General features: G+C 40.9%; 2 protein-coding genes across 2 annotated transcripts in view; both read left to right on the top strand.

The window, feature by feature from the left end:
• LOC122811765 (zinc finger protein 260-like) overlaps positions 1-115,185 on the top strand; it is a 195,353-nt gene extending 80,168 nt beyond the window's left edge. The window contains exons 3-4 of the mRNA XM_044083824.1: positions 69,131-69,253; positions 112,410-115,185. Of these exons, the coding sequence (XP_043939759.1) occupies positions 69,131-69,253; positions 112,410-114,526 (2,240 nt within the window). The 3' untranslated portion in view covers positions 114,527-115,185. The remainder of the gene's footprint in view (positions 1-69,130; positions 69,254-112,409) is intronic.
• Positions 115,186-218,289: 103,104 nt separating this feature from the next.
• Positions 218,290-495,356, top strand: LOC122811756 (zinc finger protein 260-like). The gene is made up of 4 exons (XM_044083812.1): positions 218,290-218,459; positions 282,361-282,487; positions 476,029-476,151; positions 492,113-495,356. Exons 1-4 carry the CDS (start codon positions 218,448-218,450, stop codon positions 494,002-494,004), a joined length of 2,154 nt encoding a protein of 717 aa, XP_043939747.1. The 5' UTR covers positions 218,290-218,447; the 3' UTR covers positions 494,005-495,356.
• The last annotated feature ends 49,644 nt before the right edge of the window (positions 495,357-545,000 follow it).

Raw genomic sequence — 545,000 nt, 5'->3', positions numbered from 1 at the left:
GCCAATAGCCAAATACATTGCTATTGGCATGGAAAAGTGTTGCAAAATTATAAAAATCAAAGTTTATTTTTTTGGCTGATCTCGGACGTTTAAGCATAGGGCAGTGGAGCACAAACGGGATTATGCTGAAAATAAGAAAAAATGTGAAATCTGCATTTTGCCATTATAGTCTATGGCATGCAGAATCAAAACAATAACAGGTAACACTGGTTGCTAAGGAGGAAGGCTGTGGTCTAGTGGTGTAACCAGGGTCTAAGGCAGTGGGGTATGTAAATGAGCTAATTTTACTGAATCACTGAAGTGGAGACCATTCTCTGACTGCACCTAACTATGTAGGAGCTATAAGGCAGCGGTGTAAGCAGGAGAAGCAGCTGACATGAAAAGGGAATGTGTCATGCTTGGTGTAAGCATATTGGAGCTCCACGACTCACATTTGAGCTTAGCTAAGCACAACTAAGCAAGGGTGTGTGTCTGAGACTGTATTGACTCATTCCATGAAATGAAGAGAATATTTGCTTCCAGGGGAGGGCTATTTCTCATTGTTTACCTTAGCTAAACAGGTGTGCATGGCGGGCACTGGGTCTAAAACAAACAAAAAAAAAAAAACTGGAAATATCAGGACTGTTTACATTTGGGCACCGGGTTTACGCGGCATGCCTTGGGGCTTAAAAGGGGTGGAAATGGGAAGAGAAAAAAAAGAAAAAAAAAGCAAATAGCAGAATAAAAGCCATCAAGTACAAATAAAATAGCAAGCAGGTTGAATGTATCATAGCCAGCCAATCATACAGGCAGCATCTGCAGCACAATAGTATAAACTGTGCAATACCTTTCAGTCTGATTTCCCACAAACCTTGCACCATTGGTGTACACATATGGGGGAATTTTAACCAAAAAATGTTAAGGGCTGGTGTTGCTTTGATCTATCAGTATGTGCTAGAGGCTGAGGGCGGTGAGGAGGATAATGCTGAGAACCATCCCAGAATGAGGAGAAGGAGAAGAGTGTTCAGATCCAGGGTAACCTACCAGAGGCTACATGATCTGGAGATAGTGGAGCGCTACAGGGTGGACAGGGACATACTTCAGCAAATCATCGAGCTGTGTCAGCCTCACCTCAGACCCAGAGCCAACAGTGAGGAACCCAACCTTGTGGATACCAAGGTATGTGTAGCCTTAAGAATACTAGCAGCAGGTACTTTCCATAGACCTACTGAGAACATGATGGGGGTCTCACAGGCATCTGCATCCAGGGTACGCCACCATTTCCTGGATGTCATGCTACCACATCCTGGTGAGCACATTTACTTCCCCAACACCCGTGAGGGGAGGAGCATCAGTATGAGTCTCTTCCACTGTGTAGCAGAGTACCCGGAGGTACTGTGTGTGATAGACTGCACTCACATCCACATCAAAGCACGACCCTGTGAACAGGGTGGGAGTCTACATAAACCACAAGGGCTTCCCCTCCATCAACTGCCAGTTCATGTGCAGTGCCTAGGGCATTATCATCAGTGTGTGTCCTGGCTGCCCTGGAAGCTATCACTACTCCCACATCTGGCATTCATCACAGCTGTACCAGGCATGGGGCATCCCATATGGCCATATGCTGGGGGATGCTGGTTATGCACTGGAGCCATGGATGATGACACCCAATCAAGAATGCCATAATGAGGCCCATGCACAAACCAGGATCATTACAGTGTGTGTGTTTGGGATGCTCAAGTCATGGTTCCGCTGCCTTGACATATCTGGTGGAGCCTTGCAGTACTCTCCAGCCACATGTGCACAAATGTTCATAGTATGTGCCATGCTGCACTATATGATCCTGCAAAAACAGCAGCAGCAGGAACAGCACAGGGAAGGGTCACACAGCCCCCCACCATAGCTACGGTCCCCACAGGCACAGTGGGACTCGCAGGAGATAGCCCCTGAGCCTGCTCCTGTAGGCAGATGGAGGCATGCCCAGTATGCCCAGGCTGTGGCAATGAGGCAACGTATAGCACACATACTGACTCTGTAGGGACCCAGGGACTGATACCTCTCTCTGACTCGCACACACAGTAAAATGGATGCCACACACATCACACTACCTGTAGCTTACCATGTATAGGTAGTGTACTGCGTGCATCTGACAGAGTCAGCCTTCACCCACCATCCCCACAACTGTTGCAGGCACAAGATAAGTCGGTCTTCTAAACAATAAATGAATGGAGTAGTATGTTCCGGCAATGTATCTATGGTATTGCTGCATGCATGCAAGGGAATGGGGTGGCCTACTGGTGTAGCAGCAGGCAACTGACAGCTATGTGGGACACCAGGAAATGTCTTCCCAATACTGGCTTCCCCACATTATGCAGTATTATCCAAGGTGACAAATCCCACTGCAGTATATGCGGGGGGCCAACTAGGGCGGGTCATAGGTCACATGTATGGATGTTAATGTGGGGATCCCATACTCACCCCCTCAGACTCATCCAGCAAGTCAGCCATAGAAAACCATAAAGGAATGTCTGGCAAAGGGCCACAAATGGCATCAATGATGGAATACCCCCTACAGACTTGCACAGTTATATCACAGCAGGCCTTGCAGTTACAGTAAGGCACTGAAAGGTAAGAAGTCTGAAATTCAATTGTATGGCATTACAATCTAACCTGTGGTCTCTAGTGATATGCTTCTATTCTCCAAGACAGGGCACAATACTATGCTAAATGGAATGGAAACGTAAAGCCAATATCAGCACAGTATGTGCAAATGTGTACAGCTGACAGGTGTGCCCCCCCCCCCCACACCCATATTCCCATAGAAGTGCAGTAACATGTAAACTTGTAGGGTAATAGCAGCAGCAGCACACACATTGCCAGGGCTGTCCCAATCAACAGGATAACTTGTTGCATGTCCACAATATGCAGGGGTCAATGATCTATGTATATGCATGGGAACGACTATCAGGATATGGCCAGCAGTTAGTCCCAGCTGTTGTGTCTTAGTGGACTAGGGACAGTACTGTGGTAGATAGGGCCTTGTTCCAAGAATCACACTGCCAACTATTTTGCATGTCAGCTACACCTACGGTGGGAGTTGTACACACTGTCCCGATGTCAATATCCATTACTGCCAGTAAACTGGACAGGTCATGGATAGAGGGCCACACATATGAACAGTACACAGGTTGAAGTAACCTACACAGTGGCTACCATACCTCCCAACTGTGCAGACTTTTCTCATAATGTACAGAGGTTTGCGTCATATTTGTGGTGTCTTTATCGTGAAACAGTAGTGTGGCAAATCTTTGGCAAACCACGGAAGTCTAAAGTCAGAGAAAATAATGATGGATTGTAGTGTCTCAGACTTCATACCCTATAGAAAATGCATGCTAATGCAAAATTGCTTATTGTATCACCCTTCTAGGTTTGTAAGGCCAATGGTTAAAATGGTCCCTACATTTAGGCCTTTGTCACCTAATTACTAATGGTTTGTCTGGATGTCTGGCTGTCATACATAGGCAGGTATGGTGCCTAGTAGCACAGCAGGTATCGGATGGTCAGTGTACTGGCAAGTCATAAAAGGCTCCCACCTTAAGGTGTCAACACTGACAACATGTCACTGGCCAACATCCATACCCCTGGAATGGCAGGTTGTCACAGATGGAGCACAAGTATGCCTTGTATATCTGTTCTGCTTGTCCTAACTTTGCATTTGCCTGCAAAGTATTTGCAAAACAAAAAAAGGTCATGTCAAAACATCAGTGGCAGACAGTGGAGAAGCAGATGTCACACCCATAACAGAAAGCAAGCAAATAACAAACTGGTCCCCCAACTGTCTATGTACGGCAGAACAGTAACACCCTGTCCCCATGTGTGGGCCTTTGTCTGACTGTCATATGTGGGCCTGTCCAGATGTCAGAGTCAGTGACAGTTTGACAGCTAAGCCAACATGTAGCTGCATAATAACATAGTAACAAAAACTGTCTGAGGACCCCAGCAGATATAGTGGTGCAATAATGGACAACCTGCCAAATAGGTATGCTCAGAGGTGTGTAGCCCACAACCAGAATTACAAATACATAACAGCAGCCAATGTGGGCAAAGCCTGTGACCGGACTACAGAAGGATAAAGAGACACACAGAGGGGGGAGGGGAACCACTGGCCAGACATATGGAGAATGTGCACACCAGAGCACATTTTGCAGTAACATAGGTACCCTGCAGTGTATGGATTCAGTAAGCATCACCTGCAAATACACAACACACACCCACTTAAGTGGAGGTCCACAACAAATCAAACCCCCAAGTAAAGGACACCTCAGAGGCAAAAACACATGAGAACTTCCCAAACCTACACACCACAGACCACGCATTCTCCACACACCAGGGTCCTGTAAATACTAAGGCCTTACCATACACACAACATATTACTCATAGAAGACTCCACTGTAAGACACACAGATGTGCCACAAACCAGGCAGGATAAGGAGAAAGTCACGATTACTTGTTTGGCAGGTGCCATAATCTGCCATATCACACAGCACTATAGGTATCACACTAGCCTGGTCCATGGTGGTGTGCATGATGTCAGAAGTACCTCATGGACTATAGAAAGACAGACATGATGCAGCGTGCTGAATATGTGTCTCATGCAGGTATATCCCTAGCCGTAATCAGCATCCTGCTGTCACCCAGGGTGATGGATCAATACAAACAGAAAGAGATTGTTAGTAACACCTGACTCACTTACCATTGTCACCCCAGGGGGATCCACTGCCTTGCAGCCTGGGAACATATGAGTGACAGTGTTAAAGTTAAAGTGGTGCTACACTATTCAGGTAGTCTGCACCTTTACTCAATGAAAACACTGAGACAGTTCTGCTGTTACGACATTCGTTTTACTGCATACAAGTTTTTTTTACATCTAGCTTAACAATGAAAGATATACACAAATATCAAAACCGTACTTCAGCTTGCAGCATCAAATCGGTAAGGATAGGAAAATCAAAGTCTCTGATACAAAAGAAAAAGTCCCAATCTTTATAGTTTCTTTCCTGCCTGCATCAGCAGTTTAGAGAATTTGTCAGAATAATAAGTCTTTCCTTTGAAGTTTGTCTGCTGACGGTGTGTTTTCCATATTTTAAACATTCTGTTACTGAAGGTTAACTCCTTTGCCTCACTCTTATCTTACACATCCTGTTGACGAGACACAGCTGCATACAAGCGTTTGTCTTGACCTGCTTGTAGATAATACATTTCAAAAGCTGCATAGTTTATAAGATATAAAATATTTTACTTCTGACTCTTATTGACAATGAATGCCAAGCTATATATTTTTGCCAAGAGTTCATCCTAAGTGCACTCTACACACCGAAATCCAGAATATTTATTTTACATTTTCAGATAAAGCCACGGAAATCCATTTTAACCTGTTCGTTACTCTCACAGACAGAACGCACTGCCTTGCTACAGATGGCCTGCAGCAGTCTCACATGGCCTACAGACCTCTGACAAAGGCCCATGCCTCACCAATAGTGCTGTTGTAGGGAATGTTATGAGGTCCATACTAGCAACATAACACAGTCAATAAAATGCAAATGAAAGGCCATGCTGCTAAATGCTAGTGGCATACCTCTCAACCTCGTAGAGCAGGAAATCTGGACAAAGCCATACATAATGGTGGTATAAAGGCCCAACTATAGGGACATTTTTGAAATAATGCTCTCATAATGTTAGAACAGTGATAGAATAGCAGAGGGGATGTGTAGTAGCATGGATGTCATGAAGGATGTGAAGTCTGAAACTCTAAGGTTCAGTCATTATTCCCTGACTGCAACCCTGAGTGATTTGCAACAAACTTGCTAGAAAACCACAGTGTGAAGGGAAACTGACCGGATATGTGAGGCATGAATCTAGATAATCTGTGAGAATCTGTACAGTTGAGAGGTATGGGCACACCAGGATATGACCTTTCATGAAAGAAGAATACCGCACAACCAGGAGATCCCCAGCCAGTATATCACCAAGGTGCTGGACTTCTTACACAGCTTCATCAGTCAGTCAGCTGTAGCCACACCTCACAACTGGCTGGATTGTGCAAGAACGTCTAGCCTTTGCCTAATTGTATTGGTCTGTGCATCATCCATCTTGTATTTCTCTGGTATGTAACAGTGATGATCTGATGATATCTGTCAGTAGGTAATGACACAATACATTACAGTATCAAACATTACATAAGTCAAAAAATGCCTGCTAAAACAAACCCTGTAACTCAAGCAACTCATACATTAATAAGAGCTATAGTTACAGTATCCCCCTATGTTTGGGCCATTATTTCCCCACATTGGCAGCCTGTCTCCAAATATCTTGCATAAACAGGTTGCAAGGTATGGCTGTAGCACACAGCCCCCTGGACTGGAGTTACAAATGGATTCCCACACTTTACTATAGAAGGTTATACTGGACATGCTCCTACACTTAGAGAAATAAAGCCCATGTCTAAAACCACAACGGATGATATATATATATATATATATATATATATATATATATATATATATATATATATAGATATATATATATATATATATATATATATATATATATATATATAAAACTGTCTTTCGGCTTTTCCAAGTTAGGGGATGCCACAGCGGAACTCCGGTCTGCTAATGATTGGCAGTAGATTTTTACGTGCTGGCTTGCCGGGCCTAATGCACAACCTTCAATGAAGGAACGGCCATTCACGCATGTCGACACACAGAAGACGCTCTAACTAAGAATCGAGCGTAACGCCTAACTGTGAGGTGACAACGCTCATAGCACCACCACCACAGTACATATATATATATATATATATATATATATATATATATATATATATATATACATATATATATATATATATATATATATATATATATATATATATATATATATATATATATATATATATATATATAGAGCCCATGTCTAAAACCACAACGGACTATATATATATATATATATATATATATATATATATATATATATGTGTGTGTGTGCGTGTGTATTATGCAGATGTCTTTGCATATACACAGCTATGTACACCTGTCTCCACACACACCCATCAGACAGGATTAACCACAGCCAGCTGTAGGTGGCCCATATGTGGTATAGCTGCATCTGTTGCATTTGATACACACACACACACATATATATGTGCTACATATTACAATATGTCAAGCATACACACACTCATAGACATGGGGAAGAGAGAAACAGACACTGATAGAGTGAGAAACGCAGGGAGACACATACACAGTGGGAGTCATAATAGCAGAGAGTGATGTCCTGCTGCAGAAAGTTGCATACCAGTTGTAACCATGTGCCAGCATGAAGATGAGAATCACTGTCTGATGGTACTGAGGTGGGGGTTGTAATATCACAACACCTACCTTTGATAGTGTGTGTGTGTGTGTCTGTAGGTCTACGTATTATGCTGCCTTACCCACCCAGTCCACTTCCCCTTGCCCTACTTTACAAGATCTGCTGATATCATTCACCTTAGAAGCACCTTTGGACAGGCTTTAGTCATGTAAGCTTTATAGCACATATGATAACTACATAACACTTTAATACAAATAACTAGATAGGTAGGTGTTCTAATCACAGTCCTGGCACATGTAAGTGTGAGTGTGGGTGTGTGGGTGTATGGGGGGGTAGGAATAAGTGTTTCAGTCCTTTCCCACCCAGTACACTTCCCATTGACCTACTTTAGCAGTCCTGCTGATGTCAGTTAACTTAGAAGTACCTTTGGGAAGCTCTCAGCCCTATAAGCTCTGTGGCACGTGCGATAACTGCGTAACTCTAAGTACAAATAACTAGTTAGGTAAGGATTCTAATCTCAGTCCTGGGAAATGTAAAGGTATGTGAGTTTGTAGGTTAAAGGTTTTGAGCCCATTCACACCCAGCACACTTCCCATTGCCCTACTTTAGCAGTCCTGCTGATGTCAGTCACCTTAGAAGTACCTTTGGGCAGCCCCCAGCACTACAAGCTCTGTGGTGCATGCGATAACTGCGTAACACTATAGTACAAATAACTAGTTAGGTAGCGGTTCTAAACTCAGTCCTGACAAATGTAAAAGTGTGTATGTTTGTAGGTTACAGATTTTGAGCCCATTCACACCCAGTACACTTCCCATTGGCCTACTTTAGGAGACCTGCTGATGTCAGTCACTTTAGAAATACCTTTGGGCAGCCCTCAGCCCTATAAGCTCTGTGGCGCATGTGATAACTGCATAACACCATAGTACAAATAACTAGTTAGGTAGGGGTTCTAAACTCAGTCCTGGCTAATGTAAAAGTGTGTGTGTTTGTAGGTTAAAACTTTTGAGCCCATTCACACCCAGTGTTTGCGGTTGGGAGGGTGGCCTAATGGTTAAAGTGTTTGCCTTACAAACACAAGGTGCAGGGTTTGAGTCTCAAAAGGGATAATTGGCTAGGCTTAAAATGGCTTGCAAGGGCAGTTAGCCTAGTACTAATCTCTGAACCTATGAAGTACACTTCCCAGTGCACTACTTTAGCAGTCCTGCTGATGTCAGTCACCTTAGAAGTACCTTTGGGCAACCCTCAGCCCTATAAGCTCTGTAATGCATGCCATAACAGTGTAACACTATAGTACAAATAACTAGTTAGGTAGGGGTTCTAATCTCTATCCTGGCAAATGTATGTGAGTGTATTTGTGGTTGTAAATGTGTATATCTGTCAGTTAAAGTATTTTGTGGCCTTTCTCACCAAATACATCTCCCATTGACATACTTTATTAGGGCTGGTGATGTTCTTCACCTTAGAAGTACCTTGGGACACTCTTCACCCTATAAGCTCTGTGGTGCGTGTGATAAATGTATAACACTGTAGTAGCAATAACTATATAGGTAGGGTTCTAATCTCTGTCCTGGCAAATGTGTGTGTGTATGAGAACAGTATCGTATGTGTGTGTGTGTGTGTGTGTGTGTGTGTGTGTGTGGTTGGGAACCATATCCATTGGGGGACGGGTTTTGCAATTTTCTGTTATGGTCCACCCAGTACACGTCCCAGTGTCTACTTTACAAGGCCTGCTGTTGTCATCCACTGTACAGATAGCTGTAGACAGTCTGCATCCCTGTAAGCTCTGTGCCATGTGAAATAACTATGTAACATTATGGAATAAATAACAAGACAAGTGGGGCTTCTAAGCCTTTGATATCATTCCCCACTTAGGAATCCTAGACAAATACACTCAGCTAGGCATCAGGCCCTATATCACTAGGTGGGTTGCAAACAGGCTCTCAGATAGAATGCACAGTGTGAAAGCAGCGGACTCCATGTCAGACTGCTGACCAGTCAGGAGTGGAGTACAACAGGGTCTAGTCCTGGGTCCCCTCATGTTCGGTATCTATGCTTCTGAAGTCCAGCCCTGCACGAAGGGACTCCGGCTGACAATGTTTGGAGATGACTGCAAGATGGGTGCTGTTATTACCTCCACAAGTGATGTTGACATCCTGCAGAAATGCCTCACTGAGACCTACGACTGTTGTCAGAACCCTGGACTTAAGCTCAATGCCAGAAAATGTGTTGCGATCCCCATTGGGAACAACTTGGTTCCCAAGAATCAACACATTGATGGTAGTCCACTGAACACAGAAGTAGTTATAAGAGAACTGGGAGCACAGGTTGACAGCGACCTCTCTGTTGACCACCACGGTGCCACTGTGGTCAGAAAGTCCTTCTATGTGGCACATCTCATTACTAGGAGTGTTGCATACAGGAAGAAAGAGGTCATTGTCTCCCTCTACTCTTCTCTCATTAGGCTCGTCATCGAGTACAATGGCCCATTTGGCATGTAGCTCACTGGACACCTGCAACAACTGGAGAGGCTGAAAAAGTACCTCAAAAAGAAGATCCTAAGTCTTAAACACTTGTCCTATATGGACAGACTCCAATAACTCCAACTATTTTGTCTCTCATATTGGCTACTTAGAGGCGATCTCTGCTTGACTTGCAAAGCCATGTCTGACCCGGCTCTATTAGGCATGCTACATCTTTAGAAACCCAATCTGTCCATACCACATGCCTCAGATACCTCAACCCCATTTCCACAATCAACAGAACATGCTGGAGGGACAGGTTCATAACCCAGGGACTGGCCATGCTATGGAATAGACAACACATAGAAGTCAAGCAGAGCACCTCACTTGCCCTTTGCAAGAGAAATCTGGATGAGTGGATGGTGAATAAAAATCTCCCCCAGGGATTACTCCAGTGGTTATACTCAATAGACACACTGGGGAGTAATGTCAGGTGACACAATGCCAGGGTAATCCTATGGGCTAGGTTTGTAAAGGCTCCATGACCATTCGCCTAGTACACACCTATGGATCTCAGTACCGGCATGAGTGTGTATGTGTGCATTAGTGTGTATAAAAGTGTTTGTGGGTGTGTAAACATGTGGTGAAAGTAGTAGGAGGCCCTTCTCACCCAGTAAACCTCTCATTGCCATACATTACAAGGGCTGGTGATGTTATTCCCTTTACAGGTACCTTGGGACACTCTTCACCCTACAAGCCCCATAGCGTACCTGCATAACACTATAATACCAATAACTAGATAGGTAGGGGTTCTCATCTGAGTGCTGGCAAATGTGAGAATGTGTGTGTAAGTGTTTGTAAGTGTGTATATTTGTAGGATACAGCATTTTGAGGCCGCACCCTCATAGTACACTGCCCATTGGCATACTTTGCAAGGGCTGGTGATGTTGTTCAGCTTAGAAGAACCATGGGACATTCTGCACCCTATAAGCTCCATGGTACGTGCAATAAATGCATAACACTGCAGTAGCAATAACTAGAGAAGTAGGGGTTATAATCTCAGTCCTGATAAATGTGCGTGTGTGTCTGTGTTTGTGTGTGAGAACTGTATCCTTTGTACGTGTTTAAGTGAGAACTATATCCATTGGGAGGGTGGGTTTTACATTTTTAGGCTGTGGTACTCCCAGTACACATCCCAATGTCCACCTTACAAGGCCCATTGTCTTTATCAACCGTAGAGGTATCTGTTGACACTCTTTAACGCAATAAGCCCTGTGCCACATGCAGGAACTATGTAACAGTATGGACTGACTAAAAAGATGGTAAGGGCTGCTAATCTCAGTCCTGGCAAATGTGTGTATAAGTGTATTTGTGTTTGTAAGTGTGTATAACTGTAGGCTAAAGTATTTTGAGTCCATTCTTACCCATTACATCTCCTATTGCCATACTTTACAAGGCCTGGTAATGTTGTTCACCTTAGAATTACCTCGGAACACTCTTCACCCTGTAAACGTCGTGGCACATGTGATAAATATATAACACTGTAGTAGCAATAACTAGATAGGTAGGGGTTCTAATCTCAGTCCTGGGAAGTGTGTGTGTGTGTGTGTGTGTGTGTGTGTGTGTGTGTGTGTGTGTGTGTGTGTGCGTGTGTGTGTGTGTGTGTGTGTGTGTGTGTGTGTGTGTGTGTGTGTCTGTGTATATATGTGAACAGTATCCTGTGTGAATGTGTTTGAGTGAGAACTACATCCATTGGGTGGCCATGGTTTACAATTTTAGGCCATGGTACTCCCAGTACACTTCCCATGGTCCACTTTATGAAGCCTGCTGTTTACATCTACCATAGAGGTATCTGTAGACACTCTTCAGCCCTATAAGCCGCTTGCAACAGCTATACAACAGTATGGAATGAATAAAATGATAGGCAGGGCTGCTAATGTCAGTACTGGCAAATGTGTGTGTGTGTGCATTGGTGTGTATAGTAGTGTTTGTGAGTGTGTAGACTCGTAGGTGACAGTATGATGAGTCCTTTCCTACCCAGTACACCCCCTATTGCCATACCTCACAAGGGCATGTGATGTTAATCACTTTACATTTACCTTAGAACGCTCATCACACTATTAGTTCCATGCCACCTGCAATAACTGTATAACACTGTAGTACCACTAACTAGATAGGTAGGGATTCCAAGCCCAACACTGGCAACTGTGATCCTGTGCATGTGTGTGTGTGTGTGTGTGTGTGTGTGTGTGTGTGTGTGTGTGTGTGTGTGTGTGTGTGTGTGTGTGTGTGAGAGACTATGTGTGTGGGAACAGTATTCTCTGTGTGTTTGGTCGACACAGTATCCTCTGGGTGTGTGGGCTTTACCAGTCTGAGGTATGTTCCACCAACTACATTTGCCATTGTCCACTTTACAACAGCTGCTGATGTCAACCACCATAGATGCACCTGTATAACACCCCTCAGCCCTATAAGCTCTGTGGCACATGCAATAACTGTTACACAGACCTGGTAAATGTGTACATATACAGCTGTACCTCAGCTATGACACGGTCAATGTGTTACCACTCTGCCATACCCATCATTGGCAATGTCTGCAGGACCACATCCTGCTGACACACAGACATCTAGAACACAAGTAGACACAGCATGTGAGACTACAGTCAGTCAGCGTTACTAACACCAGTAATGCATCACGGCTGAAAAGGTACACATACACTCTGAAGTGTACCCATTACAATTGCCAACAATAGCACCTACTGTACTGAATTTACCCTGTGCATCAGAACCATAGTAGCATGTCCCTGCATTGGTGGTATGGATGACAGAGATGTGGCACAGGTATCATCATATGCACAGGGTGTTGTGTGGCTTTGCCAGAGGCCTAGGCTGGGCCATACGGTTAAAATCATGTGTGTATGTTTGGATGGGTGTTCTATGAATGGACCATGCAGAGATGGTTTGTGTGTGTCTGGAGGTGACCTGGCTGTGATGGTGATGTATGTGTGTTTGTATGCACACGGCCACGCCATGTGGCTGCCCTACACAGGGGTCTGTTGGACAGCTGTCGACCATATATGGCAGGGTGTACAGTTCATCGTCTCTGGCCACAGACACGTGAACGGGTACTACTAGTGGTCTCACTGGTGCCACCATGCCCAAGGCCAGATGCAGTACTACTCCATGATGATGACTGCTGTCTGCTGGATCCGTGTCCCTGAAGGGACCAGCCAGGACCAGGCGCCTATGGCCTACTGCGGTGTGCTGTGGACAGCACTCCCCCTTCGGAAGTGCTGGTGGTACTGTGTGGGACCTCACCTGCACTCCAGCTATGGCAGGTGTCTACACTTACACTTGCCATAGTCACCACACTAGCCTGTTCCGTGCCACCACCCAACAATTGTCCATTATCTGTGGCCATTGGGGACTGTGTATGTGTAGGCATCGTGACTGTGTGTGGAGATGTTGTGGACAGCAGTAGGATGCCAACCGATGGCACAGATTCAGCCCCTGACAACAACACCTATGCCTCACTATGATTATCATCATTGTCGGAGTCCTCAGAGACACTGACATCAGGTTCCGTGCAGGAGAAACCATGACCCTCATTGCCACTTGTGAGGAGAAGACAAATATATTTAAATTAATACCTGCACTATAAGGTTGGCTGGTACACACACACGCGCGCGCACACACACACACACACACACACACACACACACACACACACACACACACACACATGCACACACACTCCTGGTACAGTCTGGCGCAGCTGTGACACTTAACACTTATGGACCTTTCAGGGCAGACCTTACGGTAGTTCTGCTTGCTGCAATCCATCTCTATCACTGCTACTGTCCAGCTCACAACAAAGGGTGACAAATCCTACTGTGTGATAAGCCTAGTAGCAGAATGGTAATTGTGGGCAAGACCTAGGCTATTGGAGTGAGCTATACAGTGTCAGAAAGTGCATATGCATGTACTGTAAGAGTTGACTTACTGCTATACAGACGACACACACTGACCAGGTGTAACAATATGTGATGATAAGTGATGAGGGGACAGGACTGTACACTATCACTGCAGTACATATACAGTTCTGACTCACAGGGATTAATTTCACCAATATTGCAGGACAATCTGCAATACATACAGGGCACATGTAAAGTACTAGCTGCATAGCCTCATAATATGATACCAGGTTATTGGCCCTGATGTCATCATAAGCCTGGCCCAGACTTTCACCCATGTCCCTTTCAAGGCAGTACCTGTTTCCCCTGTCCATCTGGGACACATGCAGGATCCCAGGGATGTCTCATCCATTTCCCATGCAGTCATCCAGCTTCCTCTTCCAGAGGGTTATACACATACTCTGCTAGACATGGGGATGGAGTGTATTTTACAGAAAATGTATTGTGTGGGACACCACACTATCCCACCAACAAGTACTATACATGTCACAGACCAGGTGAGGACCTTGCATGCATGATGCGTGAGTGCAATATGTCTTACAGATATGCAGAAATGCCATGAAGGCAGGTTTGGACATGGCCTTGTATGCTAGACACAGGTCACCTATGATCATTCTATATGAGACTGAGTACAGGGACAAGGCTTTCAGCCTACCTGTATAGGGTTGGTGTTGCAGACCCTGGAATTGCCTGGACAGAAACCTCTGTGTTCTCTGCAACTGCTGCATTTGCTTGGCAAGGTACATGCCAGAGGAGCCATTGTACTTGTTAGTGCATCTGATAAGGGTGGATTACAGGGTTGTTGTGGCCTCCCGGTTACTGGATGGCATACCCATATTTGTGAGGTGGGCCATGTAGATGGTCTTCTGTACAATGGTGTCCACATGGTGGGAAACTGTCAGGTTGCTACCAACCTCAGTGCACAAGTCACCTCACACCTGATTGTATGGCTCAGTACATTATTACTGTCATACTTAGTGTGGATGACATCTGTCACAGCAGGGGAATGACGCCTCTCCTGGCATTCAGTTTGTGGTACTGCTTCTTGCACCAGTCAGTAACTGGGAGAGTGCCTCTTGGGGGATGCTCACATCAGTAGGGAAAAGTAAGACAGTGGTCAGCTTGCAAGCATCTGTACACTTGGTCAGCCACAGACCACTGCCTCTGTCCTGTACCTTAGATACATATATTTCAAACAGTGGAGGACCCCAGACTGATCCCTGGAGTACACTGTTGTGGAAGACTCTACTACTAGAGGTGGGTTCCACTACTTTGACTGAGTGAGTACTATCATTGGGCCAGTTAGCTACCCATCAGGTAACCTACAGGTTGGTGCCTAGCTGTGTAGGCGTATATATCCTGGACACCTGGGGATTAGTGTGAGAGGATTGGGCTAGGTGAAGGTAGGCATTGTTCACCATCTTGCTGTCGTCCCTGTGTTTGTTGACCACTTCAGAGAGGTCGACCAGGTTTAACAGACCTGATCTCCCTTTGACAATACCATGGTGTGTGGGCTCAGGCATTTCGATGTTGCTGATGTCCCACTCTCTGTTCACAATGTCCTTGATATTGCCTTCCATACCCTTGCACAGCAGGCTAGTTAGGCTGATGTGCATAATAATGGCTGGGTCGATGGATTGCTCTGCCTTTGTGTATAGAGATGACAGTGGCTGTCCTCTATGTAGCTGGATGACACCGGTGCTCAGGCTTTGATTGACTACAGTGCGAAATGGATCTGAGAGCCCACGCCTGTGTTCATGTAGGATGCAGCCAGGGATGTTATCAGACCTATGGAGACCTCTGTGTGTTGCCTTTGAGAGGGCATTACGGACCTGCTTCCTGATAATGAGGGGAGTGGGGGCAGGTGCTGTACATGCACATGTGTACCAATAGGGGGACAGGGGGTTGATGTTTACACTTCACCTGTCTGCAGCCGGTTGCCTATATCTATGCCATATGTGTATGTGGTGTTATTGACCACCACTACAGAGCAGATTTGTGTGCTGCCTCTGGAATTGCAGACACATGCGTGGAAGGCCTAGTGATTGGCCTTGGTGGATGTGTCCAATTTGCTCTCAAAGACTGCCTTGGGGTACATCACCTGTGACCTTATTTGCTTGTGCAGACCAAGGTGACATTGCTTCCAATGAGGCACATGTTCCTTCTTGGCCCGTCCAACAATTGTTTCCACCTATTATGGTATTTGTGTATTGCTGCTGTCCACCACAGGCATTTACCCTACCTTGAGAAAGATGATGATTTCCTGTCAGGTACTGCTGAGTCCATACAGCTATGTAGGTGCCCACATAGTATTGTGGTGTGGGCCTGGACACTGCTGCTAGTTCCAGCAAATGGGACGTTGGCTGTACAGCTTCTGCTACCTGCTCTGAGGGGCTTTATAGTCATTCAAAGGAGGTGTCTATTATATGATCGTGATCTATATATATATATATATATATATATATATATATATATATATATATATATATACATATAGAGAGAGAGAGAGAGATTGGTATCCATATATACATATATATGTATATAAGAGTACTATGGATATATAATTTCCTCTTATGTTAAATGACTGTTCTGCATGATATGTTTGTAAAAACATTACAAATTCCCACAGCTCAGATGGTGTAGAGGCATGTTGCTGTGATTGTAATGCACAAGGTCCTGGGTTCCAGACTTGGAAGTGATGACTGTTTTCATTTATGTTAAATGACCAGAATGCATGATATGTTTGTAAAAGTATTACAGATTCTGACAGCTCAGATGGTGTAGTGGTACATTGATGTGACTGTAGTGCATAGCATCTGGGGTTTGAGACTTGGCAGGGCTGGTTATTTTCTTGCTGGGCAGAACAAGGGCTGATGGAGACAGAGTGATTATGGCACTTTTAAGCAGTTGTAAGCAGGTTTGCGTGGTTTTGCGTAGAGCTAAGCGATGCTAGCAGATGGTTAAGGCCTGCTAGCTTCACTTAGCACTGCTTACTCCCGATTACAACTGCGCTAATTTTCATTAAAGAAAAGAAAAAAAAGTGATAGGAAAGTGGTGAAATTGGACAAGCAGGGGGTAAAATGTTAGGAAAAGCAGCTAGGGATGTGCAGTATGGGTGTAGGGAAGGACCATAGCTCTACATTTCTTCTGCAGAAACAGCTGTGAATAATATGTAGAATTTGGAATTTACAGCCAAACACCCCACAGGGAGGGGTGTTGGTGACAGACATTTGCAGAATAATATGTGGGTTGATTGATTAGTTTCACTGTACATGGGGGCGAAATGTAGAGCTATGTATGGGACAATGTTTTTTTTTCAGGTCAGATATCTTTTTTTTTAGCTGAGAGTGGGATGTTGGGGAAGGGCTGTAGGTATATTTGAGGAGGTAGGTTGGGTAGGATAGGTTGCATTTGCAGACAGACAAGACAGCAGACAGGGGTGGTATATGACGCATGAGGGGGTAAACACCTTTGATGGGGGGTGGTTGGGAATATGAAGCCCATGAGCCCCCAAATGAATACAGTGGGTCTGACGTCCCCACCCATGGGCAGTCATCATGGCCCAGAAGGTGGCTGTGCTGGGGGCTGGGAAGGAGGGGCAGCCTGCCCCTTGAGGTGTGCCAGGCATCCCTCAGTCTGGCACAGTTACCCACCCACCTCTCCTCAGATGGTGCTGTGCACCAAACCCCGGAACTGACTGTGGGTGACAGGCCCCTGTCCGTGCCCACTCCCAGGGGAGCCTGGAGCTCACGGGGAGGCAGGGACAAGCTCTGTCCCCTGAGGCAGCTCCACTCGAAGGTGGTGCAGAACCAATGGACGAGGAAGTTCCGGGTTGCATCCCAGATGTGCTGGGGCTGGGTGCCATGGCCAGATGTGGTGGGACAAGCGGATCCACTGTAATCTGTCTTCCCAAACATGCTATGGTGTTGAGATTTTACAAAATATGTTGGTTAGTTGTGCACAACACATTTCAAGATTAGTTATAACTGCATGCATGGGTGTTCCAATTAACCCCATAAAACAGATTTGAAACCATTGCATAGCAAACAGAACACATGCATAAATGGAACATACGTATGCATCATAACAGCATGCCAGTAACAGCAAAAGGCCACCAACAATGGTATTTGAACAAGGTATGTTAACATGCAATCAATCAAATGTATGAAGTCTCAACATTAGGTTTGGAGAAAAACATACCCGTAGTATATGAATAATCATTAATTATGCAAATGGGGGTGAGGGGGAGACAAGTCCATTAACAACTGTTTATGCTTCTATTTTCCACAACAGTACTGCTCAATACTCTGTGGGTCTGCCCTCACTTTACATCTACCTATGGTCCATAGCTTCTGTAGCACAAACATACCTATTAAACTGTCAGCCTGGAATGGTATGGGGTAAACTATGACAATTCTGGGTACATGACTGGATGGGACTCGTACATGTCAGGGTTACATATCTGGCACAGGAGAGGTACCCTGAACTGCTGTTATGTGAGTGTGCTACTGTATACTTCAACTGGTTCCCTATCTGTGTCCAAGTTTATTGGCACCACTAGCCGTGACAGTGTGACACTTGAGAGACATGTATCAGGAAGTGTGCATGTTGTATGTACCTATCCTGCTGTCATTTGCAGGCATGTGGTGGGACAGTTGAGCAGTTCTACACAGTTTATTAGTATACCCTTAATACAGCTACTACCGACATTTCCTTATCTGTAAAACCTGTAGAGAAAATATCTGTTAACACTACCTGACAGTTTTTACATATGTTCATGATTCCTTATGTGTAGATATGCACACATCTTAGTACCACTCCCTGGATTTGAACCGTATCTGGGTGTGCAGAATAACAACTACAATATTTTTCATCACACTGAGCTACTGGGGAACTGATATTTCTTGTTTCACTGGTTTCTGCCTATTAGTCTCTTGGTTAGACAGTCTGAACTTGTATTCCTGTGATGCATGCATGACAGTTTGCGTACTGTGCATTAATCCTTTGAATTACTACAGTCTGGAAAGCAAAGGTTAGCACAGGGCATTTATATCTTGTTTTATAGCTCCATTCTAAGTCTACAACAACATACTACAGTAAACATAACAGTTTGTGTAAAGGATCTTTATTTCAGATCAGTATTAGTCAGACATACTTTATTTATTCATTTAACACAGTAATAGTATACCTACTAGCAATACACAATGTACTCCTTAGTTATTTGCAAAATATACTGAAAAATAGATTTTTACTCACCAGCTTGTTGGGGCAGCCTCAGCAATCTGTCATCATGGGATTCAATGTTATTAGCCCTCTCTGCTGCAGCTGTAGGGGAGAAAAACAAATATTATGCATACCTGTCTATCACATCCTCAGGCTAGAATTTGATACACCTATATCAGTGATGCTTACAAACTGCTGGAGCACGGTTTTCCCTGGCATCTTGGATTCACTGGTCCAACAGCACCCAGTTCCTCTGCTTTAGGTCAGCATAGCAGTGCCGGACCTGCTCACCAGTTCGGGGGATGCCAGTAGCACTGGTGAGATCACGGGTGAGACGGTCCTAGGCCTCTGCTTTATATTGCGAGCCCTAGCACTGGCCCTGCAGTATTCTCTCATCATGGTTACATATGAGGAGTCCAGCCATGACCCTGGACCCCGCGATGCCCCAGCGCTGCGCCATAAAGTGCGAACCCTCACCTATGCCACCCATGGTTCCTGCACAGGTTGAACTATAACAGGTACTGGCTGTGTTCCCGCCTGTGCAGTTTAAATAAGGTCATATTCCAGCCCTTTGCTGTCATTGGTTGATTTTGAAAATTTGAGCACAGCTTAGCGGTGTGCAACCCGGTAAGCCGATTTTAGCAATGCTTAAAGGGGACATTGTTGAGCACTGCTTAACAGTGTGCAAATCCACTTAGCTGAGCTGACTTTTGTTTAGCATTCAAGTCTAAACATTACCTTAACCAGCTAAGCATAGCCGAGCACTGCTAATCATTGCTCACTTTTCATTTTTAAAAATATTAGAATAATGAATTCACTGTGGTGGTGGTGCTGCGGTAGTGTTGTCGCCTCATAGCAAGACATTGTCCCGTTCAATTCTCAGCTAGACTGTCTTCTGTGCGGAGTCATACGTGAATGGGGCATGCCTTCATTGAAGGTTGTGCATCAGGGCTGGTAACCTGGTACATAAAAATCCACTACCAATCATTAGCGGACCTGAGTTCCACTGTGGCGACCCCTAACCGGGAAAAGCTGAAAGACACAAACAAACATTAGAATAATGAATTCATTTAGTAAGTGTATATGATGTAATTTACATGACGTCCCCCTGTGTGCTTTCATTGCATTACCAAGGGGTGTGACTATGGGACACTTTTTTATACATGGGTGGTTTCATATGTTATATGCATTCACACTTCCATTTTAGACCAGCTACACTACCCTGGTTGACAAATATGACTTACTACATCATTTACAAAAAAAAAAAAATCATTTTAACACCGTTTCCCTATGTAAAAATAAAGTGCCTGTCTTGGTACTTAAACTGTCAACACCTGCATACAAAGCCAGGAATCTAACCATTACACTATCCCGGTGTTAGGATTTTAGCTGTATGTCTTTATCTCCTCTGGGGTGTTTAAGCAATGCTGGGCAGAGGCCCATAATGCGCACATCTGCTCAGCTATGCTTAAACATACCTTAGCAGGGAAAAAAATATTTTTAATTATTTTTGACCTTCTACAGCTTTGTTACTCTAAGAAGGTGACAGGTATGTAAGGCAGGCATCTGGGTATTCTGCAGAAACCTGTACTATTAACTGCTATGGCTACACAGCGCTTTCACATGGCAAACATTTGTTTCAGTCTTCATACCATGCATGAAGTCCGTGCTACTGCAAACCTTTTATTCTATCAGCTTTCAGGTTTATCAGTGCAATATTTAAAACATGTCCCTATTTTTGTGGCTTTGTCCCCCCATTATTTATTATTTATGTGCTGCTTTATTGCTCTGGGAGGGTGAAATGTATGTGAGACAGGCATCTGGGCATTCTGCATTCTGCAGAAACCTGCACAGTAAATGGCTATGGCCGTATGGCACTTTTACAATGCAGGGTGTGTGTCACACACTCCCTGCATTGTTTCTTGCTCCCCTAGCAATTTCAGTGTCCGAGGACACTGAAATGCTCACTTTAATTTCATTTCAGTGTCTGCAGACACTGAAATACTGTTTGAAAGTGATGTATGTCACTTTCTGAGTGCAGGGGATGTGTTCCACGTCCGTGCATTACTTAAACATGCCCTCTGCACTCGTTCACTGTTCCTGTCCATTTAACCTTAACAGCAGCACACCTTCATGAATATGCAGGGTGCGCTGCTGTTAATACTAATGCTAAACAGACATGAACCACTCCGTGCAGAAATAGCAGTATTCCTGCACAGAGTTTATTGAATCCCAGGGAAGGAATTGAAGACCATTAGCATTAGGACGTACTGGTTATAACTAATCATTTAGAAAGTAATAATGAAACTATTGGCAGAAAACATGAATGAGTTAGTAAGGGGGAAGAACTGAAGAATTTGTTGTTACTGATAAGAAGAATGGTTGAGAAGATTCAGTCTGGCGGAAAAGGTTCATAAGTAGGTACTAGGCTATCAGCCCTAGAGGCTATACAAGCCTAGCCAAAAAGGTACCCTGGCTTTTGCCACCCAAGAAAATTATTTTCCTGTGCCCCTGTCGAGCAGAGCCACAGAGGTGATCCCCGGGGTGAATTTCCTATTTCCCATCCAATCATCACGATTTTTCTTGAAGAGTGCTAATGAGGAGCTTTGTTTGATATAGATAGGTAGTTCGTTCCAGGGTATGGAAAGTCTCTGGGACAGGAATCTATCCCTCCAGCATGTTCTGTTTATTGTGGTGACAAGGTTTAGGTCCCTAGAGCGTGTAGCTCAGAGGGATTAGGATTTATTTAAGTTGAGCATGTCCAACAGCTCTGGGTTTCACATAGCTTTGATTGTTAGACAGAGATCACTTCAGAGTAGGCGATATGCGATGGAGTGAAGCTGGAGTTATTTGAGATGTCTGCATAGGGCATCTGATTGAGGCCAGTAATCCTCTTTGTGAGGTATTTCTGCAGCCTTTCCAGTTGTTGTAGATGTCTTGCAAGGTACATACCAAAAGGGGTATTGTACTCTATAATGGGTCTAATGAGTGATGAGTAGAGGGGAACAATGAACTCTTTTTTCCTGGATGAGAAAACATTTGCGATGAGGTGTGCCACATAGAAGGATTTCCTGACTACTGTGGCAATGTGATTATCAAAGGAGAGATTAGTGTCCACCTGTGCCCCAAAGTATCTTATCACACTTTCGGTGTTAAGTAGACTACCACCTATGTGGTAGCTCATGGGTACAGAGTTTTTACCAAAGGGGATGATAATGCACTTTTTGGCATTGAGTGTGAGGCCATGGCTTTGACATCAGGCATCTGTCTCAGTGATGCCCTTTTGTAGGTTGTCCACACCATTAGGAGTTTCAATTATGGCTCCTAGTTTGCAGTCATCTGTGAACTTCATTAGCCAAAGACCTTCTGTGTTAGCCTGTACTTCAGAAAAGTAGATACCAAACAGGAGAGGACCCAGGACTGAACCCTGTGGTACTCCAATTGTCACTGGTCTGAAGTCGGATTTGGAGTCTGCTACATTCACAGTGTGGGTTCCGTCAGTGAGCCAGTTGGCAACCCATCTTGTGATGTAGGGATTTATACCTAGTTTAGTGAGTTTATCTATAATTCCAGAGTGGGGGATGGTGTCAAAAGCCTTGGCGAGATCTAGATAGGCTGCGTGAACCACCTTACCCTCATCTGTGGCTTTAATGACTGCTTCAAAGATGACTGTCAAGTTTGGAAGACATAATTTGCCTTTTACAAACCCTAAATGGGTGGAGTACAGAGTTTGGAGATTACCCAATGTCTTTGTTTATAAGTTCCATGATGATACGTTCCATAGCCTTGCAGACCAGGCTCGTTAGGTTAATGGGGCAGTAGTACCAGGGGTCCATAGTGGCTCCCCCTTTGTGGACTGGAATAACCATTGCTGTGCGCCATTCAGTGGGCACAAAGCCTGAGATGAGGCTATGATTGAACATGGTGCTTAGGTGGGGTGCCAGTTCATTCTGTAGTTCATGTAGAATGCAGCCTGGATGCTGTGTTCTTGGCTTTGGAGAGTGCAGTTTTTACATGTGCAGCTGTGATTACAGGAAATGTGCATTCTTCCAGTATACAGATGGGCCCTTTAGGGGGTGGGGGGAAAGGTTAGCACTGAACCTATCTGCCAGGATGTTGGCAATATCAGCTGGTTCTGTATATTTAGTGCCATTGTGCTGTAACTCAGAGCAGATCTGAGTGCTGCCATTGAGATTCTTGACATAGCTATAGAATGTTTTGTGGTTGTCTTTAGAATCAGTGGCGATTATTTTGTTTTCATAACTAGCTTTGGAGGATTTTATGAGGTATCTCAGCTTCTTACTGAGGCTGACCAGGGAGTTCTTCCAGTCATGGGATTTTACTCGTTTTTGCAACAGTTTCTTTCTTCTGTTGTAGACTTTGTTTATGGCAGGGGCCACCAGATTGGCTTCCTTTTTTTGGAGGATAGTATCTTGGTTCTGTTAGGGATAGCACAATCCATGCACTCGTGCAAGTGCTTATAAAGTGCATTTGTGCAGAATTCAGCAGTCGTACCTCTATTGTCCGTCTGCATGGGTGTCGTGAAGTTTGCCACTTCTGTCTTAAGAAGCGTGAAGTTGGCTTTAGAGAAATTTTTTACGGTGGTTCCCTAATGGGGTATGGGGGTGGGATGTGGATTTCTAGGCTGATTAGCTTGTGGTCGGATCTGACCAATGAGGAATTGACCTCTGGTGTGGGTCGGAGAGGTCCTCCAGGGGTACGTCTCAGGTCATTCAAACCAACATGGAAATGACAGAGTCATATCTGTATTTGTTGTGGAGTTACCTGAGTGAGTGCGTTATGTAGTGGATCCTGGCACCCGACAGGCAGCTGACAGTAACTTTCTCCTTGTTTAGCCTGGTGAGTGGAACATCAGTGTGCCTGACTATAGAGTCACCTATGACTACAGTGTTGGGTACGTTGTTATGCCTTATGGGCTGTGGTTGAGTGGCACACTGAGTTTGTGGGCTATGTGTCATTTGGGTTGTATTGGGGGGTGGAGGTTGCATTTGTTTCTGCTTTGGTGGTCTCTGTTACTTGGGCAGATTTTTATTGAGAGCCTCCGTGAATGTAGGTGTGTGTTTTGTGTTGCTATGTGTGTGTTTTGGTGGTGTAGGTTTTGACGGACTATGTGATGAGTGTGGTGCAAGTGTTTACCTTCTCCTCTTGGCTGTCTAGTCCAGTCTTGGGTGAAGGGAGATTTGCTTCCAGTTTGGCTATAAGGTAGAAGGATAACCCTTGATTTTCTTAGACATTTTTGTCAGTGTGATCAATAGGCCTTTTTTCTATTAGTTTAGATCTTGTGGGTTTATATGAAGAATTTATTAGATCAGTTGCCCGTAGTATTTTATTCAGTTAAGTAGGTAGATGGACTTTCAAGTAACCTATTCAGTTAAGTAGGTAATTGAACTACTTGAAACTTCCACAAGGCATCTTTATTCCTCCCACAGGGAGGGTATCAGAGAGAGAGAGAGAGAGAGAGATAGAAAATCTCCTAGATCTGCAAGCTAAAGTGATTTTATCTGGATTAATCCTTTGTACTGTGTTTAAGTGACAGAAGTAGAACACACTACATTTCATAGTAACAGAAAGCATTTATATAGTATACCTGGATACCAGAGGAGATGTGATGTAGCAGAAAAAAATTCTGTTGAACTAGTGTGATATCCAGATGACATTATGGAAACAATAGACTTAGGAAAGGAATGAGTGTGAGGAAGTGGTAGGCAGTATGACAGAAGCATAGGAGAGAGAATAAAATTTATGTGAGCCTACATTTAAGGATTTACAAGGAGTCTGATAATCAAAAGAATATGGGAATCAAGACTGAGGAGACAGGAAGCAATTCATCATAGGTGAAGCACCAGGGTAACAAGTTAAAAGGTATGAGTGTTTATAAGGAAAAGTGGGAGAAGTTGGAAAAGCTGACAGGAGATGCTGTAGACTATAGAAGTTTAAAAAGACATTGACTCCTTCCCTCCAGTACAGCTCTTTTGATTGTGCACCTTTAACTCCTAGTGGGCGTGGCTTGAGTCTTTAAAAAATAAAGTTATCACCTTACAATTCTAACAAACACTCATTGACATAGGTCGAATATCAATACAATTGAGTTTGCCATCATGTATGCTTCAAGATAAAATATTCTGATACCTCGTATAGGGCATTGTTTTGGAATTATTAATGCAAATATGAACAAGCAATATTTGACGCCTAGAGGAGCAGTAGGAGGTAACTGCAGATGCACCTGGAGGCGTCACTCGGATGTAAAGAACAAAGATGGTATTCCTGCCGACTGGGGTAACTTGGACAGGATATCAAGGAAATTATCCTACTGTTTGTTGAGTGGGGGGAGTAGAATTTTAGTAATAACGAGATGGCTACGTAATGCTAGTCTTCTGAAGCATGGCCACTGGAGTCTGTCTGCTGCTTTGTACTCTGGCGGTTTGGAGGACTCTGCTTTATATATGATAGTGTCAGAGGAAAATATGACTATACTCTTCACTTATCAGACCCATCACTGACTATAGCAACCCATTTGGTATGTACAAATCCAAGCATACTTCTCAACTGACAAGGCACCTAAGATTATTAATGAAAAAAAAAAATAATGAAGCCTAAAATTCTTCAACTATAGATTAGCATAATTGTCATTATCACCTATAGTCTATTGGCTGCTCCAAGCTGACCTGTGTCTCACTTTTTCAGTCATGAAAGATTCAGTTCCACTTTAAATCCTATTTCTTCACAAAACCAGTGGATCTACAGACATCCATATTAGGAACCTATGCTTACACCAACAATTAAACAAGACTTGCTCTGGTCTATGGACTAAATTACTACTACAGGTTAAAAAATTGCTACTTTGCCTTTGATGCTAGTCTTGATGATTGGATGGGTATCGACATACATTTACACCAGGATTATTACATATGGTCTTGTTTGATTTGGGAGGTGCTAATTATGTATTTGTAAAAGGTTGCAAGAGGTTTTAAGTGTGTCATCTTAAAGGTGTATATGGCTAGGCCTCTTATGGTCCCTGTTCAATTGTCTAGTATCGTTCCTTTTTTTCTATGAAGGAGGGACAAAAACATGTATGAGGAGATGCTGTTGTATATTGTGCTAAATCTTTGCTTGATGAGAACTTGGCTTCCTCGTAATGGATTTGGAAGATATTGCGGAAATATTTGAAGAAATGCATCTGGAATCTGAAGCAGATGTTGCTGGTGATGATGAAGGTTGTTGGGATTTAACTGTGCCACCTTCTTAACTTGGTAAACCCATGAGTACAAAACCCCATAAAGTCATGTGCAGCTACAGCAGGTGCTACAACTAGCATCACACTTCCTATTTCCTTGTGTCATAAGCCTATCATTTATATCTCTGTTAAGATGAACTTTGGAATAACCAGGTGTGAGTTTTGATGTTCATGAATTTTAGCCTTTTGTCTGAAGGATCAGAATGCCAGGGTCTTAATTTGTTTTGTTAGTTTTTAATGAATAACTTTTGACGTTGGTGATGTTTGAGCAAAAAAAAAAAAAATTCTGAGAAATGGGTTAGTTGCCATGTCGAAAAAGTTCAAAGTATAAAAATAAGCTGATGGTTCAGCTTTGGTTTACAGAAGTTCAGGAGGAAGCTATGTGAGTATACCCCATACAAAAGTATCATGCTGTCTATTAGATGAAACATAGTTTGGATGAAAGGCATTTATGAAGTGAGGTTTGGGAAGTGTCGGTTTCATTAGGTGTGGTTAGTGTTGTGATACAGCATTTGCTGACTCTATTACTCTTTGGTTTGGTGTGGACTTTTAGATTATAGGGACATCTCAAGACCTGTTATTTTTGTGGAGACATTTTCATTTATTCCAAGGTCATGAAATGCAAAACGACGTTGCCTCCATTCCAGGAAAAGTTGCATAGAGAATTGCAATGTCAAGTCTTTTGCAGAAAAAGTAATAGTGAAAAACATTTTTGGTTTGATTTTTCTATTGTGACTGAAAATATTGAGAGTGGTAGGGAAGGGGAGGGGGGAGTATTGTCCGTGCTGTCACGGAAACACAGTTCAGAACCATTGGGGGGGCTACTGTCCCTGGAGCAATTAGCTAGCTGCCCAACTAGAGGCACTACTATTCTAGAAAAACACTGTAAAATTTGTGTTGAAACACAACCAACACCACACTGTAGCCAAAACTGTTTTATTCAATTCTCTAGTGCCTCGGCTATAGCACAGCCTTCAAGGAGTACAAACATATACAAAAAATATTTCTATATATATACCCCAGCAGTCCCAAACTCCCATCAATTAAACAATTATGCAATTGCATCATTAATTCATCATCTTAAAACAAATACTGATGAACCAACATAAAATAATTGTATCAGATAAAAGAGATCTGCGACAGTATGAAAATGGAACTGCCTTTTTTAGACAGACCAGTCGCAAGTCACACTCTAAGGTTCATTTCCAGGAAGGGGATGGGAGGGTGAGAAGTGAAACAAGAAGTGAGGCATCTTCTAGTGACAACGGTAGATACGTTAGTGACTATGAAGATGAGAGAGAATACCCTCCCTTGCCTGTTGTCAATAACGGATAATACATGCAGGAAAATTTCGTTCCTGTGGAGGGATTAATGGTCAAAGAAAAAGAAACTATCCGGGACGTGAACCACAGAGAGGGGATCAACAGCGACTATGGCGGAACAGCAAGAGAACCAGATGGCAGAGCCCTAAAAGATATGTTAGTTCACACAAAATTTCAAAGACCCGGTATAAATATATTACATCAGTTAGGAAATATAGGTACTGTAGCTTGCAATAGATGTATAGGATATAAATATATAGTGAAATAATTTTTAAAAATTAATGGTATTCATTTTAAAGTAAGTGGTGAATATAATTGTCACACAGATGGGGTGGTGTATGCAATAAAGTGTGCTTGTAACTTGTTCCATATAGGCCAAACTAAAAAGGCCTTCAAAATAAGATTGCTGGAACATTTGAGAAATATTAAGGCAAGAAAATAAGAGAGTCCATGGCTCAGCATTTTAAAGTCTGTCATGAGGGGGGGGCACCCCAGAAGTTTAACAGCAACTGTTTTAGAACAAGTACATGGGGTGAATGAGATAGATCTCAAAAATAAATTGTTGTACAAAGAGACATTATTTATTTTGAAATATAAGACCTTGAAACCTAATGGACTTAATATAGATTGTTGTTGGAAAAGTGTTATCTGATACACTTATTTTAAATTGGTTCATCACTGTTTGTTTTAAGATGATGAATTAGTGATGCAACTGCATAATTGTTTAATTGATGGGAGTTTGGGACTGCTGGGGTATATATATATATATATATATATATATATATATATATATATATATATATGTATATATATATATATATATGTATGTAGGAATGTTTTTTGTGTATGTTTGTACTCCTTGAAGGCTGTGTTATAGCCGAGGTGCTAGAGAGTCGAATAAAACAGTTTTGGCTACAGTGTGGTGCTGGTTGTGTTTCAACACAAATTTTACAGTGTTTTTCCAGTCATGGTGAGTTGTGGTGAGGTGGTGAGATGGCCAGTGATCCAGCAGTCAATATTCCACGTATTTTCAGAGAGGATATTTTGAATTCCTCTCAACGAATGTTAGATGGCTTCCTGAGACCGAATTCAGATCATGAGAGAGACCGGTAGAGAGATTGGAATGAAAGATTGACAGGCAGTGGTGAAGGGCTACCCTCGGTGGTATGGGAGAGATTGCTCGAAGAAACAAGAAGTAAGCATTCTCCTAATCCATTTGCCGATGTGGGCAAGCATTCCACAGACCTGTCATCTGAGGTAACAACTAATTGATAAACTGGAACAATTATTAAACAAGGAAACAGCTGCTTATTCTAATAAGACTAGCCTCCAGAGGTATCTGGATTTGGACATAACTCTGCGGGGGCTAAGAGCAATGAAATACCCATCTCTTCTGTTTGATTTGTCTGCTATGGAAAACAAATTATTTAAGCAGAGATGGGAAAAGGCAGCACATCTATGTTCCAGGGAATAGACTACTATTATGGTAAATAAGATGAGGTAAGACTTTTAAATATAAAAAAGATTTTAACAATTTTTACAATAACTTAATGGCTAAATTAGAAAGGTCTCTTGTTGAAACTTGTTTGCATGATATTCAAGAAAAGTTGTGTATCTTTGAAAAGAAGTTAATGGATCAAAAACTTAACAAAATTAAAAGAGATCTGTGAGTTTATGAAAATGGAACTGTCTTTTTTAGACAGACCAATCGCAAGTCAAGCTCTAGGGTCCATTTCCAGGAAGGGGATGGGAGGGTGAGAAGTGAAATAAAAAGTGAGGTGTCTTCTAGTGACAACGGTAGATACGTTAGTGACAAGAAGATGAGAGAGAGTGCCCTCCCTTGCCTGTTGCCAATAACGGACAATACATGTAGGAAAATTTTCGTTCCCTTGGGGGGATTAATGGTCAAAGAAAAAGAAACAATCCAGAACGTGAACCACAGAGAGGGGATCAACAGCGACAATGGAGGAACAGCAAGAGAACCAGATGGTATTGACTGTTTTCATGTAAAAACAGACTTAATCATTAATTTATCAGGTTCTGGGCTTAATGAAAATTTGTATACTGTTTTAAATCATGGTTTGAAATTTGTGCCCACTGTGGTACCGAGGCTGAATGAATGCAGGACAGAACTGTTCAAAATAGTTCGGAAGTTGCATTTATGGTATTTCTTTAATGTTCAGCAAAAAGCACAGACAGATGATGTTAATGAACAAAGTATATTTGAAACTAATAGTAATGATGAAAATACTTTTTGTAATGATTCATTTGAGTCTTTTATTTCATGCAATAGTGAATTTAATGCTTATTGCTCTAGAGATACATCAAATGTTAATAAAAAGAGTAAATTTATTCCACCATTTAGTCATGAAGGTATTAAAAGTTTCCACTCTATAGTGGAATATGAAATTGAGACATTATTTAACAAATTTAACACTGAAAATATTCACTACAATTTGACGAAGAGTGAATGGTTGGCTTTGGTTGAATTTTCTAAACAAAATGATTTGGTGGTTAAACCATCAGACAAAGGTAACAGAATTGTGGTGATGCATTATACACAGTATATGAAAATGTGTTTTGATTTATTGAAAGATGATAGAATTTATGAACTTGTGAATGTTAATAAAGTGGAAGAAGCAAAAAAGAATTATATACATTTGATATAGAAGGGTTTGAGACTGGGCTATTGGACTGAAGATGATATGTTAAATAAACTTACATGTAAAGATTCAGGAGAGGCATACATTTATTGCTTACCGAAGGTTCATAAGAACTTGTTAGATCCTCTGGGGAGGCCAGTAGTCTCGGCTAGTAATTATTTCCTACATAATGTTGGGGTAATACTTCATAAAGTCTTATTGAAGGAGGTGATTTGCTTGACTTCTTACATCAAAGATTCATTTGATTTCCTGGACAAAATGAAAAATGTTAGGTGGTCAGATGGAATGTATTGGATGACTCTAGATGTACAGAGTCTCTATACTAACATCAGGCATGAGTCAGGGATGGAAGCTTTGAGAAGAAAAATGGGTGATAGTCCACTAGCCCATTATGTTATGGAGCTAGTGAAATTTAGCCTGGAAAATAATTATTTTTGTTTTGAAGACAAAATATACCACCAAATGCAGGGTACAGCAATGGGCTCCCCCTTCACACCCATGTATGCCAATATTTTTATGGGAATGTATGAAGGAGAGTATATTTATACTAAGATGTTTTATCAGCTATATTAAACTGTATTTTAGATTTATAGATGATTTAGTTTTCTTATGTGATGGGGGCATTACGTTTGTACAATTTATAGATGAAATACAACAGAATAGATTTAATATTGAATTTGATGGCTTACAATATTGGCAAGATATATTATTTTTAGATATAAGACTTGTAGGGAGACCTGGTAGAGGTGTAACTACTAGGGTTCATAGAAATTTTAATGAAATTAATCAGTTTTTAATGGGGACTAGTTGTCACCCTAAACAAACCATAGAATCACTTCCGTTTGGTGAGTTTTTAAGAATTTCAAGATTGTGTACAGATAATGAGGTCTTTGAAAGATAACTGGTAAATACTGGTGCTATGTTCAAAAATAGGAAGTATGATTTTAAAGTAATAGAAAGGGATATAGATAAAATACACTTTTGCCCCCATGTATGCTAATTTGTCTATGGGCCTTTTTGAGAGTGAATATATCTAAAGAAATACATTTTTGTGATCATGTTATTAGGTATTTTAGATATATTGATGATTTCATTTTTATAGCTGAAGGTGGTTTAGAACTGGTATCCCAATTTGTTGAAATGTTACATAATAATAGGTTTGGTTTGCAATTTGATGGTCATAATTTAGGTATGTGTATTCCCCTTCTGGATGTGGTTATCAGTATCAAACATGGTACTGAGTTATCTACTTCTGTACATAGAACATTTGATCATGGTATACAGTATGTACATGGTGATAGTTGTCATCCTTCTCATACTATTGAAGCACTCCCCTATGGTGAGATGCTTAGGATTTCTAGACTGTTTAATAATATTTGTAATTTTAAATGAGAATTAGGAATAACTGTAGACATGTTTCGTAATAGAGGCTATAGTGAAGGCCTACTTGAAAAAAGTTGGAATAAATTGCGTAATATTTCTACTATAAGACATCATATTAATGACAGACATTATCTGGCCCCCTTTAGATCTAGAGATAGAAAAGATAAGGATCTTATTTATTTTATTACAACTTTTGGATGTTTCAGTACTATGGTTATAGAGCAGGTAAAGTACCATTGGAAATATTTGTGTTCCTTAAAAAATGTTTCTTCCTGGCTGAATTCCAATCTTGGAGTTTCATATAAAAGGGGGAGAAATATTTATAACTTCTTAGTGAAGGGCAGATTTTGTATGCCATCTATTAATGTATCACATAGTTTACATTTTACAGCAACTACCTGCTGTAATAAGTGTAAAGCTTGTAAATTTATAGTTGAGTTTTTCAAATATCAATAATATTCCATTCCAAACTTGGAACAATTTTTCTTGTGACACTCAAGGTGTTGTGTATGCTCTTAAATGCCCCTCCAATTTATTTTTTAATGGGGAAACAAAGAGGGCATTTAAAGTGACATTATTGGAGCATGCAATGGATATTTATAATCAGAAATTAGAAAGTACTATAGTAGCACATTTTCAACAGTTTCATAAGAGCAATAATGAAGTGTTACAAGGTACTATTTTAGAAAAAATAAATGTGTCATTATATGATATATGTAATCTTAAAAAACTTCTTCTGACTAAGGAAGCAGTATACATTCTTAAATTTGATACTCTGCACCCACATGGGTTGAATGAAGAGCTAAATTGGAGATTGTTAATTTAATTGCTCAATTGTTTTATTGTCACATTTTTTAGTATTTAGGCAAGTTCTTTTATGATGTTTCTATACTCCTTGAAGGCTTTTTTAGCTGAGACGTCAGAGAGAGAGAGATATATTTGTGCTTTATTGTGCAATAAATTTGCTGTGGAATCTGTGGCTGGTCGTATTTTATCTATTTGCTTTTGTTTGTGGTGATACAGTTTATGTCTTTATGGCCACAGACCCACATTACAACTTGCCTCATGTTCTTCGTGAGACCATTGGTAATGGGTCTCAGTTATCTTTGGACAGTTTTCTCAACTCTGTTCCGGACCGTAATTCGCAGGTGAATCATGGGGTTGTGAATGGTTCCGTTGCTATCACTACATGGGTTAAATGGGAGCAGGATAGAAATAAACGCTGCCAGAATCCATTTGATACTGTTGGAAGAAAATTACGTACGTCTATATCAGAAGAAAGTAAGTCTCTTTTTGACCAGTTAGAGAAGTGTATTTGGAAAGAGACATCCACTTTCTTTAATATGTCCCGTCTACAAAAATATATAGACCTAGATATTACACCTAGGGGGCTGAGACTATTTAAAGATCCAACTCTGCCCTTTGATCTACAAAATGCTGCTGATGTGCAATTCCACAAGAGCTGGGTAGCAGCAGCACACAGGTGTACGCTGGAGTGGGTGAATATCTTGTTAGATCATGACAGGGTGAAACATCAGGAGTTAAGGGATCAGAGTAAGAAAGTGTTTAATGCTATTTCTTCAGGGACATATGCTCATGTACTCGATATCTTTTTAAATTACATTAATTCAAAATTAAAGAACTATGAAATAGAACTGGTGGATAGGAAGAAATGTAAACTACTTCGAGAACTCCGTGACTATGAGAATGTAAAGGCGTTTATTTCTAGAGCCAATCGGAAGAAAGCTCGCCATCATGTGAGGTTTCAAAGGCAGGAAGATGGTTCTCAATCATACAATTCTTCATTTTCAGAGGGACATTTTACATCAGGGGATGAAGAGTTAGATATTCAAGATGAGTACCCTGTTTTACCGCCTGCACAACAACCGGAACGTTTTCAACAAACTTTTCGTCATGTTAACAACAGTTATAGGGGAGGGAAACAGGGCACAAAATGGACTCATGAACAACAAGAGTATTTTCAAAGGGACTTCTATCCCCAGAGGGGATATAGAAGAGACAAAAGATAATTTCATATCCTCTCAGGACAGTTATATTTTTAATTTATCTGGACATGTTTTCATTGATTGTGAATTGGCGGTTTTGAACCAAGGTCTTAAGTTTATTCCTACTGTATTTCCTAGAAGTCATGACATTACGTGTGATGTATTTAAATTCAGTAGGAAGTTACATTTAAAGTATTTTTTAGAGATTCTCATACAGAACTTGATTTAGTTAATCGTGATGATAGTATGAATACTTTGCGTGAGAGTTTTTAATACTTGTGACTCTGATAGCTTGTCTAATGCCTATTGTAGATTGGATACTCATAATGTTTGTATAAATAGTGATTTTTTTGCCACCTTTTTTGAATGAAGAAGTAGCCCATTGTTTTAATATGTTAAACTATGTGATTGAGGATGTGCTTACTTACTTTAATAGGAACAGACATCAAGTTAATTGTAATTTATCTGTTATGGAATGGAAAGCTTTTCAAAATTTAAGTAAAATGAGGGAAATTGTTTTCAAACCCTCAGATAAGGGAAATAAGTTGGTTATCATGCACTACACCCAATATTTTGATATGTGCATGGAACATTTAGAGGATGATGAGATATATGATAAGATTGATATGTCCATTTACCAGCAAGCTTTGGCCGAATATGTTGAGCTACTACAAAAAGGTAATAGACTTGGATATTTTTCGGATGCAGATGTTAAAAAGAAATTTAACCCAGATGGATGTAAAATGGCCCATTTTTATTGCCTCCCCAAGATACATAAAAAATTAGTTAACCCTCCAAGGAGGCCCATAGTTTCAGGTTGTGAGTATTTTACTCACATATTGGGTTAATTTTTGCATAGTTATTTAGCACCTGCAGTTTATATCTTGCCATCCTACATCCGTGATGTATTTGACTTTTTGGCTAAAATAAATTATGTTAAGTGGAATGATAATATGTACTTTTTCACTATTGATGTTAAAAGCCTCTGTACGAATATTAGCCATAATTTTGGCTTGGAAGCCTTAATATTTTTTTTTGGGTAATTCACCAGTAACATAATATATAGTTGAACTGGTATATTTTTGCCTTACTCACAATTTTTTTGAATTTAACAACAATCTTTATAGGCAGAAACAAGGTACAGCAATGGGGGCTGCTTTTGCCCCCATGTATGCCAATTTGTGTATGGGCCTTTTTGAGAGTGAATATATCTATAGAAATACATTTTTTTGTGATAATGTCATTAGGTATTTTAGATATATTGATGATTTAATTTTTATAGCTGAAGGTGGTTTAGAACTGGTATCCCAGTTTGTTGAAATGTTACATAATAATAGGTTTGGTTTGCAATTTGATGGTCTTAAGTTAGGTATGTCTATTCCCTTTCTGGATGGGGTTATCAGTATCAAACATGGTACTGAGTTATCTACTTCTGTACATAGAAAATTTGATCATGGTACACAGTATGTACATGGTGATAGTTGTCATCCTTCTCATACTATTGAAGCAGTCCCCAATGGTGAGATGCTTAGGATTTCTAGACTGTGTAATAATATTTGTGATTTTAAATGAGAATTAGGAATAACTGTAGACATGTTTCGTAATAGAGGCTATAGTGAAAGTCTGCTTGAAAATAGTTGGAATAAATTGCATAATATTTCACTATAAGGCATCATATTAATGACAAACATAATGTGGCCCCCTTTAGATCTAGTGATAGAAAAGATAAGGATCTTATTTATTTTATTACAACTTTTGGATGTTTCAGCACTATGGTTATAGAGCAGGTAAAGTACCATTGGAAATATTTGTGTTCCTTAAAAAATGTTTCTTCCTGGCTGAATTCCAATCTTGGTGTTTCATATAGAAGGGGAAGAAATATTTATAACTTCTTAGTGAAGGGCAGATTTTGTATGCATCTATTAATGTATCACATAGTTTACATTTTAAAGGAACTACCTGTTGTAATAAGTGTAAAGCTTATAAATTTATAGTTAAGAGTTTTCCAGATATCAATAATATTCCATTCCAAACTTGGAACAATTTTTCTTGTGACACTCAAGGTGTTGTGTATGTTCTTAAATGGCCCTGCAATTTATTTTTATTGGGGAAACAAAGAGGGCATTTAAAGTGAGATTATTGGAGCATGCAAGGGATATTCATAATCAGAAATTAGAAAGTACTATAGCAGCACATTTTCAACAGTTTCATAAGAGCAATAATGAAGGGTTACAAGGTACTATTTTAGAAAAAATAAAGGTGTCATTATATGATATATGTAATCTTAAAAAAGCTGCTTCTGACTAAGGGAGCAGTATACATTCTTAAAATTGATACTCTGCACCCACATGGGTTGAATGAAGAGCTAAATTGGAGATTGTTAATTTAATTGCTCAATTGTTTTATTGTCACTTTTTTTAGTATTTAGGCAAGTTCTTTTATGATGTTTCTATACTCCTTGAAGACTTTTTTAGTCGAGACATCAGAGAGAGATATCTTAGGTTTATAGGTTGATACTAGGCTATCTGCCCTAGGGCATTTATAAGCCTAGCCAGAGTGTGTTTGGCTTTCGCCACCCTTTTAGAATAGTTGACTGTGCCTCTGTATAGTAGGCCACAGAAGGTAGCCCTTTTAAGGTTAGTTTACTGTACCTCTGTCAAGCAGGGACACAGAAGAGATCCCAGGGCTTTATTGTGCAATAAATTTGCTGTGGAATCTGTGGCTGGTCGTATTTTATCTATTTGCTTTCATTTGTGGTGATACATAATAGAAAGGGATATGCTTCAAGTTCAAGATTTGAGATATGGAAAAAAGAAAAAAATGGAGGGCAATATTCACAGAAATAGGAATAAGGACAGGTTTTCTGCAGTTATGAAATATAATATTTTAAGTGAAGATATAAAAAATGTTATTTTACATTATTGGGACTATTTGAAAAGATTTGATGAGTTAGAAGGGTTGGTTAAGGACAGACCCATTTTTTCATACCAGCAAAGCAGAGCCCTAAAATAAATGTTAGTTCACACCAAATTTCAAAGACCTGGTATAATTATATTACATCAGTTAGGAAATATAGGTACTGAAGCATGCAGTAGATGTACAGGATGTAAATATATAGTGAAATCATTTTTAAAAATTAATAGTATTCATTTTAAAGTAAGTGGGGAATATTATTGTCACACAGAAGGGGTGGTGTATGCAATAAAGTGTGCTTGTAACTTGTTCTATATAGGCCAAACTAAAGGGGCCTTTAAAATAAGATTGCTGGAACATTTGAGAGATATTAAGGCAGGACAATTAGAGAGTCTGTTGTCTCAGCATTTTAAAGTCTGTCATTGGGGGGGGGGGGCTGGAAGATTAACAGTAACTGTTTTAGAACAAGTACATGGGGTGAATGAGATAGATCTCAAAAATGAATTGTTGTACAAAGAGACATTATTTATTTTGAAATATAAGACCGTGAAACCTAATGGACTAAATATAGATTGTTGTTGGAAAAATGTTATCTGATACACTTATTTTAAACTGGTTCATCAGTATTTGTTTTAAGATGATGAATTAATGATGCAATTGCATAATTGTTTAATTAATGGGAGTTTGGGACTGCTGGGGTATATATATATATATATATATATATATATATATATGAATGTTTTTTGTGTATGTTTGTACTCCTTGAAGGCTGTGTTATAACCGAGGTGCTAAAGAATCGAATAAAACAGTTTTAGCTACAGTGTGGTGATGGTTGTGTTTCAGTACTAATATTCTAGACCTGGTACTCAGAAACATGGGGGGGATGCTGCTCCTTCCCATGCATTAACTCCTGCCTGGTAAGATCTGATCACAAAATGATCTCCTTTAGTATAAAAAATAACCTTGTAAATCCATCAAACTCCAAACCTGTTAAGAGCTTTCCTAAGGTGAATTAGTTCAAGCTAAGTGACAGCTCACTAAACTTTCAAGCCCCTACAAACCAAGATGACTCTGAGGCCTACTCTGTGCTGTACACAAAAGCATTGTATAACCACCTTCATAGCTGCATAGAGGATTCAGTATCTGTCCGAGTCAAACCTGTGGTTACTTGCTAAAATAAACCTCCCTAGTGGATCCCTGGCATAAATTGGCTATTCAACAAAAGAAACAAATCATCTCCAAAGCCAAAAAGGAATAGACAAAACAGTACAAAAGGACATTCACCAGTCTAAACAAACTAATTAGAGAGCCGGTCAAATCTGCCAAAGAAACTACGAGGCAAAGATAGCCTTCCGGGTGAAAAATAATCATAAGGCTTTTTTAATTATGTTTGTAGCCTCAGGGAAAACACACATCAATGTGCCTAGTTAATCATGAATAGCAACACTTACACTCAGCCTGAAACTATAGCAAACCTGCTGGATGATAAGTTCAGTTCAAACTTCTATCCCCATCACCTCCTACCCCACCCAAAGAAATACCTGCAACCATCCTCCTACCAGTCATTACGAGGGAACAGGTCCTTACTGCGCGCGCTAAAGCGAAAAAACACATTCATCCCAATGACATTCCAGGATGCTTCTTAAATAGATTAAAACAAGACACTATCAGGGCCAATAGAAGCCCTATTTAACTACAGCCTCTGGACAGGCTTTTTCCCAGAGGAATGTAGGATTACAACAGTTGTCCCTCTGCAGAAGGGGGATCCCAGCAACTGATCCAAGGAACTACAGACCGCAAGCTTGACCAGTCTCATCTGCAAAGCCATGGAGACAATTATAATGGACCTGATCAATAAAGACATAGGAAATCTCAAAACAGTAGACTAGACCCAATTTGCTTTGTCAAAGGGAGGCTTTACCTGCTGAAACTGGTAGACATCTTCAAGAAAGTCACTGGGGTCATGGATGAGAGTAAAAATGCTACATACCACTTATCTAGACCTGACCAAACCTTTTGAAGCAGTCCCCTACTCAGGGATCATAGATAAACTTACTGAGTAAGGCATAAACCCCTCCATCATCAGCTGGATAGCAAACTGGCTCACTTACAGAACATATGTTGTCTGGATAAGCAAATCCTCTTCCGATAAGAAACCTGGTCCTATCAGTGTCCCACAGATCTTAGTGTCGGGACTCTTCCTGTTTGGTATATACCTCTCTGAAATGGACAGTGATGGAGGCATTTGGCTCTCCAAGTTCGCTGACGATTGTAAGACAGGAGCAATCACCAAATCCACAAACCATGTTGACATCCCACAAACAGGCCTAAAATGACAAATGACTCTTGCCAAAACTGAGACTGAATGCTAAAAAATGCATAATCATACCCTTCAGTAAATCAGATATCCCTAAAAATTGTAATATTGATAGCATACCCATAAATGTATACCCAGTGGTGAGGGACCAGGCAACACAGATAGATAGTGACCTAAACTTTGATGACCAGTTAGCTACAGTACTGAGGAAATTATTCTGTGTGACTCAACTTATAAGTAAAGGCATGGCATAAAGTCAAAGGAAGTCATAGAGCCATTGTACTCAGGCTTCATCAGGTCCATAATCAAGTACAATGCTCCCTTCTGCATGTACCTAACCAGGCACTTTGACCTTAGAGGAAGCTGCTAGTGACTCATCATACCAATTGAGAGGTTCTTCTCCCTTTTATTAAGCATATCAGTAAAGGGTTTTGTTTTCCTATATAATCTGCTATCCACTCTCTTGAGAATCCAAAGATTCCTAGGGCTTGCCTTAACCCTGTGACAGTAACTGGAATTGGTAACTGTCTGACCAGTTGCTTTTTGTCTTCACTAATACTTCTTTGCCTTGCTGATACCATGACACCCAAGAAGGTAACAGAATTCCTCATAAACTGACTCTTTTTAGGGTTCAGTTTTAATCCTGCTTTATATTTCTGCTAGTGCATTTAAGTGCTGCTTTTCAGTTTCTGTGCCTAGAAGTATGTCATCCACTTATTGATTAATATGTCTACATTCTAGTGGGTTTAGTATTTCCTGCATTACACTATGGAAAACTGTTGGAGCATTATGAAAGCCTTGAGGTATTCTTGTCCAAGTATATTGTTTACCTTCTACAGTAAACGCAATTTTCCATTGTGATTCTTTATCCAGAGTAATACTCCAGAAACCATTACTCACATTTTTTCTTGAATCTGGGCAATAAGACCAGGCATGCTTCCTACTATTGGCATATAACAAGGTATCACTTTATTAAGTTATTTGTAATCAACAGTAAGATGATAGCTTCCATCTGGCTTGTGTACAGGCCAATATGTACTGTTAGCTGGTGAATTCATTTTTTCTCACTATCCCTTGACCTTCTAAAGTTTTCACAGTATTTAGTATTGCCTGTTCTGTCTCTTTCTTTACTGGATATTGTTTTATAGGTTTCTTGGGACTACCTCTTACTTTAAGAATAAAGTCATGGACTTGTCCACAATCATGTCTGGCAAAATATCTTGATAGCAATAGATTAGCTGAGCCAGCTCCAGCTTTGGCGTTTTTAATAACTCAACTAAATCATACTGCCCTGGATATTTGACACTATATTTGCATAATGCTTCAGGTGACTAATACTTCATTTAATGGTCCCTTAATCAATTCTCTGTTACACAAATCTATAATGTAACCTCTTAGTTTCAAGATGTCATTTCCAATGATGTTTTGTAGATGAGGACCTGATACCCATGCATTCTGGAAGGTGTCTTCCCCTATATTTGTTTCTACAGGGACACTTACTTGAGCGTGAGAGATTTTTCCTCCCAACCCTTGCAAGTTTATAGTTCTTGATGTTCATCGTGTTTCACTGTTTCAGTCATTACTCTTGGGTTATCCTGCTGGCAGGCTACCCTCAGTCGGCCAGAATTCCAAAGTCTAGGTCCGGCGTCGGTTGCTGTCACCTCTTCCCTGACGTCAGTGCACCATGGGGTGTAAAAGATGCAGCCAACACCATTTTCTTCAGTCTTTCTTGCCGCGTGGTGCCCAAAGCAAAAGCAGTTTGCAAGTGCCGGTCGGCCGACTCCTGAGATTTTCAAATCTGAATTTCAGAACCGAAGTCTTCATTAAAGCTAAGTACCCCGTTGGGAAAACTTTTTTTCTTGCTCCAGACCGATGTCAGAAAAAGTTAACAATTGTATTTCTTGTGGGAAGCAAATACCTTATAAGGATTTTCACTCTTACTGTATTCCTTGCCTAGGCCCTGATTACAATGTTGCTAGCTGTCGGTTTTGTACTAGATTTAACCAACGCACTATCAAGCGTCGGTTCGATTTTGCATTTCATTACTTTGGCTGAAGATTTAATTATATAATGCCATCGGACCAGCCGACAACCGGAGTTTACAAAAAAATGCAAGGGCAAGGATAAGCATCCGAGGTCCAAAACCGTTGACAAAGCCTCTACTAGGCCAGTTGCCGGTTCGCCGGTTCTCAGTGAGGCACTTTCGCAGCCCCTGGCGCCCGCTACCTCAGAGCCACAGGCCACTACCGACTCCCATGTGGAGCCGACTGGGCCTCTGGATACTCAAGGTATTGGACACTTGGAAATCATACCCTCAGATGGGTCCGGAGCCACTGAGCAGGCATCAGCTTTTGAGGGTGTCTTCAGACCTACACAACTATACATTAATCCATCTTCAGCTTCAAAGACAAAGACTAAAGCAGCTCTAAAGACAAAGAAACAAGTACATTCTCCTACTCGGACTTCCATGCCTAAAAAACAGATGCGCAAAATGGCCGAAGACCTAATTATTTTGATCAGGGGCTCCCATCCCCCTCCTGATAAGAGGCCTAGGCAAGAGACAGAGTATGATTCTTCTGATCAGGTATCTATTTCCTCTAATTCCTCTTCTGAACAAGATTACTCCATGCTTCCCTATGAGGATTCTGATGCTGAAGAATCCATTCCTTCAGCCTCTCCTGCTGAGGATTATTCTTTTGGGGAAACCCTGCATACTATGTGGGAGCATTTCCAGTGGGAGTGCCAAGATTATTCCGAATCTAAAAAAAGGCTCAGAGACTTTCTGCTTCTTCCTCAGCACAGACCCCTTGCTATTCCACCTGTTCTAGACATTGTAGATGATGTATTTTTCCCCTGACTCTTTACCCCCTGCACCTGCTAAGCCAGACAGATACTACAGGGTCCCGGATTCTCATAAATTCCTATATAAAAACCCCGCTGCTGACCCAGAAACTATATCTCAAGGTCCCAAGGGGGTTAAAGCTTCCACTGCAAAAAACTCTGTCCCCTCTGATAGGGATTCTAGGGCTCTAGACAGATGGGGGAAAAAGTCTACACTTCTGCTACCCTGGCTGTAAGGGCTTTAAATTGTCAGTTTCATATGCTTAAATATCAGCAATATTTAATGTCACTGCTTAAACAGAAAATGTGACAAATACTGAATGTTCAGAGAACAAGGAATTGCAGGATTTATTGCATGCGACTGAACAAGTGGGAAAGCATACTTTGCAATGTGGTTATGATTCACTGGAGGCCTCTTGCAGGGCCGCTGTTACAGGTTCTGTTATTAGAAGGCATGCTTGGTTAAAGGAACAGAATCTGCCTGATCATGTTAAAGCAAAATTATTAGATGCACCATTACAGCATGATACTTTGTTTGGTACTAAAGCAGAAGAGGTGTTGAAAAAAAGAAGGATAAAGCAAAATCCATGCATACAGTCAAGGATTTCTTACAGGTACAGCCACCCAGGTTTAGCAGGAACTGGCCTTCTAAAAATTGGTCCTTTCCATTGTCAGACAGACCACAAAGAAGCAGATACAGGGGTCCCAGAGGCAGATCTCAGCCCCAAGGCTCATACAGGCCTAAACAATGGGGTGCTCCTACCTCCAAAAGCGGAGAAGACAAATCACAACCTTACAGGAAACAGTACCAATGACTTTCCTCTACCAGTTCCAAGCAGTTTTCTTTTGACAGCCCCCTTAGGGGGAAAACTAGCACTTTTTTCATCAAATTGGCAAATGGTTGCCCAAGACAAATGGGTCCTGAACATAGTGTCCCAAGGCTACAGGTTCCATTTTCACACTCTACCAAGGTCAAAGGGCATGCCAGACCTGCCACACAATCAATGGGCAGAGGCACAAAAGCAAATTACAGCCCTCATGGACATGAGGGCCATTCAGCAAGTTCCACAACAAGAGCAGGGGCAAGGATTTTACTCCAGACTTTTCCTAGTTCCCAGGAAGGACAAAACCTGGAGACCAATACTGGACCTGTCTATACTAAATACATTTCTGGAAGTTCCAAAATTCAAGATGTTGACTCTACAGCAGCTACTGCCCATGCTGGGCAAGAGGGCTTGGCTCGTAACTTTGGACCTAAAAGAGGCATACCTGCATGTCCCAATCAGAGAATCTTGCAGAAGATACCTCAGATTAATAGCTGGCTCAATGCATTACCAATTCTCTGCACTGCCCTTTGTTTTATCTACTGCGCCCAGGGTCTTCACAAAATGCCTGGCACCAGTAATTGTGTTTTGCAGACAAAAAGGAATTCAAATATATCCCTACTTGGACAACTGCCTAATTCAAGCAGAGAACAAAGACACTCTTCTAAAGCATCTGGTGTTTGTAAAAAGATTACTAATTGGCCTAGGGTGCACAGTAAACGAAAATAAATCAAAACTAGTGCCCTCTCAAGAGATAATATTCCAGGGTGCAAGCTTAAATACAACTGCCCAGATGGCTTATCTCACACCAGACAAGCAAAAGCAACTGGCTACTTACTTCAAGAAATTGGCAACAAAAACCCATTCATCTCCAAGGAAAATCCTGCAGGCCTTGGGTTTCATGGCATCCCACATTCTACTAATTCCATATGTCAGACTGCATATGAGGAAACTACAATGGTATCTGAAAAGTGTTTGGACTCAGCATTGCCACAGCCTGGAGACAGTAATTGCACTCATTCCCTGCCTACAACAGGAGTTTCGATGGTGGGCAGAAGCCTGTCACCACAACAAGGGTCTGCCATTCAGTTTACCCACAGCCAGGCAAACAGTGACAATGGATGCATCAGATTATGCCTGGGGGGCCCATATGGCAGGAAAATGTATTCAGGGCACATGGCCTGCCAACCAGATGCATCTTCACATCAATCAAAAAGAGATGCTAGCTGTTCAAAATGCCCTGACAGCTTTCAAGGACCTGCTTCATCCAGGACAGTTACTGGTAAAGACAGACAACACCACGGTCATGTGGTACATAAACAAGCAGGGAGGTACACATTCCTACCCCCTCTGTAGACAAGCAATGACCTTATGGGACACAGCACTGGCTTTTCCTACCCCCTCTGCAGACAAGCAATGACCTTATGGGACACAGCACTGGCTTTTCAAGTTCACCTGCAAGCACAATTCCTGCCAGGAAAAACAAATACTCTGGCAGACGAACTAAGCAGAAACCTCATGGATCCCCACGAATGGAAACTGGATCCACAAGTCTTCAGCATGATAATAAGGACATGGGGATGCCCAGACATAGATCTATTTGCCTCTCCTCATGACTGTCAATTGCAGAGATTTTGCACAAGGATTTATCACAAGCAAGCATGGAAAGTGAATGCCCTATCATTCAGCTGGAAAAATCTAACAGCATATGCTTTTCCCCCACTGCCTCTCCTTCCCAGAGTACTCCTAAATGTCAGACAAGAGAAGCCAAATATGATACTGATTGCACCAGACTGGCCACGCCAGCACTGGTACCCAATCCTAAAGAGCTTGTCTCAAGGTACAGCATGGATATTGCCTCAAAGTTCTCATTTGCTGACCCAACAAAACATTCAGATCCTGCACAGCCAGCTCAGAACCTTAAATCTGGCAGCATGGCAGATAATGTAGCCATTCAGAACACTCCTCTTTCAAAAGCTGTTATGGATGTTATCTTGGAGGCCAGGAGGCCCAGTACCAGAAAATCTTATGCAGAAAAATGGAAGAGATTCTGTTCTTGGAACCAGGAACAAGGCATTGACACGTCTGTACCAAATATACCTCAGATTTTACAATACCTAACTGAGATGCTGAACAAAGGCCTTTATTTCTCATCAATTAAGATTCATGCCTCTGCCATTTCAGCCCATTACAATACGGAACCACCTATCTTTTCTCATCCTTTAATAAGGCAGTACCTCAGAGGGGCCAAAAACATTAGGCCTCCAAGGAGAGCACCAATTCCGGCCTGGGACCTCAATTATGTTTTGGAAAAACTCACACTGCCTCCTTTCGAGCCAGTATCAACAGCAGATATACAATTCTTATCCTGGAAGACAGCTCTGCTCCTAGCAATAACCTCTGCAAGGCGAGTCTCGGAGTTACAAGCACTCATGGCTGTGGAACCTTTCATCATTTTTCATCCAGACAGGGTTTCTCTGAGGGCAAACCTACATTTATGCCTAAGGTGGTGTCCAGTGTGGCCCTCAACCAAACCATTCACTTGCCTACCTTTTACCCAAATCCACAGAACAAGGGTGAGAAAATTCTGCATTCTTTGGACATACACAGGCAGTTACGCTTCTACTTGGACAGAACTAAAGCTTTCAGAAAGACTGAGCAACTTTTAGTGTCATATGCTGCAGGATCACAAGGAAAGGCTATCTCAAAACAGACTTATTTCTAAATGGATAGGCAATTGCATCCGTTTCTGCTATTTTCAGCATGGCAAATCAGTGCCTAAGGGCATTAGGTCTCATTCCACCAGAGCAGCAGCCACTTCAGCAGCCTTCCTCAGAGGAGTACCAACCAAAGATATCTTAGAGGCTGCAACTTGGAGTTCAGTGCACACCTTTACAAAGCACTACCACGTGCCTGTCTACTCTAAGTCCAGAGCAGGCTTTGCCACTGCAGTTCTGCAGGGCCTCATAGCCTCTCCTAATCATATTTAGCCCAGCCACCCATCCTCAGCTTTGGGATTCTACCCATAAGTAATGACTGCAACAGTGAAACACGATGAACATAGTACAGTTGTGTACCTACCATAAATGTAGATGTTCGAGTGCATTCACTGTTGCAGTCCAGGTTACCCACCCACCACCACCCTTCTCTTTGCTGGGACTTATCTGCACTTTTCTATCCTATGCAACCTTTTTGGTGTATTTGCTTGTAGATGAAGGAAATGTTATTTTTGAGCATGCATTTCTTATTGGCATATTTTTCAGCCTACCAATTTGGGGCACCTGACATCTGGGGCAAGAAAAACTGAAGAAAATGGCATCGGCTGCATCTTTTATACCCCTGGTGCACTGACGTCAGGAAAGAGGCAACAGCAACCGATGCCGGACCTAGACTTTGGAATTCTGGCCAACTGAGGGTAGCCTGCCAGCAGGATAACCCAAGAGTAATGACTGCAACAGTGAATACACAACTGTACTTTCCTGGGAATGTTCTTGTAGTAATGCTAACTGCGGCTCCTGTATCTATTAAATACATATATAAGTGGTCTCCTACCCAAATCTGAGCATGTGGCCTCTGTTTCATAATTTTGAATTTCATTATGTAAATCTTTTAATTCATCTGCTGTCTCTTTTCCCTGCCTGTCTGATTCTTCTACACTTACCTGTAAGTGCGAACATCTTTTTGGCAAAGCTTCAATAGTCTTGTGTTGTTCTAATGTACACAAAAAACTGTTGTAAGAGAGCTGGAATGAATGTTTTCTTAATTTTTATTCTTATTTGTTTTTTCCCACTCTATAAATTAATAAATCAAAGAAGGCAGTTTATAAACAGGGCTTCTCTTTTTCCATCCTTTAGGTATCTCTTTTTCCCTTAACTTTTGTTCCTTCTGACTGACCCATTCATGAATAATGTTTAATAAAAATTGTGAATCCCCTGTTTGTGAATTGTCACTACCTTCAGTATCTGATTGGTTTATAACTTCTTCAAATCTGGGAAAATTAGGAGATAAAATTAACCATGATGCCTTAGCCTTATCTAGCGTATTGCTTAGAATTTGACATCTCTATTCCTTTAGAGAATGAAAAAAAATTTAGACTTTTTCCTGTTGAGATAATTCAATATTACTTTCAGATTTCTCTTGAGGCTTTGTCTTGAAATGGTTTAGTAAACCTTAATAAATATCTATTTCTAGGTCTGGTTACAAGTACTTTTTCTGGTATAATGTCTTGGTTTAAGTTTCTAATACTGTTGTTTTTATAATTCAGTTTTTCAGCTCTCATTTCTGGTTCTAACAACAACTGTGATGCTCTGCTTTCCCACATTTGAAAATCTTATATGCAAATTCCTTTAACTGCATGCCTTATAAGTTACAGATTACACAGTTAACTATAGGAGAACAAAGTCTTTAGAGTTTTCTACATTAACAAGCAAAAGAAAGGTAGGACTTCACCCTATCGGCAGTGTGGAAGTCCCTTCTTGGGAATTCGCTGGCCAGCCTTTTCTTCCACCTCCCTTCCTGTGGATGGGTCCCATGGAGGAAATCTGATCCAGCGCCTGGATTATTGTTCCTTTCACCTGATCTTTCTTCAGCATTTCACCTTTTATTTCACCTTTTCAACTTCTGCACTGCTTTGTTTCCTCCTGGGTTTCGGCACTAAAAACTGTGAAAGTATCTACGAGCACTACATCTATGAGGAAAAATACAGGCAGTTAGAAGGACAAGAAAAATCAGTGATAAGCAAAGCAAGGCATCTCCAGTTGGGTCAGTACAGTTTATTTCTCATGTATCTGACAAATATTTCAAGTGAGTACAGCACTGTATATACTGTTTTGACAGATGCAATCCTGCCTCCTTAGACATACATTGTGTCCTAAATTGGTCATGCATTGTATCCTAAATTGGTCATGCATTTATTTTCAAATTGTTGTTACAACAGACTATTTTTGTAGAGAGTACAGATGCAAACATTTCTGGCTTCAAGTTTTATTGTCATATGTTTTTACTGATTGATTATTTCACCTTTCTAATAAGAAATATCATTTATTGTTACTACAGCTGCAGTTAATATTTACATTATTACTGTTGAATAATTCAAAATTAATAAAAGTTTGCAACTTACAAAGTAATACAAAATCTTAATAAAAACTTCATGTAAAATCTGCAGCATCTATATGCAAGGCACCACACCTGTTCCTGTCATTCATTCTATAGACAGTGTATAAAATAGAATAATATATATTTTCTTATTCTTTAATGTTTGTAGCATATATGTACATTTTACAAAACATGTATTTTGCATTCTGTTTATTCTTTACACATATAGCTTAGGAATTTTATTTGTTTATTTATTTATTATTGTTTGTTAACCGGGTCAGTCCAGCTGGGCTTGTGGCCCATTTTCAGTGGAGACCCGAGGAGAAAAGCTCCGGTACATAGTATAAAATCAGAGATTTGGAACATTACAAAATATTAAAATATAGAAATTTGCAACATTACAAAATATAAAGTACAGCAATATGTAAACTTGCAAAAGGCAGAATTACAGATAGTTGCCACATTACTAATAGATAATGTGAGTTTCATATGTCAATATTAGTCTGTACAGGAATAACAGTTTTATAATAATATATACACTGCTTTGCAATTAAGAGGATGTCAGTTTGAGAATATGTGTAAGATAGGCCAGAGGCTCGCATGCAAAAAGAAAAAAAAAATTTTTGGAAAGATGTACAGAGAAAGACCTATGACATTTTGTTAAATTTGGCAAAGAAAAGATGATTTAGGTGTGGAGTTAGTGGTGTGGGTGTTTTAGGTGGGAGCATGTGAAGGACATTCCCATTTGGAGGACAGATGGGAGAGAAGCATGGATTTGAAGTTGTTATGGTTTGGTATGTTACGTAGTGATGTGGGGAGAGCGTTCCACAGTTTGGCTATGGTGTGGGATAGTAATAGTTGGCCATGTGGGTGTAGGGGATGGTGTACATGCAAGAGGTTTTGGCCTTTAGATATCAGAGTGCGGCTAGGTGTGTAGGGTGTTAGAGATTTGGCAAGAGAGGAGCATTCTGTTGGTTTAAAGATGAGTTTGTGGGCTGTTGTAAGTTGTAGGTATTTTAGGTGGTTGTAGAGTTTTAGCCAGTTTAGGGTGTGAAGGGAGTGGCAGTGATGGGAAGAGTTATTAATATTGGTTGCAATGTTTTGATAGAAATAGAAAAGTACTGATTAATACATGTTTTATACAACTTGTAATAGAAGAACCATTCTATTCCCTGCTGTTATAATACATCAGAGTGTGTCAGTGTGTGACCCTTGTTCCAGTCTGTTGTGACCTTTCCAGGCTATTTCTGTCATAATAGAGCAGGCTGAGCTCACCAGTTCTAAGAACCACTGCAAAGTCTTATAGCTAGATTACATCTGTCATCTAATATCTGTTTATTAGAGGAATTATTTTGAACACAAATATTTATTCATACTGATAATTATGCCTTGATAGAGAGAGGAATTATACATAAGCACTATCTTATCTTGGCTGATGCCCTTTTAGCCAGGTATTGCATTTACTTGCAGCTTTGTATTATTTTATGTCACTGGCATTCCCATAAAATATTGTTTACACATGTTGCTCAAGGATGATTTCATAAGCTGGTGTCTCAGAATTGTTTGAGAACCCAATGCTATAACAAAATTATATGAGAGTTATGCATTCCATGGACTTAAAAAACTTATTTGTGACTATAACAGAACTTGCTGGAGAGACAGAGTCATATTCCAAAACTACATTTTCTATGGAATAAACTTTCCATCTTCATAAAACAAAAGGAATTTGGATAAATGGATGGGGAACCATAAATTCACTCCAGGAGTACTGCCTGTGTCTGTTATGGACAGAGGCAGCCTGCAAAATGACTCAAGGCTCCAGCCCCAAAAGACCCACTACCCCATCCCATATCTGGGGAATTAAGATATAATATTGTCATATCATGGGTATTATTGGCTAGGTTGCAGAGGCTGTTTCACCATTAGCCTAATAATCACCAATGAACTAATGTTGTACATAATGCTTGTATAGCTAAAAGAGACTATAAACAATCATTCATGATTGTGCCCTTGACCTGAAGTTAAAGCTGGTGATGAAAGTTTATTAGTTGTCAGGATATGTAGCTCCTTAACAGATTTGAGCTTTTCACTGAGAATGGGGAAGGAGGGAGAGAGGAATGATATGTCACATGATACTGATGGAGTTTCAGTTGGTGACGGAGTTAAATCTCTAAAGAGAAAGTTTAGATGGGGCTTTGCACAAAGTCAAGCAGGCAGTAAAAAGGCAAGGGTTAACATAAATATGCTGGCACGTAGTAGGGTTTTGGCACAATTGAGAAAATTAGCTGTTTTGGGTTGATGGCACAATGTGAATGCTGATGTTTGTTTAACACATGCACACATTTTTTGTCATCTGCACAAAGATAGCAATTTTCATATTTGGATGCAATTCAATCTCATGGTGATTTAGATATGAGGTGTGTCCTCTTATGGCTGCATGATTAAAATCCTGTTGCAGAACTGATATATACAGTTGAAACACTGTGTTAATATTATTGATGTATATTAAAATCAAGGAATACTTATGAGAGCGATTGCAATATATGCATCTATAAACATAAACAGCTCTAGCATCTCCTTTTGAACATTTGATGCATTATATAGCAATGCATATGGGTATTATTCTTACCGGGGTTTTAAGTATAATATGAAAAAGGGGGAAATTTACTAAATATGTTAAGACTATGATAACTGTTGAATTGTTGCTGTGATGCATCATATAGGATAGCTGCTATGATGTCAGCAGTCAGTAGATATGCCTCTTCCCAAGTATAGCAAGGCGTAACTCCTTAATGCACCATCCAGTAAAGAGCTCCTTTTTAGGCCCCCCCTGTTGAAAATGTGATCAGGTTTTCAAAAACTGTAGGAGAAGAAGAAAGCTGCAAGTGAGTTAAAGACCTCTTTTTCAGAAATTACTCAAATAAAAACTGTATCTGTCCCCCCCCCCCCCCCGAAGCAGATCAAAAGGAGGACAAAGAAAGAGAAAAGGGCAAGTTTACAAAAGTGACAAACCAACTCCAGAGGTAGGCCTGTGGGTTTGCGACCCACAGCTCCAGTCTTTACAAAGTGCCTGCACTCAATGATTATGTTCAGCAGGACGAAGGGCATACACAGCTATCCATATGTAGATGATTGTCTGATCCAGGTTCCCTCCCTTTTGGAAATCTAGAGAGCCATCCAAATTGTCTTGGACTGCTTTCAGATGGTAGGGCTGTCACTACATTTCAGTAATCCCAACTATCTCCAATGACTCTGGTTTCCTTTCTGGGAGTGGTATTGGACTTTGAACAGAGGCTGTTTTGCATCCAGACAACATCTTGTTCTTTTTCCAGTACTTCAGCAGGATTGCCAGTCTCCCATCAGCCAAAGAGTCACTACGGCTGCTGGGCTACGTGACATCCTGCAATTTCATGGTTCCTCTGGCCAAGCCATACATGAGGAAACTCCAGTGATACCAAAGGATGAGGTGGTGATTACATCTCCACTCCTTCAAGCAGACTTCACATTGTTTCCTTGCGTAAGGAAAGTGCATGTGCGATGGACAGAGAGCATATTACTCATTAAGGGAGCCCCCATCATATTATGATTGGGCCTCAGGTGTTGGCAGCAGATGCATTGGGTATTGTCTGAGGTGCTCACTAATGGATTCTGAGGGTCCAGAGCTTTTGAGGCAATCAGATGTGCAAGATTCTCACAAAAATAAAGAAAGTAATATCAACAATTCTAGCCATCAATGCCTTCAGAAACACTTGGCAGCTAGGTCCCCTGCGGATCAGACAGTACTACAGTCATGTTACCCATAATAAACAGGGCAACACACACTCTTAACTACGTCAGCAGGTGTGGAAGGTGGCCCAGGATTCTTGGCTGACCCTGACTGCATAACACATTCTTGGACAGGATAATCTTTTGGAAAACAAACTAAGCAGTTCTTCTGACCCCAATAAATGGATGTTAACAAAGAAAATACTTTCTTGATTTGATCCAAAAGGGGATTGTGTCAGAAACAAATCATTTTGCTTCTCTAGAAAACAAATAACTCTGGTAATTCTGCACCAGTATCCTACAGAATGGAGCCTGGATGGCAGACACCTTCTCCCTTCCTTGGAAAGCCTATTTCTTTATGGTTTCTCTCCCTTTCCTCTCATTCCCAGTGCACTACAGAAAATAAAGGAGGACAGGTCAAGGATGAAGTTAATACACCCCTCTGGCCTAGGTAGCACTGGTTCTCTCTCCTGCTGAGTCTTGCCTGGGAGAAACACCTGTTACTGTGCTAGTAATGTTTAGACCTTCTGTGCCACGGCAAAGGTTCTGTCATTCCTCCCATCCTGAGGACCTTCAGACTGACAAGATAAGTGAGCCACTGAGGATGTTTTACACATAATGAGGAAGGCAAGAAAATGCATCAGCAAGAAATAATATGTATAGTTCATAGGTAGGTATTAGGCTATCAGCCCAAGGGCCTACGTAAGCCTAGCCAACAAGGTTTCCTGGCTTACGCCACCCAAGAAAGTTCCGTCGAACAGAGACACAGAAGTGATCCCCGGGGTGTATTTCCTATTTCCCATCCATGCATCAAGATTTTTCTTGAAGAGTGCTAATGAAGAACTTTGCTTGACATAGATGGGTAGCCTGTTCCAGAGCATGGGAAGTCTCTGGGACAGGAATCTATCCCTTCAGCATGTCCTGTTTATTGTGGTGACAAGGTTTAGGTCCCTAGAGCATGTAGCTTGGAGGGATTGGAATTTTATTTATATATTTATTTATTTATTTATTTAACATTTGTTGACCGGGAAAGCCCGTCTAGGTTCCACAGATCCTGTTTTCAGCGGAGGCCCGGGGAGAAATGCTCCAGAACAGCTCTGGGTTTGACATAGCTTTATATGTTAGGCAGAGATCACCTCGGAGTAGGCGATATGCTACAGAGTAAAGCTGGAGTTTTTTGAGACGGTCATTGTAGGGCATCTGTTTGAGGCCAGTAATCCTCTTTGTGAGGTGCTTCTGTGGCCTTTCCAGCTGCTGCAGATGTCTTGTGAGGTACATTCCAAAAGGGGCTTTGTACTCTATAATGGGTCTAATGAGTGTTGAGTAGAGGGGAACAATGACCTCTTTTTTCCTGGATGAGAACCCTTTTATGATAAGGTGTGCCATGTAGAAGGACTTCCTGACTACTGTGGCGATGTGACTATCAAAGGACAGACTACTATCCACCTGGGTCCCAAGGACTCTTTTATCACACATTCAGTGTGAAGTAGACTGCTGTCTATGTAGTAGTTCATGGGTACAGAGTTTTTACCAAAGGGGATGACAATGCACTTTTTGGCATTGAGCTTGAGGCCATGGCTCTGACACCAGGCATCTGTCTCAGTGAGACCCTTCTGTAGGATTTCCACATCATTTGGGGACTCGACTATGGTTCCTAGTTTTACAGTGTGGGATCTGTCAGTGAGCCAGTTGCCAACCCATCTTGTGACATAGGATTTATACCTAGTTTAGTGAGTTTAGCTATAATTCCAGAATGAGGGATGGTGTTGAAAGCCTTGGCAAGGACAAGCTAGGCTGTGTGAACCACCCTTCCCTCATCTACGGCTTTGTTGACTGCCTCAAAGAAGTCGATCAGGTTCAGGAGGCATGATCTGCCTTTCACAAACCCAAACTGGTTGGGATCCAGAGTTTGGAGGTTACCAATGTCTTTGTTTATGAATTCCACGATGATATGTTCCATGGCCTTGCAGAGACCAGGCTCATGAGGCTATTAGGGCGATAGTTCCTGGGATCAGTGGTGGCTCCCCTTTTTTGGAGTGGAATAACTGTTGCTGTATGCCATTCAGTGGGCACAAAGCCTGATGTGAGGCTATGATTGAACATGGTGCTTAGTTGGGGAGCCAGTTCGTTCTGAAGTTCGTGTAAAATGCAGCCTGGGATGTTGTCCAGTCCCATGGATGCTGTGTTTTTGGCTTTAGAGAGTGCAGCTTTTACCTACGTGGTTGTGATTACAGGGACTCTGCATTCTTCCTGTATAGATATGGGCCCTTTAGGGGGTGGGGGTGGGGGGTAAAGTTAGCACTGAACCTATCTGCCAGGATGTTGGCAATATCAATTGGTTCTGTAATTTTCATGCCATTGTGCTGTAACTCAGAGTAGATCTGGGTGCTGCCATTAAGATTCTTGACATAGCTACAGAATGCTTTGTGGTTGTCCTTAGAATCAGTGGCGATTTTGTTTTCGTAGCTAGCTTTGGAGGATCTTATAAGGGATCTCAGCTTCTTACTGAGGCTGACCAGGGAGCTCTTCCACTCATGGAATTTTACTCTCTTTTGCAACAATTTCTTCCTTCTGTTGTACATTTTTTTATGGCAGGGGATCACCAGATTGGCTTCCTTTTTTTGGAGGATAGCACGATCCATGCACTCATGTAAGTGCTTATAGAGTGCATTTGTGTAGGATTCAGCAGTCGTAACTGTATTGTCCATCTGCATGGGTGTCATGAAGTTCACTACTTTTGCCTTAAGAAGCATGAAGTTGGCTTTGGAGAAATCTTTTACTGTGGTTTCCTTAATGGGGGTGGGGGCGGGATGTGGATCTCAAGGGTGATTAGCTTATGGTCGGATCGGACCATTGAGGAGTTGACTTCAGGTGTGGAACACCGGTCACTCATGTTGGTAATGACTAGGTCTAGGATATTGTTGTCTCTGGTGGGGGTGTGGATTAGTTGATCCAGGGAATTGGAGTTTATGAATTCCAGAAAGCGTTGTGTGAAGGAGTTGGTACACAAGTAGTTTTCCCAGTTAATGGTGAGGTAGTTGAAATCGCCCCTGATTAGGGTGTTTGGTTGAACCCTAATATTTTCCAGTACATCAAGAAAAGATGAGGTGAAAGGGTTCTCGAACTGGTGCCTGTATAGAGAGACAGCATCTAAACAAAACACATCTGTTGGTGGTCCTCAGTTACCTGTTAGATCCTTCCAAAGTAAGGTTGTCTTGCTCATTTATCAAGGTACACTCTTCAGCCTTATCTTTATCTTCTTGTTTGCCACTATACCCTCCTGCATACTTGCAGCTGTCTAGGAATCACTTCCTTAAGGTGTCCTCCACTTAAAACTCTACCTCCCTGGGACCTAAACTTTGTGCTTCAGATGCTCATACCTCTCAACTGTCCAGATTTTTGCCTTATTTTTTTGTGCTGTTCCTTATAAAATGTGTATTTTTCTGACAAATCAGTGAGGATTGAATTTACTAAATAATGTCAGACATTTGAGTTTCAGACTTCATATTTTTCAGAAAATGCATGGTAATGCAAAACCTTTTATACTAGCAACTTTTTAAGTTTATAACAGCAACATTTAAAATATTTGTCCCTATTTTTGGATCTCCCCCCACCCCTATTTTTGGCTTTGTCCAGTTTTCTTGTGCTAAGAGGTTGAGAGGTATGGAGACGCTAACCTTCATTGCATTTAAACCAGCTGCTTCAGCCCTAACAAGGTGGTGACATGGAAAACTTCTCTGCTTGTAGCCTTCACCTCTGCTGTATGGATCTCAGAGCTACAGTCTGTCATGTAAAGAGCCTTTTTTACATAATAATAGGATCACTTTAAACACTAGTCCTACATTAATTCCCAAAGTAGTGATAGAACTCTCTCCAAATCAGGCAGTCCATGTAGCAGTTTCCCCCCTCCCTACTAAAGAGGGGAGAAAAAGTGTTGCATAGCCATCATATATATATAGGCAACTTGTCTACTGTATTCCACAAGTTGTCTGTATATGCAGAACTCCTAGATGATAAACGTCCTGCTCTTCATGTTCTTTCTTTTTCGTTCCAAGCACTGTGCCTTTAGTTACTGGTCCAAAATCTCTTCCATGCTCTCTACCTCTCCCTCTTCTTCCGTCTACCTTTACTAAAACATTCACTATCTTAATAGTTATCCTCCGTTTTCCTACTTTTCTGTCCTATTGAGTTCATTCCCAAATATGTTTCATACCTTTTTACATGATGCTACCATTATTTAATGATATACAGTTTAAATGATGTATATTTGCAGTTTTGCTTGTATATCTCTGTTGTTTACTAGTGAACCTCTGTTTACTATATTCTTTATGTAATTTTTATCTTCCAGTGCTTCTCTCCATGGAAAATGCTGCTGCTGTCTTTTATTGATACTCTGTTAAATTTTGTATATTTATTTTTTACTTGTATACTTCTGTTTACAATGTTTTTTATGTAATGTTGCAATTTTTCTGGAGCTTTTCAACCCGGGCTTCCTCTGAAAATGGGTAGCTTTCTGCCCAGTTAGACTATCCCAGTAAACAAATGCAATAAATAACTAAAAATCCACTTATCCATATGCTATCCCCTTAAAACCCACCCCTGACTTTTTCATATACCACTGCAAGCAATTACTCAGTTTAAAATAACGACAAAACTTATCTACAGTCCTTGTCTCATCGAACCCTTTTCTGTAGTGTATAAAGACCGCTGTTCCCCTTAAGAGAATCGGTGGCTTATACATCTCCACTCTGATTTGGAGAATGAACATTCTCTAGCAGGGTGTTAATGTACAGGTAAATCCCCCTGAAAAAATAAGTCCACCACATTGTGACAGCATATTAAGCTGCTTTGGAGCTCGGACTGAAAGAAAGCTAACTTCCTCCAATTATTTTATGTTCGCTAAGCAGTGCTTTTGCTGTTTAGTGAGTATAAAATTAAAAAAAAAAGAACATTTACAAAAAATAGAAATGTGTGTGTATGAAAGTGGGTGTGAGAGCGATACAGCCATTATTATACACTAGCTAAGCAGATCTTTTGATGTTTACCAAGTGTAAAATTAAAAGAAACATAAAAAGAGAAAGAAGGAAAAGTGTATATGTGTGTTTTATGTTGCTGTGTGTATGTTTGAGTGTATGCATGCATGCATGGAAGCAAAAATGTGTCTGTGTGTGAGAGTGAGCTTAATGAACTAGTGACAGCAGTAGTTAAGAGGTTTGCATACTTCTCAGCCTCATACCTCAAGAAACCTGGATAAAGCCTAAAATAAAGGGGGAACAAAGGCTCAAAAATAGGAACAGATTTTAAACATTGCTCTTATAAAATTAGAAAGTTGCTTGAATAACAAGATGTGTGTTGCCTTGCATTTTCTGGAAATAAACTCTGAAACTCAAATGTTTGTCATTATTTTGTGACTTGAATCCCCACTGATTGGCAACAAACCACACATTTTAGGAGTAACGGACCAACAAAATGAAGTAAATATCTAGCTATTTTTTGTAAATATTATATTTTGGATGTAACATATTTCCACAAAGACCATTTACATGTACTACAGCAAGTCTGAAACATTAGGTGGAGGAACTATTTTACATCAGAAATATATAAAAACTATAGTAATAAAAAACAATAACTAAGTAAAACACAACAGTTTTACAGACAGGGATGTAGAGGCCCTTCGCCTGCCATGTTCGGCCTCATAACACCCCTTGGGTGGACGTTATTTACACAGTAACACACATCTTGATGGGGGTCCACTACCAAATTTTGAAATTCCAAAACATTGAAAATCTGATTACTGAAGCACAGAGAACTGAGCTTTTGAAATATCAAAACTTGCCAGTGGAGATCGCCGTACAGTGTGGAATGGGAACTTTACCGTTCTCTCCATTGTAGTGGAATCTTGGAGTTGGTATATTTTAGTAGCAGAGGGCATGGGGAGTGCAGGGGGCTTTCTCCCCTGCAAAAATATGAAATTCTAAGTTTTAACATTTTGGACGCTTTTTTTACTTTCGTTATTTCAAAACCTCAATCGTCTGGGCTTCAGTAATCAGAGGTTCGATGTTTTGAAATTTCTAAATTTGGTAGTGGACCCCTTGGTGGGCATTATTGCTTGCTTAACATCCCCAGTCACTCATTCCTTATTATGTAAAACATGCACACAAATATTTTTGCTCTGTCCAACCTATGAATTTCCTGCTAAGGTATTTTCTCATACCAGCTGTAAACATTTTCTAAATTAATACTCTACAACCTCATTTGACCAAAAGGTTTTTATACCAAAATACTACTACCCTAACAAAATAAAAATATGCTGTACTTCTACATTACCATTATTAAAATATCTTTTTTTTTTAATAATTAGTGGCACAACAGTTAGCACACCCAGCTTTCATGGAAGATTAAAAGAATGTGAGTTGTATTCCAACTTTTTGCAACTGGATTCTTTCTCCAGTATTGACAATGTAGTACATCATATGGTGATGCAGCATGATTGCCTATGACAAGGCAATATCGGACCCTGCCCTACTACAGATGCTCTATGTCCGTAAGTCTAACTCCTTGCACATTACCCACTCGATAGGCCTAAATCTAATATGCAACATCAAAAAAACCTGCTGGAGAGACAGGTTTGTCTCCCAGAGGCTGGCCCGTCTCTGGAATAAACTACCCATACATGTCAAACAGAGTACCTCACTGACCCTCTTCAACCACAACCTTGATGAATGGATGGGAAACCACAAATGTGTCCCAGGGGTTACACCTTTGTCCCTCACTGACATGGGCGACAGGTGCTTACTGAGGTTTCTTTTTTGAGGATAAACTCTTGGCTAGGCTTGTAAGGGCCCCAGGGCCATTAGCCTAGTAACCTCCTATGACTGAGTTGCAGTTCTTTAACTAAGACATTAAATCAAAGTCCCATCTGCTTGAGTTGATGATAGCTAATGCAAATGGAAACAATCAGTGGTCTTTTATGCAAGACTTGGAGAGATATGGAAAGCCCCAAACTGTAAGTAATAAGCTTTTCATCAGAAAAGGAAAGAGAAAATAATAAAAAAATGTTTATTTCAACTCTGCTTTAATTTTTAACTTGCACTTATAAACACCTGTATGGTGGTACTTCTTTGTACTTTTCTGTTGTTTTCCATGTTTTAGTGAAAAATGTTATCTATTTGTGTTTTTTAGTTTGTTCTGGGACCTTAATTTTGTACCTTAATTTGCAGTTGTGGGAAGATTGTGTTTCTCCATTATACTGCACTCTTAGCACCACAAGTAGAATTACTTTCTAAAAGTTAGCTTTTTGTATTTTAAACCCTGCTGGGCTTTACTCTTGTAGTTTCATTCACAGTTGTGGCAGAGCTGTGAACTTCTGCCAGATTTGAGCCTTATTTAATCATTTATTACTGCAATTTCCGTAAACAATCTTACTGGTAAATTTCTGCATAGTATGGTGTTTTAAACTGTAGTAGAATTTCAGTAATGAGAGTATTGTTTTTTTCTGCTCTAGGATTTGTGCTTCAGTGCTTTTACAGTTGTTGATATACCAGTTTTGCTTCTAAATTTTACATTCTGGCTATCATTTACCAGATTAAAGTTGATTTCTGATGTCATTTTTGTTTCCCCCTTTCTGTCTGCCCTGTTCCCCACTGAGACACTAAGCTAAAGATTCTGAAATTCTAACCTACCTGGAGTCATTGGCCTGTAATTCAGAGAAGTTGCATTACAGTGCCTTTCTTTTCTTCTATTCTTTGTGTCTGTCCCCAACCTGAGCCATTATTCTAAAGTTTCTGAAATAGCTCCAACATTGGCTTTATTTGACTGGATCCATCTCTACCAGCCTACTTCTTTCTTCAATTTTTCCAAACCTCCCACAATTTTCCTGTTGTGGTTTTATAAGGCTGCATCTCTGGCCTCAACCCCATTATAGTAATCTGATTGCCAAATTCCCTTCCTCCCATCTTTCATTCCTATTGTTTGTTGCATAAGCTATTTAAGTACTCTTCCAACCCATTGTTTTCCATAGATCCATGATACTGAGTGCCCAGTATTGCTTTGGCGTAAACCTCATTTACTATATATTGTCTCCTGCTCGTTTTCCCAGAAATCAGCAAAGCTTGGCATCCTAGCCTGTGTTCCAGAAGTAGTAGAATTTATTACTGTTTTGCATACTTTGCCCTAATAAATCAGCTTTATTAGCCCGAACCAACAAAGCACCTTTAATAGCATTCTAACCTCAATACACCTGAGCTACTTGTTGCGTACCAGTCAAAGGAGCGGACAACATGGATATGTAATTTCTTAACTTCTCTGGTGGATATGGGCATCTTGAGACAATGTAGCAATTGTTCCATGATTACAAACAACCACATAGTCTTTAAAGAAGCCGACACAATATGTGAGAGGTGTACTTAGACAATGACACTTGAGGCTAAACTCTCACATGCAAGCACACATCAGGTTGCCAAAACCACACACACAATGTCCTCCTCACAATACACAACACACACACATAGACTAATCTATGCTGAGGCACTTAAATGCAATCATCCTGAACAACAAAGATCACCTAGACTGCCCATTAACAAAGCTATGCCTCAGCAAGCACAAAGGCACTCATATAAAACAACACCTAACACCACACATGCAGTCACTTTCAGCGGAGCGCCAAACAGTAAGCTCCTAAGGCAAGCAAATACACTTCTCAGCACTCTCATCATAGGGGGCTTCATGGAGAAGATAATGGGTAGTTACTCATCTGGAACAAGGATCTGCCAAATCATGCACATGCTCATGTCATTACACCGTAAGTACCAGGATGATTCCATCATAGTCCATGTAGGTGTAAATGACCTGATATATATTTCCCTAGACTGTATGAAGAGGGAAATTATGGCACTCTCAGAATAAGTGTCTCAGGCTGGTGTGAGCTTAGCACTGAGCAGTACATCACCATCACTGAGGATAATGCCGCAATACAAGCAAAACATGATTGATTTTAACAATTGGCTGTCGTTTCTGTGTCATTTTAAGTGGATCCAATATTTGTCAACTTGGGGTGGATATGGTTAACAGACCACATTGCTTTGCCAAGGATGGTCTGTGCCTGTCCTTTCTAGGGTTCTAAATACTGGCTAAAACTTTATCCACCCACAAAATGCTTTTTTAGGCAATTCCAAATTGACAAACCTACTGACATAGCAAAATCAACTCAATTAATTTTCAAGGTGTTACTGCTCAATGTCAGTAGCATAAATAAAAAATAAACTCCATCCAAGCCCTCCTCACAGTCAAGAATTTAAACATCTGTGCAGTTACCAAGACACGGGTAAGCCGCAAAGAGTACTCCAGTAGTGCAAGGTTTCAGTGCCTTCCACACTTTTAGACCAGCAGCTGCACATACGAGGGCTAAAGGTGGAGGTGTAGCGATATGCATCAATAACAAGCATACCTCAAGGTGGGTCAAACAGAATGATGCTGTGGAGATTCTCCTCATGCAAATCATCATAGACAAAATCTTGTACCATATCCTAGCCATAATTATGCCTGTATAGATTGGGAATCCTGGATTTCATAAACACAAACCCCTTTAACCAGATAGTGAATATGCCCATTAGAGGTTCCAGCATACTGGACCACATACTCACAAATATGGGAAAATACTGCATTGCCCCCCCCCCCCCGCACCCTGTCTCATTCTCCCTGGCAAGGTTCAACCATAAAGCTGTCTCCTTCAAAATCAACTCTGTAACCCCAGTAACAGTTAGGAACTATTCCAAGACATACTACCTTTTATTAAGCAATGGTTTGTCAAAAGTCAGTGCACCTGCAAACCCCAAGAATATAGCAGACTATGCTAAACTGCTTTCAGAAACTCTGTACAACTATGTCAGTGACTGCACAGAGGCTGCAGTAACTACCCATAGTTAGCCCAGAACTATGCTCTGAAACAAATCACCCTGGTGGCATCACAAATTAAACAGGTTGTACAACAGCAGGAACAAAAATATGGCAAAAATCAGGAATGGTAATTCCTATAAAAATAAAAACTCTCTCATTGAACTAAATAGGCAACTAAGAGGGCTAATTGGGTCAAACAAAATCCAACTTTGAGGTTAAGCTAGCCTCCCAAGTGAAAGATAGCCATAAAGCCTTCTTCAGCTGTGTCAGAATCTTCAAGGGCAGCATACAGCAATGTGCAGAAGTGGTGGTTAATGGTGCCACATTCATCAATCCTGGCGATATAGGGAACCTGTTAGTAAACATATTCAGTTGATTTGAGACTAATTCCATTTCAAATTTATCCCGACTCACCCCGAACCATCCCCACAAAATACCCTCAAAGATAACCCCCCAGTCTAGAACTAGCGATTGTGGCCTGGTTGTGCTCACTAAAGCCAAGAATGCTGCCCAAGATATTGTAAGCAAATAACTCAAGTAGGAAAGGTAATAGATGGGGATGAGGCTAAGAAGACTTTTGGATTGCCAGCTAGCTACTACCTTCCCTACCAGGTCATGATGTCAGAGCACACTCAGAGAGGAAGGGATATAGGAATTTTAAGGGAAAAACCTGCTCTGGTAGAGCTTTTAGTTGAATCTACAACAAACGCAGCTGTTAAAAAAGGATAATTAGTAGGGCATATAAGATATTGCATGATAACTCTAAGAATCAATCAGAGGAGGTTAGAAAAGATTGGGAAGAGAGACTGGAAAAGCAATTTACATGAAAACAATAGGAATACGTATGTTTGGCTTCCAGATATACAACCAAGTGGAGACGGTTTAGAATCTTTGCTTGGAAGTGTTTGCATAGCTATTTTTATACCTCAAGCAGACTTCAATTTTTTTTTTCCTCGGGTAGACAGCAAATATCGGAGATGCGATAAAGAAGAAAGATATAACTGGGAACATATGTTTTGGGACTGCAATAAGTTGTCAGATTTTAAAAATTCCATACAGAATACTTTGTCAGAAATATTGGGTGAGCAAATGGCTGTAACTAAGGAAATGATTCTCTTGAGCTGGGATTCATGATCTGAATTGCCTAGACATAGTACAGCCTTATTAAGTGTAATGATGTTGGCTGCCAAAAAACAATTACTAGACAATAGAAATCAAAGTTTACACCAACTGTATTTGAGGTACTGTGTAGAATAAAAGAGATAAATGAACTAGAAGATGGATCTTTAGAAAAGAGAAGGAGTAAATTGCATAGAATTAAAAGGAAATTGTTGGAACAATACATACATAATATTCTTCAGGAGGAGGGGGAGACTTGAGGTTTAATGGAAAGCAGGAATTCAGCAATTGTTGTAATGTTGCACTGATGACAGTAGCAAAGAAAGTATATGTGATGTATATTGTATTAAAAAAATGAGAACACAGCCTCAATGGGCCCTGATAACATCCCTGGATTCCTCCTTAACAGTCTAAAATATGATTTATCATTAGCCCTGCAGTCACTGTTTAATTTTAGTCTTAAAACAGGCTTTCTGCCATGAGAATGGAGGACTGCAATGCTCATTTTGCTTCATAAAGCAGGACCTTCAACAAGTTGTGGAAACTTAAGGCCCATTAGTCTGACTAGTCTTATGGAATTTATCAGCAAGGACAGAGAAGACATCCACACACTAGATCCATCCCAGTGTGGCTTTGTCAAAGGAAGGTCATGCATACTAAAACTGGTGGACTTCTTTGAAAAGATAACAAAGGCAATGGATGTGGGGAAAGCAGTGCAAACTACCTACCTACATCAGGCTAAAGCATTTGATACAATACCCAACTCAAACAACAACAAACTTATGGAACTAGGCATAAATCCCTTTATAACATGCTGGATAGCTATCTGGCTCATGAATAGTACCCAAGAGGTTAGGATCTTTGAGGCCACCTGCAAAAAGAGGCCAGTCACTATTTGCTTCACTCAGGGCTTTGTGCTGGTCCCACTCCTCTTTGACATCTATGTCTGAGAGGTCAAAGCCAATTTCAAAGGCCTGTGGCTGATCAAGTTCATAGAAAATTGCAAACTGGGAATGATGAGAACACCCTTCTGGAAGGTCTAACACCGACAACTACTTTGTGCCAAAGCCATGTCTTTAAACTCAATGCCAAAAAATGGATTATAGTACTTTTTGGGAGGTTGAACATCCCAGGTAACTACATCAACAAAAAAAACACCCCTAAAAGTTGATACACTAATCGGGGATCTGGAAACTCATGTAGAGAACAACCTAACCTTCGACCAACGTTTGTCCAAGGTAGTAAGAAAATCTTTCTGTGTTGCTTAAATTATAAGTAAGGGCATGGCATCAAGGTCCACAGAGGTCATCGTACCACTGTACTTGGCCCTCATTAGACCCATCATAGAGTATATGTTTGGCTTAATGGTTAAGGTCTTCACCTCATGGACACAAGGTCCCCGTCAGTATGTACCTGACCAGACACATGCAGCTGAAGGAACATCCATAATGGTTCTTTACAAAAAGATTACAGGAAGTAAACACTATGCCCTGTACTGATAGGTTGAAAGCCCTGTCTACACTGTATCAGCCAGACTTCTGAAAGGTGATCTTTTCCTGGCATACAAGGAATCCCTAGACCCCTGTTTTGATGAACTCTTTGCATATCCACAAAACAGACAGCATCAGAACTATTAGATTAGAAGACCTACATTTTGCTTGTGACATACATGGGACATGTTGGAGAGACGGATGTGTTTCTCAGAGAATTCCCATTCTCTGTAATAGGCTCCCCATCCATGTAAAACAGAGTTCCTTCCTAACCCTATTTAAGTATTCAGAAATTCTGGTCTAATGTCTATGTCTCTGATGGACATAGGCAGTCAGTAGAACACATCCTATGTAAATCAAATTTGTTGGCCACATTTTGGTTGCAGGACAAGACTTAAAGGGCCCCAGTGGTTATTAGCCTAGTATACACCTATGAACCTATAGCATGTATGAAAAAGAGTAAGGTACTTTTATTATAAATAAATATGTGGAATAATAATGATGAAAAAATAAACTGTGTGTGTAAATATACATAGATAGATATAAATATATATATGTCACAATATTGAATTTTAAACTCAGAATTCATATGGTCAAGACCATATAATCGTGTTTCAGAAAACTCGAGCATCAAAACAAAAACTACAAAAAAAACACAAACATTTACCTTTTTTTTTTACATTTTCCAGGGGGGAAATCCCCACTTGCACGCCCAACACCCCCTGCAAATTGTATATACCAACTATGACATCTCACTACAGTGAGGAAAAGTGTAAATTTCTTGATCCTCACTGTATCGCAATCCCTATTCAAAAGCATTGAGTTTTCAAAAACTCAGTCATATTGCCTCAACCATAGGAATTTCAAGTTTCTGAAAACTCGATCAACTGATAGGGACCCATATACATACATACATTTTATATATATATATATATATATATATATATATATATATATATATATATATATATATATATATGTGTGTGTGTGTATGTATATATATATATATATATATATATATATATATATATGTGTGTGTGTATATATGTATATATACACACACACACACACATGCACACACACACACACACACACACACACACACACACACACACACACACACACACACACACGTAATATGATATAGATGCATTATGGACACAAGATCGTCATTCTTTATGCCGGCGTCAGAATGTCAGAGAAAACAGAACATTGACAATTACTGTGCATATTAAGAGGAATAACCTCAGAGCAGGTGACACAAAAAACAAACCCTCGACTCCCCTAGTTATGCATATTAACTCTGAGATTGCATAATCCCCGGAAAAAGACAATATTCCCCTACCCTGGGATTGTCGAACTCATGCACATCAACCATCTCTTTCAGTCAAACAAATGTTGACAAAACAGTTGTTGATCTTGTATCAGTTTGATTAAAATAAACAAAGATGCATACCGTATGTGAGTGTGTTATATAGACAGATAGATATAAGTTCATTGGAATGTATTAGGCTAATGTCCACTGGGACCTTTTTAACCCTAGCCATGCATCCCAATTCTTTGGCAAGTTCTAATACCATAGGCAGCAGAAACAGGAGCACTGGACATACCATTAACACTCTTAGCACAAGAAATCTGAACAAAGCTATAAAAAACGGGGAGACAAAGGCTGAAAAATAGGACCAGTTTCTAAATATTGCTTTTACACACTTCAAAAGTTGATATAATTCAACAGGATATGTATTTGCATGAGTTTTCAGAAGGGTATGAAGTCTGAAACTCAGATGCCTGTCATTATTTTCTAACTTCAATCCTCAATGATTTGCCAGAAAACCAAAAATGTTATGAGAAACAGACCAAAAATATTTGGCAAAAATCTGGACAATTGAGAGGTATGCCTTTGGAAATAAAATGTTTACAAACAGAGGCTTGGAAGATGAAACATTTGCAGACTGCCTGGGTTCATTAGAGGCATATATGCCAAACTAGGAGTGAATCTGGATTCCCACCCACTTGTCCAAGTGACATTTGAATTGGGTTAGGGAATGAACTCTGTTTATATGGATGGGGAGCCTGTTCCAGGGAAGGGGTCATCTCAGGGTATGTACCTGTCTATCCAGGTCCTATTTATGTCATAGACAAGATTTAGATCTTTGGACCAGGTAATTCTGGTGCTGGTTTCTGAATATGTAGGAGGTCCATCAGAGTGGGGTCCAAAGATACCTTATATGCCAGCCATCAATCTTATCTCAACAGCCTGTAAGGGACAGAATACAAGGATGAGGCTTTGAGGCGGTCTACATAGGACATTTTATTTATGTTCTGTGTTCTTTCAGTGAGGAGCATCTGTGGATGTTCAAGTTGTTGGGTGTGCCTGGTAAGGTAAATGCCAAAGGGAGAATTGTACTTGATGGTAGTCCGTAAGTCCCTAACTACTGGGTTGACCGTTAGGGTTGTATTGTCAATATGGCAGCTACTAAGTGTGGCTGGCTTCCCAAAAGATACTATTATGGATTTCTTGGTGTTTAGTTTTAGTACATGAATCTTACACTAGTTATTTGTTGGTGTTAGCCTTTCTTGGACAACATTAGTGTTAGTGTTGGTGGGGTGTTCTATGACTGCTCCTTACTTGCAGTCATCTGCAAATTTGTTCAGCCAGAAGGCCTTGATGTTGGCCAGGACTACTGATAGGCAGATGCCAAAAAGGAGCAGTCCCAGGACAGATCCCTGAAGAACACTGCCGGTGAGATGTCTTTTTGTAGACGTGAAGTCCCAAGTCTAACTTCCTTGGTCTTGTCTGTGGGACATCTGGCTATCTACCATGTGACATAAGGGTTAATACCTAACTTTCTGAGTTTGTCAAAAATGCCCAAGTGGGGTATTGTGTCAAATACCTTGGCCAGGTCAAAGTAGGCAGTGTGAATCATTTTGCCATCATCCATTGCTTTGTTGATCTTCCCAAATAAGCCCTTCAGACTTGAGTAGGTGTGACATGGCCTTGGATGAAACCTAACTGGATCAATGTCTGGAAGTTTCCTTTGTCATTATTGATCATTTTCATGATAATTCTTTCCATGGTTCTGCATATGAGACTAGTGAGACTTATGGGTCTGTATTTTCCAGGGACTGTAGATGGCTTGCCTTTGCTGTTCTCCATGTATGATTCTCAAAGTCTGTTTGGAGGCTATGGTTAAATAGTGATTCCAATGGGCCTTATAGGTCACAGTTCATGCAATTTAGAAGATAGCCTGGCATGTTGTACAGTTTTGTATAGCTGTTCTTACAATAATTGTACACATATAGCAACATATATATATATATATATATATATATATATATATATATATATATATATGTAGGTCTACTTTTCTTTATCAAAATTTCACAATCTTGAAAAAGAAACGTAAAACCCCACTTCCGCAAAGTGCATTACATTGAAAGTGCACTTTTGTGAAACCCGATTCACCGAATCAGAAACAAAATAAAAAAACTACTGTAAACACGGTTTTGCAGTGGGGGCAAGCTCCTCTGCACCACCCCACACCCCTACTTAAATATACTAACTCCAAGATCGCACTACAGTGGGGAAAAGGATATATTTCCTTATCCCCACTGTAATGTGCTTCGGTGAATCGTCTTTCGCGAAAGTGTACTTCTGATGTAGTGCATTTTTGCTTAAGTGGGTTCGACCTTGTGTTTCTCGATAAACTGTGTTTTCGACAAACAGAAGGAGACCCATATATATATATATATATATATATATATATATATATATATATATATATAGATGATATAGATGTATAAGTAAACTCATGATAACAGATTGTTACATATTCATGCCCCCACCCTTTGTATCATTGTATAGACTTCTTTCATATTCCATATCTTATTAAATGAGTATATGTCAGTTTTACATTTCTAGATAAACCATAAACATGACAAAAAACTTGTTTCCATATTGTCTAAATTTTAACGCAGTATATTATCATATAAAATTCAAAGTACAGAAAAGTTAGGAACTTAACATGATTGTAGATGGTCAAGTACAGTCACTGTTACAGTACTTAGCGTTGGAATTTCTTGCATACAGGAGACCAGAAAATGGCCTGAATTCCAGAGCTCTCACATCAGCCCCACTCCTACCCCACCAGATGAAGGACTGCTTCTTCTTCCATTGAAAGGATGCTGGTAGTGTAAAGGGTAGTTGGCTACTGATATCTTCAGTTCTTTCTTGCTGCAGAATATGATCATAGCCCCCCATGCTCCTGAGCATGACCTGTCTATTGTTGGCCCTGTCCAGTGCCAGAAAGCTAAAGGAGGGTGTCTGGAGGGGGATCTAAGCAGGGAGTCTATGAAAGTAAATAGGAACCCCCCACACAACCCCTAGAACAGGTCTAGAAAAAGAGGGGATGGGTGGAGGGGAAATGGTACTTGAAAAATGAAGCTACTCAAACATCTAAAATTAAGCTACATTCCTAACACACATGTACTGTACTTTTGTTAGTTTACAATTGCAGTGTTAACAATTGGAAAGGCTGTCAGATTTGGCCAACATTGTGTAGCTGCCTTGTATGAAGAGCAGGGACAGCAATGCCTGCAGGTTGGCTGAGGAGGTTCCCTTCATGGCTATAGGAATGGCCCCTAAATTATAATGCTTGGCAGAGGTGTGGAATAATAACCAGATTGCTGCTTCCATAATGGCTTGGGTGGAGAATCTCTCTTAGGAAAACTGTGGCGGCAGCCATTGTCCTAGTAGAGGGGGGCCTGACCAAGACTGGGACTTGTTTTTCCATAGTGCAGATAACAAAATTAAATTCACTTTGCAGTCCATTTGGAAAAGGTCCATTTTTTGACAAGTTTTCCTCCTTTTCCTTTTGAGAATGCAACAAAAATCTGGCCTGTCTTTCTGTCACTGATTAAAGTTACCCTGCTTTTTTGACAATGGCCTTGATGTCTGCTGTGGTAAATGGGACCTCTGTTTCATGTCGCATCCAAATCATGGCATCAAAGGAATACATCACCTGCTTTATTTTCATAGGTGCACAACTCTGAGATGCTGAAACAGAAATCTCCTCTCATGCTTTATCTGTAGTCCCTAATAAAGTGTAAACTGTTGCTTTGTTCTGGTATATTTTTATTAGCTGTCAAGTTTGTACAAATGAATTATTGTAACATAGGGCAAATTTTTCATAGAGATTCTGTTTTAACCATGTCATTTCTGATTATTTTGATTTGCAGGCTATGACATCCCAGTGCAACAACTATGTTTGCTTATTAAAAAAGAAATGAAAGTTCCATCTGCTGATAGCAAAGGAGGAATGATGGTGAAGCAGCAACAGATTTCATGTGACATTATAAGCAGTAAGTACTTGTTCAGATAATTAATTGAGTGAATTAATTTCTGACATGTAGCTAAAAGAAAATTAAGAAGAAAAGGTAAAGTACAGACTGTACCTAGTAGGTACAGCAGTCCTTCAGAAATCTGAAAACACCCCGGCATAATATGGTCCAGTGGGTCCAGATGTGTAAATGTTTCCCCTGAAGTATCCTGAATGTGAGAGTCAGTTCAAGGCTCCTGCTAGCATTTTTGTGACCTGAATATTAACTCTTTGAGTGGCAGTGAGGTGTGACAGTGAGAAGCAGCATTCTGCAGAAATCATTGAAGGATGGGAGTGGTTATTATCAGAAGAAAGGCAGCATGGAAGAGATAAAACGTTTCATAACCGTGAAGTCAAAGGTGATCAGTACTGTAGAACACAATGTGGTACTAAAGTCCGGGGGAAAGCGGTACTGCAGAACATGATGTAGTACTGAGGGCTGGGGGTGAACATTACTGCAGACAGGGTTGCCAAATTTCCAACTGGCCGGGTAGGGACAAAGTGAGGACCAAAAAAAAAAAAGGTCTTTCACACTAAGTGATTTCCGAAAAAAAAAAAGGTCTTTCACGCTAAGTGAGGACCAAAAAAAAAAGTCTTAAGGTCTTTAAACACGGAGCTACTTCTGTTTAATACATCAAGCAGTTCCACATTAAATAAAAGTAGCTCTGTGTTTACCAATTTTTGATTGGCCCGTATGCCAGTATAGAAGCCAATCAAAAAACTCGAAAAATGGAGCTGTGTTTAATGCGGAACTGCCTGATGTTCCGCATTAAACACAAGCAGCTCCGTGTTTGGCAATTTTTGATTGGCCCATATACTGGTATACGAGCCAATCTAAAAACTCGCAAAACGGAGCTGTATTTAATGTGGAACTGCCTGATGTTCCGCATTAAACACAAGCAGCTCTGTGTTTAGTGATTTTTGATTGGCCAGTATGCCGGTATATGGGCCAATCAAAAAAAAAAAAGCGGAGGGCTGTTTCACCGGGATTTAAACTGGCAGTGCAGACTCAGGATTGGTCTGCTGAGCCTGGGACAATCCCGCTCAAATAGGAACGTCTGGCAACCCTGACTGCAGAGCACAATGCAGTACAGAAGCCTGTGAGTGAGTGGTACTACAGAACATGATGTGGTACTGAGGGCAGGGGGTGAGCGGAACTACAGAACACAGTGCAGTACTAAAGCCTTGGGATTAGTGGTACTACAGAACACAATGTAGTAGTAAAGCCTGGGGGTGAGCAGTACTACAGAACATGATGTGGTACTGAAGCCTGAGTGGGATTTGAGCAGAACTACAAAACACAGTGTGGTACTAAAGCCTGGGGGTGAGCGTTACTGCAGAATATGATGTGGTACTGAAGCCCAGGTGTGAGCAGAACTACCAAACACAGTGCAATACTCAAGCCTGGGGGTGAGTGGTACTACAGAACATAATGTGGTGCTGAAGACTGGGTGTGAGCAGAACTACAGAACACAATGCGGTACTAAAGCGTGGGGGGAGAAGTAATGCAAAACACAATGTGGTACTAAAGCCTGGGGGTGAGTTCTACTACAGTACACAATTCAGAACAAAGCGTGGAGTGAGTGATACTACAAAACACAATTCAGTACTAAAGCCTGGGAATGAGTGGTACTACAGAACACAGTGCAGTACTAAAGCCTGGGGGTGAGCGGTACTACAGAACACAGTGCATTACTAAAGCCTGGGGCTGAGAGGTACTACAAAATATGATGTGGTACTGAAGCCCAGGTGTGAGCAGAACTACCAAACACAGTGCAATACTCAAGCCTGGGGGTGAGTGGTACTACAGAACATAATGTGGTGCTGAAGACTGGGTGTGAGCAGAACTACAGAACACAATGTGATACTCAAGCTTGGGTGTGAGTGGTACTGCAGAATGTGATGTGGTGCTGAAGCCTGGGTGTGAGCAGAACTATACAACATAATGCGGTACTAAAGCCTTGGGGTAAGTGGTACTGCAAAACACAATTCATTACTAAAGCCTGGCGATGAGCGGTACTACAGAATACAATTCAGTACTAAAGCCTGTGTGAGCAAAACTACAGTACACAGTGCAATACTAAAGCTTGGGGGTGAGTGTTACTGCAGAACATGATGTGCTACTGAAGCCTGGATGTGAACAGAACTACAGAATATGATGTGGTAGTGAGGGCTGGAGATGTTATGCCGTGGTGGTACAGCGGTTAGAATTGTTGCCTCACAGCAAGAGGTTCTCCCATTCGATTCTTGGCTGGAGCACCTTCTGTGTGGAGTCTACATGTCCTCCCTGTGTTTGAGTTACGTTAAAGACATGCAGGTAGGTGCGAGCGTGAATGGGCGTGCCTTTGTTGAAGGTTGGGCATTGGGCTGGCAACTTGGCACCATAAAAATCCACTGCCAGTCATGAGCGGACCAGAGTTCCGCTGTGGTGACCCCTGACCAGGAAAAGTCGAAAGTCTTTTTACTGAGGGCTGGGGATGAGCAATATTATAGGACACAATGCAGTACTAAAGCTTGGGGGGTGAGTACTACTGCAGAACATGATATGGTACTGAAGCCTGGGTGTGAACAGTACTACAGAATGTGATTTGGTACTGAGGGCTGGGGATCAGCAGTTCTACAGAGCACAGTGTGATACTAATGCCTGGAGGTGAGTGGTACTGCAGAATATGATGTAGTACTGAAGCCTGGGTGTGAGCAGAACTACAGAGCACAATGCGGTACTAAAGCCTGGGGGGAGTGGTACTGTAGAGCATGATGTGGTACTGAGGTCTGGGGGTAAGCAATATTACAGAACACAATGCTGGGGATGATTGGTACTACAGAACATGATTTGATACTGAAGACTGAGTGTGAGCAAAACTACAGAACACAATGCTGGGGATGATTGGTACTACAGAACATGATTTGGTACTGAAGACTGGGTGTGAGCAAAACTACAGAACACAATGCAGTACTAAAGCCTGGGGGAAGCAGTACTGCAGAACATGATGTGGTCCTGAAGCCCAGGTGTGAGCAGAACTACAGAACATGATGCGGTACTGAGGGCTGCAGATGAGCAGTCCTACAGTACATGGTATGGAACTGAAGTCTGGGTGGTGAATAACATCAAAAGGCTGGGAGTGTACAGTACTACAGAAAAACAGTGTGCAACTGAAGGCTGGGGTGAGCATTACTGCAGAACACAATTTGATACTGAAGCCTGGGGATGAGCAGTACTACAGCACACGGTGAGGTACTAAAGGCTAGGAATGAACAGTACTGCAGAAAGTGGTATGGAACTGAAGCCTGGGGGGGCGAATAACAGTACAGAACATGGTGTGGTACAAAAGGCTGGGAGTGCACAGTACTGCAGAATACATTGTTTTACAGAGTGCTGGGGATTAGCAGTAGTGCTGAACACAGTATGGTACTGAAGGCTGGGGTGAGCATTACTGCAGAACACAGTGTGATACTGAACCCTGGGGATGAACAGTACTGCAGAACATGGTGAGGTACTGAATTCTGGGGGTGTACAGTACTACAGAACACAATGTTTTACTGAAGGCTGACACTGGACAGTACTACAGAGCACTGTGAGCTTGATAGGGGCTAGAAAAAATAGTCGGTATGAATAATAGTGAGTTTACCGGCCTGCCTATAGACATTTAGGAAAAAACCTGGATTGGAAGTGAGAGTTGATTTGCATGCTGGAGTGTAACTGTTTCTGGATGGAGTGTAATTGGAATTACTCATCTATTTAGCATAGAAAAGAACAAGAAACTTAAGTGTGCTATGGCTAAAGACATTAATGAATATAGTCAAAAGGGGTTCAGGCATCTAGGCAGCGAGACATTTCCCTGTGGTACATTTGATTTGAGACACATGGCTGAAGTGACATTCAGCTGCAGAGAAATATGGCTGATGTGAATTCCCTATGGGCAAACAGAAGCACACACTGCCATGCCCACAGCTTTAATAACCAAGTGATTAGAGGCAAAATAAGTCATTTGTGTTGTTCTCGGTGTACAGTACATGCTTATGTCACTACAACATCTATAAGTGTGCTACAGCATGGAGGAAATATTGCATGCTACTGTAGTTACATTTATGCTCCAGTATGCATTTTAGGTAATATTCCCTAGACACTATGATGGGAGTAGTGGCCACACACACCAGTTATAAAGGCACTGCCAATTATGCACTGCATTTTTATTTCCACTGACATGTCCACTGGCCAAACGGCTGCTGATACCTGCCATATTGCCTGCTATGTCATGTCTCTTTGGTGCTCATGGCCATTACTTTCCAGCTGTGCATTTTGTTATTGAAGTTGTGGGCATGGCACCGCATTCTTCTCTTTACATAAGTGTTTGTTTTTTGTTGACTGCCATGTTGTTGAAGTGCAAATCTTGAAGCATGTTTTATTGTGTTTGTATTAAATATTAGATCACTTAAATCTGAGGTGACAAAAGTATTCCGTTAACATTTAGGCTGAGTAACTTCGGAGTTAGTGTATTCACAGTTGTAGTGATGGGGCGTAAAAGAGGCTTTTCACCGGCAAGAATGTTTTTTACTGTTTATTTTCTTAGTCAACAATTTTCTGTTTATGACTTTGTCAGTGATTATTAGCAGCATTATACTGTTGCTGTTGGTGAATTGACTTGTAATCCCATTCACAATGCCCCGCACTCAATTCCTTCAGCTCTGTCTGCAGTAAGCATGTATTACTTTAAGTTCTTCCTCTTTCTGCATAACTTTTATTTGCAAGCATGATGCTGAGACAGAATACATGTGTACAAGAGTGCTTAGAAAACAAAGTCCATTTAATAACCAGGAGTAGCTGTGGATAAGACATTAACCTTGCACTGGCCGTGCTCCTAAATTAAGCTTTGTCCTAAAACAAAATTAAGGTTGCATACAAAAGTTGGTTCAGTGTTTTTTCTTCTCATTGCACATATTCAGGATTTGTATCAAGCATAGAAGTAACTCAAGAATACCACAGATTGAATTTCATATTGGCTTAAATGGCACCTGTAACTGTAATGTTACACTTGGCAGAGCAGTAGAGTTCTGTTCTGCTTTACTCTTTGTCTTGTGATCTGTGAATTTATTATGTTCATTTACCACATAAGGGTTGTTGGTGGTGTATCAAGCTTTATAGGTGAAAAAGGTATTTTTATATTCCTAAGCAGACGTCAGAGAATTTTTCTTCAAGTAGATAATGTATGCTGGAGGTGTGACTGGAAAGAGATAGCAGTAATTGTGAACAAGTCTTTTGTGAATGCAATGACTTGGCAGATTTTAAAAATTTCCTACAGAATATGTCAGAAATATTGAGGTAACAAATGGTTGTAAATGAGGAAAGTTTTCTTTTGAGCTAGGACATGGGATCTGAATTGTCTAGACATAGTAAGGCCTTGTTAAGAATTATGATATGTGTTACCAGAAAAATCAATCATTAGAAAATGGAAATTAAAGTTTAAACCATCTGTAATTAAACTAGTGAATACTGTAAAGGAGATAAAATAACTGAAGATGGGATCTTTTGTAAAAGGGAAGGAGCAAATTACATAGCAATAAATGGAATTTTGTGGGGATAATAAATGCAGAATAATGTTCAGGAGGAGGAGTGAGGTTCATTGGTTCATTTTTGGCAACACATATCATTAATCTTAACAAGGCCTTAAAATGTCTAGACAATTCAGATCCCGTGTAAGGGAAGTCAAGAATTCAACAGTTTTATATAATGTTGGAGGGAATGATAATTGTTGAAAAGAAGGCATATTTGTACACTGCATGGAAAAATGTTTATAATTTGTTTTCTTTTTTTATTAATGCGTGTGTACTTGTATCATTCTGTAAATTTTGATTTAATAAACATGTTTTAAAAAAGCAACTTTATATTTACAGAAAGCCAGATGTAGAGATACCCCTGACTAGTAAAATATTTTACCAGATTGCTTACAGAATTGCAGCATGTTATTTTAGCAGAGAGATGATTTTTTTGTTTGATTATGTTGTAACACTGCCTTCTGTGAAAGTACCCAGTTGTTACACATTAATTGTAGTATTGTTATGTGATGTAGATGAGTGAATTTTTAACACGTGCTTTGTACTTACGCTTTTACTGCATTTCCCATTAATAACCTAACATGGGTCAACAAAGATCATTTGTAGCAACTGATAATGCAAACATTACTGAATTATAATTTGAGGATTCTTTTGTTCTGATCGGAAATTATATAGTTGTCATTGGAGATTCAGTTATTACAGGAACTGTTACTTACATTTCAGAGAAGATAGTGAACATCAGATAGTGTTATGCTTGCTAGAAGAAAAAATACAGGATGTGAGAAGGTCTTAGAACGTATTAACGTAAAGAAGTATGGAGCTGTTTTTATTTATGTTGGTACAAATGATCTCATCTTCAAAAACACTATGACTGTTAGTGGGGAATATATAACCCTCATGGATAGTATAGCTTGTACAGTTGATAAGACAAGTTTTTCCCAAACCACTTATAGAAAGGAGAATCAGGTCAGTGTGAATGAAAATATTCTTTTTGCTAAATACCTGGATGAAAAAATGGCCCATTCAAAAAATGGAAATGTATAGAACATCCAAACGTAATTTGGGACGCACGCAGATGTTTAGGCAGCATGGCATACAGTTATCAAGACAAGGGAAAATACGTTTTTGCAGTAAATATATTGCAGTATTTGACTAACAAAGATAGGATTTTTGCCAGGTCAAAAATTTAACAAGCACACAGATAGCAACATATGCTGTATCTCTGACGGATGTTAATGCTCGGAGCATTAGTAGTATCCTTTTTTTAGAAAATTTACTGAATTCCCACAAGATTGTTGATGTTATTGTTGTTTGTAAAACATGGTTAAAGAAGAATGACTGGAAACCAGTTCTGTCAGGGTATACATGTTTTATACTGTAGCAGACGTTCTGTTAAAAAAAATCAGGTGGCGTTGTTATGATATGGACTAAAGATGGTTATGAAAACTGTGATTATTACATATTCATTGACAGCCCCAGTGCTATAGATTGTGTAACTGTAATTGGAACAAATAACAATTGTTGATGTGTATAGACCACCAAAGTCCAATGCTGATGACCTAGAGCAATTCATACATTTCTTGCATGAAACACAGGAGGGAAAACTAATACTGCCAGTTGACTTAAATTTACCAGAAACAGACTGGAATAATATTTATTCAACAACATTAGTGAGGAAATTCTTTAAGATGTATGTTCAGGAAAAAACTTTTCTTCTGATTTTTAATAAACCTAGCAGGGAACAAAACCTGTTAGATGTCGCTTGCATTCCTCGGGAACTAATTGTTACTTCATGTTGAATTTTACATTCATTGACATACAGTGATCATGGGAATATAAAGGTTAAATTGATGCTAGATACTTCTGCTAAACTGAAATCTAAATCAGTGCACAGAAGATTAATAGAAATATATGTTGACTGTAATTACTATTTAAATCTTTTGATCTGTTACTAAATTTGTGTTGTATTCTTGGGGCTTTTCCCCTGGGCCTCCTCTGAAAATGGGCCTTTGCCTCAGTTGGAAACAAAACAATTGCTACATAAAACTAATTGGAGTAATAAGTTCAGTGGAAACATTGCAAAATGAATGTGGCTAGATTTGAACGAGAAATTAAATGCAAAAAAAAAAAATGTTTAATATTAGGATCCAGGCATCCAAGGTCAGGAAGATGTATTTCCATTAGAAAATATACTTGATTAAGGTGAGAGACAAAAATATAAGAAATGGAAATGAGGTGAAACTGTAACTTTAACTGAAATAAACAAGCCGGACAGATAAGATCATGAACAAAAAAATGGAAGAAAATATATATAAAGATATTGAATGTAAATGGAAACCATTTTATAGATATATAAGATGCACTACGAATAAAGACATACAAATTGGTTAACTGTATGTAAATTCAAAAATTTATTCTCAAAGACAACAGAGTGAAGTTAAATTTACAAAATTTTATACCAAGTAAATTTACAAAATCCTATACAAAGCAGTTTGGCCCCACAAAGGGGGTGATGAATTGTCCTGTCCAGGTAATTTCAGATACTAAAATTAAATTAGATTATATCGGAAAGGAACTTCAAAAACTGAACCAAACAGAGCACCGGGAGGACACCAATTAGTAATAATGAGCTGAAAACACTTTTAACATGAACTTACAGTACCATTATATGTGTTATTCACTAGGTCATTTAAGTATGGGGACATTCCTCAAGATTGGAGACATGCGATTGTTAGACCTGTCTTTAAGGAAATGGGGAGTAGGATAATCCCAGTGTTGTACAAACCCTGGGGAGTAGGATAATCCCAGAGTTGTACAGACCCTGGGGAGTAGGATAATCCCAGAGTTGTACAAACCCTGGGAAGTAGGATAATCCCAGAGTTGTACAAACCCTGGGGAGTAGGTTAATCCCAGAGTTGTACAGACCCTGGGGAGTAGGATAATCCCAGAGTTGTACAGACCCTGGGGAGTAGGTTAATCCCAGAGTTGTACAAACCCTGGGGAGTAGGATAATCCCAGAGTTGTACAGACCCTGGGGAGTAGGATAATCACAGAGATGTGCAGACCCTGGGGAGTAGGATAATCCCAGAGTTGTACAGACCCTGGGGAGTAGGATAATCCCAGAGTTGTAGAGACCATGGGGAGTTGGATAATCCCAGAGATGTACAGACCCTGGGGAGTAGGATAATCCCAGAGTTGTACAGACTCATACGTTTATTTCCATGTTATGGAAAAATAATGGCAAAGGTTATTTTGCATAAATTATTGTTAGAATTGAAAAGGTTGTGACTTGAAACTTTATATTAACATGCATATATTAAAAATAGATCTATAACAATATATCAGCTGTGAATGAAACATTGTGCTTTGATGTAATTTATGTAAACTTAACTTCAGCATTTGATAGGGTCATACACAAAAATCAGTAAGTTAAAACAACTAGGTATCGATATACTCTTGATAAAATGGATAGCTACATGGCAAGTATCATACAGCAACTGGACAGGTGAAATTCAAAGTTACAATCATGGTGTCCCACAGGGTTCTGTCCTAGGCTCATACTTGTTTAGATTGTAACTTGTTGCATGGTCATAGTCTTACATACATGTATCCAGCTAGACTAGCCCGGTCAACAAATGTAAAATAAATAAAATAAATAAAAAAAAAACTTTCAGATCTATCTTTTTCATCTTATGTGTTCTAAAGTCTGTATGCAGACTACTTAAAATTGGGTAAACTGATTACACGTGTTGCAGATAAGGCAGGTCTGCAAAAGAACTTGACTAAATTGACCATTTGGGCACAGGAAAATAATATGGTGAGAAATACATCAAAAACTAAGCATATGAGATTTGAGATACATAGATTGTAAGGTGAATATTTAATAGTGCACACAGTGATTGAAACAATAGATTCATTTAAGGACCTGGTTGTATGGGTAGATCCATCTTTAAGGATTTTTTAATCATATCAATTGATTATTTAATGATAGTTACAGAACTATAGGCTGTATAAAAAGATTTATGAAGTGTAGGAAATCATAAATGATGAAAGCATTGTTTCTAAGTTACATTAGACCCAAACTTGTGTATGGAATTTTAATATTGAAACCTTATAAGAAAACAAGCATGCATAAATTGGAAAGTGTTCAGTGGAAATATATGAAGGGCATCCATAGATGTGAACATTTAAGTTATTATGAAATAAAACATCTGAACTTGTGTAGTGTCTCAGGTAGTGACCTTACTCAGGCATATAGGGAATTTAGAGACGGCTACCTCTGGACATGTTTGGAGTTATCAAAAAGTAATATAGAATCGTCAGACAATCTATGTAGAAGATTCATTGGGAATCAGAGGTGTACTAATTTGTTCTTTGGCAGAGTAGCTGATACATGGAATAGATTACCTTATTGCATTAAAGCAAACACTAGTTTAGATATTTTTATGAACAACCTGGACACTTATTATGGAAATAATTGTTTTGGTGTATTGGTAGGTTAGGAGGGCATTATTGCCCATGCCTGAAATATTTGTATGTAAGACTATGACCATGCAGAGATAACTATTATGTAGAACAAAAAGTGTAGTCAACTAAAACATTAATATGGCAGTATTGCAGCTGGAGCAGTTGATCAGTAAATGGCCATGCAAAGCTATCTGACCTACAAAACAAATGTCTACAAGTGGTATGTTTTACAAACAGCACAGTTGTGCAGATATGTATTATTTTTCAGAAACTGTTTCTGCAGGTTTTCTCTAGCAGCTTTTAAGGTCCTTTTAATATTTCTGTATAGACTGATATATAAAGTCAGCAAGGTAAGAGCAGTTTACAGCAAGCAGTGACAGTAGTTATTTCAAGCTGTGTACATCTGTATAAAAAGCAGGAGCACCTGAGTAGATCTAGCAGATATTTGCAGATGAATAGCTTAACTTTATTATAGAAAGAAGAGTTAGTAACGAAAAATATGAAGATAACATTATATGCTACCCTGAAGACAGTATGTGGTTAGGCTTGGAAAGGGGCAAGAAAGGAAAGATAAGATCATGCTACCATGGCCTAGAGGGTTATAGCTACAGATGTGAAGAGCGGTAACTTTTTCAATTTTTACAAAGTAATAGGGGTACAGGAATGTCCACTTTTTCCCATATCTCAATGCAGAGCCTTGATTTGATCTTATGAATTTAGTAGTGTCTTTCCTGGCATTTGTACTGCTGCAGTCAAGTCCCTGGGAACTAAAAAAAAGTTTTAAATGAAGAAATAAAAGCTAAAATCAAATTATAAATTGATAACTTATTCAGAACATATAATCAAAGATTTGTGGTGAGAGAGATACAAGCAAGGTATTCATGTCTGAAAAAGTATATTTTTATTTTTGATCACTCAGTTGTCCAACTGTGTCATGGTCATTTTAAGAGGAGTCCCACGGAGGAAAGCTCCAGTCCTCATTATCACAATAGTGAACCCTGTTTTCCATTATTTTTTCTTTATGAAGTTGACTGTCATATCAACCATCATTTCTTTTGATTCAGTGTCACTATCTTTCCTTATGTGACAGTCATGCCTGATTGTCCAGGTCTGGTCTAATGCAATCCCTCTATCTCTTGGCTGGACAAACTCATTTCATCCAATATATACAGGAAAAGTTTAAAATATGCAGAATTTCAGGTGAGACTAAGGAGGCATTTGAATTCATACATGAGACAGTTGTTTTTCAGGGGTTTATAGATCCATGTGATTTTAGGGAGGAATCCAGGAAGTTAGTGAGAATCTCAGTGAGGAGAATCCTGCAATGGTTTTGGTCAGTAGAACAGAGAGTAGAAGTGCAGTCTAGTGAGGCTAGAACTGACTTTAGTTTGAGAATGGGATTTGTTCTGGAAGGACATGAGGGAGGGAGGGAATGTTTTTGTTTATGTGGTGAGAGGTACTGAAATTGATTGAACAAGGGTCACCAAGGAGACTTTTTTTGAGATAGTGAGATGGGGGATTGCTGAATGACATAGCAGGCTTTTTGGAACTTCCTCTAACCAACTTCTTGGGTGATTCCACCTATTGACAAAATCTATAAATTGGCTATGTCCACAGCCTGAACAAACCTGATATTATGGTTCTCATTCCAAGGAGACTGAAGAGAGTTCTGTGGCTTCCTATGGATAGGAATTGTTAGTCTAAACTCCAAAGCAGAAGTCAGTTGTAGCAGTTACTCTTAAAAAGGCTCCTGTGCCTCAGAACCCAGATGTTCATCCCCTTGGTAAGGAATCCGGGGCTATCAAAGGGTTCAAGAAGTGGGTTTTCATGTCCTCCCTGTCTTCATTGAGAGCCATAAGCTATATACTGTATATAATAAGGTTGCTCGGATTGCGGTCAGGTTAGATGCAACAGTAGCAGAACCAGCTTCTGTATGGACATTTGAAGCAAAAGTTATAGTAAGACTTGGGAAATCTTGTTGTCTCAAACACAGCATGAGCCTTGCTTGTAGCTTTGCTAAGGGTTTTAACAGAGCTGCAGGTGCTAGCATAACTGAACTCCGTCATCACAAGCTTCTGTCAACTAATTTTGCTGAAGATGCTAAGGTGACCTTTTTGAATTCATGCTTTGATGGATGCACTCTTTTTTGGGCTAAATATGCATTCTCACCTGGAACATGTGGAAAAAGAATGAAAAATCTTAACTTCTGCAATGGAGTCCACATCAACTTTCCTTCAGAAGTGGCAAACAATGCCAAATTCAGAGATTTAGGAGGAGACAGCAATTTAGTGGCAACCAGAATGGTTGCATATACCTAGTTTATGGTATTTGGCCGCAGGGCATTCATGGTTCTCCTTTAGAGGGGCAGCAGTCTAAACCCTGAGTCCTTGCCCAACTCTCCATTTCTGGTGACACTATGGGCCATTTTCATTGTCATTGCATGAGTCTGCATGGCCGGCCATCATACATGGACATAATTGTCAAGGGGATATATGCAGTTCCTTTCCTCATCAATCCCAAACCCCACTTTCAACCCTAGCCTGAACTCTCACCTCTATCAAAAAAAAAAACTGCATCAAGAAAAACGGTCTTGAACATTCCAGAAAAAAATGCCTGGTTCATTTGTGATACCCAAGAAAATGAAGGATCCTGAGCCCATTTATTGAACAAGAAACCTTTCAGATGGTCAAGGTGCAGTCCAACCTTTCATATCAGTCATACATAGAATGTATTTCTTTCGCCTACAATATATGTACCTCAATATAAAAAAGATTGCAAGGCATTCTTGAGGTGTTTTTGAGTGGGAGCCAGTCATTACCAGATCATAACTTTTCCACTTTGTCTCACCAAAACTCCCAGGGTGTTCATAAAATTCTTGCCTGTTGTTAATGCAAACCAGAAGTTGCAAAATGTGATGCTATTTCTTTGCATGGATGACTGGTTCTTTGACTGTCCCTTCTTAAGGAGACTGACAGCTACTTGAGAGTCATTGATCACAGTTTTGAATCATTAGGAATAACTGTGAATGCTTCATAGTCTTAGCTGGAGTCATCCCTGCTTCTCATGTTCATAGGTTGCAGTCTGAACACAACCACATACAAGTCCCACTTACTCATGGACAGGATCCATCCTCTGCAAACACTTGTTTACCCCATTTGTCCACTTCCTTATGTATTAGCCCTTCTTTGTCTTCAGGTGTTGGATCTGCTAGCAGTGTCCATTCCCATGACAACTGTCCCAATGTTTTTGGTGACAGCTGTTCTTGTGCAGGAGGCCTTGTTCAACTCTCCCAAGCTGAAAGGAGAGAAATTCTGAAGAAACTGAAATGTGCCATGTAAAAAACAGTGGTACAACCAGTTCTACTGTATGGTACAGAAACATAGGCAGAGGTGTGGAGGAAGGTTGAGGTGTTGGAGAAGAAGGTTCTTAGTGGTGCTAGGATGCAGATTGTGGAACCAATAAAGAAATAAGAAAATCGAATTAGAAGCCAGAGTAGTCCTAATTGCAGAGAATGACAAGGAGAACTGATTACAGTGGTTCAGTCAAATGTGCAGGAAAGCAGAAGAAAATTTGGAAAGACGAGAAGAAGGCAAGAGAAAATGAGGATGTCTAACCATGAAATGAATGGATTGAGTGAATGAAGACCTACAACATCAGATATGACTGTTGAAGACTGGAGAGTTTCACTGAATCAAGAGTGTTGGTGACTTGGAAACCTGATCACATGTAGGAAAATAGGAAAATGGAGGAGAAGGATGATGTTGGTAATGTTGTTGATGCCTTAATGTGCTGGAAGTGTTCCTTCTCACCTTTCATTCCTTTCAGTTCACACCAGCAGTGTTGAGGTAGTTTGCTCTGTCGTCAGGCAAGGAGAGCCCACTCCTGTGTCCTTTGTACAGAATCACTGAAAATGGGCCATGTTGGCCAACTGTTTTCTGACTGCTCAACAAATTCCTAGGAAAGGCATCCTGGCAGGCATCTTCAGTCTTTGCCTTCACATGCCATATGAGTGGTTGTTCAGGCCATCAATTAAATGAAAGCTGTTCCTTGACTGGATGATACCATTTTGCACCTGTTTTGCCTCTCCCAGGTGATGCCAGTTGCATCAAATTCTTTTCCCGTACTCCACCTACTTGGCATATTCTACAGATGTTTTCATCCAGAAATTAATCAAATGGATTCTGTATGCTAGTCCCTGATTCTGAGATTCATTAAGAAAGATAAGCAGCACCAGTCCAAAGTCATTCTCTTAGCCCCTTTTTTGTCCTTGACAAGTCTGGCTTCCCTTACAGTATTTTCATCTGCTGGAGAAACCTGTCCATCATTGGCTAGTCTAAATCTAATTGTTTTATTCCTGTTGCAAGCCTCATCCAAATCTCCAGTTCCTCTAATAGTCACATGCTTTCTCCAATTCCATTAACTGGCAGAGACGCTGGCTTCCCCTGTAGAATACTCTAGATTCTCACCTCTGTACAACAAATAGTAAAGCAAACTTACAAAGTTAAGTGTACTCCGTATTCCATTTGCTTTTCCTCCAAGGTCCTGCATTGCCTTTACTGCACCATTATCCTTAGTCTAAGATACATTTCCTTTACTTTTTCTTCTGCCTTAAGCTGTTCACTGTGCCTTATCTTCTGCTGCCATTCAAGATCTGGTCAGCAGTTTGTCTGTTTTCTTTATTACAAGTCTATTTTAGTCTAGTTAGTTTGGTGCTTGTTTTGTGCAGTGTTGTGGAGGCTGTGGTGTGAGTGTGTATACACCCTGTATATCATGAAGCAATTGTCATTATTAACATTGTCTTGTGCATGATATGCTTAGAACCCTAGCATCTGCAGATGTATTATGACAAGATTTCAATAAGAGAACCCTCAAGGAAAAGAAAACAATAAACTTGTACTTGAAGGTTTGGTGTCTCAGAGTAGTGCTGATGCAGATTAACCCTCTCTGTTTCAACCTCCTGACATTCAGAAACCCTTGTCCAGGGACAAAGACAGTAAAAGAAAATGCAGTCAGTATAAATTTATGTCATCCACAGGTTCTTCTCCTGTTCTTGTGAAGAAATCTAAATAGAAGGCCAGTGGTCCTTCTTCAAGTAGTTCAGCGATATGAAGATTGATGGCTCTAAGAACAGACAGACCTAGTGTGACTAGGCTAAAAACATCTTTTCCCCTTCTGAGGTAAAACTAAGTAGGATTTTGTCTTTTAGAGCTTCCTATACTAGGTCCTTTAAGTCCAATAGGTCTACATCCTCTCACTGTAGTCATGTTATAGTAGATTTGGACTGTTGCAAAATTATGGAGGTAGTTTTGCAGGCACAAATGAAGATGGGTTTTATCCCTTCCCCTCTGTGTCCACAGTGGATTGAGATTCTACTTCTCTCCCAAACATTGTATTGTCATCCTCATCAGCCTCTGTTTCAGCACCAATTCTTAATGCAACTGGAGAGCAACCCAGTAGGTGGCACAGCTGGCATCAATAGATGTCTCAAAGTCTGCCTTAATCAACATTGTAAAACTGGAACCATATTTTTCCTGCTGTGTCAACTCTGCCATCTATGCTGACAATGTCAGTGTTTACTAATTTGACAGTGGGTCAAGTTCTGTATCTGGATGTTGGGGTCAGGGAATCAAGGTCAGCATCAACACTGATGATCCCAGTATTGTTCTGATCCTTAGCATCTTTGGTTTTTGAGACTGGTACTGACATTTGTACCAGAACAACTGTTAACTTCAGTGGGGCCCAACCATTTGGCACCAGTGCAGTTTTTGGTTCCTGTACTATTGCTGGTCAGTGTTGACTCCATTTCACTGGTATTGTGGTTCTTGGTGATAATGGGATTTTTGGCATTGACCCATGTGTCGACCTAGCACCTTAAGTGCAAGAGCCTCAATGCTCCCTGATACCACACCAGTACTAAACAAAGATCCCCATCACTCTGCTTCTTTGGCCTTCCATTCTTCTTGGCCTGAGGGCAAAGCATTGGAAGGCCACCAAAGAAACTATTACCATAGACCTTGATCTCCTTCTGCTTCTTCTCTATCCTGAGAGCCCTACCACAGGAAACCCAGGAGGGTATGTGCAGGTGGAAGCACAGTGACCTTCCTTGGAAGTCTTCCAGACACAGAAGGCAGAAATTATGGTAAGATCAACTCATCCACCCCACCCCAAGATGACTCCCAATTCAGGGAAGTCATGGAGCTTATGCCAAAGTGGGGGATGACCCGCTTAGCCCCCTCTCAGTCAACAGAGCTCTTGCAGGCCACCTTCTGATTCCATTCCTCAACCTCCTTGGTAGTGTCCCTAGTTGACAAGGTAATCTTTGTAATAGTCACGTACACATGGAAATATTCCAATGTAGTGGCCCATGCATTTAAATGTCAAGTGCTATCTGAATACCTACTTTTTTGCTCAGAAAGCATTCTGGTGTCCCAATTGCCATAAAAGTTATTCAAAGTAAAAAAAAAAAAGTGGCTTCAAGCCAAAAGAAAAAAAATAAGCCTCTATTCTACGCGTTCTTCCCAGGTGAGAATTGCTTCTTTTAGCTCACATGGCACAACATGATGATGAGAATGAATGGCATGCCCTTTTCTGCTTCACTATAGGAAGCTTCCATCCTTGTTATTGATGTGAGATAGTGGAAAATATGAGAAGGGCACAGAAAAAATGTGTGTGTTTTTTATTATGAAAAAGAAACAAAAAACACAGAAATTACAGTCTACATAGCTTGTAGAAGGTTAGTATGTTTTTAGTTAAAGCTGCACCTCCCTGCATTTCTAATTGCAGTCCTCTGCACCACCAGCCATACTCTCTATTGTTCCTGAATGTACAGCACATCTGTTTGCTTCTAATACTTGCTTTCTCCCTTGTAAAAATTTTGACATTATGATAAATTATTAAGGATTGCAGTCAGTAAATAATGTCAGATTATTAGTTTCATGCATTTTATTATTCAAAAAGTGACTGCCACCCAAATGCACAAGAAGTGGTGATTATCCTTCCTCCTTTTATGTGCAGTTCTCCATTCATTGACTTTATGACTGAGGATTTCAGATATTATTGATTTGTGACTTTTTGCTTAACATCTGACTTATATTGTCTAATCTATGTAAATTTTTTGAAGTCATTGCATAACTATGTAATTTTATTTTTTAGAGCGATCTCCACTTTGTGTTAAAACTGTTTGATATTTTGTCATTACTTTTTTTAATGATTTCAGTATTTTATAGTATCTTTGCTGTTGTTCAGACCTCACTTTGTGTATTTCATTTTGTATTTCTAATAACTCTTTATTCTATTCTTTCATTTTATTACTAGCCCATCTTCCCATTCTGTCTTTAATATGCATTCTTAAGGCATCCAATAATATGACTTTACTAACCTGACCATTGTCATTCAAAGGTAAAAAAAATCATTGATTTCTGACTTAAGGTAAGTCTTAAACTTTTTTAATGTCATTATATATACTGGGATTCTATAAATAAGCTGAAATCTCGTTATATCCAGGACTGTATTAATACTTAATGCATTATGATCAGATAGAGGACAATGAATATCTTTAAAATAATTCACTTTATTAAGTAAATCTGTAGAGGCATAAATCCTATCAATTCTAGTTTGCATTCCATGAGCATAAGAATAATGCGTGAAGAATGATGACTTATCTTCTGCTTTTACTAATAAATCAACTAAATTAGTATTAATAATCCATCTGTTTAGTGCTTTAGCTGATGCCAGTGTTTTAGCTTTCTTCTGTTTCGTGCATCTTCTGTACTAGATATGCAGTTAAAATCATGTGCTGAAATTAAACTACTCTTCCAGTGACTTTATAGTAAGTTTAAGGGATCTTTAGCCACTCTGTCATGCCCCTATTCCAGGGATCCAGTAAAAATTAGCTAATGTGTAGAGTTGGCCATTATATTTAATTATTATAAATGTATGCATTCCTTTAGGATCATTAAAGGATTCCATAACCTTAGGCATTACAGTGGATTTCCTCCAAAATATAGCAGTTCCTCTCCTGTTTTTGTTAAAAGAAACAGATGATAACATTTCATGACCTAAATTATTTAAATATTGTATATCTTTATCAAGTGAGTCTCTTACAAGAATGTCATGTCTCCTGCATTTTACATATCTCATTAATGATTTCCTTTTGTTGCAATTATTAACTTCATTTACATTAATAGATAGTAGGTTAAAATATCCATACTATGAATTTAAAACAATTTCTTGTAAAAGATAATAAATACACATTTATTCAACATATTAATTTAATTATATATAAGACTCTAATGTATTCCTCTGACACTATCTTGACATTCCAGATTTTTTTTGAATTCTTTGTTTCTACAAACTAAACTGCTAAAATTCAAAAATAACAAAAATAAAGACATGTCTACAACTATAACTGTATATAATACTAATAAAACACAATGTACCATGGATACCAAAGTTGCTAATCTGGCTGTTAAAATAGTCAAACTGCTAAACTATTGTTCAATCTAGCAATCCCTAAAATGCATCTAAAAACTAGCCAAAAGCTACCATCACATACAAAAAATTAATATAATATGATATATAGGTCAAAATAATAAGAGACTATTAATTTAGTTATATATTTTGCCATTTAATACTATTTGCCCATTATTACATAGAAGTTTAATAATCCTCTTCTATTGATTCTATTAATTGAAATAAAATAATCTAACATACAGTGTAATATATACCTAATTATAAAATAGTAGTACAAATTATCTATTTAATATTCCTAAATTATTTTTTCATTCAACATTATTATAATTAGATCTCTTAATAAGTAAGTATAACAGAGTGGGACCTGTAGAGATAAAGACATCTGTAAACTTACAGGCCACAGATAATCTTATTATACTAAACTATAGTAGAAAAGAGAGATCAATGGACATATTTATTTATCATGCCAAATGTCACATACATATTTTATAGCTCCGACAAAATGCTCTGACATAGTTTTTAAAGTACAGGTGCCTATATTTCAAATTTCCGTAATATTCAGCACGTCAAATATCACAATATTTTAAAAAAAAGTGTTACCATATTGAACTACATCATAAAAATATGCACATTACTGAGGTGAAAGAGAATGTGATAATATTTCTATAGAGTAAAACAAGAATCGCAGTCTATATTGAATTTAAAAGTTACAAAGTGTTCAATTTAAATCCCATTCTCCTTTCCCAGATTCATACATATTGAAAAATCTGCTTTACTGTATATCAAAGTAAATGTACTGATTTAGCAATAAAACACTGATGTTTCAACTGTGACTTATGAAATGAGTTATTTCAGGTAGTGTTAGTGAATCTAATAACATTCAACATGTAAAAAGCTTCAAAGTGCAAATGACAAAGATTCAAATTTCATCTTTCATATTGTTTTTAAATACTTTATGTGATTTAAACTATATGAGATCTTGTGCATTCACATTTCTGTCATAAACAGGTATATGCAACAAACGTCTTTCTTAAAAGCAGTTTATTTAAATATATTTTTTGTCTTATTGTTTCCAGTAATATTCTGCCTTATTCTATATATCTTATATTTCTAAAATATCCCATCAAAGAGCTATTTAATCATCACTTCTCTATTAAATATTATAGTTTGTGTACATATTTCTTCATTTACAGAGACTGCTATTTTATTAGTTACATAGTAGACATTGCATTCCCTGTATACATGCATATTCATAAGCTGCTTACTCTTATTAATTCTAATATTACAAGCAATCTTGACTATATATAAAAGAATTTCTGCTTATTTAATTTGAATGTGTGTTTAGCCATTGTAAACTGCTGTTCTGATCTAAGCTTTACATGCTGACATCAGAATCTAGCTTCAGCATGTGAAAATGACAGGTCACTGCACACAGCAGCTGCTAAATTTCTCTGTAGGTTTCTCATTCTTCTTAGTTCTTTTAAGCTTTTGTAATCAGTAACAGACATCTAACTTTACTTCCGTTAATATGTACAGTAAATATGTATAGTTAAATTAATTACACTGCATCATAAGCTAACATGTAAAATGTTAGCAAATTATATGTTACAACATTGCTATATATTATATGTTATACTATTATCATAGCTTTTGTCTTACCAATTCTTCACTTCTAAAAAAAAGAGGTGTTAGTTTAAGTAGATTTTTCACATATATACTTGAGAAAAGAAAAAAGAAAATAGGATGTTTGTTTTCTTCTTTCACAGACATCAGTGATAAACTTTGACCTAGATTTTCTTCAGCACAGCTCAAGGTGGGAGAATTGTAGCATTCTGAATAGACAGAATATTCTTTTGTTCTCAGGCTTCTTCGGCGTGTCTGTTTTATAAATGACATGCAAAAAGAATGTGTTACACAGGAACAGGGAAAACAAAGTCACCAGCACTTTAACACTTCCACTTAGCATATTACTTAGATCTGACATTCAGTTAACTCAGCAATACACATACTACGTGATATTGAATAAATAAAATAACATTTCTTAAATTGTACAGCTTTAAAGTTATCAGTTCTATTGCTTATAATATAATGACATTTTCTTACAGAAAGTATTTGTTTAACATTTAGAAAGACACGTAATAGGTTTAGTTAAATGAAAATATGTTAAGTCTTTTATTGTAAATATATTAAAACAGTCAAACTAACCATTTATATTCCTCATCATGAAAATATGCTTTAGCTTAAAATATAAATACATACATACATACATAAGTTGTGAGGCTCAAAGTACAGTGCAAACCTTTTTACTTAAGAAGAAAATCTATTGTTTCAGAAAATAATAATCCAGCAATTAGTGAATAACAGTCATTTGTTGTTATGCTTTTTAGTTTTAGAAGAAGTTTTCCAAGAATTCAGTTCATGCTCTGTCTTTAGAGATATACTGTTGCATTCCATTTTTCAGTATTAAGGATTTTATTGCCATTAACAAAAGTGGATACCTTCGAAGCGTGTTAAATACTTTGCTTTCTTCAGAAAGGAATAATTTCATCTTTGCGGAAAATATCAAAGTGGCTTTAATATTGTCCTTTTAAGTTCCTTGATCAATGGTAAACAGGATTTTCTTTTACTCATTACTTTACTGGAATAGTCATTGTCAAATCTGACTACATGTTCACCTATTATAATAGGTGGGCTTGACTATGCTGCTTTTAATTTTTGATATTTTTCCAAGCTACACATGAATTTAACTATAACTGAGCACGGTAGTGAATTTTCCTTCTTAGAAGGTGCTGTTAGGGATCTGTGTGCTCTTTCAATTCCAAAAGATAAAGTTTCAGGTAAATTTAACATTTTATGTAGGCAGGTAGTTAAGAGGTTTATTATAACATCTCCCCTCATACTTTTCAAGTATACCATAAATTCTAATGTTGTTTCTTCTCAGTCTGTTTTCTAAATCATCGAGTTTTTTTATGCGCCAGTTATTTTGTTTTAAAAGAAATTCAGTCTGAAACTTACCTTAAGTTATTCTTCTTTCATGATCATTCAAAGTCTCTTCCATACTACTGATTTGTGCATCTTGTTGTTTCATAATAGCTTCAAAATGTTCCATCCTCTTTCGGGTCTCTTCTTTCAAACATTACAGTTATGTATCCAGTTTGTCTATGCAAATCAAAGGGCACTAGTATCACTCACTCTAGGAATCTCAGCCTTGCCAGTGGCATTAACAGAACATGCTGGAGAGACAGGTATATGTCTCCCAGAGATTGTCACTGCTCTGGAATAAACTTCCAATTCATGTGAAGTAGAGTTCTTCAATGATCCTATTCAGGCACAACCTGGACAAATGGTTGGGTGACTGCAAATTCATCCCAGGGGTCCCACCCATGTCTCTCATGGACAGGAGTAGTCAGTGCTGATCTGTAAAGTACGCCCTTCTAACCAAGGACAATTGGGGCAACCCAGGATCAACATAGCTAGGCTTATAATGGCTCTAGGGCTAATAGCCTAGTAACCTCCTATGAACCTATTTTAAGTAATATATCCTCTATACTATATAATATTGATGGAATGTCTTTTTTTAAAACAAGAATATGGAGTACAATTTCTTGAGTGACTCATGTTGAAGTATTTTCTATCTTAACCAAGAAGTTGAAATTCTAACAGAAAAAATATTGCTTTTGAAGAACTTGAAGCTATAAATCTTTTCTCTGTTAATGAATACAATTATCTAGCAACTATCTTCAAATTTTAATTTTTTGATTACATTTCTGTCAGAAAAGATTTTTCAGTCACAGAGCTGTCACCAGTTACTGCTCTCAGTTAGCCATCTTGGCCACACCCCAGTATGGATATTCTTGACAAACCTCATTAGAATGCGAGATTTTTGCCTCCAAGGAAGTTGCATATTTACATGTTCTGCATATGGAGTTATTTTCTTTAATGATTAACTAGTTGTCTGAGAACATGAGAAAAGTACTACATTGCCTTAAGATGCCCGAATATACCAAGCTGGTCACAGAGACATTAGGAAATTTCATATCCATGTTGTCCAATCCTGTAATAGGGTGGGCTATTTAGGATTAAGGACTGGGTTTTAACAGGGGTCACCTAGGGTTGTTTCTGGGGTTAAGGGAAAGAAGTTGATTAGTGGTTAGTGTTAGGATATGGTAGTGCTTTTCTATATACAAACAAGTTCCTGGAGTTAAAGGCAAGATGTTATATAGTGTTAAGATATCATAGTGCTATTTGATGCACAAACCAACTGCTTTAAGCTTAATTACACATAGTGCCATGATATTTAAAGGTTTTGGATCTAATCCTATATAGGGAAATTTAACTGTCTAGACATCTATTACTATTTAGGGCACTGCTAAAGGCCACTGTAAGGTGGGCAGATCCGCACAAAGCCCCCTAATTTATAGCAGAGAAAAAAGTTTGAAACCTGACTCCTGTGCACTTCTAGCCAACAAATTACCATACTTTGAGCTCCTTGGCGTGCTTTGTAACTTAGAGAGACTAGGTAAACACCTACTACCACAAGATGGATGATCCTGAAATTTTTTACTGTAAAAGCATAGCAAAAGTAGCTGCCAAGCACAGATTAAACAAAAAAAGAACTAAGTCTCTGGCTGATTTGACCTTCTGTAAGGTGATCTGGAGGCAAATAGAACTAGAAAAAGCCAACAAACAAAGAAATTATTATTTTACCACAAAATTAAATAGATGTTTAAAATGCTCTTAAATGGTACCTTGACATAAACTCACTCACCATTTAAAGTAAGTGCTTATTTCTGCAGTGAAGTTACTGATACTACCTTCTGGTTTGCTCCCGTGTTTATCAAACATTTTTATACAAGCTTCAGATATAAGCTTAAAATAATATTTAAATGAATTTTTAAAACTTTATATAGTCCACATACAGTCATCGTCAGAAACTTTACTTAAAGTCTACACAGTTTTAACCCAAATCAGATAGGATAAAAAAAACTCACCCTTTGAATCTGGTCTGTTTGGTGTTGATTACATGCACATTTAAATGCCCAGATTAAAAATATCAAAGTAACTCAATCTTTATAGGTAAGTACCAGGCAGTATGTCTTAAAACAAATGTAAGCCTTACTAATAAGACATATCAGAAATTCCCTTCAGACTCGCAGTACCTGGGGAGAATTTGAGCAGCTGTGAGTGCAGAACAGGGGAAACAATTTAGTACTGACTTTGGCGCCCAGGGATGGGTTTTCTCCCCCACTACTAATGTGCCTGTGTTGGTAAATTATCAGTTCTTTGTTATGCTGATACTGTTTATCAGTCTTTCTCACTTCTCCTCTACATCTTCAGCCTTTCCTTTCTCTCTCAGTTTCCGTGTCATGAGTTGTTTCATTCTCTCAGCTCCTTTAAGATATGTCATTTCCAGCTGCAGCTTCACGTTTTCAGTGCATTCTGAGGTCATCCAGGGATTAACTGAGTTGCTCTGCTGAAAGCTTTGCACTCATAGTGGCTACCAGACTGCCTCCAGGTTTAGTGGACTGAATCGTAGCAGTGCCCAAGTCAGTTATCCTCTCTTCCTTGGTCTTACTAGAAAGTACTCCTTTCAGTTTAGTCAGCCATGATACTGCTATTTTTTTCTTATGGCACAAAGCTCATGTTGACTGTTCTGTAGTCACTCTGCCTCAGAGTAACTGTTGTGCAAGTTATACTGCTTTATGTTTACCCTGAGGCTGCAATAGTACACTTATTCTTCTGATTATAGATTTGTTCTGCAGCCTCTGCAGTTCTAGTTGACAAAGTATACTCACTGCTTCAAATCAATGTATATGTTACAGCATAGCTTTTAAGTCTGCATTTCTGACCAATTTATATTTGATGAATAAATCTATACCCTCTTGATCCACACTGCTGTTGCCAAATAATATGTAAGTGGTAGATGGCCAGTGTGTGTGGTATGGAAGAACTACTGCTGCAGGGCTAGCCACCTGGCAGTGTAAACCTTGGCTCGGGATGATTGTCGCTGTTTAAGTGACACCCCTACTCCATGTCTAAAATGGGAAGAAGAGGTTCTTAATGGAAGTATAGATGGTTGGCTGTAAGAGCATAGAGCAAATGTGTATCACTGCTTCACATAATAGAAAGCACCTGTTAAACGCACACAAACTTCATACTGACCAGCTGTGGAGCAGAGGTATAACAACTGTCTTCCCAGAACATTGGTCACTTTACTATCAGCCCAGAGCATATTATTTAACAGCAGTAGCAGTGTGGATCATGAGGATATAGCCCTTGTCCATAGTATATAAATTACTGTCAGTGCTTTCATAATAACAGTAACTGAAACCTAGCCAAAATAAGTTTGCACGCACATACTGACACACTCTTACTGCTTCCTAGGATGGAATATTAACACCTTTCCAGGAAAACAGCCCTTTTCCTTTCTTGTAGTAATGCTGGTACTAGATAAACCATTCTAGTACATGAGAAAAACAATTACTGTCCACTCTTAAAGTAAGCTAACTATAATAGGACTGTTAGCTATGGCTAAAATGGTCACTCAACAGGTGACAACCCGCGGTTGATATGACATAATTCATAAAAATGCATATCAGAAAAATATACCAGGTTAAAGTTACCAGATGACAATTGTATTAAAATAAGTAAGCACTTTAATTCGGTAAAAACAAAAGTTCATCAAACTACCAACTCTGTGTTTCTTTAACTAAGTGTATTATGACATCATACTAAATGGCAAATCATGACCCATTAGTCAAACTTTAGTCAATAATTTATTAATTTATTGGCTTTTGTTTACAGAGAACATCCAGCTGCACAATGCTGTTTTTCACAGAGGCCCATGGAGACAAACTCCATTTTACAAACAAAATGGACATTATTTGCATTGTTTCATCATTTACAGTTAGTTTCATTCATGAGCAACACTTTCATCATTCAACCCTTCTTGACATCAGTTACACCATTTACAAACAGCCTTGATTAAAAATAACATTTGCATGGCTTGTATATGACTTTTTTTAAATACATGGAGGTATATGCAGTGGAGTACCATGAGTATACATTTGTTTGTTTGTGTCTTTCGGCTTTCCCCGGTTAGGGGTCACCACAGCGGAACTCCGGCCCGCTAATGATTGGCAGTAGATTTTTACGTGCTGGCTTGCCGGGCCTAACGCACAACCTTCAATGAAGGAACACCCATTCCCGCATGTCGCCACACAGAAGACGCTCTAACTGAGAATCGAACGGGCAACGTCTAACTGTGAGGCGACAACGCTACCGCAGCACCACCACCGCAGTGCCAGATTAGATGTAAGAATATCTGTTACTGTAAAGACTTGTTTAAATCTAGGACATAGGAAGATAAGATAAAGAGTTACAGCAGTACAAAGAAAGAAAGGAGAGGGGGAGGTACAAGGAAGATAAAGGAGATCAGATGGTAGAGGAGGGTATAGTTGTGATAATAGACCATTAGGTTTTGTGCTGCAGAAAGTTATAACATGAATTCTTATAGATATATTAGTACCAATTTAACCATGGGCGGTGCAGGTGCAGAGCCATTTATTAGGTGCTGCTTCAAATGGCATTTAAAGCCTTACAGGTTCCAGACTGTCCTTAAGTGGAATGAGATGGTATTCTAGCTATTAGCAGTGCAGTGTGAATACAGAGAGTGTCTTGCATTGTTGTTATGTTTAGTGGTGGAGAGCAATGATTTGTCAGTGTTACTTGTCTGGGCAATCTACTCCAGTTAGGGTCCCTTAGTAGTGCAAGGTTGAGTGATAGAGTGAAGACATGGAAATTTTTCAGGGATGTGCAGTAGTTTACAGGTTGTAATTAATTGTAAATTCATGTCAGTTTAGTTGTTTTAGAGAGAGACAGTGATGTGATCTGCATTGTATTGTTGTGAATGTGGCTACTTTATTGTAGTATTGCTCTAGTTTGGCTGATAGAGAGGAGTTAAGATTGGACAGGATAGAAGAGGCATATAATTGGGTGGGGAGTAGAAAATAAGTGCTTGTTTAGCAGAGTCAATAAGGTAGTGTTTTACTGTATACACAAGTCTAGCTTTTGGTATGTCTTCTTTATGGCTTGCTGAAGGAGATCAAAGTTCAGGTGGTCATCTATAGCCACCCTAGTAGTTTGGTGTGGGATACCAGTTCTATATTAATCTTGTTAGATGACAGTATATTAAAGATAGTTTTGAGGAGGAAAGAGCTCAAGAGGGGATAAGTGATTTTTTCCTTTAAAAAGGAGTATTACTGGTTTCATTTAAACCAGGTACATCACAAGATTGCATTGACAACAGCCAGAACATTTCTCTTCTCTCTAAAAGGAAATTGACATCACCTCTTCTAAGATCTGTCTTCATCTTCTCCACACCTGAAAAATGTTTTGAAATTTGTACATTCTTCACAATGTTAAAACAGAGCATTGGTGACATTTCTATGTTTATATCTCCAGTATGTACGGTCATCCTCTCCTTTAAAATATGGATTGTTTATCCAGTGTAATCCCCATCACAGGAAATGAACTGAGCATGATACGCTACTTGTTTTGATTGACTTGTAAGCTTGCCTGTTGTGTCTTACAGTGTTTCCTACAAATGAAATTCAATATGTAAAGACTAACAAGACATATGCTTGCACTGTCATCAACCAAAACATGGAAATGTCCCTTTTACTTAGTTAATGGCTATGTTTCCTTCCTTTTTCTCTCCATCAAATTCTTCAGTTAGCTGCTCTTTTCTTTACAAAAAAAAAGGTTTTGCCCTAAATGCTTTCCCCAACTTTTCGCTACCATTAAGAATGTTGTAATTTCCTTTACTTCTTTCACTTGTTTATCTTTCTTATAGTAAGCAAAAGTTACATCTTGAAACTGCCTCTTACTGTCTGTTGTAGTCAGTGCTACACAAGTAACAGGCACATTTGCATTTCTTTGTGCATCCACTTCCAGTTTTATGGAATTAACCAGCTCGATGAAGTAACCTCTATCTAGCAAGAATTCTTAAATATCTGAATTTTTTTTCTTTATACAAATTTTCCTCATAGGTTAATCCAGAGACTCTCATAAACTGACTCTTTATTATTTTTTCTTAACATTGAGGTGAAATTTACTAGAAAAATATACATATTTACTGCCCAGTACTACTTTTAAATGCATTTTAATAAGTAATCTGTCCCCATCAATACATTTGTAAACAGTAATGTCTGTACACTTTATTTATTTCTTGTTCTTACCCTTATTATGTGTCTTTTGTCTTTTCCCGGTTAGGGGTTGCCACAGCGGAATTCCGGTCCGCTAATGATTGGCAATGGATTTTTACGGTGCCGGGTTGCCAGCCCGACACCCAACCTTCAAAGAAGGCACACCCATTCATAAAAAAAAAAAACATACAGGAATTCTTAAGATATTCAAAAATATCTCAAGCTGATCATCTGATTCCTCCCGTTAAAAATTGTGTTGTCAGTAAAGTGACCGTAGAATAAACATTATTAAAACAGTTAGACATAAAAGCTTGGTAATTTTCCTGTGCTGCCATTACTAGGTTTTTTATACATGGATGCCATAAAACTCATACCTTCAAATAAATAAATAAACCATCAGATAAAGTCACTTAAAACTGAATAACGATCTCTTCACTTTAAATAACAAAAATAAGCAATGTATTTTTTAAATTTAATTTATAAGTTGATGTGCATTGACAGAATGAACTAGAAAATAAATGGGTTTAAACAGAGAAATAGCATACAATAGAACTTCAACAGTGTGTCTGGCTTTACCATTATGACTGACTGAAGATTTTACAGATTTTTTTTTTTGGCTAACATATAACTGCACATATCAGATAAATGTTCATATTGAGTTTCTGTCCCACAGCTGTGGTCCACTGTGCTCACTTCAGAAGTGAGACAAAACTGACTGACTGAGTGACTCTTACTTTTCTGACTGTTACTTTTCCCTTAAGAGAATCCCAGGTAATATTTCTATTTTTCTTCAGTATGAATGCAAAGTTCTCATATCCATAGTCACATATCTCTAGAGAAAGACTTTGTTATGTAATAAATTCTCTTGACCTAAAGAAAGTTTAAATCAGTATTAAACTTTAAGTACTGAAAATGTGTACACATTTAAGAAGCCAGCTTTGGTGTAACAGGTACAGTGCTCTTTCACTGAAAATAATAACTAGTTTTATTTACACATTTTTTTTTTTACAAAACAGTTAATGAATCTCAGTTTAATACAGTTTTGTTTATGTTTTACTGAAAAGCATTTGCAAATGTCACTCAGCTTATCACAGTTTTCCTCTGAAACAAATTTACTTTAGCATAATACAGCTTTTCTGCAATGATGCTCAGGAAAGATACAGGATCACCTCAGTTTAGTTCCTTTATACAGTAACAGTTAGGTTATCATGAGAGAGGAGTAAATCACATGAATCATTTATCAAATTAAAAGCAGTAAGATGATCATATGGTTGATAAATAGCAAACCACTTGAAATTAATTGTGATGGCATAGGCAAAGTAGACCCTGAAAAATTACAATCTGAAGTAGTTAACTTCATTTGGTCTTCAACCTGTGGGTTATGGATTTGTATCAGATCTGACACGGCTGCATATCCAGCATTTAATCCGAGCTCCAAGCTCCTCTCCTTACCCATAATGCCCCCTGTCTCCTTCCTCCCTTCAGATCTCATTTGCCACTGGACAAGCTAGCATCGTGGACTGAGTTCTAGGCTAAGTCATTGGGTTTTGTGAGTGAATTTTTGCAGTTTTGCTATCTTTCTTCTCTCACTTTTCCATCATTCTACTTCCCTGAATCAATGTAAAAAAAAGTTTCTTTCTTTCCCTTTTCTGGTCTTCTTTCCAAGCATGAGTGAGTGTCTATCTGGGCATGTTTAGGGCATGGCTGAAGCCCCTAAATTAGGTTTCAGAAAGTGCAAAGAGTGTGGCCATAAGCTCTCCCCAGCCGATTACCACACTCTGTGTGTGTGTGTGTGTGCTTATAGTCAGCTCACCTGCAAACCTCTTGTCCTATATGTGCTGGGTTTAATCCCACAACACTGAAGGACGGGAGGGATAAACTTATCTTGAAGGGACTCCCCCCCCCTCCCTGGGGACTATAGCCCCTATGCCCCCCTCATCAGGAGCAGGAGCTACAACTTCTTCCTCTTCCCCGGTGTCAGGGGCTCAAACTCTTGCCAAGAGGTCCAGGGAAGGGGATAAGTCTAGGAAAGACAGGCCAAAGAAGTAGTCCACCTTCCGCTCAGCCCCGGCCGACCTGCCACCTAAAGGTAGGGCAGAAAACTAGGCCTGGATTGGCCTTGCTCCATTCCCCTAGGTCAGGGGTCTGCAACCTTCACTATCAAAAGAGCTATTCTGGCCTTTCTCCTACCAAATAAAATTAATCTGGAGCCACAAAACATATCTGACCCATAAAATGAAGATAACATAGAGTATTACGTTTTATATATAGTTATTATACTATATATAAAAGAATTAAGTTTATAAGAGCTTCTTTTTTCTTCTTTTTCTTTCAGCTGTTCCCATTAGGGGTCGCCACAGCAGATCATCTGTTTCCATTTCTTCCTGTCCTCTGCATCTTGCTCTGTCACACCAACCACGTGCATGTCCTCTCACACCACATAATGTTCTTATCCTCACCGCCACACTCTTAACCTTTTTCCTCTCTTCCTGCATTCAGGCATGCTTTCCCCCTGTTCTTCTCCTCTTTCGGCCAACAGTAGCCCAATTTCCTTAAACGAAGCAAAGAAACAAACCAGTGAACCAAAAAGGAAGAACCACACTACGGATACAGAAATATAGTTTTGTTAGCGCTTTCGTTTACTCAGAATAGGCAAACTTCATCAGACCCGGTCTAACAAAACTATATTTCTGTGTCCGTAGTGTGGTTCTTCCTTTTTGGTTCAGTAGCCCAATTTCCGCCAGCACCCTGTTGGCTAACAGTAATGGTGGCGGTCGTTGTTAACCCAGACCTCAACCGATCCGGTATGTAAATCTGTATTGTTTTCCGCATATCTCATCTGGCAAATGTTTTACGCCGAATGCCCTTCCTGACGCAACCCTCCCCATTTATCCGTGCTTGGAACCGGCACAAAGAAATGCACTGGCTTGTGCATCCCCAGTAGCTGGGTTAACTAAGTTTATAAAAGCAATATTTAAAATCTGTCCCTATTTTTGTATCTTTGTTGAGATTTTTATTGGGATCGCTCGATTGCTATCAATGTGTACACGTGTGTTTGTGTGTGTGTGTGTGTGTGTGTGTGTGTGTGTGTGTGTGTGTGTGTGTGTGTGTGTGTGTGTGTCATACCTTTCATGCTCTTAGAGAGACAAAGGCCCAAAAATAGGGACACTTTTTAAATATTTCTCCTACAAAATTAGAAAGTTGATAGAAGAGGTTTTGCATTAGCTTGAATTTTCTGAAGGGCATGAAGTCTGAAGCTCCAATGTATGTCTATATTTTCTGACTTCAGCCGTAAATAATTTGCCAATGATTTGCCAGAAAATCACAATTTTATGAGAAACATACCAAAAATATGAGGCAAAAATCAGGACATTCTGCGAAAATCTGTACAGTTGACAGGTAACTGTGTGTGTGTGTGTGTGTGTGTGTGTGTGTGTGTGTGTGTGTGTGTGTGTGTGTGTGTGTGTGTGTGTGTGTGTGTGTGTGTGTGTGTGTTGAATATGCATGTTAACAGACATAGAGTTATTCAGGCAAGTTTCTGAGTTTATAAGAGCGATATTTAAAATATGTCCCTATTTTTCTTCCTTTGTTCCCCCTTTATTTGTGGCTCTCTCCAGATTTCTTGTGGTTAAGAATTTCAGAGGTATGGTGGAGAGGTATGGAAACCTTTCAGGAGATGGTGATGCTGCCACGGAATGGCTTGACCACTCTCAGTGTGTGTGAAATGCATAGTAAAAGAAACCATGTTATTCTAGCATGTTTCTAAGTTTATAAGAGCAGTATTTAAATCCATCACTTGTGTGTTGTGTGGCAGAGTGGCCATTATTCTTCAAAGCTACAGGGAGCCATTGCAGAGGGGTGAAAGAGCCACATGTGGCTCCAGAGCCACAGGTTGCAGACCCCTGCCCTAGGTTCTCCCCGGAGCTGGAGGAATCCCAGATCTGATCACCTGTCTGAGCTTCCGCTCACCGGCATTCTAGACCAGTGTCCGTGGCCTCATTTTCTCACTCCACCCGAAGCCTCAGTGAGGCGGAGATGGATAAGATGATGCTGAGGTTTATCCTCACCCAAATTCAGGTGGGGGGTCTTGCCTGCCTCTTCTTCCTCTGGAGAGAGAAGCTTGCAGGCGTTTTTCACACCAATCACTCCTTCCTTGATCTGACCTGTGGTTTCGGAGCCACTGGATCCTAGGTACCTTGTACCTCGATGCCGGCCATTGTCTTCAGCATTTTGGAGCCATAGTCTTGGGGTCGGATCTGAGGGGTTGCTGTTGGCTCCAAGTGTGTCGGAGTGCAGTATTCCCTTCGGCATCTCAGCTCCTAGAGTCTCGGCTCTGACTCCCCTGTCGGGTCAGAGGGGAATGGCTGCCACTGGTACTTCCCAGGATGTCCATTCTCCTTCAGCCTTTGATGTGGTGGAGACTGTTCTCTCAGCGCCATCAAGACCCATGACCATCTTGTCCTTGGACTCCCACCAAACTCCCTCTGCTTTGGGTACAGTCCTGACCTTCTTATCCTCTCAGGGATCGCTTGTGCCCATTTTGCCTCAGGAAGCTCCCCTGCGGGAGTGGCAGGATGTTGGCAAGTCCTCCCCAGAGAGTCCCACTGAGGAGGTTCCGCGCAGACGTGTAAAAGGAGGCATTTGGGCTCCCCACCAGAGTCTCTCACTGAAGACACTGATTTGGAGGAAGGGGAAGGTTCCCCTCAATCTCCCCCAAGGGCATCTCCTTTGGAGACATCATGGAACTCCTTCACCGGGGGGGGGGGGGGGGGTCTGCCCAGAAACTGACTTTTGACGACTCAGTGTTCTTTGAGGCATTCATCACAGGCCCATTTACTTCCTGTGTGTCCCCTCCCACAGATCCTTTAGTGGATGTTATAACAGCTAAGGTGTGGAAGGAACCGGACACTGTGGAGCCTATCCCTAGGTGCCCTGATAAAGTCCTTAGCCCCCCTTCAGACAGGACTTGTTGGAATAAGGGGTCCCCAGTAGATGCTATGGTTGTGGCAGCCACCACGAAGAAAGAGCTCGTGCAGGAGAGCTCTACAGTCCATCCTTCTGAATGAGAGTCAAGGATGATGGACCATTTAGGGAAACGGGAGCATGCTTCAGCAACCTTTTCCATACGAGCACTGAACTATATGGCACACATCATTCAGCTGCAGTGAGACTTAGTCAAGGAAATCGCTGAGTCGACCCTGGAGTCCATGTCGGTGGAGGACAAGAAAACATTTTCCGCTCGGATGGTCACTCTCAAGGTAGTAGCTAATATGTCCATGCGTCTTCTCTCCCATGCCATGGAGGGAGCTACCAGGGTGGCCGATATTGATGGTGCCATGAGGCACCATGCCTGGGTCTGGCTTTATCAATTTTTGGAAACATTTAAGGTGTTGTTTGCAAATGCCCCTTATGACAGTTCTTCCCTTTTTGGGAAGTCAGTTCGAGAGACCTTGGTCCAGAGTGAGAAGGAATGGAAGACACTGTCTGCCATTGAGATCTGCTTCTTCTCCACTCAAAGATCCTTTTCTAGGAATCAGTGAGAGATGAAGAAGATGTGGTTCCGGAAGTCTCAGTCATTTTCCTGGGACACTCAGAACTCATCTTCCCCCAGAGGCAGGGGGGGGGGGGGTTATGATAGATGCCGTCCTAGAGGCAGAGGGGGATCCAAGAAACTTTGAGTCTTGAGAACCATTCTCGGACAGACCTGCACAGTAGCCCTGAAGGGCTGCCTGACTGCTCCTCTCTGGAGGCAGTCTGGGGCTGTCTATCACTACACCTAGTGGCATGGGAGTCCATAACAACAGATCGTTGGATGTTGCAAATTATATCCAGAGGTTATTCCATCCCGTTCATCGAACCACCGCTCTCACTGAATCATCTCCCAGACATTCCACCAGCGCCAAGGGAGGAAGCAGCTCTGGAGATAGACAAGCTGCTAAGAAAATGAGTCATCCAACCTGTCGCCCTAGGCCAATCTAGATCAGGCATTTATTCCAGGTTCTTTTTAGTGCCAAAGAAAATGGGGGACCTAAGACCCATTTTGAATCTATCCAACTTGAACCTGTTAGTAGCCAAGGTAAAATTCCAGATGGTCACTCTTCAATCCATCCTGCCCTACCTGCAGGCGAATGATTGGATGTGCTTGATCGACCTCCAGGACGAGTACTACCGACGAGTACTACCATATCAAGCTGGACAGGCACTTTTGGAGGTTTCCCTGCTTCTGGCTAGGAAACAATCATTATCAGTTCAGAGCCCTTCCCTTTGGTCTCACCACAGATTCCAGGGTGTTCACCAAGGTGATGGCAGTGATAGCAGCTCACCTGAGGCCTCAGGGTATCCAGGTCTTCCCTTACCTGGATGATTGGCTCTCCGCTACCCCATCCAAGCATCTACTTTGCCAACCCAGGGATTATTTCCTCTCACTAGCAAAAACACTGGGCATCACCATCAATCTCAACAAGTTGTCACTGGCCTCTGTTCAGATCCTAGACTTCATTGGGGCTCAGTTGGACACTATTCAAATGAAAGTTTTCCTCACCCCAGACAGGGTTCACAGTCTGAAGCTACACATTTGGTAAGTTCTTCAAGCTCAAGTTCCGACAGCCAAAACAGTACTGAGGGTGTTGGTGTCTATGGCGGCCACTATCAACCTCTTACCCTTAGCGTGACTTCACATGCGGATTCTTCAGTGGACTCTTGCAGTTCAATGGTCTCTATTAGCTCTTCCTTTGTCTCACCTGGTCAGTATCTCCCGTGTATGCAGGGACTCTCTTCTGTGGTGGATTCATTCCCCAGACCTAGTCAGGGGTTGTCCCTTTCTTCCATCCTTTCCCAAAACCATGGTGACCACGGACACCCCCCAGCTAGGGCGGGGGCATTGCTTGGGAAGGACAGTCCAAGGCACGTGGTCCACATCCAAGACCAATTTGCATATCAGCGTCCTGGAGATGATGTCGGTTCTTCTTGCATTGCAGGTCCTTCATGCCCATCTTCCTCTAGGGACGATTGCAATTTAGATAGGCAACATGTCGGTGGTCTGGTACATCAACAAACAAGGAGGCACCAGATCTTTACCCCCTTTGTCACAAAGCCATGAGAGTGTGGGAATGGGCAATCTCCATCAGCCATTTTCTGGTGGCAACGCACATCGCGGGATGTTCCAACATTCTAGCGGACAGGCTCAGTAGATATATCCTGATGCCTTATGAGTGGTCTCTGAATCCTTCAGTGGTGGAGCAGATCTTTCAAAAGTGGGGATGTCCTTGCTGTGATCTTTTCGCATCTCCTTCCAATGCGAAATGCAGTGAGTTCTTCGCTCTGAACCCCCCTCAGGGGGAAGCCCCCAGAGATGCACTGATTCATGCTTGGCCTCCCAATCTTCTTTATGCCTATCCTCCACTGCCCCTCATCTCGAAATTTCTTCATAAAGCTTGCAGGGTGGGGAGCACCGTTATCTTCATTGCCCCACTCTGGCCTCACCAGGTCTGGTTTCCCCTCCCTATGGTCTTATCTAATAGTTCCATCATGGACGTTGGAGCTGGTTCTGGATCTTATTTCTCATCCCTCAGGGATTCCTCACCCAGACCTGGACAGTCTGAAACTCACTGCTTGGCTGCTCCAATTCCCCTAATTATTAGGACTCCCAGTTTATCATATCCTGTAAAAAACACTTTGGTGCCGTCTTAAAAATCTTCCACCAGAAGAATATACTGTAGGAAGTGTTTTCCATATGGGCTTTGCAGCAGGCATTGGATCCCTTTACTGCTCCTGTGTGCGCAGTATTAGAGTTACTGGAGGGGATTTTTCAGCAAGGTGCCAGTTCCTCCACTGAAGTCCAACTGGCCACAATTTCCAGTTTTCATGTGGGTGAAAACATGACTTCATTAGCCTCTTCTAAACTTTGCAAGATCTTCCTTAAAGGTGCCTTTCTTCTAAGAATCCTTGTAGATGATCCTACGCCCCCATGGGACCTTACTTTCATGCTTCAAGCTTTAGTCTCCCCTCATTTTGAACTTGCAGCTTCGGTAGATTTGCAGTTTCTATCTTGGAAAACTGCCTTTTTGGTTTCCATTACTTCTGCCAGTAAAGTGTCGATCAAAGTCCCTTATACAATTTTTCATAAGGATAGGGTGTCTTTGCGTACTAACCCGTCCTTTCTTCCCAAATTAGCATCAGAAAGCAATATTAATCAGACTATCAATCTTCCTGTTTTTCTTTTTCTGAATTTTCAGAATAGGGGTGAATATAAATTACATCTGCTGGATGTGCACAGGCAATTATGATTCTACTTGCCCAGGAAAAAAAGCTTTTCATAAATCTGATCAGTTCTTTTCTTATTTAAAACTCTTCTTAGGGAAACCAATTTCTAAGGTGACGATTGCTCATTGGATTTCCCAATGCGTTATTCGAGCGTATTCTGTCAAGGGAATTTCCCCCTCTGGATCAGGTAAAAGTGCATTCTACCAGTTCTATGGCACCTTCAGCGGCCTTTTGGTCCAGGGTGTTGCTGGATGATATCTGTTCTGCAGCTACCTGGTTCTCATCTCATACCTTCATTTCACATTATAATTGGACATCATATCCAGGAACAGGGCATCCTTTGGCTCCGCCGTGCTCCAGAATATCCTTCCATGAGGGCCACCCAGGTGTTAGTAGCTGGGGACTCTGTCCCTACAGGTTGAAGACCAAATGAGGTTAACTACTTCAGATAAAGAAGTTATGTACTCACCATAATGTTTCATCTGAGTAGTTGTACTTCATTTGTCTTCAACCATCCCCCCTCCTTCCCCTGACCTTGTCACTATTGTCCTGGCCATATATATGGAAGATGAACATCCCAGGAGCATCCTTTGTTAGGCTTTGGCTCAGGTTTTTTGGGCTGCCAGTAATGGTAAGGATGTTCATCGTGTTTCATTGTTGGAGTCATTACACTTGGGTTATCCTGCCTGCAGGCTACCTGCAATCGGCCTGAATTCCATAGTCCTGGTCTGGCGTCGGTTGCTGTTGCCTCTTCCCTGACGTCAATGCGCCAGGGGTATAAAAGATGCAGCCGACGCCATTTTCTTCAATCTTTCTTGCCACGCGGTGCCCAAAGCAAAAGCAGTTCGCAAGTGCCGGTCAAACGACTCCTGAGATTTTCAAAAACTAATTTCAGATCCAAAGTCTTCATTAAAACTAAGTACCCCATTGGGGAAACTTTTTTCTTGCTCCAGACCGATGTCAGAAAAAGTTAACAATTGTATTTCTTGTGGTAAGCAAATACCTCATAAGGATTTTCATTCTTACTGTATTCCTTGCCTAGGCCCTGACCACAACGTTGCTAGCTGTCGATTTTGTGCTAGATTTAATCAACGCACTATTAAGCGTCGGTACGATTTTGCTTTTCATTACTTTGGCCGAAGATTCAATTATATAATGCCATCAGAACATCCGATGACCGGAGTTTATAAAAAGCGCAAGGAAAAAGAAAAGGACAGGCATCCGAGGTCCAAAACCGACAACGAGACTTTCGCTAAGCCAGTCGCCGGTTCGCCGGTTCTCAGTGAGGCGCTTTCGCAGCCCCTGACGCCCGCTACCTCAGAGCCACAGTCCGCTGCCGACTCCCACGTGGAGCCAGCTAGGCTTCTGGATACTCAAGATATTGGACACTCGGAAACCATTCCCTCAGATGGGTCCAGAGCCGCTGAGCAGGCATCGGCTTCTCAGGGTATTTTCAGACCTACACAGTTATATGTAAAGCCTACCTCAGCTTCCAAAGCAAAGACTAAAGCAGCTCTAAAGATAAAGAAACAAGTACAGCATTCTCCTGGACAGACGTCCATGCCTAAAAATCAGATGCTCAAAATGGCCAAAGACCTAATTACCTTGATCAGGGGTTCCCATCCCCCTCCTGATAAGAGGCCTAGGCAAGAGACAGAATATGAATCTTCAGATCAGGTTTCCATTTCCTCTGGCTCCTCTTCTGAACAGGAATACTCTCTTCCTCCCTATGAGGATTCTGATGCTGAAGAATCTATCCCTTCAGCCTCTCCTCCTGAGGATTATTCTTTTGGGAAAACCCTGCATACCATGAGGGAGCACTTCCACTGGGAGAGCCAAGACTACTCAGAATCAAAGAAAAGGCTTAGAGATTTTCTTTTACTACCTCAGCACAGGCCTCTTGCTATTCCCCGTGTTAGACATTGTAGATGATGTATTTTCAGAGTCCGGTCTTTCTCCTGACTCTTTACCTCCTGCCCCTGTTAAACCAGACAGATACTACAGGGTTCCAGATTCACATAAATTTCTTCATAAAAACCCTGCTGCTGACCCAGAAACTATTTCTCAGGATCCCAAAGGGGTCAAGGCTTCTACTGCAAAAAACCCTATCCCCTCTGACAGGGATTCAAGGGCACTAGACAGATGAGGGAAAAAGGTTTACACTTCTGCTACTTTGGCTGTGAAGGCTTTAAATTGTCAATTTCATTTGCTTAAATATCAGCAATACTTAATGTCACTGCTAAAACAGAAAATGTTGGCAAATTCTGATTGTGCAGAAAATAAGGAAATGCAGGATTTATTGCATGCAACTGAACAAGTGGGAAAGCATACATTGCAATGTGGTTTTGATTCTCTGGAGGCCTCTTGCAGGGCCGCAGTTACGGGTTCTGTCATTAGGAGGCATGCTTGGTTAAAGGAACAGAATCTACCTGATCATGTTTAAGCAAAATTACTAGATGCTCCATTACAGCATGATACTTTATTTGGTCTCAAAACAGAGGAGGTGTTGAAGAAAATGGAGGACAAAGCGAAATCTATGCAAACAGTAAAGGATTTCTTACAGGTGCAGCCACCCAGATTTAGCAGGAACTGGCCTACAAAGAATTGGTGACAAAAACACTGAATGCACTCAAAAAGTACCAATAATCCCAAGAACGGAGTGCAGAAAAGCCAAAGAAAAACTGCAAATAACTACCGTAACTCCTTTTAAGACGTATTTAATGAAATGACACGAACTACACAGACCATCACATCATTCTACAAAGAACTGGTCCTTTCCAGTGTCAGACAAGCCACAAAGAGGTAGATAAAGATGCCCCAGAGGCAGATCCCAGTCCTAGGGCTCATACAGGCCTAAACAGTGGGGCGCTTTTACCTCCAAAAGTGGAGAAGACAAATCACAGCCATACAGGAAACAGTTCCAATGACTTTCCTCTGCCAGCACCAAGCACTTATCTTTTGGCAGCCCCCCTTAGGGGGAAAACTAGCACTTTTTTCTCAAAATTGGCACATGATCACCCAGGACAAATGGGTCTCGAATATAGTGTCCCAGGGCTACAGGTTCCATTTTCACACCCTGCCAAGGGCAAAAGGTATGCCAGACCTGCCACACAATCAGTGGGCAGAGGCACAAAAATAAGTTTCATCCCTCATGGACATGAGGGCCATTCAGCAAGTACCACAGCAAGAGCAGGGGCAAGGATTTTACTCAAGACTTTTCCTGGTACACAGAAAGGTCAAAGCCTGTAGACCAATACTGGACCTGTCTATTCTAAATACATTTCTGGATATTCCAAAATACAAAATGTTGACTTTGCAGCAGCTTCTGCCCATGCTGGGCAAGAAGGCTTGGCTTGTAACTTTGGACCTAAAAGAGGCATACCTGCTGTACCAATCAGACAATCTTGCAGAAGATACCTCAGATTCATAGCTGGCCCACGGCACTACCAATTCTCTGCACTGCCCTTTGGCTTATCTACTGCGCCCAGGGTCTTCACAAAATGCCTGGCACCAGTAATTGCATTTTGCATAGAAAGAGGAATTCAAATATATCCTTACTTGGACGATTGCCTTATTCAAGCATAGAACAAGGACATTCCACTAAAGCATCTGGCATTTGTAAAAAGATTATTAATTTGCCTATGGTACACAGTAAACAAAAAGAAATCAAAACTAGTACCCTCTCAAGAGATAATATTCCTGGGTGCAAGCTTAAATACAACTGCCCAGATGGCTTATCTCACGCCAGACAAACAAAGGCAACTGACTTCTTACTTCACAATGTTGGCAACAAAGACCTAGTTATCTGCAAGAAAAATTCTGCAGGCTTTGGGCTTCATGACATCCTACATTCTGCTAATTCCATATGCCAGACTGCATATGAGGAAACTACAATGGTATCTAAAAAGTGTTTGGACTCAACATTGTCACAGCCTGGAAACATTAATTACCCTCATTCCTTGCCTTCAACAGGAGTTTCGATGGTGGGCACAGGCCTTTCACCTCAACAAGGGACAACCATTCAACCTACCCACAGCCAGGCAGTCAATAACAACAGATGCATCAGATTATGCCTGGGGGGCCCACATGGCAGGAAAATGTATTCAGGGCACATGGCCCACAAGCCAAATGCATCTTCATATCAATCAAAAAGCGATGCTAGCTGTTCAGAATGTCCTGACAGCTTTCAAGGATCTTCTTCATCCAGGACAACTACTGATAAGGATGGACAATACTACAGTCATGTGGTACATAAACAAGCAGGGAGGCACACATTCCTACCCCCTCTGCAGACAAGCCATGACTTTGTCGGACACAGCATTGACTTATCAAGTAAACATTCCTGCCAGGAAAGAAAAACACTCTGGCAGATGAACTAAGCAGAAACATCTCGGATCCCCACTAGTGGAAACTGGATCCACAAGTCTTCAGCATGATAACAAAGAAATGGGGATGCCCAGACATAGATCTTTTTGCCTTCCCTCACAACTGCCAACTACAGAGATTCTGCACAAGGACTTATCACAAGCAAGCATGGAAAGTGGATGCTCTATCATTCAGCTGGAAAACCCTAACAGTATACGCCTTTCCTCGTCTGCCTCTCCTTCCCAAGGTACTCCTAAAGGTCAGACAAGAGAAGCCAAAAATGATTCTGATTGCCCCAGACTGGCCCCGCCAGCACTGGTACCCAATCCTAAAGAGCTTGTCTCAAGGCCCAGCCTGGACATTACCTCTAATTCCTCACTTACTGACCCAACGAAACAATCAGGTCCTGCACAGCCAACTCAGGACCCTAAATCTGGCAGCATGGCGGATAATGTAGCCATGTAGAACACACCTCTCTCTAAAGCAGTGATGGATGTTATTTTGGAGGCCAGGAGGCCCAGTACCAGAAAATCTTATGCAGAAAAATGGAAGAGATTCTGTGCTTGGAACCAGGCAAAAGGAATTGACACGCTTGTACCAAATATTCCTCAGATTTTACAATACCTATCTGAGATGCTGGACAAAGGCCTATCCTTCTCATCAATTAAAATACATGCCTCTGCCATTTCAGCTCATTACAATACGGAACCACCTATTTTTTCTCATCCATTGTTAAGGCAGTACCTCAGAGGGGCCAAAAACATAAGACCTCCAAGGAGAGCACCAATACCTGAGTGGGACCTCAATTATGTTTTGGAAAAACTCACACTGCCGCCTTTTGAGCCAGCCAATACAGCTGAAATAAAGTTCTTATCTTGGAAAACAGCTCTGCTCCTAGCAATAACCTCTGCAAGACGAGTCTCAGAGTTACAGGCACTCATGGCTGTGGAACCTTTTATCATTTTCCATCCAGACAGGATTTCTCTGAGGACAAACCCGACATTTATGCCTAAAGTAGTGTCCAGTGTGGCCCTTAACCAAACCATTAATTTGCCTACTTTTTATCCAAACCCACAGAATAAGGGTGAGAGACTCCTGCATTCTTTGGATTTACACAGACAGCTACGCTTCTACTTGGACAGAACTAAAGCTTTTAGAAAGACTGAGCAACTCTTAGTGGCATATGCTGCAGGATCACAAGGAAAGGCTATCTCAAAGCAGACTGTTTCAAAATGGATAGGCCACTGCATTCGTTTCTTCTATTCACAACATGGAAAATCAGTGCCTAAGGGCATTAGGCCGCATTCTACCAGAGCAGCAGCCACTTCAGCAGCCTTCCTCAGAGGAGTACCAACCAAAAACATATTAGAGGCTGCAACTTGGAGTTCAGTGCACACTTTTACCAAGCACTACCATTTATCTCTTTACTCTAAATCCAGAGCAGGCTTTGCCACTGCAGTTCTGCAGGGCCTTATAGCCTCTCCTAATCCTATTTAGGCCCAGCCACCCAACCTCAGCTTTGGGATTCAACCCAAGTGTAATGACTGCAACAGTGAAACACGATGAACATAGTACAGTTGTGTACCTACCATAAATGTAGATGTTCGAGTGTATTCACTGTTGCAGTCCAGGTTACCCTCCTTCCACACCCCTTTTTACTGCTGGGACTTATCTGTACTTCTCTATTCTATACAACCTATGTGGTGTATTTGCTTGTAGATGACGGTAATGTTTGTATTAGCGCATGCTTTTTTATTGGCATAATTTTTAGCCTACCCTTTTGGGGGCACCTGACATCTGGGGCAAGAAAAAATGAAGAAAATGGCATCTGCTGCATGTTTTATACCCCTGGCGCACTGACGTCAGGGAAGAGGCGACAGCAACCGATGCCGGACCCGGACTTTGGAATTCAGGCCGACTGCGGGTAGCCTGCAGGCAGGATACCCAAGTGTAATGACTGCAACAGTGAATACACTCGAACATCTACATTTATGGTAGGTACACAACTGTACTTTTTGTTGGGTCCAGGTGTATGTTATATGTTGAGCAGCATACTCAATCTGAAGGGAGGAAGGAGACAGGGGGCACTGTGCGTAAGGGAAGGAGCTTGGAGCTCAGATCAGATGCTGGATATGAGGCCATGTCAGATCTGATACGGATCCATAACCCACAGGTTGAAGACAAGTGAAGTACAACTACTCAGATGGAACGTTATGGTGAGTACATAACTTCTTTTTATTTCCTTATAAAATGGATTGCATTGATCTGCATAGTGATTGCATTTGCTGTTTTACAGGGCAATTGAGCTGTAAATGCAGGACCACCAGGTGCAGCTTTATGATATCAAATCACATTGTGCCTTCACAAGGAGTTTTTGTAAATTCTACTGCAAATAGTCAAGGTATGCTTTGCATATGACCACACAAAGTTAAGTTTCAGAGTGCCTGTGAATACCAAGGTCCACTGTTGTCACTATGTATTTTTTGTTAGTACTTTGCATGTACAATTACACAAGGTCAAAAGTGCTTTTAATAAGCTGATGATAGTTGGAAGTAAGTTTTTTAGGGAATGTGGGAAAATGTGTACAAGTAAGAAATAAGAACCAAAACAGTTATCTAGAAGGAACAGAAGGACATCTTTGAAGGCCAGAGCTTTTTTTGACACGCTTGTCACTGAAATTATATGCAGTGCCAATTTATTATTTCCAACCACTGCAAATTAAAATGTATTTGCATAAGAGTAGAACAGTTGAAACATTGCGTATGGAAACATCTCTTACTATGAATCATATTCTGACACATGTTTTCTTTTCAGTTAACAGGAATGCAGATATCAGAGAAACTCAGAGTCAGCAGTCATCGTACAGGAACTACCTTAATTCTAAATGTCACAGTGTTTTCTCAGATACAGTCTCATGTTTGAGAGTTGATCCTGCACAGACCAGAAGCAGACATTATAACTGTGTGGAAAGTATTGAGAGATTTGACAAGAAACCTAATTTACAAGTACACTTGGAGACTCAAACAAGGAAAGATCCATGCACTTGGCTTAATCACAAGAACACTTTTGCACTTTGTGGTACTACCTTAACTGATCTATTAATTCATAGTGGGAAGAGACAAAACAATAACTTGTTATTGCATGAAAAAATACTTAGTAGAGAAAATGTTTATAAATGTGATACATATGACATGGAATTTACAGTCCAGAGAAAGTCATCGGTACATCAAATTATGCATCGCGGGAAAGAAGCCTTTAATGGTACCACAGGTGACAAAAGTTTTTCACATAAGTCTCGTATGGAAAAACATCAGCTAGCACACAGTGACAGCAGTTCTACAAGTAAAAAATATTTAACAATACATAATTGTAACCACACTGAACATAAACTCTCAGAATGTACTTCATGTGACAGTAGTTTAACACAACATGGCATGACAGAAGACACATTAGTAAACACAAAGCATAAACCCTATAAGTGTGCAACATATGACAAGAGTTTTGCACAGAAGAAAAACATGTTAAAACAGCAGTATGGTTATCCTAGGCAGAAATCCTATAAATGTACCAAATGCGACAAGGCTTTTACAGAAAACAAATATTTGACAGCGCATCAGTGGATTCATACTGGTCAAAAACCATTTAAATGCACAATATGTCACAAATGCTTTCCACATAAAAGACGTTTAACAGTGCATCAGCGTATCCACACCGGAGAAAAACCCTATAAATGCACTAAATGTGACAAGAGTTTTATAAGGAAGGATCACTTGGGAAAACATCAGTATATGCATGTTGAGCAGAAACCCTTTAAATGTACAATGTGTGATAAAAGCTTTACAGACAAAAGGTACCTTGTAGCGCATCAAAATAGCCACTCTGGAAAGAAACCATATCAGTGTTCCTTGTGTGTCAAGAGTTTTACAGAAAAGAAGAGTCTGATGGTGCATCAGATTATCCACACGGGATTGAAGCCCTATAAATGTACCATGTGCGACAAGACTTTTAGATACAAAAGTGTCCTGATAAGTCACCAAAGTGTACACACTGGCCAGAACCCTTATAAATGCAGCATGTGTGAAAAGAGTTTTAGATACCGAAGTGCCATGGTAAGCCATCAGCTCATCCATAGTGGACAGCAACAGTACAAATGCACCATGTGTAACAAGGGCTTTACAGATAAGAGATATTTAATAGCCCATCAGAATTTCCATGCTGGACAGAAACCCTATCAGTGTACAGCATGTGATAAAGCTTTTACATCCAAGAGAAGTTTGGCAGTACATTATGTTATCCACACGGGACAGAAACTCTACAAATGTACCACATGTGATAAGAGTTTTGCACAGAAGAGTAACTTAATAATGCATCAGTATATCCACACGGGACAGAAACCTTATAAATGCACTGTGTGTGACAAGAGTTTTAGACAAAAAAGCACTATGGTAAGTCATCAGCACACACACACTGGGCAGAAACCCATTAAATGTACTATTTGTGGCAAGGGTTTTACTGATAAACGAGGTTTAGCAGCACATCAAAGTACTCACACGGGACAGAAACCCTACCATTGTACTGTGTGTGATAAAGGTTTTACAAATAAGAAAAGTCTAAAAGCACATCAAACTGTCCACACTGGACTGAAACCATATAAATGTGTCTCATGTGACAAGGGTTTTACTGATAAGAGAGGTTTGACAGCACATCAGAGTATTCACACAGGGCTGAAACCATATCACTGTGCCATATGTGATAAGGGCTTTACAAATAAGAAAAGTGCAACAGAGCATCAAGTTGTCCACACTGGACAGAAACCATATAAATGTGTCGCATGTGACAAGGGCTTTACTAGTAAAAGATATTTAGTAGCACACCAGAGTATCCACACTGAACACAATAGAAAGATGAAATCAACAAGAAAAGGAGAGTAGTGTGGCTGGAACTGAATTGTTTCTCAAGTTGTTGAGTACCTTTATGTGGTGGACCCTTTTTTACAAAATCTTGTCAAGATAAGACTGATATATAGACTGTATCTTATATATCATGGAGAAAGGTGGGTCAAAAATAAAAAAAAGAAGACTGGGCATACAGCTCCCTGGATAAAAAGGTGCTCACTATTGGTGTACGCACTGGTGCCAGTACTTGAAAAAAGGCAGTACAGAATCCTCATGACATGGTAGGCCAGGTTAAGGGGGATGGTGACTACCCAGTGGTAGAAGGAAGTAGTAGTCCACAAAAAAAAAAAAAGAAAAGAAAAAAAAAATGACAGGCCAGTAAAGAGGCACAGAGACAAATTGGACTTGTAAGGGTAAGGAAGAAGGTATGTATTGTTACTATCATACAAGAAGACTAGAATTTCCAGAGGATACATAGCAAGAGTAAGGGAGAAATTAGTGGAAAGAAAAATACTTACTGTCAAAAACTAGAGATAAAAAACTTAAATGCCTTAATGCAACAGATCAAGGAAAAACATTATGTAGATGAATAAATAGTGGGCCATTTAGCAAAAAAAAAAAACTAACACTGGAAGTGAGATAAGATAAATAATAAAAACAGACGTTTTTTAAAATCTGTAAAAAAGAAACATGGACATAAGAAAGAAAAACAGATCTGATGTGGTGCAATATTTCTGCAAACAAGAAAGCCAAACTAATTCAATGTAAAAAGAGCAGCTCCAAAGATATTTTAATAGTAAATTTATGTAAGACACAGGTATAAGGCAAATTTTTATAACACAAAAATAAGATCATAATTGTGGGATACTCCAACACAGGCAGTATTGCAACATAAAGGACCAGTAGGTCCCCAGATAGAGGAGCAGTGAGTGGAGAGGGTTGCATTTGAAGGGAGTATGCCACAGGGTAGTGTTCTGGAGCCTTCACTGGAGACTAGCATAAAACTCCAGTTGAAATTACAGAGCAAAGAAAGGAGCAGGAAACAGTAGCAACTTTGATGCAGTTAATGTGGTGGCATGATAGACCAATGGAAACCCATATGGAGGAGTAACAGGTGATGGAGGCTGCATCTGAAGAGGCTATGTCATAGGGCAATGTTCTAAAACCTTCTTTAGAAGACTTACAGGAAACAGTGAACCAAGAAGATGCTCTCAGTCTAGAAGAAAGTGATATAAGGGAGGATATATTAAGGTGGGTGAAAAAATAGATTATAGAAACTGAATAAGATCCATAGTGTTAGAAGACTGGTAAAACAAGTGACCACAGTAATCAGGACTGTTAGGAGAAATGTCATGTGATACAACATAAGTAAATAAGTACATTACTGTGCAGCTAAGCTAATAATGGATAAACTGTTATCTCAAAAATGTAGAGTATCAATGGGAAAGAAGACAAGACTTTTCACTTTTAGAAGTCACCCAAAAATAATTATTTTGCCTACCAGATCATGCAGGAAGAGACAGTGGAGAATCATATATCCTTAGAAAGACAGGTGTGGTAAAAGCAACACACACAGTATAAAAATTTACAATTTACAATCATACACTAAAAATATAAATAATACACTAAAAATATAAACACAAGCAAGAACACAGGTTACAAAATAAGCAAATCACTGATGAATCAAAATAGATTTTATAGAAAATTGAAAAACAAATCAAACGGTATAGAAACACCACCAAAAAGAAAAAAAATAGGTAGGTTTTGGAGAAGAATCTATGATGACAATGTTGAACAAAGTAAAGATGCTGAATGCATAGAAGAATTAAAAGAAATGAAGAGAGTATAAAATAGAATGAAGTAACAGCCAGAGAAAATGAGACAAAATTAAGAAAAGCTCTTGACTACAAAACCTAGGGCTAAGATGCCATATCTAATTTCTTGCTGAAGGTATTAACATCCCTACACCAAAATGTATTCCATTGTTAGAATTAACTATGTACACACCTCAAACAAGTACCAACAAGGTTAACAGCAGGAAAAAAAATGATACCCCTCCTTAAGAATGAACATCCAAGCCATCCTGAGAATTATAGACCAATAATATGCATTTTGATAATATATAAATTATATTTTGGAACTGATACAGACAGAGTTTATCTGGAATACAAATAATTGTGGCAACAATACAAAAAAGTATTAAAAGAGTAGTGTATGGAGCAAAAAATCATCTATTGTTTAATAAAGCCATAATACAGAGTTATAAAAAGGGGAATAATCTTAAGTATGGCATGGATAGATTACAAAAAAGCATTTGACAATGTTTCTCATTCATGATTAATGGAATGCTTACAGATGTGCAAGGTAGATCATACCTTGACTAACTGCATTGCAATCACCATGAAACTATGGCAAATCACTTTGCAGCCAAGCCATGGCAGGATGAACACATTACGTGGCCCAGGGCAACACATTATTATCCCAGAGATAAAAATTTAAAGGAGGATATTCCAAGGTGATTATCTGTCACTGTTGCTGTTTCACCTTGCCTTTAACCCATTAAGCTGTTTACTTAATAGTGTAGACTATATTTACAGTTTAAATCCTAGAAACCAACCTGGTTGAAGGACCTCTCCTGTATCTTTTGTAGATGATTTAACATTGTATGGGAGGGTGGCCTAATGGTTAAGGTGTTTGCCTTACAAACACAAGCTGCAGGGTTTGAGTCTCACAAGGGACAATTGGCTAGGCTTTAAATGGCTCGCAAGGGCAGTTAGCTTAATACTAATCTATGAGCCTATTGTTCATCAGATGAGACTCTGAAAACAGTACTGCACTTTTTTTTTAGAAACTTTCTTGTGTAATATAAGAAAGACATTTGGTCTAGATAAATGTTTAAAAGCAATGTTTATAAAAGGAAAGCTGAAGCACCAGGAAAACATCAACTTGGTTCAGAAATGTGGTACAAAGGAACTTGAGCAAGAGATGATGTATAAATATTTAGGAATAGAGAAGTGTCAGCATTAAAGCATAAACAAATAAGAACCAAGCTCAGTGCGGATTACTTTAGAAGAGCAAGACTAAGATTGAAATCAGTCTTGACATCTAGGAAAAAGAAAAAAGTCCAAATTGTATATCAGTTTGCTTTTCCTTTTCTAACTCACAGCTTTGGTATAATTGATTCCCCCCAAAATGTATTGAATCCGCGCGACAAGAAAAATGCTTCATGCTTGCAAAATGATATGCAAAAAACAGTGCATACCAAGATTAAATATCCCTTACTGTGAAAGTGTTGATCTCCTTGAAATTGACTACATGTATAGATCTAGAGTAGTGGGACTGCATACATATTTGCTGAGCTCAGTAGATCGAAACATATGAAAGGTCTAAAACATGACGAGAAGAAGTTTAAGATGACATCTTTGCTTAGTTTAGCAGAGGCATTGTGGAACAAAGTGAGAATGGGTATCAAACAAGAAGTAGGCAAAAATAGACAGGAAATGAAAGTGCCAAAAAAACAAAGAATATAAAGAAAAGGACCAGAAGAGAGTCAAAGAAAAGTGGAAAGTTCGAAAATATAGGGGCAAGTATAGAGACTTTCTGAAGCAACTTCTTCTTGTCCAAGAAATGACACAGGAATGGTCAAGGAGATGTGAATTAAAACTGAAGGATGAAAGGCTAATAATGGTGGTACATGGTAGTGAGTTATTTACATGTTGGTTTAGAAAGTCCTTTGAAAAACTGAGAGAAACAGGCAAATTCTAGTTTTGTAATTTGTTGCTGGATGTGATACACTCATTTATTTATTTATTTTAATTTATTTATTTATATTTGTTGACCGAGAGTGTCCGACTGGACGTAGGTCCATTTTCAGTGGAGGCCCGGGGAGAAAAGCTCCACAGTAAAATAAACAGACAGTAGTTACATTGGATTACATAGCTATTAACAATTTACATAGCAATTACTTACAACATATTTACAGATGAAGAACATAGTACATCAGTAGACAACTAGAATCTTTATCTGCGAAGTACATAACAGACATTAACAAATGTTAAAATAAGAAGTTCCTGCTGTATAATAAGTACTAGGCTTATGAGCATCTGAGCTTGCTATAATCAAGGTAGTTAGTGGAGTGGAAAGAAAGGTAGTGGTTGGATGGGGTGGTTGATATTAGAGTGGGAGTTGCAAGGGCATAGCCAGCATGTTTTTAGGTGCACTGTTAGTAAAGTTTTGAAGTGGGTACATGATGGTATGGAGGTAATTGTGGGTGGGAGGGAGTTCCATAATTTGGTTATGGTGCAAGAGAATAGTGCTTCACCAGCAGAGTTATTGGCTTTAGTGATCTGCAAGTGATTTTTTTGCTGGATCTTAGTGGTCTGGTGGTGCGATAGGGTTGGAGTAGATTCTGGAGGGATGGGACATTTAGTGGCTGGTTTACTAGTTTGTGGGCAAGTGAGAGTTGATACCATTGAAGGAGGTGAGGGAGTTCAAGCCAGCCCAGTTCAGCAAGTGAGAAACAGTGGTGAGTACGGTAGGATGCCCCTGTGGCGAATTTGGCGATTTTGTTGTAGCAGGTCTCTAGCTTGTTTGAGGCATGGCTGACGGTTTGTACTGCAGGGCACAATAATGTGGCAGATGTGTTACATTCAAGATTATGCAAACACCGCAATATAGAAATAACCGAGAAGCACTGGAAATATTGGAAACATGAACCACAAAGCATTATCCACTGTAATGAAGTCATTACATGCGATGAATTATTACCACCAGTTTACAAAATAGATGCAAGAAAACTGGATATAGTTGTCCATGGAAAAAAAAACAAGAATAGCAATAATCATTGAAATTGCTAAGCCCAGTTACTATATTCTGTTATGTACCAAGAGATGCAAATTCTTAAAATACCAGGGTTTGCAAACACAAACAAGACAATGTGGAAGAAAGATACCCTAACATTTCCAGTCCTAGCAGGAGCTTAGTTAAAAAAAAGGAATTTACAGTTCTGAGTACATTACTGGTGCAGAGAAAAGCACTCTTGGCTATAATGAGAAACTGAAACACTACTGATTTCATGAACTTTAATTATGCCTTGCTATTTCCATAAAAGTATATAAAAACATAAGTATTTGTAAAAATTAAGCTGGTAGAAACCTTATTAGTGTGTCGCATGTAACAAGAGGTTTAAACATAAGAGGAATTTGGAAATGTTTCAAAATAATCATGCAAGATGAGAGAGTTTTGATGAAGAGCTGAAATCATGTAAAATATAAAAGGAGGAGGTGGTTGAAATTTCGTTTGTTATGAAACCATGGTGGAAGCTGATCAAATGAATCATTGCTGGAGTATAATTTCTTATGAATTACCCTTAGGTGGATCCCATCCTCTCTTCCGACATAAAGATCTTCCAGACATTCCTGTAATGGAGCTGCTTTCCTGCTTTAGACTGAGTTGTTAGGTGATACATGACTAAAAATGGAGTGTAGCCTGTTAGCTTTGAATTAGGTTTGCTTAGTGTTTTTGCTTAGTGTTTTGTTATGAAGTCTATGATGTGACTGATAAAATTAACTGATTGTCTCTGAGTAAAACAAGTTCCAAAACAAATTCCATTAGAACAGTTCCATGTTCAGTGCCTTTTCTGCCTACAAGAAAACCATAATGACATTGTCTCTGAACACTGTGAAACTTTAATAAGAAAACACTTAGCCTCAGTCCAGATACCTGCCACTTGGAATGACTCCCTGAGATTACCCAGAGGAAGACTCTCAGAATGAAAAGAGACACATACAAAACTACATAGGTGTAAAAATACTGTGGCTAGAGAGCAAGTAGGTAGAAGATGTAAAGGTTTAGAAACACTCTCACTCTGGCTGATGCCTGAGGTTTCTAGTGTGATCGTGAAGAGATAGTGGTACATTGATCTCTGGTCTTATGGCCTATATCTTCCATATCTTTATGTGTCCTGACCCTATCTGAGTCAGAGGGATTATAGATATTATCAAAATCTAGAACTTAGAAGAAATCATTGAGACCACTGGACCAGCTGCTTATTTTTAGGCACCTGAGAAAAATGTTCCACAATGGCAGTTACAGACTGCACCATAGAATGGGTCTTAACCACCCCCCCCCCCCCCAGGATATTCTACCCAACTTGACGTGATTTTTTGAGAAGGCTTGACTTTTTTGAACATTCTTACCATGTCAGACAGAATGATCAGCCTCTAGCTTCTATAAGAGGACTGATGCCTGAAGGTAAGGAGTGCGGCCTATAGCTGTCACCCTTGGCCTCTGCTGCCATTAACTACTGCATGTTTGCCAAGGAGTATTTGGCCACTTGAAAAGACTCTTCCCCTCCTACTCCTAGGTCCCAGAGTTGGGGGAGGAATGTTAGTCTGTTTAACCCAAATATCTCCTCTAAACCATGGTACAAATTACAAGGTGACCACCTTTTTAAGCTTTTCATATAGGGCATCTCATTTCACGGGTCAATTTGTTTAATGAGAGTGCTGTTCTTTTGGGGAAGACCAAATGATTTTGTGATTCTTAATGAAGGAAAGCCCATGGCATAACCACAGGGTGAAAGATTCTGTCTATGTACAGAAGCCCCCTGCTGGACTAGCATTGGTGTCTTTAGATGCCTCCATGGTCTGTACGTTCATTCCAGGACCTCTCTGCTCCCTAATGAGAAGAGCAGCAGTGCTCAGGATAGATTTGGCAAAAAAAGTGTACGTTAAGAATTTAGACTGTATAAGAGGATATTAAAGGTAAGCATGGCTTAGACTTTATGCTGTATAAGTGGATATCAAAGGTATGCATAGCTTAGAATTTATGCTGTATAAGTGGATATCAAAGGTATGCATAGCTTAGAATTTAGGTTGGATAAGAGTATATGAAAAAGTGATTGCTTAATGAACATTTGGACAAGAACTGTGTTGTTTTTCTTCACAGGAAATTGTCAAGAAACCGGAAGCAAGGACAAGATCATGTCGTTAAAAATATCTTTCAACCCTTCCCTTGATACAGCAGAAGCTATCCTACTAAGCATGGTCATATGAGAATCAATCCAAGATGGATCAGTGTAGAAAAAAATGGAGTATGAGAAGAAGTAGGCTTGAGGGGGGCAGCAGAGTTAGAGGGGAGGAAGACAACATCAGGATACAAGTAGGCAGTACTGTTTCTCCCTCATTCCCCTCACTGTAGTCCTCTCCTACTCCGGCCCACATTTTAAGTTAGAGACTTTCTCATTTCAGACAGTGCTTGTTCTATAACTGCAGACAATTGAAGGTGTGTTAATTTTATCAAACTGCAAAATAAAATTCAGTATCTTTCCTACGTTCTTGGGAATGCATTCCATCCTGTCCGAGAAGAAGGAACTACAGCATTCATCTCTGACTCACTTCCTTATTAGGAAACATGTAGATGTTATCCCTACAAGAATATGGAAATTGATTTTACTCCAGAATGTTGCTTGTTCCATTGAGATATGGCCATTGGAAGGCCAGTACTGGGTCTTTCCAGGCTGGAAAAAAAATATTTGAGAGTTCCCAGATTCGGGTTTGTATTTCTTTGGACACTGCTGTCGCTGCTTTACTGTTCAGCTGCTTTGTGATTGCAGACCTTAAGAATACTTAGAAAATGGCTATTTCCAATATTAAAAGCATACTGGTGAATGATCATTCTCCAGCAGGGTGTTAATGTAGAAGTAATGCCTACTCTAAAACAAGTGTGACGCTTCATGACAGTGTATTAAAGCACTGTGAAACTTGCGCTGGAAAAAATAAACAGTTGCCATTTTTGTTTTTTCGCTCGTTAAAAGCACTTTGCTACTTAGTGAGTGTAAATAAACATCTTCTATTAAAGTCTTCAAAAATTCACATAAAGTCAAACTTTAATGAGCACTACTACTACTACAACTTAAACAACCATATACAGCTTCAAAACCACAAACCAGCAAAATATCCAAAACATAAATATACCAAGATAATAATGACAGGAGTCATACCACTGAACCAATTGCATTTTCAAAGTCTCTCTCATAAAAAAAATAGCTGCTCTCCATACAATTTACTAGTTCTAGGAAATCATTGAGCAATGAATTATCTAAATAACACAGCTTTGAATTAAAAATATTGTACCTTTCATGAAAAGGATGCTAAACATGTTGTTCTAACCACTTTCTAACTCTGTAACAAATATTTAAAGTTGCTCCGTATTTCTGAACCTTTGTCCCTCATTAATATAGTGAAACTAGCCTACAATAACAACACCAGGTAATCATCCACAATAATCCTTCTGAATGATTAGTATGCAGGTTAACACAGACCAAAACCAGTGCAATCTAAAGAAATATAGACAGTGACATCTAGTGGCCAATACAACAAATACCTTTGAAAATACCACACAAAAAAATCACCATTAATCTCTATTTATTTTATTTATTTATTTATTTATTTTATTTTACATTTGTTGACCGAGCTAGTCTAGCTGGATATGTGTCCATTTTCAGTAGAGGCCCGGGGAGAAAAGCTCCAAGAGTTATAAAATACTAAAAACAGAGATTGCCAATACAAATACAAGGATTTTACATCAGGACTAGTTAATACATGTATTATATAAACATAATCAGAGCAAAAACATAAGTATAATAAGCAAATGATTTTAAAAGATTTTTTTTTTTTTTTTTTTTTTATAAAAAGAGAATAAACATATGACTGTGTACAATATTTTATAAAGGGGGAGCTACGAGGATATAGACAAAGGTAAATGCAGGAATTATAGGGAAAGAAAGGTTAAAGAGGTAGAAGTAGAGTTAAGCTGGGTAGGTGCAGGAGCATAGCCAGTGTTTATTAAGATGAATTTTCAGCTGTTTCTTAAAATGTGGGAGAGAAGACAAAGACACATGTATGTAAAATATTCAACAGCCAACCAAAATACAGAAAATAGATGGTCACATGACCTCCTAACCTAGCAACACAAATCAGACCAACACACTACACAACAGCTATAACAGAAGAAAAGCCTGACAGAAAAAAAAAAGAAGAAACCAACAGAAGAAAAAAATGTCAAACCCATTTGGTATATCATTTCAGCTATTTGATTCAACTGACTTAAATAAACTTCTTGAAGATATTAATAAGAAAGGAAATAAAAGAACATATACAATCTAGACAGAAGGAAACCAATAATAAAGAACCTATACTACAAACAATGGGGATTATAAAGAAACACAAGAAGAATCAACTACAGAAAATATAAACAATAGCACTATCTCTGAATCAAACAGAAAAATGCAAAACATGACATAAAACCAAGAAACATCAGAAACAGCACCAAACAATGAAACAAAGGTAACAAGTAAGCCACAACCTGAAATACTGACAACTCAGGCACAGAAAAATGAAGACAGTCAACAATCCACCTAATCAATTTCTTCTAACACTACATCTAACAACAGATTCTGAACAGTATCAGACAAAGAACTAAAATAAATAGAGCACTATATAAAGAAGAAAGTACTCACAAAAACATAAAATGGGCAGCATCTATAATATATATATGGGCTCAACACAGACACACACACACAAAAAAATAGAAATAAACTTAAAAACTGACAGCATACAAAAAATTGCTGACCTCATAAAACTATTGTACACTGAAGTAAGAGCAACCAACGGCAAACAATATTCAGTGCAGAGCTATGTATCATTAAGCACGGGATTAAATAGAACCTTAAGCAAAACAAATAATAACCGAAAAATAAACATTTTAATAGACCCGTTATCAAAAACAGCAAACAATATGCTACAGTCCGTGAAAAAAAACAACTAAGAAAAGAAAATCAAGATAATGCCTGGTGTCATTCAAAGGGGATCCAGTGCCTGTCTGCCTGGGATGACATGCTGGACAAGCCACGCTGCTTCACAAGGGATGGCTTGCACCTGTCACCCCTGGGATTCCGGATATTGGCTAAGGCTCTTGCTACCCCCATAGTGCCTTTTTTAGGCAAGGCTCAAATTCTAAACCTACCACCCTAGAAAACAAAAATGGGAAGAAACTAAGGGTAATGCTGCTCAATGCCAGAAGTCTAAATCTCAAAATGCATGCACTCGAGGCCCTTCTCAGTATGGAGAACATCGATGTCTGTGCTGTGACTGAAACCTGGTTCAAGGCTCCTGAGAGCACCCCGGCACTATTAGGTTTTACCTCATATCATGTGTTCCGGCCCCAAAACCCAGACCACACTACAAAAGGAGGGGGTGTATCCATATTCATAAAGGATACCCACACCTCCAGGTTGGTGGCAACGCACGAAGCTTCGGAAACCATCTAGGTGCAACTAACCATAGGCAAAACTGCTCTACAAATTGTAGCATGCTACAGGCCACCCTCTCAAACTCAGGAACCCCACACAGCCTTCCTGAAGACACTGGAGGGTATAAATGTATCTCCAAACACCATCATATTGGGTGACTTCAACTACCCGAATATAGACTGGGAACATTACTCAAGCCCTAACTTTCTAGCCCAATGGTTCCTGGAGTTCATAAATTCAAATGCCATGGAACAGCTAGTCACTGTTCCCACGAGAGGAGAAAATATACTAGATCTCATTATCACAAACATGGGGACAAAATGCTCCACACCGAAGTATATCCCTCATTGGTGAGATCTGATCATAAACTAGTCTCACTGGAAATCCACATCCCGCCACCACCCCAAACAAAAGAGACCACAGTGAAGAACTTCTCTAAAGCAAACTTCACACTACTCAAGACTGGTGTGGTATCCTTCAAGGCCCCTGAGCCAGTGGAAACCACAACCCAAGCTGCGGAAGCCCTTACAAATGCCTTCTATGAACACCTCCAGGACTGCATGGATCAGGCAATCCCAAATAAAACCAAGACTCTTTCCACAAAGGGCAAACGTCCAGTCTGGTGGACCCCAGCCATTAACAAACTTTACATTAAGAGGAGAAAGCTATTACATGATAGAACAAAATCCATAAAAGGGAAGTCACCCCTGATCATTATTAGTAAAAAAATATGAGCACTCATAAAATCAACTAAGGCCAATTTTGAGAGAAAAATTGCCAGGGATTCAAAGGACAATCATAAGGTCTTTTTCAGCTATGTTAGGAACCTGGCTGGAAACTCCCAGATATGCTCAGAATTAGTCCAAAATGATACAAAAATCACTGAACTCACAGACATTGCCAACATACTGGCAGACAGGTTCAGTGCACACTTCACCCCCCTCTCCCCCCCTAAAGGAGAGATAACTATCCCAGCAGAGTGTAGCCTCCCAGACATCTCAAATGCGCAGGTGAAAGCTGCTCTCTTTAAAGCTAAAAACACAGCATCAATGGGACCGGATGGTGTCCCCAGCTGTGTGCTACACGAGCTAAATGAGGAATTAAACCCGCACATAAGGCAGCTGTTTAATCTCAGCCTTACCACAGGATACGTGCACAAGGAGTGGCGTACGGCAACTGTGGTCCCACTCCACAAAGGCGGTGCCTCTACGGACCCTGGTAATTACCGCCCCATAAGCTTAACAAGTCTAGTCTGCAAAGCTATGGAGAGGATCATAATGGAGCTCATAAACAAAGATATAGGGGACTTGCAGACATTGGACCCGACCCAGTTTGGCTTCATCAAGGGCAGATCATGCCTTTTGAACTTGGTTGACTTCTTCGAAACAGTCACCAAGGCCATTGATGAGGGAAAGGCAGTCCATACAGCCTACCTTGACCTTGCAAAGGCCTTCAACACAATACCCCACTCGGGTATTGTAGAAAAACTTACCAGCTTAAATGTAAACCCATATGTCACAAGATGGGTTGCAAACTGACTTAAGGACAGAACCCACAGGGTTAGAGTTGCTGGCGCTATGTCAGACTCCAAGCCGGTCACAAGTGGTCTTCCACAGGGCTCGGTCCTTGGCCCCCTATTGTTCGGCATCTACTTCTCAGAAGTACAGGCCAACATGGGAAGACTTTGGGTGACAAAGTTGGCAGACGACTGCAAACTGGGCACCATAGTGGAAAGTGCATCGGACACGGATATCCTTCAGAAGGGACTCACGGAAACAGATAGCTGGTGCCAGAGCCATGGCCTGAAGTTAAATGCCAAAAAATGTATAGTCATACCCTTTGGGAAAAACAAGGTAACCCCAAGCTATCATATAGGTGGCAATCCACTAAGCACAGAAGAGGTTATCAGGGACCTGGAGACCCAGGTTGACAGTGGCCTTTCTTTTGACACTCACGTTGCTAAAGTGGTTAGAAAGACCTTCTACATTGCCCACCTGATCATGAAGGGATTCACATCCAGATCTAGTGAGGTCATTGTTCCCCTGTACTCTTCACTTATCAGACCAATGATCGAGTACAATGCCCCATTCGGGATGTATCTCACCCGACATCTGCAGCAATTGGAGATACCCCAAAAGTTCCTCACCAAAAGGATAAAGGGACTCCAAAATCTGTCATATGCTGCCAGATTGAAGAAACTCCAGCTCTATTCAGTTGCATACCGTCTGCTCAGAGGTGACATGTGCCTGACATACAAGGCCATGTCCAACCCGGAATTAATGGACATGCTCCACCTCAAAAAATCCAAATCCACCAAAACCACTAGAGCAAGCGACTTAAACCTTAGCACGGATATAAATAGGATGTGCTGGAGGGATAGATTTATCACTCAGAGACTCCCTATGCTGTGGAATAAAATCCCGATCCATGTGAGGCAGAGCACCTCGCTGGCTGTGTTCAAGAGAAATCTTGACCTGTGGATGGGAGATCGTAGGTTTATCCCGGGAATCATCTCTGTGTCACTGCTGGACAGAGGCACAACAAACTAATGGGCACAGTATTTTTTCATATAAGGGGTGGCTTAAGCCACAAAAATTTGGGCTAGGCTTATAAATGCCTTAGGGCAGATAGTCTAGTATAAACCTATGAACCTATGCAAGCCGTCATCCTGCAATTTCAAACCGAGACATGAAAAAATAAAAGTCTACACAGCACGGTCACCAGACACACCTCAAGGTCTTGTCACAAAGTTCAGGTTCAGTTTACAGTTGTACATGGCAAGAAGAGGGAGAGAAGGACAAAGACAGCTGACACCAAAATGCTTCACAATACTGTCAGATTCCACAGGAACAAAATATTTGACACTAACCGTGAATGAAGAAACTAAAAACCTAACTGAAACAAACAATGATACAGAGGTCAAATCTACGAACAAAAGATAATCCATTATGCCCAGTTGCATATCAGAAATACATGGCAAAATTACCAGAAAACCCACCAGCATTATTCTTAAATCCAAAGAAAATACCAGAGCACCATCTTGATCTTCATACATGCTGATACACCGGAGAACCTATGGGAAAAATTACCTAGGAAACATGATGCCATGACTAAGACTCTTAGCAAATCTTTCCAGAAGATATACCAACCATAGTATAAGAGCAACTGCTATACAAATCCTTGCAGAAGCAGGCCTGTCCCCAAGAGAAATAACATAAATAACTGGACACAAGTCAAAAGCAAGCATTATAAACTACTGGACACCCAACAAATGAAAACAGTGGAGCAACATACTGTCATCAACAGAAGAAACAACACAACAGGAACAAAAAAAATCAACCATCAAAACAAACAACAATGAAGAAAAAGCACAAAATCTGAACGCAGAAACAACTTGCTTTAAACCAACATCATGCATATTCAATGCACCTATAACATTTTATGTTACAGAAAACAAAAACAAATTAATATTACATTACAAAGTATATAAATGTAACTGTTTTCATTAAAATATTATAGTTTTCATAATTTAGAATGTTACAGTAAAATGTTATTAATAGAAAAGAAATTTCACTGCAATGATGCAGTTCTATAAATTAATTAATTAAATAAGGGACTGTTTTATGTCAAAACTATTATAAAAATTAATTAAAATAAATTAAAAAAAACAGTAATTGAAGACCATTTTTTTTTTTAAACATAGCTACCAGTAGTCCATTTTTTAAGCACAATAATGCCTTTCAAGGAGTGTGTTAATGTGTAATTAATGCCCTTGCAGGGGTTTAGAGGCCTGTGGTGTTGGGCCTCATAATGCCCCTGGTCTGGTTTTAATTACACATTAACACGCACCCTATCATGGCATTATTGCTTGCTTATTTACATCTACCGATCAACGAATGAATAAACGAAAGAGATGGAAACCAAAGAAAAAATAAACCAATAATCCACAACAATCTCCAGCGACAGCAGGGAACCCAATAAAGGCAGTCTCACAATGTAATTCCACTCAGTTTATTGAACAAAAACAGGATTGAGTGCTTTCATTTCCCTCCTGGAAACTTCATTAGTATACAGCTAGCCCATTTCTTCTTGGAACTCCTAATATTCCACAATGCCCTGACTTCACTCCAAACAACCCATATTCAACTAGCAGTATAGGCACTAAGGATCGGGGAGAATGAGAGTGAAAGGCCACTGCCAGCTTGCCCATTCTTCAAGAGGGGAAATGCCTAGGCTTATTACGTTATCATACTGCTGCTTCTGCTGGGTAGTGAACCCTAACCCTCACTACTCCATGGCACCTCTGAATGCTTAAAAGGTAGAAGGGAAACAATGGAATATATTAACAACTTCCAGTTTCTGGGAGTTGTGGTCAGGAGAATTGAAGTCTGAGGGCAAAGCTAGAGTGGGAGGCACTGCTGCCAACTGGCAGACGTGCCAAGGGTGTTGTATACCAGAATTCCAAACAAGTTTTTAAATAAGGTACAGGAAATATTGGTGCAGCCAATACTTCTGTATGGCACACAAACTTGAACAAGCCAGAACAGTCGAAAAAGCTTGAGGTGATTAAGATGAACTAACTGAGATGGGCAATAGAATGTACACTGTATGACAGGTAAAGAAATGTGAAAATCAGAGCAGAAGACAAAATAGCCTCAAATTCAGAGATGGTCAAAGAGAACAGATTACAGTGGTTCTAATACATATGCAGAAAAGCAGAAGACAATATGACAAACCAGATATGGGAGAAACAGGAAGAAGGCAAGAATGTGGGCTCTGAAAGGTGGACACGTTAGCCTAATCCTCTGTGTGGTCCAGAAAGCCAGAATGGATGATGTAAGAGTCATATTGGTGCCCACACCATGGTCTAAGCAGCCAGAGTACTGATTACTAGCCCAGATGGCCAGAAATCAACACATTCTCTTCTTCAAACTTGTAGTCCTGTTAACTGAAGAAGAAGGGTCTATGGTGCATCCCACCCCAATGTGTTTAAACTTAGCAGCATGGATTATCTCAACCTGATCTTCTTCAGAAAAATGGTACTCAGAGGAAGTGCTGCACATTTCCCAGGAGGCAAAAAGGCCACAGTATCAGGAAATTATATAAATTTAAATGGAAAAGTTTTTTATTATGGTGTGACTGCAGTGGCATCAGAAAGATTCAACACGCTTTAAAATCCTTCACCTAAAGAGAACCACTGGTAAAGTAAATACCTACTCTCGAGATCTCGACATATGCTATCACATCAACAGTAACAGATGGGTTGACAGCACCTTAACCCATTTTGTGTTGTTTATGTATTAAGGTACCATGGAGTATCAAACAGTAGTAGTACGCTTTGAAATCAGTCTGGGTGACTGGATATGTGATTGTAAATCTTCACCTGAAATGTCTGTAGAAAATCTACTAATGGAGGATAGTGTTAATCTCCCAACAGTATTGGCTAATGCCACTGAGGTACTTTATGTTCTACATGGCTGTAAGTTTAGTAAAAATATGTAAGTTTATAATTTCAAATTATCTGTGAGGCAATCACATGGACAAAACTGCATGCCTTCAGCAAGCACTTGAAAGTTAATCTTCAGTCAAGAAATGGGACTGGATTCACTTCCATCTTGGAGGGGCTACTAAAGTTTTCTCGTCATGGGATGTTTATTGCTTTAGTACTCTTCCTATGGATAAGGATTTATGTCATAACATTGCCTTCCATAGTAAACGTACTACATCTTTGTGAATATACTTACCATAATCATGGCTTTTAAAGTACAGCCTCTGCAGCTGTGCGGGCACCACGCATATTCTTTCTTTTTTTCCAGAACTGTATCCTTTCCCCTGAGTGGGTGAGAAGAGTTAAAACAGGTATCCCATCCTCTAGTCAATATATCCCTGTGTATCCAAAGGGGGCACCAGCCTAGAGACCCACAAAAATGCTTTAATACCCTACCCAGAGCAGATTTAGATACATAAACAAGTCATTTATATGTTTTGGCACCATGATAACAAAGTTGCTGACAACCATATAGCTACAAAATAAACACATTAAAAGAAAATGATTAAAAATAGTATCATGCAGTGGGCTGCTGTTCAGTTTTTAGCAGTAAATCATCCAACATCTCATTGTGTGGGAGGAGGCGGCTCCAGGCTGGAGATTTTTGAAAGTTCTGTTGGTCTAACCAGAAGGCAGACATCCACCTGCAGCTAATTGTCATCAATAAGGAACTGCACTTCAGCAGTGACCCTACCTGAACATCTGTGACTTCTGTCACAACTGTAAATCTAGCTTTTTGTATTGGACCTTTTGTTTATAAGTTCACATAGAGGCAAAACTAAGCATATGATATTGCTGCTGTTTGTGATATTTTCAGTAATTTTCATTGCTTAAATGGAGGTAAATATGAAATTATGTACTGTAATATATTTGGCTGCATTTCTAAGGTCTGTTGTAACCCATAGAAATAAAAATTGTGCCATATAAGTTCCATTTTTTTCACACAGCCTGTAATGTTCATCACTCCTATCATACACACACACACACACACACACACACACACACACACATACATACACCCTTCTGAAGAGAAGCTTTTATCCAAATAGTAAACCACACATTTTGGTTGCTGTTCACATCTAAAGTCAATTCTTATGACAACTGTAAAAGTTAAGGTTTATATAACATGTTGTAATGTTTCTGTTTATATTTATTAAACTATTTAAATTACATGAAGATAATTGTGATAATTTATCAGTGCACTTGATACTCTAACAGATACCCTGTGAATTTTAAAATAAAACTGAATTTTTTTTTCTGTTTATATCTAGATATCTATCTATGTATATAAATGTATATATGCTGTGCTCAGATTCACTCTAACTTTATTATACTTGGTATTGCTTCTCACCAGTAAGAGACTGGAGTGTAACTTTCTCCATCTAAAATCCTTTGGAAATCTTGTCATCAGATCTCTCTCGAGTTTAAAAATCTTGAGAGTTTTCTAGCTTAGGCTTTACTGGTAAAAATGAAACTGTTGGTTAATTCCTCCATGTGGGTCTAAATGTAATACTCCATTCTGTGCATGTGCATTCACAAGTGAGTCTTTATGCTTTTATTTTAATTTCATGAGTTCGCTTGTGTGTCATCATGCTAAGTCTGAGAAATTGCTTTCTTGCTTCTGGAAGAATGAAGCAAGTGATTGCACAAGACTGATGAAGACTGTTTTGAGGAGCTTCTCCCTTCACAAATGTGAGGAAGTTAGTAGATAGAAGTTTGGAGAATGTGCCATGCTTTTGCCTCCCATGTGGTGGATTGTGAGGTTTTACCCCTTGCAAGTCACATTTCTTTTGAACCCCATTGTTCACATTTTGCTCTTCCATAGTAAAAGCCATTTCCTGCTTTATACTTTTACTGTTTTTATACATCAATTCATTGATGTACAGATCTTACTGAAAACATACAGTCCTGTATTATTGTATGTATTTCAGCTGTTATTTAAGCAGATTCTTTTTTCTTTCAGCCCTTTTATACAGGTGGGACATAAGAGGAATTGTGTAGTTTCAGTATCTTTTGCTTCTTTGTTTTACCCTTCATCAGTAGCATTTTGCTGTGTTTAATAGTATTGTTTATAGTGTTCGGGTCTTAACTTAGTTTTGTTGTGGATTGTTTGTTGCAATATCTCCTTGCTGTGTATTTACCAGTCACATACCGAATTGAGTATACTGTACTTTTTAGTGGTTAAAACATCTTACGCTCTTTAATCCAGTTCAACACTAGATACTAAAGGAACAATAAAAGAAGGCTGTTATATGTCTGTTATATACTTCACTTTATTCTCATACCACTTTCACCAACAACCACGTGTGTTAATTTATAATTTCTTATAATCACCTGGCCAGCAGCAGAGGTATAGCTAGTTATTTTGGCTGGTGCGTGCCCCAAACGTTGTGATGAGGAGCAAAAAAAAAAAACCTCCTTCCCTCAGAATTGAAGAACGAAAGAAGACAAGAAGCTCTTCTTTACTTTTCAGTTCAAACTGCTTGCCACATTTGTAGCGAGCAGCTGCTACAGTTTATGGCACAGTTAACACTAAAGCATTTTAGTTCTGACTGTAAATCCAATACAGCATTCATTTCTAAATCCAGGTAGTTCACTGAAGAGTAGCAGAATCTGTCAAAGACACCTCCAGTACTCCAACCTAGGTAATTTCCCAGCAGTAATTGGAATTTGAAGATAAACTTTTTCTGTCATTGTACCTGTTATTTAAAACATTCAGATCTCTTTGGCAAACTTCTTTCAAATACCTGCCTTTTCTGACAGTATTTTTTTGCACTCTTAACAGTGATTCTTGAACTGACCTTGGAAGTTCAAAAGAGTAATATCTTTGTAGTGTTGTGTCTGTTAATACTGGTAGTTCTTGTCTAACTGCAGGCATCCTTATTGCCAGATTCAACGCAGATGAAGTATTTCTGCATTTAAGGCAATGTGCAAGACTACATACTGCTACATTTCTTCAGCTATGTGGTCAGTACTGCCAGCAAGCATAGGCCAACAAGATCATTTGGACCTTCTTGGAGCTAATTAAACACAGAATATGCAGCATATTGAGCACTGCACTAGTAAATGGAACCAGGGGCATGCCCCTTCTTTATATGGCTTTGGTAGTAAGAACCGGGGGATAGTAACCCTAGTCCTTAACCATCACCTTAAATTTCCTTTAGTGTGCTTATTTTCTGCTGTTAGTGAAACATGCAGATATTACAAATTACATTCGAATAGTTTTAAATGCTAATGGACAGTTTCAAAGCTTAGTCAGAATAACATAAGCCCACAACCATAGCTATTAGTGAAAGTTGACTTAAAGATGAAAAGTACTTAGTATCTGCAATGGAAGATCAGTAATTAAGCTTCTTTAATAAAAGGCTAGGTAACATATTCTGGGGTATAATGTCAGTGGTTGGGAGACATCAGAATGCAGACAAAATTGATGTCATGGGTTGCTACAATGTCTGTGTGTGATCCTACTTGGCTTCTTGGCCAGTAGTTGATCGATGACCTTTTTCTAATTAATCTGGGAAATTATAGACCCATCAGCCTAACTAGCCTGATCTGCAAGAACATGGAATGGATTGTTATGGACCTCATTAACAAGGACATTGCCAACCTCCAAACACTCGATCCCACAGAGTTTGGCTTTGTCAAGGGGAGGTCATGTCTGCTAAATTTGTTCGACTTCTTTGAGACAGTCACCAAAGCCATGGAAGAGGGGAAGACAGTGCACACCGCATACCTTGACCTGGCCAAAGCCTTTGATACTATTCCGCACTTGGGCATAATAGATAAACTCTCTAAATTAGGCATCAATCCATATGTTACCAGATGGGTAGCAAACTGACTCACTGATAGACCCAACATAGTCAAAATAGGGGAAGCCACCTCAAGCAGTAGACCTGTAACAAGCGGCATACCCCAGGGTTCGGTCTTGGGACCTCTATTGTTTGGGATATACTTTTCTGAGGTGCAGGCTAAAACCAGTGGGCTATGGCTGAACAAGTTTGCAGATGACTACAAGCTGGGTGCTGTCATCAATTCTGCTATGTCCTGCAATTCAGGACATCCTCCAAGAGGGTCTCACTCAGACAAATGACTGGTGTCAGAAACATGGCCTCAAGCTGAATACCAAAAAATGCATCATCATCCCCTTTGGGGAAAGTGACATCCCCACAAATTATCACATTAATAATAACGTCCTAAGCATGCAATCAGTCGTGAGAAATTTGGCCACCCGGGTTGATAGAAACATGATTTTTGATCACCATGTTGCTTCCGTTGAAAGGAAAGCCTTCTGCATGGCTCACCTTATAAGTAAGGGTATCTCCTCCAGGGACAAGGGGATCATAGCATCCCTGTATTCTTCCTTTATAAGGCCCATTATTGAGTACAATGCCACTTTTGGCATGCACCTCGCAAAGCACATACAGCAGCTGGAGAAACCACAGAGGTTCTTCACCAGAAGAATCCAGGGCCTCAAACATTTACCATATACAGGCTAAAAGCCCTATCCGTCTACTCAGTTTCATACAGACTCATCAGAGGTGACCTCTGTCTGGCATATAAGGTGATCACGGACCCCACCTTGATGGAACTGCTGTATATCCGCAAGTCAAGCTCCACTCGAGTAACCCACATACACGGCCTCAACGTAGTCTGTGATATCAACAAGACTTGGTGGGACACATTTCTGTCCCAGAGACTCCCCCATCTATGGAATAGACTCCCTCTTCACATCAAGCAGCGTACCTCTTTACCCTGTTTTAAGTGCAACATGGATAACTGGATGGGAAACGGAAAATATACCCCTTGGATTCCACCCGTGCCCTGCTGGATAGGGGCATCAGGTGCTGATTTGTCTAAACATGGGCTAAACTTTTGGCTAGGCTTATAAAGGCCTCAGGGCCAGTAGCCTAGTAACCTCCTATGATCCTATGAGTAAGCCCACTGGGCACAATTTCCCTTTTCAGCGGCAGCCTAGAAGCACTAACTAGTTAAGTGACTTGCTCAGAGTCACAAAGTAGGCAAGTGGAGACCTATTAAATCAAATCCTGGACAGTCTGAACCTGTTTATTACTGTTTATTTATTCTTTCACCCACTTACCCAGCAGTGGTCATAGAATACATAAACCAGATCTCTATAAATTGTGATAATACAGTAGGCAAGTGGAGACCTATTAAATCAAATCCTGGACAGTCTGAACCTGTTTATTACTGTTTATTTATTCTTTCACCCACTTACCCAGCAGTGGGCATAGAATACATAAACCAGATCTCTATAAATTGTGATAATACAAAGTTACAATTTTGCCAGGTGAATCTTAATATGGATTGGGGAGCTCTTCTAGTTAACTACTAAACTGTGCCCTATCACTAATGAATCTGTCCACAGGTGGCCACTGTCAGCACCAGACCAAATCCTAGTAGTGATGTTAGCACACTATTGGATGAAGCTATGATTAATATTCCAGAGGTTTTTGCATTTTTATTTCTTCCTAAATTCTTGTGGTGACCATCACCTGCTACTGTTCCTGTGGTCATTTAAGACACAGAAAGTACCCTTTGCAGTATTTCAGTTTCTAACAGTACCTAAAAGAGTGGAAACTGCACTTTTAGTAGAGCTGCATGCCATTTGATAAAACAAGTTCTGCAGTCAGAGATACCCCAAGAGAGGCATTATCTATGAATTTTAGCCTCGTACTATTGGTGCAAGAGACATTGCTTCCAGTTATGACCAGGAGAATCTAACGTAAAAAGTGCATGCCTTTTATTGTATAGCATTTGGTGCATGAGCTGTAGTTCCTGTGGTATGGGATATGATTCCCTCAGCCCTCATTTGGCTACTGTATGGCCTTGAGTAAGTCACTTAACAGAATATTGTTCCTGGGTTGCCCCTGAAAAGATATTGTGTGTCCAATGGGCCTACCTGGTCAACAAATGTGTATTATCATTACCCTTTTCCATTAAAAATATCTGTGATGAGAGAATTACAAGTCTGGATGCTTTGGAAATAGGAGTTGAGTGACCTTTATAAGTACCTGTATTTCTCAGCCCTAACAAGGGACAGCAGGAAGACCAGTAATGTGGGTGCTCTTTGATCACCCAAGGATGTTTTGGAGAACACTCATAGGTATTGCTAAAGACTTCCCACACTCTTGTTAAAATGTACAGGTACTTGATCCAAATTTGTTGTTAAAATGTAAGGAGTTTATTACCCAGGCACCACCCCCCCCCCAGGAGAACAAAGTAACAGTCTTTTAAAATTAAGTTCCCCACTCCCTGCTGTTATATTTCATGAGGTAGTTAGTGCCTCCACATTTATTATTATTAGTAGTAGCAGCATTACAGATGAATCATAGGAAAACACTTGATCCCTTTGGGGGAAGCTTCTTGCATTCAAATGCACTGAACCAAATACATTCCATAACTCATTCCTGAGGCAGGGATGGCTTGTTCTTGGCCAGCAGCATACTTATATTTTTAGCTTCTCTCTTAAAACAGGCACTGACAATTACACTTTTAAACATGCACAAGTTATTCCACTTCAAAAACAGCCATATTAGTTACTGAGTTTAATTTAATCTGATAGCCAATCTACACCCCTAACAAAAATCATTGGACATATCATTTCTGCACAGCTCTTTGAATATATAGAACATTAGTTGATATTTTCCTTACAGCGACAAAAACATAGTACTAGTTTAGTTCAATAACCGCCCTGTACTCTTACTAATAACATAAATAGCGATATGGAAAAAGGTCTTACTACTGGATACCTGTTCCTTGAACTTAAAGGGGCTTTTGAAAATGGTGGACCATATCATATTACAGAACTTTATGTCTCTGACCTTAGTGGAGAAATGCTGCAGTGTTTTACCTTATCCCACTGAAAGTTCTTTTAGAATTTATTCATCTCCACTCTAATGTTTATGGACATCAGGCTCAATGTTAAGCTCTGTTTCTAAAGTATTGTTAAGCAATCCACTTACATTGTACTGACAATGAGAAAAATACCAAAATATGTTATGCCTACAGATAATGGGGTTTGGCATTATTGGACTGAATATATCCACAAAGACTTAAAAAGTAAAAGGATTTGCGCATTCCAAAGCCATATAGCTGAAACATTGGTATGTGTTTAAGGAGATATTTGCAGGTATCCCATGGGTCTCCACTACAGGAATTATAAAGTATTATACAGTGAGGACAGTTGCTTGGCTGGGTCTTTCTTGCAGTATTTATTAAATGCATCATCTTAATGAAATTGGTACTGCAAAGCTTAGTGTTTGGGCTCTTCATTTTTCATTATTTATTTATTTCAGAGTTGTGTGCAGATGACACAGTGTTACAGTTTGAAGACTGTAATCTGGGAGCAATCACTGAATCTCCAGATGATGTTGACATCCTACAAGCAGCCTTAAAAATGACAAACGACTGCTGCCAAAACCATGGTCTGAGACTAAACGCTAAAAACTACATAATCATACCCTTCGATAAATCAGATATCCCTGTAAATTATGATATTGATAGCACACTTCTAAAAGTAGACCCAGTTGTGAGGGACCTAAAAACACAGATAGTAACCTAATGACTACCAAGTAGCTACGGTAGTAAGGAAATCCTTCTGTGTGGCTCAACTTATAAGTAAAGGCATGGCATCAAGATCAATGGAAGTCATAGTGTCATTGTACTTGGCCCTCATCTGGCCCATAATCAAGTATATTGCACCCTTCTGTATGTAAACCAATTGGAGCAACCCCAGAGGTTTCTCACTAAAAAAATACAAGCATAAGAAACATGTCTTATGCAAACCGACTAAAGGCCCTATCCCCTTACTCCGTCTCATATTGTTTATTGAGAGATGGCTTATGCCTGACCTACAAGGCATTCTTTTATCTAGTCCTGATGAAAATGTTGCATATCCTCAAGAAAAATATCAGGGTTAAGCATTCCATGGACCTGAACATTATTTTTTACTCTAACAGAACTTGCTAGAGTGACTGATCCGTATTGCAAAGCTACCTTGTCTACAGAATAAACTTCCCATCTTCATAAAACAAAGCTCGTCCCTCACTCTCTTCAAAAAATAATTTGGATAAATAGATGGGGAACTGTAAATTCACTCCCAGGGTACTACCCATGTCCCTTATGGACACAGGCAGTCTGTAAAATGACTCAGAGCTTCAACACTCAAAAACACACTACACTGATACCCCATCCCATATCTGGGGAATTAAGATATAATATTGTCATATCCTGAGTATTATTGGCTAGGTTTGTAAAGGCTCTTGTGCTATGAGGCTAGTAATTATCTATGAACCTACTGAGGTTAGATTTGACTGTTAATATACTGCAAAAGAAACTACGAAAATAATTTGCTTTTGCCAAGAAATAGTTGCATAGTGATAAATTGGAAGTGAATCCCATTAATTATAGTCATGATTTTTGGGTCCCCACAAGGGCTTTCTAGTTTATATGGAGCTGTAATTCAGGATGCTTTAGGGTTCAAATGTAAACCAACTCTACAACTCAATTGCCTAGGCAGTTTTATGGATTAGATTCTTGTACAGCACACATATGTATAGTGTAGAAAGGTCTTCATCCAGTTGAAATATACTTGGAGATTCTGAAGCTTATTAAGCATGGTTCACATCTTGCTCTTTGATTTAACGTTCTAATGCAAGACTTCCATACACTGCACTTGTAGCCCTGAACTTGCACTGTAGTACTTCACTGCAACACTGCCAGAAATAAAATATGTTGATTTTCCCCTTTCCTGGGACAAAGAACATCACTGTATATATCTTTGTCTAAACCTAAATGTCTGCAGATCACAGCCAGTGGTGCATTACTGGTGAGCTGTCCAATTTTACAGCTGATTAATAATCAGTACTGTCCACTCTTAGCAAAAATATCACTGTTTAGGAATACTTCCTGTCCTTTTTATCTAACAGACTGGAAGAACCATCTTTTCACTGTCCTGTATTCAATCTGTGCCTCAATGGTACAGCCTGCAATATGGAAAAGACTCCCACAAAAGCTCAGAATAACCAACAAATATTTAGAGTGTATAAGAAAATGTGAAGAACATCTTGAGGAAGATTGTACATGTCACTACTTTCCTGATGTGAAACAGCTGTTTTAGCTTACTGTTTAAAACTTGCTATGTGCCTTCACTTCTGCATTTTACCTGACAATTTTTGGTTATTTTCCTATGTTCCTGTTATCACCTAGATTTACATGTATAACATACGTTGTTACTTAAGTAGCTGCTTATTGTCTCAGGTCATGGCTGAAAGGTTAATTAGACCAGACCACCTGTCCGTTTATTAGATAGATATAGGTGCATAGACAGACATACATGTGTGTACAAATTTGTCATGAAAAAATATTTAAAAGCTGTTTTTGTCAGTAGTGAATATTGACTTTATTATGATGGACTGCAGTCATTTGGTTAAAAGAGAATGATTACTGGTTTATATCCTGAAAAAAAGGGATGCTTTATCCCAAAAGCACTTACTATTTTGTTTATTTTGTTTGTTTTTTATTAATATGTAGATCAGCCCAATGGTACAGAAGTAAGACATACCTTTCAATCACTGTCAGATCAAGTTCTGCAATGGACCCAAAATGCCAGTAAGGATTGACCAGGGGATAAGATGAAGTGGCCGCTGGCCAGCTCTCCTACCATTGGAGATGGGTTTTAGGATACCTCTGCCTTTGTTGGAGTCCAGGAGCCTCACAGGTCATGTACTTAGATTATGAGATAGGTGTTAATGACATTTTTTTGACCATTACTTTAGCTTTAGGTAGGGACTTTGACCAGCAGCTGGAAGAATAATAGCTCTTGGCTCCATCTACATTACTACTTAATGGATCCCCTACTCCCTAGGACTACAAAATGAGCTACTATATATGTAGATTTCCCAAAGAATTATGGGCCTCTCTGGTAAAGGGTTGTGACATGGGTACCTGGATGAAACAATCAAGGGGAGATCCAGGTGTTGGGAGAGGGATAGAAGCACCAGGAAGGGTGAAATTGAAAAAAAACAAAACCTGGTTTGTTGCAATTCTGATGTTACCTCTTTTAATTTTTTATTATTTTTTTGTTTGCCCATTACATTTTCATTAACTACTTTATGTCAATGTTTAATTCTTTTAAACCATTATTTGTGATAAGTTTGGGGATTTGCATAATGGTTAAGGCATTTACCTCACAGACACAAGGCAAAAGGTTTGATTCTCACCTTTGGTCACTATCTGGTTATTGGCTAGGTGTGTTATAGATTCAGACTGATTGCCTAATATTTACCTATGAGAAAGTACTGTGTACAAGCCCTCAGTTACAGGGAATCGTTGTGCCCATCATTCTGCAATGGAATTGATGCACCTGGGTTAGATAATAAAGTTAAGTTTGTGTGCTCTTCCATTATGTTTATTAATTCTAATTCTGAACTTGCTTCTTGATTGTTTGGAATTTTATGTAGTTAAAAACCTAAATTTAATGCAGCAGTGTCAGCATTTGCTGTGAAAGCCATATAGGCCGGCAGCCTTTGGTTGTATAGAGAAAAGAAGTGCAAGCATGAGAGGCGTCTCAAGCAGAAAAGGCTGTATCGGTCTTATTAGTCAGAACCTGGAAAACAAAACAAGGCTGTCACAAAATTTCAGGTAATGTAATGGCTAAAGTTTCCATTCGACAACTTTTCCAAATTTGCTCCCAACTTTCAGTATAATCACAAAGAGTAAATAAATGTAACCTTTTATGCCTGTTAAATAAATTTACAAACAGAGTTACCGCCATTTCCAGATTTACAACTAAAATAAAATAAGCGTTCCCTGTATTAAATAGAAGTATAACATTGGCCTTTGTGGATTGCTGTGTTTGTTTTCTTTCTATATAAAATATTGGTCTGTATTAAATCTTTCAGATGATGTTTTATTATCACATTTTGTTGGACAATGGTGTGCAAATTTTATGTATCTGACTTTTTAATATCTGCTTTTCCAACTGCTTGTAAGATTCACATTGACACAAGAGAATTTTAAATACAAGACATCCTTGAATATCATAGGATTATAGGATCATAGGAAGTTACTAGGGTACCGATTCAGAGATCATTTCAAGCCTAGCAGTTTCATCCTAGTGTAATACCATAGATACTCTAGCGAATACCCAGATTGTATTTAGTAATGAATGCCCGTGTCGAAGATGGTTTTGGCCATTATCCCTGATAAGAATTTTTGTTGCCCCATCCACTTATCCAGGTTCCTTCTGAGCAGTGTCAGAGGTGTTCTACTTCATATGAATTGGCAGCCTATTCCAAAGATGCAGCTGTTGCTGGGAGACAAATATGTCCCTCCAGCGCATCCTATTCAAGTCACAGGCCATATTTAGGTCCCTGGAATGGGTAGCTCTGGTCCTGTTTGATTTATGGATGTGCAGCAAATTCATTAGGTTTCAGGCAGAGATTGCTCTGTAAACCCAACATATGTCTCCCATAAGAAGTCTATGTGATACTGAGTATAGTAAAAGGGACTTTAGTTGATCTATGTAAGGCACATGTTTGATCAAGTATAGAGGGGTTATAACCTCCTTTGCTCAAGAGGCGATGTCTTTGCTAATCAAGTGTGCTACATAGAAAGCCTTACTTCTTACAGTAGACACATGGTGGTCAAAGTTAAGGTCGCAGTCTACTTGTGATCCCAGATCTCTTACCATTTTTTAGGTTCATAAGGTATTGTTGTTAATTTGATAGTGTGAAGGGACATTGTCTTTACTGAAGTGAATGATGATGTATTTTTTTACATTCAGTTTGAGACCGTGACTAAGATACCAATCATTGGTCTGTGTAAGACCCTCTTGAAGTGTACTGAAATCATTTGAGGATTCAGTAATCACATCCAGTTTGCAGTCTGCAATCTTGGTCAGCCACAGCCCCTTAGTTTTGGCCTGAACTTCTGAGAAGTATATATCAAAAATTAGGGTTCCCAGCATTGAATATCTCCTGAATGTGCATGGGAAAAGTATTGCAAGGGAGCCAAAGTTCTTGTATCTGAGACAGAAAATTATATCAGACATCCTATCCTATCTAGATAACCCCTCTACTGGATAGATGCTCAGATGATGAAAGTCTCTAGGGAACAGATTGTAGGGCCCCTGCCTTCCTTCTGTTCAGAAGAGATCCCCCTCAACTAAACACACTGTTAAAACTCAGCCTCTCCATAGACTACGTACCCAAAGAGTGGTGCACAGCAACAGTTATTCCGCTCCACAAAGGTGGAGCCACAACAGGCCCTGGGAACTATCGCCCTATATGACTGACTAGCTTGGTCTGCAAGGCTATGGAGTGCATCATCATAGAACTCATTAACAGAGACATTGGGAACCTCCAAATACTGGACCCTACCCAGTTCGGCTTTGTTAAGGGCAGATCATGCCTCCTATACCTGGTGGACTTCTTTGAGACAGTTACCAAGGCTATAGACAAGGCAAAGTTGGTACACACAGCCTACCTAGACCTCACAAAGGCCTTCAACACCATTCCACATTCTGGTATTGTAGACAAGCTCACCAGCCTGAACATAAACCCCTATGTCACAAGATGGGTTGCCAATTGGCTCATGGACAGAACCCACATGGTGAGAGTTGTGGGAGCTAGGTCTGACTCTAAATCGGTTACAAGTGGCGTTCCCCAGGGCTTAGTCCTAGGACCCCTCCTGTTCGGCATATACTTCTCAGAGGTACAGACAAGCACACAAGATAAGCTGACCAAGTTCGCAGATGACTGCAAACTAGGGGCTATAATTGACTCTCCGGCTGACAGAGACATCCTCCAAAAGGGTCTCACTGAGATGGATACCTGGTGTCAAAATCATGGGCCTCAAGCTAAATGCCAAAAAGTGCATAGTCATCCCCTTTGTAAAAAACAAAGGTTAGAACTATGTGGTGGATGCCTTATGGATGCTATAACTTGTTTTAAAAACACCCAAGTTAATGCCATTCTATTTTTAAGGAGACTGGTAGCCTATGAGGACATTCAGGGAGTAGAGCTACAGTCTTTAAAAGCTTCATTGAGCAAGTTCCTGTGTAATCTTTTCAGCCCAGCGTCATTCCCAAAGACCACAACTCCTTCCTTTGGTCTCAGAACCCTGCATTATCTGTCACACATTTGCCATTTCTGATCTCCCCTTTTGGATCAAGTTTTTTTAATAGTTCACAGTAATACTTGAGTGAAGGAGTATCAGGAGATTACACTTGGAATGTCTTTTGCACTAGACTTTCGTGTTTCACACTGTAAATTTGACATCACTGATACTGACATATGGGATGTGCTAGTAAGAGCTGATATCAAACAAATTTGATCATTTATAGAGGAGCTGAGGCAGGCTGTTCTTTATGCCCCTTGGGAGAAAAGATGAATTTAGGCAAACATCTCAAGACATCATAGAAGACCTACAAAAAAGGAAACATGCATGAACCGCTGTGGATGACTTGAGTGATTTCCTTCTCTAGTTCTTTTAGGTTATCCCAGTACCCAGTGAAGAAGAAACCCTTTCACAAGCTGAGAAGGGCAATCCGGTATTGGACATTCTTGTGACCATAGGTCCTCCTGCCAAGTCTTGTAGGAGACAGAGTTTATGTGGAACTTGTTGCAGAAGTCCTGTCTGTTGAGACTGTATACCACAGGATGGTTGCCGTTGATTACCCCAGAAGGTGAACTGTCACATGCTTTCAAATTACCATGTCTTGGCACTGTACACCTCCATTAATAACTCATGTATGCAACCAGTCATTTTTATCTGAGCTTCTGGAACAGTGTTGGTCTTGACTGTTTTAAGATGCCATGGAGACAGTTCTTTCTTTGGAAAGTGGATGGGATTTGTTCCTGCCTCTTTCTCATTTTGAAGGGCATATGGGTTTCTTTCTATGATCTCAGCATTTTCAAGGACATCAGGTACATGATGTTTCAGATAGCAGCTCTTCACTGGGGTTATATCCCATGCTTATACAAGGGGTTGGTATGGAGTCATTGAATATGATGCACGTAATCTATCACATGAGTGTCTAGGAGACCTTATGCAGAATTTCTTTTTTTCACTCTGGGTCAACACAATACAAAGTTCTGCTTTTAGTGTGCAAGCTACACCCAGAAAGCTTATCAAAGTTCTACCCATGTGGTGGATGCCTTGCAGGAGAAGGGTTTCTCACTTTTTTAAATTTCCTCCAAGTATTTTGGGTTTCTAATACCATGACAGGAATGGAACCCATTCCCAAGTCACAGTATGATTCAAGTTAAGGAAATTAGTATTGTTTCAATCAGTGATGCTAGCCAGAAGTTACACTGAAAATGGTGTTATAAGAATGGTAATTCTTTTTTGTCAATGTAGTAGTTGTTTAATTTTAGGTAATGTGTTTTTAAATAGTTTAACAGTGGTGTTTTGGCTCATTGGTGTATTTGAATTTTGGATGTCATTAATTAATTTGTCATAATTGTTTAAATAGTGTGCTTGTCAAGGGTTAACCGACTCTGAAGATGCCTTTTTAGGTGAAAGCGCTTAGTCGGTGGATGTGTTGTTATTAAATATCTCCTGTTCAGTTCTTTGCTGGTCCTGAAATTCTGTGTGCAGTTGTTGCTTTTCGTATTTTATTGGTTACCTGTGCGTTGCCCTCTTCTGGGGTTGCATATTCTTTCCTTCACTTTGAAATGATAGCCAGAAGTGCTCTTTGCAGCACCCACACTGTGCCCAGTAATGGCAGTTTTTGCAATTTGTACAGTCACATGTATTGATAACATATCTAAATATGATTGTAAATGTATAAATCCCATTGCTCCTACTACTATTGGAAGTGTCTCGGTATCCTCCTTCCACACAGCCCTCATTTCTGCCTGCAAATCCTGGTATTTTATGACATTGTGTCTCTCTGTACGTAAGACACTGTAGTCACTGGGTGTAGCAATTATAGTGATCAATGCTACTTACGTCTTCTTTTCTTGGACTACTACATCGGGTTTTCTCGCATCTATTTCTGAGTTGTTAGTAATGGATAATCTGATGTGATATAAACTTCATTTTTTATACTGCTTTGTGGCTTATGTTTCCAGTGTTTTTCAGCTACTTCTATGTTATAATATTTGCACAATAGCCATTGTAACAGTCTTGCCACATTATTATGCCTTTCAGTGTAAATACAGTCCTCCTGCTTTTAGTATGTCACAACCAGCAGCAAGATGTGTGAATGTTTCCAATTCTGTTTTACAAAACCTACATTTGTCTGTTTCTCCCATATGTTCAATGGACTTTGTAAACCACCATGTGTGTATTCCACTATCTTGGGCCACCAAAAGTAAATAAATAAATAAATATTAACCTTTTGTCTTTTGGTTTAAATTCACTTCTCCTTAACCATTTCTGTGTTCGATCCTGATTGACATGAGGTTGTTCCAAGAGTTTTCTATACTTGCAACTGCATTTATGTATTTTCCACATTCCTTGCCTTCTCATCTGATCTATTACCTTATATTCATTCTTTTGCTTTTTGGCACATTCATTTGCTGCCTGATTTTTTATCTACTTCTGGTTTGATTTCGATTCCCGCTTGACACCGACATGCTTCTGCTAAACTAAGCAGGGAAGTCATCATAGAGTTATTCTCCTCAAGTTTTAAAACTTTCATTTCATTTGGGTCTTGTGAGGTCAGCAGACATGTATGCAGTCCCATAATTGCAGATCTATACATGTAATTAATTTTGATGAAGCCCATACCTCCTTCAGAACAGGGAACACATAGTGTTGGTATGCAATTATTTTTATAAATCATTTGATGTGCATGAAGTATCCTTCTTATTTTCCTGTCCAGCCTATCTAACACCTTTTGAGGCCAATCAACCAGGAAATTGGTTTATAGCATGGACTTTATTCATAGATGGTTTTCAGAATTAATTTTAGTCTTCTAAAATATTCCTTACTGTTATTTGTATTTGTTCATGTCTTATTGTTGATTCTTCATCAATTCCTAAATATTTAATACAATGAAAATAGCACAACCAAGCTGAATAACAACCAAATAAGAAAAAAAAAATTGGAAATAAGGCTAGTGCAGCAGTGCAAATAATAGAACCCAAGAAAGGTAAGAATGTACATAAAACTAAACTGTTTATTAGACATAAATAGCTAAGTGCTTTCATCACTGAAAAATACTGGGACTTCTTCAGAAAAAATTAAAACAATTGGTACCATAAATAAATACCTTTACAGAAAGCATGTGAGCAAATGCGTGCATAATCAACAATTAAATTAGTTAAACTATCATATAAAAGAAACGGAAGACCTGCTGAAATCGTTAAACAATAAATAAATAACTAAAAGAAAAAATAATAAGTGTCTCAACTGCAAAACATTTAATTTACAATACTTGTGCTCTAGTTTTTAGAATAGAAATAATAGAAAGTTGTTCATTTAAACCAGGTGGCATAGTAGAATTCAGTTTTTTTAGTTGCCAGAAGACCTCTCGTCTTTTTATCTACAACTCCCACCAACCTCCTCTATAATCTTTGAGAATAGTGTCCAATATGCCAAAGTTGAATTTACTTGACCCTGTACAGCTCAGTGTGTGCTTATAAAGTGCATTGTTTGTATTTCCTTTCATGATCGCATACTATTCATATATCCTTTTCCTTAATAGCTTCTCTGTTTTATCCACATAGTAACATTGACACTTATTGCACACTGCTATGTACACCAAAACCTTTCATTGCGCAGTTACCATTTCTAAGTTGGATTGCGAAAGGGATGTTTTGTAACTTCAGTGTGGCACTTTCTAAAATAAATGAACACAGATGACAACTTCCACACTTGGTCATTTCTTTAAGATTCAAACAAGTTAAAGGAATGGGGTGTTCAGAAAGAAACTTCAAATCGCTACCCATCTTAAAAACAAAACATGGGCTCACTCCTAAAATTGCTAAAAAATCAGGGTATGCTCTAAAAATCTCCCATTTTTTTTAGAGAGAATATCTTTAAGTTCCTTTGACCCCCATTTGTAAGGAAGCTCCATGTTGTTGGTAAAAACCACTTCTCTCTTGTCATCTTGAATAAAGGGAACCTTCTCGAACCCGTTCCCTACCAATGGTTTATATCTTGTTCCCCATCCTTCCAATACTTCACCAGTGATCTTATAAATCTAATCTTTGGGGTACCCTCTTTCAAAAAATATCTAGCTAATCCTAATAATTCCACCTTAAAATTGAACATATTTGAGCACATTCTGGCCGTCCTGAACATCTGCCCTTTTAGTATGATGGGGGTGATAACTCTGATACTCTAGGTAACTATTAGAAAATGTATCTTTTCTACAAATCTTAGAACAAAAGCACACATTAACCTCATCCTTATATATAGCAAGGTCCAGGTAATCACTACTTTTAAAAGAGTGTGTCCCAGTAAACTTAAAAAAATGGCGAGATGTTATTTAAAAATTCCATAAAGAAATTAATATCTTTTGCCCCCACCATAGGATAAATATATCCTCCAGGTAATGAAAGTATACTAACCATTTGTCTTTAAATTTGGAATTCAACACATATTTACTCTCCCATGCATATATAACTAAATTAGCATAAATGGGGTCACAGATTGCCCCCATTGCCACTCCTTCTATCTTTTTTAAAGAATTCACCTTCATAAGAGAAAAAAATATCTAAAATTATTTCTATAACTTCAATAACAAAATTCACCATAGTATTATCCAATCTGGTCAAAGTCATAATGACTTCAGAAAATAGTGAAAGACCCTCCTGATGGGGAATTGAAGTGAATCTATAACATCGATGGTTGTAAAACTACAAGCCGGACTCTACCATTCCTGTTTTATCCTTGAAAGAAATTCCCAAGAATTCTTTTCAACAATGATATAGCCTAGAAATAGAATTCTTAATTAGTCTATCTATAAACACACCTAAAGAGTATGTGATAATGTTATGTGCTGCCTCAACTCTATAAGGTAGTTGGTGAATGTTTTTATGTACTTTCAGTATTCCAAAAGCTACTGGTATAAGTGGATGGTCACTTTTTAAAAAATAAACAAATCCTCAGAAATGGCCCTTTGTAAAAGGGCATCTTCCAATAAAAGCTGCATCTTCCTATGTGCAATGAACACTTTGTTTCTAGATGTAATTCTGTATTTTTTAGAATCATAAAAAATGTTGACTATTTGTCCAATATAATCCAATTTATCCACTAAAACCACACCCCCACCTCTATCAGGTTTCATAATTCGGAGAGTCTCATTGGATCTTAAGTGATTTAATAACGTATGTTCTTGGGGACTCAAATTGTAATACTTACCCTTACAATTACTGGTTAAATTAAACAAATCTATTGAACATACTCTTTCAAATGCCACAATAGTGGGATGCATCTGAGGAGTAAAACACCTTTTTTTCCTCAATAAATTTTCATTATTTCCATTATTAAAATAAATGGAATGCCCCAAACCATTATTTTGAGACAAAACCTGTAACTTTAACTTTCTTGTAAATAATCTTAATTCTGTTGCCACTTCCATATACTTCACACTAGAGGCAGGAACAAACTTCAAACCTTTCTAAAAAGAGCAAAGTGTGTCTTGCTGATGTTTAATTCAGTGTAACTGAAAATGTGAAACTATTTTAATGACAACATTTTACCATCAAAGGCAGTAAGTATTACAATTTAGTGAGGACTGCCACCAGTTAAATGTTTTGTCTGGCCAATACCCCACCTGACTATCAACAATTAATGTGACATCCCTTACTAACCTGGGTCAGTAACTCAGGAGCTTCAATCCTCACTACTGGCTCCAGTGTGAGACTGTCACTTAAACAGGAGTAATATTTCACAATGTTCCTGTTAGAACACAACAGGAACATGCTCTATTTTCCTGGGACTAGACTATATACCTCTGTCCACCCCTAATGTAACTCCTTGTTACCACCCCTCAAAGCAATGTGTCCCAGTTTAAGACCTCTGATATACTCACACTCAAAGTAAATTTAAATCTCACACATTAAAACACTTTTAGGAAAGCCTGACACAGATTTCCAGCTGTGTCTCTTCCTCAAAATAATACGGTAATGCTGCCAGCAATCAGAGTGTCTTCATGCCTTTCTAAAGGGGTGCCTAATTATCAAAATTAAATATAAAAATAAATGATAGCTATGACCAGAAGTTACCAGGCCATTGAGGTGACCAGGGGAGTATCAAATGGGTATAAGCACTCTTTAATCTCTAAAGAACACACTGATTTCCAGCCACAATGTAAAGTAATGAAAACATTTAATAATAAGTAAAATGATTACAAGAATGTAAATCAATAACTTTCAATAAACACCAGAATTCAATCACTACAAAGGTAAAGTTAAACTGTAAGATAGAAATCCATCATTCTAGAAAAACTCTGAGTAACTAAACTTTCCTAATATAACTAGAGGATACTGTCCCTGATCTACTCTGAAGCATAACTTGTGCATGAATCGTGCCATCCCAGATAGAACCAAGACACTCTCCTCCAAAAAAAGGAAGCCAATCTGGTGGTCCCCTGCCATAAACAAGCTATACAACAGAAGGAAGAAACTGTTGCAGAAAAGAGGAAACTCCCAGGATGCAAAAAACTCCCTTACCAACCTCAGTAAGAAGCTGAGATCCCTCATAAAATCCTCCAAAGCTAGTTATGAAAAGAAAATTGCCAAAGATTCTAAAGACAACCACAAGGCATTCTATAGTTATGTCAAGAATCTAAATGGTAATGCTCAGATCTGCTCTGAGCTACAACAGAATGACATTAAATATACTGATCACAAGGTTATTGCCACTATCCTGGCAAATTGATTTAGTGCCAACTTCACCCCCCCTTTCACCCCCTGAAGGGCCCATCTCAATACCAAAAGATTGCCGAATTCCAGTAATCATGGCCACACAGGTAGAAACCGCACTCTCCAAAGCTAAGAATACAGCATCCATGGGACCAGATGACATCCTGGGCTGTGTACTACATGAACTACAAAATGAACTGGCACCTCACCTAAGTGTCATGTTTAATCATAACCTCACCATAGGCTTTGTGCCCACGGAGTGGCGCACAGCTACAGTTATCCCACTCCATAAGGGGCTATCCACCTTGGATCTCGGGAACTACCATCCCATCAGTCTGACGAGCCTGATCTACAAGGGCATGGAATGCATTATCATGGAACTTATAAACAAAGACATTGGCAACCTTCAAACACTAGACCCCACCCAGTTTGGGTTTGTGAAGGGCCGATCTTGTCTCCTGAACCTGACTGACTTCTTCGAATCAGTCTCTAGAGCTGTGGATGAGGGTAAGGCAGTCCATGCAGCCTATCTGGACCTTGCCAAGGCCTTCAACACCACCCCCCACTCTGGAATCATAGATAAACTTACTAAGCTGAGCATAAATCCCTACATCACTCGATGGGTTGCCAACTGGCTTACTGACAGAACCCAGACTGTAAAAGTATCTGACTCCAAATCCAGCTCCAAACAAGTGACAAGTGGAGTACCTCAGGGTTCAGTCCTGGGGCTGCTCTTGTTTGGCATCTACTTCTCTGAAGTACAAACCAACACTAAGGAACTCTGGCTAACAAAGTTCGCAGATGACTGCAAACTGGGAGCCATTATTGAATCCCCAAATGATGTTTATATTCTATAAAAGGGCCTTAAAGAAACAGATGCTTGGTGCCAGAGCCATGGGCTCAAACTTAATGCCAAGAAATGTATAGTTATCCCCTTTGGGAAAAAACATGTACCCATGAATTACCACATGGGTGGCAGTACACTAAACACCAGAAGTGTGATAAGAGACTTAGGGACACAGGTGGACAGTGGTCTCACCTTTGATAACCACATCACCACAAAAGTCAGGAAATCCTTCTATGTGGTACACCTCATCACTAAGGGCTTTTCATCCTGAAAAAAGGAGGTCATTGTCCCACTGTACTCATCCCTCATTAGACCCATTATAGATTATAACTCCCCATTTGTTATGTACCTGACAAGACATCTGCAACAGCTGGAAAGGCCGCAGAAATACCTCACTAAAAAAATCACAGGCCTAAAGCAGATGTCCTATGCTGACCATCTAAAAAAACTCCAGCTATACTATGTGGCATATCATCTACTCAGAGGTGATCTCTGCTTAACATACAAGGCCATGTCAAACCCTGAGCTGATGGACATGCTCCACTTAAAGAAATTCCAATCCCTCAGAGCCACACGCTTCAGGGATCTAAACCTTGTCATCACAATGAACAAAACATGCTGGAGGGATAGGTTTCTGACCCAGAGACTCCCCATACTCTGGAACAGACTGCCCATACATGTCAAGAAAAGTGCTTCCTTGGCCCTCTTCAAGAGGAACCTTGACAACTGGATGGGAGATGGGAAATTCACCCTGGGGATCATGTCAGTCACTCTGCTAGACAGGGGTCCAGGGAAGTAAATATTGTGGGAAGCAATATCCCGGGAATTGTTTGGCTAGGCTTGTATGGGCCCTAGGGCCAATAGCCTAGTACCAACCTATGAACCTATAACAGCAAGGCAAAGGCACGCTTCCAGTTTTTGGTAAGTTCTCTATTTTTGGGTATCACTGCACAGCACTGTAGCTGACTGCTACTCTTCACAACTGCTCAGAGCTTGAATAATTGCTCAGCTTAACAGTCTCAACTGTTTTACTTTAAAAATAAGTCTGTTTGAAAAAGTTATTTTTCCTGTCAATCAGCTGTTCAAATAATCAGCTAGCAACCAGGAACATTCTAATGGCATCACCTACTGTCCAGCTGATTCTCTACAGCACTTTAGAATCTCCTTCTCAAACATGCGTAATTAGAAATGTATCACAACACTGGCAGATTCATTAAACATTCTGTTTAAACAGGAAATTACTCAAAATTTTAAAAAACACTTTTTTACATTTTCACAATTAGACATGCTGGCATACAGTACAAGTTAATTTGAGAATATACACAAATCTCCTGCCAGACATGCTAACACACATGACAGTGTTTTATTTTCTTCACAGAAGGATTGTATTTCCTTGATAAAAAATCCTTAAAATCTTTTAAATTTGTTATATAAGATAGTATTCTAGTAATAGGCCTTCTTTGTCTTGCATGTATTTCTACGTCAAATGTAAGTGCATTATGATCTGACAAGACACAAGAAATTACTTTAACTTTATCTAGCTTTGCAATTAATTTTCTTGATAAATATAGTCTATCAATTCTTAAATGAGAACCATGCCTATGTAAATAGAATGTGTAAAATAATGACTCTGGGTCAGCATATTTATTTATATCTACTAAATTAAACATGTCAGTAAATTCAGCCAGTGCCTTTGATGATGCAGTTTTCCGATGTGCGTTTTTAAAGTGCCACTTTCATTTATTATACAGTTAAAATCTCCAGCTATTATACTATTTCCTGCAGAATGTTGTATAATGTCTTCTATGTGCTGTTTAACTACTTTAATTTCTAGACCAGGAATCCAATAGAGATCCACTAATATAACTACACTACTAACATCCCTGCACAAGCCCTCTCAACATGCCTAATTATACTCAACATTTCCTTTTACTAACTTTCCTAACTACTCTCACCTCTACCTATCTCTTAACCTGCTATGAACAACCCCTACCCTTTACTCTTATAATCCCAACCAGACATACCCAAACATGTCCACCAGCCTTATCTATAAACTATCTCAATACCATCCACAAAACCTCCTATCTTCAACCTAAATACCACCGCCTTTCTCACATAAAATACTTTATCCACAACCTTAAGAAACTTCAGAACTACTTTTACAAACCCCCTCAACCCTTTAACCCTATTATATCTTGCTCATTAATAGATGGAGATATTCACCCCAACCCTGGTCCAATCCCCTCCCAAATTCCCACTAAATGCCACCCAGTCATAAGAAACAGTACATTACCTACAAAACCCCCAAAATCGCTATCAATTGCTCAACTAAACATACGAAGCATTTGTAACAAAATAGCACAAATTCATGCCCTTCTAGAAGTTCAACAGTTCGATATTCTCTGTCTAACAGAAACATGGCTCAAACCTACAATAAAAGACAACGAGATTATTCCCCCTGGCTATAACATCCTAAGACAAGACCGCTTAAACAAAAAAGGTGGTGGGGTTGCTATTCTCTATAGAACAGGACTGCAGATCAGTAGAACAAATCATAACCTTTTATCTGACACTAGTATTGAAATAATTATTACAAAACTGCAACTCAACCCACAAAAAACATTAAATATTATCTGTACCTATCTTCCCCCAGGAAAAATCCAACCATATTAGAAGACCTCCTAAACTGGCAGTCACTAAATCAACCTAAAGAAACAATACAATTATGGTATTATAACATCGACTGGAACTTATGTAAACAGACTAATCCATCCACCCTTATTAACCTGCATGGCTTCTCTCAAATAATCAACTCCCCAACTAGAATAAACAAACTTAATAATAAAGAAAGTATACTTGATTGGATATTAACAAATAGTCCTCAGCAAAACTATACAACAGGAACTCTCCCAGATGACCTCAGTGATCATTCCCTCACTTATATCATTAGGCAAAAAACCAGTACTTCTGTCCCCATCCAAGTCAGATCATTCCGTAGTAAGAAATATTTTGACCTCAACCAGTATCAAAATGAGCTTACGCTAGTCAACTGGTCACCTCTTAAATCTTTACCAATAGATGAAGCAGTTAGTCACTTTAACAGTACTTTTCTCACTATCCTTGAACATCATGCCCCAATGCGTTCCATGCGTGTCAAATCTAAAACAGCCCAATGGCTCTCTAATAACACTAAGAAACTTATCTTAAGTAGGAATAAAGTCTGGGCTAAATGGCGTACCACAAAAAGCCTAACTGATAATGTCACTTTTAGACAACAGAGAAATATGACAAAAAAAGCTATCATACAAGATAAAAATAACTTCTTTACTCAGCTTCAGCAATCCTCACCACACCAACCACATAAATTTTGGTCCTCTATCAATAAACTATTATCCCCTGGTAAAGTAGCCACACCAAACCCATCTGGCTCTGACCCCGATTGCCCCTTACAAACAGCTAATGCCTTTAATACTTTCTTCACTTCTGCCATACTAAACCTAGCCAATCAACAAAACCCAGATACCTCCAAACTATTTACACCTAGCACTATTCCCCCCCTCATTTCACCTTAAACCCATACCCACTTCCCAAATATTGTCCCTACTTCATAAACTAAAACATACAACCCCCTCTGCTGACCGATTACCAGCAGAATACCTCCAACTAGGTGCCAAAGCCTTAGCATATCCCATCTCTATACTTATTAACAGGACATTAAAAGAAAGTACAATTCCATCAGTCTGGAAAGTCTCTTATATTATCCCTCTTTTTAAAGGAGGTGACTCTACTGAGTACTCTAACTACCGCCCTATAGCATTACTATCTCCGCTTGCAAAAATTATGGAGAAGTGTATCCACAAACAGTTACTAAATCACCTACTCGACCATAAACTCCTAGCTAATTGCCAACATGGGTTTCGACCATACCATAGTACTAGCACAGCCTTACTATCCTTCATTGACTCAATTAACAAAAATCGCAACAATAATACTCCTTCTTCAGCATTCTTCGTAGACCTGTCCAAAGCCTTTGACATGGTCAATCACCAGCTTCTTTTCCATCGTTTAAAATCTTTCTCTCTAGATAACCCTGCATTATCCTGGTTCTCATCTTACCTAGACAACCGCAAACAAGCAGTTCTATGGGACAACCAACTCTCTGACCTTCTCCCCACCACTATAGGAGTCCCTCAGGGCTCTATTTTAGGTCCTCTCTTGTTTTCCATTTTCATTAATGAACTTCATCTAGCTACTCCACAAACAACATGCATTCAATATGCAGACGACACCACCATCATTTGCTCAGCCTCAACACAGTCAGAACTTCACTCTCTCACACAAAAACCTTCTCAACCATAGAACAATGGTTCTCTAATCATTGTCTTCTCCTTAACCCCAAGAAAACCAAACTCTTGCTCTTTTCACCCACCCACTTGTCTTCCTCTATCCATTTTACACTTACATCCGATAATGGTACCATTATCTCTCCTGACCAAACAACAAAACTCTTGGGTATTACTATTGACAATCAATTAAAATTTGACAATCATATTAATCTTACAATAAAATCTACCAACAGAAAACTTGGCTCTCTATAGAATCAAATCTTTTCTTACTCCTGAAGCCAAAGTTACAATAGCTAGAACCCACTTAATCTCAACCCTCTTATATGCTTCCTCCATATACACAAATCTTTCTAAACATAATCTTAAAAAACTTACTACATCATATAACAATATTGCCAGATTTGCAACTGCCTCTCCATATAGAACTCATCATTGTTTAAATCTCAAGAAGCTAGGATGGCTTGAACTTCCACATCTCATGCAATACTATCAACTCACTATTGCCCATAATGCCCTACATCACCCTGACAACACCCCAATACTCTCTATCCTCATTACGCCCTATAATAATCAGAAGTACCTACGCTCCACCAACAAAATACTGGTCCAAACATCCCGATCCAAAAATTCAGCAGGTGACGCCATATTCTCCAACTCAATTGGCAAAATATGGAACAACTTACCACAAGACCTTACATCTCTAACTTCACTCTCCCTTTTAAAACTAAACTAAAATTCTTTCTATATAACCATTGGCTCTGTTCTTGTCATAACCCTGGTTAGCTCTCTTTTTTCCCCATCTTTACCTAATTCCTTAACAACCTTTCTCTCTTCTCTTCTATATACACTTACAGAGTATTTAATTTTTTTTTTCTTCATCTTTTCTTTTTTACCATCCTACTTTTAGACTCTACTCAAAAGTTTATACAACTTGTTATAAGATTTATTGCATATTTTTTGTTTTCCTATTATTGTAAATTGATGTATAACTGACACTGTTTAGTAGTATGTAGTGGAGCTTTTCTCCCCGGGCCTCCACTGAAAATGGACATATATCCAGCTGGACTAGCCCGGTAAACAAATGTAAAATAAATAAAAAATAAAAAAAATATATATATTTTCTCGTTTGTCTCTAAAGTCACCAAATAAAACATTCCTGATCTGGCTTGATAAGCATTTACAACTTTATGTATAATGCCTGAGTTCTTCCATAAGATCATTATACCTCTTGCCTTTTGTTTACGATGTGAGCTTGCTAAAACTGTATAGTTACTAATACTGAATTTGTTTAAATCTACTTCTAAAAGATACATTTCCTGTAAAAATGTAACCTGTGGATTAGAGATTTTTAAGTATTTAATCAAACTTCCCCTTTTGCAACTATTGCTTAAGCTATTTGCATTAATGGACATACATTTCTTACTTAAACTATTAGTTACAAAATTTCTAAGCATGTATATGTGGTACTACCAGAGAGGACAAAAACATACATAGAACTAGAGGAAATTATTTAATTACTTGTAAAATTATTATATTTCTAATGTACGTAGGCACCCAAAAAAGAAGGAAAAAAATAACTAAAATGTTAAATATTGAATTAAAAAACAGACTATACAATGTATGGGGGAAAAGCTACACTTGAATTACCAAGACATCTAAAGGCACCCTCTAAATCCCCTATCCAAATTATCCCCAAGTCTGACTATCCAATACCTTTATTATAACAGAAAGTAGCCAGTTATTATTTTGAACTATCTAAGTAATGCACAAATGTATACCAGTCTCCATATTCAAGGGATACCATCACTTAATTAGTACATATAAACTCAGACTAAGTTGCAGTGATACAATAAGCAATAATACAAATCTAATTGGTTCACTATACACTTCTAATAACCAAGGGGAAATAACAGTTCTTTCATACATTCTACTAGAAGAAATACATACTAAAAATATTTTACTTTTTAAATATATTATATAAATAAATAGAGCTATTAAACAAATTTCAATATGCTTGTAAAACCAATTAGGGTAAAATAGTATATGTATAACTTTAAATAGCTAGACAGCATGAATGGCTCATGTTTAACTTATATCTAGTGCAGTTATGTCATGTCAGAGCTGTTTAGTTTCATTTTGAGCCGGTTGCACTTTGGTGAAGGGATTTAGGCTGTGGAATTACTCAAGCTTGAGAAAAGGACTTAGAAAAAAAGAAGATTAAGTGTTTTAGCTCACAATCTCAGTGGGAAACCAAGAAAGAAATGTAAGTAAACTGTAAAAACACTCCAAAATTGAGCTCATGAAGTTACTAAATGTAATCTTCTTCACTTCATGGCTGTATACATTATCTCAGTGAAGCATTTAACTTTTAAAAAATGTCCAAAAGCATAGAATCCATAAATAAACATTAAATTAATACAGATATTTAAAGGACTAGTTAAATATTAGTATAATACCTAATGTACAATCTATGCAGCAAAGTATTTATGAAAACATTACATTTTCACCTTTTATATGTTAATTTACTTTAACCACTATTTAGGTGTTACTAATAAGCATTAAATTCACCGAAAAGTCATACATTCATTAATAGGAGGTATAAAAGTTCACTGGGTTTAAGTGAAATAAGATTAATCTATCTTTTCTAGTATTTAGTGATGGTGCCATAATATAGCAATGAGAGCAGTGTGTCATGTTTTGAAGCTGTTAAACAATACATGTGTACACTTATAATTATTGAATTGCTTTGTACTGATTTTAGATTATTAAATGTATAATTTCTTTAGCAGAACTGTACTACAAGCTAAGTATTATGTAGTGCAATGTTGTATTATGGATGTTTTACCAGAAGCAAATAATCAATATTAGATAAAAAAGAAGAAAACGGTTAATTTTATTCTTTGTGGATTATGAAAGAGGTGACATTTATTTTTATTAGAACTGGATATGAAACAGATGCTATTATAACTACAGAAAAAAACAGTGGTTAAGAAATTATTTGCCTTTTAGCCTTTTATTTTTCTTGCACACTAGTTTCCATTTGCTTTTCTCTGCTTGATGCTTAAGTGAAAAAAATAGAGCAGTCCATTTCTTCTGACTGATCTATAATGTTGTTTTTTGTTAGATATGTAATAGCAGAGTCTAGTGTGTCAAAGGTTTTGGTGCCATCTGGAAAGAATACTTTTAAGTCTTGCAGGAAAAAAAAAAGATGAACTTTAAAATCTTTCTTTTTCAGTTCTTTAATCAATGGTGAATAGTCCTTTCTTCTTTCTAATCACTACAGAAGAATAGTCATTATCAAATCTTATGATGTCCTGAAACTTAATTGGAGAGTTAGCCGATGCTGTTTTCAATACCATTTCCTTATCATGGGAAGAAAGAACGTGTGAAGATATAGATCTTGGATTAGAGTTTACCTTTTTGGAAAATGAAAAAGGTGCAAGTGACCTATGGCCTTTTTCTATGCCAAAGGAAAGGGACTCCAATAGATTTAAGATATAGATAGCCAAGACACGAGTAAGTTAATCATGTTGTCCCCTTCTGTCTTTTCTGGCAAGCCATAAATATGAAGATTATTCCTTATTGATCTATTTTCAGATCATCAATTTTACTGAGCAAAGAAGTGTTTTATTTTAAGAGAAATTCCACTTGAAGCTCTTGTTCAGTTGCTCTGCCCTCTAGGATATTTAAAGTGTCTTCCATACCGGCAGTCTGAGTTTTCTGTTGCATTATCATTTCTTTCAACAGTTCCATTTGCTTTGTACTCTTCTTTTTAAAAGAATCTAGCTTACTGTCCATGTTATCAATTTTTGTAGATAAATCATTCATAATGGAAAGCAAGGCTTGTAGTTCCTTCTTCATTGACTGGTCTTGCACACTGCTTTTGGAGGAACTCATCTTGAGAAAGTGGCAGTGTCCTTTCTGAGAAGATTTTGACAGAAACTTCAGCATATAAAGAAAATATATTCCAGTATAGTCTTCCAGGAACTTTAAGAAATAGGGTCTGTATTAAATGATCAAACTTTCAAAAGTTCGAGTGTCATATGGTCGACAGCATATGATCGAATTTTTAAAAGTTCAGACATTTTAACGGACATCTGCATAGAGCATGGACTGTGAAGATTTCCCTTTTCTGCAATGTAGTGTGATCTTGAAGTTGGTATATATAAAGAGTGGGGGTGCAGGGGTGCTTGCCCCCCTACTTAAAATGTTCAGGCAGTTTTTTTTTTTTTATTAGATATTCAAACTTTTAAAAGTTTGATCATATGGTGTCAACCATATAACAGTCAGACTTTTGATAGTTTGATTATCTAATGTAGACCCTAAGAAATATAAATCCATGGGTTTGATAAATCAACTGGTCCTGATTTTTTTAATTTTCTGTCAGAAATCAATGTGTATGGAAGGGATTCCAGTCACAGAAGAACTACTTCAATAGTTTTATTAAAATAATTGTAAAACAAGGTGAGCGCTCTTGTCTCACTGTGAAGACTTCATCAGACAAATTCCATATCCATGTCATTTCCTTAAATACCCTCCCCATCAATAAATTCACTCAGTTCTCATTTTAAAGAAACATCCCTATACTTCTTGATATATATGTTAAAAAATCATATCACACTTTAAATTCTTAACACCATAATATTCAAAATCATTTCCACCCTCTCAATTAATAAAAATTGTGTAGAACTTGACACTGAAACTTAAAATAAATAAATTACTTGTCAATAAATAAATTACTTAAACCTTTTCATATTGTTACTGCCTTTTTTTTAATATAGGTTTTGTTAATACATACTCATTCAAACCAGGGAAAATAATGGCCCTTAACCTGAGTTGCCAAAATAATTCTTTTTTCATGAGATTCAGTTTCCAATCTCACCCTCTTGGGTTCTTTTTCACCAGGTTCAAAATGCCAAACTAGAACCCTACAAAGTCACCAGAAACACAAGACTGTTTGTATAAAGCACTGGTTTCTTTCTTTGTTCTCATACCATAAATGTGCTCATATATTCTGTTTTTAAGAGTCCATTCAGTCTTACCAATATAGAAACCAGAACAGTTGCCACATTTTGCTAATTAATCAGTTTGGAAGTTTTACTGTCAGAAATGCATTTGAAATAGCAGAACTAAGGGAAAGTGCTGTTAACCAGCAAGCATCTTGGTCACAACCCCACATTTTCCATTTTCAATTGTAAAGTACCTTCCTTTGACTCAGTCCATTAATCCATATGTGATTCTATAGCACATAGAAACACACTAGCAAAAACAAAAAAAAGTCTATAGTGCTGAAGCAAATGCCACCAAACTGTTTGTCAGAATGACTTTTTTACATAGATAAATTTAAAAACCATGAACAAAAGTGCTTTCATCCTCAGATAACAGTTAATACAAAAGAACCCATTTAAATGCCTATAAATTCAATATGATTGGTTTGAACAGTCAACAACCACCTCCCCTTATTCCTCTTAAGGCACAATTACATTCTATTCACAACATAGCTGAAATAATTCAGATAAAGTTCCAAATACTCAAGTTAGGGCTTTATTGGAAAATTATAAAAGCAATAATAATTAAAGGTTAAGGCATTTAAATGTGTCATTTTGTACTAACTGTTATCTGAGGAAGTTCACTAGTATGTGGACAAAAGTGCTTATGTTCATGGTTTTAAGTTTATCTATGTAATATAATAAAGTCATTCTTACAAACAGTTTTGGCAGCATTTTCTTCAGCACCATATCCTTTTTTTTTTGAGTTTTATTATCTATAGCACGTTTGATATGAGTCATTCCACCATGTTTCTGCCATTTTGATGAATCACTACTGTGGACAGCAAAAGTGGTTTTACATCTTCTCCCACCTTTTACTAATTTTTTCCTTTCTTTGTTTCGCACTCAAACTTCATGACTGAAAGATTTTCATATCATCTTTTCCAAACAGATATTTTTGTGGAGTCAAAGCACTTTTCTTGGAAAACGCTGTCATTTGTGGTTATTACCTACACCATCAGCATCTCAGAGCTACTTGCCATTATTTGTAGGGAACCTTATTTGGCATAATCCACACATCTTCCTGAAAGCTGATTCGGGGTTGTCCTTTAACCAGTCCATTTGTTTCCACATTTCATTCATGGAAGCAAAATTCAGTGGGGAAGAGACCTTAATATTATTGCATATATAACTCAGTTTTACCAGAGAGACTGCATGAGTCCAAGAAAATAGACCCACTTTCTAACTCATTAGGTCTGAGTATTGATGGCCTGCATGTTTCATAGGACAGCCTGTTGAAGTCAATTTCTAACTGCATGGCTTTCATTCAGTGATTAACTACCTCTTGGCTAGTGTGCTCAAAGAACATCAAACCATTGTCTTTTGATGACATTCTGACTTGGCTGCTTAGTCATTATTCATGCCTTCATGATGTACTTTTGCTTAGACCATGATTCCAGAAGTCAATTGTCCCTTCTCAAATTGATGCATTATGATTTGGCCATCTGACCATTAACATTTTCAGCATGTTTGGCTCCTGCTTTCCTAGGATGTGATTTTACATGACTTGGGATTCTTCCCAAGCACTGACAACTTCAGAATGCTCCTCAAAATTGACAGCAGCCATGTTAGTTTGGCCATCTGGGGAAGATTCCCGTATAGCATCTCTATGGTATTTATGCCAGGCATGGCCGACTAGGAGGAAGCCTTGGGGCAGATCCAGGAGACAGTAGAGAGGTTATATCTCTCAGCTGGCATAGGAATACCTTGCAACCCTTACAAAGAGCCGGAGACTTGCTGGTGATCAAAAAGTTCAATCTTCCTACTCAGCTTCCTACACCTGTGCTTTTCATGTGGATAAGTGGTTTAAAAATTGGGTGGAAGAAAGTATCAGCTTGAGGGAGTAATTTTATATGAAAGAACTTGAGTAAGAAGAGGCATATGAATTTGACGACTAGATGAAGGACATCTGATAGGAACATTGGAACACAGGAACAATACTAGGCAAGCAATCATAAGATACCTAGCCATATACAAATTTAAATAGACACAGTTAAACAATTGTCCACCCTTTGTAAGCATTTAGTAATGCTTATGCCCCAAACTAAGCCATATCTGATAACCCTGGTGAAAATTTGGGTTTATCAATCCAGTCATCAAGACTAACCTTAAAAGTAGAAAAACTAAATTTGCTTTACCTGTTAGGTACTTATTCATCTAGCAAGTATGGTTTATTTGTTGGTGTAGATTTACGTCCTTTGTATGGGTATTTGCAGATCTTATGATTATGCAAGGAACAGGGATGTCATATAGGAGTAGGTCTGTCATTGTTCAAAAAGTTGAGAGTCTAGTCATCTCAGAACAGCTTGTAAGCTATTCAGTAAAAGCAGAGTTGTGCTAATCTATCAGGATGGTCAAACCATTTAAGGCCTTTAACTTTCTTGGCTAAAAATCATTGGTGCCTTGCCAGTTTTTCCAACTAAAGGATATGTTTGGATTTGTACATACAAAAGAGGGCATTGCATTTAATATTGTCTGATAAGGGAAGACAGTAGAGTGCTGAGATAATTTATTTGGATCTTGAACATATTCTTGAGAAAATTAATGAGGCCAGATAGAAGGACATCCTGACTGAGTATGGTGGAAACATGATGATAAAATGAGACTGAGTTGTCTGCATAAATACCCAGAGCTGCTATGACTTTTTCTGCCTGAAAAGGAGTACCAATTACTTATACAAGGTCAAAACACTTTTTTGAAGAATGCTACTAAGCTGTATTGATACAATTTTCAGTACACTAGATATGTACATATTCTAATCCTTATGAGAGCAATTTGGTATTGGTGGATGAGTGGATAACAGTGTCCAGCTTAAAATTATCAGCAAACTTGGTATGTATATGTGTGTGTGTGTGGGGGGGGGGGGGTAATGCTTTGCATTGTATTACTGTTATTATTTATGTATTTCTTCATCCTTTTCATCACAGTATACCTTCTGACGAATACGCAGTCAAGAAAGTGATAGTAATGGTTTGGCACATTTGTATGCATGTGTGTGTGTATACATGTACACACATGCATGTGTGTGTGTGTGTGTGTGTGTGTGTGTGTGTGTGTGTGTGTGTGTGTGTGTGTGTGTGTGTGTGTGTGTGTGTGTGTGTGTGTGCTTCTTTATGTATATGTGTAACCATCATTAAATACTTGCATAACTTACATTTTGAATGAAAACAACTTCCTCCAATAACAATTTCATGTGCTACAACAACAATGAAATATTAGGAGGCGGAATTATTTTATATCAAATATATAATGAAAATGTACATGCTAATAAAAATAAAAAAGTAAAATGCAAAACAATTTAACAGATAGCCCATTATCTAAAAGCAATAGTGCCTGAAAGAGTTGCTGCTAAAGGGAAATAATGTATCTCCCAGGACGATGAAGGGATCAGGCCTTACAAAACCTTTTGGTGATCTATTATTTTACTGTAATGCCCACCCTATAAGGCATTATTACTTGCTTATGTCATCTTGCAGGAGACTACCAGACTGCCAAGAAATCTTCTAAATCATGGAATTACTTGTACCAACCAGCTTTCGTCTAAATTCTGAAAGGATGTAACTCATTTATATGCACTCCTCTCCAACATATGAATATATCACTGCATTCTAGAAACAACCCTGATCTATGGACATCTGCTTCAATCTTAACACTACTCAGAAAAGTCCCTGCTCGTGAAAGTAAGTCTTACAGACAAGTTTCTCCCCATATGCCAGATTCAGAGTTCCCTGATAGACCTGTGGTCACATAAATGAAAACCAGTCTTGGTAGTTATGATCTACTCCATACAAACTAACACAGTTCTACGTCCATATCATTGTAACAGTTACTGTTATTTCTGCCAAAACTATTCTATCATATATTGATAAGAGAAAACTGGCTGGTGTGTTGTTTATTGATTTAAAATCCTTTGATGCAGTCCAACATAACAAAGTACCTTTTTGAATTTCTTTTTATTTGCTTTGCAATACATATTCACCTACATACATACATACATACATACATACATACATAAAACAACTGTAAAGCTATGGCAGTAAATGCATACCTAGGATGTAGATAAGCTAATCCCTGTTTCTTCCCATCATTGGCACTGTAGGTGTCCAACAGAGTGCTGGCCTTGGTACATTGTTATTTAACGCCTTAAGAAGAGCAATAAAAGTCCCCTTTCAGGATTCTCTTTATTGTTAGTCACTGCTGATTTGCTCACCTAAACTACATACAAATCTATTAGTAAATAATTGAACTACGAATAATCCCAGTGGATGTCAAATCTACACTAGAGGTGTCATCGGCAAGGCTTCTCTAAGGACAGTTTTCTATATGAGAGAGCTTATTTTATTTAGAACACCTAGAAGGTGTAGCAGTGTTGACAGTCACTGAGTTATTAAATCACCTGAAGATGGTCAACTAAATTATGTTACACTGTTCGAGTGTCTGAGATTATGAATAAATGCACACCTCTCCTTCTCCTCACATATCAACAAGGTCTTTTCCACAGTGAACTTATTGCTCAGCATTTGACACAGAATTTCACACTTGCTTATTGCTGGAGGCAGAAATGCACTTTGTTTTCCTTGTTTATTATCCATCTGTCACAGAATACAAGTTACATTTCAAGTTCAAGTATATTCAGTGCAATTAGAGAGAATACATGTTTACTCTGAAATGATAGTATTTTCCCCACTTCGACATACAATGATCACTGAGTTATTCTTCTCCTTTCGGCTTGTTAGGGATCACCACAGCAGAACACCGGTCCGCAGAACAGTTGGCAGCAGAGTTTTACCGGTGTTCAGTTGCAAGCCTGGTCAAACCAGAGAGCCTCTTGCTGTGAGGTGGCAATGCTAACTATATATATATATATATATATATATATATATATATATATATGGGTCTACTTTGTTTCGTTGAATCTCATTTCACTGAATTTAGTTTCATCCCGGCCACATCGCTGAAAACATAAATTAGTGAAAACTCATTCCACTGAATCTCATTTCACCAAACTGAACTTAGTATATAGGACACTGTGTAGAGTACTGTAAGGCTAGTAAAAGGTATATGCCTTTTTCCCCACTGTAGTGCGGTCCTGGAGTTAGTATATATAGTTAGAGGGGACGTGCGGGGCACAGCCACCCACATTGGGGAGTGTGGGAGGCATAGCCCCCCACCTTATTTGTTTTATATTGTATTTTACCAAAAACTTCAAAACAATACATTTTAAACAATAGACATGCATAGTTGCAACACCAATGACTAACTCCCTCCAGAAGACAAGACACACACCCCAATTTGGGGGGGCCATGCCACCCATACCCCCCAAACTATATATACTAACTCCAGGATTGCATTACAGTGGGGAAAAGGTCATACATTTTACCTCATGTCTGGGGTGCAAGTGGGTAAGCCCCCTAAAATGCTTGAAAATGTGAATAGTAAGTTTTGGAATTTTATTTTGTTTGAATTGCTGTTTATTTTTGAAATTGTAAAGACTAACATTATCAAGTCTCACACTTCTTTTAACTAAACTGTTTTTTTATAATGTACATAGTTTTTGCCTTCTCTCAATGTTAGGTAGTATGTGGCTAGGCACGGGGTTGGTATTGAGAGATTGTGGTGCCATTATTTTTTGTATCTACACACTACATATTCACCAATAATTTACTTTTTGTGATTCTTCTGCACCTTAAATACTCTTACATGGATTACTTAATTATGTTTTGTAATGGTTAACACTCGGAATATTATATCTTGGAATGTCAGGGGGCTCCAATCAAAAGACAAAAGGAATCTGTTATTACACTTGCTATATAAATCCCAAGCTGAAGTATGCTTTATACAGGAGACTCATATGAAAAATAATGAATGGGACAAGGAGAATAATAGAAAATGGGTAAAAGAAATTATATCCTCGGGTATCTCTAACAACTCCAGAGGAGTTGCTATCATCATTAAAAAATCCTTTAAACCTCTGATTACTGACCGAGGAATGGATCAGGGAGGTAGATGGTGTTTTTTACATGTGAAACACATGAATTAAACAAACGGATCCTATTCCTAAATATATAGGGACCATGCTCGGGTCAACAAGATTTTATTATAAATATCTATAACCTTCTTCTTAAATTCCCTAATCATATATTAATCCTAGGGGGCGACTGGAATATGGTCACTTACCCAAAAATAGACAGAACGGGCAAACCGACCACCTCAAACATTCAGGATTCCCTGGTCTTAAAAGAATTAATCCTAGATTATGATTTGATTGACCCTATCTCTTTGGATAATGATTCTGGAAACAATAATAGTTTTACCTACTATTCTAAATGCCACCATTCTTGGTCACGTATTGACTTCTTTTTAATCTCAAGTGTTCTATCCAATGACCAAACTAAATTTAGTACGGAACCGAGATTCTTATCTGACCATTCAAAAATCTCTCTGGAATTAGTTCCCATACTCAATTCACCCCGAATCTACAAAAATTATAATTGGTCTCTAAATAGTAACTTACTTAAAGAAAACTCAACAGCTGAAGAAATCACATTAACTATTAAGGAACTCTTTGAACCCTTCAGAGACATGGATATTTCATTTGACATCAGATGGGCTGCATGCAAAGCAGTATTGAGGGGGATATTCATTAAGAAAGCTACTTACCTCAAGAAACTTAGCAAAATTCGAGAAGAGGAACTTAGTTCGGAGAGCCTAACATTAGATGACAAACTCCGATTAAAGTTCTCTCCAGAGATAGAAAAGCAACTTCTTTCTAAACAAAAGGAATTAATGGAGCTCCAGCTGTCTAATTTCTCTCTTTTAGAACTTTGTTATATTGCCAAATACTCCGAATCTCTACAAACTCCATCTAAGGCTCTTGCCAGGCTGTTAAACTGCTCGCCCAGAGCCCCTAAAATTACATCACTTAAACATGGTAATAATATATACAAGACTAATACACAAATCGTTCACCTATTTCACTAAATGTACAGTGACATATATGCCCTTAACTCTTCTACATCCTCTCAGAATGAAATGAGGGAATTCCTAGCTAACCTCTCCTTCCCAAACTTAACCAGTACCCAGAGTAAAGACCTCATAGCCCCAATCAAGAACTCTGAGGTACACGTAGCTATTGATAATCTCAAGTTGGGAAAAACTCCAGGTCCTGATGGATTCACTTCTGAGTTTTATAAATCTTTCAAGACTAAACTTGTACCCATTCATACACAACTTTATAACCATATCATAAAATGTGGCATATCAGATAAATACATTAATCACTCTAGAACTATCCTAATTCCTAAAAACACACTTGATACAACAAACGTAAACAACTTTAGACCAATATCAATCATGAATGTGGACATAAAAATCTTTACTGCTATTCTGGCCAATAGACTTAAAAAAATAATGCACACTTTAATCTCTCCCGAACAATCTGGGTTTACAACTAACAGACATACCTGGGATAATTCCTTAACCTTAGAATCATTAATAAGCATCACAAAAAAGGAAAAGAATCCTATCTATGCATGGATAATAGATGCTAGTAAAGCCTTTGACAGGGTGAATTGGGATTTTTTATTCATAGTACTGTCTTCTTTTAATATTCCATTTGAATTTATCAGTATTATTAAAACATTATATCACAACTCCTTCACAAAACTATACATTAATGGACAATATTCACAACCAATAAAAATTGTGAATGGAACCCGACAAGGATGCCCCCTCTCCCCACTATTGTTTAACCTTTATACTGAACCTCTCTTTTTACTCCTAACCCAGCAAACTCACCATTCGATCCCCAGATTATTTAAGACTAAAGTGAGCCTAACCGCTTTTGCGGATGACTTAAACCTGTACTTTCAACATCCATTGTCCGACATGGAAAAGTTAGTTCGATCCCTGAATACTTTTGCAGACATAACTGATACCAGATAAATAAAAATAAATCCTTCATCTTTCCAATTAATCCCCTTGCACACGAAAGCTATTTATTCCCAGATGCATCTACTCGTATAGAGAACTCCCTTAAATACTTAGGAGTACAGTATGACCACACCTCAACATCTATTTTACAGTCCAATCTATCCAAAACTTGGTCTTCCATCTCCCAGGATATTTCAAGATGGCAAAAATTAAACCTTCCAATGCTTGCTAAAACCTCCATCATTAAGATGAATGTATTTCCTAAACTTCTATACCTACTTAACTCCTCTCTCTCTTCCTCTCCTCTCTCGCTTTTTAATAAAATTCACAAAGCCTTCGCAAAATTTATATGGCACCCTAAATCAGTCAGGATCTCTTATCTAAGGCTTACTCTACCAAAAAAGCAGGGGGGACTAATGATGCCTAACCTACATTTATATTATAAAATTATTCAAGCGAATAGAATCTATACTATTGCAAACTATCTACCAAACCCGAACACTTGGTATCCGCTATGGGTCAAACTATGGTACAACTACACACTAACGAAGAAGATTAACCCTAAGGCACTACCCTTCCTAAATAAATACAACCTCAAAAAGTTGAATCTTCTTCCCACTCTTAAAGGACTAATAAAATCCTTCCAAGATTTATTTCAATATCTGAAACTGGAAAATGTCCTTCTTCTATTCCAACCCTTCCATCTCAATCCGAATATAACCTTGAACAATGTAATGATTAATCTAAATGATTTCCCTCTAATTAAAGATCTTACCCTTTGGGATATCCATAAATATAACCTCTTATCTCTAACTGACTTACGAATGGTGTTGGGTTTATCCAAAAAGTACATCTCTATTCTAAGACAACTTAGAGAACTTACTCTATCCATTATTCATAACTTCCCCAGTACGGAGGAGGAACAGAAACAGGTAGAAACTCTTCTCCAGAATCTAACCTATAAGAAAAATATGATCTCAATAGGATACAGATAATTTTCTAACTTTTTAAATCAAGGGAAAATTCTTTGGGCGGATTATTGGGACCATCTGGGAAACAATCTAGTAATGAACCAGAAACTACTAGCTATTAAACATACTCAGATGTTCTCCCCATATAAAAAACTTCTTTATACTCAATTCATGATTTTCAACAATCTATACCTTACCCCAGTTCATTTAAACAAATTTGATCCCAATCATACCACTATTTGCTCCTGTTGCTCTCATCCACATACCGACGTGGTACATGTATTATGGTTTTGTAAATATGCTTACAACCTCTGGTGTTCGCTTAAAGTTTGTTTAGAGAAAATGGGATATCATAAATCTACACTCACCTGGGAGATGGCACTACTACATATTACTAATGTTCACATGCCCAAAATCAAACTTCATGCCCTAATTGTCATTTGTCTTTTGATTAAATATTATATTACCAAACACTGGTTGGATCGTACTAAACTTAGATGGAAAGATTTTAAAATCTTTGCTACTCAGTACATTCGATCTCATAAACTGTTAATAAGTAATCCTGATAGACGGAAATACTATCAGAAATTATGGGATTTCATATTTCAGATTTTATCCAATGATTAGTAATCTATATCAATTTGCAATTATTCCTCCTGATCTCTTCATTATGGAACATTTATATCCTTCAGGGTGTTTAGTAGTTTATTAAGTGCACTTTTCCTATTTTGCTCTAATCATTGACTTTTTTTTTTCTTTTTTTTACTTTTATGTACACTTGAGAAGAACTGGCACCTTTGTATATAGGTTGTTGTTTGATTTGTTTTATTCTGATATGAAATCAATAAAGTTGAGTTTTAAAAAAAAAAAAGTCTCACACTTCTAAAATGGAGTCCAGATGTACAGCTGATAAATAAATACCCCCAGTCCTGCATAGGACAATAATGTGCTTTATTACTAGTATGAGTAAAGGAATATGTGACTTGGAAAAAAATCTTTTGAACTTGTAATTTTGCATTTTATACCATTTCTCCAAAGAGTTCTAAGAAACTTTTAAGTTTAATGCTAATATGATAAAGAGATCTTTACACTGGTAAATGTATTTTCTGTCTATTATTTTTCTGCAATGGTTTCCATCAGTACTGATTTCAACTTTTTTTAGGTTCACACACAATAGTTACTTCCATTGACTATTTTTAGTGCACTGCTCACCAAAATGGTGGCTCACATAAAGAAAAAATCCTACTTGTTATCACTTTTGCCCAATATAAGGAGCAGACCACTCAACTGCACCTGTTTCTGAGGAACATTTGTATTTTCAGGCCTGATTTAGGATGTCCCTATTTTTGCTGGTATGCCCCTATTTTCAGACTTGTTTCATCCCTTCACAGAATTTTCTGAATCCCCTCATCACGTGAGTTTGGAAGCTGTCTTGTACACAGAAAAATCACATTAAATGACCAACATACTAATAGCAACAATAATAAGAAAGAAGACGCACAACTTACAAATCTGTATTCTTGAAACAAAAAAAAATTACCTTATATGATATAATTTTGCATTGAAGTTCACTGAAATCTACAGATTTTACACACTCTTTGATACTGCACTTATATTTTCCATCATTTTTGTCACTGTCTGTTTTTAAATGTGTTTCTGAGAATTATTCCACATTCCTACTGGAAATGAAAAGACTTATGTGCTATTTGGTATTTAAACTGTATTCTAATTAAATGGCCAAATGTTTAGCAGGATGCTCCCATTTATCAGGCCTTTGTTCCTGTTCCCAATGTCTGTATGTTGAGAGGCATGATAAGGAAAGAGTGCAACATTTTAATTCTTTCTTCTTCAGACAAGGAAACTCACCCTTTATAGATTTCAAAAGGAGGGCTTCAGACTTCATTCATTAGAAGTCTGTTACCTTACCTATCTGCCCCATGTGACATATTTCTAAATTTCACTGGTCACCTGTAGTCTCTCTAGATGTCCAAAAAGGTGATAAGCTGCAAATTACTACTTTCAATAACATTCATCTTTCTAGTCATACCTCTGATATGACTGATCTTGGCTTCTACTGGAGAAGACATGATGATTTTAGCTCAGCTAAATGTTTCCTTACCCTGTAAAGATCTGAGGCAGTATGTTACAGATGCTTTCTTTTAATTTTTTTGAAGTTGACACCTACTTTAAGACAACTGTCACAGAATAGGAAAACTACTAGCATGGCCCTTTGGCTTACAGGCATATGTCCCAGATGATTCATGTTTGATTAGTGGTACAGATGTTTGATGGATTAGGAAATGGAGTATGGGGGGATGTTCAACACTGGCTTGATAATCCCAAGAACAGGGAGGTGGTTCTGCTTGTTACACTGGCAACACTTACAGGAGTGTAGGTATGTATCACTCACAGAAAAGCCTAGTGAGGTAATGCTTCAAAGCAGTGCATGCATATGCATGGGTTAGCATGTATGATAGCACAGATGTGCCCTGTATGAAGCAATTCTAGTGGACCTCAAAAAACACTACTGGAAGTTCACGCCTCTTAAATTCTTTGCTCAAGAATCAAGAAAATAATAATAATAAGGGTTGAAAAAGGTCCAAAATAAGGTGCAGTTTGTACATATTATTTTAATTCACTTAAAATGTGATAGAACAATAAGTTTTGCATCAATGTGCATTTCCTGAAAAATAAGAAATATGTAGCTCTAATGTCTGCTGTGTTATTGACTGACAGTAGTCTGCAGTTGATTTATCAGACAATCAAATATTTTATAAGGAACCCAGCAAACATATGAGGTAAAATCAGGGCCATTCTGAAAAATTAGGGACAACTGTGAGCAATGAAGGGATTATATGGGCTGCCTGATCCCTAGCATGCAGAAAACAGCTACCACTCCTGGTTTTGTTGACTGCTTCCCTAGAATAACAAATGAGCCGTTAAGTTCTTGTCCTTGGTGATTAAACGGGCCAGTAGAGTAGCTAGTGAGGAAAGTCTTCATGGTCAGTGGAGGATCAAAGTGTTACAAAAAAAATGAGAAGAAGACTTTCTACAGTTAATTCTTTTATAATTTGCTATAGTCTGTAAAACACACCTTAGTCCTTCCACAAAAGAAGGATACATTGCCACGCTAAGAAATGGAAGTGTTAGGCCACTTGTACACATATGGCCTCCTAGCCAGGCTCCCCAGGAAGACTGCATCTGCTCTAAAGACTTCACTGCAGTCCAATTCAAGCAGGACTTGAGATACTTGCTGGAGAAAGAGGGTTTATGAGAACTGACGACAGCTTTGACAAAATTAGCCTAGGACTACTATTAAAAAAGGTGTGCAGTTGCCCTGATATAGGTATGCCTTGCTGATTTTTTTCATTAGGTTTGCTAAGCATCAAATCCCTGCAAATGTCATTTATGATGATGTGCCTGTCTCCCAGTCTGTCCAGTGGAAGCACCATTGTCTCTTCTGGTAAAGAAATCCAACAGAATCTCAGTCATTAAAAGGACAACCCTCTCCCGCTTCCTGTTCTTTACAATCCTCTCATTGAAGATACTTGCCTTATTTTGTCCTCCAGATTTGCAGCCTGCCTTCTCAGTACTCCCCCAGTACTCTTTCATCCAGCAAGAAACTATCATAGTTTATGAGGTACCCTGTTTCTCTCAACAAACTAGTTAATCTGTATTCTCTAAACTAGGACCAGCTTAACAGAGTAATCTGTATGAAACACAGCTGAGCTGCAAATCAGATCCCAGCCAAGTGTAAATGTACTATCGATCCAGGTTAATTCTCTGTGTCATTGTGCTTTGGATGGTGGTAGTTCTTCAGTTTTATTCAGATTCATGTTGATAACTTATTGTGTTACAAACATCTGTAATGATATTGTGTCTTATATCCCTTTGTGTACCAATGCTTAAACAACCTGCTGGCATTGAAGCCAGTTACCATTCTTTCCACTCTGGTAGTAGGAATGCCTGTACATTATTTATTATTATTTATTCACATTTGTTGAAATGGAAACTCCACTGGGCTTGGGACCTATTTTCAGAGGAGGCCCAGGGAGAAAAGCTCCAAGTTACATGAAAATCATTACATGACTTTATAAGGAAACATTTACTTATAAAGCAAGTGAAATAATATAGAAAACTATCTAAACAGAACATTTGTTGTAAAAAGGCACAATTCAGTAACAATGGAAGATTAGCATGTAGGAAAATTAAACAGTTAGGAATATTTAACAATACAGCTCAAATTAAACAGAAATATTTAACAATACAGCTCATTCTTTTTGTGGGGGTAGTAGGAAAAGAGAACGGTGTAGATTATAGGTGGCATGCATTTAATGGTAGTATTAAAAGTAGAAAGTTACAGAAGAGAAAATGTGTTAAGCCTCAAGCAACACATAGTCCTTCTAAACCCGCACCACCAACACCCACATATAGCAACACTAAATCCACATATGCAGAGGCCCTTAACTGTAACCTGCCCAAGCAACAAAGACCTCTGAAGCTGAAACGCAAACAAACACCAATCACAACCAATGTGTCACATAGTTCACAACACCAGTGTGTCACCCAGCAACAGCCCCTAAGGCAAGACAATGTACCTAACACTTTAGTCATAGGTGACTCTATAGTCCGGCACACTGATGTCCCTCACACCAGGTTGAATAAGGAGAAAATTACAGTCAGCTGCCTGTCGGGTGCCAGGATCCGCCACATAACGCATGCACTCAAGTCACTCCACAACAAGTACAAATATGACTCTGTCATTGTCCATGTTGGAGTGAATGACCTGAGACGTACCTCCCTGGACTACATGAAAAGAGACATGGAAGAGCTCTCGGATCATGTGGCCCAGGCAGGTATGACCCTAGCCCTGAGTAGCATCCTGCCTTCACCCAGAATGATACCACAATATAAGGATAAAATGATTGACTTCAACAATTGGCTAAGCTTATGGTGTCATTCAAAGGGGATCCAGTATCTGTCTGCCTGGGATGACATGATTGACAGACCACGATGCTTTGCCAGAGATGGTCTGCACCTGTCGCCCTGGGATTCAGGTTACTGGCTAAGGCTCTTGCCACCCTATAGTGCCTTTTTAGGCAAACTTCAAAGGACAAAACCACCACCGTAACAGGTACAAGCATGCAAAATCTGAAGGTAATGCTACTCAATGCTAGAAGTCTAAACCTCAAATTGCACTCTCTCGAGGCACTCCTAAAAATGGAGAACATCGATATCTGTGCAGTAACTGAGACCTGGTTCAAGGCTCCAGAGAGCACCCCTGCAATACCAGGCTACAACTCTTACCACACTTTTCGGCCACCAAACCAGGACCGAAACACTAAAGGTGGAGGAGTGTCAATATTCACCAAGGATATTCACACCACCAGGCTAGTTGGCCAACACAATGTGTCTGAAATTCCCCAAGTGCAACTAACACTAGGTAAGACTGCAATCCAAATTGTAGCTTGCTACAGATCCCCCACCATTCCCCAAGATTCTCACTACACCTTTTTAAACATACTGGAAAATATTAAGATAGAACCAAACACCCTAATACTGGGTGATTTTAACTACCCTGCCATTAACTGGGAAAACTACTCATGTCCCAACACCTTTGCACAACGGTTCTTGGAATTCATAAATTCCAACGCCCTGGATCAACTAATCCATAGTCCCACCAGGGGCTCCAATATCCTAGACCTGGTCATTACCAACATGGCAAATCAATGCTCCATACCTATGGTCACCCCTCGTTAGTCAGGTCTGACCATAAGCTAATCACCCTTAACATCTACATCCCACCCCACCCCCAGTAAAGAAACCACCATAAAAACTTCTCCAAAGCCAACTTCATGCTACTCAAGTCAGAAGTGACAAACTTCATGACACCCATGCAGACGGGAACTGAAAGTTCAACTGCTGAATCCTACACTAAGGCACTGTACGAGCACATCCACTCATGCGTGAATCGTGCCATCCCAAATAGAACCAAAATGCTCTCATCCAAAAAAGGAAGCCAATCTGGTGGTCCCCTGCCATAAACAAACTTTACAACAAAAGGAAGAAACTTTTGCAGAAAAGAGGAAAATCCCAGGATGCAAAAACTCCTTACTAGCCTCAGTAAGAAACTGAGATGCCTCATAAAATCCTCCAAAGCTAGTTATGAAAATAAAATTGCCAAAGATTCCAAAGACAACCACAAAGCATTCTATAACTATGTCAAGAATCTAAATGGCAATGCTCAGATCTGCTCTGAGCTAAAACAGAATGGCAATAAATATACTGATCCAACGGATATTGCCAATATCCTGGCAGATCGATTCAGTGCCAACTTCACCCCTCTCACCCCTAAATGGCCCATCTCAATACCGGAAGATTGCCAAATTCCAGTAATAACGGCCACACAGGTACAAAACGCACTCTCTAAAGCCAAGAATACAGCATCCATGGGACCAGATGACATCCCGCGATGTGTACTACATGAACTACAATATGAACTGGCACCTCACCTAAGTGTCATGTTTAATCATAGCCTCACCTCAGGTTTCATGCCCACTGAGTGGCGCAGAGCTACAGTTATCCCAATCCACAAGGGGGGATCCACCTTGGATCCCGGAAACTACCGTCCCATCAGTCTGACAAGCCTTATCTGCAAGACCATGGAGCGTATTATCATGGAACTTATAAACAAAGACATTGGCAACCTTCAAACACTGGACCCTACCCAGTTTGGGTTTGTGAAGGGCCGATCTTGTCTCCTGAACCTGATTGACTTCTTTGAATCAGTCTCCAGAGCCATGGACAAGGGTAAGGTGGTCCACACAGCCTATCTAGACCTTGCCAAGGCCTTTGACACCATCCCCCACTCTGGAATCATAGATAAACTTACTAAGTTGGGTATTAATCCCTATGTCACCCAATGGGTTGCTAAATGGCTTACTGATAGAACCCACACTGTAAAAGTAGCCAACTCCAAATCCAGCTCCAGACAAGTGACAAGTGGAGTACCTCAGGGTTCAGTCCTGGGGCCGCTCTTGTTTGGCATCTACTTCTCTGAAGTACAGGTCAACACTAAGGGACTCTGGCTAACAAAGTTTGCAGATGACTGCAAACTGGGAGCCATTATTGAATCCCCAAATGATGTGGATATTCTACAAAAGTGCCTTACAGAAACAGATGCTTGGTGCCAGAGCCATGGGCTCAAGCTCAATGCCAAGAAATGTATTGTTATCCCCTTTGGGAAAAAACATGTATCCATGAATTACCATATAGGTGGCAGTACACCAAACACAGAAAGTGTGATAAGAGACTTAGGGACACAGGTGGACAGTGGTCTCACCTTCGATAACCACATCGCCACAACAGTCAGGAAATCCTTCTATGTGGCACACCTCATCACGAAGGGCTTTTCATCCAGAAGAAAAGGAGGTCATTGTCCCACTGTACTCATCCCTCATTAGACCCATTATAGAATACAACGCCCCATTTGGTATGTACCTCTCAAGACATCTGCAACAACTGGAAAGGCCTCAGAAATACCTCACTAAAAGAATCACAGGCCTAAAGCAGATGCCCTACGCTGACCGCCTTAAAAAACTCCAGCTATACTCTGTCGCATATCGTCTACTCAGAGGCGATCTCTGCTTAACATACAAGGCCATGTCAAACCCAGAGCTGTTGGACATGCTACACTTAAAGAAATCCCAATCCCTCAGAGCTACACGCTCCAGGGATCTAAACCTTGTCATCACAATAAACAAAACATGCTGGAGGGATAGGTTCCTGACCCAGAGACTCCCCAGACTCTGGAATAGATTGCCCATACATGTCAAGCAGAGTGCCTCTTTGGACCTCTTCAAAAGGAACCTTGACGATTGGATGGGAGAAAGGAAATTCACCCCAGGGATCACGCCAGTCACCCTGCTAGACAGGAGTCCAGGAAAGTAAATAGTGTGGGAAGAAATAGCCAGGGAATTGTTATGGCTAGGCTTGTATAGGCCCTAGGGCTGATAGCCTAGTACCAACTTATGAACCTATGAACCTATGAAGATAGTTGTATAGATGTGTGGACCAGTATACTAAAGATTAGGGATAACTCATAAGGTGCAACAGTGTGACATATACACAAGTATATTTGCTATGTAAAACAGTTTTGCTAGATTAAGGAGGCTGTGGATATGTGTTGCATGTGCAGCTGGGGTTATCAGTGAGATGTTGCTTTAGTTTTCTTTTAAAGGAGATTATGTTGTCTAATTCTGTAACTGATGATGGGAGGGCATTCCACAGCTTAGTTATGGAATTGGAATAGAGGCAGTTACCTGCGCTTTTACTAGGTTTTGATACTTTAAGTAGGTGTTTGTTGTTAGAGGGTAGATTTTTGGATGGGACATAAGGTTCGATGATATTTTTCAGGGAAGGGCAACACTCGGGTTTATAAATGAGTTTATGGGCAAAGGTAAGTTGTGTGTAATGTAGGTAATGTGCAAATTCTAGCCAGTTTATTTCTCTAGTGGCCTGGCAATGGTGGGTGCATTTTTTGGTTGGGCTGATGCGAATTTTGCAATCTTAAAATAAAAGGACTGCAGTTTGTGTTACAAAGAGTTGTGGAGATTGGTGAAGATAGGAAACCCATAGAGTAAGGTTTTAAGGAGAAGACTTTTTGAAAGTTTTATTCGGATGGATTTGTCTAAATATAGTTTGTTTCTGTAAAGTTTGTTTAATTTGAAGTGAGTCTTTTTTAGTGCATTATTAATATGCAAGTCAAAGCTAAGTTTGCTGTCAATAGTAATTCCAAGCAGTATGGCCTGATTTACTAACTCTATTTGGGTTTTGTTTATGGAAAATATAGTAAAGTCTGTGGGAACAGGTTTAGATGCAAAGATGAGTAGTTTAGATTTATTAGGGTAAGGTAATAGCTGCGGTTGGTTTACCTACAATTCTATGGCTGTAAAGGCTTTCTGTGTTAACTTTTGGAGGTCAGAGAAATTATTGGAGGTACAAATTATGGTTGAATCGTCTGCATATTGTATGGTAGTACAGTCAGAGGGAACTTTATGTAGGCCATTTATAAAAATGTTGAATAGTAGGGGTCCTAAGATTGACCCCTTGGGCACTCCTATGTTATTTGGAAGAAAGCTAGAGAGGTTATTCTGCATTTTATGAATTGCTGTCTTTTTTCCAAGTAACTAGTGAAAGGCTAGGGTGGCATCAGAGCATCTAAGTGATTGCAGTTGCTGGATAAGTTTAATATGGGAGACTGTGTTGAATGTTTTTGAGAGATCCAGTAACAGGACTGATATAAGTAGGTTACTATCTAGGGCGTAATAGATGTAATTTGTGAAAGAGACTAGGCCAGTAATGGTACTGTGGGATGGTCGCAAACCATGTTGTGAAGGGGATAGTAGGTTGTTGCTGATTAGATATTCAACCAGTTGTTTGTGGATGCATTTCTCCATTATTTTAGATACAGGGGACAGTATGGAAATGGGTCTAAAATTAGATAGGTCATGAGGGTTTCCACCTTTATGAAGTGGGGTGATTATTAATTTTTTCGAGAGTTGTGGGACATGTAACTTGTTATATAGTTGTCTGTTACATGGCATCTCATAGTTCATTACTAAGCTAACTGCCCTTGCGAGCCATTTTAAGCCTAGCCAATTAACCCTTGTGAGGCTCAAACCCTGCACCTTGTGTTTGTAAGGCAAACACCTTAGCCATTAAGCCATCCTTAACACCCTCAAAACTAACAAACACTTTGTTGTACTATAAAGCAATCCATAAAACTATCTTACACCAGTACTACCTAAATTAGCCAGACAATTCTGCTTAAAGCAAATAAGGGTAATTCTGTTACTTAGCCTAACACTCTGTAAAACTGATGTTTTCTTTAAACTGTAACATACTACAGCATCATAGTTTTTATGTGAACTAACAAGAAGTAATCTGTTTTATGTAAACAGTAACATAGTCCTCACCATTGTATTGCATGGGGCTAATAAGATATAGTCCTGTTTGCAATATCTAATGGTTCAGGGGTAACTATTTGAAATATCAGGACCACTCTATCAAGTCCTATTATATGGAGATGGAATGGCTGGAAAACAAACACATATACTAAGTCTGAGATGGACATTTCCTGGAATATTCCCTTTTCTTTGAGGTATGGTGATTTCAGAGTTGGTATTTATAAGTTTGGGGAGGTGTGGGGCTTATTACCCACATCTAGGGGCGCAAGGGGTTTAACCCATGCAAAAAAAAAAAACAAGTTTAAATGAGGAATAACATTCAATATTTGCACTTCTTTTGCATTTTCTGTCTTTTTTTTTACTGGGGTGTCAGCACTTGGCATTACTAGTACCAACATTTCAATAGAGAGCTTGATCCAGGTCATGGCTGAAATGGATCTTTAGACTAGACCATCTACCCAGTCAACAAAAATACATAAATAATTGTTTTGGTAACAATGCAACTATGTTGTGCTCAGGTCAAGACTGAATAAGTCCCTTGGGAAGCTCACCTACGAGGCTTCTTAAATGAATAAAATAAATGAAAAAATGCCATGATTACCTATGTAAGGCAGGTCATCTACCAGGGTCATTGTATACAGTCTGTTGAAGTGACCCCTGTTGACCTTTATCTCAGTCTGCATTGCAAGAGCTGCATCCTAGTATATTTTTGAGAATACATGCTTGTTGAGAAAGCCTTCACAAAAGACAATGGTAAATTTTATTTTTCATGGTTTCTGGTTCTTAAGAAAGGCAGGATTATGAACATATATGAACCTCTCACAAGATATGAGCTGTTGTGAAGAAGGTGTTAATTACATGGTAGAGTTCAAAGGCAGGAGGCAGAAACACAACTCTACAATGTCAACATGGGTCCTTTCATGATACTGAAACATTTTCAGACTCATAATTAAGGCAAAGCAAATGGACAGCTGCCTTGGGCACAGCCTATTAAGGGACATGATTTTCGGATAACAAAAGTTCAGGAGTACAGTACAGGCATTGATTTATAAAGTTGTGAGGATCTGGTGGCTTCAAAAATGAATACCAGTAATGCATTTGCAATCACAGCTGAATGTCTGAAACACTGAAGTGCTTAATGCATTATAACAACTGTAGCAAACTGCTTTTTCAGTTGTAAAAAACAGATTATTGCAGTTATAAGAGTGGAGAAGCATTTTTGGAGGGGGGACTGCATGGGGTGCAAGATGACAACACTATGGTTCTGGACATTGTTCTTAGTAACTGCAGTGGGTTGAAAGAGGAATCAAAGGGAGAGCTTGTGTTAGACCTTCTCAGCTAGCCTGTGACACTTGAGTGGATGAGGTATGGAAGTAACAGCTTTTATGCCTTACAGAAGTTAAAGATGTCAGAGCAGCACTACAAGATCATGAGGACACATTCATTGGGAAGCCAAGATGTAGCCATCAGATGCAGCACATATATGCATGGAGACCCAATGGCCAAACAAAAGGGAAGAGTTCACTATAAAGGCAACTGAATGCAAAGTTAAAAATGACAAAAGCCTACTACAAAAATGTGGCTGTTCTTTGTAGACAAGGAATTAAGCTATGTTGTTAAAGAAATATACCTTCAACTAAATGTGTGTTCATTGATGATATCTCAACAAAACATGCATCTAAAAAGAGGGAGCGGATACGATAGGTGACAGAAGTTTGCAACTGTCTTTCAGTGAAACATACAGAAACGTTGTATTAGACTGAGGTAAGCATGTGTTTTTTCTAAAACATATGTGAAATGTGATTATTGCTTCTAGGAAATCTTGCAGTGAAAAACTGAATATGCTTCTACAGTTGTCTTTTTTCAAACAGAGATGCAGACAATCTTGGAAACTGAAAATGCTTTTTGTACTTACTGGCAGTTGATTTTTTTTTCAATAATTTCCTTATTTGGCCTATAGTTCTCCGTACCACCACAATTAAGAGACTGTTGTAACAGGGAGCTTTCCATTTAAAATAAAAGCAAAATAGATAATGCAGGGCCAAGAACCCCTTTAAACTGAGAGAAGAATAGTTATCAGCCTATGCTTTGCTACAGAAATGAGCAATTTGACTTTGCCTCCTGGAAAGTGAATGTAGGACATCTTGACTGTGAGTTCATATTGTCTGTAAGCTTGCAGGTTTGTACATATGTATTAAGAATCATTCTGCAGACCATTAAAAGCCTATCTAAAAAACATATTCAAAAGTTCCCTCTAGCCTTAAGGAGGGCATGACAAGACAGACCCGATGGAGAATTTGAGGCTGCCCATCCAGTTATTCAGATTACCTTGAAGGTGACAAAGATGGTACTCTGCCTCACATACAGTAGACATTTGTCCAGAGAGGAGAGATACATTGAAATTTGAATCTATCACACCAACATGTCTCATTTTACTTGTTAACATCTTTAACCAGGTATTTGAGAATCCATTTGTTCTGTGAATGAATAGGAGGTCAGCAAGATCTGTATGGCCATAAGAATCAGTAGCAAAAAGAAAATAGTTAAACATCAGCTAGTGATAGTACAGTATTAAATTAAGTAAAGGTTCTGTTTTATTTTTCTGCATGATATCTGTTTGTTTAAAAATGTTTGTTTTACATTACCTTGCACACACATTTAATCTCATAAAATACATTGTTTAATTTTATTTGTTTTAATTAAAGAATTGTATTATTCAATTTTAAAAACTTGTGGCTGGTGGTTAATTTATTAGTTTAAGGGAATTTATATGGAATTGGTGTGTTATTGCTGATTTCCACCTTTCTAAGAATAACTGCTAAGACTATTGCTACAAGAATATTCTGACTGACTTATTTTAAGACTAAATAGTAATCATGTTTTCAGTGTACTACGCTGGTATTGCTAGTGCCAGCATTATTGAAAGGAAAGGAAAAAGAGCATGCACTGGAATGTGTGTGTGTGCTTATGTGTGTGTGTGTGTGTGTGTGTGTGTGTGTGTGTGTGTGTGTGTGTGTGTGTGTGTGTGTGTGTGTGTGTGTGTGTGTGTGTGTGTGTGTGTGTATGTGTGTGTGTGAGTGTGCGTGCATGTGTTTGTTTGTCCATCTGTCTAGTAATCCATATCTCTCTGTTTATGCAAAATTACACTGGCTAAGTTTCAGTTACAGTTAGCAAGATAGCACTGAAAGGCAATGGCCTGAGGGCTAAGTGGTTGAAGTCAGGAAAAACAAGTAACTGTAAATCTGCTCTGCACTTTTTCAGTGTAAGGTTTATTTGGTTGTAGCATGTGTTGGTTATAACCTCAGACAGCCGTATGCAATTACCTTATGCTCTTAAGACCAGCTGCTGCTCATATGTATTCTGGTCAATTGTGCAGATCATGAGACCATAGCCCTTGAGCATCACATATAAATTAGTAACAATAAGTGTGAATTTATATATACTCATTCATCTCACAGGTTTATCAGCTGGAAGGGGTTCCACTACATCAACTGCGAGGTGATCTACAATGCACGGAGTATGACATACAATGAGTCTGTAGGCCACCTAGGCAGTGTCCATGACTCCCACATCTGGCACATGTACAGCTTATACAAGAGGTTTGTGTAGAATGATATTCCGCAGGGCGATCCTATTGATGATACTACATATAACTTGAAGCCATGGATAATGACATCAATCAGAAACCATCACTGTCAAATGTGTTTGGTCTGCTAAAGGCCAGCTTCTGACTTCTGGAAGTTTCTGACAGCACTAGGGTATGAGTTTGGAACATGTAGTAAAATATTTGCAGTATGTGCAATGTTGCACAATATGATAAGCAAACAGTTTCACCAAGAAAAAAGACATGCAGAAGGAGCAATTCCCTAAATCAGTAGCAGAAGAGGTACCTATAGAGGAGCTTGTGGAAGAGCCAGATGAAGGATAGCAAAAGTACCTCATGACACTAGCTAAGAGGCAGTGTCTGTTTCATAACTATAGGCTAGAATAGGAAGTACACATAATAAAAATGGTGCATGCAAACCTACATGCAGGCTATGATATATTAGCATATGCTGTCCACATTATGCATCAGACATAGGTTATCCAAATAACACAGTACTGTGGTCAGGGCCCAGTTGTCATCATATACACAGGTCAGGGCCACAGTGGCATGAGGCCTTTCTCATCCTTGCTTAAGATGGGGATGGCCACTGTGGCATGTCAACAATGGACAAGGTGTGTGTGTGTGTGTGTGTGTGTGTGTGTGTGTGTGTGTGTGTGTGTGTGTGTGTGTGTGTGTGTGCGTGCATGCATAATTGCATGTGTGTGTGTATGTGTATGTGTGTGAGGCATGGGTGGGTGATTGGGGAGAGCTGGTGTGACTTACCAGGGCAGGTATGGTGTTCATAGGTTCATAGGTTCATAGGTTGGTACTAGGCTATCAGCCCTAGGGCCTATACAAGCCTAGCCATAACAGTTCCCTGGCTATTTCTTCCCACACTATTTACTTCCCTGGACCCCTGTCTAGCAGGGCGACTGACGTGATCCCCGGGGTGAATTTCCTTTTTCCCATCCAATCATCAAGGTTCCTTTTGAAGAGGGCCAAAGAGACACTCTGCTTGACATGTATGGGCAATCTATTCCAGAGTCTGGGGAGTCTCTGGGTCAGGAACCTATCCCTCCAGCATGTTTTGTTTATTGTGATGACAAGGTTTAGATCCCTGGAGCGTGTGGCTCTGAGGGATTGGGATTTCTTTAAGTGTAGCATGTCCAACAGCTCTGGGTTTGACATGGCCTTGTATGTTAAGCAGAGATCGTCTCTGAGTAGACGATATGCGACAGAGTATAGCTGGAGTTTTTTAAGGCGGTCAGCATAGGGCATCTGCTTTAGGCCTGCGATTCTTTTAGTGACGTATTTCTGCGGCCTTTCCAGTTGTTGCAGATGTCTTGAGAGGTACATACCAAATGGGGCGTTGTATTCTATAATGGGTCTAATGAGGGATGAGTACAGTGGGACAATGACCTCCTTTTTTCTGGATGAAAAGCCCTTGGTGATGAGGTGTGCCACATAGAAGGATTTCCTGACTGTTGTGGTGATGTGGTTATCGAAGGTGAGACCACCGTCCACCTGTGTCCCTAAGTCTCTTATCACACTTTCGGTGTTTAGTGCACTGCAGTGTTTCCACTGTTATATGAGTGTTTGGTGGTGGGCAGTGTAAGTGTGTGTGTGTGTGTGTGTGTGTGTGTGTGTGTGTGTGTGTGTGTGTGTGTGTGTGTCTGTGTGTGTGTGTGTGTGTGTGTATTGGTATGAGTACAGACGCTCCAGCAGATGATGCAGCACTGTACGGGAATCTGGTTGATAGGTTTATAGCACCCGCAGGAGATGTATGCACTGTCCGTGTATTCCCTCATTCACAGGAGTGCCATCTTCTGGGAGGGTCACAAGCATAATTCACATTACATACAGAGGATAGAGTTCTCCATGACCATGAAAGGTGGTTCATATTATAGGTGTTTTTTACAAGAACGCATTGGTTAGGTTTTACATCCTCATTTCACTGCAGTGCCCTCACCAATGGATGATGGTATGGAGGTAGTGGCAGTATGGATCATTCATTGTGTTCTACCTCTCTTATGGTAGATCTGGCCATTAGAGTCAGAGGTGGAATGGCCTTGGTTAGTGTGTTGACCATGATTTGTGGCTACACAGATGTACTTGGTCCTTACAAACTTCTTATTCCACGTGTCTATAATGTTGCATATCTGGCACATTCACTCCCATAAGTCTACATGCAGACCAAATACTATCCCAACCAGCTCAGCTATGGATGTATTGGTCTCTACCTGCTGTTTTATTATGCCCCTGCAGAAATGCTGAGTAGTTGCCATGTAGACAATCAGCTAAGTTGAAAGAGGTAGTACCCATGATGTGTTCAGCCACATACATGCCGACCCTGAGGTCATAATCCCTCTAAGTTTAGCTGGGGACATCCAAGAGAAACTGCACCAGTGGTGATGAGACAAATCCCTGTGCAAATATGTCCACATCTTCCTGTCCATGGGTGGCATAGATAAATTGACTGTGTCTGTGAAAAGGGGGGGGGGGGTTGGAATGTAGCCATCACATCTCCCAAGCCTACAATTGACATATACCTCTGACTGTGCCAGGGTTTGGCTGCCATCATCATCACAACCAAAAAGTTCCTCAGCATCAGGCAGGCCTATATTGCTTGTCTAAACTTAAAGTTGTAACTGCAAGGATCAGTGGTGGCTGTCTCCTGTTTGTCATTTATTTTTCATACATCCAAGCCAATATTCCTTAAGTGTGGTTAAGCAAGTTTGTTGATGACTGCAAGCTTGGCACTATTATCTGCTTACCACCAATATTAAGCTACTCCAAAAAGTGATGCAATGTGCACATATCCTGTCTACTGAAAATGATCTCAAACTAAATGCAAAAAACTGTAGCATTGTAGTGTTTGGCAAAATCTCTATTCTTAGCTCATATGTTATAAAAGGTACTCTTTTCCATACAGAGAGACATGTTCATAAGAGACCTGGGTACTTATGTGCACATCTTTCTGTTTCACCACAGTCAGGAAATCTTTCTGTCACTGTTAATTATCAAGGTAATATCTTCAAATATCTTCAAGAGCCAAAGAAAGTGTCTTACCACTGTACTTTTCCTTATCAGATCCATTGTGGAATACATTGCCCTCTTTGGTATGTATAAATCTAAGCTTATTTCTCAACTGGAATGTCCCCAACAAACTTTAACCAAACAAATGAAAGAGATTAAATCCTTGAATTATCTCAACAGATTAACATATCTCTCCTTATACTGAGTAAACTACTGGCTGCTCTTAGGTAACGTGTCTTGCTTTTCAAGCCAGGAAAGATCTAATCCTATTTCTTAGCAAACCCAATGGCTCTACAAACACTCATAATACAGAATCAAATATACACCAAAGCATAAACAAGACTCACTGGAGAATAGGTTCTTATCTCAAAATATTGCTAGCCTATGGGGTCAAAGTACTGCTTTGTATGCCTTTAAGTCTTGTCTTTTGTGAGTAGACATAAATGTCCACCAAGGTTATCATGTACAGCCCTGCTTAAATTGGGAGGTGGTCACTATTAAGTATTCGTAATGGATGGCAAGAACTCTCTTTGATAATTTGGTTAGTATTGTTTCTATGTTTCTATGAGGATCCTGACATTACAGCACTCGACAAAACACTAAAAACCTACCCAAACAAGAGAAGAACACTGCACCAGTGCCATTAAGCCAGTGAAACAGTAACAGAATGCTACAGAAAAGTAATGTGCAACATACCTTGGTCAGATTGTCTTTGGGCCTATTGTGCTGATGTTCCTGCAAATTATGCTTATACATTCTATCACTTGCAATGCACAACAAATGCAGGTAGTAATTAATGTTCAAAAATCCCCATCTGTTTTATTACTCATAGATATCAATGGCACCACATGATAGATGTAGTAGGTAGCACACTTGCCTTTGGTTCTGGAAAATCACATGACATTGGGGGGTCTATATTACAAAACCAAAGATGCATTCTTTCGAATGCATCTTGGTCGAACATAAAAGGCTGAAAACGCAAAATATCGAAGCGGCTGTTAAGCAAATTCTTTCCCTGGGAAAGGATTCACTTGGTCACTTCAGTACTTTGCCGTATTCGGCACTGTAGTGCAGTCTTGGAGTTGGTATATTTAAGTAGGGGGGTGTGGGGGGCAAAACCCCCCACTTAATGTAATGTTTGAAATTGTTTTTTATTTTTTTTCTTTGTTGTTGTTGGAACAATGTTTTTTTTCCCTTGGAAAAAAATCACTGTTCTGACACTTCAACATTGTAAGCTTTCGCTTACATAGGGTCAATTAATCACTGTTCACTTTTTTAAGCATTCAATGATCTAATATAGACCTGACAGTGGGTTGTATTCCCTATTTATGTGATTGGATTGTTGACACTGTAGTGCAGCATTATGGGGGTACTAATTTCCTGATTGTGACCTTCTTTGAATGAGACAACAAACTGAGGTCCCATCTGCTTGAGTTGGAGGTAGCTCAGGTGAATGTAAAAGATCCTAGGGTACCTATAGAAAACAGTAGGGGGTCCTTTATTTAAAACAACATAAAAACATTTACATATTCACATGTCCATATTTACAGACACATATATACACATTTCTAGTTTTTAATATTATAATGCCCTCATTATTATTCTTCCATAAATGATCACCACTCCTTCCACAACCATAATCTAATTTTTCACAAAATCATTTCCTCTTAAACAAAATTTAATTCAGTCTTTTATTCTAAATAACCCATATTACATAAAATAAATTTGTATCTACCATTCTCACATATTCTTTATTATTATTATTATAATATCCATACATAATCACATTCATATCTATGTTGATGTCATTAATATTTTCAAAAAAAAATTTTCTTCACATAAGTTTTTCTAGTTTCATTACTTTTTTTACATTTCAAAAAAACATGCTCTATTGTCTTTTCCTCCCAACAAAATAAACACACTCTTTCAGTTTTCTTTTTATATGGCATGTTACCCTTTATTTATTATCTGTGTTTATAGGGGATGGCCGCGGTGGTGCAGCAGTTAGCATTACCACCTCACAGCAAGAGGTTCTCTGGTTCGATCCTCAGCTGGGGTGCCTTCTGTGCAGAGTCTGCATGTCCTCCCTGTGGTTGCGTGGGTTTCCTCCAGATGCTCTGGTTTCCTTCCAAAAACATGCTGTAGGTGGATTGGACACTCTAAATTGGCCCTAAGCATGAGTGCTGGGCACCGGGCTTGCAACTCGACACCATAAAACTCCACTGCCAATCATGAGCAGACAGGTGATCCACTGTGGAGACCCCTAACCAAGAAAAGCCGAAAGAAGATGAATTATCTGTGTCTATAGGAAATCTTCACAGTCTAGCATTTTTGTACACAACTTTTTCTTACTTTAATGGGTTTATCTATCTTTTCATATATCAATTTTTAGTTTCCATCTTAGTATTTATTTTTGATAATTTTTAATTCCTTCAATTACATATTTTTCTCTTTTTTTTATTCTCATCATCTGCCAGAACTTTTGTACTTATATTTAAACATTCTCACTAGTAATATCTCATTTTTTTCCTTTGCCCACTTTAATATTCTATACAAGTTTAAAGAAGCAGAATAAACAACTGTAGTTACTAACCCCATTCCCTTTTATCATCACTTATATACATCACACCTCTTTTCACTGGGTTTGATCTTGAACCCCATATGAAATAAAATGCCAGTTGCATACTTTGTACATTTTTTCTGGGATCATATAAACATTTGACATACATGCTTTTTCTCATTAATACAGATTTCAGCAGATAAACATTTTTCTTGAGTGATAATCTGTATGTGCTCCACAGAACGCATTTATTTTATTTCTTTTTTAAAACCCTCCCATTTCATCATAACTAGTTTCCCAGATTTTATCTCTAGCAAAGATAGTTCAGTCATTGAAAAATACACACCCCCAGTTTTCACCATATCATCCAAACCCTACCTTTATCCTTATCAAAGGTCATTCCCTTTTCCTTTAAACTTCCATTCAGAGAAACCAACATGTTCCTCATCCATATTTTGTTCTTAGCAAGTACAGCTATATCATCTGTGTATGTCAAAATTACAAGAATTACCATCTCCTTTTACATCACATATCTAGTATTTTTTTTCATTTTGTAAGCTACTTCACTCTATCACATTCTTTACCAGTGCAAACAATATGCCACAAATGGGGCATACTTGTCTTATGCCCACTTCATGCATATTTCTTTACTCAGCCATCCATTCATTAACACTCTCATTCTATTATTTTGATATGCTGACACACACACACACACACACACACACACACACACACACACACACACACACATATATATATATACACATACACACACACACACACACACACACACACACACACACACACACACACACACACACACACACACACACTGTTTGAATTTTATTACCTATTTCATACTTCTCCATAGCATTCCACAAAGCATCATTGCCTGCTGTTTCAAATACCTTGCTAATATCACCTGTCATAAGTTTCACATTCTTGATTTACTTATAATATCATCCTCAATTTCTCACACAACCAAACTGGATCCGAGAAAACCAGATATAGTACTCCATGAAAAGAAGACAAAAGTAGCATTGATATTTGGAATTGCTATACTCAGTGACTACAGTGTCTTATGTCCAGAGAGACACAAAGTCATAAAATGCCAGGATTTGCAGGCAGAAATGAGGGCAATGTGGAAGCAGGATCCCCCGACAGTTCCAGTAGTAGTAGGAGCAACATGTCTTATAAAAAAAGAATTTACGATCATACTTGGATATGTTACTAATGCATGTAACTCCATATGAATTGCAGAAGGAGTCACTACTGTGCACATTGCAGGTGCTGAGTAGAGCACTTTTGGCTAACATCAAAGATTGAAACAATACTAATTTCATGAACTTTCATCGTACTTTGACTTAGGAAAGGGATCCATGACCATCATGGTATTAGAAACCCAAAAGACTTGGAGACACTACAAAGCATGGAAACCAATAACAATTCTTGACATCCCTTCCCTTTTATACCATATGTACTTTCTTCATAATATCCCTAATCCTTCCTTCCATTCTCCTTTGTAATGTTTTCATAAAAACTTATAATCTGTGTTATTTAGTGTAATGGGTTTCCATGTTTTATTTCATTCATCTCATCTTTCTTCCATATAAATTTTAATATCCCACTACATAGCTCTTTATAAACAAACCCTTCCTTCATCCATTTGTTCAGTATATTTACAAAATACTCTGTTTTCCCGATCCATTAAGTTCTTGTAACTCGGTTTTGCTAATCCATTAATTTCTTGTAAATTCTATTATCATATACCATCAGGGCCTGATATTGAGTCAACATTTACTTTCCTAAGAACTTCATCCAATTCACTAATTGTAATTTCTTTTTTAAATTCTTCCTTAACTTGTTCTGGAAATTTTTTTTCATTCTCTATTATTTCCTTCTTTTTAATGATGCATATTTTCTGCATGCTGTACCACAATGCTCATAATTTGTTCTTGTGTTCTTTTTACCTCTCCTTTTACGTTTTTCGTTTGCCTCATCATATGAATATCCTCCTTTACTATTTTTCTTAAATATGCAGATACCTCCTCTCTTCTCTCTTGTAAATAATATGTCTGGCTTAAATAGTAATGCCTTTATTTTTCTTGATTTCTTTTACATATATCTTACCTTATTGTAATACTCTCTTATATTATTCCCTAAATTCTCTAATACTTTCTATACATTTTTCTATACTTAACATTCAATTCCTTTCTTATATCATCTTTCATAGGTTCATAGGTTCATAACTGTGTACTAGGCTAATGGCCCTAGAGCCTTTACAAGCCTAGCCTATAGAAGTGCCCTGGCATCATGCTACTGTTAGTTCTCGGTGCCTCTATCAAGTAGAGCTACTGGAGTGATCCCTGGGGTGAATTTTCTATTTGCCATCCACTCATCAAGTGCAGTGCTCTGCTTGACATGTATGGGAAGTCTATTCCAGAGAAGTCTATTTTCCTTGAAAAAGCACTTTTCATGCTTCTTTTTAAATTCAGCCCACCATTCAGACCAGTTTTTATAGACGTCTTTCATGTTATATGATCTTCCCATAACTTTAGTACTTCCCACTCTTCAATTTTTTCCCATAATTTCTCATTTATTTCTTTATTCCTCTTTCTATTTTAATATTCTCCCTTTTTTTTCCCTCACCTGCCTGTACATTGCTAAATGGTCTGACAATTTTAGCATTATCTGCTACATTCAAGCCTTCCAATAATATAAAACAATGCATTTCAGATCCAATTGTTTCCTTCTATACGTCAATTGAATTTTGTCCACATAGCTAATTTACCACATTATAGCACTTCTTGTATTTTTACATCTTTGTCCTTTTCATATTCTCCCTTTAAATCACAGTCAATGTCCCCTGAGTTATAATGTTCATACTAACCACCACATACTCTAGTATTTGATGAAGCAAATTATCTTTTTTCTTTATAGTTATATATAGATATAATGTAGATAGAATATGTTTATAGAATTATAGCATTATATCTATTTTACATCTACAACAGTAAAGCTCCCAATTCTTACCAACACTATATCAAGTATTTTCACTGTTTTGTTTTTTTTACGCAACACAGTTGCTCCAGTACAACATCCACTTCCTAAGTTTCAGATTATATTTCCACACCACAATTTTTCTGTTTCTGGTATTTCTTCAATTGTCAGGAATCTTAAATCCTCTAACAGAATAACATCCATTTCACATTTATCATACCATGCCAGTATACATATCTTTTTTACAGTGTTAATAGTACTGTTCACCTTTACTGAAAGTATTCAAAAATTGCTGTTTTCCTTCTTATTAACTTTAGGGGAAATATTTTTAAATGTGTGTTTTCTTATTTATACCCATTCCCCAATTTAATATTTTTCCTGAATTAATATATAAATCATCCTTGATCATCAGAATCAGATTTTTCACTGACTAGAACTTCAAAAATATTATTAGTATCAATCCCTTCTCCTGATCTCTCTCATACTGCATAAACTCTCTCTCCTCATTTTTACTCTCCATATTTTTTCTTCTTGTACGTTTCTTCTTCACCCTGTCCACCCTCTCCCTCAGTCTCTTGCTGCCCTTCCTTGTGTATGTTTTCTTTTCTTTCCCTTCTATTTCATTATTTACTGTTTGCTCTTCACAATCCATCCAAAAGTGTCCCTTTTGTACACAACCTGCATACAAGCACACACACCTTTTTGCTGCATGTCCTTTCTCCTCACGCTGCTTACAGTGTACCTTGTCACAATAATTAATTAAATGAGAAAAGTCCCCAGAAAATCATTACGATTTAGGCTTGCAAGCATCTCTTAATATCCCTTTATGACCAGCCACAAAATTAACACTTGCAAGTGTTTCACCATGTTGTTTTCACATTTCAAAACAGATTCCGATCTCTTCCATCCATTCCTTAAGTTTGTCTCATCTCTAACTTTCTCTATATTATCAATAGTTTCACAAAGACCCTGCATGCATTGTTTGACATCATTTCTTCCAGTTCATTGGTTCGAAACTGCAAAGTAACATTTTTAACATTTAATTTACTACCAGAAAACAAATAATTGCTCCACTTGCAAACATTCTTTTTGTTACATACTTCCAGAAATTTCATCATCAGTCCATCAGTTGCAAATGTTGTCACAAAAAGTCTCTATCCCAGGATGTATAAAAGACCAAATTTCTTGATCTTTAAAACCCAAAACAGAAATTGTAAAAAAAAATAAAAAAACATAAAAACTTTTTTTTTATGTTTTTACAGGTGGTAAGCCTCCAGCACCCCCACACCCAATGCTAAATAAATAAATATAACAGTTGTGAGATTGCACTACAGTGAGGAAAACAGCTAATTTCCCATTCTGCTCTGTACAGCAATCTCCATTCAAAATGTTCAATGTTTCAAAACTTCAATCTTCTGCCATTTGCACTTCGAAGTTTTGAAACGAGCTTGTGAAGGGAATCCATATGTATATGTGTGTGTGTGTGTGTGTGTGTGTGTGTGTATATATATATATATATATATATATATATATATATATATATATATGGATTCACTTTATATCCTCGAAATACTGAAATGTCAAAATTCAGTATTTTGAAGCTATAAAGTTGAAACCTTAAAACAACAAAAACTCAGAAGTGTAAAATTCAAAATCTCACATACCGGAGATTTTGAATTTTGTGCTTCTAGTCCACACACACACAGACACACACACACACACACACACACACACACACACACACACACACACACACACACCTTCCTCCCCACACACAAACACAAGCTCTCTACTACATAAAAGCCGGGGGCAAGCCTCCCTGCACCCCCCTTGTGGAGGGATGCACTGCCCACACCCCCTACTTAAATATTCTAATCCTAGGTTGCATTACATACATGCACACACACAACACCACCACACAAGCTACATTCTCCTTGCACACACACACACATCACAGCAACAAAACACACTAACACATACCACAGCCCCTACCCAAAACCTTTAACACATACACATTTACCTGAATCCATAACCACAGCGAAACCTCAGAAGCGCGAAATTCAAAACCTCCGGTATTCGAGGTTTTAAATTTTGTGCTTCTGAGGTTTCACTCTTTTCAGTATTCCACTTTATGGGCTCAAAATACTGAATTTCGATATTTCAGTATTTCGAGCTTCTAAAGTGAATTCATATAGATATATATATATATATATATATATGCGCATATATAAATAATAACTGCAAATGTAAAATGAATTATGTACTAAAAATAGATATCTATAGTAAAGTACAAATATTTAACAAACCACTTTTATAAACCAAAAAAAGCAGTCTAATTGTCATGATGTCATCAGGAAAGGTGTTATCAAAAAGGTATCAACCTGTGTGCATAAACCTATACACGTAAAACATCCATACATAAAACCTCACCAATTAAAAGGGAACTTGAAGCATCTCAGTCTCTGAGGTACTATTTTCAGTCTTAAGCATTCATGAAGATAAGAGATGGTGCTGTGTAACTTCTGTAGTTTTTTTCTCTCAGTCTGTAATAGCTGACAATGAAGATGAATCACCAAAATCAATATTTTTAAACTATCATCAGAATTAAAAAAAATAATTCTCAGAAAGCCACTTCCCAAAATCAGAACCACTCTAATCATTATTTACCACATAGTGAGATGTAGATTTGATGTTGGTTTTACTGTTTAAGTACCTTTCATTGTTTCGCTGTAAGATGTTGAAGAAGAATTACCTTGTACTCTTACTACTGAAGCAATAATCCTTTCAGACTGTGAAACAGTAGTATTACCATGGGGTAATAGTAACACTGGTGTACTCAATATAATTTGCAGGAAATAGCTCTGTCGCAGTCTTTCCTACAGCACAGAAAACACTGTAAGATATGGAATATTTGCACGTATGCATGCAAAATGTTCATTTTCATGGTATACACTCATTTGTTATTTGCATTAACATGAGCAGCTCTGTCTGCATGGAAGACACACCCATTACATTACAGTGTCTGACCTGAGGGACAGTTTCCATGTCCCTGCACTGTGCAGACTAGCCTAGGCTAGGTAGATGTGGGTTGGGGGGAGGTGTTGAACTGGGTGGACATTAGGGGGCACATGGTAGCATATTGCCCATGCCATACCCCATCATATGCTCATGATAGTAGCAATTTAACCCAGAATACATCTGTCATTTGCACTATAGCCATGTTGTGTGTCTTGGTGCACAGCAAAATATCATTTGGTGTTTTACATATAGCTGCTGCTAACTGTTTATTCTGAGAACAATTGGTTCTCTGCCTGTCATACGGAGTCGTGCCATTATAGTCATGTTGAGTTGCATACATGATACCACTGTCCAGCTCCACGTGGTATGTCTTAGATCACATACATTAACAGATGTCCACAAAGTGTGACCCCCCCCCCCCCACACACACACACATATGGCTAATTAAACCTAAGATCCACATTCTACTGCTCTAACCTCCACCCCATCCCCCTGACCATGGAAACACTGAATCTGCACATCTGCCTCCTCATTGTACAAGAGGAACATTTGAGTTTATGTATGTTTACAGAAATATCTTTACTCAAGAATTCTGGACAAAGTAAAAAAAAAAGGGGGTGGGGGCAAAGGTCTAAAATTAAGAATAAATTTTAAATATTACTTTCATTTATTTGAAAGAGTTAATAGAAAAAGAGGTTTTGCATCAGCATGCATTTATTGGTAATTTTGTCCAACTTAGGTAAGGACCCCAAAAAAGTTGTAGAATTATAGGTCTGTATCTTTATTGAATGCAGTGGTAAAATTTTATGTCTGTATTTTGGTCAACAAAATAAAAATTTTGCTTCCTGGGTTGGCAATGCCCAGAGCTAGTACTGATCACATTAGGGCACTAGGAACGTATATGCAAGGGTTAAAACAAGCTGAAGGACAATTTGTAGCAGTGTTTATTTATTTTGAAAAGCTATTTGATTCTATTTTTTGGTCTTTTTTATTGAAGCTTTTAAATTATATGCATTTCCACCAATTTCATTAAAGCGATCCAAGCTTTGTATACTTCTCCATGTGCTAGGGTATGTATAAACTCTGTCCTGTCCCTACATATCATCTGAGTTGAGAATTAAGACAAGCATGTCCTCTTTCCCAAGCTTTAATTGTACAAACAGGATGTAGAATTTATATTATAGTACTTCAGAATGGATACTGTATGGTGCTGAAACCAGAGCTTTGTTCTTTGCTATTGAATCAACCCTTCTTACTTAATGTCCTAAGAACGTAGCCTTAATCTCAGGGCTGAGATTAAATAGAAAACAATTGTTTTATGCTGCTGATTACACATCCTGTCATTTAAATGAAGGCACAAAGGCCTGGCCCTTGTCATGGTCTGACAGTGTTCCCAAGGGTTTAGTTATATAGCTTTATGTTAGCTCTTGTAATATGGCTACCTTGTATTTGCTCCCAATATGGCTCAAGATTACTCAATTAATAATGCTGAAATTTAAAAGGTGAGCTAAACCAGATGAATCTTCAATGCCCTCTTCAGTCCACCTCAAGTGGAAGACTCTGAAATTGTCTGACATAGTAATGTCCTGATGTGTGGCATTTTGGATGAAAATGCTGGAATCCCAAAAGATTTAATCCATACCCTTACAACCATTAGCAATTTCAGAGCAGTAGAGGAGAGGTTAGCAATTTCAGAGCAGTAGAGGAGAGGACACAGGTGGGTTAATATAGGATGAGCATCTTGTATGTTGAGGGGGAACCAGTCACATAGGGCATGACACAATAACACAAGAATGCTATAAATAAGTATGACTATACAGATAGCCAGAACTAGCTTTCCAAGAGCAGTTTAATATGGTAGAAATATTGAGAACCTGTCATTTCCTATTTTTGTTGCTGAACAAAAAAATTAAATTATCAAAGTGTTTTGTGATCATTAGATCACAAGCCAGTATCCTTAGTGCCCTTGTTTCTACTGCATGTGACAGCAACTTAGCAGAAAGAAGTCTGACAGGTGACACGGAGGAGAAGAAAGAGGAAGACGCTAAAGACTTTACTAACTGCTTGCAGCCTAGAGGTATTAGGAGGTAGTTAATAGGTTGCTTTTTACTTGTTCAGTGTTCAGCAGGTCTTAGTTCATCTGCTTACAGATGAACTCTCGTCTATATATTCTAGTATGAGACACTCAAATACGCAGGATGCGTTTATAAATACACTTTTGCCTGAGTCTGCAAACCTCACAGGCAGTACATCTGTATTTCAGAGGAACACCCTGGCACTGATATAGGAAGGGGATGACCCAAGCTGCTACACAGGCCACAGGTTACAAATCCCTTACAGTGATGCCTGACTGAGGCAAGTTGGTGTGGTCATTGAAGAACCATTTGGATCCACAGATGACAAATTAAATGACTAACTCGTACTCAAAGCTCAATCTCCTCAGCCGTACAGTACTACTTCACATCTCAGGGGGTGCAAAAAGAACTTCAAATCCTGCAAAAAACATGTTTTAAGATTGCTGCCAGTTGTGAGTATAGTTTAATTTGAGTGATTTCAGTATGTTGTTACTTTAGCCAGTTCTTTGATTTTATAAAGTAGATCCTAGTTAACACAGAGGTTACCAGGAGAACACCCAGGAGGAGACTGTGAAAATGTCAGAGTGAAAAGATAAGTGAAGGGAACAAAAGACAAGATGCTGGCCAGAGTATATTCCATCAAAGACCACTGTCCAGACTGTGTTTGCCCCTTCATCACTTGTGATCTCTTCTTCACTTTCCAAGATCCTCTTCCCTCACGACTGATCAAACAGACACCAATACTAGGCTTATGGTCAAGTTAGATGCAAAAAAAACATACACTTGGCAACCACCTTTGGAAATGAGTACCAGAGTTTGAGTATCCATCCATCTTATGTTAGGCCATGTGTATGATCCGTTCATGTGGAGAATGGCCTCAAGCTGCCTAGTGATAGCGCAATGGTTGAGCTCAAGGCAAGTAAACCCTCTCCTCTCAATTCCTCAAAGTCCCACCTCATCAGTAAGAGTTACAGAGGTACATGCTGTCCCTCCGACAGAAGGTGGCCCACAGTTATCATTGAGATGATAGATATCTGACTACCATTTGATGCCTGGTGGGATCTGACCCCTTGGCTACAGCAGTGTTCCCTTAAAAAATTTAGTCTGCAGCCAGCATAGTATTCCAAACATGTTTATTTTGAGTAATGATGTCTCTGGTGTAACCTTTTCCCTGGAGGTAAGGACCCATCACCCCCAGCATTTGCCTGTTACTCATCCCACATCTAAGATGCTAGATCAGTGCAGGGCATATTTTCTGGAAGGAGTCACAAGAATTTATTTTCTACATCTTTTTCCTCCCATACTTGAGCATCAAACCTTCACCTACTGGGCTCAAGCCTATTAATTCCTTAGTGCTGTGGACTATCCCTAAGACCCATATGGCAAAAGCCATGGGGGGGAGCTGTCATTCAAGCAGCCATGTGAGTTGTATTTCCCTTCACTTACATCTGAGCAGTGAGGGCATTTTTCCCCAAGTCTAATGCCTCCTCTTAGTAGGGGAACACACAATTCAGATTATCACAGATTTAAAATGCCTTCTCCCTCTGCAAATGCTTTCTCCCTTACACTTTGTTAATGAAGGTGATTGGTGGATACTCCCCTGCCTTCAGATTGTGCACCTATTCCTCTATAGGATGACTGTAAAATATGGCCTACTGTGCTCTCTTGGGTACACATGCCCATCCCCTGTCAGCTCTGTCAAGTGCCTAGACTACTAACTGAACATAGGTCACCTGGTCTTCTAGTCAGGGCTTTATCTTTGTGCACCGCTGAGCTGACTAAAGTTTCAAGAAATGTTTTCCTGAACCTGCCTGGGAGAGAAACTGTGAGGGATCCAAGGCTTCTGTATCTGAGACAGAAAGGCATTTGGAATATTCCAACCTTATAGTTTCCTACCTGGATGACCCCTCCTTAGGATAGATGCTTATATGAAAAAATCCTCTAGGGAATGATTACAGGTCCCCTACTTTCATCTAGGAAAAGAACGGACTCATATTTGTTGAATATTAGTGACCTTGGGTCACTCCCCATGAAACCTCTTCTTATGGATGCTATAATTTATTCAGAAAATATCCAGGTTTTTGACCTACTGTTCTTATGGCAGATAATATCCTTTATAAACCCTTAGGGGAACAGAGTATTTATAAATCCTCAGGGGGAACAGAGTAACAGCCATACAAAGCATACAAAAGTAAATTGCTGAGTATTTTTTTCAATCCTGCATAGTTAACAAAAAGACCATAACACCTCTCCATCTAGAAGCTGCAAAAGGACTTCAAGGCTTTTAATAGGGTTGACAGCAGGGCACTTTCATTTACCATTTTGGACTCAGAAATCTGCATTATTTTACAAACCTTTGTCATTTCTGATCTCTTCTTTTGGATCAGACTGTATAAAAGATAACAAGAGTTTCTTGAGATGACCCCTGGAATGGCTTCTACACCATACCTCTCAACCTGGAAGCATCAAAAATCTGGACAAAGGCCCATGAAAAATAGGTACAAATCTGTACACTGATTAACATAAAATTTGGAGACATAATTATGTAAACCCGCCCACTCCTATGGAATTGTGGGATACCAGCTTTCAAACGTAAACTGAAGAATAGAAATCAAAATATGATCATGAAACACAAAATAAGCAGAAGAACAATAGTGTTTTATTTATATTAATATTTGCACTTGTGCAAAATTAAAATACAATTTTCTTTTATAAAAATAAAATGAACTGTGGTGCGCTTCAGCCTTCTTCATTCAATAACACAAAATATAAACCAGAACAAAGCTATTTTATTTATGTTATTACATCTGAACTTGTATAAAACTAAAATACAATTCTCTTATATAAAACTAAAATTTGTACTAATCTACTACTACACAATACACATATAAAACATCAAACAAATTATTTTTAACAAGTACTACACTGACTGGCATACCTCTCAATCTCTTACAGCAAGAAATCTGGACAAAAGCCACAAATAATGGGGGCCAGGGACCAAAAAAAGGAGACAGAAATAGTGACACTGTTTAAAATACTGCTCTTTCAAACTTTAAACTGTTGACAGAATAACATATTATGCATAGCATAAATTTTCTGAAGTATGAAGTCTGAAGTCTGCCTCTCCCACTGCCAGTAATTTGCCAGAAAACTGCAGTTTTATGAGAAATGGACCCATAGCAAAAAGCCAAAAGCTTAATTCCCTTCAGTAGTTTTACGTAAGTCCAAGCATCAAAATCAAACATTTCCCAATCACAATGAAAAGTTAGAGGCAGCATGGCCCACACTGTCAGGGTAATGACAGAAACAGTAGTGCAAGCCAGTTGCCAGACAGACAGCAAGCAACACACGAGTCAGACAGAGCAATACTAAAGGGCACAGTTGTCACTTTAGATTTTGGCATTCTGTTGTTGACCAGCTGAGAAGGACTCTGCTATGCAAAAATCGCTACAGATCAGAGTTAATTATCTACAGTCCATCAACACGTTAAATAGCAAGTGCAAACCCTATAGTGACCAAAACGAAATGCCAGTTTTTTCAAAAAAAAGAAAAGAAAAGTAAAAAAAAGAAATGCATTCAAGATTCAAGATATTTTCCATAGCTGTAAACAGGAAAGGCAGGTTGTTGATCACTTTATTAAAATAAATAAAATACATAAACATTTCAGTAATCAAAGCATTGCGGTCGGCAAAGCACAGCAAACATATTCTCTCATCTCCTTCCCAGGGCATACCTATCTATAGTATACTAGTTTTCCTTACTTGGAAAGTAAATGAGGTAATACTCTCAATGGCACTCACCTGGTTTGCAAAAATTGTTTACCATCCACAGACTAATTTTATTCGATTTTGCTGGCTCTCTCTGTCTGTCTTTCTCTGTCTCCCTTCACCACACTGGTAGCTCTGCATTGCACATTTTTATCAGCTTAACTTTCCTTCTGTTGCACAACATCCAAAACAGCTTTTCTATGGACAGTTCCCTTCGGACTGCTTACTTTTGTTGGAGGAATCTGTGAATACTTGAATTTCTTATAAATCTATCTGGAATACCTTCACCTGGACTGTGACTGCAAATGGTCATGCATGATCAGTGTACTACCCCAGAAAATGAATACAAAAAAATAAAACCACTAGACGCGAATATTAATTAAAATATGAAAACCCTGATATGCTCTTGATAACTGACCACAGAATCAGAACTCAGGAACTCCATCTACCAGCCATATCAAAATAACCATCATTGGAACAGAAGCATAGGTTTTTCCTAGATGTTTTTATGCAACTCTTGTTTCTAGCATCCCAGCAAGTCATCAAGCACTGATGAAAAAAGGACTACCATGCTTAGCTATATGTGCTTCCTCTGTACACTTTTACTGTCTAACAGCGCAAAAATAATGACAAGGTACCACTCCTCTTCATCAATATGTAGTAACTCCTCATTTGAAAAAAGAAATCATTAACTACTAAACTTTTAAATTATATTTACAGGGATTGAACATGGTTTAAATGCAACAGTATACATTACCAACTTAGCTGTGGGACAAAGTCTGCAAACCTGGAGCTTATCAAACAACAAGAAGGCAACAAATTTCTTACCATCTGGCAATACTGAAGAAAAATAATTATTGGGTGAACACTGATTCTACAGCACAGCACCGTAGACTTCAGTTTAATAGTTTTCTATGCTTTTGACATCTTGGGTGAAAGTTTACCGCTACATTTTCTTCCACTGACTTTTATTTACATTTCTCTCCTAAAAGTGCCTGCGTCTACTGCTCATATTCGATAATTACACCACTTAATTGTACTTCAGAAAAACAGCTTCATTCATATTTTTCCAGTCACAGCTATTTACACTAGTCATCTGAACGGATTCTGCTGTCACTGCACTCAATTGGCTCCACACAAACCAGATGTAGCAAAGCTGGGGGCGGGGAGTGCAAACACAAAACGTTAACTGTAAATTTTCGTCAACTTTTAATTGTGATATGATAATAGTTTTGTGCAGCTTGCTTATAAACTTTTCAGAAGCTTTTCAACCATTTTATTGTTGTTGTGAGACCAGCACACAGTATTTAATGGTAATTTGGGTGTTTTGTTCTGTATTAGCAGTTATAATTATTACAAGGCAGCTCTCTGTGTTTTTTCATGGTGTGATTGGGTATTTACTGTTCAGCGTGCCGTAATGTAAGCTTTCAACAGATGCACTCAGTCACTCTCACAGACACACACACACACACACACACACACACACACACACACACACACACACACACACACACACAAAGTATCCCATGAACTCAACGTACCCAGTTAAAAAGTTTAATAAAAAAAATTGCACCACCGCACGTCTCCTAAATGTACTAGTGACATATTCTGGCATTAGAAACATGCTCAGTGCTCACAGTTACGTTGATCATGCATTTCTATTATTTTTGGGAATCTCATCTGAGGCTGAGCTATTTTCACTTAGCTGTACCACCGTGGAACTAAAATTCTAGTACAGCTAGCTAAAGAACTAGCTCTGCATTAAAAGTAAAATGAAGTACAGTTCATCTTCTGTATTCTGTTTACTTTTTAGGTGAAGAAGAATAGAAGTACTTAGCTGGGGACAGGAAAAGCAGTGAATTTGTATGTCAGCAGAACATTACTACCCACACAGCAGTTAGTGCATTAAGTTTGCACCGTCTAAGCAGAGGTTGTAACAGAGCAGTAGTCCATGTCGTCGCATTGACGTGATGTCATCTTCTTTGGTTGGCTGCTGCCACAAGTCGTAGGCAGGCTGCTGCAGCCATAAACAACATTTTTTAAGCTCTTTCCGGATCTCGAAAAGCACTAAAGCAGACAGGCACTGTTTAGAAACCCTGATATTGGCAGTAACTGCAAATTATAAATAAAAACAAATCTGGAATTGAAGGGGTCACCCGTGAATTCGTGGTATCCCACTATTTTGCTCTGAAAACAGGGAAATACTGAAGAATTCGGTATGGTTGAAAAGTATGTAATCTACACTAGGCTTTCATGCTTCCCACTGCAAATGTAATGATACTGATACTGTGGCATCTGGAAAGTTTTTGCACCAGATGACATCAGCAGTTTCCAGTTCTTTAATGGATGATCTAAGACAGGCTATTCTTGATGTCACTTTGTGAGGAAGATGCCTTTGGGCAAGCTTCTTAGGAAATTATAGAAGACCTGTAAAAGAGGACACATGCAGACATCAAATAAACCTGCAAAAAAGGATTGAGCACTGTGGATGATTTCTGTGATGCCTCATACTTTCTCCCTTTCTAATTCTTTTAGATAACATTGTCACTCATTGAAGAATAAACCCTCTCAGAAGCTAAGAAAGGTCATTATGTATCATGCTCAGGTACCCCTGCTAAATCGTCCAGGAACCAGACTTTTCAGAAGTGATTGCACGTAGAAGGTTGACTGTCTCACTGTACCCCAGACTGATAAACTGTCACCAGAAGCCAGTGAGTTCTAGTAACCATGTCTTGGTACCCTTGGGGTCCAACCCCATCAAGAGCTCCTCCTGAATGAGACCAGGCATTTTAAGCTGAGATCTTTCAACAGGTCCATGCTCTGCTCCTTACAGGTGCTACAGAGCCAAATATTTATTTGGAAAGAGGATGAGGGCTTTATTTCTGTCTCTGTCTCATTCTGAAAGGTATGTGAATTTTTCACATCTATGGCCTCAACAACAGCAACAAGGACATTTAGTACATTGTGTTCTAAATGATGATTCCCACTGGGATTATACCCCTGTTTCTGCAGGAGACTGAACAGAGTCACTGGATGTGACATAGATGTTTTCATGTACATGAATTTTTGGAAATCCTCACAGGAGGTATATTTTATTTTATGTCAAAACACAGTTTTTAGTAAAAAGATCTGTTGTCTTGTCTGCCTTTTACACCAAGAGTGTTTATCAGGGTAGTAGCCATGTGATGGATACCTTACAAAAGATGTGTATTCTGTGCTTTCATTCTTGGGATTTCATATGATCCATAGGGGTTTCAATGCATTACCTCCTTTCTTATGGTAGAAGAAGTCATATAGTCCCAGGGTAAACTTGAGAGCACCTAATCAGACATCTGGTTTAATATGAAGGAATACATAAAATCACATTTTTTAACCTGCAGAGGATGTTTATTCCAGAGAAATGGAATGTGCTGGGTAATGAATATATCTCTCCATCTCATTCTATTAATCTACTGATGAATGTTCAGGTCTCTGTTTCTAGTGTTAGATGCACTGTTTGATAGATTGTGACTCAGGAGTCTGTAAGACAACTTATAGGGACAGGACTTTCAGTCTGTCCTGATAACGAAAGGTCTTAAGACCAGATGTTTTTTTTTAGAATCCTTTGGGGCTTTTACAGTTTGTCGAGATGCCACACAAGATATTAACTGAATAGAACTTTTACTCTATGATGGGACTGGTCAGCAAATGAATATAGGGGAACAATAACAATGTTGTATTTAGACGAAATGCCTTTATCTGCTAGTTGTGCTAAGTAGAAGGATTTCCTGAGTACACTTGCCACATGATGTTGAACCTAGTGCCCAGGTTTCCTTCTACATTTTTGTTTTATTTTGTAAGGGTATGCTGTCTTTGCAGTACATTGTGTCTGACTTTGTTTTCCAAAACATGTAATACTACATTTGTTAGAGTTCATTCAGTTTAGGCCCAGTTTCAGTACAACAGGTAATAGTGCAGATATTGGAAGGGGTTTTAACAATTACACCCCTTTTGCAGTACTCTGCAAATTTGGTTAACAAGATGTGCTGCTTATCAGCTTTGAAATTGGATAGTATGTGCCAAATTGATGAGGGGTCCATCACAGACCCCTGGGAGAATCAACTGGTTACTATAGCACTATTTGGAGAGGCACCTGCCACATAAACTATGTGGGTTTTGTCTTTCAGCCAACCGGCAATCCATCTTATGATTTATTGATCCAGTGCATTTGAGTTTATAAATTCTAGGAAATGTTGGGCAAGGGAGTTAGTACTTTGAGTAGTTCTCCCAGTTAATGTTTGGGTAATTGAAATCACTCAATATTAGGGTGTTTGGTAGGACCTTTATGTTTCCCAGTGTTTCCAGAAATGAGGAATTGGGGTCCTGAGACATGGTGGGTGATCTGTAGCAAGCTACAATTTGAATTGCAATTTTGCCCATTGTTAGTTGCATGTGGATGATCTCTGAAGCATTGTGCTGTGCCACAAACCTGAATGTGTGGATATCATTGACGAATATGGATACACCCCTGCCTTTTGCATTTCAGTCCGGGTTCTGTGGCCGAAATGTATGGTATGAGTTGTAGCCTGGTAGTGCTGGGGTGCTCTCTGGAGCCTTAAACCAGGTTTCTGTTACTGCACATATATCTATTTTCTCCATACTGAGGAGTGCCTCGAGTGCGTGCATTTCGAAGTTTAGACTTCTGGCATTGAGTAGCTTTACCCTCAGTTTTATGTTACTTGTGCTATTTATGGCGGTGGGTTTGTCTTTTGAGCCTTGCCTAAAAAAGGCACTATGGGGGTGGCAAGAACCTTGGCCAGTATTCGAAAGCCTAAGGGTGACAGGTGCAAGCCATCTCTAGCGAAGCAGCTTGGCTTGTCGAGTATGTCATCCCAGGCAGACAGACACTGGATCCCCTTTGAATGACACCAGAAACTTAGCCAATTGTCGAAATTGATCATTTTTTTCTTTATACCATGGTAGCATTCTTGGTGAGGGTAGGATGCTTCTCAGGGTCAGGGTCAAACTGGCCTGGGCTATGTGATCAGAGAGCTCTTCCATATCTCTTTTCATGTAGTCCAGGGAGGTACAGCTCAGGTCATTCACACCAACATGGACAATGACAGAATCGTATTTGTACTTGTTCTGGAGTGACATGAGTGCTTGTGTTATGTGGCGGATCCTGGCACCTGACAGGCAGCTAACAGTAACCTTCTCCTTGTTCAGCCTAGTGAGTGGGACGTCAGTGTGCCTGACTGTAGAGTCACCTATTAGTAGTGTGTTGGGTATATTATTTTGCTTTAAGGGCTGTGATTGCGTGGAACACTGGTTTTGTGAAGTATGTGTTTCATGGTTTGTGTTGATGGGTGGGGGTTGTCTGCTTTGGGGGTCTCTGTTGCTTTTGCAGATTTTTATTTAGAGCCTCTGAGTATGTTTTCGTGTATTTATGTGTGTTTTTTGCTGGTGCTGGTTTAATGGGTCTATGTGAGACTGGTGGTGTGATGCAAGTATTTCCCTTCTCCTCTTGACTGTCTGATCCAGTCTTGGGTTGAGAGAGCTTAGCCTCCAGTTTGGCTGTATAATTGTATCTCTCACATGTATTAGTGTTTGGTGGTAGGAGGAGAGAGTTGTCTGTGTACATGAGGCAGTTGTAACATTGCCTCAAAATGCCCAGATTCACCAGTTGGACTGGAGAGTACACCTGAAACTGCCCTTTGGACATGCCTGGATAGGTACAGTGAACTGTTTTACTGATTGGCTGGTAAGGTCAAATAGAGAGCCTTGTCCTTCTGTACGGTATAGGGGGGGGGGTCTAGTGCTAGGGTTTATAAGTGCTGCTATGAGTTTTGAGCAAGTGCCGGGCTGAGAAATGAATGGTTTGAGTGCTTAAGTTGAAAGTTTGTCTAGTTCCAACGTAAAAATTGAACAGGAGACTTTGTGGAGCCGAGAATATTATGTTATACCTTAACTAACCGGCGCTGCCCGGTGCACAAAACTTGGCAAATGCATTTCTTATAGCAAGGAAATGAAAGATATAGAAATTAGCCCAAAAAGGCCAATAAACAACTAATTTCTGGGCTGATACCACTTCTCCAGGGACAGATAGGCTGCTCAAAGCTCCCCTCTCTCACATGTGAACAGAGAAACTTCCTTCTATCCAAGTAAGATATGGGCAAACACAGAAACTTGTAACACAGCCCTGAATTAAGCACTAGCCTGAAAACTGGACTATACTAGCTTAGAAAGGCAGGAAACAAGTATTTTTTGTTTGTTTTTTTGTTTTTTTTTTCAGAAAATAAAGCAGATACAATCAAAAAACACTTTAAATGCCCAGAAAAGGATACTTATTGTTATATATCTCAGATCAGAGTTGCAGTCAATGCCCCTAGTAATAAAGTAGGAAGAGACACAAATACAGTAAAAACGAACAAACTGATTTAAACAAGTTACCCAATTAACCAGAAAAAAGCTCAAAACTGAGCCCTGTTACAGCAGTCTTTAATCAGACAAGTTCTAACTGCAGACTCCTGCCACTAGGGTGCAGGGGAACCTTCTCCAAAAAAAGATGGCCTGGATCAGTGCCCAAGTTATACAAACAAAGCTAGATTCAGCAGGCCTGAATCTGGTCTATGCTACAGCAACAAGGCTCATCAATTACAGAAAGAAACAGTTCAAATAAGCAGGCACAATAAGCCTGTGACCAAAAATTCCTAGCTCAGAAGGGCAGAATTCAGCCTCTCCTCCCACAAGAGTGCAGACCACAAACCTTCTTAATGTAGAATAAATGACCTGAAGCCCAAGTGCTTAAACCAGAACTAATACACTTTTAGAATAGCAGACACTGAGCCTTCAATCAGCAATTTCTAGCTTAGAAGAATGTAAGCTACCTGTCCTGTCACAACAGTACAGACCACAAACCTTCTTAATGTAAAACAACTGGTATGAAGCCCAAGTGCTTAAGCCAAAAGACTAACAGTTAAACTTTAATCAGGCTACTACCAAGCAGTAATAAATGCAACAGAATAAATAAAACTGAGTACTTTTAAGAAGCAAAAGTAAAATAAAGTAGGAGGAAACACAAATACAGTAAAAGCATATGAATAAAGTGCATTTTTTTGTTAGTAAAGTGCAAGTAGAGCGGAAAGAAGAACCTGAGTGGGTTGGCCTTCTCAAATCTTCTCTCTATATTAAGTAGAGTGAACACTAGCCTCAGAATATGATCTCACTGTACTCGGTTAAGTGAGCAAGTGAGATGGACCCAGGAGGAGTGTTTAAATACAGACTTACAGGAGGGGCGGGCAATTCCAGAGCCACCAACACTAACACCAAGACAAGAACAGGGAGAGTGGGTGGGGAACTAACTTCAGAGAGACACACACAGCACACTATTCAGTGAAACAATTAGGTAACAGAAAAATAAAATGCAGTACTTTTAAAACTGCAAGTTTGCACTTAACAAAGGAATAAAACACAGTACTGCAAGTTTGCACTTAACTTCAGCTTCTAATGCAGGTGATTGTAGTCAAACAAGTCACTCAGAAATTGAGCATAAAATGAATTCTCAAACTTTGTGGCTAGCACTTAAAGTACAGAGGAAACCCTCTAGGCTAGCAGTTAAATATCAGATAACAAAGAAGTAAGACAACCACCACCCCTTCTTACAGCAGAGAGACACACATAGTGAAGTTTGTGAGAAACTTATTTACTTGGATATTTGTGATATCATTGGACTGGACTGGTGGAGGGAGTCACATTAGGTAGATCCTGAGGGCAATGCTGAGTTTTATTCCTTAGTTTTCTAACATAGTTAAATAAGGATTTGTAGCTGCCCTTTACTTCAGAAGCTAATCTATGTTCATAGGTAAATTTTCTTCTCTTTGTAGTGCTTTTCATTTTCTTGGTAATATTTCATAGTATCCTCATTCTGAGGAGTTCTCGCCTTTCTGTACATTTTATTCACTTGTTATATAGTTCATTTAGGTTGCTTGACCCCCCCCCCCACGTTTTTTTTTCCCATTTTATTTGACTGTAGTTGTGACTCCTCAATCTATGTAGATAATTAGGCATAAAATTATTTAGTGAAGTTGGATGCTGTGTTCATGTCAGTGGTAGTGATGTCACGGGTAAATTTAGGGATTTCATTATATAATTATATAAGGTTCACCATTGTGAAGTTTTTAAAAATGGAGACATTGGTTATGCGGGATAACATCTTTGAGAGTAAATGTCATTAGTTTGTGGTCTGATGTAACTGTAGAATGAGAGAATAGGGGAGTGCAGCAGGTAGACACAATACAAGTAAGGATCACATCCAGAATAGTTTGGCCTCTAGTGGGTTTGTTAACTATTTGGTCGAGGGAATTCCTATTTATCAAATCCAGAGATCTCTAGGCATATTCTACATTAAAGGTATATGTTCTGCATACTATGGCTGGATAGTTGAAGTCACCAAGGATTTATTTATTTATTTATTTATTTATTTTCAGTTTGATTACTGGGGAAGTCCACTGGGCCGAGAAGTGCCCATTTTCAGTGGAGGCCCGGGGAGAAAAGCTCTAATAGAAATACAATACTATGAAGGTTACAAAATACAATAAAGGTTACATAATGTAGAGGTAAAATACAAGAGTGAGATCCATACATTCAGGAAATTGCAAAATATATAATAGGACAGTATAAAACAGGCACTTTTTTTTTTTTTTTTTTTTTTTTTGGGGTCTCTTCAGATGTTTACAATATTTACATATTTACAAACTTGGAGTTAATTAAAGTCTGCTAGTTCTGCTTTTGGAGGAATAGAAAGAGAAAAAAAACTTGAGAATAAAGTGGAAAAGGATTGTCGAGAGCTAGTGGGGAGACTCGTTAGTGTTTATGTAGGGTGAAAGCAGGAGCATTTCCATGTGGAAAATAGGTGTAGGAAAAGTTGGGTTTTGAAGGTTTCAGTGTTATGTATAGTCCTAAGAGTAGGAGGAAGGGAATTCCATTTTTTACCTAGAGAGAAGGAGAGTAGGAGCTGGCCAGCGGGGCGTTTGGGTTTCTGGATGGAAATTAGGTTTTGGTGTTCAGATCTCAGGGATCTGTTTGGGATGTATAGGGGAAGGATGTTCGTTAAGGCTGGGCATTTATCTGGGGAGAATATTAGTTTGTGAGCGGTGGTTAGTTGGAGATAGTCTAGGTGGTTAGGGAGTTCTAACCAGTCCAGAGATTTTAGGCTAAGGCAGTGGTGAGTTGATATTTTGGATTTAGTGGCAAATTTGGAGATCTTATTGTAACAAGCTTCAAGTTTAGAGGTGTTGGAAGCAGACAGATTGGTTAGAAGGGGGGCACCATATAGAAGAGAAGGAAGGGGGTTAGTAATTGCTAGGGAATGCCTAGAGGAGTTGGAGAGAAATTGGTTATTCCTATATAGCATACCTAGCTTTTGGTGGGTTTTCTTTATGTTTTGTTGTATGTGGAGGTCGAATTTAAGGTGTTCATCTATGGTGATGCTAAGGAGTTTTGCAGAGGGGACCACTTCAATAGCAGTGTTAGTTTGGCTTAGGACATTGAAGATGTTTTTATCAAAGGAGGAAACCCTGGTGGGCAGGAAAATTAGTATTTTAGATTTATTGGAGTTGAGGGAGAGGTGGTTTTGGTGCATCCAGTTCTCTGTAGTGAAGAAAGCTGTTTGAGTCTTAGTTAGTAGTTCAGAAATGTTGTGGGCAGCACAGACTAAGGTAGAGTCATCAGCGTATTGGATGACTGTAGTGTCAGGGATGACAGTGTGAAGGTTATTTATAAAGATGTTGAAAAGCATGGGTCCGAGGATGGACCCCTGAGGAACGCCAGTAGGTGTAGGCAGAAAGGAAGAGTTGCAGTTCTTCCATCTGACAGCTTGAGATCTGTCAGATAGGTAACTGGAGAACTAGGAAAGAGTATTAGGGGAGAGATTAAGATTGGCAAGATGAGAGAGAAGGTGTGTATGGGAGACGGTGTCAAACGCTTTAGATAAATCTAGCAGTATAGTGGATACAATAAGTCCAGAATCTCGGGCTTGATTGACAGTTTCTAGGAAGGATAGTAAGGCTGTTATGGTGCTGTGGCCAGGTTGGAAGCCGTGCTGGGTGGGTGTTAGAAGGTGATTCTGAGTTAGGTAGGGCAAGAGTTGGAGGTGGACACATTTTTCAAGTATTTTAGATATTGGAGAGAGTAGGGCAATGGGGCGGAAGTTAGAAATAGTGATGTTTTTACCTCCTTTGTGAAGAGGTAGAATGAAGGCTGAATGCCAGAGTTTGGGTACATATGACTCAATGATGGATCTGTTGATCAGGATACTAATTGGGAGAGCAATACCTTCGGCAGCGCATTTGAGGAAGGAGGAGGGTATGTTGTCAGGGGCATTAGAGCAAGGCTTGAGTTTGGATAAAAGTTTTTTTTATAAAGGTGGTGGAAACAGGCTTGAGCTGGAAATTAAGGGGACAGTTATTAGGGTTGTTGGGTGCTGAGGACAGGGGATTGGGTGGGTTATTATTATGGAATTATTTGGTTAGTTTAGTTATGGATTCAGTAAAGAAGGTGTTGAAGTGGGAGCTCAACTCACTATCAGTTAGACTAGGGTCAGGGTCAGGGATTGCTTACAATACTTTATTCTAAAACTTTCAGGAATTTAACATGATCATCTGAAGACATAAAGGGGATTCATAGCTTGTTATAAGCTGGATGATTACCTTGTCTACAGTAAACTGAACTCGTATGACCTTGGTTTGCAAGTCTGTAGGTATTAGACTAGATGAGATGTGGTTCTTGTCAAATACTACCACAGTTTCCACCAAGCCAGAAAGCATGGTAAGTGCAAACCTAACTATGGATGGAGTGCTCTCTTTATATATAAAGCAAGTCCGTGTAATTACACATGCATGGATATGTTCCAGATACATGATTGCCTCAAGACTGTGCAATGCGCTATTGAGACTCATTTTGTTGAGAAAAAAACACCTTAATGTGGTCCAGTTTAGTGACTGAAGAATTTGCAAAGTTGTGATGTCCATTAGATGGACTTTGTATAAGTAATGCTATATGGAGGCAGCAAGAGCTTAAGCCATCCCATGCTAAACAAGCAGGTCTATCTGTTGTCCAATCCCTGACTGATACATACTGGATCCTCCTTCCTGGAATGACTACAGCTTTTAAGCCAATTGTTAAAACAAACAATTATATTCTCTTTATATCTAGGCACCATTCTTGGTGAAGTAAAGATTCCACTCAGGACCAGAGTCTTACCTGCATCTGTCACATGACTCAAAAGTTATAACATGTTTCTTTACGTGTTCTTCAGGGTTTTGAGCCCCAGGTCATTCACTGCCATGTGACCCACCACCATGTTGTAGTCATACTTGTTTTGGTAAAGGGTCTAGAGAGCCTTTGCAATGTTTGTGATCCAGGCACCTGAGAGGCTGCTGACATTAAGCCTATCCATGTCCAGCCTCATTAGTTGGGAATTAGTATACTTAACAATAACTAACCAATTGCTAATAAATTCCTATCAGAATCTAGTTTAGCATTACTTGACTGAGAGCAACTATTCTGTTGGTGACTTTTTGTTGTAGATGTGCATGGAAGAGGTGAGATGAGGGACTTCTTCTGGGGTCTTTTCTTACAAGTTCTAGGAAGCTTTGGTTTAGGATATTTTTACTGCATCAGCTTATGACTTTACAGTATGTTCTGTCTGAATATGTGGTAGTGGTTGAGAACAGGGTGTACTTGTGAGTTTCGCAGTGTGTATTGATGTTTGCTAGAGTGATGTCTCCTTACCTAGATGTTTGCACTTCTCACAGATGGTATTTTCTGTGCTAAGCAGGAGTTCATTATCAGTGAACATGAGGCAAATACTACACTGCCTTAGGATTCCAATGCTAAGTGCTAGGAAGCTGGTGATGGAAGGGGAACAAGTTTGTTTTCCCTGCATATTGTCCAGTGCTTTAAGTATTATCTGGCTAAGTACACATGGAAATAATTATTACCTGGCTAAGTTCTCAGGAAAGGTAATGAAGGCTAAAGGAGGATGGGTAGGGGGATGAGTAATATCAGAGTAATATCAGTAATGGAACAGATGAGCTAATAGCACACTGATACTCCCAGTGCAGTTAGAAGCAAATCAAATCAGCCAGGTTAATAGAAGCACCGGCTAAGGCTGCCTTGGGTGTATTCCAGTGACAAATCAGGATAATAAGGATAGTCTGTGAGAACTAATCTAAAGGAAAAATGAAAATGTACTCACCACCCACAATTTGGCTACTACAGTGGCACTACTTGAAGCCCGGATTAGCATTCAATTGTGCTATAAACATCTGCTAGATAAAACAAAAGAAAGTAGAATAGCAACCAGCAAACAACTCTGGAAGAATCAATGATGTTCAGACACTTGGAAAATAGTAGGACTTAACCTTCTGTCACAAAACTAAATATTGCAGTTTCTAAGATGGCCGCCAACATCTGGATAACAAAAGATGTTTTATTTAATGAAAAAATATAATGCAGTCACAATTTAAATGCAATCCAGTTCCAGTAACATAAAAAGAAAAATAGTTTTTACATCCCATGTATAGAGATACTCAATTAAATCATCAATTTAGGTTGAAAATGTCTCCAAACCAGTGCATTGAGGTGCACCTTCAGAGTAATCATGCTGTAAAGCTCACAGGTTGCTGTCATCTGCTGGCCCACAAAAATAGTCCATTGTAGCAAGTCTTTCCTTGTTCCTGTTCTGTTTGCTTGCCCTTGACTTACCATAAACTGGGTGAAGTATTGGTTAGTGACATCACATAAGATTCCATTTATTGTGGTGTAGTTGGGAACACTGCACTATTGGCTGTTTCTGCTCACAGAGCCAAAAAAAGTTGTAACCTTTGTATCCTTAATGAGGAGGCAGAGATGGGTAAAGTCTCAGTGCTTGGTGCCTCTTCGACCTCCTGTAGCAGTCCCCCTCACTGATCCTTGTTCCAGTCTTTCCATGAGAGTGTGTCACAGGAAGATACAATGCCAGTGTCTGCAGAGTCATCTTAACCTCACAATCTGATAAAAAAAAACTATGTCTGGGCTCTGGAGTGGTATTATTGCCACCTTGGAGCCACTGAGCCAATTAGAGATTCTTAAAATATTCTTCGGTATGTTAGAAAGCCCACTTTGAATATTACCTGATGCAGGACAAATGGACTCCCTGAAGAAGAGGTTATACAACAACCTGCATGAGTTAAGGGTGAATTTTCCCAGTCACCAAGTACTGGAAATGGAGCTGAGACCTGGGTCCCACCTGTTACTGTCAAACAATAAGTGGTATGGAGTATGAACAAACAGAGGTACCTGCTATCATAAATACCCTCCAAGCAGAGAGACAGAACTGAACTAGCAGGGAGGCATTGATCAGGGCAGCACATTCATGGCTACTTACTTCATGGGGGAAGTAAGTGTGCAGGAAAACTGTTTCAGCAATAGTTTTTCTTCCTCTTTTCGAACTGTGGATAAGGGAGACCTGACTGATAAAGATACTTCATGAGTGGGGCACTCCAGACATCAGCTTATCCATCACAGAGGAAAACATTGTTCTCCCCAAGTCTGCATGATTCAACAAGGCCGGGATATTTACTAGTAAATGACTTTTATCTTCAGTCATGAGGAATATTTTTGCACATCTTTCTACATTCCCCTCTGTTTTAAGAAAAGTTAAAAATATTTCTCATTAGCCCATGCTGATTGAGAATTGTTTAGATTCAGGTCCTCAGTTTCCTGTCAGTGTACACGTCTGTCCAAGAACAGGCAGTAGAGCCACTCTCAGTTTGCCAACAAGTGGCTCTCTACATCGCATTGCTAATTTTGATTTTTTTACATTTTGCTGTCATACACATTAAGTTGAGCTATAAGTAAAAGTATACAGACAGTCAAATATATCATATTGACAGCCCTGACTGCAAGCAGGCTGGTGATTGCCTAGATCTCTGAAGCTTAAATGAAATTAAACGTGAGGCTATTTTTTTAGCTGAAAAAAGAAAATCATATTTTTGCATTTCTTCTTCAGATTATTTTCTCACATTTAATTAACTAATATCTTTAAAAAATGTCTCTGATTCTGGTGGTAAGAATTTTAGTATGTATATGGCAGCCCACACATGGAGTTCTACTGACATGATTAACACTGTAGTGTGATCAGCATTGTTGGAGTTATTGAGTTAAGAAAGTTGATGTTAACTGCAGTTAATCTCAACAGAGGTAATTCATAAAATATTAGATGTCTTCAGGCTAATCATCTGCTGCTTTCTCCTACTATTTGGTTCTAACATCAGTGGCCCTGGTACTACCCCTCCCCCAGGCTAGGACCTCATTGATTCTAGGTGTATTGGGAAGGGAATTGGGGAACTTGGAGGACAGCACCTAGCAGTGCAATATATGCTGTCATTTACAGTGGGGATTGTTTTGGATTGCCCTAATTGGGCAGAACTGCTATCACATTCCTCATTGTACATATCAGTCAGCTCCAGCCCTGTCCTCTAATTCTGAATTCTTAATGGCATTCTATCTTGTAGTCATACCTCTCAACTGTCCAGATTTTCACCAAATTGTTTGCCTCATATTTTTGGTCTGTTCCTCATAAAATATGTGGCTTTCTGGCAAATTAGAGAGGACTGAAGTTACTAAGTAATGACAGACATTTAAGTTTCAGACTTCATATCCTTCAGAAAATGCATGCTAGGAAAAATCCTGTTATTCTAGCAACTCTCTAAGTTTATAAGAGTGATATTTAAGGTGTGTCCCTATTTTTGGGCCTTTGTTCCCCTATTATTTTAGGTTTTGTCCAGATTCTTGCACTAAGAGGTTGAAAGGTTTGCTTGTAATCATAGCATGCCTCCATCAGTAATGGAATGCCAAACTTAAGACAGAAATTCTTCCCCTTCCTCCCTCATGGAGTAGGCAAGCTGACACAGTGCTGCTCCTTCACACCCCACCATAACAAGTTCCTCCAGCAAATAAGCCAATAATCAGCCTTGGGTCATCTGGTTCACCAAATAACTTTCAAGCTTTTCAATTTGTTGATATTTTTAGTTCCAATGACAATGCTTTCAGCAGTAGGAATACAAAATATTCAATAAAATACATATGTGAATAGAAAGTGACAATTTAACCATTAACATCTTAAATTATATGTCTAGGTACATTTATAACTCTGCAGATTGTCTAACACAGTAAGCGTGAATAAATTAGTATAGTGAAGGCAGGATTCAGAAAAGCTTGCCACATTGCAGAAGCCTTAATACTGAAGATTTCTGCATTGTGGTAAAACTTTCTGATTCTGAGACTGCTCTCCTGTATGGTTTTCTGCTTGTGGTGGACATAGTGTAGACAGCAGTCTTTCTGGGGGATCGGCTAATCTTAATTAACTATGTACTCTCCCTGAAAGTAGCAGTTGCTCCTGAGCAACTTGGTAGAGTGATTATCAATCTGCCAAGTTAATTTGTTCTCAATGAGGAAAAAGAGAAATCTTCTCTACTGTAGGAGTAGTTGCACCTCATACAGCTACTACAGGGAAGTATAGTGTGGCTATGGGTGTATGTTTGTGTGTCTGTATTTGTAGGTACGTATATGTGCATGTTTGTAGGCACACAAACACAGATGAATGTGTGTTTGTGTGTGTGTGTGTGTGTGTGTGTGTGTGTGTGTGTGTGTGTGTGTGTGTGTGTGTGTGTGTGTGTGTGTGTTTTAGAGAGAGAGAGAATGCAGGTGTGTGTGTGTGTGTGTGTGTGTGTGTGTGTGTGTGTGTGTGTGTGTGTGTGTGTGTGTGTGTGTGTGTGTGTTTTAGAGAGAGAGAAAGAATGCAGGTGTGTGTGTGTGTGTGTGTGTGTGTGTGTGTGTGTGTGTGTGTGTGTGTGTGTGGTTGAGTGATTCTATTAGTATGAGCAAGTATGCAGAGGCTTAGTTAGTAGGATGGTGGTAGTTACCAGACTTGTAGTCCAGATTGAGGAGTCCAGTCCAAACTCCCAGTTGCCTACAATAGTGTCTGGTTAAGTGACTTGCTCACGGTACAGGCAAATGAGGGCTAAGGCAATCAAACTCTGTACCGGAGGAACTGCAGTGCATAGCCTTAACCCTCTGTGCTAACTGCCACACCGAGGACTTGTTTATGTTTGCCTGAATGTGTGTGCATGTGTTCATGTGCATTTGTGTGTGTGTGTGTGTGTGTGTGTGTGTGTGTGTGTGTGTGTGTGTGTGTGTGTGTGTGTGTGTGTGTGTGTGTGTGTGTGCGTGTGTGTGTGTGTGTGTGTGTGTGTGTATGTGTGTGTGTGTGTGTGTGTGTGTGTAGAGAGAACACTAGTGTTCCAGGTCTAATAATGCAAAGTTCAACTCAAATCATGGCAATGAATTGCTTTTGTGCCGTTTCTCTGTGTGGCTTTATTATGTCTCTGAAATGGAGATTGCATTATGCTAATTGTCTTACTCTCAGTAAGCAGTAAGAGTAGCTGGAGATAATCTTTGTTAATCCGAAGGTACATGCTTTCTCTGCACCGCATCAAGTTTAAATGTGTCCAGCATTATTGCTGATAATATTTTACTTAGTGATGCTGATGTCCATCCCTATCAACTGTCCCCTGATTTTGCCTCATATTTTTGACCCATCCCTTGTAAAATTTCTGATTTTCTAGTAAATCATTGGGGATTAGCAGTGAGTCACTAATGCCAGACATTAGAATTTTGTAGTTCTTATTGCTAGTAAATGCATGTTGATGCAAAACCTGCTGCTCTGTTAACTTGTTTCAATGAATTAAAATAATATTTTAAATTGTCCCTGTTTCTGAGCCTTTGTCATCCCATTATTTTGGATTTGTCTAGATTTCTTCAGCAAAGAATTTGAGAGGTATGCTAATTTCTTACAGTTAGTAAGTCATAATTCATTACAGTTCACCATCACACAAGAAAGTATATTTCACAGAAAAGGTGATGTAGGATTGTAATGGGCTTTCTGAAGAGGTGATAGCATCTAAAATAGTGGCAAAATGCAAGAATGCATGGGACAGATATGAGACATTTCTTATTATCGATGAAGAAAAAAGTAAGGTATTCGATGAGTAAGGTCTCAAGCTTACTCAAAATATAAGGTACATATATTCAGTCAAGCAGACTTTGTCTGCACTAACAATCTTTGATTATGTAGTAAGCATACCTCAATCTCTTCTGCAAGGAATCTGGACAAAACCAAAAATAATGGGAGAATATAGCCCCCAAAATAGAAACTGGTCCATTGTTCTTAAAAACTCAGAAAGTTGCTAGAAAATATGTTTTGTGCTACCACACATTTTCTGAAAATGAAATGTCCATCATTATTTAATGACTTCAATCCCCAGTAATTTGTCAGTAAACCACACATTTTATGATAAACAAAGCTAAAATATGAAGAAAACATCTGGACATTCCATGGAAATCTGTACATTTGAGAGGTATGGAGTGAGCAGTGTCCAACTGCTTAGTGCCTGGAGCTGATAGTTTTCTTCCGGAGAGCTTACCATACAGCTGTACCTCAGCTGACAGAAAGAGCCCTCCCTGCTCCTGCACCTTGGCTTTTGAATAGGACTCCTTATGATCTCACAGGACAACTGAAACATTAGCAGAAGCTTATTAAAAATGTCAATGCACTGTATACAGCCTGTAAAAATAAAGCTCACAAAAAGAGACTAAGAGAATTTTTATATATGGAAACAGACTGAGACAGAATGTTTATATATAGAAACTGATTTGCCTGACAAAACAAGTTGGCATAAATGTGCAGAAAACATCTTTCCGGCAGTGTGGAGTGAAAGCTGAAAGTGTTAGCTTGTCTCATTAAATATTTAAATAAACCCTTCCTCCTTTACTTTCCTCACAGCTTTAGGTTATGAATATTAATCAGTTTATTAGCACTTTGAAGGGACACATTTTACTGGTGCACAGGAAATGCGTTTTACATTACAAAAAGTAGCTGAGGAAGTTCTGGATAATTACTGTGGAAAGTACTGGCATTATCTAATTGTCATTGTTTCGATGTTTAGGTCTTACATAAAGTAGTTTCTTAAGTCCCTGACCTGTGTTGGCTGGTTGGTTTAAAGCCTGGAGCAGGACATCATGAAGCTAGAGGTAAGAATTTCAGTGCTGATGAGAAAACTTCTGATCTGCGGACAGCTGCTTTTTGTTTTTCCAGGAACAAAATCTGAAAAGATGGCAGTACTTAAGTGCAGTCTTGTTTTCCTGGGGTGGGGAGGCAAGAATAGGGAAGAATGAAGCTGCAGGTAAGAAATTCGGATATACAGAGAATTTGTTTAGTGAAGGAAATGTCCTTTGTTTTGCTAATTCACATTTATAAATGGCAGTACATTTTTTGTGGTACTAATCTGTGTAGTTTGCTCAGATGGAGAAAGAGCCAGAGTCATGGTGATGGAGATATGGAGTACTGAGTAAGCTGTATTATGAATTCATTTTCTTTCTTTAAATAATTAAGTTATTTATTTTCATTCAGAGTGTGAATTAGCACAATAAATAAAACCAAAACTGAACTGTGCATTCCTTAGAGAAGTTATTTCCTTATCCAATAATCTGCTTTGTTAAGCACTTGCAATTCTGTAGTCATATATTTCTGATCATTTATTTTGCAGTGCTGCAAATAATGGAGTAGCCATATCCCTATTGGTGTTTATCAGGTTTTTAACTACAGGGATAAAAGTTGATGCAAATGTAGGAATATGAACAACTGCAGTTCATACAGACCAGTTAACCCCTTCCTCTGAACTAGAAAACATAGTATTGTAGACATTTGTCTTGCCGTTGTTCGTTGTGGCACCTAAATAGCAATAGCAGTGCTGTTGTTTTTAAAGTGTTTTCCACTCACCCTCCTTTTTCAGGAGAGACAATATTTTTGATAATGCATGACACTAACGTAGAGTATAAAAACTGAAAAGAAAAGTCAGTTATGTGTTCATACATACTTCTGCTAATTCTGTTGTGATGTAAGCACAGCATTATAGTAATTGTGTCATATAAATCAGTTTCCTTATGTCACAGCAGTCTGTCCTATCTTATTCATCTGGAATGTAGTTGTTTTACTGTAGAACATTTGCATGATAAATAATACTTATTAGTTGATTCCTTGAAACATGACTGAGTCCTTGTAGTCTTTGCATGTTCTAACATTGTACTGCTTGTGTCCATATCTCTCAACTTCTTTGCATAAAAACAAAGCCAAAGAAAATTAAATAGGTTCTTATAAACTTAGAAAGTTGCTAGAATAAAAGATTCTACATTACTTTGTACTTTCTGAAGGATATAAAGTCTGAATCTCAAAACGTGTCATTTAGTGAAAACCACAAATTTCATGAGGAACAGATGAAAAATATGAAGCAAAAAATTTGAACAGTTGAGAGGTATGCTTGTATCAGAAACATAATGAGAGATGTACCTCTCGAGAATACCTCTTAACTGTCCAGATTTTTGCCTCATATTTTTGGCCTGTTCTTAATAAAAATCTGGGAAGCCATTTAGGTTTGATATCACTAAACAATGACAGATGTTTGTTTCATATTTTATATCCTTCAGAATATGCATGTTAACACACAATCTGTTATTCTACCAGCTTCTTAAGTATAAAAGAGCATTATGTCTGTCTATTAAGCCATGGTGGTACAGCGGTAGTGTTGTTGCCTCACAACAAGAGGTTCTCCTGTTTGATTCTCGGCTGGAATGCCTTCTGTGTGGAGTCTGCATGTCCTCCCCGCGGTCGAGTGGCCTCCGAAAGACATGCGTGAATGGGCGTGCCTTCGCTGAAGGTTGGGCGTCGGGCTGGCAACTCGGCACCATAAAAATCGACTGCCAATCATTAGCGGACCGGAGTCCCGCTGTGGCAACCCCTAACCAAGAAAAGCCGAAAAGACAAGCATTTAAAGTTTGTCCCGCTCTTTCGTCATGTGTCCCTAATGTTATTTTAGACTTTGACCAGATTTGTTGTATTAAGAGGTTGAGAGGTATGCTTTCAAGTGTCCAGTTTTTTGCAGACTGTCCAGGTTTTTGCCTCTTATTTTTGTCTGTTCCTTATAAAATTTGTGGATATCTGACAAATCACTGAGGACTGAAGTCACTAAATATGAGATACATTTGAGTTTCAGACTATATATTTCAGAAATGCATACTAATACAAAATCCATTGTTCTAACAACTTTCTTAGTTTTTATAAGAACAATATTTAAAATCTGTGCCTGATTTTAGGCCTTTCTCCACCAATTATTTTAGACTTTGTTCAAATTTCCTGTGTTAAGAGGTTAGGTCAGAGATACAGAACAATAAGCTTTTTGACATTATGTTGTAGTGCTTATGTGAGAAAGGCATTATAACAAACTTTGTGATGTAAGCATTGCAACATGACAATTTTATTACATCAGCAAGTTTCCATAAATTACAATAGTTTGATGCATATTATAAGATCACTGGTGATTACTAGACTGATTATCCAAGAGGGCCTTTTTAAGCCTAGCCAAGACTCCCATTTGTGTTTGACTGGTTATGACATCTATTTATTTATTTGACATTTGTTGGCCGGGATAGTCCGACTGAGCTTGCACCCTTTTTCGGTGGAGGCCTGGGGAGAAAAGCTCCACAGTACAAATAAAAAATGAACTGAAGTAAAGTTAAGTATATTAGGCACAATAACACTATGTACAAAAAGGTTAAACAATTAACCAATTGCAACACAAGTAAGAGATCTTAGCAAAAGAGCCATTACCAAGAAGTAGTCAATTTAGAGGAGGAAGATGGGAAACAAAGTGTTGGAAATGCAGGAGAATTGTAAGTGGTGGTCAAGCATGAGACTAAAAGCAGAAAGATAGACAGATAAAGGTGTGAGGGTTTCAAGTGGTATGATTGCAGTGACTTCTCCAGGTACTGTATAAGTAATTTCTGAGTGTTGTCTTGAATTCATGAGCATGCGTAATATTTCTGATGGACATAGGAAGCTTATTCCATGACAGAGCAGGAAGATAGCTGTACAAGTTATGAGATTTACTGTACCCTGTCCCTGCTACTGATGCCTGCCATCACTAGCTTGGTAAGCAACTTCTGCAGGTGGGGCAGTTTTGCCTGCAGTGAAATAGCTACCTGACCACCAGTCCCTAAACTTAGAGTAGGCAAGGTGTTATTTGTAACTCTCACTCTTATCCTGCTCTGCCAAACTTTTCTAGTACCCAAGCCAATAATAGAACTCTTGATTGCCTTTGTTGTAGTCTGAGCTGTGGCCTTCTATTCCACGGAGCTGAGTAACATGCAATTTATTTAGTATTATACAATGCCTACTCTAAAACGTGCACGCTGATTGGCCAGCCCAACCAGCGTGCCCGTTGTAAATCCCTCGATATACTAACGGAAAAAGGTCCGGTCACCCGGACTTTTTCCGTTAGTATAAAACACTGTCTCGCTATGTTAAAAGAGTTTAACATAGCAACACAGATTTAAAAAAAGCAACGGAGATCTCTGTTGCTTTTTTTAAAGCTGTCTCGCTATGTTAAACTCCTTTAACATAGCGACACAGTAAAGCAACGGAGATCTTGCGATCTCCGTTGCTTTTTTTTAAACTTGTCTCGCTATGTTAAATGAGTTTAACATAGCGAGACAGCTTTAAAATAAGCAACGGAGATCTCCGTTGCTTATTTTAAAGCTGTCTCGCCATGTTAAACCCATTTAACATAGCGAATAAAAAGCAACGGAGATCTTGCGTTCTCCGTTGCTTTTGCCCACAGCTCTGATGTACTGCGTAGGCATGCGCAGTACATCAGAACTGCCACGGAACACCAGACAGCTGCGGAAGGGCAGCAAAGAGGCATTATACAATGCCATTATTTAAGAAAAGTAATTATTTCTTTTCTTAAATAATGTCATTGTATAATAGCAATAACCCACTTCTGGGTGTGGGTAATGCTGGATTTACCCACGGTTGTCTTTGTTTGGTCCTCGGGCTTCACCCTCGGGACCAAACCATGCCAACCGTGGGTAAATCCAGCATTACCCACACCCAGGCGTGGGTTATTGCTATAATATAGCCTTTCTCTTCTGTCCATGGGAGGGATGAGACAGTTTCTCTGCCAGCAAAGGAAATAGCCATCAGGCTGCCTTTTTTTTACTGAGAATAGTAGTGCATGGAAAGCAGAGGCATCTGTGTCTGCCCATCATGTACTTTTCGAGGCTGGCGGAGTTGCAGAGAGATCTGATGGCTCAGACAGGTACACGATGTAGTTGTAGAGTTAGAAGTAGAGATACAGTGGTATAAGCCAAGGCAGTGAGTTGGAAACTGAAGAAAAAGGAAAAGCATAGTAATTTGGAGGAACCAAGCAAGTGGCCTTGTGGGATGCATCTGAGATTGAGTAAGTTAAGGAAAACCGGTACCATCTCTCTTAGATTTGTCCAAAAAGTGCTTTGCACTCTGAACTGCATGTTGAGCTAAACTATTGGCTTGTGAATACTCAGGACTACTGGTAACATGAACAAAGTTCCATGTCTCAGCAAATCTCTTGAACTGTTGACTAGTAAACTGTGCACTATTGTCAGACATGACTTTATGCGGACTACCATGGACAGAAAAATGTCTCTTCAATTTGGTAGTGAATGTACTGGACATCAAGTTAGGAAGCAGGTCGATTTCAAACCAATTAGAGTAAGAGTCTCCTAACGCCAAGTAATGTTGACCATTGTATTAAAAAATATCTGTGGCAACCGTTGACCATGATAATTCAGGAATTTGGTGTAGCTGAAGCAGTTCTTTTTGTTGATGCAGTTTGGTGCTGTTGCACATTGAACATGTTAAAATTTCCTTATCTATATCTTTGGACATAGAAGGCCAAATTGCAATGCTTCTTGCCCTTCTTTTGGTTGAGTCAGTACCTGGGTGACCACAATGCAAGATTTTGATACATTTCTGTTGCAATGCTGTAGGAATTACCCTTTCTTATCTCTGTAAAGAAAATACTGCTGAATGTCATGTGGTAAACTGGTTTGTTGTGTTGGCCATCCGTGACTGATCATGTTTTTTTAGCTTCTGGAAAAATAGGTCTGAAGCTGTGTGATTTCTTAATTCATCAAGCCATGATGACAACAATTTGTCTGGGTGCGAGTGACGAAACATCAGCGAGGTACAAGGGTTTGCCCTTTTTATAAACAAAATTGAAATGGTACTTTCTCAATTTTAACATCATGTGTTGCAATTGAGCTGGGGCTGTGTGCATTGGCTTTTTCAAAATTGTCGCTAGTGGTTGGTGATCAGTCTCTATTTGGATAAGTCTGCCATAAATATAATTATTGAACTTCAGGCTTGCAAACACTAATGCCAAAAGTTCTTTCTCTATTTGTGCATAATGCATCTCTGTTTGAGTTAAAAGTTCCTGATTCATAGGCTACTGGTATGCCTTCTTGAAGACATGCCGCATCAAGGATGTACTTTGAAGCTTCACAAAAAAGAGTTGCAGGTTTGTGAACATCTTAGCATCTCAGTGTGGGTGGACTGTCAATTATCTGCTTCAAAATATCAAATGGTCTTTAGTGGTGGTCCAACCAGGACCAGAGTACATTTTTGCATGTTAAGTCATGTAACGGTGCAGAAAGCTAACTCAAGTCTGCAATGAACATTCCAAAATAGCTGACCATAACTAGAAAATGTTGTAAAGCTGGGGCATTCTCTGGAACTGGCATTTTCACAATTGCTGTTTGCTTGGATGGATCTGGTTGTAAGCCAGAACTGGTAAACAAATGTCCCACAAGTATCTTCTTTCAGTTTGAATTTGCATTTCTGAGGATTCAGTTTAAGATTTACTTCACTTGCATGATCTAGAACTTGCCTGCAATTTCTATAGTGTTTGTCTTCACCATTGCCTCCAAAAATAATGTTGTCTACTATAATAGCACTTAGATAACCACAAAAAATCTGTTCCATGGCATGTTGAAAGACTTCATTGAAAGAAGTGATTCCATATGGCATTCTCAAAAATCTGTATCTACCAAATAATGTACTGAATGTAGTTAACAATGAAGATTTGCAATCCAGGGAAATTTGCCAATGGAACTTTTTGAATCGAAGACTGAAAATGCAGTGGAATTGGGTATGAGAGCAGCTACCTCTTCTACTGTACACATTAGATGATGAGGATGCTTAAGTGCTTTGTTGGATCAGTACATATTCAAATATCATCTCAGCTTTTTTTATGAGCTATGACCATGGAGGATACCCATTCAGTTGGTTCTTCTACTGGAGTAAGGACACCTAAATTCAAGATTTTGTTTAGTTCTGTTTTTACTTTACTGTGCATCGCTACTGGAATCTTTTGTGCTGGTCTGACAACTGGATTTACTTCATGGAATATGTGACTGGAAGTTTGCCAATCTCATCTTTTGAAAATATCAACATATTCACTCTGTTACACAATCATTGTTATTCTCTCTTTATTAAATGCAATCAGCCCCATTCTCCGACTGTCTTTTGAGGCCTAACGGTGACTGCACATGTCTTTTGACCGCATAAAACTGCAAATCATAGCTGCTTCAGCAGAATTGCATGAAAGGACTACTGTGCCATCAATTTCAAACTCTTCACCACCATAAGCAACTAGTTTTGCACACTTTGCTGAATCAAGTTGCTCACCAGCTTTTACTCTAGCAAACATTTGTGCTGACATAACATTGCACATAGATCCAGTATATACTTTAAGCCCTACAGGTTTCCCATTCATTTCTACAGTACAAAATATTTACTCTTTGCTGACAACTGATAGTCCACTGTATTAACTGTTCTATTGATCACAGAAACACCAACCATCAACATACAAAGTTTGCTCACAGCTCTCGAAGTTTGCTACCTTCTCTATCTGATACTTGCTTCTTCGAATACACTCTTTTTTTAATATTAGTCTGTGGCACTTTAGACTTGCAAAGCCTTTTGAAATTATTCCACTTTTTACATTTGTGACTTTGCTTACCAAAAGCTAAACAGTTTTCCCATTTAGGTTCATGACTGTCTCCACAATTGTGACATTTACCAATGAGGTTGGGTGGGCACCCTTTGGTTTATATTTCTTTTTTATCTTAACTTTTTGCTGCATACTATCAATATTTGCACTAGCAGATATGGCAAACGCATATCTGTATGTTTTTCTGTAATCTCATGTATTTGGCAAATCTCAATGGTTTTGCTCAGTGTTAATTCACTATCTTGAACTAAAATCTTTCTCAATGCATTATTGTTAACACCACATATAAGATGATCTTTTATCAACTCATCTCTTAGATCACCAAATCTGCATGTTTTTGTTTTATTTCTTAAGTCAGTAATATATCCTGCAATAGTTTCACCAGGCTTTTGGTTTCTTATGGCAAATGCATGCCTTTCCATTGTAATATTAGTTTGAGGGTTACTCATTTCTCTAAATGTTTTATGCACTCTGGGTCTAATCACATTTCAACCTGTATCTCCCCCTCCCCTGCATAAACAGCAGGTGCATACACAAATGAACGTTCTTGCTCAGTGGCATCTGAGACAGCTGAATTGAGAAGTATAAATACTCTTGTATGTGTATGTGTGTCTTTATCAGAAAATGCAGCCTGTATGAAAATATATTCTTGCTGAAACACCCACCAGTTCTCAGCAATATTATTATCAAATACCAGCCTTTCAGGTCTGCAAAATCCCTCTGCCATAGCAACAAACTGCTTTTACACATTAAGTATATACCTGGGACTTGTAATTTTGTTCAAATGCACAACAATCTCCCTGAAAATGCTTTAAACACTGCAGATACCTCAAACACTCTGGACACTTTAAAAAGTCTTAGTTATTCCAAAAAATGTCTTGCATCAAGAAAAACTCAGGCATTTTAGCCTTTTCCAGCATTTTAAACACTTTGAAGATTATTTGATACACTTTAATCATTATGTCGCTATTTCGGACATTTCAAATAACTCAAATTATTTTGAACACTTTGAATGCTCTGCCAGATTTTGGCGACTGAAAATCATTTGAAATCAATTTAAGAACATTCGAATAACCGTTGACCTTTTGAGAGTTCACTCCTGGACATTACTCCACTTCTAACTGCGTGCCTTATAGTTTGTCAGCTGCTTCAACTTTGGATTCCATTCTGACATCATGTCACATTCGTGTGTTCAAATGAGACGCTGAGGCACGGAATGCATTCAAGTTGTTTTATTATACAAACATACAGGAGCTGTAACTTGTACTTCTACTTCGAACTTTATATGCTTACTGACTGACTCATTACTTCTAACACTCACATGGGCATCTCCATTCAAGCTTACATTCACACTGTCTGACTACACAAAATGGCGCTGATCTTGCACATTTTTATTTTACATTTGTTGACTGGGCTGGTCTAACTGGATATATGTCCATTTTCAGTAGAGGCCCGGGGAGAAAAGCTCCACATAAGCAAAATTTTAGCAACTTCAGGTACAGATAAGTAAAATCGTAACAAATTTAGGTACAGTACTATTTTAAGGTAAAGAATACAAATGTTCTATAGAAAAATAGTACTATTAAAAGTAACAGATAATAAAAAAGAGATTGAACAACTTCTTCTTCTTTCGGCTTTTTCCCGATTAGGGGTCACCACAGCGGATCACCTGTCCGCTCATGATTGGCAGTGGAGTTTTACAGTGTTGAGTTGCCAGCCCGGCGCCCAACCTTCCACAGAAGGCACACACATGCACACATTCACTCCTAGGGCCAATTTAGAGTGTCCAATCCACTTACAGTCTTTGGGATGTGGGAGGAAACCGGAGCACCCGGAGGAAACCCACGCGACCACAGGGAGGACATGCAGACTCCGCACAGAAGGCACCCCAGCCAAGGATTGAACCGGAGAACCTCTTGCTGTGAGGTGGCAACGCTAACTGCTGCACCACTGTGGTTGCCCTAAAAAAAAGAGATTGAACAACAAACAATTTAAAGTAGCACGCAATAAGAAGAGAAGTGAAAAACATACTAACAAATATAGCAGCTTCAGGTACAGTCTTTAACAGTGAGTCATTCAATTTTTTTCCTATAGTAACATAGCAACTTTAAGGTAGCATGTAATAAGAAAGATAAGGAATGTCTATATAGATATTTATATGTGAAAACAAGTAATGCTGCAAGCTATGCCAGTACATAATTTAAGGAGGATCCTATGTAAGAGAAAGTTGAAAAGACTGAATTAGTATGGGTGGGTCTACTCTCTGAGGCATAGAGAGAGTTGGAATAAATTGCAAATGGTTATGTAGGTAGGGTTCAGAGAAAGTGGTGGTAACATGGGCATAACCAGTGGTTATTAAGGTATTCTCTGAGTTGTTTTTTGAACAGTTTCACTGAGGAGAAAGTGAGTTCCTTGGGAAGCAGGTTCCAGGATTTGCCAACAGTGTTGGCAAACAGAGAATCACCGACCTTATTTTTGGATTTGACTGGAGATACTAGTACTTTATTGACTGAGCGAAGGGTTGTCAAATTGTTGTAGGGGGTTAGAAGGCTAGTAAGTATAGGAGTATTTTAAGGAAAATAGAGGATCTTATGGGCAAGAAGTTGTTGATTATGAAGTTCTAGCCAACCTATTTGCTTTAGGTTTTGGCAGTGGTGAGTTCTAAATGAGGAACTAGTAGCAAATCTGGCAATATTGTTGTAGGAGGTAGCCAGTTTATTAAGGTTGTTTTTTGATAGGTTGGTATAGATGGCAGAGACGTAGAGGAGGGTGGAAATTAGATGGGTATGGGCAATAGTTGTTCTAGCTGTTGGAGTAAGGAGGGAGCCTAATTTTCTGTTTACTGTTTTTATTGTTGTGTTATGTGTGTCAAAGCTAAGATTATGGTCTATTGTTACCCCTAAGAGCTTGGCAGTTGGGTTAGGAGATATGACAATGCCATCACTGAATATAACTGTGAAGTCAGTTGCAGGGGACCTTTGTGTGGGAGTGAAGAGTAGTAGTTTTGTCTTTTTAGGATTCAGGAGGAGGCTATGCTGTAAGAACCAGCTTTCTACTATGTTAAGCACTGTTTGGGTAATGGGCTGGAGTTGAGGTGTCGAGTTAGTGTGGAGTCATCAGCATACTGGATGCATGTAGCTTGAAGAATTATTAGATTAAGATCATTGATGAAAACTGAGAAAAGGAGAGGGCCCAGGATAGAACCTTGAGGGACTCCTAGGGTAATAGGAAGGTGAGAGGTCAAATTATTTTCCCAAAGCACAGCCTGTTGCCTATTTTCAAGGTAGGATTTAAAACCATTGTAAAGCCTGTGTATCTAGTGAGAGAGACTTAAGTATATTCAAAAGAAGCTGATGGTTGACCATATCAAAGGCTTTTGATAGGTCAATAAAGAGTGCTGAGGATAGAGTATTGTTGTTTCGGTTATTGTTAACACAGTCAAAAAAAGGATAAGAGGGCTATAGTGGTACTATGGTGAGGCCCAAAGCCGAGCTGACAGTTAGCTAGTAAGTTATTTTATAGCAGGTGGTCTAGTGGTTGGCGGTGAATAAATTTTTCCATTATTTTAGCTAAAGGAGAGAATAAAGCTATTGGGCGGTAGTTTGAGAGTTCACTTGAGTTGCCCCCTTTGTGCAGTGGGATAATATGGGAGACTTTCCAGGTAGATGGGATTGTTCCTTCAGTAATGGTTCTATTTATAGGGATGGAAATAGGAAAGGCTACTACTGATGCAGCTATCTGTAGATATTCTGCTGGTAGAAGGTCAGCTGAAGGGGAGCAAGGTTTTAGTTTATGAAGAAGAGGGCAGATGAGGGTTGTTGGGACTGGTTGTAAATGAAATGAGGGGGTTAAAGTAGACAAGGAAGATGACAAACGTGTGCTAACAGGAGGTAATAAGTTAGCGAGAGTTTTGACTGCATCAGTAAAGAAGGTATTAAAGGCAATAGCAATATGCTTGGGAGTTTCTTAGGTGGATCCTGTTGGGGTAGGAGTTTTGGACTGACCTTGGTGGAGGAGTCTATTTATGCCTGCCCAGAACTTTTGAGGTTTGTATTGGAGGGTTTGCTGGTTGTTGTGGTAGAAGTTTCTTTTATCGAAAAGTATAGATTTTTTTGGTAACATTTCTCAGCTGTCTAAATGTTAGATGATCAGCTGGGTTTTTTGTTATTCGCCATTTGGCCCAGATTTTATTTCTTAGTATAATTTTGTGCCTTGTCACTTTTGTTAGCCATGGAGCAGTTTTAGTCCTATTTCTCATTGAGCGGGATGGGGTATGATAGTTCAGGATTTCTAAGAATTTGGCATAGGATACTGCTTTGTCTAATTGGAGGTGTCGTAGGGGTGACCAGTCACATGCTTTCAGTTCAGTTTGGAAGTTAATAGGGTTAAAGTTTTTGTTGGATCGAATGGTTTTATAAATGGTTGGTTTATAAGTATTGATCTTTTGCCTGATTTATGTAGGTTAGTGAGTGGTCACTGACATCATCAGGAAGGATACCTGTTTCATAAGAGAGGGGGTGACTGTTTATCAGTATCCAGTCTAGAGTAGTTTCTTTGTTGTTAGGTTTATGGATCCTGGTGGGGGAGGTATAGTTTGGGGAAAAAACATAAAGGTTTATGTGGGTAGTCTGGCTGGTTGAGATACAGGTGTTCCAGTCAATATTAAAGTCACCCAGGACAATGGTTTATTGTGGGTAGTTAGATGAAAGCCAGGAAAGAATATTTTCAAGGGTGTTTATATTGTTACCTGGAGGGAGGTAGATGCATATTATATGGATGTATTTATAGGTGTTGATTTGGAGTTTAGAAATAAGTATTTCAGCGTTGCTAATAGAAGGTGGTTGCACATCTATTGGTGTTTTGCAACTCTGGTTTACATAATATTGCTACACCCCTGCCCTTTCTGGTTATTCGATCTAATCTCAGGATATTATATCCTGATGGGGTGATTTCATTGTCCTGTTTTACAGGTTTTAACCAGGTTTCTGTTGGGCAAGGGATGTCAAAGGAGTGAACATCTAAGAGGGCATGGAGGTGGGTAGCTTTATTGTTTAGGCTCTGTATATTGAGGTAAGCTATAAGGAGAGAGTTTGATGCTTTAGTGACGGTTTGAGAAGCAGAGGGACTTGGTTTATGAAGATTAGTGGTGGTTGTGGTGTTGGGGCCAGGGTTGGGAAGGATATCACTGTCTAGAAGTTGAGAATTTTTAATCCTATGTATGATATTTAGGAATTTACAGGAGGTATATTTTGTTTTCTTGGGTTGATTATAGGTAATGTGGACTAAACGATGAAACCTTGGCACTAAATAGGAGGATGTAGAAGTAATATTAATGTAGTTTAGTTAAGGTGGTAGGTCTGTCAGAGTTGATTGTTTAAGGGGATGGTTGAAGTTAGTCAAGGTTAGATGTTCATATTTAGTTAGGACATAGGTTATAAATAGTAAAGGTAGGAGGGTAATTAAGAGGAATAGTATTGGGTATTTGGATCGGGGTGTAATGGTCATAGTGAAAGGATAGGTAAATAAGCAGCTGGGGTAAGGTATATTAAAGAGTATGATCGTGGGGAGGTACTGCAAGGTATTGTAGTAAGTTGGGATATTGAGTTTGTGAATTGAAGTACTTAGTGATGTAATGAGTATCTATAAGTGGTGAGCTAGGGTAGTTAGCACTTAATGAGTAGGAGGATGGGATTGGTTGTATAGGAATGGGGGTGTGGCAACTGGAGGTATATGGTTAGGACCGCTGGGGGTGAGTGGGAATTGGAGGTAGGGTAGGGGAGCAAAGTGAGCCCGCAGAGCGAACGGAGCTGGTTCAGACAGGTAACTGAGTAAGTCAGCAAAAGCCTATCAGCCAGCAGCTAACTACTGGGCACCTTAGTTGGAAAAGAAATAGGTATAGAGGGGAGGAAACAGTGGTAGTGAAAGTAAGTGGTAGCTGAGAGTAATGCTAGTGGAAAGTAGCAGGTAGAGTGGAGAGCTAGGGCAGGAAGAAAATTTCCCAGTCTTGGGTCAGAACTTTAATTCCGTTGGAAGTCAGGGTATGATAGATGTATTAGGAGCTATCCTGGTTTAGAGTGCCATCTAGTGATCAGATAGTGTAATTACAACAGAAGCAAGTGAGCAGAGATAGATGGTACAGGGTTTGCGAAGGCTTCTGTAGATAGTTGCAGGAGACAGCATAACAGTGCAAAAAAAGTATAAATATTAAGGGATAGAGAGGGGAGTATGGCTGCTGGGTATCCTGTCTTGGTAGCGTATCATACATATACCAAATATTAAGCAAGCATTTAAATATTACCACTCTGTTGGATAACACACACTTTCTTGCCTCCTAATGAACAGGGTTCTTAAGCAGGACTGCAAGTCTTTTTTGCTGTACAGGAGTTGGTTGCATTTGTTTGCAGGGGGTCCTTTCACCGGGTAGGTAGATTCGTAAGGTTTTAGTGTAGGATAGTTGTTTCAAACCTAGGAGCAGTGGGGACAAGAAAAACAGTAAAGGGGTAAGAAAACAGACATTTAAAAGATAGCGTAGTACACAGAGCATTCAGTTCAAACAAACAAACTGACATTTACAATACAGTTGGGATATTACTCAGAGCATTCCAGTTCATACAGACAGGTCAAAAACATTCAATGCAGAGTTTACAGACACATAGCAAGGCATACTGGCACCTATTCAAACTTACTAATGGTACAGAGTACTCAAACAAAGTAAGGGAAAGGTCTAAGCAGTGTACAGCAGTCTAGCTAGAAAATACTTAATAAATGCAGCAGTGTTGAGCTAGGTGCAGACTGGTATAAGCAGGGAGCCACAGGGACATTAAGGTAATTATATGAGAGGCTAGTGAAAGCACCTTGTGTTAATATATTAGGACTAGTTCCTCAATATCCACCATATTAACAACAGGACTGGGCAGTAACTATGCAGGTTATATACAACAATTCAATATAGGTTGACAAAATAATAGCTTATGCTAACAGAAGGTGACACAAATATAATCGAACAGCTAGCGATGGCTATGTGCAACACTACCTGCACATATTTGAGCTGCCACAAACTAATTCTCACTCTGTAGGAGTAACACTGAGTTGAGAGTATGCTCAGGTAAGCTGTACGCAGTTCATGCTCAAGCACCTATCCAGGCTAGCATAAAAGCCAGGACGTTGTATGCCATGTGGCCAAAATAGTGTATGTCGTACCACATATTAGGATAGGAGGGGAGGCTAGGTTTTTTTTAGCGCTCGGACAATGTTAACCTAACAGCGCCCCGTTAATATTAGAAAATACCACTCTGTTTTCGAGCGTTCACTCAAATCGTAGTTCCAGCCCATGCACTGTTCCTGGAAAGCAAAGAAGCTAGGACACTGTAAGCCCTGAGGCCAAAAGAGTATGCCGTACCACTTGTTGGTTTAGGAGAGGAGGCTGTAGTTCTATCACTCACGGACAATGTCCACTTTATGGCTCTCCTTCACTTTTGGCAATAACACGCTGTTATCTAGCATTCGCTAGATAAAACATAGCAATATATATTACTTTCTTTAGTTTCAAGCAGCGGTTATATGCTTTTTTTTTTTGCTATATTGTAATATACTAAACATTTGGCAATAGCACTCTGTTATTTAGCGTTCACTAAGTACATCAAATAATATAAGGTGTTCTTCAGTTCCGAGCAGTGGCTATGTGCTTGGAATTGCATGAGTAAAACACAAAGTAGCATAGGGGAAAACGCTATCTGCTTGGAATTGCACGAGTAAAACACAAAGTAGCATAGGGGAAAACAAGCGTGAGTCAATCGCTCACAACCTGGGAAGTTTGGACTTTTAATAAGTTGCTCGCAATTATCCTAAATTCAAAAGCTTACACACAATATCATAGGTCAGACACAAGGCTAACAAACAGAGGTTAACCTGGGTAGGACCATTAAGCAGGCTAGTTCGGTTGCAAAAAACCTTCAGTTCTGTTTAAGATGAGAACCGCGCAATACTAAGTCATCTATTCAGCAGTAGTACACAACGGGTAAGAGCAACGCTTACTCACAGAAGTGGGATAGACTAGTACAACTCCACGTGGTACGCTCAGTAAAAAACAGATGGCTGTTACAAAAAACATGCATCAGATAATAGTTGTTAATACACATTAGACATCATAAGTCTAAGGTCAAATAATTATACACAGCTGAAGCCGCACAGCTTAACCAGGCAGTATAGATAAGCAGTAGTAACAACTCACAGCAGTTCAGAATTTAAGACGCTGGGGCCAGGTACGCACAGCAGCCAGGGGGCCAGTTCCTAATAAAGATGGTGGCTTGCCAGGTAAGAAGGATATATAGGATTAAAAAGGATATGAGGTGGGAAGGGGAATACAGAGGCAGGCAATAAGACCAGGAGGGGCTAGTCCCTAGATGGTTAATTACACTAACATGGACTGGCTTAAGGTGTACGTAAAGTAAGACCAAGGTGCTATGTGGGGGAGGGGAACAAGCTGGTACAGACAGGGGTTAGAGTAGAGAAGAGGTGTAGGTGGAAAGTAAGACCAAGGGGCAGATAGACAGTGGGACTTAGGTTTTTGCTGACTTACTCGGTTACCTGTCTGAGCTCTGATTCTATCAGCCAGCAGCTAACTACTGAGTACCTTAGTTGGGAAAGGAATAGGTATAGAGGAGAGGGAACAGTGGTAGTGAAAGTAAGTGGTAGCTGAGAGTAATGCTAGTGGAAAGTAGCAGGTAGAGTGGAGAGAGAGGGCAGGAAGAAAATTACCCAATCCTGGGTCAGAACTTTAATTCCGTTGGAAATCAGGGTAGGATAGATGTATTAGGAGCTATCCTGGTTTAGGTCTAGTGATCATATAGTGTAATTACAACAAAAGCAAGTGAGCAGAGATAGATGGTACGGAGTTTGCGAAGGCTCCTGTAGATAGTTGCAGGAGAAAGCACAAGAGTGAAAAAAACGTATAAATATTAAGGGATAGAGAGGGGAGTATTGCTGCTGAGTATCCTGGCTAGGTAGCGTGTCATACATATACCAGATATTAAGCAAGTGTTTAAATATTACCACTCTGCTGGAAAACACATACTTTCTTGCTTCCTAGTGAACAGGTTTCTTAAGCAGGACAGCAAATCTTTTTGCTATACAGGAGTTGGTTGGATTTGTTTGCAGGGGGTCCTTTCACCAGGTAGGTAGATTCATAAGGTTTTAGTGTAGGATAGTTGTAGGTTCAGTATACACAAGGATGTACACTGGCTATAAATAACTTAATGATCCCGTGTTAACTGTCAAATTGTTTAAAAGACTGTTACATTAATAAACATACTTGCACATTTTTTGCGGTCAGTAAGTGAAGACAGCAAAAAAAAAAAAGCTTGTAAATATCATGTTTTATCAGTGTAGCAATCGAGTAATTGGTCACTATTTTAAAATGTGACTTTATACAAGCTGTCATGAAACAGACAGTTATATGTTGCACAAGGGCACCAAATCAGTATTTTGTTCTTAGCAGCAGGTTCATTTACTACAGCCTAGCATTTTGGAAGTATTTAGAAAGACTATATTTTATCATAAACATTCAACATGTCTCTGGGGTTACATTCAACATGTCTCTGGGGTTGCAGTTACAGAGGCTCGTTTTGATCCATCTAGGCTCAGAGTCCTCTGTGTAACACTATTTGTGAGTTAGAACTGTTTTTAAGGAAAGTTTTTGCTGGTATTTGAGAAAAGTAAAAAAAAATGTCTAAGCTTGTTTCCTGCCTTTCCGGTAACTAGTCGATTCCAGATACAGATTTGCTGTATCCAGGATTGTTTATAAGCTTCTGAGCCCCCCAAGCCTTTCTGTGTTGGAGGGAAGCCTTCTAGCTTATCAGTGGGAGTGGTAAGCACTAAGTAGCCTATCTACCACAAGAGTGGTTTCTGGCCCAGAAATTGTAGTTTATTGGCCGTTTGGGCAGTTTTTCCATCTCTTTCAACCTTCTGGTTTAAAAAGCCTGTGCTTGTTTCAACCTTTCCTATAACTAGTCTAGTCCAGATACAGATTTACTGTATCCAGGACTGTTTGTAAGCTTCTGAGCCCCCCAAGCTTTTCTGTGTTGGAGGGAAGCCATCTAGCTTATCAATGGGAGTGGTAAGCACTAGGTAGCCTATCTACCACAAGATCCAGTTACAGATTCTTAGTTTTAGCACTTGAACTTGCTTATTCGTGCTTAGCACTTGTTCAGAACTTGTTGTTATCACTAAATAACCTACAAATTACTACAACACTCAACCTTCCTCTTTACCAAGATGAAAACAGTTTTTGTACTTACTTTCCGCACTTGCTTAGAAGAAAACAGCTCTTATACTCACTTTCCTCACTTGTGTAGAGGAAAGTAGTTTTTTATTTAGGCATGTCCAAGGGTCAGCTCCTAGTGTTCTGTCCTGTCTATCTGATGAATCTGGGTATCTTGGGCAATGTAGCAATTACCTCCTGTACACAGACAACCCTCTCCTCCTACCACTCAACACCACAACCTGTGAGAGATGCACTTATCCAGCCAAACTGGAGGTAAAGCTCTCTCCAACCAAGACTGAACTTGACAGTCAAGAGGAAAAGATAAACACTTGCACCACACCACACTCATCACATAGTCCCACTAAACCTACACCACCAAAATCCACACATAGAAACACAAAAATATTCTCAGAGGCTCTCAATAATAATCTGCTCAAGCAACAGAGACCTCCAAAGCAGAATTGCAAGCAACCTCCACCCCCCCAACACAACCCAAATGACACATAGCCCACAGACTCAGTGTGCCAATAAACCACAGCCCATAAGTCAAAACAATGTACCCAACACACTAATAGGTGGCTCTATAGTTAGGCACACTGATGTCCCACTCACCAGGCTAAACAAGGAGAAGGTTACTGTCAGCTGCCTGTCGGGTGCCAGGATCCACCACATGACCCACGCACTCAGGTCACTCCACAACAAGTACAAATATGACTCTCTCATTGTCCATGTTGGTGTGAACAACCTGAGACGTATTTCCCTGGACTACATGAAAAGAGACATGGAAGAGCTCTCCAGTCCTGTAGCCCAGGCAGGTATGACCCTAACCCTGAGTACCATCCTGTCATTGCCCAGAATGATACTGCAGTACAAGGACAAGATTGAATTCAACAATTGGCTAAGCTTCTGGTGTCATTCTAAAGGGATCCAGTATCTGTCTGCCTAGGGCGACATGGTCGACGGACCATGATGCTTTGCCAAAGATGGCCTGCACGTGTCTCCCCTGGGATTCCGGATACTTGCTAAGGGTCTTACCACCCCTTTAGTGCCTTTTTTAGGCAAGGTTCAAATGACAAATTCACCATCATAACAGGAACAGGCAAGCAAAAACTGAAGGTAATGCTACTCAGTGCTAAAAGTCTAAATCTCAAAATGCACTCACTCGAAGCACTCCTTAAAATGGAGAACTTCAATATCTGTGCAGTGACTAAGACCTGGTTCAATGCTCTAGAGAGCAACCCTGCATTACCAGGCTATAACTCATACCACACTTTTCGGCCATCTAACCTGGACCAGAAGACCAAAGGCGGAGGTGTGTCCATGTTCATTAAGGATATCTACACCTCCAGGCTAGTTGCGCAGCATAATGCATCCAAGGTTATCCAAGTGCAACTATCTCTGGGCAAAACTGCAATCCAAATTGTTGCTTGCTACAGATCCCCCACCATGCCTCAGGATTCCCACTCCTCTTTTCTTGATATACTGGAAGATATTGTGCAATTTTGTGCAATGCTGTGCTTTCCATAAGCAACTAAAACCAGGAGAAGACATATTGCAAATCAATTTGTTATCCTTCTCAACTAAAACCAGGCGAAGACATATAGTAAATCAATTTGTTATCCTTCTCAACTATAGCTAGCATCATCTGCTCTCTCAGAGCCTTATTCTACATCTCTCTGCTTTTACTCTGATAGTAAATCTATCACAGGAATCCTAAACTTAGGAATATCTTCTAAAAATGTAATATTATATTGTAGAGAATGAATGTATCCTATCTGTTAGTTAATATGTATGTCAAAGTGTTTTCTATGGAAATTGTATGTCAAAGGTCTGTCCTTAAAACCATAATTTGTAAAAAAAAAAATTGTTCTCATGGAGCTTTTCTCCCCGGGCCTCTACTGAAAATGGACTTGTAATCCAGTTGGACTCTCCCGGTCAACAAATGTAAAATAAATAAAAAATAAATAAATATTAGGGTTCAACCAAACACCCTAATAATGGGCGATTTCAACTACCCCACCATTAACTGGGAAAACTACTCGTGTACTAACTCCTTCACTCAACGCTTTCTGGAGTTCATAAATTCCATTGCCCTGGATCAACTTATCCACACCCCCACCAGGGGCAACAGTATCCTAGACTTAGTCATTACCAACAAGAGTGACCAGTGTTCCACATCTGAAGTCAACTCCTGACCATAAGCTAATCACCCTAGATTTCCACATCCCGCCCCCACCCACCGTTAAGGAAACCACGGTAAAAAAATTTCTCCAAAACCAACTTCATGCTTATTAAGACAGAAGTGGCAAACTTCATAACACCCATGCAGATGGACAATACAGTTACGACTGCTGAATCCTGCACAGATGCATTTTATAAGCACTTACAAGAGTGCTATCCCAAACAGAACCAAGACGCTATCCTCCAAAAAATGAAAACAATCTGTTGGTCCCCTGCCATAAACAAACTCTACAACAGAAGGAAGAAACTGTTGCAAAAGTGTGTAAAATCCCATGAGTGGAGGAGCTCCCTCCCAGTAAAAAGCTGAGAACCCTTATAAGATTCTCCAAAGTTAGCTACGAAAACAAAATTGTCACTGACTCTAAGGGCAGCCACAAAGCATTCTATAGCTATGTCAAGATTCTCAATGGAAACGCCCAGATCTGCTCTGAGTTACAGCACAGTGGCACGAAAATTACAGAACCAACTGATATTGCCAACATCCTGGCAGATAGGTTCAGTGCTGACTTTACCCCCCTCTCACCCCCTAAAGGACCCATATCTATACAGGAAGAACGCAGAGTCCGTGTAATCACATCTATGCAGGTAAAAGCTGCACTCTCTCTAAAACAAAAAACACAGCATCCATGGGACCGGACAACATCTCAGGTTGCGTTTTACACGAACTTCAGAACGAACTGGCCCCCCACCTAAGCACCATGTTCAATCAGAGTCTCACGTCAGGCTTTGTGCCCACTGAATGGTGCACAGCAACAGTTATCCCACTCCACAAAGGGGGAGGCACTACTGATCACTCCACAAAGGGGGAGGCACTACTGATCTTGGGAACTATCCCCCTATTAGACTGATGAGCCTGGTTTGCAAAGCCATGGAATGTATCATCATGGAACTCATAAACAAAGACATTGGTAACCTCCAAACTCTGGACCCCACCCAGTTCGTGTTTGTGAAAGGCATATCATGACTTCCGAACCTGATCGACTTCTTTGAGGCAGTTACCAAAGCCGTGGACAAGAGTAAGGTGGTTCACACAACCTATCTTAACCTTGCCAAGGCTTTCAACACCATCCCCCATTCTGGAATTATAGCTAAACTCACTAAACTTGGTATAAATCCCTACATCACAAGATGGGATTTCAACTGGCTCACTGACAGAAACCACACTGTAAAAGTTGCATACTCCAAATGTGACTTCAAACCAATGACAAGTGGAGTACCACAGGGTTCAGTCCTGGGATCTCTCCTGTTTGGTATCTACTTCTCTGAAGTACAGGCTAACAAATAAGGCCTCTGACTAACGAAGTTCTCAGATGACTGCAAACTAGTAGTCGAGTCCCAAATGATGTGGACATACTACAGAAGGGTCTCACTGAGACAGATGCCTGGTGTCAGAGGAATGGCCTCAAGCTCAATGACAAAAAGTGCATTGTTATCCCCTTTGGTAAAAACTGTGTACCCATGAACTACCACATAAACGGCAGTCTACTTAATGCCGAATGTGTGGTAAGAGACCTTGGGACCCAGGTGGACAGTAGTCTCTCCTTTGATAATCAGATCGCCACAATAGTCAGGAAATCCTTATATGTGGCACACTTCATCACAAAAGGGTTCTCATCCAAGAAAAAAGAGGTCATTGTTCCACTCTACTCGGCACTCATTAGACCCATTGTAGAGTACAATGCCTCTTTTTCAATGTACCTCGCAAGACATCTGCAGCAGCTGGAAAGGCCACAGAGGTACCTCACAAAGAGGATTATTGGCCTCAGACAGATGCCCTACACTGACGGTCTCAAAAAACTCCAGCTTTACTCTGCAGCATATTGCCTACTCCAAGGAGATCTCTGCCTAACATATAAAGCTATGTTAAACCCAGAGCTGTTTGACATGCTACACCTAAAGAAATCCCAATCCCTCTGAGCTACATGCTCTAGGGACCTAAACCTTGTCACCACAATAAACAGGACATGCTGGAGGGATAGATTCCTGTCCCAGAGACTTACTATACTCTGAAACAAGCTACCCATCTGTGTCAAGCAATGTTCCTCATTAGCACTCTTCAAGAAAAATCTTGATGAGTGGATGGGAAATAGGAAATACACCCCAGGGATCACTTTGGTGGCTCTGCTCGACAGGGGCACAGGAAATTAACTTTCTTTGGTGGCGTAAGCCAGGGAACCTTGTTGGCTAGGCTTACTTAGGCCCTTGGGCTGATAGCCTAGTATCTACCTATGAACATTTTGGAAAGACTTGTATTGTGCTCGCTAAAACCAGCAGACTAACTTTTACATTAAAAATTAATGTAGTAATTGATACAGAGATGCAATGTATTCCCAGACTATGGAATAAGTCACCAGATCAAAGTACTACCATGGGTGTTCAGACTGGGTTTGTGGGCACAATTTCATAGGTTCATAGAAGTCTAGGTCCATCCAAGCCTAGCCAACTACCCCACATGAGAATCAAACCTTTCACCCTGTGCTCATAAGGCAAACACCCCAACCATTATGCCAAACTCCCACCCCCGGTTATCCAGAGCTGATGCATACCTTATGCCTGCTGTTTACTTTATGAGAACTCAGATCCCCACAAGTCTAAACTGATGGATATAGTGCCAGGTCGTGTCTATGAGCAATAGAACAGTGCTGAATTCAGTAACCGCCTGCACATTCGGATGCATCTCACAAGTTGGTTACTCTTGTTATATGAGCTGAAGCTGCATGGAGCACAAGCGCTATAGTTTCTTACTACATATAACAAAAGTACAGTCTCAGTAGCATAAAGGTAAATCATGAAGTTTATGATGATCATAATTATTGGTGTAGCCCCCTGATACATGACATTTTGTTTCCCAGAATGTCTTTACAGATACCTTCCACTAAGCTAAGGCTAGGAATCACTCGGGGAAAAATATACCTACTGGCAAGCACACATTAGCTCACAGAAACATGGTGCTTCAGTTAAACAAATTATTCTGAATGCCCCAAGTCTCCCCAGACATCAGTATTTCCTTTCTTTAAAATCTATATAAATATTAAATTGCATAATTGTATCATAATAAAACAGGTAAAACGGCTAATTTCACTCCTGCTCTTCTTCCATTCCGCTGACGTCCATTAAAGTTTGCACCAGGGTTATCATGAACAGCCTTACTTGATTTTGAGAAGTGAGCACTTTAAGTACTTTTAAAGGTGTATATGGCTATACATCTTATGCCCCCCCCCCCGATTTCTTGCCTAGTATTACTCCTTTGTCCGCATAGTACCTTGACTGAGGGAATAGGAAATGGACCGCTTGTGAAATGAGAAGTAGATTATCTTTATTGGCTTGGAGAGGTATACTGCTGTTTTTATTACTAGAAAATAAATATTCTTGTAAGCAATACCACTGCTCATGTAGGTATGTAGTCTGTATGCAGCTCCCCTGGTAGGTAATTTTAACCTGTCTTCCCTGTAAGAAAGACCAAAAGAGCTAAGAAACTTGACACAGTGATGCAGATAGTGCCTGGTGTATGTGAATTTGCAGTGAGCTATATGATGCCTTCCTGTGTGCTTTGGGAATGTATTGAGCAGGGTTCTTATGCCATTGACTTTTCCAGGGCTGGCCAAAATTTACCGTTATGTTCATGAACTGAATGCGCAGCAGTATAGTGGTCCATGTAGGATCAACTGTGCATGTAATACTCACGTCTGACAACTGTCAGTCCCTCTCCCTGATGTTTTTTAGAAATATGTATTTTTTGATAAAGGTAATTTTGATGGGTCTGAGTTCACCTATTGCTAAAATAGTTGTTTTACCACACAACGTGAAGAGGTAAAGATGCAAAATTTCTTTTAGTGTTGTGAAGAATTTAGATTAAATCAGATTGTAAGGGTATACTTTACAGAAATGAAAAAGTTGGAGACTTATGAATCTACTGGTGAAATAAAATCTGTTAAACCAGTTGGAAAACTAAAAAAAAATAAGTGGAGGTATGAGGGTCTGGAAAGGAATATGGGAACATTTTTGATGATGGAATACATGGTTAAATATACACTGGTTTTCCTCATGTAATATGTACTACAGGTACAAATAACTGACTAATGTAGTTACTGTGACAGTGAATAAAGTGTCACATTGTATGAAACTTACTTGTTCCTTGTACTGCAGAGAGATCTCCAAGTCAAATATTTGCAAGTAGCACAGGGACTGTAAAAAAAAAAAAAAAAAAAAAAATAATTTACTGGCTGTCTATCTTGATCTGTGATGGTTTAAGTATGCACCAGACTGTTATGAAGAGACATTTCTGTAGGTATCACTGTTAAAAATCTTATTTATTTCAACATTGGAGTGTAAACATTTTTTAATGTTTACTGACACAACAGGACATACAGCAGAGCTAGTAAGGGAGATGGCTAGAAAGGTGCTTGGTATCACATCGGGACAGAGGAAGGACGACAAGGAGACATGGTGGTGGAATGAGGAAGTACAGAAGAGTATACAGGCAAAGAGGTTGGCAAAGAAGAAGTGGGATTGTCAGAGAGATGAAGAAAGTAGACAGGAGTATAAGAAGATGAGGTGCATGGCAAAGAGAGAGGTGGCTAAGGGTAAGGCATATGAAGACTTGTATGAAAGGTTGAACACTAAGGAGGGAGAAAAGGACCTGTACCAATTGACTAGACAGAGGGACTGAGCTAGGAAAGATGTGCAGCAAGTAAAGGTGATAAAGGATAATGAGGGAAACATACTCACAAGCGAGGAGAGTGTGTTGAGGAGATGGAAAGAGTACTTTGAGGGGTTGATGAATGAAGAGAATGAGAGGGAGAGAAGGTTGGATGATGTAGGGATAGTGAATTATGAAGTACAATGGATTAGCAAGGAGGAAGCAAGGATAGCTATGAAGAGAATGAAGAATGGAAAGGCTGTTGGCCCAGATGACATACCTGTGGAAGCATGGAGGTGTTTAGGTGAAATGGCAGTGGAGTTTTTAACCAGATTGTTTACTGAAATCTTAGAAAGTGAGAGGATGCCTGAGGAATGGAGAAACATTGTTTTGGTACCGATTTTTAAGAATAAGGGTGATGTGCAGAGCTGTAGTAACTACAGAGGGATTAAATTGATCAGTCACAGCATGAAGTTATGGGAAAGAGTAGTGGAAGCTAGGTTAAGAAGGGACGTGATGATTAGTGAACAGCAGTATGGTTTCATGCCGGGAAAGAGCACTACAGATGCGATGTTTGCTCTGAGAGTGTTGATGGAGAAGTACAGAGAATGTCAGAAGGAGTTGCATTGTGTTTTTGTAGACTTAGAGAAAGCATATGACAGGGTGCCTAGAGAGGAGTTGTGGTATTGTATGAGGAAGTCAGGAGTGTTAGAGAAGTATGTAAGAGTGGTACAGATATGTACGAGGGTAGTGTGACAGCGGTGAGGTTTGCGGTGGGAGTGACGGATGCGTTTAAGGTGGAGGTGGGGTTACATCAAGGATCAGCTCTGAGCCCTTTCTTATTTGCAATGGTGATGGACAGGTTGACAGACGAGATCAGACAGGAGTTCCCATGGACTATGATGTTTGCAGATGACATTGTGTTCTGTAATGAGAGTAGGGAACAGGTGGAGGAGACCCTGGAGAGATGGAGATGTACTCTAGAGAGAAGAGGAATGAAGGTCAGCAGGACTAAGACAGAATATATGTGTGTGAATGAGAGGGAGGATAGAAGAATGGTGAGGATGCAAGGAGTAGAGGTGGCGAAGGTGGATGAGTTTAAATACTTGGGGTCAATAGTTCAGAGTAATGGTGAGTGTGGAAGAGAGGTAAAGAAGAGAGTACAGGCAGGATGGAGTGGGTGGAGAAGAGTGTCAGGAGTGATTTGTGACAGACAAGTACCTGTAAAAGTGAAAGGGAAGGTCTACAAGAGGGTAGTGAGACCAGCTATGTTATATGGGTTGGAGACAGTGGCATTGACAAAAAGGCAGGAGTTTGAGCTGGATATGGCAGAGTTAAAGTTGTTAAGATTTGCACTGGGTGTGACGAGGGTGGACAGGATTAGGAATAAGTATGTTAGAGAGTCAGCCCAGGTTGGAAGGTTTGGAGACAAAGCCAGAGAGGCAAGATTACATTGGTTTAGATGTGCTGAGGAGAGATGCTGAGTATACTGGGAAAAAGATGCTAAGGATGAAGCTACCAGGTAACAGGAAAAGAGGAAGGCCTAAGATAATGTTTATGGATGTGATGAGAGAGGACATGCAGGTGGTTGGTGTGACAGAGCAAGATGCAGAGGACAGGAAGAAATGGAAACAGGTGATCCGCTGTGGCGACCCCTAACAGGAACAGCCGAAAAGAAGATGATGATTATGATGACTGACACAACAGGACATACATCCGCGGTGGTGCAGCGGTAGCGTTGTTGCCTCACAGCAAGAGGTTCTCCCATTCGATTCTCGGCTGGAGTGTGGGGAGTGCCTTCTCTGTGGAGTCTGCATGTCCTCCCCGCGGTTGGGTGAGCGTTCGAAAGACATGTGTAAATGGGCGTGCCTTCGTTGAAGGTTGAACTTTGAGCTGGCACCTCGGCGTTTCTGAAAAATCTACTACCAATCATTAGCAGACCGGAGTTCTGCTGTGGCGACCCCTAACCGGGAAAAGCCGAAAGACAAACAACAACTGACACAATAGGACATACCATTTGCTCAAAGGATGTAAGCTATAGTAAACCTAATGCTCTCACTGGAATTTCCCTTCTGGTGAACCTAATCTTTTGTATTAGTACCCCTTGCTTATCAAATTAGAGTTTAAGAGTTTGAAACAAAGGAAGTGGTATATATGAGGCATCATCTTGGTATACCCTTTTGCTAAAGTCTTATGCAACATATATTTCATGATTTCTGTGGTGTGTAACTGCCTAGCTCTTATAAATTGAAAAGCTTGAATACTATGTGTTGGGAGTTTAAGGTACCAACTCATGATAAACAGATGCTCTGTTTTCTGTCATACCCTTGTGCTCCGGGTTGGTACAATTTCATGCTCATGTTAATAGATAAGGCTGAAGCTTAGATAAGAAAACATTTGAGCATACACAAGACATCAGGACTAAAAGGCTCAAATGCTTTTTTTAAATGCCTTAATTTTCATTTTAGGGTTGCTTTTAAAGTCAAAAGGCAATGCACATCCCATAATTTATGATAGTTATAATCTGGTGTTAAGTACATCTAAAATGATTTTTTTTTATGTTTAAACCTGTTGGTATCAGCTTAAAAGACTGTTTAGAATGTAGGTCACATGTAAAATACTAGTAAATTGTTGGACTCAAAGACTGTAGGCCAGATTCATGAATGCCTACAATGTGTACACTGTTCTGAGTGACTAGACAACAGAAGAATAACTCCCACCTTCTTATTCCTAATTTTTGTTTTCCTACTGATTTTCCTGCAACTTTGACTATCAAGGGGGATTCATAAAGGTTACCTCAAAGTGTAGACTATGTGGACACTTAGTATAATCTGTTTGAGCAAATAGACAGCACTAAAGTGTGGTAGGGATGTTCTTGAATACAGATCGTGCACACACAGTGTAGGCGTTCATGAAACCGGCCCTGTACTGAATGTGTTCGTATGATTGTTTTGTTACTTATGTGTAAATGTTATATAATGTATGGTGTTCATCACTAGATCACTTTTGCAGTAGCATAAGCTATATGGAACATCTTGCCAAGGAACAGATCAGCTGACCAGCTTCCAGAGCTTCAGGGAACGTTTTCCCACCCTAGCCACTGTATAACCCAAAGGAAGCAGTACAAAGTCAGGGGTTAGGGTGCCATAACTTCAGAACGCTCTTGCCGTTGAAGTACTTTCTTCCATGTGGGCTTCGACTTATCGGTCACCTATCACTTCACCAAGGCTTGGCAGGTAAGTACCTAGGCAAGGAATACCTTCCACTTCATCATTTTCATGAAGAAAATGTGTTCCTTTCTGTCAGTTAATGGCTAAAGGGTGGAATTGGTGTTTTTATTGACTGACAAAAAACATTTCTGAAATTTTTTGTCATAGTTCCTTGTAAGAAATGTCCTTCAATCAATTTTGTGAGGAAAAAGTTTTACTTTTTTGGGCAAATATTGTGGCTAAGAGCTGGGACTTGTAGTTAAAACCTTTTATCTCAGAACTTATTTTTTCTGTTAAGTTCTTTTGCAGACTATCCCAAGCTCTGCTACCCACTTACTAGACATTTTTTCCAGTAGTCGGATGGTCTGGAATCCCTTTGGGGATTCCTGTATTTGCATTACCTTGTGAGGAAAGGTGTTACTTTTCTATTATAAAGTGTTGTTAGACATGTATTTGGTGGTTGCCACTAATCAGTCTCACTTGTTTAAGTTTTTGTTAGCTTCCTTCGACAATGCAAGAAAGTTAATTGCTGCCCTTCCTTCTTCAGAGACTAATGTTTGTCTTTTCGGCTTTTCCCAGTTAGGGGTCACCACAGCGGAACTCTGGTTCGCTAATGATTGGCAGTAGATTTTCACGAACGCAGAGGTGCCAGCTCGACGTCCAACCTTCAATGAAGGCATGCCCATTTACACATATCTTTTGAAAGCCACCCAACCGTGGGGAGGACATGCAGACTCCACACAGAAGGCACTCCCCGCACTCCAGCCGAGAATCGAACGGGAGGACCTCTTGCTGTGAATGAATCTCTGAATTCATTTCTATCCACTGTATTATGAGTAAACTAAAATGTTCTTACAACACTGATGTTTTTTTTAGAGCAGCTGCCACTTGGTCAGTGATGAGAAGACTGTCAGATTCGAGTTCCTGAATACTCATTCTGGATAAAGGGGCGACATATGATCCTTCCTATGCTGAGGTTCTTAAAAGGTTTGATTAAAGGGAAGGTTTATTTTGTGAGAGGTGCCCAGATTTTTTAACCTTTCTTGCCAAGATTTAATAGGAACTTTTCTTTCAGTTCAGTTTTTTTTTCCCGGAAACCGAATAAGCAGGCACAAAAATGTAAAAAAAAAAAAAAAAAAGACCTTGGCAGGGAGAAGATTAAAGGAGGGCCCTCCCAAAACAAAGGTCAGACTAAGAAGTCATATGTCCCTTAAGGTGTCTTCCCTTTCCCACGCTGACAGTCCTGTAAAAGTATCCCAAAGTCTAGGCCTTCAGTTTTGTATGTGGCACCAGATCAGTTCAGACACTTTGGTACTAAGAATCATTCTGAAGGGCTACAACTGGCAGTAGAATTCCATTCCTCTTTTTCAAGGGATCCTTCTGCAGCCATCCAATTAAACCTCACTGTTCTCTCTTATCCTACATTGGATGCCTTCTCAGGAGGTTATATAATCAGTTCCCCCAGATCAAATAGGGAAGAGGTTTCTATTCAAGAATAGGGGGCTAAAAACTGAGAGAACATGATGTAGCCTTTTCTGAACCTTCAAATCAAAATTCAAAATGTTCTCTCTACAGTTTTTGTTACATCTCATTTCAACTCTCAGTTTTCTAGTTACTCTGGATTTAAAAGAGGCTTATTACATTCATCTTCTCAAAAATCTAAGATATTTTTACATTTTTCTGTATCTGGTTCATATTTTCAGTTTTCTACCTTGCCATTTAGGTTATCAACAGCTCCACAAATGTTTACAAAGTCCCTGTTTAGTGTAAGAGCCTTTTGCAGGTTGCAGGGCATCACCATTTCCCTGTTGAGATGATTACCTTAGTTTTGCAGATTCTTTCACAAACTGTCAGGAATCTCTAGCTTTGATAATAAACCTTTTTCTCAGCTTGTGTCTTCAAGTGAACATAGATAAATATTTTCTTATTTGGTCTCACAGGATAGTTTTCCTGGAATGTCTACTGGATAGATCTTTCATGGCTGCCTTTATTTCTTGGGACAAAATGGAATTTTACTGTGAGCAGTTTACAGTCTTTTCATACTAAACTCTGACATCTGCCAGTGAATATCTCAGAATTCTAGGTTTTGTGGTCTCTGTTCTGGACCTCGCAAAAGCCTTCGACACCATACCCCACTCGGGCATCATAAATAAGCTCTCCAGCTTAAATATCAACCCCTATGTCATAACATGGGTTGCAAACTGGCTCAAGGATAGAACCCACATGGTCAGAATTGCGGGAGCCATGTCAGACTCCAAACCAGTTACAAATGGCGTCCCACAGAGCTCAGTCCTGGGACCGCTCTTGTTCGGTATATATTTTTCTGAGGTACAGGCCAACACGGGAGGACTATGGCTGACCAGGTTCGCAGATGACTGCAAACTGGGTGCCATAATCGACTCTCCAGCTGACACAAGCATCCTCCAAAATGGTCTCACAGAGACTGATAAGTGGTGCCAAAGCCATGGCCTAAAGCTAAACGCCAAGAAGTGTATAGTCATCCCCTTTGGGAAAAACAAAGTACCCATAAATTACCACATAGGCGGTAATCCATTAAGTACGGAGGAAGTAATTAGGGACCTGGGGACCCAAGTTGATAGTAATCTCTCCTTTGACAACCACATTGTCAAAGTGGTTAGAAAGACCTTCTATATAGCCCACCTTATCATGAAAGGATTCACATCTAGATCAAGGGAGGTCATTGTGCCCCTTTACTCATCACTCATCCGGCCCATAATTGAATACAATGCCCCATTTGGGATGTACCTTACCCGACATCTGCAGCAACTGGAAAGACCCCAAAAGTACCTCACCAAGAGGATCAAGGGACTCTAAACAGATGACCTATGCTTCTCGGTTAAAGAAACTCCAGCTCTACTCAGTTGCATACTGCCTACTTAGAGGCGATCTGTGCCTGACGTATAAAGCCATGTCCAACCCAGAATTAATGGACATGCTCCATCTCAAAAAATCCAAATCCACTAGAGCTACGCGCTCAAGGGACTTGAACTTCAACACAGAAATTAATAGGACATGCTGGAGAGACAGATTTATAACCCAGTGGCTCCCAGCACTCTGGAATAGAATCCCAGTCCATATCAGGCAGAGCCCCTCACTGACTCTCTTCAAGAGGAATCTTGACGAGTGGATGGGAGATTGTAGGTTTACCCCGGGGGATCACTTCTGTGTCACTACTAGACAGAGGCACAGTAAACTAACCTAAAAAAGGGCACAGTTAAACTCATTTTAAAGGGTGGCGAAAGCCAAACACACTCTGGCTAGGCTGATAGATGCCCTAGGGCATATAGCCTAGTATCAACCTATGAACTTATGTTCTCATGATTCCTTTGACCAGGCTTCATATCAGGAAATGTCAGTGGTTCATCAGACTAGATCAGTTTGGACCCAACACCAGCAGCAAATTTCAGATCCCAATGCTGAGGTTTGTGAAAAAAAGTGTTACTTTGGTGTTTGAATCAGTTATCCTTCAACCCAGGTCTCCCTTGTTCCCTTCCAGTCCCCCTGCTCAGTCTGTAGCCATAAATGCATCAGAGTTTGCTTGTGGAGCTTAATTCAAAGGGATAAAGATCCGTGGCCTGTGGAACGAGCAAGACTAATTAAACCACATAAATGTCAAATAAATGTTGACTCTAGTATATGCTGTCAAATCTCTGAACCATCTTTGGACTCCAGAGCCTCTGCTAGTAATCACAAACAACAACAGAGTGAGTGCATACACAAATGGAGGAAACCAAGTCCTACACCCTTTGCAGAATAGCTATGGCAGCATGGGTCTAGCAACTCAGAGTCTGTCTGTCCATCAGAGCAAAACATTGTTGCAGACCAGCTGAGTAGAACCAGGACAAAACCTCACAAATTCAAGTTGTACCCATGAGGTCTTCAAGGAATTGATCCATCTGCAGGGAACTCCTCAAGTAAATCTGTTTGCCACCGGATACAACAGATAGTGAATGAAGTTTTGCTGCAGGACTCCTTGCGCACAGGCTTGGAAAACAGATGCATTTTCACTCCCATGGATAGGAATGCTCCTGTATGCTTTTCTACTCTTTCCTCGAGTAGCCAGATTTCTTCTAAAGATACAGAAGGTCTGTCCAAAAATAATTGTGATGACTTCCTTCTAGCCTTGGCAGCAGTGGTTCTACTTTCATGTGTAGAAATGACCAAAGGAAATTACCATAAGGTTTGTGATAGAATGGACTTGTTCAAACAGGGCAGGGGTTAGCCTTCAGTTTCTTCAACTGACTATCTCGGTGATAGAATTCTAATACCTTTTAGGCTCCACTTTGTGAGGATGTATATCATGTATTAAAGGAGGCAAAGAAACCTGCTGCTAGAAAATCATATATAGTAAGTGGAAATAATTTTCTAGTTGGTGCCATGACAAGAACCAGGACCCTGCTGTCACTCAAATTTTTGGTTCTGTAATAATTGTGTGTTATTATCCTCTGGCCTTTATAGTTCTGTTAAGGTTCATCTCTCTGCATCTTTGCTTGTCTGCCTTTTAAATCCACATTTTTACTTTACTTCAAGTGAAACAATTCTCTTTTGAAAGGGGGTTTTCATATCCAGCCACCTAACGGACAGGTGGCTTCATGTGATCTTCATTTTGTTTTGGAAAAACTTGCTCCATTTCTTTTTGAACCAGCCGATGAGGTCCTTTTAACATTTTTAACCTGGTGTGTTACTCATTGCTCTGACTTCTGTAAGAAGATTGGCTGAATTACAAAATCTTGCTAGGAGTTCTCTGAAAAAAATGTACACATTCTGGACATCCACAGGTAACTCGGATACTACATTGACAGGGCAAAAACCTTCAGAACTTCTGATCAACTGTTTATCTCCTATGAAGGTGAAAAAAGGAATAGTCTGTTCAAACAGACCATTTCTAAAGGTATGTCTCATACTATTGCTTTTTGTTATTCTCATCATAGTAAGGTACAGTACTTCCAGCAAAGTCTTAGTCCACTGTACCAGGGGTGTGGCTACTTCTGTAGCATTTGGAAAGGGGTGCACTCTAGAAATATTTTAGAGGCAGTGCCTTGGTCATCATTTTACCAAGCACTAAACTCTAGATTCTCTCCTAGGTCCAGATCAAGTTTTGCTAGGACTGTTCACCAGCAGCCCCTGAACAGTGATCCTTCTTCATCCTCCCTTGCTTTCTAAGCTCTGGTATTCATCCCATATAGGTAGGCTACTGCAACAGTGCTCTAATGATGAGCATGGTACATTTGTGTAAGTAAACTTACCATAACAGTAGATGCTGGAATAGATCACTGTTGGATTAGCTGATGTCCTTCAAGGATGCATCTGCAGTCCTTACAAATGGGTTGTCCTGTCAGGCAGCCCTTCGGTCGGCCGGATTCCAAAGTCTGGGTCTGGCCTCGGCTGGTGTCGCACTTCACCCGACGTAATAGCTGCAGTTCTTCGGGTATAAAGGCATCAGCCGACGCCATTTTCCCCAGTCTTTCTTGCCGCGTGGCGCCCGAAGCAGAAGCTGTTCGCAAGTGCCGGTCGGTCAGAACCAGAGATTACTCAAGTACCGAAGACTTCTAAAAAGCTAAGTACCCCGTTGGGGACTCTTTCTTGCCTCAGCCGATGTCAGAAAAAGTGAATAACTGTTTAACTTGTGGGAAACAAATACCTCATAAAGATTTCCACTCTTACTGCTTACCTTGCTTAGGCCCAGACCACGACGTAGCAGCTTGTCTAGCCTGTGCTTCTTTCAACCGACGGACGCTTAGACGTCGGTCGGAATTTGCTGAAGAGTTTTTCGGCTCCGCTTTTGTTTACATTATGCCGTCGGATGCTCCGACTGCGCAAATTTCTAAAAAACGCAAGGAAAAGGACCGACACTCGCGGTCCGCGGTTTCGGCCGAAACCGCGGTTAAGTCTACCGCGGTGTCTCGGTTTCGGCGGAAACCGAGTCCACGGTTCTTCGGCCGAAAGCTTGCCACTTACCGAGGCCTCTTCCAGCTTGGCTGAAACTGCTACTGAAATCCCACCTGCTCTTGCAGGTTCACAGGATTTATCTGATACTATCCCTTTGGATATTTCTACCCCTGCACGTGGAGCTGCTAGGCCTCCTGCATCCATGTCGATTAAGGCCTTTGCCAGGGCTAAAGCAGCAAAAACTACCAAAACTGTGCCTGCTAAGACCCCTTCTCACAGGCCTAGTTCTAGTTCACAAATGCTTAGTCTAGCAGAGGATCTCATTTCTTTGATCGGGGGATCCCAACCACATCCAGACAGGGCCTCTCACCCACCTCCAGAGAAGAGGACTAGAGTAGAGCCCCCCGAGCCAGTTTCTTCAGATGGCTCCTCTGATGAATCAGATAATTCAAACCCTCCTTTTTCTCCTTTTGAGGACTCTGATGCAGAAGAGTCCATACCTTCTGCCTCTCCGCCTGAGGAATTTTCTTTTGGGGAAACCTTGCATGCTATGAGGGAACAATTTCAATGGCAGGGCCAGGATTTTTCAGACTCTAGAAAAAGGCTTAGAACCTTTTTGCATTTGCCACAGCATAGGCCTTTAGCCATTCCTCCAGTACTTACTGTTGTGGATGATGCTTTTAATGATGCTTGTACTGCTCCTGATTCTCTTCCTCCGGCCCCTGCTAAGCCCGATAGGTACTACAGGGTTCCGGACACACATTATCATTTGTATAAGGCCCCTTTTGCAGATCCCGAAACTATCTCCCAGGGACCCAAGGCTGTAGCAGCTACCTCTACCAAAAACGCCCTCCCCTCTGAAAGGGAATCTAGGTCCTTAGAGAGATGGGGTAAAAAAGTTTACACTTCTGCTACTCTTTCAGCTAGGGCCTTGAACTGTCAATTCCACATGATTCAGTATCAGGAATTTATGTTAGACCAGTTAACTAAACAACTGTCCTCGGATGAACCATTAGACAAAAAATCTGTACAGGATATGGTCCATAACATTCAACAGGTCAGTAATCATTCATTAAAATGCGGCTATGATGCACTGGAGGCCTCCTTTAGATCAGCCATGACTGGCACAGTGATCAGAAGACATGCATGGTTAAAAGAGCAGTCCTTACCAGACTATGTAAAATCAAAGCTCCTAGATGCTCCCATGGATAAGCTCAATTTGTTTGGCCCCCCTGCACAGCAGGTGCTGAAGAAGGTGGAAGAGAAAGCAAAATCTGTCCAGACAGTCAAGGATTTCTTGCAGGTCCAGCCTCCAAGGTTTAGCAGGAACTGGCCTTCCAAGAATTGGTCCTTTCCAGACACCTCCATAGCTCCGAGAGGCAGGAATAGGCGCTCAAGAGGCAGAGGTCAATCCAGAGGTGCCTACAGGGGTCGTCAGTGGCAGGCTAACAACCAGCGAGGTACAGCCACAGATCCAGCCACCACCACTTCCACAGGACAATCACAGTGACTTGGCTCTGGCACCGCCTACCAGGGAACAACTACAGGCACCCTTAGGCGGGAAGCTAGCCTTATTTTCAGTAAACTGGCATTACATCACAGGAGACAAATGGATTTTACAGACAATAGACCACGGTTACAGGTTTCACTTCCATACTCTGCCAAGGAAGAGAGGAATGCCAGACCTACCTCCAAATCAGAAGACAGAAGCTCTACAACAAATAACTCACTTACTAAGGATGAGAGCTGTAGAAAGGGTACCATCTATGGAACAAGGACAAGGATTTTACTCCAGACTCTTCCTGGTACCAAGAAAAGAAAACCAATGGAGACCTATTCTCAACCTGTCCGCTTTAAACACATACCTCATTGTTCCAAAATTCAAAATGCTGACCCTACAGCAGCTTCTTCCCATGCTGGGCAAGGAGTCTTGGCTGGTAACTATAGATCTCAAGGAGGCATACCTGCACGTCCCCATACGACCAAATTGCAGAAGATACCTCAGATTTCTTGCAGGATCAGAGCATTATCAATTCTCAGCATTGCCCTTTGGCTTATCTACTGCGCCCAGAGTATTCCCGAAATGCCTGGCATCAGTAATTGCTCATTGCAGGCTTCAGGGAATTCAAATTTACCCTTACCTGGACGACTGCCTGTTACAAGCGGACAACAAAAACAAATTAACAAAAGATTTGGAAAGGGTCATTCATCTACTGCAAGCCCTGGGATACACAGTCAATTTAAAAAAGTCAAGGCTGATACCATCCCAAAGGATAACCTTCTTGGGTGCAGATCTGGACACATCAAAACAAATGGCATTCCTGACAGTAGAAAAACAGGAGCAACTCCCTCTCTACTTCATGGCATTAACAAGGCAGAACCAGCTAACAGCAAGAAAAGTCCTGCAAGCTCTCGGCTACATGGCATCCTGCATAATATTGATTCCACATGCCAGACTACATACGAGAAAGTTACAGTGGTATCTAAGGAATTTATGGTCTCAACACAAGCACAGCCTAGAAACCCAAATTCCAATAATTCCATGCCTGAAGCAAGAATTCCAATGGTGGGCTCAGGCCTGTCAATCAAACAAGGGTCTACCCTTCCACAGCACTCAGCCAAGCCAGACCATCACAACAGACGCCTCAGACCTCGGTTGGGGGGCACACATGCTGGACAAGTGCATACAAGGCTTATGGACTCAAGACCAGCTGCACCTACACATAAATCAAAAGGAAATGCTGGCAGTAAAACTGGCAATTCAAGCATTCCGACCATTTCTTCGACAGGGTCAACTGCTGATAAGGACGGACAGCACCACAGTTATGTGGTACATCAACAAACAAGGAGGCACACATTCATACCCTCTATGCCGGATGACAATGGACCTCTGGAATGTGGCACTGAGCTTCAACATTCAGTTACAAGCAATTTTTGTGCCAGGAAAAGAAAATACTCTAGCAGACATCCTAAGCAGAACTACCACGGATGCCCACGAATGGATGCTGCATCCGGACATCTTCAAAACCATTACAGGGAAATGGGGACTACCAGAAATAGACTTATTTGCATCCCCACACAATCACCAACTGAAAAAATTCTGCACAAGGACGTACCACCCACTTGCTTGGAAAGTGGACTCCCTATCTTTCAGTTGGAAAAACCTGACAGCATATGCATTCCCACCTCTTCCTTTGATGCACAAGGTGCTATTGAAGATCAAAGAAGACCGTCCAAGGATCATCCTGATAGCGCCAGACTGGCCAAGGCAACATTGGTACCCATTACTGAGGAGTATGTCTCGGGAACAAATATGGCCTCTGCCCCTGGTTCCCTTGCTGTTAACGCAGAACAACTTCAAAACCCTGCATCCAAACCTGAAAACACTGCAGCTGGCTGCCTGGAACATTGCATAAGACCAAATAACCCGGATTTATCTCAAAGGGTTAAGGACATTCTCTTGGAGGCTCGCAGACCCTCAACAAGAAAAAAATATTCAGCAAAATGGAAAAGATATCTCATTTGGAGTACTGCAAAAGGAGAGAATGTGTCACTTGCAAACATACCTAACATCCTGGAATACTTGGCAGAGCTCTTCCACAACGGCCTGTCCTATTCCTCCATTAAGATTCATGCATCAGCTATTTCAGCAGAATACAACTTGGATCCTCCAGTCTTCTCTCATCCTCTGCTCAGGCAGTTTCTGAGAGGAATTAAAAATGTAAAACCACCTAGGAAGCCACCATTGCCAGCATGGGACTTGAACTTTGTGCTAGAAAAGTTGACACTCCCTCCTTTCGAGCCAGCAGCTACAGCAGATTTACAGTACTTATCATGGAAAACTGCTTTCCTGCTTGCAATCACTTCCATCAAGATAGAGTGTCCATGAGAACTAATCCTACTTTTATGCCAAAGGTGGTCTCCAGGGTATCTTTAAATCAAGCTATCCACCTACCTACATTCTTCCCCAACCCACAGAACAGGGGAGAAAGACTGTTGCATACCTTGGATGTACATAGACAATTACGTTACTACCTGGACAGGACCAAGAGCAATAGAAAAACTGACCAGCTACTGGTAGCATATGCAACAGGAATGGAAGGAAAAGCAATTTCAAAACAGACAATCTCTAAGTGGATAGGAAATTGCATTAGATTCTGTTACTCCTACCATGGGAAGAAAACTCCAGAAAACATCAGGCCTCACTCTACAAGGGCTACAGCCACTACCACAGCTTTTTTACGAGGAGTGGCTACCAAAGACATTTTAGAGGCTGCTACTTGAAGCTCCGTGCATACATTTGCCAAGCATTATAATTTACCTTTATACTCCAGATCCCGAGCAGGTTTTGCCACTGCTGTTTTGCAAGGGATCTTAACCACACCATAATCTTATTTCTCCTCCTCCCCCAGTTTGGCTATGGTATTCTACCCATTTGTAAGGACTGCAGATGCATCCTTGAAGGACATAGTATAGTTTTGTACCTACCATAAATGTAGATGTCCGATAGGCATGCATCTGCAGTCAGGATTACCCACCCTCCTTCCCCTCTGTGGTACTCCTAGGGTATTTGCCCATCTTGTAGCTAGCTGGGGGAATCTATTATGGTGTATTTGTTTGTATATATGTACATACATGCTTATTTTTTGTTTGCTCTCTACTATTTGGAACCATTTGCATTTATCCAAATTAAGCCTTCCTAGAGGGCACCTGGCATCTGGGGCAAGAAACACTGAGGAAAATGGTGTCGGCTGATGCCTTTATACCCGAAGAACTGCAGCTATGACGTCGGGTGAAGTGCGACACCAGCCGAGGCCAGACTCAGACTTTGGAATCCGGCCGACCGAAGGGCTGCCTGACGACAGGACAACCCATTTGTAAGGACTGCAGATGCATGCCTATCGGAAATCTACATTTATGGTAGGTACAAAACTGTACTTTTCCTCTCTCCATCTCCTTTCTGCTTTTTTATGCTAGGGTATGGGACATTTTACTTTATCTGTTTGTATCTGGCAGGTCTCTGACACCCTCCCTTTCCGAGGCAACAAAACACTGTGCTTTTGGTGCCCTCATACTGACTTTATACTGCCCTTCTCCTGTTGTACAGTGTCTAAACTGCATGAATGGTACACTACAGCTTTGGAACTTGTCTGGCTGATCAGATTTTTGCTGGAACATCTCTTATAGCTTATGCAACCAAAACATAGATCTATTTGAATATCTACTATTATGGAAAGTTTATTTGCTTGATTGTATGATAGTTACTTGTATTGAACTGTGATGGGAATATTTAAACTTATCAGTATTAAATTTTTAAGTATCTATTCCTTTAAAATGAGATATATTGTGTGATTGCTAAATGTATCTTATTATTTTTTTGTATTCTATTACGATTATATTTTTAAGAATTTTAATACAGCTTGTGAAGTGTGCATTTTTTGTTATATTCCTTAAAGTTTTTGTAGTGAAACCTTTTGAGAGTTTTTTTTTCTTCACTTGCTTTGGTGCTGTTATTTCTTTCTTTTGTATAGGATTTGGCTATATTTTTGACTATATTTTGTCCTTGTGCCCTTTTTGTTAATGCAGTATTTGGTTGGATGCAAACTTGCCTACTTTAACCTGTCTGGTTTTGCAATCAAAGATTGTCAAGCAATAAAAATTCATTTATGTGTTTGCATGTGTACAGTATGTGGGTTACAAACAATAATTGGTTGAATGATTAGTTGTCGAACGGAAAAATGCCAGTTTAGCTGATTGAACATGTGCAAGATCACAGTACCGTGGGGACTGGGGAATTTGATCTGTTCCCATTGTAGTGCAGTCTCAGAGTTCACATATATAATTATCAGGGGATATGTGTGAGGTGCAGGGGACTTGTTCCCTAAAAAAAAATCAGTTACGTGTTGAAAATAAAGATTTTAAGTATTTTCACATAAACAGGTGTAAAGTGCACTATTTTATCTTAAATACTCATTTTGTTTACTGATTTCCAACATGCTTTCACAGCAGTCTGACTCGCATATTTGTCTCAGGGCTTCTGAAGTATATTCAGACAGCATTGCCTCATGCCTCTCTACTTTAATAACATACCTATTAGCAACTCATTTTCATATTTCTGTTCAACAATATGCCGTTTGTTTTGAAGACTCCTGTTTGTTTTTAAGTGTTCGTTCCTAGCGTAGGTTTTGCGGAACTAGTTAAATGCTGGACCATGTTGCACCATCTTCCTATCATACTTGACAATTGTACCTTGTTCATGAGGTTTGAATATGAATTATGTGAGGATTTCTCTGGGCCTCATGACCATTTTTTTTTTCACATAGAATTCTCATTTTCATATGCCTCGCACATCTGTGAAATAGTAATTCAGTTTCTTCCGCATACCTCCACAACTTTTGATAAAGCCAGGAATAGTTTAGTTTCTCTCAATAGCCTGTCCTTTGTTTCATCATTTGTAGCACAGACCGTTATTCCTCAAGTTAATGATTCATATAGCTTCAGATTTTGGTCTTTCTGTGTTCTTCAACTCTACATTAGCATCTGTGGTTTCTGTAGGATTATATGTCATTGTAAAGAACAAATAACTACCATATTCTTTCTGAACCTGCAAATTACAAACTTTGTCTAATTATTGTTATTTTGGTTTCTTTCCCAGCAGCCTCAAGGATGTACTACACTGTACCTTTTTCAGACTTCTTGTCTAATCCACTAGCACTGAGGATTAGGTCACGCTTGGGTATCCAAAGCTTCTGGTTTGTAGCTAAGTTTCCATGCAGCAAAAGAATTTCTAGTTCTTGGGGTGAAGGGGAACTTTCCACCTTGGAAAAAGTTTTAAAGGGGAAGAGTGATTTATGTATGCTTGTATGTATGTATACATTTTAAATTTGTTTACAAGGGTAGAGCACTAATTAAAAAAAAAGGCAAATTACAGGCTCAGCCTGAGTTACATCATAATATAACAAAACAATATACAGCGTACAAATAATGCTTTACATATATGAGTAAGCATGGAAAATCTGACAAACGACATATACAGACAGAAAATTTAATAAACCAAGCATTAATAGTTACATAGAAGAGGGAGGGTATAGTAGAAGTAGAGGTGGAAGAGGTATGAGTAGTAGTTGCTAAGTTAGGAAAGCTAACAGCGACCAGTAAAATGAATGAGGGGATTTGATTATGTGTAGTGGGCTTACAGCAGTAACAGTGTGGTAAGCTGAATTGCAGTTTAGGATGAGCGACTTAATCAGGTGGGTTAAGTATTTGGAAGGTAAAGGTACTACATAGTTGGCGATGTTCGATATTCGTTCTTTCATACATTTGAATTTTTTTTTCATTCAAGTTATGTTATTTCAGTAGAGAGCCAAAGCAAAGTTTTGGGAATAGATGTGTAGCAGTGTAGTTCCTGGTGCATGTAGGTCTGGCGTATTAAGGTGGACACCCTTGTAACATCACAAATGTGTTGTGCAGATGGTAAATGGGTGGTGACCTAGGGGTGCTTTGAACTGGTATATATTCATGGTTTAAGTGATACAGATTTGGTTTTGAATTCAGGTTGTAACTATGTAGAATTGTGTTTAACATGCTGAGGTGTACGATGTTCAGATGGAAATGCCTTCTAGTAAGACAGTAGGATGAATGGAACTCTGATATTTATATTACTGAGCATTTAAAGTACAGTGCATGGGTTACTGGAAGTAGACACAGGCATGTACTTGTGTGTGAATGAGCAGATCCCCTGGAATGTATGGATCATTAGAGACATTTTCTCTTGTCATTTTGAGAGTGAAGAATGTTTCCCTTGGGTAGTGTATAGTGTAGGTCTGAAATTGAGAAGCAGTGTTATATTAAATGCAAAGGAGTAAAGGGGGGATAACAGTTTTACTAGAGAATCGTATCCCCTGCTAATTAAGCAGTGCCCAGAAATGAGTCTGTGAACCATGTTTACGACAGGCAAGTTTCAATGGGCACTGCCATAAGGTATGTAGGTTTATTTCGTACTGTTTATGGCAGTTGACATTATTTAGTTGCCCTAACGTTACTGCTACAAGCCCATTAGTATGATCAGTATGTGTGCCTTTTTAGAAATGACTGACTGCAGCACAAAGTCTTTTAGCTGATTGACTGCTTATAGCAGTGGGAGTAGTAAAAAGTAGAAGTGTCAGAGTGTACAGTTGTGTAAATTAAATTTAACATAATAGTAGATGTTTGATCACTGCTGCAATAGCCTTAGCTGTATGAGTTTTATCCCACCAAAGATATAGCAGACAGCGAGCTTCCAAAGCTTAAGGGCAACTTCCATGTGCTCAAACTGTTATGCAGCTTGAGCTGAGAAGACTAAAAGGCATGTTTGTGCCTGTAGCCCTTCAGAGCTTTCCTGTCAATGAAGAGACGGAGGCTAAGTTCTGAAAAGACAATTCTAGGAGCAACAAAATATAAATGTCCACACTCTGGCATAAAAAAATACACCAAAAAACAATGGAAGTGGAGGGAGGGAGTGTCTACTGCAGCAGTGATCATTCAAGCATCTTCTGTTGGTAAGTTTAACTTGCACATCTGTATTATGCTCATCATATTGATTGCTGCTACAGTAGCCGTAAATACATGAAAAGATTAACTTAGCTAACTACATTTGGGAGGTGGAAGGAATAGAGTCCGGGGACCCCTGGAAAATGCTACAGTCATAGCCTGATCTGGAGCTAGAGAAGTATTCAGGCTTTTGTAGTGCTTTGTAAAGGAATGTGCAAAGGACCAAGTGGCAGCTTCTAGAAGACTTCTGGAATCCAACCCTTTCCAAACAGCCACAGATAAAATCAAGGCTCTGGTAGAGTGGGCCTTGTTGCAGCCTAAAATACTTTTGTTATGGTGAGTATAACAAAAGGTAACACCCTTTAACAGCCATTTGGAAATGGTCTGTTTTGTTACAGTTTGTCTTTTCTTCTTACCTTCACAAGAAATGAACGATTGATATAAAGATCTGAAAGATTTAATTCTGTCATGATGGAGCCTGAGTTGTCTCTGGATATCCAAGGTATGGAGAATCCTTTCTCCGTCATTTTTAGGTTTAGGAAAGAAAATGGGGAGATGGATAGTTTAGCTTAAATTAAACTCTGATAACACAAAAAAGGCAAAAAAGAAGGATTAGTTCTCAAAGAAACCCTGAGTCTATGAAAAATGACATAGGGCTGACTTGACATAAGAGCTAGCAGCTCAGATGCCCTTCTTCCAGAGATCAGAGGAATTCAGGTAAAATGCAGTAAAAATGTTTTCCATGTTGAGAACAAGTCAGCCAGATTAGTTCATTCAAATGGAGGAGGAGCCACCAGTTTTCTTGAGGCCTTTTAGGCAAAACTCCTTTCAAAAACATTTTGATGTGAGACTGCATTGAACGAGGGGGCTCCATTATCAGACATGCTGAAATGGCTGATTAAATGAACCTTGATAGAGGAGTAAGAAAGGGTTGGGAATCATACAAGAATGTTCCTTTACAATGAAAAGAAAAGGAGCTGGGGAACAGTTTTCTTATTTGAGGTATTCACCTACATTCATCTTTGGCTACATGAGCTCTAAGTTTAAAACTACTGTTTGACTGCTTTGATTTCTAAATTTTCTACAATTCTGTTTCTTAACATGGTGCCTTTTTAGCTGCCAACCTGTACTGTAAATTAGAGTTTGAAAACCCCTCCTACTGCTTTTTCTTATGGATCTGATTATTCAGGCTGATTGACATTCCCATTAGACTATTAAAACTCGAGTTAGCCTCGGTTTCATATAATCCCATCTCAACTAGTGTATTCGCAATATTCAGAGTGCTAATTTAAATTGTGTATTATTCTTTTTTGCACTTTCCTTGTTTTAACCAAAAGTCAGCTGTTTGCATTTTTTATATTTGTCTGCAACCTCCACCTTGCACTACTTCTCACAGTAGTGGGAGAATTGGGAGTGACTGCAGGATCTGAGCCTATTTATTTTATTTCTACTGCTTTTTCCTGTTTGTATTTTATTTGGTTTGGGAGCCTTATTCTTGTAGTAATACTCATAGTAGTAAGAAGATTGTGAATTGCTGCAGGATCTGAGACTAATTTAATACATTTCTGTTGCATTTTTCATCTTAGATTTACATGGTCTGGGACCTTAGTCTTGTAATATAACTCATAACAGGTGATTGTGAATTACTGCAGGATCTGAGCCCCATTTATTACATTTCTACTGCATTTTTTTCTGCTTGCATTTTACTTGTTCTAGGGGATCTTAGTCTAGTAGTATCTCTCACAAAGTGAAAGAATTGTGAATTGCTGCAGGATCTGAGATATATATATATATATATATATATATATATATATATATATATATATATATATATATATATATATATATATATATATATATATATATAGATCTAGGATGTTCGTCCGAATCCATATTAACTGAACACACTTTATCAAAAGCGTTTTTATCGAAAAAGTGCTTTCATTAAAGCGTGTTACAAAAAACAAAAAAACACTGCATTAACGCTTTAGCAGAGGGGCTTCGCCCACCTCCACCCCGCATGTGGGGGGGGGGCTGTGCCACCCACTCACCCCTACTTTAATATTCTCCCTCCGAGACAGTACTACAGTGGGGAAAATGGAATTTTCCCTTATCCGCACCGTAGTGCAGCCTCGGCAACAGGCATCCTTACACGAAAGTGCTTCTTCGGTGAAAAGCACTTTTGCGTAAGTATGCCCAGAAAGCACTTTCGCGTAAGTATGCCCGGCCGTTTGGGTTTCGAGCAAACGTCCGAGACCCATAAATATATATATATATATATATATATATATATAATATATATATATACATATATATATATATATATACACACACACACACACACACACACACACACACACACACACACACACACACACACACACACTGCATTTTACTGTTTACTGACTGGATTCCACTGTAACTCATCTCCTATAATCTGTGCTGAGCTGTGCAGCAGTAGTTTGTAGTAATATGTGCAGAAATGATGCTTAGGATTGTAATTTTTCATATAAAACTTCCTCTGCTATTTTCTCATATATCTAGATGAGTGTAGAGCAGCTACTATGCCTGCTGAGAAGCATTACTCCAAGAGTGTTTGTTATAGATCAATCCTAGACCTCTTCTCCCAGCCCAGCTGTAAACCCTAATTGCACCAGCCTTCATAGATCAGAAAAAAGAGGAACCACAGACATGGATATGTACTTTCCTTATTAGCCAGGCCTTGTGGAAATGGGCATATTTAGACAATGTAGCAATTATGTCAAGTTTACTGACAGCATGCTAACATAATATGCGACAGATGTAATTACACTATGTCCTTGGAGGCAAAGCTCTGTCATACAGACACTTATATCTCCAAACAGGTGGATCAAGCCCATAAACGCATATATGCTGAAGCTCATAAATGCAATCTGTCAAACCTCAGTGACCTCTCATATGTTGCCCTCAACAACCTCCCAAATACTGTACAAAGACAACACTCCCTAGGATGCATACAGCCACACTGCACAATTGTCTAAAACACAAAGCCATTAAGACAAATTGCAATACAGCCATATATATTGGTCATTAGAGAGAGACTATTGTAAAACATACTTTGATGCCTGACAACACTCCCTAGGATGCATACAATCGCAGCTCACAATTGCCTAAAACACAAAGCCATTAAGACAAATTGCAATGCAGCCATATATTATGGTCATTAGAGAGAGACTATTGTAAAACATACTCTGATACCTGCCATCCCCAGGCTGAGCAAGGAGACAGTCATGGTCATTTCTCTATCAGGAGCAAGGATCTGCAAGATCACACATGCACTCAGAACAAGAACCACAAGCACCAGTAGGACTCTATCATAGTCCATGTGGGTGTTAATGACCTAAGACATACCTCCCTGCATATATGAAAAGAGACGTGCTGGAGCTTTCAGATTATGTGCCCCATGCACGTATCAGCCTAGCATTGAGCAGCATTCTATCTTCTCCCAGGATAAAACAACAATACGGACAACAGATGATTGATTTTAACAGTTGGCTTAGTTACTGGTGTCATTAAAAGGGGGCCTAATATTTGTCAGCTTGTGAGAACATGATTGACAGACCATGCTTCTTTGCCAGTGATGGTCTGCACCTGACTCTACGGGGCTTTTGGATATTCATAAAAACATTATCCCCACCCTATATTGCCTTTTTTAGACAATGCCAATCTGATAAACCTTCCAACATAATAAATTCTATACAAGATAAACTAAAAGTGTTACTGTTAAATGCTAGGAGGTTTAACAAGAAATTCCATTCTGTCTGTCATCACCTTGGAGAATGTTGACATTTGTACAGTTACTGAGACATGGTTTAAAGCTGTATGTGGCACCCTGGCAGTACAAGGCTATAATGCTTTCAATGCATTCAGACCAGCTACCACACATGAAGGACAAAAAGTGGAGGTGTATCAGTCTGGATAAAAAGTAAGCACACCTCAAGACTGGTCAAACAATATGGCACGCTTGAGCTACTGCATTTCCGATTAACCTTGATTAAAGTCCAATGCCATATCCTTGCCAATTGTGGATCCCCATCTATGACTCAGAATAACCATAACAGATACTTGAATGTACTGGAATCACTCATAGTTCAGCCCAACACCATATTCTTGGGTGATTCAACTATCCCACCATAAAAATGGGGTACATACACAGCCACTAACGTGAAGACTGAAAGATTCCTTGATTTTTGCCAGTGCATATACCCAGGAACAGCTAGTCTGCACACCTACTCAGGGTGCTAATATTCTGGATCTGGTAATTACAAATTTGACAGAAGATTGCACCTCCCCCCCCCCCCCCCGTTGTGTAATGTTGTCAGTGTTCAGATGAGATCCCAAAGTGGTAACTGTTGAAATAAAGGCTGAACTCCTAGGTGACCAAAGAACCTTTAAGAACTTTTCCAAGGCTAACTACCTCCTACTTAGGGAAGGCGTAGCTAAGTTTCATGCCCCCACAAGCTCCGATGCAGAAGCATTTATGGAAGCCCTATACAAGCATGTAAATAACTGCATAGAAATGGCAGTACCAAACCTAAATAAACTTAGAACAAACTCCAAAAAGCTCCCTTGGTGGTCCCCCAGTATAAATAAGTTATACAACAAAAGTAAGAAAACCCTGTCCAAAAATAGGAAGGGCTGTGTCCAAAAGACAGAAAAGCTCCCTCAAAAGTCACAATAAGCAACTCAGGGGACTAATCAAGTCCACCAAAGCCAACTTTGAGACAAAAATAGCCTCCCAGGCTAAGGATAACCATAAGGCATTTTTCAGTTATGTATGCAGTCTTAAAGGGAACACTCAGCAGTGTGCTGAACTAATAGTAAATGGAACTTCCTTTACCAAACTGAGGGATATAGCAAATTTGCTGGTTGATAAATTTCGTTCCAGTATCGGCCCCAGATCTCCCCAGAAAATACCCTCTACCATTTCTCCCCCAGTTGTCACAAATAGCCTATGACATTCCCTTTGTAGGACAAATGGGCATAAAGTGTATCAAGAGATGCATTATGTAGAATTTTTTTGGCCTGGGATTTCCAGGGATGCAACAGGGTACTGCAGGACCTGTGAGCAGTACCAAAAGGTAGGCAAGGCAGGTGACAAAGTCAAAGCTCCTTTGGTGCCTTTGCCTGTGATTGAGGTGCAATTTCAGAGAGTAGCTATGGCTATTGTTGGGCCTCTGAGTACCCCAAGTTCCACAGCTCAAGTTCCACAGGGAAGAAGTATATCCTAGTGATTATAGATTATGCTATCAGATACCCCTGAGGTGGTGGCCCTGTCCTCCAGTGAGGCAGAGAATGTGGCAAATGCTTTGATAGAGATTTTCAGCAGGGTAGATTTCCCAAAAGATATACTGACTGACAGACGTGCCAGTTTCATGTCAGACCTGCTGGCTTGCTGTGGGAGCACTTTGGGGTGAACCACCTAAAGACCATCCCCTACCTCCCCCAGACTAATGGTCTGGTGGAGAGGTTACACTCTACACTAAAGACCATGCTACAGCCATTTGCAGACCAGTTTAAGAGGGAGTGGGACATATTTGCCCCATCTGTTTGCTTGCAGAGAGGTGCCCCAGGAATCCACAAGTTTTTCACTCTTTGAGTTGCTGTATGGGCATAGAGTGAGAGGACCTCTAGATTTGATACGCAATGAGTGGGAGGGTGAGTGTGAATCCCACAAGGAACCTGTTGTGGCATATGTCCTAAACCTCAGGACAAGACTTGGAGAACTCATGGGCTTGGCCCTAGAGAACCTGCCAGAAGCCCAACAGCAGAAAAAGGTCTGGTATGATAGGAATGCTCGAGCCAACGAGTATGCTATGGAGTAGCAGATTATGGTTGTCATTCATGTCAGACATAACAAGCTGCAGGCATCTTGGGATGGACCCTTCAAAGTGGTAAGGAAGGTCAGTGCTGTTAACTACATGTTAGAACTGGTAGGAAGGAGGCAGGGGGGCAAATTGTACCATGTTAACACCATGAAACCTTACCATGATAGGGAGACCCTGGTGCTAAGTATTTGCACTAGAAGGCAGGAGGAGTCTGAGTGGGATCTATGGCTACAGGGAGCCAGCCAGCAGAATCCCAAGTTACTGTGGTAGAGCCTAGGGTTGCAGGCATATATATTTAGTACTGTCTTGTTCTTTTATTATTTATTATTAAATATATTTAAACCTTTCACTGTGGCTTTTATGTGTAGATATATTTATGTTTTGAGAGTACTTGCATGTTTGTTTGGTGACACTCTGTGGGCCACTGCTTGGTCAAACTGCCATTTGTATTAATATTGATATTACACAGTAAGATTGGGCACCCTTTTTTAAGAGCCCTAAAGTAGCTGATGAGGGGTTCTGGTGGCAGTGGTAACTACCTTATAGTCTAGGCAGAAGGGGGCATAGCTAGTAAACCTGTGCCAGCCTTTTGTGTGTGTGTGTGTGTGTGTGTGTGTGTGTGTGTGTGTGTGTGTGTGTGTGTGTGTGTGTGTGTGTGTGTGTGTGTGTGTGTGTGTGTGTGTGTGTGTGTGTAAATGAAACCTCAAAGAGTGTATGTGTCAGCTACGTTGGCAGGGACATGAAGCACTGGTTGGACAGAGAGGGTGCTGGAAGTCTTGGCTTGGCCACTCAGCTGAGATCTCAACTCTATAGCTGTACCAGTGGGGAGTCTTATTGGGGACCTGGAGGAAGAGGCAGAAACCAGCCCTGGATTGACTGTGATCTCTGTGTGCTCTTAAGGTTAATTGCACTTGATGCAGACAGCTGCATCTGGAAATACTGTGTGTGTATACCTGTTATCCTCCCAGTGAATGTCCCCCACTGTTGCTAGTGGTGAGGATTGAGAGTCCTTGTTTACTGGTCCAGTGGAGGGTCTTCACAGATGTCCTAAGGCAAAAGCATATACCAAAGCCATTCTAGCCTGTGATCATTGATAATTGGGAAAATTGGGGAATGAATAGCTAGATTTAAAAAGGCTGTAGAGCCGTTAGTCTAGTAACTTCCTGTAATCCGATGACTGCTGGAACAGAATCTTTCCAGTTGATTGTTCAGAGAGGAGGCAAAAAGGTCTCCTTGAGGAATTCACCACAGATGGATCAAATCTTTGAAGATCCCCTGATCTGTATTCCATTCATGAGGATGTGCTTGATCCTACTCAGCTTATCTGACCCTAATTTTGCTCTAATGTAATGTAGGATGCCTGTAAGTTGAGATTGTTCTGTGAAGCTATATGCCAAGCTAACTTGGCTAATCTGCAAAGGGGTACAGCCTGGTTTCCCCTTGCTTGTTGATATCTCTTGTGACGGTGGTATTGTCTGTAATCACTTGAAGAGGTCCCAAGGTACAAAGATTGTTCAGAGAGTTTAGTGCCTTGATTGGGACAAGCATCTCCTTGATATTTATGTGCTTGAATCTAGTACTTGGTTTTCCACACCCCCTGCACTTTTATCCCTCCTGAAACTTCTCCACAAGCAAAGTCCAATGTGTCTGTAGTGACTGCTTTTGGAGGAGGGCAGGATGTGGGAAGACCTGGATTCAATGATATCTGTTGTCTCTTCCAAAAGAATTCTCATCTGACAAACCCCAGCACTGGGATTTAAAAGTTAGAGTGTTAATGCTGGGACCAAAGATATTTCAGATACCTCTGTATCTTTCTTATGCGGAGGCTTGCCAGGGGAATTATGAGAATCATAGATGCCATGAGTTCCAGGAGACTAACGTTTGAGTGAAAATCCTTAGAAATAGATCTAGATAAAGCTCTATTTTTTTTTCCTGTAGAAAAAAGCTCTTTTAACTGAGGTGTCTAGTTGATGTCACAGGAACACAATCCTGTGTGAAGGAGTCAACAAAGACTTTTGAATGTTCTCTTTGAATCCCAGCTTGTGTAAGAGCTTTCTCACCCAAGAGGGAGAGAGAGATTCCTGCTACTTTGAAAAAGATTCCGCAAAGATAAGCAAGCCGTCTAAATATGGAAATTGTGGATACCCTGTAAGCTTCACTGAACTATAATTGGATTCGGACACAATATGAACACTCATGGTGGAGTGGATAATACAAAGAGCAAGGCAGATAATTGATAGTATGATCCAGACACACACAAAAAAAAACTTCTAAAATGTTAGCAGTTTGGATGAGTAGGCATGTGATGATAAGCATATTTTAATTCTAGTGTTGCCAGGAAAGTTGATAGAGGAACAAGCGATAGGTTGTGAAGTGATATCATTTTGAATTTTGGCACTATTACAAATAAGTTTAGAAAAGAAAGATCCAGACCTGGTCTCGAATAATTTACTTTCTTTGGCACTAGGAACATCCTTGAATTAAAAACCCTTCCCCAACTTGGATGGAGGAACTGTTTCTTTCACTCCTTGGGACAACATGTAATAAATTGGTGGAAACAAGAGTCTGATCTGGAAGAATGACCCCCTTGAAAGGAAGAATATCATACCATTGCCATATGTAACCTCAGTGAATGATTTCAGAACCTATTTGTCTGAAAGAATTTGTTGACAAAGAGAAAAATGGAGATTCAAACCCTCTGGATGAAAAAAGTTTGCCAGGATGGGAGGGGTTCACAACAGGTCTCACGAATAGTCATTCAGATTTATTCGACTGTCTTTGGTTTGGAAGGTTCAAGACTTCTTTTTGGAACCCGCTTGCCATTTCTTAAAAGCCTATGTACTCCTATTTTGTTGAGACTGTATACTATTTTTTTTTATGCCAAAATTTGATAGAGAGAGAAATTCCTTTGGAAAATTTGGAAAAGGAGGACTGCAAAATCTGAGATATTCCTTGGATCAGGTAACACCACAAATTGGTCAGCAGATTCGAGAAACCACATTTATTCTTTGGATAAGCTCAGCCCTACCATGTCACCTCTGCTGCAGAGGGGCCAAACACAAAACCTCTATCAAAACGAGAATTTAAAAGTTCATGTTTAACATCATCTGAGAGGCTCTGAGAATGCAGCCATGCATACCTCAAAAGAGTGCCAGTGGCCATAACCTTGGAAGAATTATCAACTGAGTCATATACACACTAAACCATGAGTAGTGACCTGTGTAGTGGAAGAGACTAAGTTATTTAAAAGTTTTTCTTCACAAGAAGAAACTGCAGATAAAAAAATTCCTTACTTTCACAATTTGTCAAAACCAAACTGTAGCAGTGAGCCTGATAATTCAAAATTCTGAAAATCAAAGTTGAATAAGTATACACTTTGCTTAGCAGCAGTGGAATCAACTAAAGCTATAGCTGCTGAGTCAGGTCTCAGAAGTGTATAAAAATTTTAAAGACACGTGAACTTTAGTAGGTTCTGGAAAATCCTTCTGTGATAACTCCTAGTATTTTGTGAGGGACTAAAACGTCAGTCTTCTCCCACCGAAAACACTGGGACATTCTAGTAATAATCTCCGAGAAAGGGAAACCCCCGCAGGGAGAATCAGAAACTGAGCTCTCCTCTGAATCTGAATCAGAAATCTGAGGGGAAAAAACAAACATCTGTCCCTGCATCTTCCGGTTCAGATTCTGAATCTTGAATCTTTTCAGGAAAAAAGAAATCCATTTCTTTTACCAGAAATTACTATACAAGGCGAATCAATAGCCTGAATTTAAACCCTGAGATAGACACAGTGAACTACTCCCATCCAAAGAAAATTTAGGAGGAGTAGGTACATGCTTAGTTTTCTGTTTTCTTTTTGACTGGAAGGAAGAGGCTAACCATGGTGCTAATGGCAGCAGCTTTCCAGGGATGTACACATCATTGTGACACAACAGGAAAGCTTTCTCTGTTCCCTCTCCTAGAACCAATAAGAGTGGCTTTCGCATGCCCACTAAGGGGACCTCAACAGCCGCAGAGGATGTGGCTAATCCATGGTCCATAGTGGCTGTAGGTGCTACACCAGAGGGGTCCATGGTAAAAGACGAGTGGTTTGAGATGAGGTGCAAAAAAATGGCCATATCAGAGTTGCTCACCTGCGGCTGAGGTAAACTTCTAGCCTGTTGTGCTGGTAAAGGCTGTTTGCTTATTTTATTTCCTTTTTGTGGTGAATGACCAAATGTAGGAACAGTAATCTGTTACATTGTCAAGCCAAAAATGTATTATTTATTTAACATTTGTTTACCAGGAATGTCCGACTGGGACAGAGCCCATTCTCAGCGGAGGCCCAGAAATAAATGTCCAGATGCATGTATTTTGAATAGTGCCTCTTTACTGTGGAAGACCAGCAGCACTTGCCAGTAAACAGTATCTGTCCACAAAAGTGGATGAGGGCAAAATGGTTCACACTGCCTACCTTGACCTGACTAAGGCATTTGACAAAATACCCAGGCATTGTTGTCAAACTCAAGAGGTTAGAGACAAACTGGTATATCACCAAGTGGATAGCCATCTGGCTCACAGACAGGACCCAGGAAGTTAGAACTAGGGAGTCCACCTTTACAAAGAGGCCAGTCACAAGTGGAGTCCCTCAGGGATCAATCCTTGGATTGCTACTTTTTGGCATTTACTTCTCTGAAGTCAAGGCCAATGTCAGTGGTGTCTGGCTGACTAAATTTGCAGATGATTGCAAATTAGGAACTGTCATTGAATCCCACACTGACAAAAATGTTTTCCAGGAGGGACTAACGTAGGCAAACAACTGGTATCAGAGGCATGGACTAAAACAAAATGGCAAGAAATGTATAATAGTATCCTTCGGGAAGTCATCCACCCCTGGTAACTATCACATTGACAACATACCCCTTAGAGTTGACCCTGTAGTCAGGGACTTAAGGACACACACAGATAGTAATCTAGCCTTTGACAATCAGGGGTCTACAGTAGTGAGGAAATCCTTCTATGTTGCGCAACTTCTAAACAAAGGTATGGCATCTAAGTCCAAGGAAGTCATTGTTCCATATTTGGCATTCATCAGGCCTATCATTGAGTACAATGCCCCCTGTGGTATGTACTTAACTAGGCATATCCAACAGCTGGAATATCCACAGAGGTTCTTCACTAAAAGAATACAGGCGTTACATAAAATGTCCTATGCAGACTGCCTCAAGGCTGTATCCCTGTATTCTGTCTCCTACAGGTTTTTGAGAGGAGATCTATGCCTGACATACAGGGCATTATCAGACCCCACTCTGGTGAACCTCCTGCATATCCACAAAACAAACCGCACCAGAATTACCTGTTCTAAAGACTTCAACCTTGCCTGTGAAATAAATAGGACCTGCTGGAGAGACAGGTATGTATCTCCATCTCTAGAACAGGCTCCCCATCCATGTGAAGCCGAGTTCCTCCCTAACTCAATTCAAGTGCAACGTGGACAATTGGATGTGTAACAGGAAATTCATCCCTGGTTTGGCACCTGTGTCTCTAATTGGCACAGGGTACCTGTAAATGGTTCATCTCCCAGTCCTTAGCTTGTACCCCTACTTACACTTTTCAAGAGTATCAGAACTTGTTAGAAATTTGGGATGCATGACTAGGCTTAAAAAGGCCTTTGTGGTTGTTAACCTAGTAAACACGTATGAACCTATAAGAAAAACCCAGTAAAAAAACACTTGAAAACACAATGCTAGACCCATAAAAGTCAAACAAATTCATCCGCATATGTTTTCAGTTGCTTCACACCACTTTTAAACTGACAAAAAAATGAGCATTCTGTATGTTACAGCCTTGAAACAGTCCATTAAAAAGGACACCCCTAGCTTTAAAATAACTTTCCTGAAGAGGAAGGTACAAAAACATCAGCAAAATTAAGAAACTGGAAGTTTGAGGAAAAAAGTGAAACTGTCTGCCCAGCAAAGGAAAGCACAAGCCAATTGTTGATCCTCAAAAGCCTTATAGGTGCATAGTCTTTTGGCAGCAGTAAAGCTCTGAAGGGTGTGGGCATCAAGAATATCATTTAGTCAGCTCAGCTTGAGCTGCATTGACAGACTGTGGCTGCAGAAGGTGCCCTGAAGCTTTGGAAGCTGGCCAGCTGTTAATCCTTCATAGGCTATAACTCGTACCTAAGGCTACTGCAGTACTGTTCAGTATGATGAGTCATTTGTTACTCTGTTTACAGTAATGTATACACCTTTTCAATACATTTGTATTTGAAAAGTTTCTGCATGTGTGAATTTAATTTTAAACCAGGTAAATCTACCAGGTACAAGTACCTCCTTTTGAGCAGCAGTCAAGTCACACTGCTTAATTGACTTGCTCAAATTTACACATGAAGTGAATGTACACTTGGGTAGTGTGTTACTGAACCCACCATTGCAGAATGAGGGTCATTATTACTTCACAGCTGTAGTGTCATGCTGTAAACTGCTGAAGTGTTACATATGCTTGAATGAGCTTGAGCATTCATTCTGGATGCTGATCTTTTCCTGAAATAAATATGTTTTCACTAAACTGACTGACTGCTTTGTTGGCACAGAGGGATAAAGCCCTGACTTTGTCCCAGGAGACCCAATATGACTAGTGGCTTGGGCATCTGTTGGAGCTGTTGTGGAGGGAAGAGGATAATCAGGTAAAGGTTTCTTATGTCTTCCAATGGGATTGGTGCATGGATGTGCTGAGTACACACCAGTAAAGCACAGACAGCAGCGGTGCTACTATTGCATTGCTGGTGTAACCCAGTGCTACAGAACAGAGGGAGAGACATAACAGACATTTTAGGGCCATGTTAGCATCTACATGTAAAAGATATCTTGTGAGACCACTGCCTGCCCCCTCTTGTAACATCAACCCAGTACATCAGTGGGAGCTAAGGTGAAGGAAAAAGCCCACTGTGAGTTGCAGTATGGCAGTTCATCACCTTACCCTGTCACACTCGTGGCATCTAGTGATACATCTTGGGCTATAATGCCTTCTACACATTTAGACCAACTGTTACACACACACACGGACTAAATTTCGAGTTGCCTTGGTTTACTTCAAAAATAAAAAAATACCTCAGTGCTGGTCAAACAGGATGATGCACTTGAGCTTCTCCATGTTCAGATCATCAAAGGCAAAATCCCATATCACTTCCTTGCAAGCTATAGGCCCCTCATTATAATCCAGGACATGTATTTAAGCTAACTCGGAACACCCATCATCCAACCAAATATTGTAGTTATGGGTGACTTAAATTACCCCACTATTAACTGGGAATCTTATATAACACCAAATGTGCAAGTATAGAGATTCCTGGATTTTGTAAACAAATTCCCTGAACCAGATCACAGTACACTAACCACAGGCACAAACATGCTGTATCTGGTACTTGGAACCTTTTACAGAAACCCTATATAAGCTTGTTAATAGCTGCATAGAGGCAGATGTTAAGTTGTCATTCTCGCCTTCATTCTTGCTGGATGGGTTTGGAGCCGATCCTCTGCTCCGACTCGGCCTATACTATAGCTCGAGAGCTATTTTTTACCTGCTCGAGGCAGCCCTATATCCCACAATACCATGCGCTAACTCCCCAGATCTCGTTTGCCGCTTCGCTGCGAGGTTGCCTTTTTTTGCCGGCTCAGGTCAGTAAAAAAAATTTAGCAAATTCTTCGAAACTTCAGGTTAGTTTTTGTCAGATTAGTTCCCATTGATATAGTTTACCTAAATTACCTATTAGTAATTTTTTCGTTAAGCTCTACCCACCCCTTTAGATAAACTTTCTAATCGGGCCTACAGGCTTAGTTTTTGTTTTCTCTCCCCCTTTATTGTGTGTGTGAGTTGTTGTTTTAGTCAGCCCCTTAACTTCCCCTTGGTGTGGAAGTTGAGTGAGTGGTTGTGCTGACTGTGTTACTGTTTTTTAAGGTAACTATGTCTAAAGAAGTTAAGGTCTCGGGATTCAAGAAGTGTGACTCGTGCTGTGTGAAAATGTTTCTGACAGACGGTCACACTTCTTGCGTCTACTGCTTGGGACCTTTGCACCTGCAGGACTCTTGTTCCGTCTGCCACAGATTTAGTTCAAGAGTCCTGCAGGAGCGTCATAATAAACTTATTTTGAGGGGCTTATTGAAGCCCGATGACTCCCCGTCCAAGTCTGGCTCGGGGAAGTCATCTAAGCCCGCCAGTCGGAGCCGATGTGAGCAAGATCGTACCCACTCTAAAACCTGTATCGGAGCTGACATCAGCACGCAAGCGCTCTAGATCCCCTTCATTAAAGTCCGTCCAATCAGCTCCAAGATCACCCCTTCTATCAGAGCGGAGTCATAGGACTCATTCCTCTAGGTCGTCTAGGCTTTCCGACCACGATATTGAGAGGGTGGTCAGTAGACTCATAAAATCTCAGGCACTGGCCCAAATACTCCAAAGCCCATCTCACCAGACTGTGGCTCCCTCGGTGCCGCCTTCGATTTCTCCTCCAACTCTCCAGTCGAGTTCGGAGCCGGAGTTTGTCAGAACCGTAACCTTGCCCACGTCAGAGCCGATACTTCCACCTTCGGCTCCAGTGTTGTTGGCTCCGACTTCTTCATTGCTACCATCGAAGTCCGGGCACCGAGACTCCATTGTCGGCTCCGAGGGGCGAGTGGCATCGGACCCTTGTCTGACCCCGCTCTCCCTCTCGGAGCATCGGCTCTGGTTAGTTCGGCTCCGACATCATTCTCTGAGCCTTCTCTGTCGGTGCCGGGGGCGGTTCTGGTGTCTTCGGACCCGGGACTGTCTTTGGTGCCCGATAGGGGGGCTTTTGAGGTGATGAGGAGCATGCTGGATCCAGTGTCCGCTTCAGCTACTCCCTTCACAGTGCCTGTTACGGTCTCCGGCCATCCTCTTGCAACTGATAGCAGAGATCCAACGCATAGGGTACCCACTTTGGGTGTCTCATCCTCCTCCGAGGCCTCTCCTGAAGCCTCAGGAGAGCCACCTAGGAACAGAAAGTGCAAGAGGAAGCACGTAGACTCCCCTGAGTCTGTAACCTCGGACACTGACTTGGAGGAGTCAGAGGGCTTCCCCAGATCCCCCTCTGAAGATGTCTCCTTTTCAGACATACTAGAGATCCTGAAACAGAGGGGGAATTGGTCCACACTCAAACCCTCCGAGGACGAGTCGGTTTACATTGATGCCTTTGGATCTCGCCCTTCCACCTCCTGGGTGTCCCCCCCTTTCGATCCACTGATGGAAGTGGTGGCCAGAAAGGCGTGGGCAGCTCCTGACTCCGTGGAACCTACCCCTAGGAGGCCTTCAAAATTTATTTCTGCTCCGGTGGACAAGACATTTCTCACCAAAGGTGTCTCGGTAGATGTTATGGTGGTAGCAGCTGCCACTAAGAAGGAATTAGCTGATCCTTCTGTACCTGTTCATCCTCCTAACAGAGTCCAGGACCAAGGACAGGTACGATATGCGGACATTTGCTTCAGCGACCTTTGCTATGCAATCGTTGAACTATTTATGTCATTTCACCCGCCTTCAGAGAGATTTGCTCAAAGAACTGGGTGAAACTGTACAGGATCCTTCTGCTGCGGGGTATCAGGACAAGATTAACTCCCAGCTGGCTACCCTGAATTCTATTGCCAATTCCTCCATGCGGCTTATCTCTTATGCAGCCGATGGAGCGAGTAGGGCCACAGGCACAGGTGTTGCGTTGAGACGTCATGCCTGGATGCGACTCTGTAATTTTGCTGATCCCTTCAAGGCGTCCTTCACTAACACCCCCTTTGATGGTTCAGAATTGTTTGGACCTCAGGTGAAGAATACTCTCACCAAGTGCGAGCAAGATGGTAAGACTCTCTCTGCCATGGGAGTCCATTTTTCCACACCATCTAGATCATACCTCAAAGGTCAGAAGGGTGGAAAGATGTGGTTCCGTAAACCACAGGGAGTCGCGCCCGCCGCACGTGGTGAAATTCCCCCTAGAGGTGGGGGGGGCAGCAATAGACGCCACCCCAGGGGCAGAGGGGGTCCACAGAACCAGGGTTCCAGGGAGTCCTTCCCTGACCAACCCTTTCACCATCCCTGAGAAGCTGCCCGACTGTCCACCTTCGGAGGCAGTCGGGGGAAAATTATCTCTGTACCCGGAAGCCTGGCAATCCCTCTCTCAAGACAAATGGATACAGTTGATTATATCCGAGGGTTACAAAATCCCCTTCATTTCCCCTCCAAACCAGTTAAAAAGACCCCTCCCAGACGTACCACCCGGAGAAAGGGGTCAGGCACAGCTGGAAATAGAAAAGCTGTTAAAAAAAAGAGTCATCCAGGCAGTCCCAGCAGACCAGCTAGGATCCGGAATCTACTCTAGGTTCTTTTTGGTACCAAAAAAGACAGGAGACTGGAGAACCATTTTGGATCTCAGCAGACTGAACAAATATGTACAGAAGACAAAATTTCGGATGGTAACGCTGCAGTCCATTCTGCCCTTCTTGGGCAGAGACAACTGGATGTGCTCGTTAGACCTACAGGACGCGTACTATCACATAAAGATACACAGGCGCTCCAGGAGATTTCTCCACTTTCGGCTGGGAGCCAGTCATTACCAATTCAGAGCCCTGCCCTTTGGTCTCACCACAGCCCCCCGGGTGTTCACCAAATGTTTGGCAGTGGTCATGGCTCACCTGAGACAAAGGATTCCAGGTGTTTCCATATTTAGACAACTGGCTCATCACCGCTACCACCAAGCAGCATCTTATCATAACCAGGGATTACACCATTCACATTTGCAACAGGTTAGGTATTTCCATAAATTTTGCAAAATCCTTCTTGTCACCTTGTCAATGTATAAACTTCATAGGTGCCGTCTTAAACACCACAGAAATGTCTGCAACTTTAACACCTCAGAGAGTGATAGATATACGGCAGAATGTCCACCTTCTGATTCAGTCCAACAAAGTTCAAGCCAAGTTAGTACTGAAAACATTGGGCCTCATGGCAGCGGCGATTCCCCTCCTTCCCTTAGCCCGCTTCCATATGAGAATTCTTCAGTGGATGTTTTTCTCTCAGTGGTCCAACCAACAACTTCCTATGACACACAACATATTGATAACCCCGACTTGCAAGAAACACCTCGCCTGGTGGATAGTCTCCCCTCAACTTCTTCAGGGCAGACCCTTTGTTATTCCCCCTCCAGTTGCCACGGTGACAACGGATGCCTCCCTGATCGGGTGGGGGGGCATTATCAGGGCAGGACTGTCCAGGGCATGTGGCAACAATTAGAATGCCACCTGCACATAAATGTCCTAGAGATGAGAGCAGTGCTTTTATCGTTGCGAGCCCTTCAGGACTCTCTTCCCACGGGCACTATAGCAGTTCAAACGGACAATATGTCCTTAGTGTGGTACATAAACAAGCAGGGCGGAACAAAGTCCTACCCCCTATGTTGAGAAGCACTCAGACTTTGGAAGTGGGCGATCTCCTCTCAACGGTTTTTGATAGCAACTCACATCCCCCGGAGATCCAACGTCATAGTGGACAGATTGAGCAGAACAATTCTCATGCCTCACAAGTGGTCTCTAAATCAAGCAGTAGTAGAGAGAATTTTCCAGAAGTGGGGCCAGCCTTGCTGCGACCTTTTTGCAACACCTCAAAACAGCAAGTGCCTCGACTTCTTCACTCTCTTCCCCCTACCAGGCCACCCCCCATAGACGCTCTAGTCCACAATTGACCTCGGGGTCTTCTATACGCTTTTCCCCCTTTTCCGTTGATTCCAAAGTTAATTCAGAAAGCAACCGCATTGAGATCCAAAATGATCCTCATTGCTCCTTACTGGCCTCGACAAGTATGGTTTCCGTTCCTGCACCGATACCTTCTGGAACAGCCCTGGCATCTGGAACCATTTCCAGATCTTTTGACCAATCTGACGGGCAAGCTGCACCAGTCTCTTCAGTCCCTCAACCTCACAGCTTGGTTGCTCCACTTCCAACCATAGCCAGGCTTCCCCTCATTTCTCTTCCTGTCCGTGACGTTATTCTTGCCTCCCATAAGTCTAATAACAGGAAGACTTATGCGAGCAAATGGAAGCGTTTTTCCATTTGGGCACAAGTTAGGTCCTTAGACCCTTTTAATGCTCCAATTCATAAAGTTCTTGATTTTCTGGCAGAGCTTTTTCATGCAGGTTCATCGGCAGCCACTATCAGAGTTCAACTAGCGGCCATTGCCAATTTCCATGTAGGACTTTCGGAAACCAGTATTATGTCTCATAAACTCTGCAAAGCCTTCCTCAAGGGCATTTTCTTACTCAGACCTCCCATTAAGGATCCTCCTCCACAATGGGACCTGAATTTAGTGTTATCTTCACTAATTCTTCCTCCCTTTGAGCCTGCAGCTTCTTGTTCTCTCAAGCTCCTCTCTTGGAAGACTCTGTTTCTAGTGGCTGTAACTTCTGCCGGCAGAGTGTCGGAGCTTCAAGCCTTGTCCACCCATTCCCCTTATTTGGTCTTTCATAAAGACAGAGTAGCTCTCAGAACAAGCCCTTTCTTTCTACCTAAAGTTTCTTCTGAATCAAATCTGAATCACACTATTCACTTGCCGGTTTTCTTCCCAAATTATTCAAACCGGGCTGAACAGAAACTACTTTCCTTGGATGTTCATCGCCAATTGCGGTATTATCTAGACAGAACAAAACAATTCAGGAAGTCAGAACAACTCTTCCTTTCTTATGCTGACGGGAGGAAAGGACTTCCAGTTTCAAAGGTAACCCTTTCCAGATGGTTAGCTTCCATCATTACCTTTGTCTACGAGTTGAGACATAAACAACTTCCTTCAAAACCTAAGGCTCATTCAACCAGGGCGCTATCGACTTCAGCCTTTCAAGCAAGGTTACCTTTAAATGCCATTTGTGCAGCAGCTACTTGGGGTTCTCAGCATACCTTTATTACCCATTACAAACTGGATATAGCCTCCAGAAATAGAGCTGACTTTGGTTCCACTGTACTCAGGAGTCTGTTCCGTTGAGCCACCCAGGACCAAGGTGCTAGGGACGCTGTCCCATCCAGCAAGAATGAAGGCGAGAATGACAACTTAACATTAAGAAGTTATGTACCTACCATAACGTTCCATGTTAGTTGTCTTCTTCTCGCCTTCTTTCTTGCATCCCTCCCTCCTGCCCCCTAGCCTAGACAGACTTGAAGGTTCTGAGATCCTTCTCTTTCATGATGTTGCCCCTTTTTCCAGGGTTCCCATATCATGACTACTATTGCCAGGGAGACTGTTTACATATATATATATATATATATATATATACATTGTTTTTTTGTTGGTAACAAAAAATTCTATGCTATGTGTTAGCTGCCAGACGAGATCTGGGGAGTTAGCGCATGGTATTGTGGGATATAGGGCTGCCTCGAGCCGGTAAAAAATAGCTCTCGAGCTGTAGTATAGGCTGAGTCAGAGCCAAGAATCGGCTCCGAACCCATCTAGCAAAAAAAAAGGCGAGAGGAAGACAACTAACATGGAACGTTATGGTAGGTACATAACTTATTATTATATCCACTAGGAATAAGTACAGAACAAACTCAAAAAAAGCCACCCTGATTGAATCACAAAATCAACAGGTTCTTTTAACAGAAGGAAGAAAATTATGGCAAAATTTAGGATGTGTAGCACCCAGTGGAATAACAGCACTCTCATTAAACTAGTCATACAGCTCATAGGAAAAATGAAATCTACCAAAGGCACATGTGAGGTAAATGTGGTCTCCCAGGTCAAGGACTACCACAAGGCATACTTTACCTATGTCAGCAACCTCAAAGGCAATACACAATTGTGCGTAAATGGATCTGTATCGTACAGATTGCTCAGAGGTAATCTGTATCTCATCTACAAGGCAATATTGAACCCTGCCCTACTAGAGATGCTCCATATCTGTAAGTCTAACTCCTTGCATATTACCCACTCAAAAGGCCTAAATCTAATATGCGACATCAACAAAACCTGCTGGAGAGACAAGTTTGTCTCCCAAAGGCTGCCCTGTCTCTGGAATAAACCTCCCATTCATGTGAAACAAGAGTACCTCGCTGACCCTCTTCAAGTGCAACCTTGATGAATGGATGGAAAACTACAAATTTGTTCCAGGGGTTCCACCTGTGTCCCTTAAGGGTGACAGGTGCTGGCTGTGGTTTCTTTTTTGTGGATAAACTCTTGGCTAAGCTTGTAAGGGCCCCAGGGTCATTAGCCTAATAACCTCCCATGATATACCTTTACTGAGCCAGAAGATATAGCAAACCTGCTGTCAGACACATCAGCTCTAACTTTACCCATTTCTCCCCATCAACCCTCCCTTAGGAAGTACCATCAAATATAACTTGTCCCGGCTATCACTAGGGAAGAGGTCCTCAGTGCTGTCTCTAAGGCCATAAACACTGCATTGGTGAGCCCAGACAGTATCCCAGGATGCCTTCTAAATAGCATGAAACACGACTTGTCAGGCCCTCTGGATTTGCTGGTTAATCATAGCCTCCAAACATGCTTTGAGCCTAACAAATGGAGAACAGCAACAGATGTTCCCATGCACAATGGTGGGCTGTCTACAGACCCATAATTCTCACTAGTTTCATATGCAAAGCCTTGGAAAGAGTTATCATGGAAATTCTCCGTAATGACATAGGAAACCACCAGATATTTGACCCAGTCTGATTACTTAACCTGATGGACTTCTTTGTGAAGGTCACCAAAGCAGTGGATAAGGGGAAAATGGTTCACACTGCTTGCCCTGACCTGGCCAAGGCATTTGACACAACACCTCCTGGGAATTGTTGAGAAAATCAAGAGGGTAGGTATAAACCCTTATATCAGCCGGTCGAAAGCTGATTCACAGACAGGCCCCCCCCAGGAAGTTAGAATTGGGGAATCTACCTTTACAAAGAGGCTGGTCACAAGGTGAGTCCCTCAGGAATCAGTCCTGGGGCTGATCCTTTTGGCAATGTCAAGGGCTTCTGGCTAGCCAAATTTGCAGACTATTGGAAATTAGAAGCAGTTCTAGAATCTCCCACTGAGGCTAATGTTCTCCAGGAAGGGCCTACACAGACAAATAACTTTTGTCAGAGCCATGGACTAAAACAAAATGCCAAGCCATGCATAATTGTATTCTTTGGGAAGTCCTCCACCCCTGGTAACTATCATATCGACAACTCGTCTTTAGGGTTTGACCCAGTGGTCAGGAACTTGGGGACATACACAGACAGTAATCTAGTCTTTGACCATCATGCATCTACAGTGGTGAGGAAATCCTTCTAGGCTGTGCAATTTATAAACACGAGTATGCCATCTAGGTCCAAGGAAGACATTGTTCCACTGTATTCAACATTTTTCAGACCTGTTGAGTACAATACTCCCTTTGGTATATACCTAACCAAGCTCATTCAACAATTGGAATGCACAGAGAGGTTCCTCACTGAAAGAATACAGGGCGTAAGTAACATGTTCTATGCAGGCAACCTCAAAGCCCTCTGCCTGTATTCCCTTACAGCCTGTTGAGGTGAGATCTGTGTAAGTATGTATAAATGTAGGAAAACTTAAACATCTAACCTTTGTTAATAAAGTGATGAATTTGCTTTATATTTCAACACAACTTAAAGAATAAAATTACCCAACTAATAAAAATAATTGGCAAATCACCAGCAAGTTAATTACTTTCTCCTGTTTTTGCATGAAAGTCTTATGATACGTAGGTCATCACTTTCTATCCAGTTCCTGCTAAACTGGTCAGTGACAAACACGTTCACTGTGTTTTCTTGAAAACTTGTAGTACTTATGTGTCAGTTGGTACATTCAAGCATGTTGCCTTCAGTAAAATAAATTATCTACAAAACATTCTGTGCTAATAAAACGTGTGTCATAAACATTCAAAATACAGTGAATTTATTTCAAACTCTTACTCAGTTTCATCACATATTCTACCTTCATGTTTGTCCTGTAATTTAAGATATCCGTGAGTCTGAGCCTAAGTGAATGTATGTATGTATGTGTGTGTATATATATATATATATATATATATATATATATATATATATATATATGTGCTTTACAATATCTTGTTCAGAGAATCTGTGTCATTCCTTTTTTTCTGATGTCTTTGTTTGTTACATGTCATTTGCTTTCATGTCATTTGCTTTCATGATTACTTAACTGAATAAAAATGTTTGTTTTTGAATTTTTTTTGAATGTTTACTAAAACATTGATGGTATTGGTCCCCATTCTGAACAGGGTGAAAGCACTCATTCTTTAAACTACTGGGTCTGCTTGATAGTCTATAATCTGATGGTGTTTCATTGTTCCAAAACAATGCACTGTCCAGTTCAACCGGTAATATTTTGGTCATTTTTTGATTCATGTTTTCAGGTGCCAGAAAGCTTTGATGATGTAGCTGTTGAGTTCTCACGAGAGGAGTGGGAGCTGCTGAGTAAACAGGAAAAAGAGCTCCACAGAGAAGTGATGGTACAGAACTTTCAGAACATGATTTCTTTGGGTAAGGCATTCGCATGGGTGTTACCCTTGTCTAATGGGTGCATTTGCTTTTAAAACTCTAAACATGTTGCTTGACTGGAAATAATAAACTGATTAGGATGTTTTTCTTTCTGAAAATTCACATGTTGTGAAGCATGTGCTCAGAGTTGCATTGAAATACAGAGTTGCAGGTTGTAGCCATTAATCACAACTCCATTCTAACATGAGTGTGGGTAAGATGGTGAGCAGTTAACAGCTGTGTTTTTTTTAGCTCTGCTTCCTTTTAACATCTCTGACAGGATTTTTACTAAAAAAAAAAACAACTTGATGGATTTATAGTTGGACATCTGCTGCAAGATATACTACAAAAAATAAGTTTGAAACTCTAAAGAAATAATTGTCTCTGAATGAACCACTCTGTCAGTGTAAAGAACAGTACAATGAAAAAAGACATACAGGTTATACGAAGTAACATCAGTGAGTTATCTGTAAAGAGAGATATAAATTAGGAAGCAAAATGGACAATTTTAAAGAGTAATATAAACAAGTTGAAGTGCTGAGTTGTTCTTCTTTCGGCTTTTCCCAGCTAGGGGTTGCCACAGCGGAACTCCGGTCCGCTAATGATTGGCAGTAGATTTTTTTTTACGGGTGCCGAGCTGCCAGCTCGACGTCCAACCTTCAACGAAGGCACGCCCATTCTACGCATGTCTTTTGAACGCCACTCGACCGTGAGAAGGACATGCAGACTCCAAACAGAAGGCACTTCAGCTGAGAATCGAACGGGAGAACCTCTTGCTGTGAGACAGCAATGCTACCGCTGCACCACAGCGGCTTCCACAAGTTGAAGTGCTGAGTGAATTTATTAAATAACAATAATCACAAATCTCGAGTGTAGAAGAGGCGACGTCTGATTTTGAGGGAAAATTACTTGAAAATGAGAATAACACTGAATTTCTTCTGAAACACACAAATTATTCTGGGATAAAATAGAAGACTTATAGATCATGTCTAGAAGGAATAGCATAAGGATTTATGGGATTACTGAAAAAGAAGAGGTAGACATTGTGATACAATTCTTTGCTGCCTAAAACTTTGAGCCTGCCTGAAGCTTTTTTCCTTTGGCATCGGAAAGGCACATAGATCACTTTCTAACTCATCTTAAAAAAAAATACCTTCACCAAGATCAGTGATTGTAAGGTTTTTTCAAGTCAAGATAAGGATTTAGTCTTAAAAGCTGCATGGACTAATTACCCAGTTAAAATTAAAGGAAATACTATAAAATTTGACGATGACTATTCTACATTAGTGATGCCCAATAGAAGAATATGTATGCCACTTGTTAAAAGCTTAAAGAACAACAATATTAAAGCAGCAATCTTGTTTCCAGCAAAAATAAGCATTCACCTTCCAGAAGGAAAGACAAATTTTTAACACCTTAGAAGATGCAATGGACTTTGTAATAAAATCTTAGATTCCAGTTCGTTTCTTCTGTTTTTTTTTTTTCCTATCAAATTTTTTGTAGAGAAATGCAATGAGACATGGTTAATAAAAGATAAAAACAGTAAAATGCTGAAGGACAAATGAAAGAATGTATCTCATGGTTAAGAATTCTTATTAATTTAAATAAGTGCTTGAATACATATGAACAGGTGCTGCATATTACTTTTTACAAGGCAAATTATTTCTCCATTTCTTTTCCTACTTCAGTTGGTTACTATGTCCCTTTCTAAAATGTTAGTCTGTTGCTTTTAGTTGTATATGAAATTAAAGCCATTTATTTTCACTTAGAATTTAAAATGTTAAACTATTTAGTTAATCATTACTATGATGAAATTTGTTAGGTGGCATACTTTCTGATAGCTTGGCATAGCTGAGTAATATACTATGTAAATGTAATACAAGATGCAACAAATGACACTAAAGAGGCATATTATGTTACATTCTCCATTCTTAAAATGGTCCAGTAGTGTGCTACTGATAGTATACTTGACATGCAATAGTAACTCCAGAAAGATAATTGTATGTTATAAAAAAAGTATTAAAGAAATATAGATGTTTACATATATAAAAGATGCTATTGGAATATCAAATAATTAGAGTAACACTCACACTTTTCCAAGTTAAACCTGGATCACACAGAACTCATTCCTTTAATACAACTTTATATACCATGTCTCCTTTAGAAAATGGCAGTCTGCTTTATATTAACATCTCTTACAAATATTGCTTGTTGAATCATTAAATATTATTTCTTTGAGTGCAATGGCTTTTTGGTTGTTGGGGTGCTTTGAAATTTTTTTGTTGTTTTGGTGGTTTGCAGAGGGTTGAGAGACTGGGTCTATAGTAGCACACCGAAGTTTCAAAACTTCAAATGTTCTAATATCGAACCCTATTCAATGAAAGTTGAAAACATCGAACATACAGAACAGCGAATTATTTCCTAGGGCAAAAATTCACTGTTCCAAAACACATACAGACAACACAAGCACACCAAACAAACAGAAATCCACACACATACACCTAAAATCTTACACCCAACCCTACACTAAACTATACATACACCACTAACCTTAACCCAAACCCTAACCCTAAGGTCCGTCACTATCGCACACTCACCTCACCCGTGCCGTAACCCTAACTCACCTACCCCGCCCAAACCCTCACATCCACACAATCTTACACTTACCTGATCTGCACCCTAACCCACCCTAACCCTCACGTCCACACAATCGCACACATACCTAACTCGCACCCTAACCCTAACTAACCTAACCCGCGCTCAATCATACACTTAGCTGAACCCTACCCTTAACTTTCCACCACAGCGCTGAAAATACCAAAACAACAGAAACGGACAACCGAATTCTTTCCCTAGGAAAAAATTAGGTTTTCTGTACCTTGGATATTTTCAACTTTCGCTGAATATGGGTCGATATTAGAACATTCGAAGTTTTCAAACTTCGATGTTCTAATATAGACCCGAGAGATTGATCTGAGAGTCTTGCTGTTAATGCTAGAAGTCTAAATCTCAAAATGCACTCGCTCGAAGCACTCCTTAAAATGGAGAACATCAACATTTATGCTGTAACTGAGACCTGGTTCAAGGCAGCAGAAAGCACCCCTGCACTACCAGGCTATAACTCATTCCACACATTTTGGCCCCAGAACTTGGACCGAAGCTTCAAAGACGGTGGTGTTTCCATATTCATAAATGATGCGCACACTTCCAGAGTGGTAGCCCAACATAATTCATCTGCGATACTTCAGGTGCAGCTAACACTGGGTAAGACAGCGATTCAGGCCGTAGCCTGCTATAGGTCCCCAACCATGTCCCAAGACTCAAACTCTATGTTCCTAAGCATCTTGAAGAATATTAGGGTCAAACCTAACACTCTCATACTGGGCAACTTCAACTACCTAACTGGGAAAACTATTCATGTACCAATACACTTGCCCAATGCTTTCGGGAATTCATTAATTCCAATGCTATGGACCAGCTCGTTCTTACTCCCACTTGAGGTAGCAACATCCTTGACCTGGACATTACTAACATGGGCGACCATTTCTCTAAACCAATAGTCAACTCCTCCCTGGTTAGATCCAACCGTAAACTAATTACCTTGGAAATCCACATCCCCCCCCCCCCACACAAAGGTAACCACCATGCAAAACTTCTCCAAAGCTAACTTTGGGCTCTTAAAAACAGACGTGGCTAACTTCAATGCACCCATGCAAATGGAGAATAGTTACATGACCGCCGAATCATACACCAGTGCACTGTACGAACACAAATGCATGGATCTCGCCATACCCAATAGATCTAAGACGCTGTTCTCAAAATAAAGCAAGCCAATCTGGTGGTCCACTGCCATAAACAAACTCTACAACAAAAGGAGGAAACTGATGCAGAACAAGGCGAAGTCCCAAGACTGGAAAAACTACCTTATCAGGCTCAACAAAAGGTTGAAATCCCTCAACAAATCCTCTAAAGCTAGCTGTGAAAACAGAATTGCAGCAGATAGTAAAGATAACCACAAGGCCTTTATAGATATGTAAAGAATCTCCATGGTAATGCCCAGATTTGCTCTGAGCTTCTGCACAATGGTACCTCCTATACCAAGCCAACAGATATTGCCAATATACTAGCCAACAGATTCAGTGCTAACTTTACCCCTCTCTCCTCCCCCAAAGGACCAATCACAATACCAGTAGATTTCCAGCCCCCCATAATTACTGCTGCACAGGTTAAAACAGCACTGTCCCAGGCCACAAATACAGCTTTTATGGGACATGACAATATCCCTGGCTGTGTTCTACATGAACTACAGAGTGAACTGGCACCTCACCTATGTGCCCTGTTCAATCACAGCCTCACCTCAGGCTTTGTCTGTACTGAATGGTGCACTGCTACAGTCATCCATCTCTGAAAAGGATGAGCAACTGCAGACCCCGGGAATTATCGCCCAGTTAGCCTGACATGCAAAGCTATGGAATGCATCATCATGGACGTAATAAACAAGGATATAGGGAATCTCCAAACTCTGGATCCCACACAGTTTGGTTTTGTGAAGGGTAGATCATGCCTGCTCAACTTGGTCGACTTCTTTGAGTCAGTCACCGGAGCTGTGGATGAAGGCAAGGTAGTTCATACAGGCTACCTTGATCTGGCCAAGGCCTATGATACCATTCCCCACTCAGGAATCCTGGAAAAACTCACAAAGCTAGGCATCAACGCCTATATCACTTGGTGGGTTGCAAAGTGGCTCACAGATAGAACCCACAGTGTGAAAGTAGCTGACTCCAAGTCAGACTGCCGACCAGTCACGAGTGGAGTCCCACTGGGTTTGGTCCTGGGTCCTCTCCTGTTTGGTATCTACTGCTTTGAAGCCCAGGCCAACATGAAGGGACTCTGGCTAACAAAGTTCGCAGACGATTGCAAGTTGGGAGCTATTATTAACTCCCCAAGTGATGTCGACATCCTACAAAAAGGCCTCAATAACACCAATGACTGGTGTCAGAACCATGGCCTTAAGCTCAATGCCAAAAAATGTGTCGTCATCCGTCTTGGGAAAAACCCGGTTCCCTTGAATTACCACATTGGTGGTAGTCCACTGAACACAGAAGCCATTATAAGAGATCTGGGAACACAGGTTGACAGCAACCTCTCTTTTGACCGTGGTGATCAGAAAGAACTTCTATGTGGAATATCTCATTACTAAGGGTTTCGCATCCAGGAAGAAAGAGGTCATTGTCTTCTTCTACTCTTCTCTCATTAGGCCAGTCATCAAGTACAATGCCCCATTTGGCATGTACCTCACTAGACATCTTCAACAACTGGAGAGGCCACAAAAGTACCACACAGAGGATCCTAGGCCTTAAACACTTGTCCTATATGGACAGACTCAAAAAACTCCAATGGTTTTCTGTCTCATGTCGCCTACTTAGAGGTGATCTCTGCTTGACTTACAAAGCCATGTCTGACCCAGCTCTGTTAGAAATGCTACATCTAAGGAAATCCCAATCCCTCTGCACCACATGCTCCAGAGACCTCAACCTCATTACCACAATCAACAGAACATGCTAGAGGAACAGGTTTATAACCCAGAGACTGCCCGTGCTATGGAATAGACTTCCCATACATGTCAAGCAGAGCACCTCACTGGCCCTCTTCAAGAGAAATCTTGATGAGTGAATTGCAAATAGAAAATATGGCAACTGCAAGGTCCCAAAACGAATCAGTTCAAAAAATCCAGACCAGCAGACTGTGGCAAGCAAAATAATTTTAATGTAGTGCTAAAAAGCACATAACAAAGAGAATATTAAACAGACCGGTTTCGGCTTAGATAAAGGTAGCCTTATTCAGCACATACAAATGAGTCAACCATTTGCTCTTGTATATAAAATCAGCAGTTGAGGCTTAATTGATACAGTTAGTATTTAAAGGTGCTCATTCAATCCAAGAGGAAATAAACCCCGCAATTTAATAATCCATTTCTTCTCCATATTATTAAGGATCTGATGCCATCCAAACTTATTAGATCTATTACCCCTGATCCGATAAATAATAGTGAAATAAAAGGATGCATTAGTATGTGAAACAGTATGTTTATAAATAGTGTTGGTAACTCTGTTGTGTCTGATGTCACTAAAATGCTCTGCAATCCTAAACTTGACCGGACGTGAAGTCTGGCCAATATACAACGCCGAACAACAGCATGTGGCCAGATAAATGACCCAATCAGTTTGACAGTTGGCAAAGAAAGAAATGATATACACTTTGCTGGTATTTTTGCTGCTAAAATCTTTGGTTTCACAAATCCTAGGACAATAAACACAATGACCACAGGGGAAACAACCAACCAAATAGTCCCCTAATAAAGTATATTGGATTTGTGGAATATGCTGACTATGTCCTCGTTTATAGTGACTCCAAATAGAGCCCACGTTCCTACACTTCCTATAAGAGAACTGGCATCTATTGTTCACAATTCCAGATAATCTGTTGTCTGTCAAGAGAATATTCCAGTGCCGCTGAACACTATTATTTAGAACAGCGGTGTTCCTACCGTAAGTAGTTACAAAGCGAACAACTTGTTCTTGTTCCTGAGGCTTGATTTTGTATTCTAGGAGAGAATCCCTATGTATGGAATCCACAGTATTCTTAGCATGTAATATGTGCCCCAACTTATTACCCCTGTTCAAAAAACGGAAGGTGAGATCATCCCTGTATATCTCATATGAAGCTTCCTTAGAACAAATACGTTTCATTCTCATGTATTGAGACCTTGGAATATTCCTACATATGTGAGGAGGATGATAGCTGGTGGCATGGAGAAAGGAATTATACTCTGGGTATTTACGGTAAACTTCAGAACTTTGAGTGTTGCCTATTTGTCTATTCACCAATACAGCCAAAAATGTAATACTGTCCTTACTGTAGTTCACCGTAAATTGTATTCCCCACTTGTTTGCATTCAAATAGTTAACAAAATCTTGAAGGTACTCAGAATCCGATCTCCACACCAACCAGAAATCATCCAAATACCTCTTTATATGTCCGTGTCCTCCAAAAATATGTTGTGGAAACTATCGTAGATGATCTGCCCTTTTAATATATGCCATAAATATATCGGCATATATTGGGGCAAATGAAGCTCCCATAGCCCTACCCTGAATTTGATGATAACATGCATCACGATATAGGAATACATTTTTGGTAAGGACATGTTCGGCTAATCCAGTGTATTAAATTCAGGGGAATATAAACCAGATCTGGAAAGCCAATATTCCAAAGCATCATAAACCAGATCTGGAAAGCCAATATTCCAAAGCATCAATACCTGCACAATGAGGGATACTAGTAAAAAGAGCAGTTACGTCAAGGGTACAAAGTAACCATCTCGGTTCTAGCTGTGACTCGGAGATTATCTGTAGAAATTCAGTTGTGTCCTGTATATGGGCACGTACCCACTTCAAAAGGGGTTTAAGGTATTTTGTTAAAAATTGGGACAATGGTTCTGTTAGTAAGCCTTTTCCCAATGGGTCTACCAGGGGGATTCCATGGGTCCTTATGTATTTTAGGGACAAAATAGATATATTGGGAAAGGGGGTCTGGCACAGATAAATGATGGAATGTATGATTTGAAATAATACCGTCATCTTTGGCTAAAGTAAGAAACTCTGTTTCTTAAAGGGCGGGGTCGGATTGAGGGGCAAACACGTATAATATCCATCCGAAAGTTGCCTCAAAGCTTCAGCATTATATTGTGCCCAATCTTGTACTACAACCACCCCACCTTTATCAGCAGACAATATAACCAAACTGTGGTTATTGGACAGTTCCTTAATGCATTGCAGTTTGATCTTTGAGAGATTATTTGAACACCTGACTCCCTGGAATAGAAATGTATATCACTAAGCACACTGTTGTGAAACATTTGCATATTAGAATTCATGGGAGGTGTAAAAATAGGTTTATGATACCTGAATTCATCCTGGACCCTGGTCGAGTCACTATCCTGAAAAAATAACCGTAGGTTGAGAGTTCTTCAGAAATCTATAATAGCATTAGCAAAACTGTCCTCAGGAACAAAACAGCCAGGTATAAAAGTTAGTCCTTTATTCAAAATATCAATATGAACAGGTGATAAGGTACAAGATGTATGTTTAACACATTCAAATTGGTTATTTCTGAGCAAACATTCTCAATAAGCCTTCCATATTGTCCAACCCGTTTGTGCTTCCTGCCTCCCTGCTTTTGTTTGTATCTAAAGGGACATTATTATTTCTTTTTGGTGGTGGAGATACTGTGGTGCATTGTGCATCAGACTCGAGGGCTGAGGGTGAATCCTGGCAGGTATTGATGATTTGGAATATTGGCTTTCCAGATCTGGTTTATATTCCCCCTGGATTTAATACACTACTATTAGGATTAGCCGAACATGTCCTTACCAAAAATGTATTCCTATATTGTGATGTATGCTATCTTCAAATTCAGGGTACGGCTATGGGGGCTTCATTTGCCCCAATATATGCCAATCTATTTATGGCATATATTGAAGAGCAGATAATCTACGATAGTTCCCACAAGATATTTTTGGAGGACATGGATATATGGAGGAGGTATTTGGATGATTGCTGGATGGTGTGGAGATCGGATTCTGAGTATCTTCAAGATTGTGTTAACTATTTGAATGAAAACAAGTGGGGAATACAATTTACGATGAACTACAGTAAGGACAGTATTACATTTTTGGATGTATTGGTGACTAGACAAATGGACAACACTCTAAGTTCTGAAGTTTACCGTAAATACACAGAGTATAATTCCTTTCTCCATGCCACCAGCTCTCATCCTCCTCACATATGTAGGAATATTCCAAGGTCTCAATACATGAGAATGAAAAGTATTTGTTCTAAGGAAGCTTCATATGATATATACAGGGATGACCTCACCTTCCATTTTTTGAACAGGGGTAATAAGTTGGGACACATATTACATGCTAAGAATACTGCGGATTCCATACATAGGGATTCTCTCCTAGAATACAAAATCAGGCCTCAGGAACAAGAGCCAGTTGTTCGCTTTGTCACTACTTATGGTTGGAACACCGCTGTTCTAACTAATCGTGTTCAGTGGCACTGGAATATTCTCTTGGCAGACAACAGATTATCTAGAATTGTAATGCAATGAAAAAACACAATCCAAGTCCACCGTTCAACAAAAGTTTAATGACTCAGAATATAGACAGCATAAATAGCAAAACAAAGCTTTCGAGTAAAAAAAACTCTTCTTCAGTGTTACATAAAACTGTCCTAACCTAGCACAGACATATATACAACAGCACAGCCAATTAAAATGCAAACTCAATGTTAGCAGCAATTACATCTTTAAAGTGCCCCACATCTTATAAAAACTTTTCCTTTAAAACTAAGCCTCATCAAAAAGATGTAGAGCTGAAGACAGCAGTGACTAATGTATTTAATTTATCAAGTTGTGTGCTGACTGCAGCACAATTGAGACTTTTGAGTAAAGGCTTAACATTTGTGCCTTCAGTGGCAGGTGATTTAAATGATATGCTTACTGAATTAAGGTGATTTGCAAGAAATGTTGATTTAAGTTGCTATACAAAAATTCTCAATGTAATAATGTTTTAAAACAAAGTAGTACATTTATACCTAACAGTGCACCCACTGTAAAAGCTTTTGTGAATATGTGTGAACAAGAATTGTATTTTTCTTATCAAAAAGGAAGCAAGTTTTTTAACCTTAGCAGTGAAGAAAAAGATGCACTAACTACTTTATGTTTGAACAAAGATATAATTATTAAATCTGCAGACAAAAGGGGGAAAAATCGGTATTATGGACACAGTGCAATATAATGATTGGATGTATGAATTTTTATCAGATTCTTTTTTTGTGAAAGTTGACTGGAAAGTTACATTGAATGTTACTATGAAGGTTAAAACTTTTTTATATGAAATATTGATGGATGTCTCAATTACACCAGAGACATATAATTATTTATATATGGTTAACCTAGTTATACCCTTTATATATGGACTTCCCAAGATCCATAAGAATTTAGTCAGGCCACCAATTTGTGTCAGGTAAGAAATGGGCTACAGTAGCAATTTCTAAATACCTGGATAGACAACTAGTGCCTGCTTTGAAATATTGTTGCAGTTATATCAAAGATGCTCGTGATTTTTTACAGATGTTAAATGAGTGGTCTCTAACAAATGTGAATTCTAATATTCTTCTAGTAACCATGGACATTAGGTCACTTTTTACTGTTATTCCCAATGAGTATGGAGTTGAATCAGTAAGGCAGTATCTGACAATACATAAGGTATATATGATACAATGGAAGTGAACTTATTATGTTCTATGTTGGGTTGTGTCTTGAATAATAACATGTTTATGTTTAATGATGATTACTACCATCAATGTATGGGGGTGGCTATGGGTACGCCAATAGCAAACACCAATGCTAATCTAGTTTTAGCTAGATGGGAAGAACTATACATATTTTCAGAAGCAAATATGTGCTGTAAAAATTAACTCTTAATGTTCTTTAAAAGATTTGTAGATGATACCTTCCTGCTGCGGAATGGCAGTAAGGAAGAACTTAATGTGTATGTAGAATTTCTGCATACTACTACAGACTTTTTGAGATTTGAAGTGAATTCATCTTTTGATGAAATTAACTTTTTAGATGTAGCCATCTCTAGGGATGATGTGCATTTTAATTCTAAAATTCATAGGAAAGATGTACAAGTTAGTAAGTATGTACACCCACAAAGCTTACACCCCAGGCATATGTTCAAAGGGGTAGTAAAAGGACAGTTCATGCGAGCTAGTAGACTTAGTACTAAAGATGCAATTTTTGAGCTGGAGATGAATGAGATGGCAGACCCTTTTATGGAAAGGGGCTATAATAAAGTTGTAGTACAAGAAATGAAGGGAACAGTGACTGGTTTTAGGAAAGATACAGCCAAACCATATTTGAGTGGTTGTGCTGATAATGCTGTGGTGGAGAAAGCCAAACCAAATAGGACTATGAATAAATTAAATTATATGATGAAATATAACCGGCATACAAGTTTTGTTAAGCAGATCATCCAAAAGAACTGGACTGTACTCACATCCAGTCAAGAAGTGGTTGATGTAGTAGGTGAGATACCACAATTTTGTTTTTAAAAGAGAAAGGAATTTAAAGCAGTATTTGTGTTATAAGGATGTAAGGAGAGATAGTGTGCTACAAAAAACTATTATGAAAAGTGGTACTAAACCGTGTTATAACTGCACACATTGTGCAGATATTAATATGGATTTATGTTTTGTACATCCAGTTAGTCAAAAGACATTTGAATTTAGAGCTGCTGGAACATGTAACACAGAAAATGTGATTTATTTTGCTAACTGTGTGTGCTGCCAATGTTTTTATATTGATAAGACAAATAAAAAATTAAGGAGAGAATAAGTGCACATTGTTCTGATATTCGTAGGAATGTTCTTACAAATGCCTTGGCTAAACATGTAGCAACTGCTGGTGTTGAGCACAAATTTCAGTTCAAAATCTTGCAAGTAGTGCTTAAGAACAAAAGTGGGGGTGACTTAATAAACAAGACAGAACTGGCTGAATATAAATGGATTATTTTTTTTAGAGCTGATCATTTGCCAGGTCTAAATGTAAATAATAGTATACAACCAATTTTAAAAGATAGACATGACAGAATATAAGCCTTAATAAGGCTTTGTTTTAAAGGGAAAGTTTTTATAAGATGTGGGCACTTTAAAGATGTAATTGCTACTAACATTGAGTTTGCATTTTAATTGGCTGTGCTGTTGTATATTAAGTCTGTACTGGGTTAGGACAGTTTTATGTAACACTGAAGAAGAGTTTTTTACTCGAAAGCTTTGTTTTGATACTTATGCTGTCATTGAAGAAACTGCCAGAAAGGATAAAAAGCCAGTAAAACAAATTGCTCCATGGCTACAAAGGTGGCACTGGAAATCCAGAGGCAAAAAAGTCCAAAACAAATGCTGGTTCTCCTCCTTCCACACAAATAGAAAATAAAAGGCTGCCAGTAGAGTAAAAAAACCTTCGCTTTATTGTAGAATATTCACACCAACAATCCCATCAAGCGCTTTCGCTCAGCCCTTTGCTGAGCTTTTTCAAGATAAAATAACCTTCAAATGAACACTCCTTATATACATTTAAAATTCAGCTAATTATGTAATTAATTAATTAATTGGAAAAAATTTTTTCCATTTAACCCTTCATTTCCTTTTCCTACAAGGAATGTTTTTAACCAGCCTTTGCAAAATGAAAGTTGTTACATGTTAAAAATGCAAAGTGCTGCAAAACCCATTCATTTTTAAACTCATTAAATTGCTATTTGATATGCACAGTAAAATAAATGAATCCATCTACAAACCTCAAATTACTAAACCATTTTTTCCCCTTCTTTTTCCCAAAAGGGATATTTTCAAACAGTTTTTGCAGAATGAAACTTATTACATAAAAAAATGTAGAACACTGCCAAGCACACTCGTATTTAAAACTTGCTCAATTTCCATTAAATGTACACAATATTAAAATAAATCCATCTGCACACATCAAATTAATAAACCAAATATATACATTTAAAAGCTCAGGCCTTCTTATAAATAATATTCGACCAGGTATATATTAAACCATATGTCTGTTTGATGATTTAAAAATTCAAAGTTTTTGCTGCCTGTCAATAATTGTCATGAAACTTACTCTCTGGGGAACCCTTTCAGTTGGTCCTACAGACACTATGGCCTTGAATTTATAATTTTGCCTTTCTTAATTTCAAGACGCTGCTGATACTGCAAGCATCATTTAGACCTGGCCGTCTTCCTGCATCTAGTCTTAGCTGCCATATCAATTCTTTGTGTTCCAACAGGGTCTCCCAATCACCCCCTCTAACATCTGCTTTTACCTGTTCCAAAATAATGAATTTAATCTCCATATCAGGACAAAAAAGGGAATGTCTATAAAAAGCATTAGTTTCCTTTTTTTAGTTATGTCATAAAATGCTCATAAATTCGTCTTCTTAAAGTTCTCTCCGTTTTTCCTATGTAAAAACTTTTGCATTTCATACATAAGCCCAGGTAAACAAAAAATTTAGCATTGCAATTGTAATAGCCCCTCGGCTGACACAAAAATTTTCTTGATGGTAAATATAATTTGTGTCCATTAAATATCGCTGGGCATTGTTTGCACATTCCACATTTATATGTGCCTTCTTTTCTATTGTTCACATTTAAACCTGTTTGTTTGGTCTGTTTCATTTCCAACATTTCTTTTAAGTTGGTACCCCTCCGTCTAACGAATCTGGGAAACTCTGGGATCATACTGCCCAACCTGTCATCCAATTTCAAAATTGGCCAGTATTTTCTTACACTGCTTTCTACAGCGCTCGAGTCTATACCAAAAGTTTGAATATATACTTTTTGCTCAAAATTTTGCAATCTATTGCTTATTTGGCAATTTAACATACCTGCATTAATCAGCAGTGGTTGGTATTTCGTCCCCCTATTGATGCTCACTTCCTTCGCCAGCTCCTCAACCAAACCACTTGGGTACCCTCTTTCAGAAAATCTTACTTTTAAAAAATTAACTTCTTCTCTGAAAAATTGTGATGTATTACACATTCTGGAGGCACGAATAAATTGACCCTTGACTATTCCTCTTTTTTGATAATCAGGGTGATTACTTTGAAAATGCAAAAATGCATTTGAATAAGTGGGTTTCCTAAACACTTTAGAATTAAACCTATTATTGACATTCTCCTTAACTAAACACACATCCAAATAATTTAAGCTATCTAAGCTTAAAGAATGTGTAAAAGTTAAGAAGGAGGTGGTGGAATTGATGTAATCAATAAATTCCTGGACACTGGCCCTGGTGCCTTCCCATATAAGGCAAATATCATCAAGGAATCTGACGTAATGCCTAATATATCGTGACCATTCTGTGCCAAAGATGTATGTCTTTTCCCATTTATGCAACACAATGTTTGCATAAACGGTGGCACAGGCTGCCCCCATTGCAACGCCCAATTTTTGTCTAAAAAATTGGCCATTAAAGCATATAAAATTGTTTTCCAGAACCAATTCCATAAGTTCCACCAATAAATTGGTGGTATTGGGAACAAGCTTAGCTTCATTGACTAAAACATCACTAAACCAATTTAATCCTGCAGAATGCGGTATACTGGGAAAAAGTTGAACAATATCTATAGTGACTAACAAAAAATCTGGATGGTATTCTAGGGATTGTAAGCCCCTGAGGAAATCCCAAGAATCCTTGCAAATGTATTTTAAAGAGGCTGTAAACTGTTTCAAGGTATGATCTATAAATTTCCCAGCAGGTTCTGTAATACTCCCCTGTCCCGATACTATAGGCCTAAAGTTTAAGGGATCCAACCCTTTGTGTGTTTTCGGGATCCCAAATATTACAGGAATTCTTGGTTTGGCAACAGTTAAAAAGTTATACAATCTTTCATTAAAAACACCTTGCAAAAGGTGATCATACAAAATGAAACCAATTCTGGAATATGCCATATGTAGCTCATTGCTGGATACCTGTTCATATTGCTCTGGGTCCTGTAACATCCCATTAATATGGTGAACATATTCAGTGTTATACATCAAAACAAGACCCCCCCCTTATCTGTTTTCATTGCCCTGCAGTTACTGCTTCTAAGTTCCTTAATCAAGTTCATCTCCTTCATGCAAATATTTTGGGGGGTACTGTTCTGTTTATTTCTGCCAATCATCCTAATATCTCTCTCCATCATTTCTTCAAATATTTTTACTGTTGGATCCATAGGTAGATTAAATACACTCTTTCTGGAGAGTCCCATATTTGAAGGAATTTCCCCTTTAAAATAAAGCAGTAAGTTTAATTGTCTACTGAACAACTTCAAGTCTATCAGATCCTGCTCTAATCTGCTTGAAAATGCTGGCACAAAATGTAATCCTTTTGTGAACAAATCAAAATGTTCTCTCCTCAAGCTAATGTTGGTATAATTGTAAACAGAAAAATTATTTTGTTACCACTATTTAAAACATCTGTGTTATTTACAGCATCATTGATTGCTAAAGCACCTAGAGCAGCTTGAAAAAACTGCCCTATTGATTCCGCCACCCCTGGGGAAACCTGTTCCACCCCCCCCTTCCTTGTTCGGGGGAAACAGAAAATCCTGCTGGGGTGTACTTCTTTCCTTTTCTGCAAACCTACGATTATTTCTTGGTGCCTCGTAGGCCATACCCATCCTGTAACCATTGTTGAAATTTCCCTGCGCCTTACTGTTGTTATAATTGAATTGTTTAACTTTAGTATACAGTGGGTAAGCCACCCCTTCATTATATTCCTTCAAATCCCTCTCTAACTTGTGGATCTTTCGATTCAGAATCCTTAAACAGTGCTGGTCAACCTCCTTAAAAATATTGTCATAGCCCCACTTGACAGATGTAAACTTTTCATCATTGACTAAACTACTATTTAGAACATTCAAATCATTTAGTAAAGTGTCAGCTCTCGTTTCATATTCCGCTACCATAACTTCCAACATGTCTACACCAGCACGGTTAAACACATCACATAATTTCTTATAATAATTAGAGTCCTTTTGCACATTGTTGGGAAACTTGAAGCATCTAAGTCCTTTTGGTACTCTTTTCACTTTAATGCATTCTTTCAGATAATCTATTTCCAATTGGTTGGCTTTAAAGGAATAAAATTTGTCCCGAAGAATGTCAAAATCTTTCTCTATGCCAATGTTACTACTTAAATTATTATTATTTGAATGAACAGTACCTTGACGAAACCAAAACTGTTGACCAGCCCATGCTCCGAAATCAAAACGCTGCTCCTGCATTCCGATTTCGTTTAATAGCACATTGCTGTCTTTATTGTTGTCATTCCCGTCTTGCTTCGTACTTCCCTGCTGACTACAAGCTCCTAAAGAAGGGCAACTGCCAGATCGCTCATTGTGGGCTGAGATGCACCTTCTCTTCCGCTCCAAACCAAGCTGCTGGTTACCTGGCAAGGTCGCTGGTTGCTCAACTCCGCTCTTGTTGAGCATTCTGGTTAACTGGGTTAACATATCGAGAACTTGGTTAAACCCTGGTTACAGGAGTACTGTCTTCTCCCGGTCTGAGTAACTGAGGAGTGTCAGAGAAAGTACTCTGTGCCACTTCTTCCGCCATGGACCACGAGCAAAACACAAAGAAGAAACTGCCAGAAAGGATAAAAAGCCAGTAAAACAAATTGCTCCACGGCTACAAAGGTGGCACTGGAAATCCAGAGGCAAAAAAGTCCAAAACAAATGCTGGTTCTCCTCCTTCCACACAAGTAGGCTGCCAGTAGAGTAAAAAAACATTCGCTTTATTGTAGAATATTCACACCAACAATCCCATCAAGCGCTTTCGCTCAGCCTTTTGCTGAGCTTTTTCAAGATAAAATAACCTTCAAATGAACACTCCTTATATACATTTACTTATGCTGTCATTATTATTATTAAACTTTTATCGAACGGTGGACTTGGATTGTGTTTTTTCATTGGATTTTTGACTGCTTTCTATCCAAGTCTTTTGATTTGCTGAAAACCTGTTACTTTGGATTATCTAGAATTGTGAACAATAGATGCCAGTTCTTTTATAGGAAGGGTAGGAACCTGGGCTCTATTTTAAGTCACTATAAACGAGGACATAGTCAGCATGTTCCAGAAGTCCAATCTACTTTATTAGGGGACTATTTGGTTGGTTGTTTCCCCTGTGGTCATCATGTTTATTATCCTAGGATTTGTAAAACCAAAGATTTTTGCAGCAAAAATACCAGCGAAGTGTATAGCATTTCTTTCTTTGCCAACTGTCAAACTGATTGGGTCATTTATCTGGCCACGTGCAGTTATTCAGCATTTTATATTGGCCAGACTTCACGTCTGGTCAAGTTTAGGATTGCAGAGCATTTTAGTGACATCAGACACCAGAGAATTACCAACGCTCTTTATAAACATACTGTTTCACATACTAATGCGTCCTTTTATTTCACTATTATTGATTGGATCAGGGGTAATAGATCTAATAAGTCTGGATGGCATTAGATCCTTAATAATATGGAGAAGAAATGGATTATTAAATTGGGGGGTTTATTTCTTCCTGTATTGAATGAGCACCTTTAAATACTAATTGTATCAATTAAGCCTCAACTGCTGATTATATAAATGTAAAGGGATGATTCATTTGTCATTTTCATGCACTGAAGAAGGCTACCTTTATCTAACCCAAAACCAGTCTGTTTAATTTTCTATTTATGTGCTTTAGTATTACATTAAAATTATTTTGCTTGCCACAGTCTGCTAGTCCAGATGTTTTGAACTGATTCATTTTGGGACCTTGCAGTTGCCGTACAGGCAGGGGCTGTTCTATTTTGTGATTACTTCATTTCCCCTGCTGTTGACCTGTGGTGCATTGAACATTGTATTCAAGGAGCTGACTTTATATTGTTTTATATATATTTTTTATACTTCAGTATATTGAGACTTTCTTAGTTTGGATGCTATAAACCCTTGCATTGTTTGGGCGCTGATCTGTTGTGACTATCCACAGTAAGGTACAGTTCTTCCTTTTTTGGGGGACTGTTGTGTGAGATCATTTTGGTTCTGCTTCCGAGGATGTCGGATTTCATAAATATTCGCAGTACAGATTAACCTTTTTTGTGAACTGTTGCTGGTGACTGCATCAGAACTGCTTGGTGGTTCATTAGCGTGGGATGGTGATTCTACTGTGCTCTACACTAACAATCTAACTTTGTTCTTGGGATTGCTGTTCATGAATGCTCAAGGACTTGAATTTGGCCTTCCAGTAAAGGATACATTAAGTTGGCGGAACTGGGTATTTGCTGACATCTAACTCTTGTTTTTGGGATTGCTGTTTGTGAACGCTCAAGGACTTGAATTTGGCCTTTCAGTAACGGATTCATTATGCTAGTGACATTGGGTCTTTGCTGACATTTTCTTTTGACTTATGATTTAAATTAAATTAAACCTGCGGTTGTTTGCTTATATACTTTTTTGCTTATGTTTTTTTGTTTCTAGAGCCGGCTATGCTGTTTTATTACAATATCGATGCCATTGTCTTGCTGGGCTCTTATAACAGTTGTTTGAACTAAGATCTGGCTTTAGGACTCAATATTCTTTTTTAGGCTATGCAGAATTATACAAAATAAATATTTTGGAAGATCACTATTGGCCTTTGGCTTTAAAAATTCATTTTTGGACATTTTTTCAGGACATTTATATGAATACCATTCTGTTGATATAAATAATGGTGTATATATTGCTTAACTTATGAGTTTTTTTTTTTCTTTTCAGGATCTAACAAGGACATTACACTGTTTAATATTTTCATAGGTGGGTTTTGTATATCTATAAACGTCCTCATAGGGTTTATTTTTATTCATTTGTCAACCATATTGGGAAGGTGTTTTTTATGAATCTTGGATTCATCTTGTATGGTATTGTTTAATTTTTGGGATCAGAAAATATATATATAGGTTGCTTACATGTGATGCAGGATCTACTTACTACTGGGCTGTGCTGTTATGCTTATTAGAATTGGATTCCTCTCGGTTGTTATTGTTAGCCTTTGTTCCATTTTTTAAAACGGATTACTGTTATAAAGCTTGACCGGCCAAACCTTTAAATTCATTTTTTGTCTTTAACGGATAGCTGCCTATATGGATCCAATTTATGTTAAAACATGTTGTGTGTCAGGACTGCTTTTCTCTTGATTGAACAAACAATAATTATCTCTAGCACTGTCTTATTTCTATAGGGTCAATACAGCAAGATTAATATGGAGTGTTTTTTTTTCTAAGTATGTTGATTGATCTCCCCCATTAACAGTGGTCACAGCAATAAGAAGGCTGCTATTGTCCAACTTATATTGAGAGTTTTTTGGACCTTGTACAGAGTGCCTAATAATTTACATGGGCTGATATTGTCCGGTCATAAAGGATCTGTTCCAATAATGGTTTGATTGGACTCAGTACTGTATGGGTTCTCGTTTTATGCATTTATATTGGCTGAACAATAATTAGGGAAGGATTATATTAAGAGTGATCGGGCTCAGAATTGAGTAGCCATTGGCTTACAGGGGCTGATACTGCCCGGTCATTTAGGATTTGTTCCATTGGGATTTAGATTGAACTCAGCACTGTATGGGTTCTTGCTTTATTTCTATCTGACATACTGGTTGACATTTAATTGTTGAGGAATTACTGTTGTCTTCTTTTCAAGATAATAAATAGGGACTTTGATTTTTATCATTTTGTCCCACTTGCTGTGCTGTACCCTATTTGAAAGATATATATTTTCATTGTGTGGTTTTTCCACATAATTGGCCTTTGGGCAATTATTATTTGTTTTCTCAGTGGATATAACCAGTTTACTTAAGGAGTTAGCCTCATACTGCTATGACCTTGCAGTGTTTGGCTTGGGTGTTGATCAACACCAACAGAATGGATCCACTTAGCACCTATTGACAACATATGTGAGGCACAATGTTTAAGGTTGAACAAGAGCATGAGGTCTCTTTGTAGCAATGTGTGGCACCTCAGGCTATTTAAGGCATATATTATTAAGGATGTCACACCGAGTGGACTCTGAGTCCATATTCAACCTCTTGTAAACAATATTGATGCCACTTTAACTAAAATTTGGGCTGATGCCCAACATAAGGCTACTATGAATTTTGTGGAGATCCTAGCAGGACACTATGAAAGGATCATTGAACAAGAGTTACAAGATATCACACAGATGTGTGATTCAATCAAACAATTTGAGGGTCAAACCACTTACAATTTGAACTTTAAGAAACTCAGTAATGATTTACTGAGTCTAGAAGAACAACTTAAGGAGAGGAAGAAGAAGAAATTATTGAGGGATCTTGCTGATTATGAGAGAGGGGATCCTTTCTTTATAAATCGGGCTAAACATGTAAGGTTCCACCAATCCCATAAATTTGTTTCCAGGAAAAAACGGCTTCGCTCTATTTTAAAGAAAATTTCCCATATGAGTTATAAAACCTCTGGAGATGATTCATCCTCAGCCCTTGAGTCTGATGCACAATGCACCACAGGATCTCCAGCACTAAAAAGAAATAATAATGTCCCTTTAGTTAAAAACAAAAGCGGGGAGGCAGGAAGCACAAACTGGTTGGACAACATGGAAGGGTTATTGAGAATGTTTGCTCAGAAATAACCAATTTGAATGTGTTAAACATATCATCTTGCACCTTGTCACCTGTTCATATTGATATTTTGAATAAAGGACTAACTTTTATACCTGGCTTTTTTGTTCCTGACAGTTTTGCTAATGATATTATAGCTTTCTGTAGAACTTTTAACCTATGGTTATTTTTTCAGGATAGTGACTCCACCAGGGTCCAGGATGAATTTAGATATCATGAATCTATTTTTACACCTCCCATGAATTCTAATGTACAAATGTTTCAGAACAGTGTGCTTAGGGATATACATTTCTAGTCCAGGGAGTCTGGTTTTGGATCAAATAATCTCCCAAAGATCGAACTGCAATGTATTAAGGAACTGTCCGATAACCACAGTTTGGTCATATTGTCTGCTGATAAAGGTGGGGAGGTTGTAGTACAAGATTGGGCTCAATATAATGCCGAAGCTTTGAGGCAACTTTCAGATGGATGTTATTAAATGTGCTTGCCCCTGAATCCGACCCCGTACTTTAAGAAGCAGATTGACAAATTTCTTACTTTAGCCAAAGAGGATAGTATTATTTCAAATTTTATGCTCCATCATTTATCTGTGCCAGACCCCCTTTCCCAATATAGCTATTTTGTCCCTAAAATACATAAGGACCCACAGAATCCCATGGTAGACCTATTGTATCGTGAAGAGGCTCACTAACAGAACCATTGTCCCAATTTTTAACAAAATATCTTAAACCCCTTTTGAAGTGAGTACATCCCCGTATACAGGACACAACTGAATTTCTTCAGATTATCTCCGAGTCACAGCTAGAACTGAGATGGTTACTTTGTACCCTTGACGTAACTGCCCTTTATACTAGTATACCTCATTGGACAGGTATTGATGTTTTGGAATATTGGCTTTCCATATCTGGTTTATATTCCCCTGGATTTAATGCACTAGTATTAGGATTAGCCGAACATGTCCATACCAAAAATGTATTCCTATAGCATGATGCATGCTATCTTCAAATTCAGGGTACGATTATGGGGGCTTAGTTTGCCCCAATATATGCAGATCTATTTATGGCATATATTGAAGAGCAAATCATCTACAATAGTTCCTACAACATATTTTTGGAGGACATGTACATATGGAGGAGGTATTTGAATGATTGCTGGTTGGTGTGGAGATCGGATTCTGAGTACCTTCAAGATTTTGTTAACTATTTGAATGAAAACAAGTTGGGAATACAATTTACGGTGAACTACAGTAAGGACAGTATTACATTTTTGGATGTACTGGTGACTAGACCAATGGACAACACTCTTAAGTTTTGAAGTTTACTGTAAATGCCCAGAGTACAATTCCTTTCTCCATGCCACCAGCTATCATCCTCCTCACATATGCAGGAATATTCCAAGGTCTCAATATATGAGAATGAAACGCATTTGTTCTAAGGAAGCTTCATATGATATATACAGGGATGACCTCACCTCCCGGTTTTTGAACAGGGATTATAAGTTGGGATACGTATTACATGCTAAGTATACTGTGGATTCCATACATAGGGATTCTCTCCTAGAATACAAAATCAGGCCTCAGGAACAAGAGCCACTTGTTCGCTTTGTAACTACTTATGGTAGGAACACCGCTGTTCTAACTAATAGTGTTCAGTGGCATTGGAATATTCTCTTGGCAGACAGATTATGTGGAATTGTGAACAGTAGATTCTCTTATAGGAAGGGTAGGAACCTGGGCTCTCTTTTGAGTCACTATAAACGAGGATGTAGTCAGCATATTCCATAAGCCCAATCTACTTTATTAGGGGACTATTTGGTTGGTTGTTTCCCCTGTGGTTATTGTGTTTATTGTGTTAGGATTTGTAAAACCAACGATTTTAGCAGCAAAAATACCAGCGAAGTGTATAGCATTTCTTTCTTTGCCAACTGTCAAACTGATTGGGTCATTTATCTGGCCACGTGCTGTTGTTCGGCGTTTTATATTTGGCCATACTTCACGTCTGGTCAAGTTTAGGATTGCAGAGCATTTTAGTGACATCAGACACCAGAGAATTACCAACGCTCTTTATAAACATACTGTTTCACATACTAATGCGTCCTTTTATTTCACTATTATTGATCGGATCAGGGGTAATAGATTTAATAAGTTTGGATGGCATCAGATCCTTAATAATATGGAGAATAAATGGATTATTAAATTGGGGGGTTTATTTCCTCCTGGATTGAAAGAGCACCTTTAAATGCTAATTGAATCAATTAAGCCTTAACTACCGATTTATATAAGAGCAAAGGGATGATTCATTTGTCATTTGTATGCACTGAAGGCGGCTACCTTTATCCAAGCCGAAACCGGTCTGTTTAATGTTCTCTTTATGTGCTTTTTAGCACTACATTAAAATTATTTTGTTTGCCACAGTCTGCTGGTCTGGATTTTTTGAATAGAATTCACCCTGGTGATCACTCCAGTGGCTATACTCAACAGAGGCACTAGGAATTAAGGTCGAGTGGCACGATGCCAGGGTAATCCTATGGGCTAGGCTTTTAAAGGCTCCACGGCCATTTGCCTAGTACATATATGAACCTATGATGTGTGGTGTGTGGCTTAGATTCACTTGTGAGTGTTTGTGTGTGAATTGTAACTGATGGACTGTTCATTTTCAAGCCCTTATCATGAAAGTCAGCATGAAACAATTTAGAGGCATGAGCACTTTTGTGGTGCTGCAGGAGTTCAGAAAATTCTAATTGTCCAGGTTGCTTCTTCCTGTCTAAAAGTAAATAATCATAATATTTTGAATGATATGCTGATGTCAAATAATACAAGTAATAAGCAAAAGACAGAAAATTGCATTCTAAACCACTGCATGGAATAGCATCCAGGAAAGTTATACTATGCTCTAAACAAAGTATAAAATATAGTTACTTACATATATAAAAGTTATTATTGGAATGTTATCAAACATTTATACTTTTACAAGTTAAACCTGGATCACACATAACTGTCATGCTCTTAATGCAAGTTTATATTCTATGTCTCCTTTAAACATTGACAGTCTGTTTTATATTAAACACCCCATGCAAATCATGCTTACTGAATCAATACATGTTAAATATAATAGCTATTTAGTGGTTAACATGCTATGAAATGTTTTTGATTTTTTTTTTTTTTTTTAGTGGTTTTGGAAGGGTTTGGGGGGTTGATGTGTGGAGTGGAGGTGGCTTGGATTCACTCATGAATGTTTTTATGTGAATTATAGCTGATAAACTGTTCATTTGCAAGCTCTTGTCATGAGGACCAACTTGAAGCAGCTTAATTAGAATCATGAACACTTTTGTGATGCTGTGGAAGTTCTAAAATTCTAAGAACTTTCCAGGTTACTTCTCCTTGTCTAAGTAATCATAATATTTTCCATCATATGCTAAGATGTCAAAGAATATAGCAATAACCCACGCCTGGGTGTGGGTAATGCTGGATTTACCCACGGTTGGTGGGTTTGGTCACGAGGGCAAAGCCCGAGGGACCCAACAAAGCCAACCGTGGGTAAATCCAGCATTACCCACACCCAGAAGTGGGTTATTGCTATTATACAATGACATTATTTAAGAAAAAAAAAATTACTTTTCTTAAATAATGGCATTGTATAATGCCTTCTTGCTGCCCTTCCGCAGCTGTCTGGTATTCTGCGGCAGTTCTGATGTACTGCGGATGCGTATGCTTACGCAGTAAATCAGAGCTGTTGGCAAAAGCAACGGAGAAAGCAAGATCTCCGTTGCTTTTTGCAAACTGTTTCGCTATGTTAAATGGGTTTAACATAGCGAGACAGTTTTGAAAAAAGCAACAGAGAAAGCAAGATCTCCGTTGCTTTATACAAACTGTCTTGCTATCTTAAAGGAGTTTAACATAGCGAGACAGCTTTTAAAAAAAGCAACGGAGAATCTCTGTTGCTTTTTTTAAAGCTATCTTGCTATGTTAAACTCGTTTAACATAGTGAGACAGTGTGAAGCAACGGAGATCTTGCGTTCTCTGCTGCTGTTAAAAAAAAAAAAAAAGAGTTATAGTAATAGAAAAAGTCCGGGCGACCGGACCTTTTTCCATTGCTATAACTCTGATTTACAACGTGCACGCTGACCAATCAGCGTGCACGTTTTTGAATATTAATCGGGAGTCATTGTATAATACAAGTTAAACCATAAGCAAAAGACAGTGAACTGCATGCTAAATCAGTGTCAGTTATTACATAGTTCTGAATGCTTGCAGTATACCAAAAGGATAGTTTATATATTAGCCTATAGAATGACACTTCTGATAAAAGAATAGGGTTGTGTTTCTCTGTTATTGTCTCTGTTTAGTGATATCAAAACTTAATATGTCATAACAATTTAGTATGGAATGTTAGACTCTTAAAAGGAAAGATTTTTCAAATGTTTGCTCAGATACTATTAGACATACTATTTAAGGAAAAAATAGGACTGATTCTAACAGTAGTGCTAAATTAAAGAGTGTCAAATATATGAAATAAAAATATGACTATAAATATACATTTTCTGTTATATGACACTCTACACAAGGATTATAGCTAAAATATAAAACCTAGAAATATAGTAATAGTACAAGACATAGTATACAAACAGAAATAGAAATCCGAATTAGTAAATATGTATATAGTTAAAGAATCCAAATATTTTTACAACAGTGGGAGATTGGCATAGTCATTAAAGTATTCATCTTACAGGCACAAGGTGCAGGGTTTGATTCTTACATGGGGTAATTGGCTGGGATTAGAATGGCCCACAAGGAGAGTTAGCCTGGTACTAATTTATGAACTTTTGATCCTATGAACAACTTTACGCATAATAAATAAAATAGAAAAAGTATAAAAATCATCTGACCTATAAATTAATAAATATAAAAATAACAACTGACTTACTCCCTATAGTAGAATAGGGAGCTAATGTAAGGTACGGGGAAGCATAATGTAGAGTTATTCAGTTTGGCCAACTTATAATAAAGATTCTGCTTTTTTAAGATAATGCATACTAAAAATATGAAACATTATTATGAGTCAGAAACGAGCTAAGCTTTGTTAATCTAATGGAGAGTTTGAGACATGGTTTGTTTTTCTTTTTCAACAAACTAGAAATATTTTATTCCATAGTAATATGTTTAAGGGTTATATCATTAGGTAGTCTTTTACTGGTTTTAAAAGTTTTGTCAGTAGATGAAGATTTCATATTGTTATAAAGTATATAATAAGTTCTGTACATGAATGTGATTTCATTATACTTGTGTTTTTTTTTCTCTCTTATATAAAAGTCTGATTTTAAATGCATATCTATTTATATTAATGGATTGAATTATTCAGTAAAGCGGGAAAATCTGTTTAAATACTTGCAAGTGCATAAAGCTCAAGTACTATTTCCTATTTGGTTTTAGCAGATTCTGGCTTTCAAGCTAAAAGAAGAGGCACCCTCGTTTTATGGAAGAACTCACCAGTAATTCCTAAAGTAAAAGATACTTATGTTGGTAAAAATGGTATGTTGAGCATTGTTATAATTGGATAGAACAGAAAACTATATACATTGGTGAACTCTTACTGGATTCCAGGGACTGGAACTAAAGATGCAAAAAAATTACTTCAACACTACAGCCTGTTACCTAAAAGGTGAAGTCATAATGGCTAGTGATTTTAATTGCATTTTATCTAAGATTCCACTGCAGATAGAAAGCTGAGAATCACATCTTTAGCCAAACACTTAAATTTTGTAATGCAAATAAATTAAAGGATATATGTGGACTAATGAAAACAAACTCACTTCAGTTTACCCATTATTTATATAGATAACACAAACAAATATTGATAAAAATTTTGTCTCAAAAAATCTGTTATCACATATCAGAAGTTTCAATAGTTTCATGTCCATTATCTGACCATAATGCTATAATCTTTAGTATTATTTAAAAAAACTTAGTCTCGTACATCACAGGAGATTGCCAGCATGCATTATTGAAATAAAAGGATTCAAGGATTAGTATGTTAAAGAGATAAAAAATTTCCCAGGAATAAACATGAATGGAGAAGTAACTGACATTTTCTTGTGGGATTCACTAAAGGCTTACTTAAATGGAAGAGTTACAAGCTGGTATATTAGTAAAACGAGAATGGGACAAAGAACTGAATACACTACAGGCCAAAATAGACACAATAAAGTTATATCTAAAACCGAATGACATTATCAGTCAATCTGAACTTAAAAACTTAAATACAAAATATGTTGAAATTCTAAATAATTCTAAATCATAACGTTTCAGTGAACCTGGAAAAACTTAAACTTCAGGCATAGTCAGTAAACCCTTTAAGCTTGCATAAACTTGCCCTTAGATCAAAGAAAATGACTAGAATAAAATCATATCAAAGAAATAATATATTAAAAGTAGAACAAATATTAAAGGTTTTCTTGAGGGCTGTAAAATATTTTATGAAAATATAAATAACACAAATCTAGATAATGATATAGTTGAAAGTTTTCCAAGAGAAAATATAAATAATAAACAAGTGAACAAATAAAAAAATGACAGACCTTTCACTTTAACCAAAACAAGAGATAAAAAAAAGTTAAATAAACAATAAAGTGCCGGACTTAGATGGTCTTATATCAGAACTATAAAAAATACTACCTGATGATGCAGTTAAAATATTAGTTAAGGTCTATAGAGAAATAAAACAACTGCTGAAGTCCCCATCATAGGTTCATAGGTAGGTAGGTACTAGGCTATCTGCCCGAAGGCATTTATAAGCCTAGCCAGAATGTGTTGGCTTTCGCCACCCCCCTTTAATTAGTTCTCTGTGCCTCTGTCCAGCAGAGCCACTGAAGTGATCCCCAAGGTAAACTTTCTGTTTCCCATCCACTCGTCAAGGTTTCTTTTAGGTGTTAGCGGGGAACTCTGGCTAATGTAGGTTGGGATCTTGTTCTGAAGCATGGGAAGTCTCTTGGACAGGGATCTATCCCTCCAGACTCTATCGTCAGGCACACTGACGTCCCGCTGACCAGGCTGAACAAGGAGAAGGTCACGGTGAGCTGCCTGTCGGGCACTAGGATCCGCCACATAACACACGCACTCAGGTCACTCCAAGGCAAGTACAAATATGACAGTCATTGTCCATGCTGGTGTGAATGACCTGAGACGTACCTCCCTGGACTACATGAAAAGAGACATAGAGGAGCTCACTGAGCATGTAGCCCAGGCCGGTATGACCCTGATCTGGAGTAGCATCTTACCCTCACCAAGAATGATGCCACAATAATACAAGATGATCAATTTAAACAATTGGCTTAAGTATTGGTGTCATTCAAAGGGGATCCAATGCCTGTCAGCCTGGGATGACATGCTCGACAAGCCACGATGCTTCGCTAGGGACGGCTTGCACCTGTCACCCCTGGGCTTTCGGATATTGGCAAAGGCTCTTGCTACCCCCATAGTGCCTTTTTTACGCAAGGCTCAAAAGACAAACCCACCTCCATAGGTATCACAAAGGATAAGAAACTAAGAGTAATGCTACTCGACGCCAGAAGTCTAAACCTCAAGATGCACGCACTCGAAACTCTCCTTAGCATTGAGAACATCGATATTTGTGCAGTAACAGAAGCCTGGTTCAAGGCTCCCGAGAGCACCCCGCACTACCAGGTTATACCTCATACCATGCTTTTCAACCCCTAAACTTGGACCGAACCACAAAAGGAGGGGGAGTATCAATATTCGTCAATTCACACCTCCAGGTTGGTGGCACAGCACGAAGCATCAGAGACTATCCATGTGCAACTAACAGTGGGTAAAACTGCCTTCCAGTTTACAGCCTGCTACAGACCACCCTCCCAAACCCAGGAACCCCACTCGGCCTTCCTGAGTACACTGAAAAATATGAAGGTCTCTCCAAACACCATTATATTGGGTGACTTCAACTACCCAAACATAGACTGGGAGCATTACTCTAGCTCCAACACCCTAGCCCAAAGGTTCCTAGAATTTATTAACTCAAATGTTATGGAACAACTTGTTACCACTCCCACATGAGGGGAAAACATACTGGACCTGATCATCACCAGCATGGGGACTCTATGCTCCAGACCAGAAGTGCATCCCTCACTGGTAAGATCAGACCATACAATAATCTCACTGGATATTCACATCCCGACCCCACCCCCTGCCCAGAAAACCACAGTGAAAAACTTCTGTAAAGCAAATTTCACACTCCTCAAAACCGAGGTGGAATCCTTCAAAGCCCCCGGGCCGGTGGAAAATACGGCCCAGACCGCAGAATCCTTTATAAACGCATTCTATGAACACCTTCAGGAATGCATGGATCATGCAATCCCAAATAAAACCAAGACCCAATCCTCCAAAGGCAGACGTCCTGTCTGGTGGACCCCAGCCATAAGCAAACTATACAATAGAAGGAGGAAGCTACTACATGATAGAGCAAAATCCCAAAAAGGGAAGGCATCTCTGATCAGTATTAGCAAAAAACTACGGGCACTCATAAAATCATCTAAGGCCAGCCTCGAGAAAAAAATTGCACAGGACACTAAGGATAATCACAAGGCTTTCTTTAGTTATGTTAGGAACCTGGGTGGGAATTCCCAGATATGCTCAGAATTAGTCCAAAATGACAAAAAATACACTGAACCCACAGACATTGCCAACATCCTAGCTGACAGGTTCAGCGCAAACTCCCCACCCCCCTCCCCACCAAAAGGGCGATATCCCAGCAGAGTGCTGCCCCCCTGACATCTCAGATGCTCAGGTAAGAGCCGCCCTCTCCAAAGCAAAAAACACAGCATCAGTGGGACCAGACGGTGTCCTGGGCTGCGTCCTACATGAACTCCAAGAAGAGCTAAACCCAAACATAAAACTACTATTCAATCTCAGCATTACTACAGGATATGTACCCAAAGAGTGGCGTACAGCAACAGTGGTCCCTCTCCACAAAGGTGGTGCCTCAACGGATCCTGGAAACTATCGCCCCATAAGCTGACTAGCTTGGTCTGCAAAGCTATGGAAAGAATCATCATGGACCTCATAAATAAAGATATTGGGGACCTACAGACACTGGATCCTACCCAGTTCCGCTTTGTTAAGGGCAGATCCTGCCTCTTAAACCTGGTCGATTTCTTTGAAACAGTCACCAAGGCCATTGACGAGGGGAAGGTGGTCCACACAGCCTACCTGGACCTCGCAAAAGCCTTAGATACAATTCCCCACTCGGGCATTATAGATAAGCTCACCAGCTTAAATATAAACCCCTATGTCACTAGATGGGTTGCACACTGGCTCAAGGACAGAACCCACATGGTTAGAATTGCTGGAGCCATGTCAGACTCCAAACCAGTTACAAGTGGCATCCCACAAGGCTCAGTCCTGGGACCTCTCTTGTTCGGTATATATTTCTCGGAGGTACAGGCAAACACGGAAGGACTGTGGCTGACCAAGTTCGCAGATGACTGCAAACCGGGTGCCATAATCGACTCTCCAGCCGACACAAGCATCCTCCAAAAGGGCCTCATAGAAACAGACAACTGGTGCCAGAGCCATGGCCTCAAGCTAAATGCCAAAAGTGTATAGTCATCCCTTTGGCAAAAACAAAGTGCCCACAAATTACCACATAGGTGGTAATCCATTAAGTACAGAAGAAGTAATTAGGGACCTGGGGACCCAAGTTGATAGCAATCTCTCATTTGACAACCACGTGGCCAAAGTGGTTAGAAAAACATTTTATATAGCCCACCTAATCATGAAGGGATTCACATCTAGATCAGGGGAGGTCATCGTGCCTCTTTACTCATCCCTCATCAGGCTCATAATTGAGTACAATGCCCCTTTTGGGATGTACCTTACCAGACACCTGCAGCAACTGGAAAGACCCCAAAAGTACCTCACCAAGAGGATCAAAGGGCTCAAATAGATGCCATATGCTGCCCAGTTAAAGAACTCCAGCTCTACTCAGTGGCATACCGCCTGCTCAGAGGCGATCTGTGCCTGACGTATAAAGCCATGTCCAACCCGGAATTAATGGACATGCTGCACCTCAGAAAATCCAAATCCCATCGAGCTACGCGCTCGAGAGACTTGAACCTCAACACTGAAATAAATAGGACATGCTGGAGGGACAGATTCGTAACCCAGAGGCTCCCTTCACTCTGGAATAAAATCCCAGTCCAGGTTAGGCAGAGTCCCTCATTGACTCTCTTCAAGAGGAATCTTGATGAGTGGATGGGAGATCGTAGGTTTACCCCGGGTATCACTTCTGTGTCACTGTTAGACAGAGGCACAGTATACTAACCTCGAAAAAGGGCATAGCAAAATTAATTTAAAATGGGTGGCGAAAGCCAAACACACTCTGACTAGGCTTATAAATGCCCTAGGGCAGATAGCCTAGTATGAGCCTATGAACCTATGAACGTCCTATTTATTGTTGTGGTGAGGTTCAGATCCCTAGAGCATGTGGCACGAGGGGATAAGGTTTTCTTTAGGTGGAGCATGTCCATTAATTCTGGACTGGACATGGCCTTGTATGTCAGGCAGAGATCACCTCTGAGTAGGCAGTATGCAACCGAGTACAGCTAGAGTTTCTTCAGTTGAGCTGCATAGGGCATCTGTTTGAGGCCAGTGATCCTCTTGGTGAGGTACTTTTGTGGTCTTTCCAGCTGTTGCAGGTGTCTTGTAAGGTACATCCCAAATGGGGTGTTGTACTCTATGATGGGTCTGATGAGTGATGAGTAGAGGGGCACAATGACCTCCTTTGATCTGGATGCAAACCTTTTGTGATTAGGTGGGCCATGTAAAAGGATTTTCTAACCACTTTGTCAATGTGATTTTCAAAGGTGAGATTACTATCTACTTGGGTCCCTAGATCCCTTATTACTTTTTCCGTATTTAGGGGACTACCACCTATGTGGTAGTTTGTGGGTACTTTGTTTTTTCCAAAGGGGATGACTATTGCACTTTTTGGCATTTAACTTGAGGCCATGATTTTGACACCAGTTATCCGTCTCAGTGAGACCCTTTTGGAGGATGGCTGTGTCAGCTGGAGAGTCAATTATAGCCCCTAGTTTGCAGTCATCTGCGAACTTGGTCAGCCATAGTCCTCTTGTGCTTGCCTGTACTTCTGAAAAGTATATGCCAAACAGGAGGGGTCCTGGGACTGAGCCCTGGGGTATGCCACTTGTAACCGGTTTAGAGTCAGACCTAGCTCCCACAACTCTGACCATGTGGGTTCTATCCATGAGCCAGTTTGCAACCCATCTTGTGACATAGGGGTTTATGTTCAGGCTGGTGAGCTTGTCTATAATACCAGAATGGGGAATGGTGTCGAAGGCCTTAGCGAAGTCTAGATAGGCTGTGGTGTACCACATTTCCCTCGTCTATAGCCTTGGTAACTGTCTCAAAGAAGTCCACCAGGTTTAGGAGGCATGATCTGCCCTTAACAAAGCTGAACTTGGTGGGGTCCAGTGTTTGGAGGTTCCCAATGTCTCTGTTAATGAGTTCCATGATGATGCGCTCCATAGCCTTGCAGACCAAGCTAGTCAGGCTTATAGGGTGATAGTTCCCGGGGTCTGTTGTGGCTCCACCTTTGTGGAGTGGAATAACCATTGCTGTGCACTACTCTATGGGTACGTGGCCTGTGGAGAGGCTGAGTTTGAACAGTGTGTGTAGGTGAGGGGTTAGTTGATCTTTGAGCTCATGTAGGACACAGCCTGGGACACCGTCCAGTCCCATTGATGCTGTGTTTTTGGCTTTGGAGAGGGCTGTTTTAACCTGAGTGTGTGATTTCAGGGACTCTACATTCTTCTGGTATGGTTATGGACATCATGGACATATTCCCTTAGGTCGCCTATTTTAAAACAAAGTAAGGATCCTATAAAGTATTCAGCATACAGGCTCATTTCACTTTTAAATGTGGGCTATAAGATGTTTATGTCCATTTTAGCTAACAGAATTAATGTACTTATATCTGCACTAATTAACAATGATCAAGCTAGGTTTATTTTAAATAGAAAAGTGCAGGATAATATAAAAAGAATACATACATTAATGTATGCAAATAAAAACAAAAAAAGTACTTTCTATCATTAGTCTCACTTTAGGTAAGGTTTGTTTAAAACACTTAAAGTGTGTTCTCACTTGAGCTAATTTATTTAATTACTAAGTTATTCAATAACTTTTGATCTTGTGTTAAGATATGTTCTTTTCTTTTTAAGTCCTTTAAATTACTAAAAGGAGCAAGACAAGGCTGTCTGTTATCACCTTTACTTGTTGCAATAGCTATCAACCCCTTTGCTAATAGTATTAGATCACAATAATAACACTTTTGTTGTGTTTTTCGGCCTATCCCAGTTAGGGGTCGCCACAGCGGAACTCCAGTCCGATAATGATTGGCAGTAGATTTTTTCATGCCGAGTTGCCAGCCCTGACGCATAACCTTCAACGAAGGTACGCCCATTCACGCATGTCTCCACACAGAAGACGCTCTAGCTGAGAATCGAACAAGACGTCTTACTGTGAGGCAACAATGCTTGGTATCAAAATAAAAGTTTGATCTAAAGATTCAACTCTTTGCTGCTATTTTACTAATAGGAAATGTAGAAAATTCATTAGAACATATAATTTAGTTTTTTGAGTCAGTTTGAGGAAATCTCAATCTTAAGATTTGATCATAATAAAACAAGTCCATTATTAATTAATAAAAAATTAAAACAAAATCATAAAAATTATAATTTCAATTGGAATAGCAATCAAATGAAATACCCTGGTATAACCTTTATGTCTAATAGTAAAGAAATGATACAAACAATTTTTCAACAGATTGTTGATAAAAGTTTAAGTTAAGTCACAGATTGATACAAATTCTGTTTTATCATGGAAGAATAATAATTTTCCCTAAAATGTGTTAGTACTAATTCTCTACCAAAAATATGGATGCAGAAGATAAATAATATTGTACCTTTTTGACATCCTAATAAACTAAGAATGTCCTTTGATTGTCACAGAAAAAGTTGGGATAATGGTGGAATAGGATTCCCTCATACTCAATTGTATGCTTCTTCAACAACTGTAAAAGTTATAGCATTGTAGATAAATTCATCTTATGATTCAAAATGGAAACAAATAGATCAAGAAATATTATTGGTAAATAATATATATATCACAAACAGTCATAAACAAATAGTACCGAATAGTTTTATCTGGTTATTAAAATATGTTTTGCATAAATGGTATTATACCCTCTTCTCAAATTCCATGTTTAAAAAATATAATTTCCTCTTCCCAGAAGTTCACATATTCTAACCATTGTATTAAAGACATAATATTTTCTGTGTTTCCAATTGCATATACAAATGACTGCTTAGAAACTCATATCATCAATAGATAAATTCCTTGTATTGAAACAACAAAGTAATTTAATTTATTGGCATCAATTCTTAAATTGTACTAATATATACTGTTCAAAATTCAAGGTCCAAATACAGTTAGGATTCTGAGAATTGGTTAATTTTACAAATACTTCGAGACTTTGTGAACACAGAGGTAAATAAGATACTTAACCTTGATAAAAAAATTGTTCTCCACATTATTGAAATTCTTAATAAATATTGATAATATTGTAATGAAAAACAAATTGTACAAATTTATAAAATTCTTAAGTTAGATTTCACATATTTAGAGACTTCCTATTGCAAGTACTCCCCAAAAATTAACAATGAAGATTTTTCTGAAGAATACAAGACATTAATGTTAAAATCTACAGATAAACTGCATCTTCATTGTATGGTAAATTTTTCACTTGGAAATTTTTACACAGAGCTTTTGTCACTCCTAACACAGTTACAATTATGTATAAATCAAATAGAATTAAATGCTGGAGATGTGTTTCTGAAATAATACCTTATTGGATGCATATGGTATTTAAATGTAAAGGAAGTAATGTCCTCTTTTGGAAAGAAATTAATAACTTTATTCAAGCTCTGTGGTCAGGTAGATGTACTATTTCTAAATCTTTAGTTTTATCTTTAGTTTTATTTAATGCTCAAATTCCTGAGATAATTCAAAAACCCATGTGCCTCTTTTTTGATCTATTCTTGCTATAGCCAGAAAAGTATTTACTAAAAATTGGAAAAGTAAACGTTACCTCCTCTAGTGTTGAATTTGTTCATATGGCAACACTTGTTTGCAGTACTGCATTGGATACTCTAAAGATGAGAACTTCTAATGTTACACATTCATATAATTCTTGGCTTAAACTTAAAGGCTTCTTTGAAAAATATTGATTGTTGTTGATGTCTGACTTTGATGTATTCATCAGCTGTGGACCTATGTAAATAGTTATTTGTTGGTTTTATAAGTTATTTTGTTTGTTTATTGCTTTAAAACCAAATAAAAAAAAAAACATTCTGACAGTGTAATACAAAACAAATGATTGGATATTTCAGGTTCATCATCCATGCCAGAAGGACTAGTGATACAGGTGTTAGAATGACTGAGCAGGTAAACTCTCCCAGGCTGCCTAGTACTCTAACTGTATCCCATAATACACTGTGGTGTCAAGTCTCTCCAGATCTTTTTTTGACACTCTTCAAGCTAGCCAAGAGAAGGGGATGGTCTTAGTATGTGATCTTTTTTTTACGTTTCTGAGAAAAATATTCAAATAAATGAGTAAGGATTTGTGGTTGTTTATACTTTCTTTCCATTACCTTCTCACTTCCATAAAATTGGGTTTATGAATTTCTATTTTCAACTTTTTCAGTCAAAATCCTTGTCATTGTTATTGGGCCTTCGGGTTATTCTTCCTTAAGCTGTGATCTAAATTACACCCCAGCTCAGGCATTTTTAACTGCAAAACATACTTCCTGTGTGCTCTCTACCCTCTGGGCAGCCATTTCCCATCAGGGCAGAGGGGTCACAGTCCCTCTAGAGGCTCCCAAAAATGTCCACCACCTAGCAGATTTCAAGTTCTTCTTATTCACTCTTTCTCAAAGAGGTCCAAAATCTCCTTGTATATCTAAGCATCGTGAATCTCCTTTGACATATCCTGTAGTGGATTTAGATGATAACTCCTCCACCTCCCAATCATTCCAGTTTTGCACAGTTTTTAAGAATTAATGTGCCAGTGGTGAGGATTGGCCACAGACTCTATACCTTTCCCAGAGAGGGAACTGTAGGATGTCTGGTACATGCTTTGGTGGAAGATGGTACCTAAGGACATATACTTAAACTATGGCACAGTGACGCCATTCCCAAGCATGAGTATCACGTCATCAGGTTTCCTACAGAAAAAGGATTTTAGGGCTGAGACTCCAACTCCTGACATTCTTATTTTCAGAAGCAGCCCTTAAAAAGGATTTGACACCACTGTGTCACTTGTGGATGCACCATATCATAAGAGGGCGTTGACAAACTGCTGCAGAACAACTGAGTTTTGTGTAGCTATCTGCTGGCATATGTGGATTTGTCCATGGATTCCACTGAGGACACTTGTGGTTACGAAGGTTCAGACTTTTCAATGCAGCTTGTCCAAGACACAGAAGAGCCAGCATCAGGTACAATTTAGGTGAGGCATACAGCCAAGCTCCGCAGCATGCAGCTGTGACAGAAACATATATTCCTAGAGCAACTTCTGTCAGGGTCATGCAATCAAGAACAGGGTTTTTGGCAAACCCCAAGAGACCATTACCCATCCACAGCTAGGCAGCAGTAATGTTGAGTCTGTTTGTCTGTCTGCCTGATTGCCTGTAATTCCGTCATTATCACAAACCAGTGGATTAGGTTACTGGCTTTCAGGGGTACAGGATTCCATTTGAAGCCCAGTTAGTTTTTAACATTCCTACTATTATCAGTATCATATCCCATCAAAAAACTTTGCAAGACAGGAAGTGTCCAATATCCTATCAGAGCCATCTAAGAAGTCCCACCAAACCAAAAAGGGTTAGGATTTTTATTATTTTTATTTTTGATTATATGTTTGGTACTCAAACAGATGAATGACTTCTGTCTAGTTTTTGATTTTAAGTGGCCTAAATACATTTTACTAACCGTTTGTTTTTTTTTTGTTTTTTTACATGTTTATAGTTCAGGTGATCTTCCCAGGGCTGTCTGAAGGAGACTGAATGTGCTCTGTAGACCTCCAGGACATCTGCTGGCCATTAAAATTTTGAAGGTGTCAATGAGGTACTTATGCTTCTGGGAAGGAGCTGGTCATAATCAGTTCTGAATACTTCTGTTTAGTCTCATCTCAACCCCATGGTGTTCACCAGATGTAAGTGTGTATCCACAACATATCAGAGGCTGCAAGGAGCTGGGATCTTCCCATACCTGGATAACTGACTTCTAGATGATCTGTCAGTTCAGGTTGTTATCCCTTCTAGTGTAAAACATGAAATGCGGCCAGGAGAAAGCTGACTAGCAGAGTGATAACAAATAAAATAAAAATCAAAATGTTTAATGTAAAAATTAAAAACATGACTTAATCCGTAAACAGCTGATAAGTGCTTTCATCCTGACCAATACAAAAGACTTTATCTGGTGTGTGAGTTTAGTGTTTTACCCCTTCTAGTGTGCCCTTGCTCAGAGTATTTTACTCTGAAGGTGGCCAAGTGAGTCCTGTAAAGTTTCACTTGACTCATCTCAGCTGATAACTATCATCAGCTGCTAACTAGCAGCAAAAATTGCAGTGTATGTTAGCCACCAAAGTGGATATTATCTTTGCAGAGCCAAGTTTCCACGATTTTTACTTGTAATACTGCTTCATCTCAGCTGTGTATAAACATTTTAGTGTTGACTGTGATGGTCTTCCAGTGGTACCACATGCCACAGATTTCATTACAGCATTTCAATGGTCTCAAAGTTCAGACTGTACATATCTGATCATGATCTCCAACACCTGTAAACATTTTCAGAGTGGATGCTAGTAGGTAGTTTAATCTTTTAAACCCCTTTCCATTTACTTTTGACACAGACCTCAACCATTATGGATATGTCTGCTCTATGGTGTGGGAATTACAGTAGGCAAGACACTCCAAGGTGTGTTGGTCTATTCAACTGAACCTCTTTATTATCCTGGACAGGTGGGTGGTCACTGTTTCATGGCTCCCTTCTTCAAGGTGTGATTACCATCCATTTCAGACACAGTAACAGTGACTTGGTGCAACACTATACTGAAGGGAGGTCACGACCTTACCCCTCTATACCAAGAAACCGTAATGGTCCGGGATTGCAACATCATTCCAGCTGCTTTCTGCCTCACTTTCCCATTTACACACCATGTGGTACATAAATAAGCACTTTTCAGTGCTTATTGATGTTCTTCATCTCACATTGCTGCAGTCCTAACACTTGGGTAGTCCGCTGTCCCTCGGTCGGCCCGAATATCAGAGTATAAGGCTGACGTCGGTCAAGGCGCATTTGACTGACATCAGAACGTCAGGGTACAAATGCGCATGACCGACGTCATATCCTCAGTCTTTTTTGCCGCATGGTCCGATGCAGAAGCAGTGTTGCAAGTGCCGTTCGGCGTTCTGAAATTTTTCGAATTCGGAGTTTCAGACCGAAGTCAGAGTTGGTTAAGTACCCGTTGGGAATATTTTGTTTTTCTTGCCTCAGTGGTTTACCGGATGTCAGAAAAGTGAATAACTGTATTTCTTGTGGGAAACAGATACCGCATAGGGATTACCATAATTTGTGTATACCTTGTTTGGGACCTGAGCACGACGTTGTTGGGTGTCGCTTTTGTGCTAGGTTCAATAAACGCACTATAAAGCGAAGGTTGGATTGTGCCAGGTTGGTCTTTGGGAAGCGGTGCAATTACAATATGCCGTCGGATGCTCCGACGCCGGCTTCCTCAAAGAAGCGTAAGGACAAGGCAGTTAAACCTAGGTTAGGGGAGTCGTCCGAACCGGACGCCGGTTCTTTAGAGGCATCAGTGGAACCGGTGGTTCCGGCGGAGGCCTCTCTGGAGTCCCAGGGAGAAACTTTGATTTTACAGGATGTGGCCTCCCAGGAGGCAGGTCAGGCTGTAGGGGCTTCTCAGATAACTGTACTCCCCTCCCTTCCTAAGGTGTCTAGGCCCTCTCTTTCTGCTTCCAAGGCTTCTCCTAGAGGCAGGTCTAGTTTAGCTTCTGTGGGTGTCACTCCTAGTTCTTCAGGTTCTGTACCCAAGAAGCACATGCTTAAAATGGCTGAAGATTTAATTGCTTTAATTAGAGGCTCTATGCCCCATCCTGATAAGAGGCCTAGGATGGAACCAGTGTTGGGGGATTATGAGCAGGCTTCGGATGTGTCTGAGTCTTCGGCTGAAGACTTGCAGGAGTATTCTCATTATTCTGATTCTGATGTGGATGATTCTACTCCTTCTGCTTCTCCTCCTGAGGATTTTTCTTTTTCAGAGACCCTTCACTCCATGAGAGAGCATTTTAAATGGGAAGGTCAGGACTTCTCTGACTCCAGGAAAAGGCTTAGGGAATTTTGTTTATACCCCAGCATAGGCCTTTGGCTATACCTCCTGTTCTGAATGTGGTGGAAGATGTGTTTGCAGAGGCTTCTCTTAATCCTGATTCTTTGCCTCCTGCTCCTGTTAAACCAGATAGGTATTATAGGGTGCCTGAAGCTCATAAGTATCTTTTTAAGAGTCCTAGGGCAGACCCAGAAACTGTTAGCCAGGGGCCTAAGGGTGTTAAGGCTTCTGTTGTCAAGAATCCGGTTCCTGCAGATAAAGAGGCCAGGGCCTTGGATAGATGGGGAAAGAAAGTTTATACTTCTTCCACTCTAGCCATGAGAGCTTTGAATTGCCAGTTTCACATGTTGAAATATCAAAATTATCTCCTTTCACAGTTGAAATCTAAGGTTGATGCTCTGGCGGAAGGTATTGATTGTAAAGAGTTACAAGATTTAGTGCATGTTTCTGAACAGGTGGGTAAGCATTCTTTGCAATGTGGTTTTGATGCTGTACAGGCCTCGTCTAGGGTGGCTGCCACTGGGTCAGTTCTTCGCAGGCATGCCTGGCTGAGGGATCAAAATTTATCTGACCATGTTAAAACTAGGATTTTGGATGCCCCTTTGCAATCTGATGTCTTGTTTGGTTCTCCTGTTGAGGCAGTTTTAAAGAAAATGGAAGGCAAGGCTAAGTCTATGCAGACTGTTAAAGATTTTTTGCAGGTTCAGCCTCCAAAGTTTAGTAGAAATTGGCCTACTAAGGGGTGGACGTATCCTTCTTATGATTCCCAGTCTAGGGGTAGATCTAGACGTGGCAGGGGCAGAGGTCAGGGCTCTTTCAGGCCTAGAACAGGGAGTTCTCCTGCACAGTCTTCGGGTGAGGGCAGGGGTCAGTCCTTTCGTAAACAGACCCAATGACCTACCTTTTCAGCTGCCAGAACCTTCTCGCCTGGCAGCACCTTTGGGAGGAAGGTTGGCACTTTTCAAAGAAAATTGGAGTTTGATTACCCAAGACAGATGGGTATTGGATATCATACATCACGGTTACAGGTTTTATTTCCATACCTTGCCTCCTTTCAAAGGCATGCCAGACATTCCTCCTCAACAAAGAATAGAAGCTCACAAGCAGATTTCTCTATTACTCCAAATAGGGGCCATACAGCCGGTTCCTATGCCAGAAAGGGGCCTAGGATTTTATTCTCGCCTGTTCCTTGTACCAAAAAAGGGGAACACGTGGAGACCAATTTTGGATTTATCTATCCTCAACACTTATCTGGACATTCCCAAGTTCAAAATGTTGACGTTACAACAGCTTTAACCTCTGCTGGGCAAGGATCACTGGACGGTAACTTTGGATCTCAAGGAGGCTTACCTTCATGTTCCTATCAGGCTAAGTTGCAGGAAGTATCTGCGTTTTCGGACTGGGACTTCTCACTATCAGTTCTCTGCATTGCCCTTTGGCTTATCTACTGCGCCCAGAGTATTTACGAAAGTTCTGGCTCCAGTGATAGCTTTCTTCAGGCTAAAAGGAATACAAATCTATCCTTATTTGGACGATTGCCTGATTCTGGCTCAAGGAAGGGACGAGCTTCTTCGTCATTTGGAATATGTGATAGCAGTGCTAAGATGCCTGGGGTATTCTGTGAACGAAATAAAGTCCAGTCTAGTACCCTCTCAAGACATGTGCTTTCTGGGTGTAAGACTGAATACAGCATCCCAGATGGCCTTTCTAACCCCGGACAAACAAAAGAATCTTTCCCTTTACTTCCATCATCTATCTCTTCAGTCCGGGCTGACTGCAAGGACAGTCCTTCAAGCCTTAGGGTTCATGGCATCTTGTATTCTGGTGCTTCCCAATGCCAAACTGCATATGAGGAAGTTGCAATGGTATCTCAAAAATGTATGGACACAGCACTGCCAGGATCTGGACACTGTCATTCAAATAATACCTTGCATTCAAAAGGAATTTTTGTGGTGGGCTCAGGAATGTCACCTAAACAAGGGACTCTCTGTGACCCGGCCAGAGGCAAGTCAAATTTTAACGACAGATGCCTCAGACAAAGCTTGGGGAGCTCATCTAAACGGAAAGTGGATACAAGACAAGTGGCCTGTCAGACTACAGCATCTACATATCAATTTGAAGGAGATGTTAGCAGTCCAGTTTGCATTAATAGCTTTCAAGGATTTACTTCTTCCAGGGCAGGTGTTGATTCTAACAGACAACACAACTGTCATGTGGTACATCAACAAGCAAGGGGGAACACATTCTTATCCTCTATGCAGGCAAGCAATGATTTTGTGGGAGACTGCTCTCAGTTTACAACTAAGTCTTCAGGCAAGGTTTCTGCCGGAGCACAGAACTCCTTAGCAGATGTGTTAAGCAGACAAATCATGGATCCCCACGAGTGGAAACTGGATCTTCATGTATTTCAGAAATTGACAGTGTCCTGGGGAACTCCAGACATAGATCTGTTCGCTTCTCCACTAAACCACCAGCTGCCAAAGTTTTGCACGAAGAGGTTTCATCCCACAGCTTGGAAAGTGGATGCTCTTTCTTTCAGTTGGAAAAATCTTCATGTGTATGCCTTTCCACCTCTGCCTCTCCTCCCAAAGGTACTTCTGAAGGTCAGACAGGACAAGCCAAGGATGATTTTGATAGCTCCAGATTGGCCTTGACAGCACTGGTACCCATTACTGAGAAGTCTAGTACGGAAGCCTCCATGGCCTTTGCCTTTGATTCCACATCTGTTGTCCCAGGAGGACAGTCATTTGCTCAATGTCAAACTTCACTCTCTTCACCTAACAGCCTGGCATATTCTGTTTTAAACCATAGAGGGTCTCAACTTCCACAACAAGTTTTGAATGTGATTTTGGAAGCTAGAAGGCCTAGTACAAGGAAAGTGTACGCAGATAAATGGAAGAGATTTTTGTTTTGGAGTGCAGCTAAGGATTTGGATGTTTCTGAGCCTGATTTAAGTGTGGCTCTTCAATATCTTACTGAGTTATTGGACAAAGGTTTGTCCTTCTCTTCTATTAAGATTCATGCTGCAGCAATTTCAGCTCACTACGACTGTGACCCACCATTGTTTTCTCATCCTTTGTTCAAGCAATTTCTTAGAGGGCAAAGAATATAAGACCCCACGAAGGGCTCCTACTCCTGCTTGGGATCTCAATTTTGTGTTGGAGAAACTCACTCTACAACCTTTTGAGCCTGCAGCTACTGCTGAGTTGAAATATTTGTCATGGAAGACTGCTTTTTGTTGGCCATTACCTCTGCAAGAAGGGTTTCTGAATTGCAGGCCCTTATGGCAGTTGAGCCTTTCTTAATTTTCCATAAGGATAGGGTATCTTTACGTACTAATCCTTCCTTTATGCCTAAAGTGGTTTCTAGTGTGGCTTTAAACCAAACTATTCATTTACCTACTTTTTATGCAAATCCCCAAAATAAAGGGGAAAAGATTTTGCACACTTTAGATGTACACAGGCAGTTGCGATATTATTTGGACAGAACTAAAGGGTTCAGACAATCTCAGCAGTTATTAGTTTCTTTTGCTTTGTGCTCTCAGGGCAAGCCCGTGTCAAAACAAACTATTTCTAAGTGGATTGGATTTTGCATTGCTTTCTGTTATTCCCATCATGGCAAAGAGATTCCAGTTGGGATTAGGCCTCATTCCACTAGGGCTACTGCCACTTCAACAGCTTTTGAGGGGGGTGGCAACTAAGGATATTTTGGAGGCAGCCACTTGGAGTTCAGTGCATACCTTCTCTAGGCATTACCACCTTCCACTGTACTCTAAATCCAGGGCTGGTTTTGCCACTGCTGTGTTGCAGGGCATTTTGGCAGCTCCTGCTTCATTATAGTTTAGCCATCCTCCCTTACCTCTGCTTTGGGATTCTACCCAAGTGTTAGGACTGCAGCAATGTGAGATGAAGAACATAGTACAGTTTTGTACCTACCATAAATGTAGATGTTCAAGATCCACATTGCTGCAGTCCAATTTACCCTCCCTCCTTCCCTCTGTAGTTTGAGGTGGTTGTGTGGGTTGGGTTATCCATCTGAGGTATATTGTGTATATTGTATATATTGTATATATTGTACATATTTTTGGTGTTAGGCTGGTTGGTTGTTTAGTTGTTGTCTATGGGTTTGGACCTTTCTTTTTAGGGTCTTCTGACATCTGGGGCAAGAAAAGACTGAGGATATGACGTCGGTCATGCGCATTTGTACCCTGACGTTCTGATGTCAGTCAAATGCGCCTTGACCGACGTCAGTCTTATACTCTGATATTCGGGCCGACCGAGGGACAGCGGACTACCCAAGTGTTAGGACTGCAGCAATGTGGATCTTCGAACATCTACATTTATGGTAGGTACAAAACTGTACTTTTCTGTAGCAGTTACGGGTTTTATAGGTGCAGGTTGCTAGTCCAAGGTCCAACCCTCCTCAGAGGGTGCAACACACAATTTGCTTGCACACTTCCATACCTAGGGCCAATTTAGAGTGTCCAGTCCAAAAACTGCATCTCTTTGGAACGTGGGAGGAAATTGGAGTACCCAGAGGAATCCCAGGTGAATGCAGGGAGGATAAAGACTCTGCACAGAAGGCACCCGGCTGACAATTGAACCATTGAACCTCATGCTGTGAGGCGATAACACTAACTGCTACACTAATGTGCCACCCTTGACCTTTATGCAGATGCTTATTTTAACCTGATTCTAGAAAACTGTTTCAGTTAAGTTAAAGTACTTGTCATGAGCCACATTATTTCTAGTGATAACTATGTTTGCCAGAAAAAATTTTGAGGTGCATGCACTTTCATTTGGTTTGCTATGTTTGTTGTCCTGCAAGAATTGACAGGCTTAAAGATAAATACTAACTCTTTCTGGACTTAATGTGGCTATGGAGGCAAACCTTAGCCATTGTATTCATTTGAATTTCTTCTTCCATGACACTTGTATTCCAGTATCTACTCCATTGTATGGATGTGGACCAGCAACTTAGATTTATGTTGAGAGGAAAAAGGTTGTCAACAAACAAAGGTGGTTATTTGTATGTTTTTCTAAGAGGAAATAGGGTAGAAAGAATTCAAACTTAACCTCTCAGTTAAGTACCTGAGGCCCATTCCACTGTAGTAGTTATTACATCTATAGCTTTCTTCCAGAATGCAGCCTTGAACGATAGTTGTGCAGTAGCTACCTAATCATTGTATGATACCTTTGCAAGACACTGGATGTAATATATTGGTCCAGGTCTTCACTTGGGACCACTGTTAATCAAAAAATATCCCCATAAGGATTCCTGGCATGGGGAATTTACTTGGGACTCTGTCCTGCTGTTGCAGAGGATGGATGTATTGTTTATCAGATACTTCTATAACATACTTGACCACCTTTTCCCCTTCTCTGCAATAGATGGTAAAGAGTTTTTTTTTCCTCTGTCTCTCTTTCTCTCCATATTTTAAATTATAGGTGTTTTCATTGCATCATACTGAAGATCTGAAAGAACAAGGCTATGCAAAGTATTATGGGATTTGGGGAGGTAACTTAGCAGCCTAGAAAGTTTTGTCTGCCATGTGGTCTTAATACCTGGGGCATGAGTCTTGCTGTTACAGGGAATGGAGTTACCTTTTACAAAGATGAGCATACATGGTACAAGTACCTCAGTACCCAACAGTTACATACATTACATTAACCACGTTTTTATGAGGTGTAATTGGACAATATTCACACTATCTATTCTTTGCAAAAAGAGGAGATATGGTGTTTAATAATTGTTCCATGGGGCATTGTGGCACATCATAGGGTGAACAATGACCCACTGTCTGGCCTCACAAACCACACAGAACACAATTACACTGATAGGCTACCATTATATTGCTGTTCCAGAAAGAGGCAAGGTCCTTCATTTATGTTTCCAATGCTGCTGTGATCCCAAACATATATTAATCATTAATAAATTCTTTCATGGTCCTGGACAGTATATATCTGTAGAGATATCTGGTGTACCCCACTTACTCCTTAATGCTTTAAAGGTGATCAGAATGTATAAATGTTTTACCCTGTCAGTAGCTCACTTGCATACATTTAAGTCTGGACTTTTGTGTAAATGGCAGTGAGACCCACTGCCTTTCTCCAAAGAGTACTCATCATGTCCGGAATGGTATCCTGGCAGATAGACAACAGAAGGCTGTTCATCAAAATGGGAACCAGATTCACACAGCCCCTCCAACATGATCTCCCTAAAATATATTTGACATCTAACAGGAGTAAGAAACATATCATTAAGCTTCCGGGTTAAATCAGTGCACCGTATCAGTGTTTACCTAAATCTGCAGCAGCATTAAAGGTGCTGCCTTCAATTTACTGATGGATTGTGACATATACTTTACACTTTGATATAAATGAGGGATTTGCACTGGTCATCATGTAGATTCTAGAATAGAGTTAAGAAAATGTGAGGATTGGAGATGGTCAGCATCTACAGTAAGTCATCTAACTATCGCTGCCCACAAGGCTAGCGGGAAGATGCCGGGCAGATTGCTGATGAATAAAGCTTTAAACAGAACCACTGACATTTTTGCAGTGTTTTGCATTTCCTTCAGGTCAGAAAATGCAGGTTGACAGCATTGAAGATACAACCAGAACCAAAATTTAGTAATTTTGAAATGAAACACCAGTTAAGTGAAGTAACACTGAAAATTACTAATCAAAAAAGAATCTTTATATAATCATGACTGTAATGTTGTATCCTACTACACAAACTGAGAAAGCTATAGCAAAGGGTAGTAAAAATTTTGAAAAGCTCCCTCAGGGGCTCAGATTCATGACCTATGGAGGTTATGTTGCCATTTCACAGACCTCTTATCAGGCCACTGCTGAAGTATACTGTTCAGCTATCGTGTCCTACAGAAAGGGAAATTAAGTTAAATGAGCAAGTTTAAAAGAAGCGATACCATGATGAAAGGAATAGAGGAAAATATTGTGCGAAGAATAAGAAGGAGTTAAATCTTTTCTTACTAGGACAAAACAAGAGAAAGTGTGACATGACAGTCATACAACAGTGTTTGGGGGTCAGATGATGCAGTTTTAAAGATAAAGGACAGAGGAGGAAGATGGATATGTGAAAGTCATTCTTTGCATTATAGAGTGTTTTGTTCAGAAAGAGTAGTAGAGACATGCAGAATGGATCTTAAGTCCAAAGATGCATTGCAGAATGCCTGGAACAGTAGACCAAGAACATGGATTGGGCAGATGTATTCTGTGTACTATTTATTCAATAAGAAAAGGCCACCTTGAGTGGCATTTTATCTTAATATGCTGTCTTTGTATCTATGTAATGCATCACCAATCTCAGCCCAGCCTACTAGAACATCTCTAAAGGGCATTCATGTTACAAGAATGATGGGGCACTGGCACTTTACAGTATTGTACTAAGAAAAAACAGAGTCTAGCATTTACTGGTGCTCTGTTTCCAAAAAGGAGTACCACCTGTAAGCTTAGATATGTTTTTGTTTAACTGGAGATGAAAAGAGATTACAGAGTTATCATCTGATCCGACACCATAAGTATTTATAATTGCCAAGAAACTAAAGGAGATCAATCACCAAACATAAAACCAAATTATCTGATAGTTTGGAAACCCATTCAGTTATACACAGTTGGTAATGCAGAGACCAGATGGCATGTCCTCCACACCACATTCCTTATATTTGATACACTTGCAGAAACTCCAAAAGATGCAATTTCAGCTAATCACTGGCATATTTACATGGAATGACATAACATTTGCATAACTGATTCTCTAGTAAGATAACTTGGTGGGAAATACAAGGTACAAGTAAAGTTTCCAGTCTTACTTAAGAGGTTGGACATACCCTTTTCTTTTGCATCCTTTGCTCATTTCCTAGAAAACGTCTTGATTCTAAAGTATGGCTTTTTCAAATATTTAAAACTACATTATGCCTTTCACGTGTTGTTTAATAAAAATGTTAGTGGCATGCTCCTCTTTTCCTTTCTGGACAATTTCTTTATTCTGACAACTTTTGGGGAGGTTGGTTAATTAATGCTAAGCATACATATACTTGATTCTAGCAAAAATATGCATGTTGGTACTATCATCCAATCACTCCTGAAGTCACTTCAGCCACAATCATCACAGTGTTGATTTTGTAAATGTAAGTTTTCTAGTCAAAAATGAAATTCTGTTATGTGCATTGTAAGGGGCATTGTTTCCTTCCTGGTGTAACTAAATTCCAGATTACACAATGGTGGGTAAATGAGGGCAAAACTTGCATTTAGCTGCGTATTATTTAGATTACTTTTTTCCATGATGACTTTGGAGTCGATCATCCAGTAGATTTCTGGGCATTTTGCATCCTTTGAAGCATAATATTGTGTAGATTAAGTGTTTATGGTGGATATGTGAAATGCAAATACTGTGTTGTCAAGTATCTTTTTTAGCATATGTGCAGTACTGGAGGACTGGTATAAATTTTTGGTTGACAATTCATGCCCTCTGTAGTTAACATGAGAAATGGATACAAACGTATATTTTCAGAAACAGTAATTGTCAATATGCTAATGTTAAGATGAAAATGTAGGAGTTCTGCAGTGTAGATGTGGTCTAGCAATTGCTATCTACTTTGGTTTCAAAGAGCCTGCAGCAAAATACATCTGCATTGCCCAGGCATGGATCCTCTCACAATTTTATGTTTAGTCAGTTTAAAAAGTTTTGAAAAGCTGTGGTTATTTCAGTTCACTGAAGTCTGTAGGCCATTTATTGCTGCTATGAGAATTGTGTGGGTATCTCATGCACTGTTTTTCTGGGATGTTTGGAAAGATGTGCAACTTTTTATTTCTTTTTACCCCAGTACAATTTAATAGTGCTTTCCTTCTACTGAACTGCAGATAGTGATAATCTATTTATGGCACAGGCTGTATTCTACTGCATCTGTTAATGTTTTTCATATTGAGACATTTTATCCTCTTGTTTGTATGCATTTCTTCAGTAAGTCCATCGATCCACAACTCTGTTCCCACATTTTTGCACATAGGGATAGGATGTCGCATCAAACAAGACAATCATCTAGAGCCAGTGTTCACACTGCCTGGTGGCTATTTATGTAGCTTTGTGAATATAATGTGTTATTATTTTAGATTAATGTACATTTGCCATAAAGAATAAAATATGCAAGTTACAAAGCTTAACTAATCTGCCCGAGTGTCATGAAGAGCCGTATTTGTCTCTGATTTGTTGAGCTTCAGCTGATTAACAGTCAGCCGTAAAAGAATGGCCTCTAAATTGTCTACAAGGACATGCACTCATTATATCATCCTGTGTGTGCGGAGGTAAAACTGAGGAAGGATACTAGATAATCTTATTTTTTGTTGTGATATTGTAGTGTAAGATAAAGTAAGGGACAGCATTTGTAAGTGTTTGCGGCTCTGTGCATATAAAAGAAGTCAATTCGAAGTTTGTGAAAAAATGGTCTATGCAAGTGAAAACCTCATTCAGTGTGTTGTGGAAAATTATTATGTTTTAGGTTTATTTTTTTACAAATACATATTAACTTGTCATTTTTTTTTACAAATGACTCAAGTAAAATGTTTATATGTTTATATAAAAAAAATGAAAAACAGATGCATTATTATGCAAGATAAAGTTTCATGTAAGTTGTAGCTTTATGTTTTAATAGCCTTACAAATGCATTTTTTTCTATTAGCAATTTATAGTGCACTGACAAACAATTGAAGACAAAGTGCTGAAGGAGTTAAGGGATTTTATGTTTAAAAGTTTAGTTTTAGGAAGTTATATTATGTCAGGTTTCTGTGGAAACCAGATTAATCAACAGAATGCTACGGCCTTTTTAGGCCAGGGAAATGAGTCTTTGCAAGGAAGTTTGTGAGATAGGCTGTACGAGTACCGAATGTTACAAAGTTAAAGGCCAGTAAACCTTAAGCACATGTGGTCTATGTTTTAAAAGACATATTTGTAAAGTGTTCATGTGAAGCTCTAAGTGAAGATAATGGGTACATAAAATAATTAAAAATTAAATGATTTGTTAAAAGTAATGTTATGTCAAAGTTCTGCATCCATGAAATTGATAAGAAAAAGTATATAAATTAAGTTTGTTCCTTTATTCTTTGAGAGTGATCTAAACATTTGGCAGGCAGTCTCCTAGCACTGTTTATGGAATAAACAAATACTTTGTACATCCTGAAGTGCTATCCTTGACTGAGACTAAAATATAAAACTATTATTTATTTGTGAACTTTTAACATTTGGTGCCTTAAGACCAGATTCTGAACTTTGGTATTGCTGCAAGGCAGTGTGGAATAAATTACAAGGGCCCAGCACAGAAAGTTCTTCTGTGACTTCCATGCTGCTTTGTATGGGATAGTTAGAGATTTGGATACCTAACTATTCAGGCTGTGCAAAAAGCTAAGTCTTAATAGGAAAAATGGGAACAAAGTTAAGCAGGCATGATTAAATCCCTGCAAAAGGAACACCTGCATATCTGCACAGTCTATGTATCATAATTATGGAAAGGAAAGTTGTAACAGTTTGAGCAGTTTCAGCTTATTAAAAATTACCCTGAAGAAGTATTTCCATTAAATGCAACTTATGACGAGGATAAATTAGGGAATTTAAAGGGTATTTTGAAGGAAAAGAAGACAAAGTAAGTAGGGAAACTCGGCAGTGCTTTATTCTTGTTACACTGAAGGTCTTAAAAGGTAAAAGGAATCAGCATTAAGAGGATTACAGGATACTAGTAAAAAGTTGCTACAACAGGTAAAAGAGGTCAAAAAGGCAGTACAGACCAGTAAAAAGTGATCCTTTCATCCTGTCTTAGTAGTTTTGAAAGAAACTGGGTATGGCCAAAAAGCAGAGATTTCAGAAGAGGATGATAAGCTCTATAAGAGATAGCTACTGCACCCCCATCCCCATATGCACTGGTATGGGTGGCTTCTTTACAAGATTCTGCTGTTACTCAGATCTCTGCATTTCAGTCAACTGTCCATTGGACACCAGATCTGTATAGTACTGTTAAATCTCAGCCTAGTTCCCTGTTCAGCCGTAATCTTCAAAAGAGTGATCTGTAATCTGGAAGGTTTGTTTTCTACCTCTTGTTTTCAACAATCTTCTACCCCTCCAACAAGAGCACTATCATTTGACAGTCGTGGTTTATCACAAATGCTCACATGATAAAGTAGGACATGAAGCCATTGCTTCTGGAGAGGATCTTTGGCACTACTTAAAGAAATATTGAGGGCTAATAATAGCGAGCTTGCTCGTCACCCTTGGACTCCTGCTTTAACCAGTTTTTTTTAAGCTCTACAATGTCTGGGGAATATAGAGAAAGTCAGGCATGGAATTCAGTGATTTTGTTATAGATACTTCAAACATTCACTATAGTGATAAATAATTTTTGGGTACTTGATGTGTGAGAGTGGGATGTAGATTTAGTTGGTCCAGGATTGGGGTGAATGTCACACACTGGGAAAGAACCTGAGCATGAATTGTTTGTATTGTGAGATATAGAGTTGGAAAGTGAGGACTATGAATGGGATTAAGACTAAGTTCTAGTGTGGAGATAACTGTGGTGTACTTTAGTTTTGTTGAGATAAAAGTATAGTAATTGAATAATGATGGGGAGATGTTGGAGAAGCAATTACAATAAGTGTAAGGTTATGCTGATAGGGTAGGAGATATAGGAAAGGAAATATATGTGTGGGGCATGGAAGTGGAGTAAGATAGGTAGAATATAGTAATAAAGGAGAATGGGAGAATGCTGTGATGTTCATCGTGTTTCACTGTTGCAGTCATGACTGTAGGGTTATCCCCTGCCGGCAGGCAGTCCTCGGTCGGCCAGAATCCCAAAGTCTGGGTCCGGCGTCTGCTGTTCAACCATGCTCCCTGATGTCAGAGCGCCAGGAGTACAAAGCCGACAGCCGATGCCATTTTCTCCAGTCTTTCTTGCCGTGCGGTGATAGCAGTTCGCAAGTGCCGGTCGGCTGACTCCTGACAATTTTTTCTGATAATCTTCAGTCCAAAGACATTCTTCTCCACTCAAAGCTAAGTACCCCGTTGGGGAAACTTTTTTCTTGCTCCAGTCCGATGTCAGAAAAAGTTAATAATTGTATTTCATGTGGGAAGCAAATACCTCATAAGGATTTTCATTCTTACTGTATTCCTTGCTTAGGCCCTGACCACGACGTAGCTAGTTGTCGGTTTTGTGCTAGATTCAATCAACGTACAATTAAACGAAGGTATGATTTTGCTTTTCATTACTTCGGTAGGCGCTTTAACTACAGAATGTCGTCGGGTACGGTTCCGGCTACCGGAGTTCACAAACGTTGCAAGGATAAAGACAGGCCTCCGAGGTCCAAATCTGATGATAGCGCACAAGCGGAGCCAGCTTCAGGTTCGGCCGTCATCAGTGAGGCGCTTTTGCAGCCACTGTCGTCGGCCATTTCAGAACCGATGGCCGAATCGGACTCTCATGTGGAGCCAACCAGGCCTTTGAATATTTCTATTGTAGGACTTTCGGACAATGCTCCTTCAGATGGGTCCGGAGCCGCTGTGCAGGTACCGGCTTCCGAAGGGGTTTTCAGACCTACTCAGCTTCTAATAAAGCCAAAGACAAAGGCAAAGACTCCTTCTAAATCAAAGACTGCAACACAGGCCTCTTCTGAACCGGCTCCCAAGTCACAGAAACAGTACTCAAGATGGCGGAGGATTTACTTACTATGATTAGGGGTTCACATCCCCCTCCAGATAAAAGACCAAGGCAGGATGTTTATTATGATTCTTCTGATCAGGCTTCTGTTTCTTCAGTTTCTTCTTCTGACCAGGAATATTCTTTTCCTCCTTATGAGGATTCTGATGCTGAGGAATCCATTCCTTCAGCTTCTCCCCCTGAGGATTTCTCTTTTGGGGAAACTTTGCATGAAATGAGGGAACGTTTCCATTGGGAAGGACAGGAGTATTCGGAATCTAAGAAAAGACTAAGGGATTTTCTTCTTCTCCCTCAACATAGACCCCCTGGCTATTCCTCCTGTTTTGGATATTGTGGATGATGCTTTTTCGGAGGCTAACTTAACCCCTGACTCTTTTCCTCCTGCTCCTGTTAAGCCTGATAGATATTACAGGGTTCCTGATTCCCACCAGTTTTTATACAAGAACCCTTCTGCTGACCCTGAAACCATTTCTCAGGGTCCTAAGGGAGTTAAGGCCGCTTCTGCCAAAAATCCCATTCCCACTGAAAAGGATTCTAGATCTTTAGAAAGATGGGGCAAAAAAGTGTACACTTCTGCTACTTTATCCATTAGGGCTTTAAACTGTCAGTTTCATATGCTGAAATACCAGCAATTTCTCTTGTCTGTTTTAAAACAAAAGCTTACTTACATTTCTGCTTGTTGCAGATGATAAGGAATTACATGACTTATTGCATGCCACTGAACAAGTTGGGAAGCATGGTTTACACTGTGGATTTGATGCCCTGGAGGCTTCTTGTAGGGCTGCTGCCTCCGGCACAGTCATTAGAAGGCATGCATGGCTAAAGGAACAAAATTTGCCAGAACAAGTAAAAGCTAAATTATTGGATGCTCCTGTTCAGCATAATGTTTTGTTTGGATCAAAAGCTGAAGAGGTGATTAAAAAGATGGAGGATAAGGCGAAATCCATGCAAACAGTTAAAGGTTTCTTACAAGTACAGCCACCAAGATTTAGCAGGAATTGGCCTTCTAAAAATTAGTCCTTTCCCACTTCAGACAGGCCTCAGAGGGGTAGATATAGACGCTCCAGAGGAAGGCCTCAAACACAAGCTTCTTATAGACCAAGACAGTGGACTGCTTCCACCCCTAGGGGAGGAGAGGACAGGTCACAAACTCATAGGAAACAAACTCAATGACTCCCTCTGTTGGGCTGCAGGAACTTCTTGCCTGGAAGCCCCTCTCGGAGGAAAACTCTCTCTTTTTTATCTAAATTGGACTCATATAACCCAAGACAAGTGGGTTCTGGATGTGGTTTCAAGAGGTTACAAATTCCATTTTCATACCCTGCTAAGGCCAAGCGGATGGCCAGACCTTCCAAAACATCAATGGACAGAGGCCTTAAACCAGGTGGAAGCTCTTTTGGCTATGAAAGCCATAGAACTGGTTCCACTTTCAGAGATGGAACAAGGTTTTTACTCCAGGCTTTTTCTAGTCCCCAGGAAGCAAAACTCATGGAGACCCATTCTGGATCTGTCAGTCTTGAACACCTTTCTAGAGGTTCCAAAATTCAAGATGCTTACTCTACAGCAGCTACTTCCAATGCTGTCCAAAGATGCATGGATGGTAACTTTGGATTTAAAGGAGGCATATTTACACATTCCCATCAGGCAGGAACGCAGAAAATACCTCAGGTTCAAGGCCGGTTTGAGGCACTTTCAATTATCTGCGCTGCCCTTTGGATTGTCTACTGCGCCCAGGGTCTTCACCAAATGCCTGGCTCCAGTAGTAGCTTACTGCAGACTCAAGGGAATTCAAATTTACCCTTATCTGGACGATTGTCTAATTCAGGCAGACAGCAAGGATGCTTTACTCCAGCATCTAGAATTTGTACAGAACCTCCTCAAGTTCCTGGGATTCTCTGTAAACATAAAAAAGTCAAATTTGACACCCTCGCAACAGATAACTTTTCTGGGTGCTCTTCTAAACACCACAACCCAGATGGCATTTCTGACATCCGAAAAACAATTACAGCTGGTTTCAACTTTGAAAACCTTGGCAACTTTAACTCAGCTATCTGCAAGGAGATTCCTGCAGGCTTTGGGTTACATGGCTTCCTGCATCCTTCTCATACCATATGCAAGACTACACATGAGGAAAATACAGTGGTACCTAAAAAGTGTATGGTCTCAGCATTGCCACAGTTTAGACATACTGATCTCCGTCCTGCCTTGTCTTCAAAAGGAATTCCTTTGGTGGTCCAAGGCATGTACTCTAAACAAAGGGAAACCCTTCTGTCTGCCTCCTGCCACTCAGATTCTGGCAACGGACGCCTCGGATTATGCTTGGGGAGCCCATTTTCAGGGCAACTGTCTGCAGGGCCTTTGGACAAAGGATCAGAAGCACCTGCATATCAATTTAAAGGAAATGTTAGCCGTTCAGAAAGCTCTAATGGCCTTCAGGAACCTTCTACAACCAGGACAACTACTAATATGGATGGACAACACCACAGTTATGTGGTACATAAACAAGCAAGGGGGATCTCATTCCTACCCCCTTTGCAGACTAGCCATGGATCTATGGAACACAGCTCTAGCTTGCAATCTGGACCTTCAAGCTCAGTTTCTACCAGGGAAGCAAAACTTCCTGGCAGACAGTCTGAGCAGAAACCTTTTGGATCCACACGAGTGGATGCTGGATACCGAAATATTCAGGATGATAACAGCAGTCTGGGGATGTCCTCACATAGACCTCTTTGCATCCCATCTCAATCATCAACTACAGAATTTTTGCACCAGGACTTTTCACAAAGAAGCTTGGAAAGTGGATGCCCTATCATTCAGTTGGAGGAACCTCTCGGGATATGCCTTTCTGCCTCTTCCTCTTCTTCCACGGGTATTATTAAAGATAAAACAGGACAAGCCCAAGATGATTATCTTGCTGGCCCCAAATTGGCCTCGACAGTTTTGGTACCCAACTCTAAAAAACCTATGTCTGGAGCCCCCTTGGGTTTTACCTCAGTCTCCGAACCTTCTGTCCCAACATCAGGGTCAGGTTCTACACTCTCATGTCAGAACTCTTAGCCTGGCGGCCTGGTTAATCCAGGGCCTTTGATTTCTTCTTTCCTACCCAAGCAGGTTATGGATGTCATTTTAGAAGCCAGACGTCCTAGCACTAGAAAATCTTATGCAGGGAAATGGAAAAGATTTTGTTCCTGGATGCAGGCTCAGGATTCTGATCCTCTTCTTCCGAACATTCCTTTAATTTTACTTTATTTGACAGATCTCTTACATAAGGGTCTCTCTTTCTCTTCCATTAAGATACATGTCTCTGCTATTTCTGCTCATTATAATACAGACCCTCCAATCTTTTCCCACCAGCTCATGAGACAGTTTCTCAGAGGAGCTGAGAACTTAAGACCTCCTAGATCTCCTCCCATTCCTGCTTGGGATCTCAACTATGTTTTGGAAAAACTAACCTTGCCTCCTTTTGAGCCTGCTTCCTCTTCTGACATCAAGTTTTTATCTTGGAAGACAGCCATCCTGTTAGCCTTAACCTCTGCCAGGAGAGTTTCAGAGTTACAAGCTCTTATGGCTGTGGAACCTTATATTATTTTTCATCAAGACAGGGTGTCTTTGAGGACTAATCCTACCTTCATGCCTAAGGTGGTTTCCAAAGTGGCTTTAAATCAAACTATCCACTTGCCAACTTTTTCCCCACTCCTCAAAATAAAGGGGAAAGGATCTTACATTCCTTGGATGTACACAGACAACTACGTTTTTACCTGGACAGAACCAAGGACATCAGAAAATCAGAACAATTGTTTGTTTCTTATGCTTCAAGTTCCCAAGGTAAAGCCATTTCAAAACAGACCATTTCTAAATGGATTGCTCATGGAATCAGATTTTGTTATTCACACCATGGAAAGCAAATCCCAGGAGTATACGGACTCATTCCACCAGAGCTGCTGCCACTTCTGCGGCCTTCCTCAGGGAGTTCCTACCAAAGACATTTTGGAAGCTGCAACTTGGAGTTCAGTGCATACTTTTTCTAAGCACTACAATCTACCTCTCTACTCTAAGTCTAGGGCAGGCTTTGCCTCTGCAGTCTTGCAGGGCCTTTTAGCCACCCCTTCCACTTTATGACCACCTCCCTTTCTTTCAGCTTTGGGATTCTACCCTACAGTCATGACTGCAACAGTGAAACACGATGAACATAGTACAGTTGTGTACACCTACCATAAATGTAGATGTTCGAGTGTCTTCACTGTTGCAGTCTGGTTTTCCCTCTCTCCTGTCCCCTCTTATTTTTTTCTTTTGTGTGGTTCCTTTTTTCACCATTCTTCTGAGGTGTATTTGCAAAGGATATGGGACCTTTCTCATGTTGGGACTCCTGACATCTGGGGCAAGAAAAACTGGAGAAAATGGCGTCGGCTGTCGGCTTTGTACTCCTGGTGCTCTGACGTCAGGGAGCATGGTTGAACAGCCGACGTCGGACCCAGACTTTGGGATTCTGGGCAACCGAGGACTGCCTGCCGGCAGGGGAGAACCCTACAGTCATGACTGCAACAGTGAAGACACTCGAACATCTACATTTATGGTAGGTGTACACAACTGTACTTTCTAGGTTGAAAGACATATTTCTCACAATGAAAATAGAGAAAGTAAAATGGGATGAGAAGGGTTAATTGACTGGTGGAAGATAGGATGTAGGACTACAAATAAGAGAGGATGTTTAGGGTGGTGTTAACTGCTATGGCTGTTAGAATGGTAGGAGGGTTGTGTTTCCTTAATTCAGGTGGGGGTGTGGTGTATGAAAGTATAAACCTAATTGAAGTGGTGGTGGTTGGGAATAGGGTAGGGAAGCAGAGTGAGCCTCCTTCTTTCTCTTTTATCATTTATTCCTCCTTTATAAACTCTGCAGATGATGTCTATAACTCTTTTCCCTCTTGTATCTTATGTCTTTCCCTTTATCTAGCCCATACTGCTGTATGATCTTAAATTTCTATCTACACTGCCCCTTTTATTACTGTTATGTCTTTAGAGTAAACTATATAATCACTTTACAGTCTTAAAAAAATCCCCTCTTAATATGTCCATTTTATATTCTTTCCTAATCTTTAATTTCAATATGCTGTTGATTTCCTTAGCATCTTAATATCCTGTATTTTTTTCTTTTTCCTTCCCTAGGTTACAGTTAAAATTTCCTTTTCTCACAACTGGCATATTTACTAAAACATTTTTTTTCAATTTCTTCAAACAACTGTTTTATGTCTTTCGTATTAGTATATGCATAAATCACTGTTACTCTTATACATTTTGTCTCATTTTCTTATTACATATAAATATCCATGTTCTAGTCAGTGTTGCAGTACTGATTTTTGGGTCTTCCTGACATGCAGAAGGTCACAGCCAACCCACTTTCCAAAGTCCCTGCATCATCCCTTGGCCAATGATCATCCAAAGACCATTGTTCAGTTCTTTCTAGCTATGTAGTGCAGTGCATTTCATATGTACTCGGTATGTTTGCAGTCCATCGGTCAGCTTGTTTTTCCAGAGAGCCACCTTCTTTTGGTTAGATGAGTACACCATTGGGGTAATTTATCTACTAATTTAATGTTCAAAAAATTATCTACTAATTTAATGTTCAAAAAAAGTCAACAATTGCTTGAAGTGTGGGAAGCAAATCCCGTATACAGATTTTCACTCATTTTTGTCTGTTCTGCTTGGGGTCTCAGCACATTGCCTCTAAATGTCCTGACTGTGCAACATTCCATGCTAGAACTTTAAAACATATGGCTGAGGCCATAGCAGCCAATATTGAAACCTCCTCTTTGACTTCCGTGGTGGAATTTCGGCCCACTGTTACTGCAGAGCTTCCACAACCTCTGGTATCGGCTAGTGTCAATCTAAAAAAAATGGAAAGACAAACAGTACAAGGACCCCATCATTACTGAGAAAGCTCCAGTTCTAGGTCCTAAGTCGATTAATCTACATAAGTAAGGTGCCTTTGTAGCCCCTGGTCTGGCAACCCTTAGGCCCACAACCCTTGGTGGAACCCCTCTGAGACTGCCACTGTCTCTGGAATACCTGCAAACACTACCAGAGCACACAGACAATCAGGTATTAGGTCGCCTTCCAACGTCTGTGCTGTAGGTCTTGAGGGAGACATACTGTCTTTCTCAACTATTGAAGCTACAAGCAAAGTCCTTCAGATCATGCCTTTTAAATGGACACCAAAACAAAGTGAACCACTTATTTTTTTTTGTCATCCTCTGCCTCCGTCCACTCAGAACAAAGCCCAAGACCTCCTTAAAATAGCACTGGGATTTATGGCCTTTTTGAAATGTAGAGACCCCTCCCGTGATTCCACTACTAAGACTTTCCCATCCAAAAGGAACAGGGAAGTAGTTTTTCTGGAAAAGGAATATACTTCTAGCTCTAAGGAATTGTCTTACTCTGGCCACTTACCATCACAAACTTATGCAGACTGAGGCTCTGGCACCCTCTCTTTTGCACCTTCGGGAATACTCTGCATAGAATGAAGGAGGCTTTTATTTGCGAAAGCAAGCAGTTCTCACAGGCTCAGACCCACTACAGGTAACTGCTAAGCTTGCCTTCACACATTTTGCTGTGGCATTTGCATTAAGTACTGAGTTCTCTACCTGGTGTTCTTAGGTAGGGGGTTCTTATCTCACTGCGGTCAACTGGTGTGTGTGTGTGTGTGTGTGTGTGTGTGTGTGTGTGTGTGTGTGTGTGTGTGTGTGTGTGTCTGTCTGTCTTTCTTTCTGTCTCCATCTGTGTTGGGGGATGGCATAATGGCTAAGATGTTTCCCTAACAGATAAAAGAGGGGCAGAGTTTGATTTTCATCAAGGGAAATTGACTAGGCTTAAAATGGTACACAAGGGTAGCTAGCCTAATACTTGTGAGCTAGAATTTTTGTGGTCCATGGTTTGATTCCTTCAGCCCTTGTTTACTTATTGTGCAAGCTGCTGGTCCCTCTCTGTGACCCAGGAAACCCATATCATGTATTTAAACCTTTTGGAAACACTCCCCATCCCACACGATACTATATTCATGGGTGACTTTAATTACCCCACTAATGACTGAGAATCCTATTCAACACCAAATGTACAGGCACAAAGACTCCTGGATTTTGTAAATAAAAACTCCCTGGACCAAATTGTGAATACACCAACCAGGGGTGCAACCATACTGGATCTGGTCCTCACTAATATGGGAGAGTGCTGCACACCCCCTAGTGCAATGTCTTCCCTGGTAAGATCAGACTACAAAGTTGTCTCCTTTGAAGTAAAAAATAAAACCTAGAACCCCAGCCAACCCTGGAATATTAAGGAACTACTCTGAGGCCAACTTCCTGTTGTTAAGGGACACCCTGGCAAAATTTCAAGCCCCCATAAACCCTGAGAACACTGCTGCTGATGCAGAATTGTTCACAGAAACTCTATACAACAAGCATGTTAATAGCTGCATGGAGGAAGCTGTAACGTGAAGAAATACAGAACTAACTAAAAAACAAGCCACCCTGGTGGAATCACAAAATCAATAGGCTGTATAACAGAAGGAGGAAAATCATGGGAAAAATTAGGAGATGCAGCACCCAGCAGGATAAAATCATGCTCATCAAACTAAACAAACATCTCAGAGAACAAATAGTCTAACAAAGCCAAATTTGGTGTAAATTTGGCCTCTCAGGCCAAGGACAACCGCAAGACATTCTTTAGTTATGTTCGCAACCTCAAAGGCAATACCCAGTTATGTGCAGAACTCATTGTAAATGCAACCCCCTATACTGAGCCAAAACATATAGCAAACCTACTGGCTGACAAATTCCGCTCCAACTTTACCCATGTCTCCCCCTGAACCTTCCTTCAAGAAATATCATCAATTATAACCCCCTGCTGTCACCTGGGAACAGGCCCTTAATACTGCTCTAAGGCCAAGAACACTGCATCAGTGGGCTCAGACAGTATCCCAGGATGCTAAATAGTATGAAACGTGATCTATCAGGCTGTCTGGAACTGCTGTTTAACTTTAGCCTCCAAACAGGCTTTGTACCTCATGAATGGAAAACAGCAACAGTTATCCCTTTGCACAAAGGTGGGCCATCTACAGACCCTGGACACTACAGACTCATAAATCTCACTAGTCTCTCTGCAAAGCCATGAAAAGAAGTATCATGGAAATGATCAGTTAATGATATAGTAAACCTCCAGACACTGGACCTAACCCAATTTGGTTTCATCGAGGGCAGATCATGCCTACTCAGCCTGGTGGACTTCTTTGAGTACGTCACCAAAGTAATGGATGAGGGCAAAATTGTTCACGCTGTCTACCTTGACCAGGCCAAGGCATTTGACACAATACCCCACTTTGGCATTGTTGACAAACTCAAGATGTGAGGTACAAACCCTTGTCACCCAGTGGATAGCCAGCTGGCTCACAGACAGGACCCAGGAAGTTAGAGTTGGTGAGTCCACCTCTACAAAGAGGTGAGTCACAAATGGAGTCCCTCAGGGATCGGTCCTGAGACCGGTCCTTTTTGGCATTTACTTCCTTGAAGTCAAGGCAATTGTCACTGACTTCTGGTTGTCTAAGTTTGTAGATGATTGTAAATTACGAACTGTAATTGAATCTCACACTGACACAAATGTTCTACAGGCAGGGCTGACACAGACAAGCATCTGATGTCAGAGCCATGGACTAAAACTAAATGCCAAGAAATGCTTAATAATATCCTTTTTAAGTCATCCACCACTTGTAACTATCATATTGACAGCACACGCCTTAGAACTGACCCAGTAGTCAGGGACTTAGGGACACACATAGATAGTAACCTAGCCTTTGACCATCATGTGTCTACAGTAGTGAGGAAATCATTCTATGTTACACAACTTATAAACAAAAGTATGACATCTAGTTCCAAGGAAGTTATTGTTGTACTATATTTGGCATTCATCAGACATGTCATTGAGTACAGTGCCCCCCTTGGTATGTATCTAATAAGCCGTAACAATTGGAACATCCACAGAGGTTCTTCACTAAAAGAATACAGGTCATATGTAACATGTCCTATACAGACCAATTCAAGGCACTATCCCTGTATTCTGTCTCTTAGAGGCTGTTGAGGGGAGATCTATGCCTGGCATACAGGGCATTGTCAGACCCCACTCCAATGGACCTCCTGCCTATCCACATAACAAACAGCACCAGAATTACCCATTCTAAAGACTTGCACCTTGCCTGTGATATAAATAGAACCTGCTGGAAAAAACGGTATGTATACAAGAGAGTACCCAGTCTATGGAACAGGCTCCCCATCCATGTGAAGCAGGGTCCTCCTTAACCCAATTCAAGTGTAACTTGGATAATTGGATGGGGAACAAGAAATTCATCCCTGATTTTTCATTTGTGTCTCCAATGGCCACAGGCAGCCTGTAAGTGGCTCATCTTCCAGGCCCTTGCTTGTAAATGTTTTGTCTTCAAAGTCCTTGCTTACACTTTTCACTGGTACCAGAACTTGTCAGAGATTGGGATGCATGGCTAAAAAGACACTTGTGGTCATTAGTTTAAATAAACACCTGTGAACCTTTGAACTACTGGCTATTCCTCCTGTACTCATTGTATTGGATAATGTCTTTGAAGACATTGTTTCACAACCTGATTCTCTAACCCTGCTCCTAGGAAGCCATACAGGTTTTACTGAGTACTTGAATCTTACAAGAACCTTTACATAAATCCAAAGGATGATCCATATGCAGATACCATTAAATCCACAAAAGGTATATCTAAAGGACCAGCAGTACACCTCTTGCCTAATGACAGTGAAAGTTGATAACTAGACATATTTGGGAAGGAAAGTCTGTGTATCTGCCACCCTGACAATGAGAGCTTTGAATTGTCTATTCCATATGTTGAAGCACCTTGAATCTGTCCAGGACACAATTCTAGCTAAGATAGACTCTCTCTTGTGGATAGAACCTTATTTAACAAAATCCAGAAGACAGCCAGAGAAGCTTTACCAGACACTCCCTAAAATATGGCTATGAAACCTTAGATTCTTCTTACAGAGCAAGTTCCACAGGTTCTGTCATCTGGAGACATGTATGGCTCAGGACCCAGTCCCTGTCAGCTCAGATAAAGGCTGAACTATTGGATGCTCTATTAGACAAGGAATTTCTTTTTGGTCCACCAGCTGAACAAATTTTTGAGAACCTGGGCAAAAAAAAAAAGGAAAGCAAATTAAAACTGTGAAAGAATTTTACCTGTCTCCGATGCCAAGGTACTGTAGGAATTACCCTTCTAAACTTTGACTTTTTCCATCTAGGCAAGACTAAGGGAGTCCTCCCCATGACAAAGACCCAGACAATCAAGGAGATGGCAACCAGAACAACCAGGGAGCTCCAAAGAGCCCACCTGTGACTTTGTTCAGCTCCAGCCTTCCATACCCCTTCAAGCCTGTAACTGGAAGACTATTCCTCTTCCTAACCCAGTGGAAAACCTTCACCAGTAAACAATGGATCTTCACCATCATAGAGAAGGAGTACTACATCTGGTTCTTAGAAATGCCACCTTACTTGGGTATTCCAAAAGAGCAAGAAAGCCTGTTGTCACCTGTCCTCTTGGAACTGTTTCACCAAGGATCCATTCATCCTGTCCTTCCAGGACAAGAGGAAAAATGCTTCTACTCTAGGTAAGACAAGAGGGCAATTAGAGACCCTTCTTGGACATCTCAAAGCTAAATAAGTTTTTCAACATCCAAAATTCAAAATGCTTACATTGCACAAATTACTTCCCATGACTGTCTAAGATGCCTTCCTGATCACTCTAGGCCTAAAAGACACTTAGTCCATGCCCCCATATCAGACAGTCACAGAAAGTACCTATGATTTATAGCAACAGGTTCTCACTTCCATTTCTGTGATTTACCATTTGGACTATCTAGTGCTCCAGTAGTTTTCACAAAATGTCTAGCTCCTCTGATAGCAGATTGCAGAACTCTGGCAGTTCATATTTACTCCTACTTAGAATATCTCCTCCTGGGAGGATCTACATCAGAGACCCTAAACATCTTGCAGATCACCGTAGACTGCTTTCAGAAGGTAAGTCTTCAAAAATGTTAAACGCTTCATCAAACAAGGATCCTCTTTCTGGGAGCATTCATAGATTTAGTCCAATGGAAAGCCTTCCTTCCCAAAGACCAGTTTGCTTTCTTAACAGGCTCTCTAACCCATCTGCTTCAAAAGCAACTCATCACTGAAAAAAAACTGCGGTATATGGCATGCGACAGTTGCAAAGTTACTCATGAGGAAACTTCTATGGCTCCTGAAACTTTACTACCTCTCCTTCCATGCCTGAAAAAGGAGCTGCTATGGTGGGAGAACACCATATAGAGCAAACCAGGGTGATTTTTCTGTTTACCAGAAGCAGACAAGACCATCAACACAGACAATTCAAATATCGATTGGGGTACTTATTTAGGATTCCTGAAAGTGCAGGGTATTTGGTCTCCTCAGCAGAGGGAATTGCATATAAATCAGAACTAGCTACAAGCAGTCTACCTGCCCATAAAAGCCTTTCAACAGAACTTAAGCCCAGGGACCTAATAAATCTGGACAGACAACACCACAGCAATATGGTACATAAACAAGCAAGGGGGGGAACTCCATTCTACCCTCTTTGCAGCCTTTCCATGAAACTTTGGATGCTGACTCAAGAAATAGGGCCAGCCTTCATAGTTTCTTATATTTTGGGTCAGAACAAAACCAAGACAGATTCTCTAAGCAAGGCCCTTCTAGATAACAGTGAGTCAATGCTGAAGACAGTGGTCTTCCTGGACCCAACCATACAGTGGGGGCTCCCCTCAATAGGGCATTTCACCTCTTACCACAAAAAACAGCTACCGATCTTCTGCTTCAGAACTAAACAGACAGAACAGACAGGAGTTTAGAAAATAGATGCTTTCTCCTTCACATGGATAAACTGGTTCCTGTATGCATTCCCAACAGAAATTAGGGATGGACAGACTGGGTGTGATCCTTGTGACCTCCTTTTGGTCAATGGCACACTAGTTCTCCCTTCTCCTGACACTCCTGAAGAGGAGAATCCATACCATAAAGCAGGAAGTAGAGCTCCTAGGATAAATTAAGGAATTTGTGTTCCACCCATACTTAGCCACCCTCAGGTTAATAGGTTCATAGGTAGGTACTAGGCTATCTGCCCGAAGGCATTTATAAGCCTAGCCAGAATGTTGGCTTTCGCCGCCCCCTTAGATTAGTTCCCTGTGTGTCTGTCCGAGTCATTGAAGTGATCCCTGGGGTAAACTTTCTGTTTCCCATCCACTCATCAAGGTTTCTCTTGAAGAGGGTTAGCAAGGAGCTCTGCCTAATGTAGATTGGAATCTTGTTCCAGAGCATGGGAAGTCTCTGGGACAGGAATCTATCCCTCCAGCACGTCCTATTTATTGTTGTGGTGAGGTTTAGATCCTTAGAGCATGTGGCTCGAGAGGATATGGTTTTCTTTAGGTGGAGCATGTCCATCAATTCTGGGTTGGACATGGCCTTGTATGTCAGGCACAGATCGCCACTGAGTAGGCAGTATGCAACCGAGTACAGCTGGAATTTCTTCAATTGAGCTGCATAGGGCATCTGCTTGAGGCCAGTGATCCTCTTGGTGAGGTACTTATTTATTTATTATTTATTTATTTATTTTGCATTTGTTAACCGGGAAATTCCAACTGGACCAGGTCCATTTTCAGCGGAGGCCCAGGGAGAAAAGCTCCAAAGAAGATATAGAACATGGGTAAAAAGACAATGTCAGTCATACATTGGTAAGAAAAGAAAATATATCAAGTAAGATTCTACAGTGGTCTTTCCAGTTGTTGCAGGTGTCTTGTAAGGTACATCCTAAATGGGGCATTGTACTCTATGATGGGTCTGATGAGTGATGCGTAGAGGGGCCCAATGACCTCTTTTGATCTTGATGCAAACCCTTTTGTGATTAGGTGGGTCACATAGAAGGATTTTCTAACCACTTTGGCAATGTGATTATCAAAGGAGAGATTACTATCTACTTGGGTCTCCAGATCCCTTATTACGTCTTCTGTATTTAGGGGGCTACCACCTATGTGGTAGTTTGTGGGTACTTTGTTTTTTCCAAAGGGGATGACTATGCACTTTTTGGCATTTAGCTTGAGGCCATGGTTTTGACACCAGGTATCTGTCTCAGTGAGACCCTTTTGGAGGATGTCTATGTCAGCCGGAGAGTCAATTATAGCCCCTAGTTTGCAGTCGTCTGCGAACTTGGTCAGCCATAGTCCTCTTGTGCTTGCCTGTACCTCTGAGAAGTATATGCTGAACAGGAGGGGTCCTAGGACTGAGCCCTGGGGAACGTCACTTGTAACCTGTTTAGAGACAGACCTAGCTCCCGCAACTCTTACCATGTGGGTTCTGTCCGTGAGCCAGTTGGCAACCCATCTTGTGACGTAGGGATTTATGTTCAGGCTGGTGAGCTTGTCTATAATACCTGAGTGGGGAATGGTGTCAAATGCCTTTGTGAGGTCTAAGTAGGCTGTGTGGACCACCTTTCTCTTGTCTATGTCCTTGGGTAACTGTCTCAAAGAAGTCCACCAGGTTTAGGAGGCATGATCTGCCCTTAACAAAGCCGAACTGGGTAGGGTGCAGTGTTTGGAGGTTTCCAATGTCTCTGTTAATGAGATCCATGATGATGCGCTCTATAGCTTTGCAGACCAAGCTAGTCACGCTTATAGGTCAATAATTCCTGGGGTCTGTTGTGGCTCCACCATTGTGGAGCAGAATAACCGTTGCTGTGCGCCACTCTGTGGGCACGTAGCCTGTGGAGAGGCTGAGTTTAAACAGTGTGTTTAGGTGAGGGCTTAGTTCATCTTTGAGCTCGTGTAGGACGCAGCCTGGGACACCATTGATACTGTGTTTTTGGCTTTGGAGAGGGCTGTTTTAACCTGAGTGTCTGTGATTTCAGAGGCACTACATTCTTCTGGTATAGTTATGGACCCGTTTGCACTGAATCTGTCTGCCAGGATGTTGGCTATATTGGTTGGTTCAGTGTATTTTGTGCCATTCTGCACTAACTCTGAGCAGATCTGAGAATTTCCACTTAGATTCTTGACATAGCTAAAGAATGCCTTGTGGTTATGTTTGGAGTCCATGGCAGTTTTTCTTTCGAAGCTAGTCTTGGATGATTTTATGAGGGAACATAGTTTCTTGCGGATACTGATCAGGGATGTCTACCCTTTTTGGGATTTTACTCTTTTCTGTACTAGTTTCCTCTTTCTATTGTATGGCTTGTTTATGGCAGGGGTACACCAGACTGGTTTCTTTTTCTTGGAGGATTGGATTTTGACATACAAGGAATGCCTCCAATTCCAAAGGCGCATTTTTTATTCTAAAGGAAGCCTAATATCAGGAAATCATATCTTGCAAAATAGAAAATATTTTCTACCTGCTGTCACAGCAAAACACTAACCCTTTGTAGGCAGACATTAGCTCAGTCTTGCAGTACCTGTCAGGCCTGTTTAGACAATGGCTTTCCTATTCCAGTATTATGGTACATGCATTTGCTGTATCAGCTTGCCTGCACATTGTCCCACCTATCATCTCTCACCACCACATGAAACTTTTTATAAAAGGAGTGATTGACTAGCGACCACTTAGAAGGAACCCTATTCTGGCATGGGATCTCACTTGTGTGTTAGAAAAACTAACCTTGCCACATTTGAACCTGCTGCTACTGCTTCTCTAAATATGCTCACCTGGAAGGCCACCTTTTGTTTTAGCTGTTACATTAGCTAGGAGAGTTTGAGCTACAAGGTCTCATGTGTAAAGAACCTATCAGTGCCTTTCACATGGATAGGATCAACCTCAGAGCAAACCTATAATTTATGTCAAAGGTATCAGAACTTGAAACTACTTACCATACTTCTTCCGAAATCCACAGAACAGGGCAGATTATGTCCTCCGCTGTCTGGATGTGCACAGGTAGATCTAGACAAGACAAAAGCCTGTAATAGAGCATATCAATTACTGGTGGTTTTCACAGAGAGCAAATGTGACAAGCCTTGGGGTACTGGTGCTTACTGCAAATAAGTGTGGTATCCACTCCTTTTTAAAGGATTGTAAATGAGAATTGGTCATGTAATGTTTTTGAATACAGCAGATCTGCACACCTGTATTACACAGTGGCCAAAATAATTTTCTTTTAGCAGGAATTTGAATTCCATTAAAATTCCAAGAGGAAACCTTCACAGGAAAAGCCATTTAAACCACTTGAAACATGAGCCACAATGCATTATAGAAAATGATGGTTAACATCACATGGGATCATCCTTTGCCAACAAGTTCGAAAGAGAGATGCTAGAAAACAAGATATAGTGTTCCAAGAAAAGATGACAAAAGTAGCATCGATCATTGAAATTGCCACACCCAGTGACTACAGTGTCCTGTGTACAGAGACACACTAAGTCATAAAATATCAGGGTTTGCAAGCAGAAACTAGAGCAATGTGGAAGAAAGATACCCAGATAGTTCCGATAGTAGTAGGAGCTGCAGGTCTTATAAAAAAATAGTCTACAATCATATTTAGATATGCAACCAGTACATGTAACTCTGTATGAATTGTAGGAAGAGTCATTACTGGGCACATTGTGGGTGCTGCAAAGAGCACTTTTGGCTGACATCAAAGAGTGAAATAATAATAATTTCATGAACTTTAATCGTACTTTGACTTAGCAATGGGATCCATTCCCTTCACAGTATTAGAAACCCAAAACATTTGGAGAAATTAAAAAAGAGAATAGCCATTTACATTTTGAACAGTAACATATCCCCTAAAAGTTCTTATTTATTGAAACAGAATAACATTTATTAAAAGCTATTATATTGACTGTGCATAAGGGTTCTTACCAACCAACTCACATGAAGTAGAGCCAAAACTGTACCTCCTGAACCATGATTATAATACAAACATTATCAGTGCCAGCCAACCAGTGACATTGATATAGGTCTGGCTATGTCCTTTGTGACCTAGGTTCAGTTAGCAGCTCTGGTATCTGATAGAGCAGCAATGAAGATGGGCATGCCTAACTGGGGGGGGGGGTCTTGTGCTGATGTAGGCTGATTGTCTGAGCCTTGATGGAGGCCAGGACTTGGAACTGTCCCTGGATTAAGCATTTAGGATGGCCAAGGGAATGTGGTTATCATAGGGTACAGGGTGGGCATCTCCTTAGTGACCACACCTCTTTAACTAGCCAGCCTAATGGTGTTTCATTGTCATGCTTGGGGGAGGGGGCTATGCATGCAGATAATGATGCTGCAGGCATCTCCTCTGCTGTACACCTAGGATGCTGGTTCCACATCCCCTTCCCAATGTGATGTCTGGTCCCATCTGGCTGATAGTGCCAGGCTAATGCTGGTCTTTACTTTTTTCTTCTGTCTGCTGCAAAGCCAGGGAGTATAGAAGGGTGGTAGAGACAAAGCATTAGAAGGCAAGGACCCGGCAGCCATTGCAGAACCAGGTCACAAAAAATATCACTTTATCTTTGGAATACTTAAGGCAGCTGACTCCCCTGGAACAAACCCTAATACCCCAAATACCTGCTCTCAGGTAGTAAGCACACTGAGCAACCCATCCAAATAGCTACAGTATTTACATAAGGAACATAATCTACATGTAGCAGCTAGCCAGAGAGCTTAATAACATCACCTTTCTTCAAGACAACTGCATGTAGTTAATGTTTAGTATCTGATTAAAACCTCAAAGCAGAGGGACATCAGCTGAGTGTAGGATAAAAGAATATGCTCCTATTAACTAATATGAAAAAAAATATGTGACCTATGATATGAGTAAATGGAAACCCAAAAAGGTCTCTGCTGTATTTTTGTTAGCGATACAAAATGACCTATAAATATATGTACATCATTACAGAGATTCAGCCTAGCATAGACTAATATTCATGACCAATATGTGGTTTTACTAACATAGCTGATGCCTACTAAGTGCTAACATGGTAAATGCTGTAACTTCAGAAACAGACAAATTAGTCACATAGCATGGGTCAATAACCATTGTAATTAAAGGTCAGTTACACAGAATAATCCAAGTATCTGTATAGCCTGTGGTTTGATGTAAACTAAAGACTACACAGTCCTCTAACAGGAACGCTAACAGCACCAAGTAAAACTGGAATTGCATGTACAATTCCTTTTATGAACTTTTTGAGAGGCTTACTCGAATCACAAATTCCTACACATTCCACCAAACATGTAAAAAGGTAAATATCTGTGGCAATAAACTGCCACAAACTTTTAATTTGAGTTGAGCATCAAGAGACAATGACCTAGTTTATGCCCATTTGATGCTAATAGTGAAAGTAGTCACTTTATTGATAATAACAGGAAGGAAAGATCTATGTCCGTCTATGTAGAGATGGATAACTCGGCCAGAATAGGTAGCCATTGCTAGAGTAATTACTAAATTAATTAGCTTGTAGATTGCTGTGCCCAAATTGTACAGGTAAAACTAAGTAGAGTTCTTACAATCAGTATTTATACAGAGGCCAGGAAAATGGTTAACAAGAATTAATTTTAACCTATAACCAACAGAATTGTATTAGATGTTAAAATCCTAATCAGCAGCTAAGAAGATTGCTGCTTGGTGACAGGATTACCAAAATAGAAGCAAGTATGGAGACTACAAATTAATTAAAAACAGGATAAATGTTAAATCCAGTTAAGAATAAAGATTAAGGGCTTTTATTAGAAAAACTCACCCTGACTCTGCAAAACACACAATGATGGAGAAAACGGGGAAGAACCAAAACCACTAACATCAGCAAAAAAATCCTCCGCTGACTCTGCCATATACTGCTGTGAGGGAAAGGTTATTTTGTTTTTTTCTTTCTTGCAGTTTGATCTGATGTTGTCCATTTTCATGCATTCTTCAACTAATGGGCTCAGATCTGATCCTTGGATCTGACTCAGCTGTTTTACTAGCTTGTGGCCACCAAGAAACTCCCCAATTCCTTCCCTACCTATAATGCACCACCCCTAACATCCCTTAGACTTTTCATTTTCCGATTTAGTGTTTAGACATGATCACCTTCAGCTCTCATGTTTTCAGTGAGAGATAAGTCAATTTTCTATTTTTCTTCTCTAAAAGTCTTTACAAATAACTATTCCTTTAATTTTTAATCTTCATTTTTCATTTTAAGGTATTTCTTCCATTATCTTTCTTATATTTTGATTGTAAATAGTTTCCACCATTGTGGTAGGCCTGTCTCCTTCCTTTTTTACACTTCTTTACACATAGTGTAATTTCTGTCTTTTTCTTGTAGTTCTTAAATACTGTTGCTGGTATTTTTCGTTTTCATCTTTTCCTTTTTTGCCTATTCAAAAAAAAAAGTTTACCTTAATTTTTATCTCTCTTAACTAGGAAAATATCTGAAAAGGGTCCAGCAGGTTTTAAAAAATGTGGCAAGTGTGGTCACAAGTTGCCTTTGTCTGATGCCCGCAATCTTTGTGTGTATTGTTTAGGAACAGGACACTTACAGTAAGACTGCAGTATTTGTCGTGGGAAATGCAGGAAAAATAAGCTGATTTTAAAGGGAGTACTACCATCTTCCTTTTCTGAAACAAAGATGGGGTTCAGTCCCCCCAACATAAATCTAAAGACCGATCAAAAAGGTTTAGATCCTTGGATTCTCCAGCCTCTACCTCTTCTGAACCAAGAAGAAGGAAAGAAAAACTGGATCCAAAGCTAGATCCAATCTGACCATCATTGAATCCTACCATACATATTTTGGATCCTACATCTTTGGATCCAAAGCCCTTACCAAGAACTACGTATTCACCAAGTCTGTTTCAAGTTCCTTCCAGGATGCCCTATCCCTTTTTAGAAAGGCATTCAAAGTCGCCTTCCCTGGTTTCCTCATGTACCACCAAAAGTCTCATGTAGAGGATGTTGAAAAAGTTTTTCATGGAGCAAATTCAGAATGGAGTTCTCATGGTTCCTACTCCTTTGGGTCAAGAAGTCCATCCATCTACTACTTCACCTATAACAACAACTTCTCTAATTCAACCTGTGGTTTTAGAGCCCTTAGATCTGAGGTTTCCAGGTCCATCTCATTTGGATCCAAAGAGAACATCATCTTCGGATCTGACTACTGCTCTGAGTGCACTTGCTCCGATATCCAAGGAGCTGCTCCCTTTCGGATCCAAGAGAATGGGGTCAACTTTGAGAGTTTCGGAGCTGTCCCCATCTCTTGGAGCTTTGGCGCTGGATAATTCGGTTCTGACTTCTGCCTTTGATGGATTGCTTTTGGGGGTGGAGTAGGTGCTGAGCCAGAAACTTGCTTTCTCGGCTGTGTTGGCTTCCTTCTCTCTGGAGCAGTCTGACATTGAGGTAGTGAAGAGAAAGAAACTTCTGTGCTCCAGCAGGTCCTTCCCCCTCGGATTCACCATCTACTTCTCTCAAATGACTTTGCATTGTGATCTTCAACATTCTGCCCCACAGGGACAGCCAACCCAAAGCTTCCAGTCTACCCAGCAGGGTATTTTGATCTCTTCTGGTATTTCTCCAAACCGTCCCACCGAGGTAGTCCCTAGCGAGATAAAGTGCAAAAGGAGGCGCTTGGACTCTCCTCAGCAGCCAGTCAATGAGGATACTGATTTTGATGAAGGGGAGGGGTCCCCAAAATCACTACCGAGGACATCTCATTGGAGACATTCTGGAAAGCTTAAAGTAAAAGGGTGGCTAGTCTTCCCAAAACCCTCCTCTTGAGGAATCAGTATTTCTGAAAGCATTTGGTACTAGTCCATCTACCTCCTGGCTTAGTCCGCCAGCAGGTGAACTTATTGATTTGATTTCCAAGCAGGCGTGGTAGGAACCTGATATGTGTGAGACGATCCCTAAGAGACCAGACCGGATTCTTGTTCCACCAGCAGGTGGAGAATATTAGAGTAATGGGGATTCCACTGTCCGTTCTCCTAATAGAGAGAGTAAAGGGTAATAGATGGATTTGGGAAGCATGTTTATGCTTCAGCAACATTTGCACTTAGATCACTGAATTGTTTAGCACATTTTACTAGGCTACAAAGAGATTTGATTAAAGAATTATCTAAATCTTTTTTCTGGAACTGGACTGCTGAGGCTCAGTCTCCATTAGTCTCTAAGTTGGCAACCCTACAGGTTATATCCAATTTGTCCATGAGGCTTATCTTGCACACTGCAGAAGGTGCCTCAATGGCTTCAAGTTCAGGCATTTTCATCAGGAGGCATGCCTGGATGCACCTATGTGATTTTGTGGAGCCCTTCAAGTCATCATTCTTCAGTGGTACCTTTGATGGCACTTCTTTGTTTGGCCTCGCAGTAAAGGACACACTGTCCAGGTGTAAGAAAAATGGAAAGACTCTATCTGCAGTGGGCTTGCATTTTTGAACCCCTCAAAGGACGTTTTCCAGGAATCAAAAGGGAGTTCAAAAAAAATGTGGTTCAGAAAATGTCATGGTCCTTACCTGGACACGTGGAATTAGTTCCCCCAGAGTCGAGGGGGGACAATAATGGAAGACAATGCCCCTGTGGCAGAGGAGGCCATCAAAACCGGGGGTCTATATATTCCTTTTCTGACAAAACTTTTCAGCACTCCTGAATGGAGGCCGAATTGCCTGCCTAAGGAAGCAGTTGTGGGCCACTTATCTCCATACCAGAGAGCTTGGCTAAGTATTACAAAAGACATGTGGGTGCAGAGAATTATTTCCAGAGGTTATATAATTCCATTTTTCCTACCTCCACCATTATCCAGAAAAATTCCCAATGTTCCACCAAATCAGAGGAAAGAAGCAACATTAAAAATGCAAAAGTTGCTAGAAAAAGAATCACCAAAGATGTCCCACCAGATCAGATAGAATCCAGAATTTACTCAAGATCCTTTTTAGTGACAAAGAAAACAGGGGACTGGAGACCAATTTTGGATCTTAGTGTACTGAACAAGTCAGATTGACATGCAAAGTTCCAGATGGTCGTGTTTCAGTCTGTTCTGCCTTTTCTGGGCAAGGATGACTGGAGGTGCTCGATAGATATTCAGGATGCGTACTATCACATAAAGATGAACAGATGATTCAGAAGGTACTTGCACTTCTGGCTGGGAGCCAGTCATTATCAGTTCAGAGCACTGCCCTTGGCCTCACCACTGCCCCCAGGGTGTTCAATTGCATGGCAGTGGTTGCAGCTCACTTAAGACTGCAAGGATTCTGGATTTTTCCATAGTTAGATGACTGGTTCATTACCATTCTGACCAGGCATTGACTGATAGAAGCTTGGGATCAGGTCTTACAGACCTGTTCGCATCTTGGAATAACTGTAAATTACAGCAAGTCTCATCTGCAACCAACCCAGACATTAGAATTCATAGGAACAGTATTCAACAGAGTATCTAGGATAGCTTAAGGACACAGATCAGGAAAATAATTTGCAGTACCAGAATTTCAGCCCGATTGATTCTGCAAGCCCGGGGATCAATTTCAGCAACAATAATTTTAGTCCCTTAAGCAAGATTCCACATATGAATTCTTCAATGGATGCTGTCAACACAGTGGTCAGTGCTTTTTCAGCCCATGTCTGCAAAGATAAGAATAACCGAGGTATGTAGACAATATCTTTCCTGGTGGATGCAGTCATAACAGCTGTTACAAGGTTGTCCTTTCATCCTCCCTCAGTCCAAGGCCATAATGACCACAGACACTTCCCAGATTGGGGGGGGGACACTTTCTGGGGAAAACGGTCCAAGGCACTTGGTCCCCCTGTAGAGGCCAACACGTATATCACTATTCTGGAGATGGGAGCGGTGCACTTAGCATTCAAGGCATTTCAGGACTCTGTTTCTCTTGGGACAATTGCAGACAGTTAACTTGTCAGTAATCTGGTACACCAACAAGCAAGAGGGAACCAAATTTTATCCCCTGTGTTGAGAAGTGCACAGTGTGTGGCAATGGGCATTATCTGCCCCTAGAATATGCATTGCTATTAGAAAGTGGTTGGAAGTCCAATGTGATAGCAGACAAACTGAGCAGGTCCATTTAACTACCTCACGAATGGTCTCTCAACAAGAAAGTGACAGAAATTATTTTCAGTTGGTGGGGCCAACCATGCTACGATCTTTTCGCATCTCCCCTAAACAACAAGTGCAGCAGCTTCTTTGCCCTGATCCCCCACTGGGGGAATCATAGGGGGATGCTCTGCTCCACAACTGGCGCCCGGTCTTTCTGTATGCGTATCCTCCATCTCCCCTAATTCCCACATTCCTTCAGAAAGCAGCCCAGTTGAAGACAGAGTCATCTTCATTGCACTTTACTGGTCTTGGCAGATTTGGTTCCCCATCCTTTGGCCTCATCTACTATACCCATCTTGGATTCTGAATCCAATTCCAGACCTTCTGTTTCACCCAACAGGCATGGTTCACCTGGATAGCTCAAATCTCAAACTAACAGCATGGTTTCTCCAGTTCCTTTAATAGCCAGGCAACCAATGCTTTCTTCCCATATTCGTTACATACTGTTATCTTCCCATAAACCTTCCACAAGGAAACTATACAGGAGTAAATGGAGAAGGTTTGCTTATTGGGCAAAACAGAATCGGATAGATCTCTTTTCAGTTCCAATTCATTCTGCTCTAAAATTTTTAGCAAGTTTGTTTAATGAGGGTGCTAGTTCATCAACTGTCAAAGTTCATCTCTTAGCAATCTCTAACTTTCATGTGGGATTTCACAATTCTTGCCAAATTCCACATCACGCCAGTAATGGAAAGGTGCATGGCCAAACGATTAAATTCAAAAAGCACAAAAGCCAGCACAACATAGTCCACACCCAGTTACTTTATTCGATAAAAAGGCCACAAACAGACCAGTTTCAGCTAACAAGCTTTCTTCAGTGTATCATGCTAATCTAACCCAACCCACAATTTATATAGCAAGTGTCATTTCCCATTAGCAAATCACAGGTGTTCACTTAATCCCAGTGAAAAAAGAGCACCCATCAAAATAATCCACTTTTTCTCTTTTTATTCAAAATATTATGCCAACCTGATTTATCCCAATCCGTGGATATTATACCATCAATAATAGTAAACCTAAACTGAGTTGAAGGATGTTGTTTGGTAAGCTTATAGAGAGCATTGGAGTGTCGAGCACACCTACCATCACTCAAATGTTCAGAAATACATAGCTTCAATGATCGTGTGGTTTTCTCTACATAAAATGCCTGACAATTACAGGTTACCAAATAAATCACCCAATCTGAAATACAGTCATCATGGATCTGTATATCAAAAACCTGAGAGGTATTTTTGGAACTAACTTCTTTGGTCTTATTCACATATTTACAAAAACTACAGTGATTACAAGGCTGACCTCCCCGCAGCCATTCCCTACTTAAAGTAGTTTGATGAGTCTATAGTATCAATTGACTGCTGCTTATAATGATTCAAACATCCACCAATAGTTCTGTCTCTCCTATACGAAAAAAGACACCTAGGGGGGAGTATATCTTTGAGAAAATCCTCAGAATACCCCAATGTTTATTAATAATGTTGATAAAAACCGAGATGTTACTACCATAATTGGTAACCAACCTCAACTGAGTATTCGAAATAGACTTGTTATTCTGATATTTTTAACAAAGAACCCCTATCCAAATTTTGAACATAGTTAATCGATTCCATAACCTGTTTCCTACTGTATCCCCTGTTCAAAAAATCTACTGATCAGCTGTTGGTTATGTATTGAAAATGTGTGTGTGTGTGTGTGTATATATATATATATATATATATATATATATATATATATATATATATATATATATACCATGTTCGGAACAACTATGAACCATTACGTATGTTATAGCAGACTGGTTTTTGAATTTCAGGTCTGCTAGGACTTTTTTTGAACACAGACGTTTTTAGGTTTGATTACTGGCACTTTCATCAACTGAATAAACTAATGCTGGCTATGGCTTTCTACTGATTTAATGCAAAGCTTGGTCTGTGTTCTTTTTTCTGCTGAGTATACATCTTTAAATTTCTCAGATGGCTTGGATGACCAGTCGGATACATTGGGGGTGTGAAGACATCGAGGATGACATGGATCAGCGGCGCATGGAATTGTTCAGCTTGATTATTTTCATAACAATTGCTTAAAAATATAGTTCCTGGAACTTGAAGTGCTGGAGCATTATTTCCCTTTTTTTGGTCTTTCAGCATTTATATTTTAAAATGGCATGCATGCTGTTGATGATATCTGTAACACCGTGGATTTACAATGTATGAATATGTATGGCTGGAAATCTATTTTACCTACTGTGTTATGATGCATTAACAGTTCTTTATGGATCAGGGAAAGCTTTTTCAATACATTCTTTTTTAATATTTTTTACTATTCAAATTATCTAAGGACATTGTGGATGATGGACTTAATGTGGACATAATACACTATTACAGGTACTGTGACTGTGTAAAGACAAACACAATTTATAGTGTCTGGTGATTTGTAGTGATACGTTTATGGCTGTTTTTGCGCATCTTCTGCTTTTTCTTTTTTTGGATTTTGAATGTATCAATATTGTTGATTTATCACTGTGATATGTATTGCTTTATATACTATGCAGTTAATAATGTTTATGTTTGATTTTTTGAGGCAGTTTATATATTGTTTTGTTCATAGGTTAGTACTAGACTAATTGCCCTTGTGAGACATTTTTAAGTCTAGCCAATTAGCCCATGTGAGAATCAAACCCTGACCTTTGTGTTTGTAAGGTAAACACCTTAACCATTATGCCACCCACTTTTAATATATTGTGTAGTTTTCATAGGTTATATACATTTGGATCAAGTTTGCATTCAGTATTGTCTTATAATTAATTTTTATAATTTGAGTCAGAGGAGTTACTGGGTTATATTGTGTACTGTAGAATATGGATCTTATTAAGCTGTTAGAGGGTTGGCAATGGATAAGGAAGATGTTAGAGTTTTTGACAATTTGTTAAATAGCAATTCTGACAATGGGGGACATACTTCTTCTTGTACTTAAGCTTTCAGCCAATTGTTAGCAGCTATGAAGGAACTGAGATCCAATGTATGGCATCAGAAATTATTTAAAGCATATTCTACCAATAGGTTTTGCCCAAGAAGATTAAGGATATGGTTACAACACTATGTTAAGTCCCCAGATGACAAACTTATCTCTGAATGGCAGGCTGCTTTACAGGAAGCTTCCGTGATTGTTAATGTTCTTCACTCTTTTTATGAACGCAGAACTAGTGAACTAGTATCACAAGCTAGTCATTTTGTGACAAACTTAAAATATATGAACGTGACATGACATACAAAGCACAATTTGTGCGTCTTACTCAGGAATTAATTCATTTAGAGAAGAATTTAAAAATATGCATGCTCAAGAAATTCTCAAGGGACTCTAGGGATTACCAACATGGTAAACCATTTGTCACTCAAAAAAAATGCTAAGTTTTTGGATACTAGACAGACAACCACCTCAGCTTCAGTTCAGACGGAAAAGGAAGAAACCCATTCTTAAGAAGAATTGGGTGGGCTTGGGGCCTCAGGTACTTCTGGAGAGGAATTTTCCCTCAACCACAGATACAGAATTAGGGACTCACATATGGCTAAGAAAAGGAATGATGGTTTCCCTTTAGGTGATTTAGGAGGGGTGGACGCAAACATTGCAGGTACCAGTCTCATATTGCAAACAGTATTGCAACTGATGATTACATAGTAGATGGACACAATGTATTGAATATTTCTTCTTTTGTTTTAAATTCAGATGAGACAGATTTATTAAATAAAGGTCTTGGTTTTGTACCTAGTTATTTGGTTGGTGAGGAAGTGTTTGCACAGGATGTGATTAATTTTTGTAGGTTATTAAACCTTAGGCTGTTTTTATCAGAATCAGTCAAATAAGGAAGTTCAGGAACCCCGTAGGTTTTGGTTTAGAGCCTCTACTTTTGTACCACCTCCCAAAAAGAATGTCATGGTGTTTCAACAGTTAGTATTAAGAGATTTACATTTCAATTATGGTTTACATTTAAAAATATCCCCCCATAACCTTTCTTCCTCACAACAACAGGTATTGGACAATCAGTAAAAACAAAAAAGTAATGGTTAGACCAACTGTCAAAGGGGGTGTGGTGATAGTATAGGACTTGAAAATGTATGAAACAGAGGCACATAGACAATTATTGGCCCAATGGACGTATCAGAGGATGTTCTTGGACCTTACATCAGTGTTTAAAAAAACAGATTGACCAATTTTTAAAATTAGCTAGGAAAGAAGGTATTATTAGTAAGGATACTACAGCTTATGGTTAAGGATCCCTTGAAACAATATTTTTATTTGCTGCCTAAGACCCATAAGAGTATACATAAACTGCCTGGCAGACGAGTAGTTTTAGACATGGGGTCTTTAACGGAGCTATAATCTGCCTTCCTTACACAATATTTAAAACCATTATTAATCCATGTGAGATCCAGAATACAAGATACTACAGAGTTTCTAAATATAATTCAGGATACACAGATGGAATCATGATGGTATTTGTGTACTCTGGATGTAATGTCCCTATACAAAAATATCCTCCATTGGGTGGGCTTGCAAGCACTGAATTATTGGCTAGATAGAACATTTTTATATAGTCCGTAATTTAACACATTATTAGTTTGTTTAACAGAACATGTTTTAAATAAAAATGTGTTCTATTTTCAGCAAGAGTGCTATCTACTATTGAGGGAAGCAGTGATGGGCGCATCATTTGCTCACATCTATGCAGATTTGTTTATGTATTTTGTGGAGGAACAGATTATATATGACCCTATGCGTAATCTCTATTTAGAATCTATGGAGATTTGGCGTACATATCTTGACGATTCTTGGTTGGTGTGGCATTCAGGGGTTGATTATCTAAATGAATTTGTGTCACATCTCAATGACAACAAATGGGGTTTACAGGTTACGGTAAGTTACAGTAGTACACGGATAGTATTTCTGGATGTTGATATAGATGCACAACAGGATGGGACCTTGTTGAGTCAGCTACACAGGAAACATCCTGAGGTTAATACTTTGTTGCATTCAGATAGTTGTCACCCTAAACACATAATTCGAAATATTCCTAAATCTTAGTTTATGAGAGTACAATGAATATGTTCATCTGACGAAATGTTTTCAATACATAACCAAACAGTCTGTTTGTGGCCTTTTTATCGAATAAAATAATTGGATGATGACTATGTTGTGCTGGCTTTTGTTTTTTTTTTTTTTGAATTTCAAAATTCTTCCCAGGCTTCCTCTAAATTGTGGAAAGCATTTTTGAAAGGTACACTTGTGCTAAGACCCAGGTGGCCATGGCGGTGCAACGGTTAATGTTGTCGCCTCACAACAAGAGGTTCTCCAGTTTGATTCTCAGCTGGGATGCCTCCTGTGTGGACTCTGCATGTCCTCCCTACAGTCATATCGGTTTCTTCTGGGTGCTGCAGTTTCCTCCCTCATTCCAAAGACATGCAGTAGGTGGATTGGACACTCTAAATTGACCATAGGTGAGAGTAGTGTGAGTGAACTACCACGACAGGTCTAGCCACCTAGTGGTGTAAACCTTGGCTCGAGATGATTGGCACTGCGGAAGTGACACCCCAACCCCATATACAAAATGAGAAAAGGTGTTGAGGATGGATAGATGGATGCATGGATGGATGGCTTATGTTAAGTCCCTGTATAAAGACCCCATACCACCAGGGCCTATGTTATATATTCGAAGTTTCAAAACTTCAAACCTCATATGTTCGATAATATATGAGTGGAATTTGAAACTTTGAAAATATAATAAAAAATTAAAAAAAAAAAACTTACCTTAATGCTCTGAGCAGGGGGCAAACCCACTGGCACCCCCAACCCCCCCCCAACTTAAATATACCAACTCCGAGATCGCACTTCAGTGCAGAAAAGGGAAATTTTCCCATTCTGCACTGTACAGAGCCACTGTTTTTAACCTTCAAACTTTTCAAAGTTTGATCATATGGTGTCGACCATATGACATTCAAACTTTGAAAAGTTCAAATAATTACTAGGGACCTTACCACCATGGGCTTTAAATTTGGTACTGCAGGCCTTAATAGATTCTCCCTTTGAAATGTGATCTTATATATCCATGAACTTGCCAGTGTTTTTCCCACATTATGCAAATAATAGGAAATATATGTTGCACTTACTGAATGCTCATAGATTATTACTTTTCTACCTAGACAGAACAAAATAGATTAGTAGGATCGGTTATTTGTTTCCCTTGCACATAATAAATTGGGTGAATCAGAAAGAAAGATAACTGTATCTAGATGGCTGACAAATTTCATCCCCTTTATCTGTAACAAATTGAATCCCCCTGTACCAAAACCATTAAAGGCTCATTCAACCAGATCTGTGGCAACTTTATGTGTATTCCAGTCTAGACCTTCTATGGATGATATTTGTGCAGCTGCAACGTGGCAGAATATTCATACCTTTATCACTCTTTACAAACTAGATTTGATCTAGAGGGGAAAGGCAGCTTTTGGCTCAGCCATACTCAGGAATATCCTTGCTTAGGGTCCACCCAGGAATTTAGGTACCTGAGGACTCTGTCCCATTAGTTGAGGTATAAATAAAAATGAATAACATCAGATAAAGCACTTATGTACTTCCATAACGTTCTATCAGTGTTGTCCATTTTCAGTATTCCTCAATTCCCCACCCACCATCCCCTTCCATATTTCATAACTGACTTCAGGAGGAATGAGGTACTCAGGACACTTATGTCCTTTGTGTTGAACACCAGTTATGGTATTTCTTTTATAGGCTTCCTGTCAAGCTGCAGACAAGGTCTGAGGGATGATAGGGGTGGTGCATTATGGTAGGGAAGAAGCTCCAGAGTTTGTTGGTGGCCACAAGCTAGTAAAACATCCAAGTCTGATCCAAGGATTGGATCTAATCCCATTACCCATGGAAGAATGAAAATAGACAGCACAGATGGAACGTTATGGTAAGTACATAACTTCTTTTATTGCTTCATTGCCTTCTTCTATTTTGTATTTTATGGTGTAGTTTCTTTACACTGTGTTTTCATTGTGTTCTGCTTTCAATTAGATATTTAAACTAGGAAAGAGACCAGAGCTATATTTCTTGTGAGTCACACAGAAGTTAGAACAGGTCAGTTAAGGTTAGTTTGCCTGTGAACTGAAGGTAAAATTAGAAACTAAACCTGTTTAAAGAGTAAAATTAAATAGTTCAAGGCTTTGCTGGAAAAGCTTACTCAGACTCTGCCACAACTTGCTGTGAGGGAATGGTTAGTTTGTTTTTGCTTTCTTTTATTTTGTATTGCTTTATAGCCCTTTTCTGTTTTGTATATTGTGATTCGTTTTCTTTACACTGTGTTTTACTTGTTTTCTGCTTTCCGATGCATGCTTAAAGTAGGAAAGATACCACAGCTGAGCTCTTGTGAGTCACACAGAAATGAAAACAGGTCAGTTAAGGATAGTTACCTGCGAACTGAGGGTGAAGCTAGGAACAAAATCATCTATTTTAGAGGGAAAATAAAGTATGTCGGTGCTTTACTGAAAACGCTCACTCAGACTCTGCCACAGGCTGCTGTGAGGCAAAGGTTAGTTTGTTTTTGCCTTCTTGTAATTTGTTTTACTTCATTGCCTTCTTCTATTTGTATATTGTGGTGTATTTTCTTTACCCCATGTTTTACTTGTATTCTGCAGTTAACTGCATATTTAAACTAGGAAATAGACAATAGCTGGTATCTCTTGTGAGTCACACAGAAATTAACATTTTCCCTACCCTACCATCCTGGCATTGTTGTGTTTTTAAACTTGACTATCTCTCTACCACATATTTTCTTCCTTCTCTTCTTTCATTGGCTACTGTCAATAAGCACAAAATTATCATTTTGTGAAATCACAACCCTTAAATATTAAATTTATTAGCAATCCCATTGTATTCCATAAAGCCAGAGTTCTAAGTGCCTACCCCTTTCAAGTCTGTTGCTCTTTTAAAATTAGTGACTGTCCCCTTAGATTGCTAAAGCTTGCATTAGCCCCTCTTTCATATGTAACTGTTTAGTGCACACTGCAACTCCTAGGATAGTAACCCACTTTTTCCATATTACCTTTAAAATGTGCAACATCTAGTCTAAGACCACTAATTACTGGATAACCAACTTTCTGCCTTTCAGTAGTCATCTTGGGATTAATGCTTCTGTTTTGTACCTGGTGAGAGAAGGAGCATAGAAACATTATTTCCTGCTGACCAGAAAACCTTATAACTGCTTCACAGGTGCCAGCTTGGAATTTGTGCTTATATTTTGATCCTGGTGAGAGAAGGAGCAGAGGATTGATTCCTGACTGTCTCTGACTGGGCACTGAGTATCTGTGGAACCTTCCGTGATTAGCCTGGTTGGTATTCAAGGGATCTACTAGGAAAAGATTACAATAAGTTGATAGACCCCTGCATCATCTGGGACAAGACTGTTGATCACCAAAGAGTCTGTGGCCTGCTTCTCATCTTTCAGTTGGTGCTATTGTTTTGCTTCTGATGAAAGAGGAAGCAAGAGGGAATTGTATCCCAGCAGTGTGAAGCTAAGGTAAGACCAGAACTAATAGTAGCCGAGCAGTAGCTAATCAAGCAAATACCCTCTTTTCATCATTCTTGACAAAGCTAACTATTTCTTTTCAGTAAGTACTGCTTGATAAGCTGCTATCTAACCTAACTTTAGAATATCTCTTTAAATACATCAGGGTCGTCTTTAGTAGTTTCTTCTCAAGTATGGCAGTGCCCTGTATAAACACAGACAGCATGAGATGACATTTTTCCTGTAAGAGCGCCCTTGAAATTTCAGCAATACCTAGCTGCACACAGGTCAGCTAGTTTGCAGTGACAAGCACTGCCCCTATAGTTGCTGACCAGATACTCCTGACATTACTTTAGACAGTTGTGGTGAGAATATAATCAATAAAAAAGGATCTGCTGCCATGGTTATGAACTTTCCTATGTCCATTACCAGCTTGGTGGATATAGACACCCTGAGACAATGTAGAAATTGCCTCACATTTACTGACAACCAGCTAATTCTCACACAAACTGATAAGGTATGTGGGAGATGTTTCTATGCAGTGTCACTGGAGGCAAAGCTGTCGTTTGAAAGCACTCCTAATGATAATCAATTGGTCAGTAGTACACACGCTAAACTCACTATAATCGTTCAAAGAAGACAACACATAGACCAACATATGCTGAAACACTTAAATGTAACTTTTCTAAATGCCAGACACCTCCCTGGCAAAATACACATAACAAATACAGCAGCCCTGAATGCATTCTTTCAAAACAACACCCACATCAACATATACAGCCATGTCTCATGGCACCTCTACTACTAAGCCCATAAGGCAAGCTACCACACAATCTAACATTCTGATCATTGGAGACTCCATTGTGAGACACACTGATATCCCTCTTACCAGACTGAGTGAGGAGAAAGTCACAGTCAGTTGCCTGTCAGGGACCAGGATCTGTCACATTACACATGCACTCAGATCATTGGTCCCACAAGTACCAATATGACTTAATCATAGTCCATGTGGGTATAAATGACCTCAGATGTACCACCCTAAACTATATGAAGGGAGACATAATAGAGCTCTCAGAATGTGTGTCCCAGGCTGGTATGAACCTGTTGTTGAGTAGCATTTCACTTTCTCCAGGGAAATTCGTCCCTGGTTTGCCATCCATGTCTCTGATGGACACAGGCAGCCTGTAAATGGTTCATGTACCAGGCCCCTGCTTGTAAATGTTTCATTTCTCAAGCCCGTGCTTACACTTGTCAAGGTTACCAGAACTCGTCAGAGATTTGGGATGCATGGCTAGGCTTAAAAAGGCCCTTGTGATCATTAGCCTTGTAAACACCTATGAACCTATTAACCTATGATGCCACAATATGAACATAAGATCACTGGCTTTAATAATTTGCTTGGTTTCTGGTGGCCTTCTGAGGGAGTACAGTATTTGCCTGCATGGAAGATGATGGTCAGCAGACCACACTGCTTTGCCAGGAATGGTCTGCACACCTCCCCTGTAGACTTTCGAATATCAGATAAAACATTGTCTTTCGTTGTAGTGCATTTTTAGGCAATGCCAAACTGAATTATTTCTGACATAGCAAATTTAAACCAAGAAACTCTAAAGGTCATACTGCTCCTTGCTAGGAGTCTAAACAGCAAACTCCACTCTGTACAAGCTCTCCTCACTGAGACGTGGTTTAAAGCCATGGAGAGCACACTGGCAGTGCAAGGCTATAATGCCTTCCGCGTATTTAGACAAGGACTAAAGGTGAAGGTGTCTTGATCTACATTAAAAATAAATGTACCTCAATGCTGGTCAAACAGGATGATGCACCTGTGCTTCTCCAAATTCAAATTCCCATGGGCAAAATCTCATACAACTTCTTTGAAAGCTATAGGTCCTCCTCTGATGCAGGAAGCCCATAAAATGTTTTTAAGCTTATTGAAAGTGCTCACCATCCAAACCAATACCATATTCATGGGTAAATTTAATTACTGTACTATCAACTAGGAATCATATACAACAGCAAACATGTAGGTACACAGATACCTGGATTTTGGCAAATTGGCTAGGTTTCTGGTGTCATTCTAAGGGGATCCAGTATCTGTCTGCCTAGGATGACATGACTGACAGACCTCGATGCTTTGCCAGAGATGGCCTGCATCTGTCACCTTTGGGCTTCTGGATACTGGCCAAGACTCTTGCCACCCCTGTAGTGCCTTTTTTAGGCAGTGTTCCAAAGACCAAATTACTACCGTAATAGCTACAAACAAATGCAATCTGAGGGTCATGATGCTCAACTCCAGAAGTCTAAATCTCAAAACGCACTCACTTGAAGCACTCCTTAAAATGGAGAGAATCGACATTTGTACTGTAACAAAGACTTGGTTCAAAGCAGCAGAAAGCACCACTGTACTACCAGTCTGTAAGTCATTCCACATATTTCGGCCCCAGAACTTGAATCGAAGTTCCAAAGGTGATGGTGTTTCTATATTCATAAAGGATGCGCACACCTCTAGACTGATAGCCCAGTATAACTCATTTAAGATACTTCAGGTGCAGCTAACATTGGGTAAGACAGTAATTCAGGTCGCAGTCTGCTATAGGTCCCCAACCATGTCCCAAAACTCACAATCCATGTTCCTAAACACCCTGGAGAATATTAGAGTCCAACCTAACAATCTCATACTGGGCAACTTAACTACCCCTCCATTAACTGGGAAAACTACTCATGTACCAATACACTTGCCCAACATTTCCTGGAATTCATCAATTCCAGTGTGCTGGACCAGCTCGTTCTTACCCCCACTAGAGGTAGTAGCATCCTTGACCTGGTCATTACTAACATGGGTGACCGTTGCTCTACACCAATAGTCAACTCCACCGTGGTTAGAACTGACCACAAACTAATCACCTTGGAAATCCACATCCCTTCCACCCACCCACCCCTGCAAAGGTAGCCACCATGAAAAACTTCCCCAGAGCTAACTTTGGGTTCCTAAAAACAGAGGTGGCTAACTTCACGGCAACCATGCAAATGGAGAATAGTTGCATGACTGCCGAATCATACACCAGTGCACTGTACGAATATTTACACAACTGTGTGGATCTCGCCATACCCAATAGAACCAAGATGCTCTCCTCCAAAATAAGGAAACCAATCTCATAGCCCCCTGCCATAAACAAACTCTACAACAGAAGGAGGAGGAAACTGATGCAGTATAAGGTAAAGTCCCAAGACTGGAAAAACTACCTTATCAACCTCAACAAAATGTTGAGATCCCTTATCAAATCCTCTAAAGCTAGCTATGAAAACAGAATTGCAGCAGATAGTAAGGCCTTATGTAGTTATGTAAAGAATCTCCACACAATACCCAGATTTGCTCTGAGCTACTGCACAATGGTACCTCCGATATCAAGCCAACAGATATTGCCAGTATACTGGCCGACAGATTCAGTGCCAACTTTACCCCTCCTCCCCAATGACCAGTCACAATACCAGTATATTGGCAGGCACACAGTATTACTGTTGCACAGGTTAAAACAGCACTGTCCAAGGCCAAGAATACAGCTTCTATGGGACCTGACAATATCCGTGCCTGTGTTCTACATGAACTACAGAGTGAACTGGCACCCCACCCTTGTATCCTGTTCGGTCTCAGCCTCACCACAGGCTTTGTCCCTACTGAATGGTGCACTGCTACAGTCATCCCTTTCCACAAAGGAGGAGTGACTACAGACCCTGGGAACTATCACCCCATTATCCTGACGAGTCTAATATGCAAAGCTATGGAATGCATCATCATGGACCTAATAAACAAGGATATAGGGAATCTTCAAACTATGGATCCCGCACAGTTTGGTTTTGTGAAGGGTAGGTCATTCTTGCTTAACTTGGTCAACTTCTTTGAGTCAGTCACCAGAGCTGTGGATGAAGGCAGGGTGGTTCATACAGCCTACCTTGATCTGGCCAAGGCCTTTGATACCATTCCCCACTCAGGAGTCATAGAAAAATTCACTAAGCTAGGCATCAACCCCTATATGACTAGGCGGGTTGCAAACTGGCTCACAGGTAGAACCCACAGTGTGAAAGTAGCTAACTCGAAGTCAGACTGCCTACCAGTCACAAGTGGAGTCCCAAAGGGTTCGGTCCTGAGTCCTCTCCTGTTTGGTATCTACTTCTCTGAAGTCCAGACCAACACAAAGGAATTCTGGCTGACAAAGTTTGCAGACGATTGCAAGTTGGGAGCTATTATTAACTCCACAAGTGATGTTGACATCCTACAGAAAGGCCTCACTGAGACCAATGACTGTTGTCAAAACCATGGACTTAAGTTCAATGCCAAAAAATGTGTCATCATCCCCTTTAGGAAAAACCTGGTTCCCATGAATTACCACATCGATGGTAGTCCACTGAACACAGAAGCTGTTATGAGAGATCTGGGAACACAGGCTGACAGCAAACTCTCTTTTGACCACCACATTGCCACTATGGTCAGAAAGTCCTTCTATGTGGCACATCTCATTACTAAGGGTTTTGCATCCAGGAAGAAAGAGGTCATTGTCTCTCTCTACTCTTCCCTCATTAGGTCATTTATTGAGTATAATGCTCGATTTGGCATGTACCTCACTAAACACCTGCAACAACTGGAGAGGCCGTAAAAGTACCTCACAAAGAGGATCCTAGGCCTTAAATATGTGTCCTACATGGGCAGACTCAAAAAACTCCCAACTATTCTCTGTCTCATATCTCCTACTTAGAGGAGATCTCTGCTTGACTTACAAAGCCGTGTCTGACCCAGCTCTGTTAGAAATGTTCCAATTAAAGAAATCCCAGTCCCTCCGCACCACACGCTCCAGAGACCTCAACCTCATTACCACAATCAGCTGAACATGCTGGAGAGACAGGTTCCTAACCCAGAGACTGCCCAAGATATGGAATAGACTTCCCATACATGTTAAGCAGCGCACTTCACTGGCCATCTTCAAGAGAAATCTTGATGAGTGGATGGGAAATAGAAAATTCACCCCAGGGATCACTCCAGTGGCTTTATTCAACAGAGGCATAGGGAACTAAAGTCAGGTTGCACGATGCCAGGGTAATCCTATGTGCTAGGCTTGTAAAGGCTCCAGGGCCATTAACCTAGTACACACCTATGAACATATGAACCTATGAACAAAACTCCCTGGACCAGATTGCCAGGATGATCAGGTTGTCAGTATTTTGATCAGGAAAGCAAACATGCTCAATCTGGTCCTCCCTAATATGGGAGAGTGCTGCAGACCCTCTAGTGTGATGACTTCTCTGGTACAGTCAGACCAGAAAACAGTATGGTTTGAAGTAAAAATAAAACCTAGAACCCCAGCTAACCCTGGAATTTTCAGGAACTGCTCTGAAGCTAACATCTTACTGTTAAATGATAACCTGGCAAAATGTCAAGCTCTTGTAAACCCTGGGAACACTGCTGCCTACATGGAACTATTCACAGAAAACCTATGTAAGCGTGTTAATAGCTGCACAGAGGTAGATGTATCCACAGAGGAAGAAGTACAAAACTAACTAAAAAAGCAAGCCACCCTGGTGGAATCACAGCATCATTAGGGTGTATAACAGAAGGAAGAAAATCATGACAGGTAACACCCAACAGGATAAAAGGTCTTTCATCAAACTAAAACAACTCGGAGGACAAATAAGGTCTACTAAATCCAAATTTGAGGTAAATCCTGATTCCCATGTCAAGGACAACCACAAGGCATTTTGTAGCTATGTCTGCAACCTCAAAGGCAATACACATTTGTGTTCAGATCTCATTATTAAAGAAGCCCCCTATACTGAGCCAAAAGATATAGTAACCCTACTGGCAAACAAATTCTACTTTACCTCTCTCTCCCCCTCAACCTCCCCTCAGGAAATACCATCAAATATAACTGTCCCTACTATTACTAGGGAACAGGTTCTTAATGCTCTTTATAAGTTCAAGAACTCTCATTGATGGAAACAGACAATATCTCAGGATGTCTTCTAAATAGCATGAAGCTTGACGTATCAGGCTGTCTGGACCTGCTATTTAAATGTAGCCTCCAAGCAGGCTTCATGCGTCATGAATGGAGAATAACAACAGTTATCCCTTTGCACAAAGGTGAGCCATCTACAGACCCTGGAAACTACAGACTCATAAGTCTCACTAGTCATATATGCAAAGCCATCGAAATAATTATCATGGAAATGAATAATGACATGGGAAACCTGCAAGGAACTAACCCAGTTTGGTTGTGTCAATGGCAGATCATGTCTACTCGACCTGAACTTCATTGAGAAGGTCAACAAAATAAGAGATGAGGGCAAAAAGGCTCACACCGCCTACCTTGACCTATCCAAGGCATTTGACACAGTACCCCCACTCAAGCATTGTTGACAAACTCAAGAGGTTAAGTATAAACCCTTAGGTCACCCGAGGGAATAGCCAGCTGGTTCACAGGATCCAGGAAGTTAGAATTTTAGAGACCACCTCTATAAAGAGACCAGTCACAAATGGAATCCCTCAAGGATCGGTCCTGAGATGGCTGCTGTTTGGCATTTACTTCTCAAGGCCGTTGTCATGGGCATCTGGGTGACCAAATTTGCAGACAGTTGCAAATTGGGAGCAGTCATAGAATCCCCCACTGGCACTAATGTTCTCCAAGAAGGTCTGACTTAGACTTAACTTGGACTAAAAACTAAATGTCAAGAAATTCATAATAGTATCCTTTGGGAAGTCATCTACTCCTGGTAACTATCATATTGACAACACACCCCTAAGAGTCGACCCAGTAGTCAGGGACTTGGGGACACACACAGATAGTAATCTAGCCTTTCACCATCATGTGTCTACAATAGTTAGGAAATCATTCTATGTTGTGCAATTTATAAACAAAGTATGGCATCTAGATCCAAGGAAGTCATTGTTCCACTGTTTTCAGCATTCATCAGACCTATTGAGTACAGTGTCCCTTTGTTATGCACCTAACCAGGCACATCCAACAATTGGAACATCCACACAGGTTCATCACTAAAAGAATACAGAATGTTAGTTCAATGTCCTATGCAGACCACATCAAAGCCCTTTTCTTGTGTTCTGTCTTCCTATAGGCTGTTGAGGGGAGATCTGTGCCTCTCATAAAAGACATTGTCAGACCCCACCCTGACGGACCTCCATGCATATATACACAAAACAAATACCACCATAATTACCTGTTCTAAAGACTTAAGCCTTGCCTGTCGTGTAAGTAGGACCTGCTGGAGAGAGAAATATATATCCCAGAGTCTACCCCTTCACTGGAACAGGCTCCCCAGCCATGTGAAGCAGAGTTTCTACATAAACTATTGTAAGTGCAACTTGGTCAGTTGGCTTGGGAAAAGGAAATTCATCCCTTGTTTGGCACCAGTGTTTTTAATAGACAAAGACAACCTGTAAATGGTGCACCTCCCAGGCGCTGTTTGTAAATGATTCTTCTCCCAAGCCCCTGCTTGCACTTATGAAGGATACCACAACTTGTCAGAGATTTGGGATGCATGGCTAGGCTTAAAAAGGTGCTTTTGGTCTTTAGCCTAGGGAACCTATGAACTATGTACTTCAAGAAGACCCTTGAATTAGAATTTAAAAAGTAGACTCATCTAAAGGTGTAATGCTAAGCATCTTTAAAACTTTAGTGGAAAAAATAGCAGTATGGAAAAAATAGTATCACAAATACATAAAGTATCTCTATGCTAGTTAATTTGCCTTTCACATTCTGAGTGCAGGCAACAGAGTACATGCCTTATTATTATTGCCTGCCTTATTCCAGTTGCAGAGTACAGGGGTCCTGCCTAGACCAGAAGGAACAGGCCCATTCTCTAATCACTCCAAATGCCCATTCACTATCAAGTTTGCTAGTTAGCTTGTGCTTATAAAAATGTCCAGTGACTTGGAGTTGCCCTGGAAGAAGGTAAAATTTCAGGTGAAAAATAAATGGAAAGACAGACCAAAATAAATACTGGAATTTGAATAACCATCTCTAAGCAAACGTGGAACCAGTGAAGAGTACTAAAGGAAGAATATGCGCTCCCAAGATGCAGTACCTACTAGTGTGTTGTGTGTTATTTTATTTTGAGAGCACATTAAATTTGAATGAATATATTTAATAAGCAAGAGGGAGAACAGGCTCCCACACCTGCAGTGTTTCAGATGCAAAGTTTGGTTCATAGTATATTTTTAAGAAACACAGCTAGGACATGACCATTTCTGTAAGGCTTTAGCCTATACTTCTCCACTTCAAATCATGTTGATTATTAGTTATCTGATTAACTAGTACTAATTCTTGTCCGTGCATAAGGGTCATGATGCAAAGCAAGGAATACCCCTGGATTAACAGTGGTCAGAAGATAATGCATGAACATTGTAAAAGATTATAGTTGTGAGAAATGAGCCCCATGAGTCAACGCAGGTCTGAAACCATTTATAAATGTGGCCAAGTATTTCAGCACCATTCAGTCATTCCTAGTAAATTATATTGTGGCTTTTAATAATTAAGAACTTACTGGTTAACAATTCTGTGTGAAGAATAAGAACAAATGTTTTACAATCTTTGTAGGTGAATTGGGCTTCGGGAGATTACTGCAGACAAGACAGGCTACCTTTATCTAGTAGTAAAATACCATGTAGAGCAATGTAAGTTTAACATACTGGGGACCACGTAAATAGATTTTAAGCTGACTCAGTCTTGCCCAAAAATCTCTTTATGGGGCTGTTGTTAACTGAGAACCTAGAGAATGATAGTTGATGGGTATGCTGTTTCCTCCCTTAATCAACATTTGATGTCCGTGGCCATATGTCAGCATTCATGCCTGTAGAAGGGCATTGGAGATAAGCAAACTGCAGCTATTCCAAGTTAATATATTTTTCTGTAGCAGCATGCAGCACATGAATGATGTCAGCTGCACTCAGTGGCTTAACAAAAACAATCCAATTTGTGGCATACAAAGATGCAGCCGTGACTACAACCTAGTTGTCAACGGTTCAGTTAATGGCCCCGACACTGCATTGGGGCCAGGTGGGGAGTAGAGGGGAATAAAGGAGTGGAATGGATTTGCGTTTTTTGAGGGGGGGGGTTGACATGTGCTGATACACATGCACAGGTAGGCTGTCTCTAGTGGAAAACAGGGAGAAAGTCTCCGGTACCTTACAGTAAAGGGTGGGTTTGCATGCTGTGATGAACCTTCCTGGAACTGGAGAGGAATGCATAGCATGGTCATTCCATGGCAAGTGTACCTACAGACAGTGTACTTTTGCATGTACAGGGGAGAGGAGGACAAAACTTGAAAAAAAAAAATCAAACAACTCAATGGTTTCCTAAGATTAGAAGCTCAATGGGCCACTTGGCCAAGAAAGGGATGGATAATTGGCCAGTAGTAGGAACAAACTGAGGAAAAAAAAATCTTAACAAAAATGAGCCTTGGTAGCAACTCCTTTTGGGAGAAGAGACGGTGAAAGGCCCTGTGTATTTTATTCATTGGTGCATACATTGAGAACTTTAGGAGGACAAGTAAATGACTGAAAAATATTTTGCAGTGCTGCTCAAATTTATTAGATGTACTATATTGATTTTTATAGTCCTTTTTATAGTATAGTGCATCTAGAGTGCCCTTCAAAATGGAATGTGTACATTTTTAACAAAGTGATTTCTCTGTACACCCTGAGAAAATTATTTCATCTGAAGTAGTTGACTTAATTTGTCATCCACCTATGGTTTTTTGGATCTGGACCGGATCTGAGACAGCAGTTTCACCAGTATCAGATCCGAGCTCCAAGATCCTCCCCTTATCCATAATACCAGTGCACCTCCTTCCTTCCCTAAGATCTCGTTTGCCGCGTCTATGCCTACAACGTAATACCTTGAGCTTCAGGCTGATAGGACAGTTTTAGGGTATTTTCTTGGTGTGTGTGCTTAGTGGTTAGGTAGATCTTTGTCCCCTTTCTTTACTTAACCGCCCCTCGCATTCTCTGTTAAGTAAAAAGAAAGTTTTAGAGTAGAGTGTGTTTGGTAGTGTAGTTTAGTGTAGGCCTTCTTTCATTTTCCTGCCTCATATTTGAGTGTGTGTGTGAGTGTTGGGGTTGGGTTTTCTGCTTTTGGTACCTTGTACCTTTTGGGCTGCATGATGTCTGATCAACAGAAGTTGATCTTCAGAAAATGCACATAGTGTGGCCATAAGTTGTCACCGGTGGATGGCCACACTCTGTGTGTTGTATGTTTGGGGGCAACACACTTGCCCTCTGACTGCTCCATACATGCGAGTTTAACCCCACAGCCCTGAAAGACCGTAGGCCCAAGCTGATTTTAAAGGGGCTTCTCCCTTATATGCAACTACCTCAAACATTGTGTCCTCCACTCCCTCCCAGGCCAGGACTCACCATCCTGACTACAGACCTGGTGAAAGGGAGTCTAGGAAACACAGAGAGAGAGAGAGAAAGAAAGGGAAGGAAGAGATCCCTGGAATGTTTCGATCTGGTGGGTCCTCCTTCCAAGCTACCTGCTGTTACCAGGCCAACTTCCCCTTGGCTCCATTCCTTGAGGTTTTTCCCGGAGAAGGTTCGGCCTCCTTCTAGGGCCTCTATGCACCATCCTTCTCGGCCGGCATCGGTGGCCTCTTCAAGGTCTATGAGAACCTTATCAGAAGCCAATATGGATCGAATGATGCAAAGGTTTATTCGCACCCAGTTGCAGATGGGGGTCTTGCTGGAACCCACTCCCTCTGGAATGGGTAGCTCACTACCATTTTTTGCCTCTATTTCTCCTTCTCTGATTCATCCCGTGGTATCAGAGTCTCTGGATCCGAGAGGTTCTGGAATCGGGGGGGGGGGTGCCGATGGTACCGTCTTCTTCGATGTCGACAGTTACCTTGAGCATGTTGGGTCCGACTGAGTAAGATTTAAGCTCTTGAAGCCATAGCCTGCGCATTGAATCCGAGGGATTGGGCTTTTCTCCTTTGGCTCCAACCTTATTGGGTCATGGCCTACCCCTCAGGGTCTCAGCAACTTTGGGCTCAGCTCCGATCCCTGTTTCGGATCTGGGAAGAATGTCCTCTCTTTCTGTGGAGGCTCGCTCCCTCTCAGCATTCGATGTGGTGGAGAGGGTTCTCTCACATGGATCGAGGCCCCTGACCATTTCCTTGGAATCCACCCCAACCCCTTCTCTTCTGGGTGTGCCTTCTGCCATTCTGCCGATGCAGGACAGCCCATGCTCGACTTGCCCCAGACTGATCCCTTCAAGGAACCACAGGCTGTTCATGAGTCCTCTCTGGAGAGTCCCACCGAAGAGGTTCCTCACAAACGCAAGTGCAAGAGGAGGCACCTGGACTCCCCTCCCCCCCCTGAGTCTCTCATGGAGGATACTGACTTGGAAGAAGGGGAAGGCTCCCCCAGATCACCCCCAGAGGATGTCTCCTTTGGAAACATCATGGAAATCCTGCGCCAGCAGGGGGAGGGGTTGATCTGCCCCAAGCCTTCCTCGTTTGAGTCGGTGTTTCTGGAGGCATTCGACATAGGCCCCATCTACTTGTTGGGTGTGCCCCCCGTGGGCCCCTTGGTGGACCTCATTTCCACCAGGGCATAGAAAGAATCGGACACCGTGAAGCCAATACCACAACTTCCAGATAAAATCTTGGGCTCCCTAGTAGATAGACTGAGCTGGAAGAATGGGTCCCCAGTGGATGCTATAGTGGTAGCGGCTGCCATAAAGAAGGAATTGGCTCAGGAGAGTTCCACGGTCCATCCCCCGGACCAAGAGAACAGGATGATGGACCAGTTGGGAAAACAGACATGCTTCAGCCACCTTTTGTATAAGGGCGCTGAACTATATGACCCATGTGACCAGACTGCAGCGTGACCTGATCTAAGAGTTCACTGTGTCTTCCCCAGTGTCCATGTCGTCAGAGAATAAATGCACTTTCTCTATGTGAATGACCACTCTGAAAATGTTTACCAACATGTCCATGCGACTCCTTTCTCATGCTACCGAAGGAGTGGCATGGGCGGCTGGGTCCAGAGTTGCTATGAGACAACACGCCTGGTTCAGGCTATGTAATTTTGTGGAACCCTTCGAAGCATCTTTTGCAAATGCTCCCTATAATGGCTCTTCCTTGGGAAGACAATCCGTCTAGTACTCTGGAACCCATACAAACCACCATCACTGGCACCATTGCAGTAGGATGTTATCCTTGTGGACATTGCATCAATTGCCCCAAGATATCCAAAACAAAGGAATTCACCAGTAGGAACTCACCCATGGTATATGATATTAAGTTTTTCGCCAATTGTATCTCTGATTGGCTAATTTATTTAGCAACATGCACATGTGGGGCCTTTTATATAGGCCAGACTTCAAGGCCTCTCAGACTGAGAATATCTGAACATATCAGCAATATCAAAAAAGGCAGGATAAATAATGCACTATACAAACATCACCTCATACATCCAACTGCTAATTTTGTTTTCACTGTCATTGATATTATTCGTGGCAAAAAATCTAATAAAACTGGTTGGCACTCTTTGCTAAATTCTAAAGAGAAAAAGTGGATCATCAAATTGGGCGGTCTCTTTTCACCAGGGTTAAATGACAAACTTTAGGATTGACCAATAACAACTGTGTTATGTGTACAAATAGACAGCTTTGATTCTGCTTGAGTTACACTGATGAAGGCTGTATATGTGATATCAGCCGAAACCGGTCTGTGCATTTTCTTGCTGTTCTATGGATTTATAAAATAAATTTCAGTTATTTGAATTGGGTCAAGTTTTGCTGGCTTCACTTTGTTTGGAAGACAGTCCGTGACACATTAGTCCAGAGTGAGAAGGATGGGAAGACACCATCTGCCATCAGGATCTGCTTCTCTAACCCCCAAAGATCCTTCTCCAGGAATCAGTGGGGGAAAAAGAAGATGTGGTTCCAGAAGTCTCAGTATTCCTGGGACACTCAGGACTCTTTTTCCTCTAGAGGCAGAGGGGGACAAGACAGACGCCAGCCCAGAGGCAGGGGGTGGGCAGAAGAACTTCGGGTCTCAAGAACCATTCTCAGACAGACCCGCGCAGCAGCTCTGAGTGGTTGCCTGATTGCTCTGCCCTGGAGGTAGTCGGGGGCCATTTTTCTATGCACCTGATGGGGTGGGAGTCTGTGTCAACAGACCGTTGGGTGCTCCAAATAATATCCAGAGGTTACACAATTCCCTTTGTGACATGTCCCTCTCCCCAGAGCACCTCCCAGACGTTCCACCCACGCAAAGAGAGGCAGCAGAGATTGAAGTAGAAAAGCTAAGCAAACAGGCCATCCGGCCTGTCCCTCCAGATCACTCTGGATCAGGCATCTATTACAGCTTATTTTTGGTGCCAAAAAAGACGGGGACACCAGGCTGATTCTTGACTTTCCACTCTGAACCTGTCAGTTGCCAAAGAAAAGTTCCGGATGGTCAGTTTACAATCCATCCTGCCTTATTTGCAGGAAAATGAGTGGATGTGCTCAGTAGACCTCCAGGATGTGTACTACCATCTAAATATGCACAGACACTCCAGGAGGTTTCTTAGCTTTCAGCTGGGGGCCAATCTCTACCAGTTCCAGGCCCTACCCTTCAGTCTCATCACAGCCCCCAGGGTGTTCACCAAGGTCATGGCAGCAGTAGCAGCTCACCCAAGGCTTCAGGGAATACGGGTCTATCCGTACCTGGATGATTGGCTCCTTGCTGCTCCCACTAGGCACCTACTCTGTCAAGCCAGGGATTATTTCTGGAAGTTGTCAGACTTGCTGTTCATCACTATAAATATAGCCAAGTCCTCTCTAGAACTAGTTCAGGTCCTGGACTACATAAGGGTGAGAATACACATTGTAATCCAAAGTCTTTCTGACTCCAGGTCAGGTTCAGAGCCTACATCTTCAGGTTCTTGTGATTCTTCAGTATCCCTTTCCCCCAGCCGCAGTGGTGTTAAGAGCCCTAGGATCCATGGCAGCCACTATCAATCTTCTTCCTTGTGCTCGTCTTCACATGCAGATTCTGCAGTGGATGTTGGCAGTCCAGCAGTCCTTATTGGATCAGCCATTGACTCATCTGATTCACATAAGGAAGGCATGCAGGAAGTTCCTCCTCTGGTGGTTACACTCTCCAGAGATAGTAGAGGGACGGTTCTTTGTTGTAGACCCTCCCCAAGCCATGGTGACCATGGACACCTCCCAACTAGGGTGGGGGGGCATTACTCAGGCAGGACAGTCCAAGGCATGTGGTCCCTGAATGAGACCAGTCTGCATGTCAGTGTTCTGGAGATGAGGGCGGTCTTATTAGCCTTGCAGGCCCTTCATGCCTTTCTTCATCTAGGAACTGTTGCGATTCAGACAGACAACATGTCAGTGGTCTGGTACATCAACAAACAGGGAGGAACCAGATCCTACCCCCTTTGTCAATAGGCCATGAGAGTGTGGGAACGGGAGATCTCCACCAACCGTTTTCTGATAGCAATGCACATTCCGGGTTGAACTAACATGCTAGCGGACAAATTGAGTAGAACTATCCTAATGCCTTACGAGTGGTCTCTGAATCCTTGTGTAGCAGAGCAGATCTTCCTCGAGTGGGGCTGGCCTTGCTGCAATCTCTTTGCATCTCTTTCCAATGTGAAGTGCAGCAAGTTCTTCGCTCTGATTCCCCCCACAGGGGGAATCATCCAGAGACGCTCTGGTCCATGTTTGGCCTCCTGGTCTTCTTTGTGAATATCCTCCATTACCCCTCATGACAAAGTTTTTACAGAAGGCTTGTCAGTTGGGGAGCATAGTCATCCTCATTTCCCCATTCTGGCCTCACCAGATCTGGTTTCCCTGTCTGTGGTCTCATCTGGTAGCTCCTCCTTGGATCTTGGATCCGATTCAGGATTTTGTTTCACACCCATCGGGGATTCCTCTTCCAGACCTGGGCAGTCTGAAGCTCACTGCTTGGCTGCTCCAATTCCATTGATTGTGAGGACTCCCGAACTTTCTTCCCCTGTTAGGACTATTCTGGTGGCAGCCCATAAGTCATCTACCAGAAAAGTTTACCATACTAAATGGAAGTGTTTTTTGATCTGGGCTTCTCAGGGGGATCTAGATACATTTACAGCTCCAGTGCCAGCAGTTCTTAAATTTTTATCACACCTTTTCCAGCAGGGCAACAGCTGTTCTACAGTGAAAGTTCAACTGGCTGCCATTTCTAATTTCCATGTAGGTGAAAACATGGGGTCCTTGGCTTCTTCCAGACTTTGCAAAACCTTCATTAAAGGGACCTTTCTTTTAGGGCCTCCAATTAAGGACACCACTCCTCCTTGGGATCTTACCTTAGTTTTACAGGCGTTAGTTGCTCTGCCCTTCGAGCCAGCTGCCTCTGTGGATTTAAAATTTTTGTCTTGGAAAACAGCTTTCCTAGTAGCTATCACTTCGGCTAGGAGAGCGTCAGAACTGCAAGCATTATCTGTTAAATCTCCCTATATGGTCTTTCATAAAGACAGGGTCTCACTTCGGACTAATCCTTCCTTTTAGCCTAAAGTAGCTTCAGAATCAAATATCAATCGGCCTGTTTTTTTTTCCAAATTTTCAGAACAAGGGGGCATATAAACTGCATTTGTTAGATGTACATAGGCAGTTATGTTTTTACTTACAGAGGACTAAGCCCTTTCACAAGTCTGACCAATTGTTCATGTCCTTCGCTAGACCTTTTCTAGGCAAACCAGTTTCTAAGGTGGCAATTGCCAAGTGGATTTCCCTTTGCATTCTACAGGTTTACAAAGATAAATGTATGCCTATTCCGGGGAGAGTTCATGCCCATTCTACCAGGTCCATGGCTACGTCAGCTGCTTTTTGGTCTGGAGTATCCTTGGATGATATTTGTTCAGCGGCTGGTTGGTCTTCATCTCATACTTTCGTTTCTCATTATAAATTGGACATGGTTTCCAGAGGAAGAGCAGCCTTTGGCTCCGCGGTGCTCTGGAATTTCCTTCCATGAGGGCCTCCCAAGGTTATGGTAGCTGGGGACTCTGTCCCACAGATTGATGACCAAATTAAGTCAACTACTTCAGGTAAAGAAGTTATGTACTTACCATAACGTTCCATCTGAGTAGTTAGACTTCATTTTTCATTAACCGTCCCTCCCTCCTTCCCCTTGGCCTTGTTATTAGGTTCATTCATCTGAAGTGACTAAGAGATAGTGCCTTTGCGGCTCTCTTTTGTGTTTTTTCTTGTGGGTCAGGTTTTTGCTGACCGGGCTCATTTGTTGGGTGGAAAACTTGATCTGAGGGAAGGAAGGAGGTGCAGTGGTATTATGGGTAAGGGAAGGAACTTGCTGGTGAAACTGCCACCTCAGATCCGAAACCCACAGATTGATGACAAATGAAGTCTAACTACTCAGATGGAACGTTATGGTAAGTACATAACTTCTTTTTTTCACACACTTCTAATGCACCTAAGTTATCCCTTCCATTTCAACATGCCTTCTACCAGTGAAACCATATACATTTTTGTAGATGGCTTATCAGTCTGGAACACGTGAAGAGAGGAAACATTTGAAGTGATTTCTGTTTTGACACAGTGTTGTACTCTGATGATAGTAGAAGAGAAAGAAATTGTATGGTTAAGATTTTCCTCTGTGTATTTAAACACATTGGAAGTGTCTGTGGATCCACTTTCAGCCTCAGCTTCAACAACTTTTCCAAAGCAGAGACATTGGAAGAATTTGTTTCAGAACATTTGATGTCCTTATATTCACTGTTGCAGTATTCCTAACATATGGGATTCCCTGCTGTTGGTAGCCCGACATCGGCCAGTCTACCAAAGCCTGCTGTTGCTTTAAGGTATGAAGAACACCAAACATATGTTTCTTGCATAACGTAGGGCTTAAAGGTGATGGTCAGACATACCATCCTCAGAACTTCTTTGCTGCCAGTCTTAGAGCATCTCTAGATCATCAGTCTGAATGCCTATGTCATTTCCACTAGTTTGAGGGCAGTTTCATTCGCTGGTTTCAATGCCTACATCATCTTGCTGTTACTGAGCCATTGCAGATAAGTACCCCGTTGGGATTTTGTTTATTTCTTAGCTTTTTTGTAGCTCGGTGGGGGGGTTATTGTCATCCAGAAAGGGTAAATGCTAGTGCGAGAGGGATAGAGTGCCCATAAAGACCACCACTATAAATGCCTTTTTTTTTCTCGGAGCTTCTTACAACCACATGACCTGTTCTATCTGTCAGGCTTTCATACAGAATACCTTACATAGCAGGCTTTCTTCCCTTGCCTTAAGCCTCTCACTAAAGATAAAATGGAAGCAACTTCCCATCCCAAGGGAGGAAGAAGGTTAAACAATTACGACTGGAATCTTCTGCTGTCCAGCCTGTGTCAGGTGTTTTTCACGAGGTCAGTGAGAACCTGGAGGCTTGCCCGGGTTTTTTGTTGGATTCCTCTGCGACGACCGGGTTGGAAGCCAGTGAGAATCTGGCTGGCAGCACGTCTATTGAGGCTTTGCAGGCATCTATTTTAGATGGTTAGGGTGAACCATGGTTGATTATTTCTGAGGGGCCTAGGGGTTTTCTGCAGATTTTTAATTAGGGAATAAGTTTCTACTACAGTTATTGAATGCCGTCCTGGGTCAGAGCCTTCTATGTTTTATAAGGCGGACGTTCCTTTAAAGAAGAAACAAAAAACTAAACTTAATTTTCCTGCTGCTAGGAATCCTCTGAATGAGTGGCAGGCCTTTACTCAGGTTTTGCTTAATGCTTTGATGGCATTAAAACCTTCTCAGGGGGTTTCTGTTCCTGCTCCCCCTTGGTCTTCTACTTCCCTTAAAAGGCCTACAGAACAGGATTCCTCTGAGGAGGAGTCTGATTCTGATGAGGAATCTTTTGCTTATTCTTCCCAAATTCGTTCTGCTTTGGACTATGGGTCAGAGGAAGTGGAACTAGTAGTCCTGATCTCCTTTTAAAGCAAGTTCCTATGGAGACACAATCTACTGGATGATGGAATTTTTTAAATGGGTTTATGCTCAGGTCTCTGAAACTATGAGTTGGTGCAGATGGAATCTCTGAAAACTTCTGCTATCTCTCCTGTCTTGACTGCTTTGTTGGATGTTTTTTCCAATACCTCTAAAGCTCCTGATTCTCTGCCCCCTCTTCCCAAGAAGCCTGATAGGTTTTATAGGGTGCCTGAGGATTGCAGTCTTTTGCATAAATGTCCTGCTGCTTGACCCCTCAGTGGTGTCTGTAGCCTCTGACAAGTCTTCTCAGATGTTCTTCGTGTTTCACTGTTGCAGTCATCACATTTGTTTTTTCCCTGCCAGGGTAGCTCTCGGCCGGCCCAAATACCAGAGACTTAGTATTTCTGCGTCAGTTGCTGTAACTTGAGGACTGACGTCATGTTGTCAGTAGAATAAAGTAAAGCAGATGATGCCATTACATCAGTCTTTCTTGCCATGGATCCCAAAGCAGAAGCAGTTCGCATGAGTACTGGTCAGCCTCTACCTGAGTTTTTGTCTACCAAATTGAAGTTGAAGTCTTCTAAAGCTAAGTACCCCATTGGGAATCCATTTTTCTTGCACTAACCGATGTCAGAAAAAGTTAATAATTGTCTCGCCTGTGGAAATCAAATGCCACACCGAGACTTCCACTCTTACTGCATCACTTGTTCAGGCCCAGAACACGACGTCCCTCATTGTCACTTCCGTGCTTTGTTCAATGCCAGAACTATCAATTGTCATGCCCTTATTGTAGCAGATATTTTCGCTTACAGTCCTCGATATTCCTAAAAAATGTAAAGATAAAAGACAGAGACAGACTGCACAGGTCCAAACCTACCGACAACGCTTCCGTTAAGCTAGTCGTCAGTTCTCCGGTACTCAGTGAGGTGCTTTCGCAGCCCCTGATGCCCACTTCTGTTGATTTTCAGGCTGCTACTGAGACACTTTCGGAGTCCGGTATGCCACAAAACTCTTCTTCGACTAAGGATCTTGTGGTCGTCTCTACCTTGGGTGGGTCCAGAGCCACTGAGCAGGCACCAGCTCCCGAGGAAGTCCTTCGCACTACCGAATCTCATCATAAACTGTCTTCTTTCATGACTACCGTTCTTTCTAAAACTACTGAGTTTCTTAGGCCCAGGGTACGAACCAGACCCAAGAAACTGACAACTCACTCTCATGTGCCTGCTACCTTGCAACAGTCTCAAATACTTAAAATGGCAGAAGACCTTATCATGCTGATCAGGGGAAGCCAAGCTACCCCCTCCAAAACGAGAAGAGATCTGTCCCCTATAGTTTTGTCTGAACAAGAGTCAGATGAATCTGATGCATCTGAATATAAAGACATACAACCCCTCTCCACTTATGAGGATTCTGATGCAGAAGATTCCATTCCTTCAGCCTCTCCCCCAGAGGAGTTTTCCTTTGGGGAAACCACATACTTTAAGGGGGGCATTTCCAATGGGAGAGTCAGGACTACCCTCATTCTAAAAAGAGACTCAGAGAATTTCTAGATGTTCTTCGTGTTTCACTGTTACAGTCATTACATTTGGGTTATCTGCTTGCAGATAGCCCTCAATCAGCCTGATTAACAAAGTCTTGGGTCCTGCGTCGGTTGCTGTCCCTTCTTCCATGACGTCAAGTCGTCAGGGGTATAAAACATGCAGCCAACACCATTACATCAGTCTTTCTTGCTCTGCAGTGCCCGAAGCAGAAGCATATCGCAAGTGCCGGTCGGCCGACTCCTGAAATTTTTGTTTTCGAGTTTTAAAACTGAAGTCTTCAACTAAAGCTAAGTACCTCATTAGGGAAACTTTTTCCTTGCTCCTCTCCGATGTCAGTAAAAGTTAATAATTGCATTACTTGTGGAAAGCAAATACCTCATAAAGATATTCATTCCTACTGTATTCCTTGCCTAGGCCCTGACCACGACGTACCTTGCTGTCGGTTTTGTGCATTATTTAATCATCGCACTATCTGTTGTCTGCATATTTTTGCCTCTAAATATTTCGGTTCTTGGTTTAATTATCCAGAAATGTCATCAGTTAGCCATTCGACTACCAGGATTCTGAAAAAATGCAAAGATAAAGACAGAGACAGGCCGCCGAGGTCCAAAACAGCCGACAATGCTTCTCCTAAGTCAGTCCCCAGTTCGCCGGTACTCAGTGAGGTTCTTTCGCAGCCCCTGATGCCCACTTCTGTTGATTTTCAAGCTGCTACTGAGACACTTTCGGAGTCCGGTATGCCACAAAACTCTTCTTCGACTAAGGATCTTGTGGTCGTCTCTACCTTGGGTGAGTCCAGAGCCACTGAGCAGGCACCAGCTCCCGAGGAAGTCCTTCGCACTACCGAATCTCATCATAAACTGTCTTCTTTCATGACTACCGTTCTTTCTAAAACTACTGAGTTTCTTAGGCCCAGGGTACGAACCACACCCAAGAAACTGACAACCCACTCTCATGTGCCTGCTACCTTGCAACAGTCTCAAATACTTAAAATGGCAGAAGACCTTATCATGCTGATCAGGGGAAGCCAAGCTACCCCCTCCAAAACGAGAAGAGATCTGTCCCCTATAGTTTTGTCTGAACAAGAGTCAGATGAATCTGATGCATCTGAATATAAAGACATGCAACCCCTCTCCACTTATGAGAATTCTGTTGCAGAAGATTCCATTCCTTCAGCCTCTCCCCCAGAGGAGTTTTCCTTTGGGGAAACCACATACTTTAAGGGGGGCATTTCCAATGGGAGAGTCAGGACTACCCTCATTCTAAAAAGAGACTCAGAGAATTTCTAGATGTTCTTCGTGTTTCACTGTTGCAGTCATTACATTTGGGTTATCTGCTTGCAGGTAGCCCTCAATCAGCCTGATTAACAAAGTCTTGGGTCCTGCGTCGGTTGCTGTCCCTTCTTCCATGACGTCAAGTCGTCAGGGGTATAAAACATGCAGCCAGCACCATTACATCAGTCTTTCTTGCTGTGCAGTGCCAGAAGCAGAAGCAGATCGCAAGTGCCGGTCAGCCGACTCCTGAAATTTTTGTTTTCGAGTTTTAAAACCGAAGTCTTCAACTAAAGCTAAGTACCTCATTAGGGAAACTTTTTCCTTGCTCCTCTCCGATGTCAGTAAAAGTTAATAATTGCATTACTTGTGGAAAGCAAATACCTCATAAAGATTTTCATTCCTACTGTATTCCTTGCCTAGGCCCTGACCACGACGTACCTTGCTGTCGGTTTTGTGCATTATTTAATCATCGCACTATCTGTTGTCTGCATATTTTTGCCTCTAAATATTTCGGTTCTTGGTTTAATTATCCAGAAATTCATCGGTTAACCATTCGACTACCAGGATTCTGAAAAAATGCAAAGATAAAGACAGAGACAGGCCGCCGAGGTCCAAAACAGCCGACAATGCTTCTCCTAAGTCAGTCGCCAGTTCGCCGGTACTCAGTGAGGTGCTTTCGCTGCCCCTGATACCCACTACTTCTGATTCGCAGGCCTCTACTGAGACCCATTCGGAGTCCAGTATGCTGGGAGATGCTTCAACTATGGAACCCGCAGATGACTCTACCTTGGATGGGTCCAGAGCCACTGTGCAGGCACTGGCTTCTGAGGGTGTATTCAGGCCTACGGACTTGTATATTAAACCGATGCCTCCTTCTTCTCTTAGGCCTAAATCTCGAACCGTGCCTAAAGAAATGACGCCCAGGCCACATGCTCAGGCCTCTATGCCTGAAAACAAATGATAAGAATGGCTGAAGATCTAATAACTCTAATCAGGGGTAGCCAATGCCCCCTTTCTAAGAGGCCTAGGACTGAAGTGGTTTCTGACCAGGATTCTGTTTTTTCCTGATTCTTCTATGATCTGGATTTGCCTTTATCTACTTATGAAGATTCTCATGCAGAGGACTCCGTTCCCTCTGCTTCCCCTCCAGAGGATTTTTCTTTTGGGGAAACCTTACATACTCTAAGGGAGCATTTCCACTGGAAAAGCCAAGATTTTTCTGATTCAAAAAAGAGGCTTAGGGATTTCTTACTCCTACCTCAGCATAGGCCTTTAGCTATTCCTCCTGTACTAGACATTGCCAATGATGCTTTTTTGGAATCTAGTTTGGCTCCTGATTCCTTGCCTCCTGCTCCCAGAAAACCAGACAGATACTACAGAGTCCCTGACTCACACAAGTTCCTTTTTAAAAATCCTATTGCAGATCCAGAGACTATTTCACAGGGACCCAAGGGCATTAAGGCTTCTACTGCTAACAATCATACCCCTTCTGACAGAGACTCCAGGGTGTTGGATAGATGGGGTAAGAAGGTTTACACTTCTGAAACCTTGGCCATTAGGGCTTTAAACTGCCAGTTTCATATGTTAAAGTATCAGCAACATGTTACTGGATTGCTTAAACAGAAAATGATTTTGATTCCTGACTCTGGCGAAAATAAAGAATTACACGATTTAATGCATTCTGCTGAACAAGTTGGAAAACATACTTTGCAATGTGTTTTTATTCATTAGAGGCCTCTTGTCGGGACGCTGTTACTGGGTCTGTGCTCAGAAGGCATGCTTGGCTCAAGGAGCAATCTTTGTCTGATCATGTTAAAGCTAAATTGTTGGATGCTCCCTTAAATCAGGACCGTCTGTTTGGCAACAAGGCTGAGGAAGTTCTCAAAAAGTTGGAAGATCTATGCAAACTGTTAAATATTTCTTACAAGTTCAGCCTCCTAGATTTAGTAGGCACTGGCCCTCTAAGAATTGGTCCTTTCCAGCCCCTTCCAGATCTTCTCAAGCCAAACCCAGACACAGCAAAAAACCCAGGTTTCAGTCCCAGGGGGCACACAGGACTAAGCAGTGGGAGGCTTCCACTTCCAAATGTGGGAGTAATAAGTCTCCCCCCTATGGTAAACTGTCTCAGTGACTTCCTTTTAAAATTTCCAAGTCTGTTTTTTACTCACTGAAGAAGGCGATAGCCGAAACTAGTCTGAGTATTTTCTTTTGTTCAGGACATTATTTGTCCGATTTGCAATATACCTCATATTAAACAGTGGATCTACCTATGCTGGCCTTTTGGTGTTTCTTTTAAATATAGTGTCCCAGGGATACAGATTTTACTTCCAAATGTTGTCAACACCAAGCGGGTGGCCGGGCCTACCCCCAAATCAGTGGGCAGAGGCCCAAAAATAATTACTTTCTCTCTTAAGCATGGGGGCTATTCAGCTGGTACTAGAAGAGGAAAAGGGACAATGTTTCTGCTCGAGACTTTTCCTGGTACCCAGAAAAGACAATTCATGGCGTCCTATCCTGGACCTGTCCACTCTAAACACCTTTTTGGAGATTCCAAAATTCAAGATGCTGACTCTTCACCAATTGCTTCCTATGTTAGGCAAGGATGCCTGGTTGGCAACACTAGATTTAAAAGAAGCATATCTGCGCATCCCAATAAGGGAATCTTGCAGAAGATACCTATGCTTCAAAGCAGGCTTCATGCACTATCAGTTCTCTGCACTGCCCTTTGGCTTATCTACTGCGCCCAGGGTATTCACAAAGTGCCTAGCTCCAGTTAATGCATTTTGCAGGCAAAGAAATATTCAATATACTCATACATGGACGATTGTCTAATTCAGGTAGAAAGCCAGGACATACTTTTGAATCATCTGGCTTTTGTACATCATCTTCTTTCGGCTGTTCCTGTTAGGGGTCGCCACAGCAGATCACCTGTTTCCATTTCTTCCTGATCTCTGCATCTTGCTGTGTCACACCAACCACCTGCATATCCTCTCTCACCACATCCATAAATCTTATCTTAGGCCTTCCTCTTTTCCTGTTACATGGTAGTTTCATTTTTAGCATCTTTTTCCCAATGTACTCAGCATCCCTCCTCAGCACATGTCCAAACCAGCGTAATCATGCCTCTCTGGCTTTGTCTCCAAACCTTTCAACCTGGGCTGACCCTCTAATAAACTTATTCCTAATCCTGCCCACCCTCGTCACACCCAGTGCAAATCTTAACATCTTTAATTCTGCCACATCCAGCTCAAACTCCTGCCTTTTTGTCAATGCCACTGTCTCCAACCCATATAACATAGCTGGTCTCACTACCCTCTTGTAGACCTTCCCTTTCACTCTTACAGGTACTCGTCTGTCACAAATCACTCCTGACACTCTTCTCCACCCACTCCATCCTGCCTGTATTCTCTTCTTCACCTCTCTTCCACACTCACCGTTACTCTGAACTATTGACCCCAAGTATTTAAACTCATCCACCTTCGCCACCTCTGCTCCATGCATCCTCATCATTCCTCTATCCTCCCTGTCATTCACACACATATATTCTGTCTTAGTCCTGCTGACCTTCATTCCTCTTTTCTCTAGAGCATATCTCCATCTCTCCAGGGTCTCCTCCACCTGTTCCCTACTCTCACTACAGATCACAATCATCTGGCCTTTGTACAAAGGATTCTAACTTATCTGGGGTACACCATAAACGAAAGGAAATCACACCTGGTACCCTGTCAACAAATTATATTCCTGGGAGCAAGCTTGAATACAACTTCCCAGATGGCTTACCTCACACCAGAGAAACAAATTCATTTGACAACCTACTTCGAACAAGTGGCCACAAAACCCTGCTATCTGCAACACAAATACTGCAAGCCTTGGGGTTCATGGCCTCCTGCATTCTTCTAATTCCATATGCAAGACTGCATATGAGGAAACTACAGTGGTATCTAAAAAGCCCATGCTGTCAACATTCTCAGGATCTAAAAGCAATGATTCCTATCATACCTTGCCTATGCCTAGAGTTCCTTTGGTGAGCAGAGGCCTGCCGCCAAAACAAGGGACTACCTTTCACATCACCCCCTGCCACCCAAACCCTAACAACAGATGCATCAGACTATGCATGGGGGGCTCACCTGCATGGAAGTGCATTCAGGGCAAATGGAACCCAAGTCAAATGCACCTGCATATCAGTCAAAAAGAAATGTTAGCTATACAGAATGCTCTGACAGCCTTCCAGGACAACTAATTCTAAAGACAGACAACACCACTGTTATGTGGTACATAAACAAGCAGGGCGGTACACATTCTTACCCCCCCCTCTGCAGACTAGCCATGACATTGTGGAACACAACCTTGAGCTACTAAGTGCACCTACAAGCTCAATTCCTGCCAGGAAAGTTAAATACAATGGCAGACGGACTAAGCAGAAACCTCATGGACCCATACGAGTGGAAACTGGAACCAAGGACTTTCAACATGTTGACAAGCAAATGGGGGAGCCCAGGTATAGACCTGTTTGCCTCTCCCCAGAACTACCAATTTGACAAATTTTGCACAAGGACTCCCCACAAACAAGCCTGGAAAGTGGATGCTCTGTCCTTCAGCTGGAAAAAATTATCAGTCTATGCCTTCCCCCCTCTGCCTCTGCTCTCCAAAGTACTACTAAAAACCAAACAGGACAAACCAAGGATGGTTTTGATTGCTCCAGACTGGCCACGCCAACACTGGTACCCCCTCCTACACAGTGTGTCATGGTTATCGCCATGGCACCTGCCTCGGACTCCTTCCTTGTTGTCTCAGCAGAAGTACCAGATTCTGCACCCTCAGCTTCTAGCACTGAACCTTGCAGCCTGGCTAATTACATAATCTCTCCTTTACCATCCCTCAGTAAACCTGTGATGGATATCATTTTAGAGGCAAGGAGGCCTAACACTAGAAAATCCTATGCTGAAAAATGGAAAAGATTCTGTGCTTGGAACCAATTTCAAGGGATAAGCACAACAGCACCCAGTTTACCTCAGATTTTACAATACTTAATTGAGATGCTTCACAAGGTCCTGTCTTTTTTTCCCATTAAAATCCATGTCTCAACCATTTCAGCTCATTATAACACAGAACGCCCCTCTTCTCTCATCCACTGCTCAAGCAGTTCCTCAGAGGAGCCAAAAATTTGAGACCACCCAGGAGAGCTCCAACCCCAGCCTGGGACCTTAACTTTGTTTTGGAGAAACTCATTCTATCTCCTTTTGAGCAAGCTGCTACTGAAGACTTAAAATTTCTTTCTTGGAAGACCGCTTTCCTTTTAGCAATCACTTCAGCCAGAAGGGTATCTGAATTACAGGCCCTTATGGCAGTGGAGCCTTTCATCATCTTTCATGCAGACAGGGTGTCCCTCAGAAGCATTTCTTCCTTCATGCCCAAGGTGGTATCCAGTGTGGCTCTTAATCAGTCCATTCATTTGCCAACCTTCTTTCCCAATCCACAGAACAAAGGGGAACGGATACTGCATTCCTTAGATATGCACAGACAACTCAGATTCTACTTGGAAAGGACTAAACCTCAAAGGAAATCTGAACAACTGCTGGTAGCATTTGCTGCAGGGGAAGAGGGGGAAGGCTATTTCAAAGCAAACTATTTCTAAATGGATAGGCCATTGCATTCATTTCTGCTATAAGCACCATGGAAAACCTATCCCCCAGGGGATCAAATCCCACTCCACCAGGACTGCATCTACCTCTACAGCCTTTCTCAGAGGCTTCCCTACTAGAGACATCCTAGAAGCTGCTACCTGGAGTTCTGTACATACTTTCACCAAGCGTTATCATTTGCCAATTTTCTCTAAATCCAGAGCTGGCTTTGCCTCTGCAGTCTTGCAGGGCCTTTTAGCTGGTCCTAATGCTATCTAAATTATTCCTCCCAACCATAGCTTTGATAATCTACCCAAATGTAATGACTGCAACAGTGAAACACGAATAAACTAGTACAGTTGTGTACACTTACCATAAATGTAGATGTTTGAGTGTATTCACTGTTGCAGTCCTGGTTACCCTCCCTCCAGCCCCCTATCTTCTTTTGGCTGTACCTCTACTTTCCTTTACTATGCTTAAAAGCCTTTTTTGGTGTATTTGCTTTTTTGTTGGAGGTATATCATTGTACCTTTATGTTTAATTGCTCCCCATTAGGGGGGCACCTGACAGCTGGGGCAAGAAAAACTGATGTAATGGTGTCGGCTGCATATTTTACACCCCTGACGACCTGACGTCATGGAAGAAGGGACAGCAACCGACGCAGGACCCAAGACTTTGTTAATCAGGCTAACTGAGGGCTACCTGTAAGCAGATAACCCAAATGTAATGACTGCAACAGTGAATGCACTTGAACATCTACATTTATGGTAAGTGTGCACAACTGTACTATCTTCCACAACACAGACCCTTGGCCATCCCCCCAGTCCTGTTTGTTGTGGAGGATGTTTTCCTCAAATCCAGCTTGACTCTTGATGCCCTTCCTCCTGCTCCCAGAAAACTAGACAGGTACTATAGAGTCCCTGACTCACACAAATATCTTTTTAAAAATCCTACAGCTGACCCTGAGGTCATTTCCCAAGGGCCAAAAGGGATTAAAGCAACCTCTGCTAAGAATCCCACCCCCTAAGACAGGGTTTCCCGAACACTGGACAGATGGGATAAAGAAAGTGTATACCTCAGCTACTCTTGCTATCAGGGCACTAAATTGTCAGTTCCATATGCTGAAATTTCAGCAACATACCTTGGAACTCCTTAAACAAAAATGTCTTCCTTTCCTGCTTGGGCAGAATCTAATGATTTACTAGAGTTAATACATTCTGCAAGTCAAGTAACTAAACACGCCTTGCACTGTGGTTTTGATGCCCTAGAAGCTTCTTGCAGGGCAGCAGTCACTGGATCTGTCATTAGAAGGCATGCATGGCTTAAGGAACAGCCCCTGCCAGACCATGTCAAATCTAAATTATCGGATGCCCCCTTGCACAAAGATAACTAAGGCAGAAGAAGTCTTAAAAAAGATAGAAGAAAAAGCAAAATCTGTGAAACATTTAAGGATTTCTTGCAGGTCCAGCCACCTAGGTTCAGCAGGCATTGTCCCTCCAAACACTGGTCCTTTCCTGCTCCCAGTAAACCTGCCCAGCCTATGCCCCCTGGAAGCAGACCCTCAGAAAGCAGCCCCAGGGAATGCAGAGATCTAAGCAGTGGACTACCTCCACTCCTAAACCAGGGAGTTTTACATCACCCCCTTATGGTAAGAACTCACAATGACTCACCTCCTCCACACCCTCCCTCTGCCCACCATCACTTACCCCTGGGAGGAAATGTCTCCTTTCACTCAAGCACTTGGGCCACCATTACCAAGGACCACTGAGTTCTGAACATTGTGTCTCAAGGATACAAATTTTTCTTCCACACCCTTCCAACCCCAAAAGGGTACCCAAATCTACCATCAAATCAGTAGGCTGAGGCTCAAAAGCAAATCCTTTCCCTGCTCTCTATGAGGGCAGTAGAGCACATTCCTGCAGAACAGATAGGCCAAGGTTTCTACTCCAGACTTTTTCTGGTGCCCAGAAAAGAGGGCACCTGACACCCCATCCTCGATCTTTCCATTCTAAACACCTTCCTGATGATCCCAAAATTCAAAATCCTTACCCTCCAACAGCTGCTACCCATGCTGTCCAAGCACACTTGGCTAGCAACCCTGGATCTAAAAGAGGCTTACCTCCACATTCCTGTCAGGGAATCATGCAGGAAATATCTCAGCTTCAGGGCAGGATCTCAACACTTGCAGTTCTCTTAATTTCCCTTTGGCTTATCTACTGCTCCCAGAGTTTTCACAAAATGTCTGGCTCCGGCCATTGCCTTTTGCAGACAAAGAAATATTCAGATTTACCCAGACCTAGATGACTGCCTTATATCAGGCTCCAGCTATCTGCAAGGAAGATCCTGCAAGCTCTGGGGTTCATGGCATCTTGCATACTACTCATTCCATACGTCAGACTGCATATGAAAAACTTCAGTGGCATCTAAAAAGCCTTTGGTGTCAGCACTCTCAAGACCTGGAAACTCTTCTACCTATAATTCTTTGCCTCAAAAAATATTTTCTTTGGTGGGCAACAGCATGCTCCCACAACAAGGAAATGCCTTTCTCCCCACCCCCCGCCACCCAAACCCTCACCACAAATGCATCATACTATGCTTGAGATACACACCTGGCCGGCAGGTGCATACAGGGCCAATGGAGCCCACAGCAAATCCCTCTGCACATCAGTCAAAAAGAGGTGATGCCTGTGCAGCACACCTTGATAGCTTTCAAGCCCCTTCTTTCTTCCGAGGCTCTCCTGATCAAAACAGACAGCACCACTGTGATGTGGCACATGAACAAGCAGGGAGGGACTCACTCCCTACCCTCTATGCAGGCTGGCCATGACCCTTTGGCACACACCCTCTGCCATGCAACTACACCTGTTAGCACAATTCCTACCAGGCTCTCTCAACTCTCTGGCAGACCAATTAAGCAGAAATCTTCTGGACCCACACGAGTGGCAACTCAACAGAAGTACCTTCACCCTAATAATTCAGAAATGGGGAACCCTGAAGGTTGACCTCTTTGCCTCCCACACCAACAATCAGCTCAGCAAATTCTGCACCAGGGAGCATCACTGCATGGCTTAAAAAGTGGATGCCCTGTCCTTCCCCTTGGTCAATTTATCGGCCTATGCCTGTCCTCCCCTACCTCTCATCCCCAGGGTACTGTTCAAAATAAGGGAGGAAAAAACAAGGACCATTCTTATACCTCCAGACTGGCCCTGGCAGCACTGGTATCCCTTGCTGCCCAGCCTGTCCATGGCATCTTCATCAGATCCCAAACCTCCTGACCCAGAGAGAAGGGGAATTCATGCATCCCCAATTGCAGACACTCAGTTTGGCAGCTTGGCTTATTCCCTAACCCTGAACCAATCTGCCAACCTCAGTAAACAGGTTCTGGATGTTATCCATGAGGCCAGATTGTCCTAGCACCAGAAAGTCTTATGCTGATAAATGGAAAAGGTTCTGCACCTACATCCAGGCTAAGGGAGCCAATACAGCACAGCTCTCCCTCCCTCTCATCCTGTAGCTGACCTACTACACAGTGGCCTCTCTTTCTCCTCTATAAAAATTCATGTCTCTGCTATTTCTGCACATTTTCCCACTGAGCAGCCCCTTTTCTCACACCCTTTGATCAAACGGTTCCTAAGAGGGGATAGCAACTTGAGGCCACCCAGAAGGGCACCAACACCAGCTTGGGACCTTAACTTTGTATTGGAAAAGCTAACCCTTCCCCCTTTCAAACCAGCTGCTTCTGCAGAGCTAAAATTTATCTCCTGGAAGACAGCATTCCTTCTGGCCATCTCTTCAGCCAGAAGAGTCTCTGAGCTGCAAGCACTCATGGTTGTGGAACTCTTCATCATCTTCCATGCAGACAGGGTATCCCTCAGAACTAACACATCCTTTATGCCCAAGGTGGTGTACAGTGTGGCTCTCAACCAATCCATTCATTTGCCCACCTTTTTTCCTAATCTCCAGAACAAGGGGGAAGGATTCTTCACTCTCTAGATGTGCAGAGACAGCTCAGATTGTATCTAGACAGGACTAAATCCTTCAGAAAGTCTGATCAGTTGCTGGTTAGCTTTACTACAGGGGCAGAAGGCAAAGCCATCTTCAAACAAACCATTTCCAAATGGATAACACACTGCATCCATTTCTGCTACAAACAGCATGGAAAGCCTCCCCCAAGGGGGTCAGGACACACTCCACAACAGCAGCCTCAACCTCTGCAGCTTTCCTCAGAGGAGTCCCCACCAGGGACATACTGGAGGCTGCCACCTGGAGATCTGTTCACAGTTTTACCAAGCATTACCACCTGCCTCTCTTCTCTAAGTCCAGGGCAGGGTTTGCCTCTGCAGTCTTGCAGGGCATCCTAGCCAGCCCCTAGTTTTCTTGACTGCCTCCATCCTTTCCTCAGCTTAGGTAATCAACCCAGATGTGATGACTGCAACAGTGAAACACGAAGAACATAGTACAGTTGTGTACACTTACCATAAATGTAGATGTCTGAGTGTATTCACTGTTGCAGTCCTGGTTTCCCTTCCTCCATCCCCCTTTCTTCTCTTTCTCCTTTTATTACCATTCTAATTTGTTGTTCTCCTTTCCTTACAAGGGACATATTGGTATTTATTTTCTGTTGGTGGAGTTCTTCCACCAGAACCTGGCCTCCTACTTGGGGGCTCCTGACAGGTTAGGGCAAGAAAAAACTGATGTAATGGCATCAGCTGCCTTACTTTATACTACTGACGACCTGACATCAGTCCTCAAGTGACAGCAACTGACGCAGAAATGCTGAGTCTCTGTATTTGGGCCGGCCGAAGGCTACCCTGGCAGGGATAACCCAAATGTGATGACTGCAACAGTGAATACTCTCAAACATCTACATTTATGGTAAGTGTGCACAACTGTACTTTGCTTCCTTCACACAAGTTACTACCATCTGATAAAGACAGTAGAAGGTTTACACTTCTGCTACCCTGGCTTTTAAGGCTATTAATTATCAGATCCATATTTCCAGGTATGTATCGGCTCTTCTTTCTCAGGCTTGTCAGCTTATATCTGATCTTCCAGATGCTGAGGGTAAAACTACTGCTCTTTTTTTGCCTGGGACTTCCTCTCACGTGGTTCATCATTCTATTAAGTGTAGTTATGATGCTGCTGATGCCTCTTTTAGGGCTGTTGTGTTTGGTTCAGTGCTGAAGAGGTATTCTTGGCTTAGGCTTCAGCCTTTACCTGATGATATCAAGGCTAAGTTGATGGGTGCTCCTCTTGATAATATTTTTTTATGTGGGGAAGCAGCTGCTGCTTTAAGTCCCTTCAGGATAAGGAGAAGGCCTTAGGAACTCAAACATGTGCTTGTCTTTCCTGTACCTAAATTTCAGAGCAACTACGCAGTCAGTCTCACCCTCCAACTAAGGGCAAAAAGAGTGACAAGCGGGCTCCTCAGACTTCAGAGACTCAGAGGTCTTCATTTCTTGACAAACCAGGTGCTGTATGACTATCTGTCTCTTCACAGCCTCTTTCCTCTTTCTCTTCCCCTATCTCTTTCTATTTGGCTTCATATTACCCAAGATTCTTGGGTTCTGTCCTTTATTCACCAAGGGTATTTTATACTGTGGAAATCCCATCCACCTTTTGTGGGAATTTCTTAGCCTCCTTTGGAACAACTTTCTTTTTTCCCAGAGGTTCTTTGAGACCTTTTGACTCTGGTACTATTCAAGAGGTACTTTTGTCCCAAAGGGGGAGGGGGTTTTTAGTCCAGAATTTTTCTAATGCCCAGGAAAGAGGGTACTTGGAAACCAACAGCAATGGTTATTCCACAAAGGTACAGCCACAACAGACCCCGGGAACTATTGCCCTATAAGCCTGACTAATGTAGAGCATGTCATCATCATGGATCTCATTAACAGAGACATTGGGAACCTCCAAACACTGGACCCTACCCAGTTCAGCTTTGTTAAGGGCAGATCATGCCTTCTAAACCTGGTGGACTTCTTTGAGACAGTTACCAAGGCTATAGACGAGGGAAAGGTGGTCCACACAGCCTACCTAGACCTTGCAAAGGCCTTCAACACCATTCCCCATTCAGGTATTATAGACAAGCTCACAAGCCTGAACATAAACCCCTACGTCACAAAATAGTTTGCCAACTGGCTCACTGACAGAACCCACATGGTAAGAGTTGTGGGAGCTAGGTCTGACTCTAAACTGGTTACAAGTGGCGTTCCCCAGGGCTCAGTCCTAGGACCCTTCCTGTTCAGCATATACTTCTCAGAGGTACTGGCAAGCACAGGAGGACTATGGCTGACCAAGTTTGCAGATGACTGCAAACTAGGGGCTATAATTGACTCTCCGGCTGACATAGACATCCTCCAAAAGGGTCTCACTGAGACAGATACCTGGTGTCAATACCACGGCCTCAAGCTAAATGCCAAAAAGTGCATAATCATCCCCTTTGGAAAAAACAAAGTACCCACAAACTACCACATAGGTGGCAGCCCCATAAATACGGAAGATGTAATAAGGGACCTGGGGACCCAAGTAGATAGTAACATTTCCTTTAATAGTCACATTTCCAAAGTGGTTAGAAAACCTTTCTATGTGGCCCACCTAATCACAAAAGGGTTTCCATCCAGATCAAAAGAGGTCATCATTCCCCTCTACACATCACTCATCAGACCCATCATAGAGTACAACGCTCCATTTGGGATGTACCTTACAAGACACCTGCAACAGCTGGAAAGACCACAGAAGTACCTCAACAAGATGATCACTGGCCTCAAACAGATGACCTAAGCAGCTCGACTGAAGAAACTCCAGCTGTACTCGGTTGCATACTGCCTACTCAGAGGTGATCTCTGCCTGACATACAAGGCCATGTCCAACCCAGAATTGATGGACATGCTCCACCTGAAGAAAACCATATTCCCTCGAGCCACACGCTGTAGGGATCTAAACCTCACCACAACAATAAATAGGACGTACTGGAGGGATAGATTCCTGTCCCAGAGACTTTCCATGCTTTGGAAAAAGATTCCAATCTACATTAGGTAGAGCTTCTCACTAACTCAGAAACCTTGACGAGTGGATGGGGAACAGAAAGTTTATCCCAGGGATCACTTCAATGGCTGTGCTGGACAGAGGCACAGGGAACTAATCTAAGGCGGTAGCGAAAGCCAACACATTCCGGCTAGGCTTATAAATGCCTACGGGCAGGTAGCCTAGTAGCCTACCTATGAACCTTAATACTTTTCTGAAGGTGACCTCCTTTCAAATGTTGTCCCTTTGGACTCTTTTTCCACTTTTGTTACCTTAGGCATATATTGTGCCTCTGGATCTTAATGACTCTTATCTCCATAATCTGATCCATCCCCTTTTCAGGATGTTTTGTTTGCTGCACCTTGGCATTTTCAGTTTTCTGATGTCCTTCAAGGATGCATCTGCAGTCATAACATATGGGTTGTCCTGCCTCAGGCAGCCCTTCGGTCGGCCGGATTCCAAAGTCTGGGTCTGGCCTCGGCTGATGTCGCACTTTCCCCGACGTCAGAGCTTCTGGGGTATAAAGGCATCAGCCGACGCCATTTTCCTCAGTATTTCTTGCCGCTCGGTGCCCAAAGCAGAAGCTGCTCGCAAGTGCCGGTCGGTCAGATCCAGAGATTTCAGCTACCGAAGACTTCGAAAAAAGCTAAGTACCCCGTTGGGGACTCTTTCTTGCCTCAGCCGATGTCAGACAAAGTAAATAATTGTTTAACTTGTGGGAAACAAATACCTCATAAGGATTTCCATTCTTACTGCCTTCCTTGCTTAGGCCCAGACCACGACGTATCAGCTTGTTTAGCCTGTGCCTCCTTCAACCGACGGACTCTTAGACGTCGGTCGGAGTTTGCAGAAGAGTTTTTTGGATCCGCTTTTGCATATAAAATGCCGTCGGGGACTCCGACTACGCATATGGCGAAAAAACGCAGGGAAAAGGACCGACACTCGCGGCCCGCAGTTTCGGCTGAAACCATGGTTAGGCCTACTGCGAGTGTCTCGGTTTCGGCTGAAACAGAGTCCTCGGTTCTTACTTCTACCGAAATCATACCTCTGACAACCGAGGCCAGAGAGGCCCCGGCTGAGTCGGCTTCAGAAATCCCTACCGAAGCTAGTGCTCAAGAATTATCCGACACCATTCCATTGGACATTTCTACACCTGCACGTGGGGCAGCTAGGCCCCCTGCTTCTATGTCTATTAAGGCCTTCTCCAGGGCTAAAGCTGCCAAACTTTCAAAAGCTTTACCTGCCAAATCTACTTCACAGAGGCTTTCCTCAAGCTCTCAGATTCTCAGTCTTGCTGAGGACCTTATATCCTTGATTAGGGGTTCCCAACCTCACCCAGACAGGGCCTCCCAACCTCCACCTGACAAAAGGCCTAGGACTGAACCCTCTGAACCTCTCTCCTCTGATTGCTCCTCGGATGGATCTGATTTGTCAGACCATCAGGAAGGGGCCTATTCGCCTTATGAGGATTCAGATGCAGAAGACTCTATTCCTTCGGCCTCCCCTCCTGAAGAATTTTCCTTTGGGGAGACTTTGCACTCAATGAGGGAACACTTTCAATGGCAGGGTCAGGATTTTTCTGATTCTAGAAAAAGATTAAGGACTTTTTTACATTTGCCCCAGCATAGGCCCTTAGCCATACCACCTGTGCTAACTGTAGTTGATGATGTGTATAATGATGTCAGTTCTGCCCCTGATTCTCTTCCCCCGGCCCCTGAAAAACATGACAGATATTACTATGCTGCAGACCCAGAAACTATTTTTCAGGGCCCAAAAGGTGTTGCAGCTGCCACTGCCAAAAATCCTCTACCCTCTGAAAGAGAGTCAAGAGCATTAGAGAGATGGGGTAAAAAGGTTTATGCATCTGCTACTCTTTCTGCCAGGGCATTAAACTGTCAATTCCATATGATACAGTACCAAGAATATTTGTTAGATCAGCTGAATAAAAAGCTTTCTTCTCCTGAACCTTTAGACTGTAAATCCCTTCAGGATTTGGTACACAACTCTCAGAAGGTCAGTAATCATTTCTTAAAATGTGGCTATGATGCACTGGAGGCTTCATTTAGATCAGATATGACTGGGGCAGTAATTCATAGGCATGCCTGGCTAAAAGAGCAATCCTTGCCAGACCATGTCAAGGCTAAACTCCTAGATGCTCCAATGGAGAAACAAAGTTTATTTGGCTCCCCTGCACAGGAGATTCTAAAGAAAGTGGAAGAAAAAGCAAAATCTGTGCAAACAGTAAAGGAATTTCTGCAGGTTCAACCTCCGAGGTTCAGCAGAAACTGGCCTTCAAAGAATTGGTCCTTTCCAGACACCTCCAGAGCACAGAGGGGCAGGAATAGACGCCCAAGAGGCAGAGGTCAATCAAAGGGTGCCTACAGGGGTCGTCAGTGGCAGCCTGCCAATCAGAGGAGTAGTGCCACAGCTGCAACTACAACCACTACCACAGGACAGACACAATGACTTGACTCTGATTCCGCCTACCAGGGAACAACTGGAAGCTCCCTTGGGCGGAAAGCTGGCTTTATTCTCAAAAAAATGGCATTGCATTTCAAAGGACACATGGACATTGCAAACAATAGGCAAAGGATACAGGTTTCACTTCCACACTTTACCAAAAAGGAGCGGAATGCCAAACCTTCCACCAAACCAGAAGCCAGAGGCTTTAAGACAAATCAACAATTTACTTTAGATGAAAGCAATAGAAAGGGTACCACCTATGGAACAAGGCCAAGGATTTTACTCCAGACTATTCCTTGTACCAAGAAAAGAAACCCAATGGAGGCCTATTCTCGACTTGTCCACACTGAACACATATCTCATTGTGCCAAAATTCAAAATGCTGACCCTACAGCAACTTCTTCCCATGTTGGGCAAGGAGTCTTGGCTGGTGACTCTAGATCTCAAGGAGGCATACCTGCATGTCCCTATCCGACCAGATTGCAGAAGACACCTCAGATTTCTTGCAGGATCAGAGCATTATCAATTCTCAGCATTGCCCTTTGGCTTATCTACTGAGCCCAGAGTATTCACGAAATGCCTGGCATCAGTAATTGCACATTGCAGGCTTCAGGGAATTCAAATCTACCCATACCTGGACGACTGCCTTATACAAGCGGACAACAAGACAAAATTGATAAAGGATTTGGCCTATGTCATACACCTGTTACAGGCCTTGGGATACACAGTCAACATCCAAAAGTCAAGACTAGTGCCATCCCAAATGATAACCTTTTTGGGTGCGGATCTGGACACAATAACTCAGATGGCTTTTCTCACAGAAGAAAAACAAAAGCAACTTCCAGATTACTTCATGACTTTGACAAGACAAGCTCTGCTTACTGCAAGGAAAGTCCTGCAGGCCCTGGGTTACATGGCATCCTGCATAATCTTGATCCCGCATGCCAGGCTGCATATGAGGAAATTACAATGGTACCTAAGGAATGTATGGTCTCAACACAGGCACAGTCTAGAAACCATGATACCAATCATTCCATGCCTTCAAAAGGAATTCCTGTGGTGGGCTCAGGCCTGCCAGTCCAACAGAGGGTTGCCTTTCAACAAACCACAACCAAGGCAGACCATCACCACGGACGCCTCAGACCTAGGATGGGGAGCACACATGGAGGACAAATGTATCCAAGGCCTATGGTCTCAAGACCAGCTAAACTTGCACATAAACCAAAAGGAGATGCTGGCAGTGAAGCATGCAATCGAGGCATTCAAATCATTCCTCCAGCGAGGACATCTGCTGATCGAGGACATCTGCTGATAAGGACAGAGAACACCACGGTCATGTGGTACATAAACAAACAGGGAGGCACGCATTCCTACCCTCTATGCCGGATGGCAATGGATCTGTGGAACCTAGGCCTGAATCTCAATATCCAGCTGCAGGCCAAATTCGTACCGGGAAAAGAGAATTCACTAGCAGACAGCTTAAGCAGAACTACCACGGATGCTCACGAATGGATGCTGCATCCAGACATCTTCAAACTCATAACAAAGAAATGGGGAATGCCAGAGATAGACCTGTTCGCCTCCCCACTCAACCACCAACTGAAGAAATTCTGCTCAAGGACATACCACCCACAAGCCTGGAGGGTGGACTCTCTCTTTCAGCTGGAATGCCCTAACAGTGTATGCATTTCCACCTCTCCCATTGATGTACAAGGTTCTACTGAAGATCAGGGAGGAACAGCCAAAGGTGATACTAATAGCTCCGGACTGGCCAAGGCAGCACTGGTATCCGCTACTGAGAAGCATGTCTCAGGCGAACTCATGGCATCTACCCCTATGGCCTCTTCTTCTAACGCAGAACAATTTCAAGACCCTGCATCCAAACTTGAAAACACTGCAGCTAACTGCCTGGAAAATTGCTTAAAACCAAACCAAACTGTCTTATCTCAGAGGGTCAAGGACATTATCCTGGAGGCTCGCAGACCCTCCACAAGGAAGACATACTCAGCTAAATGGAAGAGATTCCTCATTTGGAGCACATCAAAGGGTACAGATGTCACAGTGGCAAACCTAGCACACATCCTAGAATACTTAGCAGAATTGTTCCACAAGGGCCTGTCCTACTCTTCCATTAAGATTCATGCTTCAGCAATTTCAGCAGAATACAATATGGATCCTCCTATCTTCTCTCACCCTCTTCTCAGACAATTTTTGAGAGGGATCAAAATGTAAAACCTCCAAGGAGACCCCTCTGCCTGCATGGGATCTCAATTTTGTGCTGGAAAAATTGACACTACCTCCTTTTGAACCAGCAGCATCAGCAGACTTACAGTTCTTATCTTGGAAAACTGCTTTCCTTCTGGCAATCACTTCAGCAAGAAGAGTATCCGAGTTACAGGCATTAATGGCAGTGCAGCCTTTCCTTATTTTTCACCAGGATAGAGTGTCTCTTGAGAACCAATCCTACTTTCATGCCAAAGGTGGTATCCAGGGTATCCTTGAACCAAGCTATTCATTTGCCTCGTTCTTCCCTAACCCACAGAACAGGGGAAAACTTTTGCACACCTTGGATGTACACAGACAACTACGCTACTATCTGGACAGAACTAAAACCAGCAGAAAAACTGACCAACTTTTTGTAGCATATGCAACTAGAGTGCAAGGAAGAACAATTTCCAAACAGACAATTACAAAATGGATAGGAAATTGCATTCGCTTTTGCTACTCTTTTCATGGAAAAACAGCTCCTGAAAATATCAGGCCTCATTCCACAAGAGCCACAGCCACCACTACAGCTTTCCTACGAGGGGTGGCTACCAAGGACATTTTAGAAGCTGCTACTTGGAGCTCCGTGCATACATTTGCCAAGCATTACAATCTACCTTTATACTCCAGATCCCGAGCAGGCTTTGCAACTGCAGTTTTACAGGGGATCTTAACTACACCATCCTTATCTTAGTACCTCCTCCCCCAGTTTGGCTATGGTATTCTACCCATATGTTATGACTGCAGATGCATCCTTGAAGGACATAGTACAGTTTTGTACCTACCATAAATGTAGATGTCCGATAGGTATGCATCTGCAGTCAGAATTACCCACCCTCCTTCCCCTCTGTGGTATTCCTAGGGTGCTTACCCCTCTTTCAGCTAGCTGGGGGAATCTATTATGGTGTATTTGTTTGGTTGTATATATGTATATGTATATATTTTTTTGCTATTGTTTGGAACATTTAACATTTATCCAAATTTAGCCTTCCTAGAGGGAACCTGGCATCTGGGGCAAGAAACACTGAGGAAAATGGCGTCGGCTGATGCCTTTTTACCCCAGAAGCTCTGACGTCGGGGAAAGTGCGACATCAGCCGAGGCCAGACCCAGACTTTGGAATCCGGTCAACCGAAGGGCTGCCTGAGGCAGGACAACCCATATGTTATGACTGCAGATGCATACCTATCGGACATCTACATTTATGGTAGGTACAAAACTGTACTTTTTGCCCTTTGGCATTTCTACTGCCCCAGAGGTATTGACCAAATGGCTCACTCCTGTGATTGCTTTTTGCAGGCTTCAGGGGATCCAAGTGTTTCCTTATTTGGATGATCTGCTGATTCAGGCATCCTCTTTAGAGATTCTTTTGCAAGGTCTTCATTTTGCCATCTCCCTTCTTCAGAGCTTAGGATTCATAATAAATGTCAAAAGTCTTTTCTGACTGCTTCTCGGGGTCATATTTTTCTGGGTTGCAGGATTCAGACTGTGCCTATGCTGGCATCCCTGCCTCTGCCTTGACTCTTATTTCCATGTTTCAAACTCTTCGTCCTGGATTCAGTTACAGCCAGGGAGTTTCTGAGAGCTCTGGGTTACATAGCATCCACCATCCCTGTGCTTCCTCTGACCAAACTCCACAGGAGAAAGTTTCAGTTGTTTCTGAAGTTAGTTTGGCTTCAGCATGCACTTCCTCAGGAATTTGTAGATGTCCTTCAAGGATGCATCTGCAGTCTTTACAAATGGGTTGTCCTGTCGTCAGGCAGCCCTTCGGTCGGCTGGATTCCAAAGTCTGGGTCTGGCTTCGGCTGGTGTCGCACTTCACCCGACATCATTGCGGCAGTCATTCAGGTATAAAGGCATCAGCCGACGCCATTTTCCTCAGTCTTTCTTGCCGCGTGGCGCCCGAAGCAGAAGCTGTTCGCAAATGCCGGTCGGTCAGATCCAGAGATTACTTCTATCGAATACTACTTCGAAGACTTCTATAAAGCTAAGTACCCCGTTGGGGACTCTTTCTTGCCTCAGCCGATGTCAGAGAAAGTTAATAACTGTTTATCTTGTGGGAAACAAATACCTCATAAAGATTTCCACTCCTATTGCATTCATTGTTTAGGCCCAGACCACGACGTAGCAGCTTGTCTAGCCTGTGCTTCTTTTAACCGACGGACGCTTAGACGTCGCTCGGACTTTGCTGAGCAGATTTTCGGCTCCAATTTTGCCTACATTATGCCGTCGGATCCTCCGACTACGCAAATAACCAAAAAACGCAAAGAAAAGGACCGACACTCGCGGTCCGCGGTTTTGGCCGAAGCCGCGGTTAAGCAAACCACGAGTGTCTCGGGTTCGGCCAAAACCGAGCAAGCGGTTCTTTCTTCAGCCGATAACTTGCCTTCTACCGAGGCCTCTTCTAACCTGGTAGAGACGGCTTCTGAAATCCAACCTTCTGTTGCGATTTCACAGGATTTATCAGACACCATTCCCCTAGATATTTCTACCCCTGCACGTGGAGCTGCTAGGCCTCCCCCAGCTATCATCCAGACAGGGCCTCTCTCCCTCCTCCAGAAAAGAGGCCTAGAGCAGAGCCCCCTGAGCCAGTAGCCACAGATGATTCCTCTGATGACTCAGAACATACAGACCCTCCTGAGGCTTCTTATTCCCCTTACGAAGATTCTGATGCTGAGGAGTCCATCCCTTCAGCCTCTCCTCCTGAGGAATTTTCCTTTGGGGAAACCTTGCATGCTATGAGGGAACAAGTTCAGTGGCAGGGCCAAGATTTCTCAGACTCTAGAAAAAGGCTTAGGACCTTTCTACATTTGCCACAGCATAGGCCTTTAGCTATACCTCCAGTTCTGTTGTTGATGATGCATTTAATGATGCTTGCACTGCTCCTGATACTTTACCTCCGGCTCCTGCTAAGCCAGATAGGCACTACAGGGTCCCGGACACTCATCACCACTTATATAAGGCTCCTTTTGCAGATCCAGAGACTATCTCCCAGGGCCCTAAAGCCATAGCAGCTACTTCTTCTAAAAACCCCCTCACCTCTGAAAGGGAATCTAGGTCCTTAGAGAGATGAGGTAAAAAAGTTTACACCTCTGCTACTTTGTCAGCTAGAGCTTTGAACTGCCAGTTTCATATGATTCAATATCAAGAGTTTATGCTTGACCAGTTGACTAAAAAGCTGTCCTCTGAAGAATCTTTAGATAAAAAGTATGTTCAAGAAATGTTACATAACATACAGCAGGTTAGTAACCATTCTTTAAAATGTGGCTATGATGCACTGGAGGCTTCCTTTAGATCAGCCATGACTGGCACAGTTATCAGAAGGCATGCATGGTTGAAAGAACAGGCATTACCAGACCATGTCAAATCTAAGCTTTTGGATGCACCTATGGACAAGGTCAGTTTATTTGGTGCCCCCGCACAGCAGGTACTAAAAAAGATGGAAGAGAAAGCAAAATCTGTGCAAACAGTGAAAGATTTCTTACAAGTTCAACCTCCAAGGTTTAGCAGGAACTGGCTGTCCAAGAATTGGTCCTTTCCGGACTCCTCTAAGGCACAAAGAGGCAGGAATAGGCGCTCTAGAGGCAGAAACCAATCCAGGGGTGCCTACAGGGGTCGCCAGTGGCAGGGTAACAACCAACGAGGCACAGATACAGCCACCACCACTACAACAACTCAATCACAGTGACTTGGCGGTGGCACCGCCTACCAGGGAACAACTAGAAGCACCCTTAGGCGGAAAGCTAACATTATTTCAAGAAACTGGCACTGCATTACAAGAGAAAAATGGATTTTGCAGACTATAGACAAAGGTTACAGGTTCCATTTCCATACACTACCAGGAAAGAGAGGAATGCCAAACCTACCACCTTCTCAAAGGGCAGAAGCTCTAAAACAAATATCTCAATTATTAAGAATGAGAGCTGTGGAAAAGGTACCATTTATGGAGCAAGGGAAGGGATTTTACTCCAGGCTCTTCCTGGTACCAAGAAAAGAAAACAAATGGAGGCCTATTCTAGACCTGTCCACTTTAAACACATTCCTCATTGTTCCAAAATTCAAAATGCTGACCCTACAGCAGCTTCTTCCCATGCTGGGCAAGGAGTCTTGGCTGGTAACTCTAGATCTCAAGGAGGCATACCTGCACGTCCCCATAAGACCAATTTGCAGAAGATACCTCAGATTTCTTGCAGGATCAGAGCACTATCAATTCTCAGCATTGCCCTTTGGTTTATCTACTGCGCCCAGAGTGTTCACGAAATGCCTGGCATCAGTAATCGCTCATTGCAGACTTCAGGGAATTCAAATCTATCCCTACCTGAACGACTGCCTGATACAAGCGGACAACAAAAACAAACTATCAGAAGACTTACAAAGAATCATCTACCTCCTGCAAGCCCTGGGATATACAGTCAATACAAAAAAGTCAAGGCTGATTCCATCCCAAAGAATAACCTTTCTGGGTGCAGAACTGGACACATCAAAACAAATGGCATTTCTAACTGCAGAAAAGAAAGAGCAACTTCCCCTCTACTTCTTGGCATTAACAAAGCAGAGCCATCTAACTGCAAGAAAAGTGCTACAAGCTCTAGGCTTCATGGCATCCTGCATAATACTGATCCCTCATGCCAGGCTGCATATGAGAAAGCTACAGTGGTACCTAAAGAATTTGTGGTCTCAGCACAAGCACAGCCTAGAAACCAAAATTTCAATGATCCCATGCCTGAAGCAAGAGTTCTTATGGTGGGCTCAGGCCTGCAATCAAACACAGGACTACCCTTCTGCAAAAGTCAACCGAGACAAACCATCACGACAGATGCCTCAGACCTCGGTTGGGGGGCACACATGATGGGCAAGTGCATTCAAGGCCTATGGATTCAAGACCAGCTGCGCCTGCACATAAATCTAAAAGAAATGATGGCAGTAAAATTGGCAATCCAGGCATTCAGACCTTTTCTCCAAGAAGGCCAGTTGATGATAAGGACAGACAACACCACAGTTATGTGGTACATCAACAAACAGGGAGGCACACACTCATACCCTCTATGCCGGCTGGCACTGGACCTATGGGATGTGGCTCTGAGCTACAACATTCAGTTACAGGCAATTTATGTACCAGGGAAGGAAAACATTCTAGCAGACATATTAAGCAGAACTACAACAGATGCCCACGAATGGATGCTGCATCCGGACATCTTCAAAACCATCACAAGAGAATGGGGATTACCACAAATAGACTTGTTTGCATCCCCATTCAATCACCAGTTGAAGAAATTCTGCACAAGGACTTAGCACCCACTTGCTTGGAAGGTGGACTCCCTATCCTTCAGTTGGAAAAACCTGACAGCATACGCATTCCCACCACTTCCTTTGATGCACAAGGTGCTTCTCAAGATCAAAGAGGAACGTCCGAGGATCATTCTGATAGCCCCAGACTGGCCAAGACAACATTGGTATCCACTGCTGAGGAGCATGTCCCGGGAACAAATATGGACACTGCCCCTGATCCCATTACTGCTGACACAGAACAACTACAACATCCTGCTAACTGCCTGGAACATTACATAACAGCAATTAACCCAAATTTATCCCAAAGGTTTAAAGACATAATCCTGGAGGCTCGTAGACCTTCAACAAGAAAGAATTATGCAGCAAAATGGAAAAGATATCTCATCTGGAGTACTGCAAAGGGGCAAGATGTGACACTGGTGAACATAGCCAACATCCTGGAGTACTTGGCAGAGCTCTTCCATACAGGCCTGTCCTATACATGCATCCGCTATTTCAGCAGAATACAGCTTGGATCCTCCTGTCTTCTCGCATCCTCTGCTCAGACAGTTTCTGAGGGGAATTAAAAATGTAAAACCTCCCAGGAAACCTCCATTGCCAGCATGGGACTTGAACTTTGTGTTAGAAAAGCTGACTCTACCTCCTTTCGAACCAGCAGCTACAGCAGACTTGCAATACTTATCCTGGAAGACTGCTTTCCTGCTGGCAATAACTTCAGCAAGAAGGGTCTCTGAACTACAGGCATTAATGGCAGTACAACCCTTCCTGATCTTCCATCAAGATAGAGTGTCCATGAGAACAAATCCTACATTTATGCCTAAGGTGGTATCCAGAGTCTCTTTAAATCAGGCTATCCACCTTCCTACATTCTTTCCCAATCCACAGAACAGGGGAGAAAAGCTCTTACATACCTTGGATGTACACAGACAATTACGCTACTACCTGGACAGGACAAAAAACAATAGAAAAACTGACCAGCTTCTGGTAGCATATGCAACAGGAAAGGAAGGAAAACCAATTTCTAAACAGACAATCTCCAAATGGATAGGAAATTGCATTAGATTTTGTTACTCCTACCATGGAAAGAAAACTCCAGAGAACATCAGGCCTCACTCCACAAGGGCTACAGCCACTACCACAGCTTTCTTACGAGGAGTGGCTACCAAGGACATTATAGAGGCTGCTACTTGGACCTCCGTGCATACATTTGCCAAGCATTATAACTTACCTCTATACTCTAGATCCCGGGCTGGTTTTGCCACTGCTGTTTTGCAAGGGATCCTGACTACACCATAATCTGCTCTCATTTCCTCCTCCCCTAGTTTAGCTATGGTATTCTACCCATTTGTAAAGACTGCAGATGCATCCTTGAAGGACATAGTACAGTTTTGTACCTACCATAAATGTAGATGTCCGAGAGGAATGCATCTGCAGTCAGGATTACCCACCCTCCTTCCCCTCTGAGGTACTCCTAGGGTATTTTACCAATCTTCAGCTAGCTTGGGGGGGATCTATTATGGTGTATTTGTTTGTATATATGTACATACATGCTTATTTTGTGTGTTTGCTCTCTACTATTTGGAAACTTTGGCATTTATCCAAATTTAGCCATCCAAGAGGGCACCTGGCATCTGGGGCAAGAAACACTGAGGAAAATGGCGTCGGCTGATGCCTTTATACCCGAATGACTGCCGCAATGACGTCGGGTGAAGTGCGACACCAGCCGAAGCCAGACCCAGACTTTGGAATCTGGCCGACCGAAGGGCTGCCTGACGACAGGACAACCCATTTGTAAAGACTGCAGATGCATTCCTCTCGGACATCTTCATTTATGGTAGGTACAAAACTGTACTTTCCTCTTCTTTCTTGTCTCAAAAAGGAACTTCATAGATCCAGCAGTTGTCTTTAAATCCAGGGCTCCCTTATCATCCCTCTCAGGAATTGTTCACAGATGCTTCAGATGTGGGATGGGGAGCAGCATTTTGCTACCTAAAGGTACAAGGGGTGTGGTTGCCTCTTCAGCAAAAGGAGAACATCAGTGTCAAAGAGATGAGAGCTCCTATGCTGGCTGTTCAGGCTTTTCATCCTCTTTTCTTTCCAGGGCCTCTCAAGGTATTCACAGACAATACCACAGTAAATGTGGTATATAAGCAAATAGGGAGGAACAAGATCTTATCTTTTTTGCCGGTTGGCACTCCTGGTATGGGATCTTGCTGTCAAGTATCAAGTGGCTCTTCAGGCAGTTTACATCCCTTCAGGTCAAAGCATTGTGGCACACATTCTGAGCAGGTCCTTAACTAAATTCCACAAATGGATGTTTCACAGGGATGTGTTTCTGGACATTGTCCACCAGTGGGGTGCTCCTCAAGTAGATTTGTTTGCCTCTCCTCTGAATAGATAACTTCCTCAATTTTGTGCCAGTGTCCCAGATCCTTGGGTGTGGAAGGTGGACACCTTCTCTTTTTGTTGGAAGGGGATGTTTCTTTATGCATCCCCTTCCACTCATTCCAAAATTCAACAGGATTTTCCCAAAATCCTGTTGGTGACTCCCTTTTGATGGTGATAACATTGGTTCACTCTTCTTCTGCATTTAGCCAAGGGCAATCATCACAAGTTACCTCACAGGGTGGACATGGTAACACTAAGACAAGGGATCTCTCATCCATCTCCACCTGTCCACTCTTCACTGTGAGTAATACGATTTTGATTCCACATCAACACTTTTTTTCTGAGGACGTGCTGAGGGTACTGTAGGAGGCCAGTAAGCCCACTACTAGGAAATGCTACGTATCCTAATGGAAGAGGTGCTCTATATGGTGTCTCTGTCGTAACCTGGACCCACTTGCTGTGGATGTTCCTCTGATTCTCTCTTATTTGTGTGAGTCCCTCAGTGCTAGTGTGGCCTATTCTTCTATTAAGGCCCACTTATCAACTGTCTCTGCTTATCTGCTTGTCTGCCTTTATTTCCACTTTTGGCTTCTAGATTTGAGGCTAAACAGTCCCTTAAAGGCGTCCTTCATACGAGACCTCCCAGGAAGATTGTTGCTCCTTCCTGGGATCTTAATTTTGTTTTGGAGAAGTTGACTCAAGCTGCTTTGGAGCCAGCTGCTTCAACTTCTTTGCAACATTGTTTTTGGAAGACTGTTCTTTTGCTGGCTTTTACTTCTGCCAGATGGCTGTCTGAGCTTCAAGCCCTTATGCCTCTTCCTTCTTTTTTGATATTTCGAACAAATCCTTCTTTTATGCCTATTTATCCATTTGCCTACTTTTTCCCCTCTGCGCAATCTGCCAGTGAGAGGGTACTGTACAATTTGGACGTGCATAGACAGCTCAGATTTTATTTGGATAAGACTAAGGCTATTAGAAAATCTGATCAGTTTTCTGTTTCTTTTCATCCTAGGTCCTTAGGATTAGCTGTATCCAAGCAAACTATTTCTTCTTGGATTTCAAAGACTATTTCTTATTGTTATACTTTTCATGGTAAGAGCCTTCCTTCTTCTGTAAAGGCTCATTCCACTAGAGCTGTGGATTCTTCTGGTGCTTTTTTCAAGGGTTGGATAGTAATTCTATTCTTGAAGCAGCTACCTGGACTTCTGTGCTACATACTTTTACCAACCATTACAAGTTGGATGGTATCTCCAGAGCTAGATCTGGTTTTGCTAGGACCATTCTTCAATGCTTCTTAGAGGATTCTACTGCTCCTTCCTCCTCTCAAGTTTCTTCTTGAGCCTTGACACTCTCCCATATGTTAGGACTGCTGCGGTAGTGAATGTAAGGACATAGTACAGTTGTGTAAAATCTGACCATAATAGTAGATGTCCTTTCCTTCACTGTTACAGTATTCACTCCCCTCCCTTTTTCTCCCAAGCCTTTTTCTTCCTGGATGTACTGGTTACCTCCTGTGTTTCCTTAGTCTTGCGTTCTTACTGGGACAATCAGTTTTGAGGATGGTACATCTGGGCATCACCTTTATGCCCTACGCTATATGAGCAGCATACGTGTGATGTTCGGCATACCTTAAAGCAATAGTAGGCTTTAGTATACTAGCTAACATCAGGCTATCCATGGCAGGGAGTCCTATATGTTAGAAATATGGCCACAGTTAAATAAAGGACATCTACTGTTACAGTAACATTTTACACAACTGTACTTTCTTATATTTTTAGATAAGTAAGGTAGGCAGTGTGGCTGATGCATTAATTTGAACGTTTGAGATTCCAGAACAGAAATTGCACATTTTTGTCTTGGACATTGGAGGTTGCAGTATATTGAAAATGTCTGCCCAGAAAGTTATAACAATTTAGTTGTTTGAAGGTAGTCGCTGGTATCATGGTCAAGTGGAAAGGTGTCAGGGTTTGAGTTTACCAGAAGAAAAAAAAACCTGCTGCTACCAAATAACCAAATAACTAATTAAAGTAAAATTTAACCGCCAAATGTAAGCATCTTCATTTGTTATGCTTTGATACTGATTGTTAAAGAATTGTGTTAGAATTTGCCCACAGTACAGATCTTAGATCCTTCAGTTTAATTGTATTTCTTTATATTGTAAAATATACAGCATGCAGGATAGCTACTGCACAGCTAGAAAACAGAATGAATACTTTAAGGCTTTAGGCAATGTCTGGCTGGTGATTTCATTTAATGTGGGAAAAAACAAGATCCACTATATCTACTCAAAATACAGAAGCCGTCAACATAACAATAGTTAATTTGCCTTGCCCCCGATTCCAGTGGTAAAACTTCTATACAGTCTGTGTTTTTTTAACTGCACTTTTGGCACCATACATATCCTTAGATGCCACACTTTCACAATGAGGTTTTCCTTGCATAAGTACTGCATTTTTTTATACATACCCATTACTATTTCAGTATTATGCTCATACATTAGAGTTCCTTGCATACAGCACCTCTGTTCTTGAGACTTCTTTTTCAGGGGATTAGAGTTTGTGCCCCCCATCTTTCTCTCTCTCTCTGTATATATATATATATATATATGTATATATATATATATATATATATATATAAATATATATATATATATGTTTCTGCTTTTCTTTTGGTAGATTGATATGTAGTTATATTACTTTACTTGATCAGGCTTGATGTTTGTACTACGATATCAAGTAATATGCATTGTGAGTCCAGCAGTTAAATTGGACAGTGTTTATATGGATAAACATGAAATACAAGATATTATTTTACTGCACCTACCCCCTCTTTTGTTTGCATAGTACAGTGTAAGACATTTCCAAGAAGATCGCTGATAGCATCACATTGGCACTACCCTGCCTACTTAGACAAAAGTAAAAGCCACATAACAGAGAAAATTGCAATGTTTACTATATATACTTCTATTATTTATTTCATTTGTAAGGTTAGATGACACTACCCTGTACCCCTGCCACCCTTTCAAAAATTGGACGGGAGTAAAGGTTAAGGGGTCATTAGCCTCTTTACTATATTAAAGACTACTATTTTTTTTCTTTTCAATAACTGATCACACAATTTGTACTTGCGTATTCTGACAGTTCTGCAGCTGTACTTAAGTCTAACTTCCTATAACGGAGGATAAGTGTAATAAAATGGTGCGTTTACAAAAAAGGTGTCAAACTGTTCACATTTCACATTTACCTTAGCAGCTGTCATCACAGTAAGATATGTAAATCGGCATGGAGACATTACTCGAAAGATCAAGAGAAAAAGAAACACAGGCATTGCCTTGTACAAAGTCAGTTTGCAGATTGCTAATTTTTGTGTATATGTAAAACATCAGATTAACGATCAGGAGAAAATTCCAAATGCTTTAATTACATGAAATCTTCCTTGTAAATACAACACTGTTTTAACCAATTGACTTTATCAAGGCAAATGTGTATTTTGTTATATTTACTTAATGGAACCAATTCCAAAAGACTTGCTTTCAGTGTAGTTGACCAGTTAAACTGCAAGCAGGTCTTTTGGAATCTGACCCCTGATATAAGCCTGTTTATAGCTAGGCCTTACACTGCAGTCAGTCTCATATACTGGGAGCAAGTACTTTGGAACCATGGCAGACTTGCATTGAGAGCAAATCTTATGGGATCTGGATCAATATATAATTTTACTATTAATACCATAATTAATTAATCTATCACAATAGCTCATGCACTAAAAGTACCTTAAAGAAAACAAATGTATTACATATGAAAATATTTTCAAAAACATGGGCATACATTAAAACTACATATGCATGTAAATATGTATCATTAGATTTGAGTTGTAATCCTTTTTTGAAATGGAAATGAGCACCGATTTACGAATTGCATGGAAACCTGTTATGACACATTACTCCACTTGATGGCAGCAAGAACATAAATATTTTATATGATTTTTGAAGTTTTATTTAATAGAGGGTTTCCTAATGTAAAAATGCAGGCATTCTTTCTCTTCCTTTCCATCTTCCATATCACGTGCCCTCTTACTATAATAAATCTTAGCAATTCCTTTAAAACTGAGCTTACATCTCTCATCCAACACGTGCTTTATAAGGTCCTTTCTGCTTTTATTACTTGTTTGGTAATTTTGATTTAATCTGTTGAGTCCATTTTACCCACATAAAACCACTTATATGAACATACAGAATTGTATATTACTTGTGCTGTCTGGCAAGTAAAGAAATGTGAATTTGCATATTTTCTAGCAGAACTGCCTAACATAACAAAAACTACATGCACTAGCTAGCAGTGTTTGTAGGTAGCGCAAAGTTTTCTTTGCAAATTACTTCTGTCTTTTTTATCCACTGTTTTCCCATTCTGACTTGGGTTAAACTATTACATTATAAGAATAACACGTCTTTCTAAATATAAACATAGTGCAGACATATTTAAACATGTCTGTTTCCTTCATGTAATCTGATGTATCTTTTCTTACTTTCACTTACTGTTTTGAGATTTATATTTGCTCCTAATGTTCACACCCTATTTTCTTAATGAATTGTGTACAGTTTAATTTGTTTTTGCTTCTCTTCTAACTTGAATCTCTACAAACGGTCATCTGAATCTCTCCAGTGATGTGGTTAACAGCTGCAGATAAATAAGGTTCAGTGTCATGGAAGTAGCTAGTGAAAAATTGCAAACATGGATCCTTGGCAAGTAGTCATCATGTACTGGCTGGTACATTGCAAAATGATTTTGAGTGTTTGGATTAGTTGAATACATAGCAAAATTATTTGAGTGGTGGATAGGGCATTGATTAAGAGCAAAAGTACATACCAGTATTATAAAGAAGTTATCCACCTCCAGGGAACTACCACTTTGACAGTACCTCCTAACAGCTGACTTGGTTATTCTGGATTTGAGAACTTATGTGGACAGTGACTAACTTTGAACCAATATGTGTCCACTGCTGTAAGAAAACCCTTCTGTGCTGTATAGCGTATAAACAAAGGGAATATGTCAAGATCTAGGGATGTCATTTTCCCCCTTAGGTCAGTTTTTGGGTGTAATGCCTCCTTTGTCATATGTCTGTCCAGACATATCTAACAAATGGAACACCCACAGCGATACTTTACTAATAGGCTACAAGGTCTAACAACATGTCCTACATAAAGTGGTCCAAAGCCCTGTCCTTATACTCTGTATCCTACAGACTGCTTAGAGGTGACCTATGTTTGGCATACATGGCATCCCCAACCAAATACTGGTGAATTTGCTGCACATCATCAAGTCAAATGGCATCAGAAATACTCCTGTCTAGGGCTCTAAAGCTCTTCAGCTATCAATACAGCTATTTGGAGGGACAGATATATCTCACATAGGACACCCCTGATCTGGAAGAGACTCCCCATCCATGTAAACGACGCTCATCCCTGTACAGATTCAAGAGCAGTTTGGATCTATGCATGGTAATAGAAGATTTACCCCAGGACTACCCCCTGTACTACTAAAGGACAGAGGCAGCTCCTAAACTCATTAGCTCATGCATGGGTCCCCACAAATTATCTGTGGTATGATCCTAGTAATTTTATCTAGGTGTAATATATACTAATAGGCCATGGGATGGGATAGGTAAAGCCATTCTAACTCCAAATGGGATAGGTTAATTCAAGCACCAAAAGGGAAATTGGCTAGTCTTAAAATTGCCCTCACAGGCAGCTATCAGAGTATTTTTCTATGACCCTATGAAACAATGGGGATTACAAAGTTTCTCTTTTCACTACTGTTGTGTGACCTTGGAGTTGGTATACATATATATATATATATATATATATATATATATATATATATATATACATATATATATATATAGCCCCTGGGACTTTTGACCACCATATTGCCTCCGTTGTACGGAAAGCTGTCTACATAGCCCACCTCATTAGTAAGGGTATCTCATCCAGGGACAAGGTGGTCATAACATCCCTGTATTATTCCCTTATAAGATGGATTATTGAATACAATACCCGTTTCGACATGTATCTCATAAAGCACATGCAACAGCTGGAGAGACCACAGAGATTCCCCACCTGGAGAATCCAGGGCCTCAAACATCTACCCTGCACAGATAGGCTAAAAGCCCTGTCCCTCTGCTCAGTCTCCTACAGACTCCTCAGAGGTGACCTCTGTCTGGCATATAAAGCAATCTCAGACCCCGACCTGATGGGACTGCTGCATATCCGCAAGTCAAGCTCCACTCGAGTAACCCGCACATGAAACCTCAACCTGGTCTGTGATGTCAATAGGACTTGTTGACAGCAGAGATTTGTGTCCCAGAGACTCCCCCTTTTGTGGAATAGACTTCCTCTCCACGTAAAGCAGAGTACCTCAGTAAAACTTTTTAAGCGTAACCTGGATAACTGGATGGGGAACAGATAATACACCCCCTGGGAATTTACATGTGTCCCTGCTGGACAGTGGCATAGGGTACTGACTTGTTGGAACATGGGCTAAATTCTTGGCTAGGCTTGTAAGGGCCTTAGGACCAATAGCTTAGTAACTTGCTATGATCCTATAGAGAATCGTGCTCCCCTGGGAATACACTGCCTTGTGTAGTTTCTTTTTTTGTTTGTATTTCAACAGTGTGGGTTACTGCGATGTGTGAGCAACAGAATGGAAGTCAATTAAATTCCTATATCTGATGCTGTCTCTTTCATTCATCATGGTTGGGTTAGGTATCTGACCCTCGGATCCGACTTGCCTGCAATTTTTCAGACTAGGATCCAAGTCTTGAGCTCCTTCCACTTTCCATAATGCACCATCCCCTGACTAACTCCCCCAGATCTCATTTGGTGCTCAGTGTCTGTTGTGGTTACTGAGTCTCGAGCCTTTGGGAAGTTTTCCAGTGGGATTGCTGTCTTCTCTGTCTAGGTTTTGCCCTCAGATAAGTGCATTCAGTGTTCCTTTCCTCCCCTTCCGTGGTGTGTAGAACTTAAATCCTTCCTTTTTTTCTTTTAGTTCATCTTGTTTTTGTCTGTGCTTTCCGTCTAGCCATTGGTTTTAAGACTTCCTTCCTCCAGCTGCTGCTTGTTGGTGTTAATACAAAAAAAAAAAAAAAAAGGTGTTAGATTTTTTATATACGTTTATACCTTGTTTTTTGTAGTGTTCTGTTCTTCCTTAGATCTGGTGTTTGTACTGTGGAGTTCTTGTGGAGTTGCACTTTGCTAATATGTCAGAAAAACCTTCTGGTTTTAAGAGGTGATCAGAATGTGGCTGTATGTTGCCACAGTCCGATGCACATTCCTTATGCGTGTATTGTCTTGGCCCTGAACATCTGTGGTTGGCTTGCTCTGTCTGTGAGAGCTTCAACCCCAGGGCTATCGCTGACTCCAGAAATAAATTAATTCTAAAGCACCTCTTGCCTGCTTCTAGTTTCTGTCCAGGGGCTCAACCCCCCTCCAAGAGTGTGTCATGGTCTTCTGATGCCAAGAAGCACCCTCATAAGGCCTTGAGGGTGTCCTCAGATCCACCTACAAAGATGCTCTTCATGTTTCACTGTTGCAGTCATTACATTTGGGTAATCTGCTGGCAGGTTGCCCTCAGTCTGCCTGAATAACAAAGTCTTGGGTCCTGCATCGGTTGCTGTCTTCTCTTCCATGACGTCAGGTTGTCAGGGGTATAAAACATGCAGCCGATGCCATTTTAATCAGTCTTTCTTGCTGCACGGTGCCTGAAGCAGAAGCAGTTCGCAAGTGCCGGTCGGCCAACTCCTGAAATTTTCATTTTCGAGTTTCAGAACCGAAGTCTTCAAACTAAAGCTAAGTACCCTGTTGGGGAAACTTTTTCTTTCTCCTTACCGATGTCAGTAAAAGTTAATAATTGCATTACTTGTGGGAAGCAAATACCTCATAAGGATTTTCATTTGTACTGTATTCCTTGCATAGGCCCTAACCACAATGTGCCTTGCTGTCGGTTTTGTGCTAAATATAACCAATGCACTATTAAGCGTCGGTATATTTTTGCTTCTAAATATTTTGGTTCAAGATGTTAACTACCCTGAAATGTCATTGATTAGCAATCCGACTACTGGAGTTCACAAAAAGCGCAAGGAAAAAAAACAGAGACAGACCGTCAATGTCCAAAACCGACGACGAAGCTTCTCCTAAGCCAGCCGCCGGTTCACCAGTACTCAGTGAGGTGCTTTTGCAGCCCCTGATACCTGCTACTTTTGAGTTGCAGGCCTCTACAGAGACCCATTCGGAGTTCAGTATGCAGCGAGATTCGCAAAGTATTGAACCTGTGGATGTCTCTCCCTTGGATGGGTCCCGAGCCATTGAGCAGGCACCGGATTCTGAGGGTGTTTTCAGGCCTCAACATTTTTATATTAAACCAATGCCATCAACAAAAACAAGGTCAAAAACAACTTCTATGTCTAATAAACTGACGCATTAGCCACGTGCTCAGGCCCCATGCCTAAAAAACAAATGATCAAAATGGCTGAGGATTTAATTACCTTGATCAGGGGTTCCCAACCCCCCCCCCCTGCTAAGAGGCCTAGGCAAGGCACTGATTATAAATCTTCAGATCAGGTTTTCATTTCTTCTGATTCCTCTTCTGATCAGGTATTTTCTTTTCCACCTTATGAGGATTCTGATGCAGAGAAATCCATCCCATCTTCATCTCCTCCTGAGGATTTCTCTTTTGGAGAGACTTTGCATACTTTAAGGGAACATTTTCACTGGGAGAGTCAGGACTTTTCTGAATCAAAAAAGAGGCTTAGGGATTTCCTTATTCTACCTCAGCATAGGCCTTTGGCAATACGTCCTGTATTAGACATTGTGGATGATGTGTTCTTGGAATCAAGCATGGCTCCTGATTCCTTGCCTCTGGCTCCTAGTAAGCCAGACAGATATTACAGGCTTCCTGACTCCCACAAATTTCTTTTCAAAAATCCAGCTGCTGATCCTGAGACTATTTCTCAGGGTCCCAAGGGTATTAAGGCTTCTACAGCCAAAAATCCTACCCCTTCTGATAGAGATTCCAGGGCACTGGATAGATGGGGTAAGAAGGTTTATACGTCTGCAACGTTGGCAATCAGGGCTTTAAACTGCCAGTTTCATATGCTTAAATATCAACAGCATGTTATGGGCTTACTGAAACAGAAAATGATGTTGATTTCTGATTGTGTGGAAAATAAAGAGTTACAGGATTTATTGCATGCAGCTGAACAGGTTGGAAAGCATACTTTGCAATGTGGTTTTGATTCCTTGGAGGCCTCTTGTAGGGCCGCCGTTACTGGATCTGTGATAAGAAGGCATGCCTGGCTCAAGGAGCAAAATCTGCCTGATCATGTTAAAGCTAAATTGTTGGATGCCCCTTTACAGCATGATACTCTGTTTAGTAATAAGGCAGAAGAGGTTTTAAAGAAAATGGAAGACAAAGCTAAATTTATGCAAACTGTAAAAGATTTTTTGCAATTGCAGCCACCCAGGTACAGTAGGCACCGGCCTACTAAAAATTGGTCCTTTCCTGTGTCCAACAGAGCCACTCAGGGCAAACCCAGGCACTCAAAAGGCTCCAGATATCAATCACAGGGATCTTACAGGTCAAAGCAGTGGGGTGCCTCCACCTCCAAATCTGGAGGTAACAAAGCACAACCCTACAGTAAGCAGTCTCAGTGACTTTCCCCTACCATCTCCAAGCACTTATCTTTTGGCAGCCCCCTGGGGGGGAAACTAGCACTTCATGCTCAAAATTGGCAGTTAATTACCCAAGACAAGTGGGTATTAAACATAGTATCCCAGGGGTACAGATTTCATTTCCATACTTTGCCAATTCCAAACGGATGGCCGGATCTGCCACAAAACCAGTGGGCAGAGGCCCAGAAACAAGTCATGTCCTTCATGGATATGGGGACTATTCATCCGGTACCAGAAAAGGAAAAAGGACAATGATTTTATTCAAGACATTTCCTAGTACTGGACTTATCGATTCTGAATATGTTCCTGGACATTCCAAAATTCAACAGCTACTGCCTATGCTAGGCAAGAATGCTTGGCTAGTAACTCTAGACTTAAGAGGCATACCTGCATGTCTCAATAAGGGAATCTTGCAGAAGATACCTCTGCTTCAAAGCAGGTTTTTTGCACTACCAATTCTCTGCACTGCCCTTTGGCTTATCTACTGCGCCCAGGGTCTTTACAAAGTGCCTGGCACCAGTAATTGCATTCTGCAGACAAAGAAACATTCAAATTTATCCTTATCTGGACGATTGTCTCATTCAGGCAGAGGACAGGGACACTCTTCTTCAACATCTGGCGTTTGTAAAAAGGCTCCTAGCATGCCTAGGTTACACCATAAACAAAAAAAAATCACAACTGGTACCCTCTCAAATAATTACATTCCTGGGTGCAAGCTTGAATACAACTGCCCAGATGGCTTACCTCACGCCAGACAAACAACTGCAATTGACAACATACTTCAAACAAATTGCAACAAAAACCCAGTTATCTGCAAGACAAATTCTGCAGACTTTGGGGTTCATGGCATCCTGCATTCTACTAATTCCATATGCGAGACTGCATATTAGGAAACTTCAGTGGTACCTAAAAAGTTTATGGAGTCAACATTGTCACAGCCTGGAAACAATGATCCCTCTCATTCCTTGCCTACAACAGGAGTTTCTTTGGTGGGCAGAGACATGTCACCAAAACAAGGGACTGTCATTTACTCTACCCCCTGCCACCCAAACCCTAACTACAGACACATCAGGCTATGCTTGGGGCCCACCTGGCAGGGAGATGCATTCAGGGCAAATGGAGCCCAAACCAAATGCATCTGCATATCAACCAGAAAGAAATGCTAGCTGTTCAGAATGCTCTGACAGCCTTCAAGGACTTACTTCATCCAGGACAACTACTGATAAAGACGGACAACACCACAGTTATGTGGTACATAAACAAGCAGGGGGGTACCCCTTCCTACCCCATCTGCAGACTACCCATGGCCTTGTGGAACACAGCCATGACTTATACATCTTCAAGCTCAGTTCCTGCCAGGAAAGCAAAATACTCTAGCAGACGACGTAAGCAGAAATCTTATGGACCCGCACAAATGGAAACTGGATCCACAAAACTTCGACATGTTAACACAGAAATGGGGAAGTCCAGACATAGATCTATTTGCCTTTCCTCAAAACTATCAGTTGGACAAATTCTGCTTGAGAACTCATCACAAAAAAGCACGGAAAATGGATGCTCTATCCTTCAGCTGGAAAAACCTATCAGTCTATGCCTTTTCCCCTCTGCCTCTACTCTCCAAGGTCTTACTAAAAGTCAGACAGGAAAAAACAAAAATGATTTTAATTGCTCCAGACTGGCCTCGCCAACACTGGTATTCGCTTCTAAGGAATATGTCACACCTTCCTCCGTGGTACTTGCCTCAGACACATCACCTACTGTCTCAGCCGAACTATCAAATTCTGCACACTCAGCTCCAAACTCTGAATCTTGCAGCATGGCTAATCAACTAATTTTTCAAACCACATCTCTCAGTAAACCTGTGATGGATGTCATTTTGGAAGCCAGAAGGCCTAGTACTAGAAAATCTTATGCTGATAAATGGAAGAGATTCTGTGCTTGAAACCAAGCACAGGGAATAGACACAGCAAAGCCCAATATTCCTCAGAATTTACAATACTTAACTGAGATGCTTGATAAGGGCCTATCTTTTTCCTCATAAAAATCCATGCCTCTGCCATCTCGGCTCATTACAACACAGAGCCTCCTCTCTTTTCTCATCCTCTGCTAAAACAGTATCTCAGAGAAGCCAAAAATGTAAGGCCTCCCAGGAGAGCGCCAACTCCTGCCTGGGACCTCAATTTTGTGCTGAAAAAACTCAGCCTACCTCCTTTTGAACCAGCAGCTACTGCGGATATACAATTTCTTTCTTGGAAGACAGCTTTTCTTTTGGCAATCACTTCAGCTTGAAGGGTTTCAGAACTACAGGCTCTCATGGCAGTGGAGCCTTTCATTATATTTTACGCGGACAGGGTGGCCCTCAGGACCAATCCTTCCTTTATGCCTAAGGTGGTATCCAGTGTGGCTCTTAACCAAACCATTCACCTGCCAGCATTTTTCCCAAATCCGCAGAACAAGGGGGAGCGGATTCTGCATTCATTGGACGTACACAGGCAACTAAGATTCTACTTGAACAGAACAAAATCTCTAAGAAAGACTGAGCAACTACTGGTAGCTTTTGCTGCAGGATCAGAGGGGAAGGCTATATCAAAGCAGACTATTTCTAAATGGATAAGCCACTGTATTCATTTCTGCTATTTGCACCATGGTAAACCTGTGCCAAAGGGGATCAGGTCCCATTCCACCAGGGCTGCCTCTACTTCAGCAGCTTTTCTCAGAGGGGTCCCTACCAAAGAAATTCTAGAAGCTGTTACTTGGAGCTCTGTTCATACGTTCACAAAGCATTACCATTTACCTCTCTTCTCTAAATCCAGGGCAGGCTTTGCCACTGCAGTCTTGCAGGGCCTTGTAGCTGCCCCTAATACTGTTTAGCTCCATCCTCCCATCCATAGCTTTGGGATTCTACCCAAATGTAATGACTGCAACAGTGAAACACGAAGAACATTGTACAGTTGTGTACACTTACCATAAATGTAGATGTTCGAGTGTATTCACTGTTGCAGTACGGGTTACCCACCCTCCAGCCTCCATTTTATACCTTTTCTTTCCTTCACTATACTCAAAAGCCTTTGTGGTGTATTTGCTTTTAGTTGAAGGTAAATTTTATGTTTCTAAGGTGCATTTATATATATTTACTGTTTATTTATATATTTTTGCTCCCCATTTGGGGGGCACCTGACATCTGGGGCAAGAAAAATTGATTAAAATGGTGTCAGCTGCATGTTTTATACCCCTGATGACCTGACGTCATGGAAGAGGAGACAGCAACTGACGCAGGACCCAAGACTTTGTTATTCAGGCCGACTGATGGCAACCTGCCAACAGATTACCCAAATGTAATGACTGCAACAGTGAATACACTGGAACATCTACATTTATGGTAAGTGTACACAACTGTACTTTCCCAGACCTTCAGATCCAACAGTCTTGGATCATAGGCCCACATCTGTCCCGGTGGATCTGAAGCACTCTTCTGATCCTACCAGTACTTTTCTCATTTCTAGTTCTTCCGAAGCTGCTCCCTCCACCTTGGATCCTAAGACTATGGATTTGACAGTTAGGGGTCCTACTCCAGTGTTAGGCATTGAGTCTGTTTCTTCTCTCAAGCTGCAGCAGACCCCTGTTATACGGGTTCCTATCAGCTGACCGAAGATGCAGATTAGCGAATGCAACTTGGTCGAGCTGTAAACGCCGAAACGGCAAAATATCGAAGCGGCATGTAAGCAAATTCTTTCCCTGGGAAAGAATTTGCTTGTCCGCTTCGGTAGTTTGATGTTTTCGGCACTGTAGTGTGGTCTCGGAGTTGGTATATTTAAGTAGGGGGGGTGGCGGGCACAGCCCCCCACATTGGGAGGTGTGGGGGGTGAAGCCCCCCACTTAATATCATGTATTAAAGTGTTTTCTTTTTTTTTTTGGAACAGCGATTTTTTTTTCCCTTGAAAAAAATCGCTGTTCTGACAGTTTGGTTTTGTAAGCTTTCACTTACATGGGGTTGATTAATCACTGTTTGCTAACCTAAGCATTCGGTGATCTAATATAGACCCTGTTATACACTCCATGCCCCCTTCAGTGGCTTTGTCCAAGTCATCTAGGAGACTTTCATTGGCCATCGTGGAGAGGATAATCAGGAAGATCCTCAAAACTCAGACCCAGTTTGGGGTCTTCGCCATGCCTTCCCCTCTGGGTTCTGCTAATGTTTCCCTCCAAGTTCAGTCTCCTTATCTGATCCATCCCGCAGTATCAAAGGGATCATAGCCAACCGAGGGAGCTGGGGTCGAATATGATGAGCCTTATATCCTCCACTCTGACCATTGTCCTGACTTCCTCTGCTCCATTGTCAGATCGCAGTGTGTCTTGGATCCCAGATATCCCCATCGGATCCAGGGGGAGGGGTTCAGCTCCGAATATGTTGGTGCCATCTCTTCCCCTCAGCACTTCAGCGCTGGGCAGTTCGGGTCCAATTCTACCTAGAATCTAGGGCTAGGGGATTCTTGCCCTCTCTTCTTCAGTAGTATCACCTCCTGTGGAATTGAGGAGGGACCCACTGGGTCCCTCAACATTCCAAGTTGTAGAAAGAGCATTCTCTAGGCATAGGGATCTGGCCTCTTTGAACTATGAGCCTCCCTGTTGACATCCTTTGGATCAGAAACTTGACCCTGTCATACCTGTCCAGAGTCGGCCTGTCCAGACTACCCTCCAAACACTTACCCCAGAGGGAGCCCCCTTCCCTTCCAAGACCTCCCCTAAACATCCCACAGATGAAATCCCTCATAAGAGGAGGTACAAAAGTAGGCACATTGACTCCCCCTTGGAGTCTGTCACTGAGGACACCACTTCGATGAAGGGAAAATCCCCTAGATCATCACTGGAGGATGTCTCCTTTGGACATTACACATTTTAGAGATCCTGAGGCAAAGAGGTGGTTGGTCAGCCCAACCTCCATCCTCACAGGAGTCTGTGTTTTTGGAGGCTTTCAGGATGGGCCCATCTACATCCTGGGTGGTGCCCCTAGCCGACAAACTTGTTGTGGATTTGGTGTCTCGCCAGTCCTGGAAAGAACCAGACTCTATCAAACCGATTTCCAGATGCCAGGATAAGTTCTTATCTCTCCCTCCGGACAGACCATATTGGACTAAGGGTATTCCAGTTGATGCCATGGTTGTGGCAGCAACTATCATGAAGGAGCAAGCCAAAAAGAGCTCCAGTGTCCATTCACCGAACAGGGAGTCCAGAGAGATGGACAGGTTCAATAAGTGCGTTTACACCTCGGCCATGTTTTTGCTGAGAGTGTTAAACTACAATGCACACTTTGCTTGATTACAGAGGGAACTGGTGAAGGAGCTGTCAGACTCTCTGGCAGATGTTCTTTGTGTTTCACTGTTACAGTCATCACACTAGGGTTATCTGCCTGCAGGTAGCCCTCAGTTTGCCCGAATACCAGAGTCTTAGTATTTCTGCGCTGAATGCTGTCGCTTCTTCCATGATGTCAGGTCATCATGGGTATAAAACAGGCAGCCGTCACCATTACCCCAGTCTTTCTTGCTGAGGAGGAGCCCGAAGCAGAAGCAGTTTGCAAGTGCCAGTCGGCCGCTACCTGAAATTTTCGTTTTCGAGTTTATAATCCTGAAGTCTTCTAAAGCTAAGTACCTCTCTGGGGATCCTTTTTTCTTGCTCTAACTGATGTCAGAAAAAGTTAACAATTGTCTTGCCTTTGGAAAGCAAATACCTCACAGAGATTTTCATTCTTACTGCATCACCTGTTTAGGCCCAGACCACAACGTTCCTTGCTTGGTTTTGTGCCTTGTTTAACGCCCAAACCATTCGTCGTCAGGCTATCTTTGTCACTAAATTATTTTGCTCTCGTTCTCTGTATTCCGAAATGGCTTCGATAAGCCGTCCTATTACTGACCTTTCGAAAAAACATAAAGATAAAGACAGACACAGACTGCATAGGTCCAAAACTGCCGATGACACTTCCGTTAAGCTAGTCACCAGTCCGCCGGTACTCAGTGAGGCACCTTCGCAGCCCTTGATGCCCGCTTCTATGGATTTGCAAGCCTCTGCTGAGACCAATTCAGAGTCCAGTATGCCGCAAGATGCTTCTTCGACTATGGAACCTGTGGATGTCTCTACCTTGGATGGGTCCGGAGCTGCTATGCAGGCACCGGCTTCTGAGGGTGTTTTCCATCCTACCAATGTTTGAATCAAACCGACAACTTCTTTTTTAGCCAAAACCACCGAGTTTCTTATGCCCAGAGTATGCACCATGCCTAGAAAACCAATGACCAAAGAGCATGGTCAAGCTCCCATGCCACAAAAACAAATACTTAAAATGGCTGAAGACCTTATTACCCTAATTAGGGGAAGCCAGCCAGCCTTCCCCTGCTAAGAGACAAAGAATTGAGTTTCCATCTGATTCTACAGACCAGGAGTCTGATGACTCTGACCCTTCTGATTATCAGGACATGCCCTTAGCCTATGAGGATTCAGATGCAGAGGAATCCATTCCCTCTGCCTCCCCTCCAGAGGATTTTTCTTTTGGTGAAACCTTGCATACTTTAAGAGAGCATTTCCAGTGGGAATGCCAAGACTACCCTCAGTCCAAAAAGAGACTCAGAATTTTTAGAGTTGCCTCAGCACAGGACTCTAGCTATACCCCCTGTCCTGGATGTTGTAGATGATGTTTTTTTATGAAATCCAGTCTTACACCAGATACATTACCCCCGGTCCCTAGGAAACCTGACAGGTACTACAGAGTACCTGATTCCCACATGTTTCTTTTCAAGAATCCTACTTCTAATCCAGAGACCATTTCCCAGGGACCTAAAGGTACTAAGGCTACTACAGCCAAAAATCCTACCCCTTCCAACAGGGATTCCAGAGCTTTAGACAGATGGAGTAAGAAGGTATATACCTCTGCAGCTCTTGCTATCAGGGTATTGAATTGCCAGTTTCACATGTTGAAGTACCAGCAACATATTATGGAACTAATTAAACAAAAAATGGTATTATTTCCTGATTGTGCAGAAAATAAAGACTTACTACAGCTGATGCATTTTGCAAACCAAGTTAGTAAGCATACTTTGCAGTGTGGCTTTAATGTCCTAAAAGCATCTTGCAGGGCTGCAGTCACTGGTTCTGTACTGAGAAGGCATGCTTGGCTGAAAGAGCAAACCTTGCCAGATCATGTCAAATCCAAATTACTAGACGCTCCTTTAATTAAGTACCGTTTGTTTGGCACCAAAGCAGAAGAGGTTCTTAAAAAGATGGAAGAAGAAGCTAAATCTATGCAAACTGTTAAAGAATTTTTACAAGTGCAACCACCTAGATTCAGTAGGCATTGGCCTTCTAAGAATTGGTCTTTTCCATTCCCTTCCAGGACTTCTATTTATTCCAGTCATTACATTTGGGTTATCTGGGCGGCCACGGTGGTGCAGTGGTTAGCATTGCCACCTCACAGCAAGAGGTTCTCTGGTTCAATCCTCGGCTGGGGTGCCTTCTGTGTGGAGTCTGCATGTCCTCCCTGTGGTCTCGTGGGTTTCCTCCGGGTGCTCCGGTTTCCTCCCACATCCCAAAGACATGCTGCAGGTGGATTGAACACTCTAAATTGGCCCTAGGTGTGAGTGTGTGCATGTGTGTGCCTTCTGTGGAAAGTTGGGCGCCGGGATGGCAACTCAACACCGTAAAACTCCACTGCCAATCATGAGCAGACAAGGTGATCCACTGTGGTGACCCCTAACCGGGAAAAGCCGAAAGAAGAAGAAGAAGACATTTGGGTTATCTGCTTGCAGTAGCCCTCAGTCGGCCTGATTAACAAAATCTAGGGTCCTGCTTCAGTTGCTGTCCCTTCTTCCATGACATCAGGGGTATAAAACATGCCGCCGACTCCATTACATTAGTCATTTTTGCCATGCGGTGCCCGAAGCAGAAGCAGTTCACAAGTGACGGTCGGCCGACTCCTGTAATTTTCATTTTCGAGTTTCAGAACCAAAGTCTTCAACTAAAGCTAAGTACCCCGTTGGGGAAACTTTTTCTTGCTCCTGACCGATGTCAGTAAAAGTTAATAATTGCATTACTTGTGGAAAGCAAACACCTCACAAAGATTTTCATTCGTACTGTATTCCTTGCCTAGGCCCTGACCACAACGTACCTTGCTGTCAGTTTTGTGCTTTATTTAATCAGTGCACTATCTGTCGTCAGTATATTTTCACTTCTAAATATTTCGGTTCTCGTTTTAATTATCCAGAAATGTCATCGGTTAGCCATCCGACTACCTGGATTCCGAGAAAATGCAAAGATAAAGACAGAGACAGGCCGCCGAGGTCCAAAGCTGCCAACGACGCTTCTCCTAAGTCAGTCGCCAGTTCGCCGGTACTCAGTGAGGTGCTTTCGCAGCCCCTGATACCCACTACTTCTGACTTGCAGGCCTCTACTGAGACCCATTTGGTGTCCGGTATGCCGCAAGATTTTTCAACTGTGGAACCTGCAGATGTCTCTACCTTGGATGGGTCTGAAGCCGCTGTGCAGGCACCGGCTTCTGAGGGTGTTTTTAGGCCTACGGACTTGCATATTAAACCGATGATTCCTTCTTCTTTTAGGCCAAAATCTTGAACCTTGCCTAAGAAACCGATGCCCAGGCCATATGCTCACGCCTCTATACCTAAAAAACAAATGATAAGAATGGCTGAAGATCTTATAACTGTAATCAGGGGAAGCCAACCCCCCTTCTAAGAGACCTAGGACTGAAGTTGTTTATGAATCTTCTGAACAAGATTCTGATTTTTCTGATTCTTCTGATGATCTGGATTTGCACTTATCTACGTATGAGGATTCTGATGCAGAGGACTCTATTCCCTCTGCTTCCCCTCCATAGGATTTTTCTTTTGGTGAGACCTTACATACTCTAAGGGAGCATTTCCACTGGGAAAGCCAGGATATTTCTGATTCAAAAAGAGGCTTAGGGATTTCTTACTTCTGCCCCAGCATAGGCCTTTAGCTATACCTCCTGTACTAGGCATTGTTGATGATGCCTTTTCAGAATCTGGTTTGGCCCCTGATTCTCTGCCTCCTGCTCCCAGAAAACCTGACAGATACTAGGGTTCCTGATTCTCAAAAGTTCCTTTTTAAAAAAATCCTATTGTGGATCCAAAGACTATTTCACAGGGACCCAAGGGCATTAAGGCTTATACTGCAAAAAATCCTACCCCCTCTGATAGAGACTCCAGGGCACTGGATTGATGGGGTAAGAAAGTTTACACTTCTGCAACCTTGGCCATTAGGGCTTTAAACTGTCAGTTTCATATGTTAAAGTATCATCAACATGTTAATGGATTGCTTAAACAGAAAATGATGTTACCTCCTGACTGTGCTGAAAATAAAGAATTATAAGATTTAATGCATTCTGCTGAACAAGTTGGAAAACATACTTTGCAATGTGGATTTGATTCATTAGAGGCCTCTTGCAAGGTTGCTGTTACTGGGTCTGTGCTCAGAAGGCATGCTTGGCTTAAGGAGCAAGGTTTGCCTGATCATGTTAAAGCTAAATTGTTGGATGCTCCCTTAAATCAGGACCGCCAGTTTGGCAACAACGCTGAGGACGTTCTTAAAAAGATGGAAGATAAAGCTAAATCTATGCAAACTGTTAAAGATTTCTTACAAGTTCAACCTCCTAGATTTAGTAGGCAATGGCCCTCTAAAAATTGGTCCTTTCCAGCCCCTTCCAGATCTTCTCAAGCCAAACCCAGACACAGTAGAAATCCCAGGTTTCAGTCCCAAGGGACACACAAGACTAGGCAGTGGGGGGGTTGCCACACCCAACCCTGGGAGTAGTAAGACTCTCCCCTACAGAAAACTGCCTGAATGACTTGCTTTTAAAACTTCCAAGCACTTTCCAACTGAATGCTCCTTTAGGCGGAAAGATTGGTCTGCAGACCAAAAACGGGGAACTCATTACCCAGTACAAATGGGTTTTAAATATAGTGTCCCAAGGATACAACTTTCATTTCCACACGTTACCAACACCAGGCAGTTGGCCAGATCTACCCCCAAATCAGTGGGCAGAGGCCCAAAATCAAGTACTCTCTCTCTTAAACATGGGGGCTATTCAGTTGATACCAGAAGAGGAAAAGGGACAAGGGTTCATGGTGCCCTATCCTGGGCCTTTCTATTCTAAACACGTTTCTGGTGATTCCAAAGTTCAAAATGCTGACTCTTCAACAGCTGCTTCCTATGCTAGGCAAGGATGCATGGTTGGCAACACTAGACTTAAAAGAAGCACACCTACACATCCGTGTCAGGGAGTCTTGCAGAAGATACCTACGGTTCATAGCAGGCTACATGCACTATCAGTTCTCTGAGCTGCCCTTTGGCTTATCTACTGTGCCCAGGGTATTCACAAAGTGCCTAGCTCCAGTCATTGCATTTTGCAGGCAAAGAAATATTCAAATATACCATACCTGGACGATTGTCAAATTCAGGCAGAAAGCAAGGACATTCTTTTGAATCATCTGGCCTTTGTTCAAAGGGTACTGACTTGTCTGGGGTTCACCATAAATGAAAAGAAATCCCACCTGGTACCCTGCCAACAAATTATATTCCTGGGAGCAAACTTGAATACAACTTCCCAGATGGCTTTCCTCATGCCAGAGAAATGGATTCATTTGCCAACTTACTTCAAACAAGTGGCCACAAAAACCCAGCTATCTGCAAGGCAAATACTGCAAGCCTTGGTGTTCATGGCCTCCTGCATTCCTCTAATTCCATATGCAAGGATGCATATGAGGAAACTACAATGGTATCTCAAAAGCCTATGGTGTCAACATTCACAGGATCTAGAAGCAAGGATTCCTATCATACCTTGCCTACGCCTTGAGTTCCTTTGGTGGGCAGAGGCCTGCCACCAAAACAGGGGACTACCATTCACATTACCCCCTGCCGCCCAAATCTTAACAACAGACACATCAGACGATGCTGGGTGGGGGGCTCACCTGGCAGGGAAGTGCATTCAAGGCAAATGGAACCCAAGTCAAATGCACCTGCACATAAATCAAAAGGAAATGTTAGCTGTACAGAATGCTCTGACAGCCTTCAAGGACCACACTCTTCCAGGACAACTAATGGTAAAGACGGACAACACCACTGTCATGTGGTACATAAACAAGCAGGGGGGTACACATTCTTACCCCCTCTGCAGACTAGCCATGGCATTGTGGAACACGGCCTTGAGCTACCAAGTGAAATCTACAAGCTCAATTCCTGCCAGGAAAACTAAAAACACTGGCAGACGGACTAAGCAGAAACCTCATGGACCCACACGAGTGGAAACTGGAACCAAGGATTTTCAACATGTTGACAAGCAAATTGGGGGAGCCCAGATATAGACCTGTTTGCCTCCCCCCAGAACCATCAACTGGACAAATTTTGTACAAGGATTCCCCACAAGCTAGCTTGGAAAGTGGATGCTCTATCCTTCAGCTGGAAAAACCTATCAGTTTATGCCTTTCCACCACTGCCTCTGCTCTCCAAGGTACTACTAAAGATCAAACAGGACAAGCCAAGGATGATTTTAATTACACCAGACTGGCCTCACCAACACTGGTACCCACTCTTGCGCAGTGTGTCACGCTTGGCTCCATGGCACCTGCCTCAAATTCCTTCCCTGTTGTCTCAGCAGGATAACCAGATTCTGCTCCCTCATCTGCAAACCCTGAACCTCGCAGCCTGGCTAATTACCTAATCTCTCCTTCACCATCCTTCAGTAAATCAGTGATGGATATCATTTTAGAGGCAAGGAGGCCTAGTACTAGAAAATCTTATGCTGCAAAATGGAAAAGATTCTGTGCCTGGACCAATCTCAAGGAATGAACGCAGCAGTGCCCAATTTACCTCAGATTCTGCAATACTTGACTGAGATGCTTCATAAGGGCTTGTCTTTTTTCTCCATCAAAATTCATGCCTCGGCCATGTCTGCTCATTATAGCACAGAGCCTCCCCTCTTCTCTCACTCACTGCTCAGGCAGTTCCTCAGAGGGGCCAAAAATTTAAGGCCACCCAGGAGAGCTCCAACTCCAGCCTGAGATCTTAACTTTGTCTTGGAGAAACTCACTCTTCCTCCTTTCAAGCCAATTGCTACTGCAGATTTAAAATTTCTTTCCTGGAAAACAGCTTTCCTTTTAGCAATCACTTCTACAAGAAAGGTATCTGAATTACAGGCCCTTATGGCAGTAGAACCTTTCATCATCTTTCATGCGGACAGGGTGTCCCTCAGAACCAACCCCTCCTTCATGCCCAAGGTGGTATCCAGTATGGCTCTTAGTCAGTCCATTCATTTGCCTACCTTCTTTCCTAACCCACAGAACAAAGGGGAACGGATACTGAACTCTTGAGATGTGAACAGACAGCTGAGATTCTACTTGGACAGGACTAAACCTCAAAGGAAATCTGAACAACTGCTGGTGGCATTTGCTGCAGGGACAGAGGGGAAAGTTATTTCAAAACAAACCATTTCAAAATGGATAGGCCACTGCATTCATTTCTGCTATAAGCACCATGGAAAACCTATCCCACAGGGGTCAGACCCCATTCAACTAGGGCTGCATCTACCTCTACAGCCTTTCTCAGGGGCGTCCCTACTAGGGACATCCTAGAAGCTGCTACCTGGAGTTCTGTACATACTTTCACCAAGCATTATCATTTGCCAGTTTTCTCTAAATCCAGAGCTGGTTTTGCCACTGCAGTCTTTCAGGGCCTTATAGCTGGTCCTAATTTTATTTAAATTCCTCCTCCCAACCTTAGCTTTGGGAATCTACCCAAATGTAATGACTGCAACAGTGAAACCCGAAGAACATAGTATAGTTGTGTACACTTACCATAATTGTAGATGTTAGTGTATTCACTGTTGCAGTCCTGTTTACCCTCCCACCAGCCCCCTTTCTTCTTTTGGCTATACCTCTACTCTCACTTACTATGCTCTAAAAGCTTTTTGGTGTATTTGCTTTTCTTTTGGAAGTATATCCTTGTATTTATAGATTTAATTGCTTCCCATTAGGGGGGCACCTGACATCTGGGGCAAGAAAAACTGATCTAATGGCGTCGGCTGCATGTTTTATACCCCTGACGACCTGACGTCATGGGAGAAGGGACAACAACTGAAGCAGGACCCAAGACTTTGTTAATCAGGCCGACTGAGGGCTACTGCAAGCAGATAACCCAAATGTAATGACTACAACAGTGAATACACTCGAACATCTTCATTTATGGTAATTGTACACAACTGCACTTTCCTTTGGCTTATCTACTGCGCCCAGGGTATTCACAAAGTGCCTGGCCCAAGCCATTGCACACTGCAGGCAGAGAAATATCCAACTTTTTCCATACTTGGACGACTGCCTGATTCAGGCGAACAGTCAGGAATTTCTTCTTCAGCACTTGACATTTGTAAGAAGCCTTCTCACTCCATTGGGGTACACCATGAACAAAAAGAAATCACAACTGGTACCCCAGTTAAAAGATTGTATTCCTGGGAGCAAGCTTGGACACAACTTCCCAGATTGTATTTCTCACTTCAGAAAGACAGATCTATCTGACAAACTACTTAAAACAAATGGCCACCAGAACCCAGCTATCTGCAAGAGAAATACTGCAACCCCTTGGGTTTCATGGCCTCATGTATTCTGCTAATTCCATATGCAAGACTGCATATGAGGAAACTTCAATGGTACTTAAAAAGTCTTTGGTGCCAACATTCCCAGGACCTGGAAACAATCATTCCTATCATACCTTGTCTAAGGGCAGAGTTCCTTTGGTGGGCAGAAGCATGCAACCGCAACAAGGGACTGCATTTCACTCTACCCCTTGCCGCCCAAACCCTGACAGCAGGCGCATCAGACTATTCATGGGGAACTCACATGGCAGGCAAATGCATTCAGGGCCAATGGAGCCCAAGGCAGATTTTCCTGCACATCAGTCAAAAAGAGATGCTAGCTGTACAGAATGCTCTGACAGTTTTCAGATACCTAATCCTTCCAAGACAACTGCTGATAAAAACAAACAACATCACAGTTATGTGCTACATAAACAAGCGGGGGGGGGGGCCCATTCTTACCCACTCTGCGGGTTAGCCATGGCCCTGTGGAACACAGCCTTGATCAACCAAGTGCATCTACAAGCTCAATTCCTGCCAGGCAAACAAAATTCACTGGCAGATGACTTAAGCAGAAATCTCCTAGACCCACATGAGTGGAAATTGGAGCCCAACACCTTCAACCTTCTGCACCAGAGGTGGGGGACACCGGAGGTGGATCTCTTTGCCTCCCCCGAGAACCACCAGTTAAGCGAATACTGCACCAGGAACCCTCAAAGCAGGGCCTGGAAGGTGGATGCCCTATCCTTTCAGTGGGAAAACTTTTCAATTTATGCCTTTTCCCGCTCTGCCCCTCCTCTCAAGAGTACTACTCAAGATAAAGCAGGGCAGGTCAAGGGTAATTCTTATTGCCCCAGACTGGCCACGCCAGCATTGGTACCCACTCCTGTGCAGCCTGACTACGGTGCCACCCTGGCACCTACACCAGACTCCTACCCTGCTGTTTCAGCAGGAGGGACAGATTTTGCATCCACAATTGCAAACCCTAAACCTTGTAGCCTGGCTTATGTCTTGAATAACCCACCAGCAACCCTCTGCAAACAGGTGCTGAATGTCATTCTGGAAGCCAGAAGGCCTAGTACTAGGAAATCCTATGCTGAAAAGTGGAAAAGATATTGTTCTTGGACTTAGTCTAAAGGAAAGGACACAGCAGTGCCCTCCCTATCTCTAATCCTGGATTACCTAGGAGCTACTCCACAGAGGCCTATCCTTCTCCTCAATTAAGATTCATTGTCTCTGCCATCTCAGCGCATTATAATACTGAGCCACCTCTATTTTCTCAGTCTCTCATCAAACAGTTCCTGAGAGGGTCTAACAACTTAAGGCCCCTTAGGAGAGCACCCACCCCTGCCTGGGACCTTAACTTTGTACTGGAAAAGCTCACATTTCCCCCTTTTGAACCTGCTGCCTCAGCAGAGTTAAAATTCCTCTCTTGGAAAACAGCCTTGCTTTTAGCCATAACGTCAGCTAGAAGAGTGTCTGAGTTACAGGCACTCATGGCTGTGGAACCCCTCATTATTTTCCATGCTGACAGGGTTTCCCTCAGGACTAACCTGTCCTTAATGCCTAAGGTGGTGTCCAGTGTGGCTCTAAACCAATCCACCCATTTACCAACCTTCTTCCCTAACCCTCAGAATAAAGGGGAAAGGATCCTGCACTCATTGGATGTGCACAGACAGCTCAGGTTCTACCTTGATAGGACTAAGCCCTTTAGAAAATCTGACCAACTGCTAGTCAGCTTTGCTACAGGGGCAAAGGGTAAGGCCATTTCAAAACAAACCATTTCCAAGTGGATCACACACTGCATCCATTTCTGCTACAAGCACCATGGAAAACCTACCCCACAGGGGGTCAGAACACATTCCACTAGGGCTACTTCTACCTCTACAGCATTTCTCAGGGGAGTCTCTACCAGGGACATTCTGGAAGCTGCAACCTGGAGTTCTGTACACACCTTCATCAAGCATTACCACTTACCTATCTTTTCCAAATCCAGGGCTGGATTTGCTACAGCAGTCTTGCAAGGCCTACTAGTCAGCCCTAACACTTCTTGACTGTCTCCACCCAACCTCAGCTTTGGGAATCAACCCAAGTGTGATGACTGCAACAGTGAAACACAAAGAACATAGTACAGTTGTGTACACTTACCATAAATGTAGATGTTCGAGTGTATTCACTGTTGCAGTCCTGGTTTCCCTCCCTCCAGCCCCCTGGCTTTCTTTGTCTTTCTACCTCTCCTCTCTATGGCCATTCCTAATGGCATTTGGTATATACTTTTTACTGGTGATGTTCCCCACCATGTACTAGCTCCCTATTTGGGGGCTCCTGACATATGAGGCAAGAAAAACTGATGTAATGGCATCGGCTGCCTGTTTTATACCCCCGACGACCTGAAGTCATGGAAGAAGCGACAGCATCCGACGCAGAAATACTAAGACTCTGGTATTCAGGCCAACTGTGGGTTACTTGCAGGCAGATAACCCTAGTGTGATGACTGCAACTGTGAATACACACTAACATCTACATTTATGGTAAGTGTACACAACTATACTATATATCGGCAGAGGACTTCAAAAAGCCCCCCCCCCCCCCCACGACTGACATCTCTCAAGTCCTTGTCCAGTTCTTCCATGAGGCTTATCTCCCACTCTGTGGAGGGTGCCTCATGGGCACCCGGCTCAGGCATTGCTTTTCATAAACATACCTGGATGAGGCTTTATGATTTTGCAGAACCTTTTTAAGGTGTCCTTTGACAGTGCACCATTTGGTCCATCGATCAGAGAGACACCAACATGCAGTGAGCAAGAAGGGAAGATCTTATCTGCCATTGGAGAATAGTTCTCAGTTCCTCAGCACACCTTTTCTAGAAACCAGTGCTTTGGAAAGAAAGCCAGGTTCTGAAAATCTCAGGGGTTTTCCTAGGATTAACATGGGGATTCTAGAGGCAGCGGAGAAAGTTTCAGTGGGAGATGCCACCCCAGGGGCAGAGGGATCCACAGAATCAGGACTTCAGGGAGTCTTTCTCTGATAGACCCTATCATTGCTCCTGAAGTGCTGCCCGACTGCTCATCTCTGGAGGCAGTCTGGGTCGGGGGTAGTTTTTCTCTGCACCCTACCGCCTGGACCAATATAATGCAAAACAAATGGGTTTTAAAGATTATATCCAGAGGTTATTTTATTCCCTTTCTCCTTCCTCCTCCACAGAGGTCAAAGAGACTCCCTGAGGTTCCACCCAGTCAGAGGGAGTTTGCAGTAGCAGAAATTCTAAATCTACTGCAAAAAAGAGTCATCCAAGAGGTCTTGACCGAACGAAGAGGATTTATAACTTACTCTCGCTTCTTTTTAGTGCCAAAGAAAACCATGGACCTGCAGTCCATTTCGGATCTAAGCAAATTAAATTTGCTCATAAAGAAGGCAAAGTTCCGAATGGTGATGCTTCAGTCCATTCAACTGCTGCTGCGGAAGGATGATTGGATATGCTTAGTGGACTTAAAGGATGCGTACTATCACATCAAAATAGACAGACGCTCCAGAAGTCATCTTCACTTCCAGCTGGGATCCAGTCATTTTCAATACAGAGATCTCGCCTTTGGACTCAACATAGCCCCCAGACTGTTTACCAAACATATTGCAGTAGTCTGCAAGAATTCCGGATTTTTCCATATCTGGATGACTGGCTTTTCACTGCCCCAACCAGGCATCAACTACTCCAGGCTGGAGAATACTTCTTCGACTTTGCCAATCATCTGGGGATCACTATAAACCTGACAAAGTTGAACCCATCTCCAGTTCAGAGTTTAGAATTCATTGTAGCTGCCTTGGACACAGTGAACCAGATTGCGGCTGTACCCCCTTATCCTATTCAGACCTTAAGAGGTCGTGTTCAAGCCACCTTAAACCAATCTTCCTCACCGGCAAAGCTGATTCTTCAGGCTGTAGGATCTGTGGCAGCTACCATCTCTTTAGTCCCTCTTGCAAGGTATTTTATGCAAGTTTTTCAATGGACCCTGGCTACTCAATGGTCTGCACTCTACCAGCCTGTCTCTGTTCCTGTCAGATTGACTTCAATTTGCCGAAGGCATCTTCATTGGTGGTTGGACAATCTAATGATAGACAAGTCCTTCCTCCTTATTTCTTCTCAGCCATGGTGAACACGGATGCTTCCCATTTGGGGTGAGATGAGGCATTTCAAGGGACATGTGGTCCAAGGCATGTGGTTGCATGTAGAGACCAGACTTCATATCAGTGTTCAGGTGATGAAAGCATTCCTCCTCACTTTGCAAGCCTTTCAGGACATTCTCCCGCTGAGAACGATTGCAGTTCACACAGACAACATGCCAGTGGTGTGGTACATCAACAAACAAGGAGGAATCTGCTCCTACCCACTGTGCAGAGAGGTCATGAGGATTTGGGAATGGAATATGTCTTCAGACCTTTTCTGCTTGCAACTCACATACTGGTGAAATCCAATGTCCTGGCAGACAAGCTCAGCAGGTCCATTCTGACCCATTACAAATGGTCCCTCAAGCAATCGGTAGCGGACTCGATCTTCAGTCATTGGGGCCAACCTTGCTGCGACCTGTTTGCATTAACTATTTTGCTCTGATCCCCGCTCTGGGGGAGTCCCTGACTGACACTGTAGTTCACAATTGGCCCCCCCGGTCTCCTCTACATTTATCCCCCACTACCCTTGATCCCAAGGTTTCTTCAGAAAGCAAAGTATCTGATGTCCTCGGTAATCTTCATTGCCCCCTATTGACCTCATCAGATTTGGTTCCCCTTCCTCTGTTCTCACCTGAAATATCCTCCTTAGATTCTAGAACCAAACAGAACCTCTTTCATAACCTGATAGAGGGTTTTCACCCCAATCTGATATCTCTCAAATTGACCGCTTAGATGTCCTTCAAGGATGCATCTGCAGTCCTTACAAATGGGTAGTCCTGTCGTCAGGCAGCCCTTCGGTCGGCCGGATTCCAAAGTCTGGGTCTGGCTTCGGCTGGTGTCGCACTTCACCCGACGTCATAGCTGCAGTTTTTCGGGTATAAAGGCATCAGCCGACGCCATTTTCCTCAGTCTTTCTTGCCGCGTGGCGGCCGAAGCAGAAGCTGTTCGCAAGTGCCGGTCGGTCAGAACCAGAGATTACTACTACCGAATACTACTTCGAAGACTTCTAAAAAGCTAAGTACCCCATTGGGGACTCTTTCTTGCCTCAGCCGATGTCAGAAAAAGTGAATAACTGTTTAACTTGTGGGAAACAAATACCTCATAAAGATTTCCACTCTTACTGCTTACCTTGTTTAGGCCCAGACCACGACGTAGCAGCTTGTCTAGCCTGTGCTTCTTTTAACCGACGGACGCTTAGACGTCGGTTGGAATTTGCAGAACAGTTTTTCGGCTCTGATTTTGCTTATATCATGCCGTCGGATCCTCCGACTTCACAAATTACCAAAAAACGCAGGGAAAAGGACCGACACTCGCGGTCCGCGGTTTCGGCAGAAACCGCGGTTAAGCCAACCACGAGTGTCTCGGTTTCGGCTGAAACCGAGCAAACGGTTCTTCCCCCAGCCGAAAACATGCCTTCTACCGAGGCCTCTTCTAGCCTGGTGGAATCGGCTTCTGAAATCCAACCTTCTGTTGCGGTTTCTCAGGAATTATCTGACACTATTCCCTTGGATATTTCAACCCCTGCACGTGGAGCTGCTAGGCCTCCTGCAGCCATGTCTATTAAGGCCTTTGCCAGGGCTAAAGCAGCCAAAGCTTCAAAAACGGTGCCTGTCAAGCCCCCCTCTCACAGGCCCAGCACCAGTTCCCATATGCTTTCTTTGGCTGAGGATCTCATTTCTTCAATTCGTGGATCCCAGCCTCATCCAGACAGGACCTCTCATCCACCTCCAGAGAAGAGGCCTAGAGCAGAGCCCCCTGAGCCAGTATCCACAGATGATTCCTCTGATGACTCAGAACATACAGACCCTCTTGAGGCTCCTTATTCCCCTTACGAAGACTCTGATGCTGAAGAGTCCATTCCTTCAGCCTCTCCACCTGAGGAATTTTCCTTTGGGGAAACCTTGCATGCTATGAGGGAACAATTTCAGTGGCAGGGCCAAGATTTCTCAGACTCCAGAAAAAGGCTTAGAACCTTTCTACTTTTGCCACAGCATAGGCCTTTAGCTATTCCTCCAGTTCTTTCTGTTGTAGATGATGCATTTAATGATGCTTGCACTGCTCCTGATTCATTACCTCCGGCCCCTGCTAAGCCCGATAAGTTCTACAGGGTCCCGGACACTCATCACCATTTATACAAGGCTCCTTTTGCAGATCCAGAGACTATCTCCCAGGGCCCTAAAGCTGTAGCAACTACATCTACTAAAACCCCTCCCCTCTGCAAGGGAATCCAGGTCCTTAGAGAGATGGGGTAAAAAAGTTTACACCTCTGCTACTTTGTCAGCTAGAGCTTTGAACTGCCAATTTCATATGATTCAATATCAAGAGTTTATGCTTGACCAGTTAACTAAAAAGCTGTCCTCTGAAGAATCTTTAGATAAAAAGTATGTTCAGGAAATGGTACATAACATACAGCAGGTTAGTAACCATTCTTTAAAATGTGGCTATGATGCACTGGAGGCTTCCTTTAGATCAGCCATGACTGGCACAGTTATCAGGAGACATGCATGGTTGAAAGAGCAGGCATTACCAGACCATGTCAAATCAAAGCTTTTGGATGCACCCATGGACAAAGTCAATTTATTTGGTTCCCCTGCACAGCAGGTACTAAAAAAGATGGAAGAGAAGGTGAAATCTGTACAAACAGTGAAAGATTTCTTACAGGTTCAACCTCCAAGGTTTAACAGGAACTGGCCCTCCAAGAATTGGTCCTTTCCGGACTCCTCTAAGACACAGAGAGGCAGGAATAGGCGTTCAAGAGGCAGAAACCAATCCAGGGGTGCCTACAGGGGACGCCAGTGGCAAGGTAACAACCAGCGAGGCACGGACACAGCCACCACCTCTACAACAACACAATCACAGTGACTTGGCTGTGGCACCGCCTACCAGGGAACAACTGGAAGCACCCTTAGGCGGAAAACTAACCTTATTTTCAAAGAACTGGCATTGCATCACAAGGGAAAAATGGATTTTGCAAACTATAGACCAAGGTTACAGGTTCCATTTCCATACTCTGCCAGGAAAGAGAGGAATGCCAAACCTACCACCTACTCAAAGGGCAGAAGCTCTAAAGCAAATATCTCAATTATTAAGAATGAGAGCTGTGGAAAAGGTACCATCTATGGAACAAGGAAAGGGATTTTACTCCAGACTCTTCCTGGTACCAAGAAAAGAGAGCAAATGGAGGCCTATTCTCGACCTGTCCGCATTAAACGCATTCCTCATTGTTCCAAAATTCAAAATGCTGACCCTACAGCAGCTTCTTCCCATGCTGGGCAAGGAGTCTTGGCTGGTAACTCTAGATCTCAAGGAGGCATACCTGCACGTCCCCATACGACCAATTTGCAGAAGATACCTCAGATTTCTTGCAGGATCAGAGCATTCTCAATTCTCAGCATTGCCCTTTGGCTTATCTACTGCGCCCAGAGTGTTCACGAAATGCCTGGCATCAGTAATTGCTCATTGCAGACTTCAGGGGATCCAAATTTATCCCTACCTGGACGACTGCCTGATACAAGCGGACAACAAAAGCAAGCTAACAGAAGACTTACAAAGAGTCATTTACCTGCTGCAAGCCCTGGGATATACAGTCAATATAAAAAAGTCAAGGCTGATTCCATCCCAAAGAATAACCTTTCTGGGTGCAGAGCTGGACACATCAAAACGAATGGCATTCCTAACTGCAGAAAAGAAAGAGCAACTACCTCTCTACTTCTTGGCATTAACAAAGCAGAACCATCTAACCGCAAGAAAAGTACTGCAAGCCCTAGGCTTCATGGCATCCTGCATAATTCTGTTCCCTCATGCCAGACTGCATATGAGAAAGCTACAGTGGTACCTAAAGAATTTGTGGTCCCAACACAAGCACAGCCTAGAAACCAAAATTCCAATAATCCCATGCCTGAAGCAAGAGTTCCTATGGTGGGCTCAGGCCTGTCAATCAAACACAGGATTGCCCTTCTGCAACAGTCAACCAAGCCAAACCATCACGACAGATGCCTCAGACCTCGGTTGGGGGGCACACATGCTGGGCAAGTGCATACAAGGCTTATGGACTCAAGACCAGCTGCGCCTGCATATAAATCTAAAGGAAATGCTGGCAGTAAAATTGGCAATCCAGTCATTCAGACCATTTCTCCAAGAAGGCCAGTGGATGATAAGGACAGACAACACCACAGTTATGTGGTACATCAACAAACAGGGAGGCACACATTCATATCCTCTATGCCGGCTGGCACTGGACCTATGGGATGTGGCTCTGAGCTACAACATTCAGTTACAAGCAATTTTTGTACCGGGAAAAGAAAACATTCTAGCAGACATATTAAGCAGAACTACCACAGATACCCACGAATGGATGCTGCATCCGGACATCTTCAAAGCCATCACAAGAGAATGGGGATTACCACAAATAGACTTATTTGCATCCCCACTCAATCACCAGCTAAAGAAATTCTGCACAAGGACGTACCACCCTCTTGCTTGGAAGGTGGACTCCCTATCTTTCAGTTGGAAAAACCTGACAGCATACGCATTCCCACCACTTCCTTTGATGCACAAGGTGCTTTTGAAGATCAAAGAGGAATGTCCAAGGATCATTCTGATAGCTCCAGACTGGCCAAGACAACATTGGTACCCATTGCTGAGGAGCATGTCTCGGAAACAAATATGGGTACTACCCCTGATCCCATTGCTGTTAACACAGAACAACTACAACATCCTGCATCCAAACCTGAAAACTCTGCAGCTAACTGCCTGGAACATTACATAAGAACAATTAACCCAAATTTATCCCAAAGGGTTAAAGACATAATCCTTGAGGCTCGTAGACCTTCAACAAGAAAGAATTATGCAGCAAAATGGAAAAGATATCTCATTTGGAGTACTGCAAAGGGAGAAGATGTGGCACTGGTAAACATAGCCAACATCCTGGAGTACTTGGCAGAGCTCTTCCATACAGGCCTGTCCTATTCTTCCATCAAGATACATGCATCAGCTATTTCAGCAGAATACAGCTTGGATCCTCCTGTCTTCTCTCATCCTCTGCTCAGACAGTTTCTGAGAGGAATTAAAAATGTAAAACCTCCTAGGAAACCACCATTGCCAGCATGGGACTTGAACTTTGTGCTAGAAAAATTGACACTCCCCCCTTTTGAACCAGCAGCAACAGCAGAATTACAATACTTATCCTGGAAGACTGCTTTCCTGCTGGCAATCACCTCAGCAAGAAGGGTCTCTGAACTACAGGCATTAATGGCAGTGCAACCCTTCCTGATCTTCCATCAAGATAGAGTGTCCATGAGAACAAATCCTACATTTATGCCTAAGGTGGTATCCAGAGTGTCTTTAAATCAGGCTATCCACCTACCTACATTCTTCCCCAACCCACAGAACAGGGGAGAAAGACTGTTACATACCTTGGATGTACATAGACAATTACGCTACTACCTGGACAGGACCAAGTCGAATAGAAAAACTGACCAGCTTCTGGTAGCATATGCAACAGGAAAGGAAGGAAAACCAATTTCAAAACAGACAATCTCCAAATGGATAGGAAATTGCATTAGATGTTGTTACTCCTACCATGGAAAGAAAACTCCAGAGAACATTAGGCCTTACTCCACAAGGGCTACAGCCACTACCACAGCCTTATTACGAGGAGTGGCTACCAAGGACATTATAGAGGCTGCTACTTGGACCTCCGTGCATACATTTGCCAAGCATTATAACTTACCTCTATACTCTAGATCCCGTGCTGGTTTTGCCACTGCTGTTTTGCCAGGGATCCTAACTACACCATAATCTCTCCTTTTTTCCTCCTCCCCTAGTTTAGCTATGGTATTCTACCCATTTGTAAGGACTGCAGATGCATCCTTGAAGGACATAGTACAGTTTTGTACCTACCATAAATGTAGATGTCCGATAGGAATGCATCTGCAGTCAGGATTACCCACCCACCTTCCCCTCTGTGGTACTCCTAGGGTATTTGCCATCTTTCAGCTAGCTTGGGGGGGATCTATTATGGTGTATTTGTTTGTATATATGTACATACATGCTTATTTTATGTGTTTGCTCTCTACTATTTGGAAACATTGGCATTTATCCAAATTTAGCCATCCAAGAGGGCACCTGGCATCTGGGGCAAGAAACACTGAGGAAAATGGCGTCGGCTGATGCGTTTATACCCGAAAAACTGCAGCTATGACGTCGGGTGAAGTGCGACACCAGCCGAAACCAGACCCAGACTTTGGAATCCGGCCGACCGAAGGGCTGCCTGACGACAGGACTACCCATTTGTAAGGACTGCAGATGCATCCCTATCGGACATCTACATTTATGGTAGGTACAAAACTGTACTTTTCTCTACTTCCAGTGATTGTTCAAAGGTCCAGGCTTGCTTCTCCCATCTGAGACATTATTCTAGCCTCCCAAAAACAAGCTACCAAGAAAGTCTATGGGAGTAAATGGAAGAGATTTTTCTTCTGGGCCTCTAAAGAGAACATTGACCATTTTTCAGCTCCAGTTTCAGCTATCCTTCTCTTCCTTGCATCTCTTTTCAAAGAAGGAGCTAGCATCTCTGCCAGCAAACTTCAGTTGGCAGCCTTCTCTAACTTTCGTTCTAGCAATGTTTTCAATTCCCTTCAACTTCTAAACTGTGCAAGATTATGGAAAGGGATCTTCCTACTCAGGCCTCCAGTCAAAGATCTCTCCCTACTAGTGTGATCTCACTGTGGTCTTTCAAGTCTTAACTCAAAAGTCTTTTGAACCTACCTGTGATTGCGACTTCAAGTTTCTTTCACAGAAGGCAGTCTTTTTCATCGCCATAACTTCAGCTAAGAGAATTTCTGAGATTCAGGCATTGTCTTCTAAGCCCACTTACATTATTTTCCACAGATAGTGTATCCCTTTGTACTAATCCCTCTCTCATGCCCAAGGTAGCTACAGAATCCAGTCTCAACCACTCCATTCATCTACCAGTTTTCTTCCCAAATTTCTCTAATGAGGGAGAACGTTTGTTGCATCTGCTTGATGTTCACAGACAATTAAGCTTTTATCTGTACAGGACAAAACCTTTTTGAAAATCAGAACAGTTATTTGTGTCCTTCTCTCATAGTGTCTAGGTCAGGCAGTTTCAAAGGTTACTCTTGCTAAATGGATAACAGACTGTATTACCTTGATTTATACCAAGAATGGATTACAGCTACCTTGCCCTCCTAAGGCCCACTCAACTAGGTCTATGTCCACCTCATCCACCTTCTCTTCCAGGACATCTTTAGATGATATCTGTGTTGCAGCCACTTGGTCAAAGGCTCACACCTTTGTCTTGCATTACAAATTAGACATTGTTTCCAGGAGCAGAGCTTCTTTTGGTTCGGCAGTGCTCCGGCATATCCTTCCTTGAGATAACTCCTGGGGACTCGACCCAACTGTGAGGAGGAAAGAAAGAGACAACATCAGATTTATATACTTACCATTACCATAACATAATTTATATACTTACCATAACATGGTATCTGTGTTGTCTTCTCTCATTCCTCTTCAATAACCCTCCCTGCCATCCCCTTACCCAGTGCTCTAGAAGACCTGGAGAGAACCTTTTAGGAACTGTTGTTCCCGGTTTTTGAGCCTCTGGTTATTGATGTATACTCCTTTTTTTCTTTCTCTGCTGTCTATCAATTAATTGGGCAGCAAACTCGATCTGAGGGAGTTATGGGACGGTGCATTATGGGAAGTGGGAGGAGCTCGAGACTTGGATCCTAGTCTGAAAAAATGCATCCGAGTTGGATCTGAGGGTCAGATCCATGACCCAACCATGAGGAGGAATGAAAGAAGACAACACAGGTACCAAGTCATGATAAGTGCATAACTAATAATTATTTCTGATATGATTGTTTTGTGTGTGTGTGTGTGTGTGTGTGTGTGTGTGTGTGTGTGTTCTCTCTCTATATATATCTAGATATATCTCTCTCTCTATCTATATACATAGAGAGAGAGAGTGTGCGAGCGAGATAATGTATTAATACATTCATATTATGTAGTAAACGTTATATGTGTATATGCATGTCTGTATATATTATATAACAGTTTAAGAGCATGAAAATGTTTTTAATAACAGAAACTGTGTGTTAGTTGTCCCTTTATGAGAGAGAATGCATCAATACACTAATATAATCATTTTACCTTGTGTTGAGATGATTAGCTCAACTAGAAGCTCTGTGTGCAACATCAAAAGTCATTTTACCATATCCTTTAATTGCAAAAAATCTCATTAAGTTGATAGTTTGTTGAAATGTAATGTGCGTAGATGCATGTCTGTATATAATATAGTATGTAACACAGGTTATAAAACACTTTATTTATGGTGTTATTAGTCTAATTAATCAGATATTTTAGTATTGTTTTACATAAATAAATGGTCTATTAATGTTCACAATTTATTTCTAAGATGATGAAACATATATCTAACTTTTTTGAAAAGAAAGCAAAATTATAATTAATTTATTGTCTATACTACATTGTTTTGTGTCAACTGATGTGATTTTTTTTAAAGATTTGTATATGATACCATTTGTATCTATTGTATAAGGTTTGAAGAAGTTCTTGGTGAAATATTAGAAAGAACATCATCATCAACCCCCTTTTTCCCATTTTCTACATGGGGTCGAGGTGTTGTGTCAGCTGTCACCATCTCTCTCTGTTCAGTGCTGCTCTTCAACCTTCTTCGATACTCATGCGTGAATGTCACACAATCCATCTCTTTGCTGGACTTCTTCATTTCCTCTTGCCTTCCTCCTGCCTGTCACAAATCTTCTTCACCAGATTGTCTTCTGCTTTTCTGCACATGTACCTGAACCACAGTAATCTGTTCTCTTTGTCATTTTCTGGAGTTGAAGCTACCTTAGCTTCTGCTCTTATGTCCTCATTTCTTCATCTGTCCCACAGTGTGAATCCTACCACCCATCTCAGGCACCTCTACCTTCCTGAACTGCTTTGCCTTTATTTCCCAAGTTTCTGTACCATGCAGTATTACTGGTCGCACCACTATTTTAGACACCTTACTTTTCAGCTTCTTTGGCATTCTTCTGTCATATACTATACCTGACACACTGTGCCTGTTGGCTGCAGCCCCTCTGATTTTAGATTTCACCTCCTCTTTCAGACTTCCTTTCTCTTCAACCACCCCTCCCAGATACCTGAACCTGTTTACCTGTTCCACTATTTTCCCTTCTATCTCAGTTTTCAGCTTTTTCTGATTTCCCCCATTACAACTGTCTTTTCTCTACCTTGTTTCATTCCATGTGTCTTCAGTTGTCCATTCCATTCCCCTGTTTATTGCTGAAGTTCTTGGTTGAACTCTGCCTGTAATGCCACATCACCTGCATACAGCAACTTTTTTGATCTGCTCCCTACAACCTGTTTGCTAATGTAGCAGTGGGCTCAGAGCCGAACCCTGATACACACCTACTCCCACTTGGAACCCCTCTGTAAGACCAAACACTGTTCGAACATGAGTCAGTGGGTCCTTGTACATAGCATGCATTAATTCTACATATGTTTGTGGAAATTCCAAAATCAGCTTTCATGGGACATTGTCAAATGCTTTCACCAAGTCTAGGAATGTGCAGTTGGATTCTTTCCTCATCTCTTGCTTCGTCTCGACTATCTGTCTCACTGCAAACATCAGGTCAGTTGTGCTGCATCCTGATCTAAATCACAACTGCTCATCTTCCATCTTACTTTCTAATACTGTACATTATTTTTATCAGTCACCCTCTCCAGCACTTTCATGCAATGTGACAGGAGTTTGATATCCTGTACTGCTTACTTGTGAATTCAATGTCCCCTTTGTTCTTGAGTATTGTCACCAGTATGCTTTTCTACAGTCATCTGGGATATGTCTTTCTCTCCACATTACTATGAGTACCCTCAGGAGCCATTTCCTCTCCTATCTCACCCAGAATTTTTATCATATCTGCTGTGACCTCATCTGAGCCTGCTGCTTTCCATGACTTCATTTTCCTTACTGTTATTATTACTTTTTCTATGATGGGCTCCTCCTCTTTTCCCATCATAGGCTGTGTCTGGGGCAGTACAACTTCTATGGAGGTTTCTTCATTTAGATTCTGCTGGAAGTACTCCTTCCATCTCCCTTTGATGGCCTGTGAATTGGTAAGCAGGTTGTTGCTGGCATCCGTTATGAAGGGTGTGTGACTATCTTCTTTATCTTTTTGTCTTTGCCTTGCAGCCTAATATAGTTTGTTTGCGTCATTTACTGACTTACTTTCCAGAAGCTGATAGAGTGCCTCTGTTGCCTTGTTCTTTGCTACTGCAATGTCTTTCTTTGATTTTTTTGTAAGCAGACCAGTATTGCATCCTAGATTGGACCTCTTTTCTATCTGTTACTTTTTCCCTGTACTCCGTACTTTTGATGACTTCCTGGACTTCGGCATTCCACCATCTGCTTTCCTTATGTACCCGAAGCCAAATCAAGGTGAAACGTGCTTGAAAAAACTAACAAACGTAAAATAAACATTGGGCACCACGTCTCCACAAAGTAACACACAGATGTTCTTTGTGTTTCACTGTTGCAGTCATTACATTTGAGTAATTTGCTGGCAGGTTGCCCTCAGTCGGCCTGATTAACAAAGTCTTGGGTCCTGTGTCGGTTGCTGTCCCTTCTTCCATGACGTCAGGTCATCAGGGATATAAAACATGCAGCCGACGTCATTACCTCAGTCTTTCTTGCCATGCAGTGCCCGAAGCAGAAGAAGTTCACAAGTGCCAGTCGGCTGACTCCTGACATTTTCGTTTTCGAGTTTCAGAACCGAAGTCTTCAACTTAAAGCCAAGTACCCCGTTGGGGAAACTTTTTCTTGCTCCTTACTGATGTCAGTAAAAGTTAATAATTGCATTACTTGTGGAAAGCAAATACCTCATAAAGATTTTCATCTGTACTGTATTCCTTGCCTAGGCCCTGACCACGACGTACCTTACAGTCGGTTTTGTGCTTTATTTAATCAGCGCACTATCTGTCATTGGTACATTTTTGCCTCTAAATATTTTGGTTCTCAGTTTAATTATCCGAAATTACGTCGGTTAGCCATCCGACTACCGGAATTTTGAAAAAACGCAAAGATAAAGACAGAGACAGGCCGTTGAGGTCCAAAACTGCTGACAACACTTCTCCTAAGCCAGTCGCCAGTTCGCTGATACTCAGTGAGGCGCTTTCGCAGCCCCTGATACCCGCTACTTCTGACTCACTGGCCTCTAATGAGACCTATTCGGAGTCCGGTATGCCCCGAGATACTTCATCTATGGAACCCGCGGATGTCTCTACCTTGGATGGGTCCAGAGCCGCTGTGCAGGCACTGACGTCTGAGGGTGTATTCAGGCCTACAGACTTGCATATCAAACCAATTCCACCTTCAATGCTAAGGCCTAAAGCTCGATCTATGTTGAAAGAAATGATGCCCAGGCCACATGTTCAGGCCCGTATGCCTAAAAAACAAATGATCAAAATGGCTGAAGATCTAATTACTCTAATCAGGGGTAGCCCCCCCCCCCCCCTTCTAAGAGGCCTAGGCCTGAGCTTGACTATGAATCTTCTGATCAGGATTCTGTTTCTTTTGACTCTTCTAATGACCTGGATTTGTCCATACCTACTTATGAGGATTCTGATGCAGAGGATTCCATTCCCTCTGCTTCCTCTCCTGAGTATTTCTCTTTTGATGAAACTTTACATACCTTACAGGAGCATTTCCACCGGGAAAGTCAAGAATTCTCTGATTCAAAAAAGAGGCTTAGGGATTTTCTTCCTTTACATCAACATAGGTCTTTGGCTATACCTCCTGTACTAGACATTGTTGATGATGTGTTTTCAGAATCCAGTATGGCCCCTGATTCCCTGCCTCCAGCTCCTTGTAAACCTGACAGATATTACAGGGTTCCTGAGTCCCACAAGTTCCTTTTCAAAGATCCTGTTGCAGATTCTGAAACCATTTCTCAAGGGCCTAAGGGCATTAAGGCTTCTACTGCTAAAAATCCTACCCCTTCTGATAAAGACTGCAGGGCACTGGATAGATGGGGTAAAAGGTTTTATACTTCTGCAACCTTGGCTATCAGGGCTTTAAACTGTGAATTTCATATGTTAAAATATCAACAGCATATTATTGGACTGCTTAAACAGAAAATTATGTTGATTTCTGACTGTGTAGAAAATAAAGATTTACAGGATTTAATGCATTCTGCTGAACAAGTTGGAAAACATACTTTGCAATGTGGTTTTGATTCTTTAGAGGCATCTTGCAGGGCTGCTGTTACTGGGTCTGTGCTTAGAAGGCATGCTTAGTTTAAGGAGCAATCTCTGCCTGACCATGTTAAAGCAAAATTGTTAGATGCTCCTTTAAATCAGGACCGCCTGTTTGGCAATAAGGCTGAAGATGTTTTTAAAAAGATTGTAGATAAAGTTAAATCTATGCAAACTGTAAAAGATTTCTTACAAGTGCAACCTCCAAGATTTAGTAGGCACTGGCCTACCAATAATTGGTTCTTTCCAGCTCCTTCCAGATCCTCTCAAGCCAAATCTAGACACACCAAAAGCACCAGGTTTCAGTCCCAGGGGACTCTCAGACCTAGGCAATAGGGGGCCTCCACTTCCAGATCTGGAAATAACAAGACACCCCCCTATGGTAAACAGTCTCAATGACTTTCCTTTAAAATAACCAAGCACTTACCTTTTAGCCGCCCCTTTGGGGGGAAAGATTGCTTTTCATGCAAAAAACTGGGAACTCATAACCCAGGACAAATGGGTTTTAAATATAGTGTCCCAGGGATACAGATTTCATTTCCACATGTTGCCAACTCCAAACGGGTGGCCAGACCTGCCCCCAAATCAGTGGGCAGAGGCTCAGAAACAAGTACTTTCCCTCTTAAACATGGAGGCTATTCAGCCGGTACCAAAAGAGGAAAAGGGACAAGGTTTCTACTCCAGGCCTTTCCTGGTACCCAGAAAAGACAAGTCATGGCTTCCAATTCTGGACCTGTCTACTCTAAACACCTTTCTGGACATTCCAAAATTCAAGATGTTGACTCTTCAGCAGTTACTTCCTATGCTAGGCAAAGATGCCTGGTTGGCAACTCTAAATTTAAAAGAAGCTTACCTGCATGTCCCAATCAGGGAATCTTGCAGAAGATACCTACGCTTCAAAGCAGGCTACTTGCATTATCTGTTCTCTGCACTGCCCTTTGGCTTGTCTACTGCGCCCAGGGGTATTCACAAAATGCCTGGCTCCAGTAATTGCATTTTGCAGGCAAAGAAATATTCAAATATATCCATATCTGGAAGATTGTCTAATTCAGGCAGAAAACCAGGCCTTACTTGTAAATCATCTGGCGTTTGTAAAAAGGGTTCTAACTTGTCTAGGGTACACCATAAACGAAAAGAAATCACAACTGGTACCCTCTCAACAGATTACATTCCTGGGTGCAAGCTTGAATACAACTGCCCAGATGGCTTTCCTCACGCCAGAAAAGCAAATTAATTTGGTAACTTACTTCAAACAAGTGGCCACAAAAATCCTGCTATCTGCAAGACAAATACTGCAAGCCTTGGGGTTTATGGCCTCCTGCATTTTTCTAATTCCATATGCAAGACTGCATTTGAGGAAACTTCAGTGGTACTTAAAAAGTCTATGGAGTCAACATTGTCACAGCCTGTAAACAATGATTCCTTATCATACCTTGCCTACACCTGGAGTTCCTATGGTGGGCAGAGGCCTGCCACCAAAACAAGGGACTGCCATTCACGCTACCCCCTGCCGCCCAAACCCTAACTACAGATGCATCAGACTATGCATGGGGGGGCTCACCTGGCAGGGAAGTGCATTCAGGGCAAATGGAACCCAAATCAAATGCACCTACATTTCAATCAAAAAGAAATATTAGCTGTACAGAATGCTCTGACAGCCTTCAAGGACTACATTCTTCCAGGACAACTTATGGTAAAGACGGACAACACTACGGTTATGTGGTACATAAACAAGCAGAGGGGGTACACATTCCTACCCCCTCTGCAGACTAGCTATGGCATTGTGGGACACGGCCTTGAGCTACCAAGTGCACCTACAAGCTCAATTCCTGCCAGGAAAATTAAATACACTGGCAGACGGACTAAACAGAAATCTCATGGACCCACACGAGTGGAGACTGGAACCACGGTTTTTCAACATGTTGACAAGCAAATGGGGGAGCCCAGACATAGATCTATTTGACTCCCCCGGAACTACCAGTTGGACAAATTTTGCATAAAGATTCCCCACAAAAAAGCCTGGAAACTGGATGCTCTGTCCTTCAGCTGGAAAACCCTATCAGTCTACACCTTTCCCCCTCTACCTCTACTCTGCAAAGTTCTGTTAAAAGTCAAACAAGACAAACCAAGAATGATTTTGATTGCTCCAGACTGGCCACGCCAACACTGGTACCCGCTCCTGCGCAATTTGTCACAAATATCTCCATAGCACCTGCCTCAGACACCTTCCTTACTGTCTCAGCAGGAGAACCAGATTCTGCACCCTCAGCTCCCAACATTGAACCTTGCAGTTTGGCTAATCACTTAAATTCACCCTTAGCATCCCTCAGCAAACCTGTGATGGATGTCATCTTAGAAGCGAGAAGACCTAGTACTAGAAAATCTTATGCTGACAAATGGGAAAGATTCTGTGCTTGGAATCAGTCTCAAGGAATGAGCACAGCAGCACCCAATTTACCTCAGATTTTACAATACTTAACTGAGATGCTTCACAAGAGCCTGTCGTTTTCCTCCATTAAAATCCACGCCTCAGCCATTTCAGCTCATTATAACACAGAACCTCCCCTCTTCTCTCATCCTCTGCTCAAGCAGTACCTCAGAGGGGCCAAAAACTTGAGACCACCCAGGAGAGCTCCAACCCCTGCCTGGGACCTTAACTTTGTATTGGAGAAACTCACTCTACCTACTTTCGAGCCAGTTGCTACTGCAGACTTAAATTTTCCTTCTTGGAAAACAGCCTTCCTTCTAGCAATCACTTCAGCTAGGAGGATGTCTGAGTTACAGGCCCTTATGGCAGTGGAGCCTTTCATCATCTTTAATGCAGACAAGGTGTCACTCAGGACCAATCCATCCTTCATGCCCAAGGTGGTATCCAGCGTGGCTCTTAATCAGTCCATTCATTTGCCAACTTTCTTTCCCAATCCACAGAACAAAGGGGAACGGATTCTGCATTCATTGGATGTCCACAGACAACTTAGATTCTACTTGGACAGGACTAAAACTTGAAGAAAATCTGAAGAACTGCTGGTAGTATTTGCTGCAGGGGCAGAGGGGAAGGCTATTTCAAAATAAACTATTTCTAAATGGATAAGTCATTGCATTCATTTCTGCTATAAGCACCATGGAAAACCTATCCCCCAGGGGATCAGATCTCATTCCACCAGGGCTGCATCTACTTCTGCAGCTTTTCTCAGAGGTGTTCCTACCAAGGATATTCTAGAAGCTGATACCTGGAGTTCAGTTCATACTTTCACCAAGCATTATCATATATCAATTTTCTCTAAATCCAGAGCTGGCTTTGCCACTGCTGTCTTGACGGTCCTTATAGCTGGTCCTAATGCTGTATAAATCCATCCTCCCAACCATAGCTTTGGGAATATACCCAAATGTAATGACTGCAACAGTGAAACACGAAGAACATAATACAGTTGTGTACACTTACCACAAATATAGATGTTCGAGTGTATTCACTGTTGCAGTCCTGGTTACCCTCCCTCCAGCCCCTTGTTTTTCTCTGACTATACCTCTACTTTCTGTTACTGTCAGGGGTGTAGCTAGGATTTTCAATTTTGTACTCACAGCTCTCAAACTGCTACCCCCCTCCCCAGCCAAGCTACGGCCATTCCCGTAATTCACGGTTCGCTCTTTTAGTGTCGATGAAGAGGCATTCGCTGTATTGCCTCTTCAGTAATATAATATAGATTCACTCAAACTTCATTCCTTGAATTGAAAATTAACCTGAAAGTCAGGTCTTTGAAAAATGCAGCATGGTAGTTGGGGTAGAGGATTCATGCTTTTGTTTTCTGTAACTAAGGTACAGGTTTTGAGCTTGAGTAAATTACTAACCACCTGCTACCCCTAACTAGGGTGTTTCATTCACATACACACCCCACCTACCTCTTAGTGCAAGAAATATGGACAAAGCCTAAAATAAACAGGGACAGATATTAAATAATGCTCTCATGAACTTAGAAAGTTGCTAGAGTAACAGGATTTGTGCTAGTATGAGAAAGTTGCTAGAATAACAGGATTTGTGCTAGTATGAATTTTTCTAAAGGACATGAAGTCTGAAACTCAAATGTGTCATTATTTAGCAACTTCAGCCTTCAATGATTTTCTAGAAAATCACAAAATTTATGAGGAACAGACAAAAAATATGGGGAAAAATCTGGACTTCAGACAGTTGAGAGGTATGCTACCTACCACACACATACACATACCTCTCAACCTCTTAGAGCAACAAACCCATAAATAAAACTGAGGCAAAGGCCCAAAAATAAAGACTTTTTTTTTAAATATTGCCCTTATAAATTTAGAAAGATAATAGAATAGTAGTAGGTCTTGCATTAGTATGAATTTTCTGAAAGGTATGAAATCTGAAACTCAAATGTCTGCCATTATTTTCTAACTTCAGTCTTTAATGATTTGCCACTAATTTGCCAGAAAACTACAATTTTATGAAAAACGGACCAAAAATGTGATGCAAAAATATAAAATTGCCAGACAATACAGCTGGGAACCTGTCAAAGAAGGAACACCATTTTAATATGAGCACTGTTAACTTGAGCAGCTGACAAAATTAGAGAATCTACATGCATTTCTGAAATAAAAGTAATGTATAACTCTGATCATTAGTTATTTATAATTGTAAAGCCTCCACGTTTTCTTTCAAAATTGCTATTTTCTGGAGGGATTATTAGGGGGGAGCAACATTTTGAGCCAAAATTGGGAACAATTGAGAGGTTTGGATATTCCTAATTCTATAAAGCGATTTATTTGCACGTACCTCTCAACCTCTTAATGCAGGAAATCTGGACAAGGCCAAATATATTAGGGGAATATACAAACAGTACTAGAAATTGATCTTGTATAAACTTAAGACAGCTGATAGAATAACAGGTCTTGCTTTAGCATGCATTTTTCTGAAGGTTATGACGTCTGAAAGTTAATGTCTGTCATTATTTAGTGACATTATTCCTAAATGATTTGCCAGAAAAGTTTTATTTTGCATTTTACAGCACGAACACCAATAAATATCTGCTAAACAAAGCAGTGCAGTCTCACAATGAAACTAGACTTAGCATTAAAACTTCTCTGCGCTTGAAACTCACATTCATTGAAACAGCATTGAAACCCACATTCAAAGAAAATACATTTTGCCAGTGGCAGATAATGATCAACTTTGTGTTGTTTTCAAATCAAAGGCCCCTTGCACATGGAACATACGTGCTCTTTGATACACCTTCCTGATTGTATTAAATTATATTCCTTGTACAATACAGTATAGTTGTTAGAGAGCATTTTAAATTTATTGTTTTGAACATTTTTCCAGTAAACAATGAAACAAAATGCATGCACCAATAATGACAACAGCCCAATTCAGAACATTTCCATCATAAAAGTCTGCTCAAACTTCTGCAATCCACCAGTATCAGTAAATATGCACAATCTCTGAACTAGTAAAAGCCATCGACACAATTCCACATTAAAGAAATCTGTAACTAATGAAGAGGTTGATGCTAGCAAACAACTTTATATTTCATTGTTTCATCTACAAATAAAGTGCCTGTTGCCCTTGAGGAATAAATTGTCTATGTTGCATTAAAAAAGTGATACGCTAGTAATATTGCAATAGGGAATGGATGGCAAACTGATAACAGGTTCATAGTTACTACTAGATATCTTCACCAAAAAGGACTACAGCATCCACCCCCCTTTGCAACACAGTACAGTATCAGCAATTCAACTACCTACTGTGGGAGAAGTACCCACAGCCTTCTGCATCAAAAGCAAGCACACTACCTGTCGTGCTATTAACAATATAAGCAAACTCAGCATAAGCAGCACTAAACTTTAGTTCCCCTGCAGCTCTCAGCTCCTTGCAAAATGTACTCGACACTCAGCTGTATCTCTGAACTTTGCAGCACAAGAAATCTGGAAAAAGACAGCATTTATTGGGGGGGGGACACATTTTAAACATTGCTTGTATAATTTTGGAAAGTTGCTAGAATAAAATGCTGTGTTACCACCATATGCACTGCAGTCAGTGCAACATACCACTATGCTAACTCAGCAGTTTGAAAAATAGGAAGACTGAAACTTAACAGCTATTAGATAACTCTCAACCTGTTAGCACAAAAAACCTGGACAAACAACAAAAATAATAATGGGGGTATACAACTTCATTTCTCACTTCTCACCATAACTGGGGAATACAACTTCAGTTCTCAAGATAGCTCACAACTGTTAGAAATAAAAATCTGAACAAAGCTCAGAAATGGTGGTGGTTAGGGACTTTAGGCTCGTCTTACCCTGAAGCCATACCTCTCACCCTGGAAACATTCAAAATCTGGACAAAGGCCCATGAAAAATAGGTACAAATCTGTACGCTGATTAACATAAAATGATCATACATACTTGTCAACCCCACCCACTCCAGTGGAATTGTGGGATACCAACATTCAAAGCACAAATTGAAGAGGTGAGAGAGACTGAGAAGTGACAGTCTCAGATAAAATAGCTTCACCTTGGATTCTACTTCCAATGCTGGTCCTTCATATTTTAAATACCTTGAGACATTATATATTACCTCACATTGTCTTATTCCGCCATCCTCGGAAGTAAAAGATCTATAACGCTAATTATGGCCATTTATTAAGTGTAATTCTCCACATATCAGTTTCAGGAGGGCTTAAGAGGGAAAGAGCTAAAATTTGAGTCAAAGTCAAGGATGTTCGTGAAAATCAGAGACAGTTGACAGGCATGGCTTTGGCTGCAAATTGTACAGGTTGGGTAAGTGAGTACCAAAGAGGTTCCAATTCATCCTGAATTGGATTAAGCGGGTAATGGGAGAATGACTACAGCAATGCTTGGAAGTGCAACAGAAATACTTAAAGTCCCAGATATGTAACTCAGACTCTCCTCCTTGAAACACAGCTCTTCAGGAGTACACAAGATAGAAAGAAATCCCTAAACATTGCAATCAAATTCTATACATTTTCTCTATTTAAACTGTGCCTCACCACATCAGGATATCAAGAACATTGCACAAAGCACTTCTGATTCTTCTTTTCAAAATCCTTGGATATTTATATTAAAAAAAGATCATTACATCTCTCCAATAAAGCAAGGAAGGGTGCACACTAATTGCTTTCAATATTACAAGTAAAATAAACATAAAAATGTGAAAGACCCAGCTCATGATGATTTAAATATTTCTACTGTTTACATGGAAATCTTTTGCTAAATGTAACCTCTAAATGTATGCTTACTTACAGGCTAAAAGTCATCCCATGTTTCTTATTCTCTCTGAAAGAAAGACACCAAAACTTCTGTAAACAATTGAAGCATGATATGATGATTTGTCCGTTATGTAAGGTGATAATTGGCATCTATTTGCTCAGTAACTGTGAACATTCAGTTTACAGTCTTTGACTAGCCTCATGAGTTTTAACAACCTGGAGTTGGACTCTTGTGTTTTAATTTCGTTCAATATTTGAAACATGTCATTTGTGAAACCATTTGGTTGTACTGCAATGCTAAATATATTCATTGCAAATTCTATATAAACCCAACAATGATTAATTTGGCCCTTCCTGCCGCCAAAAAGGGGAAACAACCTTGCCGACACACACTACTTTCAACCATATCATCAGTTGGGTAAACCAAATGTCATTCAAGAAAGTCAAACTCTGATTGGTAATTGCTTCACCTATCCTACTTTACAGAAAGTTTTACAGTGATATCCCTACTTGTTTCTCCCTTTGAGAGAGAGAGAGAGAGTAATTGTACCCCCTTATCCACAAGATACAGAGACTGAATGCTCATAGAACCCAGATGGGATCCTCTTCCAGGCTGTGCAACGTTAACGCTGTTCACACTTCCTGAATTCCTGTGGGTACAAGTCCCTTCACGCCGGTCAGATAAATAAATGGTAAGATACATACTCGCTGACCTGTGCAGGTCACTAGGGACATACCCACCTGCTGATCCTCCTAAGCCAAAGGTGTGCACAGGGTCAGTAGCCAGTCACCAGGTAGTGGGTCAAGAGACTGAAAAGAAGCAGTTGTGATCTTGTCATCACACTTAAATGATCGGCATATAAGGGACACTATAGTACTTGAAGCTGCCTCAGACAGATCAAAACACCAGCACCTGACCTCCTATTTTGAGACATTGCAGCTGAACTAATCTACAGTCCCACCCATTGTGTCATGTTTCATTAGAAGTTTATATCTGTCCCATTCAGACCCGTAGCACAAAATTCTATGATTTTGTGTTCTGTGCAGCCTTTCAGAGAGTAACATGACTTCATTGCTTTAAGATAAACTTATAATTGTTTTGTGATAAGGATAATGTGAATTTACACTGATTTTGTATTTTATTAATTTGCATGGCTATGGTATACGTAGTCCTTAACAGTGCCTGGGAACAACTGCAGCAAAATGTCTTGATGTGCCATTGCAAAGTAGTTTGGCACACTTTTTTTCTTTTTAATCTATGTTATATTTATTTATTTATGTAGCTCACATTGCAGTCATGATCAGTAATTGTAATAGAGCAGTAACATGTAAGCATCGCATATCGGCATTTACAAAGAAATGCCCTTTTGTAATTGCCGGTATGCAATGCCGATTACGGTTTGCATGAACAGCTGAATTTTCAATCCCGGTTGTACAATTTGCCCTCATACAATGAATCCTAATTATAATTGTTCCTTAGTAACTTAATAAGTATAGTAAATAAGACAAAAAAGTTGTGATTTCCTGCATTTCTTTTTCTTTAAGCTTGCAAACACAATATCAAATATTTCTGCTAACTTCAAAGCATTTATGCAAACAGTCACACGTACTTGGGCCACATTAATTACTTTTATTAATTTTATTCAAAGTATCGCTGCTGGTATTAAAGCCCTGTCCACACCTGTTTTGTGTTACCTATTGATTTAATCTGTGGGTGGACTGACTAACCAATGCAAGCAAATATCTTTTTAGATGAGAGGGTTGAAGGATGGTAGCAGCAAAAGCAAATCGATACTGTGGAACTAGCACATTTGAAATGGCCCAAGAGTTTTAATGGTGTCTAGGTCTCGTCTGTCATTTCACCTTTGGAGGAACTTTTGCATAGTTTAATTGGTTCAAATCGAAGGCATTCATTTGTGAAACCCTAGACTATTTAGGGTTGAAGTAGACTCCTAGAATGATGGCACATAAAACAAAAAATGAACAATAACTTCTCTTCCTCTTTAAATAAGTACAGCTGCGAGTTGTGGCCAGACCTGTAACCATAAACAAAATCGTGATTTGAAGGGGCCACACGAGAATTCGTGGAACCCCATTATTTTAGACTCAAAACCGGAAAACTCAGAGGAATTTGGTACGGTTGAGAGGTATGCCTGAAGCAAAGGTACAGGGTTTGAGCCTAAACACCTGGTGTGTTATGTGGGGGCATACATACACACACACACACACACACACACACACACACACACACACACACACACACACACACTTTCCTGTTCTGTTTCACACATACTCTCCTTACCTGATTGCTCCATACTTTCCTGATCCGTTTCCCGCTCACACTCTTAGCGGTTAACAATTGCGCCATTCCTGATCCATTTCCTGCTCGCAGCCAGCTGGATATGATGTCAGCTCCCATTCGCCTTCACCACAACACCCAGTAAGCATCCTTAAAGTGCCAACACTTTTTTTTTTTTTTTAGTTAAAAAGCTACCACACCCAGCATGCATCCTTAAAGAGCCAACGCTTTTTTTTTTTAGTTAAAAAGCTACCACACCCAGCAAGCATCCTTAAACAGCCAACTTTTTTTTTTTAGTTAAAAAGCTACCCCCCTTGTATTAAAATCAGTACAGTGCGTATGCCTCCCGACGTCCCTAGTTGCTATGCTTAAAATCCTTTTTGGTGTATTTGCTTTTGATTGGAGGCATATTTTTGTGTTTTAAAAATTTTATTTTGCTCCCCATTCAGGGGCCACCTGACATCTGGGGCAAGAAAAACTGAGGTAATGACATTGGCTGCATGTTTTATACCCCTGACGACCTGACGTCATGGAAGAAGGGACAGCAACCGAAGCAGGACCCAAGACTTTGTTAATCAGGCCGACTGAGGGCAACCTGCCAGCAGATTACCCAAATGTAATGACTGCAACAGTGAATACACTCAAACATCTACATTTATGGTAAGTGTACACGACTGTACTTTTAATAGGCACCACACAAAAATCTACAATGTCAACACAGTTGTAGAAACATATATGCTCCTGTAAATCCACACATTTTCATCAAAATAACTTCCTCAGATGTAATAAACTAGTGCACATGAGGCTTAAATAAACACTTTAAATTTTCTAACACCCAATGAGATAACTTAGGCAATGAATAAATTATTAAATTAAAATATACAACTCAATTCAATTTCAATGTATACAAGCGTAAGAAATATTGCACGTGTCCAAACTAGAATACATATTTATACAGTATAATCCTATATTAAAAATGTGTATATGTAAACCAAAATGTTCATTAAAAATACCTTTTAATCTAGGACTATTTCTATGTTAAAAGACCCAGTGTAATTAATGTAAAAAGTATGTCTACGTTGTAAAATACTATTTCTACCTTAAATATTGTTTAATTTCATAATATAAATAATTAAATATGAATAAATAAGTGAAATGGAAATTATCATTAAGTACATACGAGATATTCATAATTTTGCAGCTCTAAGCTTGAGTACAGGTTTCAATGACACCATGTCATTTAAAACAGGGCTCTTAGTGGCTTCCAAAATTAACTGCCAATGTAATTCCCTATTCTCGTGCCTAGTTTCCCATAAACCACCCCTAGGGTCCACATTGACTACCTCTATGACAAAAAATTTAAAATCAGCTTTTTTGCAATTCTGAGAGTGTTTAAACAAGGCACTAGTCTCATTATTTCTTCTAATATTATAATCATGTTCATAAATCCTTTGTTTGAACTTTCTCTCAGTCGTACCTACATAAAATGAATCACAGTGTCCGCATATTACCAAATAAACCAAACCACTTTTTTCACAATTAGCATACCCGTTGGTTTTAATAGAAATGTCCCTACTCTTCAAGTGAAGTTCCTCCATAGTGTGCCCCTCTTGCCTATGTTATCTTATTGGGTGTTACAAAATTTAAATTGTTTATTTAAGCCTTGTGGGCTCTAGTTTATTACATCTGAGGAAGTTTTTTTTGACGAAAACGTGTGGATTTACCGGAGCGTTTATGTTTCTACAACTGTGTTGACATCGTAGATTTTTGTGTGGTGCCTATTAAACTGCATGTTACTTTGTGGAGACGTGGTGTCCAGTGCTTATTTTACGTTTATTCCTTATGTACCTTATTTACATACCTGTGTCTGTTGCATACATCGCTCTCAATCTGTTAGTGCAAGAAGTCTGAACAAAGGGCCAAAAATAGGGACAGATTTTAAATATTGTTCTTTTAAACTTACAAAGTTGCTAGAAGAACATGTTTTGTGTTAGCATGCATTTTCTGATGGATAGGAAGTCTGAAATTCTAATATATGCCATTATTTAGTGATTTCATGAGGATATGATTTCTAGGGACCTAAACCTCATCACCACAATAAACAGAACATGCTGGAGGGATAGATTCCTGTCCCAGAGACTTCCCATACTCTGGAACAAACTACCTGTCTATATCAAACAAAGCTCCTCATTAGCACTGTTCAGGAAAAATCTTGATGATTGGATGGGAGATAGGAAATTCACCCCGGGGATCACTTCTGTGGCTCTGCTCGACAGTGGCACAGGAAAATAATTTTCTTGGGTGGCGAAAGCCAGGGTACCTTTGGCTAGGCTTATACAGGCCCTAGGGCCAATAGCCTAGTACCTACCTATGAACCTATAAGACCAAAAATAGGAAGCAAAAATCTGGATATTCTGGACACTTGAGGGCGTTGGTCAAATATCTCTTCTGTAGTCCTCACACAAGCTGTTTTGAGGTGCTGCTGTTGTTCTTCAACTCCAGCTATTTCCTCTTCCTGAGGTGCTAGAGCCCTGAGTTATCCCTTCAACTAGTGTGCTTTCTTTCCCGTCAGCTTCCAGGTCTTCAGCCTGGTCCCTTAGTGACCTTGTGACCACTGCTTGCAGCTGATTGTGGCAACTAGTGGTGTATGTTGTGGCCCGACTGTCTCACTGAGAATGACTTGGTAGTCACTGATTCTACTCCAGGGCCCTTTCCTTACTAGGAGGTAGTCTACCTGATTTGCATGCTGGCCACTCTTGTATTTGATCTTAAGATTGTCTCTCTTTCTGAACTACATGCTGGCTACTGTCAAGCCATTTGCCAGATAGAACTGTAGATTATCCCCTTCTTCTTTATTCCTGTTACCTCCTCCATGTGGGCCCGGGCAGTTCTCATATCCATTTCTGTCAGACCATCCCGCTATGCGCATTCAAGTCACCCATTATCAACACCAATTCATGTTGTACTGCACTGTTCCTCACTATCACAATCTTGCTGTGAAACATAGACTGTGGTTATGAATACTGCCTATCATTACAATAGAGTTTGATTGCCTTGAGTCTGTCATTAATTCTGATGACATCCCTCACTGCCTTCTGAAAACTCTCCCTCACCACAATTTCCTACACAGTTTCTAGCATCTCCACCTCCTGAGTAGTAGAGTCTTTGCTGCACTGCCCTTCCATCTTGTCTCCTGGATGCACAGGATGCCCATCCTCCTCCGTACCATCTTGATATCCACTACCTACATTGAGTGTAGCAATTCTTAGTTCAGGTTTGGCAGGTTGATTGGTTTCATGTCCAGCTTTTGCTCATTAGAACTATTCCAGGTAACCCCAGTTGGGCAACTGGACACTGGCTGGTTAGTATTGACCCAGGGCTGTTGAGCTTTATGGAGAGCCACAGTGGCCAGTAGGGACACATACGCCCCTCCAACCATTAACATGAGTCTCTGGCATAGGTCGGAGTAGGCTGGGTCCTCAACCCACTTATCACCGGTAAATACCAATGCCTATTAGGCGATATTAGTCAACATGACCAAATCACCTAAAGTCATATTTTACACAGTGAAGTGGCTAGCCCTGCCATGGTGCACAGTCTGTGGTCAGTGTTCACCTATCTTAAGGATACTGTGTACCATGGTAGATAACCCAAAGCAGTTGGTCTATACAACTCTTCCCCTTATAGGGAACCATGTAGAGTCTGTGCTGCTGCCCAGAACTCCATTTTTTGGTGAGTTTGAAACACTCAGCATGTCTTTCAGAGGTAGGAGAAACCCCATAGAAACCTGTGAGGAACATGCAAACTCCAGACAGTGATTGGCCAGTGGTCAGGATCAAACCTCATACCTTGTGCATGGCAAAGTCCTTAACCATTGTGCTAACTGATCTCTATGATGCCGTCATATCTCTATAAATATTAGAAAAAGAGCAATTAAATATGAGTTGCACCTGACTCATTTTCCTTTTGAGAAGTGTGGTTGTTTTTTTATAGTGTGTAACAGTTAAAGGACATTGAAATATTTTTTTTTTTTTTTTAACAGAAACTGTATGGCAGTTGTCCTGTTAAGAGAGAGAGAGAGAATGCACTGATACACTAATGTAATAATTTTACCTTTTGTTAAGAGGATTAACTCAACTAGCAGTGCTGTGTGCATCACCAAAGCCATTATGACAAATCTTTTCACTGCAAAAATCTCATTAGGTTGATGGTTTGTGGAACTGTAAAGTCATTACGTTGCAGCAGGGGGAAAAGGGGTTTGTCCAAAGATCTATAATCCATTGGTTTGTATGTTTATTGAAAAGTTATGAGGGTGCAGGGAGTTTGCTTCCTGTAAAAAAAAAAAAAAAAAACTACCATATACTGTAATACTTCATTTTCCAATTAACAGCTGGTTTGCTGGGTTCTTCTGAGACTTTTTGATGAGACGGGAATGTGAGTTTACTGAACCTTGATATACTGTTATCCTTCTGCCTTATATGAGCTATACTACATTCATTTAATTTATGTGTAGACCAGCAGATGTTCATCGTGTTACCCTGCTGCAGTCATTACACTTGGGTTATCCTGTCGTCAGGCTGTCCCGCAGTCGGCTGGAATTCCAAAGTCTTGGTCCGGCGTCGGTTGCTGTCACCTCTTCCCTGACGTCAGTGTGCCAGGGGTATATATAATGCAACCAACGCCATTTTCTTCAGTCTTTCTTGCCGCGCGGTGCCCGAAGCAGAAGCAGTTTGCAAGTGCCGGTCGGCCAACTCCTGAGATTTTCGAATTCGAATTTCAGACCGAAGTCTTCTATAAAGCTAAGTACCCCATTGGGGAAACTTTTCTTGCCTATTTCTTGTGGGAAGCAAATACCTCATAAGGATTTTCATTCTTATTGCATACCTTGCCTAGGCCCAGACCACGACGTCACTTCTTGTCATTTTTGTGCTAGGTTTAATAAACGTACTATTAAAAGACGCTTTGATTTTGCATGACACTACTTCTGTAGGAAATTTAACTACACCATGCCGTCGAAGCAACCGACTACCGGCGTGCACAAAAAACGCAAGGATAAGGACAGACAGCCCAGGCCTAAGCCAGATTCCGAGGCCTCGGCTGATCCGGTCTCTGGTTCTCCGGTCCTCAGTGAGGCTCCGACGCAGCCCCTGACTACCGCAGATCTGGAACCCGAGGCCGCTATGGAACTTTTGGTGGAATGCACCAGGGCAACGCAGCCATTTAGTTCAGGCCCATCTGACGACATTGCTACAAAAGACGTTGGTGCTGCAGAAACACCATCGGTTTCTGAAGGCGTTTTCAGACCGACGACTCTCACCATTAAAAGGTTTTCTAAGTCGAAGACTCCTACTAAATCTAAAAGGACTGCACTTCAGTCTCCTGTTCAAGGCCCTATGCCTAAGAAACAGATGCTCAAAATGGCTGAAGATTTGATTTCTCTAATCAGGGGTTCCCAGCCCCCTCCTGACAAAAGGCCTAGACAAGAGGAAGATTATGCATCCTCTGAACAAGTGTCCATTTCTTCAGACTCCTCTGAAGACCAAGATTAATCCTTCTCTCCTTATGAAGATGTCCTGCAAGGATGCATCTGCAGTCTTTACAAATGGGTTGTCCTGTCGTCAGGCAGCCCTTGATCAGCAGTTCCAAAGTCTGGGTCTGGCTTGGCTGGTGTCTCACTCCACCCGGCGTCATTGCAGCAGTTATTGGTATAAAGGCATCAGCCGGCGCCATTTTCCCAGTCTTTCTTGCGGCGTGGCGCAAGCAGAAGCTGTTCGCAAGTGCCGGTTGGTCAGATCCAGAGATTACTACTACCGAATACTACTTCGAAGACTTCTATAAAGCTAAGTACCCCGTCGGGGACTCTTTCTTGCCTCAGCCGATGTCAGAGAAAGTTAATAACTGTTTATCTTGTGAGAAACAAATACCTCATAAAGATTTCCACTCCTATTGCATACATTGTTTAGGCCCAGACCACGACGTAGCAGCTTGTCTAGCCTGTGCTTCTTTAACCGGGGCGCTTAGGCGTCGTTCGGACTTTGCCGAACAGATTTTCGGCTCGATTTTGCCTACATTATGCCGTCGGATCCTCCGACTACGCAAATAACCAAAAGCAAAGAAAGGACCGACACTCGCGGTCCGCGGTTTCGGCGAAACGCGGTTAAGCAAACCACGAGTGTCTCGGTTTCGGCCGAAACCGAGCAAGCGGTTCTTTCTTCAGCCGATAACATGCCTTCTACCGAGGCCTCTTCTAACCTGGTAGAAACGGCTTCTGAAATCCAACCTTCTGTTGCGGTTTCACAGGATTTATCAGACACCATCCCCCTGGATATTTCAACCCCTGCACGTGGAGCTGCTAGGCCTCCTCCAGCTATGTCTATTAAGGCCTTTGCCAGGGCTAAAGCAGCCAAAGCATCAAAACCTGTGCCTGCCAAGCCCCCCTCTCACAGGCCCAGCACCAGCTCCCATATGCTTTCTTTGGCTGAGGATCTATCTCATCTCTTTAATTCGTGGAGCCCAGCCTCATCCAGACAGGGCCTTTCTCCCTCCTCCAGAAAAGAGGCCTAGAGCAGAGCCCCCTGAGCCAGTATCCACAGATGATTCCTCTGATGACTCAGAACATACAGACCCTCCTGAGGCTTCTTATTCTCCTTACGAAGACTCTGATGCTGAGGAGTCCATCCCTTCAGCCTCTCCTCCTGAGGAATTTTCCTTTGGGGAAACCTTGCATGCTATGAGGGAACAATTTCAGTGGCAGGGCCAAGATTTCTCAGACTCTAGAAAAGGCTTAGGACCTTTCTACATTTGCCACAGCATAGGCCCTTAGCTATACCTCCAGTTCTTTCTGTTGTTGATGATGCATTTAATGATGCTTGCACTGCTCCTGATTCTTTACCTCCGGCCCCTGCTAAGCCCGATAGGTACTACAGAGTCCCGGACACTCATCACCACTTATATAAGGCTCCTTTTGCAGATCCAGAGACTATCTCCCAGGGTCCTAAAGCTGTAGCAGCTACTTCTTCTAAAACCCTCCCTCTGAAAGGGAATCCAGGTCCTTAGAGATGGGGTAAAAAGTTTACACCTCTGCTACTTTGTCAGCTAGAGCTTTGAACTGCCAATTTCATATGATTCAATATCAAGAGTTTATGCTTGACCAGTTAACTAAAAAGATGTCCTCTGAACAATCTTTAGATAAAAAGTCTGCTCAAGAAATGGTACATAACATACAGCAGGTTAGTAACCATTCTTTAAAATGTGGCTATGATGCACTGGAGGCTTCCTTTAGATCAGCCATGACTGGCACAGTTATCAGGAGGCATGCATGGTTGAAAGAACAGGCATTACCAGACCATGTCAAATCAAAGCTTTTGGATGCACCTATGGACAAGGTCAATTTATTTGGTTCCCCTGCACAGCAGGTACTAAAAAGATGGAAGAGAAAGCAAAATCTGTGCAAACAGTGAAAGATTTCTTACAAGTTCAACCTCCAAGGTTTAGCAGGAACTGGCCCTCCAAGAATTGGTCCTTTCCGGACTCCTCTAAGGCACAAAGAGGCAGGAATAGGCGCTCTAGAGGCAGAAACCAATCCAGGGGTGCCTACAGGGGTCGCCAGTGGCAGGGTAACAACCAACGAGGCACAGATACAGCCACCACCATACAACAACTCAATCACAGTGACTTGGCGGTGGCACCGCCTACCAGGGAACAACTAGAAGCACCCTTAGGCGGAAAGCTAACCTTATTTTCAAGAAACTGGCACTGCATTACAAGAGAAAAATGGATTTTGCAAACTATAGACCAAGGTTACAGGTTCCATTTCCATACTCTACCAGGAAAGAGAGGAATGCCAAACCTACCTCCTACTCAAAGGGCAGAAGCTCTAAAACAAATATCTCTATTATTAAGAATGAGAGCTGTGGAAAAGCTACCATCTATGGAGCAAGGAAAGGGATTTTACTCAAGACTCTTCCTGGTACCAAGAAAAGAAAACAAATGGAGGCCTATTCTAGACCTGTCCGCTTTAAACACATTCCTCATTGTTCCAAAATTCAAAATGCTGACCCTACAGCAGCTTCTTCCCATGCTGGGCAAGGAGTCTTGGCTGGTAACTCTAGATCTCAAGGAGGCATACCTGCATGTCCCCATAAGACCAATTTGCAGAAGATACCTCAGATTTCTTGCAGGATCAGAGCATTATCAATTCTCAGCATTGCCCTTTGGCTTATCTACTGCCCAGAGTGTTCACGAAATGCCTGGCATCAGTAATCGCTCATTGCAGACTTCAGGGGATTCAAATCTATCCCTACCTGGGCGACTGCCTGATACAAGCGGACAACAAAAACAAGCTAACAGAAGACTTACAAAGAGTCATCTACCTGCTGCAAGCCCTGGGATATACAGTCAATACAAAAAGTCAAGGCTGATTCCATCCCAAAGAATAACCTTTCTGGGTGCAGAACTGGACACATCAAAACAAATGGCATTTCTAACTGCAGAAAAGAAAGAGTAACTTCCTCTCTACTTCTTGGCATTAACAAAGCAGAACCATCTAACTGCAAGAAAAGTGCTACAAGCTCTAGGCTTCATGGCATCCTGCATAATACTGGTCCCTCATGCCAGGCTGCATATGAGAAAGCTACAGTGGTACCTAAAGAATTTGTGGTCCCAGCACAAGCACAGCCTAGAAACCAAAATTCCAATGATCCCATGCCTAAAGCAAGAGTTCCTATGGTGGGCTCAGGCCTGCCAATCAAACACAGGATCGCCCTTCTGCAAAAGGCAACCAAGACAAACCCTCACGACAGATGCCTCAGACCTCGGTTGGGGGGCACACATGCTGGACAAGTGCATTCAAGGCCTATGGACTCAAGACCAGCTGCATCTGCACATAAATCTAAAAGAAATGATGGCAGTAAAATTGGCAATCCAGGCATTCAGACCTTTTCTCCAAGAAGGCCAGTTGATGATAAGGACAGACAACACCACAGTTATGTGGTACATCAACAAACAGGGAGGCACACACTCATACCCTCTATGCCGGCTGGCACTGGACCTATGGGATGTGGCTCTGAGCTACAACACTCAGTTACAGGCAATTTATGTACCAGGGAAGGAAAACATTCTAGCAGACATATTAAGCAGAACTACAACAGATGCCCACGAATGGATGCTGCATCCGGACATCTTCAAAACCATCACAAGAAAATGGGGATTACCACAAATAGACTTGTTTGCATCCCCATTCAATCACCAGTTGAAGAAATTCTGCACAAGGACTTACCACCCACTTGCTTGGAAGGTGGACTCCCTATCTTTCAGTTGGAAAAGCCTGACAGCATACGCATTCCCACCACCTCCCTTGATGCACAAGGTGCTTCTGAAGATCAAAGAGGAACGTCTGAGGATCATTCTGATAGCCCCAGACTGGCCAAGACAACATTGGTATCCACTGCTGAGGAGCATGTCCCGGGAACAAATATGGACACTGCCCCTGATCCCATTACTGCTGACACAGAACAACTACAACATCCTGCATCCAAACCTAAAAACTCTGCAGCTAACTGCCTGGAACATTACATAACAGCAATTAACCCAAATTTATCCCAAAGGGTTAAGGACATAATCCTGGAGGCTCATAGACCTTCAACAAGAAAGAATTATGCAGCAAAATGGAAAGGATATTTCATCTGGAGTACTGCAAAGGGGCAAGATGTGACACTGGTGAACATAGCCAACATCCTGGAGTACTTGGCGGAGCTCTTCCATACAGGCCTGTCCTATTCTTCCATCAAGATACATGCATCAGCTATTTCAGCAGAATACAGCTTGGATCCTCCTGTCTTCTCGCATCCTCTGCTCAGACAGTTTCTGAGAGGAAGTAAAAATGTAAAACCTCCCAGGAAACCTCCATTGCCAGCATGGGACTTGAATTTTGTGCTAGAAAAACTGACTCTTTCTCCTTTCGAACCAGCAGCAACAGCAGAATTACAATACTTATCCTGGAAGACTGCTTTCCTGCTGGTAATAACTTCAGCAAGAAGGGTCTCTGAACGACAGGCATTAATGGCAGTGCAACCCTTCCTGATCTTCCATCAAGATAGAGTGTCCATGAGAACAAATCCTACATTTATGCCTAAGGTGGTATCCAGAGTCTCTTTAAATCAGGCTATCCACCTTCCTACTTTCTTCCCCAACCCACAGAACAGGGGAGAAAGGCTCTTACATACCTTGGATGTACACAGGCAATTACGCTACTACCTGGACAGGACAAAAAACAATAGAAAAACTGACCAGCTTCTGGTAGCATATGCAACAGGAAAGGAAGGAAAACCAATTTCTAAACAGACAATCTCCAAATGGATAGGAAATTGCATTAGATTTTGTTACTCCTACCATGGAAAGAAAACTCCAGAGAACATCAGGCCTCACTCCACAAGGGCTACAGCCACTACCACAGCTTTCTTACGAGGAGTGGCTACCAAGGACATTATAGAGGCTGCTACTTGGACCTCCGTGCATACATTTGCCAAGCATTACAACTTACCTCTATACTCTAGATCCCGTGCTGGTTTTGCCACTGCTGTTTTGCAAGGGATCCTAACTACACCATAATCTGTTCTCATTTCCTCCTCCCCTAGTTTAGCTATGGTATTCTACCCATTTGTAAAGACTGCAGATGCATCCTTGAAGGACATAGTACAGTTTTGTACCTACCATAAATGTAGATGTCTGAGAGGAATGCATCTGCAGTCAGGATTACCCACCCTCCTTCCCCTCTGAGGTACTCCTAGGGTATTTGCCAATCTTCAGCTAGCTTGGGGGGGATCTATTATGGTGTATTTGTTTGTATATATGTACATACATGCTTATTTTGTGTGTTTGCTCTCTACTATTTGGAATCTTTGGCATTTATCCAAATTTAGCCATCCAAGAGGGCACCTGGCATCTGGGGCAAGAAACACTGAGGAAAATGGCGTCGGCTGATGCCTTTATACCCGAATAACTGCCGCAATGATGTCGGGTGGAGTGCGACACCAGCCGAAGCCAGACCCAGACTTTGGAATCCGGCCGACCAAAGGGCTGCCTGACGACAGGACAACCCATTTGTAAAGACTGCAGATGCATTCCTCTCGGACATCTACATTTATGGTAGGTACAAAACTGTACTATTCTGATGCTAAGGACTCTATTCCCTCAGCTTCTCCTCCTGAAGACTACTCTTTTGTGGAAACTTTACACACTATGAGGGAACATTTTCACTGGGAAGGTCAGGATTACTCTGACTCGAAGAAAAGGCTCAGAGAGTTTCTTTTACTCCCCCAACATAGACCACTAGCCATCCCACCAGTTTTGGACATTGTGGATGATGTTTATTTAGAATCCAGTTTCAACCCAGACTCTCTACCTCCTGCTCCGGCTAAGCCTGACAGATACTATAGAGTGCCTGAATCCCACAAATTTCTTTACAAAAGCCCTGTAGCTGACCCAGAGACTATCTCCCAGGGTCCCAAGGGGGCTAAGGCTTCTATGGATAAAAACCCAGTGCCTTCTGAGAGGGATTCCAGAGCACTAGACAGGTGGGGGGAAAAGGTTTACATCTCAGCCACACTAGCTCTGAGGGCACTGAATTGCCAATTTCACATGCTTAAGTATCAGCAATTCCTAATCTCTCAGTTAAAGCAAAGAATAACCACTCTCCCTCAACAATCTGAATTGAAAGAAGTACATGATCTGTTGCACGCCACTGAACAGGTGGGCAAACATACCTTACAATGTGGGTTTGATTCTTTGGAAGCCTCCTGCAGAGCAGCTGTCACTGGGTCTGTTATACGCAGGCATGCTTGGTTAAAGGAACAAACTCTGCCTGATCATGTTAAAGCAAAACTACTGGATGCTCCCTTACAGCAGGATGTTCTTTTTGGAGTTAAAGCAGAAGAAGTTTTAAAGAAAATGGAGGATAAGGCAAAATCTATGCAGACAGTCAAAGATTTCCTACAGGTACAACCCCCTCGCTTCAGCAGAAACTGGCCAACAAAAAAATTGGTCCTTTCCAGCTACTGACAGACTACAGAGGAGTAAATACAGACGCCCAAGGGGCAGAGGACAACCACAAGCCCAGTATAAACCTCGACAATGGGGCACTACAACACAGAAGGGAAGAGAAGACAGGTCTCAATCCACCAGAAGGGAAACTGAATGACTTGCACCTCATCTGGCCAAGCAATATTCTCTTGGCAGCCCCCTTGGGGGGAAAACTCGCACTTTTTGCAGACAACTGGCACATTGTCACAAAGGACAAATGGGTCCTAGACATAATTTTACGAGGATACAGATTCCATTTTCACACCTTGTCAATGAAAAGAGGAATGCCAAACCTGCCACAAAATCAATGGGCAGAGGCACAAAAACAAGTTACAGCTCTCATGGACATGAGAGCCTTTCAACTGGTACCTACACGAGAGCAAGGCCAAGGATTTTACTCAAGACTCTTTCTAGTGCCCAGAAAGGACAATGCCTGGAGACCTATTCTGGACCTTTCAATTCTAAACACTTACTTACAAGTACCCAAATTCAAGATGCTAACACTACAGCAGCTTCTTCCCATGTTGGGCAAGAAAGCATGGCGAGTAACGTTGGACCTCAAGGAGGCATACCTGCATGTCCCTATCAGACAAAGTTGCAGGAGATACCTCCGTTTCATTGCAGGTTCAACCCATTACCAATTCTCTGCACTGCCCTTTGGCTTATCTACTGCGCCCAGAGTCTTTACAAAATGCCTTGCACCAGTAATTGCATACTGCAGACAAAGAGGAATTCAAATATATCCATACCTGGACGACTGCCTCATCCAAGCAGAAAGCAAAGACATTCTCTTACATCATCTGGCCTTTGTAAAGCTTCTGCTAAACTGCCTGGGGTACACAGTAAACGAAAAGAAGTCAAAATTAGTACCCTCACAAATGATAACATTCCTGGGTGCCAGCTTGAATACAACGGCCCAGAAGACTTATCTTACGCCAGACAAACAACTACAACTGACTCAATATTTCAAGACAATGGCAACAAAGACCCAATTAACTGCAAGAAAAATTCTGCAGGCCTTGGGCTTCATGGGATCTTGCATACTAATAATACCATTTGCAAAGCTGCATATGAGAAAATTACAGTGGTACCTAAAAAGCGTATGGTCTCAACACAGCCACAGCTTGGACACAATGATATCTCTCATTCTCTGCCTACAGCAGGACTTTCTATGGTGGTCACAGGCATGTCACCTCAACAAGGGTCAGCCTTTCACCTTTCCCCCAGCCAGGCAAACTATCACAACAGATGCTTCAGATTATGCCTGGGGGGCACACATGGCAGGACAATGCATTCAAGGCCTATGGACTGCAGATCAAAGAAATCTGCACATAAATCAAAAAGAGATGCTAGCTGTACAGAAAGCTCTGACAGCCTTCAAGGAACTATTACATCCAGGACAACTTGCAATAAAGACGGACAACACCACAGTAATGTGGTACATAAACAAACAAGGGGATACACATTCCTACCCTCTATGCAGGCAAGCAATGATCTTATGGAACACAGCTCTGGCTTACCAAGTTCGGTTACAAGCTCAATTCCTGCCAGGACAGAAAAACACATTGGCAGACGACCTCAGCAGAAACATCAAGGATCCTCACGAGTGGAAACTAGATCCACACATATTTGCGATGATAACTCAAAAATGGGGCCTTCCAGACATAGACCTGTTTGCCAGTCCTCAAAACTATCAACTAACAAAATGTTGTGCAAGGACATTTCACCATCAAGCTTGGAAAGTGGATGCACTCTCTTTCAGTTGGAAAAACCTGACAGTATATGCCTTCCCTCCATTGCCTCTCCTCACAAAGGTTCTTCTGAAAGTCAAAAAGGAGAGACCACGAATGATTTTCATAGCCCCAGACTGGCCACGCCAGCACTGGTACCCGCTATTGAGAAATATGGCCCACAGCCCACCATGGATACTGCCTCAAATCCCCCATTTACTCACACAACAAAACAATCAGATTCTTCACAGCCAGCTCAAAACTTTAAATCTGGCTGCATGGCAAATCAACTAAACATCCAACCAGCTCCTCTTTCCCAAGCAGTTCTGGATGTTATTTTGGAAGCCAGAAGGCCAAGCACCAGGAAGGCTTATTCGGACAAAAGGAAAAGGTTTTGTGCCTGGAACCAAGCTAAAGGCCAAGACACAATTCTGCCTCACATGCCTCACATTCTACAGTATTTAGCTGAGATGTTCCACAAAGGACTTTCTTTTTCCTCCATTAAAATCCATGCTTCAGCTATTTCAGCTCACTACAACACGGATCTACCTTTATTTTCACATCCTCTTCTAAGGCAGTTCCTCAGAGGGGCAAAAAAACATTAGACCACCCAGGAGAGCTCCTACACCAACATGGGACCTCATTTTTGTTCTGGAAAAACTAACGCTACCTCCCTTTGAACCAGCTTTCTCTGCAGATCTTCAGTTCCTATCATGGAAGACTGCCCTGCTCCTAGCAATAACTTCAGCTAGAAGAGTCTCAGAGCTACAGGCACTAATGGCAGTGGAACCTTTCCTCATTTTTCATCAAGACAGAGTTTCTCTACGAACTAATCCTTCCTTTATGCCTAAGGTGGTTTCCAGTGTGGCTTTAAATCAGACCATCCACTTACCCACCTTCTTCCCAAATCCACAGAACAAAGGTGAGAGACTCCTGCATTCCTTGGACATTCAAAAGCAACTTTGTTACTACTTGGACAGAACTAAGGCTTTCAGAAAATCTGACCAACTCTTTGTATCCTATGCTACAGCTGCTCAAGGGAAGGCTATATCAAAGCAAACCATTTCTAAATGGATAGGTCATTGCATACGTTTCTGCTATACCCATCATGGGAAACCAGTCCCTGCTAACATTAGGTCCCACTCTACCAGAGCAACAGCTACGTCTACAGCCTTTCTCAGGAGGGTTCCAACCAAGGAGATTTTAGAAGCTGCAACTTGGAGTTCAGTACACACCTTTAACAAACACTATCACTTGCCTCTTTACTCTAAGACCAGGGCGGGCTTCGCCACTGCAGTTCTGCAGGGCCTTATAGCCTCCACTAACCCTCTATGATACCTCCCCCCTTCCTTAGCTTTGGGATTCAACCCAAGTGTGATGACTGCAGCAGGGTAATACGATGAACATAGTACAGTTTTGTACCTACCATAAATGTAGATGTTCGAGTGTTCACCCTGCTGCAGTCCAGGTTACCCTCCCTCCATCCCCTCTGATCTACTGGCTAAATCTCTTATATACCTTACTGATGTATTTGCTTATAGCTGAAGGGATTTTGTGTTTGTGCAGAGGTTACTCCATTTGGTTCTAAATTCTGACCACCTTTTTGGGGGGGCACCTGACATCTGGGGCAAGAAAAACTGAAGAAAATGGCATTGGTTGCATTATATATACCCCTGGCGCACTGACGTCAGGGAAGAGGCGACAGCAACCGATGCTGGACCAAGACTTGGGAATTCCGGCCGACTGCGGGACCGCCTGACGACAGGATAACCCAAGTGTGATAACTGTAGCAGGGTGAACACTCGAACATCTACATTTATGGTAGGTACAAACATGTACTTTCTTCTGTCATGTAGTCATAAAGAAACCTGCCAGAAGGCTTCTGGCCAGTTTCAGGGAAACCCAAGGCGATACTTGCAAACTGGGGAATATTTGGCCATGACACTGAGAAAATTCCCTTCTACATTTTGATAAGTTCCATGGTATCTTTAGCATTCTTCTAAGCTACCACCAACTCTGGCAGGTGGTTGCACTGCTTAATATTTCACCCAAAATATGTCACCTCAAGAGTGAGCCCCCCCCCCCCCCCCCCCACACACACACACACACACACATGTTAGGATAGAAACAATAAAAAGAAGTAAGCAGCCTTGAAGGCACTACCATTTGATTGCATATAAAAGCAATTTTAATACAAATGTAACCTGGCTTTGTCCATAGTACCTTGTGAAATTGTGCTGTATTCTGGTGATTTCTTTGTCATTATTAAAATGCTGTATTTGAATAAACAGCTGTAAACATATTGCAGAATTCCGTTTAAGGGTTTTTAACTTGCAGTTTCTAATTTTGGTTTACAGGGTATAACATTCCATTGGAGCACCTTTGTTTACTTCTTGTGAAAGATAAGTCATTTCCATCTGGGGACACTGAAGGAAGAATCACAGTACAGCAAGGAAGGCTCTGTGATGACAGTATCAGAAGTGAGTATGTGTTCAGATGTGACCTGGTTGGGTCATTCTGTTATTGTAGGAGGTAGATGATGATGTGTCTACCAATGACAGGTGCATCAGTTCTCAAAAAATTCGGAAAGCACACTATTAATCTGGGTGAACTAGATTGCATCAAAATAGACTTTCCCTGAAATGTGCAGAGTTTGACAGCCACTTCATGGTTTCTGGTAGCATTTCTGTGGACCATACCATCATATGTTACTCTCTTTTAGAGGCTGATGTGAAAGTCTGAAAAAGCAGCTATTAAATCAGGGCTGAAGTCTATGGAGAAAGGAGCACCTGAAAAAGGAAGAGCAGGGTAGAGTTAAATGTAGCACAATTATCTTGAAGGACAGCTTGAAGAAATTAAGCAACACTGCAGAATATATGATGGCTTACTGAAAGTAGAGTTAATGGCAGTGCATGACATGATGTGTCAACAGTTGAGGTAAACTGCATTGCATAACATGGTATGTTGCAAACGACCGATTTAATCAGCAGTGTGGAACTTGGTATGGCACTGAAAGATGGGGGAGTCAGCAATGCAGAATATGTGGCAGGGAAAGATGGGCATGAGCAATGCAGCATAAGCATTCATTATGTTTCAGGTGTACAGTATTGTAATTCTACGTCGGTTCTGTATGAAGTCTGAACTATGCTCCAGCATGTAGATTTTGCAGAATGGTTCCAGGGTATGACAGTGCATCTGCACCCAGCATGGTGCCTGGAACTGAAACTGTTTGGCAGCATAATTCTACCGTCAAGAGCCAAAGTGGGAAGAGTGATGCCTAAAATAAATGGATATCTGCATATACATATAAAAAGACAAATAGAAATCATTTCCTGCAATTCAGAAAAGGCTTAGTGCACTGTGGAAGCCTTTACTGCAAAAGTTTCTTCATTGCAGTAAGGCTGAGTGATTCAGAAATATGACTTTACATTGACGCTGATTGTGGCACAAACATCAGTCTCACTGGCAAAGCTGACTGCAAAAGTGACAGTCTAGGGACACGGCTAATACTGAGAAACCATGACATCAGAATAATGCAGCAGAGTGAATCAGTCACTCTGCTGAGTTATCCTTGTTAGAAGGAACTGCTCACCATCTTTTGATGACATGCACCCATTCAGTTCAGTGGATTACAGGTTATACCATGACTTCAGGTAGGTGCCACAGAGCTTGCTGTATGCATATGTGTGTGTGGATGTGTGCATGCTTGTATGTAGGAGAATGTATGTGGCTGCATGGATGTGTGTTTATGTCTGGGTGATAGACTTGTGGGAGCAAAGTATAGCAAAGCAGTTTTGTATATGTATTTGTATGTTTCTGAACATGTGCTTGGGTGTGTGAGTAGTTGCAGAAGCTTGTTAGTAGCTGCATGTGTGCGTGTGTGTGTGTGTGTGTGTGTGTGTGTGTGTGTGTGTGTGTGTGTGTGTGTGTGTGTGTGTGTGTGTGTGTGTGTGTGTGTGTGTGTGTGTGTGTGTGTGTGTGTGTGTGTGTGTGTGTGTGTGTGTGTGTGTGTGAATGAGTGTCTAGCAGTATTGCTGTGTGTGTCCATGGATGTCTGTCTGTGTGTGTATTGCGAGTTGCCGAGTTGGCATATGAGAAACACTAATGTTGTTAGGTCTGACAGTGCAGTGTTTGATTCAGAGACATGGTAATTAATGCTAATGAGGTGATTCTCTGTGGGGCTTTACCTTGTCTCTGAATCAGAGATTATCACTGTCACCCTGGTTGGCAGTCCCGTGTTAGACAGTTGTTAGCGCTGCCAGTGATAATCTCTCTATTCTAGGGATCTATTAGGCATATAGGCTGAAACTAACAGACAAATAGTGTGGGAGAGCTGTGTCAGTAATGTCGTTATCCTAAAAAGAACTGCAGGCTGCTGCCTGACACCCTTGACCTGATGTGTCCCTCTTTGAGAAATGTTTAACAGTGATGGAAATAAGCAAATATACTGTTAAATCTAGAAAGTTCCTGTGTGAAGACAAAGATGTCAGTGACATCTGAGGAGTGTGTTGTGACTGTGACATCTCAAGTAGCTCTTGGCAAACTTTAAAACAGAGTAAGGACTGGGGTTATTAAGGGTAAGAAGACATTTATTATGTGTTTCAGTCACATTTCTCCATGACAGTAGCCATTGATTACTACGTTTTATGTTTAGGAAAGCTATGGATGTTCCAGGTGGGAAGTGGGATGTTGATGTATGAGGTGGAAGAAATTAATTTGTTTGGTCTGAGACACTGCCTGACTTGTCAGTGACACATTTTTTTTAAAGGAAAGGTAATTCTCTAGCTATATAGAATATATGGATTAGTGCAGGACGAGGGATTATATATGAGCGTGCCACTACAGCTTGAATTTTATTTATTTATTTTACATTTGTTTACCGGGAAAGTCCGACTGGATATATGTCCATTTTCAGCGGAGGCTCGGGGAGAAACGCTCCAGAAAGCAGAGTATAAATACATTGGGACCAATAGGAACATTTAGAGATAAGTATAATATGCAGATGTTCATCGTGTTTCACTGTTGCAGTCATTACACTTGGGTTTTCCTGCTGGCAGGCTACCTGCAGTCAGCCTGAATTCCAAAGTCCTGGTCCAGCATCGGTTGCTGTCGCCTCTTCCCTGACGTCAGAGCGCCAGGGGTATATAAGATGCAGCCAACGCCATTTTCCCCAGTCTTTCTTGCCGCGCGGTGCCCGAAGCAAAAGCAGTTCACAAGTGCCGGTCGGCCGACTCCTGAGATTTTCGAATTTGAATTTCAGATCCGAAGTCTTCAATAAAGCTAAGTACCCCATTGGGGAAACTTTTTCTTGCTCCAGTCCGATGTCAGTAAAAGTTAACAATTGTATTTCTTGTGGGAAGCAAATACCTCATAAGGATTTTCATTCTTACTGTATTCCTTGCCTAGGCCCTCACCACGATGTTGCTAGTTGTCGGTTTTGTGCTAGATTCAACCAACGCACTATTAAGCATCGGTTCAATTTTGCTTTTCATTACTTTGGCCGAAGGTTTAACTATATAATGCCATCAGAACAGCCGACGACCGGAGTCCATAAAAAGCACAAGGACAAAGAAAAAGACAGGCATCCGAGGTCCAAGACCGACGAAGCCTCTTCTAGGCCAGTCGCCGGTTCGCCGTTTTTCAGTGAGGCGCTTTCGCAGCCCCTGACACCCACTACCTCAGAGCCACAGGCCGCCTCTGACTCCCACGTGGAGACAGCTAGGCCTCTGGAAACTCAAGGTATTTGGCCTGCGGAAACAATTCCCTCAGATGGGTCCGGAACCGCTGAGCAGGCATCAGCTTCTAAGGGTGTTTTCAGACCTACACAGCTTACTATCAAGACCTCTACAGCAGCCAAGGCAAAGTCTAAAACACATTTAAAGACAAATAAACAAGTACAGCATTCTCCTGGACAGTCATCCATGCCAAAGAAACAGATGCTCAAAATGGCCAAGGACCTAATTACTTTGATCAGGGGCTCCCATCCCCCTCCTGATAAAAGGCCTAGGCAAGACACTGACTATGACTCCTCTGACCAGGTTTCTATTTCTTTTGATTTCTCTTCAGAACAGGGATATTCTCTTCCTCCCTATGAGGACTCTGATGCTGAAGAATCTATCCCTTCATCCTCTCCTCCTGAGGACTATTCTTTTGGGGAAACCCTGCACACCATGAGGGAGCATTTCCATTGGGAGAGCCAGGATTATTCAGAATCCAAGAAAAGGTTCAGAGACTTTCTTTTATTGCCTCAGCACAGGCCTCTTGCTATCCCCCCTGTACTAGATATTGTTGATGATGTTTTTTCAGAATCCAGTTTGACTCCTGATTCTTTACCCCCTGCACCAGTTAAGCCAGATAGGTACTACAGGGTTCCAGATTCTCATAAATTTCTTTATAAAAACCCTGCTGCTGATCCAGAAACTATTTCTCAGGGTCCCAAAGGGGTCAAGGCTTCCACTGCTAAAAACCCTGTTCCCTCTGGTAGGGATTCTAGAGCACTGGACAGATGGGGGAAAAAAGTTTACACCTCTACTACTTTAGCTGTAAGGGATTTAAACTGCCAGTTTCACATGCTTAAATATCAACAATACCTAATGTCTTTGCTAAAACAGAAAAATGCTTACAAGCTCTGAATGTCCTGAGAACAAGGAAATGCAGGATTTATTGCATGCAGCTGAACAAGTGGGAAAGCATACTTTGCAATGTGGTTTTGATTCATTAGAGGCATCTTGCAGAGCCGCAGCTACAGGTTCTGTCATTCAAAGGCATGCTTGGTTAAAAGGACAGATTTTACCTGATCATGTTAAAGCAAAATTATTGGATGCTCCAATACAGCTTGATACTTTGTTTGGTGTTAAGGCAGAAAAGGTGTTAAAGAAAATGGAGGATAAAGGAAAATCAATGCAGACAGTAAAGGATTTCTTACAGTTTCAGCCACCTAGATTTAGCAGGAACTTGCCTTCTAAAAATTGGTCCTTTCCAGTGTCAGACAGGCCACAAAGAGGCAGATCTCAGCCCCAAGGCTCATACAGACCTAAACAATGGGGTGCTTCAGCCCCCAAAGGCGGAGAAGACAAATCACAACCTTATAGGAAACAGTCCCAATGACTTCCCTCTACAAATGCCAAGCACTTACCTTTTGGCAGCACCCTTAGGGGGAAAACTAGCACTTTTTCTCACAAAATTGGCACATGATCACCCAGGACAAATGGGTACTGAATATTGTTTCTCAGGGTTACAGGTTCCACTTTCACACCCTACCAAGATCAAAAGGTATGCCAGACCTGCCACAAAATCAATGGGCAGAGGCACAAAAACAAATTTCGGCTCTCATGGACATGAGGGCTATTCAAAAAGTACCACAGCAAGAACAGGGGCAAGGATTTTACTCAAGACTTTTCTTGGTACCAAGAAAGGACAAAGCCTGGAGACCAATACTGGGCCTGTCTATTCGAAATACCTTCCTGGATGTTCCAAAATTCAAAATGTTGACACTGCAGCAACTTCTACCCATGCTGGGCAAGAAGGCTTGACTAGTCACTTTGGACCTCAAAGAGACATACCTGCATGTCCCAATCAGACAATCTTGCAGAAGATACCTCAGAGTCATAGCTGGCTCAATGCATTACCAATTCTCTGCACTGCTTTTTGGCTTATCCACTGCGCCCAGGGTCTTCACAAAATGCCTGGCACCAGTAACTGCATTTTGCAAACAAAAAGGACTTCAGATATATCCCTACTTGGACGACTGCCTTATTCAAGCAGAGAGCAAGGACATTCTATTAAAGCATCTGCCGTTTGTAAAAAGATTACTAATTTGCCTAGGGTACACAGTAAACGAAAAGAAATCAAAACTAGTGCCCTCTCAAGAGATAATATTCCTGGGTGCAAGCTTAAATACAACTGCCCAGATGGCTTATCTCATGCCAGACAAGCAAAGGCAACTGACTCATTACTTTCAAACGACGGCAACAAAGACCCAGCTACCTGCAAGAAAAATTCTGCAGGCTTTGGGCTTCATGGCATCCTGCATCCTGCTAATTCCATATGCAAGACTGCATATAAGGAAGCTACAGTGGTATCTAAAACGTGTTTGGACTCACCATTGCCACAGCCTGGAAACAATAATAACTCTTATTCCCTGCCTGCAACAGGAGTTTCGATGGTGGGCACTGGCCTGTCACCACAACAAGGGACAGCCTTTCACTTTACCCACAGCCAGGCAGACACTAACAACAGATGCATCGGATTATGCCTGGGGGGCACACATGGCAGGAAAACATATTCAAGGCACGTGGCCCGCTGACCAAAGGCATCTTCATATCAATCAAAAAGAGATGCTAGCTGTACAGAATGCCCTGACAGCCTTCAAGGATCTACTACATCCAGAACAACTATTACTAAAGATGGACAATACTACAGTTATGTGGTACATAAACAAGCAAGGGGGCACACATTCCTACCCCCCCTGCAGGCAAGCCATGACTTTGTGAAACACAGCACTGACCTATCAAGTACATCTGCAGGCACAATTCCTGCCAGGAAAGAAAAATACTCTGGCAGATGAACTAAGCAGAAACCTCATGGACCCTCATGAGTGGAAACTAGATCCACAGGTCTTCAGCATGATAACAAGGAAATGGGGATGCCCAGACATAGATCTTTTTGCCTCCCCTCACAACTGCCAACTACAGAGATTCTGCACAAGGACTTATCACTCACAAGCATGGAAAGTGGATGCTCTATCATTCAGCTGGAAAACCCTAACAGTTTATGCCTTTCCACCACTGCCTCTCCTTCCCAAGGTACTCCTAAAAGTCAGACAAGAGAAGCCAAAAATTATTCTGATTGCCCCAGACTGGCCATGCCAGCACTGGTACCCAGTCCTAAATAACTTGTCTCAAGGCCCAGCCTGGACTTTACCTCAAATTCCTCACCTGCTGACTCAACAAAACAATCAGATCCTGCACAGCCAACTCAGAACCTTAAATCTGGCTGCATGGCAAATAATATAGCCACTCACAACACACCTCTCTCTAAAGCTGTTATGGATGTCATTTTGGAAGCCAGGAGGCCCAGCACCAGGAAATCTTATGCAGAAAAATGGAAGAGATTCTGTGCTTGGAACCAGGCACAAGGACATGAACCACTTGTTCCAAATATTCCTCAGATTTTACAATACCTAACTGAGATGCTGGACAAAGGCCTATCCTTCTCATCAATTAACATCCATGCCTCTGCCATTTCAGCTCATTACAATACGGAACCTCCTATTTTCTCACATCCACTGCTAAGACAGTACCTCAGGGGGGCAAAAAACATAAGACACCCCCCCCCCCCCAAAGAGAGCACCATTACCTACAGGGAACCTCAACTTTGTCTTGGAAAAACTCACACTGCCTCCTTTTGAGCCAGCCAATACAGCTGATATAAAATTCTTATCATGGAAAACTGCTCTGCTCCTAGCAATAAATTCAACAAGAAGAGTCTCAGAGTTACAGGCATTAATGGCAGTGGAACCTTTTATCATTTTTCATCCGGACAAGGTTTCTCTAAGGACAAACCCAACATTTATGCCGAAGGTAGTATCCAGTGTGGCTCTTAACCAAACCATTCATTTGCCAACATTTTATCCAAATCCCCAGAATAAAGGGGAGAGACTTCTGCACTCTTTGGACATACACAGGCAGCTACGCCTCTACTTGGACAAAACAAAAGCTTTCAGAAAAACTGAGCAACTGTTTGTAGCATATGCTGCAGGGTCACAAGGAAAGGCTATCTCAAAGCAGACTATTTCAAAATGGATAGGACACTGCATTCGTTTCTGCTATGCACAGCATGGCAAGTCGGTGTCTAAGAATATTAGGCCACATTCTACCAGGGCAGCAGCCACTTCAGCAGCCTTTCTCAGAGGAGTACCAACTAAGGAAATTTTGGAGGCTGCAACTTGGGCACACTTTTTTACCAAGCATTATCACTTACCTCTTTACTCTAAATCCAGAGCAGGCTTTTCCACTGCAGTTCTGCAGGGCCTCATAGCCACTCCTAATCCTATTTAGACCCAGCCGCCCTACCTCAGCTTTGGGATTCAACCCAAGTGTAATGACTGCAACAGTGAAACACAATGAACATAGCACAGTTGTGTACCTACCATAAATGTAGATGTTCGAGTGTATTAACTGTTGCAGTCCAGGTTACCTACCCTCCATCCGCCTTTCTTTGCTGGGACTTCTCTATAATTCTCTATCCTATACAACCTATGTGGCGTGTTTGCTTGTCGATGAAGGTATTGGTTTTAATTTACTGTATGCTTTTATAAGCAATATGTATTGCCTACCTTCTTGGTGGCACCTGACATCTGGGGTAAGAAAAACTGAAGAAAATGTCGTTGGCTGCATCTTATATACCCCTGGCGCTCTGACGTCAGGGAAGAGGCGACAGCAACCGACGCCGGACCAGGACTTTGGAATTCAGGCTGACTGCGGGTAGCCTGCCAGCAGGATAATCCAAGTGTAATGACTGCAACAGTGAATACACTCGAACATCTACATTTATGGTAGGTACACTACTGTACTTTTTCAGTAGGGTGACAAACATGGATAAAACATAGTAGACAACATCAAAATCATGCGGCTTCAATTTCAGACAATAATACATGGCGTTATGGGCTAAGTCCCTTCAAGAATTCGTACAGTTGTTAAGAGTATAAGATTAAAATGCTTAGGGAGTTGATGAGCATCCCATCACATTGAGGTTGCATGCTGTTATGGCACTATGGTTGTGAATTATGTGCAAGATGTGATACATCTCATGCTCCAAGAACCTGCAGCTGTAGACATTTTATGATACAGTGTATCATTTGCTTCCATTAACATATTTTTCTGGGCATCAGAATATGTGGAGAATAGTGCAGAGATGTGAGCTTTCAGAACTGTGCTGCTATGACATAAAGTTTAAAACTTTGGTTCTGTCATTGATGATTCATAGGTTCATAGGTTGATACTAGGCTATCTGCCCTAGGGCATTTATAAGCCTAGCCAGAGTGTGTTTGGCTTTTGCCACCCTTTTAGATTAGTTGACTGTGCCTCTGTATAGTAGGTCACAGAAGATAGCCCTTTTAAGGTTAGTTTACTGTGCCTCTGTCTAGTAGGGACACAGAAGAGATCCCAAGGGTAAACGTACGATCTCCCATCCACTCATCAAGATTTCTCTTGAAGAGGGTCATTGAGGGGTTCTGCCTAACATGGATTGGGATTTTGTTCCAGAGTGAGGGGCTCCTCTGGGATATGAATCTGTCCCTCCAGCATGTCCTATTTATTTCTGTGCAGAGGTTTAAGTCCCTTGAGCATGTAGTTCTAAGGGATTTGGATTTCCTGAGGTGGAGCATGTCCATTAATTCTGGTTTGGACATGGCTTTATACATCAGGCACTGATCGCCTCTGAGTAGGCAGTAAGGAACTGGGTAGAGCTGAAGTTTCTTTAGCCTAACTGCGTAGGGCATCTGTTTGAGTCCCTTGATCCTCTTGGTGAGGTACTTTTGGGGTCTTTCCAGTTGCTGCAGGTGTCGAGTAAGGTACATCCCAAATGGGGCATTGTATTCAGTTATGGGTCTGATGAGTGATGACTGGAGGGGCACAATGACCTCTCTTGATCTAGATGTGAACCCTTTCGTGATAAGGTGGGCTATATAGAAGGTCTTTCTAACCACTTTGGCAACATGATTGTCAAAGGAGAGATTGCTATCTTCTTGGGTCCCCAAATCCGTAATTACTTCTTCCGTACTTAATGGATTACCACCTATGTGGTAATTTGTGGGCACTTTGTTTTTCCCAAAGGGGATGACTATGCACTTTTTGGCATTTAGCTTTAGGCCATGGCTCTGGCACCAGTTATCCGTCTCTGTGAGACCCTTTTGGAGGATGCTTGTGTCAGTCGGCAAGTCGATTATGGCACCCAGTTTGCAGTCATCTGCGAACATGGTCAGCCATAGTCCTCCCGTGTTAGCCTGTACCTCAGAGAAATATATACCAAACAAGAGAGGTCCCAGGACTGAGCCTTGTGGGATGCCAATTGTAACGGGTTTAGAGTCTGACATGGCACCTGCAATTCTGACCATGTGGGTTCTATCCTTGAGCCAGTTTGCAACTCATCTTGTGACATAGGGGTTGATATTTAAGCTGGTGAGCTTATTTATGATGCCTGACTGGGGTATTGTGTCAAAGGCTTTTACAAGCTCCAGGTAGGCTTTGTGGACTACCTTCCCTTCATCTATGGCCTTGGTGACTGTTTCAAAGAAGTCGACCAGGTTCAAGAGACAAGATCTGCCCTTAACAAAGCCAAATTGGGTAGAATCCAGTGTTTGGAGGTTCCCAATGTCTTTGTTTATGAGTTCCATGATGATACATTCCATAGCTTTGCAGACCAGGCTAGTCAGGCTTATAGGGCGATAGTTTCCTGGGTCCGTTGTGGCACCACCTTTGTGGAGTGGGACCACTGTTGCTGTACGCCATTCCTTGGGTACATATCCTGTAGTAAGGCTGAGATTGAACAGTGACTTTATGTGAGGGTTCAGTTCTTCTTGGAGCTCATGTAAGACGCAGCCCGGGACACTGTCTAGTCCCATTGATGCTGTGTTTTTTGCTTTGGAGAGGGCAGCTCTCACCTGTGCATCTGTGATGTCAGGGAGGCTACACTCTGTTGGGATAGACATTTGCTCTTTTGGGGGAGTTTGCACTGAACCTGTCTGCCAGGATGTTGGCAATGTCTGTGGGTTCAGTGTATTTTTTGTCATTTTGCACTAATTCAGAGCACCCAGGTTCCTGACATAACTAAAGAAGGCCTTGTGATTATCTTTAGCATCTTGTGCAATTTTTCTTTTGAAGCTGGCCTTCGATGATTTTATGAGGGATCGTAGTTTCTTGCTAGTACTGATCAGAGATGCCTTCCCTTTTTGGGATTTTGCTCTGTCATGTAGTAGCTTCCTCCTTCTGTTGTATAGCTTATTCATGGCGGGGGTCAACCAGACAGGTCTCCTGCCTTTGGAGGAGTGAGTCTTGGTTTGATTTGGGATAGCACGATCCATGCATTCCTGTAGGTGTCCATAGAATGCGTTTGTAAAGGATTCTGCGGTTTGGGCCATATTTTCCACTGGCCCGGGGGCTTTGAAGGGTTCCCCCTCAGTTTTGAGAAGTGTGAAGTTTGCTTTTGAGAAGTTCTTCACCGTGGTTTCCTTGGCTGGGGGTGGGGACGGGATATGGATGTCCAGTGAGATTAATTTATGGTCAGATCTTACCAATGAGGGGTATACCTCTGGTATGAGGGGTATGAGGGGTATACCTCTGGTATGGAACATAGAGTCCCCATGTTGGTGATGATCAGGTCCAATAGGTTTTCCCCTCTTGTGGGAGTGGTGGCCAGTTGTTCCATAGCATTTGAGTTTATAAATTCTAGGAACCATTGGGCGAGGGTGTTGGGGCTTGAGTAGTGCTCCCAGTCTATGTTTGGGTAGTTGAAGTCACCCAATATGATGGTGTTTGTAGAGACCTTCATATTCTCCAGTGTTCTCAGGAAAGCTGAGTGGGGTTCCTGAATTTGGGAGGGTGGTCTGTAGCAGGCTACAAACTGAAAGGCAGTTTTTCCCACTGTTAGTTGCACATTGATGGTCTCCGATGCTTCGTGCAGTGCCACTAACCTGGAGGTGTGGGTATCTTTGATGAATATGGATACTCCCCCTCCTTTTGTGGTACGGTCCGAGTTTTGGGGCCGAAAAGCATGGTATGAGGTATAACCTGATAGTGCTGGGGTGCTCTCGGGAGCCTTGAACCAGGTTTCAGTTACTGCACAGATATCGATATTCTCCATACCGAGGAGAGCCTCCAGTGCGTGCATCTTGAGGTTTAGACTTCTGGCGTTGAGCAGCATTACCCTTAGTTTCTTTTTCCTTGTGTTGTCTATGGAGGTGGGTTTGTCTTTTGAGCCTTGCCTGAAAAAGGCATTATGGGGGTGGCAAGAGCCTTAGCCAATATTCGAAAGCCCAGGGGTGACAGGTGCAAGCCGTCCCTAATGAAGCAACGTGGCTTGTCGAGCATGTCATCCCAGGCTGACAGACACTGGATCCCCTTTGAATGACACCAATACTTTAGCCAATTGTTAAAATTGATCATTTTGTCTTTATACTCTATCATCATTCTTGGTGAGGGTAAGATGCTACTCAAGGTCAGGGTCATACCGGCCTGGGCTACATGATCAGAGAGCTCCTCTATGTCTCTTTTCATGTAGTCCAGGGAGGTACGTCTCAGGTCATTCACACCAGCATGGACAATGACGGAGTCATATTTGTACTTGCTTTGGAGTGACCTGAGTGCTTGTGTTATGTGGCGGATCCTGGCACCCGACAGGCAGCTTACAATGACCTTCTCCATCCTTGTTCAGCCTGGTGAGTGGGACGTCAGTGTGTCTGACTATAGAGTCACCTATTACAAGTATATTAGGTGTGTTGTTTAGCCTTAAGGGCTGTAACTGTGTGGCACACTGACGTTGTGAACTATGTGATACGTGGGTATTGTTGTGGGGTAGCGGTTGCTTGGATGTCTGCTGTGGAGGTCTCTGCTGCTTGGGCAGATTTTTATTTAGAGCCTCCGTGTATATTTTTGTGTGTTTATGTGTTTGGTTTGCTGTTGCGATAGATCTATGTGAGACTGGATGTGTGGTTACCTTCTCCTCCTGACTGACTGTGCCAGGATTGGGTTGAGAGAGCTCAGCCTCCAGTTTGGCTATATAGTTGCATCTCTCACATATATTTGAGCTTGTTGGGAGGAGGAGAGGGTGGTCTGTGTACATAAGGCAGTTGTAATTTTGCCTCAAGATTCCCAGATTCACCAGCTGGACTGGAGAGTAAACCCGAAATTGACTTTTGGACATGCCTGAATAGTGTAAGGAACTACTTTTTGACTGATCAAAAAGGACCAATAGGGAGCCAAGTACTTAAAGGGAGTATAAGAGGGTGTAGTGCTTTAGTTTATTAGTGCTTACTTATAAGATTACTTATACGAGCAACTGCAGGGCTTTAGAATGAAAATAGTTCATTCTTAGTGGCAACAATTCTAGCAGGTTTTAAGTACTTGAAGTCTTTGTTGTTGGATTGTGCTGTCAGAATACTGTGCTACTTCGGGCAGTGATTTATTTAAGGGAAGTGTAAATACTGACAACATGAAGAGGAATACATTCCGCTTTCCTCCTCTTCTTCATTACCTTTTATGAAGCATGGTTCAGATTAAGAGGTATGGTCTTCCCCATTACTTGGAGCTTGGTGTAGGGGGTAGCATTGCCATGTGAGATACTTGCACTGATGCAGTACCCAAGATCTTTTAGTGGTTATGACTGCTGTTTATAAGCGAAACAGTAGATTTACATTTGCCCATTATATCTGGTACGCGTTTTAACAGTCCATGTAGAAACATAGAAGTACAGTTATTATAGAACATGGGAAATCATAGCGGGTTTTGAAGTTCTTGTATTTGATTACTTTGCACTTGCATTTTTATGGAGTATATTGTTGCCTATTCCAATTCACCGTTTTCATTATTTGCAGTATTAAGCAGTTTGCGTGTATTCAATGAATTACGACGTCATCAGTTGTGGTTTTGCTTGTTGATGTTTCTGATGTAATAGATTCAGTTGTGGCAGTTTGTATGGGAGGAAGGTATCGGTATTTGTCACTGATCATCTCATGACAGATTCTTCAGGACATCAGATTTGATCTCCTAAATGTCCAGTCACAATAACAAGACTAATTGCCACTTCAAAGCTAGTTATAAAGATATCCTGCATGACCTCTTCTGATCATAATGACTATCTTAGCTGAATTCCCCATTAAACCCACCACTTTTCTACTGGGGGACTTCAATTATCCATCAATAAACTGATTGATATACAATGCCAAGGGTTAGCATGCCCAAAGCCTCCTTGACATAATAAATGCTAACTGCCTTTTTACAAATTGTTAACCTTCCTACTAGGGGTCCCAGTATCCTTAATCTTGTCCCAGTAAACATGGCTACTTCTTCACATCTTCATGTGTATCATCATGTCTTTTTAAATCAGATCATAAATCGGTGACATTTTTCTTTAAATCTGGTGGTTTGCCCCCTGCCAATACCTCTGTGTTTAGGGGCTTCTCAAAAGCAGACCTTATTCAATTATTTGATGATCTGAATAAATTCCTCTGTAATCCTTTACCAGCAGGCCCCATTGTTAAAGCTGCTGCCTATGCCTTTGACATCTACTCCCACTTTTATAGTTGTATTGATGTCCTTACCAGTTTCCATTGGTTTGTTTAGGAAAAGAGATTATCAGCCCAGACCACTTTTCCTGGTTTAACAATTTCATCACTGACAGACACTTCACAGTTGAAATCAGATCCTCCAAATCAGAATCAGCACCTTAAAAGCACACTACGCGGATCCAGTTTTGGACCCTTCCTTTTCTCTATATTCGTTAATAAACTTCTTTGTCATCTCTCCCATCTTCCACCTCCCACTTATACTGTACTCAGATGACATGGTTATTTATCAAACAAGTCACTCTCAGACAAACATTAAGTATACAGGAGCTCCATTAATGCCTTATAAACCATAAACTACTACTCAACCCTTCCAAGACCAAAACTGTGCATTTTGGAACTGCACAGAAATTTCAGCAAGTGCATGCAAACAGCCTCCTTCTTCAAATACCTAGGATTATGGCTTGATTGTTCTCCAAACTTCCATTTCCACAGAGATAAAGTTAGAGCAAAATTAAATGTCCTCCTCTTCTGGGCCAAAAAAAACATCCTCTTTTTTAACTCAGTCAGCCAGAGCAGCCATCGGCAAAGGAGCTCTTGCTCAGAAGGAATATGGGCTAAAGATTTTCACATCTCCCTCCAAGAAAATTACCTACACCCTCCAAACTCCAACAGCGTCTGCTGATTTATTGCAAAGTCACTCCTCTTTGAGCATCACTCTATCAGCCTAGGGGGGAAAAATGAAAAAAAATATGACAACCTAGGAGAGCTAACCTACTGTTAGGATCCCAGCTCTACAAACTACTCCATCTCCAGACATTTACTCCCCTTGAGGTAAACTTCATCAAAAATCCTCCATGTACAACCGGGGACACCACTCACAAGCCATACCAACTCTCAGTACCCCTAAAACCAAACTCCACAGCACTGCACATGCATTCTCCTCTTGGGTACCTACTCTTTTGCAGGCTCTCCCCATCGACCTAAAGGAAATCAACACAATCTAAATTCAGAATGAAACTCAAAGAGCACCTCTTTATCCAAGCCAAATGCTCCTACTTCAACACAACAATGTCACCTAACACAATCCCTATCTTTGTTTTCACTTCTCCTCACAAAGAATTACAGAAGATGGCCCGCTGTCGATCCTTATGTAAACACTGTATATTACAGCTGTAGCTGGGCCTCTCAAATCTCCCAGTTATGGAGGAACATACTATTTTCAGATCTGATTAACCCCTGCATATGATGGATTTTTGGTGTTTTGTCCCTATTTTCAGGCTAGATTTAGACAGTCACACTATTTTCTGAATCCCTCCCTTTCTACCTACAGTATTTCCAATGTCTGCAGGTTAAGAGGTTTGACTATAATGTACACATACAGTTTTTCTGTGTAACTAATTTTAGCTATTCTGGTATTACTTACATTTCTCACTTTTTTGTGAAATGTTTTGCATTTCAACCAGGCTGAGCATGATATTGGTCTGTATTGATTAGTGCACTAACCTTGTGATGAGCTTCTGTATTGTGAACATCAATGTTTGCATTTCTCAGCACAGTTTGTAACTTCATTTTAAGTCTACAGATGTTCATAGGTAGTTAATAGGTTTTCAGTCCAGGAGACCATTAAGGAGCCCAGCTCAAATTCGCAGTTGCCCCAAAGCATCAAACGGTTACGTAACTTACTCGAGGTCACATAGCAGACATATGAAAGCTTCAGCAGTCAAACCCTTTACACTGGAAGTATCTTGTTATCACTTTGTGCCCTTAATCTTCTTTGCTAACTATTTGGCCTCAGTCTGTACAATGGCGATTTAAGTTGAATGCCATCAGAGATATTCTTAAACTTTAAGTGAAGCTGGGGTGATGTGAGGAATCACTGCATTTTACAGAACATGTAAATACTACATCACACATATAATGGAACATCTTAAATACAGCTAAAAATGAAACAGTAGCTCAGTTAGCATGCTAAATATAGTTAATGAAGGAAAAGTGAGGCATAAAGAGAACTCAGCAGCTTTTTTTGTTGACACATTTGATACTGAAATTTTGTGCAGCATTGTATGGTTTAACTACATTGTAGCTTTATTTTCATTGGGTAAGAAAATTGACTTAACTTATTGTTTATTATGTTCTGACACGTTTTCTTTACGTTTAAGTCAACAGGAATACAGATTTCAGTAAGATTTACAATCTGCTGTTATCACATGGAAAATACTGCAATGACAAAAGAGATGAAACTTTTCCAGATAAGTCATCAGGCACATTGTTTAACCAACTGCATACTGGAAGTAGACATCATAATGTCCTAGAAATGAATGAAGAGCCTAATGAGAAAAGTGAACTAAAAATGAAAACAGTCAAAAGAGGACGTCCAGGCATGTGTCCTAATTATACCAAGAGTCCTGAACTCAGTAGCAACAACTTAAATGATCTGTCAATTTCCAATGGGAGAAAAGAATCTAACTCATTAGTGATGCATGACCAGAGATTCAGTCAGAAGAAACTGAACCAGCAAGCCATGGATGACATGGAATTTACATGTAAAGTACGTCAGACTGTTCATACTGAACAGAAACATTTTAGGTGTAACACACGTGCCAAAAGTTTTGCATGGAAGTCTAGCTTGGAAAAACACCAATCGGTCCACAATGGGCAAAGGCTTAATAAATATAAGAAACATTCAGGCATGAATAAAAGTCTCCAGAATGGAGGAAAAATTTCTAAATGTACTAGACGTGACAAGAATTTTACACAGGATAAAAGAGGTAAATATCAGTCAGTGCACACTAAGGAAAAGCTGTATAAATGTGCCATGTGTGACAGGAGGTTTGCCCAAAAGGGAAGCATGATAAAGCATCAGTGTAGTCACAGTGATCCAAAACCTTATACGTGCAGTATGTGTAACAAGAGTTTTAAATACAAGAGCTTTATGCTTAATCATCAGAGTATCCACATGGGACAGAAGCCCTTTAAATGTGCCATATGTGGCAAGGGTTTTACAGATAGGAGAGGTTTGACAGCACATCAAAGTATTCACACGGGGCAGAAACCATATCAGTGCGCCACATGTGACAAGAGTTTTATACATAAGAGAAGCATGGAAATGCATCAGAGTGTACACACTGGGCAGAAACTCTATAAATGTGCCACATGTGACAAAAGTTTTACATGGAAGGGTCACCTATTAAAGCATCAGTACACACACACTGGACAGAAGCCCTACAAGTGCCCAATGTGTGACAAGAGTTTTACACAGAAATATAGTATGATAAGTCATCAGCTCATCCATACTGGTGATAAACCTTTTAAATGTGCCTTATGTGACAAGGGTTTTACAGATAAAAGAGGTTTGAAGGTCCACCAGAGTATGCATACTGGACAGAAGCCCTATCAGTGTAAAACATGTGGAAAGGGATTTACAGAAAACAAAAGTCTGAAAACACATCAATATATACATACTGGGCAGAACCCCTATAAATGTAACATATGTGATAAGGGTTTTAGATACAGAAATGCAATGCTAACTCATCAGAGTTCCCACGATGTGCAGAAACTATACAAATGCACCACGTGTGACAAGGGTTTTAGAAACAGGAGATGTCTGGCAGCACACCAGAATGTCCATACTGGACGAAAACCCTATAAGTGTAGTATGTGTGACAGAAGTTTTGCACAGAAGGGTAACATGTTAAGTCATCAGACTATCCACACTGGTCAAAAGCCCCATAAGTGCACCATGTGTGACAAGAGTTTTAGATTGAAACGGACTCTCATAAATCATCAGTATATCCACATTGGGAAGACCCCCTTTAAATGTTCCACATGTGGCCAGGGATTCAGAGATAAGAGAAGTCTGACTGCACATCAAAGTTACCACACTGGTGAAAAACCTTATCATTGTTCCGTGTGCTTCAAACGTTTTATACATAAGAGAAGTCTTGTAAAACATCAGAATGTCCATAGTATGCAGAATGTGGAACCAGTAAGTGGAATCATTGTAACATTGCAGGCATTAGCAGTATATGCTGTTGTACAGCAAAGTGAATAAACTATTTTAAGGGGAGAAAACTAGCTCAGCAATATTGAGAAATGTAAAGAAAAACACAAACTTAGTTCATCGATGACCCAAAAAATCATTATAGTGAACTAGAAAAAAAATAGTAACATCACCCAAAGCACAAGACATCTGTACATTTTGATTAAAAACATGAGTGAGCCCCACTGAGGATAACTAAAATGCTAAATTTGTGATCTTTAATATAACAGATTAGAGTAAATAATGCCTAGATAAAGAAACATTAGGCATTTGGAAAAAAAAAACTGCAACCAATGAAGTGCTTTAGGAAAAGGAACAGAACTCAGAGGCTATCAAAATTCATAAAAAAAGCAAAGAGAGAGACAGCGTGAGAAAGAAAAGAGTTCTGGTATGGTGCAATATATGTGCAGAGCAGTATGACCTCTGCAGTGGAATGTTTTGAGAAGCAGTGCGTTTAGTGATGTGGAAAAGAAACATTGAAATTAATCTGATAGACCAGTTGTGAAGTTAAGGGCTTCATGTGGAGGCTGTAATGCAGTAGTATCACAGCATGAGGGTGGTATAACAAACAGACTGGGACACTTGGAGAAGTGCTACCCAAATTGAAATTTTCTTCTGTAAAAGATATGGTTAAAAGTCCAACTAGAATTGCTCAGCAGGGGAACTAACAGGTAATGGAGTAAAGAAAGCACTCTCAGTAAAGAAAAAAATGATACAAGGGATGTCCTGTTTCATTTAGTAGAAATGGACAAATACATTAAGATAGATGAGGGAAAGACTACAGAAAATGAACCAGACCCAAAGTGTTAGATTACTGATAAAGCAGAGGAGCACAGCAGTTGGAACTGTTAGGACAGAGACCTGCGATATACCAGAAAAATATAATATTCTACTGTGCAGCTAAACTATTAACTGATAAAGTGTTACCACAAAAACAGAGAGTAACAAAGGGAAAGAAAGGAAGAAGAAACAATACTACCACAGAAGCACTGACCCAAGAGAACTGTAAACCCACTGAGACAAGAAGTATCAGTATTAGAAGAATCTAGAAACGGGAACTGGTCATTAAAAACTCACAGAGTAATAGATGTAATAAAAGCAACACACAATATCAAAATCGGTCGGGATTGCTGTTGCGTCATCTCCAGTAATAAATCATAAATATCAGCATAAGCAAGCAGAAACAATACAAGGCATGCAGAAAACATATAAAATAAAAAAAATAAAATATAAGAAAAAAACTAGCAATTTGTTATTGATCTAAAAGGTTTTATAGAGAATTGGGAAATAGGACAACAGCAGTAGTATGTTGTTGTTGTTGGAGAGATGCGTGAATGGGCGTACCCCTTCGTTGAAGGTTGTGCGTTAGGGCCAGCAACTTAGCATGTAAAAATCAACTGTCAATCATTAGCGGATCGGAGTTCCGCTGTGGCGACCCCTAACCGGGAAAAGCCGAAAGACACAACAACAACAGCAGTAGTATACCACCTAAAAAGGAGAAATCGATACATTTTGAAGTATTTATGAAGACACTCTTGAACATAACACACATGCCAAACATTTGACAGAATTCCACATTAATGGATTATGGAATGCTTGTGGATATGAGAAATACATCCTACACTGATAATTTGCATAGCAGTCACTATGAAACAGGGTCAAGCCACTTTATAACTGAGTTATGATAGAGGACAAATTGCTACCACAGGGTTAAAAATCCAAAGAGGGATATTCCAAGACAATTGTGGTCACAACTGCTGTTTTGCTTAAACTCTTTAACGTAGTAGGCTAGTATTACATCTTGAAGTACAAAAGCCAACCTTGTCCAGTGACCGCTCATCTACTTTTTGTGGATGACTTAAAAGCTGCTATTCACCAAACAAGCAACTGAAAGCACAATTACAAATGATTAAAACTTTTCCGTATGATGTAAGAACATTTGGTTTTGATAAATGTGCAAAAGCATCATGTATAGCAAGAAAACAAGAAAATATCTACCTAGAAGAGAAACGGGATTATTTGAATATAAATTTTATTTATATGGTAATAAATGAATGGTCTGTGACATAACATGAGCAAATGAGAACAAAGATTAAGTATTATTTTTATAAGACTAAAACTAATATTAAAAACTATCTTGACATCTAGGGATAGAGTTAGCTTTACAGTTTTGGTAAGACTGACTAACTGCAAAAGCATTGACTCAGTTGGATAAGAAAACAAGAAAATTGCTTCACTCTTATCAAATTATATAAAAAAAAAAACTACTTGGGACAGTTCTATATCACTTGGTCTGAAACAGATAGCAAGCCTCCTTGAAACTGACTGTATCTATAGATCAGCAGTTGTGGGACTGCATGCATTTTTGTTGAAATTATCCGATCCAAACAAAGTGAAGGTTCTAAACCACGAAGATTGCATCATTGTTCAGATAAATACATTTTGGAAAGGAGTAGTAATAGAAGTCAAACCAGAAGTTAACAAAAAATAGGTGACAACAGAAAGTGACAAAAGTAAAAAGGAAAACTGAAAAGTCCACAATTATAGTAAGAAGGGTAGAGAGCTGCTGTTAACACCCACACACTGATCAAGATTTAATGCATGAATAGCTAAGCAGAGGTGAATTTAATCCAGCAAAATACAAAGGTTAATAAAGGCTGTTCAAGTACCGCTTTTGCACATACTAATTTGCAAACTTTATAGAAAAAGTGGGAGATACAGGCAAACATATGTGCTGTTGTACTGAGGTAGAAACAGATGTAGATGTTGTTCCGGTTATGATATACGTATGGCTGAAGGTCTGCATACACAGTGAAAGACACAAGACTGTTACACTGGGGATTGTAAAAGCATTATAACATACAGATAGATAAGAAGGTCCATGCTGGGATTTTTCCTGTTTGGCATCTGTTTTTCTGAAGTAAAAGCCAATATCAAAGGGCTCTGGTTTCTAGATGACTACAATTTAGGAGCAGTAATTAAATCCCCAAATGATTTTGCCATCCTGCAGGAAGATTTGTCTCAAATAAATAACTGGTGTCAAAATCATGGTCTGAAGCTAAATCCATTATTGTATCCTTTGGGATGTCATCTACCCAGGGAACAACCATACTGGCAGTATGCCACTAAGGGTGACCCAGTTGTTCATGATTTGGCTACATATGTTGACAGCGACCTATCTTTCCACCAACATGTGTCCACTTTTGTAAGAAAGTCCTTTGGTATTGCACAGGTTATAAAAAAGGGATTGTGATTAAATATAGGGATGTCATTGCCTAATTAATCAGCCCCCATCAGGCCAGTCATTGAATGTAATGTCCACTGTGGTGTGTTTCAGTAATATGCCCCCCCCCTTTGGCATGTATCTGTCCAGATACATGCAACAACTGTAATGTAGAAAAAGACCCCTTCCTAAAAGGATACAATGCCTAAACAACATGTCCTACGTAGGCCGACTCAAAGCCCTGTCACTATACTCTGCATGTTGCAGACTGTTAAGTGGTGACCGGTATCTGGCATGCAAGGCATCCTCCAACCTAGTACTGCTGGATTTACTGCACATCAGCAAGTCAAATGGCATCCAAAATACTTTTTCTGAGGCTCTAAACCTCTTATTCATCATCAACAGAGTGGTTTGGAGAGACAGGTATATCTCACAGAGGACACTTCTGCTCTGGAACAGACTCCCCATCCATGTAAAACAAAGTTCATCCCTGTCAATATTCAAGTGCAACATGGATCTGTGGATGGGAAACAAAACATTCACCCCACAACTGCCCCTGTGCTACTAACGTATAGCGGGAGTTCCTAAACGCTTTATCCCATGCATGTATCCCATCATATTATCTATTGTATCATCCCGTCTAGTCTCATTGGGGTAATATGTAATTATTGACTATTTGATGGGTAAGGCCAACCTCTAGCCAAATGGGATATGTTGATTTGAGCACAAAAATGGAAATTGGTTAGGCATAAAATGGCCCTTACTCTTTTGAACTTATGAACAAAACATTAGTGAAAAATTGATTACTATTGATGACATAGAATCTGCAGTATATTGTAATGAAGAAAAAGTAAAGTATCATTGTAAAAATAACTAGATTTAGTGACTACAGTATCCTGTGTACTGAGAGACATGAAGTCATAAAATATCAGGATATGCAAGCAGAAACTAGGATATTGTAGGATAAAAATGTCCATAGAGCTCCAACAACTGTAGGAGCAACAGGGCTAAAAAAAATTCAAGCAGACTTAAATATGTTTCTGATATAGGCAACTCCATATGAACTATAAAAACGGGGGAATTAAGGGTACCTTGTGGATGCTGAGGATATCACTTATAACAACCATCAAAGGTTGAAGCAATTCTAACTTCATAAATTTTAATTTTACTCTGACTTAGGAATGGGGTCCATTGCTGTCAAGGTATTAGAAACCCTACTTAGAGATATAAAAAAAAAGAAAATGGAACCATTAAGTAAGATCCTTGTGATGTTACAGACATTAACAGTATACATTGTTCTGTACCAAAGTGAACAAAATATATCCAGGAAAAAAAATTCAGAAACTGTTCAGAGAAAAATATATTAAAAAAACAGCACCTGTTTGACCCAAAACTCTTACAAGAAACAAGACAAAATGTAGTAATACAACCCAAAGCAGTATAAATTAATATATTTTGAATAATCATCTGTGAGGACCATATTAAGTATGACAGATATGCTGAATGGTTAAATAAGTAAGTTAAATGCTAACATGGAGAAAGAGAAATGGAATGAAGTCACTGCCAGTGTGATAGACACAAAGTTAGAAACCCTTTCAAACAGAAAAGTCATAGTCTGTGCACTATACTAAGAGTTTGGCTAAAAGTACTAACATTTTTTTACATCCTGACTTATTTTACCCTGAACTGACAACTGCCTGATTTGCAATAGGGAAAATTAAATTCAACATATGATTAGGTAATAGTGGAGTAAACCATATGATGATACTAACTTATAGCAGGCAGCAAAATGAAAGTTTGTTTTTGAGAATTTGACCACTGTAGTCATATTTTCCTAAGTAAAAAAAAGTGGTATGTTTCAGTATTATGCCCCCCCCCCCAAAATATAATCTAAATAATTAAGTTCCTCTAAACTTAAAAACAAACCCTAACCCTCCATCTGTACCCTGATTCCGAAACCTAAAACTCGAAAGTCTGGTAGTCAGTGCAGGGGGTTAAGGCTGTGAGTTGTAGTTCCTGAGTTTAATTCCCTCAGGCCTCATTTAACTGCTGTGATTTTTTTTGAACAAGTCACATAACCAGCCAGTATGTAGGGGCAACTGTGGATTTAGGGTCCCATGGACTGCAAGCCTAGTAACTACCTGTGAACCTAAAGCTGTAACTCTAAACCTGAATGATAACTCCTACTCTCAAACTGTAAACCTAGCTGTAATACTAAGACTGCCAATGAGAAGGACCACATGCAAGAATTTGTGTATTTTGCATTAAAGCAGTTTACTTTGAGTGCATGACTTTTGTAAGTCAGTGTCACCAACAATATCCTCCTTAAAGTTGAATTTCTAAGTTATCCTAACAGTTATCATCCAGTAACTTACCTTCTAACAGGATGCAAGTTGTATAGAAGAACAATTGTACAAAAAAAAAACAGTTATATTTTTTAGAATAAAAAGGTACGCAAAGAAATGTATTTGGAACCAATGACCACCCTGCACTAAACTGAGCCATAGCAGAGAACTGCAAGAAAGGCTTGAACCTACGTCTTGCTTTGATGGCTTCCAGGAAAAATCTTTGACAGCATTCTGCTTTCCTAGATTATTGAATACATGTACTGGCAAACAATGCACCACGCATACGAATTACATGTGCAAGAAACAGTATGCCAATTTACAACTAACCAATGAAAAAAGGCAAGTTAGTTTCACAGGGTATGAAAAATAGTGGGGGATGTTCTATTCAGTAATTATTTACTGTATTGGCTGGTTTATCCTGTAATCAACCCATTGAACTGTTTACTGAAAGGACTATGCTAAGGATATAGCTTGAATTCAAGAAAACAATCCTGTCAAGTGACATCTAATTTTTTGAATGCTTTAAAACTATGTAGATTGTTAGACAAACAGCTAAATAAAGCAACTACATTTAGTTAAGCAACCCAGGGAAGAATGCACCATAAAATAAGTGGAACTAGAATGTGCAACTATCAGAGATTAGAAGATTTGTCAACATTACAGCATGAATAAGTAAGAGTAACTTTTATACTCTGGCTAGGCTTATAAATGCCCTAGGGCAGATAGCCTAGTATGAACCTATGAACCTATTTCTAGAAAAAAAGTGCTGTGGACGTCTTAAAGTTCAAAATGTGAATCAGCTTGCCCTACCTGTTGCATTATAAAGTGTGTGCTTGACTGATTCCAAAGTGTTGGGTCCCTTAGAAAATAAAGAACTCTGCTTCATGCATATTGCCTGATAAGTAAACATTATATGTCAAAATCATGTATCTGTCTGAAGGAGGCATGGACGTCCTTGAAATTGGTTATATGTTGTGCTTGGTCGCAAAAATATCTGTTGATAATATCCACAGATCCAAACCTGGTGAAACTTGATAACAGCAAAATAAAGCAAACCTATGATAATATCTGAAGTAGATTATCAAAAGCTTTGGACTATAAATGGAAATGAAACTGTAAGTTGACAATGAACAGAAAATGTCAAAAGTAAATGAAGGAACCGAGCTAACTCCTGTCTGTGATTTTGTGTCATATGTTTACCCAGTCCCTTGTAAAATGTTAGATTTTATGTGATAAATCATTGAGGATTACAGTCAGTCATTGATGTCATATATTATAGTTTCACACTTCTTGTTCAGAAAATGGCCTGTGTGGTGTAATTTATTTTTACAAACACTGCATTGTGGGATACCTAGGGGCTGACTAAACAATCAGGATCACTTCAAGATGCTAGATCCCATGTGATCAGACTCAGAAATTATGTATAAAATATTTCAAAATCTGTAAATAGCCCCAGAGTGGTATTAAAATATAGGAAACACCAAACCATGATGAAATAAACATGTTTTTTTGAGCCTGTGGGTGTGGTTCTCCTTTATTGTATCAGATCTTTATCATTCAGAGTAGGAAAATCATTCCATGTGTTTATCGAGCTACATGATTTGATGTGTCCATTTTAAAAAGTTAATTAAATTGCGTATCACTCACAGTGTAACATATAAGTTAAAGTTTCCCAAATATGTGAACTTCTATTGTTCTGGTACTGTATGGGAGAGTAGTGTATCTGTAGAACAGACTTTCTCTCTTTCATTCATTAGTGTCTTGTCCTGTGTAAAGTTACTCCTGGAAATGAATTTGCTGTATTCTTCTGTGGATTAAAAAGCGTTTTACCATACTTAGTATATCTTAAATACCATAAAATAGGTGTGCTGTTTATTTTCACCAAGTCCCAGAATCTGTACAGTTTAAAAAGTCATATGTTTCATTCCCATGATATTTTAAACTCATATATATATATATATATATATATATATATATATATATATATATATATATATATTTTTTTTTTTTTGTTACTTAGAAATAGATTCTGTTTTGATACTAAGTAGCAAATTCTGTGCATTTTAAACAGTTTATAATAAGCTTCCCCTTAGTCTTTTTCTTGTGAAATATTCAGGAGTATGTAAGGAAAACTACACAGTAAAAGGGTTGTAGTAACTTGTTCAAGGAGTCACTTAGAATGTCTTCAACACATTTGAGTATACACTAAGCAGTCTCACTATCTGTTCAATTACAATTGAACATAAATAGCAGCAGTTTCAGTTAAATGCAGTTTAAACCCATCTTTATTCTGTTATACTTCACAAAGTAACGTTTTCTCACTTCTGATGTAAGAATTGCATACCTTAGCCATTTGACTCCCAAGCAGATGTATACTATTTATTTCTCTGATATCATTTTCAATCTAATTGAAATGATTGGCACACTTGTATAGTAATTAGATCATAAGATTTAATCTTGTAGTAGTTATGAAGGCAGTCTTCATTTAAAGTTTGATTGGCAGTGTATTGTGTGTTTTGTCTTGCAGAAATCTCCTATTTCTTGTAGTGAAGCAGACGTAAACCTCTGTGATAGAAATTCACTCTGCCCCCTCAAATTCTTTTTTACTTGAAAAACAAATTGATTCTGTTATGGTCAGTCGTACTAAAACTTCAGTTTTAGAAATTATTGCAGCTTTTATTCATCTCACATGATGAATTTTTGCTTAATATCTGCAAGAATGTAGTAATTCAGTTGATTTTTTTAAAGACATTGTAATAGAGTTCTGGTTCCTTTTTTGAACAAAAGCATGAATATTCAGTCAACAGGAAATGTGTGTGTGTGTGTGTGTGTGTGTGTGTGTGTGTGTGTGTGTGTGTGTGTGTGTGTGTGTGTGTGTGTGCGTGTGTGTATGTATGTATATATATATATATATATATATATATATATACATACAGAGAGAGAGAGTGAGAAAGCGAGAGGGGGGAGTCCTTATAGAGTACTACTTCATTTTTTTTTTAACAAAAGTATGAGTATCCAGTGAACAGGAAATGTCTTGAAATATTTATCTTTATGACAAGAGTCCATTTGATGAACAAGCTGATGCTCATGTTACCTTATAACTGGACATGTACAGAGCCATATGGACTGATGGAGTAAAGGGATAGGTGTGCCAGCTGTACACATGTAATAGTTGAAATAAATGACATTGAGAGTTGTGCATCAAGGGTGGTATATGAAAGGCAGCTATTCATTCATAGTTTATCACCATACAGTGTGGATTTCCATGTCATCTCTGCAATTCAATACACATTATCTAACAGCTTACTCTTTATACCCTCTGATCCATTTACTGTCCTACTTTCACCCTGTACCTAGAGCTACATAGTAACTGCTTTTTTAAAACAAAACACATCTTTTCCTATGTCATGCATAACAGTTTAATAATTATACATTTATATAAATGAAAACAAACCATATTTACATAATTTTAGTTGTGAATATTATGCATCGTTTATAATCTATCTAGTCACTGTCAGTGAAATGTTACATAGCTCATTCAAATCCTGCCTTCTTTTAAACTTCATTTCTCCTCTGCATGTATTGTTCCAACAATTCCCATTTGTTCTATGTAATTTGGTCCTACTCTTTTCTAAAGATCCCATGTTCAGTTGTTTTATCGCTGTTACTATATTCACTACTTCTAGTACAACTGGTTTAGACTTTGATATCCATTTTTCTAGTAATTGCTTTTTTGGCAGTCACCATAATTATACTCAGCAAGGCCTTATTTTGTCTAGGCAATTCTGATTATGCATCATAGCTCAAAAAATAATTTCCTTAGTTATACCAGTTTGCTCACCCAGTATTTCTGATAGAGAAGTCTGCAGGGAAATTTATGGTCTGCCAAATCATTATACTCACAGAAAATATGTTCCCACTTACCTCTCTATTCCCATCACAACTCCAGCATTTATCTACCTGAGAAAAAATTCTTTGTAGCCTTCTTGGGGTATAAAAATACCCATGTAAACACTTCTAAGCAAAGATCTAAATCTTCTAGACTTTGTTATATATTTTAGAGACATACATATTTCCCCTCATTGTTTCTTTGTGAATTGCTTCCAATATCTCTTCCCAATCCTTTTAAACCTCCTCTGATTGATTCTTATAGTTATCATGCAGTATTTTTATGCTGTACTAATTATTCCTTTTTTAACAGCAGCTTCTGTTTTAGATTCTACTAAAAACTCTACCAGTGCTGTTCTTTCATTTAGGATCCCCCTATTTCTTTCAGTTTGCCTTTACTTTGATATCAGTCTTTGATAGGAAAGGCAATCTCTAGCCTGCAGTCAAAAAAAAATCTTGACCTCTTCCCATTCTGTTACATATAGTAACAGCTCTTGATATAATACTGCAACTATTTTACTGCCTTATCCTCCAATTTACTTATATTATGGAAGTCGTACATATTCTGCCAATAATGGAGAACATTGGACTGCGGTAGTGTGTTTGCATACTGATTAGAATGTTACGGCATTAGCACGCTTTGATAGGTGCTCACTGTTGTTGTAACAAGCTAAACCTAATCCCAAACAGTATTGTATAAAAAAATCATGTCAGAAAAAAAAACAACAAACAAGTTAAAAAAAATTAGTAACGATGCTAAGCGATCCTTCACTTGAAACACTAATATAAACATTTCTCTGACTGTTCGTTTCTACAGAGCAACTTTAATTTTGCCCTGCCCCTCATAAAATGTTTGGTTTTCTGTTAAACCACTGAAAATTACAGTTAGTCAATGTCAGACATGAGAACTTCCTAGCTCATAAAATGTGTGTTGATTGCAAAGCCTGTTGTACTATTGACTTTTAATGTTTGTGCCTCTTATTTTTGCCCTGTCCCTCTACTGTACCTGTAAGGCTTAATTAATTGTAGCATATGATTTTAAGTTAAAGAGAATTTAAGTGGTTTCTCAGTTTGTGTTTTTATCCGAAGAACTTCCACCTACTATGGGCCGAAAGCGTTTATGGAAGATTAGTTTGTGAATAAAATTTCTGAGTTTAGATGACTGTCCTGAGCGGACTGGATTTTTTTTTTTGCTTTTAGTAGAGTTTCAGTTTGTCATTTGGTATTTTATTGTTTTTTTTTTTTTTTTTTTTTTTTTTTTGAAGGCTATTTTCACGGAAGGTGTTTCTGATTCACAGCATTTGTTTCAAGATGTTCAACTGAACTCTACATAGGATGGTGGGCAACCTGACCCTCCTCTTCCTACAGCTTTCCCATAGACTGGATGAAATTACTCCCATATGGAGTATGAATAATGGAAACAACTTTAATAGCATTAACAATGTTGAGTCTGCTAACATTTGGAATAATGGGTCTGTGTTACAGTGGCAGGCAAGACCATCTACAACTAGTTTCAACAATCCAGTGAGGCATTGCCCCTGGGTCGACGATGTGCTGGTGCTGCATGATTAATTAAATAATAGCTTCTGTTCTGGTACTCGTTTGAAGAATGATACAAATGGTATTTTCGAAAAATTGGAGGAGTTCGATTATAAGCTTTTGAAACTGAAAAAGCTACACCTGGAGAATGCGTATCTGTTGGAATATATTCATGTTAAATGGGTCATTAAGGGTCTGAGGACATGGAGATTTCCAATGGGTTGAGAAGAATTCTGCATTACAATGTGAGCTCCTATCCCTTTTTGACTGACAGGGTTGTGAATACGTGGCGCTCATACTGTACTGTGATTTAATGCTGAGTTAATTGATGAACTGAAAGTGGAAGTCAGTAAACTTGATGATTTGATTGAGCAGAACTTGCAGTATGAAAATTTTAAATCTGAACACTCACATCTTCAGCAATATTGACCAGCAACTGCAAAAGATGAAAGCATCAAAACGTAAGAAGCTCGAGTGGGATTGGGTTGAATCTTCCTTTTCCCAAGCCTCCAAAGATTCTGCAGTATTGTTTACATATTGTTAATACTTGTTTCTTTCAAAATTTATTTCAGTATTTCTTGCACTGAGTTGCACTTTGCACTTGTATGTATATGTATATTTACTTTTTTGTCTTGTTCTCAATAGTTGCATGCATATCATTTGTCTTGTTTTTAATAGTCGTGTATGTATGTCATTTATGTAATGCATACTTGGAGAGTCACTGAAACTGGAGTCAAATTCCTTGTATGATTCTGAGTCTGATACTTAGGAATTATTGGCTACCTGGACCCATCTGAATCCAGACTTGGGGTAAGAGGAGTTTTGGGTGAAGAAATACTGGTGCTTCATATGCTTTTTATAATTCCAGTGACAATGCTAGAGAATCGAGTGTATCTATAGTCGCTTATGGGCAAACTTTAAAGACTCAGCAAATGGAATTGGAACAGCAACCCTCAGATTTTCAGTCATTCAGTAGTTCAGAGTGGATATAAAAACAGAACAGCATGGACCAATGGCATCCACCGGAGTCACACATGCCCATTTCAAGAAACTCTATCTCTCTAGCTAATCTTTATTTTCATTGCTATCGAAATAAATCCGACTGAGGCATCTCTTCTCACCTTTCTCTCAGTGCTCTTTCTTCCTCATGCACAATGAATAAGTTATGTACTTCTGCACATACTCATGCTGTGATGCTTATTATACATATTTATCTAAAATGTATTATATTTATTATTCTGTAACTATTATGTTGATGCGTTGAACTTGCTTGCAGGCAAGTCAATTTCCTTTTAGTAGGTTGTCTAAACTTTATGATATTTGTAACTGTGTGTTAGTCATATATTATTTGTAACTCACAGTTGATTTTTTTTTTTTTTTTTTTGCATAACTGGAGCTTTTCTCCCTGGGCCTCTGCTGAATAAGGGCCTGTGTCCAGACAGACTTTCCCGGTAAACAAATGTAAAATAAATAAACAATAAAAAACAATCAAATTCTGTCAGACCCAAAGGCTGGCCTCAGACCAACCAATCCGGCTGGCAAAATCAAGGCTGGAGGAGGTGATTGTAGCTATGGAAATAAATTTAACCAAACCACCAATGAGTGAACAAATTTTATGTAATTCCTTTGAAGGACTAAGTGAACTCATTCAGCCTCAACAGATGCAGCTGAATCATGTACTATTACTGGCTAAACCCAAATTGTAAAGAATGCTCATCTCTACCAAAATGGAATCAGTGGCATCAACAGCATTATTCAAGGTTTGCCTAACCACTCTCAATGTTTAAATAGGTTCATAGGTAGGTACTGGGCTATCTGCCCGAAGGCATATATTAGCCCAGCCATGTTGTGCAGTATTCACTGCCCCTTTGGTTAGTTCCCTAGGCCCTTGATCTAGCAGCTAGTACCCTTGGCCCATATCTAGTAGAGCTGTTGGTATGATCCCTGGTGTGAACTTTCTGTTACCCATCCACTCGTCAAGGTTCCTCTTGAAGAGTGATAGTGAGGGGCACTGTCTTATGTAGATCGGGACCTTGTTCCATAGCAAGGGAAGTCTTTGTAAAGGGAATCTGTCCCTCCAATATGTTCTATTCATTGTTGTGCTAAGGTTTATATCCCTAGAGCGTGTAGCTTGAGTAGATTTGGTTTTGCTAAGATGGAGCATGTTCAACAGTTCTGGGTTGGACATGGCTCTGTATGTTAGACAGAGATCGCCTCTGAGAAGGCGGTATGCAACAGAGAAAAGCTTTAGGTTTTTCAATCATGCTGCATAGGGCAACTGTTTTAGGCCAGTAATCCTCTTAGTGAGTTACCTCTGTGGTCTCTCCAGCTGCTGGAGATGCCTGGCCAGGTACATTCCAATTGGTGCATTGTACTCAATAATGGGTCTGATGAGGGAAGAGTAGAGGGGCACCACTACATCCTTAGACCTTGATGCAAACCCTTTCGTGATCAGATGCGTCACATAGAAGGATTTTCTAACCACCTTGGCAACATGGTTATCAAAGGAAAGCTGACTATCTACTTGGGTCCCTAGATCCCTTATTGCTTCTTCAGATTTCAGGGGGTTACCTCCTATGTGGTAGTTCGCGGGTACTCTGTTTTTTCCAAAGGGGATTACTACGCATTTTTTAGCATTTAGCTTGAGACCATGACTTTGACACCATGCATCAGTCTCATTAAGGCCCTTCTGGATGATATCCATGTCAGCTGGAGACTCTTTTATAGCACCCAGTTTGCAGTCGTCCACAAACTTGGTGAGCCACAGCCCTTCAGTGCTTGCCTGTACTTCTGAGAAGTATATGCCGAACAGGAGGGGACCCAGGACAGAGCCCTGAGGCACAGCGCTCATTACTGGTCTGGATTCGGACATAGATCCCGCTACTCTTACTTTGTGGGATCTGTCTGAGAGCCAGTTTACGATCCATCTTGTGACATAAGGGTTTATGCCCAGGTTTGTTAGTTTATCAATAATACCTGAATGGGGAATGGTGTCAAATGCTTTAGCAAGGTCAGGGTAAGCTGTGTGTACCTCCTTTCCCTTATCTATAGCCTGAGTAACTGTCTCAAAGAAGTCCACCAGGTTCAGGAGGCATGATCTGCCCTTGACGAAGCCGAACTTATGTTGAAACATAATCAGTGGCAGTAATAGCATTGGTCCAAGCTTTGCCTAACCACCCCAAATGCTTAAATTGACTCCCTGATGCTGATATCCTTTTAGATCAATCACCTAGTAATAATAATGAAGTAAGTAAGTGTAAGATTATTTTAAATGCTGAGGGTGACTTTAAAGTTTATAATTTTACTGACCTGGATATTATTGATTCCTTTGCCAACTTGTTCTCGAAGGGGTTAACATTTGTGCCCACTAGGAGGGATAGAATTCCCAAACTTTTAATTGATTTTAAACTTTTTTTTACGCGAGCTTAATTTTAATACTATGTTTCAAGAAAATCTTTCTACTATTAGCAACAACTTACTGAGAATTGCTAGTATGTTTAACCCCCCCCCCCGAAAATCTGGCTTTAACTATTTTTGGAAGGATGTGAGAGCTTGACCTGAGGAATTTTTGGACAAGCAGTTTGATTCTAAGGAATACAATATTTCAAAGAAGGATATAGAATTGATTAATTTCTTGAAAGCACAAAAAATTAGAATCTTGAAGCTGGATAAGGGGGGGGGGTAGTGATTAAGGAAAGTTTTGAATATAGTTTAAAAATTAAGGACATTTTAAATGGAGAGGCCTATGAACTGGTAACTAGGAGTCAATTAAATGTAGCTTATTACAGAAGAGGGTTGCAGCTCAAGGACATGTTTACAGCTAGATGGATTTCGAAGGAAGAATACAATTTTTTGAACATGCCATCTCCCATTCTCCAGACTATATTTGGAATACCTAAACTGCATAAGGATATTCAAGGCCTCCCCATGCAACCCACTGTGGATGGCAGACAATCTGTTACTAGTTCTTGTGCCAGATTCTTGGATATTAATTTGAAACATTTGTTGGTGGATGAAAGTCACCTTTGTAGGGACTCATGGCACTTTTTAGAGAAAAATAAACTAGAATTTAATGCCAAATATTACTTTGATAACAATTGATGTAAGAGATCTGTATACAGTTATTCCACATGACCAGGTGTGTCTTGGTTTACAGATTATCTTTTGAGGAAAGGGATTGGACAAAACCAGATTAACCTGCATGAGGAGCTCCTTGAAGTAGTTTTTAGGAATATTTTTTCATATTTGAGGAGCAGATTTTTATTCAAAAGGCAGGGGTAGTGATGGGGTCCCTCTGTGGGTCCCTTTTCGCAAATATTGTTATGCTGCAATGGGAGTTTTTATATGTTTACAATTCTGAATATGCAAAGCATTTTAGGATTTATCTCCGTTATTTGGATGATACATTTGTCATATGACAAGGCAAAAAGTAAGATAGTCACAATTTTATTGAATACATTAATGGGAGCACTGAATTTTTGACCTTCACTTATCACATTGACGATGTGAACATTCTGTATTGGGATGTTTTATTAAGTAAGGATATTTCATATAATTTTTGCACCTCCTGCAATTATAGGAAACCAACTTATTTTAACAGCTTCTTGCATTTTACTGGCTCACACCCCTTCCACCAAAAGAAAGCAGTAATTAAAGGCCAGCTGGTAAAGGCAGCCCATATGACCACTTTAAATGAACATTTTGAGGAAAAATGTTTTATTTTAAAGCATATGTTTTTAAAAAGAGGCTACCCAACAGTTATGGTAGATGAAATCATCTTGGAAGTTAACACTAAGAGGGGTAGTGGGCATTTCATAACACTGCTTGGAAATTGTGGGGATGGTACTAGTACGGCTACTGAAGCTGGGACCATTAAGGCTGCAAATGGTTGCTATAGGAATTCCTTTTTTTTACTTTCACTGTAGAAAGTGGAATAATAAAAAAATATATTATCAAGACAAATTGGGAGATTTTACGGGAACATTGTTAGGAAAATAGGTGATCAACCAACTTTTCTATTTAGGAGAGGCAAAAATGTTAAAATTATTTTTGAAGGAATGCTTAGTATACCTGGAAAGCACCCGTCCATGAACAAATGTGGGAGGTGTAAGTATTGTGGTCATATCCTAATATGCCACCAGTTTACAATTTGTGGATGTCCCTTTAAAATTAAGAAGACATTTGATTGTAACAGTGCTGGTCTAGTGTATGCATCTCTTTGCCAACAACGTATTTGTTTTTATATTGGTAAAACAGAGAGAAAGTTGTGTGAACGTATTTATGAGCATACATATGACAAAAAGAAAAAAAAATGCCATTCATAAGCATATTAATGATTTTTTAAATCATTGTTTTAAATTTGTATTAGAATACGTTGAGCAAAGTTTAAAGGATGGACCATCGCAGGTACATTTGGAGAGAAGGGAGTTATTTTTGCATTCATACTGGAATTCATATAAGTGGCCAGGAGGCCAGGATTGAAAGAACATGTCTCCATTACCCCAATTTTAAAATTAAAAGCCCTGGAAAGGTGATTTATACTGTTACCTTTACACATTTGTAATGTTTGGGGGCTTGAGTATTTTTACTTCTTCATATTTACTCCAATGTTTTCATATTTAATTTTTTATATTTATTTGTTCACAATTTAAATCCCCTATCTCCTTTTCTCTCAGTCCTGTCCCTACCTCTCTCATACAAAAATTACTTCAAAAACTAAAACCATGCTCCCTCTCCTCTGACATCCTCCCACCTGAATACTTAACATTTGCTGCAGAAGCCGTAGCATACACCATCTGCATCCTTATAAATCGCTCCATAACAGAGGCCAAAGTCCCCATCCTCTGGAAGAAATCTGTCACCCTTTTACATAAAGGGGTAACTCAAATGAACTATCCAATTATCAACCAATTTCCATCCTTTCTCCTCTTTCCAAACTCTTGGAAAAATGCATACATACATAACTGCTCCATCGTCTCATCCAAAATAAACTAATTACCACTCCGCAACATGGGTTTCACCCAACACACAGTACCACTACTGCCCTAATCTCCTTCATGGGCACACTGACCAAGGCCATTGACTCCGGTAATATCATGTCGTTATTATTGCTAGGTCTATCAAAGGCATTTGACACAGTGTCCCACAACAAACTCCTGCATCAGCTCTCCATTGTAGGCTGTACTCCATCATCCCTGCAATGGTTTGCAAGCTACCTATCCCACCACCAACAGTGTGTTAAATGGCAAAATATACTATCCCAATATCAAACCAACACAGCTAGAGTACCACAAGAGTCCATGTTTGGACCCTTACTCTTTAACTTATTTTTTACCAATGACATTCACACCTCATCACCTTTTGGCTCTATTATCCAATATGCAGATGACACTACCATAATATCCTCCTCTAATAACATATAGTACCTCCAACATCTCACCCAAACCACCTTCACCTCAGTAGAGACATGGCTGAAAGAAGCCCAGCTACTTCAGAATCCTGAATCCTAAAAAAAAAAAAACCTTTTACTTTTCTCAACAAAACCAATCTCATCTGACTTTATCATTTTCTATCAGGATAACACAAAGATTGAAACAGTCTGTACAGCTAAGCTATTAAGCATTACAATAGACAACAAACTAACTTTCAAACACTATATCTGCAATAGCATAAAAAAACACATCAGACCGGGAACACTCTATAGACATAAAACTTTCATGGATAAGCTCACCAGAAAAACCCTTGCCAACACCTACCTGCTTCCCTCTTTCTTATATGCAGACCCCCTTATACACCAATTTACAGTCTTCTCTTAGAGAAAAGTTGAATCTTGCTACCACAAAATTGCCAAATTTGCCACTGGCCACTCCTATCATTCCCACCACTGCCTAGCTCTAAAAGAATTAAACTGGTTCAAACTCACACACCACCTAAACAATTCAGCTGTCTTCTGCACATAAAATGACATGTACACCTGATAGTTGTCCAGCCCTCAAGCCTGTTCTAAAACCCTACATCCTTACTAGAGCCCTCCAATCTGAGAACAAACAACTCCTAACTGTCTACATTCCAAATAATAGTTGGACAGTGCCTATACTCTCATGCTATTGCCAAGTTCTGGAACTCTCTGCCAACAGACATGACTACAACTGAATGCTTTTACAACTTTAAACGCACATTAAAAAACATTTTCTAGGTAACCAGACCTGCCCCTGCTCTTTCCCTAACAGGTGAACTCCATCCACTTTCTAATGCCTTTCATTTTTCTCCTCTCATCTGGATATACCTAGATCATACTGCCTAAAAACATTGTATACTTGCATATCTTTAACTGCTCCCATTCTACTGTACAATTTTTCTAAAACATATGCTTGTTTCTAACTTTCTAATCCTCTGCCTCACCCTCACATTCTACCTCAATTCTACCTGATGAAAAAAAAAATGTGTAACCTTTTTCTATCGCTCTAACTAGTGTAGCTCATTGTTTTATTATTAGTTGTATCTACCTCTTTATACTTATTTATTATGTCCTATTTTATTCTATGATTTCATACTTGCTAGTACCTTGTTCATATGTAATGTCAGTGGCGTAGATAGGGCAAGACGAGAGGGACAGTCCATCCCAGGATGCACTTATACTGACATCTGACACTGAAGTCTGTAAAAATCCTGTTTTGTATAACAAATGCCAGATGTTATTCTATGTAAATATGTATGTAAATATATACATATTCTTCATCAGTACAATATACCTGTCAGTGGCGTAGCTAGGGGAGGGATCGGCACTTTGGGACTGTCAAAATTTACTTAAAAATCTGTACTTTTTTTAAGGGCATTCTTCTTTAAGAACAGGGTCCCATAGCATCATGTCTGTGTTGGGCACGCACAGATGTCCTTTTTTTCCTGTCCACCCGCTCTATTTGAAATTGTTTCTTCTTCCTGTCCAAGTGCATTCAAGTAAGGAAATTAAGTTTACTGCTGCTTTTTGTTGTGTGTTTACTGCTTCAATTTACAGTTTGAGTGTTCAATGCAATGCAGTTTACGATGCTAAGGGTGGCCGATTGATTAGTTTACTGCAGCTTTTTGGTGTATGTTCACGGCTTCAGTTTGAGTGTTCAGTTGCAATTTACGATGTAAAGTGTGTGTGTGTGTGTGTGTGTGTGTGTGTGTGTGTGTGTGTGTGTGTGTGTGTGTGTGTGTGTGTGTGTGTGTAAAATGCTCCAGTTAGTTATACCTGGTGGTTAGGTTACTCCAGCTCAAACCCTGTAGAGCCTAAATTCTCTACCCATACCACCACTTGTTTATGATTCAGTGAGTTGAGTCCATAGCTATCAACTGTCCATATTTTCACAGAATGTTTAGCTCATTCTTTTGGTCTGTTGTCTTAAAATTTGTGGTTTTCTGGCAAATCAGTGAGAACTGAATTCACTAAATGATGATAGCCATTTAAGTTTGTCTTCCTATCTTTCAGGAAATGCATGGCAACACATAGCATTTTACTTTAGCAACTTTCTAAGATTATAAAGGAAATGTTTAAAATGTGTCCCTGGTTTTAGATATTTGTCCCCCACCCAATAAATTCTGTCTTTTTCCAGATTTCTTGTGTTACAAAGTTGAGAGATATGAGTGTCAAATGGATTTTACATGGAGCTGAGAGCTTCAGGGGAAGAGTAGTTTACTGCTGCTTATGCCAAGTCTGTTTACATTGTTAGTAGCACAACAGGTAGTATACTTGCTTTTGATGCAGAAGGCTGTGAGTTCTACTCCCACAGTATGTAGATGGATTGCTGATACTGTACTGTGTTGTATGTTAAAGGAGGTAAATGCTACAGCTCTGAGAGTGTCCTCCTTTGGAAGAGATACCCAGTAACTAGGAACCTGTTATCAGTTTGCCAACCATTCCCTATTCCAGTATTACTAGCTTATCATTTTTAATGAAACACAGGCAATTTATTCTTCAAGGGCAACAGGCACTTTATTTGTAGATGAAACAATGAAATATAAAGTTATTTACTAGCAGCAACATCTTCATTAGTTACACATCTCTTTAATGTGGAATTATTTAGATGACTTTTTCATCTGCAGAGATTGTGCATATTTACTAATATTGGTGGATTCTAATGACAGAAATTTGAGCAGACTTTTATGATGCAAATGTTCTGAATTGGGCAGTTTTGTCATTATTGGTTCATACATTTTGTTTCATTGCTTACTGGAAAAAATGTTCAAAACAAATTTAAAACATGCCTAACAAGTGTGCTATATTATGCAAGAAATATAACTGAATACAATCAAGAAGATGGATCAAAGAACACATGTATGTCTACATGGTCCTAAATATGCCTGAAAGGGTCCTATGATTTGAAAACAGCCCAAAGGTAAACTTTATCCGCCACTGGCCAGATGCATTTTTTTAATGTGGGTTTCAGTGAATGTGAGTTTCAAGGGCAGAGAAGTTTTAATGCTAAGTCTGTTTTCATTGTGAAGCTGTACTGCTTTGTTTAGCAGATGTCTATCGGTGTTTGTGCTCCAAAATTTAAAATAAAAGTTTTAAATGAAATCCAAGAAATCATTGTAGAAGTAAAGCATAAACTAATATGTACATTAGTGTTTATGGTAAATGGGGAGAGATAGCACTGGAATGGCTGCAAGGGGGAGGGCTGTATATGGGGGCCCCATTTGACCATGATTTTGTAAGTGGGGCAGCAAACTCAAAAACAGCCCTGAGCAGCACAAACTCTAGGTACGCCACTGTATAATGTCAAACTTTCTTGTACATTTTGGAGCTTTTCTCCCTGGGACTCTGCTGAAAATTGGTTCCTGACCCAGTTGGACTTTTCCAGTAAACAAATGTTAAATAAATAAAATTGTTTTTTTTTTAGTCTGTAATATTGTTTCATTTGTGTATATTCTTTTACAATACTGTAGCTTAAAGGCTTAATTATTTGCAGCATGTGATTTTAAGTTCGAGTATTTAAGTGGTTTGTGATTTGTGCTTTTATCTGAAGAAGTTCCACCTAGAATGGGATGAAAGTGCTTATGGAAGATTACTTTGTGAATAAGATTAAGTTTAGTTGATCGGCCTATGTGGACTGGCTTTTTTTGTTTTTCTGGGAAATAACCAAGGCAAACAGTCAGTCACCCTGTAATGTCAGATTTTGGAGTTTAATACTTCTTAATTTAAGTAAATTGCATGCTGATACTCTGGTAACTTTTTAAGTGGATTTAAAAAAGCTCCCAAAGTGTTATATTGGTGTTGGTACTGATGTAGGCAATGTTGGCATCTTCATTCTTCAATGCAACTTACATATGGTCCGATTTTCTCCATTATCACCCATATTCCTGTGTAATCCTTTGTATACGTTTTCCATTGTAAATAGTACATTTTTGGCATCTGTGTCTGTTTGGCCATATGGTATGTACAAAAATGTACATACTTTGTCATACCCTTTCCTAGGTAATATCCTTTCTGTATGTTTTTCCATTGTAAGTAGCATATGTAGATACGTACTTGCATTGCAGGTATTTAATTTTGGCCATGTAAGTATTGGATTGAGGAGCTGTTTCCCCACATCTTCCACAGAAAATGGGCCTTAGATGAAGTGGATTATCCCAGTAAACAAATGAAAATAGTGATAATAATAAATGATTATTATTACTATTATTATTATTATTATTGTAGTAATAGCATTTAATAATCATATTGCAAGATGTAAACCACTGGGAGTCTATGACGACCTCCAAATCATGCTGGTAGTAAGTTAGAATAAGAAGGTGATACATTATTCCCATACCACTGAGGATTCTAAGTAGGACTACTAGAGATAGTGAAGGTGGGTACATATGCCTTCACTAGAAGTATTCGGCGACATGGCAGTAACTTTACCAATGCACGTCATGATATGTATAATATGCAGAACTGAGAGAGGCACACTTGAGCTTGAGTCCTGAGAACCTTTAGGTGGGCAGAAGGACATGATATATACAGGTCCATAATGCCACACTGTTGTAGATAGTGGCTCAAATCTGCTAAAGTGTTTGTTTTTCCTGTGTGATAGTGTTATCCACATATGGAGCATAACGACCATATCATAAGTATTGTTGTCATTGCCAAAGATGATGTGGTCAGGATGACAGAATTCCAAGTATATTGGTGATCTGTCCTACTATTTGCCCAGGTAGTGTCTTCAAAAACCCTGTATCCTGCCAGTGTGCTTTGTGATGTGAGTGGTCTGTAACCAAGATGTGCGTAAGTTGGCCATCCAGGATTGTAGAATTGTACAGCTTTGCATATGGTCATTATTTCTCATAGCTACAGTTATGGAGAATGTGTGAGACACTTACCCAGCAACTTTGTAGTCTTACACTATTCAGTGCCTCTTCATCCAGAGATGCACTAACTTCCATCCTTGGTAACACTGTGCCATTGACTTGACCTACCACAGAAACACTGCAGCACATGTTCCTCTTCATCCAGAGATGCACTAACTTCCATCCATAATAACATTGTGCCGTTGACTTGACCTGCCACTTTAGCAGTGCAGCACATGTGCCTCTTCATCCAGAGGTACACTAACTTCCATCACTGCTAACAATGTGCTGTTGACTTGACCTGTCACAATAGCCCTGCAACACGTGGAATCTCCAACGTTATACCCCACCCCCTGAGAGTGGTTTTTCATGGTCAGCAGGTTACACATACATGTGTTCCATCTCTGAATCATGCTCCTCATGTTGCACACAGCATCCCATGTTGAAGTACCCTGGTTGTTGTTTCATTTAGAATGTTTCTGAATCTGGCCCATGCTAATCAAAAGAAACAATGGAAAATGCACAGTTACAGATGCAGATAGAAGAGAACTGCTGGAACAGTTGCATGCTGGACAAGATTTGGCAAATTAATTCTTAATAGGTGAACTTAAATCAAAAGACAGAAGGGTGATAATGGCTTCTTATGGCAGTGAGTTATGCAGAAAGTGGTTTGCAGAATGAACAGAAACAGTGGGTAGTACAGATAAATGCACGAAATGTAGCAGTATAGAAGTACAGGCATTTTTGCACACAGTGGCTGGTTGTCATTTACTGTACTTTTGGTTCAGGGTCTTTATACTGAAATCTACATTAGAAGCCATGTGAATGTTACAAATTGTGAGCAGTATGCACCATACTGAACTAAAAATGAAGAGTCATGTTGTCCATTTACTTGTTGCCCACAACTATTCGAGAACACAGCTATTGAGAGTCTGCATGTTACAGGTGCATGAACACTATTAAGCATTCAAATTCATAATGTTGAAAGGCATTGCTATTTAAAACTGTACAATATACCTCTGATGATGTGAGGTAGTGCCAGCTCTACCAGGGGAGTAGGGCAGTGCATGTGTAACATCTACCAGCATAGCTATCTGGAGTTTTGTAAAGAATTATATATCATTTGAATTTCAAACTGATTTGTACAGATGCTTCTATTAAAATGTATTTGTAAAGTTGCTTGTGTTAAAAATGTATCAGCAGTGTGTTCTGCTGGAATCAGTCTCCAGGGATGTGGACGAGGGTAAGGCGGTCCACACAGCCTATCTGGACCTCGCCAAGGCCTTTGACACCATCCCTCACTCTGGAATCATAGATAAACTTACTAAGCTGGGCATAAATCCCTATGTCACTCGATGTGTTGACAACTGGCTTATTGACAGAACTCAGACTGTAAAAGTAGCCGACTCCAAATCCAGCTCCAGACAAGTGACAAGTGGAGTACCTCAGGGCTCAGTCCTGGGACTGCTCTTGTTTGGCATCTACTTCTCTGAAGTACAGGCCAACACTAAGGGACTCTGGCTAACAAAGTTCGCAGATGACTGCAAACTGGGAGCCATTATTGAATCCCCAAATGATGTGGATATTCTACAAAAGGGCCATACAGAAACAGATGCTTGGTGCCAGAGCCATGGGCTCAAGTTTAATGCCAAGAAATGTATGGTTATCCCATTTGAGAAAAAATATGTACCCATGAATTTCCACATAGATGGCAGTACACTAAACACCGAAAGTGTGATGAGAGACTTAGGGACACAGGTGGACAGTGGTCTCACCTTCGATAACCACATCTCCACAACAGTCAGGAAATCCTTCTATGTGGCACACCTCATCACTAAGGGCTTTTCATCCAGAAAAAAGGAGGTCATTGTCCTACTGTACTCATCCCTCATTAGACCCCTTAGAGAGTACAATGCCCCATTTGGTATGTACCTCACAAGACATCTGCAACAGCTGGAAAGGCCACAGAAATACCTCACTAAAAGAATCACAGGCCTAAAGCAGATGCCCTATGCTGACCATTTAAAAAAACTCTGGCTATACTCTGTGGCATATCGTCTACTCAGAGGCAATCTTTGCTTAACATGCAAGGCCAAGTCAGACCCTGAGCTGTTGGACATGCTCCACTTAAAGAAATCCTAATCCCTCAGAGCCACATGCTCCAGTGATCTAAACCGTGTCATCACAATGAACAAAACATGCTGGAGAGGTACGTTCCTGACCCAGAGACTCCCCATACTTTGGAATAGACTGCCCATAAATGACAAGCAGAGTGCTTCCTTTGCTCTCTTGAAAAGGATCCTTGATGATTGGATGGGAGATAGAAAATTCGCCCGGGGTCCAGGGAAGTAAATATTGTGGGAAGAAATATCCAGGGAATTGTTATGGCTAGACTTGTATAGGCCCTAGGGCCAATAGCCTAGTACCAACCTACGAACCTATACATGTATGTCAGACTGTATTGTTGTAACTGATGAAATGTATATATTTAAACAGAGGATACTGAAAGGGAAGGGGTTTAGCTCAGACCAGCTAACCTTAACAAAAATAGCCTGAAATTAAATGACTTTGTTTAGGCCATAAAGATTTTATCTCACAGGTCTGAATGCAGCCAGAGATGCAATGTCTGTGAAAAGCCTGGACTAGGATCCTGCTCTGTTGTCCTTAGTGGTGAACTAATTGCTATCCCGGAGTGCCAGAGAATGGCTTGCTAGTTTCTGCAGGAAGGGTGGAAATGTTGGAATTGTTTTATAGTTTCCAGATGCTGTAATAAACCTTAGCTAAAGTTCTATGTGTGTATTGTGGCACATCAGTGCCAGATCCTTGCTCAGTTTCTAGTGAGAGGGTAGTGTGGGAACCAGAGTCAGGTGACTAGATGTGATGTCATTCTGTAACCAGCACTGAAATTGTATTTAAATACTAGTGAGAGATGTGAGGAGTGCACTCTGCTTTTGGACCTGACTCATCCACTTTCATCTTCCCTTCCTTTAATAAGTAATTAGGAAACATAAAAATATTCAGTTGGTTAGAAAAATGTAGTGAGACTAGATAAATGTTGATTTTTCTGTATCTGAGTCTTTCCATCTGTGTTGTTTTTTTTTTCATATTTCCTGTGATAGAAACTCTGGTGTTTATTGAAAATAGATATTCAGTATTTTCATGTTCTTTATTATTTATTATTAAATATATCTAAATATTTCATTGTGACTGGTCTTTTAGAAAATATTTAACCTTTGAGAGTAATTGCATTTATTTAGTGGCACTGTGTGCTCCACGTTCCTGAAAGTATTGATGCCTGGTTAAACACTACCATTTGTATAAGTATTAATTTTATTAAGTATAGTTAGGGGCCCTGTGGAGACCCTTAAAGTAGCTGGGTTTGAGTGTTCTGGTGGCAGTAAATCTACTGCATAATCTGGATGGAGCTGGCAAGTGGGTAAGCTGTGCTAGCCTTTCCCAGGTGTGTGTTTGTGTGTGTGTGTGTGTGTGTGTGTGTGTGTGTGTGTGTGTGTGTGTGTGTGTGTGTAAAACTCAAATCTCAAAAAGAGTTTTTATGACAGCTACTTTGAACAGGGACACTGAGAACACTGATTTCACAGAGGGTGGTCGAGGACTTTGCTTGGAACACCCTGCTAAGAACTCAGCTCTATAGTGGTCAGTGGGGAGTCTTGTTTGGGCCCTGGAGAGGAAGCCCAGCCTCAGGACTGGAGTGTGCATTCCCTGTGTGCTTCTAAGGGAAATTGTACTTGGTACAGAAAGCTACATCTGAAAATACTGTGTGTATTAAATTTTTCTCACAGGGAACATTCCCCATCAGTGTCAGTGGGGAAGTTCGAGGCTCCTTGATCACTGGCCCAGAGGAGGGGTGTCACATATTGGTGAACACAGGTGTGAATATTAATTCAACTTCTGTAGCGTGTAAGTAGTTATCACTAAAAGTGTGTGTACACTGAGCAGCCACCAGGTAAACATACAGAGTTTCATTTTTCACAACAGTTTATTTATTTATTTTTAGTTTAGTTTAGTTTAGTCAGGGAAAGCAGGCAAAGATGTCAGCAGAGGATTATGGCAAGTTGACATTGGACCAGTTGGCTAAGGTGTGGAAATCCAAAGGACTGGTGCATGCCAACCTGACTAAAGAGAAAATGATTTCAGATTTATTTGCTGCTGCAGCACAGACCAGCAACCAGGAAGACAGCCTGTCTGGTGATGGAGATGTGCAGCCCTCAGAAACAGGACAGTTCACCTTTTCCTCACAGGACATAAAAACCCATCTGGACTTAAAGAGACTTGAGCTAGAGGCAAAACATATGGAATTAGAATCGGCAGAGAGACTGCAGTGTTTGGAGGGTGAAGAAAATGAGAAGCAGTGTCAACATGAGATGGACATGCTGTCTCTTTGACAGGAACATGGAGGTAATGGGGAAGGGAATAACTAAATCCCAGAAGCAAAGTAGGGGAACTACAGCTAAGAAGGCAATTCCACAAGAAATTCCCTTGATAGTTAAATGCTCAGTAATCAGATTGTACAAGGGAGCAGCCAGAAGATCTTGTGTACTTGAGTGGAATATATAGGAAGGCTTGTATCTGGATAAGAGATCATGTAAATAAGGTGGAGTCATGCCATGAAGCACTAGGTACACCAAGATAAGAATTTTTGTAAATAATTCATTGTTTAATAGGTAGTCAGTACAATTTCTGCAAAAATCGGTGTAATGTGGCATCTAGAAACTCCAATTAATAACCAAGCTGCAGAGGTTTTCACCAGCTATAATTTGGCAACTTTGGAATTTGGAAGACCTATACACCCTTGCATTAAGCAGGATGGGAGAATCCCAAGGATACACCACAGCAGAAACATTGTTAGTTGGAATGAGGTGGTTGATCAAAAAGATATTTAAAAAAACAGTATTTTGACCATCACCTATATATGGCTCTTTAGCATTTATATGCCCAACAATCACTGGAAAGACTGAGGTGGTTGGTAGCTAGTATCTAATTAAACAGCAAACTGTTTTGGAGGATAAGTTTGTATGTTTGAATGATTAATTTACAGGAAACCAGCCCCTATTGATTTTAGAAGAGTTGCAACCACATCTAGTCTGTGTTCTTTTTTCTTTCTTTTGTTGTTTTTTTAATGCTGTCACTAACTTCAGTTTCATCAATGCCTGCTCTCTCTAAAGATCCCAGTTTTGACAGTTCTCCACTAGAAGGCCTCCCCTATGTGATCTATGCCAGGATAATTTTCTTCTATCATAAATCTACACATGGAGGTCCTCCATTTCCCTTTGTGTAGGTTCTAAAGTGTGTTATTCAATATGCAGTTCAAGTTGGATAGTTCCAGATAAAGTCACTATACTATAACCTGCAGTGAGCTTTATAGCGTAGCTATACCTTCCAATGATATGCTGGTTTGATATCATAATAGGGGATGTGATGTGACATCATGAAGGACATACTCCCACCTATGTGATAATGCAGTCTTCAAATGTCTTCCCTTCAGCATTGTAGGTCAAGGTTACTGGCACAGAAATGGTATTGCACTGGTACCTCCATATTTTGCTTGTTCACATGTACCTCATGCCCTCATATGCAGGCTCTGACTCATCATTGCTACTTGTATAAACTAGCTGTAACAGATACACAAACTGCTGGACAAATTCTAATTGCTTGGGTCATGGTCATGGATTTATCCCTATCTCTTCTGTCTCTGTTGTCCTGGTTCCCTGTCAAATATAGAATCACTTTTAAAGCTTTAGTGTTGTCATCTAAGGTGAACCATGAATAAAGCTCCTTTTATTTAAATGAATATTTGGTCATTATTGGCTTTCTTGGAGCCTCTGTTTATCTGATTTAAGACATAGTAATTTCACAGGTTTAAGCTTAAGACTTTTAGGCTTTTACCTTTTTTCATTCATGATTTATGAGTTGAAGGATTCACTGCCATGGCAGTTCCATGAATGTATGTGCTTAAATTAAGGAGCAACCTCAGAACACATCTTTTTCATAAAGCTTTTATGGAACCCTTCATCTTTTGTTTACTTTTGCAAGCCAATGAGTGCATATCTGTTTTTATATGTTATGCCATCTTTAGTTTATGCTTTACTTTATTATTGTAGCTTGCCTAGTTCTTTAGGCTTGAAAAAATTGATTGTCTAAATTCAGCATGCCATATTTCCACTGTCAAAAGCCTGAAAACCTTGCTTTCTGCACCTTCATGTAATATGACATAAACTACTTCCATTTTATAATTAGCAAAGCTTTAACATATTTTAGCTCTGGTACAAAATGCACCTAAGACTGACATTCTTCAGAAGCACCTAACACGGCAGTTTTTTAAATGCAGCGCAGTGTGGAATATTATGCTACTGTTTTTGCACTGTCAGTGCAAAAAATTTTGGTTGTGCAATTTTCAGTGACAGAAAGTTCCCTTCTCTGGAGAAATACAAAATATTTTGACATACTTCCAAATTTGTGCATATATGTTCTGAACATGTAGTATATTACCTCTTGAATAGATATCATATATACACCCCTATTAGAAATAATACACAGAGTGGAAAATACTAGACTGTAAATGTGAAATGACTGCACAAGCCAGCATGTAAGACACAATATCTCTGCACCCAATGAAAGTTCTTAATAAAACCTACATGTAATTATATTTGGTCACTCTGGTACAAAACATATCAATGATTGCTGTATTGTCTTTAACAGTGTATATAGAGCTCACTGCAGAAGTTGGCTATATGACATTGCCATAGTCCATACACTGAGTTTTGCTGGTGGTATTTCTCCAGTATAAAAAATGTTTTCTCACTGGAGATTGTATATATAATTTTTACTGCTGATATAATACCAGCTCAGTATCGCTATTTTGGTCACCACCTGCATTACTCTCCCTGAAAGGAAATGATATACCCACCCTAATGCAAACTTTTCACAATACAATGTAGCAGGCTGTCATTGTGAAATGACAGTGCATAAAAAGACAACACTGCAATCACCATTGATATCTATTTGTGATGCCTTCTGAAAATTACATGCAGATACTCAGCTGTATTCATTCTCTCAAAGGTGAGTGCATTGCTAGGAATTAATCTTAATTCATCATACTCATGTCTACTACTTCACTGGCATCACACCTGACTTCTGTCCTTTGCACTGATGGTGATGAACCATGATGGTAGCTCCACACACATTTTAAAATTGAGCTCAGACAGGTTATATGGGTCACCAAGCATTTGCTGTTGAACATCAATCCCAGGCTTAGTTCTATAGATGGTTACCATATTGCTGCTCTAGGCATTGTTCTCAGACTTTGAGTTGAACTATTACAGGTGGCATTCTGGATCACTGTTTGTCCCCTTCCTCTCAGACAAAATTGTGAAGGATGACTCTACCAGAAGCATAAAAGTCTTGGAAACATAATTATGAGGACATTTAGTGCATACAAACCCCCTTGCAGCCAAATTAACTGGAAGAAGATTTAGCAAATCACCTTGTGACAAGAGGAGAGAGTATATATATATATATATATATATATATATATATATATATATATATATATATATACATACACACACACACACACAAACCTGTTCTTAGGAAACAGAGATATATTGACATTAACTGTGAACATTGGTGAGAGGCAGATGGAGCACAATGAAGAACTTAAATTCAGTGGATGTAGTCTCCTTGAGAGAGACATCAATATAACTGGTGGAAATGGGTTTGTTTTGGTAAATAATATCCCTGCAGTGACTAGACACTTCTACTTTAACAAGGTTGTCTAGAGCATAAGATGCATCCAGAAATGATGCATGTGCTATACAATATTGAGGTGGTATCATTATCAGTATCACCTTATCAGGCAAGTGGAAGGCAAGGGCACTACATGTGCATTCGCAATCTAAAGTAGTGGTCTCTCTTTTCAAAGAGGGGACAGTAAGGTATATTTCAGTTAAAGAGGGATCACTCTCTATAACGTCTATGGAAAAAAGGGTGCTGCAAAAAGAGTTTCATTCAATAGTTTTACCTTTTATTCTGATGTGGTAATGGAGAATCTTTCCTGGTCACAGAGTGTTGGAGAAACTCTTTGGCCTTGCACATATATTGGAGGAATCATGGGAGTTTCACAATAATATCTACATAAACTTGGGAAGGGCATATGACCATATGGCTGATGCTGTATTCATTTTTGGCATTAAGTCAAGTATGTTCAAAGTGGGTGCAGGACTCCACTAGCAGGGGAGTGGGGGGTGGATAATGAATATTATCTTCTTCTTGTTTGTGCTTTTCATATGCTAGATGTCAAGGCAGAACCATGGTTTGAAGAGCATTCAGTCTGGAGAGGTGAAGGTAACATCTTTATCTATTTTGCAGATGATGTTGCTTTAATACCATGAAGATTTCTAGAATGCAGTGGAGCTTTTCATCTCTGGATTTGGGATGGCTGGAAGAAAAATCAGCACCTCTAAATTAGAGGTCATAGTTCTCTTCCAGAAAAGAGGAAATGCTCTTTCCAGGAGAAGGGGAGCAGCTTCAGTGGGATAAGTTTGCATATGTTGGAGTCTTGTTCACAAATTAAAAAAGTGGGGATCAATATCCTGGAAAGTGGATTTATCCAGCAGTAATGCTCCAGTCATTGTTCTGGATTGTTGTGGAGAATATGAGCTGAGTCACAGGAAAAAAACAACAACTTTTAATTGGCTAATTATCTCTGTCTTCATCTACTGCAGTGTTCATGAGCTTTGTATGTAGAGTGAAAAGATATGACTGTGGATATAGACTGTAGAAATAAAGTTCCTTTGCAAGTTAACTAAGAAGACTGCCTCACAGAGTGAGTTGCTGTGCAATATGGGAGGACCTTATGGTACAGCCAGTTTACCTCTGAATTGAGAAATCAGTTAAGTTGGTATGGGTATCTTATAAGGCACAGTGGTATCACATACACATCACTTTCTTGATTACTAGTATGATTTTTATGGTGTGTTAGCCTGTTTTTTTAGTTTGTTTTGTGCCTTATAAGTATGCTTTTGGCTGTCTTCAATTCCAAGTGAACCATGCACAGCTCACTAGTTGGATACCATACAATAGATATCATGACATGTTAGATGAATTATATATCTTAATGTAATTCACCACACAAGAAGCTGATATGCAAAGAACGACTCAACCAGTAAATCCAAAGAATTTATTTTCGAAATACTGAAAATAGACTTCTCCAGCACCTCGGCATAAGCCTTTAACAGGCCCAAGCATTTACCTTAATGTGCTTGGGAATATCTGTGTATACAACAGAATAAGCTAGAAACTATTACTGGGAGAATGAAATTGTTTCTATTCTGCCGAGATTGCTACCACCATATCCCTCATCAGAACAAGCAGTTTAGAAAATTATTATGTGGATGATGATGATGCTCAGGTGCAAGATGCACCTAACAATGGGCAGGATTCACGATGGCTTGCACGGAGTCTAAGAGTCATGTAAGACTCCATGCAGCCATCGCAATCCAGGAACAGCCCGAAATCCCATGTAAGAGATAGCTAAAACGACTCTTACACGGGCAGGGCGTGGATATGCTAATCACCCCACTTGCAGCCGAAAGGCATGCAAATGAGGTAGATTAGCGATCCACGAAGCTGAAACCAGCCCGTGTAAGAGTCGTGTTAGGTGCAGAAATGTACTCAGTTGACAACTGAGTACGTTACTGCAAATAACACAATGGAGCCATGACAGCTCCAAATAAAGTGTGCAAAAGTTGCAGTCAGCATGCCAATGGCAAAATATGTGGCCATTGGCATGTTAACCCGATGCAAACATGAAATAAAATTAAAAAAAAATTTTCGGAGATCGGCGATGTTTAAACGCAGCGCAGCCCTGCTGAAACGGGCTGCGCTATACAAAACAGAAAAATAAAGGTTTGAAACCCACAAATGTGGGATTTATGTAATGCATGGATTTGCAATGCAGGGACTAGCAGACCAAAAACAACATGGCCACCGTCTAGTGGTCGCTAAGGGGGGAAGCTGAGTGTAAGACATGTAACTAAGCATTAGTAGGCAATCCTATGTAAATGAGTGGTAGGATAGTGAATCACACTGTCACATAGCAAATGAGCACATTCCGTGTAGCGTAAGAGTTAGATAAGGGGGAGTAACAGAGTAGGAGATAGGTGACATCACAGGGGGGAATGTCAGGAAGAAATCAAGCTCATTGGAGCAAAGTGGTATGTGAAAGATGTCAATCACACAGCATAAAAAGAGAAGTGTCAACAGATAAGCATGGGAAAGTCAAGAAATGGAAGGTTTACACTGTGGCCAACACCAACGTTTCTTGCTGTGCGTGCATGCACGTGTGTGCACGCTGGGAGGCGCGAGTAAGACATAGTGCACATGTGTAAGGCAGAGTAAGCATGTAGGAGCCTGTGTAAAGATCTATAAACCTGTTTGCGCTGGTGTGCGCACGTTTTAACCCGAATAAGCAGATTCTAGTCCGTGTAAGCATGTGTGCACGTGTGGTAGCCACTGTGAGCGTGTTTTCGCTGGTATGCGCGCTGCTCCCCCCTGAGGAAACAAAGAGGAAAAAGGAAGCAGAAAAAATAGTAGGAAACTAGCAGGGAATACTTGTAGAGGTAGCAGGTGAAAACAATTAGAAGCAGGCAATTACACAGGCAGAATACAAGCCCAGCCCAGCACTTAAAACACGGCAAATAGCATTGCAGTATGTAGAAGTGAAAACTGAAAAAGCTACACTAAGACCAAACATGCTAGGGGCTGCCATAGCTGTCATAAGGAGACATAGGAGACTTGCTGAGGGTGGTGACAATGGAAATGCTGCCAGACAACCCACAGTGAGGAGACGGAGAAGAGTGTACAGGGCCAGGGTCACCTACCAGGTGTTATATGAGCTGGAGATAGTGCACCGCTATAGAGTGGACAGAGACCTCCTGCAGAAAATTGTTGAGCTGTGCAGGCCATGCCTCACACACAGAACCAACAGAGGGGAACCCATCCCAGTGGAAACCAAGGTATGTGTTGGCCTAAGAATACTAGCAACAGGTACTTTCCAGAGACCAACTGGTGATATGATGGAGATATCACAGGCATCAGCCACCAGGGTACTGCACCAGTTCCTGGATGCCATGTCAGCACATGTCGGTGAGCATGTATATTTCCCCAATGCCCGTGAGGTATTGGCCAGCAATATGCATCTCTTCCAGCAAATAGCGGAATACCCTGAGGTAGTGGGTGCAATAGACTGCACGCACATACGCATCAAAGCACCAGCCGGTGAGCGGGGTAGGGCCTATATTAACCACAAGGGCTTCCCCTCCATCAACTGCCAGGTCATGTGTGATGCCCAGGGCATAATAATGAATGTGTGTGCTGGCTGTCCTGGGAGCTACCATGATTCCCATATCTGGCATTTGACGCAGCTGTACCAGACATTTGCCAATGGGGACATCCCACATGGTCACCTAGTGGGGGATGCAGGTTATGCACTGGAGCCGTGGCTGATGACACCCATCAGAAATGCACACACACCTGAACAGGAACGCCATAATGAGGCACACGCACAAACACGTAATGTAATAGAGCGTGTGTTTGGGCTGCCCAAGTCATGGTTCCGGTGCCTGGACACATCTGGTGGAGCCTTGCAGTACTCACCAACTACATGTACCCAAATTGTCATGGTATGTGCTATGCTACATAATATGATCCTGTGAAAACAGCTGCAGCAGGACCAGCATAGGGCCGGGACAAACAGCCCCCCACCATTGCCAAGGCCATCACAGGCAGAGCGTGAATCGGAGGAGGAACAACCTGAGCCTGCCCCAGTAGGCAGAAGGAGGCATGCCCAGTATGCCCTGGCCTTGGCAAAGAGGCAACGCATAGCACATACACTGGCTCAGTAGGAACCCTGGGAATGATACCATATAGTAACAGGGATGCCTAACATGACACAACCTGCTCTCAAACATGTACAGGGAGTGTAGTATGTGCATCCGACAGAGGCAGCCCTGCAGTACCACGTGAGGCATGATTGCCATGTGTTAAGCAATGTAACACCATCTAGTATATGCAAATATGAAGACCCAACCTAACATCTCACCCTCACCAAGCATGATGCCACACTATGAAGACAACAAGATCAAGTACAATAATTGGCTGAGGTATTGCTGTTAGCAAGGGGGAACACATGGCTGACAGCCTGGGCTGACATGCCGAGCAAGACATGATGCCCCACCTGCTAGGGATGGCACGCACCCAGCACACCTGGCTGTGTAGATACTGGCAAAGGCTGTTGTCATCCCCACTGTGCCTGGAATAGGTAAGTCTGGAAACACAAACCCACCACCATAGGTAGCACAAGGGATAATAACCTGGACGTAATGCTACCCTACGCCAGAAGTCTAACCTGCAAGGTGCATGCAGACCAAACACACCACAGCATGGAGAATGGTAATATGTGTTCTGTAACAGAAACCTGGGCAAGGCCCAGAAGAGCACCCTAATACTACCAGGTTATGCCTCATACATACCATGCTCTACAGCTCCAAAACATGGAACACATGACAATAGGAGTGTGGCTACCAGTAATTATCAAGAATAACCACACCCCCAGGTAGGTACCACAGCAAGAAGCAGCATGGACTATCCACTGGCAAGTAACACTGTCTCAAACTGTGTACCTGTGTGAAGCCTGCTACAAACCACACACACAAACCCAGGTACCCCAGCCAGCCTTCCTGAAGACACTTCAGAGTATGAATGTCTCAACAAATACAAAACAAGGCACACACAAAGTATGACATAGGTGACAATCCATTATGTATGGAAGAAGTAATCATGGACCTAGGGACACAAGTGGACGGTAACCTGTCATGTGAAACTCACATTGCCAAGGTGGCCAGGAAGACCTGCTATATTGCCCACCTCAATATGAAAGGATGCACATGTAGAGCTACAGAGGTCACTGTGTCCCCATACTCTTCCCTTATCAGGCCCATACTTGACAACAATGCCCCAGTTCGGATGTACCTTACCTTACACATGCAGCAGTCAGAAAGACCCCAAATGTACCCCACCAACAGGATAAAGGGTCTAAACATTGGACATCTGCAGCCTGGCTGAAGAAACCACAGCCCAATTCAGAAGCATACTGCACAGTCAGAGGTGATGTATGCCTGATGTACAAGGCCATGTCCAATCCAGAATGAATGGACATGCTGCACTGCAGAAACCCCAAGTCCAGCAGACACACCACAGTGAGATATCTAAACCTCCACACATAGATTAATAGGATGTGCTGGAGGGACAGATCCATAACCCAGAGGCTACTGACACTCTGGAACAGAATCCAAGTCCATGATAGGCTGAGCTCCACACACAAACTCAACAAGAGAAATCTGGTAAAGTGCATGGGAGATAGTAGGTGTACACTGGGAGCCATCCCTGTGTCACATCTAGGAAAGTAAACCCTACGTGGGCATAATATGCACATTGCATGGGGTGTTGAGACCCACACACAGTCTGTCCATGCTCAAACAAGGCCAGGGCAGATAGCCTAGTATGAACCTATGAACCTATGATGATACAAATTGTGCAGGACATAAAGGATTATCACACAGCTGTCCTACCTGATGGTAGGAACCATGGTGATAATCCACAGATATGCTCTACAGCACTCTAATATCACAAACAATACACCAAACCCACACACATTGCCAACAGCCTACCGAACAGATTCCTTCCAACCTCCCCACCAGCACCTAACTGCCAAATATCTATCCCAGGAGAGTGCTGGCCCCCTGACATTGCAGATGCTGAGGTAACAGCCAGCATCCACAAAGCACAGCACACAGCATCAATGGTACCAGATGGTGTCGTGGGTTGTGTCCAACAAGTACTGTAAGAAGAATGGTACAGCAAATAGCATTACTGCGCACATCAGTCCTACCACAGGATATGTACCCAAAGAGCAGTGTACAGCAACAGTGGTCCCACACCACAAAGGGGGTGCCTGGATGGATACTGCAAACTATCACCCCTCAACCCTGACTATCTAGGTTGGCAAAGTAATGGAGAGGATGATCATGGATCCCATGAATAATGAGATTGGGTACCTACAGACATTGGACCCTACCCAGTGTGGCTGTCATAGGGCAGATCCTGCCCCTTACACATGTTTGACGTGGCTGTCATAGGGCAGATCCTGCCCCTTACACATGTTTGACTCATGTGAAACGTGCACCAAGCCCATTGATGTGGGGAATGTTGATCACACAGCCTATCTGGACCTTGCTAAACCCTTCCATACAATACCCTAGTTGGCGGTACAGATAAGCTCACCAGCCTAACTATAAACCCCTATGCAAGTAGATGGGTTGCAAACCAGCTCAAGGACAGAACTGACCTGGCAGACATGCTGTAGCCATGGCAGACTGCAAACCAGGTACAACTGGCATCCCACAAGGCATGGTCCTGTGACCTCTCTTGTATGCTATATATGTCACATAGGTACAGGCCAGCATGGACGGACTCTGTCTGAACAGGTTTGCAGAGGACTACAAACTCGCCACCATATCGGACCCTCCAGCTGACACAAGCAACCTATAAAAGGCACACATAGAAACTCACAAGTGGTGCCACAGCCATGTCAACAAGCTAAATGCAGAATAGTGTATAGTCAACCCCTGTGGAAACACAGTACATGGCCAGAAATTACCACATAGGAGTTAACACAGTAAGTACATCAGGAGCAATAAGAGACCTGGGGACACAAGGTGATAGATATCCTGCATGTGACAACCATGTGTCTGTAGTGGTTACAGAAACATACCATATACCCACCTAATCATGAAGGTAAGCACAGCTTGGTTAGGGTAGGTCAATGTGCCTCTCCAGTCATCCATCAGCAGCCTCACAATTGTGTACAATGGCCCTTCAGGGATGTACCGTAGCAGACACCTGCAGCGACTGGAAAGACCACACAAATACCCCACCAGGAGGATCGCAGAGCTGTAACAGATGCTATGTGTCGCCTGAGTAAAGAAACTGCAGCTCCATACAGTGCCATACTGCCTGGCTGGAGGTGAACTGTGCCTGATGTATAGAGCCATGACCAACCTGGTATCAATGGACATTTGGCACCATGTAAACACTGAATACTGGTGACCTATGCAGCTGACAGACCTGAACCCCAGCACAGACATAAACAAGACATGCTGTACCGATTGGTCCATGACCCAGAAGCTCACTCAATCCACAACTAAACTCCCACTACAGGATATCCAGGGAGTCCCTCAGTGACTGTCATCCAGAGGAATCATGATGACTGGATGGGAGATGGTAGGTGTACCCTGGATAACACCTGTATGTCACGGGTAGACAGAGGCACAGCACACTAACCGTGACATATGTCATGGCAAACACCAGTAAATGTGTGTTGAAGGACAAACACTCTCTGACTATCATTACAAATGGACTAGGGCACATGGCCATTGTTTGTCACTGTCCACACAAGTTGTGGAATACATTAACAATGTCGGACAATCATGTACTATGCTGTCCATATCTGAACATAATGCAACATGGTCATATCTGCACAACTGGCCCTCAACCAGTCTGGTGTGCTCACTAAAATATTACAAGCAGTGATAGGACTGAAACCGATTATACTGTCCACCACAGTGAAAGTTCTGCACCAGTACACAATACGACAATACAACTGTTTGGTCATCAGGAAAGGATGATGACAACTGTATGCAAACTATCCCATGGTGACCCTGCAGGCACAGCATAATACCTGTTAGGTTCAGACACAAAGCAGTTGGGCAGTAAGAACACAACCTGATGTCCAACACTCAACTGTACATGTGATATATAGATGGCGTCCACACACAAACAGAAATGTCGTGGTCCACAGATCCCAACATAAGGAAAGGTCACACTGGGCATGCTCGCACACTTAGATAAATGAGACGTGGCAGTCAAGAAGCCATACAAACTGCGAACTGGGCATGCTCACACACTTAGTCCATGTCACAGTTCAGCAGTTGCACACACATATCTGGCATGTCTATGTGTTAACACAGGAACCTCACACAGTGAAGTTACAACAGAGACATAAGTAAAGTACTGGATCCCACTCATATGCAAACATCTCCCACAGTACACACGTTGTTTATAGAGATAGGGAAGGCTATGGCAATAAAGACCCACAAACAGTATATGAGCAACAGATACTTGCATCTGACAGGTAAACATATGGCCGCAGAGTGCAATACTTGACTGTTGTCCCTAGGGAATACAGAAGGCTATCCACAGTGTATTTGGCGTCTGCCTTCACAGTACAGTAGGCCACTGTGCCTGTGCAAAGTTAATGCATAGATATGCTCTCCCCTGTACTGATGGATAGTCACAGATGTACATACCTCTTCATCCATAATGATGTCAGCAAACTATACATATGTCAGGAGCAAATGTTATACCCAGTACTGTGAATAGCGCGCTCCGCTACTGTGTCTCTAACAAGTGTCATAACATAGTTAGGTAGAGGTTTGAATCCTGCAAGTGCTCAGTGTGTGTGTGGGGGAGTAGTGTGTGCAATTCTATGTGTATAATAAATGTCCCTTTTGGCAACTATTACTACACAACACATGCTGCATATTCCACTGTCTAAACACTGATGATGTCAGCACCCTATAAGTACAGCAGGAGAAAGCAATCCCCCCAGTAATGCAAATAGCGCACTCTGCTAATGTGTCTCTCACAAGTCTCATAACATAGTTAGGTAGGGGTTTGAATCCTGCAAGTGCCCAGTGTGTGTGTGAATGTGTGTGGGAGAGTAGTGTGTGCAATTCCATGTGTATGAGAAATGTCCCTTTTGGCAACTGTCACTACACAACACATGCTGCATATTCCACTGTCTAAACACTGATGATGTCAGCACCCTATAAGTACAGCAGGAGAAAGCAATCCCCCCAGTAATGGAAATAGCGCGCTCTGTTAATGCGTCTCTCACAAGTGTCATAACATAGTTAGGTAGGGGTTCGTATCCTACAAATGCCATGTGTATTTTTGTCACATAGTTTGTACATGTGTGTGGGGTGTTGTTCCCAATATTGCACAACATACATTATATCAGTAATATCAATGCACACATGATGTATGTGTGTGCCACCTACACATATGTACCTGTGAACTGCAAGAGATCCCGTGTCCGAAGCCTGCCTCATGTGAATACATGGAATATGCATCAGACAACTGTATGACTGTGGTGTTCTGTGCAGGGGCTGCATGTGGTATGTGACTATACAGTGTGGGTTGTAGATGGTGTCATCCCACCAGCGAGGGATACATGATTGTTGTGGAGCATATATTCCACATGTTGGTGATGAACAGGTGCAGCATGTTGTCACCACTTGTGGGAGTGGTAACAAGTTGTTCCATAGCAATGCAAGGAATGAATGATAAGAACCCTTCAGATAGGGTCTTGCAGCTAGAATAATGCTCACACTGTATGTTTGGGTAGTCGCAGTACAACCATATAATGGTGTGTGTAGAGACCGTCATATTCCCAGTGTTGTCAGGAAGGCCAAGTGGGTTTCTTGGGTATGGGAGTGTGCTGTGTGCCAGGCTATGAACCTGAAGGCAGTCTAACCCACTGTGTGTTGCACATGGAGAGGCTCTCATGCTTTGTGCAGTGCCACCAACCTGGGGGTGGGTGTATCTCAGGTGCCTTTGGATACATCCCCCCTGTTCTGGTTTGGTGCATATGTAGGGGATGACAAGCATGGTATCAGGAATGACCTGGCACTGATGGTGTGCACCTGGGAGCTTTGTACCAGGAGTCTATTACTGCACGGATATTGCTGTACCCCATGCTAAGGACAGTTTCCACTGCATACATCTTGAGGTTTACACTGCTGCTGTTGAGTAGCATTGCTATTAGTGTCCTATCCCATGTGATACCTGGTAGGTGGCTATGTAATGTAATGTCAGCCTTGCATACAAAGGCACTATGTGTGTAGCAACAGCCTCTGCCAATATACAACGGCCCATGGGTGACAGGTGCAAGCTGTCCCAAGCAAAGCAATGTGGCTTGTCCAGCATGTAATCCCACACTGACAGGCATTGGATCCCCTGTGAATGTCACTGAAAGATACGTTAATTGCAGAAATGGATGATCCTGTCTACATATTGTGGCAGCATTCTTGGTGAGGGTGAGATGCTACTCAAGGCCAGGGTCATATCAGCCTGTGCCACAAGCTCAGAGAGCCCCTCAATGTCCCCTAACATGTAGTCCAGGGAGGTGCGTCAGAGGTCATACACACTGGCACAGACAATGACTGAGTCATACTTCTACATGCCTTGGAGTGACCGGTATGCTTGTGTTATGTGGTGGATCATAGTGCTCGATGGGCAGCTCAGTGTGACCATCACCTTGTTCAGCCTGTGAGCAGGACCTCAGTGTAAGTGACGATAGAGGTACCTCATACAACTGTAGCAGATGTGTTGTCAAGCCGTATGGCCTGTGACTGTTTGGCACACAGGCTTTGTGAGCTATGTGTTGCATGTGCTCCGCTCTGGCTTAACGTTTGCTTGTGTGTCTGCTTTGCGGGTGTCAGCTGCTCAGGCAGGATGCTATTCTGTGAGCCCAATAATGTACCTGTGTGTGTCTGTGTTTGGATTGCGGTCGTGGCAGGTCTATGGGAGACTGGTACTGTATTCACTGTAGTATCCCACTCCACCTGACAGGGAATGCCAGTGCTGTGTTAACAGGGCTTAGCCCCCAGTTTGGCTATGTGGTTGCATCTCTCACATGTCTTGTACGTGTATGTGAAGGGGAGAGGGTTGTCTGTGTACATGAGGCCGCTGTAACATTGCCACATGACTCACAGATTCACCAACTGGACCTGAGAGTACATCGACAGGTGACCTTTGCACATGCTACCATAGCATTGTGAATCCCATACTAAGTAACGACACATAGGGCCAATGGGGAACAAGGTACTCAAGGTGACTATGTGAGGGTGTAGTGCTCCTGATTTGTTAGTGCTGGCATATATGAATGCTGTCTTGAGCAAATGTGAGGTAAGTCATATGCAATGTGTTACAGGCAAGCTACATGCAAACAGGACAAACAGTGACGTTCTGTCAAGTGACACATGGACATCACTACAGTAAGCAATACAGATGTCACTAGGGATCCACAAAGGCACTGTATATCTGCACTGCAGGTTGAATCAGTGTTTCAGGAACATAACAGGCAAACATGCATACAAACAAAGCTACAGTCAGCAGACCTTATGTAGACTATGCTGCAACAAACAAGGTGTACGACTTCCAGTAGGTAACAGTGCATATATGCAGGCACTATAAGCCAGTACCCAGACATTCACAGGTCAGACAGGCTGGGTCCAGCCGCACCCCACACAAGTGTATAGACCATGTACCTTCGTAATGTTGACTAACTGGCCTGATACCCAAGTGCTCATACCTGTAATAATACACATGTCAAATAACAGACACTGAGCCCACACTCAGCAGTTCCAGACCTAGTATGATGTATGCTACCTGTCCTGGCACCATAGTATCCTTGACATGTATGGACACTCTCCCTCCTGTCATAGTTAGTTCTGTGTTTTGATGCTGTCATGCATGGTATGAGGTGTGACCTTGTAGTGCTAGTGTGCTCTTGTGAGCCTTGAACCTGTTGTGTAGTACTGCACAGATATCAGCATCCTGAAACATCTGCATTGCAGAGTCGTGTGTGGACAGCATGCAACTCGCAGTTGACATGGCCATCATTGAGTATCAATATGTACATTGTTATATCCCCTGTGCTACCTATGTAGGTGGCCATCCCTTCACAGCCTCACCACCAGTATGCAAAGATGTTCAGACAGAACACTGTGGTAATTACTATGGGTGTACAAAACAATACATTGACAGTCATACTGTAACTGCATCAGGCATGCTGGTATATACCCACAATGCTATCATTACACTGTACTGTTGTCAACATCATACTATTACAATATGTCTATGTACTCACCCTGTGCATCAGCACCATGTTAACCTGTTCCTGTTCCAATTTTACAGATTGCAGGAGGTGGCACAGTTTCATCATATGCACAGGTTGGGTACCTGGTATGCCTGAGTCTGCCACTGATACAACTAATTGACATGTCTATGTGTGTGTGTGTGTTGGTGAGGGACAGCAGTACAAGATGGGGCAATGTTGATGCAGTGTGTGCATGTATGCGGTAGCCCTAGGTGTTATCACTTTGCATGTGTGTATGAATGCACACAGTCCCACCTCATGGCTGCCATATACAGGTGTTTGTGGACAGCCACAGACTGTACCTGCCAGGTCATACAGATCACTGTCTGTGGCCATGGACATGGTACCTGTGCCTGGCAGGGGTGCTACGGACCGTATCAGGTACTAAGCCAGACTGGGTACTGTCATCAGAAGCAGGTGGTTGGTGACTGGAGACAGGTTCCTGTTGGGACTGTCCAGTGCCAAGTGCTCGTGGTCTCCTGGGGTGGTCTGATGACAGCACAGACCCAGCATTGCTGGGGCTGCTGCTGGCACTATGTGAGCAGCCGTGGGCCTGTTGTCATCCACGACGGCTGCCAGCTGCTGCTGTTGCTGGCATATGGCCACGTCGATGCCTCAACCGTCCACCATTGCCCTGGCTCATGGACATGTAGTTGTGGAACAGATCTAATGTGTCCCCCCAACGTCTGTGAATGACCTTGGTGAAGTTGCAGATGGCAGCCACAACATCACGCATACTGTCACTCATGGCTGTGCGACATGCTCTCAGCTCCCTCAGACCCTGTCTGGTGTACCGTTCCATACGTGACTGTGCCTGCATTACAGCCCGAAACATAGCTGAGGTTGAAAGACCTCTGTGGGCACATCTGACAGGGGCGGTACGACCACGGATGCTCCCACGAGAACCCATGGACGTCTGCCTGTGTGGTACCGTGTCAGGACCCTGGCCATGGCTGCTGTGTGGGGATGCATGTGCCACCGGTACCACATTATCCTGCCCACTGTATCCTGTCCATCACCTAGGGACATTGGTGACAAAGGATGTATTGGCAGGATGACTGTGCGCATTGATGGGGTCGACAGCTGTGTAGTGTCAGTCGGCTGACCAATGACGGACCCTGGCACACCTACCTGTGCCATTACACAGGTATCATCATTATCACTATCCACAGCAGCTGATTCAGGTTCCCTGCTGCACGACACCAGAGCAGCACCAGAACCTGTGGGAGTAAGACAGGAAACACAGTTTACAATGTCTACACAATGTCACCACTGATGCACACATGCACACATGGGCACATGCACACATGCACACATGGGCACATGCACACATGCACACATGCACACATGCACACACCTCAGTATATGAGATATCAACCCACAGACACAAACACACCTGCAATCAAACACATAGCACTACTGCTTCAGCCTATTATTACTATTAGTATACAGAGTATTGAAGGTAATGGTATTACACATTCACCAGCATGGATAGGCTGCCTTGCTGTTACACCAGAGGGACCTGCAGAAAAGAGACATTTATCGTCAGTGGGCACAACTATGCCATTGATACTGTGGGCATGATACAGTTCAGTACTGCAACAGTTAGCTTCCACAGGTGTACTGCAGATATTGAGGATATCACTAATGCGCAATAATTACCAAGATTACAGCTACAAAATGAGGACACACCTCACACATGCATAACCTAACAATGTACAGAATGGTCAACTATACACATGGCATGTTACCTGCACGCTCTGTGTCGTGCTGCTGTGTGGCTCCAGCCTCCATCATTACACATGTATGAATCTGCTGCTGTTGCTGCTGTGCTGGGGCCACAACACTTAGGAGTAGTCCCTCCAGTCTGGTGAGGGGGGGATGTCTAGCCACCCCACCACCTGTGGCAAGTTGCTGCCTGTGGATATCCCATGCACGCTGACGGACATTTCTAATTAAATCACTGCAGTGATGGCGTACCTGCTCATATGTCCGGTTATGTGTGCCTATGTCATTTACCCGACGGACCAGGTCTTGCCACAGTGCAGCCCTCGCCTGTTGGTTCTGGCTGGTGCAGGAAAAAAGTACAGCAAAATCCCGCACCAGGCTCTGGTGTCTCTCCTCCTCCTCTGCAGCGGAGTAGACAGGGTTCCGCTGGTGAACCATGGCCCTGAAAAGGAGAAGGAAAATATGTCAGCAATATCTGTCAGCAAACTATGGCACACATAATACACATAATACTCGACTGCAGTGATATAACTTAAGCACCATATATAGCATCTGTCTGTCTATTAGGGGATACACATGTAAATGACCAGATATCAGTGCTCATCCGACAACTGTGCAACAGGACCTGGCACACTCCATGCGACAGACTAGTATACTGCAGCAGTCAACACACTGTTTCAGGTACAATACACAACCTCACACTGGGGGTTTGTGTCAAGGTACTGTATGGGGAACATTATCAGCCCATGCACTGCACACAATGCACGTTACATATTTCACTGGTAATGCACACTACTCTTACTTGCCATAACCCTACCTACACCACAGTGACATACAGAGTAACACAGCACAACATATGGCAATGTAGTATGTGTTGATCGCAATACCTCACACACCTGTCTCTGGCCTCACACCAAGGACACACACTACCATGACAGACAGACAGTCATGGTGAGCAATCACACCAGTACACAACATGCACCCAGTCACTAGCACACTCATTCCACCTCACATATTCCGTTTGCAATGTGTTCATGGGTGTACATTGTGTCTTAGGTAGGTAGTGTGCTTTTGGCCCTGGACCTACAGCAGCATACTGTTATGCTACCCTGCCCCTTGTGACATGTGTTATGATCGTACCTGCTCCTTACAAACAGTTACACAGGGTGACTCATATGGCATATTACCTATCTGCATAACATTCAGCAGGGGTATGTCTGACATCTACTCATGGGGAGCCTTGCTTCTTAATTCTGTGTGGTCTACTACAGGGTATGTCATATCTGTGGGTAGGGTCCTGTACCTCCACCATGTGCTCTATACTGCAGTGACAAGGACGACAGACATAGGTAATTTGTGTTGTGGATGTTGGAGGTGTTACCATGGTTGTTAAACAACTGTCATGGGTGTGACCGAACTATGTATATCCAGCAGTGGTAACCTCTATGTAGGTAGTCTGTGTGCGCTCTGTGGTGTTTGAGTGCATTGACACAGTTACTTGCATATGTCTGTGTTCTTCTCCATATCTGTAGCTGTCATGGGAGGTACATACTGTGTAAGACATTGTGGGGTGTGGAGGGGTACAGTGACCTACATGTCCATAGCTGACACACCATGTCCGCTGACAATTCCATGTACAGGTATTACAGGACTAGTGTGCCACTGTGTATATCAATGTGGAGACTATTGTACACTTGTTGCCCCTGTTCCCCCCTGACACATGCAATGGTGGGCAGGCATGTACATATGTGGTGGTTACTGGTGTCAGTGTTTTTGAATGGGGTATGGTACTCCAGTATCCACACTGGTGTTCACTCCATGCCTTTGACACCGGGCACCTGTTGCAAGACATCTGCACACATGTGCCTCACACAGTCTATATATATATATATATATATATATATATAGATATATATATATATATGTATATATATCTTGATATATTTATATCTGTATATAGATATATATATGTTTGTATATATGTATATAAAATATGTATATATAGATGTAGATATATACATATAGATGTGGTGAGAGAGGGGGAGAGAGTGAGAGAGAGAGACACATGGAGAGTGAGAGTGTGAGGGGGTGGGACAGAGAGAGCGAGATAGTCATATACAGACATATCTGTTGTCAGTCAGATCTATCTGTATATGTATATGTCTCTACAGATATCTATATATGTATGTGTGTATTACATATATCTGTACGTACATATTCTACCAATCTCGATGTCTGTGCAGTAAGTGAGAACCTGGTTCAAGGCTCCTGAGAGCACACCAGCGGTACCAGGCTATACCCCGGATCATGCTTTTTGGCCCCAGGACTCGGGACAAAACAAAAAGGGAGGGGGTGTGTCCATATTCATGAAGGGCACACACACCTCCAGGTTAGTGGCAACACATGAAGCATCACAGACCATCCAGGTGCAGATAACCATAGGCAAACCTGCTATACAACTGGTAGCATCTTACAGACCACCCTCCCAATCTCAGGGACCACAGTCAGCCTTCCTGTAGACATTGGAGGATATGAATGTCCCACCACACACCATCATATTGGGATATTGCAACTACCCTAACATACACTGGGTGCATTATTCTACCCCAAACACCCTAGACCAAAGGTTCCCGGAATTCACTAAGTCATATGCAATGGAACAGCTAGTCACCTCTCCCACAACAGCAGATAATATACTAGACTTGATCATCACAAACATGGGGACAATGTGCTACACACCGGAAGTATACCCCTCACTAGTCACATCTGACCACAGACTAATCCCCCTGGATATACATATCCCACCTCCCCCACAACACAAGATACTACAGTGGGAAACCTCTCACATGCCGACGTTACACTTCTTATAACTGAGTTGGTATCCTTAATGCCCACTGGGCCAGTGTAAACCACTTCCCACAATGCAGACACCTTCACATATGCTTTCTACGGACATCTCCAAGAATGCATGGATCATGCAATCACAAATGAAACCATGACCCTCTCCACCAAGGGCAGGCGTCCTGTCTGGTGGACCCCAGCATTGAACAAATTGTATAACAACAGAAGGTAGCTACTGCATGGCAGAGCATACTTCCAAAGAGCTACGGCATCTCTGATCAGCAGTAGTAGAAAGATACGTTTTGTCATACAAACATGCAAGGCCAACAATGAGAGGGACATCGCTATGGTCACTACAGATAACCACAAGGCCTTCTTCTGCTATGTTACACACCTGGGTGAGAACCCTCAGTTGTGTTCACAGTTAGTTCACAGTGACAAATGCTACACTGAACACACAGATAATGCCAACATTCTGGCAGACAGGTTCAGTGCAGGTTTCTCCCCTCCCTCACCCACACATGTGGAATTACTTATCCCAGCTGACTGTAAGCTCCCTGTCATCTCAGATGTCCAGCTGGGAACCACCCTCAGCAGAGCTGTAAACACAGCATCAATGGGACCCAACGGTATTGCAGGTTGCATGCTACGTAAACTGCAAGAGGAGCTACACATTCACATTAAATGCTATTCAGCTGTAGCCTTACTACAGCATATGTACCTGGACACTGGCATACAGCAACAGTAGTCCCACTCCACACAGGAGGCACCTCTACAGACCCTGGTAACTACTGCCCCATAAGCTTAACCAGCCTGGTCTGCAACGCTATGGAAAGGATCATTATAGTACCCATACACAGAGACATTGGGGACTTAGACACTTGATCCCACCCGGTTTGGCTTTGTAGAGGGCAGATCCTGCCTTATGAACCTGGTTGACCTTTTCAAATCAGTCACTAGAGCCATTGACGAGGGCACAGAGGTCCATACAGCCTACCTGGACTTGCCTATGGCTTTCGACACAATACCGCACTCTGGCATCATAGACATGATCAACAGATGACATGTCAATCCATATGTCACATGATGGGTTGCAAACCGGCTAACGGATAGAAACCCTACAGTCAAACTCACTGGTGCCATGTCAGACTCAGAGCCAGTCACATGTGGTGTCCTGGGACCGCTCATATTTGGCATATAATTCTCAGATGTGGAAGCAGACATGGGAGGGTAGTGGCTGACAATGTTCAAATATGACTGCATACTAGGCGCCATAGGCAATACACCAGCTGACACATACATCCTACTGACTGGCCTCACGGACACCAACAACTGGTGCCGGAGTAATGGCCTTACACTGCATGCCACGTAATGTATACTCATACCCTTTTGGATGGACAATGTACCCACATATTATCACATAGACAGTAACCCACTGAGTACAGACAAAGTAATCGGAGACCTGGTGACACTGATCAATGCTGACCTCTCATTTGACACCCACGTTGCCAAAGTGGTTGGATAGACTTCCTACCTTGCCCGCCTTATCATGAAGGGATTCACATCCAGATCAAAAGGGGTCATTGTACCCCAATACTCCTCCCTTATCAGGCCCATGACTGTGTACTATGCCCCATTTGGTATGTAACTCACCTGGCACTTGCAACAGCTAGGGGGACCCCATAAGTACATCACCAGGAGGATCAAGGGTCTGCAACAACTGTGTTATGCTGCCAGACTAACGTAACTCATGCTCTATTCCATAGCATACTGCCTACGTAGGGGTGATCTGTGCCTGATGTAGTAGGTCATGTCCAATCAGGTATTGATGGACATGTTCCACCTCATACAATCCAAATCTATCAGAACCACAACAGCTACGGATTTAAACCTCAGCACACATATGAACAGGACATACTGTAGGGACAGATCCATCACTAAGAGGCTTCCCATACTGTGGAACAGGATCCCAGTTCATGTTAGGCAGAGGCCTTCACTGACACTCTTCATGTGCATTCGTGACAAGTGGATGGGAGATCATAGGTTTACAGCAGGGGTCATCTCTGTGTCACTACTAAACAGAGGCACAGTAAAGTAATGCTATTATGTAGGGGGATCTTCACTGTGTCACTACTATACAGAGGTGCAAGTGTCTAAATCTATTCTATACACTGTCTGCAGATAGCCTAGTACTAAACTATGACACTGTGAAACTATATATGTCTATGTATTTCTACATCCCTCTCTATCTATGTACAATACCATTCACAATTAGTTGTAACAGCATGCATTAGTATTCCCATTAACCAAACACCCATAAATTCAAGCCATTGAACAGCAAGCATAACGCATGCATAATTTGAACAGCAATACACAATCCAACAACATGCAGGGTTGATTGATGGCAACAGGCCATCAGGTTTGGATGTATGAACAGGGCACATGCATCAACGTACATGCAGATATGTATGAACCAACAGGACAAATGTCCAGGGGTGTTAATTGTGAATGCACATACCCATTTCACGTGGAATGGATTATTTGTGGTTATAGGGTAAGGTGAAGAAATATTTCATTAACAACTTCAAATACCTATACATATGCTGTACATTTCTACTAGCTGCAGATATATATGCACTACAGTTCTGACTACAGTTTCCTATGTGATAACTAATTCAGGTTGGTGATAGGAATGTTACTGCTACATCAATATACATTTCATATTTATTCATACACATTCATATCTGGCTCTGTTCAGCTACATCATCCTGCTACATTTGCTTTATATGGCTCTAGACAACTGTGGATGTTTGGTATTTCATACAACCATACTATCTGCATATTGCAAACTGAGAGCAACATATCCAGATTTTGGGACACACATTCCGGCTTCAGTAATTTTTTCAACACATGCTGCTGTTTGGTTCTGCCTGTCACATTCATTTCATTCTGAACTGACTGCAGTATACCTTATTCAGGAGTTATTACTACTTTATTGGTGGATTCATACCTCTTTCTTACACCCTCTCACTTGTTTTATTTTTATAATTCAGGATGGTACTTCATTCTAGGCTTTATTGACATGTTTTACTTTTAGTTATAACAATCCTTTCCAACAGTCTCACTTGTGTCATGTTTCAGAATTTAAACAGGGATATATTTCACACATGTGTTTTACTCAGCTTCTGTAGCTGTACTTTTCAGCCTGCTGCAGGTTATGTACTATTATATTACATGTGGGACATCTTTATTTCAGACTTGTTTCATTTTTATTTTTGGATTAAAGGCTGCATCACACTTTTGTAATCAAGCAATACTTGCAAACTCTCTTACACTGTTACTTGCACATTTTATTAATAAGTGACTACACTGCACTCTTTTGCAAACTGTCATACTTATATATTTTTTTACAGTTACAGGGAGAGAATTACTGACCTGCCTGGTGGAGCAACCGCACCAGCCTATCGGCATAGGCTCGACGGTTCATGGAACGGACACCTGCAGCTGTAATATAAATGAAGTAATACTGGAATACACATCTCCATAATATCAGCTAGGTTAATTTCTTACATAAATAATTACATGTAACTTACTCAGTAGTGGGGCGTTGGGCATTTGCCGGGCCTCCTGGAGTCAACGGTTCAGTTGGCCCTTCTTCCGTCTCTTCATGTCCGCATGGTGGTGACGGACCTGTTCACCAGTCCTTGGTATTCCTGTGGCACTGGTGCGATCATGTGCCAACCGGTCCCACGCCTCAGCCCTTGTATGCTCCCCACAGGACCTGTTCCTGCATGAGTTGGGCCTCATGATCATGGACGAGGAGCCAAACCATATATTTGGACTCCTCAACTCCCCACCTCTGTGCTCGGAAGCAACTACCCTCTCCTACACCTGCCATCCTGGCTGCAAGTTGGTTCCACAATCGGTTATGCTGTGTATTCCTGCCTATGGGGCTTATATATGCCGTTTTTCCCGCACTTATCTGTGATTGGCCATTTTGGAATTGTATCAGCTTCACAAAACCTGCTTTGTCATGCTCCTTTTTCTATTCATT

This window comes from Protopterus annectens, chromosome 1.part1 (genome assembly GCF_019279795.1).
Source record: "Protopterus annectens isolate FY-2018-M chromosome 1.part1, PAN1.0, whole genome shotgun sequence".
Lineage (NCBI taxonomy): Eukaryota > Metazoa > Chordata > Ceratodontiformes > Protopteridae > Protopterus > Protopterus annectens.
This window is presented reverse-complemented; position numbering and strand designations above follow the sequence as displayed.

Bases quoted from the DNA above. Each gene is read 5' to 3' on its own strand.
- LOC122811756 (XM_044083812.1), top strand. The intron at 282,488-476,028 runs GTAAGGCATTCG...TTTGGTTTACAG, and splicing joins TCAGAACATGATTTCTTTGG to GGTATAACATTCCATTGGAG. The intron at 476,152-492,112 runs GTGAGTATGTGT...TTTACGTTTAAG, and splicing joins CTGTGATGACAGTATCAGAA to TCAACAGGAATACAGATTTC.